Source organism: Xiphophorus maculatus, chromosome 8 (genome assembly GCF_002775205.1).
Source record: "Xiphophorus maculatus strain JP 163 A chromosome 8, X_maculatus-5.0-male, whole genome shotgun sequence".
Taxonomy (NCBI): Eukaryota; Metazoa; Chordata; class Actinopteri; order Cyprinodontiformes; family Poeciliidae; genus Xiphophorus; species Xiphophorus maculatus.
Window position 1 is genome coordinate 15,649,830 of NC_036450.1, and position 576,716 is coordinate 16,226,545.

The 576,716-nt window shown below is 36.0% G+C and overlaps 5 protein-coding genes and 1 long non-coding RNA gene across 15 annotated transcripts; 3 read left to right on the forward strand and 3 right to left on the reverse strand.

Moving 5' to 3' along the window:
- Nucleotides 1-27,033: 27,033 nt before the first annotated feature.
- On the forward strand, nt 27,034-70,892 carry znf618 (zinc finger protein 618). Of its 7 annotated transcripts, none has more exons than XM_023338362.1 (16): nt 27,034-27,456; nt 27,561-27,606; nt 42,293-42,620; nt 46,041-46,118; nt 48,640-48,684; nt 54,209-54,298; nt 54,877-54,957; nt 56,932-57,021; nt 57,512-57,616; nt 57,743-57,763; nt 59,052-59,129; nt 62,186-62,233; nt 62,625-62,702; nt 63,378-63,536; nt 64,205-65,304; nt 66,096-70,892. In XM_023338362.1, exons 3-16 carry the CDS (start codon nt 42,320-42,322, stop codon nt 66,633-66,635), a joined length of 2,814 nt encoding a protein of 937 aa, XP_023194130.1. In that variant the 5' UTR covers nt 27,034-27,456; nt 27,561-27,606; nt 42,293-42,319; the 3' UTR covers nt 66,636-70,892. The 7 variants fall into 7 exon arrangements, with proteins under 7 accessions (XP_023194130.1, XP_023194133.1, XP_023194135.1 ...); XM_023338363.1 differs by lacking the exon at nt 27,561-27,606 and having other exon boundaries at nt 27,035-27,261; nt 27,367-27,456; XM_023338365.1 differs by lacking the exon at nt 27,561-27,606 and having other exon boundaries at nt 62,189-62,233.
- A 15,591-nt stretch (nt 70,893-86,483) lies between these two features.
- pappa (pappalysin 1) lies at nt 86,484-184,705 on the forward strand. 2 transcript variants are annotated; one of them, XM_014470501.2, is made up of 22 exons: nt 86,484-86,887; nt 95,923-97,027; nt 104,548-104,693; nt 104,966-105,259; nt 106,147-106,339; nt 106,605-106,726; nt 118,413-118,914; nt 127,174-127,302; nt 127,410-127,501; nt 129,863-130,059; nt 138,538-138,648; nt 140,115-140,250; nt 140,493-140,706; nt 144,213-144,387; nt 157,230-157,413; nt 158,004-158,205; nt 158,292-158,514; nt 159,073-159,220; nt 159,389-159,504; nt 161,604-161,675; nt 162,435-162,533; nt 179,813-184,705. In XM_014470501.2, the coding sequence occupies exons 1-22, from the start codon at nt 86,497-86,499 to the stop codon at nt 179,915-179,917; spliced, it is 4,956 nt and encodes a 1,651-aa protein (XP_014325987.1). In that variant the 5' UTR covers nt 86,484-86,496; the 3' UTR covers nt 179,918-184,705. The 2 variants fall into 2 exon arrangements, with proteins under 2 accessions (XP_014325987.1, XP_023194328.1); XM_023338560.1 differs by having other exon boundaries at nt 158,292-158,484.
- A 5,338-nt stretch (nt 184,706-190,043) lies between these two features.
- On the reverse strand, nt 190,044-451,641 carry astn2 (astrotactin 2). Of its 2 annotated transcripts, XM_023338121.1 has the most exons (23): nt 451,157-451,641; nt 410,914-411,101; nt 385,026-385,455; nt 363,731-363,883; nt 344,357-344,464; nt 340,600-340,746; nt 335,894-336,061; nt 327,239-327,323; nt 325,234-325,308; nt 322,615-322,752; nt 308,299-308,449; nt 292,001-292,167; nt 289,768-289,956; nt 257,687-257,811; nt 256,065-256,169; nt 255,730-255,909; nt 243,521-243,843; nt 231,755-231,888; nt 229,981-230,129; nt 208,361-208,502; nt 196,218-196,318; nt 194,891-195,074; nt 190,044-192,133 (listed from the first exon to the last, which is right to left on the reverse strand). In XM_023338121.1, exons 1-23 carry the CDS (start codon nt 451,587-451,589, stop codon nt 191,899-191,901), a joined length of 4,110 nt encoding a protein of 1,369 aa, XP_023193889.1. In that variant the 5' UTR covers nt 451,590-451,641; the 3' UTR covers nt 190,044-191,898. The 2 variants fall into 2 exon arrangements, with proteins under 2 accessions (XP_023193889.1, XP_023193890.1); XM_023338122.1 differs by lacking the exons at nt 308,299-308,449; nt 322,615-322,752; nt 325,234-325,308; ... (6 more) ...; nt 410,914-411,101; nt 451,157-451,641 and adding an exon at nt 303,144-303,226.
- Nucleotides 245,098-253,702, forward strand: trim32 (tripartite motif containing 32). 2 transcript variants are annotated; one of them, XM_023338123.1, is made up of 3 exons: nt 245,098-245,184; nt 245,478-245,538; nt 246,672-253,702. In XM_023338123.1, exon 3 carries the CDS (start codon nt 246,685-246,687, stop codon nt 248,722-248,724), a length of 2,040 nt encoding a protein of 679 aa, XP_023193891.1. In that variant the 5' UTR covers nt 245,098-245,184; nt 245,478-245,538; nt 246,672-246,684; the 3' UTR covers nt 248,725-253,702. The 2 variants fall into 2 exon arrangements, with proteins under 2 accessions (XP_023193891.1, XP_023193892.1); XM_023338124.1 differs by lacking the exon at nt 245,478-245,538.
- Nucleotides 451,642-519,500: 67,859 nt separating the features above from the next.
- On the reverse strand, nt 519,501-520,916 carry LOC102226792 (myosin light chain 4-like). Its single transcript, XM_005813402.2, has one exon. The coding sequence runs from the start codon at nt 520,815-520,817 to the stop codon at nt 520,209-520,211; it is 609 nt and encodes a 202-aa protein (XP_005813459.1). The 5' UTR covers nt 520,818-520,916; the 3' UTR covers nt 519,501-520,208.
- A 29,296-nt stretch (nt 520,917-550,212) lies between these two features.
- Nucleotides 550,213-553,650, reverse strand: LOC111609470. Its single transcript, XR_002753139.1, has 3 exons — nt 553,564-553,650; nt 553,398-553,482; nt 550,213-552,934 (listed from the first exon to the last, which is right to left on the reverse strand). It is a non-coding gene; the product is annotated as an uncharacterized LOC111609470 (long non-coding RNA).
- Between the last annotated feature and the right edge of the window lie 23,066 nt (nt 553,651-576,716).

The window sequence follows — 576,716 nt, forward strand, 5'->3', positions numbered from 1 at the left end:
TATCAACTAGTGACACACAGAGCTTCTTAAGTCTTTGAATATATAAAATAGAAATAAATGAATTTCTTTGCACTTGTATTGTTAAAAGTACCTATGTTGATCATTGAGCACAGGAAGTTGTGATATACTTATGACCAAAGTCAAATTCCTTCATTTTGTGCACAAAGTTAATCCTGATATTAAGCTAATAACGTTGTAGCTAATATGTTAAATTAAAATTCAACCATCCTTTTGTGGAAACGATGTTGCATTGTCATCTAGATGGTTTCTTTGTAGAGTGTAAGACTAGCAGACAAAGAGCAGGGCTCATCCCAGCTTGTTTGGCAGTAGCCTGCATTGGGATAGCAACCTTTTTGCAGCAGCAGCTGCCAGACAGATTGAAACTGTTCAGTCTTCCAAAGGATCCTTTCAAAAACAAATTAAGACTGTAAAGCAGAGCTGTGACCTGAGCCAACTCAGTTACTGTGAGATCAGAAGTCATTAAAAATGTTTGAAAATGCTAAACTCGTATCTGGTTTATATATCTATCAATTTGAGTAACTACAAAATGGAAAATTGAAATCCTGATTTCATTTGTTAAAGGAAAACTGCTCTGTAAATCAACCTGCCCCTCCTGGTGTCAAAACAGTAATTTTCCAAGCTACTGTAATCAATTGTTGTGATATCTGCAATGCATCTTTAACAGAATTATTATCTTAACCGCACAGGAGGGTATCTGAGCAAGAACAAGCTGCTTAAGGTCAGGTTAGTTGATTTTATTTCCAATTTTGTAGGCTTTCATAGGTAGACTTGCTGCAAACTATTATCCTTAAGTGGAAATACACAATCAATTCTAATCAATCCACCAATTAAAGAAATTCATCCAAGTCCTACAGCAGCAAAGCAGTCCCAGATCATAATTTAGTTTAACCCACATTGTTCTCTTAGATTGGAATTGTTATTTTCCCTGACGGTTAGGTTTTCTTTCAGTCTTAGTTCAGCTCTCAGTGTTAATTTTTCACTTTCCATCAGCCTGCTAGGTTCCTCACTTCCACAGCTGTTTTCCATCACCTGACTCTCTTCTGCCTGCACTCTCCCCCAGCTGTTCCCATTTTCTTCTGATACTAGTTGCATTATCATTTCCACCTCTGCCTCAGTATATATGTGGGTTCTCTTTGTTAATTACTGATTCCTCCTGTTACATTATCCATTATAATGTGTGTTGCCTTGCCTCTTTCCTGACAGGCATGTTGTTACCCTGCAACTCCTCTTGTATGGATTCCTTACTTTCATTATTAATTAAACCTCTATACCTTCTGCCTCTGGTTTTGCCGGTACTTTAGTCCCACTAACAGCCAAAATAGCAGAGAACAGCCTTTATTTTCTTTTATATCAGCTGGGGTTTTCATGTTGGTACTCCTCCATGGATGGCATTTTTTTACTAGTTCTTATTGTTGAATTAAGGCAGTTTGGCTTGAATAAGAAAAGGGAAGTTTTACTCTATTTTGTGAACTCCTGCCTGAGTTGCTGATGCGCTTTTGGAGTAAAGTTAAGCTGATTACTGTAAAAATCACCTCTAAGACTGCATATTTTAATGAAATAGTATAACAACAAAACTATTTATAAAAAATGCAATGACAATATTGATTTAGTTTAACCCACATTCTTTCTTTACCATCATATACCTTTTTAGGACAATAGGTCGGTCTGAGACAGTCCAATCTGCAGGCATTTAATCATACTGTCGTGTTCTGTGTTTTCTGTGTGTTAATTTCGAGTTTTCTGTGTCCTTGAGTCTCTTCGTTGTCCTGTCCTCCCCTTGATTGTTCCCAGGTGTGTCTCGTTCTGTGATTACCCGCTGTGTATTTAACTCCACCTGTGTTCCTTGTTCCTCGTTGGGTCCTTGTCAATGTCTTGTCAGTTCAGTGTCAATTTGTTGTCAATGTTTCCATGTGTGTGCTGCCAGTTGTTTGGACTGTGCTTTTCTTCATTAAATTTCATTATTCATCTTACCTGGGTCCGCTGCGTCTGCCTCACCAACCCTCACCGCACCCCTTCATGACATATAAAAACTTGTCCAGATAACTTATCTCTTGTAATTGAAGCTGCTACTGTTTTAGACATTCGTTATGTAATTTTGCTGTTTAGCGTTGTCATCTGAGCTAATTGGAGATAATTTGTTTCCTGTTTGTACAGGAATAGTGTTCTAGACTTGTTTTTTAGCTTCCAGTCAGATGGTGGCAGCCACTCAGAGTCTTCATCGTTCAGTTATAACACGTGTTTTCCCTGCAGGTGCTGTACAGCGCTGATTGTGTTCCTTCATTCACATTAATGAGCTGACTGTGAACTGGCATAACAGAGCATGTGTGTCATTAAAAATGGGGAAGTGAAACAGCGGAAATGAATCAAGTGCATGATGTCACGACAGTCCATCCTGCATAATTCACTGTATCCTCAAGCTTGTTTGAGTCATGTGTTGGTTCACAGTTTCGTCACATAGCAATACTACTTCCCTGTACCAAACCTTTCTGGTTGTAGCGCTTTCACTTCCCTGGAATGAGAAGATTTTAAAACTCAAAATAAACCAGGGCAAAGCATATTTTAGACACAGCTTCCTCTTTGTGCAGACAAGTAATTCCCTGTAGGCATGAGAATCTTAAAAGAAACTGGAAAAACATAACACACATTATCTGAAGAATGATAATGAGTGTGAAATTGTGACCTTCACTCATCGTGGTTTCATGTGACTGTAAACTCTGCTGAGGCTGAGACTTGTTTTACTTGCATGACTCTGGAGCTCACATGACAGCATAAATATATATATTTATTTTTTAAAAACAAATCTGATTTCATGCATCATGCAAAGCTTCATTATCTCTCTGTGAAAATACACATCCCTTTAATTTTCCAACATGTCTCTGACACACCATTTGTACACAATGAAAAAAAAATCATGGTGTACATTGTTTTCCTTTATAAATGACACAATGAAAGGCAAGTATGCACTTAACACTTTTTCTAGAATGATTGTGATTTATTCTTGACATTTAAAATGTTCTCAAAGTTTTATTGATTATTCTCTCCAAAATGTTAGCAATCAGTACGATTTTTGGCGTCACTAAATATAAACCTCCTTGTGCATTTTCAAGAGAATAGATCTTTATCTTAACTTTGAGATTTGCTGTTTATCAACATTTCCAAATCCAGCGTGTTTGATGACAGTGGTCAGAAGATCTATAAACATACACAAGAACAACAGTCCTTGACGCGCATCTGTTCTGTCTTTTTTCTCTATCCATTTTAATACATTTATTGGTTGAGATGTCTTTCAACTTGATACAACTGGAAAGAGCGATCACCTTATAACACAAAAAACTCCATCAATGGAAGGGGAAATATTTTGGCTGCGAGTGTAAGTCTGACCTTAGTTGTTTAAACCTTGTCTCCATCACCGAGAGTAATGAGCTAAAGAGCTACGCAACAGTTTCCATCTTGGCTGTGAGTCATACACTCACAAAGTGAATCTCCTTTGGGATTTATGTTTCAGCCAGGTCACAACAAGTTATGCAGCAGGCAGAAAGAGAAACCGAGGCTGTAGTTTGTGCACTGTGGCTCCTTCTCCCGCTATTAGTGCTGATAATTGTAAGAAAATTCAGAGATATGCAATATAACGCAACTGATAATACGAAGGACAACAAGCTTAACATAGATGAATGATTGATGGGAACTTAAACCAGCCCTTATCAGTCTTTACCACTGGCTACAAATATGAATGCATACTACTTAGGTTTTCTATTTACATCTGCAATCTTTTAGATTTTAAAAGAGGAATATCCCAAATAACAACAGCTACAGTACAATATACAATGTTTAGTCATTAGTCAAGTAAGGCAAAAGGTACAGTAACAAGAACCAAACTCCATTAGAAGAAAAAGTTATAGCAACTATAAACTAGAACAGACCGGGAAGAATCAATTATGTTAGATGTTCAGCTTTCGTAAATTAACAGCATGAATAAAGAATAATTGTAACTGGTTGGTTTACATCATTAAAACCCAACAAAACCTTTCCACAAAACTACTTGAAAAGTCTGTTTGTTTTTTTCTTTTTTTATAGACAGACATCAAATACAGACATCCTTCAGGTAAGGATTGTTGTGCTGTGCCCTGGGAAAATGTTCATATATTTTAAATCTGTTCACTTTTTTATGTTATGGCCACAAACATCTGTGCATTTTATTTTTAGAGACTAACACAAAGTGTTATAGTTGTGAAATGGGAGGGAAATTATTTATATTTTACAAAGATCGCCACATGCATGTGGAAGCCCATTTTGCTCCGATACCCCTCAACAAAGATCCTGAGTACCAATCATAGTCCTGATTAGCAAACTTTAAATATCTTATATAGTACTGTTCAATCTATCATCTGAAAAATGAAAAAAAGAATTACAGAACTGCAAACTTACTAAAATGTAGCTGTCTAAATAAACTGAATGGCAAGGATCAATCAGAGCCACTGCCAAGAGGCCCATAGTAACTAGCAGGAGCTGCTGTAGGACAAAAGCATTAAAATATTGTCATTTTAAAACAAAGATTCCAGTAGACAAAAAATATGTCTGTTTCCATATACATTTAAATATTGTTACACAATCCAAACTTTTGATGTAAATATTAAGTAAACCTGCTAAATGTCTCCCCTTCCACATCCTGTTTCCTTGAAGATGTTAGCCAGATCTACTGTACTTAGCAAACATCTTGGGTTCCTGTGTGTGTGTGTGTGCGTGTGTGTGTGTGTGTGTGTGTGTGTGTGCGTGTGTGTGCTTGGAAAACTGCTGAATGGAAAAACTCATGAGGCAGTTGGCTCCATCTTAACTGAGTTCAATATTTTTTTTTTTATCATTAATACATCTAATACCTAAGCAACTCTTATGCAACAATATTGTATGTCTAACTAACTAACTGTAGAATTTCATTTCCACCCTTACTGAGCTATTTCTGTAGAGCAATAGCATTTTCTTTACTTGCTTGCTGTTGCTGTCCCAGACAGCTTTAAACTAATGAACCTAAATTGTAATATTGATGCCAATGTGGCAAACTTTAAACTTTTGAACCTGTTTTGGTTGAATGTGAATCGAACCTTATTGAAGAGAAAGTCTTAGTGCCTGAAGTGATAGATTGTTTAGATCTTTGAAACCAAGAGATCTTTGTCTTGTTTAAAGAACTTGTTTAAGAAAAATAGCAGCATGATGTAACAAAATTCTCAAACCATTTCAAGTCTGCTTCTAAGTCAATAATCAATTCCTAAACACTATCCCATTGTTTTAAGTGCACTTTTTTCAATAATATTTCTGAGGCTGATGCATAACTTTAGAATAAATCACAAGACTTGCCCAACCCGGTCTTGTAGAGGGCTGACCACCACTCAAGATACACTTGTGTTAGATTTTGTTTTTTGTGTGCATCACATGGTATTTTACGTCATTCCATGTTATGTAAAGTTCCTCCAAGGCTTTGCGTTGTTGCTCCTCCATTCAAACCATGGGAGCTCTGCAGGTTTAATTCAGTTAATTTGTCTAGGTGATGCTTCCCCCTTTACATGAGCCATTTTCTTCCACAATGATCCAAAGTGGAGACCCTCAAGACCTCCCAAACTCAGTGATGGAGAACACCAGTACCATCTTCCAGTATTAGACAGGTTGCCTGGCTGATCGGACGAGCTTGTCTAGAGGAAGTCTGTCTCTAAGCCCAAAAGACAGGGTGTGGAAACTGCATGCCTACAGAGTCTGAAGCCCATTCTCTAGGAGAGTCGAAAACAACAGCACATGTTGGATCAAAGTAAGGTTTCAGTTCTGCTGCGGTGTGTCGTCTGGTTCTGGTGATACTGAGACTTTTTTCAACTTCCCTGTTCTCCCCAAATCCTGATGTCTCATAGGAGAAGTTGCAATTCAGCTGTGAAACTATTTTCTTTAGAGTTCAGGGTGACGGACAGACTCATAGGGATTTGTTTGATTCTATAACTCAGTTTTATATTGAATGTTCTAATTTATTTAGTAGATTAATTTGCATCGTTGATCTTTGTCTGTTAATCTATCAATTTAGTTTTTCAGCTGATTGAAAATAAATGTATTTCTTGATTTCATTTGTTAGCAGCTATAATTGGTTGTCATAAATACTAACTAAATAACTGACTAGCTTAGATGTTAGAAAGTATTTCTTAATCACATAGAGGTGTGGTAGAATAGGATTTGATTTGCCGAGACAAGTCTGCCGTCTGAACTAGTAATGACTTCTTTCGTACTACTTTCATTGTCATCACTGAGTTTGTGCGAGTCGGTGAATCATTTGTTCAGTCATACAGGATCAGCAGCTGACAACATAAGCTCTATTGTGCTCTGCAATCACAGGATGTGGCTAAAATCCATTAATTCTTTTTTACCATTTATAGACTGCTGGGATAAATGGATTTCAAACCTGGTGTAAAAATAGAAGGAAGAAAGGGTGGGGTGCAAAAGAGGAAGGAAAGAGTAAATTATGAAACAGAGCTATCAGACCGCAGGGTTAAGAAGGAGTGGGTCAGGCCAGGGTAGTCACAAGGCAAATTTGCTTTCATAATCAGGAAATATGCTGTTGATTCACAGCATAAAAACACATTTATTTTAAAATGAATGAAAAAGTTTTATTTTGGGTGATGTGTTTTTCAACGTATTATTTGGGCAGAAAACAACAAAGTAAAGCAAAAAAGAGTAAAGTTAAAATTAAACATGAACTTTGATATACAGTATATGAAGTATGTCTTGATTCAGTGTGCAAATGTAAAGATTCCCCCCGCAAAAAAAACTCAACTTTATCTCCTTAACATTAATTAAGTGGAATCAGATTTATAATTTATTCTCCAAAAATGCAGTTTTGTAGATTGACACTAACATCTTAGTTAGTGTCAGTATTGAAATAGTATAGAGATGATTGTGACAGACTTTACAGATCTATAAGTATTGGACTTCTATCTACTTTGGATGTCAATTTAGGTTCTGGTTGGCTAAACAAAAATGGTTTTCTTTAGCACAGACGAAGAACCTTCTTCCATAGTTTTATGGTAAAGAGGTGTGGAGAGGTGGCAATTTGTCAATATTGTCAAGATTCCCAGGAAAGCAACACAAGAAAGATTCCTATGAGCAATGTGATAAGTAAGATTGAAAATCACCTAATGAAAGACCACAACATGCCTTCACACATATTAGATTAGATGGTGCTCATAAAAAGTACTAAACTTGTACAAAAAGTTGAAACTAACAAAGAGAAAAGAAAATGTTTTTAAAATATGGTGACAAGTATCTAACAAAAGATGTGAAAGAGATCTCATTGAAGGATGAGAAAAATTTCCCATCAGAGACCCCAAGGAAAAGAGTAAATGATTGTGTTTAAAGAAAGGAAAGTATATCTGTGTTGATGTGTCATCAAGCCTTCAAAACTGTTTATTAAAAAAGAAAGAAATGAATGCCTAATTATAATATTACCTAGGCTTGTAGGATTGTGGACTGCTTCCTGACTATCACAACTTGTGTCTTGACAATACTATCACATTCCAGAAGGACAACGCAACAACAAGCGTTGCTGTATTCTGTCCAAGCCACAGAACACAGCGACGCTTGGAGGATGTGGTTCCTGCATTTGTTCAAAAGAATGAAAGACCACCACAAAGAACAGTCTGAAATCAAATAGGTGTGTGTGTGTAGAAAGCCCGTGAACACCTCCAACTCTCACAGGAATGCAGGGCTCCATTAGGTCATGGGGAAGAAAAAAACATCCAAAAGCTGTCTGTAAGGAAAACAGGGACTGTAGTTGTCCTACATACACCAAAACACCCTGACATTCAATAACAGTGAGCTTTTCACTGAAGAGGAAACTCCTGAATACAGAGGAAATTTTGTTCCAGTGAGCTAACTGTGTGAGATTTTCCATCCACATTACTGTACTGTAGTGAGTTATGTCCACTTAGCAACAAGTTAATGATGTTCAAGTCATTTCTAAAGGGAAAAATTAGTTTCCAAAACTCTGAGACAACTCAGTTTAGTCATACGCAGTTGAGCAAAATGCAGTCTCCACTAAATGCGCCATGTTCAACACACAGTCCTCACGGGGATTAGAGCTGCAGGAAGTGAGCTGACGTTTTCACTACATGGCTTCTAGATTTTTTTTCCTTTTTATGTAAAAGTTAAATTGGCCGACTCTACATATGGTGCAACAAAACCATTCAGCTGTAAGTTGAGAGCATTGTAATTTGGCAACAAAAGCTGAGGAAGTTTTTCCATTCGTGAACAGAAATTGCCAAATTTGATTTTCAAGTGCCAACTAGATATTCTTCCACAACCTACAGACCTCCTGCATCATCTGGCATTAAAGGCAGGAATGACTGGAAAGCAGACAGATTTAAGTTGGGTAAAGTCAAATCAGTTGACTCCATTATGCCTGCACATAAAAACGAGGTAAAGTAAGTCACTGATTAAAGCAAAACTGGATTATTGAGCGTGAATGAGGGAAATTGACAACTTAATTGGGTGGTCGAAGTTTTCATGTGCGAGTGAAAACATCGTAGAGTTTTTAATGTATATTGCATTTGATTTGAATGACTGCTGTGCTGACATCCCATATAACGAGTTGAGATAAGCAGATAATGAGTGGTGGAGATTTACAAAAATATAAACCCTCAAAAAGAATTTAACATGGTCATTTTCCCTGTCACAGTGCGTCAGTGTCAAAATCCACTCTAGCAACCATCTTGATTTGTGGATCATCAGAGTCACAGCCTGGCTATGCATCTGGGATGACAACACTGACTCAGGTGACCCAAGTGAACTGCATCACTTTAGTGAGTGACTCATAGTACATGGAATGCAGTTTGGAGTTTACCCCCCTTTAATTCTGGCTCAAACGTACACATTAGCAGCTGCAGCCCTCACTCTGCTTTCTGGAAAAAAAAGTATGTTATACTTGATGAAAATCCTTTAGAAACATAGGATTATGTGGCCTGGCAAAGTTTTTACTAAAGCAAAAAAAAAAAATCATCTTGGATCTTAAGTTTTTGTTGTCTACAGTTCCTGTAAGCATCTCTGACTTCATATTGAACTATGTGGAAAATTATGTATGTATAGTTTTGTACCTCAGAATTTAATGATTTATGTTTTTTGAAGTCCTGCATTAGAAATTCATGTATCCTGCTATTTTCATACAAACATTTGCTGAAAAGAAAAGGCCCCTCTAGCAAAGCAAAGCAGTATATTTATGCACCACTGTTCAGTTTGACTATATTAGTAAAAAAAACAAAATTTCAAAAAAGAATTGAATGATTCAGCTAAGCTTTATCTACACGTGAAATGATTTAAATTTGAGTCATAAAAGACCACAGAAATCTTTACACCACTGTGGTTAGATTGTCACAGGGGATGCAATGCATTTGTGAATGAAAGAACTTCCTCAACTCACTTGAGGGGAAAATGATGTAGTAGGCTCAAACCGTTTCAGATGAGCTCAGAAAGGAGTTCGTTCCCATAGCTGCTTAGTATGTGCAATATCCAACTGCAATAAACAATATAAGAAATCCCAGCTAGATTTTTCCTTAAAGACAATGCTTCCATTCCGTTTTTCAAGACATGCAATTGAAATTTGGTTTGCCCCAGGAGATGTTTACATTAAAGCAATTCCAAAAAAAAAAAAAAGTTTTATATTCATAAGATGATTTTAACTTTCCAATTCCTGTGTGTGCTTTTTTTAGGATATGCACTTCATGACATCACCGGAAGCGAACACATCTGGAGGCCGAGACAGTGGATCGTTTTGGAAAGTACGCGGGTGCACATTTGGTTTCTGCTTGGCTGCTTCTCTGAAGCTGTTTTGTCTTAAAGGCCTGCTTTTTATAAAATACTTTAAAGTGTTTATTTGGTTGGTGGTCAGACAATGGTGGGATAAGTGGCTTCGAATCTGCAGTCGTGGCCAGAGCAGTCCTGTAAAAGCTTTGAGGCAAATTAGCTTTTTCCACTGTGTGACTGTTTTCACTTCCTTTGATTCTATTCCTGTTCCAGTCGCTGCGCCCCACTCACAGGACCTAAAAATGTGGTGGTTTAAACAAAAATGGCAAGCACTCATAGATTTTCTATCAGCAGGAACTCTGCTGATTTCTGAAAGTATGTGTAAAGAACTGGATCATTTGAAAATCTTTTCTCAAGACCTTTTCTGATCAGGTCTTCCATGACCATTGAGATCTTGCAACTTGTGTAAATAAATTTCATTTGAGGATAGTTCTTCCTGACAACAACTGACTGGCAAGCACAATGAACAGCTCTTTTTTAACTGTTCTCACCAAAATGTTCTATTATCAGCTTGTACACCCGGTCTACACCAAGCACTTCTGCCTTTTATATTTAAATAGACCAATTTTACAGTTGGTCATGTATCTGCCCATCTGTGTTTGCAGGAGTATTCATGCTTAATTGTTCGTTGAACAATTGCCTTGCTGAGAGCGTGTGCTCTGGTCTGTTCAGAGAGAACTGCATAAATTGTTGTTTTACAAAAGCAGCTCTGTAGCACACCCTCCTGCTTTCGCTCTCAATGTAAATGTCAAGGAAAGACCTTGCAGATTCGGTTAATCATATTAAAGCTAATAGGAACGTGTCCTTTCCTCCCCCTGTGTTACCTAATACCACAGCAGAAGATGCCAGCTTGTCCAGTCAGGTTTTTAAGGCAGGATGTGAATTAAGTGACTGAAAAGGAGCAGAGAAAATAAACAAGTAAAAAAGAAAGTAAGGTGATACTTATGCACACTCATTAGTGGTTTCTGCTTTCTAGAGATTTGTCTAGTATAGTAGAAATATCAGAAGTTTATATTTTGAGATGTACAAGTATTCATATCTCTAACTTTACATTTTGGAATGTTGCAGCCAGATGTCTGGATGTTTAATTGATAATTTATTATACAGACCAGTAAAGTAGTGCATAATTGTGAAAATAATAAAAGATTTAAACATTTAAGATATAAAAATCAGAACTAAATCAACCTCTAGGAAAGACTTGAAAACTCCTGATCACAGACACTCTTCATCAACTAAGCTTGGACTTTATTGCAAAGTGGAATTACTATAAGTTATATGATTATAAGTTATATAAGCTATACTATAAGTTATTACTATAAGTTATATTCTTGCAAAAAAAATACTGATGTGTTGTATGTATATATGATTAAATGACTTAAATAAACAAATCAAATTATGTGTGATGGTGAACTATTAGTAGAAAATAATCAGGATTTTTATAATGACATTGGGCAAAGTAGTTTGTACTACTTCCTATTTATTTATTTTTCTTCATTTAACTCTTTCACTCCCTTTTTTCCCCTTTTATTTATTTGTTTTGGCCAATGAATCACTTTTGTCATTTCTTAAGCCCTGACTTTCCACTAGTCTCTTAGCCACTACCGCCGCATCCCTGAGGAAACGACCAGGAAATTCTCCATTCCCTTCTTTTCTGGTTTAAATTAGAAAACAGGAATCAGGGTCTGGAAATAGTATCTCCTATTTTACTCCCTACTGACTGGCAGCAGATCAGAGTCAAAGTGTGGTAAAATTATTGTAAAATTGAGTTTGAAAGGCATATTATTTAATTAATGCAAGAGAATGGAAAGATTTTAAGAATTTATTGGAAAATTCCAACTGTTCTAAATATATAATTTCTTTCTACTATACAGATTTTGTCATAATTGGTTTTCTAAGAGTTTTTCAGCCTTGTCAAAAGTCCCAATAACTCAGTTAGTTCTTGTTAATTGTTTGAACTTTATTTGTAATAGGCCCACACATCCTTTACACATCAAAGTTAAGCATTTTATATTTAAAACAGTTTTTGATCATACTGCCAGCAGTGTATACTAAAACTTCTCCCCTCTCTCCTGCAGTGGATGACAATTATGGTGACATTTTTGAGACTAAAAATAACCAAAGGAAATTAAAACAGAGGTCAGGGAGATAAAATCGTCTTTACTGTTTGCATGTGCCAAGAATTTCAAGCATTTTTAACAACTCTCTTCTTGCCTTCATACTGTGTTAGTATTTCTCTTTCATAACCTTCTCGTATGCCAAATGGAAAAAATATTTTATTTCAGCTTGAGTCGAGATTGCTGTAAATTTGACCAGAAGTTTATCCAGTTAAAGTATTTCTCTCTTATTCCCTTTTCTTTCTTTTTCCTTAGCTATAATCAAAAGCAGCCTTAGATCTCAAGACACAACTGCTAACACTTACCATGTGCAAGCAGTAAGCAGCTATCCGGTGTTTCAGTGTTTTATTACTAAATTCCTAAGCATTTTATTCCCGTAACTATGAATTAGCCGAGATTTTTTTCTTCTTCAACCAATCTTATAGAATGTGCGCTGTATGAGTTGGCAGCTTAACCCAGCTCCCACTTGTAAACAAAGAATGATTAAATGATGGCGTAAATGAGAAGACGGGTACAGTGCAAATAAACAGATCATTCTATCATTCTGCAGAGATTTGAATTAAAGAGATATGTTGGTGACACAGAATAAAGCAACAGAGATAGAAAGAGATGAAGTATGAGAAGGGAGGTTTTTGCATTATTTTCTTAGTAAATGAAACATACTTGTGCATATGTATTAATTGTTTTTATCTTGTAACCAGGTTGCTATGTATTGCAAATTTTTCTTTGCCCAGATCCCTCTTGAAAATGAGATCTAGATCTCAACGGGGTTTACCTGGTTAAATAAAGGAATAATAAATACACGCTGAACACAGCTTATCGTCAGTGTATGCCCATAAATTTGTGAGTTCAGTGATGACGCAGGCTTTGCGCCACACTGTGACTAACAAGCTTAAGCAGCTGTGTCAAGGCTGGTCTGGGAATGAAAAAGCTAAATGCCGCTGGGGGAAGGTAAAATGGCACTCTGTTTAATATATCCCAAATACACGGCTAAATAAACGTGGCTGAACATCGTCACCCCTGTGTCTAACCGGTCTGAGGTAGGATGACACGAAGAATATGGGTGCATGTACTGTAAAAATATGTATTTTTAGTTACTGAGAATGGTGGGTAACTCAGCATGAGTATACACTGCGGAGGAGTGTGCTGATGTACACAAACCCAGTTTTACAGTAAAATCTATAAGTGAATCTGGGAAGCTATGTCATTTCCTATCCTCATGACTTCTGTGGTAGTGAAGCATGGGGTGGGATATGAGAAGAGATCTATTGTTTAATGTTTATTTTTATATTTGGGATGAAAAGTCAAAAACTGAAGACAAAGCAAGACAAGTTCATTGTAGAGTACCATTCATGCACAAGGTTATTCAAAATGCTTTAAAGGAAATGAACGAAACTAAGATGAAGGGAATTATATCAAAATCAATTATTGTAGAAGTTTACCACAAGCTGAGCAAAAATGGAAAACAGCATGCACTTTCTGAAATTCAAAACAAGCACATAAAAGGATAAATGTAATTTTAACCATATTTAATAATCAAATGAAACCTTATCGAACAAAGTCATTCTGTCCCAGGCATTGTGTCGTGTTCTGTGTTTTCTGTGTGTTAATTTTGAGTTTTCTGTGTCCTTGAGTCTCTTCGTTGTCCTGTCCTCCCCTTGATTGTTCCCAGGTGTGTCTCGTTCTGTGATTACCCGCTGTGTATTTAACTCCACCTGTGTTCCTTGTTCCTCGTCGGGTCCTTGTCAATGTCTAGTCAATTCGTTGTCAATGTGTCCATGTGTGTGCTGCCAGTTGTTTTGGACTGTGATTTTCTTCATTAAATTTCATTATTCATCATACCTGGGCCCGCTGCGTCTGCCTCACCAACACCGCACCGTAATTCATGACACATTGGAGAAAAAAAAAGATTAATTCAAGACCTACTGCTTTTCAAATAAAACAATGGATCAGAACAAATGAAAACTCTACAACTCTTCTTTTCTAAAATATATTTACAAACATTGTTATGTTATTATTTTTGAGGTTGCAATGCCATAGCTGCCTTAACTTCTGTAGTTGATTCCTGTGAATTCTACACAACACTGCAATACAATGACACTTAATGCAGCATACAAAAGTTGACATAATAACATGTCACGAAGTCTCAAACTAGCCAACTTTGCATATCACAGTTTTCATGTACTAGATGAGGGATCTGGAACCTGCAGCTCTGGAGCCGCAAGTGGTTTGTTGGCTCTGTGGCTCAGTAGATATGTTAAACAATATAATACTGATCTGATATTTTAACTCCCATGAAAAAACACTGGAGTCACCGTTCCCCCCCGGTATATGTGGTCTAGAACCACCACAGTCACAATATTTTTGAATATTTGTGCATACTACTGTGCTTTTCTATTTTATCTTCTTGACTTATTAAGCCGAAGCTGACAGCATTAAACTCTAAATATAGATTTAACTAAGTATCCGTCATTACTGCATGAAACCATAACGGGTAGCCTGCCACAAAGCATCTAGGTCACAACACTCACTCAGGGTTGCAGAAAAACGAGATAAAAATTGTCGGAAACTCATCCAGATTAGAGATCACGTTTGGTTTAACATAATCCTCAGCTTCAGCATCATCAGCAAAGTGTTGTGAGTAGAGATGTTGCACAAACAACAGAGTATGCTCACATGAGAGTGTGTGCCTAAACAGCCCTCAGTCCTGTTTGGAGCTCTCATTGGTACCAGGAGGATGTATCATCCATTAGGATTATTTGAGTTCTATTTTTAGTCTGTGTGCAATGAAACAAAACAATGACTGTTATTATGACAATAACGCACAGAAGTATACAGGCTTGAAATTGTGTTATGTTGTTCCAAATTAAGACTTATTTTAGGAGAACTCGCACCTGTGTTCGGGCTGACAGCATGACCACAAAAATCAAAAATAAAATGTGTCTCTCTTTTTATACTTCTCACATGTATGAAAAATAAATACCTTTCCTGTACTATGTGTACTAAGGTGTAACGTTTAGTTAGAAATTCCTGCACTTCCACAGAACCCAAAATTATCCATTATTAATGCCGTTAGTGCTGGAACAGGGGGGAAATGGTCTTTTAAGGTCAGACAATTACTCTGGAGGTTTACTTTGCATTGTCTTTCTTCTGTCACTGGCTGAGCAGACCCAGAAGAAAACAAAGAGCAATCTATTACCATGCTTTCCAAGTCCGTTATACCTGTGGGTCAGTTATGTAATTCAACACAATTAGAGCAAGAGCTCTATTTCTGATACAGGTAGAGGAAGAAAAAGGACTGAAATGTTCTCTCAAAAGAAGAAAGGACAGCACAAAACGAAGGTGCACTACATAACAGGATGGAAGGGTTTTCTTCTCTATGTGTGCTTGTGGACATGCTTTGCATATTGACCCATGCATTTTGAGTTTATTTTAAGAAAAACAAAGTGGAACACCAGTATCTTTGAAAGGCAGATACGATGGGATTCTATGAGGGGCTTTCTGCATTTTCCTTACTTTTCAGCAAGAGAGCTGTAAACATTGTTCACCTTTAGTCCATCTCAAGAAGATCCAAAGCTTTCTAAATGTGGCACCATGTCATGTAGTATCTGGAGCAATTACAGAAACAGTGGGGTACAAAGTAGGACAGAATAAGCAGGAATGCATACCCACTGCCAATGAAACCCAAAATCAATTTGGAATAAAAGGTGTGCTCATTTTGTATTCTTGCAAAAAGGTTAATGCATTAGATAGGAAATTACCAAGTGAGCATGATCACCAACATGTTGGATAAGCAGGAGATCTGCGTTTCTTGGCAACAGAATATTTTAAGCAATTGTAATTGACTGGACAAAGGGGGGCAACCCAACTTGAATGATGAAGTAAAAATAAAACGTAATATTTGCAAATAAATCTGCTTTCACCTTAGTACAGGTACTTCAGATACAAATGTCCACATTCAGCTAATACAGTAATGGTTGTAATAGCAAGTCATTGTGTACTTTCATGTACACAATCTGTGATCTATTCACCTTTCACACTTTTTTGAGTTTTTGAGTTAAAAGTTTGAAGAATAAAATGAAACTGCCCCTGAAGATGAAACTGTGACATGAAAAGTTAGAGTTCTCATCAACTTCAAAATCCAAATAGATAAAAGGTTGGACAAAACTCTATCTATGGGTGAAATGGTTCAATCACACAGAAAACCCTTGAAGTCAAATGTTTAGTTAATCTAAAAGATGATTATATTGAAGATAAAAACTTTTTTACTTTATTACACTGTTAAAATGGTATAAAAAATAGTCAATTGCTTTACCAAATAGAAAGAGCTTGTGTGAAAATAAATATCTATAGTAGACTCCCATCTGTTTGCAGCTCAGTACATACAAATCTTCCTATTTGCAGATTTTCTGTGGAATGAACGAATTCAGCTGTATTCATAGGGATTGTGGTCCTTAACCCCAACAAAAACTGAGGGACCTAAATTAATCGACATGTAGAATTTACTTTTACTTTATTTATTTTAACTTCTAACAGTTTAAATGTCATTAAGACAATGACACATGTATGCTTATGTTAGTAAAATAATCAATACAGTGAATTACTGAATAAAATGCAAAAAACATATTGTTATTGGGAGTGTATTGCCAACAGTAGCTACCCTAATTATGCCTGTTCACTAACCACAGCGACTAGTTACTCTATCTTGTTTCCCAGTTTGTAACTGAAATATAATCATGTTGGTCGTGATGTCATTCTCAGATCCAATTTCCTACTAAGTTCCTACTTTGGAGGTGAATCATGTCCAGCATTTTGTTGAAACATTAGCTCCTTGGGAATAATAAGAGTGTTAGAAACCAGGACATCCAGAAGGTAATAAGGAGAGCAACCTGGAGCATTCAAAAAGTTTAAGACTAAACTAGGGTCTCAGTTTTTAAAGCTTTACACACTCAGATAAACAAAAAGGTTTAGGGAAGATTGTGCAGATTCTGCTTTGCAGGGGCACAAGGAAAAAGTGCTGCAGTGTTGTGTAACATCTATGTGTAGGCTGCAGTGTACCGTTCTGAGTCTCCCTGCCTCCTCATTCATGAGAGAGACACGCACGCGGTTGGAGATTTGATTAAAGTGGAAAATTATAAGACAAGATAGATATTGAGTAAAAAGGTCAGAGTCTAAAAGGAGAGTAAGAAGAATCGCAGCTGTAGGGTCATTTGACGAGAGAGTCTAATAAGGCTTTACACAAATTCAAAACGGGATAAAACAGCAAATTAGAGCAGAAAAAATCCTTACATAAAAAAACTGAAAATGCCCTCTCTGATTACAAATAAAGATAAATTATGCAGCCCTTCTTGAATGTCTCTGGATTCTTTAATCATTGGTTGTTTGTCATCCTACTTTCAGGACAGGGGAGACAAAAACAAGCTGCACAAGAGGATCCTGAGTGCAGATTGCACCGAGAGTAATGAATATGGAAACTGAGGCAGATCCTTAGCATAAAAAGGAGATTCAAACAGGGGAAAATCTCTGGAGTGGAGGGTCAGATGAGTGTGACGTTAAGCAACCCTAAATTTCAGAGCCATAAAGGTTTCCAGCCAGAAAGGCAAAGGGATGTGAGTTTTAGCAACACCCATCCACTAGAATTAAATGATCAAGTTAATTGAAGTTTGTCTGAAAGTGAACCAAACTTGTATGAGTTAAAATCCATTTACACTATGGAATGACTCTGCAAGTTGGACATGACTTTTTCATATGTGATGTAATTGTGAAGTAGTGTATGTAACACATTCATATTCAAGAACATATTCATAAAAAGTTGATAGAACAACATTAATATATGTAAAATGTATAAAATACAAGAAACTGAATTCACTAAAAGATTCTAAAAATGTTTAGAATGTTAATGAATTATGGTTGTGTCATTTTCATAGATCCTTAGCTAACATAATTGAAATGAAAAAGTTTCTGATCAAATATTGATATATTTGTAACTGATGAATTTCACTGCATCTACATTACATTACTTCATAGCTTTTTACTTCCCTTATTGTTACATCCTTACTCAACACAAAAACGTTGAACTTCAACAGGAGAGCTCAAGTTCATGAAATCATTTGTTACTAAAAAGCTTCCTTATAAACGGAAATGTCACTCCTGACATTTCCTGATCCCTGATTTATTATCTGCCCAAAAAAGACACCAGGCAGTGTTTACAAGGTGCCTTTTATAGCTTGTACACAGAGGGTAAACATTTTTTTAGTCTTGTGTTGATGGTGTGGGTTGCAGAGAGGCAGTGCAAAACAAAACGTGGTTTCCTAAAATTCATCCAAGAAACTGGGACACTGAGCTCAGTTTCGGTGAATTTAAAGCTTGCAGACAACCCAATCACTTAAGTGGCACCCCATTTTATGTTTCTGGAAATACAGAGCATTTGTTCTAAGCCAAAGACATTTTTAGTCTCTGTTACTTCATTGCTTAGTGTGTTTTATTCTCTACTGTGCTATTACTATATTTTATGCTGTCTTTAAAATGTAGATAAAATGTTTTATTGCCATATCATGAGAAAAATGCATATCGGTTAATACATTTTGGAACCCACAAGACATGGAAAAAGCGTAGAATTAATGGACATAATAATGACTTATTACAGCATGATTTGGGGTATATAACTTATCCTAGAAAACTAGAAAAACTAGAAAAACAAAAAATACACAAAGTTAGACATTTGCAGGATTGGAGGAAATTATGAGGGACAATTTCTGCAAATTTCAACAGAATGAAAGAAACCTGCTTCAAAAACAAGATGTTCAATATTAAACTACAACAAATATTTAAATTTGTACATTTCTTATAAATTTAGGTTCACAGTGACATGAAATTATTAAGATAAAAGACTCAGCTATGAACTTATACCTCTGAGGTGTTGCATTACTGACGGATTTTAAAGTCCCTCAGGTCTGTCTCTATTATAATAGCTATCTAATGAGCTTCCATTTATAGGCTATCATTTATATGATGTCAGTCCTCAGGTCAACACACAGCACATGCATGCACCCACGCACATACACACACAGCTCCATATCTGAGTCTCCAAGGCACATATTCTTTGAAATGTCTTCCGTTCCTAATTTGTGATGCTAGGTGTTTCTCCTGACCCAAATGTAAACTATAACAGTTACATAATCCACCTTATAAATGGACTGAACATATACACTGCTTTTCTATTCATATCAACCACTCAAAGTGATTACTGGAGCTACATTCACCCAGCTGCACTCTCTGACACGAATAGATTCTTATACCATTATGGAGATTAGTAGATAACTTAGGGTTAAGTGCACAACGGCATCTCAGATGGGAGGAAGTTGGATTCAAATCCACAACTTCCCAATTGCAAGACGATTAATCTTTCCAGTGCACCAGGTGTTATAAATCAGAAAAGAGCTGAAGCAGATGATAGGAGAAATTAATTGAAATAAAATGTAACTTACAACACAAAAAAACTAAAGAAAAAAAATGCTAAGTATTTATAACCAAATAAAATTAACAAATAAAATTGATTGCATATTCCACTATAATCTACTTTAATCCAAATTGAATTCAATTCCATCCATCCATCCATCCATCCATCCATCCATCCATCCATCCATCCATCCATCCATCCATGTAAGCTCTCTGTTATAGTATGGTCTCTATTATAGTCTCTATTATTTTAGGGCACCTTTGGTGTTTTGGTTTGTAAAATATTACATCATTGCTTTTTGGCACATCCAGGCTCATAGACATTTGAGATCAATATAAATGTTTCTGGTTTCCAGATGGTACTTATGTCAATTATTAGTTTAATTAATAATTTTATTAACTGTCTTTATTCAATTACCTTTTAATAACTCAACCGGTTCTTGTGATGTACAACTTTAAAGCAGCTCTGTAAGAGGCAGATCCCCAACACAGGAACACATTGATCAATCACATCTGGGTCACCTCATTGTATGAAGCTGAAAGACTTAAAGGATATCAATAAAACCGCACGGCAGCATGACTGAACAAAATGCCTAGCCTGGTTCTGCATCACACAAAACAAAACAGTGCAGTTTGAATAATTTTACTTTCACTTTGAAGTGTCTCAGCAAAGGACCAAAGGAGGTGCTTTGTATGTTCACTTTTCATGAGACTTTATCATCTATAATTTTTTCCCAGCATTTCTCTTATACAGATGGAAAATTGTTTTATTTTTATTCATACTCTGAGTCCTTTGTAATAACAAGCAGAAACTTCTTGGCTACATTTCTGGATTTGTATACTTGCATGTTAAAACAGATGGGTATGTTGGCCATTGTCACTTTTCAGTAACCCTTCAAGCTACTTGGCCATTTGTGTGCATTTCTGATTAATCTGCAAGTAAATTTTGCACTCTTTCATATCTACACAAATTTCAGATGTGTGGCTCGAATTTGTACTTGTAATTGCCATTCTGTCATCAAATTATCAGTGCATAATGTAAAGCTCTATCAAGCATTTATGATCAATATTTGTATGCTTATTTGTGTGTTTGTTTTCTTCTGTCACGTAAGGAACACAAATGTACTTTGCCTTTGAATTTATTTCTAGCATGTTATTTATGTATTTCTGTAGGTGAATAAAATAACTCCGGCATACAAAGCAGAAGATGAATAAAGTGTCAGAAAAAGGACAGAACAGAATGACCTGTTTTATTTCAAATTCAGTTCAGGTGCAGATTCTTAATCATCTGGGTCATTTTATCCTGGGTTGGTTTAATCAAATCCAACCAGACAAAAACATTATTTATTTTTTTTTTTTTTTTCAGATTTACTGTAGCATTCAATCCTCTTCCATGAGGAATCATTAAGTGACATGAACAACAAAAGATTTTACATATGAAAATATAAACACAGGAATGAACCACTGTCTGCTGTTCCCAAAACAAATGTCCTAAAATACCCGAGTTGACCTATGACGTTATCTCTTCTAAGAAATATCTGTTAATGAAACATCAAAAGATAATAAACTTATATTTTCCAAAACTGCAAAAATATTCTGATGTCCAAAGTGGGAGTTACCAGCTGAGGCAATCAGATAAGATAGATAGATAAGATAAGATAAGATAAATCTTTATTGTCATTGTCACAAGGACAACGAAATTCAAAGGGTGCCATCAGTCGGTGCACATGCCCAAAAACAAAAAATAACTGTCTCACAATTCACACAATCAGAAGTTGTTGTTTGAAAAAACTAGCTTTTACTCCATCTGACAAGATGCAATAACAGCAAACAATGCACCTCACCCAACATGAAGCATGGTGGTGGCAGCATCATGTTATGTGATGCTGTTTGGGCCCCAGATGGCTTGCAAAGGTAAAAGGTAAAATAAATGCAGCAAAAAATAAAAAAATCATGAATGACAATTTGCAAGAGAAATTTGTCTTCGAAGTGTATTTATTTTCCAGAAAAACAATTACCTGAAGCATACAGCTAGAGCTACACAGTCAAGTCAAAGACAAGATCTCAATCTCACAATTCGTGGCAGGACTTGAATAGAACTGTTCACAGCCGATCTCCACGCAACCTGATCAAGCTTGAACAGTTTTGCAAAGAAGAACGAAGTAAAATTGCAATGTAAAAGTGTCATATAACATTAACTGGGATCCTCACTAGGTTTTTGTTAATAACAAACCAAATCCTGTTATTCATTTATGTAGTCATCCACTGACACTGATTAGAAGGCTCCTTATCTAAATGTCCATTTTGGAGAGCCCAAAGTATGAACCCATCCTCTAATACACTCAGTTTTGTGAGGATGATTGCAGCCTGCGGTCTTGACTCCCCAGTGACCAAACATAAAAACAACTATCAAGGACTAAAATTGGATAACTATAATTAGCATTGGCAAGGATACTGCTGTAATCAAATTCATTCTGGGCAACAGAGGCTTGTGTGTTTTATTCTTAGTGTCCTCCTCAGCCTCTCTAGGCTTCTCATGCATACACAAATGTAGGAGGGTTAGTCATTTTCTACCCTATCATAACTATAATTACAATAGGTGTTCTTGTCTAATCAGGTGCTCAGAATGTAAGTGTAGGGATGGCAGGTCAACCTATTATGGGCTTCTTTTGTGGGCTTTGTGCTATATTCATGGTGTGCAATCTAGTGAAGAAGAAAACAACCAGCAGCCTTTGATTAAATGCATGGTGCCTTTGAAAAGAACATGACCAAAATGCTATAAAAATAGAAAAAGAGCTACCCATGCTATTGTGTAATGCCTTTTTAGAGTACAACAGGTTAAATGTTACACTTGGGACTTTAGAAATATATTTTAACTATAAAATATATCCCTCATCACATAAAATGTGATAAGGGTGATAAAGCTATGGAGAAAAGAAGATGACAACATTCTTGTATGGCTGTGATATCATCAAAGCTATTTTATTATCATATCTTCTTACTAACATTACATAAGAAAAATTAAGAAATCACATGATTAATTATGTTTGTAATATTACATTATATGCCTAAATTAAACACATGATCCTTTATTGTGACTCCATATGACAAACTGTAAAACCACATCTTCTAAATTAGTCACAAAATAACTATTATACTGTTTTAGTAGTCATTTTAGCAATGAGATTCAGCTGTTTTCCTTTCTACACAGACATGGAAGAATTTTGGTTGAATTTGACAAAACGTGCAATTAGGTGTCAAGGTCAACAAACACCAGCCTGGATCACTGACTACTTTTACTTCTCTGAGGTCAGCCTGCAATCACTGTTTTCCTGGACCAACATGAGAATCCTCTTCATTGGACTGGACAGTTATATTCAAGCCTGTCACATTTGAACTGGTAATAGAGATTAGTCAGAGGTTGCATCACTGTGTTTGCTGATCTGTTATAGCATGTGCTAAAATAATAAAAGTTGTCATCTTTGTGTTTAGCTTAAACATGGTTATCAGATTTAATATGTCCATCTAAAAAAACAAACAATGTGTATGTGTGCCTATTGTCTATATCCACGTCATTGCTGCCTTCAAGTGCTAAGATGTCGGTGTGCTTTTACGACTTTGCATAAACCTTGAAATTAACTGAGGTTCTTTTGTGTTTCTGTTTGTAAAGAATTTATGTTTTATGGTAGTGGAGTTATATCACCATTGAACCATTGAGCAGCATATTTCAGTGTCATGTTTTGCTATTTGCTAACCTTCACAATCCTCTGAGGCTTGAATTCCCTGTTCAATTTTTCAGTAGCTAAAATAAAGTTTAAAACCACGAAAGGTCATTACTGTAGAAGCTGGTTGTTCACAGAGTGCTGAATCCAAGCATACTTATACAAGGTTGAGTGGAAAGAAAATCTGTGGTAGAAAAAGATGTATCAGCAACAAGGAGAACTGTAAAAAAAAAGCCATTCAAGAATTTGTAGGGGCTACTCAAGGAGTGGACTGAGGCTGGAGTCAATGCATCAAGAGTCACTTGATGCGTTTGCAGCCCATGTTGATATTTGCAACATGGGCTGCAAATGTCACATCCCTCGTATCAAGCCACTCCTGAACCAGCGCCAATGTTAGAAGTGTCTTACCTGGAACAGAAATAACTGAACTGTTGCTGAGTAGTCCAAGTGAAGCTTGAATTTAATTTGGAAATCAAGGTCCCAGACCCCGGAGGAAGAGTTGAGAGGCACAAAATTCACTTTGCTTGAAGACTAGTGTGACACTTCCACAGTCAGAGATGTGAGATTTTACATTCCATGTGAAATAAGTCTACCTAATATACATGTATGAGCTTTGGTTTCTCAAAGGAGTGACAGAAAATGTAACTTTATATATATATATATATATATATAAACAAAATTTTCTGATTTTTATTTTAACACAGTGAAGAGAAACACATCTTTTCAATCTGCATTTGTGCACTACTTTGACTTATTTCATCACAAAAAATTAAGTACACTGAAGCTGAGGCTCTAATGTGAAAATGTGTAAAAATCCAGGGAGTATGGACACTTTTGAAAGGCACTATACCTTACAAGGTGGGCTAGTGGTAACTCCAGAGTCTGGTGCTACTGTGTCAAATATTACATACAATTAAGGCCAAAAGGACAACTTTGGTCCCAACATGAGTAAACATTTAGTTTTTTCTCAATGCTTTCAGTTTATTAAGTTTAAAAAATTATTAACTGTTGTCCAACATACTGACTGCAATGTGGAATGTTCTTAAGAGTTAGAAAATGTTTACCTTAAATAAATAACTTCACTGCACAATGTTTACACACCCTAAAGCTGCAGCACAAGTGGAGTCATAAAGTCAGGAAATTTAGTTATAAAACAATATTTGTTATAAATTGGCCAAAATTAGCCATCATATGATTGTGACCGTACAAAAGCAAGAAACAAAACCACCAAGACTGCTAACGGAGAATTATCGTGCTTCACTGCTATCAATTGTGATCACTTTTTTCTCTGACAAAGGTCTGCTAAAAAGTTAAATATATAGGCCTAACTTTAGACATTCAAAATGTGCAAAATTCTATAAAATGTATTTAAAAGGATTGACAGGTGCACATTAAAATGTGATTTTCTTTCACCATGAAATGGTTGTAGACTGAAATCAATTATTGGAGACAATGGAGAAATTAAAAGTTATGAAAATATAGATCTCTTAGAAGCTTTTATATGTTAAAAAAATCCCAATGTGCCACAAAAGGAGATCTAATGTAAGTTGTTGTGATCTTCCAATTAGTTATTTTTGTCAAACTTTACAAGACCTGAAGTGTTTTGGGAATTGCCACCTAATTTATGTAAAAGCTCTTGAGCATCCTGCCAGGGTACAGTGGCTCTCAAACCAAAGTAGGTCATAAAGAAAAAATAGCCAAGTTGTTGTCAGCCCCCCTCACCTGTTGGTTCCTCTGCTGCTTCTAGGAAGATTTTTCAAAAACTAGGCTGGGAGGAGGTCAAGACAACCTTGAGCTGTGAAAAAATGGAGAGGAGATAGGTTTTTTTATATATAACAACACAGTAACATCTGCTCATTCCAAATCTTGAAGCTGCTAGACATTTGAGCAATATTCAGAAAGACTGAAACTGTGGATACTTGAATTCTCTCTAATTTCTTTGGGTTGCTCAAAATAAGCAGCTTTGCAGTGGTATTCATTTTTTTTTTCACATTTTGTTACACCTAAGCTTCATATTTTATCAGGATCTCATAATGCACACCAATACCAAGTAGCGGATAAATATAAAAGGACATGAGAATGATACACAGTTTGCCACCCGAACTGTGTATTGATATCTTAAACTACCTGCAAATTTCTACAGCATAAATCTCGACCTAATCTCTTTTTATAAAAATAAGCCTCCACGCAACACTTTCAATCAGAAACATTTAAATAGTCTTGCAGAAGAACAACACAGAAGGCAACAGTAAAAATGCTCTTTATGACAGTTTGATGACATTATATAGGATAGCATTTTACTTTATGTCAAAATATCTAAACTAGTATCTGGTTTGAGGGAACAGAATCGAAAATATCTTTTAGAAGAGGCAGCAGGGGGTGGTAGAGAGCAAAAAAGAGAGTGTTTGTAATAGACGGGATCACTGGCAGGCAACCGTCTAAATTTGTGTGCTCCTGCCCTCTGCTGGGCACAAATAGTGACTGCATCAAACGATGGACATAAACAGATGGTAGATTTTAAATGAAGAAATAAGAAAAAAATCAATGCAAACGAATAAAATAAAAAATAAAAAAAATAAAAAGTTATGGCACATGACAAAACAAAAAAACATTCCGATAATAGCAGACAGAGCTATAAAGATAAATGATTCATCCAACAATGTTTTTATAACAAAGTGGAAACACATAAATCAGCATTGCATAGATTTTCAGAATGTAGTAAGAGTTGCTATAATTAAGGGATACGTTATTTCAGAGTGGATGCAGAAAAATAAAACGCAAAGTAACCAGCCATAATAATCAATTACGCCCACATGATTCTGAGCAACATTAATAACCCTATCCGTTATCTGCTTTGATCTCCTCCACAATTTTCAAAACTCTGCTTGATAAAGTGCTTTTGTCATTTTCGTATAAGGGGCACACTTAAGAGATTGTTTTCATTTATTATCCTTTAAATATGAGCTTGGCTGCGTTTACAATATTTACTTGTCATGTTTTGTTTCTTATTGTGATTATGGCAAAGCACATCAGTGAGCAAGCAAAATCTAAAAGTATGGGAAAACAATCCTCCCAGAAAAACCAACTTAGATCAACTTGGCATCTTAGGGAGCATTTTTTTTTGCAAGTGATAGAACAATTGCCATAATGATAATGTAGTGTTACCATTTATGTATTATTTACATTTGCATTGATCTGTAAATTTAGATTTTAAAAAGTAATATTTGTAGTTATTATTACTATTATGTGCATACTATTACATAAAATCTGTATTAACACTGTAGCAAATAATTATCTGTAACTTTACTGAATATAAAAAAACAATATACTTACAACGCTGTATCAAAACTCTTAAAACTCTGCGTTAAATCTAATTCCTAAGAAACAAATACTGGAAACATATTTTAGGTTAGAGCAATACTCAAGTTCAAAACTTGTTGGTCTCCAAGCAAGCAAACAAACAAACAAACAAAAAAATTGTAAATTCTTCAAGAATGTGATTTTGAAAAGAGAATTTGTTGGCCAACAAAAACTTGCTCTGAAAATAAAAACGTAAGCCAAACTTGTGCAGTTTGGTTTACATATATAAGCAATTATACCTAAAAAGTGACAATTAATTGTCACTTTTTTGTCAAATTGGGCTTTAAGAACAAACACGCATCATAAAACAATACATTTGTCTCACGCCTCGCTTACATGGTGTTAATTCAATGTACAGTTATGTTTTTTTTAGATTTGAATTACATAACATTACATAAAAACTGTATCAAATTGACAATTTATTTTCATCTAGCCGTAAATTTCTCATAAACTTCCATCTATTCGTTTCTGTTAAGTCTCTTTTTTCCCCTGTGTAGCTTCACAGTTGGCCAACCTATTTTTTTCTGTCTCCATCCCAGACTTTTTTTTTTTTTCTCTTTTCTTTTTTTTTTCCCCCCATGCAGGCTAATATTCAGGCCGGTCGCTGCAATTTCAGAATCTGCCCTTGTATATGGCGGACGAAAATTTCCACAGGAGGAACCGCAACACTAACCCCCTGTGCACAGCACAGACGGAGCGGCTCGACGAAGCCGTCCAACCCCTCGAATTCATTACTCCAATACGCCATCACGCTTTACTAAAATGTAACGTAGCGGGTCGCAAGAAAGGGAAAAACCGCTATGGTGAAATTTTTTTATCATTTGGAATTTCTCATAACTAATTCAGAAATTTTTTTTTTTTTTTTTGAGGAAGCAGTTTTTGTGCCGTCACCTCTGGTCGGGGAGGGAGGATTTTCTGGAGCAGTAGCCTGTTTCGCATGAGCTGCATCGCATTTAGAGGTATGTCAAACCACTGTTTTCGTTTTTTCAGATTTAAAAATCTTAAATTTCAGAAATTTTCCTTGCGGACATCAAGTTTTACCCTCCTCTTTTTACACGACAAGCGAGCACAGGCAGCCTCTTTGCACTACTGTTCGCCTCTACAACCAGGTAAATGGCTTTTTAGCAATTTGAATAATCTGTTGATGTTATTTTTTTGGAGGGCTAAAATTTTTTAGTAATGAAGTTGCAGTGAAACTGCCGCCGCGTTGTTTGTGCAGCTAGTTTGCGCACACGTCCGCCCAGGTAAAAACGCCGTTTATTTCGATGGGAGCAAGCCGGACCAGGCGAGAGTGGCAACATGAAGGACGATGAGGGGAGGAACAATCTGAAACACAAAAACCTCCTGCAGCCATGTTTTGTGAATTTTCCTGCAAATTTGAGCAGAGCTCTAGAGTTGCCTTTCTTGTCGTCAAACAGCACTACTGCTATCACCGCTGTGTGTTCTGACGTCTCATCGTTTTGTCGTGGATAAATGAGAAGAAGAAGAAAGCGTCCTGATTTAAAAAAAAAAAAAAAACTGTTTCGAAATGTGTTTTTAAACAAATATAGGGTTTAAAATCAATGCGCCAGTGGCGCCACCTGTAGGTAGTCATTTTTTTTTTAGAAAATTAGAAAATGTAACGAGATTGGTTGTGCGACTTAATAATAATAAATTTTACATTTCAATATTATTATGAAATAACAATATTATTGTGGAATAATATTATGATGTTTTGTAATGCTTTCATTTTTTGTGTGAAAAAAAGTACAATTTTAGCCCTTTCAGTTATTTTCATATGAATTTCCTAATCTTGAACGTTTCCTAATCTTTCAAATCTTTGGCATCTACAAGTAGAAAACTATAACTGCTTGCTCAGTTATAAGTCTGTAATATTTGCATTTTGTGCCAATGGAATTTATTTGCAAAGATTGAAGCTGTGTAGACAGGGGAAAAATGTATCCGAAGTGAACTTTATAGCACTGGAAGAAGAAAGGAACATGTCAGCATAATTTGAGGGCAGGAAAAACAATCACAACCAGTGCCTGTACTGTTTATATTAATCCTGCAGACGCCAAACAGTTTTCCCATCTTGCACGGCTTGCTTTTTATTTTAATGTGAGGGGGGAAACTGCAAGAGGCCTTTTTTTTTCTGTGGGTGATTTTAATGCTGACCTTCAAAAATCTTTATTCATTCAGTTCGGAGAGCTTGTGGGGGAAAATGTATGGTCAGTATGCAAAATCTGAGTGTAAATTTTGACCTTTGCTTTAACAGTCTAATCAAAATGCAAGAGTTCTTGTTTGACTGTGAAACTGCAAAGAGACAACCACTGTCATTCATGAGTTCAATAGAGTTGGTGATAAGAATGTTTATATGACATATGCTTATGAAAACAAGTAGTAGGTCATTACACTCTTGAGAATAAAACAAAGTGAACTTTGGTGAATTAAAGTTTAGATGCATAAGAGAAAAATAAGAATTTTGATAATTAGTAAACTATCTGTATTATGATATCAGTTGGGCTAGCTTAACTCTAAGGCATATGTATCAACACAGAAGCTTTTATAAAAAAAAATGGGAGGATTATGTGCTATTACAGTGATTCCCAAAGTTGAGTTCAGTACGTCATTGGGTCTTATAAATGTGGAGTCTTTGGGTGCTCTTTAGCAATTAATGTAAATAACTAAAATGATTGCAATGGCAAAATGATCAAACAAGCAAAATCTAACAAGCAAAAAAAGTAAGGAAAATGTGTTGGCAGTTGTGGTTTTTTGTATTTTCATCATACCTCTTTTTAATTCCCTTAACAGTAATGCCTGCACGACACAAATATATCGCTATGTCATCTACAATATCGAAAAAGACTGTTTTGAATGCAGTAATTGTCAGCTAACATATTTTAGGTTTGAGGAACTTGTTTTTTTTTTTTTTACATTAATTTAAAATTAGGCAGTGTGACAACAGCATATGCTCACACCAGATGCAAATTGTATTGTCCACTAAGCTAAGGGTCACAGAGTGATTGAAGCACCAATGAGAAAAGAGGGGATAGATGAAAATGGGCGTATATTGTAATTGATATCATCATCACAGCTTTTACCAATCGTAATATTTTCTAATATCGTGCTGCCCTAGTCTCTTCCACTGTTATTTGTGGCATCACAATCATTTGGGAATCACTACACAAACCTCACTGTAACCAGTTAATGTGCGGTTTGGTTCTATCCCAGGTAGTGAGCTTTTCCATTATACGGTCTGTTCCTCACTATAGTGGGCGGGCCATGAGCGGCAGCAGCTGTGGTCAACTCTTTGCTGATGTTTACAGTGAGACTCATCAATGGAGAAGGTTGTGGTTCTGATGGACTCAAATAAACCTAGATATTTAATTTCGTCTTATAGAAATTCATTGCTGGCCAATGCATAATGGTGAAGACGCAGATTATTTTGCAGTACAAATATATATATTTGTACTGCAAATAGATATATTTGCAGTACAAATACTGCAAATATATCTATATCCTGGCACTTTTACGTTTTTAATTTGCAGCCTTTTGGATTTAGGTAACGATGTAAACCATCACACCAAGTTGATATTATGTAGTTTCGGTGTTTCACACAGTCTGCGCAAAACTACAACTGACCACAGCTTCAGCGTTTCTCTTTTCTTTATTGCTGCCCGTTCTTCAGATAGACAAGCTGCTTGCAGGTTTGCTAAACACTGTCGTACCTCTCCAAAACTTAAAGCATGTGTTCCTAGCGCTGCTCTTGACTAAACTCATATTTACACTTCTCCGTACTGAGAAGTTCTCTGACAACAGACCGCATGTCCCCGGTCTATAGCTAAACTATAGTTTTGAGTTTGGTGTGCGAGCCGGTCAACTAATGCAGTGAGCTGTCAATCAAATTGCTTTCGACGCAGTACTCGACTAGTACTACCCCTGAAGCAGGTGCAAAAATCTTAAAACAGCCACGCAGAGCTGGACCAGATCTGCTGATGGAAAATTAGGAAAATTAATCTGGTGGATTGAGACCGAACCAGTTGGAGGCGGTCTAGTGGAAAAGTGCCTTAGAGGACCTAATGTGGTTTAGAAACAATATAAAATTAAAGTCTGTTTAGAATATTGGTGGGCAATCCCAGTCCTCAAGGGCTGGTGCTCTGCAAGTCTTAGATGTCTTCTCCCTGGTCCAACACACTTCAATCAAATAGCTGAATTACCTCCTCAGTGCAGTAATGTTCTCCAGAGTGCTGCTAAGGTCTGGGGTCTATACGGATGTATACAGAATGTGGGAAAAAAATAAAGAAAATTGGAAAGATCTGCACATGAAGGTCTTTGTTGTAAGTTATGCCTTGTGAAATTATGACTTTTTTTAATGGAAATCTTAACATTCTTCGCTAAAAAATGAACCTTTAAGTTGAAAGGTAAGCCGCATTCCTGCTTGTTGATGCTTATATGAGGAAAAGCCGAGCTTAGACTGGGATCAGTGAGGTCACTAGTTTAGATGAAGAGGTAAAACTTCTCTTTGGTCTCTGAGAAACAAGATGGTGGAAGATTAAATCACTCGCCTCAGGGTAGAGGTTTTGAAACATAGTTGCTGCTCACATTGTCATAAAGTTGGTGCAGATGTATCAGGTATCTGTTTCTGGAAAACATAAAAACATAGTTTGTGTTTATTTATTTATTTTTTTCAAATGCATAATTCCAGATTTATTCTTAAATATATGGGGAAAAAATATGCATACTGTTAAGCCGAATGTTCTGTTTATTTCCATAGTGGCATGTTGGAAATGTCTGAAAAATGGCTTCAGTTAAATTAGTCTCAGGGGATAGGTTTTTAAGGGCGGGGAGTGCTGCATTAAAAAATTCTGTACATTCCGCACATTTTTTTTCTTCCTTTATAAAAATGAACGTTATTGCTCTCATGAATAATGCATATGGGTGTTCAGTTGCTGCAGCGATGAAAATTAGGCCTGTTTACGTGCTGTGGTTATATACACACACAAGCTTTTTTTTTTTTTTTTTTCCCTCAGCCGTTTCTAGAGGTAGAGCAGAGCCTGAGTAGCTTTTCTGAAAATACAAATTTTCACCAAAGCAAATCTCATTTCTTTGAGTGAAAAGAGGAGGGGGGGGGAACTCCCGCGGGTTTAATGAATCCATAAATCACAATAGTGCCAGGTTTGCTGCGGCTGCGTCAGCGTGCAGTGTAATTTTGATTTTCATCAAAAATTTAATCTGCCAGCCTACAAGGGTTTAGCAGCAGTCCGGATGCAGCCCTGAATTTCTAATTTTAGGGGCCTGATCTTTCAGGATTTATTTTTGTATAATTCAACACTGCTTTTCAATATCTCTTGTTATTAAATTTTAATTCGTGGCATTAACATATAGATTGAAAAGGTTTTTATGGGTTTTTTGAGTGTATGCTGATGGAATTTTACTAGACGACACAGTTTCTTTTTCCAGAACATCCCATGTGTGTATGTATGTGTGAAAGCGAGAGACAGCGGTGGCGGAGTTTATCCATTTCTTTGCATTATTGCTTTTTGAAATCGTTGGTCATACACCATCTTGGAATATATTTACTACCGAGGACAGAGAACTTTGTATTTGATTAAAGAAATGGAAAATGCAGGCATTAGTGTGAAGCAGGTTTTGGTGAAGTCCAGCTCCTAGTCACTCACTCTGCTCTGGATAATATAAACATGCAGTCAAAGCAGTGATTGAAGTGACCCCCCCTCCCCCTCTGCTACCCCTCCCTCCTCTCTCCTTTTTCCCCTGTTTTTGCTGATTCCTATTTTAATCCCTCCAGAGTGGAAACATTTTTATGAGCGTTAAGCAAATTTGTATTTTATATTTGGAATCTTTTTTTTCCAGCCTGTTAAACATGCAGAGCTTTGGGACTTTAGGTCAAGCAACGCAATTTTGTAAAAATGAGGAAACCTCAGCAATTTAAAAACACAGTGATTGATAAACAGAATTATTGTGCAGAAACTCGTTTAGTATTACCCAAATATAGGCTGAGTATTTTAAGTACCTCTGGTAAGCACTGAATTTGAAGCAGTCCTGTCCTAGAGATGTTTTTCATACGCGTAACCTCATTATGTTGTAGCCCAAGATACATTTACCACATGATATTAATGCAGAAGTAAACGTGCACAGGTATGTGAAAATGAGGTTTTGCAAATCTGAATGCAATGACATAAACACACTCAGATGTCTATGTTGACATTGATTTTGTCTTTTGTTTTTAAAATGCATACTAAACAACATGAACATTTTCACATTTTGTCACATTGCATCCATGAACTCCATGAACTATTGTAGGATTTTATGGGATAGACCAACACAAAGTAGTGTGTTGAGAAATGAAAGACAAGAATATATTGTTTTCAAAAATGCTGACAAATAAAAATCTTAAAAGTGTGGCATGAATTTGTATTTATCCCAGGTGAGGTAATACTTTGCTTCCTTCACTGTCAGCAGCAGCAGTGTTTAGTTGAATTCTTGCCTTTACTCTGGAGATTTACTCTTAACACATGTACATGTTTTGATCTAAACATGTTACTTTGGAAATGTAGATTTGCAAAACCAAAAATCAGCTCTTTCATCTTCACAATTTTGAGTTTTTGTATGTCTGTTTATAACCTTTTACGATATACAGAAAGAGACATGAAGCCGATGTGCATCTGGTTTAGATTTTCTCTTGCCATCCTGCTGTAGGCTATGGTATATAGGCCGCCTCAGACTGTAAGAAAACATAGGCCAGATGGCAAATTTTGCATTTTGGCTTTAATTAGAGGAAAACAAGCCACATCTAACATTTTATATACTAATTTAGAGCCTGCATTAAAAATGGTACTCAAAACAGGTTGCGTCGGTGAGAAGGGAAGTGAACGTTTTCTGAAAGGAAAGCGTTGGCATTATTTATCCTGATTTCAAGTGACAAAAGAGAAAGAAAAACAAAAATCTTTATTATTTAGCCTCAGGGAAGTTTGTTGCATAGTTCCTCCCACAGGTAAATTCATTAAGAGAACAGATCAAAAATCTTTTCAGTATTGATAAGTGAAAGTTTGCTCAGTTTTAGGCTTTTTAAGGATGAAATTCAAAAAAAGAAATTCTACTATCAGACTTTTTGAATTTTATGTTCAAAATTATTTGATGTAATTTAGCATACACTGCGTTTAAAAACGAGGCACTTTTATAATTTACAGCTATGTTCCTCCAGGAGTTCTGGGTATGTTTATTGGTCATCATGGTAAGACGTCTTGCTCCACACATCATTGCACTTAGACAGAACAAATAAATTCAGGATTTTAAAAGAAAACTAAATGCTTTGTTTGTTGTTGTTTTTTTTAATCTAAAAAAGTACCGTACTCATAAATAATTATGAGCATTGGCCAAAATAATTAAGATTTTTTGCATGAGCCCTACACAGAGTTTGTCAAACATTGCTTTCAACATTCGTAATAACCAGAAAATATATTAAACACAAAGAGTTCTGCGGCTGCAGTAAAAGGTAATGGTATATGGCAACATAATATTTATGTAGCAACATGTGTGCACTATTTTACTGTTTCAATGGTTAAATAGAACATTCTAAGTACTTTCCTACCTATAAGCCATTCTGTACCCTACAGTTACCAATTTATGTGGAGAGCTTTGAGATGATTAATGACAAGAGTGACCAGAAGAAAAAAAATAGTACTGCTGGTCAATCTGTTTTCAATTTAATTAGGAAGTTTCTTTGGTCTTTGCCTTTTTGTTCTTTAATGAACAATTTTGCCTTTCTGGGCCCCGAACAGCAATTTAAATGAAACCATCTGAGAAGGAATGTGGCACTGGGTTAACTGGGATGCTTTTTTTTAAGTACAAGAAGCATAACATTTTGCTTTGTGTTGTTGATATATTTAGGTAAATAAAAATTTGTTTTGTCCTAATTATTTTAGTGGTCTTAAGCAATAGTTATCTGCAATATCTTATGGTTCGTTGTACCTTGTCTGATTTTTTTTTTTAGCTTTGTGTTTGTACTTGACCTTAAATCATTCAAGTGTAAAAAACACATATCTCAAAGGATTACCCATTATTGTGTCTACTAATGCCAGAATGAAAAACTTTTAAAACTCTGTAGCTGCATCAGAGAGGAAGGTTGGACATTTAATTAAATCAAATAGCTAGACCAGTTGCTTTCAGAAGGCAGTTATGGTTTAGGGAGACAGTTGAGCAGCAAAGGGCCTTTAAAGGGAAGAAGAACAGCTTAGGGGGTCTTAAAATTTTAAATTTGGTTATAAAACAAGTTTTATATCCAGGAAATGGAGTAACTTTAGAGTGATTGTAGATCCAGGAGAACCTGAGAACCTGATCTAGAAGAGTTTTCAGTTCAAAGGCAGAATCAGAAATTTATCTAAGCTAAATTTAGAAAAGTAGCCCACAGAGAAAACCTTTGCTTTTTACCTTAATTTAATTTTTTGGTGCCTTGTTTGGTTTGTTGTTTATCTCAGCACATGTTGTAAATGAAACAAACATTTCTGCAGATATACAGTACATACCTGTAAATGAAGAATGTGGTATTTGCTGTTTTTAGTGGTTTTCCTCATTTTGCATTCAGAATCTACATGTATGTCATTCATAAAACTTGCTCACTTTGTTGTGGAAATCCACTCATTTTTCTTTTTGTTAATTTGTGACATAGAGCATCAGCAAGTTAACTTTTCTTAGCTACAGGGCAAAACCTCATGTCTCTGTTTTTTGTCATTTTTTTACTGATTGAATCACTTACCCTGGCAATAATTCACATCTGTGTGCGGTCCTGTTAGTATTTTCAAAAAAGTTTAGTTTTCAGAAATATAAGTTTTACTATTTTTTAAATAGTAAATAAGTACACAGTAATATTCCAGCATTAACGGTCAAACAATTTTGCTGCAACTGTAATTCTTTCTCCAATTTAAATTTAGGAGGGGTTTCATGTGCAAACAAGATGATTTTATATTTTTAGCCAAAATGTAGCCTGATTCCAGGCTAAATAACACAACAGTGTATGCATAAGGTTCTAGTTACATACCTTGGTATTCTAAAAATATTTTAAAAAGTGTGTTTTCTTTTGATGAAATTGTAAACTCATCAATTAATGTCCTTGTCTTTATAGTACAGCCAGTGCTCTTTTCCTTTACAGTTCTTCATGATACAGCTATTTTGAATAAATCATTCAATCGTGGGCTAATAAAGGCCTCATTTTCCTTTGCCTTTGAAGGACATAGTTTGCTTGAGTTCAACTTTGCTGACTTACTAATACTTCTTTAAGATGAAACTAGATTTTGCATTGAAGTATTTTCATAAGCATGCTATGATCCTTGCCTCAGCAATATTTAATTCCTGAGTTTTGCCTGGAGTCCTTTTCACTGGTTTGATTTGACTGCGGTCTGAACAGTGCTTGGTTTTGCTCATCAAATCTGTTTTTACTTTTAAAAACGATAAAAAAAAAATTGTTATAGAAGTGGAATTTTGAAGAAAGAGATTAACTTGAATAAAGCTGTAAATTGAAATGTTGAAAAAGTGAAGTGCTGTAAATACTTTCCAGGCGCACTATGATTCCGACTAAATGAAAAACGGCTAAATATGAGGTATACATCAATGGAAACTGAAGGATCTCAAAGTGGAACACCATCTTAAGAAAACACTTTTCCACATGACTGAGTGGGAGAATGTTGAACTAATGTTTTAATGTATTATGTCACCAAGACGTAAAATCTGGCGCCACTCTGTAAATGATAAAAGAGTAGCTCATTTTTCAGTTGACCCAGAAGACTTTTGAGAGGTCTGCCCACACGGTTACTTCAAATTGGATTTAAATGTTTTTTGCAGTGCTGAAATGCATAGAGGAACTTTTGCGGCTTGTATTTCTGTTGGGTTGTCTTCAGTTGAAAATCAACTATTAAAACCACATAACCAGGGGGCAGTCCCACCAGATTAACATGTTTCACTGTTAAATCATCATCTTGTTCCTATCACATACTTACAAATAAATTGAATAAATAAATAGTTTATTTCACTTAATAAACTATTAAGCAACTCAGTTTATTAGTAAAATATATGTAGGCTGATGTTTTCAAGTCTTCACATACTTGAAAACATCAGCCTACATATATGAAAACATCAAGTATAAGTGGCAAGGGCAAAATTAATTATGAATATTTTTCACTTGTAGTTAGCAAAAGGTCAACGCTTAAGGCCCTGTAAACAGTGTATTTTTTAAATAATTATGAAAAAAATGTGCCCCACAGAACAGGCTGCGGCACTCCAGAAGATGCTGTAGTCGGTATGCCAGGCCATTTGGTGGCGCTGTAACACCACAGAGAACATGGATAGAGAGAGATGAAGTCTTGACGTCATTGTTTAAAAAAGACATGACTTGGATGGCCACATGGAAACATGAAACTGGCATTTTGGAATTTACTCACACTCGGAATAAATTCCGAGCATTTCAAAAATGATCATTTCTGGTCTACCGACAAACCAAATCTCGGAAGATTGCGGATGTGAAGCCTAATCGACGTTTTTTTTATCCGCAGATAAAAAATGTATGCAGACACACTTAAAATAGTTTCTGTGTGGATGGGGCCTAAAATTACAATATTACATGTGAAAAGCGAGTTAAATACCTGCTTAAATATTTTTTTCAAATAAACAAATTACTCATGCAACAAGTTTGGTTTGACAATGAATAACTATTAATAAGAAGCAAGGGCAATTATTAATGAGGTTGTTGATAGAACTGGGCAATTAATCAATGAATCAAATTTGCTGTTTATAAAGATTAAATTTAGGAAAATCAGGATTGTTTTTCACCGCAGCAGTCTTTCGGCTTAGAGTGAGCTCAGGCCACCCAGGGCCTGCCATCTTGTTTTACAAGCATGTTTTACAGCTTGTATTTAGTTAGACTTTGAATTCAGGTCAACTCCCAGAAGGGATGATTAAGGTTTTGAAAATATTTTCTAACATTTTTAATTTCTTTTAAAACAGAAAGGAAGTTAATTAAAATCGGAAATCGGATTGGGTATGAGATTTTATTTTTAAGTCGTATTGTCAACTGTTTTTTTTTTGTTTTACTAATACCTGCTTATGAGGCTTAGCATTATAGAACTAAAGATGAGGCAGTGAATTCATTCACTGTTTAATGTTAATCCAACACGACTTTCAAATTCCAATTTCCAGATTTGTGTGTATGTACATGTAAATCAGTACGTACAATCTTATCCAACATGAGGAGGTGCAAATCTTGGAGAAACTTAATCTTCATTTCCTCAGGTTCATTTGAAACTGTTTCTGCTTGTGTAGTTTTTACCACTTCCTTTTTGGCCATGACTTTAGGATGAAGCTGCATTAATTGATGTGAAGCGACACATGGTGTTTCAGAAAGAATATCTAACAGCATTTAGGTCACACAATTATAATAAAAACAGCTGTGTTGAAATCAAAATTCACTTGAACAATAATGAATGGGATGGCTTTGGGGGGTTTTTTCACTGTGAACCTTGCACTTTATTCTATTTTAATTTGTGACATTTTGTTGAATTAAGGGGTTTTAAAGTCCTCTTATAGTTTCTTAGGGGAGAAAAAGCACATCAAACCCTTACAGTAGTGCCGACTGACAACATGCCACAAGTAACAACTATTTTCTGTAGAGTTCAGGGAAGCATACCAGAATATGGAAAATATTAATGCTAGTCATAACTTTAGAACATTCAGTGACAATAAAACAGCAAAATTTAGTGGAAAAATCCAGTTGAAAATATGTTTCTTCAAACTAAAGGTCATAAAAAACTTAATATCTTCATTTTGTTTTTTAGTGATTTATTCATGCATGATTAAAGTTATTCCTCAATCTGATTATATGCAACATGAACTTCTCACACTTGTATCTTAATTTCTGTAGCTCCAGTACACAAGCCCAGCGTGCTAAATATTTAATAAACTAACAATAGACTCTAAATAAATAATCATAGATGATTGGTTATTGCTTTGGTCTGAGCAAAGCAACCTCTCAGATCACTGAATCTTCCTCTAGGTATTCTACAGAGATGTTAATAAAGAGAAATATTGTGTACTTTAAAAAAATTGCCTAAAAAGCTATATTTTAAAGATAGTTTTTTTTTCTCTAAATATTAGCTTTGCTGTGCTTATTGTTCTCATTGCCTCTATGGTAATCATTAGCTGTTCTGCATGAATAAAGAAGGGCCAGATAGCTCTGCAGGTTTTTTGCCTCATCTGTGTGGTTTACTGTGTGTGCACAGAGAAAAATACACCCATCCTTAAGATTAAAACACGTACATGCATCTCGTTTGAGGATTTGACTTGCATTACTTATGTTGACCATTTTCATTCCAGTGAATATTTACATTCATGTCAACCTGTTATAGTCTGTTGGAATATGATAGTAGTAGGATAATTTTGGTTGCAGCTTCTTATATTTCATTTTGTTTTTGGTTTTTTACTGTTGTTCTTTTACTTCAGAGTCTCAGTTTTCTGATCTTTAACAGCTGTTCCCCAACTGTTCATTTACTTACCAGTGTAGCATCCAGACCGATATGTAAAACTGGGTTGATGTTGGAACTGGGAAGGAGGTTGGTCACGTGGTATTTGTTTGTTATGACAGTGACAATCACTCAGCACAGGATTGTACCGAGTTTAACTGAAGCAGAGAATAAGTGGTGATGTCAGCGGGGTGTTAATTTATTTATTTTTTCCAAAATATCAAAGGGTAGGGACATATGTGATATCGCTATCATCCATAATAGCAATATCTATGTCGGATACTAGCCCAAATATTCATATTGGTGTATCCGTAGTCCACAACATGATGTTTCCAGTCTATTCCTAATAAGTTCTGTTAATAAAAATACTCCTTTTTTCCTTATGTTCCTGCTGTCTTCATCTCTACATTTGGGTCCACAACAACACCTAAACATTAAGGGGTGTTGTCTCTTTTTTTTTCCATCGCAGTTTAACTTAGCCACCCCTGTGTACTACTGTGAAATATGTGAAAGTAGAAATCAAAATAAAGTGCAAGATCTTTGTCTACCAGTAATGGGGGGCAGAATTTTTGATTTTAAAGCCTTCCTGGGTCCTGTTGTCTTCATGAAGCATCATGTTTTTATTTAGAGATTTTTGGAAGGGTCCCTGTAAAATCTAGGCCAAGTGAAGAAAAGAAGATTTTACATTTTATTGATCATGTTTTCGTTTTAAGCTGACATTAATACGTTATACTCATAATAGTTTATTTAAGTGCAGCTAAATTCTATGTATCTTTCTCAAATTGCTGTACCTGCCCAGAACATGGAAATATAATTTTAATGGTCAGTTACTTTAGCTCAGAGGTGAAATATTCTAAAATTTCACATCAGTAACACCACAATCTGCCTTTTTCTGTTTCAGAGATAAATGGCTAGTTTGAACTATAAAAAACTCAAAGGAATTTTTTTTTCTCAATTTTGAAAAGTTGTTTTATATAAAATTTCTTGTCAGACTCAAAGGTATCGCACCCTGTGTCTTCACCTTTTGTGAAGACTTTCAGAAAAAAAACAAATTTTATTTTCACTTGATTTCATTTAATCAGTTTGCTTTCTGAACAAGAAAATTAGCAAAAGGCAGTTATTGAATTGCGCTGTTTTCCAGTGTTGCTTTTATTGTGTTATGCATTCTAAATCTACTTTCGACTTTGCATTGCTTTAAAACAACTTTTAATTTAGATCCTCTTTCTTTAAATTGTACCGAATCAGAAACGGATGAATTACAGTAGTTGCAAAAGTATTGCCGTACTCCAGGCATTGTACCAATCATTTCAAGGATGCTTATTGGTCCCCCGAAAAACGATAAAAAGACATTATCATGAATCAATAAAATCCTCCCAGGCCGAACTTGAAAACTGGACCTTATGCTGCTAACACTTAGCTTTCGTCAACAACATAGGCGGAAGTGAAAGCTCTGCGCAACGCAAGTAATAACCCAGCCGGAACACGGTGCATTAAATAAAATATAGCTTAACGAAGCTTCGAGGTAGATAAATTTTCCTCAAAGAATTTTAATAATCGAGGTACTCGAATCACTCGAGGAAAAGTTTCAGCCCTACATAATTGTAATATGGAAGGAAAGAGCTACATGATATTTACATATGAAGTAGGCCCAACTGGAAATAAAACCTTATGTACCCAATTGACTTCAGAACTCACCTAATTAGTAGACATAGCTATTTTATGAAGGCCGCAACTGTTTTAGAGAACAACAAAGCAACTATTTTTAAATAGATGTTGACAGATGCTGTCGTTGCATTCTGACTGGGCTTGAGCTATTTTGGCAAGATGCATAGGTGAAAAAAATATAATCTTGCAATGACATACCTTTAAAAGATTTTGTACAGTATTAACTCGGTTTCTTTAATTTCCAAAAGTTGGGTAGTTTAGGTGGGAATCTGACAAAGTCTCAACCCTTAGGAAAACACCTAGTTTTAATGTTTCCACCAACTTTTTTAACTGCATGTGCAGATCTACCATCTGATTCAAAAAAGAGCAATGTTTGGTTTTAGTATTATCCATTTTAGGTCATGTGTCTTATCCAGAGAGAGGTGCTTTTGGGGTTTAAAGAGACTTGTTGCTGTATTGGTGTGCTATTATTAGAAGACAGATTTTCCTTCCTTCCATAACATCATTCGTTTTGGCATACTTCTGTTTTGGTTGGTTGCATTTGAGCTCATTCTTTTAACAAGGCCTTTTATAGCCACGTGGTAAGCTGTGTAATTTAGATATTTCTCAAATTGCAGTGATTTGAGCACCACAGGGGTGTAGGATTTAAGCCATTAAAGATGACTTCCAATAACAGCTAAGCAACACTGAACACTACCACAGTAAACATCTCCATCAGTGTCTGGTTTGTGTGTACATGACTACACAATTTCAACTCTGTTGAACAGTCTCATATAGCATACTAGGATATCCTAAAGCATTAAGGGTGCCCAGATTGTTGCAAAAAGTTAGGTATAGCCAAATGCCTTCTTTCTTCACAACTTTTACAAATTATGTTAAGATAACTTAAACCTTTAGACTGATGGCATTAGTAAGATATTGGAAGATCGAGGCAGCAGTTTATACTTTGAAATTCTTCAAGTATTCATATGTAGTAAATTACTCTGAAGACAGTTTTTATAACAGTTTCTAAAAGTTTTATTAAAACAGCTTGTATTTCTCAATTAACTAGCTTGAGTGAAAAGAAACAAGGTAGTTCAATGTTTTCATCAGATGTTGTTAAAGACCAAATTAGAGATGGCTTTAATAAAGAGAAATGTTGTTTCTGAATGGAAACCAAACAGAATTAATGTTTCATGTTTTTTGTATTTATAAACAAGCTTAAACATTTTCAGAAATTATATTCAGCTATTGATTAGATTCCTTTTTTCCACATTAAAAATATTAAAAGGCACAATTTTTCATAGCACAATGTTATAATGCCTGACATCAACGGCGCTAGTTTGCCTTCCTTGTTTCTAATTGGTTAATTGTAGGTTCCTCTCAAGTACTAATTAGATCCTTTGTTATCTCAAACCACAGTCCTGTGTTTTCATAACAAATTCAAAAATGGGTCTCATGTTAAGCATAAAAAAACCCAGCTGCTGATAATCTTTGGTGGCTTGTTCTTAGATAATAGACACAAATATTAATTTCCATACACCATTGTATAATGCAAGAATGGAGTAAAGATTGGAGGCCATATAGCTACAAATTACGTTACTAGGATGTATTTTTATATCAACTGCTGTTTTTACTCCTTGTACAGAAGCACAGGCTCAGAGGAGGTGGAGTCATGAGTGCACCGGAGGCACCTAATCCTGGGAAGGAGCAGGCTGAAAGTGGAAATGGGAATGCAGCCACGGATCCATCCACAGCCGCGAGTAGTACGCCACCGACGGTTGCTGTGAAGAAAGAGCCTGGGATCTCAGAGAAGAGCAATGGGAAAGTTGGAGATGCCAACCCTGCTGAGATCTGTGTCGTTATTGGAGGAAAAGATGGAGGATCAAGCGGAGGTGGAACCCGTAGAGCTCAAACCGAGGGTATGTTTGCCCTTGGTACTCCTCCTCCAACGAAGAGCACTGACTCATGCATAGGTGTGTGATTATACTGATATATCCTTGCATTTGCTTGAAGTTTAAATAGTTACATTTATTTTTATGTGTCAAATCTATTGCCAGTTTATGAAAACAATATTCCTGCAGTGCAAAAATTTACATTCCACTGATTTGGATTTGTTTCTTTAAAAGATGAACTGTTTGAAGGATTATTGACATCCAGTTGATACTTTGTTCAGTCATTTTTGTACTGAAATCAAAATGCAGTTATGTCAACTTGTTGGGATAGCAGCTAAATATTAAAGATGGGTATTGCAAAATTTGCTTGAATAACAGGAAAATAAGTGTTTTTTACAAGTTTCTTTTAGGGGTGGAGAAGATATTTTGTATTACACATCATTCTTTCACACATCTGTTAAGTTTAAATTATGTTAATGTTCACTATTTTATGATATTGAGATACCATTCAGATGATTCAAAAATCATGTCAGCTTCATGCATGTATACAAGTGCAGCTGTATATAAGGTTGATTCATTATGTAAATTTGGTTAAAGCACACAGTCTAACACAACAACATTTACATAAATCATTATTCTGGATAAACTAGAGCAAATAAAAAATTAATTGGAATCAGCAGCTTTTAAAAACCAGCCTGCACTGGTTCTTTCTGGCTAGGCTTAATAATAAACAGGAATTTAATTAGAGATGTTGACACAAACAGTTTGTCCAAAATTTTACAGTACTACTAAATTCAAGTGTTTCATATTTGTATTTTGCAATCAAGCGAAAGTGATTGTGAATGAAAGCAACAAATCCACAAAATTGTAGGTAACATAAAATCATAGCCCAAAGTCGGGAGATGAGTTGTGAAGTGCACAGAGGTCAATCAGTACACACCTCCAAGCTTCATGTAGTCTCAAAGAGTTTAGTGCACAAATTAATGTTCTTAAAGAAATGGATGAGTGAGTTTGGAGTAGAAGAACTTAAGTGGCTGCACAGAGCCCTAACCTCAAACTGAGCAAACACATTTTGGATAAATAAGAGTGGACACTGCTACCCAGGTTTTTACATCCAACATCAGTGTCTTCCCTCACAACGTGCTTCTGGAAGAATGGTAAAAAAATATTAAAATGAATGTTCTCCTAAGTCCTGAGCAAACACTTCCTCGAAATGTTCAAGCTTTCATGGCTTCAAAGGATGGGCTGACATCATATGTTAATATATATTACGAATGAGATATCACTAAAGTTAATATGTGAGTGAGGGCAGACGGGCAAATACTTTTGGCAATAAAAAGTATATAAGGATTTGGAAATGGAAGCTGACTTCTTATGATTAGTGCTACAGTTTGAGTATATCCTTCCTTCATTCCCCCTTGCTAAAGTTTTTCTACCAAGCAATCTCAATTCTAAAGCTATGCTAGTGTTTGCTTGCACCAATTCTGTGATCAAACATTAACTGGAACAAATATTTAAAATAACACAGTGATGTAAAACAGTGCTGGTTCTTTGCACTGTGGTTTGGTTGTGAATATCTAAGCAAGGATTTTTTTTACAGAACCAGTTCAGAACCCACACTTTGTATAAACCCTTACTCTAGCATTAAAGATGCACTGATGAGAGAATTTGACCTGCCAACAGTTATTTAGCTGAGTCAAATTTATCTTTATAAAGTGTACTTCCAGCATTTAAAATACTTCTTTCTGGCCTTCTTGTCATGAGTGGTCATTAATTATTTATCTTAGGAATCACAAGATGTGTGAGAGAGCAGTCTAAAGAGGAGTTTGATTAATTTCAAACAAAGACAAATGATTTGGAGTCGACATTTTAAACTTCTCCATCTTATACCAGCAATTATAATGATTAGGGCAATTAGTATTAGTAACTGTTAATATCAGTCGTTGTGTGCATTTCTGAAGGAATGTTGACGCTTGTCCTAACTTTGAGATCTAAACTCAACATGATCCATAAGAAAGAGATCTGGAAAGTAAAATGAAAGCAAATCATTTTATCTGTAATACATTTACCCTTCATAGCATAAGTTGGCTCTGGGAACTTATGCTAACTTATGAAATGTCACTAAGATACATGTGACTTAATGTTTTGTGAAAGCATATTTTTGTACCTGAAACATTAAGAAAAAAACTACTAAAGGGTGAGAATGGCAGTCAAAGTTTAACACTTGATTTTTAGCAACCTAAAGAATCAGCTATATAGCTCATATCCATACAACATAGTTTTGTTTTAATTAGTCTCTCACACCATAAGTGCTTCTTGTGAAGTTTTTTAAAGGGGCAGTATTATGTATTTTCCAGAAACATGGCGCCATGTTTTATAATCAATTGCACCAATTCTGTGATCAAACATTAACTGGAACAAATATTTAAAATAACAGTGATGTAAAACATAATCAATGGTAACATAATCAAGTAACTATGTTACCCTTAGTTGTTATAAAAATGCTGTGAGTCAAATATGACTTAAAAAGACTTGACCTCATGATATAACACTCTCTTTAAAAACTGCTGCTCTTTCTGAAACTCTGCCTTCAAGATGTCATCACATCACTCCTCTATTAACCTTTTAACAATGTTTTTATCAGTGTATAATGAGCTCAGCAGACATGCAGTTCCACCAGGGGTTTGCTAGTTGTCTAGAGGAGCTAGTCTGGTTGAGCTGAGTGGGGAAAGCATGGTGGAGGGGTGCTCTGTAATGCATAAGCTCTAAAGCTTGGAAACTGCAGCTCCATTGAGGAGCTTCATCCTCGAAGGCAATCCTAAGTCCACCCCGGCACTTTGGACAGCTGCCGCAGGAGATTAAAGTATTTCTCAAACATGCATGACAGAATCAAGGCAACACTCAGGTATGTTTTTGATGAGGGAATAGCATAACAAACTCAAAAAAGTTGATTTTACATAATCCTGTTCCTTTAACACCTCACTGACACAGAGTATAGCCAACTTTAAGTTTTCTTCCCACAGCAACAGCTGCACCGAAGAGTGTTGTTGTCAGCAACTTCTGGTAGCGGTATGGTATCTTGTGTTAAGTGATCGGAAGAAAATTTGACTTTGAATTTAATAACAGCTGATCATAAGTGCAAGCTGGTCAAGCAGAAAATCATCTCGGGCACCAGCTGATACCTTGGCGCATGTCATGATCTTATTTACCACTGGAACTACTTTGGTGGAAAACAACTAGTATGGCATCAAGTTTTACTGGGTACACAACATTGCTATAATTTTTGCTATCCAACAAAAGAACAGTTCTCATATTTACATACTGAAATTGTGCAAGATATGATCTTAATATCATTATAACAACATTAATCTAGTTTCACTTGAGTAACTTTCAGAAGTTAATCCAAACTTGAACCTTGTGGTTCAAGTTTGTAATAGCTGTAATAAATTAATTGCTACTTACGAAATGGTACTAAAACTCATTTTGGACATGTCTATGCAGGTTCGTATGTATGTGCTGTGTGTGGGAAGAAGTACAAGTACTACAACTGCTTTCAGACACACGTCAGAGCACACAGAGGTAAGATAATTGATTTTTTTTTTTCTATATAAACTTCTTTCCTTAGAGTTTAGTATTGTAAAATGTAAATGAAATACTGGAAGTAAGACTGCACAATATATTGAATTGCATTTGTTTTTGTAATATCAGTGTGTGCAAAAGACTTCCTTGAAAGGTTATTGAATACTTTCATGCTCCTCATGTTACTAATATTTTTTGCCAGTTTTGTTGTCAATTGTACAATCTTCCAGGAAGAGTTAATGCTGCAAGTCTGTTCTTCAATTTGGATTAATTTTAACTGTATGTAACTGACTTGGAATCTTATTATTGGATTGGATTGAATAGATATTTTTATTCTTTTTAGAAAGTGTATTGAGATGGAATTGTTGCTCGATTTGCACATGGGATTTACAAAGTGGTGGCTGCATCTTAATGACACCGGTAAAAGAAAGGGCCCCTAAAATCTGTTTTATTAATTTGCAAATTCCTCTTTTTATTCTACGAAATTACACTTTTTCTATTATTATTTCTCTGAATTCCATCTTTTTCATTCTAACCATATTTATTAACCCATAAACTGTGTAATTGTAGAGTGAATGAAAAATAATTCACCAAATCAATAGCCAGATAATTCCAAGATTAATGTTATTAAACGTTCACAAATATCACAACATTTTGTGGATCAACAAATTAGTGATTGTTTTTTAAGGTAATAACTAATATCGCCCTCATTTTTTGTTTGTATTTTTTAAGGTTTTATTAGCACTAGTGGCATTTATTTGATAGTGAATTGACAGTAAAGTGGGTAATGAGAGAAAGAGAAAGACATGCGGCAAAGGTCTCCAGGCCTGGAGTCGAGCCTGCGACAGCCGTGTCGAAAACTGAGGCCCCCATATGTGGGTTGTGCTTGACCCCTGCACCATCACAGCAATTCCACCCTAATTTTAAAAACAAACAATAAAAAACAGAACAAAAAACCTCTCATATTTTTCATTAAAAAAACAAGTCTTTATGTTTAAAGCTTTAGAGTTGATCTAACCTATCAACAGCTGAAAATTTTTCTTGAAACACTAGACTTACAAACAGCAAAACTTTGTGCACATTTGCATAACAAAAATGATTTGTCTTCATTTGTTTTTCTTCCATCTGTCACAGACTTCACCAATGAAGTATATCACTATCAGTCAATCTGTGTTAATCTTGTGTTATTTGCACTGACCTGAGTTTTACATTTTTTTGGAACAAGTTTCAGAGAGCTTTTTCACCATGGCTGACATTTTGTTTTGTGTCTGTATGGGAAGGAAAATTAATCTCCTGCCTAAATACTTCAGAAACTTGTACCTTTCAACACTTGCAGATACAGTATGTGTGAATTCTGTCATATTTTCCATTTGTATAGACGTGGATTAATACTAACTGATGAGGTCAAGTCAGGATTAAATACAAACACGTTAATCACTGATTATCAGAAACAATATTCTGTATCAGTCAGGTTCCAGCATTTTCATTCAACAGTCAAAAGGTCAACTTTGCAGGATGAAGCTTTGTCATCTGCCTTTTATTTTCAAATTAAATTGAATTTGCTGCTAAAATAACTGGCTGGACATCCTCCAGCCAGTTATGGAGGATGCATTATTTATTATTTTATCTGTATTTATTCTTTACATCTGTGTTGTATCTCCTCTAGTTTCACAACAACACATATATTTGGGAGCTTTTGAAGTCAGTTGTTACAGTTTTGTAAATGTTTCTCTGTTCTTGGTTGTCAAAGGATTTCAACTGCTCAGCATTTCGAGCTCTCCTTTGTTTTGTCTTTTGTGTCATAATGATTTCAGTGAATGACAGGTCTGGTGTGCTCAGAGGTCAGTATAGGACCTATGTTATTCTGAAACAATGCAATATATTGCAATTCACAGGGTAAAATGCCACCACAGGAAGTTATTATGATTTGCATCAACTCCAACCAAAACTAAAAGGCAGCACCTTTAAACATTGACACCCTGTAAGGAAAAGCAAGTTAGTTCAGATTCATATCACATTTCACATGGGCCCGTTAAAAAGAAAATAATACAATATTCAAAGGAGAAAAAGCTTCAACTTTGCTTGGACTTAAAGGATTGCATGCATGTTCTGGTATGAGAAGCCTTCTTTTTGGCTAAAACACAAAGGAGTATAAAATACAAGGCAACAGGGGGGTATTATAAGCCCGGATAAGAAAATCAATAGACTTCTATATTTCCACATAGCAAGAAGTTGCCTGTTGCTGTAGGTGTCTTTCTTTTTGTTGTTGTTGTCAAGCCTCTGATTCCAAATTGCCAACATGCTTTTTTAAAGCACACACTCAGATTACAGTACACCGACTTTGTTTGGTCAGTGTGAACAAAAAAGATACAGAGGAACAAAATAATAGTAATTTTTGCCACAGTTTGCTCATATGCTTTATTGTCTTCTAATAATTTGGTGCAAACAGAGCTGGATCTTTAAGTACATGTTGGCATTACTCTATTCAAGCAAGTCCAAACCTATTTTTTTTTCATTATAGAATCAGAGAGCATGGTTGGAGATGGTCTGCCTCAGACACCCAATAGTAAGTACACCGTTGCCAATTATCCATTAAACAAACTTTGTTTGCATGACAGCAGATTTGATGTAGTTTTTAAAACAGATACACGAATGTAGATAATTGCACACACAATGGGAAGATTGTGGAAACAAAATGCAAGTAATTGAGGTAATCTTTTACAGTGTGCAATTTAAAAATGGGTTACTGAGAAAAGGTTAAGTCCAAGATGATGAATACCAGTCATATAGGACCAGTTTTTACCTGGCGCCCTAACGTCACTTTTAAAGTTTGATTAGGACTAAAAATACTTGTGCCTCAGAGTAGTACTTGCGAGTTATTTATACATCTACCTACACATGCTCACTGTGCTTTTTATGTGAATATGCAACCTACAGACTTCAGTACATGTACATTGCATAGTGAAAGAAAACAAAGTAAAGAGCAGTTAATGGAGCTAGAATGAGAACGTCTAGATGGTGTATGAGGAGGACAAGCTGAATGCTACAATGCTGTTTAATATTTAGGCCACTGAGACTGGACGGGGAAAAAAACAACTTTGAGATTAAATTCTTAGGAGGACAGAACATACTGTAAAGCAATTTTGGTTGTGATGAGTCTTTATACTTTAAACTAGGGCTGTTGTAAATGAATATTTTAGTAATCGCGTAATCTATCGATTATTTTTATGATTAATCAAGTAATCTGATAAAAAGAATTGATAAAATAAAATATTGATAAATCTAGCATAACACCAGTGTTACCATCGGATATCAACATCAGTCCAATTTTTCATGTTTGAGCATCCCTAACAGTTACTTTTTTGTAGTTTAGAAAACTAACCTATAACAATAATAGCTCACTTTCTAAGTTAACCTGAAGAAAATGTATACAAAAATCTGAAATTATATTCAAGTTAATAGTAAAGAGGCAAACTCACAAATACATTTATAAAAAATGTTTATAGTCCAGCTTTTAGTTTATGCATTAATCTTCGAATGTAAGATGGGGGATTTGAGGGAGGAAATAGACCAGGGGCAGACGGTAAGTCCGGGGGAGACAGATGAACGAACGAACGTAATGTGGGGGGGAGACATAAGCCGGTAGACCACGGTAGGAACGTAAGACCCATGGGGAGAGCAATACGGGTTATATTAAAAAAAATGGTAAAAAAAATAATAATTGCGGGAAAGTGGGGCAAAAAAAAACTGTAGTAAAAACAGTAGTTTCCCTGCCAAAACAGCAGACTTGACAGGTGTACCTTGCCCAGCTTTTGTGTTTATGTTAGCAACGGGATTTGACACCTTCGTTCGTCACACTCAGAAACTCGCCTACCAGCCATGTACCGCCACGATGATTTCCGCCTCCCGTTTGTTGAGACCGGGTGACATGAAATTTATTGTGCTGTTTGTACGTAAAGCTACACTTACACTATAAGCATCAACTACTCAACAGCCCGCCTTGTTCAGTCTATCCGCTTACCTGTATAAATAGTCCTGCAACGCTAGCTCTTCCCGCCGTTCGCTTTGCACCAGCAGCTCCCGCAGGAGAAAGTCTGCCGTACTCCAGGCGTCGAGCCAGTCATTTTAAGGATTCTTATTGGTCCCCCGAAAACAACAAATTATCATGGATCAATAAAATCCCCATGGTCGAACTTGAAAATTGGACATTATGCCGCTAACACTTAGCATTTGTCAACAACTCAGAGGCGGAAGTGAGAGTCCCGGCTGGAACACGGTGCACTAAATAATAAAACATAAATTAGCGAAGCTTCGAGGCAGTTACGTTTTCCTCGAGGAATTTTAATAATCGAGGTACTCGAATCATTCAAGGAATTGTTTCAGCCCTACTTTACACTTCAGCATATTATGGATTTTATTTACAGGGATATCTGTAGAAAAAAAGGTAAACCTGTGACCTGCCTCAATGGCTGTCCAGAGAAACTCTGTGAGGGTAATTAATGACAGATTGATAAGTCAAGCAAAAAAATGAGGGGAAAAAATCTCTTTCATTGATCAGACTAGTGAAACATCTGGGCCCAGTTTTATTAAGGAGACAAAACAGTGTCTTTTCTGACATTGGGATAAGTGTATAAATGAGTGGGTGAGGTGTTATAACTGTACTTATCAAGAAACAAATACCAATTTGAATAATACTGTCTAAAGCAGTTTAAGAAGCAGAGCAAATGAAATAATAACTCAGTACATCCGGTAATACTTTAAAACTAATTGCCTTTTGTTTTTTGAACCTGATCATCTAATCATCTAATTATTTATGTTCCTGTCTCAGCCTCAGTTGTAAATTTCATTGTGACTGACATAAGGCTTCACAAAGTCTTTACAAGCTTTGATCTATACTGCAGCTGCTAACTGTCCACTCTTGCATGTCTGTAAATTACTATGATTTTGTAAAATAAAAGCATGTGAAATCAGCATTGGCTGCAAATTATTTCACCACTATTGTAAGAGTAAAGTGATTGTGCGTCCCTTTACAAACTCTATTGTTTTACCTATTGTGTATGTAATAGATTGTAAAATCATTTCACAACCAGGTAAAAGCTAAAATATTTAGATAGAAAGTGTACTTTCAAGATGACTATGCAAATGTCTGTATGTTAATGTGCAAACACGAATATCATGAAAGTAAATTATTCCACTCCTTTATAGAAAATAACTTAAGAAACAAATCACTATGATTTTGTCTATAAAACTGTCCTCAAGCTGAAACTCATATGAATAGGTAACAGGACTTCAGATTTGTTTGTTCATACCAGATTGTGGAAAGTATATATTCACAGTCATTGACAGTCTTTTTTTTGTAAAATATCTAAAAGCAGTTTTTGACAAATCAGAACGAAGTTATGTTTGTTTTTTTTGGAGAAAAAAAAAGCATTTTACAATGTCAGTGAATAGTCAGTTTGGAATTGTTTGATCATAGTGCCGTTTTTCAGCTTCTGTTGCTTTGCACTCACACAGAGGTTTGCAGACCGTACTTCATTTTAGACACAGGCTACAATTCTCTATTGATCAGTTCTTTAATAATTCCTTTGAAACGTGATATTTAATGCAAACCTTGATCGTTTTCGTCAATAATATCCAATTTCAGGTGCTAGCTGTTAAAATTATAGATCACTACCTGCTTGGCGTTGCTATGGTGGCACAAAATTATTTTCTTTGGAGAAATTTCAAAAGTCAGGTTATTATAAATCAATCAGCTAATTAAATACTAAAGAAACAGACATAAAATAATGTCCCCATTGTTTTGACAGCCAGAAGACAGCGTAGCACAACCTTAATCCATTTATATCAAGGGGATTTTATCTCTGCATGTCAATTGCTGAAAAGTCTATTTAAAATTATTCCCCCTTACTCATTTTTAAGTAACCCGTTGAATACAATAACCTTGACTTAAAGCCTTCTGACAAGTTGAATAATGGACTTATTCTCAGCCTTTTATTTTAGGGTATGTGCTTCATAAAGACTTTTATGGGCTGGCTGCAATTCAGGATGGATAATATTTTAGGATCTTGTGAAATGTAATAGAAAATATTTTGCATTAATTATACAGGAGGATGGAGGCTTTTTTGCCAGCCAACTGAACATTTTACAAACTGAATAGTTTACATTTGTGGTATTTGAATTACAAAATAGCAGAACAGTTCTTACATTCACATTAGCATTCTTGTCAGCTGTGGCGTTCATTGTTTATTCTGCTATTTACCGAAGGGACTGGAACAAATCATCAGCTACAAACTCCACTTGATCAAATTAGCTGCCGTTTCTTGTGATGATGTATTGATTCTGTGTTTGAGTGGGTGCAGAACAAAGGGAGATACCAATGTATCATGTTTGTACATGAGTGGTTGGGGTTGCTGAATCACAAGAAAGCACAAATCTCTGAGTTTTGGATGGTTGAAATCTAAAAAGGGAAGTAGGCTGCTACATTGCTAAAATGTAGTATGATTAGATTATTTTGGATTTTGCTTTAAAACTGTGCTGTTAATGTTTTGCTACATTTGATTTACAGAAGATCTGATGAAGAGAATGGTTCTTGTTAAAAAAAATTAATCGGTTAAATCGGAAACAGTTAGTCAAAACTCAGATAAAATCTGAAATTTGTCATTAATACTCCCAGTATAGAAATTATGGAAGAAAATGTAGTTTGTTGTCTAATTGTCAAATTGATATAAGCCACATAAATGTTGGTGGACCTGTCTCCAGGGGAAACATAAGTCTGATATTTAATTATCGAGAGAAGCATAAACCTTCCTCTGTTGAAGAGATGAAGTCCATCCATCCATTTTCTAACACCCTTGTCCCTAGTGGGGTCGGGAGGTGCTGGTGATTATCTCCAGCTAACGTTCCGGGCGAGAGGCGGGGTCACCCTGGACAGGTCACTAGTCTGTCGCAGGGCAAGTCAGACAGACAAACAACCATGCACACACACACTCACACCTAGGGAGAATATAGAGACCAATTAACCTAGCAGTCATGTTTTTTCGCTGTGGGAGGAAGCCGGAGTACCCAGAGAGAACCCACGCATGCACAGGGAGAACATGCAAACTCCATGCAGACCTTCTTGCTGCAAGGCAACAATGCTACCAACTGCGCCACTGTGCAGCCCGAGATGAAGTTAGGATTAGATTTTATCTTGTTGCGTTGTGCTTTTCTATTTGCATCGGTTTCTCTTGGATCGGCAAACACATTGCAGATATTTGAACATTTTCTTTTTCATGTTTTGTTTGCACTTAATACAGCATTTATATATTAAAATATCACCGTTATTGAAATATGGGTTTGCTTGCATCTAAGTATATCTATTTTAAGCTGACTTTTATGACATCGTAAAGTCTTTGAAGCTTATTGATTTTAACTTTAACAAACAACATTCTACATCAGTCAGGTTCTGCCTTTCTTATAAAGCAGTTTGCAGATCACTCTTGTAGGATAAAGGCACGTCATGGTGCTTTTTTTTCAATGTTTTTTACAAAAATTTGCCAGCCATGTCATTGAGTTTTCATTTTATCATCAGATTCCTCTTTGTGTGATTTAATTTAATCTCTGTGATGCATGCATCTTTCTCCACTGAAGAAAGACTGAAAGCAGAACCTAAATCATTTTTTATGGTTCTGTCTAAGACTGATTTGTGTACCACTGGTGAAGAGAGACCAATGCGTCAAGTATAACCCTCACTTAATCCATCTTTACTGTCCCTGTTACTGGTGTATAAAAAAACAACTATTTAAGACGATGCTTAACCTGGTGAGGGACCAAGTAAAGCCTGGTGGCCCGCCAGGCTTATAGTACGCTGGGGTTTTTATGTAGAAACTCCTGTGTATGCATTGCACCTTCTTTGCATGTAACATTCCTGTTTTCTTATATTTAAAATGCAGAAACATATTTGTTGCTGCCAGCTGGTGATTATTGACCCATAATTCATTCTTAATTGTTTTTTGTCTCTTAAATGTAAATATTACAGCAATTGAAATCCTTTGTCTAGCTGAACTTCAGTTGGAAAATATAAACTTTGCTTCTCTTCTGTTCATTTGCAGGTAGCTTCCGTTACTCTTGTGACATCTGTGGCAAGAAGTATAAATACTACAGTTGTTTCCAGGAGCACCGTGACCTGCACGCAGTGGATGGTAACCTCAAGTTTTAGAAATTACATAAAAAATAATTTTAAAAAAATAATAAAAAAAAAGACAGTCATATTCGAAGAATGATTGTTAATGAAATTAATGGTTTCATTAATGAGAATGAAACCAGTAGTTAAGCTCAGTTATGTTTGCAACTCTCTCATTGTGCATTGTGCTATACAGTAGGCCTTAGTTTATATTTTCCTCAAATGTTAGTTTTTAAATCTCTTGTAAACTTTTATCAAGAATGTTACTGTTTATTCACAATGCCTGGGTTTTTCAGAGTGTACTGAGGAGTTTAAAAAATTATAGACAAAAGGTACATTGTTGCATCAGTAAAAAAAAAAAATAATAATAGAGGCATCACACTATCACTATCACACTATTGTTGCATTCTGTAAATCATTTATTAGCATTGATAAGATTTTTGTTATTATGCTGCTAAGTAAATAATGGTTCTTAGCTAATGTCGCGAAGCATTAGTTAAGAGCAGATTTAAACATAATCTGCTGTAACAAGTTGCTTTTTCTATTACTTAAGAATACTATCAGCATGTTAAGTGCTTATGTTTCCATCTCTCTCAGATCCCTATGAACAGGTGGTTCTACCTGTTGATGGCCTTAAAGAGGAGGAGCCTATTGAACCCTATCAGAAAATTGGACCAAGTAAGACTGAAGTACTCTTAGTTTGTTTAAACATAGGCTATTATGGTTCTTAAAATTGCTTTTCTTTTTGTTACGTTTTAAAAAGTTCCATAAGAAATCGCACACTACAAACCCAAACATGTTTTCCAATCAATGTAAGACATCAGAAACTATCCTACCTAAGTTTTTTGATTACCGTTATCTATTGTTTCTAACTTATTAAGTGAATTACAGATAATTTCTGTGTCAAACGTTCTTTTTAGTTGATTTAATTTGAATTGTCAGGTGCTACATGTCTGCACTCCGTTTAAGCCAGCATGGTCCCAAGTTAAATTGGACGATTGACTCATTTAATGTGTAAAGAGATGTTGTAAAATCTTTTCTTGTTGACTGGACAAGTAAAATGTGCATAGAGAGTTTAACATACTGAAGAATCAACAATAAGATGAATTTTATTTGTAGTGCTTGCCAGGCTTACCCTGCTAGCATGTCCTATCTAGTCAACAACTGGTGCACTATTAAACTCCTACATACTAGCTGAGGATGAGTATTTCCACAGAAGACTTTTAGAACATGGATTTACTGAAGCATGATGAAACAACAAATTCTCATTTTAGGTTAAATGTAGCTTTCCATTCTCTTTATTAGGTTATTCCCAAATGTGTTATTCCCAAAATAGGCTTTAATAAGAGAACAAAATGATTGTTCAAATATCCAACCAAATCCATACCTGGATCTTGTTGCTGTTTACAAAAAGCACATGGTTGATCCTCAGCAGCGTTACATTTATTCCAGTATTTTTAGGGATGTATGTATATATTTGAGCCTGTATGCATGACTTTAATCTTATTAATTCAAAAAGTGAAGCTGTTTTTTAAATAAATTCTTTATACACATAAGGATGTATTTCAAGTGTCTGTTAATTTTGGTGATTATATATAGGTCTCCTAAAAAAAAAAATTCTGAGAAAAGAGAAATGTTACAGAAGATTAACAAATATATTTTTTAAGAAAAATTTTAACATAAAAAAAAACCATGTCCATGCACTGCCTAGTACAGTACAGGTCCTGTTATTGGTCTTGTTCCAACCCTCTTTTGCATGATTTACTACATTAGTGTGGCATGGCTTGGATGTGATCATCCTGTAGCTCCGCTGCGGTGTTAAGGAAGCCCAGATTGAGTTATAGCGGCCTTCATTTGCTCTACATTGCTGACTCTGTCTCTCATCTTCCTCTTGACAGTACACAAGATTCTTCCCTAAAAAAAGGTATTAATAGTTTTGTAAAATGGGCTGGTGGAAAGTGCTGCAAATCCAACATTTACAGTTTGGTGACTGGTGATTTGATAAATTACTGTGGACTAACACAAGTAGACTACAGTGCTCCCCAAATCATCACTGATTTAGGGAATTTCAAAGTGGACCTCAGACTATTTAAATTCTGTGCATCTCCATGTTTAGTCTAGACTCCTAGGACCTTGATTTCCAACTGAATTAAAAAAAATAATTTTCTCTGATAAAAGCCATCAGATGGAAATTTTGTTTTAGCTTCTTGACTGACACCGGTGTCCTTACAAATGCAAGCATTTGGCAGTGACAGAGTTTAAAACATTTTTATTAGTCTTATATAATATAACATTTTTGGGAGAAATTAAATTCATTGTTTTCATTAGGTTTAAGCCTTAATCATCAACTTTAAACAAATCATTTCCCATATTGTATCCCTGTGTGTCATAAATCTATTTAAAATGAGTTTCACTTTTTGAATTGAATTATTGAAATAAATCAAAAATATATTGAAAAGGTAACTTTTCAGTGATATCTTCATTAAATTAAATGCACCTGTATGTGGGGACAGACGCTGCTTAACACAAAGTCTGCTCTGCAAACATAATCACCAGTGTTATTTTAGCCTCTTATTTCCTGATGGCAAACGTGACTGTTTCTGTATTTATTGGAGTAATTAACAGGTTAATTGTGTTTATTTTCATCTCCAGAAACTGGGAGCTATGTTTGTGAGTTTTGTGGGAAGCAGTACAAATACTTTAACCCATACCAGGAGCATGTTGCTCTTCATACACCATTGGGTGAGTCTGATTACAGCACCAAGCCAAACAACTTCATGCAACTAAAATTTCATTTACAGCAAATTAGAGGAATGGTGGAAAAATATTTTTACATTGTAGCTTTTGTAGAATATTCCTATAAATGTACCGTAATAGTTTTTTTCCTTCAATACAAGTAAAAAAAAGATGATGTTGACATGTTCAATTACCAAGGAAAAATGAGAAAATGAAACCAAATAAGAACAGTATGATTAGTTTATTTGAGCCTCCTTGGATTTAATGGTGGCTTGAAGACTGCCATGTTTTGACTTTAATCATAAAGCATTAATTAATTAAGTTCCAGATAAAAAAAATGTCACAAACTACCTTTGTTGAAGGAATTGTCTCACTAAATAGTTACAATCTTTCTTATATAATATATTACATGAGCTTGCAGTTGGATTGCTTTACTAAAAGATGCTCTATGGACATGTATCACTAAGTCTTACATTGGTGTGTATATGACTCCCAGATACTTTTGTTGTAGGGTCATTTGATTTGAAGACTTCACGTGTACAAGAATGTGGTACCCTGGACATGAGTAAATTTAGCCACAGCCAAGCTAGTAAGATAAAAAGTAAGTATGGCCTTATTTTGTGACATTTTTGTTTATTGCTATGTGAAGTTGGCTGAATAATACCCTTCTGAACAAAACTTCAGTCAAACTCACAATGAATTTTGTCTGTTTCCTTCCGAATTACAGGTCTGAGCAAAGCACTGAGCAGTAAGTTTCATTTTATTTTGATGCTACACATAAGAGAGAGCATTCAGATATTATAAAACTAACAGTATAATAACAAAACTTAATTTAATTTCATTTTGAGCCCATTCAGGCTCATCCTTACCATAACAGGGAAATGGTTTTGCAGGAAGAAAAAAAAACTTGCTAATATATTGAGTTGTATGGTGGTTGTATGGGTTATGATTTTTTTTCATTATACATTTTAGCCTCCATTTCCTTTTCATAATCATTATTAGTGTAAAGATTTGTTATAATGCATAGATTTGTTAGAATTTATGTTTCACTTTTCTAGTCACAATGAAAGTGCTTTAACTAGAACCTCAAAAACAAACACACATTCATACACTGATTTGGCAATTTGGGGGTAAGTGTCTTGCCAGGGTGAAGCTTGAATTGAACCAACAACTTTGCAAGACAAAGACTCCTCCCACAATATCAGAAAGACGTGTGGAGGGACTGTAATACAGATTTGACTATGATTTTTATTTACCGGTATTTTAGATTTGATTTATGTGTAGCACAATTATACATATTACACCAATAATAAGTACAGAGGATTAAGTTAGTTGTGGACTTTGATACCTTTCATTAAAAATACTAGAACCCTGGTATAATACTTGATATCGGGGCATCCTTATTTGCATTATATCGTCGTGGGGTTTTAAACCACTTTTGCTGGATTTCACTTTAAATGCAGAAAAATCTAAGTTGCTTAGCTCTTGTAAAATGGTTTTGTAAAAAATAGACTGCAAATGCTCCATTTGTGCAACTAAAATAAGCAAAGGAATTCTAACACAAAAGATAAAAAATATGCAAAATAAAAAAGTCAACAATCATTATTTTTAGATTAGCAAAAATTGACAAATTCTCAAATGGTAGTGCAATTTTTGAGTCTCATTTCGCCTTTCCACACCATCCCCCACTTCCCCAACCTATCTTTCTGCTAAGAAGCACTCAGCCTATTTAAAGCACGGCACACACTCGCTTCGTAGAAGTGGGTCAAAAAGATGAAACGAATAGGCAGAATTAAAGCCATATTTAAATGTAATATGACCATTTGGATCCTTATTCTAACCTGTCAGTATGATTGATTTCAATGTTGGAGATTAAAATTAAATGTACACTGCATGCCATTAATTTTGCTTCAACCTAATAGTTGTGGGTGTTCGTAGCTTGAATTTAAAATATTTTGGCCGTTTTGTTTTTTATTCGCAGTTCACTTGTTTTTTATGAGTATGCCACTTATTGTTTCTCCTGTTTTTTCCTGTAGACAGCCCATTTAGACGGAAATTGGAGAGCGCGATTCAGACCAGTTTGGTTGATACAAACAGTTCACAGAACTCAAGTGGTAAGCACTTAGTGTCTTGTTTAGTGCATTTCTAACTGTGCATGGAAATGTATTATTTCTACTCAAAGTGGGAGATGTATTTTTTATGTTTTACTAAGCAGATATTTGTTTCTGTCTGCTTTAGATGCTCTCAGCAGATATTGTTTTGCTACTCTTTGCTGGGCTGAAAATTGAAATGGAGTCTGTGTATAGAGGTTTGAGTGACCTACCTTGCATCAATTGTTACTATATAAAACTCAATTCTGAGAGCTGAAAATAATATTTTTCATCTCCCCACTCTGATCATGAAACTAGAGATGCTTTTGAAAATCATGTTTTCTCTTTTATAAACAGCTACTTTATATTACCCCAGATTTTCAAACAGAACTGTGTAACCCTCTTCAAGTAAAAAATGGTTGGTGAAAAACAATACATCATAAATTAGAGTGCAAAACATTTAAAGTCGGCACTCATTTCAGAGTAGTACAAGCAGTAAGACAACATCCAGTCTTGAATTTGAGAAATGTTATTTTTAAATGTTTACTCTTTTTAAAATAGATGCCAACCACATGTTTAAAAATAGCTTGCACCAGGGTGTGTTTTACCACTCTATTGCATCACCACTTATTTTAACTACATTCTCGGTTTAGAATTGAATAGCTAAGAAAAACTGTTCCATTTTAGATGTAATATTAGTAGTAGTATTCCTTAATTTTTGGGATGTATCTCTAAAACAATTTTCACTGAATCCTTTATATTTATTCATTGGGGGAACAAGTCTTGACTGGACTTAGACCAGATTACAGAAAAAGTTCCAGTCACAAGCTGAATATTATTATGGATACGAAAGTCATTGATTTGGGTATTTTTATATTTGTAGTTTTAGTGCTTAGTTTCCACTGCACAAAAAGTAAAATTTAGATGCACAAGTTTGAATTTATATTGGACTTTCTTCTTTTTCACACAGAATAAAAATCACAGACTCCAAAAATATATTTACACCACCTCTAATATTTGGCTAAATGTCTTTCTGCCATTTGACTACATGCTTCTTGTAGCGATTAACCAGATTTTAGTGTAACCCTGTTTGAATCTTTGATTACTGCTTTTTTGGCAGAGTTGATGCAGTTCATTTAAATCGGTTTGTGTCCTGGCACTGAAGCATAAACCACATATTTTCTTGAGGGTTGAGGTCAGAGCTTTAGGAATGTCTTTCCAGAAGCTCAGTGTTAGTCAACTTTATCTATTTGGGAAGATTTTTCTGTTGCAACACCAACAATTTTCAATGACTTGATCTAAACTGTCACAGATGGACATGCCAAATACCTTAATGAGAAAGTTTTCATACGAGACAAAGACTGAAAACCTTTGTTTGAATTAAAGCTCGACTTCCAAACCCTAACTTTGGGGGGGGAGGAAGAACTATAACACATTAGAAAGACTTAAAATGTAGTACATTTTCAGAAAACATAAAATTGGATAGAATTTGCACATAACTAATAATAAGCATTGAAAAAATACTTTAAGATGCGTTTGAAAAATTTTTACATTATTAAAAAATTATGTTATTTAAGTAACTCAATTTACTAAGTGGAACACATTATAAAGATTAATTACATGCAGACAGAGGCTTTATTTTTGTTAATTTTGTATATTTTTAAGTGGTAGCTGATGAAGACATGCCATTTAGAATTTAGAATGTTACATCAGGTCAATAAAAAATCATTTTAATCCAAAAATATGGGCTTAATGAAAAGTATGTGTACTGCTCTGTTTTTATATTTGACATAAAACCTAATAGGAATCAGTATGTGCTTACAAGTCCAAATATTCAAAATGTTACTGTTTGAATATACTATGATCAAACCAGAAGACTACATATGCTATAAAGTTCATTTTGTGTATACGATCTTAATCTGGAATGTCTTAAACTAAAAAAACAGTATCCCAATAACATAAAATTGCCTGGCTGCACAAAACTCATAAACAGAAGCCCCCTGGAGTTCCAGCAGACACCCCAAGGCATAATTCACAAAGTAAAAGTGAAAACCAAAATAAATTGTCAAACCAAACCAAACCAAGATGCACATGAAGAACTCAGAAGGCATTAATCTTTATTTTGCAAGTTCATGGGAGGAAAAAAACGAGTGGGGGAAAAAAAACACATCCCAAGGGATTGTTAGGTTTTCTATACTTCCATTTAATTAGGCAGGGATTGACTAATAATAGGCTGTCTTAACCATTGCATTTACTTATTTTTAAATGCAGAAAATAAGGCAGTTTCTACTGCCAAACAATAAATAATCCTGGGAGCTTGGATCATAACAATTATGACAGAAAATGACTGTTTTGGGATCTGTAACCAAAATAGAATACTGTAGAAGTCCAGGGATTAGCAAATCCACAACTGAGCTAGTCCATGGTTTCACTGCAATAAATTCCTAGTTACAAAGCAGTGTCATATAATAACCTCTCATCTTTTTGCAAATATATTTGCAGGTAAAAGCTCAAGGAAGTTCGTTTTGAGGGAAAGCATTACCAAACTTTGGACGTTTGAAAGAAGGTTTTGTTTTTGTTTGTGTAGTGATCGCTAATTAAAATATTAGTTGCCATGTAATCATGTAAAAGCAACCAGATCAAAACACACAGTGATGAAGATTATTAGCTTAGCATTATTATTGCTTGTGTGGACTTGGAAGTTTAAATTTAGTAGCATGATTATAGGCTATTTACTGCTGCAGTTATAGGGTCTAAGATTAAAGCTGACCATACAGGCTTTAGCTACTTTATATCAAAGCAGCCATGATGATGCTGCAACTAGCCTTTATGGCTCTAGAGATGAAGGCCTTTTCATGTTTTATTAGACTGCACTTTGGTTTTGCTTTCAAAAAAGCATTTACACCCTTTTGTTATTTGATACTCCTGTTTTTGAACAAGTCCACTCTGAATTATTGTTGCAAAAATAGAAGCATAGAATCTGGAGTTCGACAGAATTAATGAAGGAAGGGAAAGAGTGATGAGGAAAGGCCTGCACCACAGTGACTGTAGCTTTAAATCTTTCCCTTTCCTCTTGTCAGCAGGAACTCCGAGCCCTCTGGTGGCCACCACCTTCTCTACATCACAAAGTAAGTAACAGTGCCAAAAATTAAAATATTGTTCTATTTTTCTGGACTCCAACTTTCCAATTCTTTTCTTTTTTTTGTTTTGTTTTGTTTGTTTAAGTTAAGATGTAAATGCTGTTTTTTCTATTACTTTTTGCTTTCATAGAGTCAATTACTAAAGACTAAAATAGCCCACAATACTAACAGAATAAGGAGGGGCTTCTATATTGGATGTGATTTTATCTTGAATCACAGTAACCTGCAAACACCCTAAAAGGTTATATGATAATAGAAGTGAATTTGATCAATCCATGACAGATCAAGGAAAATATTAGCCAGGTTTGCAAATGCACAGTATTTTTATTATTCTGATGACAAAGAGTCAACAGTCTTTTGGGCGTTGTGATCTTTTTAGAGCCCTACACTTGTGGTGCTTGTGGCATCCAGTTCCAGTTCTACAACAACCTCCTGGAGCACATGCAGTCGCACGCTGGTGAGTTTACGAATACAGATAAGCCTTGAGCTTAGCACCGAGACAAATGAATAATGTGCACAAGTCCTCATTGGCAACAAGGTTTGAGGTGTAGTTTTTTAAAGTTGTGCTCAATATTAATGCAGAGTTTTAAGAAAGAGATTGTTATAAGGGTTGTTGCAGATCTGGATCTGAAGCTGCTGTGGTCTTTGTCTTGTTGAAAAATATTTTGAGAATCATACACTTAATCAGGTGCTTGTCTTTTGTTTGGCTGTGGGACATTTTCTGGTTTTTACCCTTGCTTATACCCAGACAGTCCATTTCGTTCCAACATATTTCTGCTTTGTGCCAGTAAAGAAACCGTTTTGTGCCCATACACTTAAAATTTATGTTTGTAGTTAAGTGGTTTTAATGTATTTTAGAGTCTGGTGTAAACAGTTGAGTTTCATCTTGTAAAGCAGATGACGCTTAGCACTGTGACTGTGATCACTCATTCAAAAGTTTAAAGATGTACACCACTGATTGGAAAGATGATTCATTTACTAATGAATCAGGGTTGTCTAGAGCATAATTTTTAGGTTTCTTTTCCTATTTTTTATCCCTAAATTTTTGTACCTTTGTTTTACAGTTTCACAACTGGCTTCGCAAGATGTGATCTATTGATAGACATTTTTTCTGCCATCTGTTTATTTTCAGCTGATAATGAGAACCACACCAAAGGGGACTCTCCCAAAACCTCTTCAGCTTCGGGTCCTCAAGAGCAGCTGTGGAGAGGGTCCCAGGCTCAGGCCCATCCCTCAGTGAAAATACAAATCCAGCCTCAAAGTATCTCTCAGAGGAACCATACACTCAGCCGTAAGTACTGCTAGCTCATTAAGTCTAAGGGTGTAGACACATAACATGTAAATAAACCCTCACTCTTTCATCTTTCTTTTGATATCTACAGCTATACTATTATATTGGTATTATGGATATCCTGATCAAGATTTTTATCAATGCCAACCCTAGTGATTTTAAATTAAGTGCCAGCAGGTTTCTGCAGCATCCCTGCTGCAGAAACTTAGATTGTTAACCCACACTAGCTAAATAAACAATGCATCGACTATCGCCTATAATGCAGTTTTTGTACCACCAAAGAAGTTTGTGATTTTTTTTTTTTTTTTTTCAAAACTGGCCGTGGAAAACACGGTTCACCCTGTAACACTATGGGTGCAACTGGCATCAAATCACAGAGAATATGTCAACAACATATGTTTTTGAGAGCTCTTTAGTAAGGAACTCAGTTCCAGCATTCAAGGTTGGATTGGGGCATTCCTATTTGTATAGTATATTGGTAATGTTATAAATAAAATTTAGAACCCTTTTCAAAAAACTTCCTGACGTTTTTATGTTATTTTCAGGAAATTTATATTTTTACAGCATGTCAAATATTGGAATCAATCCATCAAATACCTCAAATAATAATGCTGATTATCTCTGGGTTTTTTTTTTTTCCCTGGTAATCCATCTGACTCAACTGGCAGAGAACAATGGGCTACCTGAGAAGGAGAGACAGCAGGTGGCTGAGCGCCTATTACGGGTAATGTGCTCTGATCTGAACATGCTCAATGTGCTAAACAGCAAAGACTTCCTGAAGCTGGCACAGACCCTTGTGGACACAGGGGCTCGTCACGGTGCCTACTCCACCCGCGATGCTCTTGGCAACATGAGTGCCTTGGCACTGCGCCAGCTCCCCCGTATGTACAACCAAGTGAAAGTCAAAGTCACGTGTGCCCTGGGCTCCAATGCTTCACTGGGCATCGCAGTGACCTGCCACTCCCAGACCTCTGGCCCAGATGCCTGCTACGTGCTCACAGCCTATCAGGTGGAGGGATCCCGCCTCAAACGTTACGTTCTCGGTGTAAGGGAAGCGGAGCTGAGGGAGGGTCCCGAGCAGATTCACCACTGGGTGCAGAACGTGCTGTCTGAGTTTGTCATGTCAGACATTCGAACCGTTTATGTCTCCGAGCCTCGACTGTGGGCAGCCGGATTCGCAGGATCGCCACTGGGAAGCGGCGGGCGGGGCAGAATATGTTTGCGGTGTGCAGGGTGTTCGCTCGGTGCCGTCGTTCAGGCAGTTCTTGGGAAACGCAGCCTCCAGGCTCGAGGGCTTCACGAGTTAGCCGAGCTTCTCTCAACCTGCAGAGATATTGCCTCGTCTTCCACGCTGGCCCTTCGTGAGGAACAGTGCTTCAACTCATCCACAAGCACAACTGAGGAAAGTACACAAGGCTCCCCTGCACAATGCCCCACACCTCCATGCTGGGACCGTATGGCAGAGGCCCTCCTGCAGGTCCATGCACACTTTGAACACATCTGTGAGGCTTACGGCCGCAGTAAGTCCACCGCGCCACTTCTTCAAGGACTTAACAAACATCTGCTAAGCACCCTGGCTTGTCTCCTGGCACCTCTTCGCCTGGCAGCTCTGGAGCTGAGCAGCCAGAGGAGACCAACCCTACAGCAAGTACTCCCTGTCTATTTGCGCTTGGAGAAGTTCTTCACATCTAAAGCTGGGGAGGCTGGAACTGGCACCGCTAGCAAACTCTGCCACTATTTTCTTGAAGCCCTCAAGGAAAACTTTAAGGTACCAAATTTATAATACTTCCTTCTTGTTTCCTGAACTGTATTTTCTCCTAAAAAATGTTATTGAAAAATTTAATAAAAGATTACAGCTGTCAGACTCTAAGCTTGATAATAAGGAAAAAATTGATTCATCTCATTGAACTAGTGTTTCTGATATACAGAACCTTGCAAAATTATTTATACTAGTGGTGATGGCATCATGTTGTGGGGATGCTTTTCTTAGGATAAACCTTAAAGATAATAAATTGTTCAATCCAAACAGAGACTGTGGTCAGTAAAATTACCGGTACCCTAAACGTACAAGCAGAGCTTCAATGGAATGGTTTTAGATCAATGCATGTTCACATGTTAAAATGATCCTATCATAGTCCAGATCTACATGCATTTGGGATTCACTTGCATGACTTAAGAATTGCTTTTCACAGTTGATCGTTGCTAAAACTCACTGAACTTGAGCTATTTTTCAAATAAGGACAAGCACAATTGCAAAACCAAAAAAAAAAAATCTATTGAAGATTGAAGCACAAGCTGGTAGAGACTTACCTTAAATAACTGTATAGCAAAAAGTGGTTACATGAAAGAGACTATAAATATATGAAAATAAATGCATTTATATTCTTTTTTTTCTTTTTTGGAAACATTTTAAATGAATATGTACCGTGTCAACTTTGTTAGTCTGTAAAATAACCCAGTAAAACACTCTGAATATTTGTACAGAACGCTGTATAATTGGTAATGAATAATTCTGTTTGGTGTTCATTCAAATAATCAGTGATATTTCTCTGTCTACAGGTTGAAAGAGCCCACCAGGTAGCCATGGTCCTGGACCCACAGCTCAAGCTGCGTTCAGTTCCAGCCTACCAGCACGAGGACATCATTTCCCGTGCCTGCGAAATGGCTGCTGAAACCAGGGATGGAAATCTGAGTGGTGGAGGTGGTTCTAGTGGAGAAGAGAGGGATGGAGACGGGCCCCCCACCCCGAAAATAAGCCGTATAGAAGGCGCTGGAAACAACGGCGGACCCTCAAGAGGTTCCTCTCTGGTTTCTGGGAACGACGAAGGTCCGGGACAAGTTAGACAAGAGATTTTTCAGTACCTGGCCGAACCTCTTGTCCAAGGTACGCCTGACCTCTTTCAGTACTGGAGCTCGACAGTGAGCGAGAAGTTCCCCAGGCTCGCTCGCTTGGCGCTGTGGCTTCTCGCCGTGCCTGCGGTGGGCATACGCAGTGAGTGTGTGACTGTGTGTGAACAAAGTCTGGCAATGAAGAGGAGGCAGCAGGTCACTGCTGAGGAGATGAATAAACTCATTTTCCTTCGTTCTAATATGGGTTAGAAAAACAATTCAACAGTCCCTAATCAACCAAACGATCATCCAACCAATGACTGAAGATGCATATTTATGTACTGTAGGTTTAGACGAACTGTAAACATCAGTGTGTAAGAAAACTAAAGACTCCTCAAGGCAGAATAATACAGAAGAAACACACACTGCAAAGACTGTACACACATAAAATTAAATGGCTTTTTATATATTTTGTGAGGACTGGGCTGATGTAAAGTACAGAGCAAAGAACAGGAATGGAGTGGCATCTGACAAGACGAGACAGTCCTGTTTGTTGCGCTGCCCTTGGTTTAAGACGCACGTGTGAGCAGGAAGAATTTCATCTGTCACAGTCAGTGATTTAAATTACTCCAGCCTAATGATTAAACCTCTACAAGGCTACGATGCTGTTACTCTCACTGGTTGACAACATTTTCAGGTAATTAGAGCTCTCACTGCTTCGGCCTACTGTTACACACATCTGAAAAAAAACAACCTACTTCTCAAAACCGTTCAGGAGGGAGATAACGGCAAACTACTGTAGCAGTATATTTAGGGTGTATAATGAAAGAATTACGTAGTTAATATTCACTGCCACTGCACCTCTGAAAATTAGGTGCACTAGGTTTAGGATTTTCTTACACAACTAACCTAAAATGAAAATACTTCAGCTTAGTCGACATTGGACAATAGGCAGAAAACGAAGCTTAAACGTTGCGGATGCTTTGATGGCCAGAAAATGTAGCGTTGGAGGATTTGCATGCACTGCATGCATGTTTTTCTCAACTGAGAAGGTAACTAATTTTATGTGATGCTTTCCTTTTTAATTACAAATGGTGAAGAAAATTGCTGAAATTGTTTTCTTTGCTTCTTGATATACAAGTCAAACCATTAGAGTTGCACAGATCTGAAATTAATAGAAGTTGAAGGATTAAAAGAGGAAAGCATCCAATTAAATGTTTTTGTTTTACGTTTTTTAATGAAATTGTTCAGTCATACTTGTTATAGCTGGATTACTCCCAAAATGTGTTCCATAACATTATGAAATAATAACTTTTAAAATGTTTTATTGTTTTAAAACAGCACAACCCAGGTAGTATATTTCTTAAAAACCTCCTACAGTTGATTTCACTAGCTTAATGGTTACCAGTGCTGGTAATTCAGGAATGCCACATCATTTTGCACCCGCTATCAACGAGTAGCATCAATGCACTTGTTTTAGATTCACACATTGTACCTTGACTCTCAAAAGAACAGCTTATCATTCATTTGGTGAGCTTGCTTGCACGAGTTTATTCCATAATGGCATTTTTCAGCATGTATATGTATTTATTTTTTGTAGCTCGTTTAGAAGAAAAAACACAGTCCATTGGAAGTGTGCTGGTTTATTTATTGTTGCTTCCCAGTTTTATCATTCTACTATAAACATCGTCTTCCTATTTTGAGCTATAGATTTCCATTTTTAAGGCAATAAGCTTTAATACAGCACACAGGTCCCGTTATCTGACTGTTCTCACAACGCAAGTCATTAATCTGCATCAAATCGTTTTAACGTTTGTAAAATCAATAGGATTTTCTCAGGAATGAGCACATCCGAGCAGGCACCGCCACTTTTTCCTCACTGTACCTAAAACGAAACCAAACTGTGACCTCAGTGCTGAGGTGGATACCGAACCACGACTTTGTTTTTCAACCATTCCACCCAAAATACACCTGGTGCCATTGAAAAGAAACACTGAGGAATTTTATTTTATTTCTTATTTTTTTGGTCTACCAGTGTATCCGCTAAACTTAACATAAGTGTGATCATGAAGTGAGTGTACATTAAATTGCGCTAATACCTCCTTAAATGGCTTGGAAGAATGGAAACTGCTGTTTGTTGCCTTTGGTAATTACTATTCAATCTCTGGTTTGTTCTCTCTGTTTTTGGGCCTTAAGTCTCTTCCTTGACTCGACCTGTAACCCTTCAGTTATCTTGCCTTTATTTTGTACATTAATTGCCTTCTTTTATGTTAAGCATTTGCTTCTTTTCTTTTGGCCATTCATGTAGACTTATCAGGAATTTATAGCTGGAAACAGCATCCTCTAGTGTCCACATGGTGACTTTTTTTTATCATGTACAACTGTGTGACTGAAGTGCTTTATTTATATGTTTATTAGGTGAAATCAACTGAGCATGTATGCTCATAAAACAGGTCAGTAATAACTTAAGCATTAAAACAGGTATCCACTGTATAAATAGACATAAAATGACTCTACATGAGAATCGAATTTCAATATTTAGATTATTTTTATTGGTGTCAAACCGAAAGACGTTTCAAAACTGATACTGTGATTTGAGATTGTATTTTCACAGTTTGAATTTTGCTTAATATTCCTAAATGCTGCAGTGCAGTTATTTATTTTCTCATTTCCCCTCACCAAGTAACCCTTCACTTTGTAAAATAAAAAAAACACTTATATTTCTCCACACCTCAAAATCCCCTTACCATATTATACACTGTACTAAATGAGATGTTTTGCAGCTTTCAGGTGATAACGCATTCTTTTCCGTTGAAGCCTGTATGACAACATTTTCAGTACAATAACAGCCTTCTCAGAAAACACTGATGGACTGTACACGTAAACAAAGTCCTTTTAACACTGTTAGCACTCACTTTTGCACAGACAGCTTCACACTAATGCAGTTCACAGTGATCATTGGAAGGCTAAAGGCAGGGCTGTTTTGTTTAAAGTGAATGTAAGTGTGCAACAAATGAAAATAGATTTGTGGGAATAGTAACACGTTTGTAAAGCCAAAAGAAAAAAGAAAACTGATTAATCTTTTCTAAGAATTTCAGATTAGTACCAGTTTTGATTCAAACTCTTTTTTCCCCTTTAATCTGATTTTAATTTTATGAAACACTTAAAAAAAGACAAAGATCCGAGGATTTGCTTTGCAAACTTTTTGTTTAGCTACATATTTTTAATAGACTTTAGATTTTCTTTCTCCCAAGTTCCTAAAGTCCTTGCCACCCCTACTTCCCTATCCCAACTTTATGATTTCTTAGAATATTTTGATTTTATTATATTTTAATAAAAAAAACAACAAAAAAAGAAAAAAAATGACTGTAAAATCTGTTTGAAATACAGTTTCCAAGTACCAATCCAATGTTTTACCTCAGCACTCAGAAGGCAGTATTGAGATTTTCAGAAACCAGTTTATTGAAATGTGGGTTAGATCAAAGAAATGGTCAAAATATTGTACATGGTTGTTGGTTTCAACAGTTTTCCTGGGCTTACTGATGACGGGATTTTTCTCAAAGTTTTTTCGTTTTCAAATAGGATATGCTCTGGGACAAAATGCCATTGTTGACAAGAAATTAAATTTTCTTAGAAATAGTATTCTTTTTTTGTTGATTAAATGAAAAATATAACTAAGATATGCATGCTTTTGATAAGAGTAATCATATATAATATTATTAACCAGTGTTTCTCATCAGATAAAAATGAATCCTTCTGGCTCTGACATGATGCTACTTTAAGGTACTCTGACTGAATTTCTGCCTCTCAAGGTGGAAGTAGCTATTCTGTTTTCTGGTTGGTGTTTAGAGGTTGACATCATCCCTTTTCAGAAATGGACTTTGTAAATACAGGAGAACTGCTGTTTTTATGCCACAAGGGGGCGCCTTCATTCAAGAGAAAAAGTGGGGAGCACCAATAACATTATACCTCTTTTTTCTACAGTAGCATTTCAGAAAGTTTTGATATAATAGAAAAGTCAGCTTAGATACTTATACTAGAAACGCTGAATTCAGCTGTAAGTTTTCTTTTGTTTAAGGGGTTTAACTTATTCGGATAATAAAAGTTCAGTTGTGAAGTTGTGGTAAATGAATGCTAACATGGAGATCTGTTCAACTAGTTAATTAATTCAGGTTAAGAACTCGGTGTTGCTTTCATCCTATTTTACAGGCATTTCTTCCTTTTTATACTCAGCTAAAATGCAAAAAAAAAAATATGTTGGATTCTGTTCAGCTAGTCTTTTTATCGCACTTTGGCAGCAGACTTCTGTGTAGATTCAGATCTGAGTTGTCTTATTAGTAAACCTAATTTATACTTTTGTAGCAACAATATTTTTATATAACGGCAAAGAAACGGTTGTCTTTTTGGTTTTGATTTTTTTTTTCTGTGACATATATGACAGCGCTATTCAATGTTTCTTGAATACATTACCCTCTGTAGTATGTTATGTGTGAATAAACTTTAAACTTCTGTGTGACAATATGCTAAGCTTGCTGTAGTTCTTGTATAAAGGTTTTGTGTGTAATCTGTTTGTCTTTTTGATCTCTATTTTCTATGAAGATGAAGGTCAAGAGCTACGCTTCCTTGAAAGCTTTCTCTTGCATTTAACTTGCAGTGCCTTTCAGCTCCGCTTTCTCTTCACCACATCTGACCGGTGCAGCAGTTGCAACAATTCATCTGTTGATCGCCCACTTTTTCTCCCCTCACTCGTGAACAATCCCCTTGCAGGGTAAAAAGCTAAGGCGGGTCCACTGACCCTTCCTAAAACTGCGAGACTTTCACTTGTGCAGAAACCGCTTGCTGCATTTTTGATGGTTGTGCAGCAGACTCCACTTCTTTTGCCTCTGGACCTTACTCAAGGTCAAAGATATACTGTTAAACAAATGCACATGTGCTTGCAGCCATTTTCATGTGTGTAGAGAGTAAATTAAATTCAAACATACTTTGTTCCCAAAGGAACATTAAATATTGTTGTAAGTCATTTAATTAAAGAGTTATTGCAGAAACAAAAAACGGAGTTGGAGGCGTGGCCAGCACTTGCATAATCCTGACGTAGCCCTAAAACAGCTGATTCTCAGAAGAGATCCAAAAAGACAGAATGAGCAGAGGAAATCTCATAATCTGAGATTGATTTTTCCCCAAAATTGTAATGATTATGTTTAGTATGTCCCACTGAACTATCCAAACTTATTCAATGAAGCATAATAGCTTTTGTTTAAATTACACAAGCGCACAACAAATATTACAGGCTGGGTTTTATCTAAGGACCTCATGTCACACAGGGCTGAATATAAAGGCATGTCACACTTTTTATACTTTTATTTGTAAAAGAAAAAGTTGCAAACCTTGTATATATATATATATTTTTTTTTTATTCGCATAGAAAAATACAACTAAACTTGTGGTAGTAGAGTGGCAAGCTGAAAAGATGTACGAGATATAAATACCTTTGCAAGGCACTGTAAAAGTAGTGTAAGAGAACCTCGTGACATTTGAGATTTTACTCCTGTAGAATTCAGTTTGCTTTTTTCCCCCAGTATAATTTCACCTCCGGGAGAAATGAAGCCTTCCACAGTTTCTGACATAGGTGGGCGTCAGACACATGTCGAGTGAAAACAGGCTTTACACAAAAAAACAGCCACCTTTGAAGCCCGCCCACAGGGCGTGTATACGCAGAAGCTGCTTAGAAGTGCGTGCAAGGGTTCCTCAGGGGGCTACGGATGGGGGGAAAAAAGGGAGGGAGTGGGACAAAAAAAAGTTTGTCTGTGTTCTTCATAGGCTGCTGTTGTGGTCCCTCCCTTCACACCCAGGTCAGTCTGTCCCTAAGGTGCACTGAGGTGCAGCCATGCAGAAACACCTGCACTCACGTCTCCTCTGTTGCTCTAAACATAAGGAAATGAGGGGCTGCTTGCTTAAAGCCTAATTTGCAGCATGTGTCCACATTTGCCCTCCCTCCCCAGCTCTTTGTCTACTGCCACACCAGCCCCCTCACCCACCACATGCACACACATACAACGTAACCCACTGTTGACTGTTGACAGTGACGTTTTTCTTCAAGCAATTACTGATGTGACGTTTGTTTTTACTCAAGTGCTTAGGAGCCAGTCCTCATTTTCTGTTATTAAGAGAAGAAAAATGGGAGAAAATAACCCTCCTAATGGACAATTACTTCCCTTCAGTTCAGGGTTATGGAGAAATTTCAAATCTGCATTCTGTCATCGAAACTCCTACACAACCTTTTACGTATCCAAAGCGCAGAAAATATGTTTTTCAATTAACACCACATTCTGAAATAAATGTTGACTGAGTGCAATAGAACAATAATACGTACCCTGGAGCAACAGAGTGTAAAGGGGGTTCCTTCTAGAAGTCAGTTTGTGAACATTAGGTGGCAGTATAGGCTTTAGATGTTCCAAGAAATAGGACATAAAGGCAATGCAGTGTTAAAGATAGATAGCATTTATTGTCATTGAACAGAATTCAACGAAATTTCCATTACAAATAAAAACATCAGATCTGGAAAAAAGTTAGAAATTGTAGGTTTTGTTATTATGACTGTTTTAATGAGAATAATATCAAGAGCAAGATTAGCATAAGTCCAACTAAAAAATCTCATACCATGAGATTACACGCTTTGCTTTACCTGCTAGAATACATGTGACTTAAAATGAGCAGGGAAAGTTTCACAGACTTCCTTTTTGCCCTTGGCTGTTGTACAACTAAAGAAGCAGCATCCAGGTTTCATTTCCCATGCTCAATTTGTCTGCTGTCATGCAGCTTTCCTTCCACCTGTGGAACTCATAAAGTTGGCACTTCCACTCCTGATCAACCAAGGACCATCAGAGCTGTCGCAACTTCTCTGCCCAGTGAGCATCGGAGGGACAGGTATGTACAGAAGGAAGGAAGTGTTCCCATCTTCCTCTCTTTTGTCTTGCATGGAGGACCCTGTGGCACTGGGATGGAGGTTTCTCCTGTTCAGTGGGTGCTGACTTTTATCAGTAGTGACACGAATGTACAGAACTGCCAGGGCAAATCCACCTAGTTGCTGTCAGGTGTCGTTACAGCTAACACTCCACAAAGACCCTGACCTCAAAGGTACCCAGTACACCTCTCTGTTCACCTGCCTGCTTCGCTCCCTTCCGCACACCTGCACACTAACGCGTATGTGTGTGCATGCACACCACACACTTGACTCACTATTTTATTTTTATTTTTTTTATCCACAGGAAACCAAAAATGTGGATCCTTGGGGCTTCTCATAGATCTCTCAAATGCACTTCAGCCTTATTTCATAAATGATACAATATGTTGGAGCAGATGACGTTTACAGGATTGGGCAATCAGATTACACAATACTACAATCAGTGCAGGTTTTTTTTATTTATTATTGGAACCTATAATAAATAAATAATATATAATTATTACAAAGTATATTATATAAGTATAGTATAGCAACCATGCTGTTAAAATGTATTAGTTTGGAAATATTATTTTTTTTTTAAATTGACTTTAAGTGTCCTTATTTATGCAGCTAGATGCAAAATTATTTTGAGTTATGGAGTTTGATTAAAAGTTATTTTCCTTCGAACAAGAAGTTTGTTTCCAACAACAAAAAATAAAGCTATGTACAAGAAATGTATGTATCACAAAACAAAGTAGAAATCATGATATACATTTAACAAAGAAATATGGCTAAAATTAACTAAACCTTTCTGAGTAACAAATGGAAAAGCTTCAATAGCTTTTGCAGTTCTTAATCTGCTTATGATTGCTAAGAAGTTTTTTTGTGTGCATGTTTTCAATGGTAAATTTGATTTTTCAAGTTTTTGAGGTTGAAAGGCCTCTTGGCCTTAACCCTTATCTTTGCCTGGACCATTCCAAATTGTTCATATTAGTTCCAGGCAGAAGAAACATGTTGTCAAGTTAAAAAGTGTATTTCAGATGTAAATCTACCAGGTGTATACGTGGTAATGAGCCTAACTGTATGTGCTCATACAGTTTTTTTTTTCTTTGTACAGAGAATGAAATGAAATAGGCTTTCATTTGCTGTAATATTTTTTGCTGACAAAATAACAGTGAGCTGAATCCTAAAAAATCACAAAGAATAAGCCTTGCCACTTATTATGAGTGACGTATATATTTGAGTGAAGCTACATAAAACTGACACTAAATGTCAGTCTCAACACATGTACTGCTCCTGTCGCAAATTTCTTTCTGCACATCTGTTTTGTAATTCCTTAATTGTGTCTGCAAAGTCTTAAAGCTGTTCAGTCATGTCACTTTTTGCTGCACCTTTTAAAACTTTCCTCCAAATGAGTGTAACATGTGGTCCCTGGGGTTGTGCTGATGGCTACTAAGCTAAAACATCTACTATGTACTGTTGCAACTAAATCAAGTTCTAACTCCGTCCGCTTCCAAATGATCTCTGGTACGGTTCGCTCTGGTGTGAGTACATGCCAGCCACGATCTGAACGAACAATAGAAAATGTTTTTATTTACTTTACAAGCCACTGTTGTTGGTCATTATGGTAATGTTGCTAACGCTACTGCTGCGTGTTCTGATTGAACTGAAGGCGTACGCGATCTGTTATTTTGTGCTTAGTGATGCTGCTGCCAGCATTTTGGGGATGCAGAGTATCTCATGTACTCAAAGGGTTTGGTATGCTTGACACAGTGCAGTGTGAAAATGAATTGCATCAGCTGAAAATGTAACAAATGTTGCAATTTTGGTCCCCAACTGAATCAAGTTAGGTGTGAAAACACCCTAAAACTCCAGACATCAGTACTTTCTATAACCACATTTTACTTCAGTTACTGCTATTTACAATGTACTTTGGACTCTTTCATCCAGCTTTGCTCATCTAGACTCTGAATTTTTTTTACCTTTTTGATTTTTTTGCACAATAGCTCAACTGGATATAGGTCCAGATCTTGACTGAGCCATTGGTAGAACTTTACTCTGGCCTAAGCACTGTCCTCGTGCTTAGGATTTAACCTACGCCCTTCCACAAGTACATGTCAAACATTTTCTCCAAGGATTACACTTTATTTAGTACCAAGCAGTTGTCATCAACTCTGATCCAACTTCCTTGTCCCTGACAAATGAACACATTCCCACAGCATAATGCTGCCACCATTATGTTTCCCCACAGACTCCATCTGTGGGGATGGCGTCTGTCTTTGGTTTCATCTGATCCACATGGCTTTTCACAAACAGTACTCTATCTTAAAGACAAAATTCATAGAGTGCTTTGGCTTATGCACTACTTTTAATTAAAATAAAATGCACTGAAGTTCTGTTGATGCACAGATTGTATTGCTTAATATTCATTGCTAAAACATATTGATCATATTATTTCTTTGAATATATGTGGCAATGTTACTCTTTTTTCATCTCATATGATTGCATGCCTCTAATGTCTTAATAGGATCTATTCTAATTTAAACAGAGGTAAATTTACCATTGAGTAGGTTATCACAGCTCACTCTTCATATTTGGCCTTCAGAAGGCTAATCTCATGCGAACTAAGTGTTGCTGTGGGGTGGAGGAAAGAAAGTACATTTTTAATGATTTAGCTTTGAGTGGCTTTCTCTTCTATATACCGTCATCTCATTTCCATGATTTGTAACTACTTGGTGGCTGGAATTATACCTTAGGGAGAATAATTCCTTGGCAAAATACACACTGAGCAATTATAATTTCAGAGGATACTGAAAAATGACCCTTTTTATTAAGCCTGTGTGATGATTAAAGCCAATGGATCATTGGAATTTCCTAAGGTCTGCCAGTCCTAAAAGGCTTTTTGTCTCTTGTAATTTTAAAACGTGAAATGGGGGGTTTATAAATGTAATCATATTTATGTATTTGCGTACTTTAATTGTTTTGGTCATTTTATCGAGTAACAAATGTACTACAAGGATTCAATATAAATGTGTCATACAAACATTACCAATAAAAAAATGCTAAAGATAACAAGAGTATGAGTCTGTTAATGCCACGGGAAACAAATTGTCATGTAGCAAGACATCCAAATTTCCCACAAAGTGTCTGGAATCTGGAGCAAACACAAAAAAACCCCAAGGGCATTACAGGTGCATCATGATGACGCACGCCAGTCATCAGTGTCCTCGACAATGTCATTCCAAAGTTTGGGGGGGAAGAAGCTGCTGGAATGGGTTCAGCGAGGCGGACTTGTTCTCCCTATCCTAATTCTTTCTGACATTCTTTTTTCCTCTCACTCTATTGTTTTGATGCAAGCTGGTATCCTATTGGTAGAAATGAAAAGGCAAGTTGATTGATCAGACTGGGGGGCATTGATCAATGTGAACCTCTGCCATGACCCTTGACCTACCGATTGACAGCGGCCTCCATAATGAGGCCTCAGTAAAAAGGCCATGGGATAGAGGTTTTGGGGAAGGGCAACTGTGGGGGAAAAAACGAAACCCAAGGGAATGGGTTGTGCAGACACACAGATGCACACACAAACACAGTCCAATCAACTTGGCGCCATTGTTAGATTGCAATGCCCTCGATAACCCCAATTTGCATAATCGGCTTTTACATTGTTCAGCCCAGACACATTAAGGTGCAGTGTTTTGCATTGTTGACTCCGAATCAGCACGTGCCTATTGTTTGCTCATCTCAATGTTGCATTATGTGTTGTTGTCTTATGCTGCAGCATGTTTTTTTTTTTTTTTTGTTTTTTTTTTCTGCTTACTGACTTTAGCGTTATACTAAACACATTGAGCTTGGCTCATTGTGCTTCATTTCCCGACATCACAGTTGCACTGCAGCACCCCGCCATTGTTTACGCACTCCACAAAGCATGCTGATTGCTTGTGATCTAAGCAAGGCAAATAAGATATGTTCTTCACAAAAGTGAGCTGCGTTTTAGAAGTGTTGTTGACCAGGTGCATTCTAGACATTCTTGCAATTTTTTTGTGTTTGGTTATAGTTTTGTAAGGGCTGCAGCTGTACATGAAGATGTTGTTTTTTGGTTTTGACATGGTTTTTCAACCCCGAGCCGAGGCCAGAGGAAAACTTCTGAGGAAATCAAACAAAGCGGGGAGGAACGTTCAATCTCTTTGTGTACATGAAGTTTTCTTTTTGGAAAACAAAGCGCGCACATTTTTTCGACACAAGCTCATGCCAACGTGTAAAACTCCACAAGCTCTATGTAAACAAAAAAGATTTTTAGTGTTCGCATCAGTGTAGTAACATGTAGCCAAGGTCCCAAATTATTAATACACCTAGAAAAATTTGTTTGAAAATAATCCCTTATTTTGACCCATATGCGTGTTGTGATTTAAAATGGTATTTATTGATATAAAAATATAAACATGTTTCCTCCATAAACAGTAAACATTTATCAGAAACTGTGTATTGTTGTTGCACAAGCAACACTGAAAGTTATAGTAGGTTTTACATTACATAAATAAAGACTACTTTAAGATGATGTATTATTAGTTTTTTACATTCCTTGGAGTACATATTATTCAATCACTTGACAGAATAATTGAGATTTTTTTTTTCAGAGGGATTGTGGAAGCTTCTCCCAAAGTTAAGTTTCTGTCATATTCAAAGAACTTAAAATATACATGAAGTAGCGAAAAGCTATTTTATAAACTTCTTTACGTTCACCATTTTGGAATTATAGAGATTTATTATTATTTACTTTGAAGGATCTGTTAGTACATGGTCTGTTACCACTGTTCAATGGAGTGTAAAGTAAAATTAAAATTGTTGATAACATATTCATTGAACCTCGTTGCATGTTTATTGCATGTTTATATGGGGTAAATGAATGAATGAAGATGCTTCTTTGTGCAGTAAAAATTATTGTCCTTTTAAAAACAAATGAAAAGATTTATTAAAATTAGATTCAGCATGGACATCTAAAACATTTATGTTTATTTTGGCAGATTCAAAGTTCATCTGGAGTTCAGTATCCCTCTTTCTGTTTAATTAATTTACAATTATTTTTCTTATACATATTAAATTGCTTCAATGGGTTCTCAAGTTTGTTGTTGATCTTCCTTAGCCTGGTGATTAGTGTAGGACCGGTTATTTGGGCTTCTATGCGGTTATTTATGTAGCTTTATTTCTCGTTTTCAAATAGATTGAGTGGAGATAGAAAAAGTTTTAATAATGACCATGATTGTTTATAAGAGATGTTAAAAATCGATCTCAGAGGAGAAGGCTTTTATTGTTGAATTGTTCACTATATCATTTGATTAAAGAATGAGATCCTGTGCATAGCAATAGAAAAATTATTTTCCAACGTGCATTAACAAACATTCAGTGACCCTGATTAAATTTATTGCAACATCTGTCTTTTGTTTAGACCTAAACTAACTCCTTGTACATTTCTTACTGGAACAAAGGTACATTTGCATTTGAACAAATTAACTTGAAAAAATAAGAACAGTTGGAGAATATATAAGGTGAATGAACATTGCATTCACTAACATTTTTCAAGTCTTTATCACTTCTGTTGCATTAGACAAGCTCAAGTAAGGGGTTCCTGATATCGTCCAAGAAATAATTTAAAGTTCTTAGTCCTTTCCTGGAAAATTTTAGACATCAATTTGTGCCCAAAACTGTTGTCATTCCTGGGGGCTTGATACCTCAACCTGGTTAATACCACTGCAGAAACCAGTCTACTGTGTATTTTTATGGATAAGCGTCACTGCAACTGTATTTCAAGTAGGCAGTCTAATGAGCTTTCTAACTATCTCCATATGGATGTGCTCTAAAGTCTAGACGGAGGGGCAGTAGTGGTGGTAAGCGAGGGCGTGCTGACTGTGCCGTACTCCGCACTCCTGCACATGTAGCAGGAGTGCTACATGTGCACTCTGGTGCCGTAAAAGCACCAGAGTTAAACCTAGGGCAAGCCTCACTTGTTTTGTGAACCACAGTGCATATACATATACTGTATACATATATGTAGGCAGTGATATGCTATGTTGTTCAATACTCATCCATATTTTGTCAAGAATCTCTCCAAAAATACTTTGGAAGTCCATTTTTCTTTTTCCTTCACGTTGCCTTCATAAACTTACTTTTTCTTTCTGAAGAATGCTGGCATTTTGAAAATGAACCAATAAACTTGCATATTTTAGACCATTTTTACTAGACTGTCTTAATATTGAAATGGGGAAGGCTTTTATAAAATCTAATTATTGAAGTAGTTCTCTACTTTTTATATGCATAATGGACATTTTATTGTTATTAAGAGACCAGTCTGGCCACTTTTAAGTGTTAGAATTATCAATATGTAGTTTTCTCCACACCATGTGGATTATCCCTATGGGTATTCCACCATAACTTTCCAGTTTAGTCATTGATGCAGCACCTTTAAATTGTCTAGATGGGATAAACCTGTGATTTAAGAACATTGCATGGCTCCATAAATCTCCCCATCAACAATAACCAGCTTCTTTAATTTGTGGATAGTGTTTTCCATGTGATGTGTGATTTGTATTTTTGATTTTCTGCTACGGAGAGAGTTTTGCATGTACATCAAAAAGTGAGAATACCTTTCCCTGAGACAATCACTGGTGACTCCACAGAACCACCCTTAAAAAACAGAACTTTTTATTAGACCACACAGGTAAAAAGAAAGAAAAAAAGTTTTGTATATACTGTATATATATATATATATATAAATTTCATAAGAGTGAATGAATTTCTATTATTTTTTTAGGAATTAATCTGATATTAAACTCCACAGCTTGAGAAAAATATTTTTCTACACAGTGAGAAAATTGGACTCACCAGCATGACAGATTTCCTGCAAGTCAGTAATAATCTTATTTTCTGTCAAATCACCATTTCACATTCAAACTGCAACAAAAAGCAGATTCCATTTTCCGTTTATATTATGCCTCTATCTAGCTGAATGCTACTCCTCCAAGCTGAGTACATATTAATGACAGCTGTCACAAGCATTAGAGAAGATTAACCCCCATTCTTGCACGTATATGCATTTTTAGTAGTAGAAATATTCTGTGCTAAAGTAGGAACCACACCTCCATGTCAGCCAGTGCTTTCTTTTTACTGGAAAGTGCATGCGTGCCAGTTTTCACGGAAGCCTGGAAAACTCAGGCTGGTATCTGTTTGTGGGTAGAATGGGATAATACTCTTAAGTGCTTTAATGGATATTTTTGTAACGGCATTATATTTAGAAAGAGTGACCACCTTACTAAGTTCTGGATGAAACTAAAGCTTTTCTTCACTAAATGCTTAACAGTTCCAATGAATATACTAATTTCAGCCTAATTTACAAAGTTTTATAAAGACTTGTATTATGTTTTATTTTAACAAGAGCTCAGCTACAATAATCAACACAAGGTACTTAGATTTTTTTTTCTAGAACAGCCATGGTACAGATTAAACTGAATGCATTAATGGATTATAGGACTGCCCTTTTTTTTTCTCCCCCACATTTGACTTGCACTTCTCCATACTCACTTGGATGATGTAGCAGGATTACAGCAGAGGTCTGCACAAGTGATCAAGAGACTAGATGGGCAGGATTGAGAAGCTAAACACTGATGAGACAATCAAAACCAATGTCAGAAAAATGTTCAGGATACTATCGCACATGCTGATTTGCAATGAAATCTGTGTACTCATATATTTACCCACTTTATGGCTGTTCCTTTTTTGATATCACAGATGTAATCCCCCACTGGGTCAAAAGTGAGTGGCACAGGGGGTGTGGGGAGCCTAAAGTATGGCAGGGATTCAGATTTTTAATGCAGATAATCCTAACAGTGTCACTTACAGATGTAGCTCTTTATTTCATACTAAATATTTAGTTTACCATTAATACAGTAAACATAGAGTAATCCATAACATAATTTTGATTTAGTTTTTGTTGCTCTGTCTGTTAGAGGAATATTTATAATGTTTTCATTACACATTAACATATTGCACTTTAAAAAGAGTCAGTGGATTTAATTGCCGTTTACCATACATTTTAAGAACAGTTTGAGATTCTTTCCTTCACAAAGGATTATCTGAGGAGTTTGTCCTTTTCACTCTTGCCCCATCTGATCTTAACGTGATGCTCCTTTGATGGTGGTTTGCACTTTGTGGACTAACTCAGATCTGACATGCGATTTGCAAAATTGTGTATGGGCTATATGGATTAGAACGTCACAGGTCGTTGGGTAAAAGTGGGATGTTGCTTTCCTGTGTCCATAAATAACCAACAATTGACCTGTTTCCAAAAGAAGATATCAAAATAGAAGAGCTATGGGTGGAAAGCGGTTTGATATGTTGAAATTATGATCGGTCTGGCCATAGAGTGGTTGGTTGATGGCTGACATATCCAGAGACCTTACATAACAGAAGACAACCACTATATGAGCATGTAAAAGATACATGTATTTCTGACTAACTTGAAAATAGATTTGTGAAGTAATTGTGTTTCCTGAGCATTAATATTTTAAAATTACACCAATAAATTCAAATTAGGCTTTATAATGTAAAGTGTTGACTGACCAAAGGGAAGAAATTCAAACAGAAACAGTTTTATAGGAAGTGTTCGAGATAATCACCCAAAGGAAAATTTACCATACAATTATGGTATACAATGATTGTATACCATGTTTATATACAATCCATACAATGTTTATTTTAAATGTCCGCGAAGTCCGTCATTATTTCCTTTCATACATGTGAAGGTGTTCTTGTAGAAACTTTCAATCACTTTTTAAACTAACGAACTTCCTCTCTATATCTCTACCTCCCCACCGCCACTCCACCCACCAATACCTGGGACACAAAAAGAAATATGTGGTTCAAAAGTCACAAGACCATATGAGGAAGGAAGTAAATATTTAATGTTTGTTCCTTCTTCTCGTTATGGCTGGTGGCAGCTTTTAGCTGTCCAAACACACATTTGCTATAAACAACAGGAGGAGAACAGACAAGAAACAGGAAGATTTCAGCTGTCTGAATGTTTCTGAATGGAAAGAGTTTGTTTTCTGTATGTGAGAGTAACTTGCAGTATAACAGAAACATTGTATAGGATAAAAAGTTTTGCTTCAGTTAGCTGCTTGGGCCTTTAAAAGGTTTTACACCAAGCTCAAAGGCTTAAAAGTATTGTGTGAGTGTTTGATTTTGAAATTCACATCTGTCAAAAGTGACAGTCAGTAAACATCAGCATGCTCGAGTGAGTCAACCTGAAACTTACACATCCGCGACATTTTGTCAACATTTGGCAGACCTAGACGTGAAAAAAGAATGAAACAGTTAATGTACATTGTAAAATCTAGCAAGTTTGCAAGTTAGCAAGTTTCAAATGAAAAACTGGAAGGCTCAATAAATTTGAAATAATTTATAAAAGAAGTTGTTGAACCATTACTTGGTTGTCTTCAAAACATTTGAACTGTGTGTGTGTGTTTTATTGATAGGATTTAATAATGAAACAAACTCCCTTGAGTTGTTGCCAAACAACAAAAATTATTTGCAAGCTTTTTGAGTTAGTTACTTTAAGTTGGAGTAGTAATTTTCTTGAGTCTGCTAATTGTTTTCTTCCTTAAAAATCTGGTGAACTTAGTAAAATGTATTGGTTGCTTGAAAATGGTGTTCTGTAATAGATTGTGGGTTTTTGGGCCAATTAGGACCATTTGTTACCTCTATAAACAGGCGAGAGCTTGATTTGTTTTACTAGTAATGAGTTAGACTTTTTCCCATTTGCTGTTGGACTCCATCAGGCTCACCAATTCTGTTTATAGCTTTAATAGACATGAATCACTTGTCCAGTTGATCAAGTTTTGGTCAGATGAGAGCGTTCATGAACGGACCCAACATTGCAGAACAAGAATGCATTTGAATGGAACTCAGTTGGAGAGAAACAGAGCGGCACGCAAAAAAACATACATTGCCTTAGTTTTGTGTAAACGTGTCAACAGCAATGGCTTTATTATTGTCAATTATGATAGTTGGTAATGCAGAACTTTTCTCGATTTTCTTATTTTCAAGCATCACTGCTGCTGAAGAAACTACCTACAGCTGAAGTTCAAATATTTTTTCTGTCTCTGCAGCCATCAAAACAATAATGTGTGTTAATGGCAAAACATGCCTTCTGTGTTTTTGTCATAAATCCTTAGTCATCACTCCATCACAACCTAGAGCTGAAGAGTCAACTCTAGGTTGGGACATCTCCCTAAATCAAACTTTAGGGAGTAGACCCTGGATTATATCTAATGGATGGTTTGGGAAAACTCTTGATTTGCATATTAAACCGGGGACATATCTAAAAGTTTCAGGATACTGGCCATTGAAGATTGGAGTTGCAGACTCCTACATATGGTCACTTGGTCAAGTGAGTTTTTGAAAAGATATCCAGAAACCATCTCTGTTTAGGGGAACTGCAATTAGCTCAAGAAAAGATCACAAGTAGTTAACGTTTGTTCATTTGTTATGCTTATAATGGCCTTTTAGGACTTTATTTCATGTCTCTTTGGTTTCTCAATACTAGTATAATGTTGAAAGCTCACATGTGATGATATCACCCACTTGATTCATGATTTGTGAAAGACCAATGTAGCTCAGTCATGGTCTTGTCTTTGTGGGTTCATGATGGAACCGTTTTGTTGAACATGTCTACTGTCTACCGGATAGGAAATTGATCAAATTATTCCAATAAACAATGTATGTGAACAGAAATGCTTTGAGGAGGCATTTGTCAGATTTAACCCAGTGAATTTTTCTTTATTTTTAATGTTGTAAAGTATTTTTGATAAAGTATGGAGATAGATATTCATAAAATTGCTGGAATCTCATATACAATTGAAACTATGCTGTTTTCTGAAGACAGCCTGAATATGCGTGTTTGGGCCAGTCGACTCATTAAGAGCATGGAAAATGTTTAATTACAGTTGTGAAACAGGAGACTTGAAGGACTAAAATGACAATGTGTGGGTACAAAATTATGGGGTGGTTTTAGTGCCATAATTATGATTATTGTGCAATTTATGGTACTAAAACCATGCCATATGTTCTGGTTCCATATTATAACACAATTTTAGTGCTATAATTAAAATTATTGTGCACCCAGCAAAGGCTAATTACTTGTCCCGGAATACTACATCCATTCCAAAGCCAGCTACTGATCTGATTAATGATTGGTCGACACTTGTGAGTAAGTAGCTAATGCTATCTGTGCTATTAGGCAGCAGAGGAAGAAGCCAATCCGGTTGGTGACCAGCCTAGGCATGCTAGTCACCAGCCTCTTTAAAGCAACAGACTCCTTCTTATTTGCCAGCACCAACCAGTCGGTTACCAGTGCCGACATATCATTAAGCAGATCAGTAGCTGGCTTTGGAATGGATATAGCCTCCTATCTCAAGGAAGTAGCCACAGCTGGGAGCGCAGTAGTCTTAATTATGGCACTAAAACCATGTCATACAATATAGAGGTATGAATTATGTGCAGGGACTGGAACTTTCCATCTTTATTACTGAAGTTTTGTTTCTCGGTTGTCTTGATTTGTTTGATTATTAAAAGGCAAAGATGACTTTAGAAGTTGAGTTTTAGGGGCACTTTTTTATGCCAACTTAAACCAATTAACATAGCGAAATGACATTAGCTAATCAATTAACCCATAAGTCAAAATTTAACCAAAACAAGCTATTCAGTTTTTAAAGAGAAACATTACTAAAAATATCTTTTCTTCTTTTAGATCATGATTTTGTCTTTTTTGTTGTTAAAATCCTAAGTATAGCATTTGCCTTAACCTCTCTCAATTTTAAATTCAACAATTTTAATAAGTGTGGAGTCTGAGTGACAAATAAACCTATATGCAATGTAAGTTGTGACTAATGACACTCCACAAAACTTTTTTACAAACATAATCGGGCTTAGATGGGACTTTATGCCCCTTATACTGCCTGGTAATGATCTCCTGTTGTGCGACGTGTGCAAGTGTAGGATTGTTTAAACTGTAGCCGCTAGAGGGATACATATACGCTTCACAAACTCTAAACATCATCGTATCACTGTGTACCGCGAAGGGAACTGCCGTCAGTGAGAGTTGGCTACCTGTGTGACTTCCCACTATGAAACACGCGCACTCTCTCTCTCTCACACACACGCAAAACGTGTATGCACAGCACACACACCCACACACGCACACGCACACACACACACACCCACACACACACACACACGCATGCACACAGAAAGCCCCGGAACGTTTGAAACATGACTTGTTCTTTAACTGAGTTTTGAGAGTAGCTGGATGCGGACGTCGGGCTCCGACTCCTCCAAGTGTAGGCTATCTGCTTCAGGCAATCAGTGAGGACCGCGATGGTTAGTGTTGCAGCTCTCTGTCCCTCTGCCTCTCCTGCGCCTTAACTGATATAGTGAATTTCAACTTTTGCACTGCCACACAGACTAAAAGGGAAGTTCTGTTTTTTTTAATTATTATTATTATTATTATTATTTGATTTTTGATCTCAATTTAGCTCCCTTTTCTCTGTAATAAATATGAGAGGTCGGGTGGCTGTCACTTGGAATTTAATAGGCTGTGTGCCATTTCTTATGCTGTTTTACGAGTAGGATAAGGAAACAACAAAAAGGTGTGACAAGAGGTTGGCGGACAACTGTGGATTTCTACGAGTTACTCCTACCTTCCAAAGGGATTGAGGGGGGCATCGGCCAGACCCCCCTCTTGATTGATTAGTTATTAGTCATCCCCTTGGCTAAATGGGACCCACTGAAAAGAACCCGTGGAACACATACATGAATGAAATATTCCTGTGTCCCCTGAATGTCTCCAGAGTAGTTTTGCTTAAGAGAGGGGGTCGTGGCTTAGCAATATAAAGAGGGAAAAACAGCATAGCTTTATGGGTTTATTTAGACAGTTTATACGGTTTGACATTCTGCCGCTGTAAAAAGAGAGAAAGGAAAAACTCGGGAGGATCCTAAACAGAAGAACATTTTGGACATTTATATTTTTTCAGTTTTTTTTATTACTTGTTTATTTTATTTTTCTTTTACCTCTTATTTTGATTTTTCTTCTTATTTCTTTCTTTTTTTTTTTTTTTTTTTTTTTTTTTAGCTTTTGTCCGAAAAATGAAACTTTGGACATCACCCTGGGTGTCTTGCCTGGTGATTCTCATCCTGTGTTTTGGATCAGAGTGCGGGACAGTCCGGAGAAAAGGGAGATCCAAGAGGGAGCTGGTGCGCATTAGGGAGGCGAGAGCCACCATCCCAGGGGCTTGTGCCACACGTCTGCCCCGGGGCAAGCGGTCTTTACCCGGGCTGGAGCGGCGGGTGCTCCGCCAGCACCGGCGCTCCTCTCACGCGGAGGAAGACTCTCCAGAATGGGGGAAGGCTGTTTATTTTACCGGTCGGGGAGATCAACTGCGTCTGAAGCCCGGCGTGGAGATACCAAGAGGGAACTTTACTCTGGAGATGTGGATCAAGCCTGAGGGAGGTCAGCGATCGCCCACAGTGATAGCAGGTAGAATTTCTATCTTTTTATTATTATTCTCAATTGTGAGAGTTGGAAGTGGATTAATGTATCATGGTTTTGTGCTGTTTTCCAAAAGAAGCAACGCGCAGAGTTTAAAATGAGTTAATTTATCAGACTAGACAATGATGTAATGCTCTGAAAAGTGCAGCGGATATTTTAGGCAACGCACCGGAGACTTTTTTTTATTATTGCATTAAAGTTTGCCACCTTATAGGGAGAACATTAGTTTGAAAAGATTTTCGTTTAAGCACAAATTTATTTCGGTCTGTTATTAATCTGTATATTGATGATTTATCCTGTAAGAAATCTTAAAGCCTATAAAGAAAATATGGACATCAGTTATAAGCTACTGCATCTTTGACCGGCAGCTGATGTCACTGTGCGTAAAATGTATTTTCTCTGAGCCGGCTTGGCTATTTTAAAGCTATGATGTAATGGTCAAAACTTTGTGCGCGAGCACGTCACGTTCGGCACAAAACGGGAGAGATCCGTCGGAGGGATATGTGGAGGCGCTCAAAGCTCGCAGCTCACGCCGCAAGCCCGAGTGTCCCCCCTCTCGGCACTCCACCTTCCACCCCCATCACCAAATCGACACCTCTGGATTGGCTACCGGAGTTACGAGATGGGAGACTGCAAGACGTAGGGTTTCCCCTCATGTGCAGACGTCTAGGTGCGCTTTTATTCCGGAGGCTTTACAAGCGCTCCGTGTAACGCCGACAAATGTGCGAAACAGTCGGTTCTAATTTAAGACTCAGTCAGACGGAGGTGAGGCATTAATATTCAGCGATAAAAGCAGATGTAGGTGCACTGTCACTTCAGCAGACGGATCCCTGCCGCCAGGAGAAAAGCTTCGCTGTCTGCGCACACTGCTGACTGCAGCCATGCGTAAAGGAGCCCCACAAAAGCATTAATACTACATCATTTGCTTTTGACCAATAGCGCGATTTGTGCATTATCGTATCTTTTTTCACTGACATAAAAGTATATATTTTTTTTACCATTCCTTACCGATAGGGAGCGTTGCAAACACAAGTCATTGCGTGCTGTACAGATGTCTGCCGGTGAACTGAGGTGAACTGAATTGAACTCAGTCCTCCTTGCCCTCCTGTAAGCCAGTCTGCATTGAGACGTTCTAAACAATAAAAGAAAATTTACATGCCTCTCCTTCTCCCCTTTCCCCCGTCCCAGTCTGTCAGACCCCTAGACCTCAAAACAAGCCTCTTCTGTGATCACATATATACTCAGTGGTGTATTACAGAACACTTTTACGTAATGTTAGCCAGTTCTGCAAAGTCTGGAATGACAAAAGCCACCTCTTGTGAGTCTCAAACGAAGCTGAGGGAATTGAGGGAAGGTCTACTGAGACCCAAGTGACACTTTGATTTTCCTCAGTATGATATCAGGAACATATGTTGAGTTTATAGAATCTGATGCAAGAGAAACACAAGCTCCAACTTCTAACCAGTTGTCCCAAAACATCCCTGACACAATTCTCAGCTCAAATTGAGCATCTTTGCAAATGAGGTATGAAATCACTTTATTTTCTGCAGGTGTTGTTGTTGTTGTTGTGCCCAGCCCCCTCGTCTTGTTCTGGCTCCTCCTGACTATAGATTAGTATTTATGCATAATCTTATGTGTGCATTTTTAAGACTTAGGTCCATCAGTGCACCAGAAAGGCGACTCAAAAGGCAACAAATACAGTGATCAAACAAATTCAGTAGAGCCTAATCTTTTAAATCTAATTCAGCCCACAAAAATCCGACTGCCTCTAAAAATACTCTAACTCCTTGTTTTGATCCCAGCATGGTGTTGTTTGTGGCTGCTGCTTTTTTTTCTTTAACTGTTATGGACCACTGCAATATCTGTTTACTCATTTTTTTCCCTTCTCCAGAATGCATTTTGTTACATCAATGCTTATGGTGATGTTTTCGCTGACCTTTGGAAAGCTTGTTTTCAACTTACGGATGCATGCTGACTTAACTGGTTTCTCAAATGCTCAACAACCCTCATCAGTAATTTTTCCAGTTGTTTTTAAGTTACATTTACGTAGCTAGTTTAGTAATCTGATAGGACATAGGTGACAGTAATGTTTACCAGCTTTACATGCAGTATTTGCTGTTACTGTTAAAAGTGAGCTCGTTCTTAATTTTTAATAATCATAATAAAATAAAATACATTTAAAGCTAGCACAGTGCTTTTCAAAAATACTCATGCCTCTTGAAACTTTCCGCCACAAGCATCAATGTATTTTTTTGTATGTAAACAAACAACATGAATTAGTGGATAAAAGGTCAAGTGGAAAGAACAGGATGCATGGCTTTCAATATTTTTATTCAAAGATAGATCAATGTGAAAACTATGGCATACATTTGTACTCAGCCCTTTGGGCAATACTTTATAGAATGACTGTAACCAGCTGAAAGTTTTTAAGGGTATGTCTCATCAACTTTGCACAAAGTTGACCCAGTTTTAAGTTTTGTACAGCCTAGAGGCAGAACTTCTTCATCCACCCGTCTTGTGATCTACTCTAACCTGCTTCCCTGGCCTTCCCACAACATGATGCTGCTGTAATCATGGAAGTAGAAGTAGGAGTTTTAGGGTGATTCACAGTGTTAGTTATCCACCACAAGCAGTGTTTTGCATGAAACACAAAAAGTTTTGTCTTATCTGACCGCCTTAATCCACACCTTTGCTATGTCTCTTACATGGCCTACGGAAAACTGCAAACAGTATTCCTGATGGCTTTTTTCATTAAAGGCTATCTTATTGCTTCTGTTCTTCTTGCTGCCAAACTTGTGGAGTGCACCATTTATAACTTACTCTAAACAGATTCTGCCTTGCTAGTTGTGGATCTCTGCAGCTCCTCCAGAGTTACCACGATTCTCTTGTTTGTGTCTCTAATTAATGCTCTTCATCCTCTGGCAGATGGTCATGCCTAGGTATCTATTGTGCCATATTGATTCCGTTTTTGCACAGTAGATTGAATAGTGCTCCATGATATATTCAAACCCTGTTACATTGCTATAAAAACTTTTTTTTTAGTTTCTCCTCCACTTCATCTTTCACTGGTGCGTTTGTTGGCTTCTAAACGTTGCTTAAGACCTCTTAACCGTTATGAGGACACCAGTGTCTTCATGGATCCATTGACTAACATGTAAGCATTTTGAGGGTGACAGGATGCCACTTTAAGGCAACACAACATTGTAAGTCATTTGATGACTTGTTAATCAAATTATGTTAGTTAAAGGAGTGTTTGTGAATAAAAGGTTTGAATGCCCAGACCTGATATGTGTCTATCTCCTTAAGGAGTATGGTTTCATATTACATTATCTGATGATTATGCAGAGTGACAGGGGTTTTCTAAGGTGCTCCCAGCCCAGTAGGATTATATTGATTATGGTGATGATTTCCCATGCAGTACTGCCTGAGGGCTTGAAAGTCACATGCATCCAGTGTGGCCTGGTACACAAAGTACTTGAAACTTTTATTTCTGTTGACTTTGATGACTATGGATTTGAGCAAATGAAAAATTCACAGAACATTACATTTGAATATTACATGGAACCAATACCTTTTTTGTAAACAGAAATGCTACACGAATGTATGTTCTTTTATGGTATAGTGTGTGCTTACTTTTGACTCTGTCTGCATGAATTACTGCATCAATGTGGCACAGCAAGGAGGTGAACAGCCTGTGGCTGTACTGAGGTGTTAAAGAAGCCCAGGCTGCTTCAATGATGGCCCCCAGGTTGTCATCAATACTGAATGTGGAAACTTCACACTAGACTTTAAGCAATTTGGATCACAGTGGTCTTCTATTTTCCTCCAGACTCTGGCACCTTTATTTCCAAATGAAATGTAACATTTACTTCAATCTGAAAAGAGGACTTTGGACAATTGGCCAACAGTCCAGATGTTTTTTCTTAGCCCAGGTGAGACACCTCTGGCACTGACTGTAATTAAGCAGTCTCCTTACACAGGGAATGCTACACTTGTAGCCCTTGTCCTGAATATGCCAGTAGGTGGTTGGTAGCTTCTGTTGAAGTACTATCTACAGCGGTGATCCACTCTATGTAAATCTACCCCAGATGCTGGGATGAACTTTTCTTGCCATAAATTTAAAGCTGCAGTTATTCTTGTTCCTTGTGCACCTTCTTCTGTTATGCCTTTTCCTTCCACTTAATTTTCCATTAATATGCTTGGATGGAACACAATGTTAACAGCCAACTTTGTTAGCAATGCCCTTTTTGGCTTGCTCTCAACTTGGAAGGTTTCAGTGAGTGTTAATTTGTACATTTTGTAATTTCCCATGTATTAGCATAAGGAACAAAAGTCACCTCAAGGAGACTATACACACACAAATTCACACAACACACAGAATGACCCACCATTGGGACATCAAGTTCTGTATCCAAGTGTTATGCAAACTCTGTTGTTCTCTATTAGCCTTTGCATCCGGGTCATGCTGGGCTATCCAGCATCAAAGAAGAGGAAAAAAAAAAGAATCACAAAAGAAATGGTGGCAAATCTTCCATGACCTGTTGGAAGCAATTATATGCAGACGTTAGCAGATAATTGCTGCGATAAGAGATATATCTTGGTGCTTTCACCAGTGTGAAGGTATAAACAAAAACATTGAAATGTTACCCTAGCTTGTTTTTGTGCCCTCCTCTGTTCTCAGAAAATGTCAAGGTGATCTTATGTGAATTCAATTGTGATACTAAGAGGGAGATAAATAAACTTGAGATTATGATTAATAAACTGTTCTAGACTTGTCAAAACATTTGTGGACATAGTTTTGCCTCAGCTAGAACTTTTAACTTTGTTGGAGTATTGCATCCATACAGGGTTGTGCTAGGTGCTGACAGTAGGAATTTCAGTGTGCATGTTATTTTATTTAAGAGTTTTAGTCACTTTTCTTTAGACACAATTGAAATAACTTAAGCTAATGACATTTTTCTAATTCTTACTTTTGACTTTGTTTTTGACCAATATTTTGCACTATTTTCTCCTCAAATTGCTCTGATCACTTTAGTATAAAGCTGAAAATGACTCTTGCTGACCTCTCAGAGCCAGAACATTTGAAAAGTAAACAAGTCTTAATTAGTCCCTTCCTCTCTGCTTTTTATCAAGTCCATGTGACATTTTTCATTGTGAGTGCATGTGTGCTTTTTGACTCTGTCATCTTCACGTAGTGTGTTGGTATGGGAAGAAAAAAGAAAACAAACGAAGGGAAATGACTGCCTTGGTGCATGCCTCCATATGTGTGTCAATTGGGGGACACAAATATGCTTTAACTTATCTGCTCATATCCATATTTGTCAGTTGTTGATTATTTATATATATATATGTGGGTGTGAGGGGGGGAGTGGGGAGGTGCCCACAGTGTTAGGTCTGGAGAAGTGCAGTGCACTGGATTAATTGGGCATGGCAGAATTATGACAGCTGTTTACACAAGAAACCCTATGAGGACTTTAGCACACCTTTTAGCTCTGAGTACACAATGTGACAGATGGAAGGTTGTTCCTTCCAGCATTTTGGAAGCCTGAACACATCCATCTGAGGATTGACCTTGATGTTGAACTCATCAATGTTTTGAGGATTTGTGTACTAAATTCCAAGTTAATGAATGTATACCATTGTGTGTTTCATTTAATTAGAAACAGGTCAAAGTAGCTAGATATCTCTGCACCATTAGCCAGTCTGTTAATACCATTAGTCTCAAACTATGGTACAAGTACCACACTGGTGGTACTTGGAATGGGTTTAGTGACATTCCAGAGAAATGCTGGTATTACGTATCTGCAAAGCAAATTCCCAGGATTCCCAGTTATTACAGTGGTCTGTTTTGGGGAGCATTCTAGTTTCTCATTCAGATACATTAATGATGGATTAATGTGGACCCAATCAAAACTTTTATATCAGTGTTTCTTTAACAGCAATAAGCTACACAGCTACATTAAATTAACTTCTCCCCTGAAATGATGACAAATACCATAAGAATCTTGTAGCTCCAGATATTAACCATTCAACTACATGATATCAAGGGGAACCAGATGCTCTTAATTGTGTTTCCCAGTACAACTTGTATACTGTATTTAAAAACTATATCCATAGATAAATTAAAACATATTTAACAAATATATTGACTGCTTTCAGTTATTTTTACACTATGGTTTTATTCATTGACAAAATAAGCCTAAATCTTTAGTTTAGTTTAAAAATGTGTTCGGTTTAAAATCCAGTATATATTGATAAAATCAACTTTCTGCCAGAAAATTGACTTTTTTATAACTTGTTTCTCAGAAAGATTTTTGAAAAATGTAGCAAACTATGATTTTTGTGCACCTTTACATTCCCACTGCTACATTCCTAGTTCTATTGGATTTTGGAAACAGGGATTGTGAGAAACCACTAACATTTAGAGTGCAGATTTTGACTTCTTGGACCACTCATTTCTATTGCATAACATAACATTTTTGTGATATAACATAGCAGGTGCTGAGATGATGCTTACTTAATGAAGCTTAACTACCACTAACTTAAAAATATAATTTTAATAAATAAGAAATTAAGGCATCCAGGTGGCATGTGCTCAAGCAAAGATGTAAACATTGTTGTGATCATCAGCTTTAAGATAAGATAAGATAAGATAAGATTTAGTGTCATTGTCATCAACAGATTACAACGAGATTGAGATTTGCTCGACTCGAGTTAAGATGCAGGTTATGTGTATATACATAATATACAAAGATAAAGAAATAAGTAGTACAAAATGAGAAATACATTTTAACAAAGTGGTGTCAAGAGCAGAAGTTCTTATGCCTTTGAATTTAGTGCCATGATTGCCATCGGGTAAAAACTGTTTTTTAGGCGATTTGTCCTGGTTTTTATTGCTCTGTATCTCTTGCCTGATGGCAGCAGCTGGAAGAGACCATGGCCAGGGTGTGAAGAGTCATTTAAAATGTCCAAAACTTTCTTGTGGAGCCTGGAAGTGTAAATCTGTTCCATAGTGGGGAGGGGGCAGCCTATGTTTCTCTCTGCTGCCCTAACAACCCTCTGGAGCGCCTTCTTGTCCGCAGATGTGCTGCTGCAGTACCAGACACACAGACTGTACGTGAGCACACTCTCTATGGAGCAGTGATAGAAGGCCTGCAGCAGGTCTGAGGGGAGACGGTTCTTCTTGAGTATTCTCAGACAGTACAGTCTCTGCTGTGCCTTCTTCAACAGCTCCTTGGTGTTGGTGCTCCAGGTTAGCTTGTTCTCCAACTCCATGCCCAGAAACCTGAACACTGGGACCCTCTCCACACAGGTCCCACTGATGGTGAGAGGCTGGATGTCCGTTTTGTTCTTCCTGAAGTCGATCACCAGCTCCTTTGTTTTGGAGGTGTTGAGGAGCAGGTTATTGACTTTGCACCACTCTGACAGCCGCTTCACCTCATCCCTGTACTCCAGCTCCCCCTTCCCGCCTGAGATGAGACCAACAACAGTCATGTCATCTGCAAACTTTATGATCTTGTTGCTGAGGTGGTTGGAGACACAGGCATGAGGGTAGAGGGTGTAGAGAAGTGGGCTGATCACGCAACCCTGTGGCGATCGGTTGTTCAGACTCAGAGCAGTGGAGGTGTGGGGGCCCAGTCTGACCCTCTGGGAGCGACCTGGTAGGAAGTCAAGGATCCAACTGCAGGTGGCTGATGGGAGCCCAAGGTTTGCTAGCTTGGACACCAGACGTTGGGGAAGTATAGTATTAAATGCTGAGCTGAAGTCCACAAAGAGCATTCTGACGTAGCTCCCCTGCTTCTCTAAGTGGGTCAGGGCAGCATGAAGTGCTGTGGATACAGCGTCCTCTGTGGACCTCTTTGCTTTGTAGGCGAATTGGAGAGGGTCCAGCTCAGCAGGCAGGCCAGCGAGGATGTGACTCCGCACCAGTCTCTCGAAGCACTTCATGATAATTGGTGTGAGTGCCACTGGACGGTAGTCGTTCAGGGTGTTGATGTTGGTTCTTTTCGGCAGGGGGACAATGGTAGAGGACTTTAGGCAGGGAGGGACAGTGGCTTGAGACAGGGACTGGTTAAAAATCTTTGTGAAGATTCCAGCCAGTTGGTCTGCACAGTCTTTAAGCACCCGTCCCGACACACTGTCAGGTCCCGCAGCCTTCCTTGGGTTCACCTTCCTCATCACCTGCCTCACCTCACACTCTTCTACTGTGAGAGCAGAGCTGCTGTGGACAGGCAGCTGTGACTTATATACTCTATATAAAAGTATGATAGGCAATTATGAAAGGTATTTGCAGTAGTCTCAAGTGCTGATCTCAATGTTAACTGTTAACAACACTTCATAGCTCTTGGAACTGGGTGTGTGGGTCAAAGATTGAGTGTCTCCTTGTGGGTAGGAATAATTACTTGAAAGCCCATGAAGTGCCTCAAGAGCAGAGTCCAACTCTATCACCTGTGAACACACCATTTCCACTCTCTGAAAAGAACCTTTTTAAGGCATTGCAGCAGGCCCTAAGCTAACAAACAAACAGTAAGCATTCAGAGATCCCCTAAGAAGTAAAAACACATTACCATCCTGAAGCTGACAGGCAGGGTCCAAGTGAAACAGGAAAAAAGTGTTTCTGTGCCTTTGCAAAAACAAGGCCTTAGCAGAAAACTAGCTGTTTCTGGCAACCCCCACTGGCAAGAGATGTTGCATGTACAACTTTCAATGTACTCAATGTTAACATAAACATAAATATATACAGGGGACATTTCCATGGGGTCTCCCTTAGTTAAACATACACTTCCACCTAATTTCCAGGATAGCATAGTTTTAGATATCAAAAGGACCAATCATGGCAAAATCCTTCTTTTGAATGTTACCAAAATGTTTTGGTTTTTCTTCTCTAGAAAAATACTTTGAAATCAATTGAACAATTATTTATGTTTTACAGAAAAATCAATCACCTCTACTTTAGATTTACACATAACCCCAGAAATAAGACAAACATATTTTAATTTACCTTTGTTTCCTTCTCTTTCCAGGCCTGTACGACAAATGTTTCTACGCCTCCAGTGACAGAGGTTGGCTGCTTGGGATCCAGGCTGTTAGTGAACATGGAAACCGCGATCCTCGGTTCTTCTTTTCACTCAAAACTGACCGTGCTCACAAAGTGACCTCCATCCACGCTAATGTTCGTTATGTACCTAAACAATGGGCATATGTGGCGATCACATATGATGGTGTGTACATGAGGCTGTTCGTCAATGGGGCCCAAGTTGGTGTTAGTCGAGAGCAGTCAGGTGATGTCTTCAGTCATATGACCAAAAAGTGCAAAGTGCTAATGATTGGGGGGAATGCACTGAATCACAATTACAGAGGGGCAGTTGAAAAGGTGGGTTTGTGGAGGCAGGCCCGTGAACAGAGGGATATTATCAGGGATATGCAGGGTCATGAACACCCCAGAGATCTACCTCACTTAGTCATACGCGAAAACTTTGAACACCCAGGCCGCAAGTGGTTGACAGTGAAAGACGGCAGTTTTCCTCAGCCAGAGAAGCGAGGCCCTGGACACAAAGAATATCTAGGTACCGATGGCGTGGGAAATACTGAGGGATTATTGGACACAACTCTAGAACCTCCAGCTTGTGGCCAAACTGTGTGTGACAATGTTGACGTCATTAGAAACTACAACCAGCTTTGGACTTTCCGTCAGCGAAAGATAGTCCAGTATCGCGTTGTAAATATTTGGGATGACGAAATGAAGAGACCAACTGTATCAGACAACCAAATTATCTTGCAACACCAGAAGTTGAATGATGCCTTCAATCCCTACAATATATCCTGGAATCTCAGCATTCATAATGTGACTAGCTCCTCCCTTCGTGACCGCTTGATTCTTGCCAACTGTGATATTGGCAAAATTGGCAATGATGAATGTGACCCTGAATGTAACCATCCACTGACAGGGTTTGATGCAGGTGACTGTCTGTTTGGGCATCCAAGCAACTGTCCTAATCACAAACTGGGAAATGGAGTATGTGACACTGAATGTAACTGCGACACTTACTTTTATGATAACGGCGATTGTTGCAATCCCAATGTGACGGATGTGACCAAGACCTGCATCGACAGCTCCTCTCCACACAAGTAAGGTCCTTGTTTTTAATGTTTTTATACTGTTACCATATTTGTCCTTTTTTATCGGTTGTTTCATAAACACATGATTTTAATCCACTGAAAAGTTTCAACTAATCACAACATTGTGCTTCATTTGATGAATATTTTTACTGACATTACACAAAGTACACACTAAGGCCTCTAATGGCTTTCCTAAATCAAACAGCAATTCTTTTCATACATGAATCCCTTAAGAAAGGCTTTTTTTGGTCTGGCCTCACTGTTTCCTTACTATTTGGGCTGATGCTTAGAGTAACCCAACTCCCAGCCTGTGTGGCCAGGAAAATCCTCTGGGGTAGCCAGTTTAATCTAGCCTTGGCCTTGTTCAATCAGTGTTCCACACTCAAACAGGACAAAACAAATGCAAGATGATGACTTTACTGGTAGCAAACGTGGAGGCCAGACTGTTCATTTCTCTGTCCAATTTTCAACACTTCCCTTCTTTTTTTTCTCCTTCTGTTTTTTATACCCAGTGGTCTTAATTAAGCTGGCTTAGTTGGAGATTGGAGCTGACTTGGAGGAAGTGATAACCTAAACAGAGAGTAGGTCCATTAGAGGTCAAAAGTAAAGGCTAGCATGCCTGTTTCTTGTAACAAATAAGATGATTTCTTAGACACATTCCCACACGTCAAGGAAGGGGAGCTATAGTTCCCTGAATCCTGGTAACAATACATTTTCAGCGGAAAACACAGATGCCAGTATTTCTTGTGTGTGATTGAACAAATATTGCATTTTTTCCAGGTTATTAGGGTTGCATCCACATAGAGAAAAATATTGTTTTTTACACAACATCAAGGCAATTTCTTGTTTTTGTGGTAAATTTATTGTGGTTACTAGATGATGAGTAAATCCTTAGAGGGAATTGTCTTTGGAATTTGCTGCAATCATTTTTAGCCAGACCTCCAATAGCATGATTGTTTGATTTTGGTACACTGAAAGTCAACACACCAAAGTAAGACATTTTTGTGGACAGCATAGCAGACTGTCAGGGGTATTTCAGAAAAAAAAAAGTTACCAATATTTTAGCCTGTCATCGGAGGACATGTGAAAGACAAAACAAAGTATCTAGTGTGTTGTGTTTTTTCCTCTATTTTTGCTACGTGATAATAAGAATCATTAAGATAAGTCTATGTTATCTACAGTTGAGATAGAAATGCATTCTGTTTTACAACTTACCATTTAAGTTAAAATGACTACAAGTAACCTAAAAATCATCTGATCACAAAAAAATCTCTTCACCAACTTTGTCATCAGCAGAAACTAATTAAGTAAACGTTAACTATTTAGTTAAGATGAACATGCTTGCATTTTTAATATTTAATTCCCCCTTTAGGAATTGAACTTATTGCTTTGTAAAAAGACAGATGCAGGGAAGAAAGAAGCAGAGAAAAATGTCACAAGATTCTTCATCTCAAGAAATAGATATAATCTTCCCAAGTGGTTGCTTATTTTGCTTTGATTATGGAATGTCTGGAGAGAGCTGCACTACAAACAGTTTGACATTCCTCTTTAATTATGGAATTCTTGTTGAACAATGTACTGCACATGCAGGAGAACAATGGCTGAGAGGTCTAACTTTTGTTTTTTTTTTACTATTTTCATGTGATACTCCTCATGTGTAATCTGTGTTTGACAAAACACCAAATTGTGGACACATTCCATAAACAGGAACAAAGATTTTTCTAGGTCTTAAATAGAGTTATTGAGGTTTGAATTATATTAATGTGAGATTTAAGTTGAAGCTAGACAGTCAGTTGTGATCATCAAGACCCAACCTTTGATCATCATAAACGATCATCTAGCAAGGGGGAACAGAATGCATTCTGTCGATAGAGTGTTCCTATGAGATAAACACCACACACACTTTCCATTATCCACATCTGGTGAATGAAAATATTTTACATTGTTTTTACAAATGTTGACGTCCCATGCCATGTGTTTTCTCTGTTCTTTGGTGTAAAAAGCAATCCAAACAGTTTTAGCATCTACTTAAATGCGAGATCAATTCAATATTATTGTTTTTTTTCAACTTTACCAGGATCTAGACTACAACAAATCAGGTCATTACTGCAATTCATCAAAATGGAATTTGAAATTTCAGTATAACACTGGGGTGAAGATTAATGTGGTCATATGAATCAGTATTAATATGACCACATATTCTTATGTGGTCATATGAATTACAGATAAATTTATCTTTGATATAGATAAAGTACAAATATCTGTAATTTGCTCATTATTTGACCAGAGAAACCAAAACCACATACACCTTTCTTTGACCTTTGTGCAACTTAAAATGAAAATACTTTTAAACAATTCACAAATGACAGCAAGACAAATTGATCAAGAAAAATATTGGATCTGTTAGAGGCTTATTAGGTTTTGAGTAAGGGAAAGTCTGGCTAGGAACTGTGTTTTTCCATCTGACTCTATTACTCTATGCACCTCATTGGTCGATACCTTTCACTGTGACAGATCCTTTCACCTTTCTTTCAATTCTTCTCTCTACTGCATTCTGGTGAAAAGATCATCTCTAGGGCTCATGGTTTGTTTTCTTTTTTTTTTTTCCTTTTTTGTTGTTTTTTTCTTCTTTTTACTGTTGGTCAGCTAAACCTTAACCCTGTTTCCCATAAAACATAATGAAGTACTTTGCATTAAACAGCAGGACTTGACTCTTCTCTGTTAAAATAGTAAAAGCACCTGTAGTAAAAGTCTGTGGTCTCATGTGGGTTGATCTAAGTCTGAATTAGCATTTGTACATAATTAAGGGACTTAAGAGAATGTTGGAATGCAAAGGAGGTACAACAGGCCATGTCAGGACAATATGTTGCCAAATATGTTTGGTGGTCCCTAAAAAATATGACAAATTAGGGAATTTAGCTAAAAATGCAGTGGTAAAGCCATCGTGGTTCACGGTGAAAAGGTTCTCACGTTTCTATCTAATTGTGAGCGTTCACCAGGGTAATCTGTTAATTTTCACTCTGAGAATTAGAAAATATGAAAATTTTAAATCGTTTCTTGCGTGTTTCTCTAAATTGGGCTTTTGAAGAATCCAACAACAGCGGACATGTTGTCCTTGCAAAGCAAAGAGTTCCCAGAGGACCGTGCTGGAAGGTTAAATAGGAAAGTGCAAGCATAGTAATAAAGCCAGAGATGAATGATGGGTTTAAGCGCTGTGTTGTTGACCAATGTGATGACAGGGGAGCCAAGGGCCCCTCCAATTTCAGAAGTGTTCTTGGCTGTTACACTGTCATTGCAATGCCAGCTCACCTCAGCTTCCATGCTGCCCTAAACATATGTATGCAAGGCAAATTTATAGGCTCATTTGAATTTTATGTAGAGTCAAATGAAGGAAGTTATAGCCCTACATTTAATATGTTTTAGGTATAAAAGCTTTAAGACGATAATACGGCCTACTCTATGTATGCCTATCTTGAATTACCCTGAAGTCAAGCCATTTTTGTAAAGGCTTGATTTTCTTCACATGTTATCTTTTATCCAATGACAGAAGATAACTATCTTCCCTCTCCATTTAGAATTTAGTACGTTTGTATCCAGTTTAAAAGTGTTCTCCAAGAAAATTACTTACGGTTGTATAAAGGGGCTTCAGTAAGAAAGTGAAGCAGATAAGGGATTGTTGGTCTGGATAAGAAGGTTGATACAAAGACTGGATTTTCAAAATATCTGTACTGTTGTGATTGTGCGAAGATTAACAATGACATTTTTATTTGCTTAAGTAGCGGTGTAAGGTAAATTCCCCAAATACACTATTCAAAAACGTGGAACAGATGTCCAAAAGGAATTTGTATTCCTTTTTTTCTCTCTACCACCCCAAAGGCTTAACCTTAGGACTGTGTTTCCTTGAATAGCTTCTTGCATGTAGCAGGCACCTGGGTGCTAATGAAACAGAAAATATTAGATCCATGTTGACCTCAAAGTAGAAATGCTCCTTTCATTCATTGCTGCCTCAATCATCTCAGCATCAAACCTTTTGACCCCATTCCCCTGACATGCATGTCCAAAAACTCTGGACAAATATTTTTTGAGGAAATAACGAAATTCCTCAAATTATTGGGAATAGAGACCTCATATTATCTGCTTTCTCCCCCGTCTCTCCCACCCTCTCCTCTTAGACCACACCCCATTGAGGCTACTGTTGCTTTTGCACAGATCTATGACCATGTACTATATATTGTACCTTCCATCCAAACTTTATGTAATGGGGCATGCTCACCTTTCACGAGGCATGTCATTTTAACATTATTCTTTTATGAGGCACAATCAAACTTTTTTAACCCCATTTTTTCTGGAAAATTAAAAAAAAAAAAAATCTTTACAATGCTGTTATGACTCACAACTTAATATGCTAGCTTACCATAAGAATACAAATTGCCTGGCTAACTTTTAAAGAAAATGTACACACGTAAGCTTTGTTCTGAAATGATAACAATTTTTTTTACTAAACAAAATAATGACTGAAGAAGTCACAAACATTTACAATAAAATCTCTTTTTTCTGTCCAATTAACCCTAGAACAAAATCCCAAAGTTTATTTGCTAGCTTAAAAGATGAGGATCTTTATGACTTTGGCATTAGGTCTAGTTAGACATTTAGTATTTTAACCCTAGTTTCCACCATTAAATTAGCATCCTAACACATTATTCAAAGTGCTTGTAACCAGTAAAGCAAGTTTTTACAGTCTAACACCCCAAACTGATTCAAGATGTCATTGGAATAGGATTAGAGGCTGGTCTGGTTAAATCTAACAGTACAGCGTAGCCTTTTTGAAAAGATTTGGTGCAAGCAGTTAAATGTATGCGAAAGGTCAAATCTTAGGTGTTTGTGTTCACATAGAAGGCAAACTTGCACTGTGTTGGGCCATAGCGTCAGATAGTCTCAATGTTCTAACGGAATGAAAATGGTAATTGTTTTTACTGCAATGAGGAAATCATCAAACACAGTGGGACAGATTGAATACCAGATGGAATTAATTCATCTCATCTCCTTTTTTCCTCCTAGTTCTTGCTGTTTTAAAAACCACCATGTGAGATTTTACGATTGGTAAATGTGTTTACTGAAAAAAAAAAAAAAAAGTGAGCAGTCCCAAATGCAACATTGTCATTAAAATTAAATTGTCCTCCCAGGTCTTGTGTTCCCATCAATGAAGTAAATTATTACCAGTGATTACTGTATAGTCATTTATTGAAGGACTTATTATCGAAATAAACACTTCACTCAAAGGCCAGATTGCAATGAGAAATAATGTGTATTTATCCAAATAAGTCACAGATCCTAAGTTTTAATGTCTATATTATCCAGATAATTTGTTTGGATGTATGTGTCTTCAACTTCATTGATCTTTATCTTAGTACAAATTAAAATGTTTATGAAAAGTCTGAAATTATATTAGTGCCTTTTTTGCAGGGGTTTCTATAACAGTCATAAATAGGTTACAATTAATGTCATACAAAAAGTGGAAAAGAAAAAAACTTTTGAAGTGCTCAGCAAGTTAGCGTTCCAATTACAAGATGTCAAATCTCTTCCTCTGGCCTTTATGCATCACAGAGTCATTATTCATAAGTCAAAATCAGACTTGAATTTTGTGAAAATCTACAACTCGCAAGCTTGTAGCAGTTCATAACTCATACACATATCTTATTTCAGCCGCTGAGAGTAGAGGTAAATATAAAGAGTACATTCCTGGATCAGCTGACTCACACAAAAGTATAAATCTTTGAAAACAAATCCTTTTATTCTGTATTTACTTGAGCCCACTTAAGAAGGAGTGATATGGAGTTAAACAAAATCAACACTCACTATAACAAATTTATGTTGAGCAACACTAAACATGTTACAATACAAAGTCAAATCTGTCTATAATTTGTATCAAAGTACAAATTGAGCTCATGATAAAAACAAAGCAAGAATGGAATAAAACATGTTTTCAATCAATGTTAAACTGTGATAAATTCTATTGTCTGCAGACTTTGTTTTTCTTGTTATTACTACTATATTCCCTTTCTTAAGGATTTGTTGATTGTTAATTAACATATAAATTTGTTTCAGTGTAGAATGCAGTATGTTTCAGTGCCAGACTGTTTCATCAGACAGAGCAGGTATAACTACAGAATCAGCGTTGATGAATCACCTCTTCTGCTTTTTTATTTGAAGAAACTGGAGTTTCTCTTCAATGCACACAATCTTATGAGGTCAGGCAAAATATGAGCACAAAATGAAAAGGCAGGCAAGTGGGCCAAATAAACTAGGTCAAAACATTAGAAGAAGATCTATTTTGTGAGGATGAGGCCAATTTATGGTGTTTTGTTTTTGGTCATCTATCTTTATCTACAGAATGTATGTCTCCAAAGCTTTCACAAAACCAGATAAAAAGAATAAACAACCGGTTGCACTCCAGCATGTGCAACCGATTTCCAAGCTATTCCAAGAAGACTGATCTTGTTGACTCTGTTTGCCAGGACCACCAGCCAGACTCAGAGAAAATGTGTCAATGAATGACAGTTTTACTACTGTGAAGATCTCATTTTGTTGAGTGATTGCAATCATTACTGTTGCCCTTTCTATTCTCAGGGCTTCATACAAAGCATTAAGTCATGAACTGGAAAACATCAGACTACCTGAACAACAATTGAAGTCTCAGGGTGAATTGTATGAGTCAGGCTGAGCTGGGGTGCTTTCAGAATACAAATGTCAAGACTATGTTGAGATGCAATGTTGAGATAGATGTAAAGAGGGAAATTAAAGCTTTACTGCAGAGAAATAAAATATGTTACAATGTCACAAGGGACCATGCTTTTTTTTGTTGGAAAGCATTGTGATTTGTAGTAAAAATGTCATCTCCTCTCTGTTGATGCCAAATAGATCATTATGCTATTTACTCTTCTTTATTTTGTTTTGGAATTCTGTATTGTAGATTACAATTGAACTTTGAAGAAGCAAGAAGAATGGCAATTCAGTAATTTATTCATTCAAAAACAGGAGCCTGAGTAGTGCATGGGAGAGGCATACACAGTCATAACAAACTGGCACTTTCTCTTAATGTTGGTCAACAGGTTGGTCACACACTGCTGTAGACCATTCTTCAAACAGCATTTGTTATAAGTCAGTTTGCTGCAAGTGTAAAATGGGGTTAAGGTCTGGACAGTTTGCAAATCCTTCCATCCTGTTTACTCGGAAATTCTGGAATTAATTGTTATTAAACCCTCAGCGACATTTTGGAAGATAGAGTCTGTAAGAGTGCAGATATTTGTCTCACCAATTGGTACAAAATCTTTAAAATCTTTGATAAACTATACCATAAACAACAGAGAACTAAAAACCTTTAACAAAAGTTTGAAAATATCCAAATCTGAACAGATACTTACTTTTATGTCACACAATATAACTAAGTAGCTTCTTTATTAATTTTTAATGATTACTTTCTTGTCAACTAATCTCTTTTTCTGCCACTCCCTTTTGACTGTATTTTCTAGAGCCTTTTTGGATATGAAAGAAGTGAAAGAGATTCTACGTTTGGATGGGTCGACTCACCTGAATGTCTTCTTTGCCAATTCGTCTGATGAGGACCTGGCAGGGGTTGCCACTTGGCCCTGGGACAAAGAAGCCCTTACACATTTGGGTAAAAAATAAACAAAACCACAGACACACATTCATGCACGTATGAACACTCACATGCACCACATTACAGTAAATGCATGCACATGTCCCATGGACTTCCCAGATTGTTGATTTTAACACAGTAACACAGTTACACAGTTATCATGTTAGAATGATATTGTAGCTAGGGGAGCTTATTAATAATTCACTGTCTCAATTAAGACATTAAGAATAGAGACTCTTGTTTTATACAAACATTATTAGGCTTTTCCCTATTTTTCTTTTTTTACATAGGTGGAATTGTGCTGAATCCCTCCTTTTATGGAACATTTGGTCACACTGACACAATGGTCCATGAGATTGGACATAGCCTTGGATTATACCATGTATTTCGAGGTGTATCAGAGATTGACTCCTGCAATGATGCTTGTTTGGAAACTGAACCCTCAATGGAGACCGGAGACTTGTGTGCTGACACCAATCCCACCCCAAAGTGTAAAGAGTGCAATGATCCTGAACCAGGCAATGAGACCTGCGGCCATCAGCACTTCACGCATACCCCTTTCAACAACTACATGAGCTATACAGGTGAGCTTGGATCCACTCATGGATTCTGCTTTTAACTTGTTTCAAATTTACAGCTAAACTGAAAAAGATTACTAAAGTGGCATTTGATGAGTATATGTGAATACCAAACCATATGTGGAATTTTACTTAGAAAAAGCACTGAAAAAACTCAGCAGGAGGGACACACTTTTATGTTTCTTGATTTATACTACAGCCAGTTTTTTTCTCATCCTTGGAAAAAGTGATATAATGCTAAATATAAACAGATGGGTATCTTTACTCATGTGACATGGGCCATTAGAATGACTTAATGCTTTTTCCTTTTTCTTTTTTTTTAACAACAAAAGATCGTTTTATAATAACAATTAGCAAAAATTTCATGCTTCCACTTTTATTTAAATATCATACTGAGACTACTATGCTATCTTATTTTGAAATTTAGTTCTGGAAGGAAATTCAAAATAAACATATTTCTTGATGAGCAATAACACATTGTCTTATAATAGAATTGTCACTGCCAAGCTTTTCAAGCTTTCTCAAGGTGTGTATTTCACTTTAATTTCATGTGATAGACCAAAACAAAGTCATGCATATTTACATAATTGTGAATTCTTCTATTCACAATAAAAATATACTTTATCTTTTCAAGCTTGAAAAGATAAAGCCTTCAGTTGTATTTCGCCGCTATATGGTGACTTCTAAAGCAACCATTTCTATGGGATTTTATTTAGAATCAATAAAGTAATTTGGGGTGTATGTAAATGTTCACTGCAATTCTCAGATTTCTACTTGTTAAAAATATAAAATAAAATTATTTGTTAAAAACCATGTGTAATTTTCTTTTTACTTCAGAATTGTGATGATTGTTGAAAAATCTCACCTTCATGAACTTCCTTCTTAATCCTCAGATGATGCTTGTACAAATTCATTCACATTGAACCAGGTGGCAAGGATGCACTGCTACTTGGATCTTGTGTACCAGAAATGGCAAACAAGCTTCAAATCTCCTCCAGTGGTGATGGCACCGCATGTTGTTGAGCAGCATCACAATTCTGTTACCCTGGAATGGTTTCCACCAATTACTGGACACTTCTACGACAGGTGAAACAAACTACTGCCCAAAGGTTAACATTTGTAATGAGGTTACAAATTTTAATTTTATAAATTGATTTCCGATGATAGAAATGTATTTTAATATTAGTGTCTTTAATATGGGCCAACATTTGCAAAGAAAACCTTTTGGTTAACCTCCTACTTGTCACATATTTACTATTCTTACTATATTTACATATACTGTGTTTAAGTGTTTGAGGTGTTTTTGATCTGCATCTAAGTTGTTTTTTGTTCTTGCTTATTGGTTTCCTAGAGAAGTGGGATTAGCATGTGATAAATGTACTGAGGGGAGAGTTCTACTGCAGTATGCCTCCAACTCTTCATCTCCAAGACCATGCGACCCTTCGGGACACTGGTCCCCCCGAGAAGCTGAAGGTATGTTTTTCACGTTACATACCATGAAAGTTTTACTATTGAAAGGTTGCTTTTTGGCTAAACATGAACGCCTGTCTGGAAAATTCATTAAATATTCTTACCAATAGATGACAGATGTGAGTCACTTTCTTGAACTGTTTTGCCAATTTTATGTTCAAAAGCAAACATTGTATAAATGCAAAGTAACATCCCCTTTAAGAGCTGATTACATGACTTGAGGTTTATCTGGTGTTGGATTTCTGAGTTAATATGGCATACACAAATTTTGTGGACTGACTCAGACCCAAAATGATGACTCATTGGATTCATGACTTTTGGGCAGTGAAGGATCAGAGACGTTTGTAATAAATATTTCAAAACACTTTGAAAAATAAATCAGTTTACACTGCAGATATAGACAGTAACACAAGGCTTTAAAGAAATGTGTTTAGAAAAATATGTCTGATGCATACGTGATATTTTCCACTATGGAGACCCAAGCAGGAGCATTGGGATGAATCTGGTCTGGGTTAAAGCAGCTTTTAAAATCCTGTGTTTGGAAACACATTTATTTGTGCTGCATGCAACTAGCAACAGAGGTTTTATGTGCTCCGACAAGCAAAGTGCATCACTTTAGTTTTGCACAAAAAACACAGCAATGATTCACTTGTTATTATGAACGCTAGACCTCTTTGGTGCTGGCAGTCACGAAACTTCAGGGTTCATTCCTGTATTACACAGTAGTGAGCTTGGCACATGATAGCAATTCACAAATCTCTTTGGTGTCTTGGTATGTACTGGTCCCTTGCAAAAAAAAAAAGAAAGAAAAAAAGTTCAAATAGACAAAACATCTAGAAACTCGGTCGATATAAAATATAGACATATTTTAGACATGCCTCTTAAATTTTAATTGCTTTGTTTTTATCTAGAATTTTATTTAAGCACATCTTGTCTAAATTATTTGCACAACTAGCCATTTGGAAGGATGCACACATGTCAACCCGTACTGTTTGAATACACACATTTCTTTGCTTAGTTCAGATGAACACAGATGGATACCTGCATGTCCTCAACCTAAGCTTGGAACACATGGTGTTTTCAAACAATAAATGCAAATCTTAAAACGTTTTAGAGATCTATGTCTTCTGGCACTTGTGTTAGGCATATAATTTGTTTTTCCTAGACGTGGCAAATATTGTGTTTATGTTACAACATGCATAGTGTTGATATGTACACAGAAGTGCATGGTAGAGAATGCTCCATTCTCTACCATTTTTGTTTCACTTCAATCATCAAACAAAGTTGTATTTTAGAATGTATGACCTAAGTAAGTAATCCAGTTTATTAAAGCTATCCCAACCTATTTGGTATGAAAAGTAATTGCCCCTCAATCTAGAAACTAGTTTTACCATCATTGGTGGAAAAAAATGCATTTCTTTTAACAACTCTTAAAATGCTGTGGAGGAATTTCTTATTTATATACCGTTTTTATTTATATATGCAGTGCCTTGTGAAAGTTTTCATCCCCTTGGCTTCTTCTGCGTTTTGTTTCCACACAACTTGGAATCAAAATAGATTATTTTAGGGTTTGTATCTTTTCATTTATGGAACAGGCCTACAACTTTGAACATTTATTTTTCTTGTTAATGTGAAGCAAACAGCAATTAGGACAACATAATAATAATAAAATTCCTCTGTGTATACATTTTCACCCCCTGAAATTCATTACCTTGTGGAGCCAACTTTTGTAGAAATTACACCTACAAGCCACTTTACATACGTTTCGTTGAGCTTGCACATCTTGCCACTGGGATTTTTTCCCATTCCTAAAGATAAAACTGCTCCAGCTCCTTCAAGTTAGACGGTCTCTGCTGGTGAACCCCAACCTTCAAGTCTGACAACATATTTTCACTTGAATTGAGGTCTGGGCTTTGACTGGGTCATTCCGATACATTTACACATTTACCTTTAAACCATTATATACAGTATAAACAGTATATTTTGGGTCATTGTTCTATTAATTAAACGGTAAACCTCTGTCCTAGTTTCAAATCACTGACAGACTGAAACAAGTTTTGCTCAAGAATATATTTTTATTTAGCACCATCCATCTTCCTCTGAACTCGGACTGGTTTACCAGTCCCTGCTGTTGATAAACATCCTCGCAGTGGCACAGAAATGGAAGCAAAGCAGAACCATTAAGAGTTTGAATTAATAATGATATTTATCAGTCTGTGTTTGACCCTTAAGTTAGTTCTAATTTAATGTGTCATATTCAGAATATTTAAAGGTATTAAGGCTTCAATATAAATGTTTATATTAAATGCCTCCTTAAGACTTCTCAGCAGGGTTGTGTCCAAAAGAGGGCCAAATGTGGGCTAGTAATAATTTTGGGGTGTTAAACCAAAATAAAGACCTAAGCTGTAAGCAGGACAGTTATAAACTTTATAAAACTGAGTGACTCACAAATAAATGACATTAACATGAATACATAAAATATGCAAGTAATTATAATTCAAGTTATTTCGATTAATAATACAGAAGCTGTAACCATAACCGCAGTAGCTGTAATTTGTTTAGGGGTACAGATCAAATTAATATGATGTTTAAAGTACAGTGTAAAATGTGCAAAATGTTAGTGGTCATCACAATATCCACAACTAAATAGATACAAATCTGCTGCTCATGAAATATCCCTGCCTGCGAGACTCCTTTGGCAAGTACTCGATTCTGTACATCTTCACAGAATCGAGTGTAAACCTGTTTCTATGCAAATCAAAGTGTCAGCACCTCAAAATCAAAACATATTTTTATGTAAATCTGATAATGTTGCCTTTGGAGTAAGTAGAACGTGTGTACCACAGGCAAGTCTGGACATGTCTGACATGTTGTGGGCGTGTGCATGTGTGTATGCGCACAAACTGTGCTCTATTTCCCCTCTTGGAATGAATCTCTCTCCTTGCTCTAGCCTCTACTGGATAAACAGCTGCTGTTCTGCTGCAAATGTGTCACATGTTTACTTACTTCCACTGGACATTTCTGTAGAGTACATACTCAAATACTCCCAAACCAAAAAAACACTGACCACTGACATCACCTTATTTACAAAATAAGCATATTGAAGTTTACATATCTAATACACATGTGTGTCTACTTCCATATTTAAATGACAAATATATGACATGTCTAGGATTGCTAACTGGAAAACAGCAGTGTGGTCATAACGAAGCAGGATATGATTGGATAGAACAAGGACTTGAATCAAGGACAAACCGATCTTGAAATAAGCACTTGATCAGGTCAACTTGCAAGACAAAAAGTAACATGAGTCTGGCAAATCCTGCAATCACACAATAAATATTTGTATAATTTGTAACTGAGGCCTAGTTTGAAACTATAAGGTGGGTTTAAAATGTTTATTCTTTTACTAACTGAATATAATATAATTATACATTATAATATACTCAGTTAGTTATTAGTTGAGTGCTGTCAGATTTTTGTGCATTATAGACAGTACTTGACCACAATGGTACTCAAAAAGTATTTCCAGTAATTAGTTACAGAATGAAGTAACCAGAATACCATAGAAACAATGCTGAAGTTTAAAGAAACAACAGAATTTAGTTGCTTTTAGCTGCAAACGTAATGTGATTTGTTATTAATTTAACATAATTTGTTGATTCTGACAATCAACTTGATGACACAAATTAAGTTTTTTTTGTTAACTGGATTAATGTCCGCAAACACTGACTACATTTGTAACTTTATCTTAACCAGTACTTTAAGTGTGCCGGTACAGTTAACTATTAGTCATAACGAGTCTCCTTAAAACATTAAGACCTCTCCATAGCAATAAAATAAACACAATACGATTAAAGTATAGGAATAACAGGAAAATAAATCAAAATTTAATTCTAAAACACAGTACGTTTAAAATGCAAACTGGTGCAAAAACAATCAATGTATCATAATAAACTTATCTAGGCTGATAAGTTCATATAGTGAAAAAATAAAGATCATAAAAATCATTTATGTTTGATAATAACACATAAATGATTATCATTTATGTTTGATAATAAACTAGAAAAAGCACTTCCTGTTTCAGGTCAGTTATAATTACCAAAATTGTTTCTGCAAAATAAACATATATGACTTAAACAGCTGTTTGGCCTGTTGTTTATCCTTCCATATGGTTTGAAGAATAGTTTGCTGGAATGTTGGCCCAATCCTCCAGGCAGAACTGGTGTGAAAATCAGGTTTATAGGTCTGCCCTTTGTTGTTGTCCTTAAGAGCTTTTAAACTAATATGCTTGGAATCCTTGTTCATTTGGAGGACCAACAAGTATTTCAATGAGAATAACTGTTGCACCTAAACACTTTTATGCCTTTCATCTGGTGAACAGATGAACATGGTAACTCAAGCAATAGTTCTCTTCAAGGAAGTAGTATGCCAGAAGTGTTGCCCTAAAATACTTCACAGGTGGGCTTCCACTTTACTTAAATGATGTGAATCAGAAGCTTACAAACCATGTCATCATTATGTATACTTTTCCAAAGTGTTTAAAGGTTTAGTAACCTAGAAAAGAGAAACGCTAAGTCTGATTTAAAGTCACACAGAGTCTAAGTTAATGACTGGTTTCCACTATAAGATACCCTGGGCATTGCCTTCCTATGCAATTTCATTTGGTCCTCATTTCCCTTCAGTGCTCTGTCTGGGATTTCCCCCATTAAACTTGATTTCTCCAGCTGGAGTCTGGCAGACTCCAGAACAGAGTCAGCAACTATACCAATAAGCAAACAGGAGTTGTGAACAATGGCATCAAATTTCTGCACTGTTTTAGAAATGTGGTCTGTCTTTGGTTGTACAGTAGTTTGGCAATGGCAGCAAAAGAAGTGAACAAAGCCAGTCAGTCCATGTTGGCCACACTTGAAAATGTTGAGCAACTAAGGTCAGAATGTTTAAGACATTTTATTGCTGGCAAAGATGCCATGACCATACTCTCCATGGGGTTGTTTAAAGTGTATGCATACTTCATCAAGGTGCCCATTAAATATGTAACAGCTAAACGGTAATGATTGTGTAAAATCAGATTCATTTGTTTATAACTTCGTCAATCCAGCAAGTAATAATTTTCCTAATAGCAGATGGTCGAGGCCCTCTAGTATTAAGCAAAGCGTAACACAATTGGCTGTTTTTTCCCCCAGGGTAACAGTAAGATGCATTAATGAAAGAAACCCTTGCTGAAGTTGAATAAGGAAGAAAATTTGTATGTTTGGTTTTGTGTGAAGCCAAGTGTCAGGGAATTGTGTGGAATTGCCTTTGCATACAAAGTGTGCAAAACTACATGCTCTTAAGAAACTGTTTATTTTATCATTTTGGACAGCAATGACAACCATATTTTTTGTCAACATGCTGATATTCTATTACCATACCAATACACTAATGAAATTTTACCATGTTTGCTTTAACATCTGCATTTGTTTTACTGTTAACTTACCAATTCTGTGAAATAACCTCAAACATGCTAAAGATTTGTTGTTTGGAAATAAGCAAACTACACAAGTTATTGATTTATTTACCAGGAATGGCAACTACCCTTTTCTTTTCATGGTGACATTTTGTGTGTATACAACTATAAGTAACCACGCTAATTAGCAGTGACCATATTCTCTCACTGACTTTGTATACGTCATGAAACCAAAGTAAAACAAAAATGATCTCAGCATAATGTTTGTTTTTTCACAAGAAAACAAACAAATTTTTTATTTTATTTTAATTCAATCTTTTCAAATCTATGTTAATTTGGATGCGATTGTTGACTGCTATTAATGTATCACAAAATATTGATGCAGCAAGGCAATGATATCCAAGCATTAGTGTCTTTTACAGTTAAAAAGTGTTTTTGTGTGTCTGCAAAGTGTCTTTATTTATGACTGTGTTCATGCTAAAGGTTGGAGTGGGTTGATGTCTGTCTTCTAAGTGAGGAAGAGTGTAACAGTGTGTGACAGTGAGTCATAGACAGTGAGAGCTAGAAGCAGACACTTCTTAGAAAGCATGAAGTGTGCATGCCCGGACATATTCTTATTCTGTTTATCCTTTCCACTCTTCAGACTGGTTTATAATGGGGTAGTGGTCCAACAGGTATTAGTAATTTTACTTTGCTGTTTATACATTAAGCAGTATTTGTCATGATGTTAACATAAAAGAATATTGCTGAATATTTTTAAAAGAAGTTTAAAAATACATTGGAAAGTATGGTCAAGTGCCCTTTGGCTGTAAGGTCAGTGCTGTGAGTTTTCCTACTCCCAATACAAAAATGCATGAACATATCTTATCCATTCTTCAACTTTTACATAATTGCTAATCACCAGTGTGGTAAAACTGACTCTAAAGGATTTGAACAAATGTTTGATGAGTTTGGGACTGAAAATGTGTTTAAGTTGGAATTAATTTTCAATGATCTGGGCTATATTTCTGCATATATTTAAAATTAACTCCAACTTAAACACATCCTCAGTCCCAAGTCATCACACAATTGTTTTACATTTATAAAGGCATATAAAGATATAGGCATTTTTTTATAATAGAAACGATAATGCCAACTGCCTTGAACATTTTGTTTTTAATATTTACTGCTTATCTATACCTTCATCTTCTTCACCTGGACATGAACAATATATTATTGAACCAAATGCTATAGGGTGGGGAAAAAAAGAACACAAATGCATACTTCATTCTGGCAGCAATAGGTTTATGAACCTTGTATTTGTTAGAAAAAAATAAAAAAGTCTCTAAATGTACTTTTACCTGTGGCAAGTTTAGGTTTAAAGTTTAGTGCTCTAATTTGACCAACATATTTGTTCTAATTGGAAGAAATATTTCATGTTTCGGAAGTCATTTTATTGTTTTGAATTGGCCTAGTCAGGGCCTCAACTTCAAACTGGTAGATAATTTGTGGAGGAAGCGCAATATTAGAGTAAATGCAAGGAGGCTTTTTAAACTTGATGTTCAAAACACCAGTGGAAGCATGAAACAAGATGTTCCGGGGTCATGAGAAGCATTTGATTCCCATATTGCTAATTATTTTTTATTGAGAATGAAGCTAATTATTTTTTATTGAGAATGTAAAGAGTGTAAATAATTTCAAACATGCCATTTAAAAAAAACAAAAAAACAAAACCAAATAAAAATCCAAGAATTAGTTTCCAAACAGAAACAAAAGTCTTGGTTGAATGAAACCTGTAATTTGGTTCATAATATCTAAATTATTATATAGTAATACATCTCTAATAATCTTGCCCAGCTATTAGTGATTTAACTGTGAGCACATTCATGCAAACAGAACAAAAACCAGCAACATAAGTGACATTTAACACAATGATCAAACACGGCACAAGTGAAAACCTGGACATTTACAGACTGTGCCTGAATGACTCCAGAAACGGGGGAGGTGTTATTATCAAAGAGAGCTGAGGTGTGTGGAAGAAGCATTGGGCAAGTCTAGCACAAACAAGGCAATGATAACTATGGTGAGATTAAGCTATGTTTTCAAATTTTACTGTTATGAGCCAATCTCTCCCACAGACAATCCCAGACTGTCCAAATCAATCTGAAAGATGAATTTGTGACCTTTTCATTGAGCGATCTCTATCATAAAAAGAAATACATGCTGATTTTGGTAGATTTTTTCAAGTTTAAGTATTTAATTACAATCAGAAACAAATGCCACTCTAATTAAAGATACAAAGAATCAGCCAGCTAGTAATCAGTGAAATCAAGACTTAAATATATTTTTAATCAATGGAATGCATGAGTGTTTATCTCCAGTTCTCAAGAGTCGGCGTCCTGAATGTATCAGATATGTTATGGATTCCACACAAATCAATACAACAACTGGTTCATTACCAAGCCTCTGCTTATGTCACCTGCATTAGAGCTGTGGCATATCTGAAACATGCAGGACACTTGCATTAGAAAAATAGATTTAAACACCCCTGAGCTAATGTCTATTTTCAAATGATTTTCTGTGCTCAAGAAACTTACACATGTCTAATAACAAATATTGTGACATACCACTTGAGAGCTCCACTCACAGCTGGATTGGATTTAAAAAATTAAGAAAATAAAAAGATTTTTTGTAACTTACTGTTACTCTGTGTACCATTATTCTTTGCTTTATTCTATGTTCTGTTATTTTGTATGTTAGCCGGTGCGCCGTTACTCGGTGGGTGTTAGTTGGAGTTGAGTAAATGAGATGATCGAACCTAGCTCCTGTGTCATCCTTCTTTCTCCTCCACAATATGACAGCAAAATTTATTTTCTACAGACAACTGAAAAAAGCAGACTACTAAAAATATTTTAACTGATTAAAATCTAAGATTTACTAACAGTTTACCAGTCATTCAGGAGCTTAAAGAAAGGACTTGCACTGACGAAAAATTCAGTTCAGCAGTTTAATCTGAAAACTAAAAAGATAGGTGACGACAAAATTTAGAAAGCCCATTTGATTTATCTTCTAAGAACATCAGAACTGCCACAAATGTAAGAACAAAGCACCTTACGCTGGTCCTTGATGCTTTATTACAGTGGTCCAAAGTCGGTCCTCGAGGAACGGCGTCATGCATGTTTTAGTTCTCTCCCTAGTGGTAGTAACAATCTTCTCAGCATGTCAGTGTTCTTCATAAGCCTTCTAATGAGCCATCATTTGATCCAGGTGTGTTAAACCAGGAAGAGAACTAAAACATGCAGGATGCCGGCCCTCGAGGACCCACTTTGGGCACCAATGCTTTACTACCTCTCCCGGTCCTACCAAGTCCTCCCCAATCCTTCATCACGAAACAGAAATTGACAATAACTTCTGTCTGGAAGGTTGGATTCCAGTACTGAACTGGACTGAAAGTGATTTGAAGATCAACTCCTGAGTATTTTGTTATTGACTGACATCCTGTTTGATTTTGACATGGATGTTAAATTTCACCCCCCATCATAACAGAGGCCACTTCATGTCTACATACCTACATTTTAAAATGTATGTATACATGAAATCCTTGAACCAGATTCTCCAAAGTAAAACAAATAAACAGTAATTCTACACAAAAACCAGACTTCAGGAATCTGACCACAAACCCCTTGCAGCCAAGTTATTTGCTGCCTGATGAAGCATATTCTTGTTCACAATAAGACACGTATTCCAGAGGTATAAAATAGTAACATTTAAAGGTAGTCCAAACATGCCTACCCTTTTTTTTTTGCTTCATTAATGGTTCATATTTGAACTTCAACTCTATATTTCTTCTTTGCTCTTAAGTCATAGTCCCCATATAAAAAAGAAGTTCAAATTTTAAGTAATAGACACAGTGACAAATGTCAGCCAATAACTCAATCTTTTTGGCATCTCACGTTTTAGATCTCAGTTTTGATGATGACACTTTCTCTACAAACAACCATATTCTTCAAATAAATCAAAACCGTTTTGATATTAATTCATATCCTGTGTGTGTGGACAGACTGGCTTGTCAATCATGGATACATACTTGCTTGACTGTAAAACAGTTTGTTTAGGTTACACAATGGATGACACCCCTGCTCTGTCTCTTCCTGAATCTCCAACAACATTACCAACAGCGCCAGAGCAAAAGTTGGGCCCATCATAACAGCTGACATTACAAAATATTTTCAGTGGCAACAGCTCTTTTCCTTGCAAACTCTATGAAAATATACTCAGAAATCCAGGACTACATGAGCAGAGTGCAGCCAATCTCTTGGAGCACCTTAGTTCTTTCCCTTCCAGCCCCCTCTTTCTCCATCTTTTCTTTTTTCACTGACTTGCTTTTCTTTAATTCACCTTCACTCTGGCCACACACACACTTACAGTACGATAATAAATATGTTGAGATAATGTGGCTTGGAATACATTTTCAATCCTCACTTGATTAAACATTGGAATTTTGCATGGTGCCCAGAAATGAGGTTAGCAAATGGCTTCGATGGTTGCCAGCTTGGAATTGCTCAAAAGGAAAACGAGGGAGAACATAGTGTCTACCGCTTTCTGGCTCCTGAAAGTGCTTGATGAATGTTAGTGTACGTCACTTGGGATAATGCGAGTTAGCTGTGTGTGGACTCCAAATATGGCTGGAGTGTGACTGTTTGAGGTTGTAATGACTGTGCTGAAGTGAGAACCCTGCACAGGGCCCCTCTCAGAAGGTACACACCTCAGCTCTGCCTTTCCTCTGCAGATGGACTCACAATGAACTCTTAGTTTCACCTCAACCTTGATGTCGCAGGACCTTTAGAAACACCAAAAACATGAGTACGTTTCTTAACTGTGCATAAAAGTTTTTTTGAACAGTTTAAGGAATATTTGAGATTCCGTAAATAAAGCTAAGTATTTACACTGCATTACCTTGCAAAGGTATTAATAGCCCTTAAATTTGCTCAAATTCTTTCACAATACAGACACAAACAGTTTTAGGGGGATTTTCTTTGTTACAGACCAAAACAAAGTAATGCACAACTGTAATGTTAATTTAAATGTTAAAATGATACATTATTTATTTTTCAAATAAGAAAGGAATCTGACAGGTGTTTTGTGTATTTATTTTCAGATACCTTTACTAATTAAAATTCAGTGCAACCAATTGCCATCAAAAGGTACCTAAAATGCAGATATAATTTACTTATGTGCAATTTAATGTTAGTATACAAATATGTGTTATGTGGAGACATAAGTGGTTTGTTACAGAACATTAGTAAATAAACAGCATCTTGAGAACCAATGAACACAACAGACAAGGTAGGGATAAGATTGAGGGAATGTTTAAAGTATTGTTAATAATATAGAACAAGGATCCTCAAACTGAGGCCTCGAGGGCCAGTGTCCTGCAACCTTTCAGTGTATCCCTGTTTCAACACACCTCAATCACGTAGCTTAATTACCTTCTCAGTGCAGTCAAGTTCTCCAGAGTGCTGCTAATGACCTGATTATTTGACTCAGGTGTGGTGAAGCAGAGTCAAACATAAAACCTGCAGGACACCAGCCCTTGAGGCCTGGATTTGAGGATCTCTTGTCTAGGCTAGCACTTCACTTGTTGAATTGTTGAAAGGAAAGTACACAAAATCTGTGTTGCAGCGTTTGTTTAACAGTGTAGGGGACGACTAACATGTGGGAGAAGGTGATCTGGTCAGGTGAGACCAAGATTTAAATTTTGAGCATATAAACAAAATGTGTCACCGAAAACCCACCCCCTAACTCATTATGAAACAGGGTTTTGTGCATCATCCTGCTATGGTTAGGATTTTTTTCAGGAGGAAAGATGCAAGATTTGATGTATAGAGCTAAAAAAATAGGGCAATCCTGACAAAAAAACACCAAAAAGCTGAAAAAGATTAAAGATGAAGGTGGTTGTTTTTCTTTGAGAAAGACATCGACTCTAAGCATACAGGACAGAAGCTCTTGAGGACTGGACTTGGTAATCTCTGTTTTAGATCAAACATTATTCTTGTGCTAGAATGACCAAGACCCAAACTGAGTTAAGAATGTGAGGCAATGCTTAAAAATCAGTGTTAACAGGTGCTCTCTATTCAGTCTGGCTCACTTTTCCTTCCACTTCACCATTATTTACTGCTTTGTGTTGGTCTATCACATGACATAGCAATAAAAAAACAAAACATTAAACACATGTTATCTGTTTTGCAACTTATCTTACAGGTCCTCCAGATGTGGAGCAAACTTGTGAGCCAAGTGTACGCACATGGAGCCCAAATGCAGGAACTGACCAGGGTGTTGTTGGCCTATCAGAGTGTCCTCCACAGGGTTGTATGCTTCAGTTGGAGTTCCAACACCCAGTGGTTCCCAATTCGCTGACTGTATGGGTGACATTTTTCAGTCCTGAAGAGAGCGCTCTGCCTGCTATCCATGACATCTTGCTTTTGACTGTGAGTGGAAACAACATTTCGCTGGGGCCCAGTAATGTCTTCTGTGACACTCCATTGACTCTGAAACTGGACGTGGAAGAAGAGGTGTATGGTGTACAGTTTTACACAATGGAGCAACACCTAGAGATTGACGCAACTTTATTGACATCCAAGCCAGACTGCAAAGTTTGCAGGCATTGCAAACCACTTCATTACAATCTGTTGCGCCAACCACCCTTCACACATGCCCCGAAAGGCCTGCAACTGATTGAACCTATCCGCCGATATACAGACAGGTGAGTTTGAGTGGTGAATTGCAGTCAGTGATGACAGACTGAATGTTGCCTGCATACTCTGTATTATTTTGTTTGCCAGGGTTTACAAATAACTTAATATATTAAGCCATTTTTTTCTATAACAGCTGTTTTTCCTCATTGTTTTCTATTAAAAGCTTAGAATGGCTGAGTGTTTATGATTTCGCTCCTGGCTTTAGTGTAGGGTAATTTTAGACATGTCAGTAAAAGGCGTTTATTTATCTGTGGAAAATATCCACTAAAATATGCTCATGTAATAGCAGACATCCTTTTCAATACCCTCTGGAACACATGTAAGCCACCACTGCTTCTGAGCTTTCAGATCTGTTTTCCCAACATTTGTTTCCTAAGTCACAGGTCAGTTGTCGCCCACATTTGTGTTTTTTCCTATGTTCCATGAAGCAAGGGCAAACAGATGACTTGTTGAAGGTATTATCTGCACACTGTGGTGAGAATTTAGTGCTTTTCTTTCATGGAATGTGCTGACTTGACAAAAATTGTGCTATACATGGCGCTGCTGCGTGTCATACCATCTTGCTGTCGTGCTATCAGTGAGATTCACATGAGAAGGAAAGTGCTAGATAAAACACAAAAGGGGTGGGTATGCACGTTATGCAAGATGAAGTGATGAAATCTAAGTTTCAAAAGTGCAGAACTTCCTGGTTGAATGGTAGTATCTGTGGAAGGTTGCCTCTAGTAAGGATGTATTTATTTGGAGGTTTTGGCACACTTTGCTGACTGTTGATGTACTGTAGGTAGTTTTACTACTGTGGTACATTTCACTAGCTGTGGTCGCATTCCAGTGGTAGTGGTCAGTGGAAATGGCTGTATATTTTTTTCTTATGAGACCATGTGGGATCTTGTCTGTTAAGCTCCAAGAGAAACTCTGTAGTAAATAAGTATAGCTGTATTGGATATGAAGTTTCCTTTACACATTTCTTACAAAATAAAGAATGTAGTACAGCACTTTGCAGAAGTATTTATATCCCTTGAAGTACTACAAAGAACTCCAGTGTCCTATATTCTAACATTTTGTGATAGACCAACACAAACTAACACAGCCCTTTGAAGTATGAGGAAGAGGAATCATGCATTTCACAATGTTTTTTTTTCTTTCAAATAAATATTAGAAAATATAGAGACATGCATTTCTGTTCAGCTTCTCTAAATCAATACATTGTAGAATTGACTTTTGGTGTGAGAACAGCTGCACATCTTCTGCCGTATGTTCTTGGGAGCCATTGTGAAGGAGCTCAGGGTTTGTCAGATAGGATAGATGGCATTGGTGAACAGTGATTCGTTAGGTCTTACCACAGATTCTCAGGTAGATTTATGCCTTTACTTAGAGTGCTCACTTCTAACACATAAATATGCTTTAATGTAAACATTTCCACTGTAGCTCTACATTATGTCCTACAGAAAGGCAAGTCTTGTCCCCAATTGTCTTCCAGCATTCAGTTTTGGTTTAGTTTGACCAGTGCATTTTCTGTAACTTTGTATGGTTTTTCTACTTGCCACTTCTTCGTAAACACCAGATTCTCAAAACTGAGGTGTGACTCTTTTTGAGGTACTAGGGGGTTCTTAGCTGCTTCTTTTATCAATGCTTTCCTTACCCAGTCTGTCGGTTTAGGCGGAAAATCATGTCTTGGTAGGTGTGCTGTTGTGCCTCACTCACTGTTTCCCTTTTGGGGTGATGATAAATTATTTATTGATTGATCTGTTAGACATTTAAAGCTTATAGCTTAACTCTACTTTAAATGTCTCCACATTTTAAATATCTCCCTAGCCTGTCTAGTGTATCCCTTGGTCTTTGTGATACTGTTCACTACCTTTACCAACAAGCCTCAGGAGTGCATATACAAAAATCGCATATACAAGTATGCTTATCTAAGAATGAGTTGACTTCATCCAACAATAACATCCAAAAACATCCAACAATAACTGTGCAAGGTGTCTGGCCTAGTGATCAACTCGAGCACCCAGATAAAACCCAGGTCTTGGGATAGCATTTAAATTTACAAGCACATTCCCCATCAGAATTTTAACTTTTAAACCTCTTAGCTATGAAGCAATAGTGCCAACTTTGACTTCACAGTGCAACTCAGCTCTTTTTTTGAATAAAAGTGTTTTATTCAGATCACAGAGTAAAGGGAAATCAAACTTTAACACACTGTATTTTACCTAACTCTTCTCAACCACATGTTTATTTTTAGCAAATGATGGGCGTAGCCGGTGAGAAATTTCTTAAAGACATATTTAGGACTTATCTATCATCTGGGTCCAGCTTCTGAAAAGTTTTTGGTTGACCACACAGAAAGTTAATTCTTCCAGCAAAATGTTTCCCTGGGATTCAAAACAGTGGATGAGGGGTGAGGGGAATTGACCTCTTGCTGTCAAGCCATTGGCCTTCATCTAAGCCGGAGCAAACAACAGGAGGAACGGCTAACATCTTGGCTCCTTTGGCCCCATCAAGGAGTGGTGGTTTGTTTGGAATGGCCAACGGCTGGGAGGTCAGGGTGACAGAGTAAATTATGGTGCAGAGTTTGAAGGGAGACGCTGAGTGGGTGGTTGTATCAGTTGGGGGTAAATTATTGCTTGGCTTGGGAAGGGGATAGGGGTGAATGGCAATGGGTGATGAAGGAGACATAAGGGGGTCAAGAAAGTATAAGGAGAGAGACCTCCCAGGCAAAAAAAGGACACAGGACAGCTCCTACACCTTCACATCTACTGCACACTCTGTCTATATTAGGACTCCATCCTGGTTATGATCAAATCTTTCACATAATGTGCCCCATCCATCAATTTTGAGACTGAATGTCTTTTCTTAAAACTAGATCTGGTGACTTTAGGGGAAAAGACTTTGAACAATTGATCAGTATGCCTTCCCCTTATTTTGTCCTAATGGTGGGATTGTGGCAGGAGCTATGTCTAAAAATTTGTTCTTGAAGTTTTTAAAACTCTGGTCACCCTTTTAATTTATTTTTCAAGCCTTCTAATTCTATTCATTAGATCACAATTTCTGTCAACCTGTTTAGGGTAAAAATGTGAGGAAACATTTAGATAGCTTATGGGAAAGCAAAATTGGAGTCCCTTTATTGTTGGCTTTAAATTCCACCTGCCACCATGTAAATGTAAGTGATTTTTTTCATTTGTACTGGCTAAGCTGAGGTAAAACCCAGCCATTAGCAGGAACCTGAAAATTCTGCTGACTATTAAGAGAGAACCTTCACCTGTTGCTTCTGCTGCATCATCAATAGATTTTATTGTTTGACTTATTTTAAAAGCCCATACAATTTTCAAAATAGATCATGCATATCTCATTTGTATGCACTTATTGTAATTCAATCATATTGCTAAGAATTATGCCTTTCTTAATTGTAACTATGATGAATGGACAGCAAGCAGAGCCAGAACTTGCAGAATCTGATCATAATACCCCGTGAAATTAAAAGAAACCACTGGTATCATTTTCCATCCTCCTTTATATAGAGATATTGATTTTGCTTAAATGGTATCTTTCTCGTGTATCAGGCTTCTGTAGAATAAAGTAAACAGTATAACTATGTTTATTATAAATCATATCATGGGCTACATAGATGATAATTAGAACATCTTTGGATTTCAAAGATATTATTATTAGCATCAGTAAGCAAACTTGTCAGAAGGACTTAGACATGAGGTTACTAATTATTCAGGGCTCAGGAAAGATAAATATTTTTCAGAAAACAGTGTGTTTCTGTCACAAAAAATAGCGTTGTTTATTTCGACCCTACGCCATTTACTCTCTCTACTCTCACAATTGTCTTTTATACCAGTTTGCCTCTTGATAAATTATACTGATTATGCATGAATTTGTACCAGCCCTGGGGACATTTTGCACCCACAAGACAACTGATGATTTAAAGCAATGTTTTATTATGTACTCATAGTTTATGGTAATAAAATTGGGGTTGGTGACTCAGAGGATTTTATGTATCAGCAAGTGCCTCTCCAAGTTTTCTTTTTTTGGTTTCATCATGAGTCCTAACCTGTCATATTTCACAGGTACTGACCATCTCTAATGTGCTCAATCCAAATGAATGCTAAAAGTTAGGCAAAACAAATGACCTCCAGTTAAACATGAAATTGGAAAATACTTCTGGGTTTTCCTACTTGTTAATCAAAATATTTAATTACCAGTGACAGTTACACTGATGCCCTGTGGTGTAGTACATAGAAATAAAATGGTTCATTTACAATCTAAAGTTATATAAAATACTATACACTCCTGTTATAATGCCAGATCTTTGTGATAAACCATATTATCAGCTATTGTTCAGAATTAACCAACATATTCAAACTCAGGTTGTGCAGGATTAAACTCATTACTTTTGATTAATCCCAGTCCAACAGCAAAATTTAAGAAGCTGCCAGGTTCTGTGCAGTGCATGTGAAAACAATATTGTAGCTTCTTCACATATCTGGGCAATTGCACAGGGTGGAAGATGGAAGCTGGAAGCTTTTGCTAGTGAAGAAATATAGCCAAATCCCAAAAAATTTTGCAACAATCCATTTGAAGTCTCTAAAATATGTTTTGGTCCTGTGAGTTAGTTCATTCTTTTTGCAAAAGGTATGCACATTACCAAAGAACTCTACACCTACAGGAAAACATGTTTGTAAAATTATCATGCTTTGAAACTGGTTTTCTTGAGTCTGAAGGGTGGGGCTTGTCAATTTGAAGAGAATTACGAACTGTTCTAAAAACCGTTGGGATAAAACCTTCAGACATCTGCTAAAAAAACTGAAGATGAAGCGAAATATCATAACTCAGTATAGCACTGACACATTTATTAAAAATAACCAAAGAATGACTTAAGATTACAGTTTTGCAATGGCCCAGCCAGAGTTTGCAGTAGACTTGAGTTCAATTCACAATCTGTTTGATGATCTGAAGAGGCCTGTGCACAGGCAATCTTTGCAATCTGACAAATGTAGATTGTTTTTAAGCAAATACTGAATACATGGACCCACCACAGCAAACTCCCAATAGCTGAAAGTCATGAAAAATACCATATGATGATAGTATAATATGCACAGTTGAAACCAACTTAGCACTACCACAGAAATTAGTATCTAGAGTTTTCCGTATTTCCACTTTTGGGGGTGCAGCCAATCAGTACCAAAGAACATCCATGGTCCTCATGGATTGGCTGCCTTCCTAGAGCTTTTCTCCCTCCAACACACCTGATTTAATTTGAATGGTCATTAAGAAACTTCTGGAGAACTTGGTGACAGACTGAAGAAACAAAGTTAATCAGTGGAATCAAGTGTGTCGAGGAAACTCCCAAAGAACAAGGATTGGAAAAAAAACTAGTGATGAAATTTGTTGTGATCATATGTAATATACAGTAAGTATTGTCCTTTTATAGCATATCAGATGTATATGTCACATTTAACTACATATATAAAGAGACACTTTATTCATGCTATGTTTAAAATAATGTGATCTTGATGCTATTCAAAAATGATATCAAATCATTATATTTAGCTGATGTTTATTAATGCCTATGCATATATAACTGGTGTATGGACCTCTATGGAAAGATGAACTCATAGAGCTCTGTTACATCTGTTCCATTTCTGCTTTTTCATTCTTCTCTGCTGAAAGTAGCAACACTTTACATCACCAGTTGCAGTTGGGTCAGAGGGAACCAAGCATGCACCTAATTGAAAACAGGTTGAATCACACGTTGAGTAGTTGTCTCACTCTGAGGACCAGCACTTTGACCCTTCCCAAAACGGGGGCAGTATGACACACAGTCATGGGGTATATGATCAGTGCACTGCAAAACATGGAAATCCTGGAGATAAGGTTGAGTAGATGTTTTTGTGAACTATACTGGTTACTTTGTTATGGCATTCCATGTATTCCTTTCCTACCAGTTTCTAACACCCTGCTGTGGGATACGGAATTGCTTTTGGGGCCTCTTTGCACAGCCTGCATCTGGGATCTTGCCTAGTGTGGTATATTTGGGCCTCTATTGCTCTGGTCCTTAATATCTGCTCCTGCGCTGTCGTGATCTGTTCTTTTGCATTGTTCTTCAGACCTGTCGTATCTTGTGATTGGCCACTTCTGTTAGATTGAGCTGTGAGTGCTCTCACAGAGCCGAGTAGGGATCTCAAGTTTAACAGATGGTCCAGTGTAGTATTGTTGTGAAAGAGTGCATGTCAGAATACTATTGAGCAAGTGTGTGTGAGATTTAAACACACATGCCTCGCATTATTGTTCATTCACATAGATATGTGCGCTCAGCTCATTCTCACTGTGTGCACACATTGGTTACTGCACGCTCAAGTTGGTAGCATTAACGGTGGCAGAAAGAGAAAAAGAAACAGGTTGAAGCTTCAGCATTATTTTACACTTGTAGACCAAAAAGGCAGTAAAGCATCATGTAACATGAGCTACTGAATCAACACTGAAGTGCTTTGAACAAATTAAAATCATTAAATGTAATAAATATGAAAGCAACATATACATAAGGAATGATCTCATGTTAAGCCACTTCCATATGTCCTGGTTAAAAAATGATTTACTTTTAACAGCTGTTAATCTAAAAATATGGAATGTGTGAAGAAGTTATGCAGACTTTGAGGACTGACTTTTGGTTTTCCAATTTTTCTCAGTTGCTTTGGTGCATTACTCACTTCACTATTAACATTTGCACAACTGTTCATGCATTTATTAAAACAGTTAGTGCAAACTCCAAAACCTAGTTAATCTGCAAAAGTGATTCAGTTGTTCAGAATCGATAGCTCATTCCTCAAAAACAAGTTTTCATGTTAATGAAAGTGCTGAAGTCATGTTTATGTAAAAAAAAAAAAAAAAAAGACAAAACATTTTTATCTCCTATGTTTTGCTTTTTTATCTTCACACAAAGAAGATAAGATAGTCAGGGAATGTTTTACTGTCACCTGGAATTACATGAGCTACAACTGCTGAACATGATAGAAGTTTTAAAAGAAACTTCAAAAGTAAAAAAAAATACTTCTAAATGAAACTGAAAAAACTGACCCAGTAGCCAGAAACTATTGTCAATAACCTAAATACAACAATTTTAAATTTGTTCTTCAACAAAACAGAAGTAATTACGTGTTCTTGTACAAAAAACTGAGATGAGAAATTTTAGGTTTCACATATTGTTATGTACATGAGGTTTTGTAGGAAACCTTTTGTTCTGCTTGTGTTTGAGAGGGTTCTGCTTTTCTAAAAATCAAAAATGCTGAGGGCTCATCAAAGTTTATGACTTTCCTGTACACCACTCAAACACTTCCTTGGTTTAACTGCTGACTTTGGCTTAGAGTTTGATGAGTCAGAGTGACTTGGCATCAGTATTTGCTCCTGGTGGTAAATTGCATTTACACTGAGGATTATATAGCTGTATTGGGAATAGTGGTTTAAACTTATGTTTATTTGTTAAGGTCTGGGGACAAGAGTTGGCTGACGTTCTTTTGTCTATATTATCCATTACCGCATTTGAGGGTGTGTGTTTGTGTTTTTCTACTAGGAACATACTACATATCCTAATGATACATGCAATGATATTCCTTTGAGGATTTTAGTATTTTTGGCTAATTGTCACTGCATCAATGACATTGATGATGGAATTGTAAAATTAAGTCAATGATACTTGATGGTCCACATGAAGTAATGTATGACAAGCCCAATGGACTCATTTACCTCATTTACTGATGTCTTCCCCACCCATTTACCAGTGTTTAAAACACACATAACAGATAATAGCTGTGATTATAACAGTTCATTATGACCCTTTCGTTCCATGCACTAAATAACATAAAATCACACTTTTTGTCTCAATTTCTCCATAGTGCCAACTTAGTCTAGCTAAAAAAATGTTTTACAGGAACTACTTGTATTTTTGTCCTTGTATTTTTATTTATATATATAAAAAAATGGATCAGTACTCTATTTGCCGTTGCTCTTATAACCTAATACACTTTGATAAGTGAGCAAAAGAAAAATGGGTTGTATCTTGGGACATGCAGTTTTTTCAGCATGTGACCAGTAGAGTCTAAGATAGTTGATACACATTTCTCTTTGTTGGCTGAAGTTATAACATGAAGAAATCTCACTATCAGTTAGAGCATCTGTGCTATTATCTGATTTTTTTCCCCCACTAGATTTATTTTTGATTACTTGGAAATATGAATTTTCTGTGATTTTAGTTTTCACTTTCTGTGTAGAGATGTGGTACTGCATGTCCCATACACCTACCAGATACAGACAGTCTCCCATGTGGGCATGAGTGAGCCCTCTCCGCCTCTGGTGCATGAACTTGGGGGTCCCTATTGTGGAGATGGACGAATCCAGAGGTAAGGACTTGTGTAAAAGATATAATATTTTAAAGGGATTGTTAATTGAAATGATACATAAAAATCGAATTTATAACATGTTAAGCACAGTTTCTATTTTATTTTAGTCTCAAGGGAGAAGAATGTGATGATATGAACTCTGTGAATTCGGATGGCTGTTCAAGTCAGTGCAAGGAAGAGCCCTTTTTTAATTGTGTTGGTAAGTCTTATGAACTAAGTTGTTTTAAAATTTAACATTTGCAATGATGCTGTTGCAAATAATGGTAAATAGCTATATTTCCACCCAAATGTCATTAAAATTTTGAGCAAACTTTTCAAATGTTGCAAAAAAGGAAGAAAATGTAAATTAGGCATGTGTCCATCTGCTGGTTTTGAAGCAAATCAACCTGGCAAGGCAAAGAGTGATTTTATCAGATATTTATGTTAGGCATTACTATAACCATCATTGGTCTAAAAAAAAAAATCTAAAATTATTTACATCCCTGCTGGCATTTGCACAATCCTTTGCATTATTTTTGTTCATTTTAAAAGGCATTTCTGCTGTTGATACACATCTGCTTTTCTGTACTGCACTAATATACTTTGTTGTTAATAGTCACAGTCAGATTACATATTTAAAAAAAAAAAAAACATCACCCTACTCAGTTGCACATCCCTTGCTCAGTATTTGTATGGTACACTATATTATTATTATTGTTGTTAATTGTGGGTTTTAAAAAAATATATTTTTAACACTGATATTTTCTGTGAAGTTATCTTGATGCTGCTGGTAAACCTGAATTTCCCCACATTTTGACAATAAAGGCTATTGTTGATTTTACTGCTAATGCCACTGTTTTTTCAAAGTTTACATTTAGTCAAATCTGGCTTAGCTTAAATACTTAACTAAACTAACAGCCAATCATGTTTAATGCAATATTGTGTCTATAGTTTGATTTTCAGCTTGTAACCGCCCTACTCCCTCCTACTGGAGGTCTTTCCTTCTTGTTGATGCACTCAGTCACCTTCCCACTCTATTATCTGTTTATTGTATCCCTCTTCAAATCCAAATACAATATCAATGCATCTTTCCTTTCCTGTACTTGTTACTCCTCTTTCTTCAGCTCACACATTGCCCTTTGTTCCTGCACTTTTCATCAGACACTATTTGAACTTCCTCTTGTCTCGCTCTCTCTTCTTGCCTACTTATTTGCCTGTTTCTGCTTAGTGAGTGGCAGAAAGCTCTTCTATATGCCCCCTCAGTAGCCCCTCGTTTCACCGTTGCCAGAGCACAAAACTGACTTGAGCTTTTGGCCGTGCTGGAGATGGCTGGAATTTCAAGGAGGAGGACCCGGCCAACTTGGCACTGAATACCGCCTTTCCCCCTAACTGGAACCCCACCGGCTGACGCTGCTTTAGCTTAGACCACTGGGGCCCAGGCAACCTTCCTGCTTCACTCCCCTTTCCTCCAATACACAGGCTTTCAGTTCCAGACCCTAACTCCGGGTGGGATGTCTGGAAAAAATACTGCTGTATCTTTCTTTTGCTTCTTGACTTTGTCTGTACTGCTTCTTCCCTCCTCCTCTTGTGTTGGTCTTTCATGATTTCATTTACGTATGCTCTCCCTTACATTCTTCTTTGCTCCCTTTTCAAGACCCTAACATACACTTGGATTCCCTAGTACATCCAAATTCACGTTCCCATCCTCTTCTCTTCATCTTCCTTTTTGATAAAGCAATACCACAGGTGATGCGTTTTTAGGTTTTTGTGTTACTGCTCTGTGTGGTCACACGTAAGACTTGAAAAGGGATGGAAGATGTCCAGTAAACTTACCTTAGAATGTCAAAGTTGTGAATTCTGGAAATATTGAAGTTGCAAACGTTTGTTGAAAATCATGGAAATTGATTTGAATGTTAAGGAATTACAGAAATGTATTTATTTTTTAATTGTCATATTCATCCACAAATATAAACCTTTGTTTTTTCATATGCAGACATCAAATAATAGCATATATGAAATGTATTTACCCAATAATGTAATTCAGTTTCCTTTATGTAGCCCCAAAATTCAAATATGCGCCTTTAATGTGGTCTTACTTGTAAAGGGTTCTAGAAGTATCTGCCTGTGACTAAAAACCAAAAGTGTAACATAAAGTGACCTATAGTGTGGCCATACACAAAAGTATGCTATAAATTTTACTATCTTCATGCACTATATAAAACAGGACCACACCACGGGCAAAATCCATACTTTATTCATGTGGTGGTACATAATGTTCCACAAAGTGTTCTTCATTTCTTCATGTTTAGACAAATAAAAATATTTGTTTTTAAATACAGACATACAGTACATGGTAAGATACGTAGCAGTGCAATAGTGTTAACGTAAATGCTAAAAACATTTGAAAATAGGTAAAAAAAAAAAAAAAGAAGGCAGGAAATGATAAGGTCTGGAGTTGGTTTTTGCAGGTTTGTTTTGACAAAGAAAGTGGCTGACAAAAAACTTCCTTATAGGTACTGTAAAAAATGGTATTTACAATTAAAAACATGTTTTAAATGTACATTTTCTGTATCCTTCTCAGAGGAGCCAAGCATGTGCTACTACTACGATGGCGATGGGGTGTGCGAGGACTTCGAGCGAGAAACGGGTGTGAGAGACTGTGGCCTCTATACACCCAGTGGTTTCTTAGACCAGTGGGCTTCCCATGTTGATGTCTCCCATGAAGAAAAGCCTTATTGCTCTGGGGATGTGGCTGCTGGGTATCCTGCTGTTACTAAGGTCAGTTCATACAGAAAAATGTGCAAGATTAAATTCTTTATCAATGTCACATTACCTCAGTGTAATGAACATTCTCAACAACATACAAGTGGTCAAGGTAATGCATCATAAAATAAGCTACAATCAATTAAAAACTGTTCTAGGACAAAGTAAAACAATTGTTAAAATACAGAACTTTTTTTTTTTCATCTAACAAAAGGGCAGCACCTCCTATAATGGCTGCAAGCACCCATCTACCTTTGTCTGTGGATGGGCTGTACAGAAACATTTTTTTTTTCACTACTGCACAATGACAGTAGAGACTGATTATGATTCTGAGGTCATCTGGCCTTACAATGTTCAAGCATTTTTTCTATGTCACACAATAACACACATAACACAAAGGGAAGTGACGTGCCTCCACATCTTAAAATTAAGTAAATTGATTTCATGAACAATGTAAAAAAAAAAAAAAAAACTTTTTTCTTTCCTAGATTCCTTTCTTGACATCTATTGTGGTGTGTGGTTGATCACTTCTTTTCTTTTTAATTTAATATCCACATTCCCATCTGCATTGATCTTACACAATATTTTCATTTGGAGAGAAAAAGTACCCTTCTCTTTGTATCTGACATCTACCTGCTACATTCTTCCCAGGATCTGTGGAAATAGTTTTGCTCTAGCAGGTGGTAATTTCTCATAACTAAACTAACCTGAAAATCGACTATGCTTCAAAAAATGAATCTATTCCATTAGAAAACGTGAATCAACAGAACAACTATTTGACAGCTACATGCAGTTTGCAACGCATTGATTTATTGTTACAACTTGTCAAATGCAGCTGTGGAGCTACATGTCATTTAATGCAAAATTTCAAGCAACTTTAATTTTCTCTTGTTTGATGTACTTCCTTTTTCAAGTCTAAAGTTGCATCTGTCCCAAATTATTTAGTTGATCTAATTCTTAGTTAAAAGATACAAATAATGGAAATATATGTGATTAAAACCAAGTAATCTAGAGGAGAATAAGCAAAATAAATGTGATCTACAGTTTTATTGAGAATATGAAGTGCTATGCCAGAGTTGTGCCTGCCAAAACAGTTTTGCTGTGCTGATGTAAACAGTTTATTTTAATTAGTTTGAAAGCAGTTAGCATGGTGGGACCAAACGACTGGCTGCATTGAGTTGGGTCATCAAAATAAAATGGTAAGAAGTGAGATTTAATGGCCATGGCTGAGGTTATTTTCTAAATTGTATTTCTTTTATGCAATATATTAATCTAAATAGACTTTTTTACATATGTGATGTTTTTACTCAGACATAAGTCTTCAGATAACTTTATTGGTCATCCAGCTCCACCTGGTAAACATGTGACCAAGATATTGGTGCCCTTCTACCGAAAGTTAGTAAAACTGTTCTCTCAGCTTAGACAAAACGTACGTCGTTGCCAAACATATCTATCTCTTTTCTATTTGATAAGTGCCTTTTGTCAAATGGGTTTCTTTTGTGAGTGCAGTCATCTGAACTGCTTTGCACCGTATTGCAGATTAGATCAGCCTTATGCATAAGCAGTTCAATGCTGGTGGACTTTGCCAAATTTTATCTCTCTAAGGGAATGAGTACCTACACCCAAAATATAACATTTTGTGGCCAAGTACCTTAGATAAAATTAAAATATGAAGCTACAGATGCTAATAAATTAAAAGCTGTGTGGGAGCCGAAAAAGTTGGCTATCTGAAAAAAGCTGACATCTTCCTAAGAATTGAGCAAGGACTGCAGGAGTGTTAAAAAAAAAGAAAGCCCTTACAAATAACGTTTTTAATCCTTTTTATAGAGTCATGAAAATATCTGTACATGAGTCAAAGTCTATTTGTGAATTAAGACAAAATAATGATCAGAAAACCTGGACAAGTAATATTAAAGCCTGCTTTATATGCTTCATTCTTTGGTAATCAAGCTTGCACCATTACATAGTCATACAGAAACATGTGTGCAAGCATACATACAGTCCCTGTGCTGCCTCCATACAGGTTTATAAAGTAAATCCATATAGGACTGAAATGTACTATTTTTGTCGCTCTAAAACAGTACATAATGTTTCTCCACTACTTTTCTGCAGCATGCTTTAGGGGAATTACAGTTGAGATCTGGCCCTCACAATTTACTTTGGTGTTTTATAATTATTTGCATGTGTGTGGGCACGTTTTCTCATATTCTTGGGTTCATCAGTCAATAGTCCCCTATGCTTGTGGGGTACAACAGTTTATTAGGACTAAAATGTCCCCTAAATGTTAAAAGGTTGTTTATGGGTTATTAGGATTTAGGTTTTAGGGTTGCTCTTGTTAAATGGTTGGTAAAGAGCTTGATCACGCATAACAAGAGTAGACAAAAGTAAAAGAATGAATAGTGCAAATACCTTACTTTTACATATGTGTGTTGAGGAGCTTGTGAAAGTGGGGAGTCTGCATTTGCATTCAAGCACCAAGATTAAACATCAAACCAAGTGATTTCTCCAGAGAATGCTACTGCCCTCACAATCTCTCAATGGAGCTTTAATTATACATTAGCAACAGAAGGGATAAGCCTTAAGTGCTGTCACACAAAAGGCAAGTCATATGTAAAATTAAACTATCTTGGAATTTCAAATAAACATATGAGAGGCACAATAGGGAGTGGGATAGCTAGACATTATCATTAACTGGCCTAGTTATGTTTCAAATTGCAAAAGCATTAATGGTTTGTATTCGAGACAGAATAAATAACAAACTTCTTAGGAGCTGCTGCAGGGAAATGTTTTTCTATACTATTTCTCCTCCAGCTAGATATTCAGGTACATGAATGGGATTCGTGCACACAACTTGAATCACACACTAAAATGAGAAGGAGAGAGAGAAATACTAACAAACACAGAAGCTTAAACAGTAACTGAAATTATGCTTCAAGAGGGCAGCAAGGTCAGCTTTTCTGGCACTTACTCTCCTTCCTAACATTCCCTACAAACCACAAAATCCGTATCAACCATTTAGCACTGACATAAGCATGTGGTTAGATTAAAAAGAGACCTCTGACATTGTGTCTTTATGTCTTTTTCACTATAGAATATTGTAAAAATACAATAATTAAAAAAACACGTACTCTGCTTGTAGTGAGACATTATTGATTAATATACAAAGTTTTTACAATGTTTTGTTGAACACAAATGTCATTAAGGACCCATTTTGTTGACATTGCACACACTTCAGTCCTTATGTGAAAGCTACTTATGTTTTTCCTGATGAGACTGACAGACAAACTGCACCTACTCATCAACTTGAAAAGATCAGTTTCCACAGTTTGCCACTGAGGTTGTCTATCATCCGCTTTAGCACAATGAGACGGTGAGCTTTGATAAGTAAGGGTGGCTGTGGGTGCAAGGACATTACCTCACACACCGGGAGCTTACCAGCGTTCCAGTAAACCATGGGATGGTGCTTGGAAACTCATACTTTCTTCTCTCTGTTTCTCTTTTCTTCTTGCCACAAATGTCTCACAGATGCTCACAACTGTTTACCGAGTGCAGGCTCTAAATGTGTATGTACGCTTTCATCAGACAAAGTATGAGAACTAGCAAAGAGGAAAAGAAAAAATATATATTTGAAAGTAATACGGTGTACTTTCAATTACTAAATAATCATTCTAATTTGGCTTTTCACCAACGTAAAAAAAACAATTTGAAGTTAATGCTAAATTATGAAAAGCTAGGTGTTTTATTCAGTTTCCATACTTTGAAACTAGAGGTACATCAGTCAAGGTTTTGTGACCACTATTCAATATCAAATTTTTGTAAAGCTGAATTCTCTTTACGAAATGTTATTGACACTCTGTCGATACTGGGAGTGCTAATTCTGGCTTTTACTATTATTGTAAAATAAATTATTGATTAGCATTGCTAATTCTTAAATTTAGTTTCATTGTGTATTCCCTAGGTAATATAGTCCCAAATCTTAAATCCGACATTTCAAAAAGACTGGTAATGTTCCCAAATCAAACACACAGAGCTAAAAGCTCCAGTGGAAAATAAAACAACAAATAAACAGAACAACAATGAGCAACTTCCTGGCATTTATTGAAGTCAGCTCTGGATCAATAAGCTTGTCAGTTAGGTGAATCATTCCCAAGATCATTTAGTGGCTGCTGTGTTCCAGAAACTAGCATAGTACTTCAACTTAATAGTTGTGACACAACCAAATCAGAAATTAGGCAATAAATAAACAATGAAAGATTACTTTATCTATGCTTCAGATTGAGTAGCTATGGAAAATCAATACCAGGTAATATTTTAGGTGAGCTAATCTTTGTCTCTAATTTATGGACCAATATCTCATTTCTGGAGTTAGGCAATTCTTGTATAGAAAAATTTCTTATAATTTTCTGCTTTAAAAGACTTTCAACACATTTGAACCGTCTCTGAAGAAGTATCTGTGAGATTATTGACTTGCATCCTAAATAGGTGCTTTCCAAAGTCTGAAGATGTTTGAGTAAAAATTTAAACCAAAAAAGGTGCTTCATGCTCGCAAAATATGTATGTTTAAATTCTGGCTTTTACTTGGTTGCATACGTGGAAACTGTAGACACCCAATAGAGAGAGTCTGCTGGTGAGGTGCATTACACAGTAGAAGGGTTATTGACATAATTTCTCTGCCTTTGCTAACAGCTCCCTTCTGTGTTTCCTGCTTTTTAAGTTTATTGTTTCACTTTATGTTGTTAGGGAGTCTTTTTACAGTACAGACATAACTTTAGGGCAGTGAATCTGACAGTTGCACTCTCGCTTTCTCTTTATCCCATTCGGTTTCCCCTTGGCTTAAGACGCTTTAGTCTCCTTTTATCTGAAGTGGTGATTTACAAACACCAGTTTGTGTCTGCTGAACTCCAGTTGACAACCCAGCTGGTAAATATTAAGACCATGTGTGTAACTATGTGCAAGGGAGTGTGTTTGTGTGTGTTTTGAAGCTTAGTTGCTCACCTTCTGTCTAATGTAATTGTGAATGTTTGTTGGTTTTTTTTTTTAAAAAGAAAAGTGAGAACTTGTCTATTCAAAACAGATTTAAACTTTAACTTCTTAGGTCAAATTGTAACCTCAGAGCATCCATAGTAAATAAACAGTTATGTTTTTCAGTAATGCTTGTCCAAGAAATTAATAAATCTTTGGGTACCTCATGGGTTATACACATTTTTTATTTTCACCATTTAACCAAAGCCAGCCATGTTCTGAGGATCTTAAATCCTTGTGTGAATGGATTCAAGATGTATCAGGAATGGTCTTCTTCAGACCATCTTCAGTGGCGGTCTCGGACACACTTGTAAAAATACAAGAAACACTGAGAAAAAGCTGATTTAAAATGTATATTTTTGATTGTTTTCTATTGAAGTGCCTCCTGCTGATATGAGGTGACTCTCCGTAATCATCTCCCTCACCTGAACAGCATTGTCAAAATCAAATATCTGTCTTTTTGGTACATTGAATTAAAAATAAGTTTGTCATTTCCCAAGGTGCTCACTTGCAATTTTAACAATTATTTGTGGTTCCACTGTTTTACGGAGCAATTAGTCATTCTTTCTTGGTCAAATTTTACTTGGAATCAAAAAGACCAGGCCAGGTGGCTTCGTTGCCCTTCCCAATAACAGTACTATTCTTTATAGTAATGAACTGTGATGTTTTGACTAAATGTTGCTGAAACAGTACTCATATTTTTGCCACTTTTGTTAAGTTAAAGTATCCTTTCTGTATTGATAATGGAAGTCATATGTTGTACATTTTCAAAATCTGTGTAAAATGACCCCATTTTGCTACATACACTATGCCAAACAGAATGCTGTAAATGAACTGAGACTCATACTCCTCTCTTCTCGGCAAGAATCAATGAATCTTTTTAATGTCCATTGGGACTTAGTATTGAGCATGCACTCTACTCCTTGGAAAACACCTGATCATAGTGCACCCTTAATTGTGTTTTATTATTTTCTCTTCCCATTGTCAATAAATTTATACTTAAAAATGTATAAGCTAATGAATGGTAAATGGACTGTTCTTGAATAGAGCTTCATCTAGTACAGAAGACTCAAAGGCTGCTTACACTATATTCAGTCATTCACACATTCACATGATCATGGTGTCACCACCTGGCTACATTGTAGCCAGAGCTGCCCTGAGGCAGAATGACAGCTGCCATACATTTGCATGAACCTAAATAAACTTAAATAATGAACCTAAATTGTGGCCAAAATTTCATACTATCTTTTCCCTTTTTCATTGTCCTTTTCTCTTTTTCATTTTAGGTTCAATTAAATATTGCTCCTTTGATGCCAGCATTGCTTTGAAGGACATAATTTTAAACAATTTGAAACCGATCTTTAAATTCAAACCATACATTAGTCATTCATAAATATTCACAGACAAAATAACACAAACGGTTTCTCAAAAAAATAACTGATGGCCAATTCTCAATCAATAGCACTGGGCTAGTGAATGTCAAACATGTCACTAGCCCACCCCAACAAGATATTGGAATTCCAAATCCGGCTGGTTCTGGATTGGATTTTCCAGTTTTGTTGATGCTGTTTTTTCTTATACCTCTTATTTATCCCAAAGTGAAAAAGTAAGTGTACTTGCTATTTCCAAAAAATAAGGCCTATAAGAGAAATTCCATAATTTCCTAAACAATGTCTCCTACAGTGAGCTTTCACATGGCCTTTTTTGACCCCACTCTTTGTAAAAGTTTATTGATGAACAAATAAAACTTCAATGAAAGTAAGTACCTAAGTGCTTGACGGATGGAAAGTTGTCTCGCCATCAACACCCTTCCTCCCACTTTTAACACTGGCACCCAATCAATGACAAATTTATTCAGATTACTGTGATTCTGCACTCACATGGGGGATGGTGGAGTGGTGGGATGAAAGGAAGCGTAATGAGCCACGGGTCACATGCGAATTGCCTCCCATTGGTGTGATGCTTTGTAAAGAGGGGGATGTTTGCCTGTGGGCAGGAAATTATGTGAGGAGGAGGGGTGCTGAGAAAGGTCTAGCTGGTTCCACCTGTGTTTATATGTACAAATCATCCCCTTGTCCCAGAGAGATTTTCTCCATCTGCCCTGCTAGTGAAGTTTTAGCATTGGAAAAAGGTCATCCACAAGCAAAAAAAAAGTTTTAAGAAAATTTAATGTATCCATCTTGAGTGACAGAGTTGAAGTGTCAAAACTCTCCCCAAATGGGGCAAGAAAAGCCATTCCTGGCAACTAATCTAGTGGGGTGGGGTGTTAATGTTTTTTGTTTTCAACCGCATTTCTGATTTTTGCCACTTCAGCTCTGAGCGGAAAGGTCATGTCAACAGATTCAAAGGACAGATATACTGACGTATAGCTGGTCTGGCCAGTTTTCTACGGTGGCAGGATCTTGCAGAAGCCTCTCTAGCAAAACTCTCATGTTACTGGTGTCTCATTTCACCAGCTCAGGGCAGCAGCCGAAACTCATTGTCCTTGGTGTGTGTCCTTTCTTCTCTTTATCTTTGTTTATCCATTGCGCAATAATCTTTTACAATCTGTATATATGTTTTTTGTCCCTCTGCTACCCAATTCTGACCTTCCCACATTTCATGTACTTCACACTTTTCTATTTTTAAGCATTTTGCATTGGTAATGGTAAAGAGTTACCACAAATCCAAAGTAAGGATACCAGGATTTTTCTCTTGCCTTTGTTATCTACCCAAATAATGTGATGCCTTCAAAACTGTTGTGAAATAATCAAAAAATTTCTCTTTCTTAAATGCAACTCACCAGTTCAGCCAAAACATTTTACTTTGACTTCGGACCTTTCAACATGGAGGGCCTTACAAAAGTATTCACACCCTGTATTTTTTTTTCATATTAACCAATTAGCACACCAGAAAATGGAGGGATAGGGATAGTCGTTCAGAGGTTTAAAGACCCCAAAGATTAAAAACCTTACAAGGAACCAGTCGTTTGATTCCTCTTAGATCTTTGGCAGTTAGTTTATATTTCATACATCTTAAAGATATTATAGGTTTTGATTTATTAAAAACTAAAATGATTTATTAAAAGTAAATCATTTTTGATATCCTTTTTCAGATGTTTATATCTCTCCCTCACCCATATACCCGTAACCTGACTTTCTGCATTCAATAAAAATTTAAGTTGATACTGCTCTGATTAGGAAAATATGACATAAAAAAGATTGCTATGGGTAAAGTTTGTTATTTAATGGTTAAGATGAGAGCCAAATGCAGAGAGCAGAGGTAGGCAGGTGAAAATAGAAAGCATTTACTAAACAAATTAGGAAAATCAAAAACAAGAAATCCTAAGTGGAACACAAGTAAACAGGATACATGGAACTTGGTTGAGCTAGACTGATGTGCATTAACGATCTGACTGGGGGAGTTTGATAACATAACAATTTTAAGAGCATGATGACATGAATCTAATGAAATAATCTTTATTTCATGCAGACATGTCTGTCCAAGGTCTTTGACTTATCTGATGGAGTCTCCCAGTATGCATGGTTCCCTTGTCAAGAGGCTTACAGACAAAGATCGGAATATTCTACATACTGGCTGAAGGTAAGAAAAATACTAAATATATTCTCAAGTGAGGAAGGGAAACTTCTTGTGCGATACGTGATATGGATTGAGTTTTATTTCTTAGTATAATTAGTGTTATTCTACCTTAAAATAAAAAAATAGCATGTCAGAAAACTCCAGAGAAAATCAAGTTTTAGATCCTGTTAAAATTGCCAGGTTTCAATTGAAAAATGATCCCACTGACATTGTCAAACATTCAATTTTTGGACTTACTTTGTTTCAGTGTATGGATTTGGGAAGCTAGAGTTTCATATGTAGCAATTCTTCTGAAACTGCAATCTTCAGTTTATACAAAGCCCATTTCAAAAGCCCTTACAATTCATTTTGTTTGTAAGAGATATGGAAAAGGAATGAGAAGCATTTTATAGCGTCCATAAACCAAACTGACATTTTTGTGGAATTTGGGGCTGGCATTTTTTGGCACACCACATGAGATGTAGACAGTACTGTGGGTCACATTGTTCTTTGATTTTGAAATGCCAGTAACCGAATACAAACTCTGAACCAATGTTACGTCATACCATTTGTGTTTGTATTAGTTAAGGCTAGCAAAAGTGACTTGATGAGGGACTCTTCCCACATGACAAATTCCAATACCTGATTTTGAGGAAGGACCGAGGGCTAAAATGTTGATTCAATAAAGTTAAGACATACATACGGAGAAGGAGCACAATATTTTGTTGACAGTCGTTTCAAACCAGCGTCAGTAATGTCAGTTAACAGACTGCAGCAATGTATTTTTTCATAGCAAACCTGGGTGCTAGTAGCCTGGCCATTGCCTTCATACACAAGTCTGTTTGGTTCTCATTTTCTTTCAGTTGTGCATCTGGGATTTGTTCCATTATGGTTGATTTCTCAGGATGCATTTCATATGTCATAGCCCTACTCCCCATCTAGTTGTTTATGCAATTTTCAATGAGTTTCATATCATAGGTCCCTTCACGATCAAAACGTAGTGCATTATATACGTCATGGCCAAGCAACTGGGTAAAATTAGATCCAATTGTTTAAAACGTCAACAAAGTCCATACCATCAGAGCAAGCAATCGTTTCTCAATAGCAGTACATGGCAAACTGTAGATCAAGGGGCTTGTTATTATCAGACTTTATTTCATCGTTTATTGTTATGTGGTTGGTAAAGCAGCACTGAAAAAAAAAACAAAAACTACTTGGTGAGTACCAAAAATATGTCCCAACATCAATTTGGCCTTCATTTTGGAATTAGGTTTTCCAAATTGGGGCAATGTTTCACATTTCAGTGATGATATTGGCTGTGAAAATCATAGACAGCGGCTACCCACATTTGGTGTTAAGGGGCCTAAGAAAACAAAACCATTTACAGGGATTTGTTACTAACATTGTTCAAAAAAGGGAATAAAGTGAAAAAATCAAAAAAATCTAGACAAACTACTATGTGAAAATGCATTTTATTTTCTTTCATTTAGGCAAACTTTTCTCATCCCATGGTGGCTGCAGCAGTAATTGTACATCTGGCTGCCGATGGGACAAAGTTCATTGACCAGACACAGTGCAACATTACTGTTCAACTGGTGGACACCAAGGATGGTTTCCATAGTCTAGGTGAGAACTCTTATAGTATTTTTAAGCTCCATCCCACTTCATGTACTTCTGATACCACACTTTCATATTGAAAAGAACAACTTAGATCCCTAAAACAACAAGGCAACTTAAACTGTAACTCCCTTTTTATCGTTTGCTTGTGTTGCTTTTTTAACATTGAATTCATTCCCACCGCCCTTATCATTTACTCTGTTGACTCTGTTTTGTCTTTGGCTCTGTGGCTTCTAATAACATCTCCACAGGTGAGTGGCGTCTGAGCTGCCGCACTAACCCTTTGGTGATCCCTGTGAGCCATGACCTGTCAGTGGCCTTTTACCACACCAAGGCTATCCTGGTCATGTTTTCCTGTCAACTGGTGGCCATCTCTGGCATTGGCCTGCGATCCTTCCAGTCGTTTGACCCCATCACAATCAGTGGTTGTCAAAGTAATGAGATCTACAACCCCACAGGGCAGAGGTGAGAGATCTGCCAGCTAAAACTGAATGTGTGGAGTGGTAAAGACATGTGCCAGAGAAAATAAATAGTTGATGCATTTTTCAGTAATGCTGTCATGGTGTTTGGTGATAATCCATTGCAATAGGTCATGTTTTGCAGACATTCACAGAGTGACAGAATCCAAAAGATTGCCAAATTTGAGATTACATGAATCAACAGAACTGAATGGGGAAACAACAGATTTCCAGCCTTACTTTTAATAAACCTGACAGAAAATGGATTGTATCAATGATTACACAGTCAAACCAGTGCTAAAATCATAACTGTAGGAAATTGAGCAATCAATGTACAATTGCTTTGAATTTGTGGTGCAGCTCTGCAAATTTTCCAAAACTAAAGTGTCTGAATTGCCTCTAACCCTAAATTATGTTTACTGTGGCAACTTGTTTTGTATCGAGCTTGGCTAAAGACCACAATACATTAAAAATAATTTTTCTTTAAAAATCAATAACCAGTTCTACATGTTATCCTCTCCTTTGCCAGTTCTGACTTGTCTGGCAACACAATTTCAACTTACACATCAAATTGGTTGCCACATCCAGAATATTATTTCTTAACTGGTTATATTTCTTTGTGTTCAAAATATTTCATTAAACACACACACGATGTAAAACTGTGCATGTATATTGTTGTAAGTGGTTCTGTATGAATGGACCTACAGAGGATTGCAGAAGTTTGAATTCGGCTGAAGGTTTTTCCATATGTTGTTGCACTACAACCACAAAATTAGAAAATCTTCATTGGAATTATTGGTGTTTTATTATCACAAAACATTGTGTAATTGTGAAGTGAAAGGAAGACAATATGTTTTTAATTTCTTCTCATTACAAATAAAAATCTGAAATGTATTACTTACATCAACACAGTAATATTTCTTCATGCTTATGTAAAAAAATAACATTCCAATAGAAAATGATACCATTTTATGAATGCAATGTGGCAGGATGTGAAAAAGCTGACAGCTTATCAGTTATTATTGTTTATTCCATAGTATTTTTCAATTAATCCAGCATTTAACTGAGGCTCAAACCCTAATTCTCCTGCTAGTATTGACAAGGTTCTGCCATTGTGATCAACAAAAATCCATTATCTCTGTCATCAACCTTCCAATTAACCACTCTGCTTTCACTTCCCGTCTGTCTCTTGTACTTTTCCACACATCCTCCTCCTCCCATCCTTCAGCTCTGCTGTTATTCTCTGCCATCTTCTCATCTTTTTCGTTCACATCATCTTCCTTTACCCCTCAACCACCATCTCCAACTCCCCTTTTTTGTGCCTCTTGCTCTTGCTTTATTCCTATCATTTTCCTGAGCCAAACAGCACATTTCCCGTAACAATTATTCCCTCACTAAACACCACATCCCTTTTGTGACAGAGTTCTTAAAAACAGGGATCTATTAACATGACTCAGTTTTGTGTTCCATGCGTGTCTGTGAGCAGACGCACATATATGTTTTCCACTTTGTTTTTTAGATTTACTTTTTACCCTTTCCATCAAGGAAAGGGTCTATGTGTGTTTAGTACAATAAGGATACTATATTGAGTTTGTTCTTTATGTTATGTATTTGTCATAGTCAATCCTTAAGAAACTCTACTTTTCAAGCTTTGTTTCCCTTATAATTTAGTTTGGTTATTCGTATTTTTATTACTTGAATTTGGTTAATTAATTGCAAGGAACCTGAACTGGTAATAGTTCAGGTGAGGTTTGAGGGATTCCAACAGTTTTTATCCTCGACGCAAATGAGGAGTTATTGCATTGAAATGCTTGTTTGTTCACTGTGTTAAAAAAGGAACTGTGCAGGAATACTTAAACATTATTTGCATAAAACTGTTGTAAACAGAAAATGGAAAGTTATCTATGAAAAAGAAATACGCTTGTTCAATAACAAATTAAAAGTCAACAGTAAAGGGGGTTGTGGGGAAACCATCAGATAATGCCTCTTGCATGTTGGTGTTCCCGCTAAAGCCTTTTTTTTTTTTGCCCCAATTTTCCTTGTACGATAATCTTACAACGTCCTGCAGTGTGTGGTGTGTTATGTGTTGAATATGCCTGATATAAAATCAGGCATGTTTTGGTCCGATTATTGCAGCCTGTGGGGTTTTCCCTGACTGGGAGCGAGAATGCAGCTTGTTGAATGTGACAGGTAGCCAATCAGGAAGCACATAGAATAGAGCTGGTACCCAACTCTCCCCTCTCTTCCGAAACGATCAGATCACTTCTGCATGACTCAAGCTGACATAAATACTTAAAAAAAGTAATATTTTTTATTTATTTAACATGAGGTGATTAATAGATTTGTATATGATTTAATTTTTGCATTTGTGGTTTTCCATACCTCCTGTGGTATAGAAAAACATAACATTTTTTCTTAATGTCTGACATTACACCAGACTTTTTTATCCTTCACCTGTCTCCATTCTTCTGCCTACTACCTACATTTTAACCATGACAGCATCTCTGTCTCTTGGCGTATATAATGCATTCTCATTTTCAAAGGAGGAGGATAGTTTTCTAGGTAGTTAATTGTAATTTATGTCATAAATTCCAGAGTGACTAGCAGGAAACCACTAAGAGATTGTATTGAAAGCCAAATCCATTGCCTACAGAGGAGGCTTCAAGGTTTCCCTGGTTTGTCTATTAAGGCTCTACATGAAAGAAGATTTTTTTTTTTTTTTACCATCATGCTTTATTAACAGTCTTCACCAGCTCACGTTTGTGGTAAATCTGATGGCATGGGAATACAGCAACACAGAGGTAGAAAACAAAGAGCACAGTGTGGTTAATATGATGGCTTCCATCAAGTTATCTGGAAGACAAATGAGGAAAAAGAAAGTTTCTGTCTGCATTAGGAGACAAAAACCAAAATGGATGAAAAGAACAAATCAACTCATGAAAGTGAAAGCTGATTTTTTCCCCCTCTCCCATTCTGTGTTTTCATATGTTTTCTTGTTCCTTCTCTCCTTGTGTCTCTCTTCTTGCCTCCCCCAGTATGTTTTCCTACTTCTCTTTCCCTACAGTATAGCGAATACCTATACTGTGTAATGTGGATTGTTGTAAAAAAAAAGAAAGGTGAATGGGGAATCCAGGAATACCAGCAGCAATAAATGCCTTGCGACAAAATTCACTTTTGGCCAATCTCTGTCGTAATCTGCAAGTGGTCTATCCAATTGCTTTTAATTTACCAACTATGTGTGCACTGACACCCCTTTTTATTCACATATGGCAGTCTGCTCTCCATGTGGTTTATTGATTTGATTTGTTAAGCAGTCATTGATGGATGAATGTGGTTCACTCAGTGCATAATTTGTTTGTTTGTGAGCAAATTGTGACTGCTTCCATGTTTGCATCTGGAGTGTTACTTGGATAAAAAAAATGCCTCTTGTCTGATGCTTAGCATTTCCTCTTACTCTTTTCTGTTACTCTTGCTTTTTTATCCCAACCCTCTACCACCCACTTCCACACACAGTTGTGTACATTATTCGTGCGAAGCCATTGACTGCCAGGAACCCTTAATCCGCAATGCAGAGCTAAAGTGCAGTAGCCCTGGTCGCCACTTCTACAACGGAGACCGCTGCACCATCTCCTGCAACTCAGGATATGTCCTGCAAGTCCACCAGGAAGACAACATCATCAAGACCCAGGTGAACACACTACTACCTATATGCACTTAATGGCAGTTGAATAGCTCTATGCACACGGAAGCACAAGAATGCTAAATTGTGAACATGCTTACATTTGGGTGCAAGCACATTTTTTCCAGCAGATGGAGCATGCATGGAAACATAAATTTATGAATGCCTCTATACACATGCACAGGGTCAAACTCACACACACAAATGCACACTGAGCAAAGGTGCAAACAAGCCTGCTCCCTTCTCTACTCTCAAAACTCTGCATTCTTTTGTCACCTGTGAAAACTAGGCTTGGCAGGTCCAGCCTCCAGGGAGGGTGACATCATAAAAATTCATGTAGATCAGTGCACCAGTCTCCTCCAGAAAATCTGTCATACACTTAAAATCACACATATGTATACGTGCACATCCACTTATTTTCTTCAAGGAAAGACATAAGGTGTGTAGTCTTCTGCTAAGCATACTGCACCATCACCTCAGTCACTTTGCATTGCTACTCCGTTGGGACAATGACATCATAGAGTAGTGTCTGCTCTCTCTCCCTTGCAGGCATCTGTTAAAGGGCAGACACTTGCTACCACAAAATGGCATTCATTAAATGTCTATGCGTAGATGGGACACATGTGATAATCACAGTAATTTAAAAGCAGTGTTTTTCCACAATCAGGACATAGATACAAGGCACATAAAGATATACATTAAGGATCAGAATAAAGCACAGTCCATTTTAAATCTAGGGTTTATTGCATCAAAGCATAATAATAAGGATCACAGTGGAAATTAACAGTGCCTAATGTACAGTTTAATAACTATGATCAACTGGAATGTATGTGTGATTGAATTGAAATTATTTATTGTTTTGTAAAGTGCCTCTAGATTATATTTGTTTTGAATTGGTGCTATATAAATAAAGTGAATTGAATCGAAAGACATCCACAAATGCACTAGGCAAGCAAATAATGTATGACATCAATCTGTAAAAATTATAAAGCAATTTAATGTATTATGAATGTAATGTCCATTATTCTACAGTGACGTAAGGAATCACAAGGAGATAGTAGTTACAACAGCTGCTTGATATCCTGGGATTAGATGAGAAATCCACCCAAAAGTGAGACGATGGTGTGCTCAAGGAACTTCAAATGATGCAGTAGCTACAACTTAGACTTTACAGATTGCAGTTACAAAATTTATTCTTAAAGTTACACAGAATATTCAGAAAATAATTGATAATAATAAATATTAAGTTTAGTTTAGAGCTGCCAGGAGAAACTTTGCCTGAAAAACGTTAGTTTTCAAAAGGCGCTTTTCCACTGGCAAGTCTGGATCCAACTGGTTAATGTCTGCTTTGGTTATACCCCAGTTTACAGGGTCTCCAGGGCTGTGAACATGTAGGAGCTTGGGTTGTTGCTCTGGTCATTTCTTCCATTATGTTTACAGCAACACTCAGCAATGGAGAACCTCAAGGTTGTGCTTTTGATATACTCAAACCCAGATGTATAATTTTTGTCGTACATAAATTAATTACCAGCTCAACATAGTGAAAACGATTCAGATTAGCTGATTATTTTTGCTCTTGTGTAGAAGTGGCTAATGTTGCATCTGTGTCAATGTCTTAACGACAAATGAGACCAAAGTTGATGTGTTTGGCTAATATGAGTAGCTCGTTGTTTGGTGAAAAATCAGGACAGCATATTGACACAAACCTCCCAAGTATGGTGGTGGAGGAATGAGTCAATCACAAACTCTCTGTTAACCAGCACGTTCTAGAACCACTGTGAAGGCATTTGTTCATCAGCTAAATGTATGCCCAACCTGATACATAAAGTAAGGACAATGATTCTAAAGGCAGCAGCAACTCCACAAACTAAACACCTGTAAAGGAACAGAAGTAAATTTCTGCTGAAGATGTATACTTCACCTATTCATTGTTAAATAAATAAAATGTTTAGGTATCAATACAGAAAATTTGCAATACAAGAAAATGTACTAAAACAAATCTTGTCTAGTTTGGTTTGAATAAAAAATATTTTGTACATTAATATTGTTTGTACAGCTCAAAAACTTAGAATAGCGTTGTAAATAAAAAGTTAATATATTTTTGTTTGACTTTCATCCCAGAAAGTGAAGCGCAGATTTGTTACATACTAATAGAAACATTTTAAGCATTTATTTTTTGTGAGTTTGATAATTATGGTTTTCAAATAATAATATTAATGATAAAAAAAAAATAATTGTTTCAGTAAACTAAAGCTATACATAAGGCCAATCAGAATGTATACAATTTAAAGTGAAGTATCAGGATTGTGTAAGATATGTTCAAGTTCTGGTCAGGACAGTTTGCCGGCTAATACCAGCAATACTATTATCTTTAAACCAGCTTTTTGTAACTTCGACAGTGTTTTTCGCAGGTGCTAAGTCCTGCTTGAAAATAATATCACCATGTCCATAAAGTGTCAGTGAAAGGCAAGGATAACTGAAAGCAAAGCTGAAAAACAGCCGCAAAGGACATGGCACCCCTGATCATGACTGACTATGGAAACCTCACATTGGACTTTAAGCAGCAGGGGTTCGATGCCTTACTTCCTACAGATTCTGGGACTTTTATTTCCAAATGAAATAAAAACTTTACTTTCATATGAAAATAGGACTTTTTACTACTAAGCAACAGTCCAAATCTTTTTCTTCTAAGCCTTAGTAAGACAGTTCTGACATTGTTTTTGATTCACGATTGGCTTGACATGAGGAATGTGACATTTGTAGTCCGTGTGTGGGATTTATAGTAAGACGGCTCTTCATGCACTGGTTCCAGCCTCACTTCACTCTTTGAGATTCTCCACCAGATTCTTGAAAATATTTTGCTTGACAATACTTTCAGATTGAGTAATCTCAGTTTACAATAGTCTAATTTCATGAGACATTACATTTGGCGTTTTCATTATCTGTTAGTCATAATAATAATATTGGCAAGAAATAAAGGCTTGAAATGTTTATCTTCAAATGTAATCTGTATTTTAAAAGAGTTTCACTTTCTAAAACAGGATAGAAAAAACTTTTTCACAATATTCAAAAGTTTTACCCGTAGCTGGATGTGTCAGTCTTCCTGTGAGGTTGGTATGAAGGTCAAAGTTCAGAGGCTTCATAACGGAGGGAACCTAAACAACGGGAGAGGGGATATTTGCTCTTTTTAAATTTAGAAATAAACCTTGTGATTTCAATTTTCTCTAAGACAATTGTGCCGTTATACAGTTGTGAAGATTATATATCCTAATGCTTGCAATAGTTCCCCATTACGTCTGCGCATATTTCTAAATCCATTACATTTTTGATTGACAGAGCACCATGTAGCTATAAATCAATGTCAGCTCATTTTGGTGATACATTATGCTTTTCAAAGATTGAGACACAGGAATATACTGCGAAAGTCAAGCAAAAGGAGCAAGAAGAGAATAGAAGAGGAAACAGAGCTTTGCTAAATACCATTTGCTGGATATTCAATTCAAGGCAGAAGGTTAAGGTTTGTTACGAAGAATGATGAAGGAAATCAACAGTATAAAGAAAATAAATACTCTACACTTTTTTCCAATTTGCTTCCTTGGAAAAAAAAAACAACTAACTACTCTGTCAGATATTTTTTTAATTATTCAACAGACATTGAAAGGCATTTTCTTATTTCTGTCAAGTTCCTGAATCCATAGATGTGGCTAAATGGGATTGATTAGGATTTTATAAAATCGACAATTCAAAGTGGCGCGAATACATTGGATTAATACTCAGCCTTCTTCTGCTTCTTTATATAAATACTGTAACTAAAGCCCTGTGCAACACAGTTGTATCAGAAGTCCCCTAAATAGTATATAAAGTTGATCTTTGTGTAGCTTAATCTCAGCATAAATGTATTTTCTTTGAAAGCATCAGATGTTTGAGGTCAATCAAAAGGAAAAAACATAATGAAAACTAAGGAACTCAATGGACAATCAGGGATAACACTGTAAAGTTTAAAACAAAATCATGTTAGAAGATAATATAACAAGCTCTAAACACAGTGAGCACAATTTAATGAATACATTATAACTTTAGCACAATTACAAACCTAACAGACATTGGATTCCATTTAAATTCATAGGATGGAGAATGAAAGCATTAACTTAACAAACTGGGAAGATTCTCATGGAAACTATAGATTCCCACTCATAATGGAGTATCTGTGAACATCTGTGGATACAACAATTAGTTATGCATTTCATAAATCTGGCCTTTATTGAAGCGTAGCAAAAACAAAGGTATTTTTGAAAGAAATTCAGAAAGTTCTGTCTGGCACATTTGTTGGGGGCACAGCAAACATGTGGCAGAAAATGATTAAGTTCAAAATTTAACTACTAAACATACAAAATGTTATGTGGTAAAATTCTGCACGGGTTCCACACTTTTCTGATTTTTATTTGTTAAAGATTTTTAAAAAGCGTATTTAATTTTCCTTCCGCTTCACAATTATTTGCTACTTTGTTTTGGTCTATCACACAGAAATCTAAACAAAGCACTTTGAAGTATTTAATGCAATGTGAAAAAAAGGTCAAAATGTTAGACATAAATACTTTTGAAAAGCACTGTAAAACTCTGGAAAAGGAAGTTTTAAACAAAGTATTTAATAGTATAAGGTGGCATTTAATCGTTTGTATCTTTCCGTCTTTTGTTAGTCATTAGTCTGTAAAACCACAAACTTCCACTCTAAAATTTAAACGTGCAGTGTTAGGCACAATCCTGTTTCCTTTCATTAGCCCATTACATTTTTTTTCACTGATGACAAAGTGGTTCTGGGAAAACCACCTTCTTAGTTTCTATCTTGAGCACAAATCTCTTCCCTTCACATGCTTGATTTGTTTGTGTGTGTTTCACGGCTGTACGTTTTTTCCTACCTCTCTCTCTCTTTGAAGTTGCAAAGGAACACTAAGTGCTGCTGCTGATCAAGTCACATCATCTTCATACTGAAGGTTTCTTTTGGACATTTTACAGCCTTGAATATTACATTTTAAAAAGTATTTCCTGGCCTTATCTAGTTTTTTACATTTTATTGTCTCCCCAATATGAATCCAATTTAGATGACAAATTTCCTGTGCTCTTCCATAAAGTAACTTGTAGTGTGAACTCCACGGCAGGAAGCAGTAAACTCATGTGCTACATTTCAGATGTAAATCAATATCCATTACAGTTTAATTTTAAGGTACAATTGTTATGTGTTTTTTTGAGTGCATAACAGAGATGTTTACAAGTCATCTTTTTCCTAGTGAAATATAAAGTCTTTAAGGGGCAAGTCTGACTCAAGGCCAATTCAGAGAAAGGCCACCTCATCAAGTCCTGTTTTTTTTTTCTTACTCAGAGCTGTAGAATTTTGTAATTGTATCGGGAAGTCATTGTTTACATCAACTTTTAAAGCTAGAAGACAGGCGGGGCACATCCTGGACAGGTCCATCGCACATTTAAATTATTTGTTCTTAATTTGAAATGATAAAAATGTTTAAATTGAAGGTGTTAATTACAACATAATGAATGCTGAAAAGTGTAGTGAGTAGGTGAATGTTGAACTTCTACATGAAACAGGAAGTGCCTTTATATTGATATTCACAGTCAGAAATATTCTTAATGATGCAGTGTGCTTAACTGCGAGAGAATTAAAATGTCAGAGGTAAGTTGGGTTAATTTTGTTCTGCAATGATCCAAAGTAATTTAATGCAGTGTTCACTCAGTTGTAAGTTAATCTTCTCATTATTGTGAAGCTACTGCAAACATGAACAGAATTTTATAAGTCATAATCCACCAATAATAATCCATTAATAATCAAGCGTATCCTTTCACAGTAAGAAATTTATCTATGAATAGAAGCAAATATTAGAATGATGTTCTGACATGTTCATACACAATGTTTAGTGAAGTGCACAGAAATAAATGTTTATATGTATAACCATTAAAAATCAAAAATCCTTTTGTAATTAAGGACCTATGTTTGCACATTAAAAGTGACTTATGTCTAACTCTTTCCATTAAATATTTAGTGCAAAAGCTTTTAAAGATATCATATTTAGTGAACCAAACATTATAATAAATATTAAAATTAACAATTTTTCTCCTTAGCAGCAGTCGTATGTTTTTTATGTGATTGACCAACATATTTGACATAACGACGTCTGCCAATCAATCCAGTGGGTTTGTTAGAAACTGACGAATTGGCAGTCGTAATTTGTCCTGGAAAACGCCCCTTTACCTGGAGGAACTGAACCCACTTTACCTCCAACAATGTTGTTGGAGTTTATCATTACGAATTAGCTGCAGACATAGAGACTTGGTAAAAAGTAATCAGACAAATGGTTATACATTGTCAGTGGGGAACATGCAATTCATAGATATGAGTTATCTTGTCGTAGGTAGCGTCATTTCAGCTGAAGAATAATAGGAAGAAGAAAATAAACTATACACAGCGTAACTTTCAATTTTGCTTTCACTTTTCAAATGCAAACTGTTTTGTTTGGTGTTTAAAACAAGATCCATATACTTCACAATAAAATATGGGACTATGGTGGGACGAATATAAAAATGCCTGAGGAGTGAGGATGCATTTGCAAGGCACTGTATGTTGGACTTGAGCTATTTTGGCTTTGTTTTTTTATTTCTATAGAAGCAGATTTCTTTTCTGATAGTTCTTTGTGTTTTACTGTGTTGGTCATTGTTTCAACTTTTACAATTTCATGGAATTAACAGACTAGATAATTATTTTGTTTTAAAATGATCATGAACACTTTCCTCCTGGAAATCGTATAAACTCTGGAAATGTTTTATAGTCTTTCCCCGAACCACGGCTTACTGCAGATTCTTTGCAGAGGTCTACACATATCTCCCTCTACTAAATTGCCTGTTTATAGTCCTGGAACACTGTGTGAATTGTGGGACACAGATGTCTTTCTTCTCAGCTTTATCCAGTTCATTCATTTTCCTACATCCGAAACACAGAAAGTGTTGCTTCTCACAAATTACAGATATTGTCAATAAACTTTCAAATACTAATGAATCATGGCTTTTATGGCATATTCTACGTAGAATGAAAGGATTTCAAGCCATCTGTAACTGAAGGTACAAGAAAAAGAAATGCACGCAAAGTAGAAGCTCTAAAAGCATCATCTGAACAGGAGCTTTAGACTCTCAGATGGCACCTTAGGATAATTACAATGTTTAGAAAAGTCACATGTGCTTGAGAGTTCCTGTAGCTACAGGTTTTACCCCCTAAGAAGTCTATATGCTATTTATTGTTTTATTGCTCTATAAGGGCCCTTAAGGCCCATTTTGAAAAAATCTTATTGTTAACCATGAAAGCAACAATCGTAAATGTATATTGTCTTACATTTCCTAAATTATTGGTGGTGGTGTTGACATTCTTGAGTGCTCTGATCAGTTTATTAACCCTCAATAGTAATGAGCATTTTTTCATAGATATTTTTAGAAATAAATTCACATTCTACTAATAAGGGTACATTTTGGTTTTGTTGTTACCTATCTGTGGTCCAATCTTTGTGGATTTGTCTATTAACAGACCTTTCTGTGGAAAGTGACTCCAATTTTCTGTAAAAATAAAAATAAAAATCACCAATTCACAGATTTTATACAGTTATACACATTTTTAGAGGGAGTCTTAAGCATTAGAATATTTTAACTACTTGTAGCTGTATTTCTTGTTCTCTGTAAATACTTTAAATTAGGGTTTACTTAACTTGGCATTGTCTTCAAATTGCAAACTTCCGTAGCATTTGCAATTTGATCTCCAACTAAGCCAAATTGCCCACTTTCCCAGCATTAACAAGTCCCATAGTATGAGATATGGCATAGACATACCATATGTACCACACATAGAGACTGATAAAATTTATCCAGTCAGTTGTTGCACAGAGAAACTGATGATTAATTACTTGATCCCTTGCTGTGGTGCAGAAGCTCTGTCTTCACTAATGAAGACTCATTCAGCTCAGCATGCTAAATGATTGGAGTGGATGAGTTGGCAGCAAACTTGGCCTTATTTTCTGATTAGGTAAGCTAATAATTAAATTACCACAATCATGGACTGTGTATAAAGTATTCTTAAAACCCAAGATAGTCAGGCAGTCATTTAGTAAGTGGGGGAAAAAACAGTGACCACCCACCAAATTCTAACTTAATTAGTCCTTGCACATTAGCATATAATAAACTGCACACGACTACACAAACATCATACAAAATGAGGGTGCATTGCAAATGAAGCAGGAACTTAAAAGATGCAACTAGCTTGATGTTTCACGAAATTAGATCAATTTCTTCATGTTCAGGACCTTATAAAATATGTTTTTGTTATGCTAAAATTGTAATGGCAGCTCCAAATTTTTTTTTTAAAGCAATCAAGGATCACTTTTTCTTCACATAAATAATTTTGATTAATTTAATTATGATTCTGTTAAGATAAAGACAAAGTGAACTATTTTGAAGGCTTTACATTGTAAAGATCGTTCTTAAATCACATTCTTACGCAACAATAACTTAATAACGTTTTTGAATTATGTCCCAAACCTCGTCTTATATCTTTAAGCTATTAAGAACTACCACAACCTAGATAGTTGACAATTTACTGAGGAAAACTTGGAAGCATATCTATTTCTGGGTACAGTATAATTCTGAGTAGCATGCTTCTTTCCTGACCTCTGTTTTTCAGAAGATTTATATTTTGTGATTGTGTGCTTATTCTGAGTAAAAAAATGCTTTGCTTCAAACCAATCCCACAGGATATAAATCATTCTGTCGGGTTGGGGAGCAGAAGTTTTCAAACTTGCTACTAGAAGAGAAACAGATGGCATTATCTGCTTTAAAATGATTTAAGATTATTAAAGTCTTATATAAAACATGGACACAAGACACGTTGTAGATTGCATTTTCTTTGAATCCATTTTTTTTACATTTTGAACATTGTTTGAAGTGTAAACAAAAATCAATCAACACACAGACTACAACCACCAATCACTGCAATTACCCAAGCTTCAAGCTCCAACAGATAAACAGCATGCATGGTAAGCGCATATTAGAAACACGTAATTTTCTCTTTTTTTCTTTTTTCCAAAAGATAGATGGAAAACTACAGTATGTGAACTACCATCTTTCGGACTTTGTGTGGTAGCATTGTCTTTAAATTAACCCCTTAACTGTCACATCCAAAACGCTTGCATGTCAGACAAAGGCTCTATGAGGACTCCAGTGTCCTCACAGTGATAGGAGGTTAAACCCAATTATCACGACTCTCCTTAAGGTATTAGTTGAACTTTGAGCTATTGCTTGAGCTTCAGTTCACAATCCCTGCAGAGCAGATTTCCTTTTGATGCCCGTTTATGTTTGGCTGCTCTGGTGTTTACCTTGACTCTGACCCTTAACATGATTGACTATTGGTGACAAAGTAATTGTCAGGAGCTTGTTCATCTCTCTGGTGTTTGCCATTTTTCTTAAGTGACTCATTTTCACCAGATTATTGTTTCTATGAACTGACAATCTTCTCAAATCTTGATTCAGAGTCATGACGAATAGTCTCCTAGAAATTCTTTTGACTCCGGAAAATTTATAGTCTTTCCCTGAATCATCCCTCACTTCAGTTTTTTCTTCTTTTTTTGAAGAGGTCCAAACATAATTCCCCTCCCTAAATAGCCTATCTATTGTCATGAATAACTTGAGAAATTGTGTGATACAAATGTCTGTATCCACAGCACAGTGACTCTGACTCCTCATGTTTATTTAAGGTTTGTTGTATTTAAAATATAAATCATCTCTTCTTCTGATATGCTTGTATACTGTGTGGTTTATGCACCTTTTTTAAAGACAGTTTTATATTTTGTTGTTTCTATCTTACTTGCAAAACGTTGCACACCAGACACCATTTAGGCAAATAATCATGTTTTAATTCAGCATTTGAACACCACATGGATTTCTTTCATGCAGATTTTGCGCAAAACATCAAATCATGAGTGAGTCACTCACCTCTTCATTTAGTTATTTTTCAGGCAGCACTCACATGCAATGCATATGGTACTTTGTTGAGTATACAAATTATGAAAGGAGCTTATTTATTTCCAGGGAATCTGATACTGTTATTTGGTATTATATAATGAAATCAAGATGAAAGACTGTTATTATTAGGCAATAGACATGTAATCTTACTGAGCCCAACATTTTTAAGCTTAAGGTTTAAAATGGATAAACATAATTAAAACTGACCCAAACATGTAACATGTATTCTTCCATTTCTACCTTTCCTTTTCTGTTAGAGATGGAAAATTGAAAATGATTGACTATAACAACTTTGTTTTGTGACTTTTTTTTTTTGTTGTTGCTATTTTTCCTTTTGGCTCAGCTACCAATTCAAGCATTCCTTTTGTATTACACTGTACAGTTTAGTGGAAGATGATGAAAACAGTTTAGGTTTGGACTATCTAATGCCTCACTGTTTTGCTCACGTTTCTGCAGAATGCAAGCAAAACAATTTGCAGCAATCTTGAAGCTTTTATTGTTCAAAGTCTCGTGATTGCAAAATGTACAAAAAGAATGCATTTGTTTTGCTATGTTTTGATGGGGGTTAATATCATGTAGTTATATTGTGACTGGGAATTTTTATTTGGATAGCACATTTTCAGCAGCAAGCAAAGTCAAAGTGCTTTACATGATTAAAAGGAAAATAAAACAAGCAAAAAAAAAATCAGTGCAGTGGCAAAGTGAGGGAAAACAGTGACAGGTTGAAAAACAGACAACAGTTTACAATGTTCCAGGGTTTTCTAATTGAAGGCAGCTCTAAACAAATGGGTTTTTAGCCTTAATTTAGCCTTATTTAGCAAAATTCACTTTTTGCACGTTTTTGTACTTTTGGGTCTCTCCTGCTTACAGAAACAGTCCACATGCAAAACAGATTGTGCCTGCTATAGGAGTCATGTTGCAGACACAATCCTGGTTGAATCTTGTTTGAAGATCAGGTTTGCACCTGTTTTTATACATACATATAAAAGATAAAGCCCAAAAACTATAAAAGACACTTACTTTCAATCTTTATAGAAAGTAAGTTCTTGACTAGGCTTTATCCTCCCTTGGTCTCGATTTGAACTCAACTCCTAAAAGTTTTGGTCTTGTTTCTGTCTCTTTCCACTCTGGTCTCAGTCTTGACTTGGTCTGGGGTTAGATGGTCTTGCCTATGGTGCAATCACCGTGTAGTCAGCCTAGGGTTGCAGATGTCTATTACCCACAGGGACAAAACAAATAACTTTGCATGCATACTCATTCTTTAGATCAATCTATTATTCTCAGTTAACCTAACATTCATATTGCTGAACTGTGGCAGGAAACCAAAATACATAGCCCACAGATGCTGAGAGAAACTAACAAATGGCACTCTGAAAGGCCACAAAGAAAGAGCCTTATATGGTCAGGATTCAAACTGGTTAGCTTCCTGCCTGCCGCCGTACTACTGTGCAGCTTTGCACAGATATAATAAAAAACAGATGAGCTTTCAAAGCTTCTGTCACATCATACCTGGTTATGAACATACTGGGAATTTCAGTCTGTTATCAGATAATTTATAGTATGCTATGCTGAAAAATGGTGCTTGATTTATTTTCCATAGCATTGTGTTGCTACCAGACATGGACGCTTTGCTAGTTCATTCTTTTGTAAATTTTACATGTTCTTCCAATGTTTACTGTGGAATTTCTTTGGCTTCTCCTATTTCCTGATATATTTCAACATGTTTGACTCTCCTCTCATAAGTTAAGCTCGGTAGGCTTGAGAAGATTAGGGGGGATGTTTTGTTCCCATAAAAAGTTGAGAAGAAGTTGATGTATTTATATTTTGGCTAAAACCTACCCAATCAAAACTCATAAGATTTTGGAAAACATAGAGCAAAAACAAATCAGAAACACCATAAAACAAGCTCTGAATCCATGGCTATTATATATTCAGACATTTTTATCAGTAGTAATGACACAGTTTATATTGTTCAAGTATCAACTGTTTAATTTGGTTTTTAACTAAAATATATGTTTCTTGAGATTCAATACAAAATAAGATGCTGATGTGGCATTCTGAACATGCCAAAATTAATGGGTTGTAGACTGAATCAAAGCAATTTAAAAACTCCATCTATAACTTCCATAAGAGTTGTTTTTGAAGATCTATTTGCCTTTTTGTTTAAGTGTGTGTGTGTGTGTGTGTGTGTGTGTGTGTGTGTGTGTGTGTGTGTGTGTGTGTGTGTGTGGGTGTGTGTTTAGCAGAAGGTGTCACACTTCCTTTAAATCAATCTGTTTTGGGTCAGGGCTGATTGTGCAGTTGGTGGATATCAGTTGTCCGTGTAGCATGACTTGACCTTACATATGCGATCACCAGTTACCTGAGCTGCTGAGTAGCATGTGAGGCTTACTCGCATACAGTGAGCTAAGCACTACCAGGCTTTGTTGGGCTACATGACGACTGGAGAGAATGCTGAATTGCTGTAGTCAAACATTTATACGATGAGTGAAACACTCCAATATGTCATATCAGTGTGGAAATTAAAGCTTTTGCCAGTCTGTACTTATACATTAAGTCAAACCTTGACCAACCATTGGAAATTTTAAGAAGTCCTGAGTGACATAGTTGTAGTTACACGTCTCTGCCATGTAAAACAAAACATATGAAATGCACCATTATATGAATGACTTCTCCTTAAGAATATAAAGAGGTTCTAAACAACCTACATCTAGACCTATCTTTAATTACTAGGCCATAAATCCTATGTGAAACAGGTTTTTTTTAGCATTTCTTCCCTTATTTTCTAGTTGGATTCTTCAGTAACAATAACCTGTACCAATGGGAAGTGGAACAAGCAGGTATCCTGTGAGCCAGTGGACTGCGGTCTTCCAGACAAATATCACGTTCATCCTGCTCATTTTACCTTCCCAGAAGGCACTACATACGGCAAGAAAAGCACCTTTCTTTGTCGAGAACCTGCTCAACTCATAGGTGAGATTCATCTGGTTACTCATAATTGGAAATTTGCTAAAAAGACCAAAAAAAAGAAAGAAAAATAAATGTACTTCATTAATTTATTGTCAAGGTATACCACTCTCAGCATATTTGCCTAAATAATAAAAAAGTTTACATAGATTACCAGTTTATACATATAAGTGTAAGGGTAAAATTTATGAATGTGAATTATTTTAGAGCAGGAAACTTTTCAGTTTTGCCCCCAGTACCACATTAGAACACAAATGAGCAATGTATGCCTTAAAGGAACACAAATACAAGAAAAACAGTTTTTTCATTATGTTATGAAACACACTACTATATTTGAATACCATGCAATCTATAGCAAACACTGATCATATGTTTTTTAAAATTAAACTACATACCTTTATACCAAATTTGCAATTTAGAACAAAGATTATTTTTACCCATCTTGGTGTTCTCCTGTGAGGCCATTCCACTGACCAATTTTAAGCAAAGAAAGTTTAATAAATGTAGATAGGATCAACCCAAAGCCATAAAATGGCGGTTTTGGTTTGCTGACTAGAATATTAGAAAATATTTATATTTTTCTTTTGTCTTTCAAGGAACCAACAACACTCTTATCTGCCAGGAAGATGGTTTGTGGTCCTTCCCCGAAGCTCTTTGTGAGCTGCGCTGCCCGGCTCCGCCTCCTGTACCTAATGCTGTTTTACAAACAAAACGCTGTAATGAGACTGGCCTAAAAGTTGGCACGCTCTGCAAGTACAAATGCAAGCCAGGCTACCATGTTACCAATAAACCCAAAAGGTGAAAACAAGATAGTGTTGCAAGTTTTTTCCACCTGAAATCTGGTCTCATAAAGTGTTTTTTTTAATTGGTCTTATTCCTTTCAGACGTGCTTTTAAGCGCCAGTGTACAGAAGATGGCACCTGGCTGGAGGGTGCATGTGAGCCAGTGACTTGTGATCCTCCACCACCCATTTTCCATGGCTCCTACTACTGTACTGATGGCTTCCGCTTTGACAGTGTCTGCAGACTCAACTGTTCTGAATCCACCGGTAATCGTCAAGGAGTCTTTGTCCATACGGTGAGGTTGCTGCACTCTTCCTGCAAGCAGGTCTGTCTATCTCTTTCCTCTCTTTCTATTCTTACTTTTTTATTTATTATTTTGTTAGGCACATGCTACAAAATCTTCTCCTTATTTTTGTATTGTTTTTAATTTTATTATTCCCTTCTTCGTCAAAAATGTTAACTATTTGAATATGCTAGTAGATCCCTTAAGACTAAAACAGTGTTTAATTGAATGATGAACACTTTTATTTTTGTCTAAAAGATGTTATAAAAACAGCTTTTATTGCCATCTTTTACACATTGCTGTGACTGTGTGTTTTTCCCCTTGTCTCCCTCAGCTCTACTCAATTTGATGACATGCTAATTAGATTGCTATTGATTTCCAGAATAGCTATGCCTGCTACAGACTTTTGAAATGTATACACCTTTTAATCTGTTCTGCCTCCCAGGCATTGTTGGTTGGATGCCTGATGAAAATTGTATTGTATTTCTCCATATGCAATGCAATGCCATCTGAATGTCCTTGGCTCTGCAGTGTTTGTGTACTAATGCGATTGCGAGTATAATTGTTAGTCTGCCATTACGTGTGTTTTTTTTTGTTCAGGGCACAGCCTCCAACATGATCCGGTGCAGAAAGGATGGAAACTGGACAGGGTCATTCCGCCTATGCCCAAACAGCAAAGGCCAGTGCTCATTACCTCAAAACCTGCATTACAGCCTCCAGTACTCTTGCAAGCGTGGACATGGCATAGGTATGGAAAAAGAAAATTATATTTTGTATTGTTGTAGTGTTTTCAGTTGGTCTTTGTGTGAATGTGGAAAATTAGAGAATGCAATCTAGCATTTTGATGTGAAGATATTGTAGATCTGACTTGTACATTCTTTTAGGGAATTTATGCTTCTGTTTTAAACATGCACAGGTGAAGAGTGTGAGCTCTCATGCAGAGAGGGTAACAGTGAAGTGGTGATTCTCCCTAGCAACATGACAGCAAATTTCCTACTTCGAGAGCACTGGTGGAACCCGCAAAAAGTCAAGGTACGTTTATAACTATGTGTATTTGTGTCTTCTTAATATGTCTGACAAATACACTTCACAAAGTTCTGTGATCCACTACTCTCCCATCAGGAATTTCTCATCCAGTGCCTACATCCCCGCTGGATTACCTACAATGCAATATGCCAGCTTGCCTGACACATCACCACAAAAATATTTGTCTTTGAAGCATGGCAACCCCTAAAACAATTTGTTATATTCATGACAGAAGGTATGGAAACTTGCTGGCTCCAAAGTGCCTCAAATCAAAAATGGGCTTGAAGAGCTGAGCTTGGAACCATTAAGATTTCATTACCCTAGATGCGCCACAGGAAGTTATTTGGGCTCTGTTAGCCTTAGCATGGACAAACATGACATTCAAAAAGGCTGCTTTTGGTTATTTTTAAAACTTTTGTAGGAAAACATTTAATCAACAAAAAATAAAACATAAATCTTTTTGGAAAAAATTATATTTTACCATAAAATCTTTACTTTAATTTGTAGCAATATATATACATATATATAGATACTAATTAAAAATTTAACAAACAACCATTCATCATCCACACCTTCTTGTCCTTTCAGCACCGTGTAAAGGGGGAAGATTTGACCATCTAGTCACTGGTCAGGGATAAACAATATAAAAAAATTGACACTTACTTATCAATGCATTATTTTTTATATGAATTTCTGATATCTGCTCCTTTACCTTTTTCCCTGATATTCAACAGGTCATCTTATTGTCAGATTTAAGTTCACAGAATGAGCAAAGGATCTAATTAAATTGCAAAAATTTTTGAAATTAGAAATATATAGCAATCCTCTCATGTAAGATAAGAGTTTCATTGGTTCAAACAGCGATAATCAAGAAATACAAATAGAAACCATGAAATTATAAACAAAATATATTTTGGAAAAAAAAAGACCATTCCTATACATTCCTAGTCCAATTGTGAAAATAGTATCTCTTCCTCTGTTATTTCTACACGTATAAAAAGAAGAAAATAAACAATAGTATCTTAGAGTTATAGTTTGGTGAGATGGGAGTTTATGTTGGCCATCTTAATAAGTAATGATATTTCATCAACTCGTTTTATTTTTGTTGTTAGTGACCTGCTTAGACTCGTACGTCTTTAGCTCCATGTCCTCCTGTTCCTTTCCCTTTTACTCTCTTTGATGATTATGTACCCCGCACCTCCTCCTCCACACCCCAATCCTTATCAGCAAAATTACTCTGTCGAGTAGGCGGTAGAATTAGTCATTTTCCATATGACATGACCTCGTCTGTGATGGCGCTGAGATAGAGATCTATTTTTATGTGCTATGAGCGCCCCGGGGATGCTTTCGAGGGTGAGGATCCCATACGTAGCTAGGGGTGAGACCAGGCCACAGTCATGGATTATCATGATTTACGGCCTGACTGAGAAAGAGAGAGAGAGAAAAAGAGGGAAAGTTTGTGAGATGGAGAGAGAGAGAAAAAAAGGAAGAGCAGATAAAGGAAAGAAGAATATGAGTTTCTGGATGACATCATCTTATAGGGTGACAGCGACAAGAAAACTGAGAGAGCTGCAGGATATATATATCCTGCAGCTATATATATATATATATATATATATATATATATATATATATATATATATATATATATATATATATATATACATATATAATAACTAATCTATTACTCACACAGCTCTGTTGTCCTCAGACCCTGTTGTTGTTCTTTCTAGCTACCTTCGGGCCGAGATCTATATTTTACATTGATTTGCTGACTGTACTGAAATAGAAAATACCTTAGTTTGCAGCAACAAAAGAAAAGCGTGTCAACTTTGGGAGATATTGGAACATGGTAGGTTTGGGATTTGGACCTCCTGAGATCAGCCAGGACTTTGCAGTGGATGGCACTTTTAATTACAAACTACACTATCCTACTTATGCAGTAATCAACACACTTCTTTCTGTCTTAAACCCCCATCCCAGACAGGCATCTTATTGCAACTTCATGTTCATTTTGGAGGTGTGCCTGTGAACAGTTTTGGAATCACTGAAAGCAGCAATATTTCTTAATTAACTGAACAAACACATGTTGTCTTGTCTTTCAGAGTATAGTCTGCACGATGGGACTGAAATGGTATCCTCCTCCAGAATTGCTCCATTGCATCAAAGGATGCGAGGTTGGTGCAAGACTTGAGCAATATATTCCTCTGATATATTTTTATTCTTTAATCTCTTGTGGACTGTGAAACATTAAAGGTAGAACATAAAGTTTTATGAGCTGTACTTGGCTAAATTGTTGTAGACAGAAAATGAATTAGCAGACACTGCACAAGTAAAACATAGAAATCATAGGTGAAGACGGGCTTCACCTATGCACGTCTTCATTAAGTGAAACAATTTAGATTATTCTACCCTACTCCTAGACTAAATATGAACTGGTAACTAAGAAATGAAATGCATTTGTAACTGCAGTCAGCAATAGAAAATATAATTAGTCCTATAACAGCCTTTTTCAGTAATTTTCAAACACTACATTCAAAACTTTCAAAATCTTTGTATTTAGCTTTGTTTCATGAAGCTATTAAGTAATCTGTTGAGCTGAGTCCAACTGGATAACCTGATGGGTAACCCAAGCGTTGAGGGCGGGGCCAACCCAATAAATCACCTTACTGGCGCGTTTTGTGCTGATTATGGTTTATGGTGTCTTGATTTGATTTACGGGTCTAGCTGACTAAGGGCTGAAATAGTGACATTGAAGAATGGGGAAAATTTAATGTATTGGATTCATCAGCAAATTCATTCAGATACTTCTAAAGACTTCGAAATGCTCCAGAGCCAAACCGAACAAAGCTTTAGGCCTTAAACAAGGTAATGAAAGGCTTCTGGTTTTTGCTCTGTCATTTCACTCTTTCTGCACTCGTCTCTTCCTTCAATAGCCATTTATGGGAGACAACTACTGCGATCCAGTCAACAACAGGGCCTTCTGCAACTATGATGGAGGAGACTGCTGTCAGTCCACTGTCAAGACTAAGAAGGTAAGTGGCATGCTCATATTTAAAATAAATATAGATAAATAAATTATGCTGAATTTAGACTGACTGATAAGTTGATCTATTACAAGTTATTATTCTTTTGTCCTAAAGTTTACTCTTGTCCTTTAGTAGAGATTTTGTAATACCCCCAAACAAAGGCATACATACCCGGTTGATTGGTGACTTTCAATCTCAGATGAAATCTAGGGTAGGGTTCATTCTCTTACCATGACGAACAGGATTAGATGGATTAAAAAGTGGATAGTTTGATAACAGTAATTTTTTTTCTGACTTATTCTGTTTAGTAATCGTTTTTGTCTGTCTGTGTTCATAAGTGAACAAAGGTTACAGTATATCAATGACAGATTACAGGCATCTCCTAATGTCACATTCTCCTCATTAGGTACTTCAAAGTTGTCTGTCAATTCTTAGTCTGCTCTGTATTTATTTAATCAGTTACAACTCTTCCATTGTCCTGACATAACTCCATTTGATTAATTTCAGAAAGCTGCTGGCAAGATATGTGTTTAGACCGGTTTATTCATGCTTGTTTGCCACAACAGTTGCATATCTGACCAGACCAGTTTCTGTAAAGTTTAGATGAACTGGGCTGCACTCTTCTTCCAAAGGCTGGTAGAATAATATGGATTTTTTTTTAGCTATGTAAGTTTTCTCTGTCTATGCAGGTTTTTCAGTGGGGAGCCAGTTTAATTTATCTTTTGGAGAAAAAAAAAGTGTTAATGGGGAGAAAAAGTTTCCTTTACTGTGAAGATGGTCACAGAACAAAAACTGAATACTGCCTATTAGTCAGCAGCTTGTAGAACCACATTAAACACAATGTTCACAGTAATCTCCAGTATGACTATCGGTCTCTCACTCTGATGTACAATGATTTTGGTCAACTTTTCTATCCATCCTTGTTTCAACTTACCAAGGTTTGTGGGCATTTTATTTATGCACAACTTACAGAGGCATCACCAAAGCATTTAAGTCAGGTTGAGGTCTGGTTATTGATTGATTATTTTTAAGCTATTCTGCTATAAATGTGCTGTTGTTTCATAGATCCCTTTACACTTATATTTGTGTATTTTGGCCAAGCATTAGCTGTTATGCTGTGCTCAGACCAAATGCAATTTGCACGTCAGGGGTGTCTGGTTTACATGCAAAGTCTATGGTGGACATGGATCTAAGGGCAGTGAGAAGATTTGTGATGTGTCTCATGCAATTAGCACTGCATGTTTTAACGGGCTTTGCACTTCTGGTCTTTGAGCATTCGACGAGTGTATAGCAAGTTCAATACATCCAACATGACAGATGCTACAGTTGGAAAATCTACATTTTTGCAGTTGGACACAAAGCCTTTACTGGAGACTCTTATGTGGCGTAAGTTCATGTAGTTGGTGTCCTAGCAGGAGACGCAGGTCAGCAGGTCGTCACCTAGGCTTGGGTGAGACAAAAATAGCACTGAAAGCAGCCCTACTAAGCACGTCGCTCCTGGAGTAAGAACAGTTTAGTGAAATTAACCAAACTCAGAACACCTCTGAATTATCTGGTGAATTCAAACACAGCGCAGAGGCTCCTGATGATGGCAACATTTTCTTGTAATTAAAGTCAAACCACTCTCTCAGTTTCATCTGCCATTTTACAAAAAGACTGTAAGAGGGAAAAAAAAGGCAAAAGTCAAGAGGCTCCTTCCAAAGTGCATTTTTCCACACTTTGCTCTCACACATGTCAAGAGCAATTTTGACACTAGATATCAACCACCAGACGTTTGCGTGTACAAGCATTCAACTTCAGGCATTGAATGCCTTTTCATGTGCAAAACATGTTTGATATAAATTCAGCATTACACAAACAGCCTTTGACTCTGGAATACTTTTGCATATGAAGGTATTCATTATAAAAAATGACTTTAAGATGCCCAGATCTGGTGGCTGGAATACCAGCCCATAACGTTACTCTTTTCCTCTATCCTCAATGTTTGGTATGTGATGTTTCTGCTACTCAAACATCTTTACTATAGTTTCATGTGTCAAAAGGACATTATTACAGAAGTCTTGTGTCTGGAAATAAAAAAATGCACCATCATATTGCTTTTAGAGAGATGTTTTTCTGGTAATTCTTTCAAACAAGTCGTACTAAGAATAAATCTTTCTTCTCGTTATACTCTGTTGAGCTTTGTCATTTGAAATGGTAACAGATTCCTCCATTGTCCCTGAGGTATTTTTCAATTTCTTTGAGCCTTGCGTTGTTTGAACCTTGTCCATCATTGGGTAACTGTCTTTAATATTTTCCACTTTCCACCAAAAGTGTTGTCACCGTAGAATGATAAAATTGCCTCATAATCTTTCTCACTCTAATGAAGAGCAAACATTGCGTCTCAAACATTATAGCAGATGGGGTCTTTCTATTCTGTTTTGTTGCATTTTTCTATGCTCTTATGCTCTCTGTCATAACTCGGATAGTTGGTACGTGGTCACACGTACCAACTATCCGTTAATCAAGTGGATTTAATTACACGGTCAATCCTCCCACTCCTAAAACATGTGGAAGTGGTAATATGTACTTAGCTTCCTTTATCCATTTATTTGTGTCTTTAGCAGTTGAAATATATTTCTTGTCGCCTCATTTTTAGGTATAATTGAAACCAGAAGTTTACATATGCCACATAGAAAGACATTATACAACTTTTGTTATTGAAGTTAGATGAGACCAAACGTCTCTTTTTTTTAGGACAGGTAAAATTATGGAAATTATCTAACAGTGAGGGAAAGCAAGGTGACAATGTCAGAGCTTTGGAAACTTCTGATAAGTATACTTCACATTTGAGTTAATTGTCTTGTTTGACACAATGGAAAAATTAAAAGAAAAAATCCAAGATATGTGCTTGTAAATTTATTTTTGTTTGTTGTATTAAAACTGTCTCAAGGAGACGGCCTTTATATATAAACATAAAATAAAATGTATGAGGAAGAGAATTGTTAAGCTGCACAAGCCTGGTTTGATCCTGGGAACAATTTCCAAATTTTCCTGGGTGCCGCTTTCATCTGTATAAACAGCTATATGCAAATATAGACATGATGCGAATGTCCAAGCATCACACTTCTCAGGAAGGAGCTGGACCGAAAAGTTCAAAGACAATGCTACAAAATACTGAGGAAATATATGCAAATGTTTTATTTTCAATGAATAAAAACAACTCTTACATATTCTTACTCTCATAATTGGGGCATTTACCAAATGTAAATAAATTGGGTAATTCTGACCTAAAGCTTAAAGTAAAATCAAACTTCACTGATTCAAGTTTTATTCAACTTCAAACAGTGAGAGAAATAGTTTTTGTGTGTCTCATTTGGTGTGTGTAATCTTCTGGTTTCATCTGTATTTATAAAAGTCTCAATTACTGAAATTCTCATGCTACATTTTAGCCTGAGTCTGTATTAGTGTAATTTTTGTCTTTCCATTTTCTGGTTAGTTTAGAATGTGAAAGAAAGTACCATGTTGCAATTGTACGAAAGGTAAAGTAAACAAACAACAACAACAAAAAATAGTTCCCTTGTGTTGACACTGCATTCTGGCAACTGCCATGTTGAATATGTGCTGACCAAACATGTAAAAGTGCACGTTTTGTCCTTTTTCTAAGTCTGTTGGGTTTGGAGGACAAACCCAACAGTTAGGCGATTTGTACACAGTGCTGTACAGGAAAATAGCAAGAGGTTCATCATTTGCTTGAATGTTTTATTTCTTACATGTATAGTGTAAAATGTTTGGCATAATTTATCAGATTGGTGACGCTATAATTTTGTTTGTAACTGCATGGGAAATAGCCTCACTTTTATACGAGTTCTGCTGCTGTTGATTGACAGTATCTAATCTCCACATCTTCTGAGACTAATCTTAAGAAGTGACATCAGCAGAACTTCCAGACCTTTCTGTGAGACCTCATAGAATTCAATAAAAGATTCAGGCAATACGAGCTTGAGCTCTTGAAATGAAAGGAAAGCTGGCCATGGGTTGTGTCATGAGTTAGGAGTTGGTATGTTGGATCCTACTTCAAAGAAAAACATGTTCTCAACATCTTGTGTTGGTATGTATAATAACAAATGTGTTGTTTTTGAAAATGAAAAACCTTTGAGGATTTTAACAGTTTGATACACTTCCCCAAAATAGCTTAAACCAGGTCTAATCCTATTGTAAGAACAAAAGTTTCCATCCTTTATTTAGACTTAAAATACAATAAATATTACACTGAGAGTAATTTTTGGCCGATGAGAACGGCCAAAAATTACAGTTCTTGAAAAAGCTTGAAGAAAACAACGATCTGCTAAAAGGGAAAATATTCTGTTTGAGTATCCAACATAATTTGTAGCAAAGGGATGTTGATATTCCAAAATTGCAACTTTAAATTTCTGTAACTTTTCAATGAGTGGACCAGAGGAGGAGGAAGGGAAAATAGTAATGCAGTATGTCAGGACAGTGTTGTTGTGTCAAAATGAGACTTGTCATTAAATATTTCCTTGATATAGCTTTGGATTTGCATGCATGGCCTGGACAAACCTTAAAATCCTATAGTACATATCACATATGACCATGAACTCCTCAGAATCACTCTAGATGAACTAAATGCCCTGCTTAGCCCACAAAGTCAACATTATCTAGATAAAAACAAATACTGCAATACTTTCTTCACTGTATCCTTGTATAAGTATCCCTCCATCTTGATGTTTCTTTTATTTCTTATGTCATGAAAGAAATAGTAAGTTAGTAAGAAGTTTGCACAAAAAGAATTTGTAAACATTGTGACTTTATAATGCAGAGAAAAACTTTTCTCTGATCTTTTTTATACTTAAACAAATGCAGGTTCAAAGTGGTTATATTAAAATGTATGTGATTAATTACATTTACATTTTCCATTACATTACAGCAGGGATGTCCAAAGTTTTTGGAACTAAGGGATATGTTTTCTTCTCACCAATCTGCTAAAAGCTGCCACTTGGCACAGAGATGTGAAAATTAGAAATGAAACTCTGTACCAATAAATTTTTTTGTGCAAATATACATCAGTTAGCAGAAATGTTAAAGTGAAAAAAAAAAAGTTGTTTCTTCTTTAGCGGGATCTCTTGCCCAGGGAGGAGGCAGCTAGTTTCTCATTGTCAGGCCAGTAGGAGTAGGCTGCAAGCCCTAAGCAGGCTAGCAGGAGACTGTCAGTCATGTTAGATCTGCACTTTAATTGATGATCTTCATGTAAAATAATGAAGATAGATTGAGAAAGTGTCATTAAGTTGAAAACCCATCTTCTGAAGTTGAAATATTTTTACTCTAACAACAGGATAGCGCATAGCGCACGCGTGTGAAGTCAGGTCAGTTTGCCCCAGTCAGAATAACAAGATCAGAACTAGAGGTTGCATGTCAACTCTTAGACTAGTTGAGTCTGCGCTTTGCAATGAATTTTTAGATTTCACGTTGACTAGTTGTGATTCCGTGACAAAAACTTTTTCCAAGATGATGAAAGATGAGGAACTGGGTGGTGAATGTCTGATTCTTAGATAGACGATGTGTAAGTAATTTACTAAAGGGGTACTGCAAACCCAAGCAGAAGCTAATGTTACATGTTGGCCTCTTTTTTTATCCATCCAACAGATTTTCAACATAATCAGAGTCATCCTGCATAGCAACATAGCAGCTTTATGCTCTTTTAAAATTACTGTGACAATATGTGGAAACATAGTTTAAGCTACATTCTGAGGATCTGACAAAATCTATTCATGTCGTTTTAAAACCACGTTTTTAAAACAGTGGTTACACCTTTAACGAAAGAAGAATTTCAGTAGATTAAAAACTACCAACCTGTTTTAGATTTTGTGAGATATCACACAATAACATTATCAACAGAAAATACTAATTACTTGACCAGATTCTACATGGTGGAATAATGTAGGCATCCGTGAAAACAACAATTAACTGGTGCTTTCCACTTTTGGGTCCCCTTGAAATTGTTGAGAAAGATAAAACAAATTGCTCTGAAATTACCAATCATGACTTGGTTTATCAGCTGCCAGAAGTAAGGGTTAAGCGAAGCTTATAATGGATGAGGAACAAAAAGGAAACACTAAGGAATTAGTCAGATAAGAGTGATTGGTATCTGTACAGCAAAAAAGCCAAATGTTAGATACAATTTGCTTTTCTTCTTAATCGGTTGCTAAATTGAGGTTTACTTTCAAAATATGTGTAGTTCAATGGGAAATAGCAAAGGGAATTTGTATTAGAGCTCTAATAAATCTGAAAATGTTTTTCTGATTGCACATATTTCAGTTTTGCTTTTTTATTTATTATCAGTTTACTTTACTTTGAGTTAATCATTTAAAAAGATTCATTACTGACAGGAAATGTTTATCCTCAACAACCTTGTGTGAGCAAGTCAGTGGGACCAAAACTGGGTATTACACCTGATTTTCATTTTCTCCAAACAGAACACATGTGTGGCAGACAACAGGATGGAATTGAATAAAACTTCTACAAGCAAACAAAACAAAAACAAAGAGACTATATGTCAAATGAATCTGTAACTTATTACTGAAAAATTCTCTTTTCTTAGCTGATGATTCATGAACTTATTGGGTGACAAAAACTCACAGTATTTCCTGCTTTGTTGGAACTCAGCATTGTTGTTCAAACCACAGTCGATGACTTTATTCCAAATTACCGAACTGTTTCTAAGGACTTGTTTTGAAACAGAAGGTTTATTTGTTGGTTTTATTAGAGTTATAACTGAAAGTCTAGATGTTTGTTAATGTAGTCATTTCTCCTGCTTTGTGTCAGGACATTTGTATTTAAAGGCAAATTTTATTTAGAGCCAGTCTGCTTTTTCTTGCTGGTGTCCATTTGATAATTTTTTGCCAACAAGGTGCTGATAATGGAAAATGAGTTGGATATGAAAGAAAATGTTAATAACACGTACAACAAATTCAATGTTTTGTTCTTGGGAAATGAGACAAAGGTGTAGTTTCTTATTCTTTGAATAATGATCTTTACTGTTCCTGTGACAAAGCAAGATGTGCCTATATATATATAATTCTTGAATGACAGTGGGTAACAACTGGTTTATTTGTATGTCATATATATGATTATATTAAGAATATGTCAAGAAATGAAACTATTCTTCCTTTCTCTGGATAAAGGACTATTTGATCACTATTTGACCAAGAATGTTTGTCTACTACTGGTATTCAGTGTACTATGGTATCCAGCTGCTCTACTGGTTGAGGGCTGGTGATGGTCTATACTAATTACATAACCTGATTCGGTTTTAAATCAGATTCACAGCAGCATCAGAATATAAGTTTCTCACGAGGCCTTTGTCATTTGAACTGAATAAGGGTAGGCAGAGTAGACAAGAAAAAGCTGTAAAGCTGTAGTGCAGTTATTTCCTGCCTTTCAGCAGGGACTTACAGTAAACAACTTCAAGTTTGGACTCCAATGTCTAGAACACTTAATTCTGTTGGCCCTCCCTTGATCTGCTCTGTCTGCTTGGTGTCTCTTCAGCTGTTGTGCATGCAGCTTCTCCTACTCCATCAGTCATTGGGAGGCCTTGTCAAATTAAGACTGTTAATGTTGGTATTGCTCAACCCTTTTGGGTCTTTACCAACCATTATTTCATTATCTTCTGCTTATTTGAAATTTAGTTGTGGTTGTAACACATTTAGGACTGAAGCCCAGAAATCCCTCTTGCAATTGATGCTCTATGGTTATTTCTGGGCATCCCAAGACATTCTCGGGCCAGGAGGGATATTTAGTCCCTCCAGCGGGCTCATGTTCGTCTTCAAAGTTTCCTACCATTGGGGCGCGCTTCCAAAGGAATTGTCCAGGGGCAATTGTGATCATATGCCTGAACCACCCTGGCTTACAGCTTTCAATGTGAAAAGGGAGAAAGTCTACTCCTGGATCTCATAGGGTGATGAGTCTTCTCACTCTATCTTTAAGATTTTGCCATGCAACAGATTAAGCTAATTTCCCTTGCTTATGTCCAGAATCTTATTATTTTCATCACAACTCATATCTAGCAACCACAAGTCAGCATCAAAATGTAAAAGAAAGAGTAAAAACATTCTCTTTTTTGCCTAAGCTCTTTCTGCATCATGCCAGACCAGAGCTTTATTTAGAACAGGTCCCATTCCTTCTGTCCATCACTAGAGAACAAGAAATGAAGATACTGGAACACCTCAACTTCAAAGACTTATGACTGAACTGCATGCTGAAAGACGTAAATAGAATCACATAATTTGCAAAACAACAACAAAAAATCTCTACTACTGTGTAAGAGTTTACAGGCAATACTTATTTTAGTTATTTTACTGTTGTGAAAAGTAAATATTTTGTATATTCTCCAAAATCTTGAAAGAAAAAAAAATAAAACTTCAAATCAATTCCTACAATTGGAACCTCCGAGAATCTCTAAGCAAAAGATGTTTGAAGTTTGGTAACACAGGAGTAGAGCACAACCCACATATGGAGGGCTTAGTCCTCGACGCGGCTGTCGCAGGTACAATTCCCGGGCTGGCGACCTTTGCCACACGTCTTCCCCCTTCTCTCATTACCCACTTTTCTGTCAATTCACTATCAAATAAAGGCCACTCGAGCCAATAAAACCTTTAAACAATTAAGTTTGAGATACACCGTGTTCCAAATTATTATGCAAATGATATTTCTCAGATTTTCTTAAATGGTCAATGCAAATGATGGTCAGTATAATTTTCAGTCATGAAGTCATGAACTATTGCAGTATAAATCTAATTTTACTGAACAAAGCTCCCCAGGAGAAGTATTTTTTTCAAAAATAAAAAACTCAAAATGCACTGCTCCAAAATATTATGCACAGCAGATTTTCTAAACATTTGATGGATTATGAAGTACTGCAAACGGTCATTCTTTGAATGTGCAGCATTAAGTGGTCACATGTACTAGAATCAAAAGCTATTTCAATCAAAAACATCTCAACAGAGCGAGTTACATGTTAACATTGGACCCCTACTTTGATATCACCTGCACAATTCTTGCATCCATTGAACTTGTGAGTTTATGGATAGTTTCTGCTTGAATTTCTTTGCAGGATGTCAGAATACCTTCCCAGAGCTGCTGTTTTGATATGAACTGCATTCCACCCTCAGATCTTCTGCTTGAGGAAACTCCAAAGGTTGTCAATAGGGTTGAGGTCAGAGGAGGATGGTGACCACACCATGAGTTTCTCCTCTTTTATGCCCATAGCAGCCAATGACACAGAGGTATTCCTTGCAGCATGAGATGATGCATTGTCATGCATGAAGATGATTTTGCTACTGAAGGTATGGCTTTTCGTTTTGAACCATGAAAGAAAGTGATCAGTCAGAAAGTCCATATACTTTGCTGAGGTCATTTTCACACCTTCAGAGACTCTGAAGGGGCCGACCAATGATTCTCTCCATATGATTTCGGCCCAAAGCATGACTCCACCACCTCCTTGCTGACGCCACAGCCGTGTTGGGATGTGGTGGCCATCCACCACCAATCCACTACTGCGTCCATCTGGACCATCCAGGGTTGTGCAGCAGTCATCAGTGAATAAGTTTGTTTGAAAATTAATCTTCATGTACGGCTGGGCCCACTGTGACCATTTCTGCTTGTGAGCTCTGGTTAGGGGCGGCCGAATAGTAGGTTGATGCACCGCAAGCCTCTGGAGGATCCTCCACCTTGAGGTTCCAGAGGCTCCAGCAGCTTCAAATAACTATTTGCTCCTTTGTAAGGACATTTTAACAGCTGCTCTCTTAATCCAATGAATTTGTCTAACAGAAACCTTCCTCATTATGCCTTTATCTGTACAAACCCATCTTTGATCTGAATCAGCCACAAAAGTCTTCACAGTACGATAATGCTTCAGTTTTCGTTAAATATCTAATGTTTTCATATTTCATACGGCACTACACTATCTGACGACTTTTGTCAGCAGAGAGATCCTTTCTCTTTCCCATATTGCTTAAAACCTGTGGCCTGCTTAATAATGTGGAACATCCTTGTTAAGTAGATTTCCTTTAACTGAGTTCACCAGACAAACTAATCAACCAGCTCTCTGAAATTAATTATAGTCATTCAAAGAGCCCTGACACACAATACAATCTATAAATTTAATAGCACAACAAAATTTTTTATCTTTATGATACTTAAATCCAAGTTGCATAATAATTTGGAACACGGTGTAATGTCTATAACTACTAATATTATACATTGATTTGATAGCTTGTAACTTTAGAAGGTATATCTCATGGTATTGAACTCATGAATTTAGGTTGTTTTGGGATAAAACCAGTAGACCTCACTCACAAATTCTCATCCATTCTCTATGTCATTCAGTCTTTTCATCACTAATTGCCTCTCTCAGTCATTTACATGCTCTCTATCTAACTCAGAAACAAGGAGTACACATAAGCTTTCCCCTGGTTGCTATGCAGTAGTCTGGTGTCTCTGTGGGAATCTTGGTCAATGTCATGCCCCCATTATGTTGTGACAGCAGAACAGTGACTCCCTCCATGCATTTTTACTGTTCCTCTGCCAAAACTTGTTACATCTATATTTCTCTGTCAGCATAGGTGTTACGGTTAAAGGGAAAATAAGGACACAGTGATTCAGACAAGAGATTTTATTCACCCTCATTTTATAATATTAATTTTACACAAGCGGGAAGCAATCTTGTCTTACAAACATTCACACACTTTGTTTTACAAAATCAATCAATCAAGTTTATTTGTGTACTACACATTTCAGCAACAAGTCAGTTCAAAGTGCTTTACATAATAAAGCCCCCCAAAATCAACAATTGTTCCAGATTTGTGGTGTATAGAAGCTGAATGCTGCTTCTCCATGTTCGGTTTTAGTTCTGGGGATGCAGAGCAGACCAGAACTAGAAGACCTGAGAGATCTGGAAGGTTGCTACAACAGCAGATATTTAATCTACCATGGTGCAGTACATTTATAAACTAGTATTTTAAAGTTTTAAAGTATTTTTGAAAAAACAAACATCCTAAACACTCTTATAGTACCACTGAGAATTAGTCCATACATTGCCAGGTATCTGGGAAAATAAACTGATTTATTAAAAACTCTATTTAATATCACTATATAGTTTTATTATTTAAAACTATATATCTGTTCACACAAAGAAAATTGTAGTACCATGTTTGTTTCCTTACAGAAAGCTGACATAGGTTTTAGCTTGGTACTGCGAGTGCTAAATGCACTGGGGGTACTGTGGATGAACCCACACATGGGTTCATGTGGATGAAAACTTTTCTGAAACCGGTCCTGTGTATACAATATTGTTTTTTTTTTATGTGGCTGAAATTTTTTATAAAGACCCGGCTACATGTGTAGAAGGTCTGAGACTGCCATTTATTGTAAGAATTGTTTTCAGATTGCATCCAATGTTTCCTAAACAATGATGGATTCTGTGGTGGATACTGTGTTTGAGGTTAACAATTTGACAGTACATAGAAACACAAGCAGCTTTGGAATAAATGCAAGTCAGGGGTAGAATATGACTTTGCTAAAACACTCGAAAAAACTGTTGTGTTTGGGTCGGGGTTAGAATGATGTAATTTTATTTACTTTGCTGTTAACCAAAAGAGTAACAATTATTTTTGACTGGAATGTAGGTATAGTGGAGCTAACTGATGGGGCTGAACTCACTGTAGGTTTGCCTTCTTTATAAGTTTGTTGTACATATAGCATCACTTCTCGATGTCTTCCACCACAAGAAAACATTGAAACTGTCTATATTCTACAGTAATGATAGTGACATAAATTAAGTGCTGAAATGCTGTCAACCTACCTTGAACTGGGTTAGGTTTGTAAAGCTAAGGCCTTAATATTTTAAATGAATATGAATGTTGTCAGTACAAAAAACCAAGGATGACATGTTTCAGGTTTTTCTTTACTGTTGAACTTAAAAAGTATATAAAAAATATATTAATTCAGATTAATTAATAAAAGGAAATCATACTTACAGAGGGAAATAGAGATTGTTTATAAAAAGCTCATAAGCATCTCTCTATACTACATCAAGCACACTGTCCTTTACCATTTCCAGCCTCCTGTTGTCCCAAAAAACCAAATGTTTTATTATTTCATCTTTATTATTTTATCCTTCTCTCTTATCTGTTTTTATCTTAACTATATTTTGCAACCATCAGCCCACCGATTGCAGGATAAACTTCTACTACCATTGCCAATAATTCTTGAGACCAATGTCATAAAAACATGTATACTGGAGATCATTGGTTGACATTCACAGTCCTGCTGTGTCTTGATAGGATGTGTTACTTTTTTTTATGTCACCATCTCCTTTTATACATTATTTTTCCATAATAAGGCACAATATACCACCTACAAATGACATGTAAACCCCTTAAGGATAAACCCAAGGGGCCAAATTATTATTTCCTGAATGACGTTTAGGAAATTGTCAGGGGTCGTGTGTTAAGTAATGTTTATATTGGGTAACATTTGAGTTGTAGTTGCATTGATTCTGCAACAGAGGTGCTCATGTTCTACATACATAATGTGAAAGAGCTAAGGAGTCAAGGAGCAGAATTTTTTCAAGATGAGCAAAAAAATATTTGGCAGGCTAGTTTATGTGGTGAACAAATTGAGTGTGATACAGTCTTACATGCACTGTGATGTAAGATAATTATTTTTTCTCCAGTATTATGTTTTTAAATACCCTTGGATCAAACGTCTTTTACACAATAGTGTGAGAAGATTATTTCTCAATTTGATCTAATTAGTAGCACTTTTGCTTATTTTCCCCACAACGTTTCAAAACGTTATATAAATATTGACTTTGTTTAACACACTATGTGTTAGGAAAATAGTTTTTGTCTAATTTTAGGACCTAAGTACACTAAAGGTGTATTATCTAATAGAAACAGCTTACAGGTGAGGAGTACTTCTTTTAGCATGACTGTACATAATGGAATTCTGCACATAAATTTTACGTTGCTTCCCAGACTAGTAAAGAAGTCTTAATTTTTGTTTTGCTTTAGTAAAGATTTGTTTATTAAGTAGTTCTGGATGACTTGCTGTCTATTGTTCCACTTCAGGATCTTTGAAGGTGAAAGGAATGGCTGCACGTAAGGTCACCGCAGGATCTCCCCTTAATAGTTGCAAGCTGTTGGCTGCATTTGGAGAGGCGGGGGAAGGAAGCAAGAGTCTGGAGTATGCCTCTCTGAGGGTTCCCTTTGCAAGACCCTTTTTGTAGCCCCCCATATAGCTTGGAAACTTTTTTTTCCCTCAAATAGACTTGGCCTCTCTGAGACATTTTTTGTGAATCTGGGCATATGTTTTTCTGTCAAAGTTAAGGTCTTGTGGAGGTGCTCAGATCACACCAAGGTTTCTAAAACTGCTTGCAAATCTAAGTTTGACACAAGTATGCCCAGTACATTACTTGCGTGTGACATGGATGTCTGTCTCTAAAATGACGGTTTGTGATAAACCCAGCTAGCCATTAACCTCTGTCTTAATGTGTTATCAAACTTAGCAGACTACACTTTTGGAGTTGTTATACAGAGATAAATGCACATACATGGTGCACATATTTTTTTTTAGCAGTACTTGTTAGTGTCACCAGTGCCTTATTTCTCAGCATCCCAAGGTAATTTATTTCCTGGCTGAACATGTTTTAAATGAAATGTACACATAACTGTGAGCTAAAAACCACTACATATCCTTTCCAAATCCACATTGCTTCACTGCTGTGAGCACATGGCTTCTAGTTTTCACTGGCTTTTAACAAGTCCACATTTGGAGGTGCAGAGGACCAATGTAAAATATTTTAATTTTAGTACTGTTATTATAATAAACCCCAGATTCTTTAACCATTGCCCTCTTTTGGAGCCTGTTTGTCCAATCACTTTTGTTGGGCTAAGCAAGATTGCCTCATGTAATTGCATTTCAGAACTTTATTGGTACCAAGTCGTCAGCTTTTCACCAAATGTGGATTTGATTGCAAAGACCCACCCAATTGATACTTTACAGCTAAGGAAATGGGAAAACAAGTCCAATGTTATTGGCAAAACTTTAATAGCCAGAATCAAATATGTCACAGAAAAGGTCCAGATTCTTACTCACTGTACATCAAATAACTTTTATAAACCTTTTACTTCTTATTTTCTCTCTGTAGGGTTCATAAAAATTAGTAAATGAAATGAGCTGCTTTCTATAAATGCATTTTACGTGTATTGTATGTGGAATGAGAACTATGGATATCATAAAAATATACACATAAACCATTTTGATCAAAAATAGACCATGTTTGTGAAGGAATTAGCTGATTTCAGTTGCTTGCAACCACTACTTTCTTCTAATCACATATGAATATAGTAATTTGAAAATAAATCCAGTATTATATAGGTTACTACATAATTTACACACAGAAGAGAGGAATGCCGTGTTTTACCTGTTGCTGAAATAGAAGAACAGGGCTCTGATAAGATTTGCAACTTCAGTGGGCCTAGTGTTGTCCTTGCCTTGCTCTCACCTCATGGCCCTCTCCCAGCCCTCCTCTAACTCTGGGGCCCTGGGCATCAGGATGGCCCCCAGTATTACAAAACTAGTCAGCCCAGTTTCCCAGCCACCCTGAGAGAAGCCTTAGTCAGGGCCAGATGTGGCACCTGGCCCTGTCACCCTAGAGGTCAAGGTCAATGGAAAGCATGTCAAATCTGCCACCCACCATCATTATCTGCATAGAAATATAAGCAGAACTGGCCTTGGATAAGCAGAAACTGCGCAAGAGGCTTGGGTTATGTAGTGGGAAGCAGTGCTGCGAGGGAAGGGAGTAATAAAACAAAGATAGGAAGAGAATTTAAAAGAAACAAGGTATAAGTGTAAAACAAAGATGTTGTAATAAAACTCTGAAAGAGTCAGGTGAGAATCAGGAACTCTGTGTTCTTGGCTTCAAAATGCCTCAGAGGAAACAGTGCTCATGCAGTTGACAGCTGTTTCTGAAGTGTGTCCGGCCTTTAGCTTGTAAAGTCGTCCCATGTCGACATCATTTTCTCCAAGGAGTCTGGGTCCAGCCCACCTGGCCCTTGCATTGCAGACTCCTCCCCCACACAAACAAGTTATTTTATACCCTATTTGCAAGGAGAGTCTGTATCATTAGTCACCTGGGACAAGCTCCGTCTCATTCCATAAATCTGACATCTATATTGTCCTGTTCACACAAACTGCTCAACTGTTTTTTTTGAGTGGTATGTTTATCACCATATTTGACATTTTTTTCATTTTCAGACAGGTTGTAGTCTCTTTTTTAGTAACAGTGGTGGACACTTAGAACTGTTTCACACTATCAAGTATCTGTCTATCATTTCAGTTGCATATGAAGACATTGCTCTAAGTAACAAATGCTCTATCATCATGACTTACAGTGATGTGGTGACATAACTAAACCTCATGCTACATTATGCAGACACTCTTTCTCCAATGATTAAAAAAACCCCATTCAATTCAACATAGTGAATACTTGAAATGGTTCAAGTGGAAGGCAGTATAATCTGTTTTGTAATTAATTCATCTAATAATTGTTTGACAATTATACACAATCTATAGAAAAGTAACAAAAACTGGGGCTGTTCATAAGAAGCATATCTTTCTTAGATGTAAGTAAATTTAAAGTTTCACAAAATGGGCTTCATTTTTTTATGTTTGAACTTATAAAACAACCTTTGTTTGCATCCAATGATTCCTAAATATGGGTTAATGTGAAGTACATGAGAAGTACCCCTTATCTACAACTTCACAGAGGGGTTATAATCACCATTGACATTCAGATGCTCTGGTTAAGTATCAAAGTGGGAGTGTGGGGAAGAGAAACAATTAGGAGGGTCTCAATACACCCACCCATAAGATGCCACCCTGGGCGGTTGCCCATATTGCCCATATCAGAAACCACCACTGTTTGCAAAATAAGAGATAGCAGTTGGCATGAAAAACTACCTGTTATTTTTCTTATTTGTAAGACATATTTATAAGACTGCACGTCACTGCTTGGAGGTCCTTCTCATAGACAATTTACACATACTGCATTGAACTAAAAACCGTCTTCAGCTGGATAGTGTTTTTGTTAAACTTGCAATGTTTGCTGGGACTTATATTCCAAAAAGGAGCAATAATACAGCCTAATAAGATCAAGTGATTCTGACAGCAGGCTCACTTGGAATATAAGCCACCAAGACACAAATACAAACATGTCCTTGGTCTGCTGCCTACTTTACATGACTTGGACAACACGTGTTTCCTGTTTGGCCTGGAGAAGGGGGACACATTTTGTGTACCCAAACAGCTGAAGCCAACCCCTCGAGAGGTGAGCGAGCAGACAAGGCAGCAGCAGCTGGTGCTGGTGACGCATTGCCAACGTTATCCAGCTACGTCAAAGCCAGGGGCAACAACCACTGATCGTAGTGCTCTGCTTTCACTGGCAGGAGGTTATGTTGACAGAAAAACTATCAGAGAAAATGGAAATACATGAAAAGATAAAGTGCTGTGATTTCACAAGACTGTAACTGAAGAGAGCCTCTATAGCAACAAAACTAGAAACTAGAAGCTTCCAAGCTCGGGAGCTGCAGTTTTGGGGGGTTAAGTCGTTTTTCTGTTGCATGACATGTCACATGCCACATTTCTTCCCCCACATTTCTTCTGGCTAGCACATGTTTACTGTTGTGTTTGAGACTGTGTTGCAGCTTCAATATTTCCAATAGGATTCTTTGCAACAGACCAACGCTAAGTAGGCATAATTTGAAAGAAAAAGAGGAAGGAGAATGAAACACGATTATTATTTATTTTTTGTTTCGTAAATAAGAATCTAAAAAGTCCTTTATGGAATTGTTCACAGTGTTTGTGTGCATCTGTATGTTTGGGATCATTATCTGAGTAGAAGGTGAACTTCCAATGCAGGTTCAAGTCTTTTGCTAGATTGCCCTGTGTATTAGACTCCATCCATGTTCACATCAACTATGTCCAGCCTCCCTTTTCCTGATGAGGAAAAGCAACCCTACACCATAATGCTGCCACCACAATGTGATTGGGTGCACTGGATTTAATTTGTGTTTAGAAGTAGAAAGGCAGTTGAGTAAAACTGCATGCCACATTTTTCACAAAAAATCCCCAATACACCTTGCAATTTGTGATTAATGTGTGATAAAATATAAATGTGTGTTTTTCACTACTACAAGAATGAAATATTATTTTTCTCTTTTACTTAGGTAATTCCATTCCCCATATCCTGTGACATACGCAACGAGTGCTCCTGTCGGGATCCAAATGCTGCAGAGAACAGAAAACATGAGCGCGACCATTCCCTAGGATGACCAAGCTGAGCAGGGATCTTCATTCATTGTTCCGGGACCCTTCCCCTACCACAACACATCCAGAATGGCCAACCCAATCTTCATCATCCTCATCTTGGCCCACAGTTTCCTGCACATGCTGCTAATGAAGGCATACCTCTCCATCTGTACTGCAAACGCAACCAGCTTCCATCTTCATATGAAAGGAAGATACAGAAAGAGGACAAGACTCATGGGACTCCACTGAAAATATTGTTTCTCTGCAAAAAGGAAAGTAACCTGTGCAATACCATCCTTAAAGATATGTAGTATTAAAAAACCTGACAGAGACATTTTCGATAACTCACCCAAAATAAACAAAAGTGTAACTAAGTCTAGGTAGCATGCCTTTTGGTGAGTTTTGTGCTGGCTTTAGTATTGGTTTTAGTTACCTCACTCTACAATCACATGATTGAACCAAAGGTTTATCAAAACATGCAAGTTTGGGATTGTGTCAATGCTGGCTCTGTGTTTTGCAGATAAAAATGTTGACCAGAGATTCCTGTTGAGAAATCCTCATACACCTTGAATCCTCAGCACCTCCTCAAGGTGCAATCCCCTGCCTTCTTCCAGAGGTTGTTTTAATCACTTCTGCTTTTAAACTAGTCAGATATTACTTACCTCTGTGCCCTTCTTAGTAATGTATGCTTTTTTTATGGAATGTCGGTGGATATGGGTATTATATAAGACAGCCATATTGTTTTAAGCCACAGATCTGACACAAAAAAGGCAAATTGCAATGCACAAAAACTCAAAACAGTCAGCTATAGAAAAAAACAGTCTAGGTCAATAGCTGTTTATAGAAAAAAAACACATTGAAAATGTAGTGTGGCTTTTGCTTCTTTGAATCCATAATAAATAGTAGGCTTAGACAGCTTTGTCTTCCTTGCTGCTTACAGCTTCTCCTAATAGCATTCATTCATTCCTGCATGTTCTTACACAACTTTGTCATTTCGTATTTAGGAAGAAAACCCGTTGACAGCATCACATATGAAATGCACTAACAACTGAAGAAAATCCAGAACCTCACTTGGCACCCCTCTTCTTATGCAGCTGCCCCTGGAAATAACTCTATACCTTGATTATGACTTAAAGAATGTTGTCGGTAACCTCACTTAGGGTTTGGGGTGATTTTAGTTTCAGTCTGAACTCCTCCCTTATGGAGATAGATAAAACCTTTGTTACCTCAAGAACCATCTGAAACTGAAAACAAAAGCTGAAAGTAAATGCATCCCAGTCCTGCTCAGAATGTAGTTAAAGCTTATCAAAGGCTTGTGGCTTTCTTGATCTCAGTTCTGCACACCACATTTACACAAAAGTACAGGGATGAAGGGTTGGCTAGACTATATCTCAGTAACCCTAGCCCTAATACCACCCAATGCCCCCATCCAACAAGCCAGCATTCCATGGGGAATGGAATTAACTTTCACGGACTCTCTCCTTTCACTGGGTAGTTAGCAGAGTTATACATTAATAAAATGACATTTGGATGTATATGTCAACACAGCATTTCCAGCCACAGATAACCTGCTGGGTCTAGTTTCGGTTGTTTGCTCATTCTGCTTCCTCTTCAGTACAAAGTGCACTTCTAAATAGCATTTTTCTGTGTTGTGTGTTCCCATAAAGTAACTTTGTTAAACAATATAGCTGCTATGATAGAGTTCTATTTTGTTACTCCTCTTTCCAGACACGTACAAACTGATCAGTTTCATGCAACATGTGAAAGTGTTGTCTGCTTGGCATCTTGGTCTAAACTTTGCATCAACTATTTTGCAACAATTACAGTGACAATTACCATGATGAATAATTATTTCACTTTACCCATTTTCTCTCTCTGACTCATATTTGGCTGCGATGGCATTCAAGATCATTCATGTAAACACAATCCTACATGCCATTTCAGAGCCAATGTTTGTGGAGACCTAAGAGAATATGAGAACATGCAAAGAACATGTGCAAATTTTATTTTCCATATAATATAAAAAGAAAATCCAAAAATGATCAAATAATATAATTATTACACAATTGGTTTGATTTACTGTTTTGCATTTAATGGAACATGCTATATTTAATCAGTGTTCGTACCAATGACCTCAATTACTGCACTTTCTAGTTAGAAAAACAATGTATATGTTTCATAATTCTGTAGAAGCTGCTATCAACAGAATGGTGATCTAAGAAACTGCATAGTGTTTAGCAATTTGACTCATTGTGTTGCTTTTTGCTTTTCTTCCACTCTTGTTTCTACTTGATTGTTATGCTACATTATGCAGATGACATATTGCTATGCTTCTCTGCGACATCAACATGGTATTTGCATTGGATGGTATTAATGAAGTAGAGTGGTAATCCCACATTGAGGCATATATATCAATTTGCAAATCATTTGAAACAATTAGACCGAAATCAATGCTTTTTCAAGACATGTATTATGGGCTGTTTAAAATTGAACTAGACTGCAAATGCTATGTCTTGTGTGTTGCCTTGGTGTCTGCATAACATCTTAGGTCTCAGAGGAAAAGTGACAAAATGGAGAAGATAAAAAAGGAAGAAGCCCCCAACAAAAAGGACTCTGGAAAGACTTTGTAACCTTTGCAAAACATGAAACTTTGTGAGGACACTGAAGGCTACAGGATCTTCAATGATTACATTTATAAACTTTATATGAAAACTATATATTCCTGGTAATTGTATGTATTTGAGATGTTTCGTTTGTATTCTAGATTCTGCTGCCTCACATATAATTCCTACCAGTGGTAAGTGTCTCACCTGGAGTCACTTCACATGCAGTGCTGTGGTTCAATATCTGCTACCGAGGTCATAGATAAGCCATTCCAACTGTTTAAATGAATCAGTCTCAAACTATGTAAATAGGTATAAACTTATTCTAGCATAATCAGAGGTCTCTTCTGCATAATTATATCATAATTATGTAATAATGATATAATATTATGTCAATATCTAGCAACCAAAACAGCTGATTGTAATTGCCACAAAAGGCATCAGAATGTCACTACATCAAGTTGAAAAAAAAACCTTCTTAAGATTGGAGAAGTTACACATAAGCCATAGCTAACAAAGACAGTCATGGGTGGAAGTATACATTTGTGCATCAGAATAGAGGACATCATCTCTCTACTGTAGTTATCACATGATCCCTTTGCTGTACCTCATGCCTGTAATGTTTGCTGCTTCTATAGTTTTAGTATTTTAGTGACATTTTGAATCTCATAACAATGGTGTAAATAGTGCAACTATTTATTGAGAGTGGTATACTTTTTTAAGTTATATTTAAGTTCCATTTAAATTATTTTTTACTTTGTTTCAATATGAATCAGCACATTATATGTTATGAGTCATTTTTATCTCCATCGTCACAGTTCTGTTGATTGTGATTGTTGCTGATAGGCACTGATCAGACATAAACAAGTTTGCCCCTCAACCATGAAATAACTTCTCTCAATGATCATTATGTGTAGATGGATACTGCTTTCAAATGTTATCTTTTTCTCATTTAAAGCTAGAATTGTGTTTATTTTTGTTTTTCTATTAAAAAAAATGTGTGTGTCTAAGAGAGAACCGAATTTACAATCATTATCATTGCCTATTAAGCATAGGCATTATTATTTATTGTAAACAATCTACTTCCAGCTGAAGGCAGAAGGAAATAGGACTAGCAATTAAGGAAAAACAAACTAGAGGTGACATCCAGCAGTGAGCGTTCTTAAATGGGGCAAATGTAGAAGAAGTAAGCCAGTGAAGGAGAGAGAGGGAAAGAGAGGTATTTAAGGGTGGGCTGCTTTTCCTGGCCTTTGGAGGTGTTTGTCCAGGTGTGAAAGTGTGTACTCACAGAGGCTGCCCCTGGGCAAAGAGCGGCCAGCCTGACTGGCAACATGCTAAGGCAAGTGAGTCAGAGTTTCTCCAGAGAATGGCAGCCATCCCACGATGGGACTCCCTCCACCTCACTTACCTCCATATTCCCTCTAACTCGACACACAGCCTCATCTGTCACTGTCAGGTATGCCTTTGTGGGGCAGCCAGGGTCAAGCTGGCCCTGTGAAAATGAGAGGGGATGTTTGCCCAGTTTACAGAGCCAATTGAAGTCAAGATGAAGGGACACATTTCTTCCCACCTACGGTCTATGCTTATCACACCATAGGAAACTCTACCAGTGTTCTTGTTTGACAAGCTTTGATTCCTCCATGTTCACCACCAATATTTGCTCCTGTGGTTTAAATGAAACACCGTTTGTTTTTCTTGTCTACAGATGTCAAATGTTTCTGTGTAGTTCATCAAAAAAAGCAGAGAAGAACTGGAGTGTGTAAAGCCCTAATGTTTTTGCTCTAATCTTTAAAATGAAGGGTTATGGTGTTTCCCAAAACTTTTTTTTCTGTGCTGTAACACATTAAGTATTTCTCACATGCCTTTGGTTATAAATTGTCCCATTATCTGTTTCCTTATCCTTCAGTGAATAAAAAAAATGTTTAAGTATAGTTTGTTTTTTTCCATAGAACAAAAATACAAAAAAAAATGTACTTGCATATTACGTGGATATCTAGTGATATTACTGTAATGTTTCATACCCAACTGCTCAACAAATATATTTTAAGATGTAAATATTGATATTATCTTATGATTGTATTCAAAAACATGTACTAACTGTTTCAGAATAGGTCTTGGATTGATTTTTATCATAAATATAACATAAAAAATGATCCATGAAATGTAGTGTCAAAGTATCACCTGCAATGAAAAAAGTAAACAAAAAAAGTAGTGATGCTTTATCACACCACTTGCTGTCAGCATTTAGTTGTTCATAATGACCTAGTGTAAGCACTGTTGTCAGATGTATAAGCCATGAATTTATCTGTTGAGTCCGATATTATTTATTTGTTGTCAATTAAAAAAATAATAAAAAAATAATATTCAGAACAGTCATCTTTGGGTTCCAGGAGTTTGTCAAAACTGATCACTACAATAAAAGCCATACTTTTTGGGCACTAAGGCATCTTTCTTATTTTGAATGATTGGCACTTACTAACAGCTATTGTTCCTCTCCCGTTCATTATGCACATTATCAAGTCTCATTTGTAAGCCTTTGCATCAGCTAAAGATTTGCAAACTAGTAACGTTAGTCAATGACCTTTACAGTCTTCTCCTACCTGAAGGCTAAACTGTCAGTTTATGGTTTGCAGTTTTTATGCCTCATGGATACCAGTGAGTGAAACATGTTTCTTTCTGTGTTTTGGGCTTCTATATTTGCTGTTGGTAGTCTGGTACATGGATGCACGCTTAATGCATTGTAGGGAATGACATACTAAATTCAATTATATTTATTATAATTTCACCAAAGCTTTATTTTTTCCCCCCCTTAACATCGAAATGAAAACTAAATGTTGCAGCTCTTCAATCATTATTTCCTTTCATTATTATTTCCAAACTTGGCAACTTCTAAGTCATTCCTTTCTGCCATGATTGCTGTGCTCTAAACCCCACACGTGACAAAACACCATGACGTACACTGGTCTCCAGTTCCCAAGAAAATTAAAAGCTCAGTACTTCTGGTGCTAAAGGAGGTGTAGCTTCTACTCAAGAAGTCTTATTATACATTTTATTATAAATTATGATTAATTTTATTGGATGATAACTTTGCACTTCTACTTAAGTGAAAATATGTTATTTTATTGCTAAGTCTTGAGTATGATTTTTGACTACTCCACCAACCTTTGATACTTTGCAGGCTATTTTAAAGGTTTCAAAGATAACAAAAATCTTTTATATGAAGGTAGCTAAATTAAGCTTCATCTAGCGTTGGTCACATTTATCCCACATTTTTTGGGCGTAAATGAGGTGTTACAAATTCACTTTGAGGTTTTTGAAAATTAAAAAGAAAATATGTCCGGATGTGGTTGTAATAACAAAAAAACAGGAACTTGTTCAATAATGCCGCATTGATACACAAGCATTAAAATGTGAGGGTTGTTTCTGGCACATCGGTGACCTTAATGGCCTAATTTGTGAGAATGCACATCAAGCTACTGATTTTTAAAGTGCAGTTAATGTTGCATGACTGAAAAAGAAACTGGATCTGAGCTTGAAGGAATAGTTTGTTGAGCGAGGTGGAAAAAGTAAATGCTTCCCAGCAGCTCACATGCAGAGAGGCATAGCCACCTTCAGTTAATGATATAAATTAGAGTAATTTGTATGGGATGGATGTCTGTTAGTTTAGTGACTGATTTCCCTCCTTTCCATCTAAATGTAAATATTTTTCCAGCAAGATCATGTAGCAAATTGGCTAAAACTTAGGAAATCGACATTAGACTTCATTTTACATTTGCTTACAGCAATCTTCATCTGTGCCTTATTTTGCTAATTAATTGTGATCCAATTATTGCTCTACAATTGTATAATCTTATTTCAGTAACTTGAACACCAAGGGGGCTTCTCTGTTGTGAAGTTTGAGTCAGTAACGAGAGCCTATGCATCCAGTTTAAACAAAATCGGTAGCTTTTACATTGCAGTAAAATCCTACTATTGAAAAGAAAAATAATGAAAAAGTTCAAATATCTATATCCATTCACCAAACACTATGTTATAGGTGCTTATATTATGTCACTTATGCATCCAATAGACTTGAACCTGTTGTGTGCACTACAGTCCATTTACAGAGATCCACAGACATTTTGTAGCAATGGGCTGATGTTCTCCAAGGATAATCTGGGCTCCAACAAGAAAACGTTTTGTAGTCTAAATGAGCATCAGTTGTTAATTATGAGATATTTTCAAATTTTAGGAAAACTTTGGCAGCTCCTGATCTAGCTATGACACTGGGTATGTCACAAGAATATCCAAAAAACGAGTCTGCTCCATCTACTCTTTAATAGCAGTAAGAGAACATCCCACTTTTCCCCTCATCGGCAACCAAAAAGTAACGAGTATTTATTTCCTTCACGCCTATTGATTGTATGAATAGGAGCAAAGGGATCCATAAACTGTGTCTCTTTCTCTCATTCTCTCTCCCTCCATTTCTCTTGATTTTTCTTTCTCTCCCTATCTCTCAGTCTGTCTTTTTCTCTGAAACAAATATTAACAACAAAAGCTATCTATTATAGTTGCACATATAGTCAAACTCAAAAACTAGATAAAGTATTTTTCTCTTTTTTCCATGTCCATGATGCTAGAAATTATTCAGACTGACATCTACATCTAAATTTTCACAAAGGACCAAGTAGATTTAGATTTTTTACTCCCTTAATATTAAACACATTAATTTAAAAGCTGCATTTTGTGTGTACTTGTATTGTCTTTGTTATTTACATTGCTTTGACATTCTGAAACACTTAAATGTGACAGACATGCAAAAAAAAAGAAAGCTAGGAAGGAGGCAAACACTTTTTAACACCGTATATGTAAAGAGATTATTAACTATCTCAGATTTTGACATGTCAAGGATTTCTGTGGACTGAGAACCCTTTCCACAATGGAGACGAAAATTCACTCACCTCAGTATGCTGCATGCTTCAACTGAAAGAAAGTGCAGCAGATCCTGCCCTGTCATCTGAGTAACTTAGAAAATGATTATCTGACCACTTGGGGGACTGATACATTGTCTATACGGCACATTGTTCAGACACTCAAAATTTAAGTGGTGGCAGCAAAAAGAAAATTCTTGTCATCATGGTTTATAACATATTTTTCCAACCTTCATCCCTTGGTGCAATATGTAGTAAATGTATATCATGAATGACACAGAAATACACTTATTTTCTGTGTCTGGATCTATTTCCAGACTTTAAAATGATATTATTCTTTTTAAAGGACTGTTTAAACTAATTTGTATGAACAGTTATATGTATTTTAATTATAATTTTCATAGTAAAGTTGATCAAAAAGATCAAAAATACAAAAAAATCCCCTTATTTGAAAAATAAAATAATAAATCCAAAGGGTTTGTTATACATTTCATTTCAATAATGAAACTATTAAGTGATAAGACTGAATATTTTCCTCACTTTACAAATACATTAATAAAAAAACAGCAGCAAACTTATAGGCTGCAGCAAGACACAGCACTTCACCTTTCAACTGAATAAGGAAGAACAATGTTGGTCAGACAAACCAGCCCATTCTGCAAGCTAAGTGAAAAAATTATACCGTGAAAGACACTGAAACAACAAACCTAAATCACCTTCTATGAACAAAGTAAGCAAACATTTAACTTTCTGACAAACACACAAATGAGATCATTGCAATAGGCTTGAAAGTAGTCCTGACATGATCACCACAGAAAGACTTTACAGTTTCCATTACATCAATCCTGTTTTCCCACTGCCATCTGGATTAACAACTGTCAATTCTATTACTATTAGCCAGTTTGTAGCTGCTGTCTTTCCTTTCTTGATATGACTACACTAGTGGTGCTATACCCATTCAATAATTTCTGTTCAGAATGTAAAGAAACATACCTAGAAAGTCCATGTTTCTAAATTGTTCTTATTCCTGTTGGTGCCACGGCCACACCTTGTTCTTGATGCTCTAGTCTGGCAACACTGTGGTTAATATACTGCAGGAAATTTTTTTAAGTAAACTTATGAGTTAGTTAATTGATGTTTTTCAAAACCTAAAATTTGATTTTTAAGCGAGGTGTAAAAGTAAAAGAAACTTTAACTCTAATTTAGCCACAGTCTTTCTTTTTGAATCGTTGACAGCTGGAGATATGCAGCAGCACCCCTCGCATGTAAGATAATGAATGGATGGATTCAAATTAAAATTTGTATTACAATGTTCACTGAAAAATTGTGGAACATATATTCTGATAGGAGTTTCTTGAATTTAAAACTACTTATCTGGTATTTTTTGTGTGCTGTTTAGCAAGTCCCATTAGTAGAAAATAATGCAAACACAAAAACTGCAGAGGGAAAAGAGCAGCACATTCAGTATTATGTTATTAATATATTATTATTTTTTACTATTTAAAAATGTGAGAATAAAGACAATAACAAATTGTGTAAACTGAAATTGTGAGATATTTTATCACAAAGGAATATTTTGGAAATTAGATGAACAATAACGCACAAATATACATATGTATATATATTTTTAAATCAAAGGCTTAAATAAACTGGAAGAACTAAATGGCAGAATGTATTGTTTCCTAATAAAAATATTTTTTAACCTCTTATGATCACATTAGCTTGTTCAACAACCACTCAGTTATGACCAACGTTTTAAAGTAGAATTCTTTATCAGTGAAATAACAAAAGTCTGATTTTACTATACATGTTTAATACTCCACATTGTTCAGAAAAAAAGACAGAGCCACATGATGACACAGTTATATTTAAGTATTTACAATTGAAAATTTACAATATAATAGTTATCACAATTCCTACAATTAAATAAGGATTTTGTAAAATGTGTTGCTCACATTAAAGGAATATTCATGGCTTTAAAGATATGTCATTGGACTAAATGAGAAAAAGATGCAACCAATGTCAATTATAACAATCACTGACTTTATGCATCCTTTTAGCACAGGGCCATTCAAGCTTGAGGAATATCTCACCCTAATCCCAAAAATTAGCTTAGGGTCAGTCATGGCATTTTGGAAAAAATGACCACATTGCTTGATTGCACTTCTGTTAAATGTTGTCGCCTTGCTGTCAAGATTTTACTTCAACCATAAAAGTATTGAGCTATGAAAGTTTTTCCCCTTTTTGCTATTTCACAACCTTGCAGTTTTGGTCATTTTTGTACATGTACAAAGTGGTAGTAGGGTAGAATAAGTGGACCTTTTCCACTGGCATCTACTCAGTGTATCAACCTACTTCACTGGGGTTCCAAACATGCCAGGTCGGGTTGAAAAAACAAAAACAAAAATGTAACATCAGAAGACTGTTGGTCACTGACTGGCATGCGGGTGGAGTCACTGTTTGCTTAACATGATTGCGTCTCACACTCTCTTGTACTTTACCACAGTGCTTTGTCTCGCCACCCACAGCTGTTTCAAACTCTCTTCTTTTTTTATGACAGACAAAAAGCCACAGACTGATCCGAATGTTCAGCATAACTTCCATGTTTTCATTGTTGCGTTGTGTTTTTTTTTACATACAAACCACATTACAATACTTTCAGATTTTGGGACTACCCACTATATGATAACCCCACCCAGTAGAGGTGCTGGTCGAAAGGGGCGATATTCTCGACATGGAGGCATGAAATAGATTGATTCCAAGCAATTGCACTGGCATGTCCTTGTTTTGGGAACATTTTTAAACAACAATAAAATAAAACAGTTCAACCTCTACTTTATTCTTGTGGTGATGCTGTAAGACCTACTTAGCGAACATTCATCTAGATTTTAGAGGAAACTTTAAAGAGGAGAGATAAAATTCCAAGGGACAGCAAAAAGCCAAGGAGAGAACTTTATGACTTGACTTTATCCTTTAGGATGACAAGCCCATTGCAATCATGGACATTCTTTTTTTTTTTTTTTCATCCTTTAAAGCTGCTAAAGCCATAGTACATCCTTACTTCCAGACACCAGATAGCTGATGCAGCAGTGCTGTAAAAGTTTCCTGATACCTTCAGGGTAGTTATCTTATGTCCCTGCTCTTAGCTTTGCTACAGATATTTGGAGTTCTGAGATGTGTCCGAGGTCACTGCCTAGATTCATGACACACCAGATAGACTCCACATGGATCAATAAAGGGATGTGATTTATTTTGTGGATGTCATACTAAAGAGCATATATGCAAGCAATCACGGTGATGTGAAGCAGGTGGGTGTCCACATTAGATTTTAACACAACAGATTTTAAAAGGTGACAGACAATTTGAAGCACAGGACATTTTGTACTCAAGCCTTAGTTTGTCGCCTTGGATAGGACTCGCCTTAGAGGCACAGCACTGAGGGAGCAGTGGCTACCAGAAAGAGGATAGTTGGTTATTACAAGCACTTCAAACTTCTTATGCTTTAATTATGTAATACATGTTTAATAGATTTGTTGTATTAATGTGTAGAAAACAAATGTCTATATTTAAATGACACTGCATGATGTATGAGTACTTACCTAATTTTTGTGACTATCCGTACCAAAAAATCTTGATAAGGACATCCCTTTCCCTTAAAACATCCTTTAACAAAAGTACTATATACGAAATGTAGTTTGTTATTAAGAACAGTAAAGATGAAAATGAAAAATGACAAAACTATGTATGTAGTTTACCTAGGAAATTAAAGCTTAAGAACAATTCAAGAGTGCCTTGTTAATATTCTACTGATAAACCATCTTTGCATAAAGTCGCCAGTCTTCAGGATTTTCAACTGTAACCCTAAAAAAGCTAATAAAGTTTAATATCATCAACTCATTACTCGCCTAATGATTTTAAAACCTTGATGAAAATATTTTTTCTTAACTAATTGGGAATTCAAAAATACATTATTTTTACATGACTTTCACATAATTCCACTTCTCTTTTTTAATGAAAGTAGCAAAGGCAAATAAGTTACAGAATCATTATATCCTTTTTCTTTTGTAGTATCCAAGGTAAGCACCAAAAACAAACCATATTATTACATTCATGGTATTGAAGCCAACCACTCTTTTTGTTTGTCTTTCTTTTTTATGCTTTTGATTGACTATCAGTTTTACAGACTTATACTGCATTTCCTTACTAATGTGCACAATCACTGGGATTCTGTAGCTGAAAAGCATGTCCACTCCAGTAACTCTTCCATATCTTCTTTCTTCTGATAAAAGTATGCCACACAAAAATATGTTTTTGTGTAGCTTTAACAAGATGTTCTGTGATTTCTGAGGATTCTTCGAAGGCTCTCCTGGTTTTTTAAACTGCACCAGTCATGTGAGAGACACTTGCTGCAGAGCGTACCAATGAGGTTCAATAATCAATGATGTCATTTTGCAGAAAAAGATGATGTGTGCTCATCTCTCCATTTGTCTCTCACCGGAGTTTGGTGTTACTGTAAGTGTTGCGCTGTAAAGAAATTAGCTTTTCCATGCACAGAGCACGTCTTTCATGTAAGGAACCATGCCACATGCTGGGAAGTCCACCCTCTTCGCTCCTGCAGTAGATATATGCCATCGTGTCTGTGCGACTTTGGATGTGGGTACTGCGAAGGAGGGATCGGCAATAGAGGCTGATCGTTTCCACCCTACGAAGTATCAGGTTTGCTTTCCTACAAAATATTAGGAAAAAAGAAGCAGAAAAATTATCTTTGAAGAACAAACAATTGTTCAATTTTCATGATATTTAGACACAACTGAGCAATGTATATAGTTAAAAAGAGAATAAAAAAGAAAGAGAAAAAGTACCAAAGTCTAACTCAAATAGGCACAAAAAAAATCAAGACTTATAGTTATTAAATATGTTCTTATTACTTGATTTGTTTGTTTGTTATTGATATGTTGTTCTCTAGTCCCATACTCTCCTGAATTTAGTTCTATGATAATGGGCTGGTAGACCTTCACTCCATGATACATTTATTTTTTAAGATAAACATCATGAGTTACAAACAAAAAGTGTTCCTTTACGGTAACTGCAGGGTTCAGAACTGAAGCAGCAAAATTAACTTCAGTGGTTTAAATAAAATTATATTACCAGATTGTTACATAGTTTGGGTTAATCTCTGCTAAAAACTCACACACACTGCCACTACAACGTAGTGTTGTTATTTATTTAATGCTGTAGTACTTTTTAATATAATCTTAAAGCCAGGCCAGAACATAAATACATTTCCCGATCTTTATAATTCTATTAATATTTATTTTTTTACCATTTTGCCATGTCTATCCAGTTATTGTTGCTTGTAGTTGAATGTAATGATTGCCTCAGTTTCAGCCAACAATAACATGATTATTTATTCAAATAAATTCATACATTGTTACAAATATTTATGAATTACAGTAATACTCAAATCACAAGTCGGCATAAACATATATGAGTAGTTTCACTTCTAAAGAATAAAACAATGGAGTACCAGATTTAGAAACGTTGTAGGGCCTATTATGATCAAGAATGCTAGTATAATTTACAGAAGACTGACATCCCGCCTTCTGTCATTCTGAATCAACAGCCAGTTTGGCTCAAAACCTGAACTTTAATGCAAAATTGCTCTGTGTAAAACGACAAAGAATGTATCTGGGTCACAGTTCAGGAGCTTAAAGATCAGCAGAATTAAACACATACAAAACCACTAGACACAAATGATGTGCCTTCTTCAAGGCTTTTTAAGCTCATATGGATATCAAAAACTACTAGACACACAAGGGAAAGGCCAAAAATACAATTATTTTGAAAAGCAGCGTCTGCTGAACATCAACATCTGTCTTCAGTTAAGCAAGCAGTACAGACATCCTTTTCACTTATTTGAAATGTGTGCATGTGTGTGGGGGGCATTTTTCATTTCCCTTGAATTCTTATGTCTGAAGTAACAGAATTCCAAGCTCATTATCAAGGGAAGCCTGGAATTACAAGCCCTACAGACAGAATATATGCATTTGTTGTTGATAAGAAACAAAATTACTATTAAATTAGGACTAAAAACTGAAGAAAGGATGTTTCTGTTACTCATCTTACTTGAGGGCAGTCTAATGTCTGGCTAAAACATGTTAAATTAGGATTAATGATGAGGAAGTAGAAGGTGTTTGTCAAAAATACAGCAAAGAAATACTGTTACCATGTATAAGAGCATGTGCAAATCACTAAATGGGCAGTAAGTTGGAACAACGGTGGACATATGTGGGGGGGCTCCTGGGATTGCTGCAGGAGTGCTGACGGTGCTTACGTTCTTCTTGGCCATTCTTTTACCTTTTAAAATGCACCACCAAAGGAGCCTTCTTGTAAATTACTGCAAGGAGCCTAAACCCTGCCAACTTAAGGCAGTAAATAATCCACAGTCACTCACCCAAAAGCAACCCCCTCTCCCAACCCCCATTTCCCCAATTCTACCCTCTTTGCCCACACACATACAAAATGCATACCATTCAACAAGTCCACATTCTAGGTCCCAATGGCCAACTTGTGTCTCCCACCCCCGTCACCAATCAGAGAGAAGCATAAACTTCCTACAGACCAAAGTTATTCCTCAATTATTATATTATTTATAGCTGGAAAAGAGCGCTTCCAGGCAGTGGGGGTGGACAAACCAAAACATTGGGCTGTAACCTAAGATTTTGTATTGCTATCATGAGTCCTGGAGCAACTCCTTTCTCAGACTTGCATGCATAAATGTTTTTGTTTTAAACATTTTTTTTCCCTCTAAACTCATTGTTTATACTTCATTCCACAAAGTTTTTTTTCAGTCACTGAGCCTCTCTTTGTTCTCATGGTGTCGTAACATTTCACTGTCTGTTCAAACAACCAATGAGGGTGTCCCTGTCAAGAAAGTCACAGGTGAAGGGACGTTAGGGTGGTATATTATGGTTATAAATTAACTATTTTATAGGAAAGAAGAGGAAATGGCGTGGAAGTCAAGTTAGTGTTAGTCGAGTATCGCATTTGCTGTTTGGCTTGGCTGTCAAATGCTGTTTTGGTACTGCCATGGTGATGTGTGGAGTGACTGCAGTCCTAGATTTTTAATGGTGACCTGGCTCGTTCCCCTCTCTGGAGAAGCAATGCTGGAATTATGTTTTTTTTTAATTATTCCTTTTGTTTTGGGATTTTATAAGGAGGGTAGACGGGTGAATGATCTGGATCCGACAGCTGGTTCAGGAGGCAGCGCCTCTTATGTAAGAAGCCTCAGAGTGATGGTAACTGACAAACAACACAAAGTCATCAGATATGACGAAAAGATGACCTAAGTACCAGCAGATTGGGAAAAACAAGTTTATTTGTTTACTTCTGAACAGGATACAAAATGTTCCCCATCAACTTTTTAGGTAGTTTTAGAATAATTTCAAAAAGCAAACGTTTTTAAAGCTCACTGTCTTCTCACCTGGGGCCCAGCTCATCCTCACTCCGCCACACAAAGTCCCCAAACTTCTCATAGTGGGAATTGTAGTGGTGCTGGACTCTATAAAGCAGCGGAGGGGCAATCTCCATCAGCATATTGTAGGCCATCTGCTGTTCCTTTCCACTGGTGTAGCCATTGTATAAGTTGTACACCCTGTCGGCTATTTCTGTTATGATGGAAAAGAGTTAGAGAGGTACAAAGGAATAAGAACAGTGAATAATCAATTAATAGGTAGTATTAAAATGATGGTTGTCAGCTAACAATTTGAAATATTTGAAATATTTTTGCTGTTTGTGTGATCAAAGTAAACTTTTTGTAACACCTTTCAACTGTGGAAAAAAATGTTCTACCCTTTAAAGTCAGTAAAGAAAAAAATAAATTACTACCAAGAAACATTAACGGCATAAATCTCTTAAAAAGCTTGATGAAGTCCTGCTCAAAACTGCAACACATTCGATACTTTTGAGGATTTCAACTCAAAATTGAAATTGAGTTGGATTACTTAATGTCATTGCTGTTATTAACTTCTCCCACAGATGACAACTTGTGGTTATTAGACTGCAGTATTTGTAAGGGTTTTAATTTGATGTTACCTGCAAAGCACATGTATTTTTTTTTGAGAGGTCTACAATGGACAGATTGTACCCAACCTTGGTGTGGGTTGCCATCAGTCGATGCTTGTGCAGCTCAATGAAAGCTGCCACATTTACAGAGAGAAAACTTATTGCCTTTGCCATGAGGTCATGTGAGAGTGAATTATTGACGGAAAATATCAAAAAATCCAGTTTTAGACACAGATTGTGATCTTAAACGTTTAATAAGCTCATATTTAAATACAGTTTTTAATAACCTATTTGCTCTATTTGTTTTATATACAACTACTACTCAGTGGTAGTTGTTATTGTGTCTTGTCTCTATGCTGTAACTGCGAAGTAATTTCCCTGCTGGGATGAATAAAGTACTTCTATTCTATTCTATTCTATTCTATTCTATTTATGGCTTGATTCTGCTTTGAACTTCTCTATGCACTTCAAAGCTCTTCTTATTCTTCTTAACCTGTTTATGATCCATCAGCATGTAATAGAAATGCTCCAAACTCCTGGCACGGTCTAACACTTTTAAAGAAAAAATATGCAGAACAGAAGTGAACATTGCGCATTCTTGATGGAGTATAAATTAGGAGGAACATCATGAGAACAACTAGGATGTTCAGGTAAAAAGTTATTTGGAAAATAAATTACTGAAGAATGTCGGAAATTAATGCTCAAACAAATATGAAAGTTTTCGGCTTCAAAAGCCGCAGAGATACCTTCTGCACGACTGTCATCCACCACTGGGCAAGATGTGCGTACAGAGACAAAGCTTGACTCTGTGTGACTGCCTCGATTATCCACTGCAGCAAGGGTAAACCTTTAAAAAAAGACAAAAGAAAAATGCATTATTTGCTAATAAAATTCCATTACCTAACAATTTGATCTCTACCATCTGGTGCTATTTGTGTTTACTCATAAACACATATAATTTTAATGTGACTAAGTAAAATAGTTAGTCACCTAGCTAATTAAAACAAACTCATAAAAATAAAAGTTCAGATTTTGTAAAGTTTATTGCTTCATTAAATTAACTAATTTTAATCTTATTGAATTTCCATCCCAGAATATTTATTGTATATCTTATAGGCACAGTCCATTGAACAAAACATGTCTCTTAAATTATTTTTTATTTTATTTCTAGAATCATACTCCTCTTTTTCTCTATTACATTATTGAGATATTGAAATTCCATTCCTTGACCTTCTGCAACACCAAAAAGTGATCCTCCTGTTGCCTCCACCAAAGAGGAGCTCATTCATGCATCAAAAATAAAGGTTGCAACAATAGACCCTGCTAATTGGCTAAATCCTTTAACTGATCACATCAGAAGATAGTTATTTGACCTGTTTACAATGACAAGTACAATTTAAATTCTTTGTGAGTGTATGTTATTTATATTGACTGACAAAAGTCAAAGACAAACTAAAATCTTTAACAAGGAAAATATTTTTTCAGAGCACTACAACAGATACAGTACTGCTGCAGCATTTAATTGGAAAAAAATAGGTTGCCAAGGTTTTTTGACTACTATATTCCATTTTGTGATGCCATAATTATTGCACTATTGTGGTGAAGTTTGTTCTGTTAGTAAAGATTTACTGGAAATAGAGAGAATAAGAGAGACCGAGTGAGGGAGGGAGGGAGGGGTGGTCGGTTGGCGGGGGGTAGAAAAATCATGTTTTGGTCCACATTAACTGTTTTTCCTACTGCAGGGAAAGTTTAGAAAAAGTGAATTAAGTCTTGAGAAATATTTATAACTGGTTAAGAAAAACTGTAAGCTTTCAGCAATATTTCCACAGAGTAACCGCTGTAAAAACAGCAGAAGGACACAAAGGAAACCACAAAACAAAGTGAGACAAAATGAGCAACTCGCATGGCATTCCTATCCTAAAAACTGCTCTGAAATGCACAAAAAAAATTAAGATATTATTGTTTATGCAAAAGTCACTTTGCCAAAAACGCCCATTCCCATTTTGATGTCTCTTGCAATCTGTTCCAATGCTATCAACTGATTGTTTTGCTTGTAACTTGACCTGTTTGGGCATTGCTTGCATAGTTTGTCTGGTCTTGTTATTCAGCAGGGTGGATGTGGTATTCCCCAAGAACCTCAAGAAAGACGTGCAGACCTCGCTGGCTCCTCTGCCTGGCAAAACAATGCCAGCATGTTACAGCCACGCTGTTTAAATTATGCAGCCACATACGTGCAGATGGATACACTGAGGTGGGAGAAACGAGCAAAGCAGAAAGATAACATGACAGAGTTTTTATTAAAAGAGTTTTTGGGTTATGCTTGATCACTTGAAGAGTTGTATGTGTAGGCTTGTTGCCTCCTTTCAAATCCCCCAAAACAGTTTTGCTATGGTTTGTAAAAATGAATTAAGCCTCTCAGGAGAACAACGACGAAAAGATGTGTGGAAGATTTTTTTTTCTACTCAAACCCAGAATGCAATGTTTTGACGTTGGTCCTAAAATTCAGCCAGGTGACTTTCTTATTATTATGTGTCTCATTTATGCAACATAAAATAAGTTGTTAAAATGGGTGAAATGAACATAGGATACTAATTTATAAACAGGCACTCTATTATTATGAAGATAGCCTGGGAGAAGAACAGATACAACAACAGTCTGGCCTGTCATGAGAATGTAAAATCAAGGAAAGAGCTGAAAAGATCTACAACCGCTATGATGACCATTCACCCACAGAGATACACTTTCATCTGTCTGCGCTGTAGCTCATCTCTATCTATCATTATTTTTGCTTCATTGTCTCGTTCTTTAGCCTCCATGGGAAATCATTGATTTTGTCAATTAGCTATTGATTAAAGGAACAATACAACGAGCAAACGTTTTTGTGTTAATTGGCAATACTACCAGTAAAGAGATAACTGAACAAGAATTACAAAGTCAGAGTATATCAGAAACATGAGAGAAAAGGAATGGGAAAATGTGAAGCGATAGTCTGGGAAGATCAATTAGAGCAGTATTTCTGGCATGCCAAGAGAAGCCAAGATGGTTGGGGATGCCTTTTCCATTACATCAGCATTTGGACACACATCAGTCGAGGCTGTCTGCAAATCAATCAAAGCAGAAAGCTGTTTCTCCTTGCCCAAAGAATTTGTGTCAGCTTACAGTATATCTCATGACTCCGAAATCATCCAATCTGAGTGGCATCGGACTTTCGTCATTGCTCTAAATAAGACTGCCTTGCCTCTCTCTGTAAATTAAAAAAGATGGTCCAGCTCTGAATGAGCTCAGCTGTGCATCAGCAAGGCTCAGCAGGAAAAAAGTAATGATGACCGCACTCCATTAAAAGTCACTGACGCTGAAATAACCAAGACTTCTGGAAATTGAGTTTTGGAAAAATCCTCTAAACTGTCATTGCAGAGATACTTTTGAATTACAAATGGCAGTCAGTGACTATCCCTTTTGGCACACAAGGACTGGAATGTGCCATCATAAGAAATTTAAAGTAAATGACATTTAAGTAATAGTGAGTGAAAAATCAATAAACTAATAAAGGCATTTATGCTTCCAGTCTTGATAGTCAGACAGAGACATGCAGTTGCATGAAAAAGCTCAATAGCTAAAAAAATAAAAATAAAAATAAAAATTCACATTACCACTGGATGTTGCTGTAAATTCTTGTTCCTTATCCTCTGGACCATACTCGGTTAAGCTCAGGGGTTCTGCACCCAGTATGAGAGGTACGTGCAAAAATGAACGTCAACCATGAAACCTCGCTTTGACTGGTCAGGGTCAGGTGACGTACAGGAGAGCCTTAACAGTATTTCGGCCCAATTGCAAACAGTTAAAAGGGAAGTATTATGTGTTTTCCAGGGACATAGTGTAATTTTATAACCAAATCAAGTAACCATGTTACCTTCATTTGTTATAAAAGTGCTGTATATATCCAACAAGATGTAAAAGAAATTTGACTTCGCAATTTAGTGCCTTGAAATTGGCCCTCTGTCTCTTTAAAGCTTTTAACAACGTATGTGGGGGAATTGCACTGAGATGCAGCTCATGTGATAAGCTATACAAACAGCTTTCACCAAGTGTTTACTAATTTATAAGACAAAACAAACTTACAAGTTACTTTTCAGCAAGCTATAGGAGCTAATTGTTAACTTATTTTAAGTTAACAATTCTTCAATATTTGTTAAAAAGTAGTAATTGTGCAAGCAAATGATTTCATTATAGCAAGACATTTTCCCATGTGAAATAATCTTTTTCGCCAATATTAAGGAATTGTCTACTCAAAACGAGCTCCTAAAACTAGCTGAAAAGTTACTTGTATGTTAGTTTCGTCTTATTGCAAGTGAATTTCCACTAGAAACTAGACAAAGACACTCTGTAAGACTTTGTGTTTTTCTAGTGTGGCTGCCATGGGAGAGTCAAGGATTTCTCCAACATGCATGAAAGAATTAAAGCTACACTCCAGAATTGTTTTTAATGAGGGAATTACATTATAACATGATGAAATCATGAAAGTAAAGGTTTAGCAAGAGCAAATTTGGCCTTGATGGTATTTAATGTTTACCAAAACATTTTGATCTTTTTTCTCTGTTAGTTAAACTTATGAGGAGAAATACAAGACTGGTATTACCTTATGAACTATTGAAGTATTAAAACTAGTAGCACAGCATGTACACTCATAAAAAAGCAGCATGATAATAACAAAGAAAACGTGTTTTATCCACGTGCTACTCATAACACATGAGGGGCTTAGGTGGTCAGGTGATAACACTAAAGAATATTATTTTAATGTTCCCGTTTTGTTTTGCTCACAGAAAACTTTAGGGTCAAAGCAGCTTGCAGTAATGAACCAATGTATAGTGAATGCAAGCTTAAGTTTTATCAGGCTTTTGATTGAAACAAATAGAGTTGGCTTCAAAAAAGTCTCCTGTGACATAATTTTGATGCAAGTTCTTCTCTTATCAGAAAAAAAACATCACTGTGAAGAATGCCTAAACATTGATACCAATGTTACAAAGTTAGATATTAGTTAGAAGTTAGAAACCTCCTTGTTGAAGGTTTTCACAAGTGGAAGCCTGATTTCTGCATTGGACTATGTAGGACTATGGGACGCTGTTCCCCCATAGTCCTTCAGATGTAGTCAAAATTTGGTGGGAAATTGTGAATTTAAAATGATACAAAAAAAAAAGCTGTGTAACCGGTAAATGAAGGTGTTTATTTTTTAATGTATTAGAATCTTCAACAGCAGAAAAAAACAATGTTAAACATTTTTTAATGATTTTTGTTCAATAATTTTTAGTTAGATAATCAATTAAGTTTATATGTACAGCACATTTCAGCAACAAGGGAGTTCATTGTGAAAATATAAAGAAAAACCTTAATGAACGCATCATAGTCACCAGTTGTAAAAACTAATAGACATTTTGCTGCTCATAACACATGACATGGCTCAGACATTTTGTCAAGAGCCATGATCAAAATATTTGATACACATTACATATGTTGGTCAATGTTCTGTTTATTATAGTTCAAAAGCAACTCTAAGCAAGTGGGGTTTTACCCTTGATTTAAAGGAACTCAGTGTTTCAGCTGTTTTGCAATTTTCTTGAAGTTTGTTCCAGTTTTGAGGTGCACAGAAGCTGAATGCCATTCGCTCCATGTTTGGTTCTGGTTCTGGGGATGCAGAGCAGACCAGTACCAGGAGACCTGAATGGTCCGGACGGTTGATACAACAGCAGCAGATCCTTAATGTATTTTGGTGCTAAACCATTCAGTGATTTATAAACTAACAGAAGTATTTTAAAGTCTATTCTCTGAGCTACAGTGAGCCAGTGGAAGGTCTTTAGAATTGGGGTAATGTGCTCTATCTTCCAGATTTTATTGAGAACAAGAGCAGCAGAATTCTGGATCAGCTGCAACTGTCTTATTGTTTTTTTAGACAGACCTGCGAAGACACTATTGTAGTAATCAATTCGACTAAAGATGAATGCATGTATAAGTTTCTCTAGATCTTGCTGGGACATTAGCAATTTAATCCAGGAAATGTCTTTCAGATGATATAAAGCTGACTTTGACAGATAAGACAAAGATTGAGCTATCTAAATACATAGACAGGGAACTACATTTGCATCAATTAGAGTAGTCCAAACTCAACAATATTGCACTAACTGTCAAGCATGGTGGTGGTAGCATTATGTTAACTGTCAGCTTTGCTCAGCCTGGATGGACAACAAAGATGGAAGAGTACCAGCAAATTCTTTAACTTTATGTCACTTCAACCTCTTAGGTCCATTGATCTCAAACAATGGTACACGTACCAAACAATGGTACGTGTACCAAGCCGGAATGCTTGGAAAACGTTGTGCTGTGGACCATTTATAAGATTGTTTAACTGATGTAGATAATAATCCAGATCCAACAATAAAAAAAGATATATTGTTAAGTAAAGAAGTATTCACTTCAAAGTGAAATGTAGAATGGAGAATATTTCAGGAACTCCAATGATCAACTGAAATTTACCACAGCTAAAAACAAGTGCTGTTGGATACTTATTTAATTGTAAAATACCACGGTGCATCTGGGAATGAGATCAAACCTGACTTATGTTCGTTGTGCAGGCAGAGAAACTAGAAGTATTTGGTAACTGCTGTGCTTTGTATAAAGCTTGGCCCTACTAACAATACAAAGTAATAATGGGTTTATGTGCAAATTATGTATGCAACAATAATGGAAAGTTCACTAACAGAGGTTGCAAAGAATTCTGTGTGAGAAAGGTTTAATGAGTGCAAATAAAATGTTTATTACTGTGGTCAATACAGTTTACACAGCCATATTAGATTTTGAGGTCAGGGTTGGTTCCAATGCATTTTTTTTTTAATGGAATGCTAAATTACATAATACCCTTAAACCAAGAATTCAGTTCTACTGGATAAGAATAAACTGCTTTCTTGTTTGGTTCTCTGTGAAGAAAAACACAACAAATTAAAAAATGTTTAAGTGCTGTTGTGTTGCTGTTCTAAAGTCTATAAATATGGTGTTATATGGAAACCTCAGTATTTTCTGAGGTGTTACTTATGATAAAACAGTTTGACAACTATTTATCTATATACTGTAGTTGAAAGATGAAAATATCAGTGTTACAACATGATAGTGATTCCAACCTTGTGTCAAACCTGATTATAGAATAGATGTGGATGCAAGATGTTGGAGACAAAATAGAACTTCAAATTGTTTTAGAAGAAAATAATCATAATCAGAGAAGCATGTTATGTAAAAACAAAATGGACTGAGGACAGACAAGAGTAAACCATATACCAGGTGTGGACTATCCATCGGCACAACAGGCCATGCTCAGGTAGTCAATTCTCATCTCTTGGCTGGCCTGGGGCTGTCATAATTTCAACAAAAAAGTATATTATAAATAATTGTTGTCAACCGCATCATCCTGTTGGTTCATTTTCTTGAAGGACATTTGACTAATCCAATAAAATCTCTGAACCCTCCTTGTCCCACCCCCTCTTCTGTTCCACCAAAGTGATCAAATTTTGCTGACTGGAGTTAGAGAGACATGAGTAGTGATTGACAAACCACAAAAGTGCAATAGGGGAGAGAGAATCTGTGAGGAAAAAAGGCTAAAAAGCCTGAAAGTGGAAGGAGCAATATGTGCCAAAATAATCAATATGTTTGCTATTGGCATTATAAGTTCAACTATGTACCAGGTTCAGGGCTGGAGAAGGAGCAGAAATATGGGGATTCATCAAAGGAGAATGAAGAGAGAGATACGATCAAGAGACAGATTAGGAAAGATGACAAATTAGTGTCTGTCAACACTAAAAGAGGTAGCCAAAATGTTCACGAAGAGGGATGTTTTATGAATGGAGAAGAGACGTTGATGTGTGTGAGAGAGAGTGAGATAATGGTGGGTGGTTTTGTTGATGGTGTTGGTGGGGGGAATTAGAATGCAGTCAGAAAGACACTGAAATGACACCAAGGATAATAGCTCATACAGTAAAAATATTTTGGGATGATGTTAAAAATTGTAAATTAAAACAACTAAAAATGTAAAAAAAAAAAAAGTAGTTAAACACTGTGAGTACCAGAGAAGGGTCCTATGTTAACATTTCTACCTTTGGAGCCCAGAGACGGGTCGACTGACCTGAAGGATTTTAGCTATATTTGGTTATTTTAGCTATAACCAGTTTTGCATGATTTTCCACTCCTCCTTTCTGGCCTGACGGTCAATGGCCACGTTTACAATTGATAAAGGGATGCTAATTTGAGCCATCAGAATCGTCAGTTTGGACTCAGGTCTTTTGACCCTCTTTCGGGACTTCAGGGGAGAGGTCGAAACCCTGGTACTCCCAGTGTAAAACAGTTGCAATGGATACTATTTAGAAATTTTAAAAATGTTTATAGACACATCTTCACTAAATATTAGCTGGGGAAATTGTAGCCAAAAGTGCAGAAATGCTCAACTTAGGAAATTATTACAAGACTTATTTTAATCAGTCAGACTTAAAACATGGATAATCATATTGGCCTGTAAAGTCATGTATAATTTGTGTATAAAACTACTGCTTGTGCACATACTGTGTATGCGTAAGAGAGAGAATTGCCCTTATGGTCTGTTTTTGGTATAGAATAGAATAGAATAGAATAGAATAGAATAGAATAGAATAGAATAGAAGTACTTTATTCATCCCAGCAGGGAAATTACTTCACAGTTACAGCATAGCGACAAGACAAGACAAGAGACAAGACACAATAACAACATCTGGGTGTTGAGTCTGGATTTTGGCTGTGGCAAAGCTGATGATGTCACAGGCCACCGCTGCATCAGCTGATGGGGAAATGTAAACAGCGATCAAAATGGCGGACATAAACTCCCTCGGTAAATAACACGGCCGCATTCACACAGCCAGAAGTTCAATGTCCGGGCTACAAATCTGTTCCTTCACGTTAACATGACCGGGATTACACCACCTGTCACTCTCATAAAGTGCAATCCCGCCGCCCTTCTTCTTCCGACTCTTGGAATAGTCCCTGTCCCCGCGCACCAAGGAAAATCCAGGGACCTCCAAGCTGTATTCCGGAATAAGCGAGTGCAGCCAGGTTTCCCGTGAAGCAGAGATACTGCACTCCCAGTACTCCTTCTGGGTCCTAACCAGCGCCGTGAGTTTGTCTGTCCTATTTCCCAAAGACCTCACGTTCCCCACGATAATCGCCGGTATCGCTGGCCTGCGCCATCTCCTCTTCTACCTCCGTTTAACTCCAGACCCGCAGCCCCGTCGTCTCCGCCGTAACTCCACTGGGACCACAGGCCTGTCTCCGGGCAGCAGCAGAGGCCCACACAGCGCAATCAGCCGTTCACGCGAGCACACAATGCCGCTACTCCGCTCGGCGGGGTTCTCCGCAACCAAGAGTATAAAAAGTAGCAGAAGAACGCGGAGAACATCGACAGAACCACATCCAGCCATTGTGGAAAGCCCAACTGATGATCCATGGGTTCTTCAAGCACGGATCCTTAATCGGTTACAGCAAATATACACGGACAAACACAGCTACGTCTGCAGGCAGCCAGCTGCGCCGGCGCCATCTTCATTGAAAAATGGATACCAAGTGTCCACTAAGATGATTGTTTGGTGTCCAACTTGCCATTTTAGCTTCCCATAAGATTACAGTTTGCAGTTGTTACAACTTACAGTTATTATCACATAATATTAATGAAACATTGTTTTGGGCAAATGAATGCTTTATCACTGGTAACCAGAAATATGACACCAGTGAAATTATCTCTTTGTTTTTCATAGCATAAAGTGACATTTCAATGAGTAGCGCTTTATTTTTTAAGGATATGTGGTCTTTAAATTAACATAATTGTGTTTTTCATAAAACACTGAAAAAAACATCTTTAGCAATGTTTCTTTGACATTCACATTCACTTCCAGAAGGGTCAGGGCCATTTTTTGATCCCTGTCATGTACTGTGCATACTGAGACATTTACTGACTAATGTTATTTACCAAAGTAAATCAAAGAGTACTGGCATAAGAGACAATTTTATAGAACTCCTGTTTCAACTTTCCACTTTCCACCAGAAAGGCCTTTGCTACACCAAAGTTGTGATTTTCATTGCAGTGCTTGTTAGGGGAACAGAATGAGCTCAAGTCTACATGATTATGGTTTCCGAAAGATTTCAGTTGTGGCTGTTTCTTGCGTAAAGACATTGAAACTGTTTCACAACAAACCAAGGCTTTAATGCACCAAGACACTGTGAAACAAAACCTGAGAAGACAAGCACAGTTGAGATGCAATTGTGTTTCATGTGTCCAGTGACAGCCACAACAACATCTGGGTCTTGTCTGCTTCCCTCATAGTTGTTGGTACTTCAGCTTAATTTCAGAACATAGTGGGGACAAATAGTACTCAAGAGAAAGGCAAATCAGAGACCAACCAAAAGTCTGCATTGTCCATTCTAAGTAGCATATCCTTGTATGATAAATATAAAAATAAAAACGATTACTACATTGTAATCTTAATTCTTGTTGACAGTGATTTATAAGCTTGCTGTATCAGCCTTATGATAATTATTGAGCTTTGTGGTGCTGTCTAACGTACATCATGCTGCACAGGGCTCTTAAAATAGACAAAGGCCTAGATATTTGCTGATTACAGCTTTTTTCAAATTACTGCAGCTGATGGATTGTCATCTGTATTTATTTTGTAATTCATCATGGCAAAAACAACCTTGGCTTAAATGATCACTTTTCAATTTCCTCCTGAATTTCTCTCTTCTAACCTTCAATACCTTTTTTAAGCAAGTTGTTTTGCAACATTTTTATATAGTTTTTTATGACGGGCCTTTTCAAGTTGTGGATTTTGCCTCCCCCACCCTGCCTGTGGGGCACCAGAGCTCAACACGAGAAATAAATTAAAAAACAGTAGCAACTCTAAACATTTTAGCCAGCTTCACCAAGCTTATGTCAGAAACACAAAGGTTTGATTTTTCATGGATAAAATTATGGTGAGTAAAGAGACAGAGTCAGGGCCAAGCAAAGTAAAAAAAAAAGGATGTATTACCATGATTTTAATTTGGGTTTTTCATGGGCTGGATTTAAAGATGCTCCAGTCCCACAGTCTTTTCTCTAGTAGTTTTTTGACAGAAGGCTAAACTGCGGTCACAGCCGAAAGTAGCTCATGTTTGAGGCAATGTAAATGGCAACGCAGCTGAAACCTCACATCATATATTGCTTTACAACATATGATAAAACAGGTAAACCCCACAACACTAGTGAAACATATATGAATGGAACCCCAAGTATAGCAATAGCAAATACAGAAATAGTATCAATAATGTAGGTGGGGTGGGGGAGCAGTGTTCTACTTGCTCTCTGAGGGATTGTGAAACCTTGTCCTTTAAGAGTCAGATCCACTGTGTTATTCTGAGTCCTCCTTTAAAGTAAGTGATATGAAATCAAATAATGATTAAAGAAAACTTTTTCATACCACAAAACACTGTTGTAGTTTTGGGTGCCAAAAGAATATCCATATAGTTTCAGTGACGTAAATATGAAACCAAAAGTCTAAATCTAATTCACATTATTTTCTTTCCACCTCTCGGTATGTCCAACTACTCAAGACTTACTCTGTAACATTCAAGTTGTAAATACATGATGTGTACCACTGTGATATCACTGTAACAACCTACTGCAGCACGTTATGAAGGCATTACATGATGCGGTTAGTTTGTTTTTTGAATGTAATTAACACTGCAATTTAACAAGGACCCTTCTGTATTCACTAAAACCTCTGACTAAAGAGAACATAAAAGAACGGAAGCATCGACCACGTTCAGACTAAGTATGCTTCCCGGCTTAACTCAACCCAGCTGTTGGTCAGGAGAAGGTAAGGAAATTCACTCTTTTGAAACAAAATAACATTTGCTAGAGGAAAAGTAAACAACCAGGAAAGAAAGTGCTGTTAGTGGTACTTCCTTTTGCCTGGGTAGGTAAACTTGGCAATATTGACACAAAATAATCCACGCAGATTCTATACCTGTCTAATCTTGTTTTGGGTTGTAGGGCTGCCAGTGATGCTTATCTCTAGTGGTCAATAGTCAAGAAGTAGAGTAACACATGGAATATGTTTCCAGTCAGTCACAGACCCACCTCTGAGGTATTCGAGGCAAGTCATATAGTTGAAAATCCAGTTCTACCAAATAATTATCTAAATATTTGGGCTAACTATTTGAAGGAAAAACAAGTTTTAAAATCCTAACAGTTCTACAAGGAAAAGGGCTGGCCGTGTTTAAGGCTAGACACTGATGGCAGGGAAAAAGTCAATTTTGACAATTCATGTAAAAATCTAGTTTTTGTGAGTCTTGATGCATACCAATATTTTTGAAGGTTTTGGATTAAAGTCACAATATTTTTGTACTATTATTTCTACCTTTTAACGTTAATAACAAGGTGGCAGAAAATTCTAATTCAACTCCCCTCTGTTTTTGCAAGTGAGTTTAATTTAAGAAAGCTTTCAAATGTGTAATTTATGCCAGGCCGAACTGGTGATTTATGACCACCTAGAGTCAGTTTAACAGAGGTTTCCTCTTCAGCCAGGGTTTATGCAGTACATGTTTTAAGACATTAAGTTGTTATACTGCAGGTGAATAACAAATAATTCAACTGATTAATAGATGACAGTGAATGTTAAACAAATGTTTTTGTTTTTTTTTCCATTCCATGTTTTCTTGCTTCCTCTTCCTTACCTAAAATGGGTTTTTTTGCTACAATTTTCTCCAACCTGGCACAAAGGGAGGATAATGAACATCATTGCAGCTGAATGGCTCTGCATTATTTGTCAAAGCCTAATGGCATATATAGACTTACCTGTAGAGACTGTCAGGTTCCAGGCACTTGAAGACAACCGAATAGACCACAGACTGGGGGTGATCTCCGGTCCTTTTTCCCGCAACAACACAAGATGAGCTCAAACCAGAGAATACATCATCCATCAAGCTCAGAACCTCACCTAGTATAGAAATAGGATGAGAAAAAATCTTTTAAATGAAGAATGAATACAGTTTCAAAAATGTACAAATAAGTTCATTGACTTTCCCCATGTTGCTTAATCAGTTTTCAATAGTAACTTAGTTTTAATGAATACAGCAGCATTTAACATTTAGAAACAAACAAGTAGCAGACACAAGAGTTATTCTATGTTTAGTCTAGTAGCTGTTTCCTTCATATTAATTGTATCATTTCCCTCTGTTTTGTATGTTTTGTCTCAGCTTGGTCCTGTGGGAGCTATACAAGCAGCTGCAAACCCAAGGTTAAATTAAACATGACATGAAACCCCTGCACAAAACATTATAGATTCTGAAAAAAAAAGCAAAAAGATTTCTTTCCTTTACAGACACATACACTGTACTGTTACAATGACATCCCACCAAGCACACTGGTGTCTCACAAAACAGTGCTGTGTAAGCTGTGAAATATTTTTCTTGTCAGCTTACAGGAAAGGCAAGCAACGAACAGTTGTTCATTCAGACACTGACTCTCACAACACCAGTTTCCAGTACTCACAGGGCTGGTGGAAAAAAAGAGAGACCTGTCAAAATAGTTTAAAGTACTCAAATTGTTGGATTTCCAGCTATTTCTACATGAGGTAAAGGGCAGCTTCGTTTTAGCTTATGATACATGGGCCAACTTATAAACAGATGGAGTAAGTCTGGCTGGTGGGGCACAAGGGGATGGTAAGAAAAGGTTGCAAAAGGAAAGGAAAAAGAGTTACACAAATGAATGAGTTGACCTTTTTACAGAAAGAGCTTTGTATATAGGAAGTTGCCCCTGAACACCTTCCAAAGCTGTGGCAGGGTTATTCTTTCAAAGAACCCAACCTTTTCAGACAGTCGAGTTACTTAGATAGATTTTAAAATTTTCACAACTCTAAAATAAGATGTATATGTAAGACATGGAAGATTGGTGCCACACTAAATTTAGTATCGGTCCACCCTCTGAATATATAGATAGAGTATGTACATTTAGATCCCTGAATATGATGTGATACCCTTGCTGCACTTTTACATTGCTGCCTGGTGTTTATCTGGTGTATGAAGTATGCAGCTATAGGTAAATAGTGTTCCAGCATCACCATTCCATATATTTTTTACCGTAGCATCCAAAATGTGATCTCAAATTATTTCTGAGTTGCCACTGGGTTTTTTTTTGTTTGTTTGTTTTATTATTCTGTTTTACATACGCGTTACTACTTGGAAATGCCATATGTACTACATATATGTCACTGCTATGAAATTTATCTGAGTGCTATGCAAATATCATGGCGACCTGATGATAATGTTGTTCAACCTGGTGCTACACTATGCTGACATTCTGTCTCCATCAATAAAGAAATAATGTCTGTTGGGTTATTTAATAAATATACAATTTTAAGAACCAATGTATTTGTAATGCAAAGAAGAATATTTCAGTTTTAATTCAATATCAACAGATGCCATCACTTGATTATGTATACTTCTAACATAGTACATCACAAAATAGGGTATTTAGAGTAATGTCAAAATGAGCATTTAACCAATTACATCTGACAACATTTGACTATTGAAGAAGAAATATTAAAGCCAGGTCTGAAATGCATTCTTGTTTATGTGAATTATCCAAGGGATGGAGAGCTGAAATCTGCTGCTGTTACACTTTCTACTCACTGCCATAGGTAATTATAGAGCTGATTTGTCAAGCAGGTATAAAGTTGCTGCTGGTCACTGGTTCTGTAATAATGTGACTGACTTGAGTAGTTGACTCAAAAAGTTAAGATGGCTTATAGAGGACCAAGTCTTTATTGAGGAACTGCATTGTGAAAAGCCCTACAGAGAACTCAATTACAGTGGAAGTGATGTTAAAAGCATCCAGTGACAAGAAAGCCAATATTTATTGCCAGCCAAATCAAATCAAGTCAAGCAAACTTTACTTATAAAGCACTTTAAAAACAGCAGGCACGACCTAAAGTACTGAACAAAAAGTACTTTTTTATGTACTTTTTGCTCAGTACTTATACCGACCAAAAAAGTACATTCTGTTCAGCATATTAAAGTTTTATATCAAAATTTTTTGTACGATAAAAATATTACAATGTAAAATAAATTAATTGATCAATATATATACTGTATATAAAAAAATCTAAGAAAAAGTTTAAACAAGAAAATATTACAAGCAAGAAAAAAATCTAAATAAAGTTAATAATTTATACTGGGTCAAAAACCAAAGAGGAAAGGGGTGCCTTAAGAGCAGATTTACAAATGGCTAGTGAAGAGACTTTTATAAATTGCAACGGGAAAGTGTTCCATAATTCATGAGCTGCAGTGGCAAAAGCCTGACCTCCCCTGAGCTTTTGCCATGTCTTTGGCACCTCCATAAGCAGCTGGTCAGCTGATCTGAGTGATCAAGAATGGGGGTGCAGGTGCAATAGCTCATAGAGTTAGGAAAAGGCAAGACTAAAGACTTGAAAACAAAAGAAATATTTAAAATGAGTGTTAAAAATAATAGTCTTTTGATTAGAAAAAATATTACAGGTATATTCACAATTTATCATAACATCTCAAGTTGTTAAACATTAGCCATATAGCTCTCCAAATGAGGATGCTCCTTTATTTTAAATTTTTTGTCAAAGTTCCAAATTTCTCCCATATTCTTTCATTTCATTCAGCTGCATATACAATATATACGTATATGAAAAGACAATGAAAATCTTGTCCTGGAGTTGGTGTCTGTTTTTATTGTCTTTTTTTGTAATGCAGTTGAATGAAATGAAAGAATGTGGGAGAAATTCTGAACTTTTTTTTCACAAGAAAAATGCATCTTTAAAGGTAATTTTCTACGTTCTGAGTGGTAATGTTAATGGCTGTGCTATTATAATGCAGATACACACAGTCTCTGTCCCAGACAGCACACTATTGAAACTCTGTATTAGTCTGCACTATTTCAATGGCCGTGCAAAGATCCAGAAGGTAAGTAGTCAAGATAACTACTCTAATATGGATGATACAGACAATGACAAACAATGAAAGTGTTGCAGGTCAGGATGTGCATTAATCAGCAGGTGACTGCTTGTAATTTATTTTCTCTGTTGCACATTTATCTCATCAATGATATATGGCACAATGAAGCTTGATTGTTCTGATCGATCATCCTAATAAGAAGGTAGTGCTTGCTTTAGCTGGCAAAAAGTTGTTGTGGATTTCAGTTACGGTCTCAACACTTATGTGACGTCTTTTTCTTTTCCAATGATGGGTCTAAGAGAAGTTTCTGTAGTGTTTAATGTGGCTATTCTTGCCTGCTCGTATAGCAAAATGCACACTTTATTTTATTATAAAGTTGGATATGGTAAAGGTTTGGAAGCCGCAATATAGCCTTTAGTCATCAAATGTTTAAGTCTACTGTGAGGTGGCTTAGTATTGAACAAAAATGGATGTTGTTCAGAATGCATTTTTACTTAAAAAATAAACTAAGCAAAAGTTTTATTATATTGTTTTGTTGAGATCTGAATTAAAATCCAAATCATAATAAATACCTTTTATAGATAAGATGAGCTATGAATGTAATAATCAGTGTTTTTTTTGTTTCATATTAACCCTTCTATTGAAAAAGCATGTTATTCTACAATAAAATAGTTATATGCGTTTGCTTTTTTTCACAACTTAAAAAAACAAACAAAAAACTTCATTAATCAATATATACAGTATATATCAATTATCACTGAAGGTTGGGGGTCTACATTTAAAAACAATTTTCTGTATTTTAAATATGTCTGGAGTACAGAGTAAAGATGAAATATGGATTTTTTTTCTTCCAAAAAAAATAGCTATGTTTGGTTAAAATGAAAGAAAATTGTGAGAGAATGTTTAAACTGAATACTGCAAAAGAGTTTAAAAAAAATAATGGGACTACACTCTAGAGTTTCTCTTCTTCACTGTAAATGAACTTCGGAAAGCTTCTGAATACGGTTTTTTTTGGGTTGTTTGTTTATTTTTATTTTAGATGACCTTTTCTGCATCACAGTGTCCAAGAACCCATCCAAATAAAAACTGAATAACTGCATTAAAAGAAAAGGAAGGATTTGGACTGCATAATCCAGAACTAAATCAGATCAAAAATGTGTGGGGTCACTGGACGGGGGCTGTGGACAAAAGACATTCTTACATTCAGATAAACTTTCCTCCACTGTGTACAGAGAAGTGCAGATTCAAACAAGGCAGCTATTAATGTTAGTTCAATATCTGGAAGCATTGTCAACACAGACTGATTAGCTTTGCTAAAACTACAGGCAAACTACAATGCTAAAACAGTGCAGAAAATCAACGTTCTTGTTCAAAATCTCTCTTTCTATTTGCTGATTGGCCTGGTCCAAAAATGACCAGAGAGAATCCAGGTCAATTAGAGACAGCCCACAGTGTGCCTGAAGGAAGACCTTTTTTCAAGGGAAATTGCACAGGAAGGCCATGACCAGGCTAATTGCAAGGCAGATTAGACAAATATTGTCAATTAAATATGTAAGACGCTGATAGATTCCTGCAAAAGAAGACTGAATGTTGTAATTAAATCAAAAGGTGCATCCACAAAATATTAGTTGAAAAGTGTGTGTACTTAGGTTGTTGCATTATCATTATTTTCCTTATAAAAAAAATTCAATAAGACCATAATACTTTATGGTCTTATTTTTACATCAAAAGCAAGGACTATAATAGGGTGTGTAAACTTTTGAGGTCTACTGTACATAAAGCCAAGTTTCGTCACAACCGCAAGGAAGCGAGGCTGGCTTGTACCAATCTGAGGAACTGAAAAGACAATAAGTGGAACAAGTAACTTGAAGATGTTTGAAATAAAGCATTTCAAACATCTTCAGTCTGTCCTATTGTTTGGAAACACTTGATGCCAAATCATAGGGAAAAGTGAAACTTAAGAGTTTCTCACATTGAACAAAGTAGCACAAACTACTAGAAAAGCTGGTACTATTTGTTATTTCACGGAAGGATTTATTTAATAATCACCTAAAACAATCCTCTGTTTCAGCCAGCATTGATTAGATGAACATAACTGTTCTTATTTATGATCACAAGCCATGAGAAATGAGAGGGGTAGCTTGAATGTAGAGCAAACCAGGATGATGAATTGAATGTGCTCACACATGCAAAAACAATTCCACTGCTGAACTGTAAGTGTTTTTTTACAAGTCACTGGCACACATACTGGCCAACACGTAAGGCTGCATTTGTGGTTGTTTGCTCACTTCCACTGAGGACTTTAAAATTTGACTGCACCCAAGCTGGTTGCTTATAAGCACGTGAGTATAGGAATTTGCTAATGATAATCAAAGTTCTATTCATTAACTCTAGAATAATGTTTTCAACCCACCCAGAAGTACAGCATTTAAAGTTGTACCCGCTAAAGGGGTTCCACAAGGGCAGGCCTGTGGTCCGTCAACATTTCTGTAGATACCAAAGCCAAAACAGCTCACAGCTGGCAAAAATTAAGCCTCTTGAAATTCTATTACGGTAAAAGCTATTTTGTGTTCTGCAGCTTACATTGCGATAAAAACCTCATGACAAATGCCAGCTGAAGCTAAAATAAGCAGAATAAAGAACAAATAATAGCAAATCACAGGAATGTGACGAGTTGGACTGACAGACAGTGTACAGAGGAAACCGCTCTGATTCAAACAAACTCAGGCTTTGTTACTACGCTGCAGTCACAAACAGAGTCAAGTCATGTTTATTTTAAAGACCAATGTCATATAAGATTTCTCAAACGGCTGTGTTGGCCCAGAAAAATCAACAGTTCCTGACCTAGACTGGCCTAAATTTGCTATAAAAACAAGGAATACCCTTTTCAAGAACTTCAGCGCATAACTAAACACGAGAAAGCAGGGGTGTGGTGGGCATAGGAGGGGAGATTCTTCCTCCCAGCCCAGCATGGAATACATTAGGTGGCAGGGGGGGTAAAAAACATAACATTGCAGCACCCCATGACAGTCTGTGTGTTTTTCTAACACATTTGGATATATAGACATTTAACATCATTATTATACCATACTGAAAGTTTCAACTAATATAAATAAATAATATAAATTAAAAGACAAAAGTTAACATTTCTTATCTCCCCAAACCATTGGCTAAAACTAAAAATCGTCAAACAACATCAGGTTCATATGTTTAGAACATTATTACTCAGCATACTAAATGAAATATGAACATGACATTTCTCAAATAGCTGGAAGCTGGGTGTAAAAAAAACAGGGCAAACTTTTCCCAGACCAGATGGATTGAAGTTATTATATTGGCATACATTTTCAAAACAATGTTATTTTTTGGTGTGTTGCCTGTACAGAGAAACAAAAAAGTTAGAGATCAAAATGTGAACATCTATTTTTAATAATCTGCACATATAATGAGATATCCTAATGTATGAAACATTTCACACATAAAGGTATGTTGTTTTCAGTTCCATGTCCACACTAAACTGTGTGTGGGATTTTCTGCAAAGTTACAGGCTCACCCAGGAAAATTGTTATCACAAACATATTATTTCAGTTTGACTACTAAATCCAGGCTGTGTGTCTTTGCCACAATCGTTAACTTATGTGTGTGTGTCTGAATATGTGTGTTTTAGTAAGTATATGCGTTAACTCTACAGGTTATTGGGTTCAAGGGGTTTTTTTTTTCCCTCAAAGAGGAAATTTGAGTGAAAGTAGCACAAGAGAAAAAAAAACTCTTAGTGAGGTCCTTTTGCTTCACTGAAGTCATTAGCTCAGTTCTGTTCAGATACAAATCTAGCAGCAGGTGCTTGATCAGTCTTCCTGAAAATAGACTGAACATAAATATAAACACAACACTTGTTTCTTCCATTTAGTCATGAACTAAACTCAAACTGTGTGTCTAAACTGCACATTTAACATTGGCCTTTTATTTTGATCTGCCTGAGGTACACAAGGTAGCATCTTGTTACGCTTTACTTGTGAGGTGGGATGGATTATCTGAGTAAAGGTGAAGTGTTTGCTAACAGATTTTTGAGAGAAATACTGTGTCTAGAAAGCGGTTTGTTTGTTTCAGTTGAGCTCATGACAAAGTGGGAGCAAAAAAAAGTGTTGTGTTTATGTTTTTGTATAAATACTCTAACTCATCATATAAGTAATGGCCTACAACATTGACAGTTTGCAGTCAAAATAGCCTTTGTTTTACTACGCCTTCTTTCCTGACTCAACCTTCTTTTAGTAAAGGCAATAGCACTGTTTTTAAACAAACAAAACATAAGCTTTTTATTAACGAACAAATCACAAGCTTTATATTTCCTGTGGGCTGCCAAACCTGCGATGGTCTCCTCTGTTAAACTGTCAGCACTCAGTCCTCCACTCCCCGCACTGCGTCCGCACAACACCGCCTTTCTGCCTCTCTCTCTTGCAAGCATACATAGTAAACTTTGTGCAGATATGTGCACTCACTAACATGTAGGAGGAGTAAGCCACCATAGCATAAGAACAAGCAAAACAAATTCAAATATTCAGGTACAATGAATGGTATGGCAACAATAAAAAACTGTGAAAAGTACTAGATCTACCGAGTTACACATAACTGACCATTTTTTTAAAAGTCATGTAAAAGGACAGTTGCTTGGTCTAACCTGACAGAGTAGCCTGCGAGGATACAGTATATATTAATGTAGCTTTGTAAAAGGAAGTGTACTTCATAATGCTCTCATGTACAACACCTTAAACCAATTTAAAGAGTACAGGATGATAACCCAATATAATTTACATTCACCACGGTGCAAAGCAGTACAATGTTTTCATCACGTAGTTAAGCACATAATATTTTAGAGACCATTACCTTAGTGGGCATTTATTAAGTACTAAATAATGAATTCAATTTCTGACAATGGAAGACAATTAAGATTTAATAGTGGCCACAGACAATTACAAATTCTGACAAAAATCATGTCTCACAAACACACAACACGATTTTGAAGCAAAGTAAACCACTAGAATAATTATTAAAATATGACGCAATAAACAAAAGTAATAAACTGAACTAAAAAAAAATACTATATTATGATAGGTTTAAGTACAGTCAGTTGAAGAATATTTACAAATCTGCATAAAATAGACCTATAGCAGTTTTCTCACTGTCTGACATTGAAACAGATTGGACTTTTCCTGTTTTAGATCAGATAGGGTTGACAAAATTATTTTAATTTTGTAGATACAAGGTTAAGAGGAAAGAGAGGATGACTGGTGAAGATCTGGTCAAAGTCACACCAGTGCTTTTGCTATTACTGCAAGAGACTTTAACAACAGTAGTTCTGAGGTACACTTACAGTCATTGTCCCTCCTGAAGACCCATTTGTGCCCAAGCGATAGCATGTGTTTCCAAATTTGCCCCTAAAGTTGTCTCCTGCTGATGTTTTCTAAACTGTAAAGAATTTACACAGTTCTTCCTGAAGCCAAATACCCGCACAATATGATGGCGCCACTCTCATACTTTATAGTTGGGACGGTATTCTCAGGCTTGAAAGCTTCCCCCTTCCTCCTCTAAATTTGCGAAAGGTTGTAATGGCCAGTTTGAGTTTGTTGCAAACTGCAATCTGAAATGTTATGTTATTTTGATAATGGCTTCCTGCTCCCTGAGTGGCATATTCCCTCAATGCCAGAACATAGTTTGTTTTAGTTTACAAACCTCGAGTACCATATGAGGACACTCTTAAAACATGTTCAGCCAGTATCTCATTAAAGTTTCCTGCTTTGGTTCACATAGAATTGTTTGCACAAATGAACTTTTGGCATCTGCAAGTGGTACACAAGGATGAACCAGACCTGCGGATCACAATTCTCCAAAATATTCTTCCTGATTCCTTTGATTTTTCCATTAAGTCACACAAGGAAGCAGTGTGTTCGATATGTTTCCTTAGAATATATCCAAAGATGTCTATTTAACTCAAATGTTGTGAAATAACCTATCAAAAGATCAAAAAGCTGCAACATAAAAATAAAAAAAAACTATGTTATTTTGACTTTATTAAATTTAAAAGCAGAGCAATATTGGTATTTGTACACTTGTGAATGAGAATATTCTCAAAAAATTAGGGGAAAAAAGTAAAAAATTATTTTAACATCCATTTTTAACAACATTAACATATTTTTTTTCATTCTGACATTTAATTAAATTGAACTAATTTGGTTATACTAACCTGAAACATTAAAATGTTAGTCAGATTCAATGTCCAACAGTGAGGACAAATGCTTTTAATATTGCATTTTTATATGATATACTGTGTATATATACAGTATATATGAAGGATATTTTTATAAGGATATTTTAAAAATATATTAAAAAGCATATTTTTTAACATAAAAATATATATTAAAATAATAATTAGATTAATCTAAACTATTAGATTCATAGTTTTATATAAATCTAATGTTAAACTATTAGAATTACAAGTTCTGTATTTATTATTTGCTAAATCACTAATGTTATCAATCCAAAGTGCTGCTAATGGTAGATATTTATTTGTTTTTTTTTTTGCTTTGGGCCTCCTCCTTGTTAGGTCAGCCTCCTGCTGTGATTAGCAAGCAAAAGCAGCTGCTGTGGTTGAGCTTATTGTTTGCAGTGAATGAGTGAGGAGTTTTTAAACCACAAAATTAACATGTATTTATGATTTTTTTTGTATGAAGTCATTTATTTTTATAAGTGAATAAAATGCTCTTTTTGAAACCAGAAAACTCTCTGAAAGTGCTTTTTATTTTGGGTACGTTTGGAACCTCCTCCTCAGAAACTACTCTGGCATTCACAGGTTTTTGGCGCTAATTATGAAGCAAGAACAGCCATGACAATGTTCTTCCAGGGGCTCAGGAATCTCTGACATATATTCAGGGAGAGTCTGTCACTGACATGTGTGTTGGCAGTCGGGAAGAAGAAACAGTGGACCAAAACATTGTGAAGCATAAGACTGGAAATATACTAGTAATACAAAACCTTTTTCCTTTACATCCATATAATAAAAACAAAAGAACAAAATTTCATTTCACTGTAGTCCTTAAAATAGCAAGTTATGCTAGAACATATTTAATGGAGGCAGCTCCACATTTCTAGTTAGGGATTTTTGTCAGTCCCTGTGTAAAATGGAGTAGCAAGAAAGAAATTGCGTGATGTGTATCTTTAAATCAATATTTGCTTTATGATGTCTTGTTTTCAGCAGTGTTCATCATCACAAATTATATTTCAATTTCTTAAATGCACCTCAAGATACAAGAAAAATAAAAGAGGTGGCTTCTGGACAGTAAGACATTAGAGTGGTATCCGTCCCTATATGTCTCTCTACAAAACGCAAGAAAGAAATGCATAGATGGTCCATTAGTATAATGAAATAGAAGAAAAGAATGACGTAGCAAGCAGGTCTGATGTATAACACAATTGTGGAAGAGTTTAAAAGCAAAGAAAGTATTTCTGTCCAATCAGGCTTCAGGTATCACCTTTAAAAATAGAAGTTTGATTGTGTGTTTTAGTCAATAACACTAAACAATCATTTGTAACGCCATCTGCATTTGATAGTGAGCTGGGTTTTTTTCCAGTATCTACTGTGTTGAAGAGATAAGAAAACAAATCTAAATGGTTCATTATTGCAGTGGCTCTTGTGGGAATAAAATTCCAAACCTGGCAGCTGATTTGTTCCCTCTAAATGTAGGATTTTCCCAGCAAACTGGAAATCATGTGTTATTTTATTGGAACCCGTGCTCATTACATAATCAATGTTTCCAACAAACACATTGTTACTTTGCTAAAAATGAATGTTCACTTTATAAAAACAACAATTTATTAGCCATGGTTTATACAAGTGGGCTCAAACAACAAACTTTAGGAATGATTTAATGAATACTATGGCTGAGACCATGTTGTACCCTCTTGGATAATTTAACTAGAAAGATTTAAAACACCATTATGGCCCTGCCTCATAGTTTTCTAAAATTTCTCCTTGTAATTGTTCAGGGCTTTATTTGAAAAAGCTTTCAAATAAAGTTATTGTTGTTTATCAATTATTATTATTACTCATACTATTTCCAGATAATAATAATTGTGCATAACTAGAAAGTGGAATGGAAAGAATGTTTATTTTTTATTTTTTAGGAAAAACTCATTGTTGAAAGAATGCCAACACTGAAAGAAAATCCAGAACTCCAGTGGATTGATTCAAAATGTTGTAAATATCAATAAGTTTCTGGTTGATGTACAAAATGTGAAAAGCAGGAAGACTTACACTGAAATGACATACTGGTATTTATTGCAGCATCACAGTCAACCAGTACAGAGTCAATATTAAAAATAAAATGATAATTCAGTGTTGAAACATGTTTGTTTCATAAAACATATTTGATTGTCATGAAACTGACAAAACAAACTAAATTTATCAGCCAGAATTATTGTAAAATTCATAACAAATATCAGCTACATACTACATTTTTCCTACATGCCATTTGATGTACTGGGTAATTCCCAGTTCCCACCAAAACTCCAAGACTCTTTGAGTGTAACAACCTGAAAATGACACCGTGCTTAGCTCAGTAGCCCCTGCCCTTTCCGCACAGCAAGACATTGGGTCAGGTGTTGTGGTTTGTCAAAGACTAATGAACCCCTGTGTCCACCATTTTGATGTGAATCACGTGTGGTCTAGTTTTACTGCACTAAACTTTTTTTTTTTACTGAGTCTCAAATTTTGCCTGAATACACTCTTAACAAAAAATTCATTTTCTGGTTTTAGGGCCATAAATGTGAGCATCTAATATTTTAATCAATTAAAAAATGTATAAAAGACATTCAGCTTTGGATATATTGCCTTCGTTAATTGGTTTAACCTGGTTTTGCTTGATTTTCTTGATTTTTGATGTAAAAAAAAAAAAAAACATAACTGAAATTAAAGGCTCCAATACATTAGCAAATGAAGACAAAGAAAGCAAACTCTTGTCTGACTAAAAACCTAGGTCTCAATTCGATTGAAGTGAACTCTGGTTTGGTTAGAATGCTGAATGTCCAGCGGACTGGAGACTACTGCAAAAGCACAAAGCTAACTATAGCACCAAGTTAATTAGTTAAGAGCTTTTCGGTTAACGTCTTCAGCTGCTTTTTAAGAGTGGAGACAGTACAACAGAAAGAAAGCACAAGGGAGCTCTACAGTCTTAGAGCAACAGCCTAAAACGCCCAATCCCCATAGGTTTTAAACCGAGTGTGTGGGACTACCTACAAATTCTGACCAGTTGACCTTGGTCCACAGGAAGAAGAATAGAGTTTCAGAAAAGTAAGCAATATACTGGGACGCTTGACATTGTAGGACCCTAAAAGTAAAAACTAAGATCGTAAAATGAATTCTAAAATTTACTGGCAACCAAAGAAGAAAAGAGAAAGCAAGACTGGAGTAATGTGAGATGGGAGCTGGATTAGAAAGAATGTGTTTTTGTGATTTTGGTTAAGGATTATTATTTGTATTATATTTTGTATTATAATAGAGTCAGCGCAGCAATGATTTCAAGGTAAAATCTTTTGATGTTTAACAATTTTAAGATATTTGAAACATTTTGATAATTGGAAAAGAAAATTGCACAACAATAGAACAATATCAGTCCCTATTTTGCGTCTGTTTAAGAGCATGTGTGCCCAGAAGCAAGTACGTCTACATCAGACGTTAGGCCATTTCAGTTGTATACCTTGCAGCCATGAAAGAGGAAACATAAAAGGAAAAGTTTGAATTAGAAGCTAACTTAATCATCAATTTGCATGAACACATCCAAAGGCTAACAGAAACATCAGCACAATACATACAATATGGTAGAAGATAAACTCAGTCACACAATAGTAAAGAATCACACTTACAAAAGTTCATGCACACACACAATAATAAGTCAAGTTTTTCCTGTCTGCTGTAGCTACATGCATGCTCAGTACGAGGGATTGCCGCAAAGTAAACAACACAATGCACGTGATTGTCCACAGTTGCTCCATGAGATGCAAATGCTGCAAGTCAATGACTATGAAATCTGCTGGGTTTCATTAGAAAGAAAAATGTTTTTAACCAATTCCTATACTAAAACTGAAACTGTTTGGTAACTAGGATGTTTATGTAACTGAATTGAAATTACTTTTTGTAAAGTGCCTTGAGATGACATGAACTGGCGCTATGCATATAAACTCAACTGAATTAATAAAATGAAAAACATTAGTAAGCTAGCTAGATTGGCATGAATTCAATAACACATTTTTTGAGGAATTCCTGGAATATTAAATAACATTTTGCTGAATAGAACTAGCATGAAAAATACCTCACTGGATCAATTTTGAGCCATAATTCCTGATCATATGGTCCCCGATAGTGAGCCTATAACTAGACTGACTAAAGATAGATTTGGTTTTCTTTCTGAATCGTAATAATAGAATGAATTTAAAAACTTTTTGCACATTTTGTTTCCTTGTCTGTTTTGAACAGTCGGGGTAAAGATCTTGTACAAACACCAAAATGTGTCCATTGAATTATACAAACAGCCCTCAGTAAACCCAGCTGAATTATGGATCCTGTCTTTATAATAATGCAAGCCATTTTATTATGGGTATGTATTTGTTTCTCCCACTTTAAACGCCTGGTATGCTCTGATTCTGGACAGAATGAGACTAATCAATACCGATTTAATGCTTAAATGCATTGAAAATTGATTTTATCCCAGCATCAAATTTGACTGACTCATAATTTGTGCCAGATACAATTTCACTATAACTGATAGGAACAAAATACCCCGTAATAAAAAAAATGACAAATGACAAGAGGCAATATTCTTATCTTGCTTCAGTAATAATTTTATAATTCCAGCACACATTCATTAGTGAGCTTTTGGCAACACTGAGGGATTATCATAATTATTGAAAAATTGGGAGGAGAAAAAATAAATAAATCAGGGAAGTCTAGACCTGTGGCGAAGGCAGAGACTAACAATGTGCGTGCAAAGAGGCGAAATGGGAAAGGAAGCAAAAAGGAATAAGGACTGCAGAAAGCCTTTGGCCCCCTGCCTGCAATCTGCAATCTGCTGATGGCGAAGCTCGTGACGAGGAGGTGCACAGCGTCCATTTTTAGCGATGAGGTCATCTTTAATTAACAAAACAAAGAGAGTCAGCTGTGTCACTCCAATCTGTTATCTGCACCCATACTCAAGGACACCGTTTATCTCCATATAATTCAATCTCTTTGAATAAGAGCTTATCGACGCATTGGGGTGTATTCTTGGTCTCGGGCAATGATGGAGCTGTTACATAAACAAGGGAGGAGGGGGGGATACCGTTGATTGTGATCACAAAAGACATGTGGAAAGAGCAGAGTTATGTAGAGGTATTAGGCATATGACAGGAGAGGAAAAGCAGAACAAGATCCACATGTCGTGTGTCTCAATAAGCTTGCGGCATGAGCTGGAAGAAGCAAACTGGAACTAAATTAAGGGCAAAGATCAAATGGCTAATCTGTTTCTGAGTCCAATAGTACCAGCATGAGGTGACATCATTGCTTTGGAGCCCTCCATGCTGCTGCTGTCTGGTTCCCCCTATCTCTCTTTTGCTTTGTGCTCTCTCTTTCCTCGTCTCTTCCTGGCTATACTGTCCTAATATGACTCCAATCTTCTCACAATGCAGTTGCTGTTTCCGTTTTTACACAGTGTTCGTAATTAATTTGTGACTAAATAAATCTCACTAAAAAGCCTGCCCTTACAAGTATTGGTGAGTAGGTTTTTGTTTAGTGGTGAATAGGTTTTGGTGAGCACAGCCTTATGATGAATGCTTATAAGAAGATTTCACCTATGATCTGACAAATCAATATGACACAGTAACTGAAAGCTGGTAATGATGGTATCCAGAAGTACCGTGGTGTTTTTTTGGCAGTTTGCCTTTTACAAGGAACCACTTGCAAAATAGACAAGACAGACAGACACAAAACAGACCTGAAGGATGTTTAAAAATACACCCTACTCTCTCTTTATCAAAACTCTGTTGTATTATTTTATGAAATACAAATGATGATGTCTGTAGTCTCTGAGATGGCTAAAACTGGACTGTAGTAAGATTAATACCTTTTCACAGTCAGTAATAAATACAAATACAAAGGATTATTACTTACATTACTACATACCCAGATTAAAATTAATCTTTCACGTTATCACAGCGCCATTGACACAGCTTAACATTTTTAAAATCGGTGAGGTTTTGACTCCAAATTATGTGCCTACTGTGAAAGTACCTTCACATTTCACAGCTGGTTTGCTTTAGAGAAATGCTGAGCCTCACAATAACACACCAGTGCTCTCTATCTAACTGGTTTTCCAATAAATTCTGGCTCTGCCTTGTTGTGCCATCTAGAGGTCTGTGTAGAGCCCAGTGGAGTAACTCATTTTCTGCATATCCATCACAAATGGAATCCATCATTACTTAAATTTATGGTACATAAAGACTTCTCGTATTTGGAAAGCCCTGACGACAGTACAAAAACAAACAATGTAGAATAACGAAAACTGTGGATTTTTTCTTGGCCTGTTTGCTCAATTGAAAGGACAAATAAAACAATAGCATCTATTTTGCATTACAATTTTCATGTAAACTGATACATGAAGAAAATCCCATTAAGAAATATAAATATAATAATTCATAAATAAACATATAGATCTGTCATATGTTACATTAATGTTGGGGGTGGAGGAATGGATTTAAGGATTAACTTTGAATCATTTTGGAACTTTGGATCTTTTGGGATTTTTTTGCACAAACTTCTCTTGGTTTTCCAGAGATTTGTATGAAACAATAGAACATCCAGAGATCAGCAGTTGTGTAGACAGTAAGGCTTTCTTCATGTCAGAAGGAAGAGGAGAATGGTCAAAATAATTTGAGATTACATACAAAATTATGGTGTTCAAAATTAAGTGGCCCGTGAATGTATATTAGTAATACCAACTGAGAGATTGAATCTTTACAACTTGTGCAAGACCATGGTTAATTCCTACTTCAACAACTGGAACTATATTCAACCAATACTCTTAGCATACACATTGAATCCAATTGAGATGATTCAGGACTTATGCTTAATCCACCAAAAAGGGAGCACATATATCCATTACTCATACAAATTACCTATTACTGTCAAAATTTAATTAAAAATCACTATTGCTATTGCAAGTGGTACCGGGCCGCACAAGAAATAATTAAATATTTCCGTTTTATGTAGTATTTGAGTCTGGAAGATCTTTTATTTTGAAAATCCTTTAACCGGATTCTCTCGGTTACATCTTGAGCGCCAACATTGAGCTCACAAGCAGCCAAATGAATAAGAAACAGATCAAATGTCTTTGGAAAGCTTTTTTGTGAAGGGGAAAAGGCCCAGAGAAGAGACAGGAGAATGGATTTATCCCAGTAGGTGATTCCCACATTCCAAACCCGCTCTGCATGATATGGTGACTGGCTCTTTAACGAGGCAATGAAGCCTTCAAACTGCTTTGCCACTTAGAGACCAAGCACCCTGTGCATAAGCAACACTTCAGGAGTGATGAGTGTCTCTTATCTTACTCTCATCTCTCATCCGTCCTGCAATCTTACAACTGCAGGACGTTGTAAGATTGTCATAAAGGGGAAAAAAGCGGGACCACGAACATGCAGAGGCATTATGGTGTGCGTCAGGCAGGCTTCTTTCACCTGCCTTGTTTAACTTATACATGGACGACCTGTCAAAAGAAATGAACCTCTGTAAAACTGGATGTATGATTGGTGATACTCACTTTATCAATCACTTTATGTATGCAGATGACCTGGCTGTCCTCTCACCCAGCAGTGCTGGTTTTCAGCAGTTACTGAATATCTGCTCTGATTATGGGTTGAGATTTGATGTGCAGTATAATGCTAATAAAACTGTTGTGCTAGTATGTAGGACTAAAGTAGACAAACAACTTTGTTTCCCTGATTTTTTTCTGTCAGTTTTGGAAATGTTTGTTCCAAAACTAAATATCTGGGTCATTACATCACAGACCAGCTCTGTGATGATGATGACATTTATCGGCAGTGTCGCATGATGTACACCCAGGCAAACATTCTGGGGAGGAAATTTCATATGTGCACAGATGAAGTAAAAATAAGTTTGTTTAAAGGTTACTGTATATCCTTGTACACAGCTCCTTTGTGGTGTGAATTTAAAAAAGCTAGCATGCAGAAGCTTAAGGTTGCCTATAGTGACTCCCTGAGAAGTCTGCTTAAAAAGCCCATGTTCAGCAGCACAAGTGAGATGTTTTGTAACGCACATGTCAGAACATTCCAGGCACTCGAGAGAAATTTGATATTTAGTAGTTTGTGCAGCTCATTGAACAGTCTTATTGTAATGTTTTCACATCCCTCTCTCAGTGCGCTAAGATACCAGTCGGCTCTGTGGAAACATTGCTATACAAGTGTTTTATAAGATTTTATTTTTATATGTCATCTCTGTGTATCATCTCTTTGTGGACCACGAGTCTGTTGAATAAAGCGATCTAAAAAAAAATTATCTGACGGTTCCTTCCCCTCCCCCACCTGGGCAGCAGCAAAATTCTTGACCGGTCCGCAGTAATAAACAGGTTGGGGAGACCACTGCTTTAAGCTACCATAACATTGCTTTTTCCTCTAAGTACAGAGGTCTGTACACAAGAGAGTTTTACTACTGGCTGTTTGGTTTGTAGTTCATATAATAGTAATGCAACATGCTATTAAAACTGGGGATTTCTTATCTATGTTTCCAAAAACCTCAAAGATTAATTTTGCTTTTTCCATCACAGATACTTCTATCCACAATTTTCCTTTTCACAATATTTAAGTGTGCATCTGTACTTTGTCCTATTGTCAAAAACTGCAAAGAATTTTGAAAAGTTTTCTTACTGAACTTCTAGAACAGTTTTCTTTACATTCATGCCCCTTTTGAGAAGGCATATTGTAAATAACCGAATCTAAATGTGAACAATTTGGCATTGAAATGGATAATTAAGTTAGTGTCTGCAATATTGAATGAAAGGTCTGCTCCCATCCCTATATTCATCTGTCCATCTGTATGTCCATCCATCGTCTGTACCCATGTAGGTCTATCAGGATAATCAAACTCTGGAGAATAATGCAATTCTCCAGAGTTTAATGAGAAAGAGTCATGGTACACCCTGTTGCCAGTCCATCACAAGGCAGCTATAATGTTAACATTATAAAAATGTCAACTAGCATGTGCTGTTCTCGGTCCATCTCCAAGTTTTATACAGAATTTTTGAGAATGTTCGACAGAAGGCCAAAGAGTAAAATGTCTGATTCTGATGCAACCCACTACAATGACGTCTGGGAATAACTGGATGTGAAGCCTCCTTAAAAGGCAGGATTTTTTAATGTTTCATTTCAACTAAATAGAGTTTATCATAAGCTACCAAGAGTGGTATCTTTTCATTTGATAATGAAAGAGGAAACTCAAATGAGCAAAACCAATGAGCAATACAGTTAAAAAAATTATGTTCAGTGCATAGAGTTTCTAAGACTGTAATTGCATCCATTCATGCAGGAAGCTGCAATGAATGTCAAATCTCAGGCAAAATGTTGGCACATTGGATAATGAGAGCCTTCTTTTTAACAATGACCTAGGTGGTGTGAAAAATAGTTCATAAGCAGGAATTTTTTTATTTTAAGTCATGACTGCAGTAATGAGAACTATTCCCACCTATTCATTCAGCAGAGTTAAATTTTCAATGTAATCAAATTATCTACAAACTCAAAAGAAAAAAAAAAGTTATGGCCTACAGTTAAGTGGTCTTATTTCTGACATCCACCTAAAATGGATTTTTGTCTTACATGCAAGTATGCACGAACGTAAAAATAAAGTACACATTTTAGTTGAATACGGACCTCACATTATGAGTTTTGAATGATTTTCCTACTAAACCTCTATACAGCAGGATAAATTTCCAACACTTTGTCTGAATAAGACCAAAATCATGGGACCCTTTATATATATTACCATCATTATATGAAGTACCTTTATGATCAAAGGAGTCAGTCTCCTCTGCTGTTCTATAGAAACATAGCTTTGGAGACACAGGGAGGGCAATATCCAAGTGTATGAACATCCTCACTCTTTGCCATCTGTATGAGTGTGCACATGGCTGTATGTGTGTGCTCAGCGAGTGACTCATACTCAGCATGGTTGAGTGGAGCGTCTGACTATCTCATTTCGCTTACATGCCTCAGTCTGAAGCAAGGTTTTCATTCTTCACTGGATGCCAATTTAGCCACAGGTTCTTCAAACATGAGCACCAACTGACTATCGTTTTCTTATATTAAATTTTTTTTATGTCAATATTTAAAAATATTAGTTTTTGGTAATCTGATTGTGTTTCTCCATTCTTCCTCTTCTATCTACCTAACTGTTACCTCTGTCCTCCTCAGCACCATAGGGAATGGAACCTTTTCTCACTCTCCTTCCCATCTCTGGAACTCCCTCTAGAAAACTGTAACATTGACTCACTTCTGCTTTTAAAATCACAACAAAAAAACAACAAACGAGAAACTTTGTGTCTCATTTCTTTATAATATTACCTTATTTTAGGCTTGGACACCTAAAATAGGTGTATCCCTTCACATTGCCCTACACTGCCAAATACCTTTATAAGCTTAAGCTCTACGGTTTGTGATTTTACCATGTGATTATCAAACATGGTTCAAAGTCATTCTGTTGAACAAATCTTTGACGTGTAACCACCTTAAAAGTCTGGAAAGGAAGCCATGATTACACACGCCTTAGTTCAAATCATCCAACCACCTTGAAAATTATGAAAAAGAAGAAGAAAAACACTTGCTATCCATAAAATGGCTAAGAAGCCCTTAAAAAAGGTATTTATCCCCAAAATGTGAATTCCAGTGCCAATTTTTTCCCTCTTAATTTTATTTTATTTTTAAAATAAATCTGGCCTTACAATCTTACTGAATCACATGTTGCAGAAAACATTGTTTATTTTTATTTCTACATAAAAATGTAGAAAATCTTTCCATTATGTATATTCCAGGCACATAGTTCTATTTTAAGGCACAAGGGTAACTGTTTCCTTCACAGTTGATAACTTAAAAGAAATTTGACTTTTCAATGTAATGCCTTGAAATTGGGCCTCTGTCTCTTTAAGAAGCCTCTGCTCTTTCCGACACTCCACCTTCAGTACGTCATTATAACAACATTCTTCTATCAAGCATTTAACATAGTTTTTTTTTAACCAGTTTCACTGAGAAGTAGTAGAGGGATGAGCTCTGCAAATGTGCAGTTCCACCACAGGTTTGCTAATTGCTGCTGCTTGTCTAAAGGAGCTGAGTGGGGGATTTGTAGGGGAGGTGTTTTCTGTAATGTGGACGCTTGGCAAGGAGACTGCAGCTTGGGGGAGGAGCTTTGTCAAATAGGCATTGTTTGGTTAAACCACTAATTCTCTGCATCCAGAATAGCTACCAAGAGAGATTAAAGGATTTCTAAAACATACATAACAAAATCAAAGCAACACTCCAGGTATGTTTTTGATGACAGGATAACATTATAACATGATATAAAGCTCAAAAAAGTTGATTTTACATAATACTGCCACTTTAGATAATCATTGCCCTAGCCCTAGGCAGCCATGCTTTACTAAAAGTTTCATTTTCAGTTTACATAAATAAAACGTATTAATGGTAAATAAATTAGAGAATCACAAACAATAAATTGCAACAGCGACATTAAAAGTTGAAAACGATTACTCTAAAGTTGAACTTTGTCTCTGTTGCAACACCATTTACAACAAGAGTAGTGACTGGCAAATAGAAAAGTGAGTCACCCTCGCCATCTGCCCCTTCATGCCTCACCTCTGCCAGCATGTGTGTGCCTAGCTGTCTGGGGCCTCTCTTTGCTCACTGGTGCCCACGCTTCATCAGCATCACTTCCGGCTGTGATGGATGGCTTGTCTATACTTCTCAATGTCCGAGGCCACTTTTTTTCCCACACCACCTAGTTTCTTGATTGAATCTGGCTTGTTCCTATGACTCATACCGGCCCTGATCACAACAATGACCATTCCCTTGACCTGCAAATACAATTGCCAGCACCACTCACAGTATTTGGACAACCTCCTTTACGTCATACCATGTCCTCAAGCAAATGTTTTATATGTGGTTTGTATACAATGCCAATTCCTCCACCTTCTTTTTATAACACAAAGTTATAGTCTAGCTTCATGCTTAGAAGAAGTTTTAAACTTAGAAGCAACATGAGCAGAATCATCATTATCTATATTTCAGGGATAATTGCTCACAAGATCACTATTGACATACAAACCTTGTGTAAGTCAAATGTGAAAAAACATAACCAAAAATAAAACAAAGGCTATAAAATATAGTTAAGAAACTAGCTTTAAAATTTATCTTTTCTACCTGTGTAGATTTCTGCTTCTGAAGGATCCTCCACACGTTTATGTTGAATGATGTAGTCAGAAACTTTGCAGCCAATAAGTGGCTCCACATCCATCCATTCCAGGGCCACTGTTGTGCTTGAGGGCTCCAAGTTAGGGGCTAGACGCATTCTAAAATAATACAGGAAGCAAAACAGTCAGCATTTAAATTACAGTCACTCTGGCTGTTATGGTTGGTATTCTAATTTGATCAATGCCCTATTGTCTTTATTTGCAGTTTTTTTACTCGCTTTGGTGCAATTCTCAAAACAGAACTGAAATTCTCAAAAGCATTTGTTCAATCTTCATATCATTGTATCACTTGTGCACATCAACAAATCAGTTTCTCATTTATTTGAGCAAGTTGCTAATAATGTACAATTCTCAGTACATTTCAATTGCTTATGGCATGTTGATCAAAATGCATTATATGGGCCTCTGTTGAATTGTTTTTTCCTTTTCCTTTATGTATCATAATGACATGGTCTGTCAACAAATTACAGTAAAAGTGTAAATTTGAATCTTGTCCAGTCTCTTGCCATTGATCTCCAACAATTACAATTTACAGTACTTGTCATCAAAACTTTCGCCATAGTTTACAACAGAACACCCCTTCATAGTATGTTGTTATACTGACAACATGACTAATCAATTTGACTGTCTTATCCATATGCAATGAAACATGGGCTTGTCATTCTGAGGCACTGACACATTCTTTGAAAGATATTTAATTCTGAGAGATGAACTAAGGATTTTGAGATAGAAATTTGCTTTTGCAAGCAGACATATGCCATGTATAGGTGTTTGTACGAATTGTTTTAAGAAATGCACTGTTTACAAATGTCAAGAATGATTCAAGAAATGCACCAAAATGACTGAGAAAAACTGTAAGCATCTGTTTAGAAATTAGTAATTGAAAATGACATAGATCACACAAATAGTGCAATTTCAACAAATAAACTTTTAAATAATGAGCACACTACTATTAAACATTTGTTTGATATTGATCTGAAGTGTAGTGTATTCACAACTAGATTCTTTATTATCGTTTTAGCATGCCATTGTTAGCAAGTGATACTAATATAATTGGCCTATAAGTTCATATGAACACAAATTCAGAAGTTAGCCCATTCTCTCTTCTTTCATATTCAAATTTAATGTGGCTAGGATAACAACTTGAATATATTACAGTTTGTTCATATGTTTGCCTTTGGTATTCTTTTAAAAACCAGTAAATAGCATGCACACTATGAAAATGTAAACTAAAATTAAAGTGCTTGTTATTTACAATGAGCAAATAACACTGGGATATACAAAAAAAGGAACAACATATTTTGTATGAAACAAACACAACCACAGTCAAAGGTGTCTATTCAAATTCTAGTTTCAGTCATAAATTAGATGCCTGAGCAATAGCTCTGTCCTCTCTGGTTGCTTTTTCAACCCACTACTTTTTTTGTGGAAGTCCTCATGACAGACATTTCTTGAGAGAATGACTCACAAAAGCCTTAGGAGTATTATTAGGGCACCTTGAATGAATGTGTTCTTTTAGGAGAGGGAGAGTGTGAAGTCAGCTAACAGTTATTAGAACTTCAGGGACCAGGCTTTTGTCTACAACATTCTTAGGAATCAGTAGAGGCAGGTGTGTGGGCATGTGTGTGTCTGTGTGCATATACTAATTTATAACCAGTGCATGCATTAAGAAAACCTCTCTTTGGTATGAAAGCCTACATGTCCTGGTGTCACCTCACACTTACATTGGCTGCCTGAGGGGACTGCAGTTAGGCAGGCCGTCTTTGCTGAAGGCACTCAGGTCACAGCGACACCAGTTATCAATGACATCGCCCTTTCCAGCACACCAGTATGAGCTCATTGTGGCGCTCTTGAAGGCCTGTAAAGGGTAACAGGTGAGAGAAATGCAATTATCTCTTGGAACATGTGTTCCGTCTCCATCAATGCTTAGCCCATCCCCACCCGAACCCTTTCAACCAATCCCATTGATACATATAGTTATTTTCCATATGATGGCCTCCCATCATTTCTCTCAGTCTGCTTGACAGACAGACAGACAGACAGACAGACAGACAGACAGACAGACAGACAGACAGACAGACAGACAGACAGACAGACAGACAGACAGACAGACAGACAGACAGACAGACAGACAGACAGACAGACAGACAGACAGACAGACAGACAGACAGACAGACAGACAGACAGACAGACAGACAGACAGACAGACAGACAGACAGACAGATAGATAGATAGATAGATAGATAGATAGATAGATAGATAGATAGATAGATAGATAGATAGATAGATAGATAGATAGATAGATAGATAGATAGATAGATAGATAGATAGATAGATAGATAGATAGATAGATAGATAGATAGATAGATAGATCATTTTGAATATCCTCAGTAATTAAGCATGGCTCACTTAGAGGAATTTAAATATAACATATTGTTCACACCTCCAATCAGTCACAAAAAGAAAGCCCTAGACCTATACACTTCCCCCTACATGCAGACTGACCTTTTTATTTCCACCTTTCCCAATTACCGGATGGCAGGAAGATCTCACCAGCACCAACAAGCTTACACTCCTATATCATTGATGCACTGTTACTTTTATGATGGATATGTGAGAGCAGTGTCACTCCTCACCTCCCTCATTCTATGTGCTTCTGTGCGAGATCTGCTAGCGTTGCTGTCAGTCTGACTGAGGCGGGGATGGAGGGGGTTGGGTAGTGAGATATTAAGAGGTGACATCATCTCCTAACATCTCCTTGTGCTACTTCATTAACGGGCGAAAAGGGAAAAAAGTCAAAGGCAGAAGCTCAGTCATCCTCTAAAAGGCAGCAAAATGCCAATATAACCGTCAAAGCAATAAAGTATAATGTCAGGGCTTTTCCTTAAGCCATGGACATGATATAGAGTGACTTCCAGGGAGTTTGCAAGCACTTCTGCTCCCCCTAGTCACACTATGGATCAATAGAGCTCTCAGTTATTTATATGCTTTAACTGGTTGGTAATGCTGTCTCATGCATACTGCTTTTGAGATGCTTGATCATGGTCACAAAAAAGACACTGAACCATGCAGAAAGATAATCGCAGCATACCAGGCACCCAACACAGACGACGGAATAGCCTCTTCTTTTTTCAGACACCATGACGTTCAATAATCAGAAAGCAAAGGAAAAGATGAGATGCCATATTACTCAAAGAAAATTGCTCACGATGTACACACGCATGCAACATAATATTGATTCTAAGTTATCTGTTTCATGTTTCATTTCACTGAAGATATGCCACCAAAGATTTTTTGCAATGTGGCAATTATTGAAAGTGACATTTGAGGTGATTATCCTAAGTCCTCACATGACTAAAAGGCAGCCTAGAAAAAACAGAGTCAGGGTTTAAATGCAGAAGCTAATGTTTTTACTCTGTCAGACTACCACATACAGTGCCTGCCTTTGTCTGAATGGCTTAGGAGGACAAGGTGTCAGCAAAATAAGTCACCCTGCTGCCGATACTTTTGGTCATAATTTTAGAAAAGCTTTTGTTCCAAGAGCACCACAGTTCACACAGGCCAGGAACACACGACATAAACTATTGATACATAGTCAAAGCAACAGCAACTGAAATATAACAGCAAATATAGACACATTTACTCTACTATTCAGAAGATTTTAAAAGTGAAATGCTTTGAAGGTGCAACAGGGCTAGATGTTCCACAAAATCCATATTCTCTCCCGATACACACGGAACATGTTTTTTAATAAGCATATATGGCAAAGTAGAAAAAATTGCAACTTTGACATTTCCACAACATTACATTGTGAGCTGTGGAAGAAGCTCAAGATTTTTTCATGGGAACCAATTCCTTCCAAAACCACTTGGTTTCACTCAAGCATTTTGAGAGCACTAGTGACCTAAATGAGCAGCAGAGGAAAAACTGAAAAAAAGAGGGAGTGAGGCTGGAGAGCCCATGAAAAATAGGACAGTCAAAAAAACAGCAAGATGCAGGAGGAAGAAAAGGTGCAAAAAAGGACTCTTAAGCCATTAAAGCAATTCCCTACTTTACAATGAGGGTAGAGGGGATTCCTCAGAGATTAACCTCTTCTCATTAAACAGAATGTACTCCAACATAAGCCCCTCTAACTGCTACTGCAGAATGAACAGTTACTGTAGAGTGCTAAGCAAAGACTGCAAACCATGAACATATAATGACCCCATGAAAAAAAGAAAATGTCAGGACATCTCAACTCCCTTGCACCCATGTGGTTAACTGCTGCCGGAAAACACCAACAGCAGGAAACTTGCCACCCCATGTCAACAGGAGGTACACCACAGACAAAGGCATCACAAAAATCCCAGACCCTGGGTCCATGTATGCACAAAGAATAGATAAATATGAGAAATGACCCCACTACAAAGGGCAAAAGAGAGAAAGACCACAGAACTGCCATGTGCTTACCACCCTCAGTTTCTTAGAAAAACCTCATATGGGCATGTGCGCTTGATTGCATGGCTGCACATGGGAAACACAGACAAAGCGATCACCACCGTGTTTATGTTTAAAGAGTAACGCAAGCCAGTCTTCACTGGGTAAACAGGGAATCTAATTGTGGTTAAGGGAATGAGGTGGGGAGATGTGTGGGGCCACATAGGAGGTAAAACAGAAATGAAGGTTTATGGACAGGGGAAGAAAAAAAAAGAAAAGCAGTTGTATATATGTGGAAAGTGATAATGTGTTAAATGTCTAATGGTGAAGATAAGGGACATGGATGGAAGAAGAAAATTCTTTAGAAAGATGAAATGAAAAGATGAAGGAATCTAGACAGAGTACTTCTATAGTCAGAGTACAGTTAACAAGAGGTGGGTAATGTAGGTTTCATTGATTAACCACAATTCATACATTCCACAGAAACTTCAAATTCATTCCCTATGCATTCTGCGTTCACCAAACAAGAGCATGAAACAAATCGTAACTACTTGTGCTTCATATTAAAACAATAGGTACTTTGACAAGGATAGATCCATCAAAGCCTTGATAGTAACCATGTTGGACAGTTCAAGGGCAAAGACAGATTTCTTTTCAGGGACTGGTGACATCCCTATTGTTCCAGTGGCTACACTGATCTTAGCACTTCCCAAATATGCTGTGATTCGTATGCAGGGAACTTACTTGTGATCAACAATTTGATATTTAAATGCAATAATTTTCTGCAGTGTACATAAGATGTTACAAATAAACAGCGAGACCAATTACCATAAACAACTTCAGCCATGTGAAGACAAAGTCTTGACGTCATTTAAACCATGCAGACTCAGTGGCTCCAAATCACAAAATGAACCTTTCACTTTCATAGAAACCCTGTTGTGACTTACAAGAAGCCAAGTGAGGCCATTGTGACCTCCTTACTGTATTAATCTGTTTGTCTAGTCTGTGCTGACCAAATTACTGTCTGTATTCTGAGGCTAATACACAAAAACACTGGCCAGCTGGCCCACAGTATTGATTTATAAGATAATCACCAGTGGTGGAATAGAGTCTAAGTCAGAGCACACAGCAGATCATCGGCGTGCGCATGTGTGTGTGTACCCACATCAGTGCCTTTATGGGACTTTTCCAATCATTCAAGGGTAATGGTGTTAACAAAGAAGCCAATGGGCTACTTCTAGGAACCTTATCAGAGGTAGCACTTCCAGGAAATTGTGCACTAAGGGCAGCTGGTGGGTTGGTTCATCCAGAGGTTGATGGGGGATTGACGTGTCACATGACAACTCCCAATCACCACATACGGTTTACCTTTCTGGGAAGGTAACTCAATGTAAAAACATTCTAAACAAACGTGAGATGTCATGCAACATTACTTGAGTTATCAAGAATACTGTGACAATAGAGTTCTAAAATATTGCCCAGTGACCAAAAAAAGAATAACAATGCAATCCGATCCAATAAATCCTACCTCAGACAAAGAAATTAAGATCAAAATGGCCAAAAACCTTATAATGTCAAATTTTCAATAAGTTTTCCTTAGCTAAATCAAGACACGGGAAGGCTGTCCTTTGACAGCCATAAACAGATTTGGTTAACTCATTCATTGAACTATTTATTGTCAGAGCAGATAGATCATAGCACATAAAATATTGCTGAAATTGCCTCACCTTTGCAAAAGGCTAAGGATCATCGGCTTAGTTTAGGTGTAGCAAAAAGTCAAATAATATGCTCCTGGTGATGTAATACTTTTTTGAGGTCAAGAAGATGGTATATAGTGGACACAAAGCGAATGACTGAATCTGATCAATGACCAGCAATATTACCTTCCGTGGCAGTGTAGCTGCATTCTTGGATTCAAAAGTTAATGTGTGCATCAGACTGGAAGAAGTGCTGCTCTTGACCTATATGACTGTATGCTACCAGAATGAAAGTACCATCTGCACACCCCAAGTTATTTTCCTTTAGGCTCTGATTATATTTCTGTGCCAAACTCCAGCTTGAGTGGATTTACATTATTGCTTAGGTACAATCTTTCTAACATATGGAAGCAAATCTGTAGGGGTTTTGCTTCAGTCAAAAATGCAATTTTTATGTAATACTGAACTAGTCATTATTTATTATTTAAACTCTGTGCTGAACAGAGCCTAAAGATGTGGACACAGTGATCTGTACGCCTTGTCCTGCCGTACATCTTCAAAGTATGGTGGGGATTAAGATTTGGTTTGGAAAAATATAGCTATATGGTGATATTACTGTTGAATGGATCAACAAGATGGGAGAACATCATGCACACTCAGATGCATCCAGACACATTAAAACTCTTGGAACAATATTTTGCCTTTCACAGCAACAATCCAACCAGCCTTTCATAAGTTTTTCAAGCAAGTTTTTAGATCTCAGATCAGTTATGGTGTGGTACAATTACTGAAAAAAAAATTAAAGAAACCTTCAAAGGGGGCCAATAGGTTGCTTAATACACACAGTATCTGAAAAGACAACATTTTGGGGAAAAAACTTAAAACAAATACAGACATAATAGTTTTGCCTAACTTAGTCTAAGCCTGTTGATGCTTCTTGCATATCATTTAATTATGAAGTATTTCAAATATTCAGTCTGTAATATGTATTGTCTAAACACTGTGTGCAGTGCTGGGTCTGTTAAGATTTTTTTTTTTTTTTATAAAATGACCTAGGTCACAATTGTATCAGTAAACCTCCTGCTGTTAATTCTTGGTACATGCTCGTTTGCCAACAGCACAGTACTCAGTTGTTGCCTATAACATTTTACAACTCTGAAGAATAAAGTGAGAGGAATCATTGATCATTCCTCTTTGCTCAAACTCTTTGTTGTCCAGAATCCTTGACTTTTGTTTGAAGTTTCTTCAGCAAAACCTAAATGTTTTCTGTTGATTTTTGATCTGAGGACTGAGATGGCAATGGAGGACAGTAGATTTTATGGCTGTGTTGATTGGGCAATAAGTTTTGTATCTTTATCCAGTTAAATATATATAGCCATATATATGCATATATATTGCAGCCATATAAGTATATACTTCAGATATTTTCAATTATTTGAAAGAATATATGATACCATTGTTTCTAACAAGGCCCTTCAGAAAAAAAAAAACAAGCCCATATGTATCTTCCATTACACATAGCAGAGGGCATGGATGATTTTTTTAGTAATTGATCCCATTTCATTTGTAACTTGGAGGGTTTCTTATAGAAAAGTCGACTGCTATTATAAGTCAAGTCTTTTTAACATTTCTCCGAAGCTGCCCCACTTTGCCTCAGTTCTCTAACATTGAAATTGAAGCATTTCTGTACCTTCCCAAACACCATGTTTACTATGTGGTAATAAGATAAATATGTCTTCTTGCCCAGAATAGTGATCAGTGAATCAAGGAAATAGACTCTGTGTCATGTCACACCTATAATGAACACTGTGGATTACTAATTAGAAATTTCTAGAACCTCCAATCATTTTTATTACCATGGATTTGTTGGATTTGTAATTCATTGTGAGATTGTCTACTTCAATAAAAACTCAACCTATTTTTTAAGTTGTTTTTTTTTTATATCAACATATTTGTCAGTGTCTGTAAATTGCTTTCTGTGCCTATGCACTTGAACTTAATCCTTCTACCTCTCCCATTTTGAACCTGCCACCTTATATCTATTTCAAATGCAGTTTTGCCAAGAGGAAGCACGGTAGTGGCCAATGGGCAGAGTATAGAGCATTCTGACCCATTAGACTCAAAACCAATTTGTTCAAAAGGTTTGCCATAATTCAGTCATAGCAACCCAGGGGCTGAGGGACCACAGGCAATAGTTTACTTATTTATGGTCTGAGCTCTTTTTCCCTGGCATCAGACCACATGTCGGAGTCAGTGTTTGCATGTGTGTATAACCATGACCACCTAAGTCAAATCAAATCCAATTCCACAATTCCTTTCAGTACAAATTGTTTGAAGACAAAGTCTAAACTGAACAAAGCCAAAAAAAAACAACTTGGGAAATATGTATCTTTTGAAATACGTTATCACTGAAGGATCACCAAATGTACCGATAAATTATACAGGGAAATATTTACAGTTTCTGCATGCAAAAATGGAAATATATTATGGATATTTAGTTTGTTTTTGCTTTTTTGTCAGATATATCAGGTCATAAACAAGGCTTTCTATCAGACAAATATTATTTTGAGTGAATACAACATTGATTGTTTTATGATATTTAAACGGTGATGTCATTTATGACAGAAAAAAGTACCATTGAAACCATCCTGACCCTATGTGAAAAAGTTATTGTCCCTTAAACCTAGTAACTAATTGTGCCATGGCTGGCGACAAGTATCATCAAGAATTCATGATAACTGGCAACGAGTATTTTCAATAATTCTGCTCCACTCTTTTTTGCTGAATTACCTTTTTGACGCCCTCCAAAACCGCAATTCAAACGTGGACTTGATGTGCTATGAGCATTGGTCCAAATACTCTTGAGGTTAAGGTCATAAAATGATGGCCAGATATTCATTTCAGTATTTTCTAACAGACAACAGAATTTACAATTATAGTGAATCAAGCAGTTTCTGAAGAAGCAAAGCATCCCCAGAACATACTTAACTGTTGTTATGGCGTCTAATTCAGAAATACTGTTAGTTTCCACTGACAATAGCAGGTACATTTTTATTTCATCAGACCACAATATTCCCAGATATCTGGGGATTATGAAGGGAAATATCAGAAAGGCCATTATGAGTTTTGTGGAGAGAAGTGGGGGTTCTTTGGTCTGCAATGAATCATTATGTCATTGACTTCATTTCTCATCTCTTGTGGAATTTCCTTAGACTTTTCGTAGCCCGTTTTATATTGTCATATGGATTTCATTTAAGTATTTCTCAATTATTCTGGTCTGGTAATATTCTGGCTAGGGTGTGGCTTGTGAAATTAAATTCAGCCTTCCAGAAGTGGGGATTAATCACATGATTTAACAATGGGGGTGATTACTTTTTCAGAGAGGACCAGAATGATTAAAATCTTAACTTGGTAGAAACTGCAGTTTGTCTGATAATACATTTTCCTTCAGGATGATTAGACAAAAAGAAAAAAAAAGAGGAAATCTACAAATGGTGAAATATGTTTTCACAGCACTGTACTAAACCAAAAGTCACTGAGACATTTGAGGTCTTAAAAAAATTATCTCATACATCCCATCCGGTGTTTTCGACTATGAAATTGTTCTATAGGAATTTGTTTCACCCCTCTCTTCACTAGTCTCTTATAACTCACAGCAAATTATGTCCAAATAAATATTTCAAAACCCAATTTCCAACGTGCAGAAACTAAGAAGAATGACTACTATGTAGGTAGACCATACTTAATATTAATTTCAGTTTCTTTTTATTTCTAGTAAAGGTCTTTAGAAAGAAATGGCAATAAAGCCATTGTCCATACCCCCTTCTGGGTTAACATGGAATATATATGAGAGAGCCAGGTCCTGTCAAACTGCCAGATAGCGTAGTTGAGGTCACTGAAAAGATACCAGCAGCTGAAAAAAGAGCGAGGAATGAAGCCAAAGTGAAAGTGACATATCTAATGAAGCCAGATACATGGCATTTACAGACACATTTATTCAAATAGAAATGCACATTCAGATAGAATCTAAGTCCATCTAACCATATACTGAACTTATAAGCTTCTATTTTATTTCTACCATTGAAGCGGGAAAAAAAGAGGCCTTATTTCTAAGAGAGCTTTTGCAGCATGGCAGCTGTCTTTCCCCATAGACTCAGCCAAGTAGAAAGACAGTCTCAAGTGAAATTGTGTGTGAGACAGATGCACACATGAAGATGAAGCGACGGAGCAATTGTGTATGTAGACAGACAGGTTGCTGCGAGTCTCTAATGCAATATACGTATCTGCCATTGTGGTGTGCAGTAGCTTTGGCCAAGAAGAGAAGAAAATGCAAGCAAAAAAGTAGCAGAGTGATGTACTCCCTGACCTCCACAGAGGTTGATGGCATCAATAAGAGGCTAATAATCCTGCCTCAATCCAGCTCAGAGGGGTACCTTAGTCTACTGCGGTACTAGTCTTTTTCTTGCATGCCTTCAGAAGACCAAGGATAGTTTTGGGGTAGACAAACGTAAGGGTAGTTAAGTGGTTGGAACAGCACGATGAGGAGACATTTTTGCACTTCCTCACATTTAGGTATTGACTAGGCCCGCTATGGGTTGTCTGCTATTGATTGCCCCTCCTACTCTTTGGGGCTGTGGTGCTTGTTATGAGAGGCACGTACAGAGGTTAATGCTGTGTGTGTGCTTTCTGAATGCACTTATCCATATTTACATGGATATTTATGGAGATACCTAATCAGATGCATGCTTTACGGATGTTGAACATTTCTGAGTCACTTGTTTTTGCTTCCCTTCTTGCGCAAATAGATTGCAAATATACCAGATATGAGCTTCCGAAGACGAACACTAAATGTAGCACAAACAGGGCAAAATGTGGTCAACTAAATGTCAAGTGAAGCCAGAGCCTCTTCCTAAATTAGGCTTCTGGAAAACAGATCTGATGTGATTAACTTTCACTGTAAAAAAAAAAAAAAAGAAAGAATCCAAAGACATCTTATACAGAATGAATCAGAAACACAGCATGTGGCTATTAAGATTATGTTACATTCAGCAGTGCATCCATGTTTTAAAACACCGATGAACACACATTCAGACACACTCACATTCATACACGCAGACTTCCCCACAAGTGAAAAACCATGATGTCATCTTTTTATGCCGCCTGTATTACAGTACTCCTTTCCAGTGGTCAAAGTTAACCAACTCATGCCCTCTATAGGTGAGGTGCAACAACTGCACCTGACATTAATTTAATGCTTCAGAGGAAACAAAATATACACAGTTTACAAGTGTTACACCGCAGTCATACTATATTAGATTACATTCCAAGCAAAACATGCCAAACAGTGTGCTAGCACCTTCTGAATAAGCAGCAATGAACACAATTCGAATTGTTTTTCCAAGCACTTACTGTACATGTTCATTCACATAATTAAATAATAAAAATGCTGTACTTTTGCAAAGTAGCCAAGTTCCATAGTAAATCTACAATTACATTGTTTTATTTAATATCAAGATATATAGTACCCAGCAAAAGTATCCATAGCCCTTTAAGAATTTCACATAACATTTTTGTCCCATATGTTCAGCCTCTCCGACTCAAACGTTTTCAGAACCATCATTCACTACATCTGCAAGTTCTTTGAGGTATATATCTACCAGTGTCAAGTTATGAAAAAAATTGTGTATTTGTTTCAGTAAGGAACATGCAAGCCAACTAATTCCTCTCCAAAGACAGTATATTAAGACCCCTGGGACCTGGTCAAACATGGTCATGAGACCTGAGTTCAGCAGAAAAAAACTTAATCTACTCATGTTCAGGAATAGTTTTATACAACAAGATGAGTGTCAACAAAATACAGCTGGATAGTCCAGAGCATGACATAGCTCTGGTTCCTGTCCCAAATATATACCCTAATAATGCCTAACATTATCAATTAAGCTTTTCTGGACACTGTTCTAAACAGTAATACTCAGTAGTAAGTGTGCAGATTATCCAGACAGAGTTTATTATCAGCAGAATGCTCTTCCTGCCAGATTTGACCCAGCAGGCTATTTTTATCAAAGACACTGGATCACAGCTGATTTACACCACCAGTTACAGCTGACACCTTAAACTGGTGGTCAGAAAAGAATTCACATTCCTCCAAATCACACCCCTTCTAAATAGCTCAACACCACCTTTACACCTCTAGAGACAGAAATTATGGTGGGGAGAATCTGAAAATATCAAAATGTGAATGTTTCTACAGATTCCCAATTGGATATAGGTCTAGACATTGAGGAATTCTAACACATACAGCATATTTCTAACTAAACCTTCCCATTGTACTTCTGGCTGTATGTTTAGGGTTATTGTCTTTGCAGAAATTAAACATTTGCCCCAGCCTCAAATCTTTTGCAGCCTCTATCAGACTTTCCTCAAGAATTACCCTGTATTTAACTTTGGTGATTTTACAACAAATTCTCTCCACCTTTCCTATGCCTGCTGAAATAAAGCATTCTTACTATGTCAGCCATGCATTAGTCTTCTAACATGTTCTGCAGGTGGAGCAAAATTATTCATTTTTGGCACTATCTTCTACATCTGCTGTGTTCCCTAAAACCAGGGCACAAATGTGTGTGTACTCTTTTTTTTCCAACACAGACTCCTCATGCCACTCTTCCCTACAGGCCGGTGATGCATGATTAATGTTTGTCCTGTCGACAAATTCTCCCACCAGAGCTACAGATCTCTGTGGCTCCTCCAGTGTTACTATGGGCCTTTTCACTTCTGCTCTGATTAATGCTCTACTTGTCCATTTCAGGTGTCTTAATAGGCTTGCAGTTGTGTCATACTATTTCCATTTTCAGTTGATGGACTGAACAGTGTTCAGTGAGATGTTCAAATTTTAGGGTTTTGTTTCATAACTTAAAACTGCTTTAATATTATCTAGAACTTTCTCTCCAGCTTGTCTACTGTGTCCTTTGTGATACCTTTTGTTCACTAATGCCCTTCTAAGAACAGCTATATCAATGCTGAGATTAAATTAAACACAGGTAAACTGTTTGTTTAATTTTTAAATAGGTGACTTTTGAAGACAATTGGTTGCACTAGATTTTATTGAAGAGTATCAGTTTAGAGACTGAATACATAGAAGGCACACTGTCCATTTTATTTGTAAAAAGTCAGATTTTTCCAAAGTCAGGCACTAAAATAAATTGAAGTTTGTTGTTATTTGACAAAATGTTGCACTATTCAAAGCATTTGTATTTTTTGCAAATCACTACATATCTAAAAGTAGGTCAATTTGATCAGTTTTATTTTTGCTTTATCTCATTTGGTTATTTTTTTTTCTATTTAATATTATAATGAATAATTCATTTGTGTCTCTCTCACCTCTTTGGTGATGTTGTCTTGGATCAGGCTGTAGAGTGGCACAACCCTGCTGACTTCAAGGAGGACAGGGATAGGAGAAGGCTGTTCCCCACTCCTACCATTACCATTACGGCTTCTCCCTGACCCTCCTCCCATCATGCCCTGGTGATGGCACAGGTGGCAGCCAGAGGGACAGCTGCCCTTTTCTTCACAGCGGATCTCTACGCCATTTACCAGGTCATCTGACAGCAGCTGGCTCTTCTGTAGAGCTAACAAGTAGTTGATAAAGGGAACAGACTTAATCTCCCGTCGCCCTACGCCTCCGACTCCCTGGTCTGTTGCCTCTGGAAGAGCATGGAAAAGAAAAATAGAGAGTGTGAAATTATCAGATATCACTCCTTGATGCAATTTATTGTGACTGTAAGAAAATCACAGCAAACCACTGATTGAGTGATTTTCAGCTCCAAGTAGTTTATGCTCTGTTTTCAATATTTATGGCTGTTTTGTTCTTTATTAGCAGTTACGTCAATTCCCATGTTTTTTTGTTTTGGTTTGGGGATTTTTTGTAATTTTTTTTCAATGGCCCAGAGGCACTCTTAGTAGTGTTTCCAGACATAAAACCAAAAATCCTAAATTAACTATATGCATTTTTTGTTGTGACACAATTAGCTTGTGCACTTAAATTGACAGCAAGTAACTTGTGATTAAAATCATAGGATTTTGTTAGCCGAAATGATTTTGTATTAGGTCAAATCTGTATTTTAATAAATTTGTGTTGCATGTTTTTGGCAAGATAGACAACAAATTTCTTGAATTGTAAAATGTAGGTGTGCTGCAATGTTATGAACTACAAGTAGGCTAAGTGCTTTTCGGTAGTTGTAAAAAAAGAAAAACTAAAAAAAAAAAAAAAAAAAACATCAACCCTGAAATCTTTATTTATGCAAAAACACTGATCCGTATTTAGAGGTTGTTAGGTTGGGCTTTTTTCATTTTCCTCTTCCACAAATCTTGACGTTTCACCTGATTTTTTAGACATTTTTTTGTTTTAGAATCTATCTATCTATCTATCTATCTATCTATCTATCTATCTATCTATCTATCTATCTATCTATCTATCTATCTATCTATCTATCTATCTATCTATCTATCTATCTATCTATCTATCTATCTATCTATCTATCTATCTATCTATCTTCTACTGTGGATCTATGCTGACATCTAGTGGCTATTCTCAGTCATTACTGTTGTACCTTGACAAATAGTTTTGTATGTAATTTAACCTTTGAGCATTACTTTAATTGAAACTTATCTCTGTTAAGTTTGTCCAGCCAGATTATTATCTAAAAGTATTTTTAATTGTCATTTGCAGTTTAACATGGCCCCATTTGAAAACAGAGCTATTTGCAAAGAAGAACAAAATATCTCCACAAAACATTGCGGTATTATTTGCGTATTTAATGGCTCATGACATGGTGAAAGTGCACAATAATTTTCAGTAAATGGACGCATGGCGTGAGAACCTGTTCATTAGCCAATCAAAACAACCATCGGCCTCTGATGCAGGCGCTTTACGTAACCTACGGCTCTGCGTAGGAAGAGTCATCAGCATTGCAGCTCCAAACAGCGGCTGTAGCTCAGCGGCTACACACCCTCTTACTTCTCCTCTATCAGACGTTGGAGGAAAGGTAAAGCTAAAAAGCAAATCTACGAACAGAAGCGATATAATTACCAATTGTTTTGATGCACGTCCTGTTTCAATCAGTGCTGTATATATATTTTTAATGACGCCGTCTCGATGTGTTTACCCTTCAGTGCACCGCGAACATTTGCTGTCAGATAGAGAGGCCTTTACATTCATGTTGTGTGCAAGTTAAGGGACCAGGCAGTTTCTAAACTGCAATTGATACGCAGATGTTGTTGAACAAAGTGTGACATGCTCCCGCATGATTGCACACATGTATGACTACATGTCTGTTAGCCCGCAGAAAACACCAGCTCAACGTAGCAGTCAGCTTTTAGCAGAGGATTTATTTTCGTCGGTAAGTTTTTCTTTTCTCGTCTAAATAAGTTGAGTTCGTTTTTTCAACCTATGCGATATACAGGGGCAACCTTACAGTTATAATAACGACATGCTTTTGTAGCGACCAGCTGGTCACAGTTGCTGAAATTACATTACACTAGTTATTAAGTAGCAGAAAGCCTTTATTTACAAATAGCCAAGGAACTAAAATAGGATTGTTTTATTACAACTTGACACGTCAGTTGAAATAATGTAAATTGTGTTTTTTACAAATAAATATACATGCATTTTAAAGCTTAATTTTTAGGAATTTATTTTCTAATCGAGATAATATATTGATTTTTAGATTATGATCATTTTGATATCATCATCCCTGTAAAACAATGCAGGGTCTTTCCGGTTTTCAGTCGTCTTTGAGTGTGCCATTTTAATTGCACCACCATTAAATTTTAAACTCAGCATTCTGTTAATCTGACACCTACATGTGAAGTAGGAGTGGATGATAAGGTTTTAAATTTCTGCATGATATTTTGGAGTATTGTAGTGGCAATAAAAATTACAATGAACTTCTGCCACACCTCCAGTCATAAAAAAAAACCCCTCAAATGTATTACTCTCAATTTTTTTGGCCTTAGAAAATCTTTTAAGATTTCCCATGGTAGGTGTGAGCTCTTTTAGTTAAGTCTTACATTTAGATGTTTCCCATTCATTGCTTCTCCCTTAGGCTTTTAAAATATTAGTTTTAACATTGATTTTTATATGTTTTTGAGAAATGTAGTGACATTAATTTATTCATTGGATGGGTAGATGGACAGATGGATGGATGCATAATTCTGCTGTACACAATACTTGTGTTTTGTCATATTTAGAAATATAAACATAGCAGTGGAAAACAGTCCAAGCAAAAAACAATAAATACCCCAACTAACCTTCCTTAGAAATATCCTTCCTTAGAATTTAACATTATCATCACAATATTAGTGAATTAACTATGTCTTTATGATGATATACAGTATAACTGCTCATTCACTGTGAATCATTAGAAGTTAAACAAAAATATAGTTTTATGTAGATTTTTCTCAGTTGTAATTTAATTGACTATTTTCTGACAAAATTGGAAAATATTACAATTTGTTTTTATTTCCACTCAAGGGAAAAGACCATAATGGCAGCAGCATGCTCTTCTCTGGACCCGGACCTAATGAGGGAGGTTCTCGAATGCCCCATCTGCCTGGAGACTTACAACCAGGATAAACTCAGACCCAAACTCCTGCAGTGTGGGCACACTGTGTGTCGACTTTGTCTGGAGAAACTGTTGGCTAATACCATCAATGGTGTCCGCTGCCCCTTCTGCAGCAAGGTCTCCAGGATGAGCAGCATCTCCCAGCTGGCAGATAATCTTACAGTACTGAAAATAATAGATTGCACTTTGACCTGCAGTGCTGCTGCCACGGCGCTAATGTGCAAGTCCTGTGGCAACCGGCTACCAAGACAGTTCTGCTATGACTGCACCACAGTTCTCTGTGAGGTCTGTAAAGCGGATGGCCACCTGCATGAAGGCCATTCAGTTCAGCCGATAAAAGTGGCAGCTGAGCAGCGCCGTAAAGAACTGAGTGGTAGACTGGCTGCCCTCCGTGACGTTATGGGCAATATTCAGAAGAAAAAGACAACACTTGAAAACATTTCCAAGAGCTTGAGACAAAAGTACCGGGTGGTTCAGCAAGAGTATTCTTCGGCAGAGCTTCATCTTCAGGAAGAGCTCAGCAAATCTCGAAGGACATTCACAGCCTCTTTGGGAGAAGTGGAAAAACTCAATGCACAGGTTCTTGAGGAGCAGACATATCTTCTTAACCTCGCAGAGGTAAAAGTGGTTTCACGTTGCGATTATCTGACTGTAAGGGTAAGACAGAGTGACATTGCCTTATTAAAGGACGATGGCGCAGGAAGTGATGATGAAGAGCTGGACCTCAGAAGCAGTTTACCCACACAGTTCCAGCTACAAGAGCCAACACTAGCCAGAGCAGAACACTCTAATCCCATAGAAGTGGGCTGTTTGACCACAAACACTTACACAGTCAATACAGATGATGAGAAAGGTGGGTTAGAAACAATGTTGGAGTTTAAAGCAGAGGATGCGCCCTCTGGCGCTACAGGTGGTTCTGTAATGGTTCCAGGGGATCTTTACCGTGATGTTGACATGGTTTCAGCAGTAGATGAGACAGTATGTGGTTCACCAAGTAGCTTTAAGTCAAAGTCCATGGATGCAGGTGGGGAATCTGCAGGGGCTAGTTCCAGGCCACCAGTATGCCAGTTTGTAAAGAAGATGGGCTGTAAAGGAGCACTGCCTGGAATGTTTAATTTACCCATTAGCATTTGTGTTTCACCACAAGGTGATATACTGGTGGCCGATCGAGGGAACTGCCGTGTCCAGATTTTCAATCGTAAAGGTGTCCCGCGCGAAATCCGACGCAATGCAAGCATAGACAACTTTGTTCTGAGCTTCTTTGGTGCTGACCTGCCTAACCTTATCCCGTTATCCATAGCTGTGACTCCTCAAGGTCTGATTGGTGTTACTGACAACTACGATAATTCAGTTAAAGTCTACACCATGGATGGGCATTATGTGGCCTGCCATAAAAACCAGCTGATTAAACCCTGGGGAATTACTGCCATGCCATCAGGCCAGTTTGTGGTGTCAGACGTGGAAGGGGGGAAACTGTGGTGCCTTGCAGTGGACCGCAATGTAGGTGTAATCAGCTATAACCGATTGTGCTCTGCTGTCCGGCCAAAGTTTGTGACATGTGATGCAGCAGGAACCGTGTATTTTACCCAAGGCCTGGCCCTGAACTTCGAAAAGCGCCAGAACGAGCCCCACTTCGAAGGAGGCTTCTCCATTGGCTCGGTGGGTACCGATGGCCAGCTGGGGAAACAGCTCAGCCACTTTTTCTCCGAAACAGAGGACTTCCGCTGCATCACTGGCATGTGTGTGGATGCCAACGGTGATTTGCTGGTCACCGATAGTGGCAGGAAAGAAATTCTTCAGTTTCCCAAAGAAGGAGGATTTAACATTCTGATCCAAGAAGGACTGACCTGTCCCGTAGGAGTGGCCACCACCCAGAAAGGACAGCTGCTAGTGCTTGATTGCTGGGACCACTGTGTCAAAGTCTTTACATACGTCCAAAGGAGGCATTCTTCAACTTCCTAGAAACACTTTTTCTCCCTGTGAACTTAAGAGATTTAGTGGGTGTGTGTGGTTGGTCGGGTTGAAGTTTGAGAAGATATAACACTATTACTTGTTTCTGTAGTGTAGCTGCAGCAAAGACTATTTCCTTTCCCAGCTTGGTTCCCAGGTGGCTTATTATATTCATCACTATAGCAAGTTGTCTAAGTAGATCATGAAAAACAAGCCATTGGTGTTTAAGCTATGAAGCACAAAGAGCTGACATTCTCTTCTATATTAGCCTTGGTGTCCCCATTCACGCATGACTGTGCGACTTACTGCAATTTGATTGAGAAAGATTTGTCAGAGGGGTAGAAAATATTTTCAGATTTACATATGAAATAAATACAACCAAGGCCTGCAATGCACTTTATTATTGACTTGTCACTATGTCCCATTATTAGGTTTTAGTAGCACACTAACTATTTCTACTGAATTCAGCTGGCAGCTTTAAAATTTACTTGACCTGTCTCTAATGGCAAAAAGTAACTAGGAATCAGCTTTCATTCTGTAATATCAGGGAAAATTAAATGTTAAATATTTATTTCTTATAGAAAAGAGTATTTAACCATAAAATCATAACCTGATGTAGTGTGGAGTTAGAGGTACATCTCCAGAAATAATTGTAATATTGTGTAAAAGTTCAATATATTTTGTCATTCCTTTCAGAAATTGGAAGTCATATATTACATAGAATAATAAAGTGAAAATGTCAAGCCTTTGTTTCTTCTAGTGTCAATCATTATGACTTATAGATATAATAAAAGGGAATATTTAAAACAGAAATATCAGGCTTCTGAAAAGTGTTTACTTTGATGCACTCATTACCTGCCTGGGCCTTCTTTTGCATGAATAACTGCAGTAATGCAATGTGGCATGGAGGCAATTAGCCTGTGGCTTTGCTGATATGTAATTAAAGCCCAGTGTGCTATGATAGCTGCCTTCAGGTCATCTGCCTTGTTGGGTCTGATGTCTAATCTTCCTCTCCTCTTCCTCTACAACCCATTGATTCTCTGTGAGCTTCAATTTCGGCTAGATTGGTGGCACTACCCTAAGTGTGGACGTGTGCTTAGAAATGGAATCGGTTCAGGATAGCATTTGTCTGTATGTAAGTGGCTCTTGATGCACTGACTCTAGCCTCAATCCACTCTACGTGAAGCTTCCTCAATTCTTTAATGCATTTTGCTTGACAATCCTTTTAAGGCTGCGGTTCTCCTTATTGCACCTTTTCCTACCACACATTTTTCCTTTCACTTAACTTTGTACATGTACATATTTGGATACACACTCTTAGAAATGGTCTTTTTGTGACTTACCTCACTGTGAAGCGTGTCAGTGATTGTCTTCTGGACATATGTCAAATCATCATTCTTCCCCATGAATGTGTCACTCACTGACTCAGACTAAGACCATTTAGAGCCTAAGAAAAGGAAACCTTTGCAGGTGTTTTGAGTTAATCAGCTGATTAAGATATGACACAATTAGTTGCTAATATTTAACTCTATTACTATATTAGCATTTTTTGAAACACTAAAATTTGAGTTATTGCAAATTATTTGTAAGCCATTATCAAACTTAAAGAAATAAGGGCTTGAAATATTACTATGTGTAATAAATCTATATAATGTAGGATTATCACTTTCTGAAATGAGTGACAAAAAATATTAAACCTTTTAGCCAGTATTCATATTTTGTTACATGTACCTGTTTGAGATCCATTGAAATAACATTTTAGAATTTCTTTTTTTGATTTGAATTATTTTTACTTTGTAAATCATATTTATTGAATATACAATGGTGCAATCAAAGTCCATCTACCAAATTTTAGTCAATTCATAGTTTATTGCCTGGGTCAGACCTCTTCATCTCCACCAGCATAGTGCCAGTTTTCTCAAGGTTGATAGATCGGTTCGTGTAGTAACCAGAGAAGAGATGTTCTTATATTCCAAATGAGCTGTGATGATTTGAGTGATGGAAACTAAATTGGGCATACCTCTCCATGTTTCAAGATATTGAAAAAGATGTGCTAAATGCTGCCATTTCAGGCCTTTTTGAGACATTTTTATATGTACAAGTCTACTAGTAAAAACACAGACAAAAATACTGTTTTTTTAAAGATGCATTAAGCATGCTAGTGCAATTTGCAAAGGGTGTATGTCCATTCTAGTTGGATCACAAACAATGTAATCTTCCATTTACTAACTCAATCTCATCGCCATATTAGAATGGAAACATGCAATGCATCTGGGAAGGTTGATAATTTGAAATGCTTTCAAAAATACATGACTTGTTAGAAGACTAGAGTAATCTTGAGTGAATTTTCTTTTTGACAAGACTCTGGAAGTGTTTGGAATTTCTAGTACATGTTCATTAACTTTTAATGGTTTTTATTCTATTAGGAATGAAATAATGTTTACTGCATACAATACAGTTTTGCAGGAAGTGAACACAAAAATGACAGAAAAATGAACACAAAGATGTAAATTGGTGCCACAAAACTCACATGTAACAGGCTAAGTGAGTTGTGGCACTTTTCTTTGGAGGTTTATTATTGCTTATTGACAACTTTTATTCAGTGGTATCGTATCGTCAGACATAATATACCTTTTGTTCTTGCTATTCCAGGAGAGGCACATACATCAGAGCTGGGTCAAAAGCCTCATAAGGAAGCATAAGGTCCAACCTTGAACATTCAGTATCCTGAAGGTTGTTTATTTCTTACTATGATACATCATCACAGAGATCTTTCACTTGGTAAAAAATCAAATATAAAAGGCAGTCATTTCTATTCATCACGACTATCTGAAGTGCTTCACTGTCAAGTACCTTTTTGTGAGAATTGTAACAGGAAAGAAATTCTTCCTATATTTGAAGCCAATGTCAAGTTAATAATAAACTTGTAGAGTACTTTTTAAAAAGTAAAAATTTAATATTTGTTTTTGCTTTTTATTTTTTTGTGTGAAATTGGCAGTGAAATGATTTAAAGTTTCAATAAAGCTTGAAGAAGCCAGAGTTGCATCTGTGAAGGAAATCATTAAATCTTGATTATCATGCCTTTAAAAAAAACATCCCAACAAAAATTGCCATAAAGCCTTGAGAGCAATATAATTAGCAATACGGGTGATTTATGCACTCAGTTGTTCTTTGAGGCATTACCCAGCACAGTTGTAGTGTTACCATATCATAGGCAATGAATATGGAAAGTCCTCATGCCTAAGATTTTGTTCTTCCCATGTAAAATACCCAAACCTGGGTTCATGTTTGTGATTTGTCCTGTGCTCAACTTTTTTTAAAAATATATTAATATTTACATGCATATATTCATAACTGCTTACAGAGCTGATAAGTAACACTGTGACATCACTTAGTATGATCTCAGTTGTTTTGGCTTGTTGAGTAAAAGCAAAAATTACCCTCCACAAGCTGGAACTGCAACTTAGTAAAGCCTGAGCTTTACTTCAGATGCAGAGGACCATTTCATTGTGGCTATATGAGCCAATCCATAGACACAGTCAAGATCATAGCTGAGAGCAATATAAAGAGTACCAAAGAAAAGATGAGTAGAAGTACAACAAAACAAATGGTTTTTCATTTTTCCCTTCTGTAAAGAACCATTTCCCTTACGCCATTGTGCATTGTACATTGACTATTAACTACTCACAATTTTTGGCAATAAAATTAAACACATTGAAGCCAACTACACATCTTTAATCAAAGTTTTTAGTTTCCTATAACTATGGAACGCTCTGAGTTTAGGCATGGTCTCATGAGAGACCCATGCTGTATGATAATCTTGAGTAAAAATATCAAATTCACAATATTTACACAAGTATTACAAAACAAAAATGTATAACATGATAGTTATTCTAAACAGCGAAACAGAACATATTCATAATACTGCTAAAATATTATTTTGAATATAATTATGTTCATCAATTATAGTGATTAAATGTAAGAGTAGAATAACGTCCTATAAAGTTAGCAGTAGTTTACCACCCTGAAATACACCAAGTTAATATTAACTGGTTTTGCTGTTTCATTGTTTGCAAATTTGTTATAAAATGGCATCTTGAAAAAAGGGACAGGTGCTGATTTAGTGTCTGACACATTTCTTTTTTTAAGACACCAAATATTTCCAAATTGGTGATGCGTTTTCTCTTTTTGTAAATGAAGGGAAAATATAGGAGGCTTCAGTCAACAAGCTGGCCTGAAGTTTAAAGTGAAAATGTAGGCAATTTTCCTTACACCCCGACAATAGTCACTATGGTTGGTTGATTCCTTAGATTCCATGTATACTCTCAATACTCTGTTTATTATTCCCTGACTTCTGTATATTTGTCTTTCTCAATACAGATTTGCTCATTAGAGCATTATCTATAATTACCTAAAAGTTTATGTTCCCAAGACAACCTTTACTCTGCATATTTATCCCCATCTATTGTAAGGAGCATCAAACATGCATAGCAGATAATATGACTGGTAAAAAATAAAACTAAAGACAAGCTAGGTTAGAGTATAAGTTCAAGTTTGCCATATGCATTTTTTTTGTGTCGTTACATCTTTGTCCGTCTTTTTATTTTCATGCAAATCCATCTCTGTACTAAATACATTTTGATTTAATACTCTTATCAACTGCATATTGTTCTTACCATAAAAAAGCTCTTAGTGATCACTTGAAGTAGTAACAAAATAACCAAGAATAAGAGTTACAGAAAAAAGCTTCAAATGTTTGAAAAGTTAAGTGTCCTTGTTTCAGTGTGGTGAGTTGTTGAGTGTCTCACATCCTCTAAATATGTCCTTTATTACAGATGCAGAGTTGTTAATTCATATTGTTATACAACATTTTGTTTACAGTGAATCAAACTCCCATGTTGTTCATTGGTGCAGTCAAAATCATGTTTGTATTGTTGATAATCCTGAGTGCAATAAACATTGTCAACCAGTAAACTAAATTATCTGCAGTAGTTTTTCTTATGCTACGTTTAGAACATTTGATTTTAGAATATGAGCTTGTACTATTCATTTTTAAAGTATTTATATACCTGTCAGGTTTTAATTCAAAATTATTTCAACCAACAAGTTTGTTTCTAACAAATTACACAGGACTCCTAAAATATAACATAATAAACAATGTGTGTAGTTTCTGAAGAAACTGTTTTTATCTACATTCTTAAAAGAAAGCTTGTCCAAACGTTACAAAGGTTTTTACCCTTCTTCATAATTATGGGAAACATCTTTAGTAATTAGAGCCATCATACATTTGCTGACTAAAATTTGTATATTTTCACTGACATTTTGACGGTTTTTGGTGATGAGCTCCTAGTCTGAGGCTGGAAAGCATCCTTACCATCACCCTAATCTGTAGCTTTCTTTACAGATTCCCCATTCAATTCAAGTGTGAATTTTAACTGCCAATCCAAAAATGAATAATTCTAGTGATAAGTAACCGTTTGTAAACTACAATTGATTAAAATCTGCCAAGGGTATAGGTCATTTGGTGCTTAGCTGTACACTTGTGGTTTTAATGCTTTTTTACGGGGTCAATGATTTATATTTTATTACTTATTAATTCACAATGCAAGAGTGTTTCTAAAGTATTTTTATACTGTTGTCATTTTATTTACAAGTCTGAATACTTATTTGTTTTGGTCCTAACAAGTAATGGTTATATAAACATTTAAAATCTAGGTTTTGTCTGAGACAAAGTAAAGTAAATCTTTCCCATTGATTTATCTGTACAGCACATTGGTAATCCAGGAAAAAGAACACATGTTCTTTTTCTTATTCATGGTCATGGTCCAGCCAATTACAAACTACCAATGGGTTTCACCCTGGATAGGTAGCTAATCCATCACAGGGTCATCTCTTTCATGACTCAATGTTTTCCTTCACCATTTGTCCAACAAATAGAAAATGAAATGAACAATTCATAGGTAAACAAGAATAACTGGAATGAAAAGTACTATTTTGTTTCACAAAAAAACAAGAACTACTCATGCTCTTCTATCTTGTTAATTCCATCAAATATAATTTGACTCACCCTTCTTACTTTCTTGCACACTTTACACAGACGGAGGATATTGATTCAACCTTAATAAAACATATTCATACTGCATACATCTTTCTACAAACATTTTCTTCACTTAGAATAAGGAAACATGGTCAAAACAGGGGTCAATGTTAACAAAAGAGATTCCATTCAACACATTTTTTTTTCTTTTGGTCATGCTCCCACTTTGCACCACAGGTTTGTCTAGCACACAAACAAACATTAATGCCTGTATTCACTTTAAAACCTTATTTATACCCTCTGTCACATTGTTGCACATTTTCCTTGCATTTGTTTCTGTAACATGCAAAGATATAGTGGTTCTAAATAATTAAGATTTTATCACTTTTGATACATCTGATTCTGTAACCTGTTAACTTTATCAGTCTGGCAAGTTTGTGGACATTTTAAAACATTTTGTGGCAAGAGGATTGTAATTGACTAAACATAAAAACGCCCTCTCTCTAATTTAAGCAAGTGCTACTCAGTTTTAACATCAATGATCCATCAAAACTTTACCTGACTTTATGGCAAGCTATGCAGAAGCTCTGTCTGCACAGATAAAATTTTATTAACCTGAGCATGAAGGAAGGTTTTGATTAGCTGTATTAAAAAATAATTTGACCACTTGGTGGCATGCAGAACATTGAACCTCAGTCTGCATATGGTAAGGTAATTATTAAGTATGAGGGGGAAAGTAACATAGGAGCAAATTGCATCCTCTATCCCAGTACACACACTGTACGAGGCAAGGGGTTATATCTTTTCTTGATACAAGATGTGCTTCATTTCTTCATATTCAGGCACACTTAAACTAGTTCCTTAGATAAGTCAACACACATGGCAGCTTAAAGAACATGGAACCGTAGCTCTACATGCATGCTTTTGCAAATTAGGCCTACGGATACTTGCCCTTTCTCTAACTCGGTCAGATTACTCACCTTTCTGGTACTGCAGCCAAAGCTGCTGCTGGGACTTCTTGCTGGGAAAGTAGATGCTGCAGCTGAGCTCGGAGCCATAAAGGGCCTCTGACACATAATGGCTGCCATACTGCTGGAGAAAAGCAAGGAGCTCCTCGCGTGTGCTCTCACCTGAAAGCGTCTTGAGCACCTTAGAAAATTCTACCAAATAAATAAAGACATAGAACAAAAGTAAATAGATTTTCACATTGCCCAGATTAAAACCAGAGGTATCACATTTATTTAGGCGTTGACTGATTTTTATATCTGTGATGTGATAAACGATGAAATCCAAATTACATTTTTCAGTCACTGACCTGTGGATAAGGTTATCGAGCTGAGTTTGACTTTGTAAAGATTACTGCGCACCCTCCACTGTTGAACCATGGGATAGCCTACCGCTTCACTGAACTGGGCATTGCCTGATGAAGAAAGAAAACGGGAAGGAGACAGAACTGAAGACAAAAGAGCACATACCACAAACACTAGAATTTTAAACAAATTACTGGGTCGGACTTATAAAGAGAGGCAGAAGTTTATGATAAATGAAAACCTAAATAAAATCCATTGTTTTATTTTCATCATTACAGGCTTATTGCACAGCCATTACAACCCAATATTGCTTTAACATCATTTATCATCAGAGCCCACAACCCAGCTGCTCCTGGATCAATGGTGATATATGGTGCAGCTTGAACTCCAATTGGATTGCTGCCATTAGAATCGAGCAATCTTGGCTTTCAGCGCAATTCAATTACCTAACTTTCACACTGGTTTAGAAGTAAAGCTACAAAAGTGAAGAGCAAGGGAAAATAAATAAAGAAACTGCTTACAGGAATCTTGACCTTTTGCCTCTCTGAAGCGATTTACACATGAGACATTCGCTCACTGGGAAGAAAAGGGCAATTTACTTTGTGTACGCATGCGTCCAATTGTGGTGAAAGCGGATCCCCAGTAAAAGATTTTAGAGATCGGCATGGCCCAGATGCCAATTTAGCTAATGGACAGATTAAGGAGCAAAGGTGCAGGTGGAGGTCTGAGACAATTTCGGATTGACTCTATCCAAAAAATACAATGACACAACAGGATAAAATCATAGATTAGGTGTCGGATTTTGCAAATGCTCATTATCTATATTATCTATAATATAGATGATATATATATTATCTATATATGTATATTTTCTTATTCTGAACAAATAGCAACAACTATGAAAGGTGACATTATTTCCAAAAGGCCTGGAACCAAATGGTATATTTCTTAAATAGTCTGCACTATTATTTTGAAACTAAAGTCTCAGAATCACAGAAAAGGTAAAAACAGCTGCTGAATTTCACATTTTGATATACAGTATATATATTTTTATTTTTTTTGCAAAAAATCTTCATAACGAAAATATTTTACATAGAGAACTTCTTGCCCTTAATTTCAGTTTAATGCCTGCTTTTGAAGTGGTAAGACGTACCAATTCTTAACTGTACTAAAATCAGTACTACAATGAAAACTTAATATGCTTCCCAGAGTTTAAAGAATACATGTAATTTTAAAGAATTTCTTTTTTATTTCTTGAGAACAAATAGACACATTTCATTTTTTATTCTCTCAAAATGTTTCAGCTATAGCTATTTGTCAAACCTATCATCACATTTGAGTTTCTGTTTACAAATCACCACAAACATTTTTTGTAGTGCTTTTACATAAATTTTAAATTCTAAAAACGACTTGTTGCTATAAATCTTGAGCTGTTACTGGTTTGTTTTGCAGGTAAAATAAATTGCAGGTGCACATTGACCCAGTACTTCCAGTGACTTGACATTTACACAGGCCAAAAATTATGTCTAGATTACATGAATCCAATGGCTTTATTATTCATGAAGTATGTATCAAAAATATGGATAAAAGGAACAAATTCCTCAAAACTCCTTGAATCCCCTTTTACCTGATAGAAGCTGCAGGTTGGGTAATGGCTCTGACAAGATTCCCCGACACTGTTCCTCGACTGGCAAGGGGATGACCATGAGACCATCGGCTAGCTGTGGAAAGTCCTTAATATAGTTGTTGTCCCTAAGATAAAAAAAGAAAGAATTTTATTTCTAAAGGAATCCTTACGCAATATATGATGTATTGACGTGCTCTATACTGTAAGTCAATACATGCAGTATATTGACTGCATGTATACAGTCAATATACTGAAAAATGCTAGTTGAGCATTATTCAGAAATTATTTTAGTGAACATGAAGCTCTCAGGTTGTTTGTCCTGCTACCATATAGTTTAGCAAATAGATATTTTTTCTTGAACTAAAGGATTTGTAAGTCATGTCAAAAAGATTCTCAGCGCATTATGGAAGCATGGTAAGCAGAAGCACCCATTCCTCTAATCCATTTTTATGAGACAGAGTCTTATAAAAGGAGCAGAGGTTTTAGTCCTTGTGTCACATAAACTCTGGGTTTTCACTACTTCCCGATATCAACTTTCATCCAGTTTTTTCCTGTCGTTTCCCCTTTACTTGCTCTAACCACAAAGCCTTCTAGAAGCAATCACAGCCACATGGTTAGATTTGAGGGTTACAAGGGCAATGGATAAGAGGAAAGAGCGAGAGGAGAGGTGCTGTAAAAAGATTACCGTGGCTTAGGCTCACAGAAAACATATTGATTGCTAACTAAATCAGCCGGCTTCAGGCTCAAAGAACCTTTAGAAGGCGCGTGGACCCACATGATTTGTAGCTATATGGATTTTCAAGCCTAGATGTGGCCTGTCCTTGACATGCTGGACAAGTAAATTAAGTCCAATGTTAGGTCTATGTAAACTATATATATATATATATATATATATATATATATATATATATATATATATATATATATATATATATATATATATATATATATAATAAGATCATTTATATTGCTATTTTCACCCCGTGGTTTGTACTATAAAGTACCTATTTTTCATTTAGCTTAACCAATTTTGATTATTTTTTCTTCAAAATCGCTGGATTTTCGCATTTTCCTATTCAAATCCTCAGAAGCGAAGCAGGTGAGGCAGCAGCGAGCTGAGCCTCACCTGGGATTGCGTAACCTCTGCACTGGCTTCCTGTCTGTACGTCGCCAATAAAATGGTTAAAAACATTTAATATATCAACTGATTTTCCATAATTTAGCTTTTGTATATAATGTACAGTGTTTTTTGTCACCAACTGTGTGTGTAACGTGTTTCGTGCGCTGAGGCGCGATCATCAACGGCAGTGAACAGATTCGAGCGGAGGCAGGCAGTTCTCTCGCCTCATGGCAGGGGGCGCTCATGCTCCCAGACATTGTGACTCCACAACTGCAGAGTAAGAGGCAGTAACAGCGAGCTAGCCATATAGGTGCTGCACTGATACAGAGAGCGAGAAAGAAGTGGTTTTTAGTTGTACTTTAACGGTTTCTCCTTTTGCTGTGGAGCACAGCACGAAATTAATAATATAACGGAATTATTCTACGGCGGCAGCGCGGCTATGCATGACACGTAGAAGAATAGTCTTTGCCCTCCAGCATGCGTTCTACGCATGCGCGAAATTTCCTTTTGTAAACAATAACATGCACGGAGTCTATATTTGTAAATCTGATTATGATTAAGTCAGTGCCTCAACAGCTATGAACCTCACTGCACGTCATTGATATTTATATAAATATATATAATATATGTAGAATGTACGCCTCGTTATAGATTCACGGATACGAAGGTGAGTTTTACTGTATGACTAACATTAACTTTACCTTATGCTAGTAGGCAATGTTCTCTGACATTTGTTTGGTAAAAAAAAATGCTATTTAAGTAAACATTTTAGTCCATTTTAACGGACAATGTTTTTACCTTATTTCGTACTTATTTTCAAGTATGTGTGTTTATTGTCGTTAGTCAAACACAGATAAACGGGGAGATTACGGTTCGGGCTTTTTGCTTGTGAACCATGAGGAAGCACAAAAAGCCCCATAGCTTACAGTATTACAGTAGAGCAGCTCTGGTGTCAGAGTTTGAGTTCAGCTGACTGTTCAGGTTCAGTGAAGGCTGAAGTTTTAGCCTCCAGCGTTAGCTTTAACTCGTAGCGACAAATATTTACAAGCCACCATCTTCTTAATTCAGGATCGTTTGGAAATCCATGAAAACTAAAAGCCCATTATATTAGGAAGACAACAATGTTCGTAGTATTGGTTTATTTGCCTCTGAAATGCGACTTTATCTTTTCTAGCTGTCATGGTAACTCAAAGCGGAAACAAGAAAGCTGCATTTCGCTCCATGCGGATGTGACGTCAGTGCGTGCAACGAGCCCATTAGGTTTCTAGCAAGTTTAGAGTGCAACTGGGAATTTATGATGCTACTGACTGGTAGCTGTATGTCAAATTAAATTCCGTCTCCTGATGTAATGTGTCTATGAACCAATCAATCCAAAATAGTGAGGCATCATTCAAAAGAGAAACAATTACAAACAACTATTTACAATTTTCAGCCAGTGGCTAGCATGTATTGGAGAGGGTGCTACTATATTTAATGTGACAAGATTTACTTGATTTTAACGTAACAGACACACAAACCTTTTGTAAGTTTTGAGCCATTAACACTGACACACAGTGCACATATAAGCATACTCCACACTAACTTTCCTTTCTGTGCCTTTACATATCTGGTGTTATTCTCGTGTTCAATAAAAATGAACACATTTCATTTGGTGTGAATTGCATATGAGTAGCCCCATTAGAAGTACACTTATATAAACTATCCAGAAAATATGTAGCTGAAATTCTTACCGAATATTGCTAGAATGCTAGTTCACTTTAAGCCATAATTTTGTGAGTCTTTTCTAGCTTCTCCTTTTTTTGAAATGCCTTCAACACTCTTTGTAAGCATTAGCATCACAGCTGCATTTGGGTCTGGGCATTAAGGGCAGTGAAATTCCATTCAACAGGCCAAATAAATTAAGGGCATGCAGAATTTGCATGCATGTCACTTGAAATTTAATAGCCTTCAAAATATTGCACTCAAGCAGTCATTCGTGATTAGAATATTGAACACATTGACAAACACATTCTATATCGTGCAGCTCTCTAGCCTGATGAAGAAAAATGTTGATGTGTTCAGTACTTATTTTCCCTGCTATAGTGTCAATATAAAACCTTTCTGCCACTTTAATAATGAGTATGCATTATAAAAATAAAAATGAAGATAGCTTGAGTAATTTGTAACAAAAATATTATTTTTCTCTTTTTAGTGTCTTTTTTCATTTTTTGTTCTCCATTTGTTGAAGATAAATATTGTTTTTTAGTCTGTCAAATAAATAAATGAAACACATACAGTACATATGTTTTTTGCATGCAAGTGTTGGCACTGGACACCATGCCTCCCAAATTATTGAGGCAAACACTAGAAAACACTTTTTCATTGTATCATTCTTACTTTTTTCACTGCATTTTCTCCAGCTATACTGGTTCATTGTGAACACTGATATAGCACATCTCACTGCTACAGCAAGCAACACCTTCAGTCTCACATCCATTTTTTGTTTATCACAGCCGGACGTCAACTTCAATATTTCTACCTGCAGACAGACTGTGACAATTGTTTGTTCTGTGCTCAGCCTCAAACCCAGCAGTGAACCTTTCTGGATTTTCTCTGTTGCCTACAGCCCTACTATCCTTCAGCTACACTTTCCTCAAATCGGTTGAAAGTGTAAAAAAAAAAAAGATGTGCCAAAAAAAATAAAAAACCTCCCCAGAACCCGTAATGATAGATGAGCATGGCTTTTTCTGCCTGAGTTTGTATCATTTGGAGTCTGTGTATCTCAGTTTAAGACATAAGATGTATCTGTAAGTAATTTTGCTGCAGATGCTGTTCGCCTGTCAACACGTTTACGCTTAAACCACAATGTTAAATGAATATTAAATGGATGGTTATATTAAAGCTAACAGTATGACTGCAGATCAATATCATTGCTTAAGGAAGTATAAGAATACGATAGGATGCCTTTTTTCTTCACTCAAGTTTCCTTTGTGGTAAGAGACAAACTTAAATGAATACTTGCTAATTCCCAGAGGAAAGGAGAATTGAATTAAAATACTAGTCATTGGTGCCAAGCTTACAAAGGCTATCAAAGTTTCTGTTCTGCCTCGGCTGCTAATTGAGCTTGTTCAGCCTTTTCAGGTCAAAGCTTTAGAAGACTCTTTTACTCCATTCATGTATGTATATATATATATATATATATATATATATATATATATATATATATATATATATATATATATATTTATTTATTTATAGAGACACAGAGTGAGAGAGATGGATGGATGGATACATAGGTAAGTTATATTATTTAAGGGATGCATTAAAAAAAAAATCTGAATTTAAGATGACAAGAAACAAATTATTACTAAAAACAAAAAGTCATTCTGATAGTATGAAAAATGAATTACATATTTGCAAAACTGTCTAATTTATGAAAGGGCTGAGGTTGAGAAAGGTGAAACCAGACTTTTAATTACTAGGATGCAATTTAAGTTACTAACACATAATCACTAAAGATTAATTATGGTATAAATTGGTAGTCAGTTTTAAACTAAAGTCAAGATTCATGTTGCCTGAACTCTGGAATGTGATAATCAATAAATGCTTGACTTTACAGTGGAGAAGGGGGCAAGCGCAATCATAAAGGTAACCACCAGAGGCTGCTCTGTCTCCGTGTCAAAAAAGATACAATTGACTTTACCCAAAGCATTTATAAGTGTTTAACATTGCTGCACTTTTGTAGACTTGAAAAGACTGGAAGCAAAAAAAAAAAGAAACAGCACATATTATAGATAGATTGCACTATTGCTAAACAAGCTGTGTTCATTGTTGTGGGAGTTCTTTGGAGGAAAATGCAGGATTCTGTGGGGTAGGCAGGCAAAACGCTGAATCACACAAGCAGCTGTTTTCAGAATGTTTCATCTGGGATTTATTGGAGCTTTTAAACATATTTCTCTTCTCAGACACCAGAAGAAAAAGCATCCAACCTGAATGGGGGTTGAAAAGTCTAGGCATGACAGAGCAATGATCAGTTTACCTCAGAGAGGGGCGGACAGTGAAGCAAAAGCTAAGGATGAGACTGTTAACAGTCTCTCACACTGAGCAATCATAGGGTAGTAAACCCCTGGTAGCATTGTCGGATTAGAACTAACAGCAGTGCTTTGAACTGTATGTGAGCAGCCACTGGGTGCCAGTACAGTGCACAAAGGAGGTGGGCTTTTTGAAGCTGAAGATAAAAATTGCTGCAGCATACTGGGTAAGCTGAAAAGGTGTCAAAGTGGATAAAAGACGGCTGGGAAGGAGGAAGGAAATACCGCTGTGTGATGTATTGAAAAAGTTATTTCGTTTGACAAAAGTAATGCCAATCTTTTAGTATCAAGAAGATTTTTTTTCTAGGAACAGTCTGATTTTGCAAAGTTCTATATCTTTCTGACATTTAATAAAAAATAAAGCCACCAATTAAAATACACAAAAGCAACTCTTAAAAACAATCCAACTTCCTGATGCAACTTTCATTTAAATGTTTTTAGGAATCAGTGTTGCTAAAATGAGCTGCACACAAAGACAACAATTTTCAGATAAATTTCTCCTTCATAAAGTGATTTTCCTGTCTAGAATACCTCTGGTATTGTTAAGTGTAGTTTTTATTTTGTACTTTTTTCATGTTTCTCTGAACTCATGAGAGTTCCTATAAAAACTATGCATTTTTTTGGGATTTTTTTATCCTCCTTATTGGTTTTACAAATCAATACTAAAAAAAATTACAAAAGAAAAACCTTGTAATATTTTTTTATTTACCTATCACCTATGAGTGGTGATTCCTGCCAATTACTACAATCACGTGGATTAGCTGTTAATTTTTCAGTTTAGCTTCAAATGCTACTGGCCTTAAGATCTGGCAAAAAGGACAAACATACTTAATTTGTCTAAAAAAAAATGTTCAGGCACAATGCAGCACAGTCAAAAAGACAACTGAAAACCCTGTTTTCAGTAATACAATATTTAACTGATTGAAAACTGTAGAACTCAACAGGCTAAGTAATACACAAAGTCAAATAAGTCTCACAGCATTGCCAAAATACAAAAAGAAAACATGCAAAGTCAAATACACATTGCCTGCCGTCAAGTAAAATGACAACAGTTAGCTAAAAAACAGTGTTGACTTTCACATTCAATGTAAACTCAAGTGTATGAAACCTAAGAAATTACACAATGGCACTTCAAAAAAAAAGAAAAAAAAATAGGGCACAATGGAAATTTTTGTGCAAATACTGGGTGCAACCTGTGATTCAATAGCAGCAGTGTCCTGAAAGGTATTTTTCTGTATGACTATTAGTTTCTCCTACTGCTGAGGATGAATTCAGACTGATTTTCCTCTACAACATTGCTTCAGCTCCAAGAGGTTTTTGATAGGTTTCTGCACACTTTTTAATCAACTTCAGTGCAAGTGACTGGAACTCTATGTTTGTTTGTTTTTCAGCCCCTTTGCTGTGGCTTTGCTGCTGTGTTTAGAATGAATATCTTGTTCCATGACCCAGCTGTTGAAAAATATATATATATGGAAGCAGATGTGTACACATTTTCCATTTTGGTTTTCTTTTTAATTTATTTATAATGACAGTGTTATCTATGTTTTCGTATGGTTGAGGCAATAGAAAAATAATTAAGGACCAAATCATTTCTATTATCTCAAAATAAATGTAAAATTAAAAGATCCTTAGTTTTTAATCATAACTGCAAATACTTTTACTCTCATGAATGTAAATATTGACAGTGTTTGTGTAATAAATATTGCTTCATCATAAAATATCTGAATTAAAATGTTTATTGTCCAATTTTCTGATGCAAATCATTCAGACAGGTTTTTCTACTATTATTTCTCGAATATTGCTTTGAAATCTCTGCCACACATGCCCATGAGAGCCATCCACCAATTTGTTGGGATGCATAATCAAAGATTCATAACAGCCGACTGTGTGGCTGGTTCAGTTGCATGTGCTCAGCAGCTGTAATATCTCTTATCTGAATAAATGCTGGGGCAAGAGGGGCCAGACAGAGGCCCTCATAACAGAGATAAAGAGCCCAGTGTCACCCTGGGCAACAGGCCTGGTGGAGAAAATTAAAAGTTATTAAAGGGCAGCGTGAGCAGAAAGCCTAATTTGCGGTGTAAAAACAAACAATCAGACATGTTTACCGTGAGAGTCATGTTACAATCTCTCATTACAGCTGCAGCCATCGCTCAGTTGACAAATGATTCCACTGAGAGGATCTGGTGACTTGTCATGGCCAGTATTGATTAGGCTAGGGAGTTGATGCTGTGAATGAAACAGTCTCTAATGGAGCTGCAGAGTTTGTTTTGACCGACAATGTGCATGACTTGCAAAGTAATTGCTAATGTTCGGGGACATGTTGAGCCAGATGACAGGGAGAAGTGTTACCAGTGTTTCAATACCAAAGCATTACATTATTCAGTGTTTTTGTCCAACTCCCTCCTCTTAACTGTCTCTGTCTGGCACGCAAATATTAAGCGCTCCACCTCACTTTCATTCCCCTGAGTCGTGTATACAATTGAAATACAATGTGAGCGTGCTTGTAAAAAAAGGGGGGGGGCTTTAATATCTCTATTGGCCTGAGGAAATTGTGGAAATGAACTCTGGCAGCAGGGAGCATTACCATAAAGATGGCACGTGGTAATGCAGAGCAGGGGGACAAGCAGGCCTTCTGGCTGTGGAACTGATTAGTGCTATAGCCTTTCTAGTTTTTTATGTTATCCTCACCTGGGCAGTCTAATTTAAACCAGCCATTTTAATGGAGCTCATACAAAAAAAGGTCCAATAGTTCTCCAATTTCCTGTCACATTTGGTCTTCTGCTTTTCTTTTACATCCTTTCAAACAAAAACAGCTTCTACAAGTCTTTGTCCCGAAAGCTAAAAAAATATTTTCAAGTGCCTGACTGGAAGAAAGTGAAATACAACGGGGGGTTATCTTCACACGGCTGGCAAAACTGAAAAGAAGCAGCATAATTCACCTTCCAGGTTTGTTTTTTTTTTTCTCAAAAAACAATTTAACAGGCAAATATCATTGCAAATTACTTATTTTCATGCTCATATGAATAACACTTATGTTTCAAATTCTGTGGAGTCTGAATGATAGGGGACATAGAAGCGCACTCCAGGAAGATTTTTGCTCAGACCAAAGCCTTGCAGCAATTGCATTCAGTTCTATTGGCTTCTTAAGTGAAAGTGTGAGTGTGATCGTCCTCATGCAGGATGCGTGCAAGGACTGTTTTCATCAAGGCCTGCTCCACATTGTGTTATCTTGATACAGAAAAGATACACAACAGGCTTTTAGTAATCTCATCACATTTTTTTTCCACGTGCTTTATCATCTTGTATTTGATCAGCAGTAATGGGCAAACTGTGAGCACTCTTTGTATTCCTTCTATTTGCTACTATTACTTCAATGTAATGCGACTTTCATGGCGTCTGATTAAATAGTATTATGTTTTCTGATACATTTGAGGTGACTATTCAAAAGCTGATTTTATTCATTTATATATTTTTTTTGCAGTAACAATTTTAAAAGTCTGGCTCTGTAAATCACATTACCGAGGGACAATTAGCTGTATTATACCATGGCCTTGTGAAAGGTTGTAGGCGAAATGGTCAATGACAGAACCTCAGGGGCTTAAGAAGAAACTGTAAGTAATTGTAAAGTAGGATAAGAAAAGGAAATGATTCAGCACTCTCCAGATTTTGGTTCATGTTGATAGATGTAGGTGAAAAGCATTGAAAGAAATTCTTCTAATCTTAATTGTGAAAATAAGCCAAATATTGAAAATGCTGACCTTTAATCTAAGAACATTTATCAATTGGGTATAAAACCCCACATTAAGAAATAATTTCGTTCAACAAAATTATGGACATTAATTATTGGCACACCTGCAGAAAATATTTTTGAGAACATTTCAATCATTCAGAGACATGGACCATCTCTTATGCTCTTATCATAGGAATTAAATCCCAGAAATTGAATCTATTCATCAATCCATCCATTCTTTATATCAGCTTACAAATGCAGGTTTGCGGAGATTGGATGTGGTGGTTGGGGAAAAAAGCAGAGTACACTTTCTATATTCACCAGTCCATTAGTTAGAACTGACTCTGCCCTGGTACAGGTTGAGTTTGTGTTGGCTGAAAATTGTCTGTGTTGATCTAGCTGTATGTTTAGATCATTATCCCAGAAAAGACCCAATATGGACCAGTTACAAATGCTATTAAATGTTAATGTTAAGATATTATGCTATTTCAAAGGCGTCATAATGCCATGCATTCTAAAAAGGTTACCATGGTTTTGGGGTAAAAAGCAGACTCACACCATCACCATATTTGACAAACAAACAGTTTGTCTTTAGAAAGCACCTACTGTTTGCTATGGTGTTTTCCCACCTGAAATCTATAGCCTGTTTAACACAAAATCTTGTTGGTTTTACCTCTTCGCATGGTTTACTTGTGCATATATAAACATATGATAATCCAACTAGAGGTGGACGACAACAACTGTACAAGACCGCTTGGAGGAGGTTGTCCCCAGGTCCAAATCCACTCTAGAGCAGTTCGGATATGGTGTGAATGTGATCCAATCTCAATCTGACACAGCTATCATGTGTACACTGAAAGCTTGAGCCAAATGACTCCAATAGCTATGGTTGAGTTGCATTGTGGGAAGCTGTAAATAGTAAACCAACAAATAAACAAAGGCATACATTTTTCATAAACCAAAAGCTCTCTGTACATTTCAACATGTCTTCTTCGAATCATTCAGTATACGTCTCAGATAATCTCTCCTTAAATACAAACTAACAAACAAACTACAAATGTGAAAATGCTGTTCAGAAGCCATAGTTTCACATTTTTATGCATTTTTTCCAGGAAGGCCAGTAAATGTGTAAGGTGTTTCATCTGGTAAAAATAAAAACTATGAACAACACTGAAATTGCTCTGCTACTACTTGTAATTCCAGATTTAATATCAGTCTACAAGTTTCCTTTTTACTTTTACTATCATTTAACATTTTTCTACACCATAAATATTTAAGATAATAATTGCCTGCTGCAATTGCCCTAACATGATTTGAGGGGCTTCATGTTCCATTTTTTATTGAGTCACTGACGGTAACAGATGCATGTGATTTGATCAGAGTTGCCTACCTGTGCTGTCGTAACATCTTACGACCTTACGGCACCTTAGTTCATGTAATATGCCAAAATCATTACACAATGCTAAAACAAAACAAAACATCAAAAAACACATCAATTCTATACATGGATGTTGGAGGAAGACATGAGATTAGATTTAGAACAAAAATAAATTAGAGCCTGGTGTTAATTGTTTTACATTTTAATTTTTTGCAAAGAAATGAGGAAGCCTCTTACTAAAATTTTAATTGTAACTTTTATTTCAGTGATAAATTGGGTCCTCAATTTAAATAAAACACAGCCAGTAAGTAATTAAGTTTTTGCTCACATATGTTTTTTTATTCATTACTTCAAAGATCTGGTTAACTTATTTAAAATCTGTGTGCTGTATCATTCTATCAGTATTCTGAACAAGCTATTTTATATACACTTCCTTACTACTTGGACAATATTTATTTCAACCAGAGATAACAGTGAGACTAATGTATGTATTAATGTCTTCTTTTTGTGGCTTAGACTAAGTGCAGGTTTTGCTGTGATAAAACCAAGGTTGAATGGTCTGGGAGAAGAGAATCTCTTTCTCTTCTTCCTCTCCGCTTGTCTGAGCATGTTTTCTGGATGGATGAATTACTGTGACAATGACTGAAAACCACGATGATACAGGAAATCTCCAATATTTTTAATGTATCCTGGCATAAATCCAACTGAGACTGTGATGCACTGAGACTATTGAAACTTTCATGCTACAAGAGCCCTTTCTCTACAACACTGAAGACATTAGAAACCAGTCTACATTAAGAAACTCCTAAAAAAAGACAGTGATGTGTTATTTAATAGGAAGAAACAAATCACAAAAAAGATTTTTAGCATGAGTAAAATAGGTGACTAAATTAGAATGTCAATAAAAAAAATCACATGAGACATATCCAGTATAGTATATATTCTGAAGAATGGATTTAGGCTCCTTTTGCACAAACTACTACATCAGTGCAGCATGATATGGAGCCTGTGGCTTTGATGAAGCCCAGGTAGCTTTGATAGCAGCAGCCTTAAACTTATTTGCTTTGTAGTATCTGATGTCTCACATCCTCACATTGATAATACATTTTCATTTCTTTATGGGATTTATGTCATCTAAGGCTTTTGCACAATGAAACACAGTGATACCAAGGTCGTTAAGACAGGTGCTAGTACAGTACAGTAGGCTCAGAGGACAGATTTGAAGTCCTGCTGGAAAATATATCAGCAGAGCTTTGGAGAAATTTGGATAACTTTAATGAAAGTCATGAGAGGTATGTTGCATTCTGTGTTACCAAATACTTTCTCTACTGGTTCATTTAAAGCAAAGAAAACGCCTTTTTGTTTTCCCCCAAACCCTCAGATGAGAGGATCATTCATTTCTAATTTAATTCCATATTTTTCCCCGTCTCAGTAGCACATGTCCACTTTTTTAAGGAAACTTAACATATGAATAAATGATCCATGTTCATTTTGACTTTCAGTCATCATCTCTCTTACAACTATGTCTGGTGTAGACACAAATAACATTTTTCAAACCACAGCCTATTCTACATCATTTTAGGGCTAGATTACATTTGCACTGTGATGATTGTGCAAAATTGTGTGATGTCAACATGCAAAGTCTGCATTGAGGGCAGAGTTTGAGATGTGTTACACTTACTGCATTACTATTCTAAAGAAAACAAGTAGGGATTGATACAGAGTAATTTATACATGTACACAGCACAACATAAATATATCAAACATGGGAAAATTGTGATGCTGTGGTTCACGAGGCTTAGAAAGGTGTAAGATTGGTAATGACCAATCTTACATTTAATTACAACTAGCATGAAAAATATGTGGTGTAGGAATCGGAAACAAACATGTAAAATTCTCCAATAACATCTGCCACACGACAGAATTCTTCTTTTTCTGGCCTCTTGAATGATGAAATACGCCCCCTTAACAGACAAGACAACATGAACTGTCACTGAAACATAGTGTATTAAATGTAATAAAAAATAATACATAATTCATGACCATCAGTATAAATACAGTGGTTTTTGCTAAGTGCACATTTCCACTCAGACATCACTCACACACAGTAAGTGATTTTTATTTTTGCTTTAATGTAAACAATGCAAATTTACATAATAAAAAGATAAAAAAGGGCTGCATTTTGGTTAACACTACAAGAGGGACCAAATGCCTCTTTGCTTTGTCACACAGCTAAATCTCTACACCTATCTGACTCTTTTTTTCAGTTTTGTACAGTTGAAAAACTCATTTGGCATACATGTGTTATCCGTTCCTACTACTTTGGACTTCCTTCATAAGTATTCCCTCCAAAAAGTCTAACTTTTGCTTAGCTTGGCAATTTGGTATACTGTTTTTCTCTTTTCATTTATTTTCCTATTAATCTTCGTTCAGAATGCTTATCGTTGCCTCCACCATTCCTTCTTCCTCCCTTCTTTCCCCCTCGCCTTTGCCAGTAAAACAGCAGGTAGTCAGCTATAAGCCTCTCTGACATTAGCTGATATTAGGCCACAGGGTCTATTGGATGTCGCCTCGCTGTGTGTTATTGAGCAACGAGTTGCTTTCTGGGTAATGATCAAGCTCACATTTACGTGTTCATGGGCTCTCACAAACAAACATATTTCCTAACCGATGTAAACACATGAACAAATGTTTGAGCCCCACACTAAAGCCTATGCAATCTCCTAAATACCATTACCTTGCACTCAGTCTGAAGAATGAAGGAAATGACAAGGATGTAAAAACCTGCTCTACACCTGCACACTAAATACACAACTCACTTTTATACAGCTGGTTTTAGATTCAGCTTATTTGAGCTGTTATAAAGATTGCATTGTCTACTGCCTTTTCATTTGGAATCTGAAGGATGTGCAGAATTTCTAAAGTGTGGCCCTAACCATAGTAGACGTCATTAACACAGAACTGCACACCAACCACTTCTAGACATCCCACATATTCAAGTTCTGTAACACATACTCTTTGTACTACCAGCTGCAACATTGTTTTCCTCTTACCTAGATACACTGCTCATGTAGGCGTTATTAGGGTCTTAGTATGTCTCCCAGTTGAAAAAATATTAGTCTGCGCTTCTTCTCAGTAATAGCAGGAATTTATGAATAGCATTTTAGACTGTTAAACACCCATGTATTTCAGATGCAATGACCCTCGATTTCATGGTAAAACTTTATTTAAAAGAAGTCAAAGTGTCCAAAGAAGCAGCTTATGTCAATTGAAAAAGGGTTATCATATTCAGCGTGCTTGGGAAGACTTCACTCAAGACCCCTTTAGGAATCTTTACACTTTTGCAGAATTGTGGAAAAGTTTCTGTTTTCTCAGGTCAGTCAGTACACCCCGTCCATGTTATATGTCTCGAAGTGGGAGTTCCCTGACAGAGCATGTTTAAAATTTCCATGAAATATTGTTGGATTTTTCAACAATTTGAAGCAAGACCAGCTGTGGTGGCCTCATGCCATGGTACCAAACACATCCCACCCACACTGCTTGGCAGTTTTCCAGGTAAGGAATAAGAACATTCTTGGCACCGACCATCACATTCACAGTTAGTGTGCCTGCAACCAAAAGGATATCACCAAGCAGCTCCAAGTTGCAGTCTGAATAACCAACAATCTCCATATCAACACGTACTGAGTTGTTCTTTGGCCTCTTGACAAAGAAATGTATATGCACCATTCACCATGTGTGGTAGGGATTCCAGCTGGGGTAGAAGTATGCATACCTCTGAATTGTGCATGTGGTTGCTGGGTGACAAAAAGGAAAGCTGCAAGTAATTTAGGCTACATTTCAATTGAACAAAAAAAAGCATTTCTGAAGAACCCAGGGCCATGTTTAGAGCTAAGGCCTGGAGGAGGAGGAAAATGGATTGGCAGCAGTTCAAAGGAATGATAAGATCATTTTTAAAATACTTGCAGCAGGACTTGTAAAAACATCTAGTGTTATGCACCTTGCAAAAAGAACCTGTGGTCAACTCAGAGTCATCAGGAAAAAGAGCTTTTGCAAACATTATTCCTTTTCCATTAGGTTGAAATTATTGCACAAGGGGGCATGTTCTGTATTGTGAGACCTCTCATTGCTCATGCTGTAGATAAATTGATAAACAATTTTATTGTATTTCTTCTGGGATACAAGGGCTGATTCTCATGATGCCAGTGCAGAAACATTTGATATGTACAGAGAATTACAACAGACTCAAACACCCTTGTACAATTCTAAGTTGAATTATTGGGTTGTGGCCCAGATTTTTCAACTTTGACTTGATGGAAGAGATTTCAGCAGCACCATGAGTGCATTATTATGGTGATTGATTTTGGACTGAAATTATTCTTTTCTAAATGTTTAGCAATCCATCTACTGTATATGTGAGCAATCTTTCAGGTTTTGGAGAAACTAGGGCAATCCTACTCCAATATGAAGGAGAACTAAGAAACTTGCAAGTATTATTTTTTACTTGCAAAAATAATACGATAATAAGAAGTATAGCTTATAGTATAGCTTAAGACTATACTATAAAAAAATAAGAAATAATAATAATTTAAAAGAAAACTTCACAAATCTACAGGATGAAATTGCGGCACAGGCATTGTCGGCTATATATACTGAAGCAAATTAATACCTTCAGCTTATTCAAGGTCCTCTGCTTAAACTCCACTGAACCATTTGACTCCTAAACCCCCTTTATGTAACCGCATTCTAGAGTCTGTGAATAAAGAGTTTCACTGTCAACAGTTCTGTTAAAAGTTCTTCTTGTCAGTCATTTTATGACCCCTTTGACTGTATGTTTCAGGTCACTGTCTCATTGGAAAGTTCAATGCTTCCCGGGCCAATTTCTTTCTCTTTTTTACCTTCCTTTTCCCCCCCTGCTATCTCCATTGAGGTCGTCTTTGCAATTCTAATAAGTTATTTCTCCAGGGATTTCTGGAAGCCCTTTAGTGTCCACCTTACAACTAAATGTGAACTATTCTGGCCCATTTATATATCACAGAAAATATAAAACTTGTTTTGGTACATAGTCTCTGTGTCTTGGTTCTGAAAGGTTGATATTTTTTGCTAGTGGCATTATTCAGCAGCCTATTATTTTGTAAAGAACTATTTGTTTTGGCTTTCGGCTTTATATACTAAAAATCTAAAATGAAAACATATCAGACAGAACATTGTTCTGGCTGTCATCAGCTCACCTGAAGTCTATCTGCAATAACTGTAATTTCTGTATACTTATTTCAAAGAAATACAATACTTTACGTTTTATTTTTACAGTTATATTTTTATCAGATGATTATATCTTCCTGGAGTTGTTTGGTGTTTCACCTTACTCTCTGTTTGGTTCAGTTTCTGTTTGATCTTATGGTTGCAATATCTTTTGTTTAGTCCAAATCATTAGCGTTTTTGTCTTTTCCTGCCTGCCTCTGGACTATTTCTGCTCCTCCCTATTTCGAGCTTGATTTTGCAAAGTGATTTTTAATTCAAATTCAAAAGCAAAATTCACATATGTGTTTGTTACACACATAATTTCAATTGTTCTAAACTGATCTTCTTGACCTATGAAAATGGAAAAAAAATGTAAATGATAAAAAAAATAACTATTTAAATTCTTCAGTAGGGTGAAAACACAATGAGCCTCTCTAGAATGTGGCTACAGGTGGAGTAAATAACTTTTTGGATTTACAAACAAAGAAACAGAAGTTATTTTCAAAAAATTCACAAACTTACTTCCTGGCTTACTCTATGACTTGATAAAAACACACAAAAAAATACTTCATAAGAAAGTTAACCTTTTGAGGTTGACGCCCGCCCTGTGGCGGGCATGACGTCATGTTTCTGTGTGTGTTTTTTGCTCCAATGTGATAATAAATTTTGTCAAAATGAAACAAACACTGTAAAATCACAAAGTTTAGGATGTTCTGAAAATAATGATACCAAACAAGGTAAGGTAAATAGTTTTATGGTGAAAATATAAGGGTAAATTCAAAATTAGACCAAAACGGCCATTTAGACCCAAGACTCTTAAAATAGCTGAATGAAAAATGTTTTTGATGCATTACTGTAAAGAACATTATTCATATAGTAAATGCATTAATATTTGGTCAAAGGTCCCTTTGCTTAAATTACTGCATCACTGCAGTGTGGCATATATGTGATCAGACACAACACCTCAACAGCTCTGTTGAGGTGTTAAGGAATCCCTCAGCTAATTTGCATGGTTGGCTCTGGTTTCTCTCTTTTCTCTCTACACCAGTAGCCTCCTGGGCCGGTTTGCACATCCAAATCACAGTCATTAGTGCGATTCTATAGAACTGGACTGCATGCTGAATAGAAATTTTAGCCTTTTAATTCAGATGTACGAGTCCAAAAACACAAGACAGGACACTGCTTGACCCCTAATGACTACAGTCTGAGAGTCCAGACAAAATCCCATAGCTTATCTATAGAGTGATACTATTGTAATTAAAGCAGGTATTGGTACTTTTAGCAGAAAAACTTGGCACTTGGCAGAATTGCATCCTAGAACCTTAGAGCTTTATCAGCATTTACGGGAGAATAAAAACTAAGGAGTATGTTGATGGGGAAAAAGGCACACATCCTAATTTGCAACACCCATGAAAGTTGTGGGATGACAAAGAATATTGCTTGCAAAACAACAAAACAAAATAATTTTTTTTCTAAACTACTATATGTTTATCAAACCATATTTCTTCACATTGTATCATATGACATTATAACATTGAGGTATCAGATCGTACTGCACTGCGCCCTTGTAAAATTTTTTGTGAATTAATTTTAAACGTAGTTTAATGCCATGTAAAACTTGTTTTCCTTACATAAAAATATGATAATATTAATACTAATATACTAATATTAATTCTACTTCTAATAGTAATAACATGGATTGAATAAATTACCAGGGTTGAATATACATTGTCTAAATGATCAGAGCAATAAACTGTAGAACTAACAACAGTTCAAATCCTGATAATTATACTGAAATGCTAACTTTGAGAACAATCAACTAAATTGAGAAAAAAACATTTTTTCATATCACTGTGTATTTTATTATGGACTCTTTAATAACACTGTTTCCTTGTACTCTCCCTGTACATGTGTGGTGTATCCTCACACAGTCTAAAAACTGTGTGAGAAGTTTTTAGATTAGGTTAAATTGTCTCTCTAAATCAGGGGTGGGCACTCCTGGTCCTCGAGGGCCGGTGTCCTGCAACTCTTAGATGTCTCCCTGGTCCAACACACCTGAATCCAACAGCTGAATCTCCTCCTAAGTGCAGTCAAGTTCTCCAGAGTCCTGTTAACGACCTCATTATTTGACTCAGGTGTGTTGAAGTAGAGATGCATCTAAAAGTTGCAGGACACCGGCCCTCGAGGACCAGGAGTGCCCACCCCTGCTCTAAATTGTCCTTTGGTATGTCTGTGCATATCGTTTGTCCTTTTGTTGCCTGCAATGGACAAGGGATCTGTCCAGGGTCTACCCAGAGACTGCTGCTGGAGCCAAGACTCCAGGCTTACCCTGAAAGAATAACCAAGATGATGGATGGATACATTATATTTAATTTGTTCAGATGAGTCTTCATCAATCCTGAGAGAGTTTACTATTAACCCCAACCAGTTTGTTCTCTTGTGTAGTCATTATCAGTGAAAATGTTGTCGTTTGATATATGTTGACTCAACTCCCCAGATCAAGCTATCGTGTGCTCACCAATGAGATGATAATTACTGAAAATTAGTAAGGAGCATGGAAATATAACTGTGTCTGCTGAATGCCTGTGAGCACTGTGGGTTGCCAGATTCACAAATTATTCATGTTGTGGTGTCGTTCTCATTTTAGAGGTGAACAGTGAGAAGGCGGTTTAACTGGATGCCTTTCACAAGTGATTTTGTGTTTTTGATTACTGTATTTCTTTTTCAGCTATTACTTTATGCTCATTTGTGAAATCTCTTTCTTTTTTTGAAAGAAATGTGTTGAACAAAATTGTTAATCTGCTGCCTCCTGACACTTCCTAAGTTCTTCTCCAGAACTAAAACTAAGACATTTCTCGTCAGATCAGAATTAATTTTGTCAAGATGTGAAAACCCTTCAGGTAAACATGCTACCATAAGCCTTTAATGAAGGAGTGTTTTTTTTTTAAAACTCTGCTATTAAAGCCTAATTGGTGGACTGCTGCAGAGATAGTTGTCCTATCTTCTCTTCAGAGTAAAGCTGGAACTCTGACAGAGAGACAACTGGGTTTCTTCTTGACTAAGGCCCAATTCCCTGATCTCTCAGTTCATACAGCCGGCATGCTCTATAAGTCCTGGTGATTTCAAATGTTCTCAAACTAGCAGAACTTTTTCTGTATCTTTCCCCAGATCAATTCTGTCTTGGAGGTCCAGAGACAATTCCTTTGATTTCATGATTGGCGTATGTGCTCTGACATACACTCTCAACTATCCAACCTTATTTAGACAGGGCGTGTGCCTTTCCAAATTAAGTCCAATCAACTTAATTTACTACAGGTGAAATCCATATAGATGTTGAAATATTTCAAGAATTATTAGCAGAAACTGTTTTGAGTTTCACTGGCTGGCAACGACTGTGAATACTTAAATTTGAGTTGTTTGTTTTCTTTTTTTTTTTTTTTTTTTACAAATTTGCAAAACATTAAAAAAATTATATTTATGTGTAGACTTATGAGGAAACAGATTGATTGATTGATTGATTGATTGGCACAACTTGCAAAAGGACAGTAACATAAGAGGAACGATTTAATCACTGGGAATACTTTCTGTATTTATACCAAAAGTGAAGTTTTGAAGTGGGAGCATGTACGGCTGCGTGGAGCTTACATGTATATGGTATTGTCAGACTTCATATTATGAAAGAAGAATGGATGGAGAAATGTACCAGAACTTACTTGATAGCAACTTGATACTGAAATCAGTGTGAATTTGAAAGCAAAACAATGGTCCCAAACATTTAGGAAAGGAAACAGTTGCAGAGAAAGAAAGGAAGGAGCTATGGGAAAAATACAAAACTGTTCATGATACAAATGAGTCAGCAGTAAAAGAATGAAGTTTTTTTTTATTTTTTTTACTAATTTTGAGTTTCATGTCAATCCAAACTGTCTGTTCACATATTAATCTTTTTAGTAATTAAACCAATAACCACAATGTCCATACAATTCTCCTGAAGTGTCAGGTAAGTGAGTGGAAAAGTGTGTAGCACACAGTGTTTAACCACAATAATTAGCAAGAGCAGCAGCTCACTTTGTCTCTGTCTCTGGACAAAATGGACAACATTGTATTTAAATATTCTGAGTTTCCTTCTAGCATTACTTTGAAATGACATTTAAGAGTTACTGTCAAAGATCACTTTGAAATCCTGTTAACTTTTAAGGCTTTGCAAGGTGAAAGCTCCTACTACTCTTACCTATTAAAGTTTTACTCATCTTACTCAATTGTGGAGATCGCTCCTTGAAAGAAGTTTCAACTCAACTGTGGAATATGGATTCTTGTCTTATTGTGTTGATAATACAAATGTATTTATAGGCAGACAAAAGACTTTTATTTAAATTCAGACAAGATTTTAGGTCATTTCTATAATATTATTTTAGATGTATTTCGTGTTATTTTATTTTTTTTTCCCATTTTCTTTTATTTAGTTTTTTCACTGCATTTTATGTTTATTATTTTAAAGCACCTTTGTGAGTTTTGTCTCTAAAAGGTAAAAGAAAATAGATAGAATAGATGGATAGAAAGTTTAAGTTAGTGGCATGACAGGCAGTGTCTTTGGAATAACTTTTTGTCAGCTACACAATACTATAGTCCAGTTGAACATTGAAGAATAAAAAAAAACAGCAAGTACATAAATAAGACTTTTATCTGCTTCTATTCACTGAAGCTATCTAATTAATGTCATGTCAGGTTATTAAGTTTAAGGTTTCTTTTGTCCAAATTAACAATATCAATGGAATTTACAATGTTCTTAAATTATTGCCAATTATGCAGAAATACACAACAAATCAAATTAATTCCTGACAAACGTAAGCCAGACAGCAACTGCTGTGCAGCTAACTAATGCAAAGTGTTTTGGTTTGGAGAAATGAGACTGTTGGCCCACTCATCTGAGCAGAAACTGTGTCTACCCTAAAGCTGCCAGACTTTCTGTGTTTCAAGAAACAAATTCCAAACACTCATTTGCTGCTGTGACAAATTACAGGCAGACTGGCTTATTGTAGAGCATCATTAAATCTTTGGATAGGTTGCCTAAGATACATTTGTCCAAGCTACTGCTACAGCTTTTCTCCTGATCTCAACCTACAATGATATTGCATTAATATTGAAATTATGACCAAACCAGAAGGGACTATCATTACTCTATGTTGAGTAGCCATTATTTCATGTACTGTTTTGAGAGGTTTTTTTCATACAGAATGTCCACACAAGTGTCCTTAAGGCTTTGTGCTCAGTTCCTTCCTTTATAGATTTTTTCTCCCAACATACTACTTGATTTTGAACATGCAAATAAATATGAATGCCATGAGCTACAAATATGAATAGAGAAGAACAAGTAAAAGTTAAAGCATTTTTAGTATGATGAATTTAAATATACACTTATTTTTTTACAGCTGATAAATAAAATCCATTTGCTGCTGTAAAATTTTTCAAAAATATTTGCTATAGGTGATGATTATCAGTTCAATAATTTACTGAACTTGCCAGGGTAAAACCTTTATATTTTGTATTACAGCAAAACATATTATTGACTCAGGAGCAGTGAGAATATAATTAGAGCTTCAAAAGAAAATCATTCACAACGACTTCTACAAAACACAATTTCTGGGATAGAAATCCCTCGCAGTTCTGGCTAAAGTGAAAAAAGGAATAAATGCTTCACCAGTAACATGAACAATAAACAACTGACTGTATAGAAAGGGACTGTTCCATTTTTATATTTTTCTACATTTTAAAAACATGAAAGGTGATCATTTTCCTGAGATTCTCAATATAAAATATCATCACACTTTATCTTCTGCTAGATTAGGATCATCCTCAAGACTCCTTAAAATAACAATAAAACCATCTCAAAGATAGAATTTAAAATATTTCTCTCCTCCTGTCATGTCCACCATGTTTTTGAAATACACTAGCTAAAGTGTATTTATACACTAGCAGGGCTACCCAAACTTTCTCATCCTGCTTGCTCATGCCTAGATGGTATCTTAGGATGGAGTACCAGCTCTGATCATGTAATGAAAGCTAAAATGAAAAGTGTTTTTGATCTTATATTAGTTTCCAAAGTTTCCCCCAGAAAACTTCCTAAACCCGGTGGTTGGGTGCGAGGGCAGTCATTCATTTAGCGGCCTGTCATGTTTTTCAGTTTAAAAATGTTTAAAGCTGACAGGAATTTTGAAAATATCACTTGATAATTATGTGTTATCACATAACACATAATGTTATGTGTTAGAATTTGATTCAATACTTTGATTGGAAGATTAATACCTTCCAATCAAAGTAATGAATCAAATCTTCCAAAAGATTGGAAGATTAATACCTGAACACCAACTATAAAGTCTTAAAAAAAATGCAAAAATTTTAAAAAGACTTAAATAAATAAGCAATGCTTAGCCTGGTGGTGGCACACGTAAAGCCTGGTGGGCCACCAGGCTTATAATACATTGGGGGAAACCCTGGTTTCCTCATTCTTTACTTTTTTTGGCTGGGGCAGGAGGAGACAGTGTGGTGCTTGATCAGCTGTTCATTACACAGTAATGGTTTTGCCGTCAGTGTTTACATGCTCACTTTGATAGGGTTAATTTCGGGTTCCAAACTCTATTGTGCGAGATATTTTAGAAGTTCAAACATGCCTGAGCAGAAGTCAAATGCAATTTGTTTGAGGGTCTATCTAATGCTTGCTTCAAACTGTTTTGTGGTATTTGATGTTTAGGAAATGAGACGTAAGCACAGCCCAAAATGGATTTATTTCTTTAGTGACTTACTCAAACTAAAAGTTGTATGTCAGCTGGTATTTCATGTCTTAAATTTACATTCTCTTACAGTTCTTGACATAATGAATGTCTATGCATGTATAATAGAAAGGTGAGGTGATTTATTTGACAGCAACAGAAATGTTCACCTCAAGAATGATAGACAACCTGCCTCTCTGCTCCCACACTTTTCACACATACATGTCTCCAACTCTACTCTTGGTTGGCCCATCTCTTCTATTTCTGAGGGAATTAAGATGTTTGTACTCTGCATACAAAGATGAAATGAACATGGAAATCTTGAAAAACAGACAGCACATGTGTTTTTATACAGGAATTTTACATGGAATTTTTGGTTTTCTGGTATTTTATACATGCGGTGACATTGTGTCATAACATCTCCATTAAGATGCAACTTTATCATAAAAAACTTTAAATGCTTGTACAACTTTGCATAACTCGCTAGAGATTTGCTGGTACATCCAGCTCATGAGACAAAACTAGACATGATATTGAAAATGGATCATGAAAATGAGAATATTTGGACAAAATCTTTTCAAAAAGTAATGTAGTCTTTTTTTTTTGGTTTCACAAGAAGAGGGAGATGAGAGGGCATGCAAATAACAAAATGTGTTCCAAAGAAACTATTAGTGCAAAATAATTCAGCCTAGATTTGACAAGGCAATAGATTACTTTATATGTCTGGGCAAAAATAAATTATAAATAGAATGACTTAGAATTTGATTCATTACTTTGATTTAATGCGTTTTTGAAGTGGAAAACCCACAGTCTCTTTGAAGAGTTGCTTATTGCATAGTTTGATCATATTCGCTGTGTGTTTAAAAGGTTGGATCCAAAGTAAAGCATTGAGTTTAATTTGTATTTACAGGTAAACAAATTAATAATAGTGGTGAAAAACATGGATTGACCCAATCCATGTTTTTGGATTGTTTCTCTCCCTGTAAACACATTCAAACCATCAAAGCTCATGTTTTCTTTGTCTGGGTTCTAAAGCTAGTTCTACCCATTGTTCTATAGTTGTATTGTTTTGTCTTTTAGGCTCAGATTTCCCATGTGGCAATACTACGTCACCTCCCCTCCTTTATACTAGTTATGAACTCATTGGCTAGTTAGCTCATCTTCACTAACACACACCCACGCAGACACATGCATATGTCTGTACTACTGGGTTCTTGGTACCTTCTGCTAACAAGGAAAAAACCTTCCATCAATACATGTTCTGGTTGTGACACATATCTTTTCTGATCTGTAATATTGCTGCAATCTCATTGTATGTATACTGTTTTATTGTTAGTTAATTAGTTTCTCTGTTGTTCTTCATTAATCTCGTTTTTATTATCATAATTCATTATTAGATTTTATCAGCTTTCTTATCATTCCTTTTTTCCTTTTGGCTTAGTAGTTTAGTTGGATGTCGATAGTATATCATACAGCTTATTTGCTTAATATTTTGACTGTAAAGATAAACTACTGTGTTAATATAATATTTTGGAGAAAAGTTGTTTAGGCTTATCATGTGTGCAGTATTTGCTGTCCAACAGCATTGATACATTTGATACTTGTAACACAAAAGAAGGATATTAAAAGGTGTTCATGTTTAATTTCTGAAAAAAAAAAATCTAATTTATTTTTTATTTTGTTTTTGTCTTTGTTGTCAAGCCTCAATAATAATAGTCTAGCAAGTAGCACAATACATTATAACATAAGCAAGAGGCTGTGTAGAAACTTACAAAGAATGTAAAATTTCTAATAGAAGAAAATTTTTTCTTTCATTTTGATTGATTGCAAATGTTTGCAATGGCAAAGAGCGAATGAGAAACAAAGATGTTTGAGGGAAGCTGATTTTATTTTCTTCTGAAACAGCTCAATGTGATCTGTGTGGTCCATGATATGAAACAACAGCTACAGCAGGAACAGATTATTATAAGCCATAAACAACCCACAGTCCGTGAACGTCACTGGTTAATAAATCAAGCGTCCTCTTTCGTAGTAAATATACTGTACATAAGCCACACTACGTGTCAGAGCTGTCGTCTACAGCATACATAATGGCTTGGTTTAAATCTGATTCAGTTAAATAAAGATTGTCTAAGGGACTCAAGTCTCAGACATTGATTACATATCAATCTAAAATGTTTGATTTTATGTAGCCCAACTCTGACTCTCAAACTAAAAAGAGCATCTGCGGTAGCAGCCAACAGTGTTACGAAAGTGTTTTCAAACCATTTGTACATTCTCCATCACACTTTTAGCAATTATTTCTTCTACTGAGTACAGAACATGTTGCCAAGTAAACAACTTAAGACGTGGGAGCTTCTTCAATGCTTTTATAAATAAGTGTTGTTGATTACCCAGACAATAAGGGTTGATGACTCCATGAAGACAACAGGAAAACTCCGGAGCTACTTACTTTGTTACTTTAAAATAGTCTCGAAAATAAATTAAACTGTGTTTTCAGCTCAAAAAACATCAACTTCATGTCGAGAACCCATACAAAATAGAATACATGTTTCAGATTACACACTGACAACTGGATAGTGCTTTTAAAAAACATGCTTCACATCGAGTAGAAATATTATGTGTCAATGCATCCCAATTAGTTATTAAATATTAATAATTAGTAACATTCATCTCACAGTGTTAACAGCGTGCCAAGCAAGAGTAATTTGAAATAAAATGCATGTAAAACAGGTGTAAATCTGGTGCTTTATTTCTTATTAAAAAAGTACCTGAGAGAATGTGAGACAAATAATGTAATTTATATCAACCATTTAAATTTTTTCCTTTGAGCTGCTGATGCAGGGGAAGGAATTGTTGGGTAAGTGAGAGGGAATCGGTACACTGCTGAGGCAAGAGGGGGAAAAAAAGGATGGGGGGGCTGTGAAATAAGAGTCACATCTGCATTTCAAAGATGTTGTGAAGAAAAGTGCAGAAAATAGGAGTAAAACTAGCAAAGTGCTGCTATAAATACACAAAGTGTGAAGTGGAATCTAATGGGAGCAAGTGTTTGTGAAGATAAAGCTTTGGTTCTTCTGACAAATGACACAGTGGATTTGAAAATGTGGAATAAGGACTTAAGTGAGATGACATGCTGTAATACACATGTTTAATTAGCAGCACTGGGAGTCAAGTATTAGAATCCAGTGTGCTTGGCTTGTGTGGTTAGATTTACAATGATGAATGGAAAATTTTATTTTAATGCCTTAAATAACTATAATTCCTTTTTTTTGAAAAAGTTTTATGTTCTTGCCTACAAAATATCTGCTGATTGTGAATAAACGATTATTTCTACCTCACAGTAGAGTTAAATTCTTTAAAATCACCTATTGTAAAGGATCAAAATTGGTGCAGCAGATCAGTCTATGTTATGTTTTTTGCACTTAGTTTCAAACAGACTTTACACAAAGATATGGGTGTTATTTATTGAAGCACCCACAATCAGCCTGAAAGTGTGTTTTGCCTGTCATCTGCACGCAATCAGCCAACTGCAAGGGAATATGGAAGTACAGCAGTGTGTGCATCTCACAATTAGTATGGAAATTTTTTCGAGCTTCCAGTGCAGGTGCAAACTGTAAAGGTGTAATAAAGTGAAGAGCGTCGAGATGGGAAAGAGAACATGTGGTTCTCTGCAAATTACAGAAGTCTCTCGGTGGACAAAATGTACCCAACATTCTTGGAAAGATAAATAACTACAGCAAATGACCAATTTATAAAGCCAGGGAAAGGGTGGCTAGAGTGCTGTGGATGAGTAGTGATTTGATGCTTGGTAGGACGAAACAGCATTTTGGTGAATTATTCATCAAATATATTTAAAGATATCCAATAAGTATATTTACCAGCCATTACTTTGATTGTATGGAAACGTCATACTTTCTTGACTATATTACCAGAGCTATAAACTTTCCTGAGTGTCCTTTTTTTAAAAAATTGCAGCCAAGTAATAGATTTATTACACATACAGTACAGAGCAAAAGTTTGGACACACCTTCTAATTCAATGGGTTTTCTTTATTTTCATGACTATTTATAAGGCAAGAAATCCCACTTATTAACCTGACAGGGCACACCTATGAAGTGAAAACCATTTCAGGTGACGACCTCTTGAAGCTCATTGAGAAAATGCAGAGTGTGTGCAAAGCAGTAATCACAGCAAAAGGTTGCTACTTTGAAGAAACTAGAATATAAGGGGTATTTTCAGTTGTTTTACACTTTTTTGTTTAGTGCATATTTCCACATGTGTTATTCATAGTTTTGATGCCTTCAGTGTGAATCTACAATGTCAATAGTCATGAAAATAAAGTAAACTCATTGAATTAAAAGGTGTGTCCAAACATTTGGTCTGTACTGTATAGTGATATATTCTGAACAATTACTTTTGCTATTATAACTGACAGCTAATGTTATTCCAAAAGACAGTTTCAGAGTAGCTTAAAAGTATAAGTACAATTAATAAAAAAATATTTTTAATTCAGAAATGTAACATTTGAAGATTCTGATTTTACATCTAAGGTAAAGTTAAAGTGACATCCTCAACAAGTGGTGAAAGGTCATTGCTAAAGTGGCTGGGTGTTTACAAAGTGCCTTGTCTAAGCATATTATTGGACAGTTCAGTAGAAGAAACAGGTGCAGGATAAACCACTGGTGACCTTCATGCTAGACATATTTGATGCAGTAATTCATCCTAATGGAGCCCTGTCAAAGGTTTTGGAGCTAATACTATACAGTACATTGACACTAGTCTGCAAATATTTCAAAGCAGAAACTTTAGTTTTTCACCTCATTCTATGGTATATTCTAGTTTACTGAGAAACAGATCTCAGTTTTTTTTTTTTTTCCTGGCTGAAAATAATCACAACTTTTTACTTAGTTGTAAAAAGGTGAAAATAGTAATGTTATTGATTGACATAGGGCCTGATCTTAAAAAATTCCAAATAATGAGTGCTAAATTGCTTGTTCAAAAAAAAAAAGAAAAAAACAAGGAAAGAAATAAAATGCATTATGCATGTGCCATGTGGCCATACAAAGATTGAGGGCACATGTAATTAACGGCTTAACAGTGGTGTGGACACCAGATCAACTGTAAAAACATAAAAAAGCTCTAAACATTTGTATTTCATGCTGCAACACTTTTTATATCATAGACAGACAGATTTAAGTGATTTTAAAACCGGCATTTGTAAAAGTCCAGTTCAATCTTGGCTTCAGTACAAATGTGTCTCCTTCTCAGAGTTTTATTTGACCTGGTGTACAGACCTACAGTCTAGAGGTATAGAAACCACTGTGCTCCCCACTGCTTAAGGGCAAATGGATCAAGACTGCCTCTCTCCTGTGGTTAAAATCTCTAAACCGTGCCATTCTTTTATCTGTCAAACTGTGCCCTGTCAGTGTATCAGAGGCAGTTCCCAACTGGTTAAACCTTGTGAAGCATTAGAAAACATCCCATATTAGGCTGTAGACATGTCAATCATGTTAAGGTAATTCTCTGAAGATGGATGTCGAGGCCCATTTAGCTTTCAGCTCTTAAGGTGATCAAAATAAAAACAATTCCCACTCCAGCTCTTCATCCCTATCGTATTTCTTGACATGTGGCCCTTGGGCACACACAGATACAACGCCAAGTCAGTTAAATAAAACAATGAAAGCTTCATCTGTGTTTTCTATCCTCTGCTAAATGTTTGAAATCTTTTTAATGCATTAATAAGCTAATTTGGGTTTTTTAATTCTTATTCAAAAAGTAGTTCATTTTGTTGCAAAGTAAAAAGGTTCACTTTAAGTAATTAATATGAAGTCAAAATTAGAATATATTAAGCACAAAATTACAAAGCAAATTAGCTAACTTTGTATAAAGGATTCATACAACAAAATGTCAATGGAAAATAATAATAATATTGAAAAAAATATATGTGAAGTGAAAGTAATGTTTTGAGGTCAGGTCTAATTTTTATTAGAAAACTGTCCATGACTGCACAAACCCATTGGATTATGGAAACTTGACAACTGGATCACATGTAGTACTTGATTATAATTTTATAAAAAGTACGTTCATTACATAGTTAAAGGTTGTTAGTTTTTATAAGGTGCTTTAAATCTAATTAATAAGTGTCATGGAAACCCATATTCTAATTTATTATGATTCTATGCCATCTGCTGAGACAAGGTTTAACAAGGCTCATGTTCCTATAATGACTGAACATCGATTGATCCTGCTGACTGTATAAATCCATCGAATCATCTGCTAGTCCTCTCCAGCTAAACCAAGAATAAAGAAAACTTGTGTCAGCCTGACAGGTGTACAGCAGCACTGAAAATTATATGTTGCTATGCTTTCCAGGTCTCTGGGTTGTTTAACAATTATTAGCTAATTAGATTGACTGAAGCCAGGTTGATGAGGTAACTTCTTACATTATACATCTGGTTAGCTTTTACTAAACTATTACAATAATAGCGTAACAGAACCTCACTTCAAGAAATTCCAAATTAACCCTTTAAAATTCTTCTATCATAATTGCAAGCAGTGAGAAACAGATTTGAGAGCTTACATTAATTAAATCAGTAAAAATGCTTTGGCAATGTTCACATTCTGCAGGACAAATGTTCAAAGGGGCCAGCTTTAAAATGTCAAGTGAAGACACAGTAAGCCAATTCACTAAGATATACAGTACAATATGCAACTGGATGTTGTGGGATAATATGTCTGGCTACACTTAGCCCATTTAGTGGAAGATGAAGGAAGCGTGAGTGGCTGATAGAAGGAAATAACTTAACACTAATAGTACCAGTGTCCTTTCATTCTACATGAAGTGTCGCCAGAAAAACATTTTCAAAAAGCCTTTCAGTGTACTTGTAAAATCCATAATACAGCCACTGAAGACCAGAGTGTTTCTTTGAGGATGAAAAATCTCCTGCTGAACCCCTGGTGTCCTCTGCTTGGGTCTGAGATGATGTACCAGTAGCACACAGGCAATGGAAGATTTCAATAGAGCTTTTAGTTATCTTAGAAATTTAATTTCAAAATGGTAGTAGTTGGAAAGTGTACCATAATAACTATTAAAACCAGCAATCATTTTAGCCCTGCCTCATCATTATCCTCTAAACTTTTTATGTAGTCTTAATAGTATTCCTTCATGCTGATTTTAAGTGATTCTATGCAGATTTTAGCTCCTATTTTGGTTTTTTAGAACAATTTATCTGAGAACACTGCTGGTCCGATTAAAACAATCAATTTCTTGAAACAATATTTTGTCAGAGTTGAATGTGTGTCTGATTATCATCTCATTAAATAGCTTGACTGCTTCACATTTTTAGACACCTGGATGATTTTTTTTTTCTCAAACACTTCGGTAATCATCTGATTCCATCATCCATCTAACAGATTTATATTTAGCACTGGGGGTACTTTTCTCAAACAAAAATTAACTTTTCAATATGTTATAGTTAGGGGTTCTTTTCTCATTGGATTTTAATTCATCACTCAAATACAAACTAAAGTGCTGCAGTGCACTTCCCAAAAATGTCTGATCTTCATTCTTTCTCCCAGTGAACCACTATGTGAGAAAAGCCCGCATTTAAACATTTGGACTACACTTGTCCTTGGTACAATACGAAGCACAGGCAATGAGCTAAATCTAATAGTCCAGATTGCTCCACTTTGATCTCAAGCCCTTGTGCTTTGTTTTGTTCTTTGTCCTAAAATTCGACAGTAACATAGACGATACATTTTTAACTGGGTTACTTGCAATGATTAGCATGTATTTTTACATAAAGGTGGATTTCAGTAAATGAGAAAATCACAGAAAAGATATTTTTTTTAAAAAAGATGAATCTTGTAGTACATTAAATACAACCTGAGTGACAGAACTCAAGCTTTCATTCCTCTTCATTTGGATGAATATGGTCCATCTAATGAAATCCTCATATTCAGTTTCTCAATAGGATGCAATTATGATATAACGCCAATACAAAATTAACACAAATTGCAGCCAACTAAAACATGTTTCCATTTAATGTATAGCACAGGTCACAAGTAGGTTTGCATTATTTACTGCATCAGTCCAGTGTGGTTTGAAGGCAACCAGACAATGGCTCTGCAGAGATGTTTTAGGAAGCCTATGTTTCTTTATAGCAGCCTTTAGCTCATTTGCATTGTTAGTTCTGGTGTCTCATTTTATCATAGTCTTCTGTTGATTTTCTGGGGTTTTAGGTCTGGCAAGATTGTCATCCAATCCTGCACGGTTATACTATTGTCATTAAAAAAGGTCCCGGTACTTGTTCCAACTGCCAAGTCCAGCAGGTAAATGAAATCAGGCTCTTCACTAAGTTTGTCAGGTTTAAGTAGCTTATATTTTCCTGGTAAATGGCTGTACTAACTTCAGACTCGATAAGCACATAGCAATTAGGCACAGAACCAAAGATCTGTGCCTCCTCCATATTCCTCCAAACTCTAGGGGTTTAATCCAAAATTAAAAGCAAAACTTACTTTTTTTTTTTTTTTTTAGAGAGGACTTTGGACCACTGAGTAAAAATCCTGTGCTGCTTCTTTTTAGGACATGAAAGACATTTTTTATGCTCTCTCTGGATCAGGAGTGGCTTACCACAAGAAATGTGACTACTGTATGTCATCTCCTGCATACATCCACATTTGGTCACTCTTGTAGCACTGGCTCAAGCTGCAGTCCATGCCTTGTGAATTTCTTACAGAACTCTTTAAAAGATGTATTTGATCAGGTAATTTGATTAGTTAATTTGAGTTGATTTATTTGGCTATTAGTTTCTATATAGGCTGTATTCTGGGTATAAATTTAGTAATTGTAGATACATTTTAAGCCACAGTTACGGTGCATCTATCTTAAAGGCAACTGCTGTTCTTTTTGAATTACTTTTTTAAGTTTATATCAAGTGCAATTATTTCCCCCAAAGTATTGACCCATCAAAAATTTATTGTCAGCTCTAAATTAAAAGGAATTGTTTAATTTCACTTTCACTGTTAGAGACTGTTCAGTGTCTCATTACAGTACACCGTATCTCACACTGTGACTCACAGGACCTACAGCAGGTAGATAATGGTATCAGCTATTACAATTATTACATTTTTTATTAGCCAAGCTGAGACACTGTGGCCCACAAGGCAGAACTGATGAAAAGCACAACATGATAACATGTGAAAAAAAAAAAAAAAATGCTGATATAAAAACTGGGTAATGGAGGAATGAAACAGACAGAATGGAATGAGTAAAAGATATACAACTAATGTGAGATATGATTTGAGCGCATTTTCTGTGTGTGTATTGCATTCATGCATAGATAGAACCTCATCATCTTTCTGTATTATGCTTTTCATTACAGACAGCATACGACTTATCACAGTGAGCCAGATCTTCAGGAGGCTGCCGGTTTAAGGAGAACTGCCAAAGGATAAGTCTCAATCCGTACTCAGCCATCATTTTCTCTCATACACTTCTCACTTTCCATGCCCCAAAATACAAAGACGACGCACACATCTGTGCAAGCACAAAGGCAGTAAGACCAACAACCCAGACAACTGGCTTTTAGAGATTCTTCAATGAGGTCACTATTAAGAGAAAACTTTTCTTTAGATAATTTTTTAAGAATCTGAAAATTTGTTACAATGTCAGCAATAGGATTAAGATTACATTTTTTAACTTCTCAGTATAGTCTGAAAACTGTATCAAAAAAGCAACATCTTGTGTTAGTGTCGTAAGTATTTGGACATAAATTACCGGAAGGTCATTTGGAATATCTGTCCCAAGTTGACTTGCTGCGTTTTGTTGTTGTATCCATGCAGCATCTCACCAAACAGAGTGTCATTGAAGTGGACATCTTGCCTCAGGCATTTTTGTCCCTCACAGTTCTCTGACTGCAGAACGCAGGAGCGCCCATCTCCTGCCAACTTGTACTCCTGCACGCACCTGCGAACGAGGCACAAGCTGTCAGCGTAATGCAAGGTATCTGAACATACACACACACAAAGGTGAAAGGCCTTGTTCAAAGAAAAAATAATAAATATATAAGTTTCAGGTGATATAAATAAAGGACAGTCAGGGACATGCTCAAACTGGCTATATCTATATCTATATACTGTATCTGTATATGTCTATAAGTAAAGTAGTAAATACAAGACTGTTTTTGTGCCCAAACTGCAACGTCCTGGCTCATGTCTGTAGTGTTGTAAAAAATACCAAATTGTACCAAGCATTGTACAGTACAGTAATTGCACCAGTTTCTGGTGCAATTACCTTAGTCCACTCAAAATAAGATAAAACCAACTTACAATCAACTTTTCAGCAAGCGGTTTTTATGATGTAAAGCACTTGAACTTGTTACTGAAATATGTTATAAAAATCAACTTAAATTAAATCAAAAATTCCTAAATAGCGATCAAAAAGTACTAGGTACACTGGAAGATTGTTTCAATTATAACAAGACATTCCTCCCACGTGGAGCTAATGCATATTTTATCAATTGCATATGTATAAAAAATTGAAGATAAACACAAAAAAAAAATTTATTTGATTTTAAGGTGAAAGGAAGTCACACTAACAAAAAACTAAGTTGTATTTATGTCACATACAGCACAGTGTTTGCAGATTGTTTTAATTTCTAAATGGGCATTAGACTGATGAACACTGTTAATTATAACCTTGCCATTAAAACCCTTCTTAAGGAGGAAGCAACGTTCCCTGCCAGTAGACACCAAAGAAAAAAGTTACATATTCCCTTGTTGCTTTGATAAGCTTTTAGAAGTAAAACAGCAGCCAGAAAGTGCTAATCAAATGTGCTTGATTAGCTGATTATTAGCAGATGGGGCCACCTATGAAAAAGCAAAAGATTTTTCAGCTTGCTGGTCTATTACATTGCATACAATGGGAAATGTATCACCACAATTCTGCTACTGTAATGCATTTGAAATTTATGTTTAGAACAGATCATAATGCATTGCCAAAAAATATATAAGAAAAATATATTTTTCTTATGTCGTAGTGTGTTAGTGTTAGATCTTATCAATACTACAGTGGAGATGCTGCATGCACCTTAAAAATTGCGTTATAATAAATCATTGAGGACACGTGCGTTAATACAGCACCAAACCGGAAAAAGTGTTAGCAGTAAATTTAAGCAAGCTATTTTTGCTGCTCTCCAGACTGGGGAAGGTTATAATGATATTTCTAACCAAACTGACGTCTCTCAATCTACAGTGACACATTTTTGTTTTGTTTTTTACAAGTGGCAAACCGGTTAGACAGCTGCAGGGACTATAGTCCCTTGGAATTTCCAAGAACCTTCCAGGGAAATTCCCCAAAGGTCAGAGACTGAAATACTCACAGTCTTTATAATAAAAATATAAAAAGGCAAGCATGGCTTTTTTAGGAAGACTTTTCATAAAAAAAATATGTTCTCTTTGAAAATACTATGTCAGTACAACCTTGGTTTATAAAGTTGCACCAGGATGAACCGCAACAATTCTGCAATGACATTCATCTGACAGATGAGACCAAAGTAGAAATGTCTGACCATAACGCACACCACCATGTAACCCCAGTCACTAAGCAGTGCAGTGGCAATGATTTGGGATGGATTTTCAGCCAGCACACTTAGCAGTGACTGAGTCAACCATGAACTATACCAATAGATTCTAGGGTCACAGATGAGGCTGGTGTATGACAACTCAAGCTTGGTTCAATCTGAGTCAATCATAAAAGTGCCACGGTGGTCCAATCAAAGTTCAAACCTCGACCTGAATGAAATACTGTGGCAAAACCTTAACCTGCACACCTCAGTGTATTGGAGAAATGTTGCAAAAATTTTTCACAATGATGTTAGAGACTTACAAAGTCAAATGAAGAAAAGTATAGTTTCAGAGATATTGAATTCTGGAGTGTACTAAATAATTCCCATGACTGTATTTACACCACCACAGTTTTTACAGATTTTCTTTCTAGTAGTCATGCTCACCCGCAAAACATAAGAACATTGTTGGAAGTGGGGTCATCTTCAAGAGGTACAAGCTGCTGAAGGCACAGCTGTTCACAACCTCCGTTGAAGCCATCCGTGCAGTCAACGCCTCTGGAGTAGTCATAGCAACCTGAGCCATCCTTCATTGGTCTCAACCCCTCAGGACACTGCGAGAAAATTGATTAGGAGAAGGAGGAGAGGAGGTGGGAGACACATGGAGGGACAGAGAAGGGAAAAGGATAGATTAGGGACAGGGAAGAGAACAGAGAGGTACCGAGCTCAGATTGTGCATTTTAATCAGGACGCCAGGGTAATGACAAGATGATGATTGATGAGATATCAAACACAAAATAGAAGACCTTGGGCCTTGGATTTAAAAGAAAGAATTCTCAAACACAATGAAGGATTTTCATACAGTGTTGTAATAGAGAGGTTTTCATGTGATCCCATAGCAAAACAGAGCAAACTGATGGCTCTTATCATAAACACAACTCAGCTCGATACAAGCTTGGATAGATACTCCACCGGCACTGAGACCTGTGTGTTTTCCTGTGCCAGGAGCAAAACTCCAAGTGTTATGTTTTTCCGATAAAGCTGCACACTGACAGGAGGAAAAGCAGCGCAGGAAGCTTTAATGTTTATCAGATGAGGGATGGGTGTGTAGTCTGTCCCTAAACCAAGGAGTGTGACCAAAGAGGGGGAAATTCTTGATTCTGGAAAACTGGGAAACGGAGAGAACAGAAAAGTCATATATCTGCCTCAAGTTTAACAAATAATCACTGTATATTCTCTTGGTGTGTCATTTTAAGGGGAAATTTTACAAGAGTTTAATATTTAAAACCTTGAAATTAAACTGTGTCCATTGAAACTTGAGTGCATTAACAAAATCAGCGACAACTCACTGACATTGCCCAGCAGTAAGCTTCCACTTTCAAATCACATTATGCTGAGTTTAAATATGCAGAATGTAAAAAAAACTTAATAAAACAATAGACCCAATGCTCCAACTTTAGATTGGCTAATTTACAGAACAGCCACTCATTTATGAAGTGGATTTCAATAAATTATGACTCCTCCAGCTTAAAGAACACTAATTTTGCCTGAATACAAGAAGAGCAAATGCATACTTAACTAACAGGGACTCCATTAAAAATGCAATTTTACTTATAATTAATAACTTTAGACTTAATAGACCACTTATAATGATTTGAATTGCCTCATCCATCTCGTAAGTAAACAAAAGATTAGTATATGCATGTAATGGGTTGGTTCAGCTTATACGCTAGCAAAACACTTGGGGGAGGCACTATAGATAAGTGTTAAAATGAAAAACCTACACAAAGTGATGACATTGACAGCTGGAAAATACAGGAATAAGACTGATGGTAAAAAAAAAATCGAATTCTTCCAATATTGATATGTTCGTAGATCATTTTTGAATTGTTAAATTAACACAAAGGTGACTTACAGTATTTTATTTCTTAAAGTAATTTGATATTAAGGGTATTTGAAAAAATAAATAAAATAACATAAAAACTAACATGTGCTTCTGTTTTTAATTTAAATTTTCTCCACAGCAAGGTTGAAATTTCACAAGTTAGTAATGTGTCAGACTGTGCATGCATTGGGTCCCACCGGGTGTGATATGAGACACAGAGGAACAACAAATGCAATTGCAGGTGATACAAAGCTACAGATGCATATACAGTCAACAAAACCATAAAGTGGAGACAATATATATATATATATATATATATATATATATATATGTACTGTATATACACTATTGAAGTGAGTTTCTTTGAATATTTGACAGTGTGGCCTGCTAATGCTGAATTTCATCGAGCTGTTCCCAGTAACATGCAGAAGAGGTTTAAGTTCCTGTCAATCAGCACTTTCTTCAAAGCTGCAGGTGTTGCTGCTCTGTCGTCTTTGCCAATATTAATATAACACATCTGTGGATTTCAAATGAATGATGTTAGGGACACAGTTTGAAGAGCATTGTTCACCACATTTAGTGACGGCCACTGACTCATCTGTAACACCTCAAGTTCTTGTTTCCTGCGTGGGCTCTAGCTGTGGGCATATAATGACTATAGTTAATGTTCTGTGTTGGTTTTGATGTATTTCTGTGAAACAAAAAGGAAAATGATGCAACCATTTGTAAAACTGCTAATGGTAAAACTATTCCATTTCATTATTCTCTGTTTTAATCTAGCCTTGGAAGCTGAACAAATGGTGCATAGAGTGTGGGGCTTCCACTTTATTATTACTGATTGCTTCATAGCTTTGGGTTCAAATGTTTAGGTCTTTACCAAAGCACCTTGCAGTGTCTTGCAAACATGTTAATAAAATTTGAATTACTTTAAATCTTAAAGTATGTATGCAAAAAAATAAGTGTACAGTGGTGGCATAAAGCTAACACTTCACAATATTAATATGAAGACAGTTGTGGCAGTAGCATGAATCAAGAAGAGAGTAAATCTATAAGAAGAGGGATGGAGCTACGGACATAGAATGCAATTGTGTAAATATGTCTACAGCATTGAGACTGAGGCGCAGGTTCAATTCTCAGCAAGAACTACTACAGAATGGTTTAGACATAGAGCAAAGTTTATTCATGGATTAGAATGGCCATGTCAAATCCCAGGTCTGATTCCAAATTAACATCCGTGGCAAGTCTTGAACATTGTTGCTTAAAGACACTATTCTTCAATCCGACTGAGCTTGAGCTATGTTTCAAAGAAGAATGGGCAAATATTTTCCCAAAAATAAGCTGGAATTACAAAATTGTGGGCTTTACAAAGAATTCACTCCGGGGCACTGAATACTTAAATACCCCACACTTTTCAGTTTCTTATTTCTAAAACGCTTTTAAAAAACAGGTTTCTTTTTCCTATAACTTCCGAATAAGAACAACATGCTTGTGTATTTTAAATGAAACACAAGGAAGTTTGTGGTTGTAGCATAACAAAATATAAAAAAGTCCAAGAGGTCTGAAGACTTTTGCAGGGCAATATATGCAGGTGTTGGGGATTTTAAAACTAACCAAAGATAACTGAAAAGTCTGAGTTAATCTTATGAGCCTCCAAACATCTAGGTAAAGAAATGTATAAGGCTCAGAGAAGCGTATGTGTTTTGGATTGTGAAATCTGCTTGACTGACAGAAGGCAGCTCAAACCCAACGGCAGAACTGTTGGGTGGAACTGGCTCACCAGGTAGGAGTTGTTGTCGCTCAGGATTACAACTTTATATGAACATTTATCCCTTTGGGACATGGGAGACCGTGAGGTGAGAGAAGTTTCACTGCTTATTTCTCAAAGCTGTTTGCCTAGATTATCCAGACAACAAATGCAAAGTATACTGGTGCTGCTAGCTGTGTGCTGCTGGATGTAAAATCATTTACTCTAAATCATGCAAGAATGTACATAATGAATGACAAACTGCAAATGATAGACAATATCTGCATATCAGGAAATTTGTGAGGAAAATGGTGTTCTAGTGAAAAGATGTGAAATATTCCCTTAAATTAGAGACAAACCAATCCCATTTTTTGAAGTCGTCAAATCCAGTTATCATCATTGCATACTGATAATCTTTGCAGGGACCTAATTGAAATAATGCTTGCCTCTTTGCTTATTTTAAATATAATAAATAATATCACAATGTATGAATGAAACTGAAAGACGAGCAGAAAGATGAAGCTGCAGCTTTTAGTTACTTCTAAATTTCCTCTCAGGGCATCATACAGTTAAATAGCTGAAATGACTGTCCAGTTTTACAGAGGTGAAGATTTTGTCAACATATGTGCTTAAACACAATACAGATGTTATTAAGACACATACTACTCCTGTAGAATTCTATTCATGAATCCTGTTCTTCTAACTAAGAAGAATGAATTAATTAACTAATCAAGCTGAACAGAATTTCAAACTACTTCTTCAGGCTCAACTGGTACAACACTACAGGCCATTACTATAGAAATGAAGTGAAAAAATTTGGAGGCATTGATGTAATCTACTTTAAAGTGAAGTAACATATTAAACTTTTAAGTTCAAAGACAGGTAGTTAATCATATAAGTGCTAAGTTCAAAAGTGACTCAAGGGAATTGTCATATTCACAAGAAATGTAGGAGCTCTAAGATCTCACCACTGTGATGATAACAAGTTCAACGCAAAGGCAAATGCTTAATTTAAACCCAAATGACCAAATTCTTAATTCTTGAACAAAACAAAAAAAAATGGAAAGCTAATATTTCTTCTAGTTCAAGTAAGTTTTAGCATAAAAATGTATTTTAGTCATACTTTTTGCCACTCTCCATAGCGACGGGCAAGATCTCTCTTCTTGTACACTTCATTAATCAGTACCTATTTGAGATATTTGTGTGAGCTAATTTATTCACTTCTGGGACTGTATCAAACCCAGTATGAGACTTCTTGCACTTTCCAGGACCTGAGCGAAGAGTTGATTAACCCCCATCCCCTGATGAGAACTGGCAGTTACCAGCACAGAGAAAAATGATCAGGAATAAACTATACTTCTAGAGAGATGGTGAATGTAGCATGATTTGAAGTTACAGTTGGTAAGAAGTAGGGCGAATTGGCAGATTTTCTCCCCCCTAACTTTGCAATTTGGTACAGTAAGGTACTTTTCCCTTACAAAGCTGGAAAGCTTACAAATTGAAGCATATTCAGATATATGTGGCTCAAACCAATGTGTTAGGTTGTGCTCTTGAGAAGTTAGACAACCAAATACTCTATATAGTCCCAAACATAGAAAAAGCAAGACTTTCCCTTTAGAAAATATGACCGATTTATTTCTGAAGTTTAGCAGGGCTCTGTGAGAGGCTGGGTGCAGAAAGCCTGTATTCAGTAGCTGTCGCCTTCTTGTACTCTTTTACCAGCAACAAAGTGTGGAACCACTGAATGCCCAACTAGAAACAGGTATTGTCTGTATTTAATGTGTTTTTATGTTACATTTTTCAAAGTAAATATTTTTCTAGAATCAATATGCACAAACAGTAATACAGATACTGTGCCAATATAAAATATATATATATATATATATATATATATATATATATATATATATATAAGGCATTGAATGACACTTTCAGGTTATTTAATCACCACTACAAAATGTATTGTAATTTTAGTCTATGCAAACGTTGACATTTTTAATGGACAGCTGTATTTTTTGCTCTTTTGGTTTTGAGTAAATTAAATGGATTTTGGAATTTACAATGTCAGATATTGAAGACATACTGTATGTACATGATTGTGTGTCTTTATAGAGTGAAATAAACTACTTTTTTTCAACCATATGTACTGACCAAATACTTAAGATTAACAATTTCAAAGTTTTTTTGATAAATAATTTAAAAACTCTCCATTTAGTTAAGAAAAATCAGATTCCAGTTGAAGCTAAGGTTGTCACAATGATTCAGTGCCAAATTTCCTTAATAGTTTTTGTTTTCACATAGCTGCATGTCCTGCCCTACAGAATACTGTATATCTACATAAATGGCAAAACAACATTGCTGATAGGTGGTATCTTTGGAGTTTGTTGACAATACAGAAAAGCAAAATTAATTTAAAGCACAAACAAAGTCAGCAAAACTGTTCACAAAGGCAGTCCTCATAAATAAACAGTATCATAGCCTGGTTTTGTGTGTGGTAATTCTGTTTGCAATTACGCACTATTAAATTAACTTTTATATTTTAACCAATGGGATTATATTATTTTTGATATAAGTCATCTCCTACCAGCTCTTGCCTAACTGATAGGTCATGTTACTGTTATTTGGCAAGCTATACATATTATCTTTTTCATAAATTGGTTAATAATAAACAGCACAATTTCAAAATCACTCCTCATTACTGGGCATTAACAGAGCTTTTCTGCTAATAAACAAAGATTTGTATTATTCTAATTAGATTCCTGATCAAAAGGATACTAGCTAATCACATTACGATCTTCACACATGAAATACTTGGTTTTTACACAAACCATAAATTAAGATCAAAATTAGTTATTTTGTTTTCTTGGAGACAGTTTTAGATCAAACTAAACAAAAATATATAAGTGGTGAACCGTCTTATGAATAAATACAGATAATTCATTGTGTATTCTAAACAACCCCCTCATGTTTGGTATCAGACAGGGAAAAACCCTCCAGTCTCAGACCCACTAACTATATTTCAAAAATGTAATGTTACCCTTCTCAGGAGAGGAAGATTGGAGTCATTCATCACAATGAGGTGGAGCTGTAGGAATAGTTGTCAGTAATCCAGAATTGCCTTGCTCTACTCTGAGGCTGAATCCCTGAGGTTAGCACCACTTTAACACATGTCATTGTTCTGCCAGCTCTACTTTTGAGATGGAACATGACAGTAAAAACTCAAAAATATTTGATTTAGTTGTTAAAGTGGATCAAATTCTGTTAGTATTTCAACAATCATGACTCTTAACTGAACACATGTAGAATTAATTTGGCAATTCAAACCATGCATGTATATATTGACCATAAAACAGTGTTTGCTGCAAATATTACTAAGAATACTGAGATTTTATAGCCAAGTAAGCACATCTAAAAAGAATTAATGCATCAGAAAAATTAAATAGCTTGTACATGCTCAAATATCTAGATATCACACAGCATTTTTATTGTTGATACAGATAAACAATCACAATTTCCATGTATTTTACCAAGAGCCCCTAGCTTTTGTGCAATCTATTGAAAACCTTATGAGGTTACTCTGACCTTATCAAAATTATATGCTGAACATTAAAACATATTTGCCACTGCACATTGCAGAGAATGGAAAGATACATGCAACAAAACAGTAAATGCTTGAAGATGATAAGAGAAAAAAAAAAAAAAAACTTCTTTAGAAAGATGCTGAGTCTTTCACAAAACAATGAAAGTTCTGGAAACAGCACAGCTCTAAATCACACTGACAGACGAGGTGCGGGGGAAGAGGTGGGGGATAAAATACTTATATTTGACAGCCTAATCGAATTTAGAGGTGGCTGTGATGCATGGCCTAAAGCTCGGGAACCGCTCAGATGTGTTAAATTAGGTAAAACAGTTTTATTGCTTCAGAAGCAAAACCCTTCCTCTGTAAGTATATCTACACTGGCCATCCTAGATAGGAGGTTAACATGGACTGGAAACAATCAGAGATTTAACAACTCAGAAAATACAGAGAAATGTAGTAGTGCATATCTCTGTATGCTGAACAAATATGAGGTACTGACTCACTCTGCACAGCTGGGTGTTATTTAAGCATAGGCTGGCATTTTAACCACTTACGTGGTTGTCTATTTGCCTCTCTCTCTCTCTCTCTCTGTGTGTATATATATATTGGATGCATATATATATATATAACATTAGGGGTCAGAAGTATTGAAAGTAGTATGTACTAAAACTTAAAATAGTGGAAAGTATGCAACTGACTGAATTAGTTTGAAAGTAGGTCAGACTGCATCAGATAGAGCTGCTCCAGCTATTCAGCATCCAGATGCAACTGAATCTTTCACCAGTGCAGGCAGAGCGAGTGCAAAGAATAGCATGACATTAAGCAATGTTGTTGGGTCACTGCTACAACATTTGATTCACACTTGAATTGATTCTGCTGCAGTGGCACATTTGTGTAGCACACACCATGTCTCAGTGTTGCAAGAATAATGCTGCATAATTATTTTAATGTATTGGCCTTACCAGGGGATGAGGTTGTTAGTTGTAGTGTTAAATGCATAACGCATTGCAGGGATGTTTTTTACTTAAAGGTGCTTATTTTTCTGAGCAACTAAAAAGCAAAACAGACATCAAATAATGGCACAGGGATTCAAAACAGGGTTGTTAGGGTTTTGCTTTCCATTTTTATTTATCTTCAACTCAGTCAGCTGTAGAAAATATAGGTTTAAAAACATCTCGAAAAGATTAAGAGGTTTGTGTGGAATAAAAAGTCAACTAAGCACATTTTTATGTAGCCTTAATAAAAAACAGAAACAGATTTTACCTTTAGCCTTTACTGAAGTTTTTGGTCTCATGTTTTTCAGTGATGTTGTTTCTACGTTTTTATGATGATAAAAGCAATGCTTTGGCTCAAACTTGAAAGTTAAAGCACTCTAATAAAGTTCTACCTCAAACAAAAACAAAAATGTTATCTAAAGCCTGTCCACCAGAAAATTTAATTAGGGAATCACAAATAAGCCAACAAATATTGCTTTGCTTACAAGCCAAAATGGATCTGGGTATAAATTTCTAGTTTTCAAATACTGTATAGTTTGTAGAATTAAAACAAAACAAAAAAACGATTTACTGTGTTTACTCAACAGTCTTCATTAAGTGACAGGGCAATTTGTGCCCCCCCTCATTTTCACATATCCATCAGCTAAAAGTCCTAATATATGATCTCAGTTTTTCAGGATAAGCCCACTTTGCACTTTGGTAACTGGCACATTTAAAAGATGCTGTATCCATATCTCACCCTTCTTTATGTAGTGGTGACTATAAAACAGATGGTTATGGGAGTGAATAATAGCTTTGTGGTGCAGCTCCACTGCATTGTGCTACTCTTAACTCAACTTGGTTGTCATAGGCATTTAGAAGTGACGATAATATACTCTGTTATTTGGACAAGCCATCTAATACTCGCTTTTGTTTGTAACTGAGCCAAACTAAAATAATTTAAATACATGTCTCCTGCTGTACTTTTATTACCATTGAATTGTTGAAGCCCACATTACGGCTTATAACCCCTCTTAAGATCGTTTTTCATTACTTCCACTCGACACAAATCTTTCCTCCCTTGTTTGGCTACAACAGTGCAGTGTGCAACTTTGCATTGCTTTAAAAAGAAACTATTAAAGCTAAACTCAATAAATATCAGAATTTTTTCCCCCCATGCATTTCCTTCAAGCTATAAACAACTGAAATTCAGTAGTAATGATGTAAAATGAGGAGAGCTCTGCAGCAGAGCAGTGAGAGTCATGATGCTCAGTTGTCAGGAACACGGAACCATAGGGACACAAGCGGGAAGGGTTGTGGAGGGATTAGGGGATACGGGGTTGCATAAAACGCTCACTGTGTGGGAACGATATTTTACCTCCCTGCTGACTCTTTATGCAAGGCAGACAATACAAAGCAGAAATCTCCCCACATCATTCCATTCTTTATTTCTGGAGCATAAACTCAAGCACTCCAGGATAGCATAAAAAACAAAACAAAACAAACAAAAAAAAAAATCTGTTCTCTGACTTGTCATGAACATATTGAGTTTGACAGTTCAAAATTATTGCCTGGTTTGATGCTCCAACTAAAAAAGACATATCTTTGTCAAATTTACAACCAAACAGCTTCGAAAAAATCTCCCAAATGAGACAGAGACTTTTGAAATATGTGCTACCAATGCCCTACCATCTGTTAAGCCTCTGTGATCTTCCTTTGGAAATATGTTATTGGTAAATACATCAATGCCTTACACAGAAATATAATTATGCATTTAGAAAAACTCTATCACTGTCAAACCAAAGTCCTTAATGTTGCAAAAGGTTTCACATCAGTTGACCTCGAAAGTTTAGTGGGTAACTGCTAAACTCGAGTGTACAAGGTCAACTAGAATTTACTCAGACTTCTGCTGTCCAAAAAATCAACACCTGAGAACTGATATTCACTCCTAGAGGAGGGGTTTTGTCTGTACTTGCTGGTGTAAGAAGTTATGGCACAGAAATGATTTACAGAAAACAAATTTCATTCCATATTCATTGGAAACCAAGTTTTTTTTTTTAGAAGAAAAATGTATTTTATGGAAAGATAACCATAAAGCAACATGATAGTATCTGTCCAAAAATAATATTTCAATCAGAATGTACACACTTTCATGGTGGTAGTAACATCATGATGGGTGTCTGTGTTACTGCCTACTAGCACACTGCAAAAAGTGGTTGTAATACTGAAGAGGGAAGACTACCCCCTAATTCCTAACTTTTCACACAGCAGTTGTCATATGAGTGAAAATGAAACATGGTCAAAGGCCAAAAGTTGGTCTTTTGACTGCATTTTTAAGCCCTAATGTGGATATCCATATGTTGTACTGTTAACTAAGGAACACTTTCAACAGGAAACTGGATAGGAAAGAAAAAAAAAGTCAATAAAAGCAATATGAGCACAATCTTTTGAAATAAAACCATAGTACTCATTCTGTTTAGATGGCTTTGTCTTCTTTTTGTAACAAATAATAACAGGCAACATCTGCAAGATTACATTTCAAAACAACCTATCAAAGCTCGTTGTCTTGTTGCTCTCTTGCAGGGGCCTTAATGTTCTAATCTTCTGGGTCAACATTTCTCTCTGGCTATGCTCACCAACTATGACAACCTGCAGCAATTAAAATATGATTTTACATACATTTGTTGTAATATTCAATGTAGTACACAGACTGAAACACAATCTCATTCATTCTCTCTTGCCCCCATGAAATAAAAGAATGAATGTAAAATAGCCGAAAATAGTCCAATCTACTCTGTCAGGTCATTGATAAGTTGTAAATGGTAAACAGATTATACAGCAAAGAAGCACAAATGTGGTCACGACTTTCCATAATTTTTATAGAAAGCATAAAGTTTTATGCTTATTTTATGCACCTTGCAGAGAACATCTTGTTCTTCATTAAGTGTACCGATGAAAGTACTTAAAATTAAATAATCTTTTTTTCTGCTGAAACATTTAATTAATCATTAAATTATATTTTGTACTGCTTTGGGTATAATTGAAATAAAAATGGAAATGTCTAAACTGAAACATTAAATTTTGCATAGTTCATTGCTAGATTTTACTTTCTCCAGGTTCTGTACTCCCTCCTGCCCTGCATTTCATCCCTGATTCTAATCACTAATATGATCAACAATAAATAGAAGTTTGAGTTTTGGACATTTTTGCTTTCTCCGCCTGAAGGACCTGTGTTTTCTGAGTTGTGCATTTTTCTGCCTTTATAGCATTTTGTCTCATCCATTTTTGCATGCTATATGTTTTTGGTTTTTGCAGGTGTGCAGCTTAATAAAGCCCAGGGGGTTAAAGGTTTGACTGGGACCAGCTCATTGTCGGGGAAAAAAATGGAAAAAACAAAATCTGCCTACCTGTTTTATTGGCTGGTTAAACAATAAAACAGTTGTTCTGCCCAAAAGGCATGTAGGCCTCCTGGGAGAATGCCAGATGGCCAGTCCAGCCCTGTAAGGTGTAGAAAATGTTAAAAAGCCTGTGAAAATCCCCCCCCCCAAAAAACTTCTAAAAAATCTATTCCTGAGGAAGCAAAGTTTTAATGTCGATAATATATTGGCCCTTACCTTCGACATAAAAGGCACATTATCAACACTAATCAATCTCCTCAGGTACTAGTGTTCTCCTTCAGCATGAAGGTGAATCCTTACAAAATACCACACTCTTCAGCAATGGCTTGATGCGCTCCACATAAAGCCAAATCCCCACTGAGCATCCAAAGGGATGTGTCATAAAAAGGGGGATCCCTCAAAGCACCTTGCCAAACCCAATGCACAGAAAAAGTATCTGATGCAAGACCACAGAACATACCGGGAGATTACAATACTGTTCCTTCTTTTTCACACTTCATCTACTTTTTTATTTTAAAAGTTTGACTTAAAACTATCTGTAACTTATTTGATTGAATGTGTTTTATTAATTACTATTATCCAAAGCAGTTCTTTGAAAAAAACCCTTTTGTGATGAAAGGAAACTTAACAATGTAAGCAATACAATATTAGTTATCTAAAAGGAAAGTCACAGCTCTACTGTATAAAACAGATTGGATGTGGGGAAAAAGAAGGCACAAGCTCAAAAACACTAGCTTTTTCAAAATCACCATATGTAGCCTGCTGAGCTCAGATGGAGCAAGAATAAACTGTCAGCCTCTCTGTCTCAGCACAAGTGGAAAAGGAAAGGAGGCAAAATAGAATAAACAATGTCTGCTAAATGTGGGCTCTGGGTTTGACTTGAATTTAATTTATTGTAAAAACATATCAACTGTCCTAAGAGCAGCAGTGTGCCCAGAGGGACTGACTTTGATAACATATTTTAAGTTCTTTGTGTGGACTTTAAATGCTCTGTGTTCACACAAGCCTGACAAGGGTGTTTGAAAGACGGCTGCTCCCCCCACAAAAACGAAATAACAGGAAAATATGGGGCTATATTTTTCTGCTATTGTTTTTGTCCTCTTTTTGTGTCTGTTCCACTTTGTGGTAATTCCTTATTACTAGGAGGCATTGTGAGTCCTTTTCATCTGCACAATAATCAAACTTTTGAAGAAAAATGTATTATTTTTTTTTACAAATGTCCTGTCCTCCCTTCCACTATTTACGTTATTTTGTACTTAAAAGTACAATTGACACTTGTCCAACTCAAAAATGACAACAGAAATGATGGGCATAAATCATGTCTATCAGTTGGTAACAAGATTGATCAGACAATAAACATCTTCAAATCAAGACGTGACAACTGCATAGCAGCTGTAAAGGTTTTCAGAAATATGAGGAAAAATGGTAAAATACTTTAATACTGCTTGATGCTGGCAGTGTGCATTTAAATTTAGGACTCATTTTGTCTCTTAGTGAGTATTGTTTATAAGTCATTGGGCGCGTGACTAATGGAGTAGCATATTGTAACAGAAGCCTTTTCAGTAGCTAAAACCATCTGCCAAACCAAGTAGGGATCTTCATTTAACACTTTTCTTTAACAGCATATTGTGAAGTTATTTAAGTAGTTTATAAAAGTATTACATATATATTGTAATAACTTCAATTGTTTTCTTCTACAATTAGTGAAAAACTTTTATTTTACCAACAAAGACCATTTTTACAAACTATTGAATGCTCTGTCTTTTGCCTTTCCAAGTCTTGTCTATGTCCAGATTAGATAGGAATTATTATGAACAATCCATATATTTTTTAATCACTTTACGAAGGGTTTTGTAAGAAAACAGTAAGCAACTAAAACTTTCAAAATGACTCTCAAGGCCTCTTTGGAAGAAAAAAAAAACTTGCTTTTCACCACCATAATTTGGTTTATGGGGAAGGTTCACTCTAATACAGCAGAGACACCTTCTATCCTACATCTTACAACCTCAGCTGCAGCCTTTGCCTTCAGAAAATAAATAAATAAATAAAAATATCTAACATCTGCAAAACAACCAAGATAACAATTGATTCCAACAACAACCTGCCAGATGTAGAAGTTCACTCCATCCCTTTTTTACAAGCAGTAAAATATGCAAGTCCTATGCACAAGCAGTCCACAGTGTAGAAACAGATACCTGAATAAAATGTAGTGAAGCAGAAACTCTCTCTCCATACTTGAGATTACATGTCATATTATCATATTACATTAGTATTTTTTCTGGGAGTTTATTGCATGTGTTTTGTTTTATTATTATAATGATCAAAATAGTCAGTTCTGTCTTGAGCTTAGGGGTTATTAAAATAGTCCAGGCTGTAGCCCCACAAGATTAAGATAAACAATACTAGTGTCTCGCTCATTACCAATTTAAATGCATGTAAATGTAAGAAGTCAGCGATGATTAATTGAAACAAAGCCAGCTGATGCTCACAAAACAGTGGTGTGAACAAAAAACAGACAAACAAATTACTAGAAAAAGTCAGAGATAAAGAAAAACAAGGAGAGCCAACAAAATCTGGGCAGACTTTATAATAGGGAAGGGAGTAATTTCTACAGTTGATTCTCAAAAATGATGACTATGATTATCACACATTAAATTGTACGGTTATTGATTAATCTTCACAGTGAGACAGGAGGGATGTAGACTCTTTGAAAATTAGGGTAAAAATACTCAAAAGTATTAAAAGCATACGAGCTGTGAGTCATTCTAGAATGTGGCTCTCGTGAGAAAATCTGCTTGTTATTAATCATTTTTGGTTATCGCCTGTCAAGGCCAAGTAACCTGTGGGTCTCTAAGGCCACCGATGTTATCTCCAAAACAGCTTTGAGAATGTAGTAACAAGACGCTGGATCAATTTTTTCTGATGAAGAATATTAGTAAATCAGAAGCAAAAAAAAAGGATCTTCTTGTATTTGTCTTTAGTCGTCACAAACAACCAAAACACTCATCGATTTACAGCTGCTTCAAAGCTTTTAATGACTCAGAGAACCGTCCTCCAGTAATTAAGATGGCTCATCAATTTAATTACTTTACCATGCAGGCCTGCCCTCTTCTATGCAAAGCCTGAGGTTTTTTATTCACCCTTCAGTTGAAAATATGCCAGGTTTGAATCTCATATGCACTGTATAATGTCATTTGCAGTGTTATATTTAAAGTCAAGCTACGTTTTATCAAGCTTTGTGCGTAAAAATACAGATAGTTGATCATAAAACTAAGAAAAAAATATTAAAATTCAATTACCCAAATCAGAAAGAGGCAGGATTGAAGAAATCCTTTTTCAAAAAATCTCAATCACGTTTTTAACAATCTTTAATTACCATTTTAGTCTAATTGGATAACTAGCATACAGTTCTACTCATATTTAAACTAACCTTTTAAAAACAGTTGCAATCGGCAAGTCTGTGTGTTATACAAAACAAAAAAGAAGCCATATACATAAAATAATTTTAAAAAAATAATGAGGTTAGAAGTAAACATTTAAATGTAAAGCATTGTGTAACATTGGACATTTATATTTACCTTGCTTTATGTGAAGAATACTATAATAGATTTTAGTTTTTAATTTACTTTTTGCTGAACTCTCACTATTCATATTCTTAACCCTGAATTCAAATTTGATTCAATTCAAAAATATTTTCTTAATCCAAGAGGAAAGTTAATTATTGTTGTTCGTACAGATGTTTTTGGCTGCGGCCAGGAATTATGTCCTCTAGTTATCTGCATTACAACAACTCTGTAGAAGCCTCTGATCTCAGAGTTTTGTTGTACATTTATGAATAGAAGTGCACATTTCAGAAAGCCAATTTTCTTGGCTTTCTGAAATTCATTATTATCTCCAGATGCTCCATAACTGTTTAAATAAAAGAAACAATTTCTGGTTCAGGTGCTCCTACTCCAACAGATAATGGCAGAAAAGATAGAACTCTCAACAACAAGCTTATATGAAGCATGTTTTTGCAAACCTTGAAATTAGAGACGTGTTGAGTCTTTTCGCTGATTGTATGATTTCTGTAGGAATTCTCCATCACACTGGATTTTATTTTGGGATATTAGTATAAAATTGCAGAAAACATCTACTCCCCAGCTTAGAGATTTTGAATTGTAGAAAAGTTTTAAACCCATTTATCCTTTCTTTTTATACAACATTTTATGCTTATGCTTTGTTATTTCATTTTCACTTTTTGATGTTCTGAAAAACACTTTAGTTTCATTTATATATGAATAGAAAAAACCTTGCTATGCCTTTTCCCTCTGACTCACAATATTGCGCTAGTATCACATAATATTCCAATAAAATACATTAAAAGCTGCAGTTGAACTGCAACAAAATGCATAAATATCAAAGGGATATGCCTAATTTTAAAAGCACTGCTTGTAATATAAAAAGTTTTAATGCGTACATTCACTCCCAGTATGTTGTTTCCAAAAAAATTCTTCTGGCATTACAATTCTACTATACCACTGAGAAATAAAGCTCCTCTCATGATTTAAGGCTTTGTTCCTAAATTTTGTTCCTAAAATTTTGCCTTTGGCCACAAGCACTGGGCACTTAGCAGCACTAAAGGGCAGACTAATATGCGAGTAAGACAGTCTTTGCTTTCCCCTCACACGGATCAGGCAGTCTTTGGAAATCCAGAAGATAACCAAATTAAGATGAACCAGTTAAGGTGGATCAGAAATTTAACAAGGATGTCCACTGGGCATCTCCATTCAAGGGTCTAATTGGTATGCCAGGTCTCGCTAAAGGGATTATAACTGAGCTGGCCAGAGAGTGGTTGGGGATGGAGCAAGTAGCTAAAAACTAGGAGACCATGAAATTTCTGTTTTCTCGGTGTGACCTAAACTCTAAAATTTGAGCATGTAGCATGTAGAACGGTTCCATTGTTTTAATATTTCAGGTGAATCTTCTTTCCGCTAAGACACCGGCTTTAAGCTTGAAGAACCCATGAGAATATTGCTGGCAAAAAAAAAATAACAGGAGCTGGAATACTCTCAACCAAAAGGGTTGGGTGTTCTATGACTGTCCTGAACAGGTATCACCAGCCAATCAGTTCCATTTCTGTGTAAATCTGAAAGTAAACACTCTTTATTTGAAATGAGCTTACCATGCAACCAGAGGAGTCCATCTGTCGATCAGAGACACACTTGAAATTTTTTTTGCAGCCACCATTGTCTTTGGAGCAGTCACGAACAGGTCCAAAGGACGCCAACAGGTCCTGTACTGACTCAAAGTACGTAGACATCAAAGCCTCTTCCCTGGAATTGAAGAAGAAAAAAAAAGGTTTAACTAAGGAAGTACTGAACATTTTACATATGTTTTCACAAGGCAATTATGGACACACAAGTGCAAGTAATGTCTAATTAAAAATAATGCATAAGCAGCTGAGCATAATTCCTTACCACCTAGTCTCTCAAAATCTTTTGTTGTATTCTATTGCAATTAGGAAAGTATTCAAGCTCAGCTGTATTGTGACAAAGACAGTATATTTTTAGTCACTTTAATTGATACACATACAGTTTATAATAATATGTGCATACAAAATAAAGGAAATGAACATTCGGAAGATCAAATATGAAAAGTGACCACTGTGAACCTCAGCTGCATTTTCTTGCTGCTGTTTATGAAATAAATTCTGAGATCATTTTACAAATGGATCCACCTTGGGACGTGCTATTCTGGTGCAAGGTGCATTTTTTGGAAAGCGACTGTGCTCTGGGATTTATCCGCTCATGTGAATCACATCCATTTCTGCTGAGCCGTGCCATGCCAGCACACTGGTGGTAGCTAGCTAGACATTCTTACCATGTTCCACTGATGTGAAGCCTTTGGGGAATTAGCATTCACTATGCATTAATGGTGATGACTGCTTTGAAGTAATTTCACTGTAAAAGTTGCAAATGTTCTCAGATTTTTTTTTTTTTTTTTCATATTTATATATATATATTTCTGCCCGAGTTGTTCATTACTTGTTCCTGCATGTTTTGTGTGTTTCTCCTATGTACATAAACATGTAAATGAAAATAAACACAAGCAAAAATACACAGCTGAAATGCACATTTTGTTTACCCTACTAAGCTTTTTTTCCCCCAGTTCAAATCTAGACCAAAAAAATATTTAAATAAAAGTCAGTACATTTTGTAGGAACCCTGTTCTTTATACAAGAGGTGGTCAGGAGGTGGGCAAAGTTTTGGACACATTATTTTTCCTTTATTTGTCCACATACACATTAAGGAAAATGTTCAATTTTGCCATGTCCACCTAGCTTCCTCTCAGTGACAGAAATCTGGGTAGGATGTGTTGCTTTGTAAAATATTTTAGCATATTTAATGTTATCAGAGAGGTTCTATTTAACTGAATTTCAGATTTCGCAACTAGTAATCAACAAAAGTTGATCTGGATAGCCTCATTGCTATATTAGATGAAATCATCATAACATGAAACTTGCATTCTGTATTCACCCAGGTTAATAACATTTTTGATTAAAATTTTTAAGGGTAATGAAAAAGTATCAATAGAAACATAAAATATTACAAAACTATATCCACACATCACCAGTTGCTCAAATCTTATATTACAAGTCACAAAATACCCCCCCCCCCCCCAACATCGCTAAATCAACATTAACTGCCAACACCCACATGTACTTGTAGAAATCATGAAAGAGTTTGTACATCTGCATGTCATAATGCAAATTCACACAATGAGAGATGCAAGATAAAGGAGCACAAGTGCAGTGTTTAATTAGTGTCAAAAGTAGGGCATGCAAAAAAACCCAAAAAAACAAGGAGACGTGATCCAAACACTCACAAGAAAATTAGCAGGTAGTAAACTATTAAATATCTTAGGGAGTTAGAATGTTACGGAGGGAACATTTCAGCTCCATAAGGACACCGAGTATTATTTGTGTGTGAAACTGCATGATCAAGAGAGCATTTCATCTCTCTGTGCATAGTTCAGCAAGCCCAGGGTTGTGATAAGCAGATGCTTGACCCTCTGTTGCTCAAACCTGCCAAGCAGTCCAAGAGTTGAGGACATGCTTGTGACAGTCCTGTGCTCCTATCACCCGTTTGCATAAAGGGCAGACACACTCCCTTAAAAGACAGTTTTAACTCTTTGCACTTGGGAAACAGAAAGTCTGTTTTCCAAGCATAGCTATGTCAGAAGTATCACTGATACTGTTCTCTGCATTTTAGTCAAGCATAAACAGGCTGTTTTTCTTGTTTTTGGAAAGCGGTTTTAAAACTAATTAGCTTCCACAAAAATACCACAACTGAACTAAAGAACTACTTGCTGTTAAGCCTTGCATGTTTTGAATCCTTTCTTTTTTAATTGATTTTTTTATTTTTATTATTAAAGCCAAACATTAATTTGAATGAAACAAAAAAAGCCTTTTTTGTGTTTTAATAAGGGTTCAGTCGAATAAAAGGGATACATTTTGGAAGGGCATAGCAAATTTACCTCAATTCTATGTTCACCTAAGCACACTCAGCCATGTCTGTATACTGACTTTAGTGCACTGGCTGTCATGAAGAATGAAATAATAAGCCACACTGTCCCCAGCCGTGGGACTAGAGGGAGCACTGTATGTTGTGAGAAGGAGCTCTAGACTAAAGGCAGCAGAAAGGTCTTGACTGATGGGAAAGACTGATGACTTGCTGTGTAAGGAGGAGCTTAGAGCTCCAGCTCAGTTTGTGTGCTTTTGCTTGCTTCGAATTGCTTGTTTGGCAAAGTCATTTCAAGGAAGATTTTTTTTTTAAAAGTGCCACTGAACAAATTAAGTACCTATTGATGTTGCTAAAAATGTGATTAAACTGTCCTCTTAAAAACATCAAGCTTAAAGTGGGATTAAACTTCTCAAGGTTACATGCAGAGGAAGTTTACTCGAAAAACTACAAATCGAAGTAAAACTGATGCACATTAAGATTATATGAAACACCATGGATAAATCATTTGAAGTAATCAGTGTTAAAATGATTACAATGTCCCAATGATCCTAGGAGTTGTTGTCAGGGGCATGAAGCTCCTGACGACGGAGGTAACCCTGGTAAGGTCACCTAAGGCAAACAGGTCCTATGTGAGGTATCAGGCAAAGTGCAGCCCAAAAGACCCCTTATGATGATTTCCAACAATGGTAACAGGGTTCCCTTGTCCAGACACTGGTTACCAGGGCACCATTCTGGAGCCACGTCTGGAGGTAGTGCATGCTAGGGAAAGTTTGGTGGTGCTGGAGAGCGCTCCTCATGGGGATTCCCTTTTTTTCCTGGGAGAAAGCTTGGTGAGAAGCTTGGTCATCTGGAAAGGGTCTCCACATAGAGCTGCTGCTTCTCCTCATTAAGAGGAACCAGTTGTGATGGCTCAGGCATCTGGTTAGGACACTTTCCTGGTGAGATGTTCCAGGCATATCCCACAGAGAGAGACCAAGGCGAAGAGCCACCACATGCTGGAGAGACAATGTTTCTCGGCTGGCTGCCCCAAGTGGCTGGGGAGAGGAGAGACTGGGCCTCTCTGCTTAGGCGGCTGCCCGAAAGACCTGACCCTAGGTGAGTGGGTAAATGGTGGATGGATGGATGGATCTATGAAAGCAAGTTGGTAGAATAAACTGATGTATCATTCTAATGAAAATACTACAGATTTTTATTTCTTACAGTATACATGTGCATTAATTTCTTACAAATGTTGGTTAAAACAAACATTTAAAAGCCTTAATTTTCTTACAGTCTTATTTGCATGTTAAATTCATGACATCTTTTCATAAGTAAAGTATTTTGGTAAGAATTAAAACTGCCTCCACCACAGTGTCGTTTAACAAATCATTCACTGTTACCACATCACTTAACGAATGTGAGAAAATGTGTGCCTATGTGAGAATAAACAGCTTAAGTAACAGTTCCTTTGTTTATACAATGTTTATTGTACTGTGGAATAATAGCTGTGATTTAAAAGTGCTTTAAAATGTTTAAGGGTAAATTACCTCATTCAGTTTGTTGGCTACAGAAGATATTTTGGCAAAGATATATGGTGTCACACAGCAAGTATTGTTTTTTTAAAATATTTTATTCTATTTTGTTATGTCCATAAAATCATATATTTATTTTCTTCAGCTTCATATTTCTAGATTTGTCATGATACACAAAATAAAAATTTCTTGTGCTATGAAAAAATCTGACATTTCAGGAATTGTTTGCTACAAAACCAATGGATGCATGATCATAGTTTGTATCTTTCCCATTTAAATGAGACGACATTTTTATGGATATCAAATGTAGAAGAATAAACTGCTGTTGTTGTATTGACATTTTGACATCTTTAGGTGGTAGCTAACTGATCCAGAAGCCTTTGTGCAACCTAAACCTATAGACTATTTTTAACAAATCTCGACTTTTTTTGCTATTGTTGGCTGGAGAGAGCTCATTTTTAGAAATGTGTTATCTTATGCACACATAACAGTGAAAGATTAAACATTGGCTCTATTATAATACTTACTGCTGATGTAATCACACTGCAAAAATTGCAAGCTTTGAAAGAACACCTACGCTTCACATGCTTTCCTACATAGATCTTGGTGGGTATAAAAAAGGATTAGTATTTTTAAAATAAAATACTAATTCGGCCTCCCTAATTAGTAGTGGTGAAATGAAGTAAAATACAGACAAAGTTTGGACCATGAACAAACACTTGTCTTGGCTTTAAAAACTCAATGAAAATGCTATGTAACAAAGAGATAGTGGAGAAACCCAGAGAGAATAGCTACACCCTTCCTCCCCCCAAGACTGCAAGTTCTGCCTACTGTTCTTAATTGCCTATTGATGTTTTGTTGTTGTTCTCGTTTTCGCACCACCTCTGGTTTACGCCCCTGCTTAGCAGAGGCACAAGTGAGTAATGTCCTGCCATCGTACTGCACCAGAACCAACCAAAGTGAGTTCATTCTCTTTGCACGTCCCTTCTTTTTCCTTATTTAGCAGCTCATCTTTTCTGAATTATCCAGCTGGCATTTGGTTTCATCTGCCAAGTATTTAAAGCAGTGAAAAATGAATCCTTAATTCAGAACAGTCTAGTGCACTGGGATAGAGAGAGTGACTAAAATAACACACGGATTCATAAAAAAAAGAAGCGCTCGAGACTTATGTTATTTAAAACTTCAGTGAAATGCCGTGCAACTATTTAATCCATGGCAAAGTAAAACTGTTTTGGAGAGCTACCTTTAGTTTAACAGTTTTTGATCTATTATGGTATTTACAAAAGTAAATAATTCAATGTATGAATTATGGTCACTTCAGTTGATAGGTTCTATCAATGCCTTTCAAAAGGAAAGACGGATATGTGCATTGACAATAGAACTGAGAATGCTGAGAGAGCTGAAGATGCTGTAGTAGTTAAGGGTAATGAGAAATTTGGCATTATAAAAGAAAGGGAAATATCAAATATTCAGAAGCTCAACTGAACGTAGTTAATTCTGTTTCTGTTGTTTCCATGTTCCTTAGCTGTACAGATAGATTTCCGTACATGATTCAGTTTGTAGATTACTTTCCTTTTCATTTAGTAGTGTGCACAATACTTTTGTTGTTTTTTTTGTAGATATGTTTGGTGGAGGAGTCGAAGATATTCACCACTATAGTTTTCAATACTGTTCATGTAATATAGACATTTCAAAGTTTAAATGTGATTTAACCTGATTGGACATGTGGACTTTTTTTTTGAATATTCAAGCTTAAAGAAATGCCTTATGTTGTCATGCCTAAAGAGATTTGAAAACAGAGTGAGAGGCAACCATATTTCATGCATAAAAATATTCTCCCCAACCCTTTCCATATCACAATCAATGCTTTTGGCACTTTGACTCTTGCATGACTTAGCCTTATACTGGCTGCATCTAAACACCGACGTACCATACTTGTTATTAATCTCCCTTTCTGCCTCCTGCCTTTTCCACATGATGAATGACCACACGACACAGCCCAAAGTTAGAGCGCTGCTCCTGCATGATTACAGGGCCCGTTATTGGTCTGGCCCTGCACTTGATTAATGCTCTTATTCCCGCTCTCCACAAATATGCTGACTCTCATCAAGCAATTTTGTCACTGAATGGACCACCTATGCTTTAGAATTTCAACAATCATAGAGCAAAAAGGTGGTTCTTCACAGAAAAAAACTGGTAAAAGTAAATTATAAATTGAAGATTGATGCATCAGTTGTTATGACCATGTAACTGTAAAACATAATATCGAATTGAGTGAGATTGGCTTTATATTTAATTTATGTATTATTTTTTTGTTAGTTTCCAGAAACTCTAGAAGCATTTCTTTGTTTGTAATGGGGCATTTGAATTACGTTTCACTTGAACGGGGCTTGCAAACTCATTAATCACATATGAAAGTGACAGTAACTGTTAAAAGGTTATGAACAGTTTCTCCCCAATGTTTATTTATTTTTGTATGCCGCTCAAAGAACCTTAATTGTGCATTGTGAGCTACAGTATAAATACAGTTTGTGAGCATACAGTCTTTTTCTTTCTTCAAATCTTAGCACCAAAACAAAATATATCTACTAAACTAAAAACAAAGACTTGAACCAAAAGAAATGAACTCGGCTTCTTAGACAATGACTATAAAGACAAAGAAGTAATTCTGCAAGTTAGAAAAGTGCATAACAAGTTTTACTCTGCATTATAACAATTGCTTGAAAGGACAGAACCTCACTGTTTGGCAGAATTATTGAGAAAACAAAAGGTTGTTGTTTCCAAATAAAAACAAGGCCATTGATCTTTGGATTGAAAAAGTGAAAAAAGATTTCAAAAAACATGAAGGATTTTTTTCCTAAGTCATCTTTTACTGCTTAATATTATGTGCATTTACAAATAATATTAAATCATTTACTAGATAGGAATTTGACTAAGAGATTTTTTTATTTCCATATATATCAAAAATAAACAATATAAAAATATAAAACAATATAAAATTGGGTTTCAGTTCAGTTCAGTTCACCGGCCTCCATTCAATTTCCATGGTAGCAAACCTCTGTCATGTCTGGTGGGTGCTGCTATAAATGCTTGAGATTTTAATTTAAATGTGCACCACATATATAATTTTCAGAGCAGAAAATATCTACATTTGTTGAGTAATTGTTGTCTAAATGGAATGATGCCAAAGCAGTTATGCTGACATCAAGCAAGATTTAGAGAGTCAAAAAGAAAACTACTTTTTCTTGTGGAAGTAGGCCATGTTCAGTGCATCCTTATTCTGTCAGCTCAGGTAGTTTGAATCCACCTTAGCAGTCATTTACACAATACTTCTTTCAAAATCAGCCATCTATTATCTTCCATACAACTTTACAACTTAGAAAGAATCACCTTGAAAACCATGAAAGAACCCTGCATTGTAGTGCATGGTGCAAAACAAAAACAAGAATAATTTAACATTTTCTGGAGCAAGAAAGGCTTCTGCACACAGCCATTTTCAAACTACCACAGGACTCCCTTGCATCTAGTTTGTAAAAATGTGCAAATCCTCTGAGTCTCAGACCAATGATTCATAAAATTTTGAAATGTAGTTGTCCAATATTGAGTGCCACATTTGTTTAAATTCTCAACTTTGTCAAAGCAGTTTTTCTGCTTTGTTATTTTAAACACACATGCCATTTGCATAAAACCACAACCAAATGATTTTCTATATCTTACTTTGCTTTATGTTTCCATTGATGTACATTCTAGGGACTTTTCGGAATGCATGTTCCTTTACCTTTGTCTGGCTTTAAATGTCACAGTCAACCCAAGTGAAAACAATCAGAGTATCTATAATGAGAATAAAAGAAAAAAAAGCATGACATATAGGATGATGGTTTTATAATTGACTGTGCTTTGAAACATTGTTAGGCAATTGTTTTGTGAATGAATAACTTCAGGAAGCCGTTTTATCACCTTTTATATTCCATATCAAGATGACATTTAAATGAATTTATGCAGTTTCCATGAAACCTGAAAAGAACAGGATTCTATTTTAGCATGCATTATAGGGCATTAGCACCTCATGGATTAGGAGTGGTTAGACAAAATTTGCTGTCTCTCGACCATCAGCATTAAGAACCACATTTAAATTGGATTAATGTGAGTTGCGGTCTTTAACACAAGAATGGCCAGGATTCCAGTGCCCCCTTTGAATTTGTCAATGACAAACATGACATTTAAAAAGGCTACTTTGGCTAATTTTCAACACCCTGGTAAATTCCAAGTCAAATCAGAGTTGACAAAAAAAATAAAAAAATCCTTGGGCAAAATTTCATTAAAATGTGGTACTTTGGGGTTAGTGTTCCAAATTATATCTTAATGCAAAAACATTAATCAGCAATTTACAACAGGCAAAAACATTACTCACAACAGGAACAATTCAGCACTTTTCTGTGTCCCTTATTTGAAGTTGCATTAACCCTCCTGTTATGTTGTGGGTCAAATTGACCCGTTTTAAAGTTTTAAAAATGTTTTTAAAATAGTTGGAAGTATTTTGTTTTGCATGAAACTTTTTCTATTTGTCTTAATAGATGCACTCTATATATAAATTGAAAATTTATTCATTTTACACATTTGTAACACCCCCTGCATCTACTTTTTACATAGACACTGTTTGGGTCAATTTGACCTGGCAGTCAAGTTGAAGTGCAAGAAAAGATAAAAAAAAATGTATGTAATCATTTGTATGTAAATGTATAAGTATCCGAAGGATCATAAGACATGGTGTTGCGGCAGAAGCCCCATGCATCTGTTGTTTTAATATAATGCTGACGGATGCAAATATCCACCTTCGGGTTGTAGCCCTTTTGAAATATTTCTTCAGCATTTTTTCAAGGTTATTTCTGTCTTATCTTTGTGTGATGCTGATCACTGACCTCATTCTACTTGGAGTCCTCAATAGACAAAACAGCATTGGGATATATAGAAAGAGTACAACGTTTACTTACTTCAACGTGTTATTAAATTGTTGGCTGTTGCATCTCTCATGTGTGGATGGTAGTTTCTCGCACTCCCAAAAACATAAGCGTACTTCCAGCTGTTTGGTTTTGGTAGTTCGAGCTGGACTTTCAACAAACATGAGTACTGGCATTAAAGGTTCTTTAGAAATGACAATGTTTGCTTGTCCAAAACAGGTTATGTACACAGTATTATCTTTTCTACATTTAAATTACTTGACAATGTTATAGTCCAGAAACACGTTTTGGAACAAGTCCTCTACTTTATCATTTTTGCTGTAAGAATGGTGCTAGTTACTGTATGAATAATCCAGACTGACTATTAGCTGCTGTGTGTCTCAGGGCATTCACAGTAGTATTGTATTTGTCACTTTCTGAATGCAAATTCATTGCCTATGCACCCAATGTTCCCAGTTTTATGGGGTAGTTTTGCATTGTCGCAGTCAGCTTTAAAGTCCCTATTTGGATCAAGCTGTTTGGATATAATCAAGCATTAAATTTGTTTCTTTGAGCCTAAATGTTGCTGAATTTTCATTTCCCCATGCTAACAGGAGCACTTCTTCAGACAATCAAATGATTTAGACTTGCTAGTAACAGAAGATCTGATTGGCCGGTAGTGTGTTTGTAGTTATTAATACAATCCATAAAGCAAAATAAATAAAGTGACATTTTATTGACCATTTGAAGTAGTCATACATTGATGTAAAAAAATTAAGACACATTTAAAATAATTCAAAATTTAAAAAACTATAACTTTCAATCTTAAAAAGACTTTACTGGATAATTTTGTTTTAAATTAATAAGTATTAGTAAGTCTTAAATCATTTAAAACTTTTTCAGAAACCCTGGATGTTATTTTTAGGCCCTTTTTTGATTGAACTGTAATTTATGAAATAACATTCCTTCAAAATGTGCTGTCTGTACTTTTGTGTCATAGGAAAGTGAATGAAATGTTTAGATTTACCTTACTTTATAAATACAGTTACATATTTTCTTGTTCAATTTATTAATCATAGCAATAAGAATGGTCCATACATGAATTCTGTTAACTCCCCATTCTCACACTTCTCTCAGTTTCATATGTCACAAAGGAGGATTGGCTGTAAACCTAAAGGGCAAAAGTGAGATGGAGATATGTTCCTTTAAAAGCTCCAGCTGCAGTGCATTTTTGAAGTCACCACAAGAGCCTATCTATCGTGACTAACTGTCAACATAAATGTGCATATAAACATTTTGGAAGAGAGCATCAGACTGAATCACCATGAACTCCCATGGGACTTATTCCTGCAAAAAATTGCCTTGGATAATGAGCTATCTGCATTATTCATGACAATCTGACAGATCTGCCTCACAGTTACAGAGACTAATCATCACTTTAATATACAACATTAAGTTAGTATTCCAGACGAATGTTTTACATCAAGGAGCTGTATGCTGAAAAAATGTCTTGCACTGAGGATTCTGGATTTCTTTTTATTTCATTTCTAATATTTCAAGTGGCCACTTTCAATGATATTTCTATTTGAATAGTCAAGAACAAAAAACAATATTCTTAGACAGTATTGTTGAACTGTAATCATAAGGGCAAAAAATGATTCTACAAAGGCTACTCATGTGTTACAAAGCAGTGAAAATATAATATATGTCCTTAAAGGCTTGTTCCACTGACAGCAAGGGTGGTAATCTAAACAGACCTTACAAGCTGCAAATAAAACAATAGCATACTCTGTAACTACTTGGTGAAACATTATATTACTAATTGAAACTGTGACCTAGGGTAGAAAGATCTATCTATCACGCATACAATCATGTCAGACTAAATGAAACAAATGAAAAGAAAACCTCATTAGCGATTATTTATACAACCTCTATGCCTCTTGGGTAAATACGCATACTATGCTCTTTTATGGGTTATTTTATGAATATGTGCAAACTGAATGGATCATTATGTGCCCAAAATCTATTTCTTATTGTAGCTGCTATACATTGTGCACTAGTTGCACAGCTCATTTTTTGGGAAATTATCTCAAAGCAAATGAAAGACCAAGAATCATTATTCAAGAAGCATACAATAATCCTAGTTACCATGCATCAGAAGCATACAATTTCCTTGGGAGTTCAGTGCTCCTGAGGCAAATTTATTAAGCCTCTAAAAAGTTTTAATTTATGCAGCAATATAGAAAATGTGCAACATTGAAATATATGACAAACATTAGAAAATAGCTGTCTTCTCCTATTACTGTAATTTTATGTTTTGCTGAATGTCATAAATCAAAAACACTCAAAGAGTGTGCTCAATTGTCTTTTTGCTCTTGCCTAATTTTAAACATGTACACTTGTTGGGCCCAGGCATGGGGAAAACAAAAAGGACAGAATAAGAGACTGATAAAAATGTTCAATCCCTGAATGCTTAACCCATTTTCATATGTAGTTCTCAGGTTGGGAGGAATCACAGATGGAATACCCATGACATCATTGGACAACAAAACTCTGAAATAGCAGTGTTCACGCTCTTTATCCACAGTTCTGTACAGGTTGCGTTAAGGAGGATGATGTTGGGAAAGTGAAAGGCTGCATTTTTGAAGAAACCCTGGATCCAAAGAAAATTTCAGTCTTCTGTTGTGTATATCCAGTGACTCTGTCCCAGCCAAAAATAAACCTTATTTTCTTAAGACTTATAAGCTTATCTGAGCTCCTGCAGAAACAACCTGGCAGAGTTATAGATTCTCCAGAAAGAGATGCGTCTCTTGAGTATGTTTGTTGTGAAACTGAACTGCTAATCCGGGGTTTGACCTCATCATGCCTAGTATTTGTTCATGATCTGATGATATCTTAAAAAAACTTTTGTTTTTTAAGTTTAAAACAAAAATGTTTTAAACTTCCACCTTGGTAGTCAATCACTGTGATGGCTTATTAATACACCATCCAGGATCAATTGACCAAAAGGTTATTGACTTGTAATTCAGCTAAATATTTGTATTAAAATAATGTTTAATTTTCCCCTTTTGAATTGCAATGAGTGTTTGAACATATACCAATTGTTGTTCTTAAAGCACACATATACAAACACGCATATAAATGAACGTAAACAGATGTGGATATTGTACACATTAATCAAAATAGAAAATTGTGTTTGATTCAAAATCTTTATACTTTAGTGAATGGTATTATTAGTTTTTTGCATCTTTTGTTTCATGAAGGTAAAATCTCCACCATGAACTTCATCACAGCGTAACATCTTCCCTTCAATCAGTGAAGGTCAGTTGCAGTCATTGCTTAAGTATGGCCTTTGTCCCTTTCTACTGTGTAGGGTTTTGTTAATCTGTTGCTGAGTGTGACTATTGGCAGTGATTGGTCCAAGAGACTCAATAATGTGTGTGCTTACAGTATAAAACTGTGACGGTGCACCTCCCTGTTTCTCCGCAGTGTGTTCAAAGAGGACAGAAATCAACTAAGAATTAAGAAAGGGATTAAATGCAGCTCTTCTCAACACAAATACATTTACTCAATTGTATTTGAGTAAATACAATTGAGTAAATGGAATAAGCTATTTCAACTGGCAGGCGTATTTTGCTTAAGGTTCAAAATATACCACTGAGCTGGCTACTTCAACTGTATATACTCTGACCAGTAACTTTACTAGAAACACTTGTTTAAAATACATGCTTCCACAAACTCAACCAGTCATATGATCAAATAAATGCATTGAGGCATCTAGATGTGGTGAGGACGATTTGCTGAAATTTAAACAGAACATCAGAATGAGGACGAAAAGGGATTTAAATAAATTTAAACATGATGTGGCTCTTGGTGCCAGAAAGGCTAGTGGGAGTATTTCAGAAACTTCTGGGTCTACTAGGAGTTTCACACGACTCTCTTTCAGGTATACCGAGAATTATCTGAATATGCAAAACTATCGACTGAGTGCCTGAGGAAAAAAACCCAAAAAACTGTCCTGTCATTGTCAGATACTGCTTTAAAATGATAGGAAGAAGACAATAGCTTAAATAACCACTTGTTAAAGCAAATATATTTGGAATTGTATGATGTTAGCAAGTTAATATGCTCAAAAATATCAGATAAGTGTCTTCGACTTCTTGTTGAATGTAGGCCATGTAGTACCTTATCAAATGAGAACTGAGTGAATATACAGCATATAGCTACTCCCACTCATTTTCTCCTGCTACTCTTTTTCTGCATTATCTGAATTTATCGGGGCCATTATTTGAAGTAGATCACTCTCTCTCCCATTTGCTTAGCACCGTAATTGAACTCTGTCTTTCCTGAACAAAACCACTGAAAAAGCTATCGCTGTTAGTATTATACCTAATATAATTCATTTGATGTGCTCTCTTTGTTTGTCACTCCCACAGAAAATTCAGCTTTTGTGATTCGCTGTGTATCTTTCCAGGACAAAGCAATGAATTGTGATATTGCTGCCATTAAGTCTGTGTTTTCTGCTTTTCTTTTTTACAGAAAGAACTCCAGGACTAGTGTTTCAGTTTTTCACTTGTATCTTCTTTCTGTACTCTTAGCCCCCAGTTAGTTTCTCAACCTGAACTTGTTTCTGCTAGAAGTTTCCTTCAGTTAACAAGGAAGGGGTTTCTCTCCACTGTCACCAAATACTTGCCCAAGATAAGTGATATCTCCAAAGTCATTGGCACAAAATATCTGGCTGGTCTTCCTTAGATTATTTTTGTACCTGTTGGCATTGCTTGATTAGTGGAATTTGACTGTGTTGTATTATGGCTATGAATTTGATTGTATAATTTCATTTGACTGAATTAAACAAAATGTGGCTCAAACTCTGTGTACAGAATATGTGCTATGATGTCCAGTGCAAAAAGTAAGAGAGTTTAAAAGAGAGTTTATTACTCTCAAAATTTATTGTTATTATTAAGTCTGCAAAGACACACAAAACACAAAGTTAAAAATAAAAATCACACTCTTAAAAGCATTCCAAAAAAGGTTTTAAGAGAGTGAGGCATGGACTCAAAAACTTCTGATATTTTTATTTATTTGTTTTGTGTAATTTAAATTGATGACTGAGAAATGTAAGAAATGTAAGACATCACTCATAGCTGATATTGTGTTTTTTCCTACTATGTTCAAATTCTTAATGTGAGCACAATATTCAGTTTTAAATATATGCATTGGTATAATAAATGAAAAAAAATATTGCTGCTATCAGCAAGGAGCTGAACTGTAGCACTGTGTCAGACTTACATATGCAGCACTGCTGGGCTGCAATATGCAAAGCAATTCTGCCCTAATGTTGAATGATATGCAAACATTAATTCTTGAGTCATGGAAACAGCACGTGATCAAAACGCCAATATTGTTGAAGCTTGGATGCTTCGTGACTGTGTGTCAACCCATCCATTTAGTGAAAAGTTTAGAGTTATGCAAACACATTTGTCAGAGTGCCTGTGTAAATCTGATCCCAGACTGGTAGTTTTCTTACCTGACCTCTCCTGGATCTTCGGTAACCAACACATCTGTCTTGCAGCTGGCAATTGGATTGATTGACATTTCCACTGGTGGTACTACAAAGCTTTTACTGACTGGGAGCCACAACCCTTGGCCCAAACTGTAGAATGATCTGTACAAACATAAAGTATTCAAATGTTACTTTAGTTCAAGCCAGATTAAAACATTTTGACAGAATATGTGGCGTGGCAGTGGAATAGAGGGTAGAGCGGGCGACCAATGTACAAAGGCCTCAGTTCCATTGACCTTTGCCGCATGCTTCCCCCTGTCTCACTACCATCTTTCCTGTCAATCTACTATGAAAGCTAATATGAAAAAAATATATATATTTTTTTCATATTAGAATCATATTTTCTTCATATTTTTTATAGAATAAAAAAGCTGATAAAAAATTATTCAACCTGTCCGATGCATTGATGTAAAGTAGAATTGAACCTACCTCAAAGCAAGGCTCAATAAGACATAGATGAGTGATTTTGGTATACAAAAAGTACTGGTTTACACAGAATCATGGCATAAACCCAAAAGAACACTTTTGAAATGAATAAAATCAAAGGTTGCAAGCTGGGCCTGTTTTCAACATTAAGTATTACAAATGTAATTACAAAAGTATGGTCACAAAATCCCATAAAGATACTCCTAGTACTTGTGTAAAAAAAATCCCAGAGAAGTTGGAGCTGTTTTAGCAGCGGATAGTGGGCTCACAATTTGATATTTGCATGAATACACACAAGAAAATACTAAGGCAATATTATTAATCTCATTTGAACTGTCATGAATACATTTTAGAAGATGAAATTATATTATCTTTTTACTGTATAAACAGATGATTGTACACCTGAATGGGTAGGAAAACCTAAAGGCTCATTTTCTAGAAGTACTAGAAAAGTCAAAAAAAATTTTTTTAGGTGATTACTAAAGATATGTTTATTATTTAAAATAAAAACATAATTAACAATTATGAACATACAAGTTGTACTTTTTTGTATTCATACATTACATGCAAACCCGCCTCCCCCAAAAAACAAGAAATTTGCTCTGAAGTCAATAAAGTCAGCATGCTCCCCTATGCCTTCATGTTCTCTGGCATCTGTAGCTTTTACCCTTCATATTTCATCATACATGTTAGATTCAATGGTAATTCTATACAGACTGTATATGATTAATAGGTTCACTTTTCCACTAAAACATGAAGCTCCACTTCTGCCACCAGGGTGATATAATCACTAATTTAAAGAGAGAGACAAACTTGCAAACTCTGACAACATTCAAGGTACTGAGATTGCACTGCAGATGGGTAGCATCGGAACACCAAAGAAGGATTGTTGTACCGTGATTCCTTTGTGTAAACTCGGTTTAAACTAGCTAAATACACCTTTGTGTGTTCAACAAATGAACAGGATGTTATTTCGTTTCAAACCTCCCAATGAAAAACCTTCAACATGCTGCCAATTTCCTGATTTGACTCAACAAATTTGAATAGATTTCACTCATTATAACCCCTGCTCAACATCTGACAGTTCAGAAAAAATATATAAATCCAATGCTTTTGTGGAGCTGCTACCTTGAGATCACAAGATGCTTTTATTTCTCACTGTTCAGGCAGGTCTGGTTTTACTGAAAACCTGCCAACTGTGAATCTAATTCCTGTTTTAATAATCTTCCTCTCTTTACTGACATAGAGGAATGATTTTGTCCAGCTAAGGAGCATTGCAGTCTTCTTGCCTCCTACTCTAAACAGCACAGATATAAAACCAGTTCAACTCCAGACTAATGCAGGTTTCCACTTTACTGCTGCAACTTAACTCACTTGTGTTGTTATCTGTACTGGTGTGTTCAAGGCTGAATGCATTTTGCACTGCAACTGAAACTGTGTGTTTGGTTAGTGCCTGAGGTTTTGTGTGTGTGACTTGATCACAAACATACTGTGTAGCCTTTAACTGGCTGTGCAGGTGTAGCAAGGAGAGTGTTTCTGTCCAAAACACAGATTGTGAATTTAGTGCATCAATTCTTATAATAGACTCCACCTGAACAACCAACTCTGCAAGGTCAGTGAAAAGTAAAGCAAGGCTATGGTGACAAAGAATTCCTCCTACCTACATAAAGAAGGTCTAGGGAGCATGAAATAGGAGTTCAATTTCTCAAAATCAGTACCCATCATCTTTTAGAAAGTACACTAGTTTCTGTATTTTCGGGTGAGTTGGCTGGTTGAAAAGAGCAGCTGGGCAACAGAGAATGGGTCCCTTGCCTTTTACACATGATGAAAAATGTCAAACACAATGACCCCATCAAGACTGTAGAGTGAAACAAAAAATGGCAGTAAAAGCATTTGAAATGAGGCCTTCCACAAGTTTTCCTTGGGCTATTCTGCAAAAATACAAAAAAAGCCCATTGGCAAGATTTACTCCACCAATAAGGTGTCTGTCTTTGTCAGTACAGCTGTATTTATATGCATCTGCCAGCTACTTATCAGTATGCTCTGTCACACACATGCAAGTCACATGTCAAGAACATGACAACTGTACAGTTATAGACTCACAGATGGCTAGCACAAGTCATATGATCAAGAAATGCACCGAGGCGTAGGACTCACCTGAAGATTCTCTCTGGGGCCTGTGCTCCTGTAACTAGGTCATAACCTTTCTCCAAGTTAGCATATGGCCAAGGACTTAATTCCAGGGAAACAAGAACAAAAACAACCATTATTCCTTTTGGTTTGTAGATTAGCTATGTCATTAAAAGTTTTTTTCAAGCACAATAACTTAATAGAAGCTAATGGTATTGATAGTCCCGATGCTTTAATAATGTGACTGAATCTTGTTAAATGTATTGCGAGTGAAAGAGCTACATGACTATGTACATCTATTTCTAGTTGAAACATTTAGACTAGATATTTAAATACACTATACATATTTTTTCTCATGGTTTGCCTTTTTTCATTTTGCTTGGTTTTGTTTTTATGATGCTGTTTGTTTTTTCTCTACATATTCTCTAAGACTGTGGTCCCCAAACCTGGTCGTCAAGTACCCCTGCCCTGCATGTTTTAGGGGTCTACTACTTGCTTCAAAAAACCTGAGTTAAATGAATGTGTTAGCAGGCTTCTGTAGCATTTGGTGGCTGCAAAGGAAGTCATGCAATCATTTGAATCAGGTGTGCTGGAGCAGATACACATCTAAAACATGCAGAACAGGGACACTTGAGGACCAGGTTTGGGAACCACAGCTGCAACAGACATCTGAAGCCTTCACAGAACAGTTGCATTGATACTGAGGTTGAATTACACATAAATCATTTTCATTTACAAACTAGACAGCTTGTGAATGCAGTTGATTGCCCCTTTTTAGTTCATTTAGAAGTATCAAAGTAAAGTTGAATAAGAATGCGTGCCATCCTTTGCAAATCAGGCTACTATTTGTAGAAAAACTTTATAACAGTTTATCTGCTCATTTCACATAAACAGTTTTACACTACTTTAATTTGATCATCTGCAGAAAAAAAAATAGCTTGTGTTTCCAGGCTCATCTCCTTAAATTTTGTATATGTCTGACTATTGGGCCATATCCAAATTCTGCCAGTTTTTCTCACTCTATAATGATGGTAGGTACTTTATTACCCATTTCAATCTGACTAGAGATGACAAACTCTAAGACTTGCTATTTTTTTTCTTCTTAGCATTACTATTGTAGTTTTATCATAACTATATCAGGACACCACCAAAATATCTCACATTGTAAAGATGGTTTCACTTGTTGATGATCAATTATTTAATAAGTGCATTTCATCAAGTCTTCTCAAGGCATTAGGCACTATATTCACAAACTTTTGAGATGGCATAATAACAATTCTGTAATGATTTTCATCTGTGATCAAAATTACCCAAATTAGGCACGTAATGAAGACAAGATGATACTTAATATCTTGACAGAGGTTTCCTGTTTAGGATTAACCTCCGGCATTTCTTTTAGAAAACAGTGAATGTAAAATTGATCAGTGATTGGACTGAAGCCAGCTGATGACAAGCAAAGCTGGAATAAAATGTGATCACTGACTGGGAAAAAGCAGCTAATTGTCGAGCAAGGTCAGAGTGGTTGCTTGTCTTTCTTTCCATCTGGTCGCTTTTTAAGGACTTTCTTCCCATCTCATTCTTCAAGTACTCCCAGGCTGATATATTTAATTACACGATACAACGTCCTTCCTACTTTCTTTGTACACTTGTTTCATTCTTGAAAATGATGTTAACACTTTACATATGCCTTAGCATGTTTTAATCCATTAACTACACATTCTTAGATTCATGAAGGCCCTCTCCAAGTGTATACCGACTTGGAGAGGGGTATACAGGGGTTTTAAATTATATACAGGGAGGGGTTTTAAATTATACTAATATTGCAGTAGGGTAACATAATGGTACACAGATTTAAAACTTGCTTTACATTTGAAAATTACATAAATATGTCAAGAAAAGTAGCCTTGACATATTAGATAAATGTAATAAAATATGCCAATAGAGCAGAGGTTATGGATTTTGAAAGAATTTCTATGGGTGTTCAAGCGGAAGAAGGCTTCTGCTGTAAGAGAAAGGAGCAAACATGTCTTACCCTTCATTGCGACTCCAGTCACTGCGAACGCAGAGGTGTTTATGGACAGGGTCAGGGGAATAACCCTCATGGCAGCTACATTCTCCTGTGGTACAAAGAAGAGGATAATATACAGAGACAAACTTTTGTTTTGTTTTTTCCTTACTGAGGGAATGTATTGCCATTTAATTTGTCCTAGGCTCCCTTATTCATTAAAGATGTATTAACTAACTAGTGGGTGGTTTATATAATTGTACAGCTCATTTTCTTCACTGAGGTAAAAATGAAGTTCATTTGCTTTGGAACTAATTTTATTAGCTGGGGTCAGTTGAAATATTTACCTATATGCAGTGGATACTCTTTTGTGTTGTGTTGAAACAAGCTATTGTGTTTATATGTTTCCATAGCTGGTTGGTTGTTTAACCAAACAACCGGCTGGTTACATTTAAGATTTTGCCAACATTTCTTAATGTTTGCCTTACTTCCACACACAGAGCCCCTTAGAGTTTCTCCTGCTGACAGGCTTCATGGAGGATACCTGCCCACAGCACCAAACGTGGTAATACATGGTTTGATGACCAGTATCACTTTCCTTTGGTTTACCAGCAAACTCACCCAATCTCAATACCATAGAAAATTTATGGATTTTTCTGTTTTTTTTTAATGAACATAGACACTGTACAGAACAAAGTGGATAAGCTGAATGCCACTGATGAGAAAAACTATGTTTCCATAACCCCACAGCAGAAAAACAGGACAGGCATCTCCGTCTGAACAGGTGTAACAATTTTTGCAAAATGTACGCCAACTAAGTCTAGAGCACATACAGTAGACAACCTACTTTCCAGTAAACCAATATTTCAGTGTTTTCTCAATTAGTTTGAATTTGAACAATTATGAGAAACAATTAATTTTGTTCAGCTTACTGTTTTTATAGTATTCTTTTTAGTTTTATGTATTATTATTTCTTATTAGCGCTTAGTCATAATCATCAAGATGAACAGAAACCAGCACTTAAAATATATCACTATTATAACAGAAGAGTTTCTGGAACTGTATTACAGAAACTTTTCAAAGAAATTCTAATTTATTTGAAAAGTTTAAATTTATTTGAAATATATGCACCTGCATATATTTAAAAAAAGATTTAAACCTGAAGCTTTATGAGAAGGATGGCTACAGGAATGCCTTGTATTGCTTCAAAGTCATAAGCCTTACCTGAGCAGCATCTAAACATGTTTTTATTTTTCCTCAGAGATGCGCTAAAGGGAGTGAATGTTATTTACTATGAATATTAACAACCAAAATTGTAGAACTGTCATGCAGGCTTGTTATGCAGCTACAGAGATGCCAATTAAACAGATTCCAAAGCAACAATGTCGAAGCAATAATAGTATGCTGAGATTTATATAGGGATGTTGCTCAGCTCATCTTTGATGCCAAGAGTAAATTTCAGGCAGATGGACAGACAATGTAAAAGCAAGATGAATCTCTGCAGCAGCTGTCTCCTGCTCACAGACAAATATATAAAGATTGCATGTGCCTCATGCTGTAACTTGATGAATGCTACCGTGAAATCTTAAGACCCTATATGAAACAGCCTTATGCTGACTATTTGTTCACAGCAGCGAAAAATCAGTTTATTAATCTACAGACCGAATTCATGGGTTTAGAATGAAAGTAGCAATAGTTATATTTATTCATTCTTGGCTGCTTAATGCAGTCTTTCTAAATGAGGAACAAGACCTCTAAAGATATCTTCCTTTCAAAATATAACAGAGATTTGGTGAAGAGTTATATAAACAAAAACAAAAAAAACTAATAATACTTCATGAACATACTTTTAAGATTAAAGAATGTCCTGTAAAAGAAATTATGTAACTATTGCCAACATTCATAAGGATAGAATGATCTCACATTACGACTGTGACAAAAACTACTACAAAATAAGTGTCTCTTTATCAATTGATTGATTTATTTCAACAGACTCATGATCCACATAGACATAAAAAAAAGTGTGGATGTAAGATTACCAGCAGGGTAGTTACACTAATTTCACAGTATAAGCTAATATATTAAAATTAGTATTTACTGACATTTATACATTTAAAGGGGATAAAAAATAAGAACTTTTCTAATCACAGCTATCAACTGACTTTGTTGAACACAACAACACTTGGTCTGTAATGTGAAAAATTGACGTGCTCACACAGCATTAAGAATATAAAATTTTCCATACGTTTCTTTTAAGACACATACAACATATTTTCTAAAAGTTGTAGTCCTTGTAGAAAAAACACACATCATCTATGAATTCTTGAGTTTTGACTTTCAAATGATCTGCCTTGTGCAATGCACTTTTCAAAATGTGTCTCTACGCAAACTTTTAGTGTGAAAGCTGCACACTCTATTACCAGCTTGTGAAATTGTTTAACTCTCACCTCAAGTGTAATAGAACCATCAACCACTGATTTCACTATCTTATTATTTATTAAATATAAAAGTTTGTGAAAACATTATTCCAAAACCCTTAAATACATGCAAAATATATAAAACATTTAGATTTTAAGGGGTTGTTCTTTCTTTTTGTCACAACTGCAGATAGTAGTTGAGCTGAGTACATTATTAGAAGTACTTGTTTTTACACAAATAAATGTGTAAGCTGTAAAGCTGCCAAGGGACATGTTCTATACACCTTTCCCACCTTGTTTCAGATGAGGTGACCTAGCCTGGAAGCACTTTCCTACTCTAATCTGAAACAGACCTTGCAAGTAATCAGTGAAGTGTGGCTCTTTCTTCACTGCAAACACATTTAGGTTGGAATCAAGCAATTAGCAGGAAGATTTATGCCTGGCTGATTACACAGCCTGCTGAGTTAACCTTTAACCAAAGTCAGGCGCATGTGTTTGACCTGTCAGTCTTTTGCATGAAAAAGTGCTGCTCAGGTACATAAAGATTGATTTTGTAGTTGAGATGCAAAGCTCATTTTATTGTTTACTAGACTCAAATAAGCCCAGTGAGTGTGACAGGGGCTTAAAACATATCCTTTGTGCAGAATTTGTAATAAAAACACATTTTGAAAAGGTTAATCAATTGTAAAAATAGAAGATAAGTAAGCTGCTTAAACGCATGTCAACTGCTTTTTTGGACAACATTACAGAACATTTGAATCAATGGTTCATTACTATGTGTATAACAAATAGTTATGTTTATGGGCACAAAATCTATACTTAGTAAATCAGCTAGACTGATAGGTATAAAAAAAACAATTAAAAAAACAACCTGCTCTTTAAGAATCAGAAAATCTTAATTCAAAGCATTTACTAGTAGTATTACATTTTTGTTTCAGGCTTTTGTAAAATAAATATTCCTAAATGCTTCCAATTAGCTATTTTTATGCCATTTTGATTTGTGAATAGGTAAGGTGCCTGTTTATGAAGCGTCCATAACATGAGTTAATTTATGAATTTTAAAGATATGGCCACAACATCTTCTAGTTCTACATTAGAGATACTCAAGTGTGATTCCAAATCACCATTAGATGAGCAACACTGTGCAATTGTCCTTATCCAGATCATCTAAGATTGTAGGAATACACATACCTGGATAGTGCAGATGGGAACAGTAAGATGCTTTATGCGGACTAATAGAACATTGCCAATAAGTTCAGTCTCCCTGTTTTAGCTCCTTTCTCCAGTCTCTCACATCAACCGTTCCCTCTGTTCTAAATTAAGAGGCCAAACCAGTTAAAGAGAGGCAATCAATCGAGAGCACAAAGCAACTCCGTTTCACATCATGCTGGAAATCATGTTCGTCACCATAATAATTTCTGTATCTCTTTCTGGCTGCGTGAATGATTTTCACATTTCAAGGTTCATAGTGTTGGCAGAGAAAAGATTTATTGTTGGATGGATGCCTATTTGTGCTTGTAATAATATTTCCAGGAATAGAAGTCACTCTTCTTAAAGAACTTGGGTGGATTTAATAAGTGTTTTCTCCCAGCAATAAGTGGACCAATGTGTTTAGGTGGCCAGCTAAAGCAGTTGACAAGATCAGTTCAGTTTTATATGTGAAATCCTTTTCAAAAGTTTAAATACCCTTTAAACCTTTTCACATCTATGAACATGTTTTTGGACAAATAAAAGTCTAAGAATTAAGATGTGCTGTTCTATCCATCACTCCTGGGTTTTTACTTTGTAAAACCACTTTATGTTGCAATTACAAGTGCAAGTTTGAGGGGGTCATCCATATAAGCTTTACATATATGAAATTAGAATTTTTTGGAAATCCTTCTTTGCAAATTGCTCAATCTCAATTGTGTTTTGACAGAACTTTTGTCTGATTGTCTGTGAATTACAACCTCAGAAATTGAGACTTTCTTTGTGGAAAGAATGTGCCACAAAGAAATTGAGAATTTCTTGCCACAAATTCTCAACTGGATTCAAGACTGGTCAATACAGCACATTAATATGCTTTGATCTAGAGCACAGGTGTCAAACTCCAGTCCTCAAGGACCGCTGTCCTGCAGTTTTTAGATGTGCCACAGGTACAAAACACCAGAATGAAATGGCTTAATTACCTCCTCCTTGTGTAGATCAGTTCTCCAGAACCTTGCTAATGACCTAATTATTCTATTCAGGTGTGGTGCAGCAGAGGCGCATCTAAACGTTGCAGGACACCGGCCCTTGAGGACTGGAGATTGACACCCCTGATCTAGAGTATTCCCATGGCTTGTAGTACACTGCACAAAACCCTCCTATTAGTGTCTTTTCAACAACGGCCATTCTTCCATAAAGAGTGAATGTTAAATAGTTGTTTGGTGCCAGATTCACCCACTTAAGCTGTGGATGTCCGCAGCTCCTCCAAAGGTGCCTGGGGCTGCTTCTGTAATTAATGCTCTCTCTCCTAATGACCATGCCTTGGTACATTTGTAGTTGTGCCATAGTCCTTTTATTTCTAGACTTTGGATTTTCAATAAAACCTTTTGTATCAGGATGTTCCATTATCATCACTACATTAATAAAGAAAAATCTTGAACCTTAAATTTACAATTATTTTTGCTTTGACTGCAAAAATTGCAACATTTATCTAAAAGTAAATTGCTTCAACTACTTCCAGTGACACTTTTCTGCACAATACTAACGAGAATTATTGCATTATTAGTCACCCAATTATGGACAGCCAGGATTTGAGCAGAAAGCAGAAACAATTGCATCATCTCTGTATGCTGACCTCCATGTTGGCAGGTGAATTATGGAGTGAATGTGGAGGAAAAGAGGACTGATTATCAGGTCACGGTGATACAGCAACAGGTAGTCAACAGTGCCTGTCAGCAGGCTTGACAATGAGGCATAATAGGGGTGGGGGCAAATGATGGAGATGCTGGTAGAGAACCTATGGAAACACATCCTTGTTTGTGATTATAGATGTCGAAGAATGTATGTCTGCAGGCTGGCTCCTCTTTGAAAACTGGCCAACTTGACAGGTCTAAAGACCAACCTATTTAACTTCAGAACAGTTTGTACAGAGTGCAGAGAACTTTCTGTTAAAATACATACAAATTAATTATTTGAAGCATTCTTCTAATACAACCATGTGAAATACCTAAATAATTGGGCTTTGCGGCTCCGTTATTTAACAAATGTGAATCCCATTTCAATCAGCAGGATTTGCTTGTACGCATTTTCATCATGTAAAATTCTGAACATTTGAGACAGAACAAACTAGGGAATACACCAATGATGACTATTAAAGGAGCTGCGATTCCATTACATTGTATTGAATTAAATAACTGACTGTACATACAGTTCATTTCAAAACATTCATAGGCACCAAAGGGGGTGGTGAAATTCACCCTCCATTATTACACCCCTGATCCATATCTGGAGGTAGTAATATACCTGTAAATTTCTCTGAGCCACAGGAAGTAATTCTGGGTTGAAGAAAAAATGAGAAGACCAATACCAACTACAAATACAGGAAGCAGCAGCTGTTCAGTATGTAGATTCACACTGAACAGAGACATGTGTCATCCTTTAGTGTCAGTCTAATCTGAGAAATATGCTAATCAGCGCAATCTGATGCAGAAAATAACATACTGAGGATGGCCCACAACAACTTTGCCTGTGTTTGAAGTACTGAATGTATTTGGACAACTCAGCTCTGGGAAAATCCTCTGCAGGTGAAGGCTGCAAACTGTACACTACAACTCCTTGCTTCCATAATCACAGCACTATGTGCTGAAATCTCAAAGGACTGTGGTTTTAATCGCCTTTTATAATGTGAAAAGACAAAATAAGTCATGAAGAGGCTGGAGGGTCCATGGTTGATTGTTTATTTTGGAACTATGAGGTGAAAGGAGATAAAGTAAAGAGGGACTTTTATCTCCAAAAAAGCATTTGTAAACCACTTCTGAATTGTCTTTCACATGGTCTAAACTTAAAACTTCTTAATTCCTTACCCAGTAAAATACACTGTTGTTTGTTGTTGTAATCTGACAAAAGATTTTAAAAAAAGTTTCAGGAGTGATTTTGTAAGACAAATTACTGAGCTTTATTCTATGGTCCTTTAACCAACAGTTTTAATTTCCTGATGTTATAGTTACCAGGTGTAGCATGTACCTAGATCAGATCAGAAGTATTTTGACCATTCAGCAAAAAATTAACGGGGCCAGTGATTTAAATTTCCTCCTTCCAGTCCAACCCACATGAACACCAAGTATGTTTTTGCTTCATTTTGTTGTGTTTGATGCAGCAAAAACAATCATTTGACATTTTACTTTGTAACAAATGACACAGTTAAAAGGTATATTAAATATTTAGAACATGTTCATCGTGTGTGTGAGTGTTCCATCAAGCATTTAAAAGGACATGTCCTGTAATAGAAATCTTTTTAAGAGCACCTTTGGCACCTTGGTGAACCATTATTCACCAAGGACAACAAAAATACTTAAGAGCAATTACTGATTACACAATCTAGCTTCGGATAAGGATAGATGAAAGGAGAAATAAAGAGACAGTGACAGGAAGGCAGCAGCTCTTACAAAGTAAACATTTTGAATGCAGTGAGGGCTGGATAAATGACTCAAAAATTGAGTTACAACCTTTAATGATTTCACATTGCAGCAACGTGCAGGGACTAATGAACTGCAGTTGGATGCACTCTTGTCTCTACACATCCGGAATCTCCAAACACATATGTGCCAATTCCATCTTTGGCATTGTTGTGTGTACCGACTGGGCTGGGAGTCTGGGCCTCTAATACATTATGCATCAGCCCTCAGCATGTCCTTGACTTGGGTTACATAAATTTCACATACATTACAGATGTAATCCATTCTAATGAGCTTAGATTTTATCCAGTCGGGGGGAAAAAAACACTGGGGAAACAGACCACTCAAGGTAAGATAAATATCATCAAGCTGCCTGCTCAGCTTTTGCTGGGACGGTTTTAATGTCACTAGGTGCAAAGCGTTCTGTGCTGAATGTGTACATACTGGAGCTGGTGGTTGTTTACCGAGACGCGGTGAAATACATTGCTAGTTCTGCCTACGCATTGTGTGTGCTGGAGTTTCGCTGTCGTTCCAAGGATAGACAGAGGACCTTAAGAGGACTGTTACATTTACCTAAAATAACGCCAGAAAAAAAAAGAAACAAACAAAAAAACTTTCTTAAAATATACACTGTTGCTTGTATTATTTTAGATTTATAGCAAATCAATTATGAAATGCTACCAATGGGACATCATTCAAAATGTTTTACATATATAAGGTAGTAGATTCTGCAATAGTCCTAGGCTGCTAAAGGACAAATTGACTGCCTTTTTCACTCTGCTACTTTCTTCTTTTACTACTCTTCAATTTGTATTATTTATTGTTATTTAACATGTTAACTTACAGCTTCTCCTGTTTTTTTTCCCTCTTATATATATATAAGCTATGCCTAGTCTGTGTGCTGTTTGCCTGTCACACCTTCTTGGAGGGGGACATCAGCTGAGAAAAATGCTGTCAACAACAAAACATTTCCCTTCTCCTGCTATTAACATATAAAGTATTTCTCCATCAGTTCTTTTGTTTCAATTTTGTGTTTGTTCTGTTTGCTAGCAAAACAAATGTGGTTATTCCATGGTCATACCAGGTTCTACCAGAGGTCTCCTCCTGTTAAAAAGGGGTTTTTCTTCAACATGCTCATTCTCATTCCCAGGAGTGAATGCTACAGTCAATGACTCTATACAATCAGCTGGGTTTCCTTAGATAGAACAATTTTGAAACTAATGTGTATTGAATGAACTGAACTTGATGCACTGATTAACAACTAGGACGTAATGTATGTGGGATTAAATTGAAATGGCTTTTTGTAAAGTGCATCAAAATTACATTTGTTGTGAAATTGTGCTTTATAAATCAGCTGAATTAAATTGTGCAAAGATAAGTATGTCACTTGCAGATGACTACTGAGATTAGTGTTTTTTTGACATGCATCAAAATGAAAATACCAATAATAAAATGGTGTAGATGTAATTAATTTTGCTCAAAATAGAGACTGTTAAAGTTTTTATACAGTTAGAAACTCATACCGGCTCATAAGTAACATGCTACAAGAATCACTCACTACTCTGTGGAGGAGAAAGGGCCTGTGTTTATATTGAATGAGAATGTGTTGTGTTGTGTGAACCAACCTGTCTCCTGGTCACAAATCTGTTCACAGGGCTCAGTCGTCCTTTGGCCACAGTAGTCATGGACCCACTGTGTTGATGAATTGGTCTGATAGTAAAGCGTTAGCTTAGCTGGATTTAGCCAGTTGGAGACATCCAGGAAGCTGCCCATGCTCACCACAAAACTGCTTCCTGGAATACAACAAATAATAGATTCATTTAATTTCACATATGCAAAAAAAAAAAAAAAAAACATATTCTGAAAAAAAACAAACTAAAATAGCCAAAAAGAAGACTGATTGGTATGTTTTAAAAGCTTCTTTCGACATTTCACTGTAAAATCAATTGGGGAAGAAGCTAATTCTTTTGTTTTCACTGTAATTTTATTTTCCATCCTGACTGGACTGAATTTCAATGAGAAAATTAAGACCCATAATGTGTGTATCGATGGGATTTCCTTGGTAATTGCAGCACATAGGATAAAAGGGTTTCACAAGTCAATCAGTGAATGCTATTCTTACCTTCTTTCTTACAGCTTTCAGACCAATCGTTATTCTCTGATCACTGAACAAGACTATTCCTAATTGATGCCAATGAGTTTCAGTTCCACAGGGAGCTGTGAGGGGATTGTGCTTTAGCCCTCTAGTTAAAGTCTTAAGCAGCTGTATTGAGAGTATCAATAACCAGAAAATTAAAACCACTGGCAGGTAGGGTAAATAAAACGTGGACTCCAGTTTAAAACAAACAACCTTCAACAAGGGAACCTCTGGTCTGAGTATTTTGGATTGATGAATGTCACCTTTGATTGTGTTAATTCTCTCCTGAAGACAAAGCACACCCTTTACTTTGCAATAACACTCCTCGAAAGCAGTGGCCGCTTCCAAGAGGACAATGTACTCTGCTCTGCATAAACTGCTGTGAAACAGCTTGTAGAGCAAAGAGATAAAAACGCTGACTAAGTCTCCAAATTTCCTAGATCAAAATCTGATGTAACGTTCATGGAATGCACTGGACCAGACCAACAGATGCCTCAACCTACAACCCACAGGACAAAAACAAAAAATCAGCTGTCAGTGACCTGGTACTGGTAACCAAACCAGACAGACTTGACATCAGTGGTGTTTATTGCAATTTAAATGACTTTAAGATGATTCCTCTTCACAAAGTAGGGATCGTAATATAGTTTTTTTGTTTTTTTATTGTACAACTTTGGCGCAACTTGGCCATTAGTACACACTGGTGCAGTGTGATCTAAAGGTTCTACTACATCTCTAGCTTTTTGTTTAGACTTGTTTTTGTGCTGAAAAGCAAATCTTAATTCTAGTCTGTAGTCCTTCACACTGTTCTTTCCAGGATTGGAATCACCCTGAACACACCTCTATCAAAGGTGTGTTCAGGGTGATTGTGCAGCATTAATTTTCCCCACATGTAACAGTTTGCTATTGAACATTCACATCTGATTAGAACACCTTCTTCCACATGTCTGGCTTGTGGTCAATTTTAGACCAGACTGCCAACAACTTTCCTCCAACATTGAGTTTCTTCTCACTATTGTTCTATTGAGGCCCAATTTGTGGAACGCCTGACCTTTAGTTGTTCTGTCAGCTGAACTCCTCCAAAGTTACCATATGCCCATTGTCTCCGTCTCAGCTTACTGTGCTCCTTATCTGACCTGTTAGTTTATATGGAAGAATGACTCTGTAGACTTTCAGATGTTTCATTCTCTTTTCCCTTTTAACTGATGGACTGGACTTTATTTTTGCGAAAAGTTGAATGTATAATTTTTCTGATTTTATTTTGAAAAAAAACTTTTAAAACTAAGTATTCATTTCTGTTTCTGTTCATCAGAAATACCATTTATCTGCCGTCATCGGTGGCCATGAGTATTCATCACATACTCTGCTAGCTGCAGCTTAGCACAGAGGAATAGGTGGACTGAGAGGCAGGATGCACTGCACAACACAAGATTGCGATCAATGGCGCTAAAACCCGCCTCTTGACTGATTGGTAGTTAGCACTGGGGGCGCTGGGGGAAGGCAGAGGAGCTAAATTTTTATTATGACTCTATATATATATGCATATATATAAATAAATAAATAAATAAACAAATAAATAAATAAATAAATAGGTTACACACTTCAGCTTTAAGCATAAGTAGACATACATATCATGGATAGATATCACATGTATGTCAATTTTCAGTCGAAATATTGTGAAGTGCATTGAGGTTTTATACTTTCCAAGAAATTAGGGATATTGCTGCTGCTTTTAAAAAAATAAAGTACCCCACAGAAGCAGGAGTAAGCTATATACTCTCCAGAATAGACTGTTAAAGTAATCTGCTGGGTCAGACTGAGTACAGGCGACCACGCTGATACCCATTCCTGCAAGAAGGCAGTTTAGCTAAAATCTCCACTGAGAGAACAGATAAACTTAAAGTTTCCACCCACACAGTGCAATTGTAACATTATTGCTTCTTTTCTCTTGGATGTAAAAAGAAAACACTTAAGCAGTAGGAGGATTGTTTATTTCACAGTGCACATTTTCTATTCTTAGTCTTCCTCCTATCCTTCATTAGAGCAAAGAAAAACTGGAGAGTTAGTCTGTGAAATAAATATTTTTTTAAGAGTGAATTTATTGTGAATGCAATGCTTCGGAAGTGCGTATGTCTTTTCTTTTTTTCTTTTTTTATCTTGGATGCATCACCTCCAACAACAATGGAATGATGTGTCTGAGGCAAGATTGAAGCATAAATAATTTGGAATAATTATTTTTAATATATATTCTATGTTGGAACTCTGATATTTATCAAAAAGAGTTAATAGCTGAGATTATGAGATGAAAACAAAAGAGATTTACAAACATATTTAGCAGCACCCGCACTAATAACTGCAGTAACATAATGACACACTGCAAATAAGTAAATCAGTTTCCTAACTAAGCTTTGGGAGACATTTTTCTCCTCCTCCACTCTCATGTAGCACATCTCCGGTTTTTCTGTAATGGGGAGTCGTTTCTCCACAATTAGTCTGTTTGTCAGCGAGTGCATGAGACTGACTACACATATAAAGAAAATTTTTTTATTTTTTTTTAAATATAAAAGTTACAACCTGCACCTTTAATTCCAAGCCCATATTCTATAAAATTCTCTCATGTAATGTTATACTGTGACACCTTTCTAAAGTAAAACACTAAATTTATTTTAAAATCAAAGCCTTTGACTAATCTAATCCACTGTTTTGATTTCATGTCCACAGATGCTAACGGAGCCATCCAATTTGAAAGATTGTGAGCTGCATTAACACATGATGTATTTACAGGCAGGTTTACATTTGCTTTAAAACAAAAGTTGATTTCTAGCAAAAGCATAGCTTATACAGTATGCCAGTCTACAGACTTAATTCACATGTAAGGCAGTCTGCCACATGACTAGTCTGAGTTCATCAAAAATAATTAGAAAAAGTCTACTATATTTCAAGCACATCAGTTGAATGATTGCAAATATCTGTTATTGGTTGAGGCAATTAATAATTTTCCTTTTTTCCATTGCTTTTCGCACACTAGTTTTTTTTTCTCCAATGTTTGCAGTTTTTTTTTTTTTTTTTAGTAAAGGCTTTTATTTCTCTTGAATAGTTGAAAATCTATTGTTCTTCATTGACGGTGGTGAAAAGCTTTTGAATGTTGTGATAAAGTGGTTCAGTTTGTGTTTATCACTTGTCCCTTATTGTTATTTTTGATTCATTTCATCTTTCTGTAGTTTGTCATAATGTTTCACAATTGAGGGTGTCGAGATTTTAATGCAAGTACTCTAAAAAAAAAAACAAAACAAAAAAAAACAGAGAAGTGTCAGTTTAAAGTAATCTTTTAAATTTACATACAGGAATGTTCCTACTAGAAATAATGTTACTGTTTTAGAATGACCCAGCCAAAGTGCAGATATGAATCTGACAGAGAATTTGTGGATGAAATTTAGAATTATGACAAGAAGACCTTTCAAACTTTCTAACTAATCACTAAACATAGTGATAATACCAGAAACATGCAAAAAACTTAATTAAAATGTAAAAAGGGTTTGAGTGCTACTATTGAGAAGAGTATAAATAATATCAATCATGCTATTTTTTAAGAAAATGTAAATAAAAATAAAAATAAATATTTTTCAAACCAATATGTCTTTCACATAGTTTTATCTTTTGAGAGCTGCCTAACCACTGTAATCACTGAGAATACTATGACTGACTAATAACACACTCAAAACTAACTGCATCACTGTTTACAATTTTGCTCTCAGTGAAATGGTTCTTTCAAAGTTTTGCTTAAAAGAATCTCAACTGTCTTTGATCATCAAAAATTGCTTTGACTGGTCAAACCTGAAGCAAACTCTTCTGACATAAATTGCAGAACTTGAAGGACATTTTTAAGAGAAGATTTCCAATGCTCTTTTGGCAAAAGGACAACCATAGAAAGAAAAGTAGAAACAGAAACAATGAAAACTACAAATATTCAAGCTTGAGCCTTTAGAATACTGTTTGTGATTTGCGAAACCTTTATTTTATTTGCAAGTTTAAAAACATCTTAATCTAATTTCTAATATGTATCCTGTCTCTAGAACTGAATGTAGTCTTACACCCATTACAATTTTTTTTCATAAATACCTAAAAATGCACAATGACTTGGTTTCTACATCTTTTCACTAGTCAGCTAAGCTTTACTGTGTGACTTGTACTTACCATCTGCAACAAAATGCTCTGGCACATGAAGAGTAACCTTGACGGTAAGAGGGCAGGAGTCCTGTGTAGCATAGACAATGGCGATGACACACGTGCTGATGGTAATCAGTGTCAGGGTGACCTTATTCAGGGGACTTTGTGAGTGGCCTAAAGGTACAGATAGAGAAAAAAACAGAAATAAAAATTAAGGAAAATATGGGTTTAGTGCTTTGTTTTAAAGATGAAAAAAAAATTAATTCTGCATTTTTAACAGGTGAATAGAACATTACACAAATCTACATCTGCCCTTTTGATCATTAAAGGTAGAGCTTCCGAGCTCTTTTCAACTGAAAAGAAAATTAATTTCAAGTCTGTCTTGCAATACTAGCTATGACTCATATTATGACGTACATATGTGGTGCATTGCTGAGGACGCCACAGCTTCTGAACAATAGTCTAGAATTATTTCTAAGTGTGATAAATTATTTTATGCCAGTGACAGGGTTATAGATTGGTAGTTACTGTGGCACTTTGGCTCTGTCAGGCGTCGTATTTCCAAGCTGGAGGATAGGGAATGAAATTAGCCGCTTAACCTCTGCCTGCTAATATCTATCATGGGACAAAACGTGACGGTTTAAAAATTAGGTTTACTGGAATCTCCCTGTGGTGGCTAGGAAGTCTGTATTATTGCATCTTAATGATAAATGTTGAGTTTGTATTACTCTAAAAGAATAGTTCAAAATCTGAAATGTTGATAGCTTATGAAATTATGTTCAAACTAACAATGGTTAAATTAGGCGTGCAAGACTGTCCATTAGAAAAAAAAACAACAAAAAAAACAAATTAAAATTCATTGAATTAGTGATACATCAAAGACATCTATGAAAAAAAAAATATATATATAATATAAATGACCAATTAAATTTACAATGATGGAAACCTTGACAGAAGTCCAAAGGTAGTAAAGTGCAGCACAAGGTTAAAACTATGGAGACAAATTTAAGATTACAGAAACAACAGCTGCCTCCATCAGAAGAGGAAGTGCAGTTAATCCTTCGGGGTCGGGGCGCTGTCAGTAAGGTTCTGAAGAGGTCCCTCAATTACCGTAAAAGCTTACTGAGTGGAGTAAAGAATGTATGCTCACGGTGGCAAACACTTCCAACATGGGCAAAAACCAAACACGTTTATTCTCTCAAACACTCACAGTACACCATTCAGGAATGCAAAAACTAACATACTAAGGGTTGACAAGGAAAAAGCTGTTTGATTTAAAATACATTTATCATTATTTAATGAACGCTTAATTCCCACAATGGAGTATTTTCTATAATGTCTTTTATCTGTTGAATATGAAAGCTAATCAAATAATGAATATAGTCATTTATTTTACTTTGTGTGTTAGGTCAATTTAGTGTTGTTTGTTTTTCAATAAAAAATGTGAAATGATAAATAGTAATAAATATTAATACACAAATAATAAACACAGCCAGGTAATAAAACCTGGATTTTTAACGCAATATTGTTATACAGCTTACAATCTTGTTGAAGCATACCAAAGGTAAAAAAAAAATGGCAATTCATTTTTGCATTACTTGGATGACATCATAAAAGGGACGAAAATTAAGCATCAGCTAGGGTTATTAAACATTATAGCAGAGGAGCAAATATGATTTTAGTTTAGTTGGATTGTAAAAGGATTAGAGTATATTTGAGTTGCAAACGGTTAAATCCTCTATAGTTAGGGAATAGTTTTTCACCAACCATCACCATTGTATTGATGAAAAATGATTGCCTGGTTGTCATTTTTGACAGTAGTGAGTGATGCAGCAGGAAACATTGATGGAACTTAGAAATCACGTTTATACATCAAGTTTATACATTATCCAGAATCTATGTTTAATCAGCAACTGATTAAAAACCAGTTTAATCAGTCTAAGTCTTCAATTACCACTGAAAACTTGCAGTAATAAAATTCTCCCATTTCAACATGAATAGGTCCTCTTTACAAACTGCTTCTTCGTATTTCGGTGGTGCCAAATTTTGCTAAACTCAAGGTTTCAACATGTGGCTCAAACCTCTTTACACAGCTGTAAATAAAAACACAAGCAGACATCTTTTTGAAGAAGATGTTCAATTAAAAACTTGTAAATGAAGAGAAAGAATAGCAAGAAAAGTATTAATGGGTATGATCACAATCTGATCAGCTCCCTCATGTCACATCAGAAATTAATATTTAATCGTGCATAGCTGATCCTACTTATTTTTCACAGAATTTAATAAACAATATTACTATGTTTCTATACATTTTTCAAGTTAAACAAGGGAAGATGTGCTTGTAAAGGAAATATATGTAGCATTTGCCACAGCTAATTAGCTGCATTCACACACTTTGGCTTAATATGTTTGTCCTTGGTACGACTGCATCAACACTATAGCACAAGGACGAGCATTGTACTTGTTTAAATTCTGTGCCACGGGCCCTCCTATATGCTAAACGCCTCTGTCTGCACAGCTTCCCAGTCATGGTGTTTAGATTTTCAAAGGTGTTCAGAATGTCAATGAGAATAGCCCACACTTTTATCAACTTATTATTAAGTCTTTTGGAAGATGTGTTTGTAATGGCTGACTGGCTCAATTACAAATAAATAAAACACAAAAATAAATTATCTGTGGATAACTTATAGAAGCTGAAATTGTAATGAAGAAATGAAGTAGTGTAACTTTAATCACAAAAAGCAGGAAAAGCTAACCTTATTACTTTCAATAAGTAATTAATAAAATGAGCCAGGTTAAGTAGAAAATGTTACAGTCCCACTCCAACCAATGTGCAAAGAAACATAAAAATAAATAAATTAATCCAAGATCCATGGTCACAGATCCATGATGATCTATAACCATGTATAGCCAATCTAGTTAAGATTTTGCTTTGCGAGTTTCTTTACGACTGTAGACCTCAGCTTAAACAGCTCTATGCTTCAATTCAATCTCCATATTGTTTCTGAAGTGACTACTTTAAAAAATACATATATTTTTTGTTTTTATCTAGTCAAATACCAATTTTAACATTGACCTCTATTTACCATTTACAAATTGTTTATTTGACAACAGTGGCATAAGAATAGTTTAATTTTTTCTTAAAGAAAAAACATTGGCAAACATAATCATGAAAATATAAGGTTTCAGGCAAACTGTAATCAAGGAGATGAAGAGTAAAAACAGTTTTTCTTCTTCCCTTTTTTATATGTTGATATTCAGGAGGACACACACTCTTATGAGTTACATTTCCTCTAGGTCTTCCAATACAGTCCAATACTTGTAGAATACAATCCTCAGTATTACATGTCATGGAAGTTAAAAACACGCTTACAGTCCAAGTCATTTGACTTAAGTTTCATTATCACAGAAACTCCATTTACATCAGCTCATATATCTCCTTTGAGTGTCATTGGCTGTGCTATAAAATAGCACTTTACACACTGCAGGGAGTGTGCAGAACTCCTTCCCATTTCAAGCTATGCTGACAATTCCAAAAATGTCTTGGCTCATTTCTCTTTTCTGAATGCCATATATATTATTATTCCCTTTCATATCAAGCCACTTTAACATTAGAATTCATTTGTTTTTAAGCACACTTTACTGTTTTTTTATTCTCCAATATTTTACTTTTATTGCATTCTCAGCGAGTACAGACAAGCCCCTTACTGTGCACAGTGAGGAGTTTAACATATGACATTCATCACAAGGTTCAGAGAAAAACATCTGTATTTTCTTTCCTTACCTTTACTGCGCCTTCGTCCTCTGTTCTGCTCTGTGTAAAACTTCATTTGATTGTCATCTTCAGGCTCTGAACTTGATTCCTCTTGGGGACCATACACACCTCCAGTCACTGCCGAAGAAAAGTTGAGAGAAAAACAGGGGAAAAGAACCTTATTAATTAGACTCAACGTGTGTGGCCATGAGAAATCATCCTAAGCTTCCTCATTCAGGTGTCATGTAGAGAAAGAACCAACACTGCATAATTACAGTGACAAAATTGTTAAGAGTTTTGATTTTTGACTCTTTTCAAGTCCCTCCTAGTTTGATTGGGGGGCCTTTTGTCTCTGGAGCTCAATTTTCTAATCACATTGTGTCACATCTGTGGAGGATGTTCATGTGCCTGAGAGCACATCCGTGATGAGGTGACAGCAAGACAGAAGATGTGAGAAACTTTGTTTATACCAATATGCCAGCAAAGCATCAAAACACGCAGTCTTTTTTAACGGATTCTCTCAAGGGGCTGCCTCAAAGTGGTAATTGCCATTCTTAGGATTTGTAAGCTCTTAAAGTCTCTGAAAGATAATTAAATTCTCTAAAGCAGTTCAAAGCCATTCTAAAGATTATTGAAATTAAATATAAATAAAGTGTAGGTATAATGTATTTATTTCTGGTGTGGAAAAAAAAACAGACCCTCAAATGAGATAATTAATTCTCTATTATATATGCTCCAGTTGCCCTTAAAAATTCAACAGCATCATATGTAATCACATTCAGTAAATCATGTATCCCAATGAGGCTTGTTTGTCTTATTGAAGGTACCTTTTGCAAATAACCTTCTTTAAAGCAGGTATTACAAAGAGTTTTATTGCCTTTTATTAGTTTAATGAAATAGCTGACTCCTAAATGTTGCTTTTACTACCTGCAAACAAAAAAAAAATTCTCATAATTAACAGAAATAAAGGTTTGAAAATATCTGTATGCACTTATACATTTTTTAAAAGTGTTGTAACTTACAAATAGACTGTATGTTATTGATAATCTCTGTCAGCCAAATTGGAAATATAGGTAAATTAGCTCCACAAAGGAGAGAAATGAGACACAGACTCCGCTGCACAGTATAATTTATTAAGATATTGGTTTGTCTGGCCATTCCTCGTCGAGTCAGCAGACTAGACAGATGATGGCAAACTGCAAAGAGACAGATGAAAAAGGAGGTGGAACCAAGGAAACAAAATTAACACATAAAACAAAAGTATAACGATAGTAATTATATACCTAATACTGACTATAATAATAGCAGAAGTAAAATAAATAAATAAAAGTTGCAAAACACAAAGAATTCAACTAGATTGCCAAAGGTTTTGGCTCATCCATCCAAAAAAATTAATGGATGTTTTCTAAACATTTCCGAAGACACGTATAAAATAAAATCAATGACCTAGGTATGCAGAGTGCCTCTATGGACATTATTGAAAGAGAAAGAGTTGCCCCCAGGAGTCCAGAGAATTCCAGCTTTGTACTGTGATAGAATGCCACATGTGCAATAAGTAAAAGTAATGTGCTACAGTCAAATGTCAGTGTTGTTATAGCAAAATGGAGCTTACTGGAATGTCATAATTTCAGTGAGGAAATGGTAGGCCACAAAAAATTACAGAGTGAGGTCAGGGGATGAATGAAGTTCAGGAGTCACCAACTTTCTGCAGAATGTGTGTGAGAAAGCATCCAAGTAAGTAATTTTGCAAGAATTGTGTAAATGTGCCTTCTCCATCCATAGCTATCCCACTAGCAAACAGTGTATACTATAGAAATGTCTCTGGATCGTCTCTAGATATTCATTTAGGTGTGCATGTGTTTGTCAGCACAAAAGGGAAAAATATGTTTTCAACTTGTGCCTAAAGTGCAGATTATAAACAACACATTAATTTTTAAATTGTTTAAACAGACCCTGTAAAAGCAGAGTTAAGCTAAAATAATTAAACCGTCTTTTTTTTTAGAATATCAGAAAAATGGTGAAACTGGCTATTCTGGGAATGTGAAAAGGAATGAGCTTACAAACCTAATAAAACAAAAATAAAATGCAAAATGAGAGGCCTTTGCTATTGGAAATTTCTACATATTCAGCCAAAAAGTATCTTTTGCATTTGTTCCTGAGAAACAGAGTAAAGTTGTGCAAGCAAGCAATGACAAAAAGAATATCAATGAGAAGTGGGAATGGAGAAGCAAGTGCAGGGGGAAAAACAATGAGCTCTCAGTATTGACAGAAAGTTTGGAAAATTACATACAAATTTGTATGTAGTTTAGTGGTTTTGTTTTGTATGTGAAAGAATGATGCAAAGAATGAATATGCAGTAGGCAATTGGGACTATTGAGCTGGAAGATGAAGTGGGGAAACTCGCAGCCAGAGTCTGAGGCAGACAGTGACCATTTCTATGTTTATGTAGAGAATGAATCATTTGTTTAAGAAAGTAAGAAAGAAAGGTTGGGGTATAAAGAGTAAGATAAGGTCCTGACATGCTCACAATCAGCTTCTCAAAGATCCAAGCAAAAGAATACTTATGTTGGTTTACAAATCACTAAAAGGTTTAGCACAAAAATATACTGAAGGCCTTTTGTTGTATCAACAACTTTGCAGACCACTCAGATCTTCTGGTTCTTGTCCACTCTGCATTAACAGAGTGAGAAGCAACATTTATTTTTCGGCTCCACTAATCTCGATTAAACTTCTAGAAAATTGCAAAAATCCTGAAACACCTTTTTTTTTAAGCAGGACAAAAAAAACCCATACTTACTTACAGTTGCCTCTGATTATTAATAATAACTGCAATAGGGAGTATTTTGATGTATATCTGATTATTATTATTATTATTATTATTATTATTATTATTATTATTATTATTATTATTATTATTCATGATGGCATTTCACCAATTTAATGTTAGATGCTTGATTCATAATTGATTATTGGGTTGTGTTTTTATTATGTAAAGCATTAGAACTGCCTTGCTGCTGAAATATTCCTTACAAATAAACCTGGCTTATTTGCTAGTCGGCGAACTTGGGGAAAAAAACAAAACAAAACAAAACTGTGCTGTATCAAATACTTATTTTCCTCTCTGTGTATGTTGATAACAAATGCCAGATGAAAAATTTCTCTCTTTCACTCCATAAATGATGTGCAATGGCTTATGAAAAATTGCCTGCATCATAAAGATTTTGGGCATGATTAAAAGTTTTATTAAGTCTGAGTAGAAAGTCTGTACTGGAAGCTAGAGCCAGTCTCTTGGTCTGGTGCACTTATACTGGATGAGAGTTGAGTAGGATTCAAGTGCTCCAGTACGGCTGTTTGGAAAGTGGAGCTCAGTCAATGTGGTGTAAAATTGGTTCTGAATTTATGCATCGTGTTAGAACATGCTCACAGAGTTGGTGGGAGCAGAAAACGAGAGAAGAGGAGCAAACGCAGGGCTGGCTTCACAGGGTCAGCATACTGGATGTTCACAAAGCTGAAATAAATGTTAAATATTATATTTTATACAGAACTAATTTAATTTATTTAAAACTATTTCACAAAAAAATGAAAAGAACCTACAAGGATGATATTTACTTTCCCAGCAATAGTTGGATGCCCAATAATTTGCTGTATGTTTTATTTTCTTGGTGGTTAGACATTTAGATTCCATTAAAAATATCCCTTTTAGAAATGTCTCAGCATCCTTCAGCTAGGAAGTAAAATATCTAATTTAGGTTTGTTTTAACCCTTGACTGTGTGCATATTAATGCTGAATACAATTTAAAATGCCTCAAGACATCAAATAAATTTTGGTTTTAAATATCTCAAGACCTAGATGGATTTCAGATGGAATCATGACCTTAACAGACATTGGTTTCTGATAAAAATAATAAAAAGGTAATATGTGTATACATTGTGACTTCAAATGGACAACACCTGATTCTTTATAAAAACAACAAACAAAAAAAAAGAAGTGCATTGAATTGAACATACTGATTTAATCTCATAAGGATCTGATTTCTGTTTGTATTTTACAAGTTTAAAAAGTAACATAGGAAGTAAGCCAAGTCATCACAGGTTTTACAGACAACAAAAGAAAGAAGAAAAGCTGTCTAGAGATATGCTGCTGTGATCACACCTCATCAGTGAGTGTTTGCTCTTGTCAACCAATCCACTCGGGAAGAAGTTCAGTGGTGGTGTAAAACGGGGCTTTATCATAAAAAGTACCAATTGTAACAGCTGAAACAGACTACACTGCATTTTATACCTTGGCACACTACCCACTGACAGGATGGGGCACTGACATTTACAAATTTACAACAACAGTCTACCAAATAAGGCCATGATTAAAATTTAACCTACATGTTTAGAAGCCAATTAGACCTTGCTTTGACACACACAAAATTGAATGTGATCGTTTCACTCCATTGATGTCTTAATTGTGTCTTAATGTAAAACACCAAGACAGCAGAATGCTGCAACTCCTTTACTTCAAGACAAATATGGTCTTCATAGTCTTGTAGTAGTTAGAGAGGCATCTTGAATTTAACAAAGTTACCACAGTTCCACAAGTTTTGATTTGTAATGTTATAACAACGATGATAAGCATTTGTCTATCATGCTGCACAACTAACTTTTTTATTTTAATTTTTATAGCAACTAGCTTAAACACATTCTTTGATGAAATCAAGAACAAATTTTCCTGTCAAGGATGTAAAGCTTGAATGTTTAAAGTGAAATTTCATGTTTTGGCATAGGTCTGGTCTTATTTGTTACTATGGATTTTTCTCACACATTTAGCACATCTTCTGAATGGTGATTTTATTACCACAAAGTCACAAAGTGAAAAAAAAGTTTCAAATGGCTTATAATAAAAAAAACACATCAAGGAGTTTCAATTTATGATTTATTCCATAGTCTTAATGTTTACAAGTTTTTTGTGGACCTTAAAATTTTAGTTGGGGTGTTCATACTTGTGTATAATTGTTTGAAATGTGGCAATTTCAAACAATGTGGAAATTACACCCGTGGGATTAATCAGGCTTTTAACAGTGATTGAGTATGTTCTTGATTTCATGGCTGATTTGTTTTGATTTCTCCCATTAGGTCAAATGAGAAAGCGGTATAGTTAAGGTGAGGCTTTAAAATACATCCAGAGCTGTGCCTCTGTTTAACTAAAATGTTAAGAAGCTTACAAAGCCATACCACAATCATATGGACTTTGACAAATTACCTTAAGATGTAGTCATCTTAGTTAATGTTAACTTCAGATTTTGAAGAAAGTAACACAGTTTTAATTAAAAACAACCAAAACTCTTCTTTTAATGACATAGACTTTTTAATCTAACTAATCTAAAACAAGAAAACAATGTGTATTTGCATAAATTTATAATACACATAACAGAAAGATCCTAGTACCTGGGTAGTGTACAGCTTTGATAAATAAACACAAGAACCCATTTAAAATCACTTTGGGAATATGCTAGCCATCCTTTCACTTCCCATCTGCATTTTCTTCCTTTATTATAATATTTTTCTTAACCAACTTCTTTAGTTACTTTAATTTAAAATGATATTTTTTTCTCTCTCAACAGTAGAGTACTGTTGATAGTTTCACTACTCTCTGAATGGAGTAGTGAAACTCTGTCCTATAAAAAAAGGCAAACAGCTATGCCGCCAAGGCTAAACAGAAGCATGTGTACACAAGAGAATCCCATTAAAAAGACACATTTCTTTCTTTAAGTTTCCCAAAGGTAACATAATTTCAAAAATCTTTCAAAGTCATTTTGTATGCCGTTATCGACTGTGCTGGTATTTGTTTTGTTAGAAGCTCCATAAAACACCTATTTTTACTCCAAAGTTGAATGCCAGTTTTCTAGTCTGACAGTACAAATGCATTATTTTTTATGGTGTGGCATTTCTTTTCATAGGACAAACAATTTGTTTAATATTTACTCTTTTATCATATTATTTTAAGGTTTTTGTATTTGCTTTTCATTATTACAGTTTTATAAAATACCAGCAGACATGCAGTGTCTACAGATTTGACAGGAGCTGTACATTTCAATGTTCAAAGTTAGTCCACACACTTACAGCAGTCTTTCATGTGTCTTTCTTTAATAATGAGCTGTTTGCAGTGCATTAAGCTGTTTGAACGTGACAAATGTTTAAAGTACAAGACAGTGCCTGTAGAGCTAAACTGCAATTATCTGTCACATCAATTTAATAAGTATTATGTGTAGTTTGTATTCAAGTGTATGTACTGTTTTTGTAAACTAAGCCACAGTAGCTTAATAGTAACTAATCCATTTATCATTCAGCTGCCATCTTGCCTGATCAAGAAGCAGTGCAGATGCCTCTTGAATCGGATTGTGAGTTGCCAGGTTGCAGAGACAGATGGGTTGAAATTACACACACAAAAAAGTGCTGATTATGTGGCAGATTTCATTTAAAAGTGGATCCTGCACAGTAGCATGTTGGAAAAACACACAAAACTTTAGGACATGGGAGTGACACATAATGAAAAGTTTGTAGGTCATGTAAAAAGGAACAAAAAGGAATAAATAATAATATGCCTGGGCATCTGCTGGCTTATTCTCCACATATGCGGACGGGGCCATATGAACCTTTCAAGTGAATGACCCAGTTGGTCAACATTTACATAACCATGGTTACCTGCCTAACTGGTCTATTACCATGAAAGAACTAACTGAAAAGTAAAGCAGCAGACACTGAGTCTAGCAGTGAGACCAGCACAGAACACACACATGCGCACGCAATGAAAGAACAGAAAGTCCACAGGAGATAAAAGGATGTTCTCCTTTGTAACATTCCCTGTAGTGAGAATAATTAGCTAGATGATGAGCTAAGGAATAGCAAAGGGCTGTGAGTTCAGTCTGCATAGTAAAAGCTAATAATCTTCTGCGTAGGAAGCTGGTTAAACACATTGTGGTAGTACAATGACATACTGTAGTCTGTCTCTCACTCACTCGCTACTTCTAGCTCATATAGTTAACCTTACCCATTTAAAGTGTTGCCTATTTATTGCAGCTTTATGACAAGCCTTTAGTTCTAAGTTCATGCCTTATTTGTATGAGTTAACAAGTCTTTCTACTCAGCTTTAATCTGATTATTCTGATGGCATGTGTATATGCATGCATGTATACATTTATGGCTGCATGTATACATGCAGACCAGAAAATGTGCACATCAAAACCTTGCAATTGTAATTTTATTTTTACAATGACTGTACATAAAGGTCCAGTTTGTTACTTTAGAGAAACAGCTTAAAATAATTAAATAATTTCTGAGCTTAGCTTTCATCAGATTTATTCATATCTCCATTCATGAACAAGATTATGTTGCCTAAACTAAAGCCTTTAGGATGTACAAATCAAATCAACAGCACTATTTCTGAGATGTTCACGCTGAACGGTATACATTTGCAATTCTTTAGCAAACATGACTCCAGTTTCAGGGTAATAGCTCTATGTGGTGATGACTTATTGAATAAACTTTAGGGTAGTGCGATCAAAATGGGCTCAGACATGGAATTATCCCTCACATATTGCATCAGCAGAGTCCACAGATAATACTGATTCAGTTTTGGGTCAGCTGGTGCAGTGAAATAAGTATACCTCCTCCAAGAAGGAAAAGGAGATGTAGAGATTCAGGGGAAGCCACAAATTACAACAAGGAAAGAATTGTGTCTCCAGGGAAAGCCATTTGAAATAATAGCAAAAACATAAACTTAATCATTTGTGTGTAACCTCAGGGTGAAGAGCAGTTTCTACTTTGACCGTCTTTGATTTATGACCATGTCATGAAGTATCTTGTTTGCAGGTTATATAGTTTTTATTATTGGAACTAAAATCTTTAAACGCTAAAGTAGGAGAAGCTTGCAGAGAGATAGGGTTTCTGGAGGTTCATACTTTTTACTATGAGGTATAGACTATACATTTTAATTAATTCCAGACAGTTTGTAAAAATGGAACCAAAGTGGCATGACATTACACTTAAACTGAACAGTATTAACTGTAAGTAGATTAAATGAGCATGTGTTCTGCTAGTTGGGAAAACTTGGTATTTCTAGTTGATTATGTTTATATGTTGCACGCAATGTTTTTTCGGTTTCATCAACACAGTTACAGAGTCTTTCACAAGTGTTCCTACGAATTGAACTTTACCTAACTTCACAGTACAACCACCAAATTGCACTGTGCTTTCTTGCTCACTCCAGATTATTTCAATCGGATCCCTACATGACTTGTTGAATCGTGAAGATTTGTTTTAACTGTGGCAAGTGAGGTCTGCTGTGTATATGATGTTGTTATGGGGGTTTTTGTGACCTCTGATGAATCGGCAATGGGCTCTTGGAGTACTCTTGATAGGTTGGCAGGCCACTCCTGGCTTATCACTTATCACTGTTCTACATTTTCTCCATTAGTGAATATTTGGCTCTTAATGTGGTTCATTCAAATCCCAGAGCCTAAGCAATGGCTTTGTAACCCTTTCCAGACTGTTAATGTCAGAATAAAGGAAACTCAAAACAAATGCATGTCCCACTTCTTATATATTTTTTTTTGTATAAAACGTCAAACATTTCACTTTGTGTTGGTCTATAGCAAATCCCTAAAAAAAAAACAAGCTTGTACCGTAGCTTAAATAGGTGGTACAATTTGTGTATGTCAGTTGACTTTTGCTATGCCTTCACTTTACTGAGCAGGACACATTGGCTTAATTTACAAAGGAAACAAAAGAGTTGGAAATTGTAATTTCTTGTGCATAAGAGGCAGTATGAAGGAGTGACTGAAAAGTCAAAAAGACTTATTTTTACTGGCAAAATTAAAATAAAAAAAAATAAAAATGTTTTTTAACAGTGAGATTTTAGTACGTGTATAACTGTTGACAGGTGCACAAGTCTTGCTGGGATCAAGGTTAATGTAAAGAGTTGCCTAAATTCCTTGTAGGTTTGATGTAAACCAGTCAGATTGACATGAGTAATAGAGCTTTGAAATTGCAAACAGGCACAAACACAGGCTTCTGGAGTCAGAATCGCATAGGTAGGCCTGAGGCACTCCATGCTACATCAGCCAACGAGATTAAGAACTGCAAATCATAAAATCAGAGAGAAGAAAAAGTAAACTCAGGTACTTTTTAATATATTTTTTTTTCTTTTTTGCAGGTCAGTTGGTCTCCTTTTAAAAAGCAATCAAGTTTATTTGTACAGCATATTTCAGCAACAATGCACATCATGCAGTCACCAACTGTGAAACCAGTAACAGACATTACGCTTTGTCAAATGCCATCACTGAGCTCATCATGACATATCAAATATGTTCCATCTCAATGTGTCAATGTTTATGTAAAATAGTAAATGGCCTGTACTTGTTAAGAGCTTTATCAAGTTCATAGCAACCCAAAGTTGCTATGAACTTGCTATCACACACTGATAGTTTCAAGCTACTGGATGGTAGCCACAGCCGCTCTGGGGAAGTCTGTCAGAGGGGAGGCTGCCATGCTCTGGTGCCTACTAGGCCCTCTGACCAACAGCAGGCAAGGCGGGTGAAGTGTCTTGCTCAAGGACCCGACAGCAGAGAGCAACACAACGACAGAGCAGGCAGAACGGAAACCGACAATCCACCGATAGAGCGAACTCCTGCCACCGTTGCCAATATCATCCTTTTTTCATGTGTCAAAACCACCTCTAACCAAGAGAGTTTTTAGCCTTGATCAAAAGGAACTCAGTGTTTCAGTTGTTTTTTCAGTTTTCAGGAAGTTTGTTCCAGATTTGTGGTGCACAGAAACTGAATTCTGCTTCTCCATGTTCGGTTCTGGTTCCGAGGATACAGAGTAGGCTAAAACCAGAAGACCTCAGTGATCTGGAGGATTAATACAGGCAGAGAACACTCTGGTGTGGCTCTTCTTGCCTCTCCTTCTTTCACTCATTACTTCCCTGTACCCCAGTCTACTTCAGCTCTGTTTCTTTATGTTAGAAAAAAAAATCAATACTGTTTTACCCTACAGTTGGACTTTAAGCATTCAGCAAACAAAACCAGGCACACAAACAAACATCCACACACAATTCCATTTCATACAAAATGAAACCTTGGCATGATGAATATTATTATAGAGAGCATTGCAGTATAAGTACTGTTGACACATTTTACAACTAAAATTTATGAGCAGCTACCAGTTTAAAGGGAGAGAAAGGATTTGAAAAGGTGGGAGGTTTAACAAGCCACCACTTGCCTCATGTACTTCAGTGGGTTGAATATTTGTTGGCTGCACTCATTTCAATGTCTTTTTTATTGCATCTCACTAGAATCAAGAGTCTATTTGGCTATTTGGAACTAGTATGCAAATAGAAAAGTGTGTGGAACCCACTCAGGGAATTCAGCTAGGTGTTTGCTGAAAAGGTGCGCCAGGCTGTCATTTTAGATGCAAGAAGTTTTCACCCCCCTTACCAGTGAGCTTGTGCAGAAAAAAACTAATATATACGCTGTTAATTGTAAAATAAAAAAAATTAAAAATGCATGAATAGTCATTGGTTAGCCTTTAAAACTCAGCTGAATATAAAATCTATATATATAAATTTGCTGCATTAGTAAATTACAATAAACTGGTTTGAGCTAATTTCTTCATGTGTCTAAATTGTGCAGACAAATACATGGTTTAGACTGGTGGGACAGAAAAACTGAAAATGCAGCTAATTTTGCCAGGATGACTATCCTGACTTGCTGGTCTTTTAGATTGTATGTGCATCCTCTATTAAACATTGACATTAGTAAATTTGGTCATTTGGACAGTAACAAATTACCAAATGTTTTATCTTTTATACATTTTCATGTGCACATAAAATGTTATGGTTGCAATGAACGAATAGCAGTTGGGTTAAATTTTAAACATATGCACCCTGTGTCAGTCTTAGGTGTAGTGTCAAGATTGATGTAGTGCCAGTGCAATTTATTCCACTGATTACTGATTCAAATGGTTTTCATCATGCAATATTTTGTCTAAATTTTATGAAAAAGTGAAAACCTTGTACAATCCACGATTATCTTTTGTAAGATGCAGGTTTCAAATAAACAGCAATATTTTTGGTTGAATGAAAACTTTAAGACTAAATCTGTGGGTATGTTAATTCTGGGCAAGCTGTATGCTTACATTGTGCATAAATATGTCTATAACTTTAGCTTAAAATCCACCCTATTTACAATGCAGCATGAACGTTTAGCTGGATTTTGTATATTAACAAATTTACCTTATAATTAATCATGGAAGCAGTATTCAGCTTTTAGGCACCACAAATTTGATTACAAACCCAGGTACTAACTTTCTGTTAGTCCATAACTATAACTACTGTGACCATAGTAGCATGCTGCTACTATAGTTATAGTAGCATTAAGGCTATGTGGTTTTGGATGGATAGTAGAATTTTAAGTATCTACCACCACTAATTTTCAGTGAAGTACTTTAACCAAAGATCAAAATGTCTGCATACTCAAACCACTATCTCATTGATTTCAAAAGGTTCAGAAGCTCTTTTGATCATAGAGAACAGAATTAGATCAATAGTATGACCTGCAATACATCTGGCTATGTTGCACGTAGTGACTCATTTAAACTGTGTGCAGTCACCCCATCCACACATGCACAACAGGTCAGTTCAATTTCATTGTAATGACCTTTGTTACGCAAAGGAGCACTTCAGTGGCTCCTTTCAAACCTCCTCTCAGTCAGGATAGAGAACCTTGACTAGTGCACCGTTGTAAATCTCTCCAGCCTTCTGCAAATACACCAATAAATATTGTTCCATAGCTGTTCATTAGCTGTGTAAAAACTGCAAAACTCTCCAGTGAATTTCAACCACACAGCTTTTGAACACAATTTTAAGCAAGAACATTTCCTTATACACAAAAGTAATGAGTGTTTCTTTAAGGAACAGGTGTAATTCTTGTGAACAATGAGTGCATATGGAAAATTTATTTCTCTCCTTCACACTTTCCATTTCTCTCTCTCTAACTCAAAACACAAAATTAAAATTGGTTTTAAATTTGTTATTACAAAGTCAATAAGTGATGAAGACCGCAGTTAAAATGAATTTCAAATCAGTTGTCAATAAGTATCACGTTTACATACATTCAGAGTTTAATTTCATGCTTCATGAACTGCTCTGCTGAAGAAAAAAAAAGGGAGAGAAACACACAACCGTACACAGACACACTAGCTCCAAATCATCTCTGCTGGTTCCAAAATGTAATATAGCTGGATGCTACGCACATTTGCACATATAAAGAAGAGCTTTGGTGACCTTAAGCAAGGAAAGTAGAGATGGGCAGCTTGGACAGACAACTTGTTGAAATTATCAGATTCTTTTTGCGTTATCTGTGTGGAGCACACCACCAGAAAAGCTTTAACATTCATCAAGACTGACTATGTTCAAACATGTTTCAACATACAGTAGATCAGATTTTTTTACAGTAATCTACAAGCATACTCCAGTGGGAGTATGCTCCCACTATTTTTGAGCTTCTACTCAGAAGCTCAAAAAGGCAATACACCAAACTCCAGCATTGCTGCTGACACGCTTATGGGTGTGTGAATGAGAGAAAAAAGGACTGCATAGTAGATCAAAGTGTTTGAGCTGGAAATTTGAAAATATGTGGTAAAACCATTTGTGCAACAAAGCTACAGAAGATATGCATGTGACACTGAGAGAATAACCATAGCACACAGAGAAATTAGCTTGATGGGATTATAGCACCTGCCATAATCAAACGCTCCGCTGGCAGTTCTCCAATATACTAAGTCATAAATTATAATCAGGACTTAGAGTTGAGCTGTATGTTTTTAATTAAGTTACTCAACATAAATGCAACTTCTTCCCCTGAAGTTAATTTAATGTGTATTTTATGCAAAGGATGTCAATCTGTTTACAGAAATCAGTAAAAAAAAACAAAAAACACATTTTTGGGTAATCATAATTATGAAGTAGCTGACTCAATACCAGATTTCTGTTTTCACTGAGGAAAACGTTTTCATGCTGCACCTAATACAGTTTCTGCAAAGCATGAGTGTTGGACTGTTATCAAAATAGTGTAACTAGCTTATGGTTTGAAACTACTTTAAACAGAAAATTAAAGCAGTTAAGTTGTTAACTTAACAGTAAGGGTATTTCTTGAGGGGAAGCTGAAAAGTGAAAATTTAAGTTTATGCAGCACATTATATAGCAAGTACTTAGTCGAGTTCTTAGTCAAGTTTGAAAAATTGAGAAAGCTAAAGCAGCAGTTATTGCACAAAAGTTAACTGGATTCATCACTCTGAATGACTAAACAATTGTTGAGATGGAGAATATAGAACATATCATCGCTTTTTGCAGCGTCTTCATCAAGGATATGTCTCCCTTCCTCCACCCTTCAACACTGCTGTCTGTTCTGGATAAAAAAAAAAAAAAAAAGAAAAATTGTCATTGCTTGTGGGGTATTTTATCTATTGCAAATGCTTTTGGCTTCACTACAGATATTTAGTGTTTGAAGATTTGCCCAATGTCATTGTTTAGCCTTGCAGAACATAGAACAAACTCATCATTAAATAAGTGCTGTGCTTCATACCCAGCAGTTTCTTAGATCTCATACTACAAAACCAATATTGTAAGCAAGCAATCGAAGAGACATTAAACAGATGAAGAATCAACAAAGAGAGGTTCCACATTGTTTCACCAGAATACACCCAGTGTCAAACCACTGGCTGTACACGTAGAATTCCTCTAATAGAGCATCTTCACAAAAACTGTGGCTAACAACAGCAAGATAATAGGTCATCGTGAGCAAATCAAACATCTTTAGAACTATTGACAGAGGTGGGGCTAAGGCATTATTTTGCATGACACAAGAAAGTCTCAGCTCTGTCCAATCGAGTCAAGTCCTGTGTAAGACATTTCTAAGAAAAGTACAAAGTCAAGACTTGGAAAGTTGAGAGTCAAATCAAATAGGTTCCAAATAAACGAGGAATCACATAAATATATTTTTTTTCGTTTTATATATTAAACACCGTAAAGATGATTTTGATTGCTCCCTGATCAAGGAGATCTATTCTCCTGCCTTACTACAGTTTCCACAGAAATTAGAAAAAGAAAGCTGTTCCAGCTTGGCAGTACATCATATGTATGGCGTGTTATGAAGAGACGCCTGAGGGCTGGAGACCAACAAGTGTAATCACTGTGTTTGGTCTGCACCAAAGACTGAAGACAACTGAAAGTGAAACCGAACTCTGCAACGCAAATCCTCTTGCTGTCTCTCATTCTCCCTTCCACACCCACAAGCACATAAGACACCAAAAGCTAATACTTTCATGTGTCACTTCAAAACATTAATTAAGAATAAATCCCAGATATTAACCATAAGGTTATCGTTGTTGAAATAAGAAAAAGTACTTGTTGCAAAACATCAAACACCAGCACTTCACCACGCTAGCACGCTGAAAGACATGAACAGTGAAGATTAGAATGCACAGAAGTGTATGCAAATAAGGTAGGATGTTTTAAGGACAAACTTGTTATTCACATTGCCATAAATATTACTTCAGTGTATTTACCCACAGGTTTCTAGGATACATTCTAGATGTGGGAATTTTAGATTGCAATTGTAAAGACAACATAAAACTAGAAAAATCTGATTAACTGAATAAATGCTTGATTTGATGTTGCTGAATCTGACAGTAACTGTAGAACCTATAAAGTATGCAATTACAGCAATATATCTCCTTAAAAGCAGTACAAACCATATCAAGCAGAAAATAAATGATTCATTGAGCTGTTTAGTTTATTCACCGACTTTTCTAAGCTAACCTTTCTGCAACCCGTACTTTATTAAATGACAGGGAATACTGCAGACATAGAACACAAATTAATGTACCAACTGGAAAAATAAATTACTGAATAGCAGGCTAAAAATATTCAGCTAACCACTTTTAAACATACGTTGGCTGACATAAATTGTACCTTTAATGCTAAATGTAATTTTGGTCATCATAATTTCAATGAAATCCTAATAAAGCGTCTATGATTATTAAGATATGCAGAATATTGTTATTGTCATCAACATTGTTATTCTTATAATAATAGTCTCAGTAGTAGTACTAAATAGATATTTTCCAAAAAAAGGAAATGCAAGCTGGTGTACTGTGAATTTTATAACTGCATGATAATGACATTTATGCATGAGTCAACATTTCAAGAGTCCAGGTATATGATGCAGCTTATAACTAGGACAATATGCTGAATAGGGAATAAGGAATGTTGCTACAGTGCATATCGCTATATGTAGGTATGGGGACACTATGAACAGATGCAGTGTTTCGCTAATGGCCCAGAACAGCTTTGCCAGGTCGTATCTTACTGAAAATTCACTGATAGTTTTTGTGATAAATATGACAACAATTTTGACAATTACTTTTTTTTTTGTCAGACGCTGAACAAATGTCTTTGCAACTTTTATTAATACAATAAAAATGTTTTGGTCTTTTTGGTGTTCTGCATAGATTTGTGGACAATGTTGGGCACAGACAGCACTTGCACTCAGTGATTGACCATTAGCTGCTTTTTTTCCCCCTTTTCTCCACCCCAAGAAAGAAACTTTTTTGGAAAATTGCTGTGTGGTGTTGGATGTCGACACCCCATGCATCACATTCCAACTGCAACTACTGTTTTCCCTCCCACACAGACACTGAAGACAATGAGGTTTCCTCTTGTGCAGACAAGCCAGTTTGTCTGCACAATCTGGCTTGTGCAGACCAATATTGTTGCCAATATTGTTGCCAATATTGGTCTGTTAACTCCTAGATTGCATTGTCACACACCATCAGCATGTTACCAAATAAAAACTGTGCAGATTATGGTATTGTTAAGTAAAATTGTGAAACTGTGTGCTTGTTTTCTTGTTTTTTTAGTAGGTCATAACGGCAAAGGTTTTAGGAACAACAAATAGTAAAAAAAACAAAAAACTCAAGAAATCATGACTCTTTTGGATGCAAAAGTCACTCATAAAAAGGTTAACCCATTTTTTTGAGTGACACTTTTGGTGTCACTCACGAAAAGTAAATACTACCATGCTGTGAGAGGAGGAGCCACAGCAGGAACTTCTGTGAGCATTCTTCCTCTTTGTCCACAGTTCTCCCCAAGCTACGCTGGTGAGGATGTCTTGATCCCATTGGCTGAATAAAACACTGTATCTTTGAAGAAACCTTAGATCCAAAGTAAAAGACTTCAACAGGCAGGTATTCAAAAAAACAATAACTGAAAGAGACTGAGGCCTGTTTGCTCATTAATTCCTTTCAATCAATGTTGTTGCACAACACAGTTATGTTAATGAGAAAATGTGTGAATCTGTGAATGTAACTTCAATCATCCAGTCCAAATAATTTTTACAGCTTCTTGTAAAATGCATCAATGATGTATTAGTTTATGGAGTGCAGATCTAAGTTACATCAAAGGTTTTTCCACCAAACCAGTTATAGCATCTACTAGGTGATAGTATGTGCTTAGACACTGATAAAATGGTAAAAAGAGATGCTTTTTCCATTCTGTGGGTTAATGTTGGTCTACAAACTTTAAAAGCAGGTCTATGCACTGCATTAAGCTGCTTTGCAAGTTGCATTAACAGCTGAAATGAAAAAATATCTTTGGTGTCTTTGTCCCGAAATAAAGTCGAGTCGCTTCATTTCTGTGAATACTGTTTTTCCCTTTGTGCAGAACTGATCTTTGGGTTCTGACCAGTTAAATTGCCTTTAACCCCAGTCCAAATAAGTGTTTATTAATTTTTGTAGCGTGGGTCAACTCTCAGGAACTGCTGTACAGTTTTAAATAACAAAATTACAAAATCACAAGACATATTTCACCACTGACCTCGAAAAGCACATCTCTCAGTCATGTCCTTCGCAGTTTTGAGGGTGTGGGGATTAATGGCTTTGTCTCTTTTGCTCAGTAATTTGACACATGATACACTTCAGTAATGCCCAATCAAATTCCCAATGGCAATTAATAACAACATAAATTGAAATTTTTTATACTATAATGTAATTGCTCTGAATCGCTGTGTGATTGGGGAAAATGAAGAAGCAAGTATGTAAGACTTGTGCAAAATGGAAAGAAAAGAAATTCTTGGTGTCATCCTTCTATTGTGCCATTAAAGTAAAAGAATGGTTATTCTGTCAAGGGTGGGTAAACTCAGCAAGGTGAATGTCTCATTATAATACAAATTTCATCTGTGGTCATAATAGCATGACCAACGACACAGACTGTATTTTAACAGCATATGTGACTGAAATTATCACTGCAGGTAATGAGCTGTATTCAGTGCTAATGTTGCTGATCAGATCTTAAAACTGAAATGAGATGTCAGTTGTTTTTGTTGTTGTTGTTGTTTTTAATAAATGATAAAGGTTTTGTAGCCATGCATATTTAAAGTACCATGCAGAGCTACCATTATATAACATTTCTAACATTTATATAACATTTCAGACAGTAAATACAAAATGCAGTTTACAAATAGGGTATTTTATACCATAGGAAAGTCAAATAATTCTGGCCCTGTATGAAAAAAGTTACTCATCCAGTTGATTTATGTTGTGTTTTTTCTAATTTGTATTTGGTGCTGCTAGTGGCCCTTTTTCCCATTTTTTGACAGGAAAGGGGGTATAAAGAAGAGGGGAAGACATGCGGCAAAGGTACCGAGGTTGGGAGAAAAACCAGGAACAACTGCAATAGGGAATACAGTCTCATGACACCCTTCATCCTTCATTGTTGAATAAGAGTTATAGGAAAGCTGTGATTAATTCCACTTTATCTACACTAAAAATAACTCAATATCTTAAACAATTGCTGACTTTGATTGCCTCAGTTTGGGTTGGTGTTCTTGATGAAATAATAAGATAATAGCGGGACAAAAACTGCATTAATGGGAGATATTCTAGGTAAGAATGAAAGTGGTTAAAAAAACACAAATTGTGGTCTTTGGGTAAAACATGTTTGATCATTTGAAACATCTATATGTGAAAAACAGGAAAAAGATGAGAATGTCACACATGGAAATACTTTTTCAACAACTTCAGTCCAAGCATCAAACATGTGGAGGTCAGCACTTCTGCAGTAAATAAAATGTGGTATCTGTCCATAGAATCAAGTTAATATTTGCATGTTGTCTACAATATTATTCAGACAGTTTCCTCAGTACCAAGTGGGAGTCTGAAAGTAACCTGACCTTGACATTTATTGAGATAGCATAATGCACGTTAGCTTAACATTCTTGAATCAATTTCATTTTGAATACATTTATTTAAAAAGAAGTACTGTAACTAGGTGGTGCAATAATAATAACTGAATTAGTGCATATGTATATTTTGGGGTTGGTACATTGATCCAATATGAAAATCTCAGACTAATTATAGTAATCACCCTTCCCAATTGCTTATTATTTAAATAATATTACCTTGATAATCTTTGAAAGTAGCTTACTGGTTATATGGTGTCTACATGTTGTTTTTTTCCCCAAACACAACCCGACACCTACATGCTTTCTTAAGAGGCTGAGGACATCAACAAATAACTACGCACAGTTCTGTTTTCTGTTGAAAGTTTCAGTATGCAACTTTCATAATCAAATTTTTTTATATATATTTGTTCAAACTTTCACTATGTTTTGACAGTATAACACGAGAGAGAATCTGTGGAAGAAAGAAAAAACAGAGCTCTGCTCCCTTCTGCCTGTGGTAAAAAAAAATTAAAATCAAAAAATCAAAAAATAATTGTAGTTTAATTCTAATGTACAAGTATTTTGGTTTTCAATGAGTTTTAAAAGCATTAAAATCTAAAGTCAAACATATATATAAACTTGCGCAAAATAGATTCTCCAATGTCTATATTTTTATGCAAAGATAAAGTCTTGAATGAGTTTTTGAACAACTAATTATTTCCCAAAACCGAATATTTATGCAAGACATGAAAAATCTTTTACCACATTGGATTATATGAGTCTCTTCAATGACAAAAAAACCCCACACACATATATATATATATATATATATATATATATATATATATATATATATATATATATATATATATATATATATATATATATATATATATATATATATATGTGTGTGTGTGTGTGTGTGTGTTTCAGTAAAACAATAACTATAATAAACATTTTAACTACAGTAAGCAGTAGTAATTGTATCTTTGGTCATATACATTTGAATATATTATTAATTTCTTTTAAAGTCTTGTTTTAGTAAGACTTCAGCAGGTCTCACAAAATCAGTCTAGTAGTATTGGACTGGTGACAAGCAGACTACCTACAATTAAGTGTTTTTTTTCTTTTTTTATCTTACCTCTGGTGCGGCTGGAGAGCCTCCGCCGGCCTGTTGATGAGCTGTGCACGGTATGCTGGTAATGGGACATGTTGGTTGGTGTGTTGGGAACACGAAAGTTGTCCTGGAACCTCTGCATCAAATCCTCTATTGAGTCAGTGTTTGCTTCGATAGCTATAAAAAGAAGATGGTTGTCATGTCAAAACTGTATGGTTGTTTGCTTTTTTTTTTCAAACACTTTGTAAAGAGTGACTCTCTCTCAAGACAATTTGAAAATCCATACAGAGACACAAACAGCGTTTTTCCAGAAGTGCTTGTTTCTATCTCTTCTTTTTAGGAGGGTTAAGAGATTAGACCATGGAATGCACTAAGACCCACAAGGCTGTCTCATTTAGACAGTAGGAAAAAACAGTGCTGTTGCCTTTCTTCTATTTTTTTCCAGCTTTTAAATGATACCATCAATTCAATATTGCCTCATCTCTACAGGGATCCTGCCAGCGCTTCCCTTGATTGTTCAGTCTCACTTCTCCTGATGAATGACTCCAAAACAACAAGCTGGAGGGAAAGAGGGGGGGCTGGGAGAGGGTTTTGGTTTCCCTTGTTCAATAAAGGATAACACAAAAGGAAATAAGGGAGATTCTACACATTTTAGTACATTTGTGGTAGCAAAAAAGTTAAGCGTACCTTTAGAATGTTGTCCCTTCTTTGTATTTGACACACACATGCACACGCCTATAAGCACGGATCACATTTGAAAGCAGTGTGTATCAGAAGTCGAAAATTTAACAACTCGATGAAAAACATCCTTAAACTTCCTCCAGCAAAGCCATCTCTGAACGATGGGGCCATTCATCACCCAAAACACCAGTAGCCCCAACCCATCATCATCATCTTTTGATCTGTCAGTCTGGCTCAGAGGTGTACTCTGTCCATGAATAATGGTGAAATGTTGCACCCAGTCAAGTATCATCATGCATGCCAATGAGCTTCCAGGAAGAGGAGATGAAGACACAGGTGAAAACAATACAATTGCTCACACAGGTCTTGATTGAAAACAACAACAAAGCCATTGCAGTTTGAACATTATGATGCACATTTGTTCAGGCTAATGTGCAGTTAAGCTCAGCTTCATCTGCTTTGTTTTTCATGGAGTTATTTTGGTCACGGTGTATTGCAGTGCATTTTTTTTCTTGTAATTTACCCCTTCATTATGAAGAAATGGAAGTCCGAACTGCCCATGAATGTATTTTTGAACACTGCTAAAATCTTCTATGCTTAGTTTTACTCCTCTAAATGAAAATTCTTAAAAAAAAAAAAAGACATTCACTCTTATTGACCTACAAAAATATGCAAGATAAACATTGATGAACACGTTCAGGCAAAAACTATGAGAAAAATGAATTTCAAATCAGCTTCTACAAGAATTATAGCTATTAATAACATTTAATTTAAGGAATTTTTAAATAGATTGCTTTAGGTAGGGTTTCCCCTTAAATAAAATAGTTGAAAACTGTATTTGTATTCACTCAAGTTACCTTCATCTCATAGTAAAATTAGTATGATGATCTGGGACATTTCACAGCGACAAAAAAGGAAAAGCAGATAAAATTTGTAATGGCCAATACTTTCCCAAAGTGCCATATATCTGCTGAACAGAGAATGTGTTATGTTTGAGTACCGCTTACATGAGTCCACCGTTTACTGATAATGCCAAAAAACAATCAAACTTAAAGTTAAAAAATACAGTAAAGTAGCATTTCTATGGTAAACCTATCATTGCTTTCATATGAACTTTCACAGTTCATGTTGCTCATTTTTCCATCTTGGCATTTCTTTAATCTAAAGTTGACTACTGTAGCCAACGGACAGAGGCAGAATGCAAGATGCATGTTGAGTGGCGCGGAGCAACTGACCCTCATGGTCTATTGAGCAAGCAAATTTGGTCTCCACTCTGTGAAATGCACAACAGTGCAAATTGATTTTTATTGCACTATTGACAAAAGAAGCTTAGGGTGTTTTTTTCTTTTCTTTTCTTTTCTTGTAACTTAGAGTTAGTATTTAGAGCATGGCTCATGGCTAATGTATTTCTTGTAAATAAATACAGCAGCATCAGGAAAAGATTTAAATTGTTAAAATGTAGACATGGGACAACTTAAAGCAAGAAAAAAATGCTGGACACAGATTTTGTTTGCCAAAGTGTTAAAAAAAAGATCTTAAGATTGATCAAAAGTTATCTAGACTGTGGATGATATTATCTATGTTATTTGATAGCAGTCATTGAATTTTTATACAGGTTTAGCTGATATAGGTTATTAGGTATATTTGTTTAGTTGTGCCTTTTCTGCATTGTCCGGGTTTTAGTTGTGTTCATACGTTATTGTGTATAATACCAGTGATTGACATAGACTAGCTTAATTGTCTCTTTAGTATCTACTTCAATTTACTGTGTTTGATAGAATTCAGCATTTTTTTTCTAAATAGTTCATCTCTTATTCTGTCAACCTCACATGGCCTTGTGTGCCTTTGTACTCTTATCTTTTGTATATCTTGTATCGTCTTGCAGCTAGAGGGGAAAAAAAAAACATTTCCAGCAGAGCCATCACACTGGAATACTGTTTCAATTTCTAGTACAAAAGAAGACAAAGAAAATCTGTCTGGAAACAACATTGGTTTTAAGGTTCACCACAGGGTTTGATGCTGAAACAGATAATGTATTGGCGCCTATGTTTCTAGCAATGCTGATTTAAACTGAAGTACGTGCCTTGAGGGAGTAGCATCTTCCTGCTTGCCCCAGTGAAGAAGCTATTTAAGCCATTTATACATATATAAGCAAATTAGGCCATGATGAGTTCTAATAAAACCTTGGGATTAGCCACGTTGTGCAACAGTGACATCTAAGAAGTTATTATACCATGCAGATATAATCAAATTGCTGTAAACAAAACTTAAAGAAAACAGTTTGAGCCAAGTAAGACAACTCAATTAAGCAGTGACAGAAAAAAAGCAGACAGATTTAACACAAAGCTTTTTAGTGCAATGAGTCACTTAAAAATGAATTATAAAAGTACATTTTGCTCAAAGGCTGTTGAATAGAATTAAAAGCAAAGCAAAACAATTATGTCTCAAATGGTCTATGTGATGGAAAGTATGTGTACATATTCACAAACTTGCTTACACTCAATACACATATCTTTACTCTCAATAAAGAAAGAAAATCTCAATGTTAGTCATGAAAATAACACAGAAAATTGGTGAATTGTGGTAGCATATGGACCTTACCAGAGGGGCCGCTTTTCATTGGCTGATGCCCATTCTACCTGGTCACGTGCGTGGCCGTCTCACAAACACACTTAGCTTCCCGTTAGCTAAGTACAGCATAATGGCAGAACTGATACAACTTCTACACCTTGAAGCCTGTCTGCTACACAGTCTTATGTTAGCTAAACACATCAATATGCAATGTGTACTGTATCTGACATACACTAAAGATTTTATTTTAGCAGAAAAGGCTTTGGACTAAACTGTTAGTTGTGTTAGCCACGTTAGCACCAAGTACAGCTGGTCAATCAACCATCGCTGTGTTAAGGGAAGCGCTGATTAATAATCGATGAAAAAATATCAAGCCTGGAAACTTGATACCGTAATGGACTGAATGTTATGTTTTTAATGTAATCTTTGCTCATCTTGCGGGGAGCAGGCGGTTGCTATGGCAACAGGTGTGCCTAAATTATAGAACTAATAATATGATTACATTTTTCAGAGTTATTACAATTCAAAGAAATTAGTAGCCTTACAATTTCACTGAACTTCAGGAATAGTTTTCTTTTTATGTAAATCTGTAAGATTTAAATCGATTGTTGAATTGTTTTGATTTGGCCCAGGGATGCTGTCACAGCTGGTGGGGGCTGATGTTGTTTATTGAAGTAGATGGAATATGGTTGTTTTGGAGCAACGGAAGGACATATGGACATGAATGCACAAAGGAATGTTCAATGTATGATTGCATGATTTCATGATTTTGACAATTTGTAATAAAACAGACAGAATTTGGGGAAGAAAACGGCGATCGTTCTTCGTTCACTAAAGCTGTTTTTGTTTACAGGCTTCCCACTCGGAAGAAAGGAGAAGAAGAGACAAAACAAAACAAACATCCATTGTTACAACTGTTTCAATACAGCTGAGACATGTAACATAGGTATAAAAAATATTTTTTCTGAGGTAACAGCCTGCTATGTCATCGATGACATCACGTCCGTCCCTGACTGTCACTGATGACATCAGACCGACAAAACGAACGTGATGTCATCGATGACATCGCAGGCTGTTCCTTCAGAAGTGCTTGAATAAGTCGACCACGTGATAATGTGAAGGCCTGTGAAGGCCATCGCTCCACCACGTGGACGCGAGGGCCCGTGAAAGCCAGGGATCCTTCAATGACCTGGCCTGTGAAGGCCCTCGCACCGAACGTGGACGCGAGGGCCCGTGAAGGCCAGGGATCCTTCAAGGACCTGGCCTGTGAAGGCCCTCGCACCGAACGTGGACGCGAGGGCTCGTGAAGGCCAGGGATCCTTCAAGGACCTGGCCTGTGAAGGCCCTCGCACCGAACGTGGACGCGAGGGCCCGTGAAGGCCAGGGATCCTTCATGGACCTGGCCTGTGAAGGCCCTCGCACCGAACGTGGACGCGAGGGCCCGTGAAGGCCAGGGATCCTTCATGGACCTGGCCTGGCCTGTGAAAGCCCTCGCACCAGCACCTGTATGCGAGGGCCTGTGAAGTCGTGTCCCTACGCTCTTTCAGGTTGCACCGAACGTGGACGCGAGGGCCCGTGAAGGCCAGGGATCCTTCAAGGACCCCTGTTAGAGCCAGTTTTGTTAGAGCCAAATTATAGACAGCGTTTCACCAGGAGACCTAGAGTGAGGAGCCCCGCCCCCTTCCCCCTTGCGCCTCAGACAGAGTTTGGGGAAAAAGATGGCGGTCGTTCTTCGTTCGCTAAAGCTGTTCTTGTGTACAGGTTAGTAGTGTGAAGCTGGTGGAAACTGTCCCCGCTAAAATGTAAATTTACAAGTTCATTCAGTGCTGATTTCGTAATTACTTGCTAGACGTGTTTAGACGTTCGAGGGAAAAAGAGTGATTTCGTTTCATAATTACGGTTTGTAGCTGTAACGGTCGTAAAACAGCCGTTATAGAAGTTTGCTACATGTATCTAAACTTCGATACACTCTCCGACCCAACCTTATTAAGATTTCGGTGGTATCCTGACGGGTTGTGTTATCTTTTGATAGGAAGTGTTAAAGTTACTCTGTTACATGTACCGGAAATCAGTTCACATCAGTTTCAAACATTTATTATAGACGTTACCACTTTTCCCCTAATACCCTGTAATTGATTCTACTGTACTAGCTTAAGCTAGATCTAGTCCTCTAAATATGCCCATATTAAACTACAAAGAGAGAGAGAGAGAGTAAAAAGGTAAGAGTGGTTTTGAGTTGATCACCTGTTCGGGTTATTTTACCTTTGGTTCCCTTTGCTGTGGCGCATTACAGCCGCTGTAGTTTCTAAACGTCGGACTAATTACCTCGTTCGTTTGTGAGTTTACGTCATTCACAACAAACATCAAATAGAACAAATATATTTCATTAAATTTTAACAAACAAATGGCTTCTACCGTGGTAATTATGTGAAATTAAATTAATTATATCCCAGCTTCAGAAGATTTGCCTTTACCTTTACGAAGCTCTTTGGTTCCTCCTGTCAGTCTGTAGCTTCTCATATTGACGTCATCAAACCAAATTTCAGATCTACCATAACTGACTGACACCTGCTGGCCTCAGGTTTGCAACCAGTTTGTGACTGAGAAACCAGTAACCTCCTCCCAGATGATGACATGAACTTGTTAGTTCCTCTGTCCATTTTAGTAGCTGATATATTGTGAAAATCCGGTAGAAATGATGCACTAATCGAGTCATGTTTACATAGAAACAACACCCTGCAAGGCTTTGCTTGTGAGACTTGCGGTCACGTGGGTCGGTTGTGGGCGGAGCTTGGTAAGGTCCATTGTCCTGGTACACCATTCACTTGTGCCACAAGAAAAACTATTGTTTCTAGGTATTTTCCCCCTTAAAAAGCCTCAAATAACTTCTAACTTTGAGTTCAATGTCAGTTGAAGCTCTAGTGCCTTTATTTTCTTCTTTTCCTCTCCCTTATCTACCTTTTGTCTGTTATCAGTGGTTTGCGCATGTAAACACTGTCTCATGAGTGAGGTATGTCAACAGCATCCTGCCTCAGTCAACTTATTCTAGGTGGTACCATAATGCCCACTGTGGGAAGATAACACTATTCTGTTTTCTGCATCTGTTCAGCTGGACTATTTTGCTTGTTTACTTTATTTTTCTGACTTGCATCCTGCATTTTTGTTTTTATTTTAATTTATTAGTACAATTCCCCCATCCCCAGTTTTATTTATGCATTTTTGTTCATAAATATTACTTGAAAAGCATTGAAATATATGTTGCGATTTTTCTCAGATTTCATTAAGAGAATTGTGCAGGACTCTTTCAAAGCAAATCAAATATGTCTAATCCTTAAAAGGAAAAAAATCTGGTCACAATAGTTGAGTGTAACTTTCTGAAAAAGACATCTTTATTCTGAGGTAAATATGTAAATATACCAAAACAGTGAAAAAAGATTTTGCTGGAACATCCACTCCAGACACATTGCAATCTATCTGCTTCTCCTTCTGTCTTCCATCTGCAACTCTGATTTCGCAGTATCCCCCCTTGGGATCTAATTGGTAAAAAAAAATGCAGTCACGTAGATCTGGAGGAGTCAAATACACTGCCATTTGTTTCTGGACAGACATTCGGTGTTCTTATTAAGGGTGCACTAAGGTGACAGGAAAGGCTTTACAACTCGGGTGAAACACATAAAAGTTTAAAATTAACAAGTCATTCACTGCCAACTGCTGTCTCCTAGGAATAGATTGTTATACATTTGCTGATACACCATGCACCAAATGAACATTCACTTTAACATTACTTTCTGTTAAAAGTGAAAACAAATAAAAAAGTCAAACTTTTTATTTTATTTTTTGTTGTGGTAAATGTGATTGAATAAAACATTTTATCATGTTTGTACCATGTCATTTTGTTCAAGTTTAAATAAAAAATAGCATCTGGTAGTGTTGTATTCAGATTTGACAACAAAAACATTATTTATTTATTTTTTTAATGTTTTAAGGTAATAAAAAATAATAAATTTAACTATTACCTTTGGATTGTAAAATCCCAATAAATAGTGATGATAAGTTTCTTACAATGGTTTGATTCTTTGCTCTGTATAGTCTTACATATTAGGTCAATAAGTAATTCTACATATATTTTTTTGAGTAAGTGTAAATAAGCATGAATGGTCTTGTTTACATATCATTTGTCTGTTAGGTTTCAAGTCTGACTAAAATTAACCCTTTTAGGACTACCATTATAAAAGTCCGCATGAGCATCTTTTTACATTTTTGGATGCTGCAGAGTCATTATTAGGAGCACTCCAATGTTCTTTACATCTATAAAATCCTTATAAGTCCTCCTTTCCAAGTTTGTATGCCATTTATCAATAATAACTGATTAAAAATAGAAAATTTGCAAAACAATAACAAGAACTCCATCCGTTTATAATTTTTTTGACATATTTTTGTAAATATGAAGAGTTTCCTAACTTTATTTACCAAAGTTCCCAATACAAAAAAGTTGCACACAAGCCTTCTAAACCAAACACAATTTATTTGGAGTTTTTTCAAAGCTTCGTTTCAAAGTTACAGCCAATTTTCTAAAAACAATAAAACGAGGGAAAATAAAAAAAATGCTTTTATCAGTGCAATCAGAAAAAAGAAGTGCAGAAGATACATTGCACATTGGACGAGCTCCAAGACTTCGGACGCAGAGTAAAATCTTCTTACTCCGTGTCTTTCCATAATTTTTTTTTTTTGGGTGTTTGCCTTGCAAGAGCAGAGCCAAATAGCACGTGCAGGAAACGGAAATGACTTTCATGAAATCTCACCTGAAGTCATGTGACATTTCATGAAATCTCGTAGTATTTCATTCTGTCAACGTCAGAACAACACAGGAAGTGATTGGCCAGACCCGAGCTGATCTACAAATATAGGGATGGATGCCACATCATGTTTGTGGACCCATCCTTTTTACTATAAATCTGTGAACTCGTCTGCGCGCGCACAGCAACTCGGGGGGGATGTTTAGGGTCGGAAAAGGAAGCGCAATTCTTACAGTTTAATATGCAAAAAAAAAAATTGCTCTACCTTACGTGGTTCGAATTCTACCGGCATTTGAAAAATATGTATGCATCTCAGATCGCCGGCGATCTGGTAGCCCGAATCGGGTTAATGCTCAAATTATGAAGCCATGCCATCTAGTATGCCTAAAGTACAACATTTCTGTAGGCTATGAATTCACATCACTGTCTCTTAACCTCAGTTAAACTCTAATATTTTACATTTTAACATCTTCTTCACAAAATCCAATTTGCAGTTTAAAAATTATGTTCTAATACAGAGTTCAGCTTGATAAATATCTACGTGGTCGTTTTTATACTTCTACAGCAATCAGCCATGTGGCTATGGAATATTAACAACTCAAAGCCTGTTAATACCAATAGAATAAGGACAAAGTTGTGGTATGAAGTTCACTGTATTTGCACTGCGAGTACAAGATTGCCAGATGGTGGTAATAAATAAAAACAGATGGGGTTACAGATAACTCCTTTGACTTGGTTTTACTGTTATAAAACATTTCATTGAACTCATATTTACTGTACAAAATCACCATGACAACCAGTCATTTCCATGCTCTTCAATAACTCTTTAAAACAACATTATTCAGTAACTCAAATGATCCCCACCGGCTGGTTATGTTTTACCCTGATTTTACGAGATAAAGATTGTTCTCGAGACTCTAGGCCTCCAGCTTGAAGACTTTGTTTTTGCCACTTAAGTGCTACTACAGTTTAAGATGCAGACTTGAGTCCTCATCTCTGGTAGCCCCAGGCTGCACTTTTGCCCAGTGATTAGCGCTGTTGTCTCATAGAAAGAAAACTCTGGATTCAAATCAAAGCTTTCTCCAAGCACATTCTCCAGGTGTATGCACAGCATTCCTGTAAGTACTTCAACATCTACCAACAGTCCAAAAAAGTAAATATTAAGGTAACTAGTTCCAACTTCCCCTCAGCTGTTGTTGTATGTGGTTGTGGTTGTCTGCCTTGTGTGTATCTTTGATAGACTGGTGACCTGGCCATTGCATTCTTTGCCTTTACCCCATTGGCTTTTCATGATGGGAAGCCCCAGAACCCTGAACAGGATTGAGCTGCTGTAGCATAGGTGGATGGATTGGCTGTGTGAATGACTTACTTCAGAGTGTAAGCCCCTTCTCCTCTAGTGATAGCTGGAACAGACTCCAGTCCACAGTGGCCCTGACAGAATACAGTAGCTTAAAAAAAAGCACTTTTTTTTTGTCATTGCAAGAACAACCCACTCGATTGCATAAGCAGTGGTTCCTAAAAGGTATTTCTACATAATATGATCAAATTTGATACAACGTCTGTACATTTGCTGGAAATGATACTCAGCACCAGGAAAGGCAGAAGACATTAAATCAGCAAAAAATAGACCTACAGTGAAGGACTAGCTAGATGCCAGTTGAACAAAACAAGGCCAGATTCCTCTAAACCGCTGATGCAGCCTTTGGGAATTTTCGTCTGCCAGAAATGGAAACCTTTGACCATGATTACCCATCCACACGTAGCGTTTGACCCTTATTTCTCTTAGGCTCAAGAGGATATCTCCTATCTGCCCAAAAGTCAGTGAAACACAAGGTAACATTTTCAGACGCTTCATCTATGCCCCATGCCCCGAGGCAGGTGGTGATTCAGCTTGCATGGCAGCTTGAAAGATGAATTGCAGTGCTATGAATGTGCACACAAGAATGATAGTTTAGAAACAAGCTTGAGAATCCATTTCTCTATACAGATTACTTTAAGCTACACAGGCTGCAATTTCAAAAACAGAGTATTGATTTAAAACTGTGATTTTCTTTTTGGCATTCACTAAAACAGGAGTTAAAAGCTCTGGGGTTACATTTTATAAGAGCATTTTTCAATAATCCTATTAATATGTTGCAATCCCCACAAGATGGATGGGCTGAAAATGTTGTCTGTATCTCTAAATGAACCTTTCAAGATGGATTTTCACAATGAAGAAACCCTTATCCGATTCAGAGTCAGAATGATAGTTGGAATGATTTTACCATTTCTTGCGAACTATCAGTTTTTCATTTTTGATCAAGATTCAAGACTACTGACAAACATTTGAAGCTATTCATAACCTTAAATAAAATTAACAATTTTCCCATCCAATGCCAGTTGATGCATATTTTTTCAAATAGGAGGTAGTAGGCTTTTTCTACTGTTCAGGCATTCTGCTTGCATGACAGCAAACATTTGTGCTTAACAACAAAGATGCAGGCTAAAAGGAAAGGATGTATTTCTGTAGATTTGTGGAGTCTAGACCTCCTGCTGTTTTAATTTACTACTCCCCTGTGGGAAGAAAAAAAATGATAGCATAAGAAATTAAATTCCTATTTTTAATACATTTCATTATTTACTCACTTTTTCACATCCACCTCAGCTGTCTGATTTTAACCACACACATACTTGTGCTCTTAAATCACTTTCATTTTTCACTTTATTTTATTTTCCTATCCAACATGGCTTATGGTGCAAGCAAGTAAAAAATAGATCAAAGTTTGTTTTTTTTTTCACTCCAGCTCAGATTTGCCTCTCTGATTTATTAAATTTGTCATTGTTTGAATTGGAGCAGTCCATTGTGGATGTCTGTAAAAAAGGCTCTCCTCTGATACTGTGATAGATACTTACATGAGAGGTTAGACAGAAACAAAGAAGAAAGTGTCAGAAAGAAAAATGATCTTGTGCAAGAGGATACATGAGAGAGCTGAAACATTAGAAGATTAAGTCTGAGACATGTGTAGAAGGTAGAGCACTGATAAAACAGAGTTTAATGAATGAATAGATATCTGGAAAAATAGAGAAGTTTCAAAGCCAAGAGAAATACCTTTATATCGTTTTAAAACAGCAACATATTCCTGAAAACATATATGAAGGCAAGGCAGACAAAAAATATTAAAATATATGCAGTACATTAGAAAAGTATTCAGACACCCTAAACCATTTTAAATTGTGTTTCACTACACACACAAACTTTGATGCTTTTGAGAGGACTTGTATTTGATCACAAAATACTATGTAAAGCATAATTGGGAAGTAGATGAGAAGGATCAGGGTTTTTAATTCCCCCCCAAAGAAATCTGAAAAAAAGTGGCAATGCTTTTGCTTTCAGCTCTTCCAAGACGACTATAAAAAGACTGAGATTTCATTCCATTCTTCCGAGCAAAAAGGCTCTCATAGACATTCAGAGTTGATGAAAAATGTCTACTAACTTCTTCTAACAGGGCTATTTTAAGACTTTGAAATAAAACATTTCAGATTTGCAGCTTGCATTACAGCCTTGGCTGTGTGTTGAGATTCCTGTGGTGAATTTTCTTCCCATTTGTTTTATCTCATTCAAAGTGTTTTGTAGCTTCTAACAGTTTTTACTTCAGGCCTTGTAGTAAAAAGGCCTGAAAATGATGGAAAAGATGGATGGTGCCTATTTAGCTCCATCCATCTTCGAGGCACTTCTGACCAACTTGCCTGTCCTTGCTAAAGAAAGCATCATGCAGCCACCACCAATTTTAATAGTGTGGATGGTGTGTTTAGGGTACGGTGTTATTTTTCTTCTTCATGTAGCATTTTGCCTCTACACCGAAAATGTAAATTTTGGTCTCATCTGACCAGAGCATTTCTTTCCAGTCGCCAACATGGTCTGTGGAAAACTGCTCAAGGGACTTCTAATGGCTTTCTTTCAACAATGATTTTCCTTTTCACACTCTTCAATAATCAGAAATAGTTGTCTCATTGGCAGATCCTCCCACCTGAACTGTGAATGTATCTAGCTCCTTCAGAGTTACAATGTTCTGCTTTTCCTTCCACGGCCTGTCAGTTGATGTGGATGATCTTATTCTAATAGCTTGCATTTATGCCTTATTTTTCCCATTTGTGGACGACTTTTTTCTCATTAGCTGACATGAGAAAAGAGTCAATTGGCTACATTGGATTTTTGTTTTATTTATGTATTTTTTACAGAGAAAAACAGAGTGCATTCATGGCAGGGGGACACAGAATAAGACAAAAATATTTGAAAGCCATGTGTCATTTTTCTTACACATCACAATTATGTAATACTTTGTGTTGCTCAATCACATAAAATAACAATAAAATGATGGAACTGTGTTTCTGAATGTGACAGGATATGAGTTCAAGGCACAATAGTTCTTTTGCCAATATAGAGTGGTCTGTTTTCTTTTTTTTTGCCAAAAAACAGTCAAACAAAATCAAAATGATAACTAAGTTCTCTAAAAGCCTTGAAAACAACAGGAGCAGACAGTACTTCACCCTATCTGCCTCCCTTTCTGTTTGGTCTGCGAATTTTGAACATCTACCCTCTCATGTCTTGTCAGTCCTACCCACCGGAAAACATTCAGTGTCACATCTTCAGTGAGATACTTTTCTTGTCTGGCCTCTACTTGCATATTTTAGGATTTTTGCTGTTTTCAAGGCAGCATAAAAAAAGTTCTATCTATAGCTCAGCTCTTGCCATGGGCCAGAATAAAAAATGGATGTGTCTCCCAATGCTGCTGCAGCAGAACATAACAGGCCACACTCTGACCTCCAACTGCACCAGACACACTGAAAATCCAGCATGAAAATAGGAAATAAGCCCTTGCTATAAACATTAAAAATCAAATCTGGTGAGGAAAATTATTTCAGACCATTTTTTTTTTTTATCTACTTGCATATCAAACTTGGTTTGGTGCGGGAATCTGCATAAAATACCTTACACAACTGAGAAGGTGCAAAGATAGCTGGAACTATTTAAAGCTAATGTGTGAGGTTATGTTTCTCACAATAGAAACATTGTGAGAAATGTGGCAATTCATTGCCACTGCATATATATATATATATATATATATATATATATATATATATATATATATATATATATATATATATATATATATATGATTACAAGAAAGCCTATGACTCAATGCTGCATACTTGGATCATTGAATGCTTAGAGATGTATAACATCAACAGGACTCTGAGAGCCTTCATTGCAAACTCGATGAGGCTGTGGAAAACCACCCTTGAAGCCAACTGCAAACCTCTTGCACAAGTGTCCATCAAATGTGGCATATACCAAGGAGATGCTCTGTCCCCGCTACTGTTCTGCATAGGCCTGAACCCCCTCAGCCAAATTATCAACAAGACTGGCTACGGATACCGACTCAAAAATGGGGCCAACATCAGTCACCTTCTCTACATGGATGACATCAAGCTGTATGCCAAGAATGAGCGAGACATCGACTCACTGATCCACACCACCAGGATCTACAGCACGGACATTGGGATGTCATTCGGACTAGAGAAGTGTGGTCGGCTGATCACAAAGAGGGGGAAGGTCATCCGCACAGAAGGGGTCTCACTCCCAGAAGGAACAATAGCAGACATAGAGGACAGTTACAAGTACCTAGGTATACCACAAGCAAATGGCAACCTCGATGAGGTCACAAGGAAAGGAGCCACAGCTAAATACCTCCAACGAATAAGGCAAGTCCTGAGAAGCCAGCTCAATGGCAAGAACAAAATCCGTGCGATAAACAGCTATGCCCTGCCAGTAATCAGATACCCTGCTGGAATAATTAGCTGGCCAAAGGAGGAGATAAAAGCCACGGATATTAAGACTAGAAAACTACTAACAATGCATGGAGGGTTCCATCCCAAATCCAGCACCCTGAGACTGTACACGAGCCGCAAGGAAGGAGGCAGAGGACTAGTGAGTGTGAGAACCACAGTCCAGGACGAAACAACTAAGATCCATAAATACATCAGGGACAAAGCCTCAACAGACAATGTGCTCAGTGAATGTCTCAGACAACAGGGAACGGAGGTTGAGGTGCCAGAGATACCATCATGGGAGGACAAGCCCCTACATGGGATGTACCACCAGCAAATAACCCAAGTGGCTGATATCAGTAAATCCTACCAATGGCTGGAAAAAGCTGGACTCAAGGACAGCACAGAGGCCCTCATCCTGGCCGCCCAGGAACAGGCCCTAAACACCAGAGCAATAGAGGCCCATATCTACCACACCAGACAAGACCCAAGGTGTAGGTTGTGCAAAGAGGCCCCTGAGACAGTCCAGCACATAACAGCAGGGTGCAAGATACTGGCAGGGAAAGTGTACATGGAACGACATAACCAAGTTGCAGGCATAGTGTACAAAAACATCTGTGCAGAATATGGACTGGAAACCCCGAGATCAAAGTGGGAAACACCCCCAAAGGTGGCGGAGAATGCCAGAGCTAAGATCCTGTGGGACTTCCAGATCCAGACAGACAAAATGGTAATGGCGAACCAACCAGACATTGTCGTAGTGGATAAACAGAGGAAAGCCGTTGTGGTAGATGTAGCAATACCAAGCGACTGCAACATCAGGAAAAAGGAGCACGAGAAACTAGAGAAATACCAGGGCCTCAGGGAGGAACTGGAGAGGGCCTGGAAGGTGAAGACCACAGTGGTGCCTGTGGTCATCGGGGCCCTCGGGGCAGTCATCCCCAAACTGGACCAATGGCTACAACAGATCCCAGGAACAACATCAGACATCTCAGTCCAGAAATGTGCAGTCCTTGGCACAGCCAAGATACTGCGCAGAACCTTCAAGCTCCCAGGCCTCTGGTAGAGGACCCGAGCTCAGAGGATAAGAACCACCCGTGGTGGGTGAGAAGGGAATTTTTATATATATTTAATCACTGTGAGCATGCATGCAATTTATTTTAGGCATTTTGTGATTGATTACCAATTCTTTTCCAAAGTGGAGTGATTGTGAAACTTAAATGAATTTAAGGAGAAATGCTTGATGCACGAATTTAAATGTGTGCATCAATGTTGGATGATGATTATACATATGGGCATAGCATCTAAACATAAATCCAACATAGTAAGCTGACGAAAAAAAGATATTATTCTCTTTCACAATTGAAAGAATAATTTTTAGTAACCTAAATATATGAAAATTACACATAAACAGACTGGTCACACTTAACTGAAATTACACATACGTATATGTGATTTTTTTATATAGGCGATATGATGCAGTGCCCTATTTATTGTTGTCACTTGGTTTACATACAGAAACCACTTGTATATGTTTTCAATCATGGTGTGGTTGAGTGTCTATGCTGATTACCACTGATCAAAACGGCCATTGTACTGAGAAACTGGTGTTTCCAAGAAACCTGCAGAACAAGTCACTCTTCGACACCAATTTAAATTGTGACCTCGGGCTCTTTCCAGTTTCTGAGTCTTTCCAACCATTAATGTGTTTCTGTGTATTCTTCTCAAAATGGCTAAGAAAATGGCATGTATTTGAGCTGGGTTTTGTGAGAGCATTTGAAAAGGTATGTTTTGGCAACCTGAAAAACCTATCTGAAATCCTTCCAGGAAATCCAAAAGTTTTATAGTTGTAAATGTAAAACAAAGGAAATAGTATGCTTCAAGGGTAAAGTGACATGTTACTGCTATGGCATCATAAAACATCATAAAACTTAGACAAGACTAAGCTTTAGCTTGCTTTTTAGCAACAGTTCGATTCAAAGGAAAATTCAGGTCTGGTCTACGTTCATAATGAGGGCTTATTAGTTTGTTTTTATATACAGCAAAACACACGGCTGCAGAAGGAGAAACAGCTGCACAAAGGCATCAAGATGTAGGGGATAAAAACTTTATATTCAGACAAAATAAAAAGCCACAGCAATAGTATGATGTTCAAAACAGAAACAAAAATACAAATTAGGTTGCAAAAGAAACAAAGGAGCACCAAAGAAGAACTGAAGAGAAGATGACAATGTGGCAAAGGTGAAGCTAAATCCCCAGAAGTACAAGGATTGTGGATTTTTTTTTTCCATTGTGCATAGACATTTTAAGTCTAGTAGCAAGACAAAAGTACAAGAAGGAATAAAAGGGCAGGAATTGCACACTAATATTGATTGGTAACATTCTTGAACATTTTTCAACAGATATATATATATATATATATATATATATATATATACTGCTTAAAAAAATAAAGGGAACACTTAAACAACACAATATAACTCCAAGTACATCAAACTTCTGTGAAATCAAACTGTCCACTTAGGAAGCAACACTGATTGACAATCAATTTCACCTGCTGTTGTGCAAATGGAACTTTGTACAGAACAAAGTATTCAATGAGAATATTTCTTTCATTCAGATCTAGGATGTGTTATTTGAGTGTTCCCTTTATTTTTTTGAGCAGTGTATATATATATATATATATATATATATATATATATATATATATATATATATATATATATATATATATATATATATATATATATATATATATATATAGTATATATATTTGATGTAACATATGATTAGGCTGGAGATTTAGGCACAGACACAGAGATTTGTGTTACATATGTCTGGTAACTTGGCACAAAAGATTAATGGCTAAATTGAAACTGTGAACAGTGTAAGTGCTATGTGCAAAAGAGGTTCATAACGGAAAATCCAGGTCCTAGAGTCATTGAGTAGAAATTGTCCAGGCACATGCTAAAGGGATGACTTTGATTTTTTAAAATAGCATTTAGAATTACTATCACAGAACATAGATGAGCCATTATATGTATCAAATCAGAAGGACTTTCTTGGTACAGACTGACAGAATTTTCATGAGAACCAAAAAAAAAAAATTGCTGTATTTCTACTTTCATTTTAATTAAAATGGTCGTTTCTCATCTGGGTGTGAGGCTGAGAGCATGTCTTTTTTCCTACTAGTGTACTCTAAGTAGTTGTGAGTGAATAAAAAGCGATTCTCTTCATTATGCAGGAAACGAACAAACAAGGTCTGGACAAGTCATGAGCCATATATCACTAGTCATTCAACAAAATTCACATTTTGTGTTAAGGTGAAAATATATGGTAAAATATTCTCCTGGCTTTTTAAAGTTAGAGAACAAAAAAAAGTCATTTGTGAGATTAAGTTTGTTTTTAGATGGTGTGCAATTAAATTTTAAGCAGTTGTGAATTAATTTGTTCAATTAAAAATGAAATTGTGTATGAGAGTCATTTCAAGTCATTGTCATACAGTAACAAAGTTTTTTTGTAATGAATAGAAGAAAAAAAAAATCAGGCAAAAATGACCATGTACCAAGATAGCAAAGTTAGAAATGTGGTCCAGAAATCTCAGCTGATAGGACACATTTCTCCAAATACCTGTAGCTGTCAATGCTTGTGTAACATTACTGTGTTTCTGCAGTATGCCTTTAGCTGCATGATGTGCATGATTTGACCTTCTGGCAACATTTGCCCTTTTGAAATGGCTTTCTGCTGTGCAGGATATCCTGAGAAGGTTAGGTATGCCTGATGGGTTATGGTGGAGTAGTATGATAGATAACAGTGCCATGAATGCCCGTCACAGAACAAGATTTTTTTGTATGGGTGATTTACATGGCCCTATTGCGTCCCTGGAGCTTTTCGAATCTTGCAGAATAATGAAACTGACAACTCTCATTCGTTTGCTTCTCTGTGCAAAAAGAGCTTATGCAATGCACAAGTCTGTGAGCAACAGTCATATAATCCCTTGAGGAAATACCATACAGAGTTCAGTTGTATCTGGTACCTCTTTGCATGGGCAGAAAATAGAATGACTGTTATTGGAAAACTACATACCAACTGCTGACAAAGAATGGAAAATAAATGTCAAACTCTTGATATAAATACATAAATATTAACCACTTTAGGGTAGAAAGATAGAAGTCATTAATTCAAATAATAATTTGTGTGCCTTCGCCTTCTCCTGGAAAATACTAGATTGTTTCTAATTTAGATGCAACATAATTAATGATTAGTAAGCTGATAACACATCTAAACCACTTTGTGCAGTAAAAGACCTGAAGCACTTCCTCATCAAATGCTAATTCTGACAATCAAATGTAGTTCTGTACTTTTACATAAATAATAATATGTTGTATACACTTGTTTTGAAAGGCTCAAGTGTTAAATATTGAAATAAGGTCAGCAGTTATTCAATATGAATACTATTAATATTAATACATTCAGCTCAGAACCCAAAAGGATACATAGCGCTTCAACAATATATTCAACAAATCTAAACCTTTTTTTTTTCACAAAAAGAGTAACGGTTGCACAAATGACAAATTGTGTTTTAGAAGGCGCTTTAAAAGATGATAGATTATTGATAGCCAGTTTAATCTTTGTGTACTCAATTTATTTTCTGTGTACTCAATTTACAATTATTTCATCATTATAATATCATAATGATGATTACAAAATTATGAGTTTTTGATGTCCATAAATGAAGATTTCACACATCACAAACTGTGTTTTTCTTAATCTTTTTTTATTATAGAATTATCAGGTGTTAATGTGGTAAAGTTTGAAATCTATGCCCAATAATTTCGATTTTAACCTAAAGAATTGATTTAATGTGATTGAAGTGTGGTTCATAAACCTAAAAGAAACAGTTAAAAAGTCTCAACTGAGCCACACGCGAAGTTTAAAATCAGATGCAAACTTCAGCATTATTTTAAATTTTTCTTTCAAAATTTAAAGTAAAGGTGTAGCAAATAGTAAAGTGTGTTTAAAAAAATTATCATGAGCAGCCAATCTGTTGGTAAGCAAAATATTGAATATTTTAGATTTTGATCTAAAATCAAAATTTAGATCAAATCTTGATTTTAGATCTAAATTTAGATCTAAAATCAAGATTTGATTTGATCAGAGGCTAATTTAGTTAGCCTCTGATTAAAGAAAAAATATTAATCAGAGGTTAACTTCAGCACTGGTGTATGAAAATATTTGTTTACAGTCCCTACAAACATTTTTGGACTCTCAAGAATGGGAGTCTCGCAGATTGTTTTTAGTCTATTTCTGTGTCACAGTGCTGCCGCACAAACTGTAAGTGATGGAAGCAACTTCAATACAAATTTATCCAAACACAACTATAATTTCTATAAATGCTACCATAATTGCTAACTATAATTTCTTTATAAGGGAAGATTTCCAGATGACAAATACCATTGTGTTATAACCTTGTTGCTTGAGTTGCTGATAATGAGACAATTTACATTTTGTCTGTTGCCTAACTCATTTGTTCCCTCTCACATTTCGGTGTTATCAACTTGATAAGATCACCCCTTCAGGAAAGACATTATGTTCACATTATCTTCATTCCTTATTATGAATTATTAATTTTTTCTCATCACATATGTAAAAGGCCAAGGTTACTTGACGAGTATAACTTGACTGTTAAAAAAAATCCAAGCTTGAGGTCCTAAGATTTTTAAAACATTTAATGTTCTTTTATCTTTTAGCCTGTTTACTATTTCTGCCTGTCATTTAATATCCATTGATGTTCATATTTATATCTGTACACTGAGTTCTTGAAACCAAAAGTCAAATTCCTTGTTTGTGAACACAATCATGGCCAATAAAGTTGATTCCAAGTCTGATATCTTATGTCAGTTTTTTTTTCCTTCTGCTCTCCTCTTAGACTTAGACAGCATTACATAAACATAATGCTTCCAAAAAGCAAAAAAGTTCACCATTATTTCTGCCATTGTCCTTGTAAACATTATGCTCTTAAATTTTAAAGAAACACAGTAATTATTTTCTCTTTAACTGCCCCTTTCTTTCTCTACCTCTATTTCTAAATACTGTATTTTCATCAAATTCTGAAATTCAGATGTAAGGTTGACATAATGTTCTATTTTCAGATAAACTTTCTTTAAGTGCACAGAGTAATACTTAGCATGTTGAATAGTTATGTGTATACTAAGAGATCACAGGGGCATTTCAATCAGGTTCATACATAATTCATTGTAGGATGAATGACGAGGGCATCCTCTAACTCAGTCAGCGCCTTTCAATTATTAAAATCTAAGCACCAAAGACTTAAGAGGACCATGTCAACAAATTTGCTTAAATACTTGTGAAATAAAAAGATTATCACAGACAGATTAAAAAAAAATGGCAATTTTTACATTTTTATTTTATTTTTATCATTTGCTTTAAATGGATAACCTCCAAACATAGTTTATGTTCAGGAAGGGTGAGCAGGTCAAGCACTCATACCACAGTGTCTACCTGACTGGTTGCCATCACTTGACCTTCACAGAATATATTAAGCTGCATGACTTGACTTGAAAGTCAAGGACTCTGGGGCTCGGGAGGAATCAGTCTGTCTTCATAATACTGAGAGTTTGCAGCCTCTGCCATAAAAAAAATAAAGACTGCATGTTTTATTAAGGATACAAGAACCTTACTCATTTTATATAGAAAAGATAACATATTGCATGAGATCAAGGAAAACATAACCCCAGTACAAACCGTGATATGAGGGACTTGGATGGGTTGCAAAAGTGCATAATCTAGGTTAGCGGTTTGGAAGATTTAACACTCAGAGAGACCACAGATTTATAAATGCTTAAAGCAACACAACCACCTTCTCTGAGCAACAGATCTTAGTTGTTTAAGATATTTTTTCTGAGATCTGGTTAAAAGAAGGACACAGGATGAAGGAGATAGATAAACCTAGATGTTTCAATTAAAGTCATTCTGTCAAGTCCAAAATTACATATGCCTCTGGCAGATTTAAATTTTAAATTAAACTCATTGAGCCATGCAGTTTGTGTTTGATAGGAAAAGAGATGGACATATCTCAATAAATAAGCAAACAATATAAAAGGACAATCATTAAAAAGAATAACCTATTTAGATTTCATCCAAAATGGCATGTCTAGAATTACACATAGCCAACTTTTTGCAAGTTCCCACTGGTATTTTGAGCTTCAATTCTTTGAGGTTGAAAACCCCATTGCCATGGCTTTAATAATTTGCTCCCTCTGCAGACTCTCAAAAGACTCAAGTCATGACACTGGCTGGGATGCTCCAAAATATTACTTCCAGTAAGAAGAAATATGTTGGCATACCTGCCAAGGGTATGAATAATTTTGGTCTTAAATGTAATGCATATTTTTATAACTGGTTTATATTTTAAGAAAAATATTTCTGGAGGACCAACTTACCTGTTTTTTCAAAGTTGTGTTTGATATTGTCATCCTTGCACATGATGTCTGCATGTCCTCCAATGCTAACATTAATTCCATATTCATCGAGAATCTTCCCGTCGTTGAACTTGTTGTGGAGCTGGTTGGGTGTGGAGTTAAGCGAGTGTCCAACTCCATCCTCTTCATCGCAATCGTAATCATCAAGAATGGGAGTCTCGCGGATAGGCATTCCAATGACAGAGCTGCCATGCTGGTGAGTGCCCCGGGAGCCCCGGTAACTGTCACGGCCCTGCGGGCCCAGAAGGACGGAGGGGATGTAGTGGATCTCATGGGTGGCTTCTGTGCTGGCACTTTTTTGCGGGATCCGGCGACGCTTACACCATCGATGACGGGTGTACAGGACAAGGGTGAAGAGGAGAATTAGGAGAAGAAGGGCAATGAGTCCCCCCTGAAAAAAAAGAGGAAAACACAAAACGTGAGCAAAAAAATATCTAAACACTGAAGGACATAAAGCTTCAGGACAAATTATGCTCTAGTTTCATATGATAGCCAGAAATACTAAACTGACCTAAAATGACTATCTGAATTTCTATTGTAGGAACCACAATTACTGTCCACAAATGCTGTTCAGATACCAGATTTGTAAGATTCAAAGAAATTTCACAAAGAATCATTCAGATTACAGTGACGGTTAGTGAGGGTGGAGTGTACGTTAATTCCTGCTTATAAGTTTATATTTACAGCAACTCAGACATGAATATTCAACAAATATAGGCCTTTCTTATGTCACAGACACATTGTGGTTTTTGCTATTGGATGATGCTAGTGGTCGTTGGTTGAGAGGTGGGATACATCACTGGACAGAGTCATTTCACCCAATTTTAGTACAGTTGCCAGAACAATTAGCATGTGGTTGTAAGAAACATTTATATAAATGTTTATGGTGTTTATCAAGTGCATTTGGACCTCGAGGTTTCATTTTGTTATGTGGATGACAGAAATCCACAACAAATTCAAACTTGTGCCCCAATTCTTGTTTTCAAAATTCATTGAAATTGTATGCAATGTTTTGTCCACTCCAAAAAAGAATGGGTTCAAATGTGTATTTAAGTCCAGAATTATTTGTGTCCATTATAGGTGTGTGTCAACTTCTGACATACACATAAGACTTGTACTGATCAAAAAGCTCTTAATAACCTTTATTCTTTAAGAAAAGAACTGAATTCATTATCATTGGCAGAGATATGCTGCATATCCAGAAACTGGAACACTATTCCAATTTTGCAGTTGTGTTATGAGGAGTGATCTGGTAAGTTTAACTAAAAACTTCTTTTTTCTAATGAACATTATAAAGTCATTGGAATACAATGAGAGCAAGCAAGGATGACAAATATGTGTGAACTATTTCCGAAAAAAATAAATAAAAATAAGAATGACAGAGCATTCCTTTGTAGCAATGATGATGTTAGCAAGTAATTAGAAGATACTTTTTTGCACATGCAAACCAGAGAGTTATTGTGCAAAATATATAATAGCTTTGGTACTTTAAATTAACTCTTTCTTAATGTTTACTCATGTACTTTTTCATGGAGTGCATAATCTCATGAGCGTTAGAAAAGTATTCCCATTCATCAAATGTTACATTCACACGCTTCTAATTTTTTTATTGTGATGTTAGACGATAGGCCAACACAAATCAGAAGCCTAATCTAGAAAGAAAAAGGGAGAAGGTTTCAAAAGTGGCAAAAATAAAATCTGAAAAAAAAAATAAATGTTTGTATTCAGCCTCTCCTATGCTGGTGCCCTGAATGAAACAAAATCCAGAGAAATCAATTATCTTTAGAAGTCATCCAAGTAACAGTCTGTACCAGTGTGTACAATTATCTCTGTATAAAAAGAGAGAGTCTGTGAAGGGCTCAGAGGCAAAAGACCATTAGGAATAAACAGCATCATGAATATCAAGGACCACACCAGAAAAGTCAGGAATAAAGTTGATATATTTGTTATTATTTATACCTTCAACAAATGTTATCACCTAGAGCCAAAATGACATGCATGTAGTACATAAAGGCACAACAAAATCACATTGAACGTTATTGCTGTAACTTAACAAGTAAAAAGGTAAAATGAATCTAAACACTGACCCTAAACATTGATTGCATTTACAACCAATTAAAATGCAAGGATTTAAGCAATGAAGGGGTTGTCCTAGACCTTGGAGTATTTCTACTCCCAATAGAGTATAGTGAGGCAGAAATTAATGTCTTTGTAACAGTGCTATATCCAGGGTTTTTTGTCACACACTGTTGCCCAGCGATTGCTTGTCTGCTTGCCCTTTCTTTCTTCTCTAAGCCCAGACTTTAGCCCTGTAGATTCACCAGGGAGCATCACATTTCTCCATGGATCATTCAATATGTGGCCATCACACATCAAACACCCCACCATACATGCAGTGGTTAGAAAATAAATCTATATTCAAAGACAGAGTGGCGGAAAGGGAGAGAGGGCAAGACTTATTCTTTGATTTTTCACAATAGCATCCAACGGGTGTGATGTGATATTGGATTCTGCAAGACAAGGCAACCTAGTGATTTATTTTTAATGTCAGGCTGAAAAAGTGAACGTCAGCACTTTTGCAGCCATACATTTAACATTGGAGCTCTATTTATAAAATGATATGTGCACATGCACACAAGAAAAAGGCCGGACACAGGAAATACATATGCATGCGTGCATCAGCTCTTGGCTACTCTACATCAAAGCAGAATAATAAATACAAACTGCAAGGGTTCATTCATCACAACATTTAAAATTCCATCACCATGAGGAAAAACAAACCCCTTTCAAATTATAGCTCATGCGCTCCTAGGTGTTCATAAATCAAATATGCTGAGAGGTGAGGCAGTACAGAGAGGACTTGTACTAGGGACAAACTTGTCCATTAATCTCCAGCAGGACAGCAGCTCTTCTGGTATGCAGTCACCAAAATCCTCCTTGTACTCTGTATGTCTTCATTAGTTTTCTTTAAAACAACAAACACATAAAAATACAGAGGCCTATAGTATCTTTTGGTAACAGCGATGTAATAGATCATCACTGAATTACAATAAAAGATAAAAATGTATGACTTTGTGTTTTATATTGGTGTTTTTTTGTAGCATTGTATAATATGCCTGATCTCAATGAAAATATGTGACGTAAGCCTGACTTTAGGATACAATGGTACATGGTGGAGTTAGATGACATATATAATGTCCATCTGTCAGATCCAGCCTGACAAGTCCTCCTATCTCCTACTGAGAGTTAAAAGTGAAAACATGCAAACTTCAGTGTAACCGTTACAATTATTGTGTTCCAGAAAATATTACACTACCAACAGATAATTTGTCACTGAAATTGTTGTGATAAACAATAATGTCTTCTTGAGACCAAAATTCCATAATAATGCTAGAAGATTATCTCAAAGATTAATAAACTTCTTCCTAAATAGTATTTAACTCTGGGACTGGAAGACATTTGAAATATCCAAAATAAATAAACAAACCAAAAGCAAAATAAAATGGATTGTGAAGTCTCTGTAAACAAACTTGCCCTTCAAAATGTATTGGTCATTAGGCGCAGAGAGAAAAAGAGCCAATACCGTCGATTAGGACGTCTGTAAAAAATAAAAGTGTACACTTACTACTGTCTACTGGGTATCAAATGTTTGCAGCAGTTCTTCAAATGCTTGATTAAAGTGCAACATCTCTTTGGCAATTAAGCAAACTCTCATAGTGTGCACTAACACAGTTTGCACTGGCCTTTTCGCATTTTGTGATTGTGGACTATCAGCAAGACGAAGACGGGCCACTGGTGATAGGATCACCCCCAGTGGTAGAAAACTGATCCTTTTTGCTGTTGCTTAATAGAAACAGAGAAACGGTGAAAACAAACAAGCATGCAACTGAGGATTATCTACTTCAATTTTAATTTATTGAGCTCATTTGAATTTATCATGTGACTAAGTGATTTATTGAGTACTGCAACAGCCCGACTGCTAACTGTAGGTATTTTTAAATTTTCAACATGGAACGTTAAAGCCTACAACAGCCTCCATGTTTTTCTGAGCTAACTCGACATATGGATATCTGATATAAATTTTAAATGCACAAAGATTCAAGGAATATGAATTATGTAAGTAAATTTAAAATGTAAAAAAATGCAGTTCCTCTTGAAAAGTCATGTCTGTCACTCCCACATTTGTTCTTACTTCTAATGGCTATATTCCCATTTTGTAATGTTTTTTATACATCACTGCCTTCAAAAACTAATTGTCCTGGTAAGTTTATGCTTTTTTTTCTCTAGGGTCCCAGTTTGTTTCTCTTACTTCTGTATATTTCTTGTTTTATTTTGTACTTCCTCTTGGACTACTTTTGTTCTGTCTCCCTCATCGCCATTCCCCTTCCTGTTTGATCACATGTTTACACCATCTTCAACAAAAAAGCCAGGTCAATTCATGTTGGCAGATGTAACCATGAAGATTTTTTTTCTGTTCATCATCATACCTGAGAAATCTCTGCAGCTTTAGTTCTAAGTGACTTTATGGGGAAAAAATGTCTGAAAGCTCCATATTTTTCTTTTTTGCTCCATTTGCTCCAGCTCCTGCAGAGCTTGATATTTTTCCTTATAGTGATTCAATTTCATATTCAAATTACACTATATGGTCTTCTGGTTACCTTTTATTTTCTCTCTGCACCTTCACACTTTAGCTTTCCATTAACTGTGCCGTCATCTCTTACTTTTCACTTTTCATTCCCGTACCTTTGGTTCCTAGTATACCCTTTTCACTCCAATTCCTATTAGATCATATTTCCTTCTTATGCTCAAATTGTTCTTCCAAAGACAAAGCTAAATAGAAATTAAAATTTTAACAATGAAATAGCAAGCAACATGCACATTTCTGAAAAAAAAAAAGTTTAACTGTAAGAAACAGTGGCTCTTAAAAGTGTACTAACTCCTGGATGCCTGGATTAAAATGCCTGGATTTTGTCATAAAAAAGGAAAAGTTATTTTAAATATTTTTTATAGAACAACAATATATTTATCTCGGGCAATATAAAAAGATCTGGAGATATTTTGAGAATTTTTGCAAGGCACAAATTCTGAAGTCAAGATGTTGGATGTCGATAGAATCTCAAAAAATGATTGACTGCTAACATTTACTCAATAGGGTTTCTGTAAAATAGTATCTCCTTGCTGCGATATAAAAACACATTATTTCTGTTTCTCCTACTTTCCTCCACATCAACTCATACAGTTGATGTGTAAAACTATTTTTATTTTTGAACAACCTGGAATTTAGAAAAAAAAGTTAAATAAGAACAAACAAAAATCTAATCACATTCAACAATCACTGCTTTTATGATCCCACCTGATAGTACACTAACTTCAAACAGGATAATGCCAATAGGTCAAGACTTCCAAAGCAAAAACTCATTATACTCAATCAATAAGCTTGAGTGGAGTTAATCTAAAATAAAGGTATTCAGTCAATAATCTATTGTATATTGCCCCTCATGTGAGTTAATGAAAGTAGGAGCATCGCATTGAATGAAGTGCTGCAGAAATTTTATGAGGTTTTCAACAAGCCATACAATAAAAGCAAAAATTTGTTTCATTTTAGTGGCGAGTTGTAGAATTGACTGCATGCATATTTCTCTCTTATCCATGTAGCTGAGATAAGAAATTATTTGCATAAGTCATTTCCTGTGTAATTTCCTGCTCAACTTTTCCTTAAAGGGTATATTAACTTTCATATAACTTTTAACACGCACACTATAAAAAGTCAGGTTTACAAATAATTTTGTATGGTGTTCTTTATGATCATTAAAGTTGGGATATTTATAGTCACACATCTATCTATCTATCTATCTATCTATCTATCTATCTATCTATCTATCTATCTATCTATCTATCTATCTATCTATCTATCTATCTATATAACAAACATTAAAATTTACTGAAAATTAACCAGACATTAAATCATATATTGCTTTTAAAATATGGGTGAACAAAATCAAAGAATGATGGAAAATGTTAGACTAAGATGTGTCCTAACTAACATAGTATGCACTCGACTGAACATGGAGTACAGGAAGTGAAGAAGAGATTCTGGAACATCTTCCAAAAACATTAAAGGTGAACCGCAAGTAAACTTCATGGAAGAGGTCCAAGGAAAACACCGTTGTTGAAAGCAAATCATAAAAGCAAGACTGGAATTTGCCACAGTGCATATTGACAAGCCACAAAACTTCCAGGAGAATGTCCTTTGGACTTATGAGACAAATAGAAGAGGTCCCAGGATTGAACGCTGGGGTACCACACATGTGATTTCTGTCCAGTTAGATGAAAAGTTACCTATTGATGAAAATACTGTAAGTCCCTATTCTTTAGATAATCAGTCAAGTCCTGTATCAGGGAATCGACCCTGCGATGAGTTTAATATCTCAATCAGATCACATGCAACTTCCTTAAGTTTTCCGTAGGATATCAAGACAACAGGAGGAGGAGCTTAATTGATAAATAGTTGTTTTGTTTTTTTTCAAAGATTTTAAGGTTGAGTTGGTGGAATAGTGTTATTTTCTCTTGTTGTAAATGGACATAGCATTTGGTACTGGATTGGATATTTATGTACAAATGAACCTACGTTTTTTTTTGTTTGTTTTTAATTTGAGAAATTCAGCACAGGTGCTGGTAGAGTTACAGGAGGGTTTGTCAATCTGTCAACCATGGCAAACAAGACACAAGCATTGTTAATGTTTTTGTTAATGACATTATAAAAAGATTTTTTCACTTCATGTTTCAGTTGAGTGATTCAGTCTTCACAGTCTCTTGTAGATTTCACAGTGAAGCCGGACTCAAGTTTCCCCGCCATTTGCCTTTTTTGCCTTTGCATGAGTGGAGCAGTTTTCCACAGAAATATTTTCCTACGAGACTTGACCTTCACTTCAATTGAAGCCATGGAATCAATGATGTCTGAAATTTTAGAATGAAAGTTATCTACCAAGGATAAAGGGTAAGTGGAAGAGTAAATTTGATTAAACTTTTCAGCTGTGCTGTGCTGAAAAAAATGTCAAAGTCCTCAGTGGAAAACAGAAACATTTTACTCTGATTTAGTTTTTAGGTTAGAAAATAAAGTAAAAAGATACAAAGTCGAAAAATTTGAAGTAATCTAGTTAGGAGGGTAGAAAGTATAAAAGTAACTACACACGCTGGGTATATTATATAACTTTCAAACAATATCAAAGGCAACACGGAGGTGAGAGACCAAGAAAAGCTGCTCCTCCTTCGCAGGCTGACAACATCATGCGTTTGAATGATACAGCAAAGTCCAAACCTTAATTTGACCAAATCCTACTGAAAACTACTATTTACTGATGCTCTTCATCGAATGTGACTGAGCTTCAGCTTTTTTGCAAAGAAAAAATTGGTACACATTGCAGTCCATGTATTTGTCTCACAAACATTTCTAATAAATCTACTGAATGTGGAATTACTACTAACTTACTGATGTCAGATTTTGAGGTATGAAATCTTTGTTCACGAAAGTATTTAAAGATCAGCTTTATTGATCTTCTCTTCACACTTCAGTTAGTAGCTCCTGTAGATATCCAGCAAAAGGAAAACATTCACATTATAGCTTGGATTATATATTCAGGGTACTGGTTATTTAAACAAACAAATAATGTAATTCTATGTCATCAAATGCATTACAGTACTTTGAGTTTTGGACACTACGCATAGTAACATTTGCCCTTCTGCTTCAAAGAACAAAAGCACCAAAGCAATATTTTCAGTATGCTTTAGAAATGTTGCAGAAATGCACAAATGCTGAACTCAAAATAGTTGAAACATCAAACAGAAAAGAATGAACAACTGACATATTTGTCTTACTTCAAATAAGGCATATCTTGCAGCACTGGATGTTCCTGCATGCAACCACAAACAAACAGACTCAGAGTACAAGCTTCGCTTGGGAGGCTTTTAATTTGCTGTTTCTCTGTTCATGGCACTATCAAACTTTCAATGCAGAAAAAAAAACATCTTTACTCTCCTATACTAACTTTTTCTGTCACTACATTTTATGTCAACCACATACACTTTAACTTCACTGTTCTACTAACAGTTCTATAGTTGTTTCTCTGTCGTTCTAGCTCTCCCAGCAGGAAGTTAAAGTGGCATGTGGCTTAGCATTTGCTGTTCATTCGTTCTGTGTAACTACAAGCTGCAGTGCAAATACCAGAGTTAGCCTCTGGTAAATATTTCCATTTTAGCAGTTTAACCCCAAGGAAACATGCATGTCCTTTATTGGATTGCATAGAGCATTTAAATGGTTAGATATCAACATCCTACAAGAGCAGCATATTAGCCTTAATTAGCTTCTTAGTTGCAAAACGGCCAAATGTTCATTTATTAACTCTGTAAATAATAGTATCTAACATTAGACCAAACTACCAAACTCTCCTCTTTACAACTGCATAAATGGATAATACATTTGTAGTCTCTCTCTCTCTATATATATATATACTGTATATACTGTACAGACCAAAAGTTTGGACACACCTTCTAATTCAATGGGTTTTCTTTATTTTCATGACTATTTATAAGGCAAGAAATCCCACTTATTAACCTGACAGGGCACACCCATGAAGTGAAAACCATTTCAGGTGACTATCTCTTGAAGCTCATTGAGAAAATGCAGAGTGTGTGCAAAGCAGTAATCACAGCAAAAGGTTTCTACTTTGAAGAAACTAGAATATAAGGGGTATTTTCAGTTGTTTTACACTTTTTTGTTTAGTGCATATTTCCACATGTGTTATTCATAGTTCTGATGCCTTCAGTGTGAATCTACTGTACAATGTCAATAGTCATGAAAATAAAGTAAACTCATTGAATTAAATGGTGTGTCCATATATTAATCCAAATTTGATTATACCTATTCTAAAATACAAAAAAGTACATCTTCTTACTATATTCATTAGTTTTTGTTTTAAGAATGGAAGTTATCAATTCATCCAACAAATTGGTTTGGGTTTATTTCACTTGTGATGGACACAGAGATGGAAAAGAAAGGAAAACAGAAAGAGAAAATGGGGAAAGGGTTTAAAGGGAAATAAGAAGATAGAAACAAAGCAGAAAAGCGTAGAGAGTCAATACCCCGTGGGCAGTTTGCTTCAACAACTGCCTAAAGACAAACAAAACAAACAGAGAAACCAGAGGAAATAACAATAAATGCATATATAACAATTATAACATCACTGAACAGTACACAGTTAATACATAATGTATTAAATTGATTAATGTAACTGCTGCCTAAAATAGAGTATCAATGAAATAGAGTGATAATATTTTTACTCTATTATCAATGAAAATAGAGTATCAAAACCTCTGTGGGTGTGGTTTTGAGAGGGATTGTATTTATTAGACTCTTCCATAAGAATTTTATAAGGGTTTCATAAGGAAACCTATAGTTGCCAACACTGTAGTCATGAGCCCACAGGCTCTGCCAGCAGATCTAGCCATGGATACAGAGACCAGAGTCCCGACGGCATACCAGCAGAGGCCCAACAAAGCCTGGGGCCCAAGGCACACTTTATGCTCCTAGGTCCAGGTATCGTCTCCCCAGAGGGGCAACCCATCCCTGAACCCAGGAGATGGTTCCCTTAATTCCTTTATGGATAAAAGCAGACCGCCCAAACCTCAGCATTAGCAGAGAAGCCGATCAACTTGGACCAGGACCAGGCAATAGGCCCAGATACGAGCCCCATCCCCATCCAAAGTAAATGAGTGTGATGTATTTATGCAGATGGCAGTAGAACCAAGGGGGGCGGAGAAGTTAAATTTATTCACAGATTGTCTGTCTCATGTCATACATGTCACGAGTCACGACATGGTTAGAGTTGTATCAAATGTGTACAAAAACATATTGTTTATAAGAATTACATACTGCAGTTTTAAAGGGTGATACAAAATGCATAGCACTTTTTAAGATCTTTGCTCACTGAAATCTGACAAAAAGCTTATTGAATCCTTATGTATTGTGGAGACATAACTTCAATCAGCAATGTTTTATCTCTGTTACACAGTAAATTCGATATAGTGCCATATACGTTTGAATAATCATATGCGATATTATGAAGACCCTGAAGATTAGACTGTACACATTGTATTTTGAAATATTTGTTACATAATGTTGAGTGAGACCGTTGATTTTTTTTTTTTTTACTTAAAAACCCATCATAACACTTTTCCCTAGCTAACTGGTCCTTTGATGTTCAATTTGTGCTGCCAGTATTCCTCCACCTTTGTCAAAATGCAACATTTTTGCACCTAAGTTCCCCCAGCAGTTCCCCAAGAGTCAGTAAATAACGTAAGAAACTAAGAATGACTAAAGGCCCCAACCAAATCATAAACTCTAATTATAATATGATTGAAAGCTGAATAAAATTCTACATCCTAGCTAAAAATTAAATGTTGACCTTTCCATTTTGTCCCTCTTGCCAGGGAAACTAATACATTTCCAATTTTCACTCCTATCTCATCCCTTTTTCATTGTCTCATGTCTTCTCCCTTCATTACTCTCCATCTCTGTCCTTCCCTTTTGCATGCCACAGTGCTCCATCACACAGAATCAAACGATTTAAGGGCTGATAGTGCTAGTTTGAGGTCTGGCTTTCTGAATTATAACAGTTAGGGTTGATTCACCAGTGCAGTTCTCCCGCCTACCTGATAATTCTCTCCCAGGGTTTTTCTTGCTATAGCCAGTGCCCTATACACCCACGACTTTCCTTTCTTAGACAGAAAAACAACAAGGCTTGTTCTAGGCTCTCGACACTCGGGGCCTGTAGTGAAGGATGGACTCCGCATTGATATCATAGATTATGATGATTACTTTTCAGCTCTGCAGGGAAAGATGTTTATAAATATGTAGCAGTTGCAGAGCAAACCCATTTTTTAAAAAAAGGTATCATTACAAAAGATCTCTTTTATAAAAGTTGTTTCAGTTTCATAGACTTTTAAGAAAGTACTTTATGATTAATGGCAATGGAGACAAAAGACTAACTAGACAAATTAAACAATATGTCCTGCTGTCAAACTCCTCCGCACATCACCCACTTAAGCAGTAAATTGTAATATGATGTGCGAAGCTATGGTCAACATTTACAATTTTGCAAAATGACATAAACATAATAAATACACTTGTACAAAAATATTACATGTAATAGATTCCCAGTAGGCTTTGAGTCTTAGGGCCCATGAGCAAGTTTAGTAATATGTAAATTTTCTTTACATTTCCATATGAAAACAGATTCACATTATCACAGTCTGTTTTTATTTTTCCACAAAAACACTGTATTCCTTGAGGTGAAATAAACATCAGTGATTCATTCTTTAAATCATGGCCTATGGCTATGGAAGTTTTGCATATTACAAAGTAATTAAATAGCAGACCACAGCAATCTCTCGTGAATTATCTTACCATTCACGATAGTTACGAACAAGTACAAATTAAAAACAAAAAGAAAAAGTAGACAGCATAGCAGCTGAATATTAAAAATACTAAAATTATAGCATTGATGAAATCTAAGAATTTTTTAAACTGTAAAATTCTCAAAATGTTGAAAATAACTAGGTAAAAAAGAAGGTGGTGTCATACCACTTTTAAGATAAAGTCTGTTGTATTTCTTGGTACAATGACACTGACATGATGCTCATTGTGGCCAAACATAATTGCCTGATTAAAATGCAGCATGGCTTCCTTATTGCTGTGCTAATTTAGCTTTGCTCAAAAAAGGAGAGATTACATTGCCCTCTCACGCAGACCCCAACACATCTACCCAAACCATGTTATGGCTCTTTCATCAGACAAATAATAGGTTCACATTCTAGCCGCATATGTCAACTGTAAGCACATATGCCCTGGCCCCCTCCCTCTTTTTGACATTTCCAGGGACGAAATGTGATTAGAAAGGTAATGTCAATATTTGCAGTTGCGTCACGAGAGCTCAATCCAGGACTGCCGAGGCTGATAATAACAAGGTAGTGCAAGGGTCTGGACAATGAGGCCCTTGGGGTGACTTTGATTGAGAAACATGCTTTAGCTTTGGAGAAAAGGGGGCAGAAAATGGATTTTTGCTTTTGTTAGGGTACAAGTATAGACGAGCAGACAATAGTGCATACTTGTAAAGGGCAGTGAGAATGGGGAACACATTACTTGCGGACTATATTTTCAAAACATTATTTTGAAGTTTACAAAAATTATCTTGTTCTTCTGGTATTCCAGTAAGGCACAATTGTGTGTTATTTAACAGAACAGGGAGAAAAAAATCTAAATCTGTGAAATGAATGACTTTACTCTGTTGCATATTCTTGTTTGGAAAGTTTCTGGGTGCAATGGAGTTGGGTGCCATTACAGGTGTTTTTATGTGCTAGTCTCTACATGAGCCTGTGTACTTCTATAAGAGGCAGTGCAGAACTTGGCTCTTGTTATAGCCCTTTTCATTTATCTTGAAGTGAGGCCTGCAGCTGTCGGCCGAGTGCTACCGCAACAGCTTTGTGAGAGTGGACCTGTCAGTGAAAAGCAGGAGCTAAAGAGGAGTGTAGCCTTTGTCCATTTAAACTAAGGTCTAACAAAATGTCCCTTTTGTCCTCCGTCCTGCACTTTATCACATCAAAGCCTTCTTCTTCTGGTCTGCATATCACAGCACACAACTCCAGTTCAAAGGCAAGTTGATAAACCTATTTAAGGTAATTAATGTCAAACATTTAACATTAAAAATCTAAATGAAAAAGCATGGTCCTGTCTTGAATCTTTTCATAAGATTCTACTGGATGACAAGGTCTGAATACCTCTTCCAAGTCACACTTCCAACAACACAGATGTCCCCAATTTGGTTCTTAAATCATTGATGGCTGCTTCCAGATCCCATCTGCTATCATTAGCGTTAAGAGGAGGGCAAACAAGCAGTTCAAATGCTCATTAATTTAACATGTGTTTAAAATTTTGATAGTTGACTTTTAAAGAGCCTTATGAAGAGAACTAAATAAAATGAATCAATAATATTATGCAAAGTATGTCTAGCTAGTTGAATGATTTGAAGTCTGATCCATATGCAGCTTAAAGGCAAGGATGTCAAACTTCACAAAAGGGTCTAAATCACAAGTGTCAAACTCCAGTCCTCAAGGGCCACTGTCCTGCAGTTTTTGATGTGCCACAGGTACAAATCATTCCAGTGTTTAATCACCTCCTCCTTGTGTACATAAGTTCTCCAGAGCCTTGCTAATGACCTAATTATTCTATTCAGGTGTGGTGCAGCAGAGGTACATCTAAAAGTTGCAGGATAAGGGCCCTTGAGGACTGGAGTTTGACACCTCTGGTCTAAATGCTTAAACGTAATATTTATTCATAAAATAAACAGGAGGAATACACCATGCCCACCAAATATTTGCACAAATATCCTATAGGAGCTAGATTAATATACATCATGTAAGATTTGGAGAAGACCGTATGATATATGTGAAAACTGGACCCAAACTGTTGAGCAGATTGGCCACGCCCTTTTCCACTCCAATTATAGAGTCAAATTTAATGTGAGTTTGATGCATTCATTTGGTGTGTTTCTATATCCGTAGACCTCTAAAAGACCACTTCATTTCAGAAAGGAATAATAAGAAACACTATAGATACAATAGGCCTTCACAGTACTTTCACTGTACTGGCCTAAAAAAGGGAAAACAAATTTACAGTCGGAAAATAAGCATTTATTTTCCTGCTAGTTTCTAAATTTGCTCGCTTAAAACCAATAACACAGCCTCTGCATATTATGCCATCTTAATTTTATTATGAAGAAACAGAAATTTCCCAAAAATTCAGAAAGCAAGAATCATTTTTTGTTGATTAGCAATTAGACCATATTATCCGTTTATAGTTGTGTAGAAACAACTACACCTAATTTCATACTATGAAATTTCATACTATGAAATTAGGTTATTTCTACTCAAGGCTTTCATACTATAAGAATCTCATAACAGCTCATGAATAAGCTGATGGCTGCAAAACTACAGGATGTTTTAGCATAATGTTATGTTCTTTCTATTAAAAATAAATTCATTGTTTTTTGTTTTGCTTTGGTTTCAACAAATGTGGAGGACACAATGTAACATGTAAATTGACTTATAAAAGGGAATAAATTAAGCGCAGTGGCTCAAAGGTCTATCTCTAGCAACAGACAGTCCTCTAGGGCTTGGCGCAATTCTACCCTCTTCAGGTCGGCTATGTGCAATTATCATTAAGCAGAATCAGAAAATTCAGGTTATTTACTGTTGGAAGGCAAACAAATTCAAGAGACAGAGTGATATGAAAGTGACATTGCAGTGACTTTTTCCCAATGGGATGTACAGGATAAAATGACAGAAAAGAAATGCATTAACTAAAACAGAGCAACATAATGTGTAATGAGTTGAGCAACAAAAGAAAAAAGATAGAGGCTACAAATATTTACAGTTGTAATATACAGACTGAGATAGTAATATATTATTTTGTTGTCCTTTTCTCTTCATTTTGAGATTACGTATGCTCCAGTTTTATCACAACAACATATTTAGGCAATCGCTCTTTCTGCATTTGTGGTGATTCTATCAAGGAACCCTGTGCATGATAAACTCTTGTGCTTGTTCCTAGCCTCTGGCTCAAGAAGGGTAGAAATTTCCCTGGAGATTGGAAGGCAGACCAAGAATCATTTTTCTAAAGACACTGTAAACTTGATTTTTTAAAAATAAATTTCCATTAACTCAATCTATAAATTGAGTTAATAAAAAATATGAACACACTCATTTAGGAATATCTTCATTAACATGGTCATAACTTCTACAAAACACTCATATAATGACATAGAAGGACTTGAGAGCATATAAAAAAGGTTATCCTATTATCCTCTCCCTTCAACACTTGTTATGCTCTTTAAACCTTCGGGGTCTCAGTCAGTTACAGTTACCTGAGCAACAGAACACATAGAGAGAAAAGGTGATTGAATGTGAAAAAGGAAAATAAGAGAGACACAAAGATGGAGGGAATGTTCTATTTGAGTTTAGTCTCTCACAAACTTTATGGTATTTTTACTTTCATCACAACTGGAAATGAGGACAGTACTAGGTTTTTTTTTTTCATAGCTCTTGCCCAGTTAGATAAATCTTACTCAGATTTATCTTTTAAAGTTTGGACTTGACACATGTCTGAAAAAAATGACATCCAACTTGTTTAAATAACTTTAGGGATGGGAAACTAAGTAAAGGCAACTCAGGGTGATGTACAAGTAACCCCTGAGTGCTTTGATAGTTTAGTCATGTTTTGAATAAGTGTTTATACAAGATGTAGAGGGTTTTTTTTTTGTTTTTCTTTTATTTTGATCTGCTTATATAAAAGATGAAAGCTACATTTGTTACTGGAATTTGTAGCTTCTGTAGGTTCTTCATTTGCAGCTATTTATGCTGTGGATCAGCGTCACCTTCTTAATTATGGCGCCTAATGTTTGCGAAAACAACTCCAGCTCTCATGGCATAACACTGAGAAATGGTAGAGTGAATACATTTCAATATTTTGCAACTGTTTTACAAGCGCTATTTTGTTTTTTCATCACAATAATCATGCAGTAGATTGCACTTAATACAAGTAGATGCAAACATATCCCACTAGATCCAGAAGATGGGAACATTTGTTCTCTCTTAAGCCAGAAAGACAGGACAGGCAAAAGGGAATCAATTAAGCCGTAATAGAGGAGCGATGCAACCAGTTAAAGGGTTAATTCAGAGTTTTAGTATAGGGTTTTCTGCAAAAAGGTTTCTTTAAAAAGGTTTTGCCAGTCAGACAATCCATGTTCCTATATAGAGCTGACAGCCAATTCTGGCAGCTTTATAATCTGCTAGTCCACTCTAGCTCCCCCAAAAATGGATTTGGATTTAGTATCAGATTCTCTGTTGTGCAACAGTGATGAAAATGTTATGTTCCTGCACTTTCCAGATATTATAGTTGTTTGAACATTATAACAGAAAAGTCAGTCTGCTGATTCACAAAACTCTGGTGATAACTTCAAAGAACCTCGCTTCAAAAAAATCTAAAGAAACCCTTTATCAGAATTATTCAGGGGAGTGGGGGGAAGAGCATAGATTAAGGTAAAAAATGGATCAAATTGTTTTAAGGTGTCTGCAAAAAGTAAACTGTTATACTCTGTGATTATAACAAGCTGTGTGCTCCCCAGATCCTCCATCTCACTTTACTCCTCCATCCACCTGGCCACTTTTGTATCACCCTCGGCTCAACAGCCAAGCAAAAGAGAGATTTCTCAGTGCAGTGCATTGTCCAAGTAGATCCACATGTCTGGATCTTCTGACGGAGTTATTTCATTTGTGTTCTGTTTATTCCCCTTGCGAAGTATCTGTGTATCTATGTCCTAATCTAAATCATATAGTTTGTATTGTGAGTATTAAAAAGAAACCAAATAATTTTAAAGACAACTTGGAAAATTTACTTGATTAGAAAAACAACTATCTGCAAATACATCTACAAGGGCTTACGTAAAGGGAAGATAAAATACCTTAAATAAAATCCGAGTTCTCTTTTTGAAAAACCAGCAGTGAGAATTGTCATGTTTTCCCACCACACCAAATTAGAATTCATTTTCAACATATGGTATTTTTTTATGAAGTTTGTGTAAACAGCTTTCATCTTTGAGAATGTGATGCCAATTTGGCTCAGACATACACAATTTACTCATTATACCCATTGTAGGATTAAGTCTGCCTCCATGTCCAATCCCAGAACTAAGACACCCAAATGGAGGTTTCCACACACTTAGTATCTGCAAACACCTTTGTGAATTTTCCTTGTAAAGTATGTGCACTTTAGACCTCTTCAATCAAGTGTCATAGCAAAATACATAGCATTTTAAAACTTGGTTTTAGAAGTACACCAAATATAACATAAGAATGAGGGTTCTGGTAACTTAACAGCTTGTCATATATACCAGGAATTTCAGCATACGGTTAGTGAAATTCTCTGTGTATAATCGTAAAGCTGAAATTATGTGGCAGTACATTGAAATCTATTTTGATGGATAAACAAAAATGTACTTGCTAGTAATGATGTCATAGCCAAGGTTGGACCTAAGCCATCTTGACAGGAACAGAGTCCTTGAAGCAGAACCAGCGCACCTGGCCATGTGTTTAGTGCCCTGCTAAAATTCAGAAAGAGGCTTGTTATGAAAGAGAACATGTGGAAGTCCTGCCAAGATGTCTCCATATCAAGCTGCTTGTACCAATCCCTTTTATATCGATACAAGTATAGGCAGAGACAAAATCAAGCTCAACATATAAGTAACACACTGAGCTATCGGCATATTGCTCCTTGCTTTCCAAGTGCGTAGATACCAGCAGTACGTAGCAAGCCTTACTTCTTCTAATGACCTAATTAAAAGAAATAGAGACTTTGTGCTTTTGCTTCAAGTGTATCATATGCCTCTTGTGGTAGCAAAGGGCCAGGTGAAATTATATGCAGACCACTAACGCAGAAAAAGCTTCAGAGATCTTTTCAGTGCAATATATTAACTGGATGACTGATAGCAGAAAGTACTGATCTGGTTAAATGTTTGTGCTAGCAGTTATTTTTAGCTCCTCTTAAGAGCACAAGACAAATAACTTTACAGTTCAATTGTTCAGCAAAGATGAGTAAAGCAAAGGCTAAAATCTAATGTGTCAAAACGAACAGCAAAAACATTATGGTCCACAGTCCTACGACACAAGTAGTTTTTTTTATTAAAATGCAATGGTAGGTTTAAATGATATTATCTTTTTTTATCATTAATTCTTAAATGGACATGCAATGGGGAACCAATTTTAAGTGTAAAGGCAATAACCTCTTTCCAAAAAAGTTGTTTTGACTTCTCGAAAGTAACAAAGACCCTACGTCTTCCTTTAGTGACCCAAGAGATAAAAGGGTGACCCCCATGAGACTGGATGTTGCAAAAAACAAAGCATAATATGTTTTTACCTGTGCTAATTATAGCAGCACCAGTAAACAATGAACACCTGCGCTAGTCAAGGATTTTCTCTCCCAAAACGCAGGCACAATATGTGCGCTTGAATTACTTGTATACCTCTGAAACACAGCCCTTATGTCAAACTAAAGAGAAAAGTCCTAGTAAAATTGAAACCCAGCAGAGACGGCTTACATTGTGTTTTTATAGACTGACTTTTAGTCATAATCGAAGGAGAAAAAATAAAGAGAAAATAAATGAACCCAGGCAAGGGATCTGTACGTTTTTATTGTGGGTTATTTTCTAATATACTCTCCTGTTCTGCTCTCTTTTCCCCAGCTGGTCCAGGCAGATGGTGAAACACCCGCTGTGGTCCTCTCTTGAGATTTTTGCTAGTCGAAAAAGCGTTTTTCACCACACTGTTGCCAAAATTTTGCTCAAAGGGGAATTGGCAGGGCTCTTTCTTTAATATGGTGAGGTTGTGACCTAACTATGTCAAGTAGAGATGATGTTACAATTTGGCCTCATATAAATAAAACCGATTCAAATTTGAATTGAGGGCTCATGGCAGGATTTTCATGGGTGGCTCAGAGAAGCATGAATGCAGGAATAGTTATGTGCTCTTGTTTGAGCAGACTGCAGGTGCAAAGTACAAAAAGATTACTCTGACAGCTACATGTCTGTCAAGCCTGCAGTTTCACATTGCCTGAATGCCAATTTGCCAAATCTGCCAATTCCAGCACTTTCAACAAACACAGTATTTACAAATCTGTCAGGGTAAGGTTTTGCTACAGGTGTCAAATTGTATTGCATTGTAATTTGCAAGTCTTGTTGAATCTGTGTAAGCACGTGTCTATTTGACAGGATTCTTACACCAATTTGGAAAAATAATGAAGGTGTTTTAAAGAAAATGTGTTTCTTTAAAATACTAAAAGAACTGAGTAAAGTGTGCATTGCATTGTTTCCAATCAGGTCAGTCTGTCATGGTTAAAAAAAGACATTCAAATTATGCAGTTTTAACATAGAAATAATCTTTTCCCAACCTCTAAAACATGATTGTAAACAGGCTAAAGCATTGTTATGATGATGCGCTGAAGGAGGAGTGTAGGAAAGAGCAGTAACTTCTTAAAGAAACAGAGGCCTAATTTAAAGGGGTTACAATGGGGAGTCAAATTTCTTTAAAGTCATGTTTGCTATATCCAACATTTTTATAACAACTGAAAGTAGCAGTTACTTGACTGTGCTATAACATAGCACAATGTGCCTGGAAATTACATATTACCTACGGTAACTTTAAGCTCACATTCAGTATTGGGGGCACTCACAGCAGGTAATTAGAAGAGACTGACAGAGTATGTAAATGATATAAGTTACAATTTAACAAACTGGTAAAGTTTGTTAAATTGCAACAAGATAAAATTTTAATATAATTACAGTAGTATTAAATTCAAAAATGTATGTTGCTCATGGTTGCTATTACATAATTAAAAGCACCTTATGAGGGACGTGTGCCCGCAGTGAACATCAAACGCCACTTAATTTTTCTATTATCTAGAAGTGGCTGTTGTTGGAGCTGCTGAATTAGTAAAAGTGATTTAAAAGCTCAAGCAAATGATGAAACTCAAAATCTTTTCTTATCCAATTTCCATCCAGTATTCACATTTGCAAAAAAAAAAAATCCTTCACACTAGCAAATTTTTTTTTTAAATAAATAAATAAACACACATATCCCACTAAATATTTATTTCTGAAAACACAATTATTATTTTTGTAGACCACATGGTGAAAATTAGGTAAATGGCCAAAATGGGACTGAGACTTGATTAACCAGCGTTTATGAGCTGTGATGATGTGCTATAAAATAGTCTTATTAACTGAACACAGCAACAATTAACTCCTCCAGAAAATCCCTTTTCAATATGCTTTTTTTTTTTTTCTAATTCTCTTGTAATTCCACTCTGGAAGGTCTGTCTCAGTTTCCTAAGCTGCAAGCAAGTGCATGTTTTAATTACAAATTATTTTGTATTCATTTTGCATTAACACACATGTATAAAATTACGGAAACCAGAAGGTGACTGAAACAATTAAACCTCGGAGGCAATTAAAATGTAACTTCCTCTGACTTTTCATGTGATAATTGAAAGTGTCCTCAGTAGCAGTGCTATTAAGCCTGTCTATGTTAGGGCCTGGTGAAAACTAATTTCTACAGCACCTGAGTTTAATGCTGCCAAAATAGCCTAAAATATCTCTTTGATCCAACACACTAGTGGCTATATATTATCAGTGACTGTTTAATTATACAGAAGCTATTTGAGTCATGTAGGGTGCTGAATCTTCACACTCATTGATCATACAAGAGATAAGAATAATCTTTTCTTCATTTTGCAGGAACTCTGGGATATTAAAAGGACTTCAGACATAGACCCAGGTGTAGAAAATGAGCCAAATTAATTATAAAAATGCAGGAAATTTCAGTTTTGCTATTGTTCAGTTTCACTTTTAGTTATTAATTTTATTTTCATGGCTGATAAATTAGTGCTTTCAATGTAATGTCCAGACAGTCAGGATAAAAAATAAAAATAAAAAATAGGACTTGTACGGATTTCATTAGATGTTGCGCTTCAGTCAGATCCCCTGAAATAGGTGATTATTTTCATCAATGTGGGAAATGAAAGTCTAAACTGTCAGCTTTTATTGCATCTTATTTGAGTAAAGTACTACCTGTCCTCCCAGTGAACTCAAATATGGCATTTCCTTGAAAAATCCACCACACGACACGAGTACACACAATAAGACAGATTGTTGTTCCCTCTGAACTTCACATTCAGAATTCCACATGCTACATCATTCCCAATAATGATAAGAAAGTAATGTAATTATATTTCTTCTACAATTTCCTTCTCTGAAATAAAACTTTCTCTAATGCATAATTCTTTGAGCATCGGAAGGTTTTTGCTGTAAATGTGTTAGTGTGTATGTGTGTGTTCAGAGTTGCAGAATGAAAGCTTTGTTTAAGAGCCCGTTCAATGCATCAATGCATCCCAGGGGTCTGATCAAACCGCGGATGTGACTTCTTTCCAGAGGCAAACTGTCTGTTGTTAGATGGTAATATTCCTGCAAATCATCCCCCCCACATTTTTTTCCTTCAGAAATGAGAATGGCCCTTCAGAAATTATTTAAAAGTCAATCAGTCATGTTTGCCTCCAATGGTGCAAGTAGATTTATTACTTGGTGTGTATATATATATATATATATATATATATATATATATATATATATATATATATATATATATATATATATATATATATATATATATATATATATATATATATATATATATATATACATCCATTTTCTGTACACCCTTGTACCTAGTGAGGTCGGGAGAGGTGCTGGTGCCTATCTCCGGCTAACGTTCCGGGCGAAAGGCTGGGTCATCCTGGACAGGTTGCCAGTCTGTCGCAGAAATATATATATACATATATATACACACACATCATAAGTCTGATATTTAAATTGTGAACAGTGAAATGCTGCTGAAATGTCTTCAACAGACAAGTGGACATGTCCAGTTACCTTCTACCTCAGCAGTTAAGACTGTCTTGTTATGGATGACTGAGAATCTTCTGTACACCAGCACTTGAAGTATGGGTCACAATACCAGAAAACCTTGTAGGACTTGGCCAATAACTATCTCGATCTACTACTTGTTACCTGGCAACTGCTCATTGTCATGAACCAGGGAAACAAGAGATATCGCCACCATATTTACTGTATTAAGAAGAAATGTGGACTATTCAGATTTTAAGCTTTTAGTCTCACCATTGAAATATTTGTAAAAAAATGACATTTCACTCTAAACCTGCAGCTATATACACATGTATACCTTTAAATTCAGAACTTGTCAAGATAATGCAATAAAGCTTTGTGTACACTTAATGTAGAGTTGTTCCACATTATAAAATAAAATGCATATATATATATAAGGACAAATAAAATAAAACACATATACATGTATATGCAATAGTCCCCTCATTATTTGGCTTTGCTAACATGTTGACTGTACCAATAAGCAAGTCAATAATCATTTTACCTTGTGTTAAAAGGAGGATGTCTGTCGACTGCTGTCACATGACGGAAAGGACAAAAAACAACCAAAAGTAATGGGAGTCACAGAAATGGTGCTTGAGTGAGTGAGAAACTGACAACTCAATGCTGAAAAAATAGAGTTCACACTTCAGAATGGACAAAAACTGACAGCATCGACATTATAATGTTCACAAGAAGAGTCAAGAGGCTCCTTAGGGCCATGAAGCCTAACCAGAACACCTTCTATCCCATTTTGAGTGCCTCCATATGTTTCCCCCTCTCCTCTCCTTTTCTATTCGCTTTACATTTGACCCAGCTCGAGACTTTATGTGTGGCTGGAATAAATAGAAAGCTAGGTTTTTTTGAATCTGACAAATGACTTAGTTAGCATTTAATTATGCAGGCAGGAAAAACAGCAACCAATGGGTCAAAATAAGGTCTTGTGCAGAGCCTTGTAAAAGGGTTTCACCTTTTGCTCATGTGCAGTTTGGATTAAAAATATTACTTGGGAAGGGTTGTATGTTATTCAATCAATAAAACATGATTGAAGATACTGAAGATGCAAAGAGATATTAATTATAGAAAAAAAGACATCCACAACTGTAAGTAAAGATGAACCTAGTCCAGGTAGTAAACACAAGTAAGCCCAAAATTATTCCTACCCCTTGAAGACTTAGAGATACAATGATTTTTCACTGAGCAAAAAACTCAGATTCTAAAAGAGGGGTGGGTGTGAGGGGGTTACGTTATCCTATGAATTCATTGGTTGTGACTTTGGTCTTCTTAGGCAATGTGACTCACCTAAATATGAAATATTATGAAGCCTGCTGAAACCATAAAAAGGAAAAAAAAAAAAACCATGAGCCATCTTCTGCTGACAGATGTGATTTATAGAAGTCAGCTAGCAACATTTCCATATTGTAGAATGTGAGAATGTGTACAATTTCCTCAAATAAATGTTAGGTACAAAAATAAAATCTGAAAGAAATCTGAAAACATATGAAATAATGATGGGGAAAAATTACTTGCACTCCTAGAGTTTAAATCAACAAAAATCTAATTTTCTTCTGACAAGCAGAGTGCACTCTAAAAGGCATTACCTATTCTTACTTAAATTATGTTGTATGCTTTACTTAAGTCTCACTAAACTGTTTAGTCAACTCAAGTAATGTGAGTAAAGTAAATATTTGGACTGAGGAAGGTACAAGACTAAGATATTTTGAGTACGGTAAACTGGATTTGAATATTTTTGTTACTGGAGTGAATGCGTCAACTCAGAAGTGCACATTCGCAGTAAAGTGCGGGAAGCTTCCAGAATGTTTGTGGCCTTGTAAGTTGGCTAAAAGTGAGTTATTTAGTATGTTTTCATGTGACATATATTCCCAGTGTTGTAGTACTCGAAATTCTATAAAGTTTTAATCTATAGGCTATCTTGTTGCGCACACATGCACATGAGTCTTCTTCATGCCTTCCGTGTGAAGAAGATTAAGGGTTAGGGGCACCTTGACACCCTAAACTTAACCCTTTCACACCTCTTCACCTACCATAAACTGTACTGTTTATGTAAGTTAGACTAACTTGATGTATTAGAGTTAAGAAGAGGATAATTTACTTGCCATTTCTAAGTTGAAACAACTTCACTAAACTAAGTTAAATTAACTTCACTCGATTAAGTTCATACAACAAGATCTTAAGTACACTGAACAAGTATATATTAAGTAAACAAAACATAAGAATAGTAGTTAAGCTTACTTATATTTTTCAAGGCAATCGGTTTCCAAGATTTTTTTAAGTAAAGTCAACTTGTCAAATATTAGAGTGTATGCAAAAAATTCCACATCACTGGATTATGTGACTTTTAGCATTCTTTTGAAACTGTCAAAAGACAGATCATGAAAAAGGGTACTGCAATGAAATTTGCCATTATTGTATTTAAGTTGGCAGAAGGAAGGATCCCAGTATCTTGCAAGTAATCACAGGTGAAAAGATTCACATGGAATAGACACAATAATGATTAAATATCTAACATGTTATCTTATAGCAAACATATTGGTGAGATCTATCCTTACCTGTTATGGAATTTTCTTCTTTTAAAAATTCTTAATATTACTGTAAGCTGTATTTTTTTCTGACTTTCATTACTTGCATTAACCTAAAATTAACACTAATTTGAAGATCCTTGTTTCAGCACCATGGGAACAGGAAGATGTAGGTGAATGAGATACTCTAAATATACCCACTGAAGCATTAAAACATAACTTTAAACTCCTGTTTAATTATTTAAAAAAAAAATAATTTCATGACATGCCAATCTTTAACACACCACTGAAGAGGGGACAAAAATGTTTTAAGAAAAAGCTGAACACTTAGAGCTGTAAGCAGAGGAAGTAAGAGGAACTGAGAAATACACCGACATGAACACGCAGAGGAAAAAGGACTGTTAAAGACAGGCAGGTTACAGAAATAGAGGAGGAGGAGCAGGAAGAAAAGGTGAGGAGGAAAAGAAGTTAGCAGCAGAAAAGGTGTGACACATGAGAATTAATCTGAAAAGTCGAACAGATGAGCAGCCTCTGTTAAGAACAGAGGCTGATGAAGAAGATGATTTGGGGAAGCTAGCAAATCACAGTAAAGACAGCTCATAGGATGTCAGAATGCATCCATAAATGTACATTTACAAATGGAGATTTTTGAAAAATTCTAAAGAAAGAAAGAAAACAGCATATCAAAAAAAAATTGAAGAAGTGGTAATAAAAACTCTAGTCAGACAAAGAATTTTGGTAGTGGCAAACAAAATAGCAAAAATAAAACTGTAGAACATCACTAACGTGATATTCCACACTTTTGGTGTTAGTGATAGAAGCGACACCTTATACTCTGAAACATCAATCATACTGCAGCAAAGCAATAAACCCGTGCTGCAAAATTTTCCAAAACACATGCAAAGCTAGATACAAGAAACAAAAACCAATCACACTGAAACTATTATAACCACATGATTAAAGCTGGGTAACTTTCACAAAATTGTGTAAAAGAAAAAAAAAAAATTATAAAAGTTACTTCATCTTTAAGGTTAGAAAATTCATAATTCACAGTAATTAATTAACCAGCTTCCAGAATACATGAAAAAATACAGCACGATAATGAAACGCTCAGCTCGGATAATTGAAGATCGTAACCTGCACACCCACCCTCGACCTTGTCTGTGACGCCATAGAGCTGTCTCCAAACTCTTTAAGAGCACACCCCTCTTCAATGCCTTTGAAAACCCCAAGTTTACAAGAGATGTCAAACATCTGAAAAACTAATTGCCACATTCATAATCTCAAAGAAAAACCTCTCACAAAGTATAAACTGTCTAAATATAAGTGGCTGGTAAGCATTACCTCCAAACCAACAATGATGGAGGACCTCTTTAAGCATATCAGTTTGTGGGAACGTAATGGATTTTAAATAAAATCATGTCATCCAAAAAAGCTTGCCTGTTTAAACTACTAACATTCTGCTAACTTGCTAACATTCTGAAAGAAAAAATAAATTAAAAAGCTATATCGAATCTATTTTGTAACCCCATCAACCTTTTACTGGTGTCTGTGGATGTTAAAACTTTAAAACAGGTTCACTTCTAAGATATCTTGGAGAAAGGAGTTAAGGAGAAAGCATGCATATTGTTGAAAAAAGAAAGTTTCAAACTTGTAGAAAACAGACCATGTTTTACAACTACAGCCATTATGTTTCAGTCGAGAACCTACCATAACTGAGATGTGAAGCAGATGCATGTGCTCGTGCAGTGCATGAGCTGGCTCCCGAGCTGTGGGCTGTGTCGTCTGTGCCAAGAGTTCAGGCTCAGTCATGGAGACGTGGAAGTACAGCGTCCCGTTTTCCAACCACTGTTGCTTCCAGTGCACCTGAGAAATCTCCTCTCCAGTACCTGACATCTCTGAAAATCAAAAGTAAGAAAGAAAAAGAAAAACAGTTTTTCATATAAAAAATGTAATAGACATAACTGAAAAAATAGAGGAAACATGCAAATTGTAATAAAATAAAATAAAAAACATTAAGGCTTTGGCATAGGTCTACATTTTTTTCTAAATAATAGAACAATTTTTAATACGGTTGAGGTTCAGGTTCCGATTTTTAACGTCAGCCTGTTTTGTCCATTCCAGTGTTGTTTTTCTGTTTGTTGGGATCTTACTTTTGTCCAAGTTTCAACCATTCAGCTGTTGCAAAATGCATCAGCATGATGCTTCCACTTCCATGCTTAACAATTGGTTCAGTATTCTTAGCTTCTAAAGTCTCATCTTTACTCTTACAAATATTGTGGCCAGATAGCTGATTCTTTGTCTCATCTGACTACAACAGTTCTACATGACTTGCCCATGTAGGTAGCAACTATTTGCTCAAAATTGAAGGTGTTCCTTTTGAAATAGGAGCTTCTTTTTTAATTAGTACCCTCTCTGCACATTACAATTTAAAACTGACGTTTCTGCAGAGAGCGACACAGTTTGACAAATTTATAATAGGCTGGAGTCTTGGTGGTGACTTATTCAACATTCTAACTAATTTTCTTTTATGTGAGTAACAGCAGGAAGCAAACCAAGTTATATTAGCTCTACCGTAGGAATGCCCTGGAGGTGGGGCATTGCCCTGGAGCTTTCAACGTAAAAGGGCAAAAGACACAGCAAGGTAAAAAGCAACAAAAACAAAGAGAAAGTCTATAAATTGATGTGGCAATACAAAAAAAGAACACTTTTTTTTAAAAAGTTGAAAACAGAGCAAGGGAGATCACCAGTTTATCTCACTGCGGATCGTGGCAGAAGTATCCAATACTATCAAGTGGGAGTGGTTGTTCAGTAGAGGAGTACTAAGAAGCCTCAGGGAGTCTAAGATTGCAAAGTGTGATACAGTATATGTCATGTAGTGGGGAGGGGACAAGGGCATAGACATTCGTTGACATCTCTTATCAGTGGCAGGTACCGAATGACAAATGGCTTGTGGTGCAGCTGGTTATTAACCTGCTGATTCTAGGTCAGAGGACACGGGCTGCAGAGGAGAGCTACATGAGTTGTGCTCAATAGTAGCAGTGGCCTTAAGGTGCAGAGTGGGAGCAAAGAAGACTTTGACTCTGAATTAAAGTACAGTAATACCTCTCAACACTAAATAACTAAAATATTTTGTTTTAAATATTTTTATTTTATTCCCTTTTCTTACTTAAACTTTTTCTACATGCTACATGACATTTATTTAAAGGAATAAAGTAGGTAATTTTACGATTAAACAGCAGATCACTATAATGTGAAACTGCAACTTCTATGTTGCTTTTTGCATACAATGCCCTTTTTTGCAATTATTAAGATCAATATCTTAGCCTTGTCCTTTTTAAACATAAAATCCTAAAAATGTTTTTCAAACATGATGGGACCTCGTTCTGTTGTATGAAAATGTTGGAATCACTATTGATTTTGCAAATGTAAGATGTAACAGTTATTTTACTTAAATTTTTGCACAATTTTTGAGCCTACCGAGTTGCACTGTAGACAAATAGAGCAGCATAACCACAGACCGTGTGTAATAAAACAATTTTCAGTATATCAAATAAAGTGCTCTACACGGTTTGTGAACACAAGACAGTAACTCTGTTGTAAATTATGCTTTTCTTACATAATTATTACAACAGTGTTAGCTATGTGTTTATTCTTTATTGTGTAAATTAGCTTTTTTTTCTTTTACGAATAAGCACTTTCATGAATGGCATTAATGCTTTTCTCATGCAGTAACTTGGACCTCTTTTTCTACCTGAAAAACTTGAGCCACCTCAACACAGACATATTTTCATACTGGGAGAATTCAACTTTGAATTTTTGAATTGTGAAACAAATACCTATAAAATTGTGCAAAATAAACCAAAAATGTTTCCTTATGAATGGGGATTTTACAAAATACTGGAGTGATATATTCATTTGGATTTCAGTCTGTCTCTAGAAAGAATGTCCAATATATTTACATGTATAAATGCTTTAAAAAATTATTGATTTTAACCAGTAATTGTTTAATCACATTTACCTGAACAATAATCTTGTCTCTCAGAGAGTTCTGAATATATCAAAACAACTTCACTCCTTTCATTGTCCTAGAAAATGCCCTATGCTTTTGCTGACTACAGGTTATGATAATATTTTGTAGAGTGCAGAATTCTTAAATGCCATAACTGCTGGGCGATTATTGAGCTCTTTATGAGTAATCTGTGGGTTGAAGATATGCTACTTCACCTTTACCCTTGACAGGAGATAAAGCTTTGTCTGCTGGGCCAATAGTGCTGTGCCTCCCGCCATCTGTTCATGTGGTAAATACTGCATATCATGCAAAAAAGATGGATTAAACCTTGCCAAACCATATATATACTGTATATATATATATAAAGTGTTTCTTCTCTATCCTAAAAAAAAACACCTTTTTTTTGAAAGATGGTGGGGCAGTATTATTTTTTTGGTTTTATTGTTCCACGGTATGACTGTTATGTAGATGAGTAAGCATGCTATTTTAAGAAAGAACAGTATCAGTGTCTATGAGCATATGGCGTGAGTGTGTGTACTTGTTCTTCTCTTTGTGCTACAAGGTTCATCATTGGGCATAGATCCAGATGTTATTTATGAAACATAGGCATATGGTCCTGGGAGTTTACTATTACTTTGCATGAAAAGCTATAGATGTGTGTATGCTTAGAAATGTGCACACATTAGTAAACATGACTGATACTGATAAGCAACAACGTCAGCAATGCCCAAATGCACAATGAGCCCAAGTGCAGCCCAAATGACTTGTAATAATATCCATTACATTGGGAAAAAATATATATTTGTACACTAAAATTAATTTTCTGAAGTCGATTCATCTGCCAGGGCTTGTTAGTCACTTGTTGTCATGTTTCTCCAATCGAAGACTACTATGTGTCAATTTAGGAATTTGTTGATGGTACTAAGTTCGAAACCCTTACAGGAAGACAGATATCGCTACTTCTGGTGTTACGTAAGATTCACATAAAAGACAGTGTTGCTCCAACTCCTCTCAACCGGTTCAAAGCCCCAACCAGAGAGTCTGCCTTTGGCTTCATTCAGAATAGGAGCAATGGCAATCTTAAAGTTGCAAAATTTCCCTAAAAAAATTAAACAGGAATAAGAAAAAGTTGTACTTTTGGGTCGTGTTGCACATAAAAAAAACAAAAACAAAAACAAAAAAAAAAAACTATTGCAGTGGTGTTTTCTATCTGCATCTTCTGAGCACCCATGGCAGGTTCTAATAAAGGTTGAGACCCCACTGCACTCAGTAATTAAGCTACTGGCTGAGCAGTATGCTGTTGGTCTTCCTGCGTTAAAGGATGAGAGATCAGCAGACCCGTTTTGCTAACCTGACATAGTGCACATATGCACAGTGACTTAAGTTTTCCACAATCAGAATAGCATGACCCGAAGCATTTACATGCAGGCCATTCAGATAATCAACTGGCATGAAATCGCTTACTCATTTGCATTACAAATTCACTCCATATGAGCTGAATCCTATTGGGGCATTTACATGACACATTTTTATTCACATCGGTCGATTTTTTTTCGATTACTGATGTCCAAGTAAACATACCTAGTGACAAAACAATGAACCCTTCAAACCACATATCCCAACCAACGCAAACGAACCGGAATTGACAAGCAGATGACATGCAGTAGTTGTACAAATTTTGTCTTTTTTTGATGGGCTCAATGACACAGTTACTTTATTAATCTCTCCCACTGCATCCATCACAATTACATGCAGATAATCAATTGTGATGTCATTTAGCAGCTTCTTTCAAGGACTTCCTGTAGGACAGCCAGTAGCTTACTGAGGGGTTGGCAGCAGTGATGACAATTTAATCTTTAACCCATTTTAAACAATTAGTCTTAAAAGGTTTGATTTTCTGTCTTCAATCCATTCATACTCATAAATGCTTACGGTCTATTTGAAAGTGGTTGCTGAAACTTAAAATTAAAATCCCATTTAAAATTAGTTGTTTTTTAATCTTTGCTAAAGAAATTGTGTTATATGGAGAATCAGAGCAATATGTGACATCGTAAGTCACAGAAAAGCTGAAAGGTGTGGGATTTACTGCGCAGTGAAACAAAGACAACACAGATGTCTATATATATAGGGAAAACAAAACAAGAAATCCAACAGGATGAAAGGAGTTGGCACAGCTGGCATCTATCACATATATACAAACCAACATTGACTGTTCTCCCAACATGGTCTCACAACTATTCACCAACCCAAGCAACACATCAGGTGGACAGATATATCAATGACATGTGGCAACTTTAAAAGTTGTCTTACTATGCTCTGCCCTGTTACAGCTTAGAAGTCTGAAACTCACCAGCTGTCATTTAGAACTAAAAAAAAAGTGCTTCAACTGAGAGGGCAAATGTCCGAAAATGAAGACTAGCTGTTTTTTTTCCTGAGCTCTTACGAGTTCATGTTGTGATATATGTGCTAAAGTCAACAGCTATACCAAATTTTTCATAATTTGAAAGACACATTATGCCTGACACAGTTACTTAGCTTTATTATAAAAACAACATTGAGATGTTTACAATTCAGTTCCCAATCATATCATTATGCATTTAATAAAATGACCAATATTGACCATTATTAACTAGGCCCACTTGCAACATGAATGCATAAATAAATTCACTAAAGAATTTAACAAAAAAAATTCTCTACATTATGACATTTGTTTTAGATGTGAAAAATTTCATAAAAAGTACTTTGTAAAAAAATCTGGTTTCTATAAGCTAAAGGAAGATTAATACCTTTCCAAACATACATAGACATACATACCAGATGAAAGCTACAACAGAAGTAAAAAAACATTCAAGTTAAATTTGTGTTTTGTACATAGAAACAGAGTCTTGTCCATGAGCTAAAACTTGCTCTTAAATTTGATAGAAATGGGCTACTGTCTACTTCAAACAAGAAGCTGTGAAGACCCATGGCTCATTAGTAAATATAGTTGAATCATCATACACCAGTGAACTTCAAGTCTTATGAAAACCTATTTCTTAGGAGAATTAAAAACATACCACCCTCTCTTTGTTAATGATGATACAACTCGCATACTCTTGAAGCTCACCAGGCACATTTAAACCATGAAGAACATCACATGAATTTTAAAAGAAGACCGTGTTTTAACACAGCTGTACATCTTGGCTTTATGGGTGACTCAGTGTCTCACTTTAAATCAACATCACACTATCCGTGCACACAATATTAATATTGCAAAAGACTGTTTATATATTTTTAAACTATTGTGAGCTAACACTTTCAATGCCAGTGAAATGATCAGTTGCATCACTGAGAAAAATATATTAATTTAAAGCAATATGTACAAGTAATATCACCACTGTATGTTACACACATACTGTCCCTAACCACAGTTGTTTGTTTGGGTGTGCATGAGCTATAATTGCACAACTGTATCCCTCTGAGCAAACATAAAATATGGAAACATATTAAAGAAGACACAAATGACCAGCATGCTAGAGTTTTATGCTTTATGGTTTTACAAGGCCAGGGCAACAGTTTTTCCAAAGTTTTCTACCTTTAAACCAAAATTCTGGATGAAAAACTGATACTATAAATGTCTGAATCTGATGTATAAAATGGAGGAAGAGCTGAAATCGCTGACATAAGGGACTGAATCTGTGTCCAAATGTTCAGCTGATGGGACACCTGACAGAGTGCTGTCTCTTCAATAATGGTTCCAATGTGCTGGTTCAGCTCAGATAACCCTGAGCTAGCGAGCTCTCATCTTGAGCGTACAAAGCTTTTTTTCTATACGTTTTTAAATTGCCTTTTATTCCCTATGACAACTATTTATTCTCTTATTTTACCTATGTGATGTTTCACATTTTTGTGAAAAATTATCATTTTTGTGATAAAATAATTAACTGAATATAAAGCAACTTACCAACAATCTCTTTTCATTCTACCTAGTACAGATCAATATGACAGGTTTCCTGAGTTTACATTTTCTTTGAGATAATCGAGACAACTACATTTCCCATGCTTATGTCGGTCCATCATAATAAAAGGTTGTTTTGAACTTGATGAACTTCTTCAAACTGTCATATGTGTTACACATATGACACATATTTACACATATATAGCTTTCAGCTAATAAATTCTTAGTTGCCAAAAATCTAAATATTACATAAAACTGGGTCCAAATATGTTGAGTGTAAGGAAAATGGTAGTAGGAAAATATGCAGCCACAACAGGGATAACTACAGCATTGAAGATCTTGTCAAGCCAAATCCATCCAAGAATTTGGGAGATCTTAACAAGGAGTGGATTGAGCCTGGAGTCAGCACATTCAGAGCAAATACACAGAAGAAGAATTCTATACATGGGCTACAAATATCAAATTCTTTGTGTCAAGCCACTCCTCAACCAGTGACATTAGACACAACATTAGAAGTGACTTACCTGCGGGGAGGAGAAATTGGATGCCCAAATCAATGTTGCCCTATATGTAAAAAAGTAGCCCTCAAGAAATAAAGAAATCACTTACACAGAACCTGTCTGACAACATAAAATCGGGCTTGGGCATCATAGGGCCCACATACAACCTTCGACAGGTCCGCGTGACATTGTGGTGCAAGTGGAAAATCCATTACTTTGTTATGTGCACAAAATATAATGACTGAGCACAAATACCCTGCCTGTTATATTCATACTTTGTAGTAAACTCTGGCAAAATTCTTTTCAAATATAGCTTTTTGCAAAACATTCTTTACTTTTTTGCTGTCTCTAATTTTAGCCATTGCTTGATGTTTCCCCTAATACTCCATTTTCAGTGCTTAATCAGAAATGCTCCGTCTAATTCTAGCCTTACTGCTGCATTCATATTAATGTATTTTTTTGCTTTGAACAAGAGCTACTTCTTCCATGAGGTGCAACCACTCAGAAATGTATATTCAACAAGACAAGCTTTACCAGCACCAAAGAGTTTGAGTATAAACACAACACGGCAGATGAAACCTCTATTTCTAAACATATGCTGCCTCATGAAAGAGGAGCATGACACGTACAGGAAAAAAAAATAGATAAACTGTTGCTTTTAAGCATGTTTACCACCACTAAGGATCTGCTGAAATACAGTCAGCTTAATCTTAGCATTACTACATGTCTGCATGCTGATTACTCCTAACAAGATTTTACAATAATTTCTCATAATATAATTTCAATCTGCAGGGACCCAAAACTTTAAAAACATTTAAATGAATAAAAACAACAACTGCCCCACACATAGATCATCAAAATAAAATTAAAAAAATATATTTTGCAAGAAATGTATTGTCCGACATTAGTCAATGTTCACATCAATCAATGAGTGTTACACTGCAAACCCCAAGCTTACAGCTTTGTTACTAATTAGCTGTTGCCAACATAATGAAATAAAACATTTAAAAAACAGTTTTTTCCCCCCAAAAAACTCTGTTGAGTCTTGCAGATCAAGTCCACATCTCCTCCTTTATCTGTCCTGACTAACACTACGCTTCCAATGAGGGATTTTGATTGCCGTCTCTGGTTCAGCTGAGATCCTCTCTATAAACAGTGCTGTGATTAATGTTTCTGCTCCTTATTTGCTTTCAGTTCACACAGGCTGCTCTGCCTACTCAGATGTTTGTCTGCACTTTAAAGAAATATTTTCACTCCAACAGTCCCATTAATGGTCTCTGCCCAGCTGCAGCTCAGATCTGTACAGGATTATGCTCATTATCAATGGATGCAACAACAGAATTGCCTCCAGAAATCATGAAACTCTTAGAAGTGCTCTGTACCACCAGCTGTCCCAACTGAGAGCCCTTTGTGATTTGTCTGCCCTCTAAAACTTAGAGGTTAATGATAACCCATAAAATACTGGAGATTCATGTGCGTGCATGCATGAAGAAATCTCGTTAACTGTGTATGTTTTGGAGGTGACTTCATCCAGCATAATGACAGGTGATAGAAAGTTACCCAAAAATATAAGAAGTACATGAAAAGCAGCATTGAACCTGGCTTGTTCTTAGTCTATAAGGTATTCTTCTATATTAATCTGGTGTGAACTGTAAAATATTGTGAGTGTTGTTGGGTGTCCACTGTAAAAATATGCTTCATCACTTCTGTCCTGCTTTGAGCTTTCTGCGCTTTAAGACAGCATTTACAGTCACACCTCATTAAATGGACACCTCATTAAAGTACACCTCCTGCATTCAATTATCTATATTGAAATTCATCTACAATTATCTAACTACCGGTACTTACATTTTGCTCATTAGACACTGCTTAGCTAGTATATAACATTTAGACAGATATTATTTTTTTCGGGTCATGAATTGAACAAATCTGACCAAATTTCCAGTCATTTCTGCTCTGGCCACTTTCTAATGAAGGTTCAGAGGAGACAAACAAAAACACCTAGTAAAAATGCCTAAAAAACAGTTAATTAATGTATGTCTGGCCAAAACTGTGCAAAAACCAATCCCCGAGTTTAATTGCTTATTTTTATTTCTAAAGAAGTTTGGATTAAGAATTTGTTGATATTTTCTGATAAAATCATGGTGTATTTTGCTTGTAGCATTTTCAAATGTGGGTAGTACAACTAGAATTTAGGTGTGAGTTTAATGAGATTTACTAAAGCCAATGTTCAATGAATCTACTCCTGAACAAAAAACTGGTCATTTTGCCATCATTTGTCATAGTGTAGTATATGACTTGACTTTAATGCATCGTGCTGTTAAAACGAGGTCATCGATACCTTGGTAAAAGTATGGCTGGTTTCAACAGGGAACCACATTTATTGGTAACCGCAGGGCCCCGACCTATTTCAATCCTTACACAGAGAGACTGCTGCTTTAGCTGTGTTTGTCCTTTTAACTAATTGCTCATATGAAATGCTAAAGACAGCTTAAAATATCAACTGTATAATTATAATATGCTGAGTGCAGGTAGGTTTGGAAAAACAATTTGTACTGAGAAACTAAAACTGGTAAAGCTTTATTAAAACTAGAAACCAAACAAAATTCTTATTGATGTATCTCTAATATTTGCCTACAATGATATTTAGGGCACAATCAACAATGTACCACTAGCAGACACCATAACCAGGCTGTGAACTGTTAGTCTGTGGGGCATTAAAACACTGAATATATTTGTTACAGTAGAGAATGACAGATGCTTGAGTTGAATTGTGTACATTCTGTAGGCTACTTTCACCTTTCTTCATACAAAAGAAACGCACACACACACACACGCCCGCGCACGCCCACACACACAAAAAGACACTTGCTCCCAATAGATTGGCATTCATCAGTGAAAAAGGTGATCATAGCAGCACAGCACCCGTGATTGTGCAAGCTTGACAGCTCCTTGACAGTTTTGTCAGCTCCACAACAAGTCGGTGTCATCAACATTTACAGTGATGAAAGCTGGCACCCTAAAGGCACTTTGCTGCCTGTCATTACAGGCCTGGTGGAACGTGCCAGTCTTATATGGACTCCAGCCCACAACTGACTGCTGAAGCTGTCTGCAGTGTGAAAGACAACACATAAAGTTCAATAATTTATGTGTTATATAAGGATGGATTCACTGATTCCAAATGCCACTGTCTGGATGAAAAAAAAAAAAAAGGACTGACAAAGAGTAGTGAGAGTGAGAGTATGTGTAAAAGAGAGACATGCAGACAAAGTAGTAAGGAAAGGCAGGGAGAATCTGACACCCTTGAAAAGTGTTCAGAAATATTAGCATACCTCCTAGACAATTCAAATTTTGCCTCAAACCCTCGCTGTCTGGTGTGACAGTGGCACCTCATCACACCTCAACTTCACACTCCTGCCAGCAGTTAACGGGAGATGTTGAGCAGAAGAAGAACAAACAGGTTAAAAATAATGCCTCCTTGATAAGCATTCAACAGTAGTTAATATCAAGCCCTTCTAACAATGTGATTGTACTATTGGGAGTTTAAAGTCACTGAGTTGATTTTCTACACAATTGCATTATAAGCTGGATTGATTCTTCTTCTGATGTATAGTTGATAGAATTAATTGTTAACATAAATGTGTCTTAAAAATGTTATTCAGATAATTTCCCTCCACATAAATATTTATTCTGGGAAAACTTTTTTTCACATTATGTGAACACCAAAGTTACTCAATTTAAAAATTGCATCATTCTACTGTCAGACAATTTCCTTTCTATTTACTAATTCACTCTACTAACAGTGAAACTGAAGAACAGTGTCTCGTCACAGGTGGTTAATTGGAGTACTACAGGGAATTGTACCCTCGCCATTACTTTTCCTTCTGTACACCTCAGACTCTGAGTACAAGTCTTATGATCTGCATAAATTCACAGAAAACTCAGGTCTATAAGAAGAGGAAAACAGCTTTGTGGGAACAATAATTTAATCTTGAATGTCCACAAGACAGAAGATAATTGTAGATTTTTGAAAAAGCAGAATCATATTAAACATTATTTCATCATAGGGCAGGAAGTGGAGGTGGTAAAATTACCTTGGTGCTCACCTATACAACAGACAGGACTAGAGACAACAGTGAAGCCATCTACAACAATGGACAGAGTACACCACGTTTTGTGAGGAAGTGTTTACAAAAAGATCCTGAAGATCTTCTCTAAGTCTTTGTTAGAGTGTGATGTTTTCTACAGTCATCTGCTGGTATAAGAGCATCAGAATCAGCATCACAGCCAGCATAAGCCAGTGGCTTAAAAGCTCCGACAGCTGAAAAGAAGGCTGGTTGTGTTCTGGGAAGTGTCTCCACAGATCATTGTGCAAAGTAGGATGCTTGGTGAAATGAAAAACAATATGGACAGATCTCAACATTTTTTTGCCACACAGTAAGTCAATAAAAGACTGCACACAGAGGGTTTTTTTCTTCTCTGGATCTGCTGCAACATAGACTGCTACAGGACATCCTTTAAGCTCACTTCCAGAGTCATATAATTCTTTAAAAAAACTCGAGTATTGAGAGCTCCTGTAATGCCTGTTTATTTCTTTGAGATTCTTTAATTTAATTATTGGTGTTATTTGCACTATTAGTTATAACTACTCCTTTTATTCTTAAATAAAGAATAAAAGGAGTGCCCCTACTACTGAGGGTTGCATAGTGGACAGTTGGTTGCTCTGCTGCCTCGCAACAAGAAGGTTTGAACCAGGACTTGAGGTCTTTTTTCTGTTGCATTTTCTCTACATAAACAGTGGCAGATCCAGTTCTGTTGACTCACCTGTTACCGCCTGTTAATCTGAATGAAATTCCTCTCTAGCTTTGCATATGATACTTTGAACACATTTTAATATGTCATAGTAAAGGTTGTAAAGTGAAACATTTAAGTAATTTTGTTCAAGAAGTCTCACGCCATTTTCATTGTAAGAGAACTGGTTAAAACTACTGGTTAAAGCAATACCTTATTGTTACACAATAACAATAAGGTATTGTATATTGTTATACAATAAGGTATTGTCTAACCTTATGCTTCAGACATTACCTAAAATAAGTGTGTGTTCAGTTAAAATAGAAGGTGGAGGAGGGATGTTGTCAGAGCTGGCAGAACAAGTGCAATTTTGTCCCCAAGTTCTTTGAGAAATCTTCTGTCAACAAAATGCCGTGCCAGTGCCAGAAACATGTGCAGGTGATGCCCAAACCCAGTGCAAGTCCCCACTGTGCTCCATCACAACAGCAACTGTTAGACTTTGCACTGGCGACCTCCTACAGAAAACCAATCATAACGTTGGAGGCCACCACTGTGACCCAGCATGAAAAAGGAGGTGACTTATGGCCCGAGAATATAAAACCATAGTAACAATATTAGTTGTAGTGAGCGCCTTAGTGAAAGTCAAATATTTGTTGGCCCTACGAATGCCAAGACATGGCCACAGAGCCTTTTATAACTTGAGAAATAACAAACAAATACATAAAAACATTTAAAGTTGACACAACACTCTTAAACATACTTTGAAAAGAATGTCAAACCCATTTAACCTGCAATACAAAAAATATATTCAGCTGTGCCACAATGTATGAATGAACCTATATTCTGAGGTAAGCGAATATCTATGTAGCTATCCATCTCATAAAACAGATAAACATTTACTGAATCATTTCATAAAAAGCTAAAAAGTAAGGAATTACTTTGTCGTACAAAAAAAAAATATTCTGTCTAAAATCTTTAGTGGAGTAGCTGAATTGTTGAATTGTTAAAACTTTGGAGCAGCTCTTCTTTTGATCTGGGGCTAACAGACCTCTGGGAACTTCTTGTGACAGTGTAAATAGAATAAACAAACTGCTGCTCGCCACTGGCCCTGCTGTGCCACAGTGGGAACTGGATTACCCCTCATTACCATTAACTGTGTTATATTGCGTGTGTCAATGTAGGATCAGTGTTATCTTATTTTCTTTACATACAAATGTGCTTGTGCTCAAGTTGTTCAAGTTTAGCTCAGCTCCTTATAACCCATTTAAAAATACAAAGTTATTGTGCAAGAGAATCCTCATACAGTTTCGTTTTGCCATAAGGATATTGTATAATTTCCCCACAAAAAACTGCATAAGTTTATTGTTTGGATCCATAAACACTTTGTTCCTTACACTCCTCAGGATTAGTGAGGCAGAGTGCCAAAGTAATACATGAACCCCCCCACTCCTAATGTATTTAAAATGATGCATTAACAAGATAAACACTCCTCTTATCTGCTGAGTGCATACACGTCTTTTAAAACACTGCAATCCTATTAAAAGGGACCTGTTCTTATTTTACATTTCCTACACTCACTCCTAGTATAAAGGGAGCTCTGTTTGTTCATGGCGTTCTGATGGTGTCACAGTGGGACGTTTGGGTATAACAATAACACAGAGTTACTAATCCCTCGCTTTGGCCTCCTCAATTATGATGTCAGTAAAATGAGACATGAACTTGTACAAGAAATCTAAACAGTCTACAATGGTTTTATACCCTCACACATTACAGGAAATTAAATATATATATATTTTTTTTTTTCTAAAAAAGAAAGAAAAATGCTTTGGCTGTTTTGTCATTTCTATTTAGTCTGTAAAACCAGCCAAAATTCAAAATGCTTTCTTAAGTGAAATATACCAGATTGTTTCAAATGTGCAAAATACCTTAAAATTAAGGGTTTGGGAGAAATATGTTTCTCAGTAACAGTGAAGTTTACTATAATAAAGTCACAACTTAAGTGTAGATGATTAAACAATTAGTTCTGATAATTGTTTAATCATCGTAACAAAGGCTATGTTTTCTTCTTGTATCATTTCACTTATTACCATTTAAATTGACCAAAGTTTAGAGTTTAATAATGATTTTCAGCTTAAATTTTAAATAAAGGAAATCAATCTTATCCCTGGCACAGACATAAATTAAAGCTCAATCTCCTTCAGCCAGGAAGGAGTGGATTATTTACTTTCCTTGGAGCTTTACCAGCACAGCTACTACAGTTCAGACAAGAAAAAAAAATGTGTTAAAGTCTTGTGTCTATGTCACTGGCAACAACATCTCTGATGGTGTAATAGGCAAAATAAAGTAAATTCAGGGTTCAATCAAAATTGTACCTTTGAAAAGTTACAACTGCCACAAGACAATTTAATGCACACCATGATGTTGGTATGTTTATGTAAAGACTTTTATGTAAATGATTCAAAATGATTCAAATTTTTAATTACCCTTCCATATTTTACTACAGAAAATGCATCTACTAAAAGTATTTTTATGATACTTTAAGTAGTTTGTTCAATAAGTCTACTGCAAGCATTCATGCTTTTTTTTCTAATGGCATTTAACTCATATCTCCCCTGACTAGTGATGCAAGGGTGTTTCTTGGTCAGTAGTTTTATATAGGACTCCTAAAGAACTGGATTTAGCTGTGTACACAATGTGTCATACACTGGCACAGACAAGTAAACCTTTCAACAGTGGGAAAATGTACCAGTATTTTCAAGAACTGGCTGTGGACAGTGGTAGTTAAGTAACTGGTGTCAACTCAGATTTGAGAAAAGATGTAATTGAAGTTAAGACCCAAAAGCACAGATAAATTAATTGTTGAATTCAACTAAAGTTTTATAGCAGTACATGTTAGCTTATTTACTCAAATAAGAAAATTGGGTCTCTTTGACCATCTATGGTTGTACACTAATTATTAATTTCTACCAATGTAAAAAAAAAAAAAAAAAGGTCAGTCATTCTAATCTCTCTTTCTGGCTGCAAGATTTGGTATCTGGCCTAGCCAAATGGCTAAAATCGAGTCCTAATCCTTCTTTCCTCCCTGCAACTCAAACTGCTGAGTGCCATCCAGTAGCTGTAGGGGTAGAACAGGCTTCTTGTTCTCCACCATCTCAGCAATTGTTTACCTATTTATCTGGGCAAAACACATCAAGAACCAAGGCAGAAATACTAACCATGCATGAAGGTGAACCAAGGTACTATGGTACAAGTGTCCATGTTGTGTCCTATGTGATGAAATACTCTTGAATCTTTTCAAGCCATGTGATAATGTTTTATTTTTTAAGTATTATTTACATAGAATTAGCTTCCCTGTCATTACTGGTTTGATGCTCTTTGCAACCATTTTGTTACATATGACAGCCTCCCCAGTCATCTAACATGACTGGGGAGTGCACTGTTAATCTTCATAGCTGCTTGCTGCTCTTGGTTGTCTTTACAGCATTTCCAACAATATTTTTATTGTCTTTTTTACAGACATATCTGCCATATAACCAATACAGTCAACAAGACCAACAAACACCCTCTTAGATACATATCTGCATAAATTCCTTTAAGTATACAGGAGATAATAGTCCACTGCGGAGGCTCCCTTGTTTAACATTATGATCTGATATTAATCTTGTCTTTAGCTGGCTTCTTCGTCTTGAGACAAGTTCACTCCTTCAACAAAATTCCAGAAGGGTCTCCAAATGCTTTCAAATAATTCACTTATCCCTTTTTGGAGATATGTTATGAATTCCAGAGGTAAAGTCTTCAGCATTTGCCTGATACATTGTTTGATACCTGGTCCTGTTGCTCTCTTCTAGAATAGTGCTAAAAGACTGTTTACTACAGTCTTTTAGCTTGTAGTAGACACATATCAATCAATAGTTGTTCTTCTTTACAGCATTTCATTTGCTTTAATATCAAAGCAACTCTTTTTCCTGTTGTACTACAGAGTCAGTGCTCTCCAGACTCTGCCCCTGGTCCCTCAGGACTCTTTCCAAAACTCATTCTGACTGCCAATTTACAGCCCCCAACTACGGTAGCAACACTTGCCAAGCTGGTTACTGGCACATGATGGTACAAAGTGGAGGCATCTTCTGCTATCCAAGTGCCTGCAAGGACATCTCCACCTTGCATCACCAGCTACTTCAAAATTAGTTATGTCAACATCAACAACTTTAATAAGTCAACAATCAAGGACTCACAAAGGTGACGTTCTCTTCCAATGCGAGTCATATTCTGTCAAAACAGAGAAAACCATATATGACCTCTGATTTATAAGTTCTGCTATGTTTTTGATACCCTGACAGCTTCACATTGATTTTAGGGGATTTATTGAAACAGAAATGTCCGTCTTGATGCCGTTTCTTCCTTTCATCACCAACATAAACTTATTTAAGAAGACCACATCAACCCATCTGTCTCCGGAAAGTATATTTTTCTATAAAATGAAAAAGTAAAAGAAAGATGAACTGATTGTTACAGCTTGACGTCTAAAGATTTCATCCTTAACCTTGCTCACATGTTTTTGATTCTGCTAGTCTCACATTTTCTCATCTTGCTTTATGTTATGGCAATACATACATTTACAAAATGCTACTGTGTAGCATACAACGTCCATGTGTTAAACAAAGGTAACCTAGCTATCCTATTGGATGTATTTTTTTTCTTTTTAAACATTAATATTATAAATGAACAAACAAACCTGTAACTATGTTCAAGAGCAATGCAACGTGTGCTGTATGCTACAGAAAAGCCCCAACAAATAATGAGACTACTGTATGCTCATTTTTAAAAGTTAATTAATTTTCTCGGGGCATGGTTGTATCTTGTCTGATTAATGATTGCAATGCCACCAGCATACTGGCTCCGGGGCCTGTGTCTCAGGAGATAAATCAGCAGTGCAGTAAAAAATGCTGTGCCCCACCTGTCTTCAACATGTTCACTGCAACTGGCTTCCTGACCCGCAACACAATTAAGAGGGACCAGGGGTGTACAGGCTCATAGGCCAAACACTTTGTTAGTTATAGGACAATGTGAATCAGGTAAAAATGTAGAGCTATCTTTGTTAATTGGTTATGTTCTCTATCTTTGTCCTTGGTTTTGCTTAGGAGTCCTTAATTGGTAGTCAGGGTGGTAATATTCAAATCTCTGAGTTAAGTTTTTTAAAATTTATTCAGTTAATTATTTAAGGTTTCACTCAACATATTTCAATATGAAGAACCGCCAATTTATCAAGACATAGATCAACTAGTAATTAACATTAAGACCATTGCATAATGTGATCAATCTGATCAGACCTAAAACTAAGAGACAAATATGACAAGTGAAACTATCTATATTTTTGTATGATCACACTTTTTGGGTTTGAATGTGCAATATTTCCATGTGCAAGGTGCAAATATTGTTTGTATGTACAATATTTCCAGTTTATGCATTAAGAATTTCTGAGTTTATTATGCCAACATTGAAGATATAGCAGCCAGAGCAAGACAAATCGAATACCAAATTTGATTCCAAGTACACATGGATTTTTTTCTGTAAAAGAAAAGTGCAAAACTTTAAGAAAGGTCATGAAATATAAACTTCTTTTTTTCTTCTCTTACAATGCATTGCTTCATTTAGTTTGGACAATGGTGTAAGCCCAGTAAAAAATGTCATGGTAAAAAGAAAAAGGAAAAAAAAAAATCTGTTTCAATTCCAGGTTTTTATGTGTCAGGATACAATCCTCTTCAAAAGGCACTAAAGTTATTAAAATCTCACCTTCAGTGATATAATATAATATAAAGTATTATACATTATTTAAAAATGTGACGCCAAATAAAAACATAAACAAAAAAAAAATGTATATAACTAACTACACGCTAAGATTTTATAACTTGTGGAATTGACTATAGGCGTAATAACTTAAAGAAGTATTATCAGTCTTAAACATCGATATTTAGGAATTTATGGGTGACTTGTCTTTGCAACATTGCTCAAGTCCGATGTGTATTTCAAAGATTTGTTTATCCACAACTCTATTCAGGACCCACCACAAACAAATTTCAGTCTGGCTGATATTTTTTTTGTGACAAAGCCCTTGAAACACCATGCTTCTAGTTCTTGTTTGTCACACTGTTGTAGATTTGTGACTCTTCCACTTGCACTAAATCCTATACAAACAGCAGAGGTCTAGACCAGGTGACGTATTCAGAAAGCAGATAGCTTCTTTGTAAAGCATAACGTGGCTAATACTGCCTATGTAACAGAAAGATGAAATCAAGGATAAACAGCAGCTATAGAGGCATTAAAAGAACATCTGATAAAGTTAATGTTTTGTTGAAACGTCAAATGCTAAAAATAAAATGCATCTTAAGATACATTTCCCAGCCTTGAAAAAAAACATCAAGTATAACTTACTGATTAGAATCTAAATAAATAAATTTCAAAGTGATTTCTATGTCTTAAGAGACTACTGTGCTGCACAGATACCCACTGTGACACAATGCATAAAAGTGAACAGATGGCATTAATCATAAATAAGTGTGTATATATATACTGTATATACAGTATATATGAATGCACTAAATTAGAAATTGCAAGACCAACCTTAAGTTTTCGAACATTTATAATGTGGCTGACTCTGATTGGAGGCAATATCTACCAGTCTCAAAAGAAACTGAAGCAATTTCAGTTCGATGAAGTTTCTGTAAAAGCCAATAAACATGCAATTAAGTTATTTTTAAGATCTGCTATAACTCTACCCATTTCATAAACAGTAAAACAAAACAAATATCCAAATACACTTCTACACACTCATTTTCCTTTGACTGCAACTAAAATGCTGTTAATTTTTATTACTTTCTTCAAATAAATTGATTCATATTATCCTCATTGTGCTTTCCTCCATTGTGTGAAACATATTTAACTCCAAAAACCTTAATCCCTTTTTTGTTTTACTTTCTTTTCTAAAGGAAAAAAAAAAAACAATTGAAAAATCAGTCGAATTGGCATTGCTCACTTCATTACAGTAAGAAGCTTATCTTCAGCATATGAACCCAGTGTGATTCAGTACCACATGAGCATCCAGCTCCAAATACTGACAGTGTTGACACAAAACATTAAATGAAGATTAGCAAAAGGTTACAGAAGAGACCTGTGGCTTTGCTGGGTTAGTTTATAATTTTATCAAAAGAAAAAGAAAGGGAATAAAAAAAATATGAAACAAGTTTTCAATACCTGCATTTGTTTCAAAGGAAAGCACAACAAGAGCTTTTGAAATGATGCAACACCCCACACCACTGAGGGCTGGAAACTATAAATCCTTTGCAGTTCAGCTGACAAAGATTTACTGATACTTCAATTAATGATTAAGACTGTAGTTATCTGTTTTTGAGCTAAACTAACTAAACCTAATCTCGTGGATCTTTGTTTTTAAGTATTTTATTCTCTTCATGTGACCTGTTGGGTTGCAGAATGTTTTATGTTCTGCAGCAGAAAATGTCTGTTATATGGTCTTAATCCTCCCGCGGTCTTAGTGCAACACTCAGGAGGAGCAGGGAAAATGTCATGGTTGCACAGCGGGAAGTTGGGGGTGCTGCCCCGTCATACCGTCAATTTCCAAAATCACACACAGGCACACAAAAAAAAAATAACTTGTAAAAGCCTTGTAATAACCTAGGGGTCAGTGTGACCCCTGCTGGACCACATTCAGAGCAAAAAACTAATGGGGTCTAAATGATCCCATCTCTCCAGACTGCGGAAGTCTTAAAACTACCAGTTTACTTAGAACTTCATTGAACACAATTAAATTAATTATATAGACAGGATGCCCTGTGACACCGGTTATTTCAGAGAAAAAAGAAAATTGCTATTTTAAAATATGAAACGTTTAAAAAATTGTGTGAGTCATCACCTTGATATTGCAATAAAATTGAAAATAAAGCTCTGTAAATGTCCGTGCATGGTTTAAGAGGAAATGTTTCAGAACATATTTTTTGATATTTGATGTTCAAACCCAGTATGGGGACAACTGAAAACAGAAAATTATATTTCATAGTGGGTTCATTTTGTTCAGGGTAATATGTAACATTGTTCTATCCCACCACACACAGCATTTTGCAGATAATTTGATTAATATAAAATGTCTTCCCTACAAATTATGTGATAAACAGCCAATTAGACCTATTATATCTTTCCTTTAACCATTGCTTTCTTCATGCCAATCTTCCAAAAAGACCAGATTTGTAGTGTCCAGAATATTCACAAAGATTGCCTTCGTGATGTTGTTTCTATATGAATGTATTCTAATTTCTAACTAACCCCTAGACTTCACAGAACAGTTGTATTTACACAAAAATGAAATTGCACACAGATGGACTGTTAGTAATTAGACAACTTTTGAAAGCAACCGATTTAGCTGAATGACAGTTTGCAGTAAAAGACTAAAAGGGGCTGCCTACAAATGCAAACCACTTTTTTAGGTTACTTGTAAAATAAAATGTGGTCTACAACATAAAAAACAAATTCTACAAGCTCTGTGGTTTTAACATGACAAAATTTGAAAGAAGTTTAAAATACTTCTGCAAGACCTTACCAACACAAGTATATTATGTAAAGTGAGGCAGCCATCAACTGGTTAATTTTGAGGTCTCTCACCTGTGACCTGCAGAACAAATACTAATAATTTTACTCTATTTTTCATATTTATTAAATATATTTTAAACTGAAAATTCCCACACTTTTCAGTTGACACACAAAATGAAAATCAAATAACTGTTAGGAGATAAGCTGCAATGCATAAAAAACCTTTGAAAATGTTCAGAGGAATTTAATACCACTACCTCTTCCAAATATCCTTAGGCATTTTATTTATTTTCTGCTCAGCATCCATTACAGTTAATAATTCAGTAAAATGAAAAACACAAATTGGTTAATAAGTGTTGGTATTCTCAGAAAAAAAAACAGGAATGTGCAAAAAAAAAAGATTCTGGTAATGATGGACTGATCAGGCTTTAACTAAGTAAAAGACCTATTGTGCTTCTCTAACTATTTGCTCTTAAACGAACACCCCAAATGCAAAACATTGCAAATGAGTGACTGAATAACAAGCCAATGACAGGGTTTCAATGTGCCTCTACTACACCTGAATAGGATGCCAATTTTTGTCTGATCTCCAAGATCTACAACATCTCACTTTCACCTGTTACTGCATTAGGACATATTTTAATTTCCATAGCCAGCTGTCTACTGGAGAGGCTTCTCTGTGATTATAGCAGACAGCAAGCCCCATCAGCCAAGGTAGCTAAGTGGTCTGGCAGAGAGAAGCTCTTAGACATTGTATGCAGTCCCTGTTGATGGCAAAGGTGTATGGTGCTCATTAGACAGGCACACAATGGTCCCAGGCTATGAAAACATTGTCATTGAGAATTATATTATGCAGTTTGTCAGACACTCATGAGGATTTGCCTTCTCGGTAATCATATGTATTTTGAAGTTCATTTGAAAGATGCCCAATGTTCTGTTTCAGTTAGGGTGTTTCCGATCTGTTTTTCTATATTTTGGGTTGACAAAAAGTATGAAACACTTTCACAAGTTGTTCCATTGTTGCAGAGCACCTGCTATACACTCCTGATCAAAATCTTAAGACCAGTCAAAAAATTGCAAGAATTTGCATTTTGCACTATTGGATCTTAAGAAGGTTCTACGTAGAGCTTCACAATGTTAAAAGAAGAAATCAGCGTAAGAGACAAAACCTTTTGAGCGGGGAATTAATTGAAAACTGCAAAAATCCTCAAACAGGATTTTTTCAGCTACCAGTTGAAAAAACTGGCTATGGTTTAAGACCATAGCTCAAAAAACCCCGAAAACCCCCCAAAACAGAAACAAAGTGTCAAAAAAAAGGACTCAGTAATGAGTAGCTCCACCATTCTTGTTGATGACTTCAAACAATCGTTTAGGCATGCTTGATGCCAGTGTTTCCAGGAGGCTAGCGGGAACGTTGCTCCAAGTGTTGAAGATGGCTTCATGAAGGGCATCCACTGTCTGGAACTGATGTCCATTTTTGTAAACTTCCCTTGCCATCCATCCCCAAATGTTCTCAATTGGGTTTAGATCCGGGGAACATGCAGGATGGTCCAAAAGAGTGATGTTATTCTCTTGGAAGAACTCCTTTGTCAGGCAGGCATTGTGAACTGCAGCATTACCACACAGACGAGGGCCCTCAGTCATGAGGGATGCCCGCTGCAACATCTCCACATAGCCAGCTGCTGTTTGACGCCCCTGCACAACCTGAAGCTCCATTGTTCCATTGAAGGAAAACGCACCCCAAATCATGATGGCGCCCCCACCACTGTGCCGTGTAGAAAACATCTCAGGTGGGATCTCCCTGTCATGCCAGTAACGTTGGAAGCCATCAGGACCATCAAGGTAAATTTTTTTCTCATCAGAGAAGACAACTTTCTTCCACCTTTCAATGTCCCATGTTTGGTGCACCCTTGCAAAGTCCAAACGGGCAATTCTGTGGCGTTGAAGAAGACGTGGCCTTTGAAGACATTTTTTGTTTCTGAAGCCCTTCTCTCGCAGATGCCATCTGATGGTTATTGGGCTGCAGTCAGCACCAGTAATGGCCTTAATTTGGGTAGAGGATCGTCCCGTGTCTTGACGGACAGCCAATCGGATCCTGCGGCTCAGAGCTGGTGAAATTTTTTTGGGTCTACCACTTGACTTTTTTGTTCCATAACCCTCAGGATTGTTTAAAAAGTGCAAAATGACTGTCTTACTGCGTCCAACTTCAGGAGCGATGGCACGTTGTGAGAGGCCTTGCTTATGCAGCTCAACAATCCTACCACGTTCAAAGTCAGTGAGGTTTTTTGCTTTTGCCATCAGGAGGTCTTGACAGTGTAAAGACTTCACAGAAAATGACATGGAATCCAGATGTTTGCACAACTTTTGACTTTTAAAGACTATGGTCTTAAACTTTTGATCAGCTGAAAAAATCATGTTTGAGTGTAAATGCAGTTTTCAGACAATTCCCTGCTCAAATGTTCTTGTCTCTTGCACGGATTTGTCCTTTTAACATTGTGAAGCTCTACTTAGAACCTTCTTAAGATTCAATGGTGCAAAATGCTAATTCTTGCAATTTTTTGACTGGTCTTAAGATTTTGATCAGGAGTGTATTTAAGAAGAAAAAAAACAACAGCGAAACATTTAAGACTTTTAACAATTGCACAAAATGTATTTTAACAGGCTTTCTTTGGAAACATGTTTCTGTTTCAGCATAGGTTTGCTAGTAAGATGTCTGCTTTCTGTTTATAAATTAGCTTTGTTACACATCTTCCTCAATAAATACATTAGTCAAACAACCCTGCACTCACAGTATATCACAAGCATTATGCATGTAACCTCGACCACATGCTAGCCTCTGTCAGGCTGTGTTATTCATCTGTGTTCGACCCCATGTGTGTGTGGTTTTTTTTCTCTGTGCACCCCACGGAGCAGCACACACGATGTGAGATGCAATCGTCTCTGCTTTCTCTTCTTCACTCACACCCTGTTGTGCCACAGCTCTGTTTGTCTGAACCGAACTAGACCTGCATCCATGCAGTCTCGTCACCTCTGATTGCGATCAAAGGTCTGTAAGTGGATTTCTATTGCACCTGAATCCACTTGACGGGCGCATTGATTCATCACTGACACATTTGAGATGTGAAAATGTAGGCATATGTGACTGATAAGTGAATGAAAATGGACGTGCCTATGTCAGTGGAACCTTATGAATTTGTGTGAGCTCAAAAATAGTTACGAGCCAATTTGATGAAACAGGTTGTGTTTTTTGTTATCGTTAGTACCGGGTAGCATTTAGTATTATATTGAGAAGTACATTATGTATTTTGTATTTTTTTATTTTCTCTGAAAACAGAAATTTTGCCTACTGAATTGATCTGCATATCTGGCCTGCAAACATTAAAAGTAGCTAATTAATAGAGTTTAAATTATGATGAAAGGACTGGAGAAACTCTTAACTAACAGACATAGTAGCAGTGTTGTCAGATTATTATTATTTTTTTAACTGACTTAGAATACTTAGTCTAATATACTGTATTTCTCTACCTTAGAAAGTCATACAGAAATGAGACTGAGTTGAAATTCCTCATGTTAAGTATGAACTCTTGATCAGTGTCCCCCACTGAACTGATATCTTAAGGATGTCCCACTCACAGCATTTTTCAAATGAAAAGCATGAAGAGTCCATACCCTCTTTCACAAAACAGTCGGCCATAATCCTGAAAAGACGAGCTGCTCTCTGAGCAAGCATACTAGGGTTAGCCAAGCATTTCACAAAGCTGCACACAATCTTTAACAGGAGCAACACATGAGTGCAACATAATTTTCCTTACAACTATGAGGGTTTCTAATTGAAAAACCTGCTGGGAACAAATGTCTAATGTTGTCAAAAAAAGGGATCCTGCATAATCAAAAACATCCCTGGTGAGTAAATTAATACAAATGACACGTGTTTTAATACACTTTAAAGTTGCTGACTTTTCAAGTATATGTCTGGCACTGACTTTAATGAAATATCTGACAAGTACTCTGCATTTACAAATGCCTGCTCTTACAGGCTCAGATTGGTATTGAGGACTAAAAAAAATCCTGATCGGGACCTCGCTAAAAACCACAAATCTTTAAGTGACAGTCGCGAATAAACAGCTTGGCAAAATTTCTGATTTCTGGCTAATTTACATTGACTTATGCTGTACTTACATCAGCTACAACAACCAGCCATATAGATGCCTCATCTGTTCCTTTCTGTTTCCTTGTATGAAGGCCACATCTATTAGGCAAGCTTCAGCTGCTATGAGACTGTATCACATCACCATAACAGACGGCCTTTGTCAGATGTCATTAGCCAGCAACTCTGTTTCTTCTAGACAGCAGACAGCGCTAAGATCCATGCAATGCAAGGAAAGAATTACAGGCAACAAAAGCCATAAACACACAACAGAAATTCACAAATAAAAAGACATGCAGCTGTTTTCATGCCAACAATCAGAATGCTGTTTCCAGAGCAGGATCACTGTAAAAATCTGAAAGAGTTCTTTTATTTTGGTCCTAAGTCCTGATTTAAAGGAGCCAAGTTCTTTATCTGCTTTGTGTAATCACATACAAAACACAAAAAGGACACAGAAGCTTTAATAAGCAAAAGATACATTTTCCCTCCCTATGACAAATACGCTTAATGTACATATGCTACTAGAAATCAAGATTTTGATAGCAATCAAAATTTACTTTGGACATAAATCCCAGACATTTCACCATCTATGCCGACTGACAAAAAATGCATTAAAATCCACCCTCCTCAAACATTGCGTCAGGTGCCAAGGAGCCTACTTAAGCGGATGTCGACCAGTTGGATTATCATTCCTTTGGCTGCAGTCAGTTTTTGGCTGCATCTCTCTCCTTCTGTTCTGCTCTCTAGTCAACATTTCCAAGATCTCTTCCATTTCAAAGCTAAAAAATATTCTCGTTTCCTCTGTTCTTCAAGATTTTCTATCATAATCTTGTCTAAATTTTTTTAAATATGTCAATCTTCCTGGTTTAAAACTTACCTTTTTGCATCACAGTGGATCTTTTTCTTCAGACACAGTGTAAATCTTCCCTCTATTTAAACAAGATATCTATGTGTCAAAAATGTAAAGAGAAAACTACAGGAGAAAAAAACCCCAGCTTGAACTAAAACTTCTATGAAATCAACTTAACTTAAACGCCCCCTAACAATTAAATTTTAACACAAAGTATTATTTTCTCCCCCATGCAAACATAAAGAACTACATCCCAAGGCAGATTTATCAAATCACACAAGGCTTTGATGCTCTGTAATTATACAGCACATCCACAATAGTTTGTTTCATTAGTAACAACCCCAGCTGTTTATGTTTTACACGCCAAACTGAAAATAATATTTATTTGGACTATATATGCATAAGTATACAACTAAAACTTTAAAACTCAGACTGAACAGTTTGTCAAAATCATAGTTTGCTATAAATTTTGTACAATACTTTTAGCTTTTTTGCTACAAAATAGATGTCATAGCATCTTACAATATATATATAGTATTTCGTTGGTGATTAATGACTTCAGGTTTCAGAACCAGAGCAGAAACTGTAGTAGAATAAAATAAATCTCATTAAGGGGCAAATTTAACGAGATTTACACCAAACAGGAACTTTACCATTCTGAAATGTAATGCACTTTCTTAGCTTGAATTTTTTACATCTGAATGCATTAAGAGGTATTTCAATTTTAGATCAATATAAGTGAAAAATGCCTAACAAAAAAAAAGCATATAGTTGAATCTTCTGTGAGGCTTCGCTACAGTAAAAGATCAAAACAAATGAATACCCTAAAAATTGTTTGTTTTGATCCCAGTATATCAGTCATTGACTTTTCTTAAGACGTTAGCAGTCATTAGATCAACAAACTAAACCTGAGAATCTATCTCAAATCCATAAATCAAATTGAAACATTTTTTATGAAGATATCAAAAGATGGAGCACTCAAGTTGACATCTGCACTTGAAGAGAGAGAGAGAGAAAGAAAAAAAACCCACATTGGCTCAACTTCAGTTAAGGACAAGAGAGCATGCCTGTAAGTAGATCCCATCCATTAGGAGACTGTAATAATGACATATAAATGCAATTAATATGACTGATGAGAGACAACATCTTGGCAATCATCTGCCCACTTCTTCCTCATTTTCACAGTAGCATGTCTCTGTAGATGTATGTAGTGATCAATGACAGGATCAAGAAATATATTAATCATGGGGTTGTCTAAAGATGAATGAATGATGGGTAATTGAAAAGCATTCAGCATGAAAATAGTGTAGTGACAAATAGCAATAAAAAAAATGTAAACATATTTTAATCAATATGACTTGAAATAATAGTTTTCAGTAACAGTAGCTCATTTTACATTCAACCTTGGTAATTCAACCTGATGTCTATAGTAGTAAAATAATTGAAAAACTGTGGTAGGTAAAGTTTATCAGAAAATATTTTAGAGTACTTCCTGGTGCTGTTTACCTCTTACAAGTGTTAATTTAAATAATTTTACTTGGATTTCACTTGTAAAGAAATAAAAATAAATAAAAGAAAATTGACAATGTTATTTAAAAGCCTTGTCCACAGATTTTATTAAAAAAAAAAAAAAAGAACTTGCATGGATCTTAAAATTCTAACATATCTAACGTAAAACTGCAACATAATCAACTAACAAATGCAAGTTTTTACTTTAGCTTAAGAGTTTTTTTTTTCCCCCACAGACTGACATCCCACAGCTACAAGTATAACTAAGTGCTGATAAATGGAGAGGTCCCATTAATTTTGTTTGTTGAGCTGTCTCATTACCGAGTTAATAGTGCATTTGTCCCGATTGCGGTCATGTTACAGAACAGTGATCGCACTTGTTGGATTAATGAGTTGAAGGCAAACCACATGGCTTTCTGTAATCATTTCCAAATGACTTAGTGTACAATAATTTAAAATATATGGTTTTATTTTTTATTGTATCTATGTGTTTATTTTCATACTTCAGTCACTGGTGTTAAGACAAACAAGAAATTAAATAACATTTACAAAAAACAAGCATGCATATATATTTTGTGAGTCAGATGCTGATACTGTAAATCTGCTGTTTTAAGGTCTGACAATTTTGTGTTATACATATTTACATTTTTTGGGTCAGTTTTAAGCAATCTATAGAATGTGAGTTCTATGGGTTGACATTAAAATATAACCGTGTCAAGATTTTTTTAAGCTGTTTTGAATTTTAACTTTTAAGTACCTTATTTTCCACACTATAAGGAGCACCACATTATAAGGCGCACCTTCAATGAATGGCCTATTTTAAAACTTTTTTCACACATAAGGCGCACCGCATTATGAGGCGCATAGAATAGACGCTACAGTAGAGGCTGGTGTTACGTTATGCATCCATTAGATGGAACTGCGCTAAAGGGAATGTCAACAAAATAGTCAGATAGATCAGTCAAACTTTATTAATGCATTAGACCAACTGATGATGAATAAATGAAACAACAAATCATAAGACAAATACACTCAGAACAAAGAGTTAATAATACAGGAAGGAACACAGGACAACATACTGCAAAAATAAAACAGGAACTAAAGACTACAATTCAAACCTGAATACAGAGACTTAAATCAAAAGCAGAATAAATACACAGTTCAATATACGGTATTCTGACAGAAATGTGTAGATGCTTTGTGACAAAAAGTGAAAGGGTTCATTGAATATCAACAAACTCAGAATAAAACCATAATTGAGTAGAATTACTCATTGTTCCCTAGAAGGGTTCTCTTTGAATGCGTTTTCCTCTAATACATTGTGACAGATAGAAGAAAAATATGTTGACATGGCTCAGAATGTATGCTGTCAACATTTTTTTTTCTTAAACAGTTAATTTAAACTGTTTATTTTTATCATCATTATTATTTATGGCATTCGCATCATCTTCAGCTTTAAATACTCCAAACTATGCAACTCCAAAAATACCATGTCAAATAATCAGCTTAGTATTTAAGATAATTAGAGTTTTTCTGCTTGACATGTATACAACAAATTAAAATAAAAATGTGATCACACCGCTTCTTTAAGCAGTTTGATCACATCACATACTGTGACCTCTGAGCAAACTCTGCTCTTTCACACATCTAAGGGTAAATGTTGTCAGATCATAGCTTATTTAGACCCAGACAAACTAACAGAAAATAATGCATAAAGTGTCCTCTGCCTCTGAACTGAGGTAAACGGAAAACGACCATGACATACCAATAAGCTTCTTCTGCATCAGCTTGCAGTATGTTGTGGGCAAACATAAATTTTTCACAGAGGTTTACAGTAATGTGTTGAAAACACCTCAATTTGGTACTGTTGCAGGCGTAGAAAGGTAGGATTTAACATCAGAGAAACCAAATTCTCAACACGTAAATGTGTGGCATTTGATACATAGCACTGATTCAAAAATAGCCATGTAGTCACATCTAGATTGTTGTATTGGTGACTTTTAAAACCATAATCTCAGCTTAGTTTTGTTTTAAATTATAGTATTGAAAATGGCTCCTAAGAAAATCATATTTATGCCAAAATGTGTGTTCCTGTGCAGATAAAAGCATTGCCACAAAGAACTCAGACTGATGATGGAGCACAACAAAACCAACACTCCCCTCTACCCCTCACCCTCAGTAGAGGGGAGGATTAATGGGGATACTTTATCTGGGAAGAAATCTCAGAGACAGTATCGCTTGGAGAGAATGCAAATATGTACAAACACGCCAGCTTAGATAAAGGGTTTAAAATCTTTTGTAGGACCTGTGGGGATCTTGTGAGGTGTGTAGAGCTGGATGGATGTTCCCAAGGTGCATAACAAATTCTGGTGGGAATCAAATTTTATGGGTCTTAAAAATCAGTGAGGACAGCTTATATGAACAATGGCTTTTCTTCTACTTACTGAATCACAAAACCTGCTTGCCATGTTTCCAAAATAAGACCCCTATGTGAGTTGTGTGATTTTAAAAGTCCATTAAGTGGATTGTTTAAGATAATTTCCAAACACTTTGAGGCTGTAAAATCTGTACACAAGTGGGCTTTTCTAAATGAGTGCAGTTGTTGCTCCATCTTACTGCTATGTGGTGACTTTGTTGTTGTTTTCTCAAAAAGATTTTCTGTATACCGTTTTAAACTTAAAAAATAACCATATTGAAATTATAACTGATAAAAAAAACAACAAAAAAAGAACTTGTGAAAATACAATATGCAAGGGCAAGCAGGTTTGTTTCCCTGTGGATAGGTTTGCAAATCAAACCAGCAGGATGATATTTAAAGGCTTTCTTGGCTGTCTAAAGTCAAATATAGAGGTGCGAGTAAATTACACTGAGGCAAGATCTTGTGTAAACCATGCCTTTATTCAAAGTCGGATGGAGAGTCTTATATACAAATTATTTCCCACTGATCTGGATTATACCAGGACAGAGTGGCAATGTTTTGCATATTGCAGTTTAAGAAAGCCTGCTACCCACAACGGACAACAGAATGAAAAAAGCCATTTAAATAAAAGGATGTATTCAATCCTCTATTTCTGCATTATACTTGTTGTTGCAGAGAGAGGGAATGTGTGTGTGGAGGAGATCTTTTACCAGGAAAGACTCTGACAACAACATTATTAGATCACCAGCCTATCACAAGTCAATGTTATCAAGAAAAAAAAGATAATGATTAAAAAAATAATAATTACATGCATGCCCATTATTGGAGATAGATTAAACTTGCACACAAGTGAAAGCTCTGTCTGAGCAAAGGAAATTTAACTAGCTGTTGTGCCCATTGATAGCCAGTGACGCCAGTAATGCATATATGACCACTACTTGCAGTAACAAGTAATCCAACACTAAAAATCAATAATTAAATTAAAGTTACTCATTACTGCTCCGTGAATTAATTTTCTCATTTCTTTCTTTTTTTTTTTTAAGATATGCTTGCTTTCTTCTTGCACCATGGTGATTGGCATTACATATGTCAACTTGCGCTTAATGCATACCAAGCAGCACATAATATATTTCTGCAAGAACATAATGTGGTTCCATTTTTTACCTTTTGAATTAATATGAATTTTACTTCATGCAGAAGATTCAACTTTCCTGATAATTCTCTCATAAAAAGAGGTTTCTCTAAACCGGCGTTTCTCAATTCCGGTCCTCAGGCCTCCCTGCCCTGCATGTTTTAGGTGTTTCCCTTCTGCTACACACCTGGATTGAATATATGGGTGATCAACAGGTTTCTGCAGCACTTGATGGTCATGCAATCATTTGAATCAGCTGCTCTGGAATAGAGGCACATCTAAAACATGCAGAGCAGGGAGGCCTGAGGACCGGAATTGGGAAACGCTGCTCTAAACTTTTTTAGGGATCAAGTGTCTGCTTCTTAGAAAAAACATATTTTCAAAAATTGATCATTTGAATATCTCAATTGAACCTTCGGAAGTCTCATCACATGTTACTGTTAAAAATGCACTTCTGAGAAAGTGAGTATTGGCAAAGTAATTTTTATGTTTTTTGGAGAGGCGATTAATCAGTAGTCATATTTTTTCCAAAGTAACTGTGGCAACACTTAATAGCTAACTCACAAGGATGATCTTCATATTTCTAAGCATTTCTACAGCTTTCAAGCAGGAACAAAAATGAGAACAGCATCAGTCCCATACACAAATCTAAATGACTAAATGACTGACTAAGCTATTGATCCACTCATATTAAATATGTATGAAAATGGCACAAACTCATTGAATGCTCTCCAAGCTTTTTTCTTTGCAGTTGTTTATTGTAAATATGTTTGTCATTCAGGAGTACCTCCAACTAATTTGTTTTCATAGCTATTTGTGCTTCAAGCCTATTACAACATACAAAAGATATTCCAAATCAACTGGAAGCAAAATCAAATGGGTCTTTAAATTGAAAACGTTAAAGAACAAAAATATGTATTTCGTTTTCAGATCAGGTAGATCTTGCTGTGCCTTGAAAATGTACTTGTACTCCTTGAACATCCTTGTTAACAAAGATCTTATGTGGGAAAATATGTTGAAAGAACAATAGTTCCACCGTACACAAATCTGGCCTTAATGGAAGAAAGGCATTGTTGTTAAAAAGAAAAAAAAAATTAAACCTAAAAAAGTATATCCTCCACTTTGGTACAGCAGTGCAAAACACATGTAGAAGAAGAAGGTGCTCTGAACCTTCTTCTAGATGAAAATGTTACTTTATTCTACAAAAAGCTCTGTGTGGCAGAAACTAACATGTTGAATATACCATTCCCACCATTCATTACTGCAGTAGCAGCATCAGTGTTTTTTTTAAAGGGAAGATAGTTAGAGTCAAGAGAAAGAAGGATAGTGTGAAATACAAAATCCTCAATGAAAATTGGCTACATACTTGAAAATGCTTTTAGCACGATTTGATGTTCATCTTCCTTTACATCCATCTTTGTATTCACAGAAAACTGTGGTCCAACAAACTCAGTGGGCTTAATATATATTGTACGTGCAACATTTTTAAATTATAGTTCCTTTCCATTGCACAATCGCACACTATTTTGTGTTGATGTATCACATAAGATCCCATTAAGATATTGTAAAGTTTGTGATGTTATGAGAAATAATGGAAAAGATTTTTTGGTTTTAATACTTTATAATTATATTTTGGGCACATGTGACATCATTGCTATAAAGCCAGATGAACAATGATTTATTTGGCATGCTCTGTTATCAGAAATAACAAATCACAAACAATCTGTGATTTGTCTTATTTTACAGAGGGTGACAAACTTTTCTGTAGGCTGATTTGTGTCTCCAAGAATCCAAAAAATTATCTTTACACAAAGGTAACACAAACTGCCCACTTTTTAATGTGTTACATTAAAAGCAAAATCATGAACTGTTTCTAGTGCTGTTTGGAAAAGGTAAACTGAGATTTTGCACAAAAATGAACAAACAAACAAAAAAAAAAAACACGAAAACATGCAACCCAACTGCGTATCAAACTAGGTTTAATGCTTTTGAGCGTAGGTTGATATATTTTTCATGCAATGTTCCTGTGTCCCCCATGTCTTGCTTGCATTATACAAAGTATTTTGCAAAGAGGGCAAATGCATTGCAGAGTTGTTGTCACATGGGGCCTTCTATTATGTGGCAGGGATACACCAAAGGAACCTAAAGAGCAAAAAGAGTAACTAAATGGAATTGCTTTTATAAATCAGTGTCACATTATACATTCACTGCACAGGCTAAAAAGCCCTTTTACAGTATACAAGTAGGAAGTCCATGAATCTTTAGGGGATCAGCTTGTAGCATGCTCCTGTGAGATGCACTTTTCAGGTCATTCTTTGATATAAGTCCAGCTTTATGAAGATAAACTCTTATGACCTTGTATGGTTACACAGACAACAATGCCTGGGCAGATTTGTCAGATTTGGAGAAAGTGGGAAAACAATTAACGTCGTAATTCAAAGACAAGAAAATGTCTAACGGATGGAGGGGGTGCTGAAGAGGCTTACAGTCTTTAGTCAAGATGTTTTTATTTGTTCATCTTGTTTCTGGTGAAAAATTATAGAGACAATTGTGTATGGTGTTGCCTTGCATAAATCACACAAATAAAAAGGAAAAGAAGGCACATGTGCATTCATTAGAGGCATTTACATAAAGTTCTTTGTTCATCCTGTCAAAGACAACCACAGTCTGCCTCTCTGCAGTGGTAATGATCAAATGATTATCTTCAGATCAAAGCTATCCACCAGTGGCACACAGCAAGACTGGAGACTCTGGTAGTAAAAATAAAGCTTTCTGAAATGCAGGATCCACAAAGGACGGACTTCACATCGGTCACCCACTGTAGATCATTCATCTTTTCAATGCCATGAATTTCATCAGCTGCCCTCACACTGAACAGGAATGCTTTTTTCTTGCAAATTAATTGCATATGCATTTGTCTAAGTGAAACATCCCATCAGTACAAATTAGCAAATAAAATATATAATTGTCAGACAAAATGTTACAAATATAACAAAAGCTGCAGTAAGTAACTTTTATAAACAGTTGTTATAAACTATGTTGTGATAGTCTAACATGAGACAGATAATCTGATATAATCAAGCTCTTCTACCTCCTCCCAATAGGAGGAGGTAGAACCTTCTGCAGAAATACACCAGTCGGTCAAAAACAACCAATCAGAGCCAGGAGGAGGATTTTAGCATTGTTATTCACCCTCGTATAATTCATCAAAACACTGGACTATAAAGAGAAGTAAACCAAAATGCAATATTTAACATGTTTATGAGTATGAAACTGAAGTAGGTTGTGATAATGGTAATTACAGCATGTGGCACAATAGTATAGACTGGTGAAGGTGTGAACTGAGCAAGACTACCAAAGAAATATTTTAGCAAAATCAGTTGTCAAACTGCATGGGATCCACAGTGTAATCTGCTCATAACTCCTTTAGTAAGGCAGTTAACCTTTGATATAGGAATTTAATATTACTTAGTTTAAAAAAAAAAAAAAACTCAAGCCCAACTTTAAGATGAATAGGTCTGTCTATATTTGACCTCTTTTAAAACTACTTTTCATGAAGCACACAATTAGATCCCTGCCATACTTTAAGAATGTGATATTTAGCTAAGTGCTCATTCTTTGTGCCTCAGAAAATCAAGGGCCGAGGTGTTTGCATTCACCTTTCCTTCAGCCTTTCCTTTAGGCCATTTTCACCATAGCTTTTAATCTCCCTTCGCTAAGACTGGTCTACTTGCCATTACTTCAGCTCTGCCATACAGTAACGCACAGTTGAAAGACGGTGTGCAAAACTGCAAACTTGACATGTCGGCCTTTGATAAGATGCAGAAAAAGCACAAACCTTTTGAGAAAACTGAGGGTTATTATGATTGACAGAGGGGATAAAAAATAAGAGATCTAAATGTTTTCGATCTTCCATTCAGTGTCTGAAGATTTTCAAGAAGGTGAACTTCTAATAAGAGTGAGTCATGTTGCCAAAAGGCATTGATTTTTTTTACCTAGTTCCATGACATCATTTAAAATGAGTTATCCAGAGTGACAAAGCATACCAAAACAGAAAAATCTCATTGAATTATTCTCCAAAGTGCAATTTTTAGCAAATTTTGCACACATATTTCATGAAGAGTCATTAAAGTCCTGATTTTAAAATGAAATATGCACATAGCAGAACATGAAAAGGTGAACTGTTTAGAAAGGTATGGTAAAATCTACTGCACAACATTTACATTATTAAGATTAAGTACATATTGGTTACACATATATCTGTCAATGTTTGTTCGCATATAAAAAATGAACTGAAAACAAAACCAGAAAGGAGAAACTGTTCTACACATTTCTGGATGGGTAGAAAAGATGTCCTTTCTACCCATCCATTCTCTGTGACACTTTGGTAATAAATCAAAGCTGAGGAGGCAGGCAAGAGAGGGAAGGAGACTTGTGGTCCTTCCCTTACCTTCCCCCAATAACCTCTGACGCTGGTTTGACGAAACAATCGAACATCTGACAGTGCCATGGAAACAAGACAGAACTATGGCTATTGTGGTTTTCATGCAGATGTTAAATTTATGTCAATTTAAAAAAAAAAAGTGCTTGTTCTAAGTTAGATTTTTTTTAGACAGTAATCAGGTATACTGAATGACAAATGTTTGTGTAAAAACATTTTTTGTCTTATTGTTAAAACAAATGTTGGAATGAACGTATCAATAAAATCACTGCCTGTTCAAATATACAACTTTAAGTTTTTGTAGCAGGTCAATTTCCAAAAGACAAATCTTTTGGAAACTGAAGTACATCTATCCACTTCACCCAGTTTTGCTCTGAAAAGACAAATCTCTTTCATTATTCTCACTTTTGGTTTGGTTTGCCTTTAGTGAATCATAATTCAGTTCCACAGTCAATTCGCTTCATTTGTGCAGGTGTGAAAGCTCATCTTAACTCACCAGATAACACGAGTTTCAACTTGCTAGCAAGTGAACCATCGTGCAATTTGCTTACAGTGGGAAATCAAACCAGTTATTTTGTCAGCCAAACAGAGGAAAGGAACCATAAAGAGGGAATGACTTCACTTATACCCATGACTTACACATACATTTGTACTATGACAACTGAAACATTTCTCCCTGTCTTTAACACACCTCATTGCTTAAACAAGTCACTATTTATTTAAAAAGAAAAGTGCGATGAAGCAGGTGTACCAAGTAAACCAGATGGTTCATAAAACACTTCAAAGCAATACTTAGTTGCCTTCTGGCTTTATCTGATTGATTTCTGGGAGGGTCCAGATGGCAATGGAGTTGAAGTTATCCCAGACTCCTGAACTTCTTTGGTGCCCAACAGGGTAGAAATAATGACCAAACATAGACCTATATGCATGTATTTGCTGCTTGACGATGGGGTATAATATTGACAGACAACCTGTGGGATTTATCCATATGGATTTGGAGAAAATACACGAGTACACAACGTGGGATATCATTTGATGCTTGTCAATAATGTAGAATAATGTACATTTGACTGGTGGTGGTGAAGTGCACCCATAGCAGGTCACACTTAAAAATAAACACAAACCTTTAAGAAACAGTATCAAAGGTTAAAATGTGAAATATAACACAAGTTAAAGTGTTTTTAAAATACATGAGAATGAATATTGCTAATATTCATTCATATTAGTCAATTATTTCACTTTCATTATGGTTAATTAAATAGAAACAAGATAAAAAAGGATCCTATAACATTTTTTTGTAGTGACTAAATACTTAGTTTTGCTTTCTAATCTTCTTTGTTGGTGAATTTTGAGAACATAAAAAGAGGAATTGATCAATTCCAGCTCAACACCCTGGATACTAGGAACTAAATGCAAAAGTTCCATTTATTGCTCTTGGTGAACCACAATTTAAATGGAAAGTACTAAACTTAAATTTTAAATGGGACAAGAACTGCTCTAATGTCTTTAAGAGCTCAAATTGTGAAAGCAAATGAAAAGAAGAATGAAGAAATAAAGGAAATGCCTTTGAGTATGTCTCAAGTATATTTGTGGGGAAGAAAATATTTCACATTGTCCTTGTCATCAGAGCCAGAGATAAAATGTAAAACCCACAACCTTGTACAACAGTTTGATCTTAGGTTTAGTCATCAAACATGAAACAAAAATGGCTATATCAGTGTTCTGTTTTGTCACAAATTGCCCGAAATAGAGTAATAATTAGAGGTGCACCGACTTATCGGTGCCGATTTCCTTCATTTTGGGAGATCAGCGATCGGCCGATTTTTACATGTAAAGCCAATCTTATCCACCAATCTTATCTAGCTTGGCAAAGGTCTAGGAATCAACCACTGTCCTCTTTTGCTCTCCAGTGAGAAAGGTTTGAATGACAGACCGGCCCACCAAGTTATGTCTGCACATTTGCAATTAACAATAGTTACCCCACTAATGCCAACTCAACAACTTTCTTGCTATATTGAGCGATGTTTCAGAAAATATTAGTATCAGCCAAAATCGGAATTGGCAGGTTAAGCTTTTTAAAAGATTGGTGATCGGCCAGAAAACTGCAATAGGTACACCTCTACTAATAACACAATTCAGATAAAAACAAACTGTAGTGCCATATATTGTTTAATAGATATTGAAGTATATGAGCATAAAAAAGGAAGAAATAAAAGCTGACCAAGTAAATGTCTAAACTGCACAATGTTTGACCTATGTGTAGTGAGCCTCTGGGGTTTTGGTTATATTGCAATAGTAAATACAACTAATATAGTTAGATTTGTATGCAAAGTGGGTTCTATTTAGCTATAAAATATATATATTACAAACACTAAATTTCTTACTTTTGCTTAAAGCTCTGTCTGAGCTTTGAACAAAAATATTCCCGTGGTGCTGGGTTTTCTTTAGGTAGTTTGATTTCATTCCATAGTCCAAAAACATCCATGATGTAATAATTGTAGATTCTAAATAGAGTGTGTTTACTTTAATGATCGGGATGTTTTCTATTTCTCACTCATTGATCAGTGACATTAAGGAATCAGTCGCCTCCTGACCGTAAACACCATTAAGTCTGTATAGCAAATGGACTGATGGAAGAGCCCTTTATTATTTTAAACAAGCAAAAAAAATAGTATTCCTTTGATGTCAATTTCAGCATTCAGTTTCAGGTGAGAGAATACAACTTCTAAAAATGCTCATGAGAAGAGAAGCTGAGAAGATAATTGGCATGTCTTTCTGCTCCGAGTAAAAGGAATGCAAAGGTGGGACCAAGGAACTGGGATGCAAGCAATATGATATAACAAAAGAAAAGGAGAAAAACCAAGGTTTAAATAAGACGTTTAAATAATTTAAATGAGTAAATTAGCTTTCACTGTGAGACAGGCGTTTTAGAATGATACATACAGCACCCTTCACATTTCTTCACAACCCCGTAAAGTGTGTGAAGCCATAAAATATATGTTACTTTTTTCCTGCAGTAACATAATTCCAAGTTAAGATTTTGGTAAAATTTAACACAACACACACATACAAGAAATCTTTCGCAGTCTGCTTTGTTTTCCAGAATTTCTCTACATTTAATGCCACAACGACCTGCTATTTTTGCTGATAAAAAGTTCAGTCCTACTCTTGCCTGAGTAGCACACAGTTCCAGCTAAATTCCCAGTGGAATTTGGCAAACTCCATAGGTTTACATTTGTGATGGTAGGGGGGGGGGGAAGATAATCATATTTTATCACTCAGAAATAACTGCTTGTAGCCCTGATGACTGTACTTAATGGAATGGAGACCTGATTGAGACCTGACCTGTGACCTTTGGGGAATAAAAATAAAAAAAACCTCTAAACTGTCTATAGTGGGAAAACATATGATTTCCATATCAATGCCAGGTGACAAAAAATAGGGCACTGTATCATGTCCCCCATATAAAATTTCTACTTATTTGAAATCTTTTAAAACAACAATTGTGTGAATAAAACTAAAAGTTGGTGAACAAGAACACTGTAAGAGTTTGGTTGAAAAAAGTGCCTTTGCACAGTCAGCCTTCTCTTATACAGCAGTTCATAACTGAAGTATTGTACCAAATGCTCTTTTATTATTTTTATTTGGTTTGGTTAACCCTTAGTACCTTGTAATTTACCAATAATGTGAATCAATGTTTTTAATCTATAGTGTGACACGTGTACATAATAGGCTGATTTATGTTAACATACATTGTCTGATTTTAAATAAACAAATTAAACCACATCTTTACAAGAGGTATCCATCAATGTGGGTGGCTCTGTATTTGTATGACTCAGGTATAAAAATGGGGTTTTGAAATCTCATATATTTAGAATGTGTTTAACAATTAAAAAAAAAAAATCTAAATAAAAAAAAAGTAGCAAAATTATAAGTTAACAATCTGAGCCAGTCTCTTGCAGACAGAACTACATTAGGCAAAAGGGAAACAAGTGTCCAAATGCTATCAAAGCATGTCTATAAAACTATGTTTTCAAAGCTTAGGTGAAACTAAAGCACACTGCTGTGGATTTCCAATAAACACCTCCAACACTTGGATAAATGATTTATAAAAAAATAAATAAATAAAATAGTGTCTACACCTCACCAGAGAACACACTGAGCTCATGCTGCGCCTTCAATATGTAATACACATGGAACTATTAAAGTCCATTATACCTCCTTTTCTCCCTTCATACCATGTAGTCATCCACTGAGAGGGTGAAGCAGCAAATTTGCTAGCTGGCTGACTGGGAGGACAGAGAGGCCTTTCTCACCAGTCAACGGCTGTCCTTAATGAGAATAGAAAGTGATTTAGTAGCTTAATGCTCCAACCCTCAGCCTGCCTGCCAGCCTTTGCTTCGCACAGCCAGCTCGGTCGACACTCCTTATAGAGAGGATGAAACTGAGAGCAGTGAACAAAAGAAAAAAAAAAAGAAAGAAAGAGAAAGGGGGATGATGGCAAACCACTGTCCAATGTGAAAAAACAAAATTGCAAAACAGGAATGATACAGTTTTGTGATTCCTCAGTATCACAAAGGAATACTTTGCAAAGGCAAATTGCTGACCTCCATTTGCCTTTGTTTTGACCAGCTTTCTATTCTACATTGAAGTGATCTGAAAATGACTGTAAATTGAATAAGAGAACAGTGTGCAACTGTTGTTTCTCACTTTATCTTGTGTGGCTCCAAGCATTTACCTTGTTCCCCACACTGTTGTGGACTGATGAACAGTTGTAAAAGCAAATGTGTGGCTCGGTGTACAAAGGAAAAAGAGGTGAGGATACTCGTCTGCCTTTTTTTAGGCATTTAAATGGAAAAAAATACAGAGAAAAGCAAAAGCAGCGAGTTGGTTTTCATTCAAAGTCAGCCCCCTCTTGCAAAGCAAATATGTATTCAGAAGGTAAAAGCCAGAGACACTTTCTTGCTATTATGTACTCTGTGATTATCCAATCAAAGATGCTTTTACCCAGACCATTTTAGAGTAGTTGGCTATCACACAGAACTTCAGATGACCTGTCAAAGACCAGCGTTGCATTGCCCTGATTCACTCAGCTGTCTGGGGATGTGAACAGAGCTCACACACTAAATCTGATGTCTGGGCTTCCCCACAGACCTTCGAAAACTAAATTGCTGACAGCTAGTTTAGTTATAGTCCAGCCGTTTATTTAGTTTAACTTGCACCTTCATGTGTGCAGCCAATTACATACTTGAGTGAGAATAGAAGCAAAACATCAGGCATATTCGCAGGGCTAAATTGCACTGCTGCATTGGGGAACAATAATTAAGGAATGTATTAAATTTTAAATAATTATTTTTAACTGGATAAGCCAAGAGAGAGGGATATCACATAAAGTTTCACTTTATTATGCGGCCAATATTTGTTCCTTCTAGAATATTGACTTTGAGCAGAGGCAGAGGGTAGAACAACTGCTGAATTTCTGGGTGCACATCAAACAAAGAAGCTTAAGCAAATTAGGTGATTTAATGGCTGGGATTGTATGATTTGAGAAGTCTCTCTCAGTGTAGGGATTTCTGGTCAGATCATGGCGGGCAAACAGAGTGCCACAACAGTTTCTTACCGAGTGTGAAGTAGGGAAGAGCTGTGTTGTCCAGATCATCCATTACAGAAATTCGGCCAGGTAGGTCTGTTCGAACGAATAACAGGAGCCGGGATTCGCTCCCTCCTCCACCTCCTCCTCCTCCTCCTCCCCCCGCTCCACCTCCTCCGGTTCCTCCTCCACCAGCACCACCTGCTCCAGCAGCAGCAGCAGCGCTCCCTCCTCCAACCACGCTCCCGGAGGCTCCACCGGTGAAGCTGAACTCGTTCTCCCGGAGCACGGGCAGGGTAGACACGGTGACGGTTTTCACCTCGCACGGCGTCTCCGTGTCGCTCTCGCTGTCCCGCTCCTCGTCAGGCGACGTAACACCTTTGCTCGCCCGTAGTGTCAGGCACCCAGTCAGGGAGAAACCCACGAGAAGGACGCGGATGTGCAGCGCTGGTATCCTCGCCATCCCGCTCCTTGTGTGTGGTTCTCTCGCTTTGAGTGGGGCTCATAGGCTGTCCGTTCACTTATAGTACAATCGCTGCAAAGGAGTCGCGTCCGTCCAGGAGGCGGCAGCACAGGTGTAGTGAGAATGACAACTCTCGGCTCCTAAAGATCCATTCCTGCCAATGTTGTGGGGCGAAATAAATACTTGGCTCAATTAAACACGTGACATTAACGAATGCATTAAAAACTTTGTCTTGTTGTGTGATTTTTTTTTTAAACAACCGAGCCACATTTTTATTAAACCAGATCACGTTTTCCACATTCATTTAAGTTCCAATTCAGCTTAGAGCTGAAGATTTAAATCTGCACACGCTGAAAATGCCTCCTTATTTAGTTTCAGAGTTAAGATTTAAAAGCTTATTTTGGAACTTCAACAATTAAAACAGAACAAGATGGTCACTAAGTTAAAAACACTTCTTCGGATATGGATTTTGTGGTGTGCTTCAAAGCCATTATTGGATCCGCACATTCTGCATAAAACCCTGAAAGACAACATCTGCTGGCCACATCCAGTTTTGTGACCCTAAGCTCGACACACTGTGGTTATGCAGCATGACAAAGATCTAAATGAGACTCAAGGCCACTGCTACATGCCTGAAAATAGTAAGTTAATTAAAACAAAACTAATGTTTTTGAGTTACCTAGTAAAGTTGTATAAATAAGAGGTTTTTGATCTCAATATGTTTTTTTTATACTGGTAAAGAAAGTTAAAAAATAGTCTGAAGTTTAACACAATTTGCATGGCAACTTCTGTCAATCATTCTAGGGGGTTGGTCAGCAACTGACCAATCAGTGGTCACAATTTGTCCCGAAATAGACACCCCTCATCTGGAGGAACTGAACCTCCGGTAACGTTGAAAGGGGTCATCATTGCCAACACACTGTGGTCTTAGAGATTTTGAGGAAATCATAGTTGAACATTGTCAGTGGGGAACATGCAATTCCGATAATCTTTACCCAGAGCGTATAGGGCGGAATACCATTTATTACATTTCCAAAACCCAAACGGAGTCTGGAAAATGCAAGAAATGGATCAAGGCCTGCAGCTAACTTCATGTCCAGCTGAATAAAACTGTGGTTGGCTGTTCTACCACATGTTTGTCTGCACAAAGGTAACTGGCAGTAAACATCCCTTTTTTTGTCATAATGACACTTATTGATAATCAAATCAAAGATCAATAATGGAAGTAGTTATGCTTGATTTTATGTGTGTAAGTGCCAATGGTAGCTCTATGGCAGCATGAAAACATTCTGCAGTATTTACATTTAAACACCTTTTTATGCAACTGTTTATTTTTAAGCATTTTTGTGCAGGCAGATTTTCAAAAGCCGGTATTATCTAAATCAATACTCAACCGCCTCGTACGTGCAAAATTCATCCAACACAGGGTTCACATCCAATGAAACTCTGAGCCCCTCATTCTTCCTCAGACTGCAAAACTTGATTTCTCTGTTGTTTCCCACATAAAACCATACACTCCTGATGCACAACTCATTGGAGAATTTTCTTGTAGTCTTGCAGCAGTGTTGGCTTATAAGGCAAAAGTTACTCAAAAAATGTCTCAGGTTGAGTTCCACTACCTCTGCCACTATAACATTGTTTGTTTGTTGGAGGTTTGCTCTACTTCCACATGGGAGCGGAGCCAGCATCATGTTAATTGGAATGACCTTAAACATGCTTCATTTGTGGTTGAATTAAAATACTTTTCCAAATAAATGTGGTTCAATATTGCTTCACAGCGATGTAAGAGACTTATTCAGAATTACCTCAAATGCATCATGGCAGCTGCTGGCACCAGAGTTGGCAGAAGCATTTATTATATTAATGGACAATTACTTTTTCCCTGAGGGCCATCTTGGTTTCCGGTAGCAAAAGAAGAAAAAGATGTCTCCATTTGAAAACAAATTTTTATATTGGCTCAGGTTATCATTCTCTTACATATGCAAGAGAACGATAACATTAGATTGTTGGGGCAACGATAGAGGTTAAACATGTAAGCAGTGGGCTGTTTCTACATGCAATTGCTTTCTTTTAAGTTCTCATATGCATATTAGAAATTACATTTTCTATTACATTAGCTAAGAAGGCTGTGTACTTAGTATGTTTTTTGACAGAAATGATAATCCTACCAGATATGACATAAAGTGATAATCTTACAAAATCTGAAGGATTTGACAACAGAATACAATCTCAACATACTTTTGATATTCTATCATTTGTTTTTTGTCTGATCTCCTTAATGCCATTTTTAATTTTCTGAATTGCCCTGTCTATAAAACGCTTGTGTTTATGCTTTCCTGTTATTACTGCATGTTTCCCTGGTGGGCAACAAAAATGTCACACTCCATTGTTCTTTGTTTGATGCTCAAACAGTTAAATCCCTCCTGGATACTGACGTCAACTGGCATTACAAAAGAGCATCCAGAGATTTTGAATTTGCAATAGATGCATTATGAAGTGATTGTGCAAATCTCAGGGAATCAAAATTCACCCTTCTACTGTACTGACATAATAACCATAAAACCCAGACATTATTGCAACTGTCTTGAAAATGTCTTTAATTTCACATTTTCAAAAAATCCTCAGGTCCTGTAAAGATTACAGTTTGTTTTTAATACCCTTTTCCTACTTGAGCATTTTAATTTTTGAGGGACTATCAACTCACAATAGTGTGGACTATATCACTGATTTTACATTGATTTTAAACCCTTTACTCCTTAGTGTAGAGTTCCACAAATAAAGAAAACAGGAAAATATTTACCCTCCAAAATTGACAGCTTAAACTATGACAGAGTTAATGTTATCTCTGGGAAAGTATCATTATATAGATCACACAGTTCACAGGTCTTTAATAATGTGCTGCTGATGTCACATATGTTTGGGCTGAAGTAGAAACATGGTACCTCTTTTCATTCTCACCTTTCTAAACAAGTAATTTTATGCTTTAGTTGTTTAAAATGAAAAGCACTAATGTATACTTGAATTTGTAAAATATTGTCAAATGTATGGAAATGCAAACCAAAATACTACAGTGGCAATGTATGTCATGTCAGGGCAGAGTCCCATGGTCCCCTGACAATTTATCTTCTACTTACACATATACTTCCTTTGGGATTTTTGTGATCTTGTCACAATCTCCAGAAGATTTTGAAACACTCATTTACTGGAGTGATTCTAGGGACAATAGGCAGCAGAAGAGGCACAGATCACCTTGCCATTTCATTTATGTTTTTCCTTTTACATCTTTGTAACACGGATCTTACTTCTTATTTGGTGTTGCATTTTTGCATGAATCAACCGCACTTTCAGCTGCTTGAAAAGTTTTGTTTCAAGCTGTGTTACTGTGTGAACTGTAACATACAGTTCTAATATATATTTTTGTCATGTTATAAAAAACAAACATCAATCAAAATCCATTCCAGAATTTGGGGGAACTTCACAACAGGTGGAATGAGGCTGTAGAAGGTGTTTCCAGAGCCACCACATAGAGGAGAATGCTAGACATGGGCTACAAAACATGTTTTCTCTGAGTTTAGGGGGAAAAGATCTCCTCAGGGAAGACGGAGGAGCTCTATTCTTCTTTTAAATGTCATGTCTGTAATGGTACAGAGTCCTGCTTCCAGATGAACGTAAACTAATTGATAAAAGTGTTGAGAAAAGGTGCACTCCTGTGCCATAGATGATGTGAAAAATGTCCAAAAATAATTGGACAAATTTCTAATTTCACATCAAAGTAGTTTGCTCTTCATTCAAAAATCAAGGTCTCAGAGTCTGGATGAAGAGTGGAGAAGCAACGAATCCATGTTGTATGAAGTCCAGTGTAAAGTTTCAACACACACAAAGGATTTCTGGAGCTTTGTCAAATGCTGCCTTTTGTCCACTGTGTTTTCACTGTGTTTTTAATATGTGCTTCCATTACACCGAAGTAGAACCACAGGCTGATCGCCTCCATGCCATGTCATGTTGATGCAGTAATTAATGCAAAATGTATCCCAACAAAGTAAAGATTGCATAGCAGTGAATATACTTTGAGAATCTCGACAGTTTGCCATGACCATCAAAATTACAAGAAATTACCAGAAATGCAGGCTTGAAATACTTAACTCTGGGCAATGAATTTATATAAGATTTCTGAAATGAGTCACAAAAAGGTTACATTTTTTAACTACATTATTTTTTATATGTACAGTCATATTGACAACATTTGACAATGGATTGAATGTAAAGAACTTCTATGTTTTCATTTTGTGGGTGAATCAGATCAGAGAGAGACATGGACTTAGTTGTAAATAATTTCTAAACCTTAAAAGGCTGTAAAGTAGCAAACTATTGCTTTAATAAGATTGTGACTAGTCTTCATTTCTTGGCATCATGTTGCTGGACACATGAATGCTCCAGACCAACACTGCCAAAAGTTCTATATTTTAGAAATGCTGGCACTTGCTGATTTTTTTGTGATTTCCTCACATTTAATTAGGACCACCTGGTAGATATGTGCCATTTAGTTGCAATAGTAAGTATTTTAAGTTTTTACAGATGTCTTGCTGGTAAACCTATGTTGCATTAACTAGTTAACATCGTTGCCAGGAGCTAGTTATTTCAAATCTGCCCAGTCACTTCCAACCTGACAGTTATTTGAATTAGTGTAAATTCCCTCATTTCCTTTTGTGTTAATTTGACATTTTAGTTGCTCTGTCATAATGATTCCCTGATAGAAAAGTTGACTACAAAGATTAGCCCAAAGGGCAACTCTGACAATCTCCGCAGCCCGCTCGTAAAAGTGCTGACACCGTGGAGAGACTCTGTGTGGGCCCACAGAGCATATGCCATAATTGTGCAGACATGACCTCTTCTGCAGATGGATTTCATTGACTGCGCTGTCTGCTTTTAATGGGCAAACAGTAACAAGGCATCAGATGGGAATGATTGATGTTGATGTGTTAGCAAGGTGGTGGAGAGCTGCAAGTAGCAACTTAAACAAGAGTCTGGAATGGCAAACGGCATTGTTATTAGCTGATGGAGAGCTTTTAAATGCTCTGTGGTATGTTATATGAGAGTTATTGCTCAGGAAATTGCTTCGGCCTGCACGCCCTGGCAGCATCTCACTGCCTTAAAATTAAATTTGACAGACAACAACCTACTGTCCACTGCGAATAGACAGAGGTGGTTAAATAGATTTCTGTGGCATAATAAGCAAAGAACCTGACCTTTTCCATCCTCCCTTCCATCAGCATGTCTGGTAGATGGTTGTTTGATGACAACAAATGATTGTTCTGTCTTCCGCTTTGTTTCCTTGGGTTAGGTGTTAATAATGTACGTACAGGTAAAGTTGTGTTCAGGGTGTTTTTTTTGTTTGTAAATTCTGCAGAGATTATTTTTATGTCATAGACCAACATAAAGTAGAGCCACATTTGGTTCTTTACAAATGTGTGTGGTTTATATATGTATTCAGGCTGTCTGTGATATTAGTAATTGGCATCCAGTGCAACCATCCGCAGAACTGTTATGGGAAGGCCTCAGAGGTTTGAATGTGTGTGAACACACAGCATCATTAGACACCAGACAGGTCAGGAATAAAGAAGTGGAGAAGTTTAAAACATTGTTCACTTATAGCATAATATCTCTATGTTTGAATATTTCACTGAGAAATGTTCATGATAACTCTGGTAGACCTGCAAAAATCTACAGCCCAGGCAGAAAAAATTGTCAATAAATACTATTCTGGTACTTGGGCTTCGTGGAAAATTGACAAGGGGAGTTACATTGTTGAAAGCGAGCCACAAGAAGTCTTGTTTAAAGTTTAAACTAACACTGTAGGACACAGGCAAAACGTGGAAGAAGGTGTTCTATCAGATTAGACAAAATCTGAACTCTCTGGCCTTCTGTGTTAACATTCAGTTAACACAGATGTGGTGTCATTGCGGTGTGGGGGATGTTTTTCTTCAGCATAGACAGGGAAGGTGGTCAGAGTTGTTAGGAAGATAGATTAAGCAAAAGGCATGGAAATGCTGAAAATAATTGAGACTGGGCTGAAGTTTCACCTCCCAGCAGGACAATAACCCTAAGCATGTTAGCAGAGCAACATTGGATTGGATTAAATCATAGCGTGTCCCTGTGCTTTAATGGCTCAATCAAGAGCAGACCTAACTCTACTTGAGAATTTCAGAAGACTTTAAATTGTATCTTCACAGATGCTTCCCATCTAATCCACACAAAAATGTCAGTCTTTAGAATAAAAAAACACTTGCAATTGTATTTGCACAGAAGAATGGTTCTATAAAGTGTTGTCTCACATTCAGTGACATATTTCTGATTATTAAAATCATATATTGCCTCCCCCCATCCCTCTTAACACATATGTGCTCCTTTGGGTTCATCTATATCATATAAAATCCCTTTAAAATACATGGAATTTTGTGGAAGTCACATTAAATGAAAAAGTTCAAAGGATACAAAATACTTAAAGGCATTTTCATCAGATCAGAATTTAAATGTGCATAAATAATTGGGTTTAATGACCTGTGAATTTGTTCAAAGAATGTCTCACAAAGTCAAAATGCTTCAATATCATTCAGATCCAATTGCTGTCACAGAAATAGTACACATGTTGTGAGTACTGAATCTATTTCCTCTAATGTGGGAGGGATTTGGCAGTCAGCGTGAGCTCTGTGATTATCTACATAAATATAATAAGTAATCATGACTGAACTCAACCTTTTTCTCATTAGTGTTGGCACCTTAATAAAAAAAAAGTCAGGCATTTGTTAATGCATATTAATCGTGCCACCCTGGTAGTTATTTCATGCAAGCCCACAAATGTCAACATCATGCTGGTTAGAGGAAATGTCAGGGCAGGATCATCAAAATCATTAGAAGTCCTCCTCTGTGGTCAAAAGATTTCGATAATACCTCCAAAATCCTCAGACAAAAAGAAAGGGGGACCACGTGGTGTCAGTAGAGGACAAGATAAGTATTTTCTAAAATCAGATACATTCACCAATTTAAAACAGGGCATTGCTACTGAATATGAAGGCAGTCTGATAGTTGTTGAAACATTACAGTATAGACCACCCCACCAACTCAGCATCCTTACCATTTGAGTCATGATTAAATAAACTATTTTGTGGAACTCACAAAGCCTGGGAAATATCTTGTTCTTTTTTGCTCTTCATGATGTTATTTGTTAGTAAAAAGCTAAGGGCCATGCTGGCAGTGCCTTCTTTTACTATCTTGCTAATTGATTGGTTTAAGATATCTGGAGGGTGCTCCAGTTCTGCAGGTGTAAACAAAGAGTTCCTCAATTAGTAACTGGGTTACACCTGGAGGACAAACACACAGCCACACACAACCAGCAAACACACAAAAGCACATGGCAAATGTCATCTAACAAATTGGTTTAGTGGGCGCTGAGCGTGCATTCCAGTAAATGTGTACAGCACCAGTACTGATAAGTCCTTTTAGTTCAAAGCACACACACACAAAAAACTTCTAATCTGTTAGTCCAAATTTGTCATGTGATGTAAGATGTGTGGGGGTTAGAGCGCATCAAATCCTCCATCGGCGCTGGTGCATTTTCATGAAATCAAGAAAGATAAATGTGCCGGGATGTAATCATCAGTGTTTCAGTTTAATCTGCAGTTTTTCCCCTTTTTTCTGTGATCCACGCGGGAACATTTGGCTGAGTTCTTACAGCACCGTCAGCAATTTGCTCAAAAATCTTTTTTTTTTTGTTGTTTTCGTCCTCCACAGAGGACATGCAAATTTAGGATTTCTTCTATAGTAACATGTGAGGGAGAGCTCTTTGACTAAAGTATTGAAAGACATAAGCATTTGAACTATCTTCAGGAGGAAGGAAAGTGCTAACATCTAACTCAGAAAAAAAGTAAACTCAAAATAAAGAAAAATGTTTTACGTACATCTTTTATTCCAAGGTAGCAGTGGAATTTAAAAGTGCCTATGGTCAGCAAATAGTATTCTTGAACCTTGGTGCTTAAATGCATTTCTTACTGTATTACTGAAGCTTCACCTTGAAACCTTTGTTGAAGCTGCTTTTTGTAGAAGATTGCAAGGAGTCGCCTTTTGCATGAATTCTTTCCTGTTTCATTCCTTCTGTATTTGTGACAGGATGCTGATTTGTGCCTGCAACACTAGTGTCATGGACTACTGTCATTGAAGAAAAGGCCCTAGCTTGCTAGCAGGGCTGTGGCTTTCTTGACAGACTCCAAGAGTTAAGAAATTTACCTCTAGATGACCCCACATCATGGTCAAATCCACCTCCATTATCCGCACTGAGTGCTGGCAGGTCAGCTGTCACCCCTGTTTACCATCCACATCTTGCCCCACCGGCTCATCCATCCATTAGGCCTGCCTGTGATTGACTGGTGAGGTGGGATACTCCAGCAAGGTCAGAAGAATGGCCCTATGCTCATTATTCTGGCCTTGCTCCCTGTGATTACTTTCAGCTTTGTCTCTTCTCTTCCCTGAATCCATCTGTCAAAAGCATTAAAAGCAGTGTAATATATCCATCACCAGTGAGGCAGGTTTTATTGAAGCATTTAAGCCGTAATATATGCTACTTTAGAAATTTGTTTGGGAAAAAGGAACACATATATATATATTTTTTTTAATTTTATTTTTATTTTTTTTACCAATTTCAAAAGTTTTTTTTTTCTCTAAGTAAAGCTAAGATTTAAAATTAACATTTTACTTTTCTCGCAGCACCTTATTCCTAGTACCGTGTTAAAGTCTGCATGCTTCTTGAGTCTTTTAAGAATACAAGCCCAAAAAGTGTTGTGTGGTCTTGCATTTTGCCCCTTTAACCCTTTGGAGTCTTGGGTCTAAATGGCCGTTTTGGTCTAATTTTCAATTTACCCTTATATTTTCACCATAAAAACTATTTACCTTACCTTGTTTGGTATCATTATTTTCAGAACATCCTAAACTTTGTGATTTTACAGTGTTTGTTTCATTTTGAAAAAATTTATTATCACATTGGAGCAAAAAACACACACAGAAACATGACGTCATGCCCGCCACAGGGCGGGCGTCGACCTTAAAAGGTTAAGTCTGACACGCCTAAACAAAGTAATGTGCAACCAATTGATTTTGTAGGTTTTTAATATTGTCAACATCAAGAAAATCATAAACTCAACAGCTATAAAACAATAGTCCAGAAAATCTGTTTTTACACAAATTATGTCATCAGTGCAGGTTGTTACATACTCACTCAATAATCATTTGCAATTAACCAGAGATTTTCTCGCAACTGCTGTAGTGTCCCATTAGCAAGCTGAGGATCAATGGCTCTTTGAAAGATGTACAAAAAAAGTAAGGCTTTTCTTAGAATGAAAAAAAATTTTGTTTTGTTTCTTCAAACTGACCTTGCCAGGGGTTTTACCAAATAGCTTCAATGTTGTCATGTAATTGAGGGTAGCCTGGCTGTGATTGAGCTTGGAAGAAAATGGGCCATTCACTCACCTGCCATGTGTTTTTTAGAGTTCATGCCCTCACCGTAATCTTTTTTTAAGAACAAAAACAGAAACAGATAAAACCTTGCTATTAAAAAGTTTGACTTATAATAGAAAACACGAGGATTTATTTGCACTGAAAGTGACAGCATATTTATTAGCCAGAAGAAAAAGTCTTGTGCTATGTCACCCATAGGAACCTTGTCAGTGCAGTATTCTTCATTAGCAGTAAAGCATCACCTGAATAGCAGATATCTCTGCAAACTGAGCTCAGGTTATACTGGCACATTTCGTATCGTATTGCTCAACTCCTCCCTCCTGATCAGCTCATGTAACTGTAAGTCTTGACCTGATACAGAAATAGTTTACTGCGCAGGGTGTCGAGGAAGACAGAAGGACAATGTTGTAGGTTATGCAGAAATGATTTGAAATATGCTTTATTGCATCCATGTGCTATTTATGCATTCTGGCATCTACTTCAAGGCTTCTGGCTGATCAAAAGAAGCCCAAATCTAATCTGCAGACATCTCCACAATGCCCTCCCATATTAACCGCAAACCAATTAGAAACTATTCCATAAGGTCATTATGTATTCCTGAAATAACAGTACTACTTCTACCACCATACTATCACTTCTCATCCCAATACTAATATGAATTCTAATACCATCACTAATACTAATAAATACCAAGACATTGGTCAACATCACAGATTTCATATAACCTTCGATTTAACCGCCAGTTTGGAGCTTGTGCTGAATGACGAACAACAGAAGAGAAGGGAAACTCTCTTAACAGGAAGGCACCTCCAGCAAAACCAGACTCAGAAGGGCTGCCCATCTGCTCAGTTTTCCTGGGGGGAGGAAGGAGAGAGCAGTCACAGACAACGGCAAAGCACCACGGCAGGAACAACTGATAACAAGAAAAAAGTCAAAGAAAGAAAAGGAGAGTATAGTAAAAAGATTATGATTTCATGGGTCATTTTGATACTGAAACAGCCTAATTAAGGGTAAAGCTCAAATGAATCTAGGAAAGTTAAACTTTAAGATTGACAAAATATAAAGAGTTTGTCTTGGCACAGAGGCGTCGGTTCTCCTGCAAAAATACTCATAACTTCTGACATCAGGACAGAAAAGGTCAGCTACATATGACCTTAAAGCCAGCCCAAACTCCTCCTGGGATTTCATGCACTATATGGCAAAAAAGACTCAGTAGAAGAAATGACATGCCAAGCGTCATAGTATTGTGGTAAGGCCATGTGTACTTGCTGAGGTCAAATGCAAAACGAACGGGCTGATACATGCTTAAAATGTAGCATTCATATCAAAATTCTGCCCTAAAGTATTTGTACTGGAGGCCCTAAGCTAACTGATAAGATGCAATAAACACTTACAAAATAGATAAGTGAAAGCTCTAAAAACAGTGCTGCCTCAGGAGGTATAATATGACTGAACTTGTGGCAGTAAACAACAGATGCAGCTATTGCAGGTGTAAAAAAAAGAGCAACCACCAACTTCAACCTATTAATCTACACGGATTTAAGGCCAGCTGAGTCCTACAGATTACAGATCAAATCAAATACTTGATTTGCTTCTGGCATGCTGCTTCAAAGTTTATTCATCACCAGGGTATTTCTTATGATCATAAAACATGAGGGCTCGCAAACAGAACAATTCTATAACTGTGCACCACATTGAAAGAACACCTCACTGATAATAAATGTAGTGTCCTTGTAAAGAAGATACAATCTCTTTGTGCCCAGAAGCCATTTTCCTGTGGGCACGGCATAGCTAGATGTTGGCTTTAGACTTAAAAGTGACAAAGAGACCATGCTTTATGCACATGAAAAGAAATTATTTGATATTGCTTTTCTAAAGACACGGCGGCTCTCCAGCTGTATGTACCCTGCCGTTGACTTTAATATGGGTAAATGGAAAGTGTCTGTGAGAAAAAGCTTTGGCTCAGTCAGTCAGCATTTATCCTTAGAGCTGAGCATTTGAAAATTTAATTTTACCTTCCATTTCATACTCTCTGGAAATGCCACATGTCATCAACTAAGTTTAAAAAAACCCAGCGAGGAGCAGAAAGATCTACGGTTTAAGCATTGTGGGATGTTTAGAAGTGCGTTGGCCATTTTACTTTTAATACCAATCCAGTCAAAAGGTTGAAGTGCTCTGAGTATTCATTTTGAAACTAATAATACAAAACCACAGAAAATAAAACACACAACGATTTTTAATATCAAACTGTGTCATTAGTAGCCCTGTTGTTTTATTTCAAATCATGTGTTTTCAAAGGTAACAGTGGATTATTTATGCACTCCGTGGAAAGCATCTTACTGAATTGTTTATTGGTGGGTTAGTAGGAGACTGTAGAAGCTGAACGGTGGAAGAAAATGGAAGACTGAACGTTAAAACATTTCTCCATCATTTGTGGCTATCTAGCAAATAGTAAAATGATGCTCAGTGAAGGAAAAAAAGGACTTTAAGACACTTTAAAAATGACTGGGTAAATTAGTGCTTACAAAAAGAAAAGTCGTATGAAACTCTTGCTGCTATGTTTATAAAAGTGAGAGATTTACTGATCAATGGGATCATGAGTTTAGAGTCAAATTAACTCTAAATGCAAAAGAAAACATATTGCTTTACGTTTTCCACTTCCTAGTCCATTTCATTCTACTTATCTTGCGTCTGCTGTATATGTTAAAATAACTAGACAATCTAAAGAAATGGCTACAATACATATTTTGCTTTCATCTTTTAGAATAATTTTCAAAGCACAAAGCATCTCTTGTCACTGCTGTGTTCACGCCCACAAGTTTATCCTTTGTGTGTCTTGGATACTCCTGATAGTTAATCTTAATTTGACAGAGAAGGTCAAATTAAATAAGTAAAGTCCAATTTAGGATGCCTAATGTTTTTAATGTACCTACACCCTCACATAATAATCCCATTTTATGTGTGCATATTAGTCTATCTTTTTTTCTTTTTCTTTCTCACTGTATTCAAAACAATAGTTCACATTTAACTTTTCATCTTTTAGATTAGATAGATATTTTCTTGTATTTCTCCACCAACACAGCTATGAATAAAAACCAACAAATCAAAAAAGAACCATAATGTTGTCTCATTGTCATGAGCATACAGCTGTGTTTTTTTTAATGCTTTACATCTAAACACCACACAGCAGCTCTTACACACAATGAAAGCAATCAACAAAGACCTGGCTCATGCGATCACAAATGTTACATCGGTGGGCTTCAAACTGCAATCTCCGGCTAAGTCTGGCTGAGATGGGTATCATTCAGTGAAGCATTAGTAACGTCACGGCTAAACTGATGTGGATGCTGGTTTTACTCATTTGGAACCAACAGGGGGCAATGTTGTTCTGTCAGTAAACCATCTCGACCATGGGAGACTCCAATGCAGAAACACATCTGGAGAATAGAAGAAAGTCTGACAAAAAATATATAAATAAAATGTAGAGAAAACAAATGAATAAAACCACCAGAGGAGATAAGTCTTGGGCAAAGCCAAATGACTTTAGGCAGTTTCATTTTAACCGCTAAATCAGATTTTATGCTGAAATTGTTCAATAATTAGGGAATACAGTGAGACTATCGTAAATGTCAGAGCAGATATATCAGCACATGCTTTCAGACCCCAGTACAGCCCTGCAAAATACTGTGGAAGTCTTTCCAGGGACATGGCTACACTGAACTTAATGAAGTACTGCCTCCTACATTAAATCTGTTTATTGGAAGACTGCAACGTGTCTCCTTATTTGTGTATATACTGTATATCTGAATGAAAAAAAAGAAAAAATTTAGGAATTGTATAGAACATTTTTCATATTCTAAAAACTTCAAAACATTCAGTTAGTATGGAATCTTGCCCTATTTCTCATAGAGAACTGCTTTAACTGAGTCTGGTTTTTAAGCAAGCTCATTCACACATCTTTTCTATCGGTTTGAGATAAGGACTTTGTAACAGCCTCTCAAAATTTAACTTGTCCTTACGATTCTTTTTAACTAATTTGATGTCATGATGAAGATTCTTATCTGTGGATGGTTAAGCTGTATATGTTTGTCTTAAAATGTAACCTCAATATTTTTCACATAATGTTTTTTCCTTGTGGCACCATGTATTTTTGGGAGTACACCATTTATTTCATCCTGCAGCAAACACCCACAGCACATAATAATGCCACTCTTACATTCACACTCAGGATGGAAATATTGCAAACTTAACACTTTTTTTTCTTCAAATGGATACCAGGTCCAAATGTAAGTTTATTTTCATTACACCACAGGACATGTCTCCCTAATTATGATCATTGCTCTAGACTGCATTTGCAAACTGTACTCTGGCTTCTCAAGATGTTTGTAGAATAAAGACATCTTCCTCTCTGAGTGGCCTTTCTGCCCATGTTGCTACAGAATGCATTTTTCCGTGGATAATGATACTCTTTTAGCTGCTTCAGCCAGCATCATAACATGCTTTTTTGCCCTTTATCTGTGGTTGATATGTAAATTCCACACCAAAACCCTTTCATTTCTGGGACACAGAACTTGTCTGTTTCCTGAGAGGTAAGTGGTGAGTGGTTGGACATTACTATGTTCAACCAACTTTTCCCAATCACAAGAAAATAACCCCTCCCCCCTCTCATAATCTTATCACCTACCTTGAAACTGTCTGAACAGATGAATGTGGGATCATTTGGGAATTGTTCTCTCTTCAATATCTTTCCAGTGTTTTTTGTTCATTATTCCTTATCATGTCACACACAAAAAAACATTGTGTTTGAGGTTTTTACCCTAAGATACATCTATGGTGCTCAGTTGAACTTCAATGTTATTGATTAAGCAATTAACCACCAATCAGAGCTTAAATAGTCATAACATTTTCATCTGGGATTTCCCAAACAGTTTAAAGGGACAGTAGTCTCAGTGTAAGTAAATTTTTGAATTTGAAGAATTTTATAATTCTGTCATTTAATGAGTATATCCAATTTTGGTAATTCTAACTGACCTAAAACAGGGAGGTGCAATAATGACTTAATATGAGTAATGGTAGTTTGAATTTCACTGTCTGAATTAAAATCAGACAGTGAAATAAAAATGACCACTGTACCATAAATAAATTCACATAACAGAGGAACTGCTCATGGACATTTTTAAACTACTTAACATATTAGATCCCATTCACAGTTCATAGCTTGTATAGAGATACAGATACTGTATCTCTATACAATATCTCTATTTATCTTTTTTTATCCTTTACTGCATCTAAGGCAAAGATTCAATTAGAAGAAAAATAAAGGTTGCAGAAGTTCAAGGTGAAATATATACAAAAGGCTACTAATCTTCTGATTGTGTAACAATGATACTCCCTGTATGTAATGGAAGTGGAGACATTATGAATTAAACATGAGGTCATAATTTTTTATAGCCTCTACAGCACCTCGTACAGTACATGGAGAGAATAGCAAACAATCAAAGAGTCAAGAGATGAACTCAGTACAGAATGACTGTCTTTTGAAGTTATGCCTCTCTGCATTGTGAATTTGTCTGTAAAGAACAGGAGAATAATAAAACGCTCCATGTTTGTCTCTTTTCATTCAGGAGTTTGCGAACTCCATCAATACCCACCAAGGGGCTACAGAACAATATGTCTTTTACCCATTTGAGCACCTCTGTGTAATGGAGATAAGATCGTAATAAAATGTGTCTGTGATTGATATTGCAGTATCATTGGGGGCTGAATTTGCTCAGTTTTTGTATGTTATTAGTATAATTGTCCTTTTTTTCATTTTACTAGATTAAAATCTTCACCAGTTAATTTTTTCCCCAAATACTTTATGCATCGCAAAACTCAGTGAAACATTTGTCAGGCCACTTGATTGTCAAAGCTCACCAAATATGAACCGTCCCCTTTGTAAGGAATACAAAGGTCCAACAGGGATCAACGATTACTGTGATGCTCTTTATGTTTTTCATACATAATCCTTGGCTGAGCTTAGTGCTGGCTTCTTGTAGCCAAAGCCAAAAGCTGACACAAGTTCTTATGTGAATCAACACATGACTGAGACAGGGTGAAAGACAAAGTCTCGATCAGGAATGAAATTCTGTGAATGAAACTAGAGAATCACACGACAGAAAGTAGTTTTTTATTCCAAAAAAGAAGTGGAAGATCGATATGGTACAGTTCAAATCAATAGTTCTCTTGGTTGGAGATTGTGTCAGAGCGTTGTCCTCAGGAATACAAAAAAGGGTGAGTATGAGGTTCAGGTTGCAAAGAGTGTTTGTGGTGAAGAGGGCAGGTAGAGGAAACAACATGAGTTCAGAGCCCATAGAGACATGCAGCATGGGTCGTGATGAGGAGGATTGTGTAGATCGAATATTTGAAGTGCAACAAAGAATTTCAAGCAAGGACAACAAAGGTGCTTTTCATTATTGTAGGTCAGAGCTCTATTGTAGAAGAGAAACAGCAAAAGTAGTTGAAAAATCAGCAGAGTGTGCTTTCATTTCTACCAAATTTCATTCAGCTCTAAACTCCTCTGCACAGAGATAATAATTATAGCGGTGCACTGGATACTTAGTTTTTCAACCCTTTATCACCTAATGTAAGAAATAACTGTACATTTTGAAATTGAACTGTTCATTGACAAAACAATCTTTTTAAAACATCATCTGGATTTCTCACTTTTTGCATCGCAGCTGAAACACTATGCATTTATGGTAATAAATGTATCTTATTTTACTCAACTAAAAAAATTCTGATTGCATGATTTAAAAATTCTTATTACAGAAATCATATAAAAACCCGACCCATAACATCTACCTTAGCAGTGATATAAAAAAAAATAAGGATTTGATATAGCAGCTTTATCAGAAAAAATTGGGTTAGAGGTGTCTCGAAATTACTGTACAAAACTGTATTGGCCAATAACACATAATGTTTGCCATCAGTGGCAAACATTTATTGAATGTGACTAGATAAGGCTATAATGTGTATTCACCCTCCTTTATTTCAGGGAAAATATTGTCAAGACAAAAATAAAACATCTTTTGTCACTGCTGTGGAAGGGCATTCCATCATTTTAATTGCGGAAATCTAATCAGGTTATTCTAAGAGATAAGAAACCAGTAGATCAACATTCTACGGTTTGACCTCTTTCTTTATATAAAATCATGATTATGCGATAAAGCAGGAATTTCTGTGGGAGACTTCCTCACAAGAAAAGAAAAACACAGTGAGGCTACATCAGTGCATGGCATTGTGGTGTCAGCTCTTTATTGTGAGCAGTCAGCCATCCTGCTGTCCTTGCTGTGTATAAGGTAAAATGCTGATGTTTTTTCCTCCCCATGCCTTAGCAGCTTAAGATTCCATTCTAAGAATCTGTAATTCAAATGCAATTATTTGCTATGCTCTTGTTGGAACTAAAATCTCTAGCCAGATGCATTTTTTAATTGGAATTGCTTACAACAGAGAAACTGGTAGCATGCTTTTTTCCTTCTTAAACTATTGATTGATGATATATGTAATGTAAAAGGCATGGCTGTTTCTCTGGCCACTTTATTGTAAATCAGTTTTATATATTCATCATGATGGTGATGAACAGAAGAGTGTCTTAAGCAAAACCCTTATGTTTATTGAATAAAATACATCATTGATCCCCTGGCACAATTCCAGAGAAAAGTCAGACAATAAGTCATTGCGTCTTTGTCAAAAAGCATGACGAATTAACCTTGTACTGGGGAGTGTCAACCTATTTAGTAGCAAGACAGCAAAAGACAGATCGAGAAGGAATTGTGTGTGTGTATTCTCTTGTGTACATGTGAGGTGTGGGGGTGGAAAGCTGCAAGAGTGACTATATCTTATGAGCAAGTGTCTGACAGTGAAAAACACCAAATCAGAGAACAAGTCCTCACTCAGCCAGTGGTTATTGATCCAGGTTCAACAGGCCATCCAAAGAATCATTGATCTGAATCGCATCTTCTCTCATTAGTAGTCAACACAAAAGCCAGTACTTTATGTAAGCTGGAAGATTTCTCTTCTTTATTTTCTTATTAATGCCAACAGTATTGCAATTTCTGATAACTATCTCTATGATGCATACATAATAGTAGAGTTAGGATATTTATCCAAATTGTTGTTTTGGATGGTAACCTACCAGTGAAAACACTGAATACTCTCTAGCAAACCTTGGAAAAAAGAAAACAAAACCAAAAAACAAAAAAAATATCTGTTTTTTTTGGCTGTTCTGTGAAAATTGTGTAAATGAGCTGAGCTGAGAGAGCTGTGAGTTTACAATAGCAATATTTGCTTTGGATTGCTGTGCCATGCCTGTGAAAAGCAATGTAAAAACAGTGGAATAAAAAAAAACATGATCAGATTAATACCTGTGTTTCTGTGGCAAAGAAAGAGATTTTAATACTCTTATTTTAATTTTATTTAACCAAGAAAGTCCCATTGAGATTCAAAAGCTTGATGGGTTACACAACAATGGCAAGTACTTACACAATTAAAATCCCATACTAATAATTATTAAATACAGTAAAGATTGAAGGTGGTCATCTCTTGTCATCTATTAATTTAAACTTAAAAGTGCTCAATGGAATAATTTCCAGTTTTTTTGCAACACAAATAACCAAAAGAATAACATAAAAAAGCTTGTTAAACAATTTATGACCTCAGTTCTCTCATACAATGGAACCGATCTTTTACAACAAATTTTGGAAGAGCTTGAAGACTTCTATTAGAAGATAGAGTCTTAATCCCTTTCTAAAATTGAGCCAAAATTCCCATCACTAATTTCAAGATTTTATTGTTCCTGGAAGTAGCAACAACACAGTGATCACTCAGATCATTTCAGGTGACACCCAAGGATGAGAATTTATGAGAAACATTTGCTCGAAGTAAATCGACAAAGGTGGACTTATCAGGACTTTTTAGCTTTATCCTCTTGAGTAGGTTGACCAGTTGGCTGAGATTAATAGGCATAGAAAGATTTAAATTAATCAGACTGCATTTTGGCCAGTCCCAAGTCTCCAGCTACTAACATTTAACTGCAATCTTAGTAAGTAAGACAAAAAAATGCTTCAAACATTTGTGATTTCCACAGTAAGGCCCACAGCAGCCTTTTCTTATATTTAAACTCAGACAAAACAACTGTGTCAAATTTTGATTTAACATAAATTGCAACACCACCATCTTTCTTAAGCCTGTCAGTGCAATAGATTTTACATCCAAATGTAGTAATGTCTTCAATAATAATTGTGGTGCATCTGTTAGCATTATTGCCTTGCAAAAAGAAGGTTAGGCTACTCTTAGTTAATTTATATAGTTGTACATGTAAATATTGTCTTTGATCATTATCATTTGTCTACATTTATTTTAACAACCTTGGGAATTTAACATAAAACCTATGCAATCAAAAGTACCTTGTCTTTGAAAGAATAAATAAAATAGTGTTGCAAGGTAAAATGTTCACTCTTATTCTCTGCTAAAAAGTTTATTAAAGTATTTTTTCACTTACTTTATTGTGTGATTGTTTTGTGTATGATGTGGCAATAAATGGGAAACCTGCAAATCGGAGTAAGAATAAAAATGCTCATTTGAAATCAACTTCATTATGCAAAAATCAGGTCCAGGCATCTGAGCTGTTCTAGCAGCTAATGAATTATACCTTCATTGGCAAAGGCAGCCTTGAACGTGCCGATAGCCTGAAAGAATCCTAATTTAGCAAAGGTTTCTCTAAAAACAAATGGATACACAATCATCAGTCAAGATATACTTTGTCTCTCCAATTTTCTCATCCTGCTGTTGCAAACGTATATATTTTTTCCTATTAACTTTATTCAACACCTTATTCACACTTGTTGTTTGCTTTGACATTTGTGAGCCGACATTTATTTTATCTCACAATTTAGATTATCTACAGTATTTGACGAGATGTATTTGTAAAATTATTTGCTTGTCTAACAACAGAATCACTACACTGACGTCAGCCAACATTACTCTTTCTGTAAAAATGGCATTGAGAAACTTCAGACATAGAAGTTGAGCATACTCTTGACGTTAGTGAGGCACCACGTGTCTTGCCATCCTGCACTAACAGTATGTTTTGTGAAAGTTCGCAGCTCTGTGGAATTTAGCTGTTTCCGCTTATGATTTATAAATGGCCTGTAGATTGATGATGGAAACATCTTATGAAAGAGGCTTGTGTCTCTAACAGCTGAGAGTTTTCTTTAGGGGTTTGTTTATATGACAAACATACACCCTGGCAGATTTGGAAGCAAGCAGACATAGCTATTTAGCACCTTGTAGTAAAACAACAAACCTTAATGATCAGCTCTCATGTACCCATTTAAATGCAAATATGCTACAGCTTTGGAAATTCTTCTACTTAAAGATGTCTTGATACAGATATTAATGATTCTGCATTGATGCTTGGGCAGAACATGATTAACTGCTCTCAGTGGACAAAAAAAATTAACAAACAGAAAAAAAAAGATTTGCCACAAGCTATAAACACAGGTGAGATTCAGTTACGTCACATGTTTGCTGAGCTAGTTGGTTTGCAAAACTCTTGATAACGAAAAGTCCCCCACCCCCTTCTTTAATGGGAGAGATTCAGGTGATAACTTTGCAGTCACATCACATCAGAGTTTGCTCATTTGTATCAGACAGGGCACTGTGTTTAGATGGTTAAATGTAGATAAAAGTGTCCGAGCTGACATCTGAAGGCACTTTGATGCAAACTGTATGCAAATTTTTGTACATGTGTTTACAGAGCACCAACTGGATGGTAATGGACTGCTCATGAGTTATGTTATTGCCCAGCATTAACATGATCTTGGTGTAAGTTCTGCATGTATTTCTGGGTCTGTAACTACAAAATCTTTTTCAATCTAAGTTACTGATAGGTTCCTAAAGAATTGTTTGTATTGTTTCTCCCTGTAAAGTACCCTGTGTCAGCATTTTGTTCTCAGTTGACACAGGATAAATCAAATTGTTTTAAATGGTTAAATCTTTCATTGTGTTGGCTTTTTTCCTACTGTTATTGTTCTGCAGCAGCTTTAAAGGCATAGAGCTAGTGGCATTCAAAAGCTCAGTTTAATTCCCAAGTCTGTAGCACTTTATTGGAGTTACTTACAATACGTCTGAGTTTTATAATGCCATTTGTTATAACATTAACAGCTGTAAATACTCAAGAGTCTTTTTATGTCCAGAATCGATGGAAGCAGTTCAACTCTGTCATTAATCATGTTCTGTACCTTTTATGAAGCAATCTTACTTTATTCATAAAGGATAACTATATGGCTCCATTAAGGTGTCACACTATTTATCTTCCTTATAACCTGTCCCTGGCATTACAAAGTGTCTTGGCTTGCTTTACTTTTTCTCTTGTCTCCACTCCATTTGTCCCGTTGCCCTCTTCAGCATAAAATAATTGGAAAAACATAGAGGAACTAACGGGTAAGCATTTTACTGGCAATCACCAAAATGGCTGTAAAACAAAAATTGCTCCTTTCCTAAAGATATATGTGTATTCACATGAATGCAAGAGTGTGCCATTTAAAAGACAGGATGAGAAGAGTTGTTGGACTTCAGTTATTTTTTTTTAATAAATAATGGCAATGCAATTAAAATATTGCAATAAGGAAGTATTTATAAGTGTTATAAGTATTGTGAACAGTTACTTTTCATCTAACCTTATCATTGTACCAGACAACTGGTTTATACAAAAACTATAATTGAACATATTAAAACAAAGAACAAAACAGCTTGCAGGCAGTAATAAAGCTTGCACATGACTGTACACCTCAATATTCATTTACTGAAAGGGGATCTATAAATATGCTGACCCTCATCAACATCATTGCCTGGCACCAGATAATAGTAACTTCTTTATTTTCACCTGACTGTGATATACTGAACAAAAGACAGAATAGTATTCTGTTGTTATAGTGCTATCACTTTTGACAATGATAGGAACATAACAGTAATGGACAACATGAGACTTTTCCTTGAAAACAATTGGTAATGTCATTTCAATATACTGTAAGTTAAATCTGTCTCTCAGCTCTGAAATATGTAGATATTCAAATTCCAAGAAAATGACATCAAATAATAATAATAATAATCCATCCTGGTATCTTTTTATGTGTAGAAACTCCTACGTTTTCCCCTAGAAGCAATTCTTGGTTGTTTTCAAAAAGAGATGAAATGCAGGTGACTAAAATGGCTTGGTGAGCAGGTAACATGTGTTTACCTGCAGCCCGGTCCACCAGGGGACTTGCTTGAATGCAATAATTGGACAAATGGCATGTCATCTCGGGGTTGTGTCATTTTGCAGATATCCTGCAACCATAAACATTTGCAACAAAGAGCAAAAGAAACCAAGTTCATCTCTTTGTTTTAGTCATATGTTCTTCCTGTTCGTATATTATTATGATATGAACTTTTTGTTTTTTAGGGAATTTAAATACAATGTTGAGTTTAGTTTTACTGCTGGGATGAACCTTGGATGGGAAACCAGTTTTGTAATATCTACGGTGAACAAGTAGAGACCGGTCCTTGTAGCTTTTGTGTCCTTTCAGCACATGAAAAATTAGCTTTTGAGACACCCTGCAAGCAGTGAGGATATTGGTTATTCCAATCTTCTCTGAGGATCATTCTGGCTGCCTGACCTTCCTTCTTTGAAAAGTTAGCAAGGTTCTGCAGTTTTAAATCACAACCCATCATATTAACAGACCATGATATGTGTAACAACACATAAAAATATCTTCTGGACAAAGCGCAAGGTCAAAATACTGAGCTTTTATCACAGGGAGACTCCAAGACTCTGCTGCAAATTTATAATTTACACTGTAATGGTGGTCTGTTGCAGGTCAGTACCATGAAATTATATTCATAATTACGCTTGCACCAATCTCATCTTCTGTATCTACGGCAACTGTCTTAATACAACCCCACATACAACCCCTGAACCAAGTTATAAAATATACAGAGTGTGATTTATTACATCTGAGCTTTTGCCAAGAGCTAGCTGGGGAAAGCATGTTTTATGAATGTCCAGCTCAGAGTATTTGATGAACTGGTAGACCACAGTTTGATCCTTGGCGAAGGCTGGATTTAATATCTTCAGTGCAAGTAGGTAGAGCCCTGGAGGAACCACCTCTTTCTGTGCTTATGGAAGCTCATTTTGGTTTTTAATGGCAAATAAAAAAAATGCCCTAATTCCTTCCAATCTACAGTCACAGGTTTCGAAGTGTTTCTTTATTGTGCAGTATTTACCCATAATACTTTCCCCAAGGCAGCAATATAAAGGGGTTAAAGTGTTTAGCGCAAAGCAAGGCAAGCTGCTATGGTATGTGTTTTTTTTTTAAAAATTGAAAAAAATACAAAATCAGCAAAACAAGGCAATGGCATTTTGCTTATGAGGCAAAAAGGGGAAAAAAATACAATCTTCCATTAAGGGACTGTTTACAAAGCTATTGTAAATGAAATCTTGTCCCAACAATTGAAGGCTAATGGACTATGTCAAAGTAATCTATTGATAAAAGCTTGTTAAAAATCAATAAAACTGAAAATATTTACGTTTTTTCACTTCAAAGTTATCTAGAATAGAATTGCTACATCCATGCCATGCTGCAAAGTCAACAACTCGATGCAATCACATGTTCACTGTTGCTACATTCAAGTGAAGAAAATGCTGCAAAAATGTTTTTCTGATGATAACATTATTTCATGTTGAAAAGCTTACAAAAGTAAATTTTACATAACATTCGCTGTTTAATGTTGCCATCCAACATGGTTTCAATCCAGAAAAATATTATTATTACTTTTAGTATTATTTTTTTAAACTTTAGTTCTCATCTTTGGGTAAATATACAGCATTCCAATTGGGTGAAGACCCATGTCAAGAAAACACAATTTCAAGTAAAGTAGAAGACGTAAACTGGTGCATTGATGCTTCACTTGATAGATTAGAAAGATGTGGTTAACAGAGTCTTAGGGAGTGATCTCAATTACAAGCAAAACAACAGCAGTCACCCTCTGTAGCCAATAAAAGATACACTTTTAATAGTGCTCTTTCAGTGCCATGAAGAGCTTTAAAACCAGACTGAAACCCCTCGAGAATATTGTGAACTATATAAAAAAAAGGACGACAGCTGCAGAAATAACTTCTGCAGAAAACACTTGCTAAAGACAGCAGAACTAATGACTATGTTAGAAGGATCATGTGAAGGTATTGAGATATGTGATCAAAGCTGTTTTAAACAAGAGACATTCTTTATAGATTTTGCGGAAGTTATTGGTAGAGATAGCTGGAGGAAGATTCAGAACAGATTCAATGAAAAAAAATTCACAATAACTCAAGAAGATGCATTTACTTTTTTTTTTTACTTATACAATGTTCTTGCATACAATTATACAACTGTCTCTGCACAATAAAAGACACCTGCAGTCTCTTTTTTCCACTTTATTTCACCCTTCCTACACTCTTTTCTGGCAGAAGAAATTGTTTTACTTATCCATGGAACAGATGTTTATCTTACGTTTTTAAAAGGAGCAACATCATCAAGAACAGTTTGACATTTATGATAAAAGTTAAATATTTTTAACAAAGCTCCGGGAACATTTTAAACTTTTTAAAAAGCAATAGAAAATAGTTCAGTCACAGATGCATTGATAGCAGAATACAATACAATTTGATCACATTTTGACAAGATTCAGTTTGAAGCCACTTACAAGTGACTGTCTTGTTCAAAACAGTCAGTTTAATTACATTTTGTCCATGATGTGTAGGTGGTGGGTGGACCAAAGTGCAAGCTGGAGTCTGAGTGAATATGTGTGAAATTAAAACAATCAAAAGATACATCACTTTTACACTTTTTTGTAAACATGTACATAACATGTACATTTAGTGTAACTAAATTAAATAATGTCCCAAATGAATTAGCAAAGTAGTGCAAACGTACAATAAATATTCAAAAATATTTAACATCCACCTCAACAAACCAGAAATTTTGTAAAAAGTAATGATGTACAGTAATATATTCAACATAACCTACCCACAATGCTTCGTCAGGGCAAAGATGTGTGCAGATGGGACAGGGCTGACTGAACACATGGGTGACGTGAAATCTAACTCTCAGCCTGGCTTCCTGGCAGAAGCCACATGACCTGCAGCTGGGCTGCACCTCTTAAAGGGAAAGCCCCCACACATAGACACACCCACAAAAATCCCCAACAACACAATGGAAGAAGGCATTTCTACACTTAAACAGTTTTCTAAAGTGGATTTTCAATTAAAGTAGGAGATAATAACTAAAGGAAGACCAACACCGGAGCTGAAAGGTTTGCTTCAAGATATTTTTGTGCAGAATTGGCGGTGCATGGATTTCATTTATAAGGAAAGGTAAAACGGCAATAACATGTTTTTGTTTAATTTTTTTAATGAAATGTGCGTTTTGTGGGCTACGGTTTGTATTTCTAAAGAATTCAATAAAGTAGAAGCGGTAGCTAATCTACCACAGCAATCAATTATTAATAAAACATAATAATTGATACTGCAACAGACTGAATGTTCTGTTCAGTGAGCAAAATTCTTGATTTTTTTTTATGGTGTTAAATCCTAAAACATGAAGTGGCATTGTTGTCGGTTGCTATGACAACGAGTCTGCGTGTAGCTTGGCTGATACAGAGCCAGAAAGTGGTTTAGGATTTTCCCTTTGCTGTGGATCATAGCACGAAATTGATACCTACATCTCTAAGTTTCTTTTTGTCCTCCAGCATTGTATGCATGTGCGAAATTTCTGTACGTAAACAATAACATGCACGGTGTCTATATTTACATATCATAAGTGTGTGCCTCACCAGCTATGAAGGTCACCGCATGTCACAGACAGATATACTGTATATATATCAGAGAATGTATAAGAGAGTTTGTGTGTGAAGATGACATTAATAGAAGGCACTCTGTTATATAAAGCTTCAAAGTTAGTAGTAGGTAATTAGGTTTAAAGGGGACTGTCTGCCATAATTCAGTCAAAAATATCCCATACTTTTCTGGTAAGGCTGAGGTCTGTTGGCTTTAAGGGGTGTTATTTATGTGGTAATTTTAATTATGTGCACCACCACAAACATCACCACAAATCAAAACTAAATATTTTGATTCGTCATGACATTTTCTTTAGCAAACAGGTGTATTCAAACATTGCCAGCAAAATGCTTCCTACACCATTACAAATAAAGCAAATCCTCTTGCCACTGGGGTCAAGCATTGAGGCTTGTAATGTTCTTATGCGCAGCTTGCACACAATCGCCCACTTGCCGAGAATCTGGTACTGGATGAGTCAGTCGAGCAGAACAATTTTGTTTCTACCTTTGTGGTTTATGCTGAGCTCAACTCTTAAATGTACATTTATATTTTCAATGATGGTTTAATTCCTACTATAATCATCTTCTATATCAATTTAATTGTTACTAACCAGTTCTTTATGACATATTTTTCCATTTGAAAAGCACCAAAGCCTTCTAGTGCAAGCGGTTTATCATTTTACCTTTTATGGTGATGTGGTTTTTCTAATTAAAAGTTGAGTTGCCTTTCTAAGTGAAAGAAAAGTTGTTTCCAAGACAATTAAGACAGTCTTCATGGTTTTTATTGTTGAGGCTTCAATGATAGGCCCTGTCTTTTTTTTCCTTTAGTGTGCCTTTATGCAAAATAAAAAAAAATAAATAAATTGCACCTTTTTGGCATTTCTAAACATTTCAATTTGCAAAAGTACATTATTCACTGTCTGTCAAGGAAAAGTCACCACTCCAAGCTCCCAACTGGATTGCTGCAGGGAGACGATGAGGGTTGACGGTGGTAGGACTTCGTCCTTTGGGCTGCAAATTCGAATCCTGAACCCCAGTCTCAGTCTTTGTGTCCTTATAAAATGTATGTGTAAGGGTGATTAACTAAATGTAGTGTAAAGTGCTTTAGAGTCCTCTGGACTAGATAAAGTGCTATACAAGGACATGCCCTTTAATATGGGTGATTATCTTTCATCTGTCAGATTTTTGAGCTCCAACAGCATTTTTTTTAAATAACCACATAAAAAGAAATTGTGCAGAAGATTATTGTTTGTTTAAGAAGGGTCAAATATTTGAAATGCATGAAGAAAGTAAAATCTTTTGACAAGAACTGTCTAATGCAGTATCAAGAAAATGGAAGGAAAGTTAGGAATAATTGTCTTCGGGCAGGAATTTTAGTTGGAAAATAATCCTGAATGATTGTTATGTCATGGTTCTGGTGAAACATATAGTGAAATCACATCCCTGTATAGTTTGCAATGTAAATTAATTGCAAACTACACTTTAAAGGGGATGTACTATGCAAAGTTAAGTTAATATTTTGTGTTTTTGTACTTCCATTTGGGTTGCTATTGCTTCTAAATCAGCCCATGTGTTTAAAAAAAAAAACATCCAGCTAGCTATTGGCAATAAGTTAATGTTTTTTGGTGTCTGGAAAATGACCCATATAAAAAAATGTAACATCACAAATCAGCAGGCACTGCCCCTCACGAAGCAACAATGGGAAAGCCCAACTTAGCAACCCAAGTGGAGCTCCAGGACATTTGGTCAGCTGGTTTTACTGCTGTATGCACTGTATAATGGCTGCTGGAAAAGACAAATGTTTTGTTGTAGATTTACCATCCAGAAACCACTTGCTACATTCTTGTTGGAGGGTCAACTTCTACTTTTCAAAGATGTACGGCTGTATAACTGCACATCTGTTTGCAGGTATTTCACATGTGAGTGTAAATATTGAGTTGAGGGTGTGTGGCCAGCAGCAACTTATTTGGATTTAAAGTCAAACCTCCGATAGCTAAGCCACCCCTTCCATATTTTGAAAAATTCCACAATTCTTTATTCTGATGGAGCCAAGAGACATGGCTGAGCGGAGGGCTTGAGTGGGTCTTAGATCAAGATGAAAGAACTTCAACTTATCCACGTTGTTGTTATATTTATCAATTTTTCAGACTCCTCTAGTGACTTTTTTCAAAACGCCAACTAGTTTTCTGGGTTGTTGGAGACTTTTATGGGAACAACGCTCTGCAGCTCGGATGGAGTATGTCTGCCATTAGTTTCTCCCGCTTCCTCAGCACTGCAGTCAGCCTCACACAGTCATCCATTCAACACCATACCTTTGCGAATAGTCAGAGCAAAGGAGACCCATTCCATTCTGTGTCCACACTGCAAATAAATCCCACATTTGTAAAGTTGAGAAACACCACTGATCAATGCTTGCCAGTCACCATGACAATGCTTGCTACTCTCATTCCTGACTCGCGACCGAGTGGATGAAAGGAGAGAGCGCTGTGCTTTTTGACAAATTTGTGCCTAGCTGTACCGCTGCAACCAATAGAAAAATTAATCGTTTGACCGAAGAGACCAGTAGTGAGATGTTTCTAGGTAAAATTATGCCAATGTAAAATGTCAATATTCGCACTGAAACATGAGGGTAGAACTTTTAATAGCCAATTTAGACAGTTCAAAAGCAAAAAAAGGATTGATTTTGGGGTGAGTTTCACTTTTAGGTAACAAGAGGCTCCAAAACAGCTCATGCTGAAAGGAGCTCAAAATATGCAGGACTGAGTAGACAAAAAATTATTATTATCTAAGAATAATTTTGCACAAAAAATGTTATGAACATGTTCTCTATAGCCCATACACCTATCATAACCTGTTCAAGGAACCATAAAGGGTAACCTTTTAAGGCACATTGCCTAAGAAAAAGAACGTGAGCTGAACTAAAACAAATCATAACACTCCCACTGCAAGATTTTAACTGGCACTACTTATTTCATCACATCAACCACAACTGTTCTTACTCTGAAACTTGCATAACAGCTGAACAGAATAAATCTGGATTTATCACACCACATTAGCTTATGTGATTGCTCAGGGGTTCAGATTTAATGCGGCCTCTCAAACTGAAGTCAGAGATTAGCCTTCTCGATCAGACCTTTTTACACCAACAGCAATTTTTGTCTCCTTTTACAGAGTTCATGTGGAGCGTTGCAACATTCACTCTTCTTTGAATTTAAGAACATGGTACTTTCATTAACCTCTGATCAAAATCATTCTAAATTTTCTTCCAACTGCAATTGTTCCTAAGAATTAGGGTTCATCACAGCTTTTTCATGTTATTTTGTTCTATTGAGGTGTCTACATTTCAGAAGTCTCAGAAATCTAACATTTCCTCTTTTTCATGTTGCTATGAGATCTTTACCAGAGATAAGGAACAATTCACCTCATTGGGTCTCAAGAGTTTGATATCTAAATTATTTCAATCTTTGCGCTTTAACTGACTAATTTGAAAAGTAAAATTTATCCTGCCGAATATGTGCACAAAAACAAATGCACAGTATGACTGGAGTTCTAACTTCTGCTTTTTCATTTCCCTGAACTGGTATGCGCATAGTGCTTGATGTTGCACTGATAGGGAAATTCACAAAACTATACAATTTGTCTAATTCTCTGTGAATATTTTGGAATGTTATCTATTTTTTTCTGTACCAGATTCATGATGCACATTGCATTACATGCAGACAAAATGTTTACTGCTTACATTTAAACCTCAATCCTCTGTGCTGTTAACTTCTTTTTCATTGCATTTGTCAAAATTGTACTTTTTATATTTCTGTTTACTGCTGATCAGTATGAAATTACTGGCTTTGAATAGATATATTACATTTTCATTTCAGTCCTATTTTATAGCAAATTTTTACAGTTACATTTGACAATTCTGCAAAATTAATGCTGTTTTCTAAGACGTCAGTCATCCACTAGTCCATGATGTTGATACAGGTAAGTACGTGAAAAGTCTAAGATTATCTAGTAGTGGTGTATTGTACCTGCAGAAAGTGTGTAGCTTCAGGTTATTATATTATAGAGCTCCCTTCACCTGATTAAGGTTTTATCTCCAGCCACAGCTGTTCCAGAGATTATACGCTACTTTGACATTATTTGAGCCATTGGAGCTGTGTCTTCCTGCTGCCAGGAATAAAATAAATAAATAAAACAGTCTGTAATTCTGCCTATGATAGTGACATACGCACTCACACATTTCTACTATGTAAGTGTAAATGCACATGTCCATGCATTTCTATATAGCAAATACTATGCAGCACAACATCTAATCATTCACAGTTTGCTATCTGTTGCTTTGTTCTTAGGCTTTGTTTGTTGCCAGCTCTGTGAATAGTGGGCCTCTTAATCCCTGATCCCAGTGGTCACTCCGGATTTCCTGTCTCTAAATCTAAAAGGCTTTAACTCACCAAAGCCTGCAGTAATTATTTTAAAGGTTTATCTGGCTTCATTGATGACATCTTCAGTTAAATTAAACCTTGTCTTTTTTTAAGGATGAAAAACAAAGTTTGAGAGAAAGTGCTTACAATAATTTCAGCATTACAGCAATGCAATGCTGACATTATTGTCTGCCTAAAATGGTTGGACCAAGGTGTTCTTGTCAGAGGCCCCTAAAGTCATAGAAACAATAAAATGTACTTGTAAAAACAAGAAATGCACTGTACAAAAAGTACACTGCAAAATGAGATTTTTCCAGCATAATTATTACTATAATAATAAATGTGTTATGTTTCAGCATCATTATTCACCATAATATTTTCTTAATTCAACATTTACATGGGTGAATTACAACATTTTTTATCACTTTTATTCTGGAGCCCAGCCACCACACCCCTTTCTTTAAAAGAAAAAAAATAAATAGTGGAATAAAATTTGATTTATGCTTTTGCTGATGATCCATAGCTACACATAAAGACTTCACAACTAAAAAAAGACCTATAAGCCAACTTAAATCTTAAATCAAAGTATGCAAAAATATTTTATAAGATTTTTCCCATCATAACATTTCTCTCTATGGATGATCAACAAGACAATGTGTAACATAGATTAACTTAAGAAAATGGCAATATACCATGGACACACATTCACAATTTTGACATGCCAATAGGAAAATCAGGAAGGCCACAGTCTTCCAACACAATTCCACTCAATTCTCACCTCCCTTTGGTGCTCCGTCTGAGATTTCACCTATTGAGCTTGATCTCTTCTTGGGAGGTTAATAAAAAAGCTTATTTTTGAAAGTAGAAATATTCAGCCCTGTTGTACTGATGTGCTTTTCTACTATAACTTGCAGGAGACAGGAGTTGCCTACTGACCTCCTTTCCAAAGCCCCAGACCGCAGAGGAAGAGTGCTTTACCGCTCTTCAAGGGGCAGTATTACATATCATTTTATAGTACAATCAAGTAATTATGTCATGAGGATGACATAAAAGAAATTTCACTTTGTAATTTATTGGCTTGAAATTTGGCACTGAGACAGTATGCCTAACAATACTTTTCTGTATTCCCGTGTTAGTATAATATTTTTTTTTCTTCCCTTATACCATTTCTATTAAAAATTTATCAGACAACAAAACTTGTCGTCACAAAATATGTGAAAATGTACCAATTTTGAGCCGAGTCCGAGATATGGAGGTATACACAGTGACTTGCCCTCCTGTTATTTTGCACCATACTGAAGAACACGAATTTGCTATCAGACAAGTACAAACTCTTTCAAGTAAAAATGTATCCTGGGTTTCTGAGCCTTTCCCCAAGATGGAATATCTTCATGGTTTTAAAGCTGTGGAAGTATCAAAGAAACCAATTCTCACCATCCTCCCATGGTTTCCCTTGGTAGGGTTAAGCCTTCTGAAGTAAGTATATCAGATGCTTGCCTATCTGGGTCTGTTATGCTAATTTAAGAAGAAGGCACCACATGTTCCGTCTCACCGGTGGTGGCTTTGAAAGATGGGTAAGGCATAATCATGTGTCACATCTTGTGACTTTCAAGCATGCTTTTTTTTATTCTTAACACTTCAATTCAGGTTAAAGACTAGGTAGTTAAACATGTAAGAACTAAAATGTAAGAATAAAAACTTAGAAAAGTATTTTTTGTCCAACATTCCTGGCCTACTGAGTCATTTAAGGTTTATTTATTTCATAATTACTTCAACATCACTAGTCTCACGTTATGATGTGATGCCACTGTTACTCTGACCTCTAGGTGGTAGCAGAGGTCTACCAAGATACCCCTCAGTCGTTTCTGTTTTGAAGCTCTATTTCCACTTTGTTGATGTCACTGTGGAAAAAAAGACTTCATGACTACAGAGAGCAACAACAATAGTGAACAGACAAAGGGATGAAAGGAATGAAATAAAGGTAGAGTGGCCTTTGATTCAGGCAGATGCAGCATCTTTCCTTCACTCTTTACCTTATTCTTCTTGACTCCGTCTCCAGTCCTTTTTCATTGTTCCCACCTTGTGACCATTCTGTGTTCTACAGAGTCATCCCATTTAAATGTCCTTGTTGAAGAGAAATTTGTTGGAAAGAAGCAGCTGCATTTTCTTTTTTTAGGGACTGGGGGTGGCCTTTGGGGATGCTCCATGTTGTGATGTACCGGGCGTTCTGAAGGTGTGGTCTTTCTCTTCGAATCAGATTTTAAATATAGTCTTGGTTGGCTTCCCGCTGAGTGGAAACTATTAAACAAATTACTTTTTAGCCTAAAGCTGACTTTTAAAAAAACTAAAAAAAGCATGTTGGGGCTACAGCATACACCATTAGCAAAGAGAGGAGTCACTTTGTGTAATTTTTCATCTTTTCTCTCCTCTAAGCTCTGCTTGTTTCTGGGTTACTATTTGCATCAGTTGTTAAAGGAGTGTGTGTTTCTTGATTTTGTATTCATGAATGACTTGTTTTTGTCCAATGACATTTTAACTGTCTTTTTAAGGGTCATGTAGAATTTTTATTTTAATAAAGTCTGATATTTAAATGCCAGAATGTTCCTTTTTAATTCATGTTTTAATATTTGAGCTAGACATTCAAAATAAGACGTGTGTGGGTAAATTATTTGCAGGCTTATGTATTCGCCTCAAAGTTCCTATGTATGCATCTAGAACACAGCTTTGTCTATTAAAATCCCAAAAGTAACCTATTCCCTTGACAAATCTGACACATGAAAAAAACATTTGTTTTTAATCTCGGAATGATGGATTACACACAAAATAAAAGAATCCTCCCACTTGTGAGAAAATATGGAGGGAGGAATCCCTGACTTTTGTTAAGAGGAGCAGATAACATAATATGAACACAGTTTTTCTCATACATAATGCTTCTCTGCTTGTCAAGCTGAATTTAGGACTTGTTTCATCTTGAAAATATCACTGAATCCAAGTAATCAGCATACTGACAAAAAAAGACAACTTAATTTATTTATATAAGAGCAGCTTGTATCATTTTTCCCTTCAAGAAGTTTTGTATTAGAACAAAGTAGCATCAGCAGAAATTAGATTCTGCAGGTTTAATTGGTGATGAATGACATAATTTAGGATTGGTTGGTAGAAAACACCCTTTTCCCCATCTTAAGTTATACACTGCAATATGTAGATGTATCATTAGTCATTCTAAGACAATAACTCATTTAATATATAGTCTGGTAAAGGTTTTCCAGAGCTATAGTAAGTATACATAGCTTGGCAATAATATTACTACGTTCAGTGATTGGAGGCATAGTTAAGCTCAAATCCATTTATTATAGTCCCCCTCTGAGAAGCAAATTAGCTTTGATTACATTTCAGTCTCAAACTCTCCTGGTGAATAACTTCAAATTAGAGAAAAACGACAAAACAGCATAAGAAATTGCCTAATGAGTTACCTTTTGAAGTATTCAGAGCTCACACAGTCAAGCAGCAATAGCTCCTTTGCATAGCGTCAGTCGAATTGTTATCTCATTTATCGTCAGTTCGTGTTCTTGTACCAGCAGTAATATATGCAAGACCAGGTGATATTTCACGGTTTGTGAGCTCCAAAGCTTTCCCCATTATGCTCCAGGTTCAAAAGGTTCGGGGTGGCACATTGCAGTGCAAATTGTAGGCAAGTACATGACAGAAGTGAGTGGAATCAATTATTGCAAGTATGACATACATCAAAAGAATGTTGGGGAGGGTGAGGGAGAGATACCTTGATAAAAAAAAGCATATGCCAGATAACAAATCACATTCTTTGAAAACAAGCTGCAGGACATTTTCCTAACTTATTTTTCTCTCCTTTTTAAATCTAATCTTTCCAAGTAGAGATATAGTAGTCAAAAGGTAAAGGGAAATGAAGGCAAGTTAATTAAGCATCACATGCAGCAGTGGGAAACAGCATTAGAAAAACTCTTGTAAAAAATCTTGTATTGTGGACTTATAACACGGCAGTGAGGGAATTATACCAAGCTACTGGTGTGAGACAATACTGGTAGCTAATTTAAATCCAGTCCAACTGAATAATTATATTGTACATGTGCATACATAACTAGTTATGCAAAGTAGAACAGTGTGGTTTCTGAAAATTTCCTCATAACTTATGCGAATACTGTGGAGATGCAAATTCCTTAGATGCTTGATAATGAACTGAATTGAATATAACTTTAGTTATGGACAAAGAAGAGCTAATTTGTTTAAGAAAAATAACTGAAAAGAAAAAAAAAATAGAAGAAATCACAGAGATGTCACACTGACTTCAGAGAGTCATTATTTTAAGATAATTGAGTGGGTTGTAATGTCGAAGTGTTACTTTTTTTTGCAGCCAATCTAAAAAAGCTTTAGAAACTAATCAAAATAGGAATGAATGCTATACATCCTCTGACCTGATTGCTGACTCTCTCTGGCTGTGAGTTTTTAAAGCTGCAGTTTAAGATTGTAATATTTTCCTTCAGTTTTCTGAGGTTTAACACATAATGCTGCATCCTCAGTGTTACAGCTGTGTCCTTGTCAGTGCTCTGGTCTCATGCAATTTATTTGCTTAGAGGTTCTCATTACCAGTGACTGAGTAAAATATGACTTAGAAAAGAGAAGAAAAAAAAAATACAAACATTTTAAACAGATTCTACCAATCAATAACATTTAGGACTAAGTGTGCTATTAAGGATATAAAGATTGCAAACACAAATGGCACCGATACAGTTATGTAACAATTTTAAATGTGAAATCTTTCAAATTACTTTGTATCCTTTTGAAACAATGTCTATGCACTAATAATATTTTTTTCTTTAGATTTTTCTAATAAATTCTTGACCATTTTATTTCCACGATCATTTTACCAGCGAAAGTCGTTTTTATTAGCCATTGTGCTGGATTTCTTCAGCAGAGTGGGAGATTGAAATTCTGGTAGAATTCTGGTAGAATTTCAATTGGACCAATCAGTGGACAGAAGCAGAAATTGTATACAGCCCATACTTGTATCACACTTTTTCAAGTCCAGAAGACTCCAAAGGTGTTCACACTACATTCAGTCATTCACCATTCATGCACACATTCACAGGCTGGCAAGCTACTGGATTGTAACTACAGCTGCCAATGGCACTTATTTTTTTGTTTTTATCTCTGGTTCAAGGTTATGGACTTCATTTTTAATCTGTGTGCAATATCAAAACGTGTCTGCACACCTTTCATTAAAAATGTATACATTAAATAATTGTTTTCTAGACAAACATTATTTAGATCTTCCACAGAAATAAACTCTATAGTTGTGTGAGGAAAAACAAAGTCAGTGTTCAGTATTGGACTCAGGTTCAGACCAGCAACCATGCAGTCACCTTTTAATTCAGCATCCACTACTAGATTTTACTTAAAGTTTTTATTTTTCTTCCCCATTATATCTCAGATACTGAAAATAATTACAATATACCTACTTGTTTTGCTTTTGTAGTGTTTTGCCCTTTGTCTATCCACTAACTCAAATAGGAAATATTATTTTCACAGTACCAGTGAAAAGAGCCTTGGAGAAGATGTACATTTAGCTCCATAACAACCCGTTGCTGAGGTAAAAGCTATACCCCTAATGGTTATCGTTTCCTTAGTACTGGTGAAACAGGCCACTTTGCTGTTAGAGAAATGCACTCCATTTTGTTTTAACCATAATACCACAACAGGACAAAAGAGCTTGCTGAACAATAATTTCAGGCTGGAGGTTATTTAGAGACCATTTTGCTGACTGGCAAATGTCATCTCATGTTTTAAGTCCAGATGAGGCTCTCTGAGCATATGAGACATCAAAAGTGTAAAAATAAAATATTGTTCACTAGGTGTTTTTTGACAAAAGGACCGAAGCTGATGCAGACCTGGACTCCAGGTGAGAAAAATATTCTTAAGGAACCAACAAAGGGTTGTTGCTACTATGAGGAATACTTTTTCTATGTCACATCACAGCAAAAGCAATAAAGTTTGAAGTCTCCATATAAAGAAATAGACAAAATTATTTTTCATTGTCATTATTTGTTGTCATTCTTCATTATTATACGGTACAGTCAAACTGTAATTGAATGTGTAATAGAAATTTTTAAAAGGTATTGGGTTGATTGGGTTGCGTCACTAACTCCATAGCAGTTTGTCACCTTGTTGTCACCAGTTGTTGACATGGTGACAGTGGAAATGACCCACTCACCCCAACATAAAGAACCTTAAGCGGAACAGGGCTCAGTATGAATGGCCATCTCCCAGCTAATGGTTGAGAGGAAGCAACCACAGAAAAAAAAACAAACAGATCCAATTAACCAAGAAGGGATTTTATTGGAAAGGAAAAAGTCACGTATTTAGTTATTGGCACATAAACAGTAATCTGTGAAATAAACTCGATCTGAAGCTTTGTGCTATTTCCTTAAACCCTATTTGTTCTGCTTAAATTTGTTGTAAGATAAATGCATAATGTTAATTTAGTTTGTCAATTCAGTGAAGTCTTTTGTTTTAAAGGTCAGTTTGGACCTCAAACCGTCTTGTTTATTTCTTAGTTAGACAGTGGGGAAGTTCATCCACCGCCATCTGCTTTCTGATTGCACCATGGACAGCCCCATGTATAGGTTTTTATTGATATTTAAGAGGACAATTTTAATAAATTCTTATTTATGGGAAATGTTTACAATAAATGTGAGCTTAGAGGAGTATAATGCAAAATTCTTTAGGATTCTCTGGACTTGATCAATTGCTATACAACTAAAGGCCATTTACCAGTTAGAATACTGGTAAGAGATGCCATTGGGTCCATGTTGATTTACTGGGAAGAAGAACATAAAATTAAAATTTTATGTTTGTTTAGTATTTGCTAATGATGCTATATTAATTACAGCTTTTTATTCTGTCCTACAATTTGACTCCATGTTAAGGGAAGATGCAGGGCATGTAAATATATTGAAATTTTTTTAGCATTATATCATATTATAATGTAATCTAAATCATACTTGGAGTTTTGCTTTTGATTCATGCATATTTTTGAGAAAACCTTGAATATCCTTCGTCAGCCATTCGGGAGTGTCTGAACGCTTGCTCCCACAAAACGCCACCTTTTTCCACAAGGCTCCTTCTTGGAGCTGATCACCACTCCACAGAGCACCCCATCCCCACACAGCTTAGGGGCAGCAGCAATTAGCAAACACTTGGTAGAACTGCATGTCTGCTCAGCTTATCAAACAAATTACTTCTCAGTTCAAAGTTTGTTAATAGCTTAAAGAGAAACATTGTTACAACGACATGCTGAAAGCGGAAAATCGCCAAAAGTTGGAGCTTTTTAAAAGTATCACTTAAAATTGACTTTTTTAAATCCTGCATTGTTATAATCTTTTTACAATATTTTAAAATCCATAATACTACACCTTTAAGGAGTCAGAGGCCCAATTTTAAGGCATCAAATTACAAAGTCAAATTTATATTTGACATACACAGCATTTTTATAACAACTGAAGACACAATAATTATGTTATTGAGCTTTAAAATGGGACTATGTGGCTGGAAAATACATTATACGATCCCTTTAAAAAAAGTCAGAGCATTTTATCTATCTGGGAACCACAATCACAAGAAAACAAGTAAATGTGTTTTGTCATTTTTAGGTGTTGAGCAGAACTTAGAATCATTATCTGAATGAATTATGTCAAAATAAATGCTATTGAAAACTTTACTGACAAACTTATTACAGTGAAGCACTGGACTGCGAAATAGTGCAAAGGTCCAAAGCCTTATGAATATTTTTGATTGCCTCCTGATTATTTCATATTACTGTAAGACCTGTAACAATGTAGATACTGGCAGCACCTGAGACCTGGCAATGCTCATTATAACACTAATGACTAAATTAGTTGTACACAGTAAATACAAAGAAATAAAATGTTGTGCATTGTATAATATTGCTCAAGTCCTAGAAAGAAATAGTGTACAGGATTTGAGATACTTCTTAATGCAGATCATTTGTGAGACAGGTTTTTCTCTCAGGCCAGTTGGAAGGTTTTGACTTCTGTGTGATGTAACATCACAAGTTATGATGTAAGTAGTTCTGTTGGAGAGCACTGTACATAATGTCCCTTGATCCATTCATCAGTAGCAAAAAAAAAAGAAAGAAAAATAATTATTTAAAATCCTTCAGCATTTTTTAAAATAATAATTATTAAACTACATAATATGTCCTGGCATGCTGTTTGGTCATGACTTTAAAACCAGATGTGGAAAAAAAATTTTTTAAGCTAGCCCAAATTTTTTAAATAATGTCATTGCTTTTTAACCATGACAGAAAAATACTCCTGCTATGCAAGGTAGAAAATTTTATGTCACGAGGGAGGATGAGTGATTAAATCACAGGCAGAAATTTTTCTGAAGGATATTTCTTGAGAACAAAAAATAAGTTTAAATAAACTATGTTTGTTGAAGAAGCTGAACCAAAAGATCAACAGAAAATCCTCCCCATTAAAACCTAGTAAGGTTGGAATACTACCTTTTTAAAGATTTCTTAATTTACTATTCAAATATTTCTGGTAAAGCTTGTCATGCTGGTTGAGGTCAAACCTTGTTTCCATGTGTACTGTAATTACAAATCACATAATCCATAGAAGTATTGGCCCTCCATGAGAAATTCAGATGTAGATTGTCAGAACTACTCCAACTACTACATTTTGGTCAAGAGTTTTTTTGTTGTTGTTTGTTTGTTTTTTCTTGGTTACAGCAAGTGACAAAATGGAGATGGGAGGTATTAAGAAAAAGCTAAAAATGGGAGAAATTACACTACTTGCCTAAATGGTGGTTGAAAGACAAAATTTGTAAAATCTTAATTAAAATAATATGCACCGAAGCCTAAAATACAAGCAATCTGAACCACCCAGCTGTATAGAAAGCCACCAGTGCCACAATTCAATTAATTAAAAATGCACAAATTGATATTTATGAATGTGAAAATTGTAATTTACCTGGAAATGTATGCATCAAATAAATTAATCAATCTTTATTTTCAATAAATACAAAAATGCAGAATTCCTTATTTTACTTTTTCATATCGTGCAAATCAAAATCACTCAGGAAGGCAAACACTGCTATTGAAAATGTTATTGGTCTGCTGCTGATTTACTTTGCAGGGTAGCCTTCAGCTGCTGAGATTTATTAAGTGAATGACCACAGTAGCAGCTTAAATTATTTTCTGATGTATTTTCTGATGATGTGTTGATCCAAACCATGCCAGCAAAATGTTACCCACATAAGAACAGAGCCAACTTTCAGAAGGCTGTAGAATGTCAACTTTTCCTTTAAGTGGTCCATGTAAGTGTTGGTGATATGAGAAGTTAAAGAAAATTAAAGTAGAGAATTATCATGAAACAAATCTTGTTGCATACAGAATTAGCCATGCAAAATCAAAACTGCTTCACAAAGGCAGCTTACTGAAAATACCATTCTTACACTTTTCTATCGAGCCTTGTCCTCTTTTTCTTGTTTACTGAGAAGTAATTTCCTTATTCACAGACTGATAGATTATGTATCTAGAAGTCAGAATGTGTTTATTGAGGACAGGTCTCTGGCTCTAACCTTTGGCGTTAAGTTCAATTTTAATTGAGTATGTGATGGCTGTTATGTTGATTAAGATTAGGTAATGCATTAAACTTACCATTTAGCATTAAATCTAACACACGGAGGGAGAGGGGTGTCAGGGTAGGGGGCGGATTGGTAATCTTGTCAGTGTGGGAATTTGGACCTGGGGCCGTTATATGCACATTCGGTGAATGACTGCAAAAAAGATATTGCAACTATGTTTATGATGCTGTGAAAATATTTCCAATCTGTTTTGATGCCTTTTGAAAATTCACATTAATTTAATGTCTGATAGTGTTTAGGAATTTATTAGAAAAGTGTTCCTTTTTTTTCCCATGTCACTGATAAGTTGATGTTTTTCAGTTGTCTGCCTATGCTCCTCTATATGACTCGAATATAGGTGGATACATTGGCAAGATTAGAGTGTTATAAATATTTATGTCTATATGAAGCACATCTCTCTACCTATATTTTATTTACAGAATAAAATGTGTTCCTCTCTGCACTGTGAATATTTTGCCGTATATATGTCCAGGATGTTGAAAACAGTGGGCTAGGTTCCAAATTACCCACCGGGCATGGAGCGACAAAACAAGCTGTGCTCTAGAGAGAGCTTGTAATAGATTACAGTGATTCCCTTTGGACATGCTGTTGAGCAGGTGGTGCCTTAGCTGGTGCAACACACGGCAATGAATTTACCATTTCCTGCCCCACCATCTGACCATAAATCATGCACTCCGAAAACACATTTTTAAATAAGCAGGGAGAGGCAATTAGGTAAATTTAAATTAGTTGAGAAAAGACAACAACTATCTTTAAAGGTTATTTTTACCATCAACCCAAGCTAGGGACAGGCAGACAGAAAAATATGCATATACTTATGAAAACAAAAAAACTACAATTATTTTAAATGAATACTTTTCTTTACCTTGTTTTGAATTAAGTAATGTGCAATGTAATGGAACTGGACTGATGGACTTCAGTATTTATCAGTAAAGGAAAAACATAAACTGCACAAGGTCAGAAATTACTGCTGTGCACATGTGGTTCCATGCAGTAAAACAAAAGAAAACATGGCTGTCAAAGTTTCCACAATATCACTACTTATAGAAAACATTGGTCACACAACCTAGAAAGTGTTTCTTTTCAAGTTGCACTCAGTGAATTGACTTCTTTACTTTTGATTTGCATACAATATCAATTACCTTCATCTGCAGTCCAATGACAGTAAAAGGATGAAATAGAGTAGCAGATGATGTTTTGGTACTTTACATCAGGACAACATTTAAAAAGTTGCCAAGTGCATCCAGGCTTAAATGCGTGTTCCTGGTGAAATCCTTCAGTTCTGGCCTGCTAAAAGTGCCTACAGCAAGAACCACCTGTCCCTGGCTGGGTGTATTCTCCTTCCAGTAAACCCACAAACAGACAGGTGGTTAATCAGTTCTTTTTGTCACACTTAGTGATATTCTCCTCAGATTTCAAGGCTGTGATCCTGTGAAGACTACCTGTAACAGCTTCATATACAATCCTTTTTCATCTTGGATGACCAAATAGGCTAGAAAAACACGATGTATCCTATTTAAGGAAATTGAGTACTTCTATGAGAATATCAACCTATATTTCTTTTGTGCCTTTTTTTACATTTTCATTGTAAAAATAAGCTTTATGATATCTCTGAGTATGTATACTGGAAGCAGCCATCATTAGATCTATACACTGTAATCATAAAAGGTTGAACAAGGCCAGCAAGACTAACCTGATACCCTGTGAAGTTTAAATTATTCATTTTGTACAAATTTATGGAAGACCAATCCTGCCATAATTAAGAATAAATTCAGAAATAAATAGCTTATAAAATGAATTACTTAACCAATAAATGACATAACAAATTAACAAATGTGTCATTAAATACAAAAATAAAAAAGGAAAAGCTCAGTTAAACAAGTGATCAAAATATTAGACATAAATTGATATTTCAATGTGAATCTTTAGCAATTATATTTATCTGAGCACCATTATTCTCATTTCATTTTTAAATGTCTCTCTATTTTTTCTTTCATTTTTGAGATCTGAATTTATAAATTTATTATTATGTTTTCTCAACCGGTATATTCCTGTTTTATTTTCTCCCTGAGCCCATTTATTCCCATCCTCTTTTTTTTTTTTTATAAAATGGAAATAAATGGGCTCAAGAAAATTTGTTGGGGAACAGTAAAAAGTGGGATATATTTAGAGAGAAAATATAACTATAAAATTGTAGCCTATTAAAAATTGCACTCAAACACTATTTTACGATTGCAATATTACACATATTAAAAGTTTGATTGTGAGTCAGTACATTCTGCAGAGCTACTTCTGCACTTACTAAATATGCCATTACCAACAGAAATATCAGACCTGATTACACAGCACATAGCCATTCTATTCTGCCAGTTTAGAAAAAGCATTAGTGAAAGAAACACATTTAAAAGACCAAAAAAAAATCTGCGCCTTCATTGTGGATTTTTCTCTGTCTAGAGACATCACTGCACAAACAGTGATGTCTCAGTCCAGGGATGTACTTTGCTGTCTTGGATGGTATCCACCATAATTAGTTCCTCAACAGAGCTGGCGCATCCTGGGGCTTAATGGGGAACAATCAATGCCAACACAAACAGTGTGTATTTCTTTGCATTTCTCCACAACTCTCCCTAAGATCAAGTTATCGAATCAGTTGAAACTTTGTACTTAGTCTTAATTTAGCTTTAAATAAACTCATATTTAATTGCAGACAGGTTTCTTTTAGTGTAACTACACACCATAGAGTACTAGCGTATTTCATGCAATGCATACACGGTTGCTCACACACACAAACACTCGATGCCAGAACTGGAGATGAAATATGCAAACGCTATTGCTTTTTCTGTCTCTCAACCTGCTGTCAGGGGTTAGACATATAAGTGTGTTTGTGGCAGTGCAGAACTACACAGAAATATTCCACCTACACATACTTTAAAAATCTCATTTATTTTCTACGGCCATCTGCAAGTACTTCACTATGAACCTTGTGAACTGAATGAATCATTATGTGTTTGCAGACATGTAACTTTTCCTCTGAAATGGAAAAGTCTTGCAAATTGAAAATGTTTTTGTGTCAAGCACTTTGTCACAATTGCCTGTACGATAATGCTGATTGGTAATGTATGTGGAAGAAAGGTAAATTCGAGGGGATAGTAAAAGAAATGCAGCTGTTAAGTGTAAGCAAAAAGTCTTTTTTTTTTTAGTTCACATTGGAAACTTTAATAATACAGGGTTTTATGTAATGGTTTTATAAGGCACTGGCCTTGGCAGAAAAAAGATAAAAGTAGTTGTTGACCATACAGAAATCTCACTGAATGCTTATGTGCATGATTCAATAAAATTAATCCTACATTGGATCTCACAGGCAAATAATTTACAAAGACAATTTTTTTTTTCCATAACTGTTAGCTTTGGTGACAGTTTCTGATATGAGCAACATGGGCAACCATCCAGGGTGGCATCTTGTGGAGGGTGGCAAGAGTATGAGTAATTAAGGCAAAAACAGTGAAGGTTTATTATCGTAACCTACAACAACGGGAGGTTAGAGGCAACTAAAGTATTATGAATTTTATTTATTTCTGTTGTTAGAGACTTGAGATTTGACTAATTTGTGAACATCTCAGATTCAGCATTTTTCCCACATCACCCCATTGAAATTTGTGAATGAGAACCTCAGTCTTGTAATCAGATTCACCACTTTCTAATTCTATACTTCAGCATAATAAAGACAACAGAAATTGCAAGCACTGTTTTTTCCTGTCCAGAAAATGTTACATACTTCAGCTTTAAGTAACCCAAACCTACATACACACATCCATTCAGACAAACTCCATCATACATTTGTACTGCAACTTCTCTACATTTGGAAGGACGACATGTAGTGTTAATGACTGAGATGGCTTTGAGAGTCATCAGGGGCCCACTACCTTCCTCGAAGGCCATGATAGAGGATGATTTGCATGAGAAATACCTGAGTTTTGTCAGAGATCTTATGTGCTCTTTAATCTCCTCCCATCTGGTGGAAGCTACTTCTCTATTAAATCAAGACCAGCCATGTGCGTCGGTTTCATTCTTCAGGTAGTGGGCTAGCCAAAAATGTTTGACCGTTTTTTTGTTGTTTTTTTCCTGCGTCTCTTTTTTTGACCAAGATAGATGCAGTTTTGTCTTGGATATATATATATATATATATATATATATATATATATATATATATATATATATATATATATATATGATTGTTACAGGGGCCAACAATGTGGTTTTCTTAAACCTACATCTGATTAGTGACATTGAAGATAAGCCACCAAAATATTACCTCAACTGACATTCGTAATTGACTATACCCACCATGCAAATCCTTCATGTTTATGAAAATGTCATAACAACATGGGTATTTATGGCACTAGACAATGTTAAGAGCACTCAATGTTATGCTCTCATTTATGGGATTTTTAAAACTTATATCTTCAGTACATTGCATATTACATGGAATACATTTCTGAATAAAACTTGAACTATGATTGCAGTTTATTGTCAAATATACTTATCTTGCAATACAAAGTTCAGATTTTTGGAAACAAATCACATACTCCATTGTGTTAGTTGTTTGTGCAAAATTATTTATTGAAATATGGCAAGAGGTATTTTCAAGGCACAATTTGACATTTTACAGCACAATCAAGTTGCAATGTTACCTTCAGTTATTAAAATGTGTATGACATAAAATAAAGTCTGACTCATATAGCAATAAGAGTTTTTTTTAAAAGATATTTAATGTGTCCATGTGGGTAGTTGGAACATTTAATTGAGATTGAAAGTGTTGATTTTAGAGCACAAGCTGCTTTCTTAGTCTGTCATGCCAGTCTTTGGCAATGTAAATCTGCTTCACTGTAGATACTGACTGGTGTTTCCACTATTTGCAGATCATACTGAGAACTTGACAAGGTGTTTGCCATTTCAGTTTCAGTATTTTATTTCATTTCAAATCAAAGTCCGAGGCATTGTTGTGAAGACGTTCTAGAATCTTCAGCACAGCTTTTGTTACAGATTTAGCCAAATACTCATACACTTAGGTGGAAACTTTTTAAATTCTGTGTAGATCTGATGTTTGATATGTTCACAGCATTGTAGTCTGAAAGCTTAGAAATCTGTGCATTCACTGGAGTTTGACATTGGAGAAAATCCAAATACCTATTAAATAGAGTACAGGTAATTATTCCAAATAATGATTTTTATTTAGCTGTACTTTATAAAATCAGTTTCTAGGATACAATTTTCTCACTCTGAAGGGAAGTTTTGAGCTGAATGCTTATCTGTTATGAAAGTACAAATTTGACAGGAAGGCTGACAGCTTTAATTAAAGGTTTCTTTCACCAGTTTGTATAACGTATGACCTTTGTGTATTGAAGTCTTTCTCTTTGTGATGAAGAAGTTTTGGTTCCTGGCCTATACAGGATTTGCAAGAAAACAGTTTTATTGCTCAAAGCTTTGGCATTATTAGGTATTGACAGACAACTGGCTATTTTGTTTGGTCCAGCCTTGAAACCATTATAAAGGTTCTTTGTTTAACAAATACTAGGTGTGTAACTGCTTCACCCTCTCTGGACATTGAGAAAGACACTGGAGTTATTTTTGAGAGAATGTTAAACTTTACATTGTTTTACCTGAAGCAGCTCAGGGTCAACTTCAACAGTTTTACAATGTGCTGTATGTAATGGGTTGAATTAACTGGAAGGAAATGATAGCATTACTCAATAGTTTAGACAGAGATCAGAGATGGCTCTCTAACAGATCACCAAGATTTCCCAGTCATGTTTTATTAATCGAAGTGGTGCTTTTGTTTTATCTTCTATTGGACTCGACACTAGACAGAAAGCCACCTCAGGACATGGCCTTTCTTTCAGGGTGGCTAATTTTTCTTTGGATGGCCTCATTTGCATTGCAATTAACTGAGAAGAACCCATAAGTGGGTTCTGCTGCTTCTGACAATTAAGATGGAGTGGACATTTCTGCTCATTGCAGTAAAATGATGGTGAGAAAATTATTGATGGGGTGGAGACCTGGGCCATCATTTATCAAGTTTATATAAAAATGTTGCTATAAAATGTACTATCTGAGGAAAAAGGTCAGGGATTTTAATATGCAATCAGCTGTTTATAAATCTCACATGTTTTCAACCATAGAACTTGTGCACACAGACATGTCAGAACCACCTTTAGTCATTTTTGATGCCCTAGGCAAGATTATGTATTGACACCCCAAAATCCCCCACCCCAAACAGCAGAAGCAGAAAAGCTATTCAGACTTTAATATGTTATGTATAGAACACTATTAAATATTGATGGTTGCATTCTGTTTTCATCCCATTGAGTATACATTATTTCACAGCTTTTAGCATATTAACAGAAGGATTATAACATCCTCATGATTTTCTAAAAAATAGCTTGAGAAGGTCAAAAACTGCATGTGACAAAACTGTATTCAAAAGAAAATGAGAAGCCATGTGGAAGTTAAAGCTTTTATAGATTTCTGTTGCTATGATGGTTTAGGAAACAAAGATCTGAAGGTCTAGCCATTTCACTGGCACATTAAAAATAGACTTTCAGAGACCCCAAGTGTGGATAGATACAGCAAATATTTCTTCATTGCCTCTGGCCAGGAGATATGTAAATGTGCAACCTAACATTTATTATTTGGTTGAGAATATGAGTTTAAAAGTTAAAAGAGGTTGCAGTGCACTTCAAGAATTACATAACAGCTACACCATCTTTGCTAACATGATCAGACAAATTTGCTTTATTTTCTTTGTTACCCTAACAATATCAGATTTTCAACAAGAGCAGAACTGCACCATGAGCTAAAACTAATAACATCAAGAAGATGAATAATCATTCCTTCCAAACAACAATTAGATCGGCTCTGTTCTTCTCTAAGACAGTCTATTTATTTATTTATTTTTGTGAGGAATATTTAAGTACTAGCAGATAACAACGTTCTTAACAATTTTATTCAAAGCTTTGTCATCCCTTTTCTGTCAACATACGGCACATGGCAAATCAGATTATTTTGTGATATATTTAAGATAACATGTACAAGAGAAACTAAAAAGCTTTATCTTCAGTGTTTTATCTTTTCCTATCATTTGAAGCAGTAATACATTCCCATATTTTAACAGTGCCACTTATTCATATGTAAAAGCAGTAAATTATGAAATGTAACACTGATGCAAAATTCAGGAGAGTCTCACATATTGTTTTCACTTATCCACATGAATTAATTAAAAGCTAAAGCACTATAATCTTGTTGTGGCATGTTCCTAGTGGTAATTATATCCAATTCAGCAGGTAAATTCACGTAAGTTCAAGCATAAGTCCATCAGGCTAATTTTTGTTATCTCTCTGGAAATGAAAAGAACATTTTGTGTTCATTTGTTGATTGTAGTGCATTGAAAGCTTTAGGTAATTTTTTTTGGTACATTTGATTGATGGGTCCTTCACAATGACAATCAACAGAGACACAGATTGTAGAACATATTTTCTGAATTTCTACTTACAATGGAGAGAAATGGGTGCCAGCAGTGCCCCCTTTGGCAGTTGGCAATTACCGATGTGGCTGAGCAGGCCCCACATGTCGTAAATTAACCTCATCTGGTATATAAAAAAAGTCCTTGAAAACCATATTAAGAGTGTTTATGGATGAAAAATAATGGACAAGATGATGAAACAAAGGAAGTTTATGAAACTGAGATCACTGTGCTGACTGCTGACAGTGAAGAAACCGGGCCTCTCAATAAACTAGAAAATCATTGAAAAGGTCATTTATTTTGGTAATTCAACTCAAACAGAGAAACTCATTTATTACATAGACCCATTATATGTGGTGACATATTATAATTTATGGATATTTATTGTTATTATCTTTCATTGTTATTTCATGCAGCTGATTAAAACCAACTCTCTGCAAATTAGGAAGTTGCATGAGACCAAAAACAAAAAACTGATTTTTAACACAGAAAAGTTGGTCCAATTAAAGAGATGCCTATTTACCATGCACTGCATCCACCATGTTCCATGCATATGTTTCTGGCACTGATGGGAGTTTAAGGATGCCCTGGTTGCTATAGTATCCACTAGTAATCGAATATTTGTGTGTTTGTTGGGTCTGGTGTCTCTCATCTATCCCCTGACATTACTCTATTGATCATGTTTGGATTCAAAGCCTCAACAGTTTGCTGGCCAACTAGATGTGGCAATAACATTGCCATACCAGTTTTTGTTCCCCCTGTTACAGGTGAGTTTTTTCCTCTCCACTGTTGCCATATGCATGCTCAGCATGAGATATTGTAGTAACATCAATGACAAAACACAAACAATGGTCTACGGTTGCTACCTGTTCTCTAAGGAGTGAATGGTTCAAGTCAATGACTCAATGCAATCTACTGGGTTTCCTTAGGCAGAAAACCTTTAAGCTAATTTGAATTATAAATTGAGCTTAATGATAACTAGCTATCAATTACTCATTGATAACTATGATAAATTGACATGGATGTGTGAGTGAATTGTAATTACATTTTTTGAAGAAGGAAGTCTAAAGTGATCTCTAGTCACCCACTAGGTGGCTATTCTGACTTTGGAAATTTTTGAAGCTTAGTTGCTACAAAAATCATTTTATAGGATACAAAATCTGGTTAGCTGTACCATCAAAATATTTGTCAATTCATGAAAACTAGACGTGACACTACTTTTTTACTTTTTTTTTCCATGGGTACCAAGTTTTGGGATCTTGCAGCAGATTATATTGTCTGAAAGATAGATTATTAAGCACAGCAAATCATGGTAACCTCATCCAATTTTACTATAAAATGTTGAACGATAAACCCGGTTATTGACCTTTAAGCTGAGATGTTACATACTACATAGTAATTTCTGTACATGCATGAGCACAGCATCATTTCCATTTAATTGGGTTGGTGAGCTGATTATAGGAGTCATGATCCATGGCTTCAGTGCACCAGCCTGACCAACCAAAACGCAAAATTGCTGCTAATAATTATTGTATGCTCACTGAAAAACAAGAGGCACAGAGCTCCTCTGTCTAGATGCATCTTAATGAATGGATTTTTGTACTGAACGCATTTAATTTGACAAAATGAAATCTCTTTCTGCTGTCACACTGATCTGGACAAGTTTGCCAATTCAACTGGTAAAAAATGTGAAATATGTAAAAAAAAGATTTGAAATGACGTCATTCATTGTAGCACAATCTCAATCAGAACATTTAGTTTGAGAGGATTCAGCTCTCCTTAACAGTTCTAGGTTATCTTTTATGCTCTTGTTTTCAGCTCATGCCTCTGATTTTACATTGAGTTCAGATGTGAGGTAGACAGAGGTGGCCATGGAAACATGTTCATTTTATTTCTTGTGAATAATTTCTGTGTTTCATTGGTAATATGCCTTGGTCATTATCCTGTTGAAAGGCCTACTCATTTCGGTTTGTATGTTTTAAAAAAGAAACAACTTTAAAGCCCACATTAAACCCACATATCTGTTTAAAAAAGGTATTGTTGTTGGTTTGATAACCAATTTTTGCCAATTAACCAAAAATGTTTTGAATTGGCTTCTGGTTCAACACAACCAGAAAAAACAAACAAACAAACAAACAAACAAACAAACAAATTCAAAGTTGTACTCATTTAATAACTTCTCCAAACTCAAAAGCAGATTTTTTTTGTTTTTAAAAAAGGAGATATAGTTTTGGGGTTCCACTTTTACAGTCAGTATGTTGCAGTGCATAATGTTAGTCACCCTGTGGCTGCTAGCACAGGGCTGGCTAGACAAAGAGGAGTGACACCTTTTTCTATTTTTGCTGATTATTTAAAAGTATCGCTGTGTTCAGTCCTGTCCCCCGCAAACTAGTGCAGTACCAGCATTAGCTGTCATTGTGGTGGCCTCACAGTTATCCAGTGATTATGAGGAGCTGGCACAGCAAGGCAGAATGTGCGCACCCACGAGGTGTCAGTAATGTCACTGTCATAGCTGGCACGCTAATGGTTGGTATGTTTGTTTTACATCAGCTCAAAAGCAAAAAAAAAAGAAAAAAAACATTTGAGAGGGGTAAATTCTAAAATCACAAAGTATGACCCTGAGTGCAGGAACAGTGGCCTAAACATGAGAGAAGGGTATTTGCTAGTGAAACCAGTAATTCGAAAGCTGGCAGAGTTTTCAGGATAACAACGGTTTGTAATTGCATGCTTGCACAAGCTTGGACTTATTATTGGTCACTGAAACCTCCAGTAAGAATATACAGTATATCCCACAATACAGATAACAAAATAAAAACAAAAAAGCAAGAACAATAATAAAATAAAACTATACCAGGCTGCTCAGTGGAAGGTACAAGATCTGTCATAGTAAGATTTCTGATGTAAGAAATCTGTTATATATTTATTGTTGAATAGTTAAATTAAATGAGTCTAAATAAATACCTACTCTTAAATGCACACATTTCAAAATGCTGATTTTTACAAAAAAAAAAAAAAAAATTAAATGGCAGGTGATATTAGTTATTGGATAGTTAACATAGTTAACACATACATAGTGTGCACAATAAGCCAATATGTACATTTATGGGACAGTACAAGTGATGTATCTTACTCACATGTCAGTTAATTGTCTATGAGATAGACAGATTGTAGGAAAAAGCTGTTTTAATGCTCAGCTGTTTTTCTATGTTCACAGCAGTCAGAAGTCCTTACCTGAAGGCTGCAGCTCATAGTAATTTCTGTACATGCATGAACACAGTATCATTTCCATTTAATTGGGTCAGTGAGCTGATTATATGGAGTCATGATCCATGCACCAGCCTGACCAACCAAAATGCAAAATTGCCACTAATAATTACTGTATTTTATTTTATGCTCAGAAGTCCTTACCTGAAGGCTGCAGCTCAAATAGTCTAAATCCTCCGTGTGAAGGGTATTGTATTTGCCAGCCTTTTTCATGGTCCATGATAAATACAGATTCTGAAAGGATGCCAGTGGCTCACAGATGAGCAGTCTGGATTGTTTGTTGCAGCATTCTGATTCAGTTTTAGTTGCCAAGGCAAAGCATACAGTTATAGAAGTACACAGAGCAGACTCAGTGACAGCTGAATAGAACTGCACCAGGATCTTCTGAATAGGAAAACTTCCTCACTAGTGGAGAAAAAGCGGTGTCTGCTGGGCTTTGTTTCAGAAGGGACATTTTCTGTGATGTTCACTTCAGGTCTTCTGTGATGATTGTGCCTAAAATGCTGTAGGATTCCACATAAGTCACTGTGCTATTAAAATGGTGATAGAAGTCCACCAACATATCCAGGTGTTTCATAACTCCAAGTAGTTAAAAGTGCACAATGTAAGTAGGCCCTCTGACCTTTATGCACTGATCTCCATTCTGTATCTAGCTGGTGACTAACATGACGAAGTTATGTAGTTTAACAGAGGACAAAGGATGGGGTATAGTCATTAGTGAACAGGGAGAAGAGTAGTGGGAAGGGCTCCCACCCCTGGGGAGTACCTGTGGAGGTTAACCTTGAGCTCGATCTAGATTTTTCCATTTTCACTTGCTGCTGTCAGTCAGGAAGTTTCTAATGTAGTAACAGGTAAAAACTGGAACATCAGGTGCAGTGCTTTAAAAAATATTTATTTTCTTGCAAATGTAGATAAGTTTAGTTGCTGGTGTTCTTTGGGTCATTGTCCCATAAAAGAGGGATAATTAGTTGTTTAGAAAGTGACTCATCGGGATTCATTGCTAGAGAGTCATAGTTCTAATAACAACTAAACAGCCCAGACCCTAGATTGTCAAGCTACCATGTTTGACTATCAGTATGTTTTTTTTTTATTTCTTAATTTTAAACCAATTGTAATAGGTCACACCTTGTAAAACATTCCACTTTAGCCAAATTCCTTCAAAATGGCAAAATCCATTTAGTTGTTATAACATGTTTATGTTTGAGGTTTTATATTGATAAGGATCTGAGCCACCTTTTTTATTCTGATTTTCTTTTGTAGCATCCCTTCCTGCATGGAATAAATCCCTTGAATCTGTTAATAAATTATCTGTTAATAAATTAGCGGGTAAAAAAAACATATTCAGCCATTTTGAATACATCTGTTTAATAATAGATAATGCTAATGCATCATCTATTTTTTTAGATCATGCATTAACTGAACTTATAAGCAAAATAAGAAATCTGAAAAATAGTAGACGAAATAACTTTCAATCTCTAGTAATTTTTTATCCTGATGCTTTTCTTTTCCTGATTCTTTTTCTTTCTTTTTCTTTTTTTTTTTTTTTACTATTTTTATGCTTTTGGTGAAATTATCTGGGTAGTGCGTTGTGTGTGAATAAAATAATATGGTACACATCAAAATGACGTATGGTGGAAATAGGGTGACAATCTTAGGTAAGAGGTAGGTGGATTTATTTGAGTGGAGGCACAGTGTGGGAGAAAAGTAAAAATTATGAAAGTCATTGTTACTTACCATCGCTGTTACTTACCAAGTGAGTATTACACTTTTCATGCAAAACCCAGCTAACGAGAAGTCATTCAAGCAAACCAATGTACTGCTGTTCTCCAGGGAATTGTTTCCCGCTGAGCATTTTCTTCTTCACCTAGACTTTGTCTTCTTTTGAACACAAGATAATAATGATGGCTATAATTATTTTTGTATGCATGCACTTGTAAGTGTAGAGTATGATGCCATTCATTTCTCAACACTTCACAGACATCTCTCAAGAAGTTGTTCTCAAGAGATGTGGCACTCTATTTTTCATTTAACCTTCCTTACAAGACCATGCTCTCCTTTTTATTTAACCCTTTTATGGTGTTCAGTTTCATATGTTAATTTATTCCAGTGACATTTTTTTGTTGTTATTTTTTCCTATTTAGCACATAGAAAACTGGTTTCACAAGGTATCATCCCTTCAAACAATGTTTTTTTACAGTGAGACTAATTGAGCACACCAGTTCTATTGGTACACATCTCCTGGTGATCTCAAAGATCAGAAAAGTGTCAAGAAAAATAACCTCTTAAGGTTGATAAAACGATCAACCAGTTTTAAACCCTAAAATGGATTTTTTTCCCCCTTCAATCCTTTAAAAAGAGCTCTAAAGTTGTGCATTTCTTTACTGAAAAGAATTCAGTTCAGTTTCCATATAAACATTTCTCAAAACCACTTAGTGTTTTTGATATATAAAATGAAATGCTTTTTGTTTCTTTTTTAAATCACAATATCACACAATTCTTTTTTACTTTAGGTTTCTCATTTTCGAATGCACTCACGAATCCTAGAATCAGTCTGAAGGCTAGATAGTCTCCTGTAAAGGACAACTAATAACGGAAAATGAAGTCACAAAGATTAGAATTTAGTAATAAAAAATAATATGCTATAGTAATAAAAAAAAGCACTATTTTTAACAAAAGGTAAAATGATCAAAAAGTTGAGTTCATAGAGATGAATATAGCAAACTCACATTAAACTATTAAAATGGTACATAGTAGAAAACAGGGCATATTTAGGACATAAATAACAAGAGTAGTAGGACAAACAGTCGATCAAATAATTTAGTAAGAATGCAAAAATATGTCTACTTTTGAAATGTGAGTGTGTGGTTGACCTTCCTCAGTCCTGTCATTTGTGTCATTTTTTAATATTAAACATGGGTTTGTATTTACGATGCTTTGCACAGTGCAAGGACACAGAAGTTAAACAATCTGGTTACCAAATTTCAGTTTAAGTGAGTGTCGACATGCGTTTTCCTTGTGACAGATGGCATCCTGCCATTGGTGTCCCCAGTTTCACCCTGCATAGGCTGAGAAAAACCTCAGCCCCTTTTGAACTTCAGCAGGATAAACAACTTTAAACATGGATGAATGCGTTTGTGTGACCCAAAGACAATCCAATGACAATTATGTTGCGGCTCAAATAAGTTTTGATGGCAGAGTTTTAAAATGATAAGTAACACGGGTGTCTACTATGAGTAAGCTCTTCATACTTTCTTACAATGCAAACTTGTTCATCTTTACCATTTCACCTGGATCCATCAGGTCACTAAATAGACAACCAGATAGACCAACAGAATTTGTATTGTGAATCATCAGTGAATACCTTGTGATACAACTCCCCACGCTTAACTGTACTGCAGGCAGACGAGGATAAATAAAACAAAGTTTTAAAATAAGTTTTTATTCACTTTTGTCCAGTTTATCACTGTCGTGGTTTAGATAAGCTTTTGAGCCACATGCAAGATGAATTTCAGCAGAAAAGAGCAAAAGTTAAACATTTTTTTTTGAGAACAGTGAGTAATGAGGTGATGTTGGTCTGGGAGGTTCTTGGAGCTTATTGCTGAAACAATATGAGGGAGAGACTGAGAATGTGAGCAGGGCAGAATAAGAGATGGGGATACTGTTTGCAGTTGACTTTTGGTAGTTAAGGATGATGAAGGCCTGGGAGGAGTGAGTTGAGTCTGGGTGTTAGCTTATGTGGTGGCTTAAACACCACATGTTTAAGCCACCACAAAGGCTTGGAGCAGGAGGTACTTGGAAAGACTTAGAAAGTGGAGAGTGTTGGAGGGCTGACAGGTTAGGTTTGGAGGATGATGGTGAAAAAGAGCCCTGGGAGTGCTGGTCATGGTTGTTTTAATACAAAGGCTGATTGAGCTGAAGCGAATTGAACAATGAATCTAGGAAGCAACATGGTAGAAAACTTCCTTGTACCTTGAAGGTAACCTTCAGGGAAAACACAAGGGACAAATATTAGAGCAAGCTTGGAGAACATGGAAAATAATAAAAGAAAATTAGAGAGCGAAAGGTGTTGCTAATGTTTATACTCAGGCAATAAATGACTGGCAGCCGGCTCCTCTTACCCTCCTGCTAATGACTGATGAATTGAATGTGCAGGCACACCCTGTTCAGTTCCACCCCCTGGTGGCAACCTGCCACCACAGAAGCACAGCAACCCAAAACCCCAACAATCACAAGCAAATCAAGGGGAAACCAGTCATGGTAAATTCCTAATGAGATGTTCAATGTCTTTTAGTTTTCATCAAAGAATTGACAAATGATGGCTTTATCACCACAATTTGGAACAAATTGGTAATTTAGGAAATTAACACAATACAATGAATGGTGGGTGCTCCTGCTTAAAAAATAATATGGATATGAAATGAATTGGATGAAAATAATGTCAGAACCTTGCCATACAGACACTAAACCAATAAAAGCTTAACATTTATCTGTTACATCAGCGGTAGAGGCAAGGGCAACATGCATTTAAAGCATTTAAAGCATTTAAAGCTTGGTGAGATGTTTACATGACCCCCTGGCAGGAATAAATGTCATTTTAATTATGGAGTTTTAAATATTCATGTGAGCTATTCCTTTTTCAGGGTGAAAATATCATCTCTAAGTGAGTTTTAAAAAGAAAATTAGGTGGAATATTGGTTATCTATTGTGGGCTTTTTTTTTACCTGGGCTGAAGAAAAAAAGAAATGTTTAAAATATAGCCTATAAATACAGCTTTACTCACACTTATCTACTCTCTAATAGTTCCATCTTGTAAAATAAAAAATAATAAGCAAACAATGATACACAGGTGAAACCAGAAGTTTACATATATCAATAGAAAATAAGTCTGAAGATAAATAACTCCAAACTTTTTTTTAGTTCAGTTAAAATGATCAAATTTACAATAATTTACTACAATAAATAATATGTTAGAGATTTACTTCTCCTTAAAATAAGAAATTTACATCTGTTTTCTGCCATGCCTTTTCAGGTCTGGTCCCAAATTCCTTATTGGTTTAAGATTAGGGTTTTGTAATGTCCATGCCAAACATTGACTTTGTTGTTGTTAAACCACTTTTAACCACTTTGGCTATGCACTTAGGGTCGTTGTTCATTTGAAAGACCCATCTGTGCCCAAACTTTAACTTCCAGGATGATGTCTTTTCATGATGCCATCTATTTTATGAAGTGCATCACAATATGGGGCTGCCACTTCAGAACTATAATGAAATGAAATTACATCAGACATATATAGCACTCTCACACCGGGGATTGTGACTAAACAACTAATATAATTAAAGCAAAAACAAATATATTTTGATCAAATCTTCCAGTTTTAAGAACATTACAAATGACGGACGGACGGACGGACGGACGGACGGACGGACGGACGGACGGACGGACGGACGGACGGACGGACGGACGGACGGACGGATAGATAGATAGATAGATAGATAGATAGATAGATAGATAGATAGATAGATAGATAGATAGATAGATAGATAGATAGATAGATAGATAGATAGATAGATAGATAGATAGATAGATAGATAGATAGATAGATAGATAGAATATTATAATCCCAGTTAAGATAGACAAGCGAAAATACATGTAGCAAAATTAAAGACAACAACGACAATTTTACAGGAGTTTAACTCAACTAAATGCATTTTTATTGCAAAAGGTAAAGCACTCACAGAGATTCTCCAGCAAATGAGGGAAGAGATCCTGCTGCAGCATCCTGGAAGTAGTACAGGATGATGGACGATATGCTTAGACCTAAACATCACATTAATCCTCAGGCTCCGCACAACTCCCAAGGACGCAGCAGCGGTTTCTCCTCAAGAGCAAGCATGGGGCAAAAGACGGGTAGTATGTGAAGAGGAGAACACACCGGTTAGAAGCACAGGGAGCCAGATCGGCTGCTTTAGCTTCAGGATATGGACTGAAGTGGAGGAAAAACAGACCACTGGAGCGAGAAGAGCATGAGAGGGAGGCATTAGAGGCAGCAAGGAGGCTGGAGAGCAAAGGGAGGACAGATTTGCAACAAAAGTAGCTGAAGAGAAAATAGAGGGATAAAGAAAAGAGTCAGGAAATAGATCCAGAGACAGGCTGATGACTATTTCATGTATCCTCTAAACAGATAGAGATATCATACAGAGTTTAATGGTCAGTCTTTTAGTTTTATCTGAGCCATGTGCTGTTAAGATACATGTGTACATTTTTCTTTCTTTCTATCTTAGAGTTTATTTTAGCTAATTTTTCCTCACATTTAATAAATCACCAACATAATGCTTGCCTAAATCTACATAAAATTTTTCATCAGCATTGTACATGTTGGGGGTTGCATAGGACCCAAAGCAAATATAGATACAGGTTCCACACAATAGGAAAAAATATAGATTTCAGATTAACAACATACAATAACATTTGCTTTATCACTGAGTTAGCAAATACGAAGCCAAACTAAAAACTAAGTACATACCATATTGCATAAGCTTGAAGCAGTAAAGTTAAATAAATGTGGTAGTTTATGTCTTCAATTTTTGACATACACTATGGAATCTTTGAAAAAGAAAGCTTAATATATGTTCAGGTGTTGTTCCAATTCGTCTGCTGTTGTGCTTAGCAGAAATCGACTTTGATGAACATCCCTGTGACCTCAGAAAAAAATGACATAAATAAAACTAAATAAAAACCATGCAAACTCAACTGAAGACAAAAGTTAATATACTCAATTCTCTCTGAAAATCATAAGGCTAAATGACAATAAAGTCAGTAAAATACCTTTCTGGAAGCTTGTAGCTGTTGACATATCACTGCAGAAAGGAGGAGTGATCATTTATTTTTTAACAAAGGTTTTGCAGTGAGAGTACTACTCTTAATTACCCTCTGAAAGCCATCTAATCTTATTGGACACAATGCCAAGTCATAATTAAAGAAAGTTTCTTCCACAGATCCATTCAACTGTGGCCAAAAAGGAAAAAAAAGAAAAATCAATCCTGCACTGTTTAATTAAAGGCCAGGCTCACACTACGTCAAGTCTTTTCAGCCAAACCGGGATCTCCCTGTGTGTGCACAAGGCTGCTGTTTAGCTGGAGTGTTTATATATGGGTAAATACTTTGGCACTGTTGGCATTTATTTGGATGTGTGACCTTTTTACCATGCTATCAATTGAGAGCCATCATGCTATTCTCACAGAAGCAAAGGTTTTTGTGAAAATGCCACAGGGTGGCAGCTGATAATGGGAAAGTAATAGGGAGCTAGTTAAATATGTCAAGGTACGACTGACAGTGTTGTAGCTGTTCGTTCTTAACAAGAACATGATCTAAATGAATTGACTCGTGTTCATAGTTCACCACTTAAATATTTTGAAACAAACTTGATTCAGCTTGTTCATTTATCCTATTTTGCCTGAAAGACAGTTTAAATAAATTTGTATAGGTGTTTAATAAATTAGCTTAAATGGATTATCCAATAGCAGACATCCATTTTATTCTCTTGTCATTGCTTATGTGACCTGCATTTTATAACGACTGAATTTCCAATATAGCTGTTCTCCTTCACATTTATTAATGCCTTTGTGAACAGAATAAAAAACTGAAAATACGTAAATGTGGTTCAATTAGACTAAGTACGTAAGAGTTTCACTTTTGACACTCTTATTAGTATCAAATCAGCAAAGACAGGATTTGGCATAAGGTTTATCATTTCTCTGCTCTTTAACCTATTAATGCACTGTCAAAAATAAATAATAAAACTGAACAAAAGCACTCACTCATTTCATGGTTTTGATAACTCCATAACCATAAAATAAAAATAAATTGAGGTTGTCTCTATCTAACATTGGTCATATGGGAGTTAAACCACCACCGTGTTAATCTTCAATAAAACCTTGATTCTGTTTAAGCACTGTTCTTTCATCATATAAATTAAACACTTTAATGTTTGTGTGATGCGAACACCATTTCCTTTGAGTGTACTAAATTTCTAGGATCAGTACATTAAAATATGGGCTGTGGTACAGTGTGAATGGATCACGTCCTGATTCACAAAACACTATTGAGTGTGAAAGGGTTTGTTCCTTCTTTAAGACAAGAACGACAGTGACGATAACCTTTCTGCCTTGAAAAATAATATTAGTATGAATGACGCACGTCCCGATTGACAGTACAGCTACTCTGTAGTAGTGGCATTGTGCCTCTCACTGGGTGAATCTTTACTATACTTTAATGAGTCACAGACTCTGAACTGAGAAATGAACAAATCAGTTAATGAAATGGTTTGCTGCAGTTCGTTCATTTGAACTCATCGTTCATGAACAACACAACACTACACTGTTCTTTTAGAATTTCACTGGCAGCATGGTCAGAGAGAGGAGTGATGTTGAGCATTGGGTTAACATGCATATAAGTCAATATATTAAATTTTATTACAGGTTTAAGTTGATGTAGATTCATCCACCTGTTTGTCAACCAAGCCAAGGTAGTAAACATGACTTTTCTTTGCTGGATAAATTATATTTTACCTGTTTCTAAACTATCTTACTTTGGAAAATTAACTTTGCAATACACATTCAACTTTTGATTTAATAAGCACAAGGAACAGTTGTGAGAACTTGGTCACATTAGCTCCTCATTTAGTAGAAGTCTTCTTAACATAGACAATATTGATCTGAAATTGGGAAGGTAAAGCCACAGGAAAACCAGAGAAAATATCATCTATGCATTCACAAACCTGCATTGCAGTATTTTTCCTTCTCTAATAGGTGTCAGGTTGGTTGTCAGAGCTGTCAAATCAGTGCATACGTGTGCAAGAGTGTGTCTACTCTTCTGTGTGTTACCACACAAAATGTTTGGCTTTGTTTACAAATTGATTGTCTGACCACTTGTGTCTTTGCAGCTGATCTCACCTGTCAGGGCGGTTGGTGAATTATCAACGTGGTCGGACAGACTGACAAATGGAGCTAAAAAAATTCCACTTATATTTAAAAAAAAACAACAACAAAAAACAACCTTAATGGTTTTTCTTTTGCCTCTGTCACCTTCTGAAGGACAGTGACATCTATAGTGCAGCTAATTAAAATATATTTGGGGTCTGCAATTGACAAGAAACGCCAAAAGCCAAGGTTATCCAGATAACTCAGGAAGCCTTAATTTACCAGCAAGGTCAGGTAAAATTGACTGTCATTCCTCTGTTTTACACAGGTGGATGTAAACTCATATTGCCTGAATAGAAACCAGTGGGTAGAGAGTTGTTAAGCCCATAGTACCTCCAGGCAAGAAGAATGCATTGATGGTGAACAAATTACTTCTCTTATGATTATATATTAACAATGTGGCAATTTAAAACTTTTACACCTGCTGTACACAAAAAATACAGAATGCACATTTATTAATTTAGTAATTTAGTTGGATTTAGGATATTAATAGCAATGCAATTATCTATCTAGCATACTTATGTCATTTGTATTTAAACTTACAGATGTTATTTGACCCTTTTTGCTCAAATCGCTAACAGGAACAAACTAGAATACATAATAACACTTATTACAGCATGTTCAATAATTGGGTGGAGCGCCACAAACAGCAGGAAGTCAGAGACTCTGGGTTTTGATGCTGTGCTGAAATCCCACTCATAAGGAAAGCATAGTGAGAATCATCTGCTTCATGGTTTTTAGGTTATGTTCTTATGTTGTTCAACAACATTTACACCTAATGAGTCCATTGGTGGATATATTTATTCTTAAGTTATTTATGGGATGGCACAGGAAAAAAGCACAGCAAAGTTTGCCGCAAAATGCTAACAAAAAATCAGGTAGAATGTACTGAGATTTGTGTAATAGTTTAAGAAGCACGTCTCACAGTGAATTACAACAAATGTCTCTTTACACAGGTAAAACTCATTATATAAAATTATTATGTCTCTTGTGAATTGCATAACCCAATTCAAATTGCATGCCCAATTGTTGTCACCTTGTTTGAGTTTCTGTTGTATTTTTGTGAAATTGTAATGTAGAACTTTGCAACGTCAAATTAATCTTCTGTCTGTTTATCTTATTTAATGGCACAGGGTTAGTTCCGATCAATGATGAAACAATGAAGTGATAACTGACATCACATTCTGCTTTAATTTGACAGCAAATATCCTCACTAATTCTGTAATTATTTTATATTACTGGGGACCATTATTTCATTAGATAACACATTTCTCTGCAAAAACTCTCAATAATGCTGTGACAAACATTAATGCCTCATAAATGTTACATTTGATCTTATTAAGTACAGTCAAATAAACACTCTACATTTAATGAGTATTGAGTAGTTTACATTAGTATAGAGATTTTGCTCCACCTATCGTACCAATGATGTTGCACTGATGATTTTTCAGTAAACCACTTCTAACTCATATTGACAATGTATTTATGTAGCGTAAGGGTCTCCAATTTATTCCTTGAGAACTAGGGAAAGCCACCTTTGCATGTAGAAGAGTGCATTTTTAAAGTATAACTTCCTGGGTCTCAACAGTTCTTACTGAGTTTACCTCTTATCTGCAAAATCTTGACAGATGCATGAACAGAGTATTGGGAGATGTTTTTCAAAGTCCTCATTGTACTGCATTTTGTGGACCAAAGGGGGTGCAATCTTTGTCATTTTAAGTGAAGGTGCATTGTTGTTATTTTTGAGGTTTCTAACCTGCAAATACATGTACATAAATCTATTTCAACCTGGAGAGACTCATATACAGAGAGAGAGTGGTATTAGAAAGTTTAATTGACAAATGAAAGTCTTTGGCGCTCGGACCCAGGAGGAAGACGTTGCGCTGGTAACCGCTGTCAGAGAGAATGAGCCGCTGTGTATGAAGATTAGAGATATCTTCCCCCCTTGGGCCTGGACACTGGTGGTGGAGAGGATGGTGAAGATTGAAAGGATATTGAAGAAACCACAAGCTGAAGGCAGAGGAGGGGTGGAGGAAGGTTGAAGCTCAGCCAACGAGTGGAAGCCGATGAACAGCTGGATCTTATCAAGGGAGCGACGCTTGATGATTGGAGGAGGAGACCATCACCGCTAGGTTGGAATCGAGGCACATGAAGACATCTTTGGTTGGGCAGGTGAGATGAATAGAGTCTTCCAGTTTGAATTTACACCTAGGCTTCATATTGCATAATAATGCCAAGCCTAACATAACATTTGTTTTTATATTGTAATTATTGTACTTTTTCATTGGTCAAATTTGTTCAAAGCGGACACGATGTATTTTATTAAAAATTACATACCAGTATTTTTAGAATTTGCCATGGCTGGAACTGATGCTAATGTTTAGTGTATTTTTGAAAGAGATTCAAAGCAGTGATGTTGTTAAGGAACATTGGATAGTGAAATTAACATCCTACTTAACGTAATAGCACTACTTTGGTGGATTAATTAGGATTCTTCCCTGAAACAAGTTTTTTTGTATTTCTTTCTAAATCCTCTTAAATTACCTGACATTTTTAAGGGTTAGAGGAAAATTTTTATTTATATAATTTTATTTTTGACACCGTTACATTTTATTGTTCATACAGAGATTTTGGGTGTTCTGTTGATATGTTTTGTGGTGCAGTAGAATTAAATGTAAACTTTTCCTGACTACTAAATCTGCACCTGTGAAGCAAAGGGAGCAAATGAGAAAGTGAGTAGGCTGTCAAGCTCACCAAAAAAAATTAAGGCAGACTTGAAGGTAAGTAAATCTGCCATATTTAATGAGAAACATAAGAAAGTGTTTCAGCGTTGTACCACTCAGATGTTTTGGCCAGAGGCTCTTTCTGTAATTTCTAATATGGTTTCTCTATTACAGCTAAAAAATAAATAAATAAATAGTGTGCAGAAGTGAGCTGAGATTAGACCTTAGGACACAGATCCTCATTTAGTGTGCCCTGGAACATATAAGACGTCAACAAGACATATCCAAATTACTTAATTCTCTGTAATTGACATGGATGTTAATTGTAGATGATGTAAACATATTTTCCATTGGGAGGGTGTGTTGATCGGTGTACTTTATAAACATGATGAATCCCACTTTATTTATTGCTAAGTTATAATTCTTGCTAATTTTTTTAAAATTATTATTAATTTGTGTTAAGATTTTGTTTGATTTTTTTTCTCCCATCATAATGAATTATGATTTGATTTTTTTTTACTATAAATCTGTGCCTCAACTTGCTATTGCAGAATAAGGGAAATCTTAATTTTTAGCATAACAACTTCTCACCTTGTCAAGTAGGACAGACTATGAAAAATAATAACTACGTGGAACTGAATAAGTCAAAGGAGACATCCCTTGAGATCTAAGCCAGGGCTCACCTTCCATATAGGCAGCCATGGAACCCTCATAAAAACTTTGACCTCATTAAGAAACATTTTTATTTATAGGCCACCCTGAAATAGAAATATCAAATGAAGGATTTTTCAAAGATAACATAGAGCAGTCTTTTAGTCTTCCATTACATATATGTTGTTGAGGAGACAATGTTTTGAATTTACTTATTTTCCCAAGTTGTAAACAGGGAACAACAATAACTTCCACAACTTCCACTACCATTTAAGTTTACCATGAAAGTTTTAAGTGTACTGCTGTGTCTGCTGTTAATTTTTTCTGAGATGACATAAAGAAAACAGGAAAAACCAAATACTTCTTTATACAAGCTTCTGTCTTAAAATACAACATAAGAATAAAGAATGCATTTTTCTCCTCCTCATGTTGTGCAATTGTCATACGCCATCATAATATACAGTAATTTTCAGTAAAATTACTGTATATTATACAATCAATTACAATATGTGTTCAGATAATCTTTAGTAATAATTTTTCATTAAGGCTTCATTAACGCAGCACTTCTTTATACATTTTTTAAAAATAATCCGAAACAAAATTCTCCTAAATGTCTTCACAACCAAATCCAGATCAGGTATCACATGGTGGCACAAATTCATGTCACTCATAATGAGGATGTTGGGCCTCACTGTTGAGCCAGCAGCACGAGTGAACAAAAATTCACCTGAACCTCTCACAAGTCACTCACTAGAATACTGCTCAAGAAAGTATATCAGCAACCTGGATTTAGTACAAGCAATATAATATATTTCCATGGTAATTAAATGTTGCTTACTTGAAAGTAGATGTGTCACTAAAAAAGACAGGTAGAGATTTGAACAATGGAAATTATAATTTCAGATGTCTTCAAAGCCACCGAAAAATAAATGTCTTTTCTCCACAAGCATTTCTGCTTGCATATTTTATAAAGGATTCACTCATGTCTCTCACATTAACACACGTCAATATGTTAATAAACACAGAACAACCGCTTTGTAAATGTCATTAATGGGGCGTGCTGTGGTGGCGTAGGGGATAGCTCCACCCACGTTTTTAGGCCTTGAGTCCTCGACGCGGCCGTCGCGGGTTCGATTCCCGGACCCGGCGACATTTGCCGCATGTCTTTCCCCTTTCCTGTCAGCCTACTTTCATATAAGGGACACTAGACACAAAAGACCCCCTGGAGAGGAGAAAAATAAATAAATAAATGTCGTTAACTGTAGTGATGTTAAAGTTGAAGGTTCTCTGCACAAAATTCTAAGGATGTGCTTATGTTTTTGTTGAGCAGCATCTCCTCACTTTTGGGCTTTCCTTCTTCTTCTTTATTGTAGATCTGCATTCTGGGTTGTAACATACCGTTGTGCAGTGTGAAGAGATGTAGTCATATTGTTTGTACTGGAACTGAATACAATCACTGAAAAGTGGATGACCAGCCAAGGCAAAAATGAAGACTGAGTTTTCAAAGAGACACAATTGAAGTGAGAGATGCAATTCAACATAACAAACTTAAAAGATATGAAGGAATTGTTTGTGCAGTCCCCAATGGCTTCAATCCAATTACAGCTATCACCAAATGACTTTTTATTCTTAATTTCAAAGATGCCCTTTTCTTACAGGTAATCTGCCAAATTACTTCTTGGCAGTTGAGCAACCTGTGCTGCAATAACTTGCTTGATGTTTTTTTTTAACAACTAAATATCTTGTCAAATAAGGAACTCTTTCCTTTAAAAAAAAACCCTGCACAAGTCCAGTTGAAACCAGAAGTATACAGAGAAAAAAAAGTATATCTTAGGCATTTTTTTTCACATACACAAGGAATGGTGAAACTTATCTACTTGATCATTAATGCGTACTATAAAAAATATATTTTTCTTATAATGAATTTAAGGTGGGGTGGTTTGTGATCGGTAAATATTAGGACCACTGCTCGGCACCAAAAGCCCAGAGGATCTTGAGTGAGACAAATCCCAAGTAGATGTCTCAGGCTGTAGAAAGAAACTTTAGAAGGTGGTTAGTATTGGTCTATCCTTGCCATCGCCTTGCCGTACAACTCAGCTTGGAAAAAAATCCTGCTTACAGCACAGTCGGGGCTTTCTCTTCGATTCCCCTGGTGGTTTTCCTACCAGGCTGATCAGCGAACCGATGGAAAAATTGTGAACAATGATGTTGATTTTCCGTGCTGCCTTAAAATTGTAGTTTGCCTGAATTTTTAGCAATGGCAGTGAGCAAAGCTATTCCGTCCGCATCGGCCGCAATTCCAAATATTGAATTAACATTAACAGCCACCTCATTCGCATCGGGACTTCTCTCTTTGCAGTAAAATGTGGTTGTTCAGAGTGCAGGTAATTTCTGGTAAGCATCATAGCTTCAAACAGGCACATTACATATCTCATGGGCATACATTAGCAATTACGTAAGATTAAAAATAGGAAGCATTCGTTCTTCAATTAACAAGAGCCCTCTGTATGAAGAAAATAGTGTAGGACAAGGGGCTAGTTTTACCAGGCTAGTGTTAGTCTACTAGTCCATAAAAAGTCTTTAACTTCTCTTATTTTTGATATATCAATTTTATTCTTGTTTTTACAGTGTCCATTTGTTGCTTTTGGATAAACATTCTTTGTTTTAGTTGAAAATATCTATTTTTTTAAATCACATTACACGGATGAGTTTTATATGAAATGCACCATATAAATGTACCCTTAAATAGCTATAAAAAAGCCACTAAGGTTCAGTTTGTCAAGACAGTATGTGTGCTTTAAACTAGCACAGACTTTGTAACCACAAATAGAGAAACATAGTTGTAACATAGTTTTAGTGATCTGTCGTTTAGCCACAATTTGTTCATAGGACCAGCTATAGAACATAAATTATTTTTTTGTTTTTTCTCAAAACTACTGCAAAGCTACTCCCTGCATACTACAGTTGACAACAGAACATTTTCTATGCAACTCTTGTTTTCTTGCTTAAATGAAAAAATATTCAAGGTCATGCAGTAGCTGAAGATGAAGATGAGAGGGAATTATAACAGCTCTGTAAAAAATAAAAAAACATGATCTTTTTCACAGTGTTTCAGCTTTGAAACCACATTGATGTCTTTGAGTGTGAACAAAGCTCATGAGAAATTTTACCTCAAAAAAGCATCTCTAGTTCATTTCAAGAGCAGCATCTACCTTCTCTTTCCTGGAGGAAATACAGTCACACAGTTTACATAACCAGAAAACACATAACTGTCTGGACGGAAGGATGTTTCATAAGCTACAATTAAATGACTCCTCTGAAAAAAAATGTTTGTATGTGAACTTCACAATTAGCTCCTTAATTAAAACCCGTGCTTATTTCTCAATAGAGCAGACTCATTTGTCTCAAGATTGCAAGTACACACACTCCGCAATACTGCCCTTAGAACTGCTTTTAATCCAGTTGATATGCTGCAGAAGGTGAGAGAATATTGATTGCTGGGCATGACGTGTGTAATGAACGATAATGAAAACAGCATTGAGGATATTTTACCCATGAAGGAGTCTGAGCAATCCCTTCATATATACTGCACCTATGCAAAAATTACCAGTCAAATTAATTAATTTCTTTTATTATCAAATAATTTTTGCTGACACAGTATCAGTCTTCAAATGTCTTATAAGTGAAGTAACAGTCAGTCTTTTGGCAAATAAAATGAGTCCTTATTTTTCTAATTGAGGCAGATTTAGTTCCTTCCTGTGTAAGAAGGAAAGCTGCCAATGACTAATGCTGGCTGATCTTGACTTTGGCATACCTCCCTCCCCAGTTGTTTTATAATCTAGGTTGCCATTTATCATTGTCATTACTTTTATGGTAATTTGAAACCAACGTGCAAAAGAGCGTTAAACTGGCCATGACATTACCAAAAACATGTCTGTTTTCAGAATATTTCAAGGGAATAAAACACGTGAACATCTCACAATTTTGACTTTGTAATGGATGCTTAAATGACATTGAATACCTCATCAGTGTCTTTTTGTTTTGTTTTGTTGTTTGTCTTTTACGGGTTATCTATTTCAATTAAAAAAACATTTCCCTAATGAATGCGCGCCATTTTGCCAGATACACAAAAACATAAGACAGCCATTACATAATTTGATAGCTGGAAGTAAATTACAGTTAAAGAGCCCTTTGTTTTTGGATCGCTGCATGAAGCCTTTAGTAAAAACCTGAAAATCTTACAATTATGCACTGTAGCTTAGGCTAAATTAAGCTTGGTGATTATATCTGTTTATGTGTTTGTGTGTACCATTGTATTCTATGCTGCCATTTGAGCTGATCCAGCCCTAGAGCAGTTTGTTCAGCTGACATTTTAATATACTGCAGTCCATAACCCCAACAGTGTGAGATACCTACGCAATAAAAGCCTTGCTAATGTTTACAATGTTGTGTCCATCTGTCCATTCTCTCCATTGCTAGCATTTAAACCGTAAAGCACAAGCTTTTGTGGCCTTCCAGACAGGAGCTCTACATATTTGACAAAGAAGTTTAAAGCTAACAGCTGCTGATTAATCTCGATGGGTCTAAATTTCTGGCTAGTGCTCAACTGGTTATGGAGTTGGATGCCCGGCCTACTTAAAACCTCTTTTGCATCCACTTGACAGCTGCAAAGAGTAAGTGCCAATTCTGCTTGTTAAGCTGCTTCTTTCTACTCCTTTTACAATTACGCAAAAACAGAGAATAAATCTGAAGAGCATCTCACATTCAAGCTGCTACCAGTAAATTACTGATTGATTTATTTTTTGTACTGTGGTCCTGTACAGATTTGGTGCAGATCAGCTGCACAGAGAAAAATGTTAGGTAATCAAATGAAAAGGAATGAGGTAAAGTCACTCAATAAAAAAAACAAAAACCCTTAGATTATTTTTCTTTTGTTTGCCATGTATTCCATCAGCTTAGATGAACTATGTTACCTTTAAATAGGTGGTAATAATAACATCAGGTATCATTTTTCCAGCCACAAGTCCACTGATAGCAAAATAATGACAAATCATTATTGTTTTATTTATATATTTTTTGACAGATAGTGTTTGCAATCATGAAAATGAATTCATGCTATGTATTGAAGTTTATTCTTATAAACTCTACAAAGTTAAAATGTATAAATAATCATAAATTATAAAAAAATATATATAATGAAGTACTCATAATTTACACATTTAGTAATCCAACTACATGAAGGGCAAGATTTATAAACATCCTTTGTTGTACTTTTTATTGCAAAGTAAGACTTGAAATAGTCAAGTCATGTTATATTCATACATTTTTCGCTTTATATGAACCTTTATTTACTTTACAAAGGCATTGCAAATTGTTCTGCCAGCTCTGCAAATAATGTGAGGAGGTCTGTCCTTGGTGCACCTGTCTTGCTCTTCTGTGTGTGTGCATGTGTGTGTAAGTGAAATATATATATGCTGATTCAAAGCAGCTGCTGCACAAAAGCAAGCTTATTGAAACTCTGTTCTTTTGAAGCAGAACTGAGAAAAAAAAAGTTTTCTCCTTTTAAAGATGGAACCAAATATTTATTTTCCCTTTCTGCTTTCCCAGATTACGTTATAACCATTTGTCAAGGTGTGTACATAAATGTGCATTTTCATGTGTAGTCCTTCTTTCTTCTAAATTAAATGTTTAGTATATTGAAAAGTCACTTTTAATGCATGTAGTAATCATGTTTTCTTTATTAATCAATGTATCTTCATTGCCAATGGTAAATTATTGACATTTTTATTAAAAACGTTTATTCAAAAGAACAACTTACAATTTCATTTTCTGCTCAAAAGTAACTTCTGAGTATAACAGCCTCAACATATTTTCACTGCTTTCAGATCAATCTCACCTCTAAATATACAATGATCCAATAAGTGACAAAAACAAGAAGGTTTGTCTGTTTTGGTTGAATGTCCTCGTTAACCAGAGAGGATGTGCTTTACAAATGAGGTATAGTTGATACACCCATTGGCATCCTCCTGCCCAGCCATCAGTCTGTCCACTTCATCTTCTGTCATCCTCTCGCCAAGCGTTGCGAGCACATGACGAAGCTCTGCTCCCATAATGGTGCCGTTGCCTTCTTTGTCAAAAACCCTGAGCCCTTCCACAAAATCCTCAAAGTTGCCTTGATCCTTTGCACGGGAAATGTGTTGAAGCATTGGCAGGAAAGTCTCAAAGTCCAGCATTTTAATGTTCATGTCTTCTGGCCGTGGCTTCCCAAGGACTTTCAGTACATCAGAGTTGGTCGGGTTCTGGCCCAGAGCTCGCATCACATCCCCACACTGGGCATACGTGATCTTCATTTCCCCAGTTGGTGTGCGGTCAAACAAGGTAAATGCCTCCTTGAACTCTTCAATCTGATCAGTTGAGAACTCGATAGCAACACTCTTTGGATCAAAGTCAGGCTCCTTGGGTGGTTCAGGTAGTGGCTCCGGAGGAGGAGCTGGTTTAGCAGCTGGAGCTGCATCTTTCTTCGGTTCTGGCTTCTTGGGCTCAGGTTTCTTTGGTTCAATCTTCTTGGGTGGCATGCTTAAAAAAAATTTAGGTGTTAGAGCTGGGACTTGGAGAGAAATGAACAAGAGGCTGAGCAGAGCTGAAATGACTCTCAAGCACAGAGGGAACCTCCTCTTTTCATGTTTTATATGTGCTTTGTCTGGGGAGCAGCCTAGCAATTTGAAACACCTCACTATAAAAGGAAGAAACCTAAAATAGATGTAAAGTGATGTCAGCATTAAGTATTGTTCTCAGCTGCTGTCATCTAGCCGACAGGGCTATTTGCTGTCATTAGTGGGGGGTACAGTTACATTAGTCTGGAAGGGTTCTCCTTCCCTGATGGACAAAGGGATTAGTGTGAAGCCAGTGATCAATCCAAAGTATGAAAATACCTTCACAGTTAAATATTGAAATGTTCTATGCTTTCTTAATCATTTAAATTAACCTGTTGTAGAAGATTGTTCATTATATAATTAGTATGGAAAACAAAAAAAAGGATTCTTCAAGAGCAGAAAAACATTAAAATACACATATTTTAGATGAATATGATGATAGGAAAACAAACATTTGAATGTTCACATTCAATATTCATACAACAGAGATTTAATAATTGCAGACTAAGAAAAATTCAAGTGTTTGTTTCTATTGTTTCATTTTGATGAATGTTCCTTCCGAGAAAAACATAAAGTTATGTTTCTGTTATAGTGTTTAATAAAACATATATAGAGGATATTATTTCTCAGTTTATTTTTTTATTGATATATATTTTTAAATAATAATGTACTCAACAAAAAGAATTGACACAAATACTACAAGACACGTACATAAATATCAAACTTTATACAAATCCTGTTCAGAATCAGAGTGGGACACAAGCCATTCTGAGCAATTAACAGACACAAACCGGAATACACCAGACATGTTGTCACTCCAATAGAATCAACACAAAGAAAACAAACCCTGCATGCAAAAAAACCCTAAGGGCAGTTTGGACTATTTTAGACTGTGGGTGTAAATCTAGAGTACCACACAAACAGAGTAAATACTTTAAAGCAAACATGGAGACAAGACAATCTGGTGATTATAATGAAGGCAAAAAACTGGGTAGGGTCATGATTTCAAAATCCCCAAAGGACAAATTTGAAATTGAGTTATTTTATTTTAATACGAAAATATAACAATGTACCCTTAAAAGGCAGCCACTTCAACATATCAGTACAAATACTATTCAAAACATTTTGTCATTTTAAATATTTCATTAATCTTTGAAATGATTCACTTTTCTATGTACAGGTACATAACCCAGACAAAACATTTAAAGAAAACAAGTATGGAATGACTAGACGGATGAAGTTTGACTGTATGAATAAGGATCTGGTAAATAGTTTAATATTTTCAGTTAAAGTTAAGCTTAAGATTATACACTTGGTAAAGTGATATTTTCATTTCACTAACATGTGTCTGCTTAGTGGAAGGAATCCTAAACATAGCCAGACAACTTGAGTCTGACTGATAATCGAAAGATCTGGGTCACGGCAACAAGACTTACCAAACTAAAAGACTTTGAGTTCATCAGTAAAGATAAACTGTTGAAATATCAATGGAAAAATGCAAAAAAGCTGATCAGTCATAATTACAAGGCTTTGATTGCTGCCATGCCAATAAAGATTTTCTATTAATTATTGAGAAAAGGAAAATAATTTCAGACATTAAATTTTAAAATAAAATGCAAATAAAGAATGATGTGTCTTACATCTGTTAATCATATTTTAAGAGATACATGTCTCTTCCCTACTCGGATGCTCTCATTGAATAAAATAGGTATGAAAATATATTTTGTGCTTTAATATAGTTTTATCATGGTTACAGTGGGACTTACGGTTACAGAACTGTGTAATGTGAAAGCAACATTATTAATAATAATGACAGCAAAAGGCATTTGAACAGTTTGAATGTCTGCATTGACCTAACATTTTTATGTCCTACAGTACACCTTAAAAAGTTTGGGTAAAAGCCGACAAAGTAATTTTATTAAGTGTCTAGTTTCTAAATGCGTAATATGTCACTTGGCTGCATGTAAATGGCTGCTTGGTAGTTCCATTCAGTGCATGATGAATTAGCCAACAAAATATTCATCTCATTTATGGGAGAGAGCCTGCACAGGACGTGCATTTCTCTGAAACAATTTTAATCATAGTACCTTTAATTTTATGCATGCCTCACAATTTATCAACTCAGTTTTAAAAAGCTAAACCCAGTCATGCAGTATTCAAATTGTGCATCCTTTGTCTTTCTGCCAGTCTGCCACTTGATCTGTCAATCTAAAGCCTGAAGTCCTTGGACAGACTAGTTTAAGTGTGTGTGGGGGGCAGAATCTATGTCTATATAACCGTCCTTAGTCTAAGATCATTATCTCTTTTCTCTTGGCTTTTGAGGTCACATGGAGAGGAAAAACTGACAGCTAATTTGTCGACTTTTGGTGTGTATGTGCGTGTGGGTATGTCCGCGAATTTGGCTGGTGGATACAAAGTGGAAGACGTGCAAAGGAGACCAAGTGGGGTGTCTGCTTTAAAACACCTTATATTTCACATTCAATGTTTTTCTTTTATTGTCACTATTGGATGAGGATAAAAGGAAACAAAAAGGATGACATAGTTCTGGATTTTTCATCTTTTGTCATGATTCTTAGTAGTAATGGTGAATCCTGAGGGAGACAGGTGGGTTAGCATGATAAACTTTAATCAATACCCGAAAGTGCTTCTCTGGAAGCCTGTTGGGGAAAAAAAAAAAAAAAAAAAAAATATATATATATATATATATATATATATATATATATATATATATATATATATATATATATATATATAGCATTACTGAGGCAAAAACAAAAAACAAATGATGGATCACAACACAGACTACAATACTTAACTCATATTTCAGTGCAATTAATGTTTATAAAGATTTCAAATGTTATTTTGAAACTGCAAACATTTTCACAGTATTTCGTTCGTCTGTTTTAAATCACTTTTAAAAGATTTCATGGTAAAGAAAATGTCAGCGTGACCATGGAATAATGCAGCCAGTTGTCAGTCCACTTTTTTTCCCCACCTATGCTAAAACGCAGACTTCAACTCAGTCTTCGTCACATTTCAAATTACTGACTACTTAGGAATGATTAGGTCTGATATTGTACTTATTATTTAAAAGATAGGTTTTTGAGATATACTTACCAGGTAAAGATTTTAAAAAAGGATACAAGTCACTTCTAAAGATAATGCTGAATGTTACTTGTTTCCACTCCTTTCTTCCACAGATGGAAAGGATATGAACTTTAATCCAGGAGTGACAGTGCATGGAAGTATGAAATTGTTCAAACCTCAAGCATTCATGCAAACGTGATCCATGTAATGTTCGTTCAATTCATATTGGGGACATTGGCTGATGAGGTTGTCTTAGGGTTGCAGATACACTTGAGAAGAAAGTAGACATTAATCAGAGAGTCGGGTGGCATAGTAATAATATACATAGAGGGATGATTAATAGTGGGAGATGACTCCTGTGAAAAGTCCACCTATAGATACAAAATTTCTTGCTCCATTTTTTTTTTAGATTCATTACAGGTGGTTGTATTGACAGAAGATGTGCATAAATTGCTACACTAACAAAGATTTCTACATGTTATCACAAAAAAAGATGAAATAGTGAGGTTTTTTTTTGTTTGTTCTTTTTTTTTTTACACATTTAATCTAAGAGCTGAAGCCCCACATCAAATCAGTCATCCTCTTCATTTAAAGTATTCTTAGAAAAAAGAAAGTCCCAAAGCTATCTAAAGGAGACCTCAAATCTGCTATTCTTGTCTCACTCCACTGCGTAACTCCTTCCTTCGTAATGCACACGTAGACAACTGTGTGCCTGCATGCCTATCCTTTGTGGAGGTCCACAGATTGTTTGTTGGTATCTGTATAACCAAAAGAGGAGGGGTAGCAGGGTGGCCAAAGACAGCAAACCCTTAATCCCTGAGATAACACTGGGAATGAGGGCAGGCAGACCATTGGTCTGGTGTGGGCTAATAAAAGAGACTGATAGAGACAGCAGCTACATTCTTTGTTCAGCCATGGCAGGTGTGTCTCACTTTAAAGACGTGTTTAGTTAACTGGCTAAAAAGAGAATAAGGGCTGAATTCTTCCCCTCTTTTAAAGCACCATGGACACTGTTTCATGGGAAATAATGCAATTTTATTCATCCTTGTGAAAGCCAACTGGTGTCTCATCGTTCAAACTGTACTAAGATCATATAAAACGGTGGAATTGAAATGATGACAAGCACTTTAGATTTGTCACACACAACACAAAAGATTTAACTCTGTGTTGACAAAGAGGCATTTAATGCATAACGATAAGTGCTTTCCTGTGTCCCGTCAGTGGCCAAGCTAAAAAGAAAGAGAAAAAAAGGAGCTTTATGCAAAACAACTTCCAAAGAGCACTTGTTAAAATTAGCTAATCTCAAACAGGAATCCATTTGTATTTTATGGGACCCTATGGAGTTTAGAGAACAGCAACCCAAACTTTCCTTATGAGTCCAGTAATAACACTCCATTGTTATAATGGAATGACTGGTAGTGGAACCAGCTTGGAGACATCTGTGTAAACAATTTAATTAAGACCATGTTTGATGAATTATAGCTGGTGAAGGCACTGCCTGTTCTAATACTTCAGTTCCTTAATTACACCAGACATCCATGTGTTCATTCCCATTGCCCACCCGATACTACACCCAAACACTCCCCCACTTACAATGATAGAAATTGAAAATCTACAAAAGGGAAAGTGCATTTCACACTCTACTGAAGCAAGGCAAGCAATTTGAAATTAATCAAAACACAATAAGTTTGCACCGTGATAAAGAGGTGCTGTGTACAAAATGATGTGAGTTGATTTGTGAGGTAGGGACCTCCGTTTAACGTAACTTTTAAATAGGCCATCCAAAGCTTTGCAAGAATTTGTGTATCTTTCTATCAAAATATGTACATTCTTCACACACCGGCTTGCAAAAGTATCAATATTGCTCCGGTCTTTATGGGATTTTAATGACTTTCAGTGGGATTTTATGTGACAGACCTACACAAAGTTGTTTATAATTGAAAGGAGGGAGAATGATTGTTTTGAATTGAAAATCCAAAGCATAAGCCATTCATTTGTACTCATCCCCCTGCTACTCTGATACCTCTTGATAAAATTAAGAGCAATTTGTCTTCAAAAATCACCTAATTGGTAAATATTGTGCGATTTCAAACGGTCAAGTCAGAAGTGCATGCAAGAATCAAACCACCTGTTGCCACCCACAGCCTTTATTGGAAATTTTTGGCTTTGGAACTTACAAGGTTGCAGCAAATAGCATGTGTGATTTATTCTTAGTATAAATTAAGGTGTATCTATTAGCTCTGTATAGTGGCTCTAGTGAGCTAACCACCCTCGAACAAATATAATTCTTGACACTAAAGATTTAAGATTTTGGTTAATCTGGGTTCTGTGTTTTCGTCATTCTGTTAGTTGTGTTTATGTAGATTTGGATTGGTTACTCTTTTTTTACTCTCCGTTTATTATCCAGAACTCTATGTATATTTCTCCATGTCCATTAGGGATTTATGCTCAGTAATAGTGAAGTCTGTCAAAATTACAGGAAGATGGATACAACCACATACAAGGTAATCTTGCAAAAAAAAGAAAGAGAAAGAAAAGAAATAACCCAGTAGGTGACAATAGCTCTCATACATATAATTTTGTATAACTGTAAATGTGTAGGTATCTATTATGTATATCTGTTTCAGAATGAACTATGACAGTTCAAGTTTACCTGGTAAACTTGAATAAAGAGAAATATTATTTTATTTGCTGTTTCTGTAAGGTACATTTCCTCATCAAACAATAGCTGGGGGATCACAGGGCACATTCTCCCGTGTAGGAATAAGTATTATACCTCCTTCCAGGAACCTCAATGTGGAAGTCTGTCTTGAAGATTAGGGAAGTTTCCAAGCTATTCATAACCCACTGCCTACCTCCCGTTCTGTGCAGAGTACTTGGCTTGGTGGCAGAATCCTCTCTTGTTAAGCTGGACTGGTCTATTTCTGATGTGCCTCTCATGTCATGTTTAGAGCGTGTCTCTGAATGGCTTGTACCTGTTTATCCCAGCAGCACACCAGCTTATGTGATGTTTGCCTCAGAGCTTACCAGGTGCTTTTCTCAGCTGGAATGTCTGTATGCTTAATTTAGACCCCTAATCCTGACAAAAATGGACCAAACATGTCTTCAGATTGGTTCCACCTTCTATCAGGCTTTTATTTTTATTTTTTTTACCTTTTGTGCATCTCATCTTGTTTGTCTCTCCTCTCTTTACAGAATATTGCATCCTCAAGAGCTGTGTCCTGAAAAGCCAATTACATAAACCAAATACTGGGAGCACAAGACAGGTTTGAGCTAAAAAAACAAACAATTTAATTTCCATTTTCCATTGTATAGACAGATATACTGAAAAAATAAAGAAAAAAAACCCTCTGTTCAAACAACTCCTGTTGTATAGAGTCAGACTGACAGCTGGTCAAATATTGACATGATGCAATCAAAGTGCTATGCGTCTTGCAGAAGAGGCAGAAGCAGAGGCTTATGGGGCTTTTCCCAGAGCCTTGAATCTTTTACAGTTTTTCAGGTCTGGCAACTATTTAAAACATGTTCCAGTTTTGTTTATAATGCCATACTGGTAGATCTGTAATAAAAAATAGCCACACCCACATTACTAAGATACTATTATTACACAAAATGGAAATGTTGTATTTGATTAAAAATAATCATGCAATGGTTACTTATAATCATTAAATTTGGTTCCTACATCATATCCGACTTGTGTATTTGTGTCTTTTAACATAGCTTGCCTATTTGGCCATGCAGGGAGACTCTAAGGACATGAGTCCTGTCCATAATAATATATTTTGTTATTTGCACCCACCTTATACAAACTGTAATTCATGTAAGAAAGAAAAAAAATATCAGCCAAAGTTCAGAATATTAAAAAAAAATGTTTCTGGTGTAACACTGTGGAAAAGGTGACTTAACAGTCAACATTGCACATGCCTAGTGTTGTTTGTACGTGAGAAACCTGAACCACAAATCATAGATTTTGCATGACATAAGAGTTACTGGGTAAAGCCCACCTAAACTGCATCATGCTGCTACTCTCAGGCATCTTTTGAACATGTTTGAGTTTGGCTTTGTCAAATCCCACATAGTTGCTGTGCAACATAGGGAAGCTAGGTGGAAGCTTTTAAAGGATTCTACTCGAAATAGAACACCCAGAATGAAATAGATTGTCATTAGACATGCTTCTCTATCTGAGTAGTGAAAAGAGTGGCAGCCCAAGAAATTTGATTTGATAAATTTGATTAGATTTAATTTGTTTTGTTTTTGTATTAATATGTTGAAGTGTTTTTGGTGGTGCAGTTTTATGGCATTAAGTGTGGTTATTGACTTATTATATGGATAAATAATGGGATGATGTTGAAAAGACAATAAGGTTAAAGCTGCCAGTGGTGGCTCCTTTACTCTGTAAACTGTACTTTCAAAATAAGACACCAATGCATCAAATAAACACCTTATTTAAATGCCAGAGTCAACAAAATGTAAGACTTGCTTTATTAAGAAATGCAAATAAAGGGTAAGATATAGCTAATGAGTCCAAAATTAATGTTTTGTTTTTGTTTCAGATTATACCCAGTGGGGCAGCAACGCCATCATGTGACTGAAAGAGAAGTACCCATTTGTTTTCCCTTTTTCATTTTAGGTGATGGAAATGTATCCATTTTAATACATATAAAAATAAATTTTGCTGTACAAGTATGAAACAGAACTAACAAGTGGTAATAATATCTTGGAGCATTAATTACAATATAGTAGCAGCATAGAATGATAATAAAGAAGAATAGACGAAGCAAATATGGTACAGTACCTTCTTCATTTAGGAGCTTGACATTAACTCTCAGTCTACAAGACATTACTGTTCAAATGTATTTTCTTACAAGAAGAAAACAGAAGCTTTTAGAAGTAGATCTGTGCAGATCACTATATCTACATGGTGACACAACGGCAGTTGCTGGGCAACAGATGCCGTTGTATAGTCTACTCTTTGAAAAATCTGGGGCTTCATCCAACAAGGGTAGTGACTCTTTTCAGCTGTACATGTGGCCACAGAGCTTCATTAAGGATATTCACACTTTCAGAGTGACAGGAATATGCCAGACTGCAGCTCATTTCAGCAAACAGATAAATCATCTCAAGCCTTTATTGTAATGTTTATTGAACTATTGTCAAAGGATGGGCTTTTTTCTGCAGCACAGGCCATACATTTATCTATAAGCTAAGTCATCAAACACCTGCTATTTATTATAAAAACATCAACAATAACTTATGGAAAGGTTTCTTGAGTGAAGATTTTATATATTAGTCAAGCTCTTTGGCTACTCTCTTTAGGGGTTTCCCTTTGCGATTTTCTGTCTCCAACTTCCATTGTTTAACTATCCCTTTTGCCTTCACCTGTTTCCTCCCTATGATACATGATTTCCAAAGCTAACACTGGGATCAAAACTCACAGCTTTCCAACTATGCTTCCCACTGAGTCCTATTCACAATGTACTTTCTACTGCAAATTCATATTTAGATGGCGGGCAATGTCAATTTTTAAGTCTTTTTCATCAATTTTGATTGGCTGGCTTGGTTTTTGACCAAAGTAGCACCAACGTTTCCACCATCCCTTTTTGGGCCAACAGTTCTGGAGGCAGTTATTGATAACACATATGGAGAATAATTTAGATTGGGAATGAACATTTTAACCTGAAAGTTTCATTTAGAAATGTTTTACAAGCAGAAACCCCTCCCAACCCACACCTATATTTTTCTGTCTTTCCTCAAATCCTCAAAGAAGATTTTTAAGTTTTCTCAGTCAAATTTGAAAAGCTAAATATTGCCCCATAGTATGTAAGTTTGCTAATTAAAGTTAAGTTTTTACAAAATAAAATTTTTCTCCAGCCCTATTTTATTTTATATGCTATTTATTCTTTGTGACTTAAAGTAGTGTCCCAGTTCTAACATTCTAAAATGACACATATAACACAAGGGGAAAAAAATTTAATCTGAAAATCAAATAAACACATGTGACTGAAATTCTTCTGAATGTGACATTTGAGGTTTCATCTAAAAAGTGTTAAATAGAAAGTAGTCACTTGACCTTAGTCACTGACTCTCCATTGTTTAAATGTCAACAAGCAAGAGATGGCATATCAGGGCAGCACTTCTGTGGCTGCAGCTGGGACCCACGCCTCCCTGAAGTTGGGTGTAGAAGTGATTATGCTCTTTTTGATAGTGTAAAGATGAGTTCCCAGCAGAGGATGTTATTCATAAACCCAAATCTGTATTTCTCATGTGTTGGGTTGTTTCAAGGAAAGAAAGAGAAACAGACATTATTTAAAGATTTCTAGATTCTACTACAAATGCAAAAATGTCCAACTGAAGTCATATTTGCAAGGTTTGTTGTCAGTTCTGTTAAGCTAATATCAAAAGTATAATGTGGATTTCTGCTCGGTTCAGAGGCTTTGCTTTATTAAATCACTATAAAGTCTTCAAAGCCAAACAGAAAAACCAATGCAGCTTATTAGTTGGAATCCTAATTAGATTACTTTACCATCATTTAAGCAAGAAAAGCAACATAATTTTTCAGTTATTTTCCACCACTTGAAAAACTACCAGCTATCCATCCATCCATCCATCCATCCATCTTCTTCCGCTTATCCGAGGTCGGGTCGCGGGGGTAGCAGCTTCAGAAGGGAGGCCCAGACTTCCCTCTCCCCAGCCACTTCTTCTAGCTCCTCCGGGGGAATCCCGAGGCGTTCCCAGGCCAGCCGAGAGACATAGTCCCTCCAGCGTGTCCTGGGTCTTCCCCGGGGCCTCCTCCCGGTGGGACGTGCCCGGAACACCTCACCAGGGAGGCGTCCAGGAGGCATCCTGACCAGATGCCCGAGCCACCTCAACTGGCTCCTCTCGATGTGAAGGAGCAGCGGCTCTACTCTGAGTCCCTCCCGGATGACTGAGCTTCTCACCCTATCTCTAAGGGAGAGCCCAGCCACCCTACGGAGAAAACCCATTTCGGCCGCTTGTATCCGCGATCTCGTTCTTTCGGTCATGACCCAAAGCTCATGACCATAGATGAGGGTGGGAACGTAGATCGACCAGTAAATCGAGAGCCTCGCTTTTTGGCTCAGCTCTCTCTTCACCACGTGAAGAGAGAACTACCAGCTAGTTATTATTATGTTTGTGTTGTTTTTGTTTTACTTTTGTCAATGCTAATAAATGCTTAAACAAATGTTCCCAAAAGTCGTTGGGGTTGATACGATTTTTCATTTTTATTTCAGTGATAGGAAAGACATGCATTTTATCCTTAGCAACATTTGTTACTGTCTTTATTATGTGTCTTTGAAGGTTGAGGTCTGAGTCCATTGCTACACCCAGATTTCAGGCTTGATCTGTAGTTTGTAGCTGTAATTGCTAAAGGTGTTACGCCTGACGATACTGTGTCCTACTCTCACAGTAGCTGCAATACACAACCACTAAAAGTAACTGCACCTATTGTTCCTTCAAAATCAAATGAGATTTTCATAAATATATTTATATTTTTAAAAGAGTTGCATTTTCAGTCTGACTTGGGAAACATTCTACCCCAGGTATGCACAAATAATGACTGGTATATCATATCAATTTCTAGTGAAGCCAAGTTAAGCCACACTAGATAAGTGCACATGGAAAAGGCCCATCATTTTCTAAGTGAAAAAAAAATAAAATATGTAAGAAAATTTGCCATACAACATGTCCAAAAAGCAAAGGTCTATAGTTTGGATGCACATTTTAATTAGAGAATATATAACTGGTGCTTGATCTTTCAAAAAGAGTTTCTCTAGGGGAGGTTTTTTTTTCCTTTATCTTTTTAATAAATCATTCTATTTGAAGAAAAAATTAATTTGAAAAGATATTCCTTAATTGTCTTTAAGGTATTCCGTAAAACATCTGCAAACTTTTAAAGGTGAAACTCCACTTCAGAGGTGTTTTAACAGATTAGGTGCCCCCATAGAAAAATGTGGATTTTGAAGTTTAAACTATAGACCTTATTGGCTCATTACAAATCTAATGATTCTAGATGTATTTGGTGAGCTCAAGCATTGGGGCTGTTCTGACTTGACTGATCAAAATTTATTCAGAGCTATCTGCTGAACACAAAGAAGATATTAACAAAGATAAAGGTATAACTCAGTGTGAACCTGTTTCACTTTTTTATGGCCTAAAAAAGAGGCAAAGGTTCAAAGGAACTTTGTTCTATTTTTCATTGCAAAGTATGATTTACATCAACCTATCTTTAGTACAGACAATTGGCCCCACAAAACAGACAGAATTACTCTGGCATCATAATGGTACTGCATGAAATTGTCAAAATGTAGTGGTCACTGCTATGTAGAAGCCCTGGGGGATATCTTGAAAATGTTTTAATTGAGACAGCTCTTCTATTTCACATTTTATGAATTAACATTCTGACTAGTCAGAGTGGTATTGCTGATATTCAAATAATCTTTCTTTTTAGTCAAACATTAAATGATTTATGTGTCATTTTGAAAGTTATTTTAAGAGCATTGTGTATGTTGGCAGAGAACACATTGGAAATTCTTTGCAGATTTCTGAAGCAAATAAAATATGTGTAGTTCATGTTCTCCTAATAACCTATTTTACTGAATTCTGTTGGGGAATTTTCTAACAATTTTGTCCAGTTTTGTCCAGCCACCTAAAAGCCAACTGTATAGACCTCTCAGTGCTTATATGCAGTTTTGTAATTCATATATCTGTTAATGTAATTTTGACTAGTAATAATTAAGCTTGAGATTTCTTGAATTGTGTGACCCTCCAAATAATGAGTCCAGTGACATCATTTGAGATGTCTTGAAAGGCATTTTGATCCGTCAAAATGAAATTGAAGATATCCTGAATTGTTCCTTTTACCAGCCAGAATGTAAATGCAAATATGTTAAATTACCCTTCAGAATACTGAGTAAACCCAGTAAATGTAGTCAAAACTCATTTTTAGATATGTAGAATGTAATTACAGATAGCCAGACAAAGCGGATGTTAGGTTCAAATGCCCTGCCAGCGCGTTGTATGAGTGGGCATTAAGACGTCATGAGAGAGCTAAGAATTCCTCATACATTCATGAATGAATCAAAGCAACACTGCAGGTGAGAATCAAATTATTTCCATATTATACATATGCCTCTTGCCAGGTCTCCCTGTATAAAGAACTGTTATCTGAGGGGACTTTCTGGTCAAATTAAGGTGTAATAATAATAATAATAATAATAATAACAATAATAATAATAGCACATAAAAAATGCATATGCATGGCAAGAGCACCTAGTATTTCTTTCAGATATTCACTGAGGTGTTTATTCTCCAAGAACAAAAAAAAACACTTGCAGTTAACTTGAATCAGCATCATCACAGGACATGTGCAAAACACATTTAGCTGTGAGAGGACATAAAAGTCAGATGAAGTGGATAGAGAAAACAAAACAAATCATTTGAACCACTGTGCTTGCTGCTGACAGGGCATTTTGTTTTTGGCAGGTACTCATACTAAATCAATAGCTTGAAGTATGAGACTTTTATTGAACTAAATGGTATATGCGATTAACAGCTGGGGGCATTGCATCAAAATGTAATGAGTGTGTAAATAAAGATATGAATGGTGATGAGGAATATAGACATGCACATTGGAAGTTTTTACATCTCTTTTGCAGAGATGCTGGAAATCAACCGGATGTCTTTAGAACAGACATTTTCGGTGGATAAATAATAAAGAGAGTTCTATTATCTTCATTTGGTTAAAGACAAATCCGTTGGGTTCTTATTTCGATTGGTGATATTTACACATTTGGACATTTCCAGATTTGGACATTCCCGGACGTGAAACATGGGAGAAAACATTTAAAAATAGATTCCTATTTGCAGCATCATAGTTTCATACCAAATATTTTCATCCAAGTTCCTTCGTTTGGTTTAGAAAATCTTTCCATATTAACAAATAATTGTTTTTAGCAAAATCACAGATATCACAATAGAACAAGGATTTATAGTTATCTCGCCAACACACACAATAAGCAGGATGGGATAAAAGGTAAAATAAAATCAGCAAGCTTTCTGTAAGAGAACTGCATCACAGAGTATCATCCTGGAGTTCCAAACTGGGTATAGCAGATATTAGGCAGCATGTACATATGATTTTTATATTTGGAAGTGATCCAAGAAAAGCATTTTTAGTACTGCTACAAATGGTAAGTTTGTCATACTCTGCAAAAATGTTAAATAGAATTGTGTGTCTTAATCAGAGAGATGTGAGGTGAGTGTGGCAGGAAGCAAAGAATCAGTACATAGAAAAGCTCCTTTTGCACAGTGTTAAGTCTAGTTGAGGGCAGTGATGTCAGTAATGCATTACTTGGGTGTATTCAGACCTGATACCTTTGCTCTGATTTAAATGGACCAAAGTTTGTTTTCCACCTTTGTCCGAACCTTTTGGACAGGTGTGACAAACTGCTTCACTTCTGGTGTGAGTACGGCCTCGACTGGAACCAGCTACAGGAAATGTACGTCTCTTTGGACACGACCACCGTTGCTGCTAAATACTGATTGAACTGAAATTGTAGCAGTTCCCCTGTTTTCTTCTTAGTGATGCTGCTGCCAATGTTGTGGGTCAAGGAGAGCAGAGTACCTCATCTCATTCAACTTGCAGCACACAATTTGCTATAACCATTCTAAAATTACATATCACAGCCTGTGCTGAATAAGTTGCCTTAGACATTTGTGGTTGGAATAACACAGTATTTTTCAACACCGTGTTAGGTGACGATAGACCCTGCATATCACTGAAGCAATGCTTCCCTACACCCGCCCTTCTCTACTATTTGGTTTGTTCCTGTATCCTGTTTGCCCCCTCCCTTCATGGCTACTTTACAGTCACCCTCTGCTGGGATGAATGGAGTGGCTTCCCAATTTGTCCAGTACCCAAGTAAGAAAAAAGAGAGGAACGAAACAGAGGAAGGAGATGGAAAAATGCGACAAAAACAGAGGTAGAGTAAAACCAATGCAATTAAATGACCTAGTTATTTAGCAGTGTAGTTGTAACCTGATGCAGTAGGAGCCACACTAGCTAGCCAACCACAGTGCTAATCAATATAGCCTAGCTAGTTTTGCTTAATTGCGTACATGCAGCTGTCAACTCAAACTCCACATTTTCAAAACAGTTAGAACACCAGCCAAAACAGTGGCACTCATGATCAAAGTGACTTCTTTTAAATTCTGCATAGGGGTTTAACTTTGCAGAAATCTTTAAAATATGAAACAAAATCAAATACTGCCTTCAAATAGCACAATTTCCAAGCAAGTGCATGAGCTGTTCCAATCAATTATTACATAAAGGGACATCACAAAAACCACAGTGATGTCCCTGTAATGAAAGCACTGTCTATAACAGTCTATAACAGTGCTTTCATTACTGTCTGACAGTGCTTTCATTCTCGTACCATTTAATATCTTTTTTACATTGGTTGTCTCAAATTTTTCTTTCTTGCAAAAGATTTTAATCGAGAATAAAAAATCAACCACACTTAATGAATTACTGTAAATAGCACGCAAAACACTGTAAAAGAAAAACAAAATTCATTTAGTTTTATCTATCAAAGAATAAGAATGAGAAAAAATATATAATAATCTATTACAGTATAAGAAATATCCACTATTGACTCTCACGCTCATCTACTTTGGAGCTCTTTGATTCATGCTAGTAAAGAAGAACACAGATGTGGTACCTTTTCAGGCCTGCAGATTGATTGATATGCAAAATTTGTGTGAAGGAGTGTCAAACAGTTGCTTCAGTGATTTTATACTGATCTTGGTTGCATCTTATAGTTAGTAACAGGTTATTTCTGTTTGGTTATAGCCATAACAATGGGGTTTGGACTACTTGGATGACTTCTGTGTTAACTGTTACGCAAAAGGGAGGGGAAAATGAGTCAAACCAATTACCACATTTGCAAGAAGCGTTTTCTACTCTGCTGAGATAGTGATTATGATAACTGAGTGCATCCCAGTTTTTTTAAACATGATAACACACTCAAGAAAATCTGTCAGCTAACAAAAACAAGTCAACTGTGCAGGTTCATTACGTAACCGTACACATTGTTGTAAACTTAGCATCATTATTGCATTTCCATATACTATTGAAGTCTATTGCTACATTCAATTCTGCATTTCACTGTGATCATTTCAATCTGAGTTAAAATGCCTCTCAGAAAATCCATTGTTTAGTTTTTCACAGTATGGTGTACCTAACATTTCTTATGTTTTTTACCTTTATTTTGTATTCCTCTTTTTCTTTTAAATGCTCCTGTGTTAGATTATAGTACTCCAGCAAAAAGATTTATTTCAAGGTTTTGTACACTGCCAGTGTTGTCAACAAATTTGTCAGTTATTTAATAAAGTAAACACCAAAAAAGCATGTATGACTGATGTAAAAAGACAAAATAGACTATAGTATTAGCAACTAGAAGAAGATCAAACTTTTTTTTAAGAAAATAGGTTTTTATGTGATCTCAAACAAGAGACATACTGTATTTGGTTTTGATGTATGTTGGAGAGGATTTGTTATTGCATTTAGTCCCAAGAGTTAATTCAACTACTAATTCATTCAACATCCAACAAATAAGAGTGCCAATGATAAACTCATTGACCCATCTGTCCCAGACAATATTCTATTAATTTACATTCTGACAAAACTATTCAAACATGAGAGCACAGCAATTAAAACTTAAGCTATATAATTAGACATTTACAGAAGGATGTCATGAATAATTGCTTACTGAGCATTAACTTGTGCATGGATGGGCAGCACATGTGAAAGGAACCTTGGGAGCTCAAACAAACCAATGTTTGTAAAACAGCTGAGCAAAGTCTGCAAGTCAAAAGAGAAATAGAGTTCAGCAGCAGGTGTTTAAAGGGTGAATAAGAAGATTCTGCCTCTGTTGTGTCTACTTTTTACCTTTTGTCATGGACAAAAAAAAAAAATACTGTCCAGTGTCTGGATGAGTTGAAGTAGTAAATGTATTAAAACCTTTCCAGGTGAGAATAAAAATACAGAGTCAAAGGTGTCTGTCAAGTCCGTTTTAGTAAACAGTTAAATCTGGATGTTCTTATTATTTCTGCTCAGTAGATGTTGTTACAGCAGGTGAGCCCTGGTTGTGGGTGTTTCCCAACACAGGGAAGAAAGGTTTGATTGAATGATAGGTGTTAAGTTGTGGATAGTTTTGCTCCACATTTAAGTTGTGGAGCTCAGAACAGATGGCCTAACCATTTGCCTTTTGTTAAAATAAGGGGTGTTGTGTTTGATCCTGATATGTTCTGGGTATGGGAAAATACAGAGATTAGTTCTGAGCATCAAAAATCTATCCCCTGCTGTTTTATGGTACTGTAGGTGTATGTCTGTGTGAGACCTGCTGACCAATCGTATGACAAGACTATTCCTATGATCTAAAAGAAAAGATAAGCTAGGAGCACAATATGCAATTTTTGTCACACTTGGTTGAAGCTTGCATGGGTTCAAGCATCATGAACTCACATATCCTACAAAAGTCATTTTACGAACTCTGATATTAAAATGTCTGTGGAGTAAAATAGTTGGTATATGTTAAATTTGGCAGCTGAGTTGTCTTTTTTTTTCTTTTTGTAAAGACAAGTTGTGGTCAATGGCAATAGTTAACAGGGGCCAGTAGTCATTGCTTATCTTTAGTAGTCTATGGAGATTTGTGTGTTTATAATTGCAATAAAATAGGATGTTCCCAGAAAAATCTAAAAAGTAAGACTTTAAACATAAAAACATTTTTTTTACTAATAAATCACTCACAGTTTGACCTAAATGCCATATCAATATTTTTTTTATTTATTTAATTTGAAGTTTTAATGTCAAGTTTATTAAAGGTCTCTGTGTGTTCTGCCCTATTTTTCAACATTTCAACTTTATCTTCCTTATTTTCTTCTTTTTCACTTGATACAGAAGAAATACATTCCCCCCAGAGTTTTTATTTCTCTATTTATATATTGCTAAACTGGTGAGATAAAAGGACCTTGTCTTTTATTTTAACTTTTGGGATATACTCCTTATTGCTCTTGATCAGAATTGTTTGGCAGCTTTGTCTAGGTGAAAGTAATTCATTTGTGGTAAAACTTGGCTGTATCCTTTGGGATTCTCAGATTTGTAGAAGTAACTATTATGAGTGACGGGAACTAGAGCAGAAAAGTTATAAAATATGTTCCATCTTGGTTGCATGCTGACTGGAAGGCTGCACATAATTTAATACTTTTTTCATGAATAAAGTCAGTTTAATGTGAACAGGTGTTACCCTACAGGAAAGGCAACCCATCTATAGAAAAAGCTAGAATTTACACCCTCAGTGCAAAAATGAATTTTATTCATTATAGGCTGAAGACTCTCTACTGTACCGGGAGCCACAGCTCCATGAGCCCACTTTATAATCCCTGTGGACAGTATTATCCCCAGAGGAAACTGTCCATAAAACTGAAAGTTTGGACCCTGGGGCACAGACAAAAAATCTAGCAATTTTAAGATTCTACTGTGAACTCCCACTGTAAGAGTCAGTGCTATTAACACAGTACGACCAGGCTGTGCCCAGCTGCAGAAAACACAGCTTTATAGGTTCATAACTGCACACAACCCCAGCATTCCCCGATTGTCAGCTGTACATTTTGTGGCCCACGTAGTGTTCTGAAATGCCATCTCAAGTTGGTGGTGTTGACATGATTTTATACAAGTGGGATTATGTTAAAACAGTGGGGATGCATTGAAAACTTTCAGTGGACAGTTGTCAATACTGTGCTTGAAAAATGTGGTTTATAACATAAGACATAGGACTGAAATTTTCAAATGAAAATTCAGTAAAAGGAAGCTTACTCTTCAAAACTACTAACATTAATACAGAGCACTACATTTCTTGCAGTTATTAAGTAAAGCTTCTGGCAGTTCCAGTTACTTGCACCCAATGTCCTTAATATTAAACATTTCACCCACTGGTAAATACTTATAACCAGACAAATTTAAAGATTTTGCAGATAACAGTGTTTAAGCAGCAAATATGTTGAGTTTGTATATACTTTTCATGCATAAACAAAGATGTATCCCCACTCATTACATGCCAAAGTTCCATTTATTACATCTGAAAAAGGCTTACATAATCACTAAGGGTTGAATGAAATGTATTCTGCCGTTGCAAATAATCTATTCATTTTTCTTATTTTTCATAAAACTGGTATAGAGCTTATGCACACTATTACTCCCGTATTTCTTCAACTTTTGTTACATTTCAGCTACAAACAAATGCCTTATGGGCATTAAATAAAATAAGGGCATAATCACAACAATCGGCATAATTCTAAAGAAACACAGGAGTTATATAAAGATCAGAAGTGCAACAAATATTTGGATTCAGCTCCTTTGGATTTTATGTGATGATATTGGTGTAAACAGGGTTGAAAACAAATTGATTCCCCAGGCTACAACGTATTATTCAAATTTTTTTTGAAATGCATGTTATGTATTGTTCAATCAACAACTATACACTACATTGTGTACTACAGGATGTACAGAGAACTGTAAATGATAAAAATGTATAATGTTAGCTTAGGGTTTAGATGTTGTTACATGAAGTTAATTTGCATAGTCAGGATATAATTGTCCAAATGAGCAGGACAAATTTGAAAAGCAAAAGTACAGATAAAAAAAAAATTCATATTTGTTGAATAAAAATGTGCTGATGAAAATAATAATAAAAAGCAATAGCGTTTGTCCATTTGTTCTGCCAAAGTTTTCAAAAAGTATATATGTATAAATATTTAGCTCTGTTCTGAACACCAAGAAGTGTGAGGTTGTCTGCTGTGGTTCCAACCCGTGCACACACTGACCTCTGTCTGCAGCATGTAGGGCACAGAGCACTCATAATTATTTCTCCCAGCTTCTTATTTATAAAAAAAACAAGTCTTGTTCAGGTGAGAAACTATTGAAGATTATTGATTCAGGAGAAGCGACCTTGATTCTTGATTTTTATCTTCCAAGACTTGTTAGCAAAGTCTTTCACTTTGCTAACAAGCAAAGTGAAAGACTTTGAAGAGTTGTTATTAACCAGGGCTGACTGAACAGGCTTCTAGGCACAACATCAAGTGTTCCACTTATGTGAATAGGATTCTCAGAAGGGAGAGTGTCATAGTACAGTTAGTCATTCGCATTAGCTGCATAGAGTGTGGTAGACCTTTAAATGTCATATGAGCCAAAGTAATTCAGATGCTTTGGGATTTTTTTCTTTCTAAAAGAAATACTTCCACATCTTGGAGTTTTCCATTTAGAGATTATTTTTTGCTGCGAAGAACTCAGGCTATAATAAATCTTTCAGTTGTCAAATATTGTCTAGTATTTAAAGCATTCTGGTGCAGTCAGCTGCACGGCCCTTGTTGCCTCCTTAAAATAAATTTAAGGATTGCCAAAACATAGACATAGAAGTGAACCATAAGCAAAGTTGGAATTAAAAAAAAAGTTGCAAGTAGGCATCTTTCAGGACACCATACAGCTTTCTTTTCTGTGTTCTTGTGCTGCATATAGCAAAGCATGACTGCCACTGAGAAACAAAAGCGCTCTCAGCATTTTGCATTGGCACAATTATGTGCAACATGTTGCTCCTGCAGCTGCGCAAGTCATCCGTATTCACCACCCATCTGCTGCTTTCAGGGAGCTTGCATTCATAATTGGGACCGTTGTTCTTTTTGACAAAAATGGAACACAACAATTATAGAAAATAATCTGAAGAAAAAGAACAGATTAAAGGCTTGGGACATGTCTCATGTCAAAACCACTGGTTACATGATTGTAGGTTGATTTGCTCCTTGGGGAGAAGTTATGGCTCATATTGTTTAGCCAGGAGGATGGCTTGATGTCAAGTCTTTGTGTCTCCGATGCCTAGAATTGCTTTCTGAATTGAGTTTCAAGATTTTAGATCTGTTCAAGATTAACACAAAGCAGCATGAGCAAAAATACTCCAGTCTGTTTAATAATTTATTTAGAAAACTAATCTTGCTTAAGTATACAATGAAGTATTCCTCAAAAGTAATGTAATATTATAATATGCAGCTGCTGTTAGTATATTTTTAGAAAGTTACCAATTAAATGCTAAATTATTCTTACATTATTTAATCTGCATGATGGGATTGATATCCATATTTATTGTTTCAGGTCCATTTATTCACAAGGATATAATCCAATTTTTTATGCTCAAAAATGTAACATCAAATGTGCATATAATGTGCAATGATACACAGTGACTTTACACTGACATTGCTGTGTTTCAAATAAAACAAATATGTTTAGAGTGTGAAATTTATTTATGTAAAATAGGTTTATATTTTCTTGGCTCATGAAATGTCAAAATGTTTTATGAAATCATGAATATTTTTTTTTTTGTCTCAAAACATATCATTTCACACATTGGTTCAACCTGTTCAAATTCAGTATTACCAGTGATTAGGTGTGATACAGTTTGAAAATTAGAGTTTGGGGTGAAGGAAGCTTTTTAAAAAGCTTGCAGTGGAGTTGGATAAAGCAGCCTTACTCATATGCATAAGTAATATAAGTGAAACAGAGGCCATCCGATGGGCTGATTAAAATACAGGCATTAACATTGCAAAAGACAGTCAACATAAATAAATGAAAAAATGTGTCTGAGCCAAGCTCCATCACGCAGGGCTTAAAACTTGGAAGTGTAAAGAGCAAAATTAGCAGATTCTTATGTTGTCACTTGAAGCTTTCTTTATATACATCCTCATTTTTCAGAAGCCAGAATCACAATGCATATATTTTACAGCACAAATAACATGTGTTCATCCTCATGAGGCTCAGAAGATCATGGCACAGTTACCAGTGCACTAGTCCACTAAAAGAGACATGCTAATAATTTAAAGCTAGGAATATTCCCAAAGACATTTTGATGATGATGCTTATACTTGATGTGTTCTATTTCCCAGCACCATAATAAATATTTCACTACTTGATGTGTACATCACCTTTGAGCGATAAAATCATTGAGAAATCTAGCACCATTCTTTGTAATATTAAATAATGAGTATGAAGTCATGAAGTACTTTAATTATGAGTAATTAGTTTTGATGCCTAGTTTAGTTCAGTTGGTAATGGAGAACATACAGTACACTTGTCATACTCATAACTAATCAAAGTCATTTTAAAAGGTTTGCAAAAATGAACAATATTCTTTTTTCCAATACTGACTTGCCCATTTACCATTTTGCATGGCAAGCTGTGACTTTGGTTTCAGGACAATAAGAAGCCAAACCTTGTTCATAAAGAAAAAAAAAAGATAAGATTGACTTCCTTTATTTCCACAAAATCATGGATATTAATGCATCATCTAAAGACATAAAGTTGCAATAAATGACGCAACGAAAGGAAACAGCAAATTTGTTCTGATTCTGTAGTTACACTTTTACCAATTATATATATATATATATATATATATATATATATATATATATATATATAGTGATAAACAACCAAAAAGAGACTATATCAAACATTTTATTTCCACAGTGAAGTTCTTAAGGTCTTTGCCTCCATTTTTGAGCATGCAGAACATTGTGTCCATGATATGAGTAACTGCTCTGTCACTTTTTATAGTGAAGATGAGACACTGACAGCCAGTGCTTGCAGGTGAAATATAAGTCTGTCATTCAGCACACGTATCTCTTCCACTTGCAGCTCCTACTCTTCCGTAGGGAGACAGTAATACAAAAATGTTTTTTGTTGATATGTGCACAAGGATAGACAGATTTAACTGAAGTATCTTAGCTAGTATACAGCTCAGGGACATCAATGTGAACAGATACATAGTCTATAAAAAAAAAAAAAAAGTCATGACCCCAGTTACCAGGCAACCAGTACAACTAAACCATTTTTTCTTTTCCATTAGGCCTTGAAAATATCAGGCATTTTCATGGGGCCCAGCATTTTCTGATGCCAATTTCTTGTAATCTACAAAAAAATAAAGCACAAAAAGTATTTGATAGCACAGGAAAACAAAAAATGAGGGCAACCAATTGACACAATGAAGAAAAGAAGTCGAAGTGAGTACAGCCAATTTATCTGCCATATTGTCCTAATGTCCTTGCCCCTTACCATGTTATATTGCAGTTTATAATTTTAATGACAAAAGGATACAAACTGAAAATAAATTGTTAGAAGTGAGTTTAATTTTCTGATAAATTCTTTGACATTAAACCAATTGCAGTAATTGGAACCCGTGCATAAAAAGCATTCTAAAAAGAATGCCACAATTTTGAAAAAAAAAAAATTGCAATACCAATATTAAACTCCAGTCTCAAAAGAATTATACTATCACTCATAATCTCAATATTCTTTGTAGACAACCTTATTGTGGAGTTATCCATTTGCACCTTCTTTTCTGAACGCAAGTTTGAAATTTGAATAGAGTTTTGCACAAGAAGAATAAAAACATTGGAATTTTCCAGAGTTGGGAAATTCAGGAAATCCATTACCATGCAAACCTAAATTACAGCTCAAAGTTAACCTCAAAAACATTTAAAGCACATAATTTATGCTTTAAACAGCATCTAGCGAGTCACTAAGCCGATCCTATTTTGGCCAAAGAATGACTTGTTGTGCTTATTAGCATCGGGACTAGAGTATTTCGTCTTGAGTCAATCATGATACTCATTTGTATTCAGTCTCTCTAAACTACCATTTGGTGTGGATGTGCAGGTGCACAGGTAGCCTGAAATGGACTGGAAACCAGAGCGTACTCTTAACCAACTACTGAAGATAGGCAACATGTTTTCCACCCCTGTCACCCTACATGGATTGTATTATATTGATTGTATTATATTGTAATATTGAGCAAATTTTCAAGCCTCAGCAAAAAAAAAAAAAAAGATCAGACAAAGAGGATTTCGTTAAAAGAAAATGACGATTAGGCTTTGGACAAAACTGTATCAAAAAAGGAAAATTCATACCAAAATTGACAGACAAAACAACATCAGAGTTAAACTGTCAACTGTCTTTGTTTGCAATACATACTTAGTGTTAAAGTAAAAAAAAGACCGAATTCAATTGCCATACTCTCAAGGTTTTTATTTATAAAAACATTGGGAAATAAATATTTTTACTTCCACTTTCTGTTTATGCACTACTTTATGTTGGTTAATCACATGATGTCCTCCTGTCTCAAATAGATTGTAGCTTCTGTATGTAATGCGTCAAAATGTAAAATAGTGGATGTGGCATCATCACTTCTGCAAGGCATTATACATAGCATTCCTTGTTTTGAGTCACAAATGAATGAGTTGCAGAAATCTGTACTTTCACAAAAATGCAAAGATTATATACTTTGTCTTGAAAATTGATTGTTACCACTTAAAATGATTGTTCAGAGTTGCTGGGATAATGGTAACACTGGGGTTTCTTGACATATCAGTGATCATAATTGTAATAAATAAATAAAACCGTTTTCATATGAATAAAGCTCTCAGTTTAGTTTCATCATTGCCACTGCATTTTACTGTGGCTGTTGTAAAGTTCTTAAAGGTCATCATTCAGTGACCCGACACTTAAAGGTGAAGTTATCCCTTCATATCTGTCATGTTCATTTTATCTGAGGAGGATTTTATTCAATATGACAAGCAGTTGAATTATACAGATGTCTAGATGTATTAAAAGGGACTGTTATACAGACACATTCACTGAAGCAAACAAATGTGCAAAAGCATTTAGCAATGGAATTAGAATAGCATTATTTTACATAGAATGACCATAGTTCCATATTTAGAAAAACTAAGAGAAATCTGACTGGGTTTGTGTGGAGTCTTTTTTTATTTCAGATTACATCAAGAGCCTCGGGGTAGGGTTCATTTTACTGTCATAACAGAAATTTTTTGTTCCCCCTAGACGAGAGAATCGTTTCAAGACAATAAAAAGTACAGCAAAAAGACACAGCTAAGATACTTCAGAAAACTTGCTCAGTTGAAGAGTCACTTAGTGATAGAATAACCTGTTGGTTACGGAGATGTTTGTCCTCTGTTTATTACCTAAAAAAAATGGTTTAAAAGAAGCATTTTTGTCTCGAATGGAACTAATTTGATTTGATAGTCTTTTTACAAAATTTTAAATTTGTCCCATTTTTTAAGATCCATATTACAATGATAAAATTAGATTTTCATCTATCCGCTATTTATATTTTACTTAGATTTTTACTTAGACTTCACCTAACTCTAACCCTGAATGAAAATAAAGGAAAAACTGTGTACATGTAATGGAGCATACCATACATTTGACTTAATTTCTATCATCAGTTTTAGGTATTTTTCTTTTTTGCAAATCCTTCTGGTCTTTTAGAGGTTCACAGCAGACAGTGTGATGTGAGATGATCCATAAAATGTCCCCTTCTGTGCCCTAATTGTGCTTAAAAATGAAACTTCTGGGCGTGCTGTGGTAGCGTAGGGGATAGCACGACCCACGTTTGGAGGCCTTGGGTCCTTGGCACGGCCGTCGCGGGTTCGATTCCCGGACCTGGCGACATTTGCCGTAATGTCTCCCCCCCTTTTCTGTCGGCCTACTTTCATATAAGGGAAAGTTGTGGAGACCTGCCCTCCAGGGGGTCTCCACAAAAGACCCCCTGAAGGGGAGAAAAAAAAGAAGCAATTTCTATATAGCCTTAGTGTACAATGAGGCTGCAGGACACTTGGACACAGTAATAAGCTGTCGCGGATGTGTGAAATGTTGAGTGGCATTCAGTAGTAACAGAAAGGAAAAAAAAGAGGCAAGTGCTCCTCAATTTATTAACACAATGTATTGTCTTTCTTTTTAAAAAATCAGTAGGTTCTAAAGGACTGAAAATACAAACAAATAATGACAAAAAGGAAACGGAAATAACAGCAAATTGCAGACTGGACAAATCAAGATCTGTAAGTAAAACTGTTTTCATAACATCTACAAATCCTGTTCTCGTCCTGGAATTTGCTACAAAACATACTTAATTTGTGCTTACGCAGGCATGACAAAGTTATTCAAATGTATGCAGTGTTGTTCTCCTGAACTGTTGCCAAATTGTTGCAGGTAGTGCCTATTTTTTATGCTTCTGTTGCTCCTGATAAGAAATATAACTCAGAGTAACACAGTAGCTCTAAGCATAAAAAATGGCTCCATATAGAAACATGATTTATTAAAACAGTTAAGTGTTTCAACAAACCTGTATATCTAATTAAAAGATAATCTAATAATTGTTGATGCCACTTACACATAATGTCTGCCTGGAATTGCTGTTTAACTAAACCTCAACTTAAATAAAAGTGTTGTTTAATTGATGCTGAAGGTAAACATTTGTGGGCTTCAACACTGAGGTGTTTGGCCCTTCTGAAGAGGGACAACAAATTGGACTGAGTTTCACTGGACTCAGTCAATTAGTGAAATGCCGTGCGAATTGATTTTATATAGATTAAAAGTGATTAGAGGATGTGTTATCCTGCTCCCAAACCTAAGTTAGCATATTAACTTTATTTGATGCAAACAAGCTAGCAAAGTTTTGGAAGGAAGATGCTTTAGAGTCGGAGAAAAAACATGGTACAAATTTCTGATTGCAGCCCCGTAGTTAGAGACATCTCTAAGGATGAGAGGAAGGCACCAAGGAAGACATCTGTGTTCAAGCATAAGAAAATAACCACTTCTAAGTAAGGTTGGCAGTGGAAAATTAACTCTAGCTTTAGATACAACTTTTTATGTATCCCAGATTTTAGCAAGTTTAGAGCTCTTCTTAGCTCCAACAACAGAAAAGGTTGCCAATAAAATGACAAACATGGAAAGTGGTACTACCAAAAAGGATTTAATGGAAATGACAGAAAACATTGGCATGCTTGCCAGGTTTATCTAGTTTTTTGTTGGTGATGAATGTTTGCATTAACCTTTTGTTTTTGGAAGTAAATTACAAATTTGTAGAAAGAGTTCATAATAGATATGGATTTTTTCAGACTTATATTGCAAGAGTGAATAAGAAAAAATAACAATAACAGTCAATCTCAATGTTGACCATTTCTACATTCAGCAAATATATTTTTCAAGTACTTTGTATCATGGGTGAAAAATAATTGATATTCTGTTTCAGTTCAACTTCAAAAAGCAAACTGGAAAAGAAATGTAATACATTCCCCCTGGTCTTTGAAAAAGCATTAAACTGGGATTTATTAACCTAGTTTAATGCTAGATAAGGTGGTGTAAAACCTGAGTTTAAATTTTAGCTGGAACATCTTGTAAAGGTCAATAATACATGGTATTTTGTGAGAAGGCTTTGACATACCCAAATGAGGCTATTTAATGAGATAAAACAAAACAAAGTACTTCCAAAGTCCTCCTTGCTTTAGATAAGATGTAACCTACACACAACAACAGCAGCATGTTTAGGATTGTGGGAATGCAAATCTGACAGCAAGGAGGTGTGGGGCCTCTGGGCCCCAGAAGAAGCAAGCTGTTCAAGTGCTTAGCAGGATATTCTTAAAGGGCTGACAATGCATGCAAATCATCTTGAGTGTCCAGGATGCTAATGTGTCTGACTCACCAGAGAGTAAGATCCTGCCAAGCTGAACTTTAACCAGCGCTATACCTGTAATCACAGGGTTTAGTCCCTAGCTGTCTTAATGGTAGGAAATGAAATGCCTTGTGGGCCCTCAACACTGAGATTGAATGTTTGGGTTGTAACCACTGAACACACACTGTCAGTCAAAATAGACTGCCCAAGGTGGAAGGGGAGATTAGTTGAGTTTGAAGGTATGTAATCAGTGTCTCCTCACAAACGAGGCATACATGAATTAGTCAAGGTCTTTTAAAAAAGTGTTATAAGGATATTTGCTCAAAACTTTAATATTTATTCCCACAGGATTCCCCCAGAGCTGGGGAGAGGGAAGTCTGGGCCTCCTTACTTAGACTGCTACCCCTGCAACCCCACTCCGGATAAGCGGATGAAGATGGATGGATGGATGGATGGATGGATGCAATTATTATGCAATGATTCTGCAAAAGGTCATAATTTTAATTTAAAAGGAGTACATCATTTCTAACTAAGAAAAGGTGTTTACATATGTATGATAAATTTGTTTCAGTGCAAGCATCTTCTAAAATTTCTGCTATAGTAAATATGCTTTTATAGGATACTGGTACAGGATTTTCAGGAGGAATCCAAGGTCTTCCCAGACCAGAGGGAATTCATGGTTCCTACACAGGATTCTAGTTCTGCCTTTTTGACACCGCCACAGAGAGGTGTCTAGAAGACATTCTTGTCAGATGCTTGAACCACTTTGATTGACTTTTTTTAATGTGGAAAAGCAGGTGCTCTTTTTAGATTTCCCTTCAGATGACTAAGCTCATCACTCTATTCATGAAGCTAATGTTCTCTACCTTGAGGAGAAAGCTCATTATAATTGTTTGTTTCCAGGTGAGAGTTAGGATTTTGACAGATTTTTTGGCTCTTTCTTCAGTGCATTACCACAGATTAGGCCCCAATCCCTTTATCCATATTCTCTGCAATCTAGCATCACTTATGAACATACACAGAGAACGAGTTACCTTGTTTCAGTTGAGAACAATGAGCTGATTCAGATCTGTTACTTTACTTTTTTTTTAAAAATGGTAATAAATGTCTATTTATGACTCTGTTTTATTTATAGCTTGATGAGTGAAAGTGATCTTGTGCAATGTCAAACTTAATTCCAAACTGTATGCCAATCAGCTGCTCCAAGACTCACCTCTAATGCAGTTTTGACCCTCTGAATAGACACATTTCTGTGTATGTGTCCAAGCAATTTTGCAGCCTGCTGGGTTTTTTTGTCCATAATTGCCTCCTGTCAAAATGTCTGAGAGAGCTGATTGCAGGAAATAGGACAGGACATGTGTGCCCCTCATTAACCCATCAGTTCAGGCAGCAGATGTGGCAGATTGAAAGATAGGGTTGCATCGATATTTATTAGCTCTGTAACACTGTACCAACCAGTGTAAAAAATATATATTTTTGAAGCTGTTGTAAATACATGCACTGGAAGAAATCTGTTTTTTTAATGCACATGAAAGCCTATAATACAGATTAAACATACAACAGAAAGCAGTGTACAGATTAGCAAGAGGTGATGAAAATGCCCTTTAATGTTGATGAGATTAAAGGGCATTAAGTCAAAAATGTATTTGCAAAATTTTAAGCAAACACAGGTCAACACTGGTGTGAGTGCTTGAATAGGTCATTTGAGATGTTTACACCTACGGGGCAAAGAAGGCAAAGTTTTAAGATCATCTTACTTTTTGAGCAGTAAGATAAATTCTGAGCAACCAAAAGGAAATAAAAGCTTATTTAAATTAATGCTAGCATCACAAAATGATGTTTGCTTCTGTATTTGCGTGAATAAGTACAAAATTAGAACCTTGTGGGAACATTCACATAATTAAATTGTTTGATATACATAATCAGGGATTTGAACTTTCGCGCTCTATAACATGACAGCTGAGCAGGAGGTGTTGCTGTCGTAATCCAGAGTACTCTAGCAGGAGTAAATGTAAGTGGCAAAACAGCCGACAAGTAGGCAGCACAAACGATCAGAGGAGGGAGAGCATCAGCTTGTTAGATTATTAGGGCTCTTGTACTGACTTGTTTGAATGTGAGTGGTGATTGTAGGAGTCAGCTAATACTTATCAGCTAATGGTGTGCATGACTTATGACTTCAGTGAGCTGCCTGAGCTTGTGCTAGTTCAGTCTGACGCATCAAAGCATTTGGAATCATTTATTGAACCAAGTGACATATAATTGAACTTGGCACATGTGGCTTTGGGCTTGTGGGTAATTGTATAATGAAACCAAGCAGCATGGGTGCATTTAAAGGCACTTCTTATCCACACTATTGATACCTGTTTAGGCCTTGAGTCAAAAAAAAAAGTGCATGCTGCATTCTGAATCATGATGCAAAACTTTTACCTACAGTGCAAAGAGAATGGCAGTGTATTTTGCATTGGAATGATGTGGGGCACAGCTGGTGTGAAGCAAAACACTGCATGAAAGATGGGTGCTGCTACTGGGTTGTGCACTGCTCTCCTAAAGACCCGAGACCTGATATGTTCTCTATTTTTACCAGCTAAAGTACAAAAAAAAGAAAACAAGAGCCACTATTACTATTACAGCCACTGTTACATTTATTGGCATCCATGACAATCATGTATAAGAAGTACAATACTTGATCTTGTATTGTAGTAGCATAATCTCACAGTAAATATATGTGCAGTTTTCTAATGATGAGATGGGGGCATATTCTATCTCTTGTGTTATCCTAGAAAATTAATTCTCAATTCTTGATTGTCACAACTTTACTTACTTTAAACATCACAATAATAAATGTGTGCAATATTTAGTGAATAGGTACTGTTCTGCAACTGTTTGATCACTCATGAAGATCAATATACACATTTTATGAATACAGGATGTTTGAATGTATTTTGAACTTTATTTCATATGCTTTTGCACTCTTATCTTTTGTCGATTACAAGAATTTTTTTTTTTTTTTTTTTTTAAATCACTGACCAATATGTCTTAACTCCAATTTAAGTTTCATGTCGATGCAAATTTCCAATCTGGGAGGGGCCTGCAAGTGTTCAAAGTGTTTAGATTAGGTGAAGAAACACGGACATATAATTCCCTATTTTAGGCTGTTACTAATTAGCCACTAAGTAAGTGCATTCAATGAAGAATTGTCCTGGAAAAAAATTATGGTCTTCTTGAAAAGTACTGACATTACCATTTCACCACTGGGAGAAATTTTCTAATGTTTATGCACACCTTGACATAGGGTGTTGATCTCCCTAGGCTACACCTTCTGTCAATACACAAATAAAATGACATGATATAGTGTAATCTAATAAGAATTTATGTTCACACGGCTTGGAGTTGGAAAATATGCATAATCAGTGAATCCTCACTTGCCTAATAATTGTGGATACTGGTTACTTGATTGGTCTTACATTTTCATCAGCAAGTATAAAACACTCCCAAATGTCCATGCAAAAAGCCTTGAACAAATTCTACAAAGACGTCAATTATTGTCTTAGATGGTCTTTTCGAAGCAGGATATCGTTTGGGGCATATTCTGTAAAAGCAAACACTGTACATCAGACAAAATACAGTAAGTTCTTGACATGTAATCCAAATTGCCATCAAGTGGTCATTATTTGCCTTCTCAGTCATTCTTTATATCCAGGAACAGATTTTAATCAAAGACAAGCATAAAGTAAGTCTTTGATCTTTGGCCCAAACTTCATGGCTTCTGCCAAATGAGCCTTTGAGTGGCACTGCTGATTTTGTGTTTATGCTGATCAGTGCCACAGTGTGAAATTTAGTCCAACCTCTCATGACATTTTACAAGCATTTTTGCCCTGTCAGGCCATCTATAATTACAATCACAAAGAAAAAAAAAAAGAAAATGTGACAGCTGTGCAGGGAAGTGTAAACGGTTCTGTTGTCCCATTGTAGCTTCAACTTAATCCTGCTTCTTGTTCTCTCAATTTGAGTCATCTTGTGTTCAGATTACAGTGACTCTTCAAACCCATGAGCCTTTAGATGGTGCACACAGAAGAATAATACCTGATTAAACCGAGATAATTTTGCTTCCCTTTCTAAGACTTTCTAATGTATTCACTGTTTTAAGTTCAAAAGTAAATGTAAATATTTGTATTTTTTTTTACATTTTGTGACACTAACAAATATGGGTGTAATTTTTTGGCAAAGTCTTTGACTAACAAACAAGTTGATTTATTAGTCTAGGAACAAAATTTTTACCACATTGTTGTTTTTGGCTAAAGTTAAGCATTTCTTAAGGCTTTGCATGCTTTTGTCAACTCAAGAACTGATTACTGTGATGCTCTTTATCGACATCCAAAATGATTGTCCAAAATGCAGCTTCATATCTTTTAATTGACATATTCAAATGAAAGCATATCACCCTCTTGTATCCTTCCTCCACTAGCTACGAGTCTGTTTTAAAATGGATTGTGAACTGAAATTATGAAAATTCTTTGTTGATTGTCTCTACCCTTTATTTCTGTCTTATTGAGTTTATGTGTCTGTGGTAAATCCCTGTGGTAAACGTCCTAGTTCTTTTGTAAGGATCCACAAACTAAATGTAAACATTGTGGTAACAATGCTTTTTTTCTTGTTGCGGAACCCAGACTGTGTTACCAGCTCCCTCTGGATCTACATTTACCAAGGTCTTTTTAAATTCAAGCCTAGCGACTTTTTATTTTGTTTTAGGTTCCTTGACTAATTCTCTTTCCCATTCTGGTATAGCTCCACCATCTTTTTTATTGTGTAAATAGCTGGCCCCACTTAAGGATGACCATCGACATCCTTTTCTGGATGGTGGCCAAACTACTGAAAAAATGCCTAAGCATATGTTATTAGTTAGTTGATTGGGAAAAATTTCATCTAATAAACCAATCATTAATAATTAATCATAAGCTGATTAATTGTTTTCATCCTCATGCACTGTTAACAGTAATCAATGCTGCAGTGAGGTCCAAAAGTTTTCAAATTCTGGGGGAAGACACCTGCTAAAAGGGATGGATTCACTATTTGCTTTACATCAGATGCTACTGTAACAGTTATGGGCTAAGCAGCTAACTGCGGCTACAAAAGCAGCATCAGAAGAGTGGCTTTTAAGGAGCCTGAGCAATGCTTTTAGTTTTGGTGAATATATGTTAAGTGATTTGAATAAAAAACATACAAGTACAGCAACACAATGAGACACATGAGAATTGACTCAGAGTAACTTGATTTCCAAATCATAAAGTCCATAGTCCATTCCTAGCTCGCCATCTTTCGATCCAGATGAGAATCTGATCCAACAGGGGAAAAAAAAAAAAATACAACCTACAAGGTCAGAAAACCCATTAAGTGTTTTATCAAAAACAATTATGTACAAATATAATACAAAGGAAATAATTATTAAATTTAAACATCTAGTTTATGCATACTAAGTGCAAATGCAATAATTAGATTCCTAATAATTAAACAAACATTTCAATCAGGTTAAATTAACCATAATTTAAATAAAACTAAACAAAAAAAAAATCATTTCAAACTAATCAATTTAAAGTTAAAGTGCTAAAGTTAAAGGGCACTTCCAAAATATCAATCAAGAAAAATAAAATTAATTAATTAATTGTCAAATACTCAAGCAGAGTGAGGGAAGGAAAATAAATAAATAAATATACTGCGCAATATCAAACTTAAATGTAGCTACATTCTGTTCTGATCAATTTTATTTAAACTTCAGTGCCTCAGCATCAATGTAAATGTGTCAGAACACGCACAAAATTCAGCAACAAGTTACCTTCTAGAAGAGAGTGGGGCGTACTGAGCCACCATCACCACTGACAGAATCCCGGTGACGGTCCAGGTAAACAATGCCAGTGATTCTAATAAAACAACACTCCAATGAGCAATCGAGCAGAAGTGCCACATAAAAAAGTAATACTGTTATCAAATAACAAACTCACCCAGCAATCAAATCAGTAGATTTAAAGATTTTTGGAGGAATTGTTGAGGAAGACGCCAACAGCAAGTGGAAACAGGTGAGGATCTTTAACTGCGCACTGGAGGCGGGACTTTAAATAAGCTAGCAGAGTTTGCGCAACACGGGAAGTGGGCCCGCAAAAATAAAAGTCCTTTACTAATTGCGGGTTACACTACAAAAGACAAAACGTTCTCAGACAAAGATGTGGGTGAAACACTAAGAAATCAGGAGCATGAAGTTAATGCCTGTGTATTTTCTAGTACATTTTTTTTGGCTGAGTTGATATTACTGTTTTTAATATACAGATATATTAAACTCCATTTGTATGGGATGGGGAGAACCGCCCTAGATTTTTCAGATTTACGTCACACAATTAAAATACATACCAGGGCCAAGAATGTCTTTCATTGTGTTAAAGTAGAGAATCAATATGCTACAGTATTCCGTTTCACAAGTCCCTTGTCACCTCTCCTGAGCAGATGGCTCATAAAAGAAAAAAGGAAAGAAAACACCACCCAGTAATCATATGTGCAATAAATAGTGCTGGTTATGTTCCTGTGGAGAGACTACAGATGGCATGGTGATAGTTTTGCCTCAAAGTGCATGTGAACACTTTTAGACACACCTATCACACTATCCCAATGGGAACTTCAACCTTAGAGCATGTCTCTACCTAATTAGAAATTTTGAAAAATCAGAATGGAAATTATCTTCCTGGAATACGCTTTTATTGATTTTTGGCTAGTAAGATTTTTTTTTTTTAAATCATGCTTGTCTACACTTTTAAAAATAATTTGAGAAAAAAAGCACAGAATGTAGTTTCACCTTGGTATGTGTTTTCCTCTGAATACATCTCTTTGCTCTCTTAGCTCCTGCAGTTCTAATCTGTTTTCACAGCAGGAGGCACGCATGATCCAAAAACAAAAGCACAAGTGTGATGTTTGTTGGAATAATACAGTAAAAAAACTTTCTGCCCAACAGTCTTTTTTTTTCAAACATGCCTCGTGTCAATCAAACCAATTAATGGGTCAGAGCAAATTGTTTTATGTGTTGTACCTTTCAAATCTGAAACTGTGTTCATGTGATTTTCTGTTTCTTTTTTCTTTTGACTTCATGAACCTTCTTTCCCACTTAGCGTTTTGGTCATTTTAGCCTTCACACACTCCCATTTGTGACAGACAGAGTGCTACAATCTTAGGAATGGTAAAATTAACAAATATGGATCAGGCTTTCTAGTCACAAAATAAATTTCCATAAAGTGTGTCATTCTCCAAGCATCTGTGAGTTTTCTCTTAGTATTACTATTGATCAATATAAATGTAACTAATTTTAAACAGAAATGACATTAGGAACTTTTGGCTAAGTAAGACTTCAGTTTTGCATTTATGTATTAAATGAGTATCGTGTGTCACCTAATGAAATGTAATGAGGTGTAGCATTGGTTTTAGAAGAGCTCTTGAAGTCACTCTTCCATTTGTTGATTAGCAATTAGTTAAGCTGTACAATCATTGAGTAATTCCTCAACTAAATTTCTACCAAGTAACATTCCTGCTAATTCATGGGTAAAATATAAACATTCTTAGCTAATTCCTGAGACCAAAGCTTTTTAATATTTCACTCTCAGCACAACACTTCCTTTTTTACCATTTCTTTACATGTGCCATATCCATCCATTCCTTTACTTCTCTATATCCCTGGCTACATTTTTTGACAGTTCATTTTGATAGAAATTGTCAGATAGCAAGGTGAAAAGGAGGGCATATACTTCTGCTGCTTTAAATCCATGGCCCCTTTATATCATTTCCATCTGTTACTTTTAGCTACATTGTGAAAATGTATGTCCTCCCACAAATATAGCACTGTGTTACTTAAATGCAAGAACATCAGACAGGTATTTTATCAAAACAAGCCACAAATGTTGACTTTGATGTGCCATTTTTTTTAGGCCTGGCTTAATAACTTTGAACACTAACTGATAAATAAACTTTAATTCATAATAATTAATAAATATCACCATACTAACTACTTAAGTCCACAATGTAAATCTAGCAACCTAGCTTAGAAATCAACCTATACCTTCTCTTTTCTGTTGATTTAATGAAATCACAGACTTTGCCTGAATTCAGGCCACATGACTTACACCAGTATTTCATAAATTGTGTTTCCCCTTACACGGGGGCAGACTTAAAAGCATACAAAAGAAGCAAGTTGGTTTGCATCCTTTTTGGTCTGTGCAGCCAAATGCACAGCCTGCTACGGCCCTTATTATAGTGTAATCAACCAATTAAAACAGTATTAGCCTAGCAACTGTTCGTTTTTTGACAAGCTATACAGAGGCGCATAGGTTGTTTGTTTTGACATCCGTCATGGCAGAGTGGGCTGCTCTCTGAAGAATGTGACGTCACATGAAAAAGGTCAATACAAGAGATGATTAAAATCATAACCAATATATCTTCTGCATCTACCCAGTCTGCACCTGGACATGTTCAGGAAACATTCCAGAGTCCACCAGAGTAGTAGTGAGGTTGGGGGTCATCCACATTTCAGAGTAGATGATCCAATTGTAATCTTAGTAAAACTCAACCAAAAAAATCTACACAAACAAGCCATATCATTATGAGCAGTGACAAGAGGATTATAATGCTGATAATCTCTTTATGATATAATTTGATAGTATGTGAACATTTCTGTCCTTAAAGTTTGCATGAGAGAAGCCCCAAGATAACTGGGCCAGCATTGAGATTTGAAAAAGTTTAACAAGATCGCTATTGTAATAGCAAGATGACTGGGTAAGATCATCTTCAAAATCCAAGCTCTTGTGGGGAATTTATGATCTGCAGTAACAGCACTTAATAAAGTGGCTGAAAGTAGAAACAGTGATCAACAGGATTGTGGGTTTTTATAATGCTCACTGATGCACATGGTGAGTGAAGTGTGGCCTGAGCTGTTGTAGTTTAAATTGCTGAAATAGCCAATGCTAGACAGAAAGGTGTCAAAATACACAGTCAAAGCAGTTTGTCAAGTGTGAGGCTGCATGACCAATTAGGGTGCTCATTCCCACCTCTGCCCCCCACCATAAAACCCCAGCTGAGGGCATGTGAACATTAGAACTGGGGCATGGAGCAATAGAAAAATGTAAGCTAGCGTGATAAATCCCATTTTCTTTTCCATCACATGAATGGTGGGCTGTTTTTGAACTGCTTACCTCAGAAATACATAGGACCACAATCCACTATAGGAAGTATGCAACCTGACTGGGGCTCTGTGATGCTTTGGTCTATGCTTTGCTGGGAAACCTTCATCCTGTCATCCATTTGGAATATACCTTCTAAACATTGTTGCAGACCAGGTGCACTTTTTAATGTAAACAGTGTTAGCTAATGGCAGTGATCTATTTCAACAGGAAAATGTACCCTACTATAAAACTGAATCAGGGATGGCTTTAAGGGGCATTGCTTCTCCAACCTCAAATGTTTTCAAATGTTACTTTCCATGGAGATCCACCTCACAACCTATAGATTGCAGATAATCTGTTCAGGTGAATGGATGTAAAAAAAAAACAACAAAAAAAAAACTCTTTTTGAAGACATGATATCTCTGGTTGGTTTTCACTAAGCTTTGTGCAGTTATGACTTATTACATTTTTGAGTGCAGCGACTGAGTAAATCCAGCAGCTTAGGCACATCTGCAAAGTAGTCATTGGAGTAAAACTTATGCCTGTGTTTTCATACTTTGTTAAAATGAATTTGCTATCGGGTTATCGGCTGTATGGGGGCATTTCTGCAGAGGGTGCATCTCCACTGGACACAAAGCAACTCTACAAAGTGTTGATTTTGTATGAACATAGAGGCAAAACAGGAAAAGTGAGCAAGCCTGCTCAGTTAGTGTACACATGTTGGGGAGCTACCAGGCATTCACACTTTTAGGGGTAATGGTGATATGACTTGTTAGGGTGACACAAGAGTCAGACGAGTTGTCACAGTCACATAATCTTGATTGCAAAACTACTAGCAAAGGAATGTCAGTTGCTTTACATGTATCTGACTCCCCCTTCAAACCACCTGTCTCATCATCACCTATCAGCAGACTCTTACCCTTTGAGGCTTTTTCATACCACATGGGAAAAAACAACACAATATTGGAAAGCTGAGCGTGAGCTGCAGAATAGTAGTGTCATTTAGAAGATGGGATTTCCAAAACATACTCTTAAACTTTTAACATTTAGATGGAGACTTCTGATAGTGGAGCAATTTGCTTTCAGCAAGACTCGTAATTGGCTTGACCTTTTTATGGCAAAACCTACTCCCCATTCTTCAGCTGCCTGAGGTGTACTGAACTGTCCATCTGATAGCAAAGCACAGAGCCATGTCAAAGACTAGCTTTTGCTCTTTTATTTTGTTAATCTACTGAACAGTTTTTTCGCATCTATTAGCAAAACAAACTGAATCTTTCATCAAGCTTTGAATTGTTATGTTTGTATATGGTGGTTATTTGTTCAGAAAATGGTGACTTCTTGTATGGGAAATGGAATCAGGAGGCAGTGATACCCTTTGTGCAAAGAGCTTTCTGAAAGCTCTTTGATTTCAACTAATTGAGAAATAAGGCAGTGTGACAAACTATAAAATAGTTTTCACTTAAACCACAATAATATGTCAGTAAGGAAACTCTTGTGGAAATGTTTAAATATGCTTTGATTACTTTAATTTAGCTCTATCTCTGATGTTATCATTCAACATGAGTGATGAGCTCATCTCTCGACACTTAAGTTTTGAGTCATGAGTGAGAAAAGGATCTCTGACCTTGGAGCCCATGCACCAACAGAAAAGCCCCATGAATTCCATGTGTTCACATATGGTTCCTATTTAAAGTATTTTGTTCCTCAAAATGTGGTAAATTTGTGAACACATGTGTGTCCTATCTGGAAATCTGTGAAACCTATATGTAAAATCTTTGTGTATACATCTGCTTTTCCATGTGACACATAATTTCAATGGTTAAATTTGTATGTACTACATGTGAGTCTTAGTTGTGGTATGTTGTTTTCACATGTAATTTTCAAACGTGAAATTCATAGAAATTTTATGTAAGGGTGGGGCAAGCTGGGGTGGTGGAAGAATGGAGGAAAACCAAGCAGACTATCTGACTAGCTGTTAGATTCAGCATTCAGCCTGCATTTACACTTAATAATTAAAGCTTTGGGTTACTTTTGATTTATTAAATTTTTACTTTGACCTGTGAGCTTAAAGTTTAAAAAGAAACGCATACTATAATTTGCTTTTATTATTTATCAACAATGCATTTGCTGCATTTTTCACTGCTGCCTTGTTAAATTGCAATAATAATAGTAAAAGAAACATACAAACTAGGAGTGAGAATCACTCTTAAACTTATTGAGACTATCTACTTGGTCTGTCAATGAGTTTATTTGCATAGCACCATTCCTTCGTTTTCTTTTTGAAGGGCCCTTCAAAAAGAAAGGAACTAAAATAAAGCAGATAAATACATCTTACCTAATTCATTTAGGTAAGAAAAAAAAGCGTCACATGAAATCATAACATGATTAATAATTGCATAAACGTATGTGCGCAAATATACACAATTTAAGTAAAGAAAAAGCTAAGACGTGATATAAGTTATAGAGAAATGTTGCCCTTATAGGAAAGCTACAGCAAATAGGATTTTCTTTAGTCCTAATTACTAAAAATTAATAATTAGGACTTACTAAAAATTAGGACTATCCAACAACAGTATTATGCAGTTACTTAGCAATAATTTTCAGCTAGTGAAAATTTAAGATTGCTAAAAAGCCATGATGTCAGTTAACTGAAATGTTAAATACTTTCCACTACCTTCTCATTCTACCATAATGTGATAGAGCTTATTCCTAATCAATACAGGCTGTAATTCAAGAAGTTCCATTATATTTCTTCACCATCATCACAGTCTTAAACCAAATAAAGATCTCTCTCTGTGTATCAGTAGCTAAACACAGTTCAAAATATGACCAGCCTGTGTGCCTAACTTCTAATTCCTGATAGGATGGAATGCAAGAATTAGAAAATTAGGACATGCAAACATAAGAAAAAAAAAGTAAGAAAATATTAATTCAAACAATGTGCTATCATGCTAACTCCTATTGAAATGTTGTCAGTCAAATAATAGAGATGTAAATAGACATAACAGCTTATATAAAGATGCACAAGTTAATTCAATTAAATTATCCAGATCATCAACAGATCATGAACTGCTGTCTAATTTAGTCAAAGGTTTGAACGCAATAATTCAGATACATCTTTTTTGGTATAATCCATACCTGCGAGAGTGGGAGGTTAATCTCAGTCTGGCAAGATAAGATATCTCGCGAAAAGAAAAAAATGTCATAAGACGGCTTTCAGGTTAAAACTGTCATGAGGACACAGGTGTCCTTTGGGACCCATTGACCTGTATCTAAGTTTTCTTTGGGTGACATGTAAGGAGTTATTATATGAATATCAATTTCAGTTTTGCGCACATATGCACAATGTTCCAAAGAGTTTCCAATATGTGCAGGTGATCTAAACAAATAGCAATTAATTCAAAATATATTGAATGACTTCTGTGAATCTGTTGCTGGAAGATGCCTTATTAGAAATTGTAATGATCCATGAAGAAAGAGGCTCTATTGCAAAAAGCTCCTCTTATGTCTGGAAGGGCTACAGATCAAAGGCACTGCAGTATGAATATATGTGTCTAAAATGATGTTTCCTACTGTTTTTACATTCTGGAGAACACAAGTCCTGCAGCGAGTATTGGAACAACTCTTATATGAGGAGTCCAGCTTATAAGGAATGTTTTCTGCAATTATAATTCCAAACTAAATTAGACAGCGAAGAAAGCAATCATTGCACGTTGTCCCTTTAGACATGGAGAACGTATATAAATAATTTTGTATAAATAATTACATATTAATTATTAATACAAGATTATACATTTAACTTGTTTCAGCTCAATTAAGGAACAGTGGCAGTTGCATTCACAGCCACAAGAAGGTCACACAGTGAGTCTTCACTCTACTTTTCTACAAAAAGTCTTGAGTGAAGACATTTTGAATTGCGAGGGCAATAACTATTTCTTTCCATAAAAATATTGTGTTTGTCTTACAGTTGAAACTAGATATTTACATCAATGTAAATATCCCCTAACATTATCCACGGTTTGGCACCCTGCAGTGCCAACGAGACCCTCCAAGAAGATTCCAAGTCATTGTACTGTATGTGTGTACAGGTTGATAAAATTATTAATGTTAACTATCTAAATAACACCAGATAACATTGTGAGTTATTATTGTTTCAACGTGGGTACTCCTCCACTTTCAGCTCTCTTTCAAACTGGGTTTATAATCAACGAGGGCATTCAGCTGTCGTGCACCACCAAAAGTTTTGGTGCAGATTGCTCGCACCACCTTCCAGTCAAATAATTTCAAACATGCTCTTGCAAAGCATGTTTGCCGGTATGACCCTTTATAAGATCCAGCACCAATGAACACATCAAGTGTAAAAGTAACATGACCATCTCTCCTTATGGGTAAATTTGTTTCTTTGTAGTGGCTACTATCAATGTAAAGCATATGATAGCCTATATTTGTGGACTTATACTAACCCTATTAAGATTTTGAAATGAATTCAAATATCATAAAACAATAAAAATTTAATGTATTTTAAAGAACCTACACTGCCGGTTCCTTTCTATCTCCCTGTGAAGCTGGCTACTGTGCGCTGCTATTAGGAGAGAAAGTACACTAGACGACTTGAAGTAGAGGGAAAAAAATACGAAAAAATGGTACCCAAGGAAGGATAAGTTGAATACATGTTTAGTTCAAGCCTGTAAAACTGAAACTAATGATACCATATGGTGCATTGGAACAACAGTAACGTTGTTTGTTGATATAGTTTAGCCTTCATGTGCAATGTTTCAGATATGTTTTGAAGGCTCCCTGTAAATGATATTTAATCAGCACTGCCAATCATGCTCAGTCTAAATGCTGTTCAGATCCTCACACCATCATTCAAGCTGGAGATTGTTGGTATGCTGCAGGATTTGTAAGGTGTTCTTTTTCAAATCTTCAGGCTAAGAAAATGGTTTTCTCAAAACTTCCTACTACAGCTTTATGTGGTTTTCATTTGTGTATATCTGCATGGATTTTTCAAACAGGATTAAAGTACCATTCAAAAAGAACTGAAACTCTTGCTGTTGATCCATGTCTGTTTTGTGTGCTCTTCAGACTTGAGGGTGAATGTAGACTCAAGCTTTGGAGTTTGAAAGGTCCCATTGGGATTTCCTCTATGAATTTTCAGCAGCGGAGTCAAAAGAGTAACATTTTTGCAGGCTTTTCAGCTGGTAAGCCACGTTTGTGTCTGTGCTAATAAAGTGCAAGAGCTCTGACTTCTAAAGAAATATCCTGTTTTCATAGCTAATGTCAAGTCTTTAGCTTGTAGGGAAATAGTTTGAGAAACAATGGTTGAACACAATTCCAAGAAAAATGTAGCTGTGTGACACATTGTCAGGTTAATTGCATTGCAGTTTCCCAATGGTTTCATTTAAGTCAAAAATAGGAATGCATCATGATGATAGAATCAAAACTAAACATTTCCCATATTTGTAATTTTCTGTCAAAACAAACCCTTTACACAAATCTCATTTTTACTTAGTTTTGAACTACATGTAGGTTTCATCTTGCAAAGATACCAGTTATCATTGAATAAAAGAAAACAGCAACAACAAAAAACATTAAACGTGTTAGAAATTGGTCATATATTTTATAGTCTAATTTTAATATCCTAAAAGTTACTAAATTAATATTTTAGACAGATAATCTGTTTAAAAATTTCATGACCTTTCCAGGGCTTCCATAATTAGCTTAGAATATTGGATCCTGTCGCTGCATCACTGGCACAGACTAAAATTTTCAGCAAACTGCAACAATTAATCACAAAGAGCCCAAAATAAAGGTTACTCATTTTTCAGTGTGAACAATGGCTTTCTATAAAATAAACAGCATCTCATTGGTTGTTCATTGTTACTGTGTTAATAGGTAAATATTTTTATGGTGATGGAGATCACTGTTCTATGTTTCTAATATTATTTAAAGCAAGGAGTTTACAGCTAGGTCCCCTAGTGAACTTCTAATGAAAAAAAAGACAAATTCTGCAATCTACATAAATATACAGAATATATACATAGCAAAAATCCACAAATAACTTCAGGATTTTTCCTCACAACTTTGAAAATGCGGGGGTACAAAAAGATGTTCAAATACCGCATTCCCTTGCAGCTTTTACTTGTTTCCTGTTTTTAGAACATTTTTAAACATATTGATTGTGGTTTGCAAAAGCACACAGGGATACAGACCTTCACTTTTGAAGATATATCTTATGATTTGATTAAACAAAAGTGGGACTGTTTGACCATAATGACTATTGTTCCATTTTGAAGAAAAGGGGGAGATGCTTGTAAGCCTGGGAACACCATCACAACTGTGAAGAATGAGGATAGCAGCATCACATTGTGGGGATGGTCTGCTGTAGGAGAGACTGGTCCATTTTATTAAAAAGATGGCATCATGAGGAAATAACATCATGTGGAAATATTGAAGCAACATCTCAAGACAACAGCCAGGAAGTTGGTCCTTGGGTCTAAATGGGTCTTTGAAATGAAGAATGACCCAAAGCGTACAGCCAAAGTGGTTACAAAGTAATCAATTGCTAAGTGGCGCAGCTGTATCACTGGGTGAGACACATACGTTTCTACCTTGGTTGTGTTTGTTTTTCTTATGCCAGGCCAATAAGTGAGCCTATCATCAGTCAAAACAATAGGTGACTTTTGTGAGAATGTACCCAATACTTTCATTGTGTCCCTTTCACTGCACCATACCAATAAGTGAGAGATTGGTGCCTAGGTATTTCACATTTATGCTTCAAAAAAGGAAAAAAAAAAAAGTTATGATTATTGACTGGACAAGAGTTTAAGATTGCAGCAAAACCAATAAATACAATGCAGATGTTAGTAGATAGAACTGATTTCCTAAAGGTGTACAACGATTTATTTTCCATTTCATCTCTTTTGCTTGTGCAGGTACCTTTAACCACAGGAGATTACAACTTCCAACAGTAATACCCGAGCTTGCACCACTTTTTCACCTTTTTCTAGAGGGCCGTGTGTGGTCCTTGAAGTTCCTTTGATGCTTTACACACAGGATGGCAGGAGATGAAATTCAAGGTCACAATGAGGGCTTGGTGATTATCACTCTGGAAAGTTAGTAAGGAGATTTTCCAAGAGGTGCTTTTATGTAGCATACCAGTATTATTGTTTGGCTCAGGAATTTAAAACTAATTCTAATGTACTTTCTCTGAAACGGTTCCCGGTCTAAGTAAATGATTATGAATTACAGCAGGTTGTGATACTAAGGATGTGAAAATATTTGCTTGAGCAGAAAAATCCTTGAAATGGCCTGATTTTACTTGTCCATGCCACTATAGATCCATCAGATATATTGCTACTTAAAATTCTGATATTCTGAAACACCCAAACAACACTTCATCAAATCTATAAATAATGTGGGGAAATATACATATTAGTTGACTGCTGTTTGCTTCATCTTGTTTTGTTCCTTTGATGAAGCTTCCAATGTCTGCTAACGATATGTTTTTGCCTCTTTCTGCTGGCATCAAACAAACAATTCGTATCATCATGTCGTACACTCGCTGTCATCATTCATTCACATAACTGACAGCTTGCCATTTCATTTCCATAACAATTGGAAGGACATAAAATGACTAGATCAGAGTTGCTCAAATCTTTATACTAATGATGTACTTCATTATTTGCTGCTTACTTACTGGCTGATATAAAAGAGCAAATGCAACTAATTATATTGGAATAACAAACCTTTACATTTTGCACTTTAAGTTGGATAGTAAGCTCATAAGTTGGATGTTCTGGTTCAAATCGCTCACAGAAAAAATCTTTACTTTTGGATAGAACTTTCCAGTGTTAAAAGAAAATCAGAGTTGTGAAGCAAATTAGAGAGTGTTACAGCACTGTGGTAGGAGGTTGTGCGGAGGATGTTTTCTCAGAATGAGCCACTGTGAAATTTGTGAGAAAAGGTGCCACATTCAGAAGTGTGATACATCTGGTCAGACAACTTAATTTTGCTGTGTCAACATACAAACTGCCTAAGATTTACATCCATTTTTTCTGTCATTAACTTATGTGTTTGAACTAATATTGGCTCAATGATGACAAATTCTGTGCATATGGTTTATAGGGTGAAAGAAGTTATTAATTCTACTCTAAATCATCTATAAACAGAACAAATTAGTAATTTATTATTTACAAAAATCTAATGTAGAATAAAATTGTAAGCAATTTAAATAGTTTCTTTGTTGGTAACTTATGACCACCAAGTATGTATGTAGGTGTGTGTGTATATATATATATATATATATATATATATATATATACACACACACATAAAGACTTAAAAAATCTGAGATTAATTTGCTAGTTGCCTGTGGACACTTATGCATTTTGTCGCATTTAATCTGACAAATCTTAATTTTAATTGCATACAGGCTACTGTGTAGAAAGAAAAAGCATGTATAAGAAAATGAAGTGCAATACTTTATCTTGCCTTTCCATTTAGTACATCAGGTTTCTGCATCGTTTGATTGTTGCCCTTTGTCAGTCAGTAAGAAACAGCTTGTCAGCTGGTCAGTTCCTCAATGGTGGTCACGGTCACATCTGTCTTCAGTTTAGGTGCTGTAGTCCCTTTATGTCTGTCAGCTTGTTATCATCAGAAACTACCTTCTGGGCATGTTGACCGTTCTCTTGACCTATCTTTAATAATTTCATAAAAATGTTTGATCGATTGAGGAGCAGCTCGGATAACTGACTGCCCCTGCATCAAACTGTGCTTTCATATGCTCTACAGAATACTTTTTTGTTCTTTATTGGTTGGCTTTCAAGTTCTGTGTACAACAAAGTAAATTCAAAATGGGATTCAAGTCAGCTTTCAGAAAGTTTACTCTGAATAAACTCAAATCTAGTTTTCTTAACTCCAAACCAGTTGAATTACATATCAGTTCAGTAACAGGTAATTATGAAAACTGCCCTTTCAAAAAGTTGTCTAGTTAACCTCCTGAGACCCTGCATCCTCATATGAGGACATTACATTTTTGTAAACACAGATGTAAATAATAACATTGATTGAATGGTCTTATCGTCACACAGATAGACCCAATGTCCTCATCTGAGGACATTGGGTTTTGAGATAACCACTTATTGTAGAAAGCTAAAATTTAATTTTTAGGCTAATTGGGTCCTGACAAGGAGAAAATGTATATGCAAAAACAGACCCATTGTCCTCATATGAGGGCATTGGTTTTGACATAGTTCAAGAGCACATAGAAAGCTAAAATTTAATTTCAACTAAAGTTAGGTCATACTAATCCCAAATAGTAAGGAGACATAAAAAATGCACATCACACAAAAGCCCGGGTCTCAGGAGGTTTTAAAGAGGTTAAGAAGGACATTTTTATGACGGTCCTCTATTTTTGTTGTTAATTAGGCGGTTAGCATAGCCTGTCATTGCCTTCCTGTGAAATTCCCCTAAAAAAATAAATAAAAAATAAATAAATCTCACTTACAGCATGGTCTGGGCTTTCTCCCCTTGACTTGGATTTTCTCTGGTAGATCTTTTACCAGGCCAACTAGTAAACAGAGGGATAAGTTGTGAATGATAATGGTGATTTTCTGCACTGTTTTAGAATTGTTGTCTGCCTGTAGTTTTAGCAATGGCAGTAGAAGAAGTGAATGAAGCCGTTTAGTCTGTGTTGATCATGCTTTCAAATATTGAATTAACCTTAAACATTACGTCGTTCGGATCGCCACTTCCCTCTTCACAATGGAAGACTGTTGCTCAGTGCAGGCAATTTCCAGTAAGCTTTTTAGTGTCAAACTGGCGCATTACATACGTCATGAAAATGTTTAAACCTCAACACAATCTACTGACACAATTTTAAGAATCATTAGAAAAGGCAATGTTTTCCAATCTGCTGTTGTTCGGTGTTGGTGAACATGCTCGAATTTTATCCTCAGTTTCTTGTTTTTAGATGACAGAAGTGACACTCAGTATGATCTTCTGCTGCTGTACAGTAGCCCATCTGCCCATCTATGCTGCATACCTTGGTTGTAATGAATGGTTATTTGCGCTATTACAGTTGACTTTGTCATCTGTCTGATGCCTGACTTTAAGAAAAAAAATGTTATTCCCACTAATAGATTTTTTTTTCTGGATATTTTATGGTCTCAGTAAACCACAGAGATGACTGACTGAAAAGATCAGCAGATTCTGAAATCTTCAGACCAGTCCTTCTGGTTTTAACAGACATCTAGTGATTTCAGACACAGTTACAGTTCTCGCTTTCTTTTCCATTCTGCTGCTTGGTTTGAAGTAGTCTATCCCACTTCTAGATATCTCTAAATGCATTGAGTAACTGGCAAGTGGTTGGCTGATTTGCCATTTATGTTAACAACTAATTAAACAAGTATAAGCAATAAAATGATTGGTGAATGTATGTGGATATTAATTGTTCTGTTAGTCCTTATGACTACCATTAACAATAGTATAACGGTAACATTTCATCACCTTCCTAATATTGTGGGCCAAGTCATCATTAGGCAAAAGTGAAAAAAAAGAACACTGCCTCTTTTTTGCCATAAGATGACTTTGACAAAGAAATTAGGTGACAATTTGAAAAAAGGAATAATGTGCATTGTTTTTCAACAAACAAACCAATGCACATTTCAACTTTGGTTTCAAAGTTGCATTGTATCTCGCCTTCCCCATTTGCCCTACAAATACTGTTTTTTTAATCTCTTGCTTTTCACCTTGTATATGGATTGTGTTCCAGGTCCTTTAATGGTGTTGCAGTTGAATTACGAGCAGAAATTAAGTCATAAACCATGCAACTGCCAGTGAATATACCCCCTAAATCAAGAGAAGAAATACTAACTGTTCTGGACTGTGTTGCAGTGACTTTCAGACCTTAATTTCACAAATCCAGTTGCCTGCTTCTCATCAATATCAGATAGGCCAAGACATGATAAGCTATGTGAAATCATAATTTGAAAGGCTCTGCAATCCTCATTAGAGCCTGAGAGGGAAATTGTTTTTGCCTGTGTGCAGGGAAATAACTAAAGGTCTATAGTAAATGTGCTGTAATATTTTAATGGAACACATATGTCAAGAGTGCATTTCTAGAATGCAGCAGAAGAGATGGATGTGATGTGGAAGGAATGGCATTAACACCAAGCTGACCTTGATCATACAGTTCAGAGCAGTGTGGTGTTTCCGTGATTCTGCCATGTTAAGGATGTCAACATTATATGCATGATATAGTCAGAAACGTACTAAACTATGATTACTTTGGAGTAAAGGTTTGTAATTATGCAAATGAGGTTATACTATATAAAACTAGTAATTTTAGCTGAATTACATAAACTCATGTAAATAATTCTTGTTCTATATCTTTAGATGTTTATATATATATATATATATATATATATATATATATATATATATATAGTGAATGATTGTATGTTAAACCCATAAAATAAAGCCCAATTAATCAACAATAGTGTGATGCCAAATTAAATCTATATTGAAATTAACAAAAGAAACATTGGATTGTCACAGTCATCTTGTAATTTTTTTAAGGGGTTAATGAATGATTACCATGGTGTTGCATAGTTACAATAACAAGATCACATTTATTTATTTTTTGTAGTATTACCTACAAAATTTACCTTCATCAACTCCAAATTTAATTTTTGTGGATAAGCTTTTCACAGCAAAGCAGTTTCTTGCTTTGGAGATGCTTCGGGAGCAAACTGCATCAAATGTAAAGGAGCAAAGAACTTATCCACACACTTAAGTACACGTTCATCAAACTGTCTCAGAAGGAGTAAACAACACAGCTGCACCTCTCCTGAGCCATGCCTTGTGTCTGCAGCTGACATTGGGGGCCAAGCTATTACCTTCCTGCATGCTCCCATCACAGCCAAAGTGACAGCACAGAGGGTTTCCTTGTCACTGCCTTAGCTCAACAAAATGCATGAAGTACCCAATTTTGCTCCTATCCTGAATGTAACTTTGTATGACTTCTTTGTACAGTGACTCATAAATTATGATTCGCATGAGGCTGTTTTGTTGGATTAAAAGCAGGTAATAAACATGTTTTTTGTAAAGGCAGAATTTTGTAAAATGCTTTTTTTCCTTGGTCTGATTTAATATTTTAATCTTAAATGTGGAAAATCTTCCTAATCACAAAAATAAAGGTTTGAAAACATCAGCCTGTATTATGTGTTTCACTTAATAATGTCATGATTTATGGTCGTTGGTGGTTCTGACCCAAAAGCAGAAAGGTGAGTCAGTAACTGAATTTGGTGATTTAATGAATATGTCAAGCCAGTACAAAAGTCCAGGCAGCACAGGTGAGCAAAAGGCTAGGAGCTCAAACATGGATAGGAACTGGTAAAGTTTACCAAAACAACAGCACGACGTTTGATAGCCAAGACAAGGAGCCAACGGAGAAATGCCGACACAGGTGGGATTAAATACATAAGAGGTAATCAGGGAACACGAGACACAGCTGGGAGCAATCAAGGCAGACAAGACGACACAGGAAAATCAAATCTTCACAAAGGAACTGAGTTATTGAAATAAACCTTTCAATATTATAATTTATTGAATATGACTGTAAGTTACTTAAATACTTTACATTCAGTACTACATGCATCATTTGGGATGTTTTAAAACTTTTAGTATGTTAGTGTAAAATACTTGTCTAACTGAATTAATTATATAGAGAACCCAATTTCCTCCAATCTTAGCCAATCGAAGTATTCAGTGTGCTGCAATGAGCAAATGTTAATCTGCCCAAATTGTGTATTAGCATAGTAACATTAGATCAAATAATGTTAGCGGATGATTGTGGTAGCATCTGAATAGCATTTGCATAAATTTCTTATCAGTGGTTATGAATTGTGCGTATTCCATCTGTAAAACTACAATATTTGTGACACATTTTCCTTCTCGGGTCTTACAAATTTGAAGCAGTGGGGTTTGACTTGAGATCAAATTAGCTACAAAATCAGTGAAAGATTATTTTTACTTGGAAGCATGAATGGTACATTTGCACACTTTTGAAATGTAAGACATATATGCAAGAGTCTGATGAAAGTATTGCTGCTATTTTTGGCCTGAAAACATTTTGGGTTTTTTTGCTGTGTTGTCTGAAATCTTCCTCGACACAACTGCAACTTCACAAAACATGCAAGGACAAAAAAAAGGCAACTTAATCTCACCTCAACTATTTAATCAAAGGGGCTATAAGCAGCCAATAGTCTTATTTGACTTTTAAATGAATTGATCAGGGGTTTTTTTCCACTACTTCAGCAAAATAGCTGACCTTAGCATTTCAAAAGTACAGCAACATTTTCTATGGGCACATTACTTCCTTCTGGCTTACCTTCTGATGAGACATAAAACATAGAAAAATATAAAGAACTCTTAAAAGTTCTAAATGTGCATTTCATGAGCGACAACAGTCTGAATGATGCAGATTACCAGAAGTCAAAGTGCAGATTTTGTACTTAACAGAGGAAGAAAAAGTCAATAAAATAATGACCAAAGAAACATTGTCCAGTTATTGTAAAATGTTGGTCATTGCGATGTTCTGTATAATAGTGATGAGTGTCTCGCCAAGTATCTTTAAATACTTTCTTCTTCTTGGTAGGTGGGGCATCAAATAACTGGTTACAAGATTAAATGTGTCTGCCTTTTTGCATAAGGCCCATCACAATTTAGAATAGGTGCTCTCCAGCTTTCTTGATTTACCTGAAATCCTTTCGGAGGGTTTCTGTGTCTTATTTGGCATTTGAATTTGCTTATTTTTTTTCCATGTGCTGGGAGACATCCACTTCAAGGAAACAAATTCCAATTCATAAAGAACCCAAGGACAAGCACAAATATAAAAGCAATAAAAGATATCCAGGAGATAGGCCCTATCTGCAGTCATCACTCTGCAAAGCATGCATCATGCTTTGTCCTTGAGACATTTTCTTCTTGCTTCTCTCGCTCTCTTATATTTACCCTATGTTATGAAAAAAATGTGATTAAACTGTTCTGCTGCAGAAACACTACACATTTTCCCCAGAGCTATTATTTTTGAAGCTGGCGAAGCAACTGCCTTGCTAGCAACACATTACATCTTTTTATGGCTTATTATTTAATCCTTATTTTTGTCACATAATTTTAAAAACTTGTGAAATGGAGAAATGTACATAAGCACAGCCACTCAGGCAGGCAGTCACATTATAAAGTGAAAACTTTATTTTTCTAAAAAATACACTTCTTTATGATTTTGCAATATACTGTGATGTTATCACAATATACTTATCATGTTTGAACAAAGCAAAATAGCTTGCACTTGTATAGTGCATGGAATACCAAAGAATGTAATATTCCACCATATGCTCAACATGGTCTTTTTTGTGTGCAAACGTCTAAAACATATTAAAATAAGCATTCACTTTCATAATCATCATCTATTGCAACATCTAACATATTCTTAAGTCATCAGTTAAGAGTTTGTGCCACAATAGTTTGAGAGCATTTTTAGCTAATTCAGTCTTTACTGTACCCTCTATCCAGATATATCTGTATATTTTAGGGCTGCATCTAATGATTGTTTTAGTAATTGATTGTTCTATTGATTATTGTGATGATTAATCAATTTAAACAGATAGGAATTGTGCCACACAGCAGTTTTTAATTGAAATACTTAAGCCTTTTTTAAATAAAATGTTAAAAATACATTAAAATATGCTAGAATTCATTTTTAAGAAAACAAAAAAAATATTGTGTCACATATTTGTAAAGATAATTTACTATATTTTCAATAAATGTAAATGAATTGTGACCAATAAGATCCATGGGCTAGTTTTCACAGAAGGTAAGTGCGACTCATGAAGGAGCAGACAGACTAGAAGGTTGCAGTTGCGAGTGCCTTGTATTTATAGTGTGAAAAAATTATATACATATTTACAACAGTGGAAACATCCAAATGGCCATATAAAAATGCACAAAAAATAAAGAAAAAACAAACAAACAAAATTTATCAATCCCACAGTTCCAACATAAATGAACCCACACTCTTCAGTTCATCTACCCCAAGCTGGGGTTGATTAGAGGTCCCAAGCAGATTACTAATAAAATGCTTGGTGCAGTGCAGGTCATCAGCTGACCAAAGTCAGATTAGAGTGGGGACAAAATTGTTCGTTAGCTGCAAGGAGCCTCCTACCAGCTTGGCAGGAGAAGCAGAAGTCTTCAAGCACCAAAAGTGCAATCTTTTCTTGGGCTCTAGCTCACCATCAAACCTGGCCTGAATAATAAACAGGACCATTTTCTCAGTATATATATATATATATATATATATATATATATATATATAATCAAAACATTCTAGTGTGCACACAAATTCATTAAATGGCCCTCTTTGCACTATAAATAATTCTAAAACAGTCAATATGCATTTTCAATAATTATAAAATTCAATATAAATTACATCCATGAAAAATCCAATAAATATGCACCATATAAATTAGTTAACATGAAATGTAAAAAAAACCAAATTCTAAACAAGTGCTCAACAAATATTTAAGGCACCTTATTGTCCATCAAATGGGTTAACAGTCAGTAATTTAGCAACTACACCAACAAACAGTGACAACGAGCTAATGCTAAATCATACACGGAAACACTCACCAATTCCGCAGTTTTATCTCACACAAACAGATTTTTTTCACCTCCTTTATGGCTCTCAGTAGTGGGCTCCTACAGTTCAGCACATTATGTATAAGCATCATACAGATTTAAGGTGAATGATGAATGACACAACGCTCAACTAACTTGCAGCTCTGCTTATGAGGGGCCGTTTAGGACAAAATTTACGTTTTGTCTCTCACACACTACCAAAAAGTCTCGCATACTCCAAAAAAGTAGCCACGCACACTCCAAAAAATTACGTTTTGTCTCTCACACACTACCAAAAAGTCTCGCATACTCCAAAAAAATAGCCTCGCACACTCCAAAAAATTACGTTTTGTCCCTCACACACTACCAAAAACTCACGCATACTCAAAAAAATAGCCTCGCATACTCAAAAAATTACGTTTTGTCTCTCACACACTACCAAAAACTCTCGCATACTCAAAAAAATTACATTTTGTCTCTCACACACTACCAAAAACTCACGCATACTCAAAAAAATAGCCACGCACACTCAAAAATTACTCACGCACATTCAAAAAATACTCAAATTGCGTATACACACACTACTAAAATGTCACACACACACACACACAAACGTTAACTTTCTCGCTCACATACACTACTATCAGCTCGCTCACATACACTGTACTAACAGCTCGCACATTCACAAACGTTAACTTTCTCGCTCACATACACTACTACCAGCTCGCTCACATACACACAAACGTTAACTTTCTCGCTCACATACACTACTACCAGCTCGCTCACATACACTACTACCAGCTCGCGCACATACACACAAACGTTAATTTTCTCGCTCACATACACTGCTAACAGCTCGCACACACACAGACGTTTATCTCTCACATACACAAGACTAAAGTTGAACACACACACAGTACTAAGACTCGTTTTATGTATGTGTGAGAGCGAGACTTTTTATGAATGTGTGAGAGCGAAACTCTTTTTGAATGTGTGAGAGCGAAACTCTTTTTGAATGTGTGAGAGTTGTCACGGAAGAGGCGGGGCATAATTTTTGGATCAAACTGCGCATGCGTAGATCCTAAACTATAAGTTTCGATTGTTGACTCACTGTATGTTCTATTACTTAGTATATTTGTGCTTTTAAATATATATAGAACGTTTAACTTTCTTGTAGATTAAATGTGCTATAGAAATAAATGAATCTGATTGATTGATTAAAAAGAGCAAAATTGCTGTAGTACAATCTGTCCACTGGGTGCCAGTATTACAGGAATTATTAACCGGCGCCAACTAGTGCCGAAGAAGAAAGAGTTTGCTATACCGAACATGGCTAACTCTAATTCGAAACGAGAGAAAATTGGTCAGGCAGCTGCCATTTTAAACACCGCTCCGGAACGGAACAGAGATGAGAGTTCTGAATCTACTGTAGCACTGCGGGCAGTCGTTGAATCGTTTAATGCGCCTGTCAAAGTGTTGGTTGCCTCCGGAGAAGATAGAATGGTGTTTAAAATGGCAGCTGCCTGACCAATTTTCTCTCGTTTCGAATTAGAGTTAGCCATGTTCGGTATAGCAAACTCTTTCTTCTTCGGCACTAGTTGGCTCCGGTTAATAATTCCTGTAATACTGGCACCCAGTGGACAGATTGTACTACAGCAATTTTGCTCTTTTTAATCAATCAATCAGATTAATTTATTTCTATAGCACATTTAATCTACAAGAAAGTTAAACGTTCTATATATATTTAAAAGCACAAATATACTAAGTAATAGAACATACAGTGAGTCAACAATCGAAACTTATAGTTTAGGATCTACGCATGCGCAGTTTGATCCAAAAATTATGCCCCGCCTCTTCCGTGACAACTCACACATTCAAAAAGAGTTTCGCTCTCACACATTCATAAAAAGTCTCGCTCTCACACATACATAAAACGAGTCTTAGTACTGTGTGTGTGTTCAACTTTAGTCTTGTGTATGTGAGAGATAAACGTCTGTGTGTGTGCGAGCTGTTAGCAGTGTATGTGAGCGAGAAAATTAACGTTTGTGTGTATGTGCGCGAGCTGGTAGTAGTGTATGTGAGCGAGAAAGTTAACGTTTGTGAATGTGCGAGCTGTTAGTACAGTGTATGTGAGCGAGCTGATAGTAGTGTATGTGAGCGAGAAAGTTAACGTTTGTGTGTGTGTGTGTGACATTTTAGTAGTGTGTGTATACGCAATTTGAGTATTTTTTGAATGTGCGTGAGTAATTTTTTGGAGTGTGCGTGGCTATTTTTTTTGAGTATGCGTGAGTTTTTGGTAGTGTGTGAGAGACAAAATGTAATTTTTTGGAGTGTGCATGGCTACTTTTTTGGAGTATGCGAGACTTTTTGGTAGTGTGTGAGAGACAAAACGTAATTTTTTGGAGTGTGCGTGGCTACTTTTTTGGAGTATGCGAGACTTTTTGGTAGTGTGTGAGAGACAAAACGTAAATTTTGTCCTAAACGGCCCCTCATATCTGCTCCTCCCAACGCGTCCTAATGTTTAATACCTCCCGGCTCCTGCTAATATACCTAGCAGATAGGCTGCGAAAGTACATGTGACACTGATTCCCAACAGCGATTGGCTGTGTGGAAATCTCGCGAGAATCGCTGACATTACATTAAAGATATCGCGAGATGTGACATGAAGGGGCCAGGGAGTGGAGAAACCGGACAATGGGGGAATGGAAGTTAAAATAAAATACTTTTAACATCGACTTGTGAGAAGCTCAGCCCTTTGGCTTGTCGTAACATCAATACAGTGTAGGGCTGATCTGTGGATTAATTTTTGATTCACCTATTAATAATTTTATAGCAAAAGGTGCTAAATCTGATTATTTTTTAATTCATAAAATTTTTACCGAATTTGAAGCAGGTGAAGCTGAAAATATGCTACTTGAAGAGTTCTGCCTGGAATATATTTAATGAAGTTTTTATTTTTTGTCTGAAATGCAAAATATAAATTATAGTTTTGCCTTAAATGTGCTTCTGTCAACAATTAATCGATTGCTAAATTAGTTGAAAATTATTTCAGTTATCAATTCATCTTGATTAATCCGATTAATCTTTTCAGTCCTAGTATATTTCCCACAGTACTCTTTGTGACAACATAAAGCATCATAAAATGTCCGTACTGGTGGTGTAATTTGTATCCATTGAGCTTCCAGTCACCTCTCCCAGGTTGAATAATGAGAAATGCTGCCACTGTACATTCTCCCAACTGAACAGCCCCATGTGTTTTATGCTCCTTGTGACTGTATGCATTGATTATCACAATGCTGTCCCAGCTGCTGAGTAAGAGCAAAAATCTCGCATGGCTCAATCGAAGCATGAAACAGAACTTAATCAGTTCCAATAGATGAGGCATTTTCTCTAGTACTATTTAGCTACACAATCATCAATGGTATAATGTTGTAAGGGAAACATATATCTAACAAGATGCCTCTTATTGCTAGAAGATCAAAGCTTTATTGTTCTGACAACATATTATTGACTTAGCACAAAGCATTATTTATATATCAATGATGTAAAAACGTTTTTAGTTAGAACAGCAAAGTGATGTTGCTCCAGTAATCTTTTGTCAAGAGGTCAGTCAATTTATTATGTAAACCTGTAGAAAGATTTGGCACAAAAAATAAGATTTTTGTTTAGTTGATTTCTGTTGTTGTTTTAACAATCCTTCTTGGCCATTAGTTCCATACTGTTGGGAAGCATGGTATTTCCCATTAAGTTGAGCTACATATGTAAGGAAATTTATGGGTTGAGCAGCAGGGTTCAGTGTGTAGTTTGTGTCCATAAATTCTTTGCCAAATCTCAGCAGTGTGTGACCAGAATGAACAGAGGTTTTTGGATTGGTGTAGTTGCGTATGGTTCTCCCACACATTCCTGAGGCCCTTAGTTGTTAAATTAATGATTTTTTTAATTTAATGTCGTTTCTTTAAATGTCAGTCATCCAATCTGATAAATTGCACCAATCAAGGGCAGAAAAAGGAATAAGCTAGGATTTAAAAAGTTGTAAACATAACACTTCTAATCAATATTGCACCTAAAGCTCCAAATGCATTTTTGTCACAAATTTGCCACGATTTAAATAGAAACTGAAATAAACTGCCAGTCCAAAGGTATGAGATTCATTGCAAATAAACATAAAGAAATAATTGGACAATCAGATATTTTCTTTCACTTTGAGGTAAGTATTACTACATTTTCGTCAACACAAAAGTGTCTTTAACAAATGTACAATCATTCTGAAATTGCCTCTATAC

What these genes read in the sequence shown, in the direction of transcription:
- znf618 (XM_023338362.1), top strand. Translation starts at nt 42,320, where the DNA reads ATGAGTGCACCGGAGGCACCTAATCCTGGGAAGGAGCAGGCTGAAAGT. An exon ending in CCAAGCTAGTAAGATAAAAA is followed by an intron (nt 57,617 to 57,742) that starts GTAAGTATGGCC and finishes TCCGAATTACAG; the next exon opens with GTCTGAGCAAAGCACTGAGC. An exon ending in TCTGAGCAAAGCACTGAGCA is followed by an intron (nt 57,764 to 59,051) that starts GTAAGTTTCATT and finishes TTTTTCCTGTAG; the next exon opens with ACAGCCCATTTAGACGGAAA.
- pappa (XM_014470501.2), top strand. Translation starts at nt 86,497, where the DNA reads ATGAAACTTTGGACATCACCCTGGGTGTCTTGCCTGGTGATTCTCATC. An exon ending in ATCGCCCACAGTGATAGCAG is followed by an intron (nt 86,888 to 95,922) that starts GTAGAATTTCTA and finishes TTCTCTTTCCAG; the next exon opens with GCCTGTACGACAAATGTTTC. An exon ending in CCACTGTCAAGACTAAGAAG is followed by an intron (nt 162,534 to 179,812) that starts GTAAGTGGCATG and finishes TCTTTTACTTAG; the next exon opens with GTAATTCCATTCCCCATATC.
- trim32 (XM_023338123.1), top strand. Translation starts at nt 246,685, where the DNA reads ATGGCAGCAGCATGCTCTTCTCTGGACCCGGACCTAATGAGGGAGGTT.
- astn2 (XM_023338121.1), bottom strand. Translation starts at nt 451,589, where the DNA reads ATGGCGAGGATACCAGCGCTGCACATCCGCGTCCTTCTCGTGGGTTTC. An exon ending in ATATTCCAAATGACCTTCCG is followed by an intron (nt 257,812 to 289,767) that starts GTAATTTATGTC and finishes TTTTTATCTTAG; the next exon opens with GGACAACAACTATATTAAGG. An exon ending in GAGGATGAGCTGGGCCCCAG is followed by an intron (nt 192,134 to 194,890) that starts GTGAGAAGACAG and finishes AATATTTTGTAG; the next exon opens with GAAAGCAAACCTGATACTTC.
- LOC102226792 (XM_005813402.2), bottom strand. Translation starts at nt 520,817, where the DNA reads ATGCCACCCAAGAAGATTGAACCAAAGAAACCTGAGCCCAAGAAGCCA.